The sequence below is a fragment of the Anolis carolinensis genome, chromosome 5 (genome assembly GCF_035594765.1).
Source record: "Anolis carolinensis isolate JA03-04 chromosome 5, rAnoCar3.1.pri, whole genome shotgun sequence".
NCBI lineage: Eukaryota > Metazoa > Chordata > Lepidosauria > Squamata > Dactyloidae > Anolis > Anolis carolinensis.
Genome location: NC_085845.1, coordinates 200,270,879 through 200,750,575, shown reverse-complemented (window position 1 = coordinate 200,750,575; position 479,697 = coordinate 200,270,879). Strand labels below are relative to the sequence as shown.

Here is a 479,697-nt window from a genome sequence, read left to right as displayed (position 1 = left end):
TGGAACAAATCTTAGCAATAAGGTATATCTTAAGATTTCACATTCTGAATTATTTTTAGTCTGAAAAGACTCAAAAAAATCTTAAAAGAACCAAATGACCTGTCAGAAGTAGACTGTACCTGTATGAAGATTTGGAATATGTTCATATTTCTGGTCAGAAAGCAATGGTGGTAAACACATTTTTTTTAATCTTGAGAAGGAGATTCATCAGAATGGAAATTGAGCTCTGCTCAGTGTTTAAAGTATTAAAAATCGAATCTTATCACACATCTTTGTGTGATTGTGGTTTTCCTGCATGGCAGGGGGTTGGACTATGATTCTATCTGTTTCCTGGTGTGTGCAAGGCAAAGTATTTGTTTCTTGTTTAGCTTTTCGGATCTGTATTTCTTTGGGGTTTTAACTGTTAGACCCTCACTTCATATCAGATGTGCGTGATAAATTCTGCTCATTCAGTGTCTAGAGTCACCCCTCTAAGTTTGTTCGGTTGAGTGGTTGAGGACACTCACAAAAGTGGAAAAAACCTAAACAAAACATCTCCCCAGGAATCTCATCATCCAGTGTAATCTCTGTGGTCAGCTTCTTCAAGAAAATATCCATATAATCCTGCTGGAGGATCTATAAGGGCCTAGAGAAGTTTTCTGTCTAGGTCTTCCAGCACAGCTCTTGCAGAAGTTGACCATTGTTGACTGCAGTTCATAGAAAGAACATATTAATTAATTGATTAATCAAATCCTCAAAAGTGAATGTTGTAAATACTGAGGGCTGACTGCATTTCTGAAGGTTATCCAATGACCCATCTAGTCACATTTATTTAGTGTTAATGCAGTTTTTCTTGTCTGTCTTTCCAGTCTCTTTTACAAGAATCATTAAGAGTTTTTAGCTGATTTTTTGTTTAATTTTAATTTAGCACAATTTTTGTTCCTGGGTTATAAATGTCATTTCCTCATTGGTTCTAGCATAAAAACTTGGGAAAGATTTATTAAACTGCAAAAAGTTTGTTTTTGAGGGACATCCTGCAGCACATTTTGCTATAGTTTTTGCTATGGTTGAGATCAGATTCTCAATTCAACCTAGTTCATGGCAACCACAAAAACAAAGTTTCTGGAGTAGAACAACGACTTTTGAAGTAAGGACCACACCATGAAACAGGAAATAACACTTTCAAGCTAGGAACAAAAAATGTTTCAAATTCTGTTAATAGTGATAAATTACAGTAGATTATGAATTAATATGGGACTTGGATAACTATCGTACTAGTCAGGCTGACCCATTGAAACTGGAAGGGTAGAGTCTGAGAACCCCTGCTATATGAATCACATCTGGCTGAGTTACATCCGAAGGTGCCTTTTGTCAAAATTCCTGAGATTTGCAAATAGGCATATTGTTGCAAATGTAAGGCAATTTGTAGTCAAAGCTGTTGCAAAAATCTCAATAAAAATCAGTGCAGGAGGAAGTTAAAAGAAGGATCAGCAGCTTGAAGGAAAACATAGCAGTTTAGCCGTTTTAAGCTGGCTGGGTTTTGTTATCTAGTGGGCAGCCAGAAGTGAAAGTAAAAAGTCCAGAAGTCTCTTCTCGCGTTGGCAGTAGTCGATATACAGAAAGTGAAACTAGACTACGTCACATCTGTTCCCGTTTCTTTTAAAGCAAAGGACAAACATGATTTTATATTCATGCTCCTGGCAGATACTCTGATTCAGATGATAGCACTTTAGGCATCAACCCACGATGCAGCTTCTCCCCACATCTGAAATATGAGGATAAAACATGCACTTTGTTTACAGTATTGATGTGGAGCTTGCAAGAAGATAATTAAAAGCTTTTTTGTACATGCAGCTAGGTAGATTGTATTTTACTTCCAAGTGTGAATATCTTGACAATAAGAGAAAAATACACAATGCCATTAGATGAAAATGCCTGTACAGGAAGTCCCCCAATTACAAACATCTGACTTGCAAACAACTCATAGTTACAAATGGGGGGGGGGGCAACAAGAAGTAAGCTAAATCTCCGCTCAGAAGGGAAATTCACTCCTGGAAGAGTCATTATCCTGGGGGAAAGGTGTCTCCACTGAAGATTTATCTCCAATCCTTGTTTCCACAACAAGCCAAATTTTCCAAAATCCCATTCTGACAGGGACAGGAAGTGAGGTGAAATCTTCTGAACATAGACAGCAAAACAAATACGACAGGATTGTTAACTTTTCCCTTTGCTATCAAAGATATATAGGCTGGAGTTACATTTTAAAAATATATCTGTCTTTGGATTAATGAATATGATTATCTGGCATTGGATCTATGCCTAGTAATCGTCTAATATTTACATATGTTGATTTAATGTTGTTTTAAATTGTTCTTTAATTGTTATTTAATTGCTTTCAATTATTGTTGTTTGGGCATGGAATAATGCCACTCATGTAAGCTGCTCTCAGTCCCCTTCGGTGTGAGAAGGGCGGGATATAAATGTCATAAATATATACATAAATAAATACCCGTTCCAGCTTTCAAAGAAATTCAACTTAACAAATCTACAGAACTATCTTGTTTATAACTTGCCTCACAGCAGGATGGTAACATATCCGGACGTCCCCTGGTCAACTTCTCTGTAGATGGCCAATTCTCTCACACCAGAAGCGACTTGCAGTATGTTCTCAAGTCGCTTCTGACGTAATTAAAAAAATAACTTGGATACCCTGTTCATAACGGGTTGAAATTAGTCCTGATCTAATTGATTTGAATCCAGAAAGAATCTGGATTGGCCAAATCAGCCAACAGATACTGGTTTATAGATGGATTTGTATCTTTGCCCAGAAAATTTGTTGTTGTTACCAGGCTACTAGTTTGACATAAGTATGTATGAATTTCCAAAACTCAAAAGTCATTGAGAGCCTTCAATTTTGAAACATCGCAATGTTAATACTTTTGGTTGGGGTTTCCTTTGTGAAATCTGGAAATACAGCAGCCTTTATAATTTTATATTTTATTTCCCTTCTCAGTGTCCACCCAAATTTTTTTCCTCAGATTAATTTTTACAGTATTTCAACATTTTTTCCAATATAATATCTTATTGTGGTTCCCCCTTTATATTAAATGTTCATATTTCTTTATCCACCCCTACATAAAACACCTATATTTTATTTCAGTTTCTTCCAGCGTTCTGTTGGTGTCCCCATTCTCCTTTCATTGTTTTTCTTACACACCTTTTGATTCTCTTGAGTGAGAACTATGTAATTTAGTATGAAAATGCAGACCGGCATATTTCTCTCTTATTCTTTATTTGAATCCCTACACTGCTCTCAAACATTCAGATATTTTGAGGGGTGGCTGTAATGTTCTCAACCGAAAAAGATGATTAAATTCACTTTCTCTCCATTTCTTGCAGGCACTTGTCAAATATCTAAACGATCAAGGGGCTTTCATATTACTTGCCTCCTCTGCCTTTGTAGAAGAAAAAAGTAAGAATATGAAGTTTGAAGTATATACCAAAATTAAAATGATGCCCATGCATACACTTTGCAGAAGATTCAGATTTGTATCACGTATCCCTCTGTCTCTTTCCTCCTTAGATGCTGGCCTAGACAGACCGCCACATCTTCAGGCCTTGTTTCTGATTTCTTCACCAGAGTCAAGGAGTACAACAGGTACAATTGCTTTGCTTGGTAGAGTCACTCCTTTTGAGGCTTAGAAACAAATGGTAACTTCACTCTTTCACTCACTCACTCCTTTTTTCAACTCATTTTTCCACTGTCAAACTTGGCTTCTCTATCAGTCTCCAGTGATATCAGAATCAGCAGACTTTAGGGGGTATTTAGGGGGTATTTAGGGGGTAAAAATATTGATTATATTTATTTCTTATCTTCTTCCCTCCATTGATCAATTAAAATACAACACATAATGTCAGTCTAAAACACATAAACTGTTTAAACCAGATAACAATTTGGAAAGAAGATACACACCAGTATATATTGAAGCAATTGATCCATCATTCAACGTTTGTAATTTAAACATCACCTGGATAGCCTTGTTGGAAGAGACTGGTATTTAATGCTGTTTTAAAGTCAATTCAGCTGTTGAGCCTCTTGGGCAGGTCATTCCGCTATTTGAATGAAGGCGATGAAAATGTCCTTTGGATGATAGTTGCCAGTCAAGGCCTGTCTGGTTGAAGTAAATGTTCCCCAGAGAACCTGAGCCTGTGAGGCAGATTATATGGGAAGAAGCGGACCCGTAGGTAGCCTGGATCCAAACCATATAGGGCTTCATAGGTAGCAACCAAGATTTGTTACCTTGCCTGTAAACTAATTGGCAGCCAGTTGAGTGGTTTTAATACTGGTATTTCCTAGAGGTACTAGTAAGTTGGTATTTCATTAGTTCAGTGCACACTCAAAATGAAGTAGAAGACATTTCCACAATATTTGGAGCTCCCTGGACTAGGATTCTAAACACATTTTTGCAATTAAAAAAAAATGAGAGGAGAACCTTGTCCCTGGAACATGTGAGCCCTTAGCTTGTACTGTATGACCCCTGTATCTGTGGGGGGAACATGTTCCTGGACTTTATGTGGATATGTGAAACTACAGATAATGAATCCTATGAAAATGAAGACTGTTTCACCCAACAATACGATAGAGATGTGCTGGAAGAAAAGTTCCCTCAAGTGGATATATTTGCCAGACGTGGATAAATGAAACTTTGGATACTGGTGCTGTGGATACAAGGAGTCATATACTGTATTTGGGTCTCCAAGGCTTGGTGGATCATCAGTCTTGCATGTGCACACACACAGTAGCTTTACTTTAAACTGTTTTAATTGTGTAGTCCTTTGATATGTTACAAAACCATTTGGTCATGCAATCAGCTTTAGGAACCATTGACCTGACTCCTTTTGGCTTCTTATTTCAACTGATCCTTAATCCTAATATCCAGTCTGGTGAGTGGCAAGATGTGTATACATGGCATATGCATCATAATAAAAAAATATCATTCTGCTTTTTTATCAATCTCTTCAGGAGGGGAACAGCATGCTATACGTAAAATGTTATTTTTAGCATAGATCCTTCTCTCTACAAGCATGAGAAAGCCTTGATTTACATTTATTTGCTCCTCCTGCCATCTTTCACAACACTGAATGTGCGATGGTGCCATGTGCTTGATATTTTCTTTTTTTTCTTTTGCATTCATTTTATGCACATTTCCCTAAAGCTTTGTGTGTCTTCTTGGTAGCAAGCGACTGGAAATGTGAACACAAGGACAATGAGAGATTGTCGCAAGTCGCTTTGGTTCTGCCTGCCCTGCGCCATGCCTTGCTGGAAGGTGCCCAGCCTCCAGGCAATGAAGGGTCTCCTCCTGGCACTTTGGTTAAGTGGCGGATCCGAGAATTTGCAAAGCAGCGTAAGAAGTCGATTGCCGTTTCCTACACTCCCGACAGCCCGCCTGTCTCTTTTGATATGTTCCTAAAGAAGTCTGAGCTTGAAGCTGTCTCTGAAAAATATCCTCCAAACTCCTTTGCCTACTTGCAGCATTACCTGTTGCACCCACAAAACTATACGTTGGAAACGTCAGCGGCTGTAGCTTGCATGGATGTCAGTTCAGAGTCTCCCAATAATACCCAGGATCCAGACAGTTCTTCCGGCTCAAATCTGGACCTAACATCTCCCGAGACACAGTCAACTCCTCAGAGCGATGCTGCTGCTGCAAATACGGATCAGGCGGGCGAAAGCCCTTTGCAGCCCTGGAAGAGGAAATCCAGTAGGCTCCTTGGGGCAAGCACACGGAAGATATGGTCCCCACTGAAGGCTTTGTGCCTCATAGGGCACAGCAAAAAGCGGAAGAGACCCAAGAAGAGCCCCTCCCCTCTGGCTTATAAAACACCAGAATGCCCAGTAAACTCTCAGAAACTCACACTTAAATTAAAAATCCTCCAGAACCCACTAAGGAGGAAGAGGGGTGAGTATGGACTAACTTCTCACAGGGAAGCTTTTGTTCCTTATTGGGTTGTATTTGGAGGTCAACCAGAGCCAGATAGGGACAAAGCCAGTGGTGGACAAGATCAGAGGCATGCTGCCATGCCCTTATGTGTCTTCCTTTCTTTACCCTTTTCCCTCCCTCCCTTCTTCCTTCCCCACTCACTCCCTTAATTTCTTCCTGTTTTCCTTACTTCCTTTCTCTTCCTTCCTTCCTTCCTTTTCCCCCTTCCTTCCCTCTTTCTTTCTTCCCTCATTCCCTACTGCCGTTCCTCCCTCCCTTCTTACTCTATGTTTTCCTTCCTTCTTTTCCCCCTCCCTCCTTCCTTCCTTCCGTCCCTCCATCCATCTGTCCTTTCTTTCCTCCCTTCTTTATTCACTCCTTTTCTCCCTCTTTTTCCTTCCCTTGGCCTTCCTTTTCCCCATTCCCCTTTTAGATCATCCAGATATTTCACTGAATCTAAGGTGCCATCAAATGTAAAGGGCAACCCCTTTTTGAAGCTTAAATTTGAGAGAAAAATAATAATTTTTTGAATACTTGTTAAGAGTTTTCTCTGCATGCACAAAACGTTGTGTATATTTCAACCTGGAAGTCATCTGCATGAGTCTTTTTTACTAGCTCTGTTTGCCTGATGGAGGTAAGAACAGGTATGGGCAAACTTGGGCTCTCTGGGTGTTTTGGACTTCAACTCTTTCAAAGTTGGAAACTTTTCAGAGTTTTCAGGTATTGTGAGAGTTGAAGTCCAAAACACCTGAAGGGCCCAGATTTTCTCATGCCTGCTGTAGAATTACACTGGCAATTTCTTAAAAAGGACACTTCTTTTTCTATGACACTATAGTACAGTGGTTCTCAACCTGTGGTCCCCCCAGATGTTTTCGCCTTCAACTCCTAGAAATCCCAACAGCTGGTACATTGGCTGGGATTTCTGGGAGTTGTAGGTCAAAACACCTGGAGACCCACAGGTTGAGAACCACTGCTATAATAATTTCCAGCAGCAGTTGTTTATTGCTAGTTGGTCTGCTAATATTCCAATTTCCATTTTCAGCTCAGGGATATATCTCTCATGGGTATGGGGTTTGTAGTGTATATTTTCTGGGACAGATGCTATATCTCTTCTTTCTGATAGCTCCCATGCTCTCTTTGGGTTGTAATAAATGGTGAATAGTGAGGCTGATGGTTGGGTCCTTCCTTTTAAAAGGGGCTGTCTTTTGCCAGGTGCCGAGGTTTTGTCTGCAGAATTTGTGCAAGAAACGTCATCTGAGTCACCCGTCAATACCATATCCTCTCCAGAGAGTCTTCCAGGGATGGAGAAAAAGGCCCGGCTCTTGAGGCCCAAAAAAGATGAATGGATGGAGACCAGGAGGCCTGGTAGGATCAGGATGAGTCTGAAATACAAATTGTTATCTTGTGATTATGCACCTTCTTGCTTGAGATATGACCCAAAGGCAAATCCATCACGGGTTTTTCTTGGCGCAATTTGTTCAGAGACGGTTTTGTCCTGGGCCACCCAGTGGATTTCCATGATTGAGAATTTGACCCTTGGTATCTGGAACATTTCGGCCACTATGGGCACATCTACATTGTAGAATTAATGCAGTTTAATGCTACTTGAACTTCTCTGGCTGAATTCTCTGGAATCCTGGGCTCTAGTTTGGTGAAACAAAGGATATAGACCTTGTAAATGTTTGGGGTGCTATACATGAATGAATTACCGCATTTACATGCATATAATATACCATCAAATCTAATGCGCACCCTAATTTTCAAAACCTTAAACCCAAAATATTTGGTGGCATATGTAATACGCTGTGAAAAAAGTTCACTCTTTACAACGAGTTTTTATTACAAATTCAATTTTCCCCACACTATTCTTTGCATTGAATCTAATTTGCCATTGAATCCAGTGTGCACCCTAATTTTTTCAATGTAATTTTCAATGTAATAAGTGCACATTACTTTCAGGTAAATATGGTAATAATAAATGTACCCTGCCAATAAAAAGGCAATAACCCCATATTTCTCCAATTCTAAGATGCTATTGATTTTAAGAAGCACACCAATTTCAGTACTGCCACCAACAATTTTTAGAGATGCTTATATAGGGGGAAAATGTGTCTTAGAACTGAGGAAATACAGGGTATTAATTTATATGTTTTTATAGTCCCAAAATTAAGGCCTAAGACAGGGAAAAGTGAAAAATTGATGTTCAGACTTTGGACAAATGGTGGGTTTTTATAGTGAGATTAGGCTTTGTAATTATGGAAGAGTTTCATTCCTGCCATTATTACAACAAGAGCAGCGTAACTGCGCAGTCCATAGCCAGGGTTTCAGTTACCCATGAAAACAGTTGCTCTAGAAATTTGCTAGGACTCTATGGTAAACTTCCCCCCAGAACTTACCAGAACTTCTTGCTATTGATACTGAATCAGGGGCAGGTAAAAGAGGTTTTTATTCAAAGGGCTGAACCAAATACTTGGTTTTCTGTAGCTCCTTATCAACTCAAAATTGGATTCTGGTCCAAAATTTCTTGGATGGTTAGTTGGTTAATATGAATTCAAGGCATCTGGGTTTATGTGGATCTATCTCAATTGGTGGATTGATTGTGGTGGTTTTGTGCCTTCAAGTCATTTCCAATATATGGTGGTCCTAAGGCAGGCATGAGCAAACTTCAGCCCAAAACATCTGGAGGGCTGAAGTTTGCTCATGGCTGCCATAAGGCAAAACCTATCACTGTTGTGGTTCACACAGATGAAGATGAGGGGATTGGGATTCCAGCGCATGGAGGGCCTGGGACTGTGGTGGATGGTTCTTTCACTGAGGGAAATTAGAGGATTTTAGATCAGGAGTCTGTCTGTGAGACTGGGCTTGAAAGTGAAACTGTTTTGGAGTTCAGCAGACAGCGAGAGACAGTGAATGGTTGAGATGGCTTTTTGCCTACAAGTAGCTTAGCAACTCCTGATAAAGGCCTGGAAGGCCGAAATAGCTCACCTGAGAGAGCAGGTGTGCTTGACAGGGAGGGGGTACCAGGCTTGTTTTGAGGGAGGAAAACATTCAGCACAGGAAATCCAAAAGGCTCAATGAGAAGGAAGCTCAGAGGAAGTCAGAAAATCAAGGTCAAAGAAATGCATTCATGTTTTGCAGTCCTTAAATGAGAGCATTTCTTTGAGGCTTCAGATCAGGCAAGGCTGCTAGGTAGCTAGGATCTCTAGTCCTGTTTTACCCGAAGTGAGTTTTCTGGATTCATGTTCATTTTTGATTTCCGTTTCCCTGGATTCATGCTCATGTTATGACACTGGCTTTTTATTTATGGGCCACCTTTTTTGATTACCTGTTGGATTTTGCCTTTCTTATCCCTTTTGGAGATTTTTCCCTTTTATATGTACTTTCTTAAGATTTTTAAAGCATGTCCAAGATCTAATCTGATCTTGGACATGCTTAAAATTCTATATAATGTGATTTTATTTTGCAATGGTATCTGTTTTATATGAATTGTTGTTTTGTAGATTGTTTTATATGAATTGTTGTTTTTACATTGTTTTTAGGCATTGAATTTTTGCCTATTTATTGTAAGCCGCTTTGAGTCCCCTCGGGGAGAAAGGCAGGGTAAAAGTAATGTAAATAAATGATGTAAATAAATACTTTCTTCAATGAAATGTTATTATTGCTTTGGAGTCCTGGTTGATGCTAAAGGCAAAGTGAACTGGCTGAGGTGCAACCATCACAGGTTTTTCTGAAGCGGAGAGGTCTTCCAATGGGTTTTCATGGCTAAGCGAGGATTCAAACTCTGGTCTCCAAAGTCACAGTCCAACACTGACTATGCCAGCTTTTAATCCCAATCTTTCTTTTAATCTCACCCATTTTATAAGGATATCAGCATAGTCTACAACAGACATGGGCAAACTTCAGCCCTCTAGATGTTTTGTACTTCAACTCCCACAATTCCTAACAGCTGCTAGGCTGTTAGGAATTGTAGGAGTTAAAGTCCAAAACATCTGGAGGAGGGCCAAAGTTTGCCCAGGCCTGGGTTAGTGGATTTGTTTTAGATTTAGTTTTGTATGATGTAGTACTTTTAGTGTCACATACTGTGAAATTCTACTTTCTTGTATTGCTTTTGTTTTGTAAATTTTTTTTCTTTAAAAATTAATATTAGACAAAGGAATCTTGTTACTGATACGTTCTTCTTTTTTCTTGAACAGTCACAAGGAGAAGTGCCCAGCGGCATTTAGATGAGACCACTTTGGAAGCCCAGAAGGAGGAGGGCAACAAGAACGACCCTGAGAAGGCAGCAGCTGCGGATGCCTCAGGGAACAAAAAGGGCTGTGACTCCCATGCTTTGAATCTGTTGGCTGATCTTGCTCTGAGTTCCTGTAATTCTCCACTGATCAGTAACAGCAGCCAGTCCTCTTTGGCTGACAGCCCCTTGCATGAATGCCACAATCCGCAAAGAGGGGAAGCGTTGACTGACTCATTGGATGAAGAATCACTAGAAGGTGGTTCCCTTTCTGGCAGAGCTTGTCAGCACTTGCTTTCATCTGGGGAAGTTGGGCTGACCCCGGAATTGCCTTCTAGCTCTCAGGAGGAAAGCTATGCCAGAAAAAAGGCGAATGCAAAATCTGGTTCGCCAAAGTCCCGCACATTGGGAGATACTTCAGACTCAAGCATCCAGTCTTTGATTTCCAGCGAACACTCGTACGCCTCTCTGTCGTCTTCAAAGAGAAGAGTACTAAGTTATCCAAGTTCAAAGAATGGTGTAAAGTATATGAAATACGAGCCTCTTCCTGGGAAAGTGTTACCTTTCCGGCATCAGCAGAACATTTGCCATCAGCACAAGAAAATGATGGACCGTGTGCACTTTTCCCGCTCTGCGATCATGGCTGCAAGGTTAAAGGAAGATTTTTCCAAGTACCACGATGTGACTTTTCGTGACAAAAGTGTGAAAGTGACCTTTCAATGGGAGCCCCATTACCATTTTGGTTTAGATAGCAAATATACAAACAATTCCTTAGAGAAGACCATCGTTCGAGCTGTGCATGGGTGAGTAATTCTCAGGTTTGGGGCTGCCTTCCAGACCTTTGATAATTTTGGTCACTCTCCTCTAGAAACATTTGAGCTTGTTAGATTTTTTTAAAACTATGCTGCCAGAATGGAACACAAGGTTAATCCAGGTCAGGTCTAACCAAAGCAGAATAGAGTGGGACTAGGATCCCCCCCTTGATCCAGACACTAGATTTCTTTTGATGCAGCTAGAATTGCACTGGCTTCCTCAGCTGCCACATCATATTCTTAATTTATCTTCAGGTAAAGAATTAGTCTACAAATGCATAGCTATTCTAAATGAATTCAAGTCTCCAAAGCCAAACAAACTACATCCAAGAGTATTGAAGGAAATAGCAGAGGTCATTTCAGAATCACTGGCAATAATCTTTGAGATTTCTTGGAGAACAGGAGCAGTCCCAGCAGACTGAAGGAGGGAAAATGTCCCTATCTTCAGGAACGGAAAAAAAAGAGGGCCCAAACCATTACCAGTGTCCCGTCAGCCTGACATCAATACCAGGAAAGATTCTGGAGCAGATCATTAAGGAGGCAGTCTGCAATCACCTAGAAAGGAATTCTATGATTACTAAAACTCAGCATGGATTTTTCAGTAACAAGTCGTGCCAGACTAATCTTACCTCTTTTTTCGATAAGAGTTACAAGCTTGGTAGATGCATAGAATGCTGTGGATGTAGCATATCTTGATTTCAGTTAAGGCAAAGTCCCCCATGATCTTACAAGTAAACTAAAATGTGGGCCAGGCAATGCCACTATTATGTGGGTCTGTGATTGGTTAAGCGACCAAACCAAAATGGTGCTCCCCAATGGTTCCTGCCATAAAGAGAGTTCGGTCCTGGGCTCAGTTCTGTTCAACATCTTTATTAATGACTTGGATGAAGGTTTAGAGGGCATGTTTATCAAGTTTGCAGATGATGCCAAATTAAGAGGGAGAGCAAATACTCCAGAGGATAGGATCAGAATTCAAAATAACCTTAACAGATTTGAGAGCCGGGCCAAAACTAACAAAATGAATTTCAGCAAGGACCAACATAAGCTACTACACCTAGGCAGAAAAACGATGGATGGGTGATGCTTGGCTTGACAACAGTCTGCGTGAAAGGGATCTGGGAGACTTAGTAGGCCAAAAGCTGAATATGAGTCAAGAGTCTAATCCAAAGGTCTTGTATCACCTTAGAGATCAACATTTGTAGCATGAAACAACAATGTGATGCATCAGGAGAGGTAGATCATCTCAGTTTAAGAAGTTGTAGCCTTGATTTTGCAAGACCTAACCAAGATTCTTGATGAGTGAGGCTTATTGAGGGCTCTCATTTTAGAGGTGCCATAAGGTGAAGCAACTCAGCCTCATGTAACAAGAATTGTAGAGTTGGAAAGGTTCCTGGGGTTAATTCCATTTTATTGTCCTACCTGTAGAATATATATATATATATATATATATATATATATATATACACATACATACATACAGTAGAGTCTCACTTATCCAACAAACGGGCCGGCAGAATGTTGGATAAGTGAATATGTTGGATAACAAGGAGGGATTAAGGAAAAGCCCATTAAACATCAAATTAGGTTATGATTTTACAAATGAAGCACCAAAACATCATGTTAGACAACAAATTTGGCAGAAAAAGTAGTTCAATATGCAGTAATGCTATGTAGTAATTACTGTATTTACGAATTTAGCACCAAAATATCATGATATATTGAAAACATTGACTACAAAAATGCGTTGGATAATCCAGAACGTTGGATAAGCGAGACTCTACTGTATATATATGGATTTGCAACTGCACTACTCAGATAGCTTGAGTTTGAACTTGGATGGTTGTTGTTGCTTCTATGTCTCTTGAAGTCATTTCTACTTTATGGCAAGATTTATGCAAACCTTCCATGTGGTTTTCATGGCAAGGTTTGTTGAGAGGTGCTATGCCATTGCCTTTATCTTCGGCTGAAATTAAGCTCCCCTTAGACTCAGATTGACTTACTCAAGGACCTCTCAGTAGAGTTGTAGGAGTGAGCAGAAATTTGAGCCCTGGTCTCCCTGAATCCTGGTCAACGCTCAAACCACTGTCGCATGCCAACTTCTCTTCATTTTTTAGATCTTGGAAATGGCGAGGTACGTGCAGAAGATGAGAAATGCAGGGCCCAAGAGTGATAAGACTGCAACCAGATTTTGTCATTTAGGGCACGGAACTAAGAAACTTATAAAGAGACATATTCTGTACCCTTTCTCTAGGCCCTGGGATGCCAGCCAGTCCAATGACATAGAAGAAATGAAGCTCATCCTTCACATGTGGGTGGCTCTGTTTTACAGCAAGCCCTTCAAATACCCGACTGTAAGGAAGGTGGTTGAGCACAACAACCCGGCCAAATACATATCGCTGAACAGTGTTATAGACCCTATGGAGCTCATTGACGATTTGGAGGGTGCTTGCAGCTTGAAGAGATGTCCTGCTGATTCTCTTTCCGAGGCCAACCCACGGAGGCCGAGACGAGTTCAAGAGAGAGCGGTTTCTTCCACTGTCAAACCCCTCTCATGTAATGAACTGTCTTCGACAAATCATATTGAGGATGAGTTACCTCCTGCCAATCCCACGAAACCCCACAGTCTTCCTTCAGAGAAACAAACCAATGCCAGAACCTCTAAGGATACAGTTTCTCCCTTGAATAAGGTAAGGATTAGCTAGTCATTCCCTATCCCAACTGTCATGTTTATGAGAAAGGAGGCTATTGGATACTAGAAGTTATAGCTGGGTGGTAAAACACTGCAGCAAACATTATGCTATATAGGAGAAAAGGCATCAGAGCTGTATTTTATATATTTATTTATTGAAATATTTATGCCAGTTTAAAACAACAGTAATAATCTTAGAAGTCTTAAATCATAAAGACCAGTCAAGTATCTCTTATCCAAAAGGCTTGCAACAGGAAGCGCTTTGGATTTCAGATTGTTTCTGATTTTGAAATATCCGTACAGTGGGCCCTTGGTATTGCATGAGGTTTGGTTAAAGGATTCCTTATGGATCACAAAACCCATGGACGCTCAAGTCCCATTATATTCAATGATGCAATAAAATGGTGTTCTATATATAAAACAACAAGATTAAAGCTTTTTAGGAATTCTTAAAAATATTTTCAAGCTCTGGATGGTTGAATTTGTGGGTACAGAGGGCCAACTACATTTATATAACATCTTGGGGTTCGGACACAAGTCTAAACAACACATTTATGTATCATATGCATGTGGCCTGAAAGTATTTTATGTAATACTTTGTGTATATAATGTGCACAAAACAAAGTTTGTAGATGTTGAAGTATCAGAAAGCATCACTATCTTTGCAACCCATGTGAAAAACATGGATTTTGGAATGTTTCTTATTTTTGTATATGAAATGCTCAACCTTTATTTAAAATTAATTAAACCACTTTAAAAAATGTAAACCATAGCACATTGGGCAGTGGGATCAATCAGACCCAAAGGCTTAAATAAAAACCCTTGGTTTGAGTTGGCTGTGGGTTCATAACTGAGGTGCCAGAGCAGAGAAGGTCCTCTCCCATAACTTCCTACAGTTGATCAGTTCCACTAATGGGACACAGAAAATGCCCCTTCCGGCAGATCTAAATCAGCTGTATATCGTGAACTTCAGCAAAGCAATAAAGCATACATGATTCTAACCCAGGCATGGGCCAACTTTGGCCTTTCAAGTGTTTTGGACTTCAACTTCCACAATTCCTAATTGTTGGTAGACTGTTAAGAAATTTGGGACTTGAAGTCCAAAACACCCAGAGGGCCGAAGTTGGTCCATGCCTGTTCTAACCTGACAGTGTTAAACCCAAAATATCTTCAGGATTTTAAGAAAAACAGGTTGCTTACCTGTAGCTGTGATTTTTTTGAGTGGTCATCCATGCTGTCACACAATTGGGTCTTCTATGTTTCCTGCTTCATGTCACCTGAAGAATCTGTATCAAACTCAGCCCAGGGATCATATCAGAATCCATAATATTACGTCAATTTTGCCTTGGACTTATATATGAGTCCAACTTACCCTTGTGTGCATGTGATGGTTGAGACTGCAAAAAACAGCAAGTGCTGGCAAGTGTCTTGTGAACCACAGTGTGTGGCTAGTAGATGCTGCATATTTATTTGGGGAACAGCAAGTTGTTTCGCCTTGTTTAAGAAGAATGATAAAGTGTGGAAGAGTTTAAACTGCTTCCTTGCCTGTCAAAACATGTTCCAAAAACGCATGTGAAACATTTGCACTGGGTTTTTGTATCTGTGTTTACTAGGGTACTTTGTAGATTTGAAACTCTGTAAGGATTTTGCCTGTTTCTACTTTCCTGTCATTGAGGGTGTGAAATTTAAATATTATGTGTATTTTCCCTTCCAGGTGACTGATGTGGAGCCCGGAGGAGAGTTGCGGCTGAATCGTATCACGCCTCTTGAAAGCCCACATGGGAATTTATCGCGCGAAGCCAGCAATGGTGGCGTTAGGCCTAGAGAATTGGGAGCAGGCGCAAAAGCAGAACTGGGCAAAGTGGTTGGCTCAGGTGAAGTTTCACAGAGTGATTTTGCTCCCACAAATGCCAAACCCCCAGAAAATTCAGGAGCCAAACAGAATTCAGAAGCTTCAGCAGAGAGTCAAGAAATAAGTAATGCTACTCCTGCAAAAGAGAAGGGGAGTCAGCCGACCGGTGGAACTGGGTTGCTGCATCCTTCTGAAGAAGCCTGGCAAGAAGAGGATGGCCCACCAAGGAAGAAAGCAGTAGAGTCACAGAATCTCCCCGTGGATGAGGAAGAGGGAGGTGAAGAAAGCATGGAGTGGGAATCCATTGATTTAGCTCTTTCAGATAGCAATGATACAGATGAGGAATCCCGAGATGTGGATCTGGATCAAGAGGGTGATGAACTTCTTGAGGGAAGTGGTGTGAAAGAAGAGAAAGAATCAGGCATTATGCATAGCATGGCATCTCCTGCTGATAGCCTTTTCACTTCTGTAACATCATCAGTGTCTGAATTGCTCCAAGCCAAAAATGATTTGGCAACTCAAAGGGAATTGGAAAAGAGGCAGGACCCCCTCATATCAGTGAGAAATCCCTTGTTTCCAAACCCACATGATGTTGTTGACATTTCTTGTGATTCCATGGCTGACGCAGTTTCCCCTGGGGCCAGTCCTGCCCTTCAAACAGATCGCGGTGATATCGTAGAATTGCCAGGGGACCAGGAAGCCTCTACAGAACCAACCAAACATCACATATTTCTAAATCGAATGGATTTGATTGAGGATATTTCCCAAGATTCATCCCCGTTACAACCTTCCGAAGAATGCCAAGTACAGAGTAGTATGTCAGCTCCAAGGGAAACTACAGGAAAGCAAGGAGATTCTATTTTATTGGTCCAGAATCCTGCACCTGGTTCCTTTGTTCCCCAGGAAGAGGAGGGAACCCACCTGGCCCATACAGCTCAATTGCCAGGTAATCATGGCCATCAGACATCTGGTGAAGTAATAGAATTAGTCAGGAACCAAGGAGACCTTTCCACCTCAGCCAGAATTTCAGTGCTTCCAGAGCCAATGAGTTTGGCTAAAGACTCCTGCATTTCTCAGGAGAAGGAAGCACACCGTCTGGCTGAAATGAATCCCGTTAAAATACTGCAGAGTGAAGCCATTTTCGAGGAACAGAAGACCAGGCAGACAGAATTATTGAATGATTCTCAGACTGAAAAAGAATTTCAGAGCTTAAAAGCAGGTAGTCAGGAGTTTAAAGATGAAAGGTGTTGCGTTAAAGATGACAATCTTGGGACCCCATCTCCAATTCAAGAAGTCACACCTGAAGATACAATGAAGCAGAAGACTGTTGCCGTATCTGAAGATATCAAGTCCATCCTTTATGAGTTGATAGATACTGTGAGTGCCATGAATGTAGAGAGTGGAGAAGCGTGTCCTCAAGAGACCTCAGGCTCAAACTGGATTAGTTCTGTAGCTCTGGAGTGCGTGACTCCTCCTGACAGTGACGAAGAAAGCACTATAGCTGACCAGCTTGCCCACACTGACCAAAACGGGAAGGTTGCTGAAGATTTAGAGCAACAGAATATCTTGGCTCCCCAGGAGAGAGCTATTTCACAAGGGCAAGAACTATATCATTCAGTATTGCATGAAAACAGGTGTGGCCAAATGTTTGAAAGAGAGACTCTTCAAAAGAGTGAGCCTGCTTCCACTGCTCTTGGTGTCCTTCCAAGTTCTTCTGGCACAGATTGGTCAGTAACAAGGACTACAAGGCCATTGTGCAAATCCCCAATGGTTGAAACATCAACACCGAAAGAGGATGTTCCGTCTGCTTCCATTTTGTGTGAAAATGAAATAAGTCAAGTCAGCCATGAAGCATCCATGTCTGAAGGGGAAGACCAGTTCAGCAAGACACATGTAGAAATCCCGTCGTGTGTCCCAGCAGAACATCAGACAGAGTATTTATTGAAAGAATCTGATCCACCTGTGGATGGGGACACAAGAGGGGACCTAGCTGGCTCTGAAGATGTACAGCCTGGAGGTGCAAGACAAAGTCTGGAGGAGTCTGAAAATGCCCTCCATGAAGTCCGAACAGAATGTCTGGGAAGTCCAGAAAGTGTTCTGGATGGTGAAAAGGTACAGTTGCCTTCCAGAGTTTCAAGTATGAATAAGAATGTGGAAGATGACTCTTTTGCAATGGATGAGGACCAAGAACACGTTGGTTCATACCACAGTAATAAGGCTGGTGGTTCTTGTTATTCTAGATTCACCAGTGGGCCAGAAATGGCGGTAGCTAGTGATGTTCTTGACTTGAGTCCCATCAGGCCTCGTAGTGACTGGATGTACCAGAAAAATACAGAGAGGTCATCAGCTCTTGAGCCTGATACTATGGAACATGGTTGGCCTCATGTGTCTAAAAAGGCTGATAGGACTCTCAGTACCAACAGTGAGTCAGTTCCCCCAAAGAAATTTGTGAACTTTTCAGTCACCAAAAAGCACAAAGAGAAAACAAGGGCTTTTCACTCTTCCAAGAGGCCCGAAAACTTCATGGGAGAGTTGGGATTAACAAACTCCTTGAGTAGAACATGGAGAACATGGCGTGATCCCGTACAAAACACTCTAGACATGGAATGTTTGCGTTTCTATGATAAGGTAAAACAAGTTCTTAGGAAACCTCAACCGCCTACCTCCGCTGATAGCTTGTCACCGCCAGTCGCAGCAGAAACGTTATTAAGAAAGGTACCTGGAACCCCTCCTTTGAACCCACCTCCCAGGAGCAGAAGTCCTCTTCTGATCACTATAGTGAACCCAGGCGCAGGATACGGCTCCCCACCCTGGTTCCCGAGAAGAAGCCAACACAGAGACACTTTTGAACCCCCTCCCCTCACTTCCTCACACGATTTCCTTAGCAAAGCTGCTAGATTCAAAGGTCAACGCCAAGGCTCAGTTGCTCCCTTTCACCTCAACAAACTAAACTACAGGAATAAGCTAAAAGATTCCCGAGGAGATATCTCTGTTATTATGGATGAGTTTGCAGAGTTCAGCCGGGTGATGACGCAGGACAGCAGGCCGACAAGTAGCGAAGGCCAAGAACCACGATCTACCTCAGAAGATGCTCCAGAGAAAAGAGGGACCCCTTTGCCCCCGCGGACAGTGTCCTACCAGCACCTCTTCGCCGAACTGTGTAACACAGTGCATTTCAGACTCAAAAACGTTGCCCAAGAGGCGTGCAAAAAAACCTACGCATTCTATCTGATGGAAACAGAGGATGGGCCTTTCTTTGGGAGAGCAAAGGTAAAAATACGTGGGTTTTTTTACAGGGTTGAAACAGGCTTCAACTGAATTTCAATCCTTGCTTTGTCTAGTGCAGATGTAGCTGTAGTTCCCTGCAAATTGTCATTTGCTACCTCTCTCATCCATGGATTTTCACCTTCCTCCTTTAAATGTACATCAGTATTAGGTGAGGAATACAGTCAGTCTATCACATTTTTGGGTTTAACCTTTGCAGATTTAATTACAGTAGAGTCTCACTTATCCAAGCCTCGCTTATCATAGCTTCTGGATAATCCAAGCCATTTTTGTAGTCAATGTTTTCAATATATCGTGATATTTTGGTGCTAAATTCGTAAATACAGTAATTACAACATAACATCACTGCGTATTGAACTACTTTTTCTGTCATATTTGTTGTCTAACATGATGTTTTGGTGCTTAATTTGTAAAATCATAACCTAATTTGATGTTTAATAGGCTTTGCCTTAATCCCTCCTTATTATCCAAGATATTCGCTTCTGCTGGCCCGTTTAGCTTGGATAAGTGAGACTCTACTGTATTCACAGATTGGATTAATGTGGCCTCTGTAGGAATCGCTAGGTGCTCTAGTTCATCTCAGTGGTGGGATGATATGATGCACCTCTTGAAATATGTGGGATGATAGGACGTACCTCTACATTGACAGTTGTGTGTTTCGTACAAGATTACAGGCCTCGGCAAACTTCGGCCCTCCTCCAGGTGTTTTGGACTTTACCTCCCACAATTCCTAATAGCCACTAGGCCAAATTCCAGCTGACTCTGACAACTGGCAGAAAGAGATGCTGATGGCATCTAGCTGCACAGCTCTTAATGGCCTCACTCAGAAGCTTCCTACAAAGAGCATTGTGAATAAGACAGAAGAGCCTTATAGTGCTCCCCTATTTAATATCCAAGGAATAAACAGGAATAACTTCTAGAACTGGTCCTCTTGATAGAAGTAGAACTGCTGCTATCAACGGAACCTCCCACAGACCTAGTCTAGTAGGATGTCATGATAAATGGTAGTAAATCCTGTGTTTGTAACTGGCTGGTGTAGAGGTATATCAACAACAAAGTGACTGACATGTTTCTCTCTGTTTATGGTGACATGATACTTGGCTTTGTTCTGATAGCAGTTACTAGAGTCTCCATTGATCGTATTGAAGGCAAGAGGGGCATCTTTGTTTGGCTTTTCTTTCCAAATAAATGAAAGCTGAATCTAGCCTGTTTGCACAGATTAGGGTTTGTGGGCCAATGTATAAATTGTTTAATAGGGTTGCAAGATTTTCACCAAAGATGGATTAATCTAACAGGTTAAAGGTGCCTGGCCATTCTTCATAGTCAAATGCATCTAAGGCATCAAGGGGCATAACAGAAATCAGGGTTTTCCCTCATTGCTATGATGTTTTACATTTGGGGTTTTCTGTGATGAGCTCCCGTGGATATCACTTGAAGAGAAAGGCGGGATATAATAAACACAAACAAAATCTATTTCACACACATCATGTTTAGCCCGGATGCCCATATTTAATTATACATTTATTTATACCTTTGATCATTAGTAGTAGTTCAGTGTCCTTAGCAGTAGTTTAGTGTCCTCGATTAGGGAGAAAATTGAACATAAGGACATATTAAATTTGGATCAGTTCTTAGTTTTGCTATAATTATTATTTGGAATTGTTTCCCTGATTCTCCTGATAACATGCCATTGAACACTTGATATAAGTGTGGGAATAAGTTTAATTGTCTAACGGAATTGGTCCAAAGGCAAAACCATCTATCCCAGTGGTTCTCAGCCTGTGGGTCCCCAGATGTTTGGCCTTTAACTCCCAGAAATCCTAACAGCTGGGGTTTCTGGGAGTTGTAGATCAAAACACCCACAGTTCGAGAACCACTGATCTATCATTTTTGAAAAAATATTCCATGGAAGAGTGGTATTTGAAATTTCTCCATTGAAAGTGGCAAATTTTCCATTAGGGTCCTTAACAGACTCGTACTTTTGTGAGACACGTTTTCCCCTTGTGATAATCGTAGAAAGAAAACGAAATATTGAGACCTGGAAGCTGAGATTTGGAGCCTTGTGGAAAAGAATACAGTGCGTATAGGTACTCTCTGAACAAATGGATTGATAAAACATCTGAATGAAATGGCTTCATATAATACCACAATGGCACTTAAACTCTGTTCTTTCCATCCTTCCTTCCCTGTTGTTTTATCAAGGCCTTCTATTGCTTCTAGTAAACCTAAGTAAACTTCTGTCTTGGAAAGCTTAAACATTTGGTGCCAAAGAGAAATTCTGTTTCAGTTCTGGTTTTAAATAAATATATACTTACCTTTCAGAATTTGCTAAAAAAAGGGGGCCATATAGAAATGGATCCTTTGCTTTTCTGTAAGGCGAACCACATGGAAACAGAACGGCTGATGGTCATCATTAGGAACGAGGACATCTTTCAACACATACATAAGGTTTGTCTCAACACATCATTCGTACAAAATTGCAGGCATGGGCCAACTTCGTCCCTTCTCCAGGTGTTTTGGATTTCAACTCCCACATTTCCTAATAGTATACCAGCTGTTAGGAATTGTGGAACTGAAATCCAAAACACCTGGAGGGAGAGCTGAAGTTGGCCCATGCCTGGTACAAGAAGTAGCTCTAGATAGTAAAGTGTGGGACACTATTAGGATCTGTTAATGATCTGTTTGGGGTTTTGGGCAGATTCCTTGCTTGCTGCGGCTGAAGCGCTTTCCCAGCGTGACGTTTGTGGGCATCGATAGGCCGGAGGACCTCCTGGACCAGACCTACCAGGAGCTCTTCCACAGCGGGGGCTTCGTGGTGTCCGACGACAAAGTGCTGGAGACCATGACCATCGGTGAGTGGAAGGCTGGACCTTCCAGGGCCATTGGCCTGGCTTCAGGCTGTTGAATTGATCTTCTGTTTCTTGTGATGTAGGCCCCTTTCCCTAGCTTTCCAAGTTAGGTCTCTGGCCTCAGGCTAGGAACACTTCTGTCATGTATAAGACCAACCTCACGTATATGTTGAAGCAGCTTTTGGAGCCAAAGTTGGGGTCTTTGATCTGGCCCATGGATAAGTCAAAAGTTCATTCTGCAGAGGGGAAAGCCACTATTGGCCACTGCTGACATTTCTCGTTGGCCATGCATTCAGAAAGGCTAGAAATGGCGCCATAGAATAGAGGTGAGCAGGTTGGCACTTCTTTTAGGTTCTTCTAGAATGGTTAAGTGAGGTCTTTCCTTGGAGAAGGAGATGGATCTCTTTTTGGATAAGAAATTAAGGTTCAGCTCTCACATTCACCCATTGATAAGTCAATCCATTGATTTTTTTTACCAACATTTCTAGATTTCTACATAACTATTTATTTGGGATACTTTCAGTCGTAACAAAGTAGGCCTGTCCTCATAGAGTGCATAGGCAGGACTTCCTAGCTGAGAGCCAGTTCAGGACACAGAAACTTCACTGCCTTCACCATTGTTTTGTGATGCTATTTCCTTCCCACAGGAGACCTGAAAGAGATGGTCAAAACCTTAGAGAAGCTCAATGGATACGGGAGGTGGAGGTGGCTTCTCCACTACAAAGAGATCAAGAAGCTCAGAGAGGCTGCGAGGTGAGGAGGACTCTGGAGTGTAATCATCTGCACCTCTTGACAATTCATAGAATCCTGTAGTTGGGAAATACTCCCAAGGGCCATCCAGTTCATCCCCTTTTTGCCAGGCAGGAAGACACAATGCAAGCCCTCCCAACAGATGGCCATCCAGTCTCTACATAGAAAACTCCAGAGAAGGAGACTACCAGACTCCCAGGCAGCATATTGAGCAGCTCTTACTGTCAGGAAGTTCTTCCTAATGTTTAGATGGAATCTCTTTTCCTAGAGTTTGATCCTTGGTGTTCCTGGTTTCTGGAGCAGCAGAAAGCAAACCTGCTCCATCTTTCATATGACACCCTTTCAAATATTTAAACATATCATGTCTTAATCGTCTTTTCTCTCCCTTCTTTGGGAGATGCCCTCTCAAGGTGATTAACAGATTGGCTTTCCGGCCATTACTTTGTCACAAAGCACTTCTTCCAACTCTGTAATTCTATGGAGTAGTCAGCCTGGAAACATGTAGTTACTGAATTATGATGATTACAGACTTGTACCTGCCATTGTTGAATCTGTCCACTGTCTTCTATTTAGTGAAAAGCCCAACAGCAGTGTGATGCTGCAGCAAAGGTGAATACTATTTTAGCCTTCATTAGTAGAAGCATCATTTCCAAGTCTAGGGAAGTAATAGTCTCACCATATTATTCAAAAGCCACGCCTTCTTGGGAGCATTTTTCCAACATGTCTATATCAGGCAGTAGGCTGTTAGGAATTGTGGGAGTTGAAGTCCAAAACACCTGGAGGAGGGCTGAAGTTTGCTCATGCCTGTTTATATCCTTCTGGGCATTTCATTTTAAGAAGGGTATAGATGGGCTGGAATGGGTTCAGGTGTCCACAGATACTCAAGTCTGCAAGTGCCGACCAAGCAAATTTGGAGAGATAACTGCATTCATAAAGCTCTGTATGATATTCAGTCTAATCTATATCCAAGTAAATTAGTCATTTGTAGAGACTATCAACTTGTATGTTATTGGTGATATCAAAATTTGATTACAGTAAATCGTGGAAATGCAAAAGAAATTACTGAAAACGATTGGGTGTAAAATAAAAGGAGAGAAAACTATTAAGGAAGTAATGCATAATGAGTGTCGTAGCTGTGCATTCCTACATAATGGGGCTAGACTAGATGTCCCTTGTGGTTTCTTCCAACTCTAGAAATTCTATGATTCTTAAGAAAACCTTACCGTCACCACAGCCTGCTGTCTTCTAAATACATTTAGCTCCAGTTTCCATCATCCACAGTCATCATAGCTATCATAACAAAGCCTTGCAGCACCACATGTTGAGCTGTGATGGATGGGCCTCTCGCCACTGGTCCAGTTACCAATGATAAAATGAGAGAATTACTTGAATTGATTTCCCCAGTAGCTATGAGAAAAAGGGAGCTGTTGTCCAAAAAAGGAAACTTTTACCATTTTGGGGGCAACCATTTGCAGTGTTTGTGCCCCACAGGGAGGACCCTGCTGCCCTCGCCAAGGAGTCGCTCCTGAAATCGTATCAGGGAGCAAACATCACCGAAGCGCTTCACTACCATCAGTGCGACAAGGCGGGCCCGAGAGCTGAACATTTGAGTTGCTTGTTGAACTTGCAGGTCCAGCACAACAACCAGAGGTTTGCTGTGTTCCTCACAGGTAAGAAAACCCACGAGGGGATTCTAATTTTTCTGCATAGTGTCTAGACCAGGCGTGAGCAAACTTGGGCCCTCCAGGTGTTTTGGACTGCAACTCCCACAATTCCTAACAGCCGGTAGGCTGTTAGGAATTGTGGGAGTTGCAGTCCAAAACACCTGGAGGGCCCAAGTTTGCCCATTGCCTGAGTTCCCAGAAGAGTGTCATGCAAAAATAACTCTTTCCCCCCTCTCAATCCCTTTTAGAAAAGTCTGGTGCCGGCCAAGAAGCCTTGGAAAACAAGGGGATCTTGGTGCTGGATGTAAATACATTCATTGCAGTGGCAGAAGAAATGGCGGCACCCTTTCGAAGCAGCAGCTATTGGTAAGGAAAAAGCGGGGAACCCCAATGTCTGATGAGATTTGCATATCTCTGGGAATACTGCTGGATTGCAGACTATTGAGAGGAATGTTGCTTGTAGTGTTGAGGGGACTGGGTTGCAATTGGGAGAGGCCCAAGTTCATATGTGCTTTGAATGCGATTTCCTGCTTCTTAGCGGGGGGTTGGACTAGATGGCCCATGAGGTCTCTTCCAACTCTACTATTCTATGATTCTATGATTCATATGTTCCACAGCAGAGCCTAAAAATTGGCTCTCTCCCATGTTCATTTTCTGGCTGCTCCAGTTGGTGAAAAGATGGCCATGCTCTTTAAGTCCTTGTAGCAACCACAAGGAACACTTCCTCAAGCCTGGGTTTTCCTCCAAATGTGTGCGGTTACCATTTTCATCACTAGGTTGAATTATAAGAGTGGTGGTCCAGCACATCTGGGAGGCAGCCAAGTTGAGTCTCAATAACTAACTGTCTGTATAAGAACAAGTGTGTGTGTGGGAGGTGAACAGTGTGATGGAAAGCATCATGCCATGCCACCCTTATCTTCTATGCATCATGCCATGTCACTCTTGTTATCTGCCTTCCGACTCTGGCTTTAATGGCAACCCTCTCCTAGAGTTTTCCCCTTCCTCTGAGGCTCTCCTAAAGGGCTTCCCTGGCTGACTTGGGATTCGAACTCAGTTCTCCAGAATCCTAGCTCAACACTCAAGCCATTTCTACTGCAGCAAAGTACAGTACTGGGAGGATGCTGCCACCTACCAGGTTAAAGCAGTGTGATTGTTGCTCTCTTGTTTTTCTGCTCTTCGGGAGCATTTTATTTTACCCAGTCTAATGGCCCCCATGGTGTAGTGGACTAAAGCCTCGTGACTTGAAGGTTGGGTTGCTGACCTGAAAGCTGCCAGGTTCGAATCCCACCCGGGGAGAGTGCGGATGAGCTCCCTCTCAGCTCCAGCTCCATGCGGGGACATGAGAGAAACCTCCCACAAGGATGGTAAAAACATCATAACATCTGGACGTTCCCTGGGCAACGTCCTTGCAGACGGCCAATTCTCTCATTCCAGAAGCGACTCAAATTGCTCCTGACATGAAAAAAAAACAACAAAAACTTTCCTTTTTCCCCAAGAGCACCACTCTCCAAATTATGCACGGTGTATGTAACCACCATTCCCTGGGTGTGCTTTCATTTCTTCCTCCCATTCCCACATACACCTTTGTCCCTTCTCTTTTCTTCCTTTCTTTCTTTCCCTCATTTGCTTTCCCCTCTTGTTCCTCTATTCCTTTGTCTTACCTTGTTTTGCTTTCTTTCCTTTTCTTTTCCCCTTCCCTTATTCCTTCATCCGGACTTTCCTTGGAAGTCAGGCTCTCGGCCTCAGAGCTGGATTGCATGCACACATCACTTCCCAAATATAAATTGCATTTAATTGCTTCTTTATGGAGTGGATGTCATAACTGTGGCTTCAGGGATGCGCGGTAGGCCCATGGTTGGCTTTCTGGCCATTAAAAGGTTAAGGTTTCCCCTGATGTTAAGTCCAGTCATGTCTGACTCTGGGGGTTGGTGCTCATCTCCATTTCTAAGCCGAAGAGCCAGCGTTGTCCGTAGACACCTCCAAGGTCATGTGGCCGGCATGACTGCATGGAGTGCCGTTACCTTCCCGCCGGAGCTGTACCTATTGATCTACTCACATTTACATGTTTTCGAACTGCTACGTTGGCAGGAGCTGGAGCTAACAGCAGGCGCTCATTCCGCTCCTGGGATTTGAACCTGGCACCTTTTGGTCCGCAAGTTCAGCAGCTCAGTGCTTTAACACACTGTGCCTCCATTTTTCACTTTTTAGGGTCCTTGCCCCCAAAGTGGATTTTGTAGTTGAAATCGCACCCATTATTTTATGTTGGTAAATAGAGTCTTGTGTGCCAAATTTGGTCTTAGATGCATCAACTCATGGGAAGACCCTTTGTGGTACAAACCCATCAACACACTTTTGATTTCTATAGAGAGAAGACAGGATTCTTCCCAGTTGCACTGATTTTTTCATCACTAACTATGGTGGTTCGTTCTGTTTCAGACGAATTGGATGGAGGACGTTATTCAACCCCTTTTTGGTTCTTTTGGCTTGAAAACCCTTGGACGTTCATCACTTCCCAAACCTGTGCAATAACTAAAGGCTACACACAGAAGCCACCATAGGATGTGTTGCTGTTTCGTTGAAGGGCAGCAGAGAAGCCTTCTCTCCATTCAGCCACCATGTGGAATCTCAATTTCTTTGAACTGCTACTAGTTGGTCTTTGACTAGAAGAACACATTTACCTGGATTGACTGCTACATAGAACTTAATCATAGGAAAACAAAGCCTGTTTACTTGAAGGTTTAGCAATCTGTCTGTTGAAGCTGGTCCCCCTCCCCCTTTCCAAGAGACTGGAAACTTCTGCTGAAGTTATTGAACAGTTCCTCTGAGCAGACTTCGATCAGGATACCTCCACAGTGGACTCACCAGTGTACTTGAATGACTTGCATATTATTTCCTCCACTCTTTTTTGTTGCTGAAACATAAAATTAATAACTAACGAATCAGTAGCACTGTATCTCCCCCACCCTTTTGTAGATCGTGTGATGGTGGCAGAACCGTGATCGGAGTCAAAGGCACTCAAGGCTGACGCCTTCTGTAAAGCATTTAAATGAGACTATTAATAAACATTTTAAGATACTTAAAAGTATCTTCTTTAGAGAATTCCTTTTTGTAACTAATCTTTATAAATAAACTGGCTAAAAAGTTATTAGCCTGATTCGATGACAAAATTGGTGACTTAAGACTGAAAAAGCCCCCTTCGGCTTATACTCGGATGAGGGTCCTGGTTGGCTTATATTTGGGTCAGCTTATACTTGAGAATATATGGTACATTTATTATTTTTATCTATTGTTATTGGTATTACATTTATTATTTTTCTCTCTTATGGGTATTATTACATTTATTATTTTTCTCTATTATTGTTGCTACTATTACATTTATTTTACTCTATTTTATTATTAATACATTTATTATGTCACTCTGATATTATTACATTTATTATATTACTCTATTATTACATGTATTGTTTTCCTGTATTTATTATTATTATTACATGTATTATTTTACTCTATTATAAGGATACATAAGCACATTTACATGGAAGAAGACGAGAATAATGATTTGATCAGAGTTGGACAGTCTTGTCTTAATTTTGAGCTTTATGTAAATATTCAAAAACATTTAACCTACCGATGCCTCGATCAATGTAATTTTATTGGTATCTATATTTATTTCTGAAATTTACCACCCTCGGCTTATACTGGAGTCAATGTTTTCCCAGTTTTTTGTGGTAAAATTAGGTGCCCCGGCTTATATTCAGGTCGGCTTATACTCAAGTATATACGGTATATATATAAAGCATGGGCAAACTGACCCGCTGGGTGTTTTGGACTTCCAACGCCCACAATTCCGGTAGGCTGTTAGGAATTGTGGGGCCGAAGTCCAAAACACCTGGAGGGCCGAAATATGCCCATGCCTTATATTCGATTGTCATTTATTTGGTTGGTTGCTTGTTATGCACCTTCAAGTTGACAGAGTTGTGGAAACTCAGTTTGAAGACAGGGAAGATGGAGTCTAGTCTTCACATGCATTCCACTGTTTGGACAGCCACTGCATTTATGAGCGCTTTTAATCTTTTCCCTACCTTCAACTGTCGACCCTCAATATTTGTTAATTTGACTTTTTTTCAAATGGGGTGGAAATATTCTCTAGGAATCGTTGGGTCCTCCAGTGTCACTCTATACATCATTCTGGGGCACCTAGATAATTCTGAGATGATTCTTATTCAGGTTTCTTCCCACTACCACAATATCCTGTAATTACTCTTACTCGAATTTTTCCCAGTATTTCAGGGGTCCAACTAACTTAGGGTAAACATGGAGGTCTGACTGCAATCCTTTTAGACTGAGATGGGCGGGATCATGTTATAAAAATCCAGATAGGAATGACACTATCTATAGACTAGTCTCCTTGATAGCTATCTTTACACCAGCATGAATTCCCAAAACTTGTCCAATCTACCCCTTATTTTGGACTACAGCTCTCATCAGTCCCAGTCTATATGGGCAACTGACTGATCTGCACTGGTCAGTTACTGAACATACTTATTTGTTACTGAAAAAACAAACATGAATATAATGTTTGATGTAATGCTGTAAACAGTTTGCATTTGTGCATTACTCATGCGCCTGTAAGGTTTATAATTTGTTTGTTACCGTTGTTCTATTCTGTATATTAATTAGTAATAGGACAACGGTATCTTTACAAGCTACAACAATGGCCTGGCTGCTTACCCCCAACATATATCCTTGCATTTCTGCAATGGCTTGTACCAAATCAGTTTTGTATAGAAGAGCAGGGATGCAGATTGCAAGAACCAAGCTGGGAGGAGCATTTGTCATCTCTCTCGGCCACTGCTTCTTAAACTTTAGGTCCCGATTCCAAATGAGCTCAATGTTGGGATCATGAAAAATTTGACATTTGAGGTTTCCGAATGCCACCTAATGGTTGTTGTAGGCATTACACAAATGTTAGCAGCAATATGCAATGGTTACAGTGGAGTGCAGAAAATGCTTCAGCTGCACTCCATAAAAAAGAAAACAATCCTGTTTAAGCAAGCCTTGCAAATGTTGGTTTGTTAAAAGTAAATATTTGGTGTTTACATTTTATAGATCCAGGGTCAGGTTAAAAGAAGGGCAAGAGAAGGGGTCACGCACAAACTTGGACCCTCCAGGTGTTTTGGACTTCCAACTCCCACAATTCCTAACAGCCTACCGGCTGTTAGGAATTGTGGGAGTTGGAAGTCCAAAACACCTGGAGGGCCCAAGTTTGCCCATGCCTGCTTTACAAGCTTTCCCAAAGCTATTATCTGACCGTGTTGTCTTCCATAACTCAAAACTATTCAGAATCCAGCAGTAAGGCTGAACTAAAAGACTAAATGTCCCCCAGTCTCAGTGTTGTGAGTGTAACCGAGGTGGGCCAAGAGTGAATCAGACCACAGCATGGGACTCGGTTTCCAGAAGTTGGCTTTACTGGGCAGTACAGAAGTCATCCGGAGCCCTTTCTTTTCCCCCCTAAACCCAGGCTCCGTCAAATCGCTTACTGCAGTGCAGCTTGGTCCACACCTGAGAAACAACCAGACCAGGGGGTGGGGTACAGAAGAGAAAGGAAATTTGGAAAAGAACTTTGAACACAATATACACACACATGCCTTGCCTTGCTTTGGAGTTTTCATTCTTCCACCAAGTTTTTGTTTTTATTATTAGTAATAATAATAATAATAATTGCGTTTAAAACACAGAGTTGTGTCCCAACAGATGTAAACTTTTTTTTGTTTTTGAGAAGCCTTTGAGTCGAGAAGCTTTTAGGAAAGAGAGGGAAAGAGGAGATGGAAGAGGATGAGAGCACTGGGCTGAGACCCTGCCAAACTGGCTTCAGGGTTGCTGTGGGCTTTGGCCATGATCCAGCTTGCCATGGAATTAAGACTAGATGGGAAGAGGCTGCTTGGGGGGAACCCCAGGTTTATAGACCCCCCAAAACACCACTGAGAGGGTCACCCGTTGCTTTGGCCGAAACACAAACCCAAGAGAAGGCTGTGAGGTTTCAGACGAGCTTCCCAGGTTAACCCGAGTTGGATTTTATTTCTTTTGATTTGTGGCCCCTCGAAATCTACAAAATCATTGAAAGCAGCTTCGACTTCAAAGTCAAAAAAGTTAGCAACAGTTAGACGTCATCAAGAGTGTCAGTATCTGCCAATTTTGACACAGCAACCTTTGTTTAAAGAAGAATTAACACATGATTATAATTCCAAAGAGGGGAGAGGAGCGCTTTTAACCAGTGCAGGACTCTTTTCAATCTCAAGAGATATGATTACAAAAAAAAAAAAAAAAAAAGCAGGCCTTACAATATTGAACTTTGTACGGAGCTTCGCTTAAGTGCCTCTTGGGGAGACGCATCAACACCAGCCAGCGGAGAGCGAACTTAGCACCCCCCCCCTAAAGCACCCTCATTATTATTATTACTACTCCTACTGCTGCTGCTCCTCCTCCCCATAGATGTCGTTCTTCTTCCTCTTCATCTCTTCGAAGTCGAAGTCTGATCCCATCATCCGCTTGTAAATGTCTTTGATGTCGTCGCATGTCGTCTCAAAGTGGGTGGTTGCGTCGTAAGTGCGGGAAATGAAGATCTGGGAAAAAGGAGAAGAGACCTTGTTGGAAGTGAAGAGGCATCAACACGGCTTTTTTTATCACTGTTTCCTAGATCTATGTACCATATATACTCGAATATAAGTCAATCCGAATATAAGCCGAGGCATCTAATTTTACCACAAAAAAACTGGGAAATCATTGACTCCAGTATAAGCCGAGGGTGGTAAATTTCAGAAATAAAAATAGATACCAATAAAATGACATTAATTGAGGCATCAGTAGGTTAAATGTTTTTGAATATTTACATAAAGCTCAAATTTAAGATAAGACTGTCTAACTTAGGGGTCCTCAAACTTTTAAAGCAGAGGGCCGGTCCACAATCCTTCAGCCTGTTGAGGGGCCGAATTATCATTTGGAAAAAAACCCGAACAAATTCCTATGCACACTGCACATATCTTATTTGTAGTGCAAAACAACAACAATAACAACGAAAGAAAAATACAATATTTAAAAATGAAAACAATTTTAACCAACATAAACCTATCAGGCTTTCAATAGGAAGTGTGGGCCTGCTACTAGCCAATGAGATAGTCAGGTTAATTAGGATTGTTGTTGTTGTTGTGTGCCTTCAAGTCATTTCAGACTCAGGGTGAGTCTAAGTCTAAAATTATTTATTTATTCATTTACTACGTTTATTTACTACATTTATATCCCACCCTTCTCACCCCGAAGGGAACTCAGAGCAGCTGTATGTACATACAATATATTATATTATTAGCATAACACAATATTAGCATTATATATTACTATATTGAACTATACCACTATACTGTAATATTATATGTAATATATAACATATAAGAAATATTATTATATGGTATTATAATTAGTATTATATTGTATAAAATGATAATATTATTATCAATATCATAAGTATATACAATATATTATATTATTAAAACTGATATAAAAATATTATATTATAAAACTGAGGGCGGGGGCCAGGTAAATGACCTTGGGGGGCCACATCCGGCCCCCGGGCCTTAGTTTGGGGACCCCTGGTCTAACTGATTAACTGATCTGATTAAATCATTATTCTCATCTTCTTCAATGTAAATGTGCTTATGTATCCTTTTAATAATAATAGAGTAAAATAATACATGTAATAATAGAGTAAAATAATAAATTCAATAATAAGATCAAAGTGAAATAAATGTAATAATAATAATAATCATCATCATCATAATCATTGATGTTGCCATCCCAGGTGACAGTCGCATTGACGAAAAACAACAGGAAAAACTCAGCTGCTATCAGGACCTCAAGATTGAACTTCAAAGATTCTGGCAGAAACCAGTGCACGTGGTCCCGGTGATGATGGGCACACTAGGTGCCGTGCCAAAAGATCTCAGCCAGCATTTGGAAACAATAGACATTGACAAAATCACGATCTGCCAACTGCAAAAGGCCACCCTGCTGGGATCTGGACGCATCATCCAAAAATACATCACACAGTCCTAGACACTTGGGAAGTGTTCGACTTGTGATTTTGTGATAAGAAATCCAGCATATCTATCTTGTTTGCTGTGTCATACAACGTAGTTGTGTCAATAATAATAATAATAATAATAGAATAAAATAAATGTAATAGTAGCAACAATAATAGAGAAAAATAATAAATGTAATAATACCAATAATAATAGAGAAAAATAATAAATGTACCATATATTCTCGAGTATAAGCTGACCCAAATATAAGCTAACCAGGACCCTCACCCTGAGGGTATCGGGGGCTTTTTCAGTCTTAAAAAAAGGGCTGAAAAACTAGGCTTATACTCGAGTATATACAGTAATGTTCCCCTTGTTCCCAGAACTCTTTAGTGTGCTTTATTCCCCTTTGTTTGAGAAGGAAGCACCCCGAGGCTTCTCTCTTGCCTCAAGAGTAAACTTTTGGAACTTTTCTACCAAAGAAAGGTATCTTTCTCTTGTATGAGATGTATAACCTGGAAAAGTCAAAGTACATCTTGACCTTTTTAAAACCTTATCAGAGCATCCCGAGTATTTTCCCTCCTGTTTCCTAACATAACCTCATATACAGCATTTGACTACGCTGTGTTCTACTCTGTTATAGATACCCTATTTCCCCCCAGTCGTGCCCACGTCTTACAAACCTGGCTCTCTCTCCCCAAGTCGGTTGGTGCAAATAGGTCGCAGACACTAACAAACCTAGAAGGGGAAAAAAGAGAAGGCTGGTTTAGGAGTGTTTTCAAAGACAACACGGTTCAGACAGATTTATGCAAGGCTGCTCTGCATGATAGCAGAGATTCTAAAACACTTGTATGACGGAAAGAATATCTGCAAACCCGCCTTTTGCAATTGGAGGGAAAGTTAAGTGCACACATTGCATGCTAAATGTCCCAAGATTCAGTGCCCAGCACTTCCAGTTAGAAACACAGGAAGTTCTTAGACCAGGCATGGGCAAACTTTGGCCCTCCCTCCAGATGTTTTGGACTGCAACTCCCACAATTCCTAACAGCTGAATTGTGCAAATTGAAGTTCAAAACACCTGAAGGTAAGGCCCAAATGTGCCCATGCCTGCCTTAGATGCTCAGCTATCTATTGGGAACCCGTCTCCAAAATGGGACACACGAAGCTCGCCTTGCATTGGTTAGAGGTCTTCCTCTGGAATGCAATGCCTCTCCCATAGTGGCCGAACTGGGAAATTGCTGCCAGGGGACTTACTTTTGCTCAATTGGCTCAAGAAGCTCCAGGGCAGGCTTGATCTCCTTCTCTGGGTCGTTCGTCTCCACGGTGGTGCTCACAATGGCAATGTACTTCCCTTGTGCCGCCACATTGTGCGCAGAGGAGATCATGCAGACATAGATGTCTGGAAAACAAATCGGACCTGAATTAGCAGCTGAAGGCTGGAAATCACCCTCCTTCCCTGATCCCAATTCACAGATTGGTCTTTAGACTTCAGCAGGCCAAAGTCTGAACAGAAAGTGGTGCCAGTTGAGCACTACAAAATCATCCTGCCTCGAGTGACAGCTGGGAGATGGCGGGAGGGAGAGCAAATCCTTCCTGACAGATTCAGTTTTTCTGAGGCTCAACTGAGTATTAGCAATTTTACTCCAAAATGGAAATATCCTGCTCTATGTCCTACTAAGTAATGAAATACCACCTGCATATAGCAGAAGATCATTGCCATCACTCAGCTTCAAAATACAGTAGACTCTCCCTTATCCAACACAAACGGGCCGGCAGAATGTTGGATAAATGTTGGGCTCGGGCTGTGGCGCAGGCTGGAGAGCAGCTGAAATGAATCACTGCAATGAATCACTCTGACCAGGAGGTCATGAGTTCGAGGCCCGCTCGGAGCCTATGTTTGTCTTGTCTTTGTTCTATGTTAAAAGGCATTGAATGTTTGCCTATATGTGTAATGTGATCTGCCCTGAGTCCCCTTCGGGGTGAGAAGGGCGGAATATAAATGCTGTAAATAAATAAATAAATAAATAAGCAAAAATGTTGGATAATAAGGAGGGATTGAGGAAAAGCATATTAAACATCAAATTACGTTATGATTTTACAAATTAAGCACCAAAAACATCATGTTTTACAACAAATCGACAGGAAAAGCAGTTCAAAACACGGTAACGTTATGTAGTAATTACTGTATTTATGAATTTAGCACCAAAACATTTCAATATATTGAAAACACTGACTACAAAAACACTGGCTACTAACAAACTCACTACAAATAAATGAACTTACAGTAACAACATTGTCAGAAATTAAATCCAGAAAAAGTTCAATCCTTGCTACCTAGAGAAACAGCTGTGGATTGGGGTGGGAGGCAAACTGCATTAGATAATCCAGAATGTTGGATAAGTGAGATTCTACTGTAGTTCCCAAACTTTAGTCCTCCAGATGTTTGCAACTTCAGCTCCCAGAATTCCTGACCACTAGCCAAACAAGCTGAGGCTAATGAGATTAATCAGGATGACCTTCCATAGGTTGCTAAACCTCCCCAAGCCTTGTTCTATGCCATTAGTCAAACTTCACCCCATCATACATAATCGCTATTAACAGGTTTTGTAAAATATATGATTCCCACATTAGAAGGTCAGAGTTCTATTGAGCTACCCGTCTCTGAGAACTTACCCGATTTCCTGTTAACTTGGTTCTGGGGAATGATGATCTGGCACGAATTGGCGTCGTTGGTGTTCTTGATCGGGTGGCTCATGATACAGATGACCCGGATGACTTTGCCGACCTTTTTGACTCTGTCCGGGACGTAGCTGGGGTCGCAGATGAGCTGCTTGCAGCGGGCAATCTGCAAGGGTGAGAACAAGGGGCTTCCTAACTCACTCAGTCATCAGGATTCAATGCTAGTCAGTGTAAGAATACGGAGAGCAGCAGAGCAAACAACTGGCTCAGGAAGCCATCCCCATTCTCTTTGGAAGCACATGAATGCAGGCCTGGGCCAACTTGGGCCCTCCAGGCATTTTGGACTTCAACTTCCATCATTCCTAACAGCTGGTAGGCTGTTAGGAATTGTGGGAGTTGAAGTCCAAAATACCTGTAGGGCCCAAATTGGCCCAGGCCTGCATTCATGGAAGGCAGTTTTGAACAGAAGTTAAAAGCACCATTACTTTACCTCTCCTTCTGACTTCACGCCAGCCACTTTGCCGTTTTCTATGACAATTTCTTCAATGGGCTTGTTCAGCATGTAGGTCCCGCCATAGATGGCACTTAGCCTGTGAATGAAGCACAAATTTTGCATGATATGCTGCTGCATTGGAGGCCAGGTTTGAATTCAGGAGCTACACAACACCTTGTTTTCCTATGGGAAATCGTCATCGGCTTTATTTCCAACTGGATTATACATTCTCTACATTCAAGACTGTAGTTAGAATGGAAAACTTCTCATTTTCCTCCCTTGTAAACTTACAGTTCATCCGGTTGTGTGCTTATCATGTTGACAACTGCCTGTATTTGCTAATGTTGATCCATTTATACATAAAGAAGGCTAGTAGCTTCTCAGAGGGAAAATCTACACATGCTCCAGGAAATTTTACCAACATTCGATCCTCCCTCCTCTCGATCCTCTTTCTTCTCAATGATGTACATTGTTGGGTTGCTGTGAGTTTTCCAGGCTGTATGCCTATGTTCCAGAAACATTCTCTCCTGATGTTTCACTCACATCTATGGCAGGCATCCTCAGAAGTTGCGGGGTCTCAACCTCTGAGGATTCCTGCTATAAATGTGGGCAAAACATCAGGAGAGAATGCTTTTGGAACATGACCATACAGCCTGGAAAAAAACACAACAACCCAGTGATTTCGGCCATGAAAGCCTTTGACAACACGATGTACTATTATTATTATTACTAATAATATTACCATATAATGATATAGTACAATATAGTAATTTAATGCTTATATTGTGCTATACTAATAATATATTGTATGTACATTTGATTTGTAAGCTGCTCTGAGTCCCCTTCGGGGTGAGAAGAGCGGGATATAAATGTAGTAAATAACTAAATAAACAAATACATACATTGCTGTTTCATAGAGACAAGAAAAGACTAGCAAAAATTAAAGTAGAGCAAAAAGGGGAAGACCCTGAAGTTTACAAAACTGAGTATGAATAGTGACCCAGCAAAGCTGCAAAAGCATCATGTTCTAGTGGTTTGAATGCTGGACTAGGACTCCCAACAAATCATGGTTTGTACCACTGAAACCCACTGGACTGCCCTGGGTACGAAACACTTTTACTGTCTCAGAGGAAGGCGATGCCATTCCCCTCGACTCCTGAACAAATATTGCCAAGAAAACCTCATAGCAGGTTCATTCTAGGGCTGCCATAAGTTGGAAGGAACACATTAAAAGCATCTCTGAATCCTAACCCCATTGTAGAAGCGTAAGCAAGAAAAGGGATCTCACCTTGCAAATCCCTGGGGCAGCTCCCCCAGGCCATAAAGCGGATACAGGTAGGGGCTTTTGCCGTATCTAGCTAGAGACTCGCTGTACAATTTAATCCTGTTGATTGATTCATGGCAGGGTTGGTCTAGGTAGCTGAGACAGACAGAGAGAGAGCTTAGATCAAACAAAATCTGTAAGGAGTGCCAATTCTTCAGGCACCTTGCTTTGCATATTTCCAGGGCTCCTCCCACACTTTAAGAGGGATCCCTTTAAATAAAATATTTGCTCATTAACCCAGCTTTCCAGTTCAATTGCAGACAACATAATTGGTGTGATATTCTGCACTTAGTAGCGGAATTCCCTCATCATTGCCAAGAGTTTTCAAGATTCCCACTGCAATAATATTAGGATTGCTGTTCAGGGTCCAAACTCTCAATTTCACAGTTGAAATCACCACAAGCAGAGTCACTCCTTGTAAGCAATTAGGCACTATGTAAGTACAGTAGAGTCTCACTTATCCAACATAAACGGGCTGGCAGAATGTTGGATAAGTGAATATGTTGGATAATAAGTGGAGATTAAGAAGAAGCCTATTAAACATCAAAATAGGTTATGATTTTACAAATTAAGCACCAAAACATCATGTTATATAACAAATTTGACAGAAAAAGTAGTTCATTACACATTAATGCTATGTAGTAATTTCTGTATTTACGAATTTAGCACCAAAATATCATGATATTATTGAAAACATTGACTACAAAAATGCGTTGGATAATCCAGAACGTTGGATAAGTGAGTGTTGGATAAGTGAGACTCTACTGTATATAAGTTATATGGGTTACCTTTACTTCTGTTAATACTGCTGGTAAAATACTTGTTACTCTATGTTTTGTTTTAGATATAAGTTCATTGTTGCTGAGTATACCAACTCCTGAAGAAGGGGATTTTTTTCCCCGAAACAGGGTACAAAAATACCCGGGAACCCCTGTAGACTTGGGACTTTATTTGTGAAGATTTTCTTAAGAGCGGTGCTTCATTATTTCCTTCATTCCAGTATACAGCAACATGACCAACCGTCTGTTTACTTTGTTTGGAAGATATTTTCATTGACTATGTATCCCTGAAGCCTATATACATTGGAACCAATATCAGACTTGGATAACTTTTGTGTTAGAGCTGTTGCTCCTTTTCATTTTGTCTGGTACGGCCAAATTGAGCTTTGTACGGGGAACTTTAATAATACTATATGCTATTTGGACATATTTTCTTTGTACATAGACCATCTTGTGTTTGTGTAGATACTTTACAAGTATTCTGGGATTTTGTATAGCAGGGTCCAAACTCCCCATAAAGCCTGCAAACGTATGCTGGTTGTCTGTAGCTCTGACCTTAGACTGATGTCAATTGCCAGAGCTCTGCTATTGCCCAGCATGGGCAAAGTTGGGACCTCCCTCCAGTTGTTTTGGACTTTAACTCCCACAATTCCTAACAGCCGATAGGCTGTTAGGAATTGTGGGAGTTAAAGTCCAAAACAACTGGAGGGAGGTCCCAACTTTGCCCATGCCTGTGTTAGATAGAGGCCTCTTACAATCCTGCCTTAGCAGTTCCCTGAGCTGTGAAGCTCTGGGGCGGGAGCCTTGATTTCACCATTTCCCAGCAGTGTTAACACAAAAGTGGGAGGCTCTCCTGAATGCAGGGAAAGGCATCTGCTTACTCATCGGTCCTGTAGAGTGCAAGGGCATGGCCGGTGAAATCTATGACGTCTTGGCCCAAGTCAAACTTCTTGTACACGTCGCGCATGGTGTTCTTCTTGGGGTCGACGCCTTCGAAAGTGCGGGAATCGTTCTCGTCGAAGTTGGCGACGTACACGAGGAACTTCCTGAAGCGCCTTTTCTCAAACAAGCCCATCAGACCTACAAAGCCAAGGAAATGCAGGATCAGAGCAGGTACGTTTGAGAATTACGTGCCCTGTTTTCCATCCTCAGATCCAGAAGGTGTTTCACCACCAATCCAAACACATGAAAAGGTCAAAAAGCTAGTAGCAGATTTGGGACAAACTTTGGTCCTTGAGGGGTTTTGGACTTCAACTCCCACCATTCCTAACAGCCGGTAGGAACTGTGGGAAGGCCAAAGTTTGCCCAGGCCTACTCTACAGTATTGCTGTGAGTCAAATAAAGAGGTAATCAAAAAAAAAAAAGGGGGAAAGTTAAGTTTTTTTAATGCCTGTAGCCAAGGCTGCTGAGTTGAAGCCGGAAACAATTTTGGGTGGAGTTGGTAGAAATGTAGTCACCCAGGCTCCAAAATGAGAAAGAGTAATACAAAATGCCTAGATTGTAGCACATTTACTTTAGTAAAAATTTAGGAAGGTTTCCTTGTTCAGGAATTTCAATCAAATACATATATCTCATGTTCTATCAGTTTATTTATGTGCTGATAAATTGACCTGTGCTCCCATTTTACTACAGTAAAAATATTATGGCAAATACACATTTGCTGTTTATGAAGAAGCTGGACTCAGAACTGGGACTGTAGAAAAACGGAGGAGTGAGAGTCAACTGTTTGACAAAGCCCTGACTGTAACCTGGAGAATCTGACACACTGAAAAAAAAATCACAGATGATGACAGCTAGCCCTTTGGGAGAAACAAGAAAGCTAGGGCAGCCTTCAGCCCTAAAAGGTTCTTACATTCTGGCAAAAAATATTTTGTTTGCCTGCAACAGTCCTAATGTGTATATGTTCTAAAGGTATTGCAAATGACTCAATAAGGAGGTAGAATTCAAAGACATTGTTATGTCAAGTTTGGATCAGCATGCAAAGGGATCTTGTGTAATACTCAGAGAGGAAGCTGGTAGCATAGACTTTTGCAGACTGGAATCACTGGATACACATAACGAAGGGCCTAACAAACAGTGTTTTACAGCTATGAAAAAACATGTGTGAAGAGCAACAGCCAAACCACATCAAATTCCAAATGTGACAAATGCTACTCGAGTGTTTATGCCCATAGATTTTACATTTCTCTTGCTATACACACATTCGGTCTGCTCATTCATTACTATAGAAGTCTATTCCCAGACACTTCACTCCAGACATCTGATGAAGTAGATTTCAAGTCTGCAAAAGATTATTCTACCAACTTCTTTTTCTCAGTCTCCAAAGTACTACAACAGGCATGGGAAAACTTTGGTTCTCCCTCCAGGTGTTTTGGACTTCAACTCGCACAATTCCTAACAGCTACCAACTTGTTAGGAACTGTAAGAGTTAAAGCCCAAAACACCTGGAGAGAAGGCCAGAGTTTGCCCATACCTGGATTAAGGCATGTCTCACAAATCTGATCATAAACCCTAGTACTACTTTTCTTAACTTTCAGATGTCTATATTTTGTAAATATACATACACATACATATATATACCGTGTTTCCCCGAAAATAAGACAGTGTCTTATATTAATTTTTGCTCCCAAAGATGTGCTAGGTCTTATTTTCAGGGATGTCTTCTTTTTCCATGAAGAAGAATTCACAATTGTTGAACAAAAAATGAACATTTATTATATACTGTACAGTAGTTGTCATCACAAACCAGCATAACCAGACAAACTGAATCCTATCAAGAATTTCTTGTTACTATCAATATTTCCATGTACAACACTCTATGGTACGTACATTTACCGATCCTGCATGCTCTAGTGTTCTGTTTGTTGGGCATGCTTTCAAACAAAAACTTTGCTAGGTCTTACTTTTGGAGGAGGCCTTATATTTAGCAATTGAGCAAAATCTCTACTAGGTCTTATTTTCTGGGGATGTCTTATTTTAGGGGAAACAGGGTATAATTGTATCCTGTCCTTTCTCCGAGCATGGACACAAGGTGGCTAACAACAAAACGAATCTACATGTACTGAAAGCAGCCATCCAAGTCCTCAGGCATCCTTCTTAATCCGGCCACTCGAGATGCTTCTAAGCCATAGAAGTCACGAGACTGAACCTGGGGGCCTCTCAATCAATGCAAAGGCAGCCAATCGCCGTAGCAGTGAGCTTATGTCACAGGTCTCCAAGGGGCTGAACGTGCACAAAGGCATGCAGTCAGGAATGACACAACATCATTCCACTGTGGTCTGTGCTATGACACCAACTCCCCAGTCCCAAACTTATGGCATCAGCACTATACAAGGGAGCAATTTCCACAGTAGATACAGCTATGTGTAAATTGACAAACTACAAATGACTTTTGGCTAGCTATGAAATGGTTCTGATTTGAACTAGATGGGGACAGACAGAAATGAGGGACAAAGGGCCTGGGATGAGGCATTGTGGGGAGACCTCACCCTGTAGAGTGGTTACTAACATTCTCCAAAGCCACTACATGGGAGGCTTCATTCAGCTAAATTGCACTGATGTAAAATTTCCTATGTTCATGTCTGAATGCATGCAAGTTGAATAAAGTTGGGCGAACACATCCAAACACTGTGGACTCAGTGTATGGATGCTGGTGCTCTTCTGGATGCATTACGGCACCTCTGAGCACCCTAACTAGTGCAAGAATGCTCTACTACTACGACGTTGCACGCGCTGAACACAGATGAACTCACAACAGGCATTAAAAAGAGCTAGAGGCACTTACTGGATGCCAGGGCTTCTGCTTCAGTTGAAGGGACTTTGTAAATCTTCCCTCCTTTGTAGACAAAGCTTCCTTCAATCACTTTGAAGTCCAAGTAGCGAGTAACTTCTGTGTACATCAACATCTTGACCAACTGGCCTGGAATCAAAACAAGTTTTAAAGTGAATCAGATAAAGGCAACATGCTCGAGGAGATGAGCAGTTTTATTACAATAATTATATTTCTCCTCTAAAAGATCAAGGTGGGCACAACACATGAAAAACACGTCATAACATACATTCAATAAAATGCATAGAACACGAATGATGGGGCAGGGCAGTGGATTGGAGGTCCTCTCTGCATTCTTCCCATAAGGCTCTGAAAAGCCAAGCAAGCATTGTCTCACACAAAGAACCATTTCCATGGGATGTCTTCTCAAGATAATTTATGCCCCACAAGTCCACCACTTCATTTTCCTAACAGACATGGAGAAAGTGCATCCTTCTTGGGAAAAAAACCCTCATGTTCCCAGCCTGAACATCAGGTTTGTGGGAACATAATGGACATAGCAGCCGAGAGATCAGCAATTTCAGATGCCAATGACTGGAATTTCTGCTCTCCTGTATGCACTCAAATAGTGCACCCTGCCACTTGCACTGTTAATCTGAGTGCCTGCCTATTATCTTTTTCCCAGAAATCCCAGGATCCCATTAACCCTGGGATAGTTCCTCTGGGCATCAATTTCTGGGGCACAAAATGTTTCCATGAGTTGTCGAAGGCTTTCATGGCCAGAATCACTGGGTTGCTGTGAGTTTTCCAGGCTATATGTCATGTTTCAGAAGCATTCTCTCTTGACGTTTCTCCCACATCTATGCCAGGCATTCTCAGAGGTTGTGAGGTCTGTTGGAAACTAGGCAAGTAGGGTTTATATATCTGTGGAAAGTCTAGGGTGGGAGAAAGAACTCTTTTCTGTTTGAGGCAAGTGTGAATGGCGCAGGTGACCACCTTGATTAGCATTGAAAAGCCTTGCAGCTTCAAAGTCTGGCTGCTCCCTGCCTGGGGGAATCCTTTGTTGGAAGGTGTTAGCTGGCTCTGGTTGTTTCTTGTCTGGAATTCCTGTTTCCTGGATGTTGTTCTTTATTTATTGTCCTGATTTTAGAGGGTTTTTTTTAATACTGATAGCCAGATTTTGGTTGTTTTCATGATTTCCTCCTTTCTGTTGAAATGGTCCAAATGCTTGTGGATTTCAATGGCTTCTCTTTGTAATATTGACATGGTGTTTGTTAGAGTGGTCCAGCATTTCTGTGTTCTCAAATCCCACAGGCAGGGAGCAGCCAGACTTTGAAGCTGCAAGGCTTTTCAATGCTAATCAAGGTGGCCAACTGCACCATTCCCACTTGCCTCTAACAGACAAGAGTTCTTTCTCCCACCCTGGACCTTCCAAAGACATATATTTTCCTAATTTGCAATAGACCTCACGACTTCTGAGGATGCCTGTCACAGATGTGGGTGAAATGTCAGGAGAGAATGCTTCTGGAACATGGCTAGACAGCCTGGAAAACTCAGAGCAACCCAGTGTTTCGATGGGATTTATTTCAAGGGGGCAATGCCTTGTCATGCAATTTATGGGTCTATGGTTTTCTTCAAAAGAGGCTCAGTACTTCTTGTTTGTGTGTGTGGGATGTTCTTGGTCAGATACTTAATGAGTCACCAAAGAACTTTGATCCTGACCAAAAAAAACCCACTGGGTTCCAGAGCTTGACAGCAGAGCTGAAGCTTATCTTTGCTCAGCACTGGCCCTTGACCTTTAGTTGCTCTCAGGGTTAATGATGCCTTCAATGTATTTGTGTTGCTGGACTGGACCCCACCATCACCCACCACCCAGGTTACCACTGGCAAAGGGAAATCAAGAGTAGCAATGAAGTTTAGATTATTCTATTGGCAGTGTTTATTTCTGTGAGTGAGAGCATGCTGGCTCTGTAACGCTGTACTGGGAAACTGTCGGAGGCTAGGAGCCACATCATCCCTCCAAAGTATGACTCTTCTCTTACAATAATGGACATGGTTGTTGTATGTCTTTCGGGCTGTGTGGTCATGTTCCAGAAGTATTCTCTCCTGACGTTTCGCCCACATCTATGGCAGGCATCCTCAAAGGTTGTGAGGTATACCTCACAACCTCTGAGGATGCCTGCCATAGATGTGGGCGAAACGTCAGGAGAGAATACTTCTGGAACATGGCCACACAGCCTGAAAGACATACAACAACTCTGTGATCCTGGCCATGAAAGCCTTCGACAACACAATAATGGACATAGTGTCCAGGTAAGCAGCAATGCCAGGCTGCAAGGAGGGAACTGTAGTTTTTTACTTTGTCAGAAGCAGCAGCCATCAACCCACCATTAGCCATAAGGAATTTGGGGATCAGGTCCACATTCCAGTCTCTTCCTCGGCCCATCGACTCAGGTGGAGACCCTGGCAGGCAAAACCTTTTGTACAGCTTGAAGAGAAAGACGTGTTGAAATTAAGATTGTGTGTTAGGCATCCTCAAAGCAAGTTCTAGGTCTGCCAATAGCAAAGGCCTGGGTTATCTGAACTATTTCAGCATAAATCTTTCATCATAATCCTGGATTTTTTTTTAAAAGGAAATCAGTGAATTGTACTTCTTGCGGAATGTGAATGGTTTTGAACAAAAGCTTCAAGTTAACACAACTATGTATGCTGTGCCTTCCCGAAGTTGACATACCAGCCTCCTATCTCTAGAAGATGATAATATAACGTAACTATGAGATAAAACGTTAGCAAATCCACAAATCTTAAGTTGTAAAATAGCGGAAAACCTGTCAGATCTGTACACATTTCACACCTACTAACAATAGCCTCAGCATATGGATATGACTTTTAAAAAGGCACCAAACAAGCAGCTGATATCATAATCCTCTGGCTTTCTCCCTCCCACTCATTCACACCACAGAAAACCTGTCAGATGATTGAGCTATAATCACCAGAAACCATTTCAGCCTCCCAATTAAGACAGACTTGCAGGAAGAAAATCTTCCTATTTAGGATACGAAAAGAAATGGGGAGGCGGCTTTTTAGCATTTATTTTATTTATTTATCATGTCAGAAGCGAATAGAGAATACATCTATAATGTATAGAAAAACCACAAACAAAGTTAAAAACTTGACATTATACCTAATTTCCTTTAGCAGACCTATTGCAGAATCACATACAGACTGATCATAAATCCATTACAAGGGCTTGAGTAATGTGGCTTTAGCAGCAGCTAATGGGGGCTCTGCGTTCCAAGAGCTTTACACAAATCCCATGGGAAAGCAAACTGGGTAACGAAGCTAAATACTACTTCATGATCCTGAAGCATCTTGTGTGCCACCTCAATTCCTGTCCTAAGCATTCAAAACTAAACAGACAATGAGAAATAATAGGTTTGCTTTGAAACCAAGTCCTAGAGCCACCGGAACAAAGCCTAGAGCCTTTGGAATGGGAGGGCAAGACCTAAGGATCACATCTATGCATCCAATCTCTCATTAAATGATAAACCCACTATTATTTCCAGGACTGCTAAAATAAAACCAGAAAAGATGACTCCATTCTACCCTCAAGAATCCCTGTAAGGAATTAGAAACTGCATGTCAGCTTTGTCAAAATATATGTTATAAAAAGGTCTTGATTTTTATCAAACGGGAAGATACCATTATTATTTCTATTACTATTTTTGTCTTGTTCTGTTGTGAACTACCATTATTTATTTATTTACCATTATTATTTATTTAATTGTTGCCTTTCCATTAGCGGCTGATGCCCACAATATATTTTAGGGCCTTTCCACACCACACAAAGGTAGGCCTCTGATTTCACTTTAACTGCCATACCAACATCCTATTTAATCCTTGGTGAGGTGCTGAAGTTCTCTGGTTTGAAATTCTAAATATCCCTTCTTAAACTGCAAATGGGAGATTCCAAAAGCTGAATCACAGTGTTATCACTGTGTAGTATGAAAGGGTCCAATATTAATCAGGTTCTATTCCAAAATTAATATTGACCATGTGAAGTTTAGTTCATTGATGTTAGGTTTAATTTACTGATGTTAGGCTTTAATTTGATGTTAGGTTTTAATGTTATTTTCATATGAGGGGTTTTTCTGGGATTTCATGTCAGTATTTGTTTGTTTTACGGAGGCACTGAATGTTTGTCATTGTATGTTGGAATCTGCCCTGAGTCCCCTTGGGGAGATAGGGCGGAATACAAATAAAGTTTTATTATTATTTTATTATTACCTTCTATATCTGGTCTCACTCACCCAACCATCTCATCTATATTACTTATTATTTATTTTATTTATTGAATGTATATCCCATCGTTCTCCCCAAGCTGGGATTTAAGGAAGCTTCATTAAGCAAACCTTTGGCACTTCTAAAACACCAGTTGGGAGGAAAATGTGTTGTAGAATCATCAAGTTGGAAGAGACCATACAAGCCATTCAACCACCTGTCATGCAGGAAAAGCACAATCAAAACACCCTTGACAGATGGCCATCCAGCTTCTGTTTAAAGCCTCCTCATCATATCTTACCATAACTATGCCTAATATACCAGCAAGAATGTATAATATCTCGTTTACTCATACATCTTCACTTCTCTCTGTTGTGACTGCGCCTTCAGGGATTATGGTTGATGGTGATGGAATTCGAAGAGGAAGAAAAAACCCTCGTGATAAGGGTTCACTGGAGGAGTTGCGCAGGAAGCGACTTAGAGAGCTATATGGGGGATCTTCTGAGGAAGATTCAGATGGGGAGATGGATGCTGAGGAACAGGTGGTGGCTGGGGAAGCGGGCACTGAATGGGCACAGCCACCGGAGATGTCTGGGGATTTGGGGCTTATGGATACTTCTGAACCTGGGGTTTCTGCAGGAGCTGATCCCAATTGGGATGCTTGGAGAAGGGAGGATGGTTCTTTAAGTGTTCATGGGGCTAAGTGTGGGCAGGATGATTGGGACTCCGACGAATTGCTAGGTACTCCAGATCCACGAGCTCTAGCTGTGTGGAGTTCAGACTCTGAGTAGATTTGGGACACCTGGTGTTTGGGTGTGAGTGTTTGGTCACCCAGGAGGAAGGGGAATAAAATGGGAATGTTTGGCCACTGCACTTTGCGTGTGGCAAGGTGTTGCTGAGGCGCCATTGGGATCTCTGTGTTTCCATGAAGACTGGACTTGGACTATGATTTGAATCTGCTGATATCACCTAGCTTGGCTCTCGCTGTGTCTTATCGTGGACCTGTTTTGGATGACTGCACCCTCTTCGGACTTTGGATTGAATTTGACCTGGCTTCTGTCTACTCCCTCTGACTGACGGCTACTCCCGGCTTCTGACTATTGGTTTGTCTTTCGGAATTTCTGCTGCCTCCTGACCTGACCTTGGATTCTTCTGACGGCTATTCATCATCCCTTTGAGGCTTTCGGCTTATCTGCACCGTGGAAGCAGCTTTATTGCTTTTCTAGTTTGTTTATTTTCCAGCAATTAACTATTTGTTTTCCAAAGCTGAATTGAAGCGTTATTTAGTTTTTTATTGAATGCCAGCATGGGAAATTAGCGTGACTCGTTTTTGAGTTATTATTATCCAATCTACTCTCGAAACACTGAAAAGTGAAGTGTTTCAAGGATATTTCCTGTGTTTATGTTATTTTCTGGCTTATCTTCGGAATAAACTCTGTTTTGTATGTTAACTGGCGTCTGACTCTTGACACTCTCTCTCCACTTTTTCTGTATGGAAATACAGACTCCTAAGCCTAAGGTCTGGATGTATCCAATTACACTCTGTACAGTGATATCACCAATGATGCTGCTGGAATATTTAAGATGGACTCTGCTACTCACAATACAGTGTAGGGTAGTGGATTGAGCACTGGTCTAAGATTCTGGCTTCAAACCTCCACTTAATCATAGAAACCCACTGTGTGCTCTTGGGCAAGGCACATTCCCTCAGCTTCAGGCAATAGTGGCAAATCCCCTTGGGACAAATCTTGCCTAGAAAACCTCATGGTTAGTTCACTCTAGGGTCACCATAAGTCAGATTTGAAAGCATACACAGAACTACTACCAGTTCTCACTAATCTGAAGCGTTTGGCAAATTTGCACCTACACCTGCTGCTAATTTATTTTCCCTTGTTCACCTGCTTCCCTCCTGTGGGTTCCCTGGGCACAAGAAGCTGCTACTCCTGTATATTCAACAATGACTAGGTGCAAAGGATTTCTAGCATGATTCCTTCAGTCCTAGCTGGAGATCATTGGTATTATTCTTCAGCAAGCTCCTCCCAAAGGATGAACCAGGCTGAATGCAATTCAGTTCCCAAATTCTGACAAAATTAGGTCTGTCCAGTGCAATATGGAGAACTACATACACTGAGAGGGGGCAATGAAAACTTAGAAAAGTTATTTTTGGTCCTCATTTCCCACAGCTGCCATAGCTGGCAGCTCTGGTCTATTTCCAAAGAGTTAGAAGGGACCACAAGACCATCCAGTTTAAAACCCTGCCATGCACTTTTCAAAAAAAGATCATCTCATAGAAGCCACCTAAATTAAGGCCCAGTGGGAGGTACTCACGTCTTCCAGGGGTGTAATGGATGCGCTTTCACCTCCATAGTAAGCATTGCGATCCATGTGAAGGACTTTCTTTCCATTCACGGACATAATTCCAGAGAGAATGCATTCCTGGACAAAAGAAAAGAAAATAGACACAAAATTAAACCAAGAAGCTCCTAAGTTCTCATTCTTTTATTCAAGATGCACAAGAGCATCCAAAGAGTTAGAAAGACACCCTGACTTTATGGAAACCAAGCAGGTGGCAGTTAGATAAGGCAGTTTGTATGACATACCCAAGTATTTCCGACTGCTCACTGCAAGATAAAACGTGCGCTTGAGAATATGACCATAGCAAGCAATGAAGAAAATGCTAGGTGTTATTTATGAACTACTTGCAGCAAACCAGAATCAAATTGCTATCTCACAACAAGTTCTTCCAATAAAAATGGCACAGAGAGCCAAATGGAACACCAATAGTCTTGGCTTCCAAATTTGCAAACAAAACAGCAGATATATTAAACCAATGTACTGGGGTCAAACTATTGCAGGAGATAGATATGTGTTCAGTTTGTCACGTCATTTTCAGAGAAAGTGTCAAAACAGAAAGCTTTAAACCTTGTAACACACACACACACACAGAGTGAAAGATAGTGCAACTGAAGTAGTCATCTACTCCAAAGGTTAGTTCTCTACTCCAAAAGTGAGAATTATGTAACTCCCTCTTTCTCCCCCGCTTCTAGAACATGGCGTTTCAGCCTGGACTTACTGTCCCTTCCTTACCAAGATGTTGCTGAACTGCATCTCCTAGTATCCCCAGCCATTACAGCAATTCAACAACATGTGGATGGCTGCACAACTGTCAACTGTGAGTCAGACGACCAAGAATGGCAGTACTGTCTTTCTGCAGGCGGACACCAAGTAGCGGGACATTATATTTAAAACAACATGCATTTCCATTCAAGAAAGTGTCTCCTAGCAAGACACGTCTAGATATTCCACATCTTGAACTAACAGCCGCCTGCTCAAGCCAAGGGAGGAGAGCAGGGGTGTGGCTTTGTGGGCAAGAAGGGAAAGCAAACTGGCCACATGCACCACTTCTTCCGCTTCCTTTAGCAGCCCAAAGCTGCAAGTTCAGCTCTGGCTTTCCTCTGTCTTCATACAGAAGAATCCGAAGCAGGAAGTTGGTGATCAGGAAGGGGAGGGGAGGAGAGAAAGAAAAAAAGAGCATAAAATCAAAGCAGCCTGCAATTGGCTGGCTCAGAAACACAGTTTCCCTCTCTCTTAGTTATTCTGGGAAAAGTGGCCACACAGTTCAGAGGAAGAGGTGGTTACCAGGATCCAGAGGCAATTCTGTGGGTTGATACCTTCAATAATGGCAGCCAAGGCCATTAGTCCACCCTCTTTCTCCCCTGCTTCTGGAACATGGCGTTTCAGCCTGGACTCACTGTCCCTTCCTTACCAAGACATGAAGTAAGGAAGGGACAGTTATGGTGTATGCACACATGTGTACATTTCGATTGCAAGGAGATTTGTGAGCCACTTGGCCAAAATTACGTAGAATTTCTACTATTTTGATGCAAAAGAATACTGGAGTAACATTATAGCTGGCATAATTCATCTTGACCTTTGCATCTAGTCCAGATTTTAAGCTTCAATGAGGGAAAGAGGGTGGGGTATGAAACAAAGTAAACAAAGAAATAAATTTTACTGTCAACTGAATAATTCAATCTTATGAGTATTCTAGTCTCTTTGTCCCATCCGCCTCTTACCTTAAGCAACCAATTTTATGACAGCACAGCAGAGGTTAAATAAAACATGACAGACTTGCTCAGTGTTGTTAGTTAACAGAGGGCAAGTAGGTTCCTGCCTAGGTGTTCACAATTGCTACAACATCCAGTCACAGAAACTTGAAAGTCTAGATTTAATCAAGAATCAGCTATCAGACTGCTGCTGCTTTGTGCCTCAGCTGATTCCCATTATGCCCATTTCTTATGATTATCTGAGGAAGGTTACAATCTGAAGGGACATGGTCAGAGATAAAACACCATTTTATGCTAAGGGCTGACTATATTGGATACTGGTGTGTCTGTGTGTCACCTTCTGCCAGATTATGCAATGAATGCCTAGAAGGAAGGACTGTACCATCAGTTGAGACATTTTTGTCAAGAACATCTTAACACATTCTTCATTTACAAGTGGGCTTGGAATTAAACCAAAAAGTTTTTAGCTATCGCTTGTATAAGCAAGGCTTGTTTCCACAGATGCCAAACATACTTCCAGTTTTTTACTATTTGCATTAGCCCACTTGTTCACATCTATTAAGGCATCTCAGAGCCTTCAACATCAATGAGCAAACACACAACAGTCTGGTCACTAGAGCAGGTTAAATAACAACAAAAGTCATTACTGCAAGATCAACAGAACAAGACATACAGCTATCAAGATGTATACAAACATTTTGCTGTCAATCTCTGCCTGAAAATAAACAATTTCTAAGAATAAGGAGCTTGTAGATTGAGAAGAAAGCATGTACTACAACCCTGAGTAAGGCCATTAAAATGAAGAAAGCTGCTGCTGATCACTAGTTAGTAAATTTGGAGGCAGAACAAAAGAGATGTAAAGTTTCTAGAAAATTCAGTCACGGGATTTTTTTTTAAATAAGGCAACATTGAAATATAAGCAATGCCTATTTTCATATCAAAGCTAAACTGATTTTATCAATATAATCAGAGTTGGGAGGGGCCAGACTCTTTCTGAAGATATCTAGAGAAGGAAACTCTACCACCTCTTAAGGAAACTGATTCCAATACTGAACATTTCTTACTGGCAAGATGTTCCTTCTACAGTTCAATCAAAATTTATCATCCTGTAGCTTGAAATTACTAGACCTGGTTCTATTCTATGAAGAAACAACAAAACTGAACATACCCAGGAACTTCAACCTTTCCTTGTATGTTTTGCTCTAATCATCCTTGCCATCCTTCTCTGAATTCACTCCAATCTGTCTATAACTTTCTTAAAATGACTTCCGGGGCGCAATACATACTCCATATGAGGCCAGATGAGCACATTATGCAGTGGGGCTATTACTTCCCTTGACTTGGAAGTTATGATCCCATTAATGCAGACTAAAATAGCATTCACCTTCTTTGTTGCAGCATCACACTGCTGTTGGGCATTTCCTAAAAAGATTATGGTGAAATTCACTAGGTCAGTGATGAATGCATAACCAACATAGTTTCGTAGCTTTGTGCAGTCTCTACTTTGACAACCTCACAGAATCATAGAGCTGAAAGAAGTGATTTGGGGCCTACAATTAACAAACCAATGGCTGAAAAGGGAAATCCTTTAGGCACCTAGGACTGCCTTTCCTTTGTAAGGAAGCAACCAGAACTGCAGGTTTTCATGCCCCAGAGTAGTCCTCACTTTGAATCGTCACACTTTTGGCAGCACCACATTGCTTTGTCATGTTCACCTTATGATCAACAATAACCCTAAGGTCCTTTTCACATGCAGTGCTTCCCAGCCATCTATCCTCCACCCTGTACCAGTGCATCTGGTTTTTCTGGACTACATGTAGAACTCTGCATTTATATACTGACCTTCATTTTATCACTCTCTACCCAATTTTCTAGTTTATTCAGGTGTCTTTAATGCTGTCCCAATGTATTAACTACCCCTCCAAATATGTATCATCTGCAAACTTAATACGGATTTCTTCTAATTCTGCTAAATGCACTCATTTACAATCATCACAGTAAAACTATTCCAGAATACCCAGTTAATGTACTACTGTTGCAATAGGTTGATACTGGGTCGTCACAATTGTCTTGGTTATTAAATTTTATAACCCACTTACTTAATGCAAAATGTGAAACAGAGCTAATAACAAAAACAATCAAAATACAAGAGACAATAATAAAAACAAATATCTAACACCTAAGTAATAATAGTAGCATTAATAATGATGATTTTATATCTTAACCGCTTCTCCTTGTGGCAGATCACAGCACAGTCAAAACACACAAACATTGCAAAAGTTCTATAAAAGCACATATTAAAATGTAGTTCTATAAAAGATGCACATTAAAACGTATTTCTATATAAAGCCCACTCCTGCAAAAAGCCTACTTAGAGACCTGCCCGAATAAGATCTTCTTTGTTGTCTGAAAGAAAGACAATAGAATCAGAACCAGACACCACTTCTTTAGCAGAGACCTCTCTGATGTCACCAGCCAACATACTTTCAAGAATCATGAAGCTGATAAAAGGAGCTGTCCTAAACATTACAGTACCTGGGCAGGCTTATGGGAACATATTATTTCACCGTTTATTGCCAGGTTATGTAGTGTTTTCTATGACATGACCAGCAGTCAAATTCAACCCAGATACAGACTTCAACCAGAAAAGTTTATTTTTAACGAGGGAGCCAAATAGTCCCGAGTCCATAGTCCAGCCATTGCAGTCTGCATTGCTTGAAATTTCTAATCAATTTTTCATGGGAGCCAAGTGCAAAACAGAAAGAAATTAAGGAATTAACCACGGTCAAATCAAATATATGAAAATATTAAGTGCAGCTGGCACAGCAGCTTTTGGCTGCAAGTCACTTCTGGTGTGAGAGAATTGTCTGTCTGCAAGGACGTTGCTCAGGGGACGCCTGGATGTTTTTACCATCCTTATGCGAGGCTTTTCTCATGTCCCCGCTTGAGTTGGAGCTGATAGAGGGAGCTCATCCACGTTCTCCCCGAGTTGGATTCAAACTGGCAACCTTCTGGTCAGCAACCCAACCTTCAAGTCAGCAGTCCTGCCAGCACAAGGGTTTAACCCACTGCACCACTGGGTGCTCCTGACATGAAAAAAGCAGCCTTTGGCTCATGCAAACACATTGTTGGCTAAAACCCCACCAATCCCTGTAATATAAAACACAAATAGCAGGAAACAGTAGTAGCCTAACTGTTTTGGCACAAAAACCAGGACAGCAGTATACCACGTGCAATTTAAATTCATTTTGTTTGAAATAGTGGCCAAACAGGTTATATTTAACTATCCTCCAGGGAGAAATGAGTTCAGTAATCTGTTATACAACTTAAAGACATCTGTGCAACAAACAACTCTCAACATAAAAACCTTCTACAAATACTACCGATTACATTTTAAAGTTATTACCAAGCTTTCTTCTCCCGTCGTAGCTGACACGGTAGGCTTTATTGAGATTTAGGCCTTTAGTAAAACACATTACTAATATGCCACAAATTCCCCAAACCTGAAAACAAGTCATAATAGGAAATGGCCAGAGAAAGCCATGCATGAAGACAGCGATGGGCGAAGCTGCATCATGCTGTACTTCCAAGTAAACTAAGAAAGCCAGTAGGGCATAGTAGCTTGAGCGTTGGACATGACTCTGAAGGGCTTGGTTTGGTTCGCCACTCAACCATAGAAATCCACTGGATAAATCACACACTGTCCTCAGAAAACCTTGTGATAAGAGTTGTCACAAAGTCAGAAACAACTTGAAGGCACACCACGATGAGAAAACAAGCCCAAGCCAGCATAGACAATGCCTTTAAAGAAAGGTAGGTACAGTCACATTAGCAGCTACATAATAACTTATGGAACAACTTGATTGTGCTATGGAATTACCTGCATTACATGGCAATGTGGAACTTATATTGCCAGGTTGAAGTGTTTATGTTTGGCACTAGATTGCCCATTCAATAACTAACTACTGTCAAACTGATAGCCTACAAAGCCCTACATTCATTCGGGCCCAGCCCACTTGAAGGACTATATCTCCTTCTACCAAGGCACTGGAGCCCTGAGATCCTCAGGAGAGGTCCTTCTCTTGGTCCCACCACCATTGCAGGCACGTTTGGTGGGAACGAGAGAGGGGGCCTTTTTGGTGGTGGACCTGCGGTTCTGGAACTCCCTCTTTAATGAGGTACGATCAGCCCCTTCCTTACTGGCCTTTTGTTTGCAAATTAAAACCTTTCCGTGGAGCCAGGCCTTCCCAGACGAATGGTAATAGGCACTGTCAGTCTGATAAATATTTAAATAATACTTGACAAATAACTTCAGTGGCCGGAGGTTATGGATATCTTTAAATTGTGCTTGTTTAAAGTTTTTAAAATGGGTTTATCTAATATGTTAATTGTGTTTTTATATCGAGATATGATGTTTTATCTGATTATGTACTGTGGTCAGATGTATTTGTATGAATTTTATATGTTGTATGCAGCTCTGAATCTCACCCATGGGAGAAAAGCAGGATATAAATGAATAAATAATTATAATAATAATAATGATGATGATGATGCTGGATGACCCAGTATTGAGTGTGCTTTGATTATATTTTCCTACCTGGTAGATTGAGCTTGGACCAGATGGTCTTTGGGGTCTCTTCCAACTTCATAATGTTATGAACTAGTGCAGTAAACAAATAGCTGAAAATTATTTTATTATTTGCTTGCAAATAAAAAGGTAAAGGCCTAAGCTGGGTAAGATGAATAGGTTTACAGCTTCTCTTTCTAACCTTTAAAAAAAATCTAATCCATCACTCTAAACCTTTATTACTGCAAATGACTATATTAATAATGATTTTGTTTTAACAGGGTGAGTGAGAAGGAAAAGCTAGAGTGTTAAAGCAGATATCTCTATTATGTACACATGATCCAGATTGATCCTGTGCTTTCTTATGGGCTTCAAGAAGAAACTAGAAGTTACCCAGTGTCACAGTGAAGGAATCATGTACTCAAATGATGTTAACTCATGTGTTCCATGATATGTTTCCTTTTCACATACATTTCTCCATACCGCAACTGCTGAAACTAAATAGTAAAGAATATCAAACTGTACTAAAATCCATTTTGATAATTCTTTGTTCTGTTTTGTAATGAATTCTATTTTAGTTTGTGTCTGGGACTGGAAATATCTTTTACTAATGTCAACTAAAAGTTGGAAATTTCTGTACTCTACAGCATTAGCTGTCTAACTTATGCAAACATTTCTGTTGAAGCATCCATGAATAATCAGAGGTTTATTTTACCTAACTCCATACAAGCCAGCTGCCAGCCAGGTCACAATACAACTAAATTGTACAATAGTCTGGATTCAGGAATATGTACCTGCGTAGGAGATCCCAAGGTGACCAGTGACGAAAATCACTTCACTTGGTTGCTGATTTTACGGAAATGAGCCCTTTCATGTAATTTCTTCCAACCCCATAAACCTGGGAAGTCTGCTTAATCTGGACTGTGTGTATTTTATGCAACAGTAAGACTGTTGGAGTCTCCACCCATTTAGCCATCAAATGTGGCAAGAGTTGTGGTCTGAGGGACACTTCTGTCACACACTTGCTACTCAAATTAGCAAAAAGCAAGTTAGAAATCATTCACTTTCTCTTGCATGAAAGAGTACTTTGGTTATGAACAAGGTCATTTTATTAAGGACTGTAAACATGTCTACAGATCTAGTTATCATTCAAGGCTATTCTAGCTGGGCTACAGAGATATCCTGAACATAACTGTTAAACCACAGAAAGAATGAATTGGCCCCTGCAATACGAGTAAAATTTATTTCCAAAGCTTTATGTTTTAGGATGAGGTCTTCAGAAGCCTTTATTAAGAGCCAACTTGGAAGATGGGCCATCTACGTAGACTGCCTTAGAAGATGCTGAAATGGCATTCTTACTCCCAATGCGGTCAAGCCAAATATATATGCTCTATATACTCATGTTTAAGTCTAGCATTTTATTTTTAAAATTGACCCCTTCCCACACCACAACCCAAAGTTGACTTATTCATAGGTCAATGTAAGAACTGTACCCTATCTCGTATCAAAAAAGGAATCATCTCGTTCTCTGAGTTGAGTGACTAATGGCAAGAACTTAAGTCTAAGAGAACCTAATAGAAGCACCAACACTTTTACTCTTTCTCTTTGTGGTGGCAGCTCTTCTGGACTTGTTGAATGTCTGGATAGTAAAATGGCGATGGCAGCTTTTTGAGGCTCCCTTTCAAAGGACCACTGTTTTCCCCTTTCCATAGAATGACCCTTGCCTTATCTGCGGGTCATAGCAAAATCTGTAATTTAGTCCCCCAAATTTGGCTTTGACTTATGCACAAGTATATATGATACTCTTCATTTTTTCAGTCCTACAACCCTCCAATTGTTACATTAGTCCTTCCACATGAAACTGGGGCCATCTGCATTAGGTGGAGACCACTTTCAATTTTAAGGGGAAGCAGTATTCTGTTAGGAGTGGGTTTTTTTAAGAAGAAGAACAAACCTCTCCATGTTCCTGGCTTTTTTTGTGGTGAGAAGTGGCTGGAAACTGGGATCTGGGCATATCAAAAACAGACATTGCAGGTCAAATCAAATATAAACTCCAAGAGCTATTTAAGACGGAAGTGACAAAGAGGAACTAGACACCGACTTCATGCAACAATACCTCAAAAACCAGGTTTGCAAGCTTCACCACATCCGAAGCCAGCTATAAAGAGTTAAGATCTACTGCCATGTGCACAGGTTTCAAGTCACATTGGTATTTTCAGGTGCAATGATAACATCCTTTTGGAATGCTTTCTTTTTTCAATACTTCAACTAATGGACTTAAGCTTGGATTAAAGTTTCATATCTAATTATTCATTAGCTAGCTCTGGGCAAGTTATTCACCTCTTCTCCATCCTTCTGGACCACCCTTAGGAACAAAAGTAATAATATTTTTATTAAAATGAGCTGGAGAAGCATCAAGAGGGAAAAATGAATATTTAGGAACACTTGAAAGAGGTAATTTACAATAGGATTTTGTTATTTCACAAAGTCACATTTCATAATTTTCTATTTCAAGTTCTACTGCTATGAAACACTAAGGGTATGCAATAGCCTTGCTATTAGAAATTTGGGAAAAAAAACCTTGATTATTCAGAATAATGTTTAGCTTGAGGACAAACAAAACTGTACACTTGTAAGCATTCAAAGAGTTCTAATTCTAAAATTCTAATTAAATTGCTATTGTTAATAAGGAGTAAACCTTTTCCAATTGTAACATAACCAAAATCTGCAACAAAGCAATGAAGTTATGCAGACACCAACTAGAAGCAAAAACACACTGTTAAGTAAAATACAAAACTCCAATATTTGGGAAAGGGTTCCATCTAAAACCTAAAAGGCCAGAGAGACAAGCTTCTCTTTTAAAGGCCGGTGACAATGAGATTCAAATGCACTCCCACTGGCAATACGCTGTACAACTGTGGGGTTGCAGCCAAAAGCCACTCCCTTGTTCTCAGCAGCCTGGTTGTCCTCCCCAGCAGGCATGCTAATAGGTCTTCCGCAGCTGGTTTCAGCAGGCAGGCAGGCAGACTGCAAGCAATGACTGTGGCTCTTTAACTACACTCCAAAAGCATCCCAAGATGAAAACGAGCACTTTAGGTTTACAAATGTACTGGAAGGAAGGCTGGGGTAGAAGAGACATTATATAGTCCAACCACTGTTATACTCCATGAGTTACCACTGTGCATAGTACCAAAGCTTATGTAAGTTTTGTGCAAAATGTAGTGTGGTCCCCAAGATTCCCTATCTCTAGTCCAAGGAGTGTGGGTTTGTCTCTGCCTTTCAGGGAGCTTGCACATGTCCTCAATCTATAGAAATTGAAAATGGATCTATAGAACCCAACTGGCAGCCATCAGCCAGGAGACATTTTTATCGGCTGCCTCGAGAAGACTGTGGAATGACCTGCCGAAAGAGACTGGACAGCTAAATCAGCTGTCAGAATTTAATAATATAATAATAACTATTTTTATACCCCGACTCCATCTCCTCGAAGGGACTCAGGGCAGCTTACATGGGGCCAAGCCCAGGTGATTACAATCATTTGTAAATAAAAGACATCCAAATAAAATGCAGTTCTACCTGCTGAACATAGTAAAATAACAATCATGTCAAAATTAACACACATAATTTAAAAACCTGAACAAGCTCATAAAGCGAACTGGGCCAAAAGTGCATGGAGTGAAAATTGTAAACTAGAGAATGAAACAGGTAACCAAAGTGCTACAAATGGAAAGGGGCTTGGGATGAGGTAGACATTGGAGCTACTTCCAGCTGAATGAAACACACAATATTTCATTCGGAGCACACGAAGATACAACCGAAGACCTGTCTCTTCCGGCAGGCCTATCCTAACTTATGAATTTTAACCCGCACTTTACCTGTATGTATCTTGTTATATGCATTTTAATAATGTTGGGTTTTATCTGTTTTGACCATGATGTACCGCACCTTGAGCTGCAATAAGAGACAGGTAATTTTTTGTTGTTATTATTTGCTGTATTGGTGCCTTTCAGAAAATGCTAATATCCAAGTCAATAGATATAAGTAGAGTGGGCCCTGAATACCAAAATCCATGTATGCTCAAGACCATTATATACAATGGCGTAGTAAAACAGTGTCCCTTATATAAAATGGCTAAATTATGGTTTACATATTGGTATTTTTTTACAAAATATTTTCAAGCTGTGGATATTTGAATACATGCAGAGAATGACTGTATCTGCAGAATATCCTTTAGTAAGTACTTGAGGGTTGAAAGTGTTGTATTCTAGAATACACACTGAGAAGATCTTTCAATAATCAAAATTGTGAAAATGACAGAGAAGGCACGATAATGAAGCAGTAAGTTTTCTTCATTACAAATGCAGTCACATCACATTTGTTCTGCATCTTCTGCATTTGCGCTCCAGTAGCTCTCCCCATTTCATCTTGAACAAATCTTTAAATATGAAGCACACAGTGCAAACACTGTGCTGAGAAGCAAATGTCTTACAAGCTGTTAAGAAGATTGGCTAAACCTGAAATAATGTCTCTTCTCCCCACACAGACCCTCAGAAAACCATCTGAATTTATCCGTCACTGGAAGTAAAGCATCCTTCATTTGCCACCTGCTGTGAAGGTTACAGGCAACATGAAGATTAAATGTGATCTGGCAACAATCTGTCCAACCAGACCATTTCCTCCTAATCCAGTGTAGAAACAAGATCTAAAGTGTGCCCTGTCATCTGCTAGACCCATCTTATTTGTTTCCACAACTGCAAGGTGGAAGGATTCTAGGTTTACTAATAGATTTAAGAAATTCAAGGCTGATTGTACAAAAGCACTTTAACAGGTTCATGTATCAAGTTGCTTCAAAACTTTTACTGTAAAAATTGGAATGAAATCACAATTTTTGCTACTTTATTCATCTGCAAAATTTGGATAAGGAAAACTGTTTTGGATGAGATATTCAAAATGTTGAAGATCCTCGCTTCATTCTTCCCTAGCTCTAGGCCTCACATAACCCACTCTGCTTTACAAGGGACAATAAGCTTAGGGCAGATAAATCCTCTAAATAGCAAAGTACAAGCAAGTGTTTTACCTGCTACCATTATGACATTCTAGTTTCAGTCTCACTCAGCATTTCCTTCAACAACAAAGAGGAAATCGCTACACCCTAAGAGGTCAAATTTCAATCCAACATGTGCTTCAAATGAAGTATTGTGTGTTTCACTTTACTTCTGCCACAGGCTTATTTTGGACAGCTGCTCATACTGAACTCCAAATGGCAGCTGGTCTTTGCTTTCCTTATGTGAGGTTCACTTCTTCCACGGACAATAGGTTTGTGCTAATGCACATGACAAAGCAAATTCCCATGTCACCATATGCTTAAGGAGCACATGGGCTAACCTGGACCCTAACATAATTTCATTTGCTATTAATGATTTTCATGACAACACACAAAAGCTAACCACAGATGCACCAACACATTGCAAATGCACACCCCTTTTCCTAGAATTATATCTAGCAAAATCAGGGAGGAATGCAAAGCATGTTTCACAACTCCAGTTCAGAAATCTCTGCTCTATCCCTCCAAATGAACAAAACTTTGAAAACAAAAGCAGGAAAGCACTGTTTTCAACAGCTACAGGAAGTATACATTCATTCGGTGCCATACTAATCTCTCCCAGGGCTCTGAAAAGAACAATGCTTCCTCTTATCCTATGATTTGACAGCCATCATTTATTCAGACCCGTTCTTTTACTATAAGCAATGAGATTAGTAGGTTTCAGAAGAGTGAAATAAACTATTTCACAACTAGAACGTAAAATGGTTTGTTGCTGAAAAGATGACTTGAGCTTTTCAGACAACTGTCACTATTTATGTATGGATCTGTCTTTCATCAGAGTCTTCTTTGATGCTCCCTTTCCCACCTACTAGCCTCCCATAGTGCTTCAGGAAGTAATATTGCACCAAGCCATCACAATCATGAAAGAAAACTTATCGGCATTCTTGAGACAAGCACACTCTTATGAAAGGGGCTGGCCTTTAAGTTCAAACCATAGCCAGGATGGCAATATAAACATGCAGAAGGAAAGGCAGTGTTAATATTTATGTAATGTTTTTCAATTCTCCTCTGCCTGTTGACATATTGCTTGTTTCTCTGTACTTTTAACGTCCGTGTAAACAGAATAGTTTGTCTTGCAGGATGGGCTTATTCAATGGCAAGCTGACTGAGAATAGGGGTTAAAACATTAGCTAGCTATTCTGAGGAAAGACCATTCTCGGAAATGATCAGCCACAGGAAGGAATGGGGAGAGAAGGGAAGGAAGGGTTCAGCTGATGATGAAGCTGCAAAGGGATACTGGACAAGAAAAGCAGAAGCTTATGAAGAACAAAGAACCAGATTGATTATTGAAGGAGCAAGACGACCGTAAAGGATAAAGAAAGGAGCACTGTGCACGGGAATAGTTCAGCAAAATGCATAAAAAGGAATGGGTTTGGAGACAAAAGCAAGCACTGCTTTGAGGAAGACCAAGTAAAAAATGTAAGGTGTTTGGTACCTTTTATGTATACTACAGCTAACAATAACAAGAGGGCACAGTCTAAACAAACAAGAACAAGAATATGCCATAGTACACAACTGCAAGGTGAGGCCTAAATACCCTGAAGGGGACATATCCTGTCTGATGATGGAAATAAAGTAGGTTGCTTCTGCTTAATACTTGAACGGGTTACTGTCAATGAACACCAGATACTGTAGGTTGTATTTCACAACAAATCTACCTTTGAGTATTCCATACTAAATTTATGATGGCATCCTAAGTCGGCGGGCGATTTGAGGATGTATATAAACATACACACAGATGAGTGATTTTGGCAGGAATGGAACAAGCATCAAGAATAGTTAAGAGACCTGTCATTTATTAAAGAGATGGCCAACAGAGAAAGTGATGGAGGGTGCTATAAAAAGGTATCAATAAACACAACAACAACAATAATATCATCATCAATGGAACAGGATTATAAGAAAACTGCCCAAATGGGACATCTGAATATTCAGCTTTAAAAAAATAAGAAGATGGAATAGATGGGGACAAAGACAAATAGGCAGCAATATGGAGGTGGTTCTAAAGCAGTGGTTCCCAACTTGTGGGTCCCCAGGTGTTTTGGTCTACAACTCCCAGAAATCCCAACGAGTTTACCAGATGTTAGGATTTCTGGGAGTTGAAGGCCAAAACATCTGGGGAACCACAGGTTGAGAACCACTGTTCTAAAGGAACAAGAACAAGAACCAAAAACAGAGATGGATTGCTAAAATTACAACATTCTAATAACTGTGGTTGAGCTTCATGTTTTGGAACACAACAAGAAGACCCAAACAGTCTGGAAACAAAACAAAAACAAACACCTCTGATTTCACATAAAGGGAAACCACGATCAGGTTGAGAGGATTCAACTGAGGGATGTCTGACATGAAAAATGATGCATGCCAAAATATAAATGGGAACAGAGAGGGAGAGATGTATAAGAGGCAGGGGATGAAGGTGCAACACATTTCGGGAGGGGAAGTGGTGTAAAATATGAACAGTGTAATGTTGTGGGTGTTGCCTGAAAAGGAAGATCAAGGCTGGATCAAGGCAATTCATATTCAAGGTGGGTGGCTTTCCCTACCATATTATATTTCAGAAGAAACTCAGGACCTCACTCAATTCAGCATTTCCAGTGATACCAAGTAGGCACTGCCATCCATACTGCCCTGGAGGGACAGCAGCTGTCATCACATGAGAGAAATACTAAGAAGGGCAGCCAAATAAAAAGAAAGGGCATGGCATTCTTGTGACTCCAGGGCATGGCAGTAGGAAGATGTTAGAGATGCTAGGAAGCCACTCTAGATTTTAACAAGTTTCAGGGGAATAGGGGTGGATAGATGCTGTAGCAGAGGGGGAAATTATTTAGCTATCATTGTATGAGCTAGAAAAATGAAAAGACAGCAAAGCACATGCAAAACGGATAGCAAAGCAGATGAATTGAACAGTAAGTTGAGGAAGGAAATGGGGCACTAGAAAGCCTTTTCCAATTGAGTCACGGAATAAAGCAAAGCAGGGGAGAAATGACAGAATTGAACAATTCCTGAGCCTAGTGGCAGGCTGGACAATGTAAGGTAAGGGAGTAACATGAGAACAGGGATACTGCTGAATGATTGGGATTGAACAGTGAAGATGAAAGCAAATGGAAAGATATTAGAGAAACACTTGAGCGAGGAGCTAAAAGGATAAAGAGGGGATCAGCTGTACCATGTGAGTGATAAATAAAGGTAATGCAAAAAATTAAAAAGAGTGGGAAATAAGGGAATTAAAGTGACACTTGAGAGCAAGTCATGGAATTACAACTCGAGAGGGGGCAGAGTATTAGAAGGGAGCAGGACTAATGGGAAGTAGAAGGGGCATCAAAAATGTTCCATCTGAAAAGGGAATCAGTCTAATAAAGCACATGACAAGGGAATTGCAACCTTCTAAAACAGTGGTTCTCAACTTGTGGGTCCCCAGGTGGTTTGGTCTACAACTCCCAGAAATCCCACCCGGTTTACCAGCTGTTAGGATTTCTGGGAGTTGAAGGTCAAAACATCTAGGGATCCACAGGTTGAGAACTACTGCTCTAAAAGAAGTGGCACAGGAAACCGAGGTAGTGAGAAATGGTCATAGGTTCACTGTAAGCTGAAGTCAACTTGTCAAAAATTAACAACAAAAAGGGAACTGGCGAGGATTTGTCTTTAGAGTGGTACTTCATGGAGTATGGCTATAAGAAAACCCAAAGATTGAGCAAGGGGTACAGGCATGATTACAACATGACAGAAAAGAAGGAGGTAGCAGAATGTAGAAGGGGCTGCTGCTGACAATCATGAATGAGACCTCAATATCCAGTAATGTGGAGGAGGGGGCTTAACAGTGGTTCTTCTTGAATGACAGATTAAGAACATTCAAAAGGGAGGAATTCTCTCCCAGCTAAACCTATGGAGTTAAGGAGAGAGTGCAACTAATTCGGTTTGAGGAGCATCAACAGCTATTAGCTATGATGCTAAAGGAGAGCCTTCACATCTGGAAGAAGAGGACTACAGTAGACCAGGAGGGTACTGAAGCCTTCACATCCTGCTTGTGGGGTGCTCATGGCCATCAAACTGACCATTATGGGGGAAAGGGTGATTGATGTCATGGACCTTTGGTCTATTCCATGATGGCTTTTCAGAAAAAGCTGCCAATTGATGTTTCATGAGCAGGCGGTGCCAAGTACAAACAGCACAAAACGTAAGAGCCCAGAAAGGTGGGTGGTCATCAAACCAGAAAGAGTCATTGTGATTAAATGGGAGAGTGGAAGACAGAGCAAGATGTCAGTAAAATATTCTGTAGAGGCAGAAGGACACAGATTGTTATCACACTACACTGTTAAAGTGCAGCTACTCCACTTTAAATCCTATGGCTGCCTCCCGTGGAATGCTAGAGTTGCAGTTTGGGGAGGTGCCTTTAAAATTCTCAGCCAGAGAAGTCCTAGATTAAAAACCACAAAGTCCAGAATTCTACAGGAGACTGCCATAGGATTTAAAGTGGGATAGCAGTGCTTTAAAGTGTCATGTGATAATTTAGTAAGTCGAGTAACACTTGATCGGTACAACAAGTGAATACCCAAAGAGCAGGTATAAAACTTCAAAATGGGGAGGGGGGAGAGCAATCCATTACAATGGGAAGCCACAGCAGATGCTCTTTAAGGAGAATTCCTGGAAGAGAGGTCCTATCTGTTAAACCACAAAGAAAAAGAGAATGAATGGCGTAAAACCTATTATTAGCCCTGACCAGACCAAACCCATGGAATCAACTGGATTTACCTGTAAGTTGACTATCATTCAAAAACCGTTTCCCCAAGTTTGTCCCTGTTGGAATTAATCAAGAGAAATTTCAAGAATTGCGACAGGAAAGAAAGAGAAAAGGGCAAAAAACTAAAAAAAGGAGAAAAATAAAAAAAATTAAGCAATGTCAGAAAGACATAGAACAGGACAAGAAACTAATAAATGAGAGATTTGAGAGAAAATTTAAGGGTTTTTTTTGCAAGGGATGTGACAAGGGATGAAAACAGGACAAGAATACTAAAAAAGAGGGAAAATTCAATATTTTTTTGAGAGAGAAACATGGAAGGAGACACATGAGAAGACAGAAATGGGAGAAAATTCAAAAAGGGGGCATGTGTCAATGGGGAAGGCACTAAAACATATGAGAAAATATTTTGAGGGGGATGTGACAGAAGGAGATACATGAGAATGAAGCAAAGAAATGTCAAATTTTTATTTTTGAAAGGGGCATGAAAGAAAAAAGTATGTGAAAACAGTGCAGGGAATTAAAATAAATGAGAGAAACTTCAAAAATTATTTTTGGAGAGGTATATGACAGAAGAGGACATGTGAGAGTGGGGAAGGGAAATGAAATAATGGAGAGAAGTAAAATATACTTATTTTTGTGAGGGGCATGACAGAAGGAGGCATGTGACATGAGAGAGGGGAACTAAAAAAACAAAAACAAAATTCTGAAATCGATGGAAGGAGATATGTGTGAATGTGGAAGAGAATTAGAATGAATGAGAAAAATTCCATTTTATGAGAACGGGGAAGAGAACAAAGATAAATGAGAAACATATATATACTGAGAGAGAGATGTGATAAAATAAACTAAAATAAATGAGAGAGATTGATTGAGAGGGACATAACAAAGAGATATGTGAGAATGGATAAGGAACTAAAATGATTATTTAAATATAGACAGGAAAGACTAACAGCAGGAGATATAATTTATATATATGTAATATTATATGTATATATAATTTGTGTGTGTGTGTGTGTGTGTGTGTATATATATATATATATATATATATATATATATATATATATAAAATTTGTATATATAATTGCTCAGTTTTTAAGTAACTGTGATGTTTTATCTTTTGTTGCATTGTTTTTAAATCTGATTATTTATATTGTATGTATTGTAATGCTATTCTGTTGTTCACGTTTTTCTTGTGTAAGCTGCCCCAAGTCCTTCCGGGGAGATGGTGGCGGGGTATAAAAATAAAATTATTATATATTATTATAATTTGAAGGGATGCGATAGAAGGAGGTAAGACATAAAGGGACACGAAACTAAAGGAAAAAATAATTTTCAAGATGTTCGTACATTATTTATATATATATAATATTTTTATACATAAATATATATATATTTGAGAGGGACATGAAAAGAAATAAGAAAAAGAGTAGAAAGTAAAGGGAAAAAATAAATTTCAAGATGTTCGTACCTTATTTTTATATATATTATCTTTTATGTATGTATGTGTATATACATATAGACACACATTTAAAATGATACATATAAAATAATGTATAAAAACCTTGACATTTATTTTTATATTAATAACTTAATACATTATAATATATTTTTATATTAAATTAAAATATATATTATTGTGTGTATATATTAACATATACAGTATATACATTTGAGAGGAGCATGACAGGAGGAGATATGAGATCAAGGAATAGAAACTAAAGGAAAAGAATTCAAGATTTTCGTACCTTTTTATATATATGATATTATATGTATATATATTAATTTGAATGCATATATGAGCAGGACGTGACATAAGGTGATATGAGATATATATGTGTGCATGCGTATGTGTGTGTGTGTGTATATATATATATATATATATACATATATATAAAATGATAAATATAAAAATACGGTATGAAAATATTGAAATTTATTTTTATATTAATAAATTATGTATATATATATATAGATTTGCGTATATATTAACACACACACATATATATCGAGAGGAACGTGACAGGAAATATGAGATAATGGAGTATAAACTAAAATAAATTCAAAATTTCGTACCATATCATTTTATATGTATATATATTAATTTGTATATTGGCAGCAGGACTAGGCCAACTTGGGCCCTCTAGGAGTTGTGGACTTCAACTCCCACAATTCCTAACAGCTTCAGGAAAGGGACTGAAGATGTGAGGAATTGTGGGAGTTGAAGTCCAGAACATCTGAAGGGCCCAAGTTGGCCCAGTCCTGCTGTAGAGAGAGATGTGTCTACGGCGGCCCTGCAGGGACAAGGGAGGGGGCGCGGCCTAGGCCTCTCTGCGGAGCCTGCCTCGATTAGCTCCCTTCCCCGCTCGCTCACCGTGAGGCCGGTGCCCAGCACGATCACGTCGTACTCCTCATTCATGGCGGCGGCGAAGAGGACCTGCTGGCGGCGGCGCCGAGGAGGAGGAGGCGGCGGCGGAGGGCCGGAGGGCTGTGGCCTGGCGAGGGCTTCGCTTCCACAGGAGGAGGAGCGCAAAATGGAGGCGCCACTGCCAACGCCGCTGTGAGGAGACCGCGCCAGGGGGGCGGGGTTTTGTTCAGGGGGCGGGGCGTGGGCATGGCCGCAAGAGGGGGAGGGGCCTCGTTGGGCGGGCGTGGCCTGGGCCCCAATCGTCCCTATCGCCCGGCCCGGAGGGGCGTGGTTTTGCGGGGGAGGCGGGGCCTGCCTGGACCCTCCTCCCGCCCCAGTCCTCTCCATTGGGCTCTAGTTGGTATAGCTGAGCCGCTCCGGCGCCGTCATTGGTCTCCCTGGCGACGTCAATCACTTTTTGTTTCCTCCCTCCGTTCTAAGAGACGCCGTCGCTATGGGGCGGGGCGAAAGGGAAAAGGCCACGCCCCTCAGCGCCTCTGCCACGCTGTTTGGTCCCTGCTGACGTCAGAGCCTGGGAGCGTTGGCGCAGGCGCAGAAGCGACAAGGGTCTTGGAAGGTAGTTTTGCAGTCTTTGGCGCATAATAGGGCCCCAATTCCAAATATATACCTTTAATTTTAATTCTCACTTTCTTTAAACTTGTCTTCCCTTCCTTTCTTTATCTTCTATCACTTTCATTCTCAATCTTTCAACAATTTTACTATTTTTTTTCACTTTTTATATTTTTTATTTTTCTTCTTTTTATTTTTCATTTTTCCCCCACTCTTATCTCATTTCCTACTTTCTACTAATAAGGAATGTTCTCCCACTTTCGATGTGAAAACTTTATTACTTGCAAATATATAATCCTCCTTTTTTCTTCTTCTATTTTCAAATACAAAATTTCTAATAAAAATATTATTTTAAAAAAATCCTTCCCAGTAACATCACAGAGGGCCACTTCATCTAGCAACTGCCAATCCCTTTCTTCTTCTGGGCTCTGGTCCCAAAAAAGGGTGGGGTTTTTTTTTAATCCAACCCTTCAATTATTTTAATTAGGACAATGAAGAATCTGTGTGCCAAGCTTGGGCCAGATACATCCAACCATGGAGGAGGCTTTGTGATACAAATCAACCAACATGCATAACATACATATTTTATATATATACTAGCTGTGCCCGGCCACGCGTTGCTGTGGCGAAGTCTGGTGGTATGGGAAATAAAGTATTGAGGAATTGGTGGTAGTTAAGGTAAAGAGTCCCCTGGGCTGAGTGGGTTGCTAGGGGACCAAGTGAACAGAGCTTAGCCTTCTAACTGGCAGCAATTGGATAAAAACAATTATTCATCTCCCTCTAATTAGGACTTTATTTTTCTTTTTGTTGTATCAATCTAGAGGCATGGATGAGGGGTTGTGCTGTCAATTTTCGAGGTTGTGGGGTGTTTACTTTTGTTGTTTTGTCCGCTGCCGTGATGCCATCACTATATATATATATATATATATATATATATATATATATATCTATCTTCTATCTATATAGTGTGGCAGGGCTGCATACTTTCATCCTCCCTATTCAACTTCTACACAGAACACATCATGCGACATGCGGGGCTTGAGGAATCCAAGGCCGGAGTTAAAATTGCTGGAAGAAACATTAACAATCTTAGGTATGCAGATGATACCACTCTGATGGCCGAAAGCGAGGAGATGAGGAGCCTTATCACCAAAGTGAAAGAAGAAAGTGAAAAGCCGGGCTGCAGTTAAATATCAAGAAAACCAAAATCATGGCAACCAGACCGATAGACAACTGGCAAATAGAGGGAGAAAACGTGGAGGCAGTGACAGACTTTATATTTCTAGGCACAAAGATCACTGCAGATGCAGACGGCAACCAGGAAATCAGAAGACGTTTCCTTCCTGGTAGGAGAGCAATGGCCAACCTTGATGATAAAACAGTGAAGAGCAGAGACATCACACTGGCCACGAAGGTCCACATAATCAAAGCCATGGTCTTCCCCATAGTAACCTATGGATGCGAGAGCTGGACCATAAGGAAGGCTGAGCGAAGGAAGAGAGACGCTTTTGAACTCTGGTGCTGGAGGAACATCCTGAGAGTGCCTTGGAGCACAAGAAGATCCAACCAGTCTATCCTCCAGGAAATAATGCCCAATGGCTGCTCACTGGAGGAAAGGATATGAGAGGCAAAGATGAAGGACTTTGGCCGCATCATGAGAAGACAGGAAAGCTTGGAAAAGATCATGATGCTGAGGAAAATGGAAGGAAAAAGGAAGAGGGGCCAACCAAGGGCGAGATGGATGGAGGGTATCCCTGAAGTGACTGGCTTGACCTTGAAGGAACTGGGGGCGGTAATGGCCGACAGGGAGCTCTGGCCTGGACTGGTCCATGCGGTCACGAAGAGTCGGAGACGACTAAATGATTGAGCAGCAGGACTGAGTAAACAACAAAACCATTGTACCAAATCACAGCAAATTTGGCCACAAAAGACATAGTCACCCAATTTATGTCTTTCAAACAAAAAAAAAAACCTGGAAAATAAAGTCCAAATTGGAGAACGAGGAAGAGCCGTTTTCAACCCTGGTTGCTGGTCAGATGGGTAGGCTAAATTCGTAAATTCAGTAATTACAACATAACATTATTTATTTATTTATTTATTTACAGTATTTATATTCCGCCCTTCTTTCTCACCCGAAGGGTACTCAGGGTGGATCACATTATACACACATAGGGCAAACATTCAATGCCCATAAATACATCAAACAGAGACTAAGACAGACAGACGCAGAGGCAAGTTAACCTTCTCCTGAGGGGATGTTCGATTCTGGCCACAGGGGGGAGCAGCTGCTTCATCATCCACACTGACAGCACTTCCTCATTCCAGGTCATAAATTAGTTAAATTTGCCTCCCCACTTTTATAAGTGGTACCTTATTTCCTACTTGATAGATGCAACTATCTTTCGGGTTGCTAGGTCAGCAACGAGCAGGGGCTATTTTTTTTTTTATTGACAGGTGCTCACCCTGCCATAGGCTGGCCTCGAACTCATGACCTCATGGTCAGAGTGATTTATTGCAGCTGCTGAACAGCCTGCGCCACAGCCCGGCCCCTAGCATTACTGCGTATTGAACTACTTTTTCTGTCAAATTTGTTGTAAAACATTTGTAAATGTGATTAATTTGTAAAATCATAACCTAATTTGATGTTTAATAGGCTTTTCCTTAATCCCTCCTTATCATCCAAGAGATTCGCTTATCCAAGCTTCTGCCGGCCCATTTAGTTTGGATAAGTGAGACTCTACTGTACTGTAAATAAAATAAATCCCTTGTAACTCCCATCCCGACCAAGGCTTTCCTCTAAACCTGCCCTGCAATGTCAAAGAAAACTGTATACACCATTTCCAACTTGGAAGAGATCCTGCTGGACGCGGATCTCCCGCCTTTCAATGAGCTGCACCTTGAAAGTAAACTTTTCATTTGAGGTGTGAAATGAACAAGGTGGCTGTTTGCAATTCACAACCGGATCAGGAAAACTAATGATTACAAGCAAATCACATTTGCTGCTCCCTAATGGAAGTGAGGGAGGCTTAAGGAAGCAGAAAGCTTTCCCTGTTCCGGTTGACTGACAGGGGAAGTACAGGCGAGACGGGTCTGAAGGACAGGTCCCGCTGTGACAGATGCAAGCCATGGAGCGGACATAAAGCCTTCCTAAGTACTTTGGCTGCTGAGTCTGCTGAAAGGGTTATCCCCTTGCACTCACAAACACACTTCATAGTTATATCTAGTGTTTAGTGTTTCACTGGGATGCTTGCCTGGGCCTGCCAAATCAGTCTTCAGCGAAAGCAGATGAATGAATTAACTGGATTGTCTTCTGCATTTGCTGCCAGGAAGTGTTTAAGATTTAGGAGGAAGAGAGAAGAATGAAACCGCAAGGATTGTTCAGCCAGCCCTCCACATTTGTATTTAACTTTGGAAGGATTTGATTAAAATATTCATTCAACAGTTTAGATCAGGCATGGGCAAACCTTGGCCCTCCAGGTGTTTTGGACTACAACTCCCACCATTCCTAACAGCCGGTAGGCTGTTAGGAATGGTGGGAGTTGCAGTCCAAAACACCTGGAGGGCCAAGGTTTGCCCAGACCTGCTATGTATTATTTCTGGCAGCATTCTGAGCAGGGTCTCCAAAACGTTGGCTCCTGAACTCATTAACTTATCAAACTCTGCTTTATCAAACACGCAAATTAATTAATTAATTAATCTATAATATTTATATTCCGCCCTTCTTTCTCACCCTGAAGGGGACTCAGGGTGGATCACAATGCACATGGACATGGCAAACATTCAATGCCATTAGACATATGACATATATAGACAGACAAAGAGGCAATTTAACATTTTCCAGCTTCTGGCCACAGGGGGACCTGTGGCTTCACCGTCCACTTATGACATCGAGTCCTTGATAGAGTACTTCCTCATTCTTCCGCACACACGCTGCTGGACGTTTTTATGGTGTCGTAAATTAGTTAAATTAGCCTCCCCGCATAAAGCGGTACCTAAAATATCTACCTGACAGATGCAACTGTCTTTCGAGCTGCATGGTCGATAGCAAGGTAAACTATTAATGGTCAAAACATCACTCTGACCCAGGCTAGCTTCAAACACATGACCTCTCAGTCTGTAGTGATTTATTGCAGCTGGCTACTAACTAGCTGCGCCACAGCCCGGCCAGGAGAAAATAATGTCTTATTTTCTCACCTTTCTTTTGGCACAAGACTCAAGGTGGACACCATCACCAACTCGATAAAGTCTTCCAACAGTAATGAATCTTTGCTCTAGGATTATTTTCCAATAATCGCGACAGGTCTTGCAGGTAAGCAGACCTCTAGGCAAGTATAAACTTTCCATGTTAGGACACATAATGGGTTTCCCTATAAACTGTCCTGCTGGGCAGCTAAAGTGGAAAGAAAGGTCTCCATTCTCTCGGCCATAAATGCAGGTTTTCATGCGCTCACGTCTGTCTTCTCGAAAAGCTGGAGGAGGCTCGGCTTCCTGGCCATCTGCCAGGCGTGTGTTCCAGAGAAGTCTGGCGAATCTTGCAGTCCTGCCTCGAGGAGAACGTGCGCGCACACGGTATGCTGCCCAGCGCACGCCATATGCAGGGCTGTGGGAAGAAGCAGGGAGAAGGACAACAACACATTAAGGGGCCTTTTCATGCTGCACAATGACAGCATTATGAGTCCAACTTAATCCTATGGAATCGTGAGATTTGCAGTCAGTTTCTAGAGCTCACTGAGAAACTGGGAAGGCTCCTGATTAAACTACAAACCCCAGAAGGATAGAACCAGGACATTTCAGGAGGCATCTTCTTTCTATAGGTTCCTAAAGCTGGAATTGGAGGAGGATGTGACATCAGCTCTATTTATTTGTTTTGGTATTACTGTTGTTGTTGGGTTGTTGAGAGTTTTTCATACTGTATGGTCATGTCCTGACGTTTCGCCTGCATCGGTAGCTAGAATCCTCAGAAGTTTGTTCAGAGGCCTGTTGGAAGTGAGGCAAGTGGAGTGTATATATATTTGTGGAAAATCCAGGGTGGGAGACCCTTCTCTATTTGGTAAAGGTAAAGGTTTTCCCCTGATGTTAAGTCCAATTGTGTCTGACTCTGGGGGTTGGTGCTCATCTCCATTTCTAAGCCCAAGAGCCGGCGTTGTCGGTAGATACCTCCAAGGTCATGCGGCCAGCATGACTGCATGTCGCACCATTACCTTCCCACAGAACCAGTATTTTTTCATGCTTTCGAACTGCTACCGTGTTTCCCCGAAAATAAGACAGTGTCTTATATTAATTTTTGCTCCCAAAGATGCACTAGGTCTTATTTTCAGGGGATGTCTTATTTTTCCATGAAGAAGAATTCACATTTATTATTGAACCAAAAATGAACATTTTATATATACTGTACAGTAGTTGTCATCAAAAACCAGCATAACCAGACAAACTGTGAATCCTATCAAGAATTTCTTATTACTACCAATATTTCCATGTACAACACTCTATGGTACGTACATTTACCGATCCTGCATGCTCTGGTGTTCTGTTCATTGGGCATGCTTCCAAACAAAAACTTTGCTAGGTCTTACTTTCGGGGGAGGCCTTATATTTAGCAATTCAGCAAAACCTCTACTAGGTCTTATTTTCTGGGAATGTCTTATTTTAGGGGAAACAGGGTAGGTTGGCAGAAGCTGGGGCTAGTAGTGGGAGCTCACTCCGCTCCCCAGATTCGAACTGCCAGCCTTTCTGTCAGCAAGTTCAGCAGCTCAGAAATATATACAGAAAGTAAAGACTTTCTGCATATATTTCAGATTTCAATATTAATGTCAAAAATACGTAGTATGTTTTTACATAGGATTTGTGCTACATTAGAACAGTAAAGACAAATATCACTTAAGTAAAATAAACATTAAATATTAAATAACAAAAAAAATAAGGTGTAAACACTAAGATAATCTGGGAATCTGCTATTGCAACACATCAAATAGCAATAACCTTCTGTGCCACCGGTTTGAGGCAAGTGTAAATGTTGCAGTTAGCAAGCTTGATATTTACACTCCACTTGCCTCATTTCCAACAAACCTCTGAACAAACCTCTGAGGATGCTTGCCACAGATGCAGGCGAAACGTCAGGAAATAATGCTACTGGAACATGGCTATACAGCCCGGAAAACGTACAGCAACCCAGTGATTCCAGCCATGAAACCCTTCAACATGTTGTTGTTTTTGTTGTTGTTGTTCTGTCAATATGGAGGAGGGTCTTACTTTACTTGTAGCTTAGGGAGGCATTAAAGCACTCTGGCTGAGAATTATATTAAAAGTAAAGGTTTCCCCTGACGTTAAGTCCAGTCATGTCTGACTGGGGGTTGGTGCTCATCTCCATTTCTAAGCCGAAGAGCCGGCGTTGTCCTTAGACACCTCCAAGGTCATGTGGCCAGCATGACTGCATGGAGCGTCGTTACCTTCCTGCCGGAGCGGTACCTATTGATCTACTCACATTTGCATGTTTTCGAATTGCTAGGTTGGCAGGAGCTGGAGCTAACAGCGGGCACTCAAGCCGCTCCCGGGATTTGAACCTGGGACCTTTCAGTCTGCAAGTTCAACAGCTCAGCGCTTTAACGCACTTCGCCACCGGGGCTCCTGAGAATTATATTACAGAACTTATATTATATTATATTAAACTTATTATTTTATTTCTATTTTATATTAAAATATATTCAATATAATATATTTAAAAATATATTAAACTAGCTGTGCCCAGCCACGCGTTGCTGTGGCAAAGTGGTGGTGGTATTGGTTAAAAATTGTTGTGTAATTTTTATTTGATGTTATTTGCAATTTTTTATTAATTTTATTGTAAGTTATATTTTTATTTATTATATTTTATTATTTTCTTGTATTATTTTTAGTTATTTTCTGTTATTATAGTATTTTATTGTATTTATTTTTAGTGTTTTTTATTATTTTTTATTGGGTTGCTAGGAGACCAAGTTGGAGGAGCTTAGCCTTCTAACTGGCAGCAATTGGATAAAAGCAATTATTCCTCTCTCTCTAATTAGGACTTTATTTTTCTTTTCTTTTTGTTGTATCAACCTAGAGGCATGGATGATGAGTTGTCAAATTTCGAGGTTGGGGGGCCTGTAGTTTTGTTGTTTTGTGGGTCGCCGTGATGCCATCACTCTTTTATATATATAGATTATATTACAGTACCTTACAGTACTACAAATCCCAGGATTCTATAGGAAGGAGCCATGCCTGGGGTTAAAGTGCTATAATAGTGTAGTATGGGTTTAAATAAATGCTTTCTGCTATATAATGTAACAGGAGAGAATGTGAGAGAACAAGGCATTTATTTACCTGTTCGATCTTTGCCATCCTTAGCGTTCACATCAGCGCCGAGGAAGAGAAGGGTCTGGATGGTGTTTGCGTGCCCTTCCTGCGTTACAGAGGAGGAAAAACAATTTCCACAATCAGCAGAACAAATCCTCTTTCTCATACTCTAGTCTAGTCTTCCCTTCTGGATGTGATGGATTTAGAGAAATAACATACCTAGAAATGTAGGGATCACTTCTCCTACCTGATATTTAATACACCTTTTCCATGTTTCTATGATAGCGCCAATTAGGAAATGACATTTATAACCCAGGAACCAAAATGATAGTGTTGCAGAGTGTAATCAAAGGAATGTCAGACATTAAGGCTACAAGGCGGTGATCTTTCTGTGCCCAAAGCCCTGAGAATACCATTAACGATCAGAGTAGAAAATCCTGAACTGAATGCCCTGAGCATTTGGCTCAGCAGAAAACCTATTTCAGGTGATGGATGACTCTTGCAGGCTGTTCAGTTTAATGCCCCGATTTATCTTGCTGCAAGCTGTTGAAGGCATATTGAGAGAATCAAGGCCCATTAAGATAAAGCGCTGACTTCCTTGATGTAAGAAAGCGCTGGCACCACTCAAGACACTGCTGTCTCTCCTCCTCTAGAACACCATGAATTTAAACCAAACTTAGAGAATTAAAATGACCACGCTGAAAGGCCAGGTAAAACGATAACTCCCATGATTCAATAGCAGGCATGGGAAAGCTTTGGCCCTCCAGATGTTTTGGACTTCAACTCCTACTGGCTGTTAGGAATTGTGGGAGTTGAAGTCCAAAACACCTGGAGGGAGGGCCGAAGTTGGCCCATGCCAGTTCCATAGCACTGAGCCAAGTCTAACTGCATTACAGTAGTCTCACTTATCCAACATAAACGGACCAGCAGAACGTTGGATAAGTGAAAATGTTGGATAATAAGGAGGGATTAAAGAAAAACCTATTAAATGTCAAATTATGTTATGATTTTACAAATTAAACACCTTGTTTTACGACAAATCGACAGAAAAAGCAGTTCAGTACATTGTGATGTTATGTATAATTACTGTATTTATGTATTTATGAATTTAGCACCAAAACATGTACAGTAGAGTCTCACTTATCCAACATAAATGGGCTGGCAGAATGTTGGATAAGCGAATATGTTGGATAATAAGGAGGCATTAAGGAAAAGCCTATTAAACATCAAATTAGGTTATGATTTTACAAATTAAGCACCAAAACATCATGTTAGACAACAAATTTGGCAGAAAAAGTAGTTCAATACGCAGTAATGCTATGTAGTAATTACTGTATTTATGAATTTAGCACCAAAATATCATGATATATTGAAAACATTGACTCCAAAAATGCGTTGGATAATCCAGAATGTTGGATAAGTGAGACTCTACTGTATTGAAAACATTGACTACAAAAACACTGACTACTAACAAATTGACTACAAATAAAGATCTTCTTCTTCATTCGGTCAGTCATTTCCGACTCTTCATGACCTCATGGACCAGTCTGCGCCAAATAAAGATAGAATTGCATAAAATGAACTTACAGTAACAACATAGTTGAAAATTAAATCCATAAAACATTCAGTCTTTGCTGCCTAGAGAAAGAGCTGTGGATCCGGACGGGAGGCAGACTGCGTTGGATAATCTAGAATGTTGGATAAGCGAATGTTGGATAAGTGAGACTCTACTGTACTTCTACAGTGTAGCTACACCCAAGCTCTTATTCTAAAACACAGATAGGAAGGAATGCAGGAGACCCAACAACATCTGGATTTCAACATCTGGAGATGGAAATTCACTAACAATTCTGCTCTGGTCTAAAGAGGTTCCAGACAGAAGTCTATGGACCTCTAACTGAAGACCCATATCAAAGATATTTTCAATATTATCTAAAGAGGAACTCTTGGTGCCCACAGAAATAGACTTAACAAATGAATACATGGCTAAACGTGTTTCTCTATCATACTACCTCTTGATTTCTAACCAGTCATAGAATCATAGAGTTGGAACCGACCTCATAGGCCATCTAGTCCAACCCCATTCTGCCAAGAAGCAGGAAAATTACACTCAAAGCACCCCTGACAGATGGCCATCCAGCCTCTGCTTAAAAGCTTGCAAAGAAGGAGCCTCCACCACACTCCGGGGCAGAGAGAGAGTTCTACTGCTGAACACAGTGAGGAAGTTCTTCTTATGTTCAGGTGGAATCTCCTTTCCTGTAGTTTAAAGCCATTGTTCCACGTCCTAGTCTCCAGAGTAGCAGAAAACAAAATTGCTCCTGTTGTATTCCAGCCTGCACCTGAGCTGTCAGGTGAGCCTGAGGTTGGGCATGTTCAGCCTGTGATTGTACCTGACCTGTCAGATGAATCTGGGTTGGGGACTAGGATTCCTATGCAGCCAGAGGTAAATGATTCTGTACAGCCAGAGTTAGATGAGGCTGCTGTTCCTGAAGATTCTGGAAGCAGGCATACTGTGATGACTCATGGGCCTTGTAGTCTTGCTCATGACATTGTAATGCCTGATGAAGAAGAAAACTTGGGTTTTTTACCTTCCCAGTCAGAACTGGAATCTTCTCAGCCTGATCTTTCCCAGGCAGATCTGGGAACCTTGCACCTGCAAGAAAGTTGTGTCCCAGAAGTATGTCAAACAAACCCTGAGCCTACATCTCCCGTGTTCTCTCGCCATGAGTTTTGTAAACAACAGAGGGGTTTGGAAGCAGCTTCGCGCAGAAGTGCGAGAATAGCAGCTAAGAATGTACCCAATTAAGTCTGTTTTTCGTGAGAATCTTTAAGGAGTCAAACATCTGGTCTCAGAGTTTAGCTTTCGTTTCTGGTTCCCAGAGAACTGCTTCGGCGGGAAAGTTAGACTCTATATAGGTGTTTTACCCGCGTAGTAACTTCGCGGAGTCAATTCGTCAGCCTCCGGAGCGAGTTGTGTCTGGACAGCGCGCTCCGATTCAAGCCTTGTTCCTGCTCAAGCCTAGCCTTGTTTCCAGCCTTCGCTCCTGTTTCCCAGCCTTTGTTTACCTACGGACCTTGTCTTGTTTCCCAGGACTAAACCTTGCCTTGTTTCACGGATTTTACCAAGTTATTCCACGGACCTTGTTCTTGTTCCTCGTTACCTTGTTCCACGTTTCAAGCCTTGTTTCAAGTATCAAGTTATTTCCTAGCCTTGCTCAAGTTCATGGACTAAAGGACCTTGTCATCTCCCCTCACTTTGCCTGGCAAAGTGAGTGTTTCGGTTATTGGATTACAACTTTGGACCTTAATATTTCATATTGGACATTGTTTCTTTGGACTAAATTTGACCTTTCCTGAAAGGTCTGCTTCTGGACTAACTTTTACATTTGCTTTTACTAACTTTATATATTTCCTTAATAAAGATATTAGATAGAATCTGGCCTCTGCGTATGGTTATTGGTGCTCTGTAGCCTGGGTCGTGACAGTTTGACTCCGCCACCCTAAGCACCAATTAACCTCGGCCAGAATGTCTACCGGAACCGTACCTGGGCCGAGCGGCCAGCCGATTACCTACACCATCGACAAGGATGAGGTGGACCGAATCCGTGATAAGCTCAATGCACAGGATGGGGAAATAAAGGGTTTGAAGGAACGCGGAATCCGTCTTCCGGCCATGGCGTTGCCAACCAAGTTTACTGGAGAAGCTTCTAAGGTTCATGTTTTCCGTCGCCAATGCCAAGCTTATCTAGAGGCCCGTGATGCCGAGTTTCCCCAGGAAGACATCAAGGTGGCGTGGATTTACAGTCTCCTAGACGGGCCAGCGGCTAACTGGGCGACGGCTCTGTTCGACCAAGCCTCCCCACATCTAAGGTCAGCGCAACACTTCTTGGACCACCTTAAGGCGACCTGGGGAATCGAGGACAATTTGGAGGCCGCCGGGCACAAACTCCGCCGCCTCTTCCAAGGAGACAGACCCATGTCTCAGTACATAGCCGAGTTCCGAGTGCTGGCCCACAACACCGGCTGGAACGATGTTGCCCTCAGAGGACAATTTCGGGAGGGTCTCAACATTGAAATGCTGGAGGAAATCTCCAAGGTGGATCCTCCCCAAACGCTGGAAGCACTCATCGATCAATGTTTACGGGCTGAAGTCATGATTGCCAACAGAAAACAGTGGGTACGAGGCCAGAGCGGTAGAGCTGGGGCAAAACCTCCCGCTCCCGCCAGCGTTCAGCCGCGTCCAGTGTGGAGACCCCCACCACCATCCCCATACCCCAGAGGGAGCGAGGAGGTGCCGATGCAGTTGGGCAATGTGCGTCCCAGATTGGATGCCGCCGAGAAGGCCCGCCGCCAACGCCTAAATCTCTGCTGGTATTGCGGGAATGGGGGCCACTTCGCCAGAGAGTGCCCAGCCAAAGGGAAGCCCGCCGCCCGTCTTGCGGCGGCGTCCTCCACGGAGACGAAGGCGTCTGAGACGGCTGGCACACAGCCGGCGGGGGAAGCCAACGACCGGGCGTAGAGAGGCTCGCCAACCCGGTCAAGAAACCCGTTCAAGAGCCGCCAACCGGGGTCCTGTTCCTTCTAGTGGTCACCTTATGGTCAGCAAAAAAGGGACCCGTCATGATCCACGCCATGATAGACTCAGGAGCTACCAACAATTTCATTGATAGAGAGTATGCCGACTCTCTGGGATTACAATATCATGACTTCAAGAATGCCCGTGTGGTGCAAGCCATCGATGGCCGCCCTCTCAAGACGGGCCCCGTAAGCCAGTGGTCGGAACCCACCAGGATGTGGATAAGGGAACATATGGAAGAGATCTCCTTCTTTGTTACTGAGGTTCCCCATTTCCCTGTGATTTTGGGGATTCCATGGCTGACGCTTCACGACCCAAGCATCTCCTGGTCCAACAGAGAACTGCAGTTTGCTTCAAAGTACTGCCAAAACCATTGCCTCGTAGCCAAGGTCTGCCATGCCACAGACACCGAGCCCATTATCACCTTGCCAAAGAAGTACTCCGAGTATTGGGATGTATTCAATGAAAAAGAAGCCGAAAAGTTACCCCCACATAGACCTTATGACTGTGCCATTGACTTGGTGGAGGGGGCCCCGATCCCGCGAGGGCATCTCTACTCCCTGACTGAACCAGAGCAAGAAGCTCTCAGGGAATTCATAGAGACAAACCTTCGCAAGGGATTCATCAGACCCTCTCAATCTCCAGCCGCCTCCCCAGTGATGTTTGTGAAGAAGAAATCAGGGGAATTACGCTTGGTGGTGGACTACAGAGCATTGAATAATATCACCAAGCGGAACAGCTATCCCCTGCCCTTAATCTCGGATCTACTAGACCGACTTCGAGGAGCCAAGGTTTACACCAAGCTGGATCTTCGGGGAGCTTACAACTTAGTTCGCATCAGAGAAGGGGACGAGTGGAAGACCGCCTTTCAGACCAAATTCGGATTATTCGAGTCCCGAGTTATGAATTATGGATTATGCGGAGCTCCCGCAACGTTCCAGCATTTTGTCAATGACATTTTCCAGGACTATCTAGATAGGTTCTTGATAATCTACCTGGACGATTTTTTGGTGTTTTCTAGATCACAATCAGAACATGAGAACCACGTCAAAATGGTGTTACAACGATTGCGGGATCATGGACTTTATGCCAAGCTGGAAAAATGCGCTTTTGATCTACAAGAGGTAGATTTCCTTGGATACCGTATCTCGCCTCTAGGGCTCTCCATGGATCCAGCCAAGGTTTCAGCAGTATTGGAATGGCGGGCGCCAACTAACAAGAAGGAGGTGCAGCGATTCTTGGGGTTCGCGAACTATTACCGCAAGTTCATTCCAGATTTTGCCCGCTGGTCTGACCCAATCACTAGCTGCATCCGTGGAAAACAGCCCTTCCGCTGGACTGATCAAGCAGAGAAAGGGTTCCAGCAACTAAAGAAATTATTCACATCCCAGCCAATCCTTCAGCATCCAGATCCTGAAACCCTTTTTGTGGTGCAAGCGGACGCCTCTGATGTGGCAATTGGGGCTGTGCTCCTACAACCGGTGGGAGATCACCTTTATCCTTGTGCCTATTATTCTCGTCAACTAACCGCACCAGAGAGGAACTATACCATTTGGGAAAAAGAACTATTAGCCATAAAGGCAGCTTTTGAAACTTGGAGACATTGGCTAGAAGGGGCCAAATTTCCCATTGAAGTCCACACTGATCATCGGAATCTAGAACATCTAAGAACTGCCCGCAAGCTAAATCAAAGGCAGCAACGTTGGGCTTTATTCTTTGAACGTTTCAACTTCCAGATTCATTATGTGACCCCAGCCCAAACCAAGCAAGCAGACGCCCTGTCACGTAAACCGGAATACGCTGCAGGACGCAAGGAGACCTTTGAATCCCAACTACTGCAACCCGAGAACTTTGCCACGCTCACAGTGGGGAACACCAAATCCACTCCCATTGATTCAACTCCCTCTACTCCAGGGCCCATCTGTGCTCAAGAAATCAGGGCTAGTCAGCAAGCAGATGCCTGGGCGCAGGACCAACTTCGTCAAGGTCTGCATTTTCCCTTTTCGCTTAAAGATGGACTGCTTTGCTATAGAAATCATGTTTATATCCCACCCGGACCGGGCAGGGAAAAAGCACTTCGTCTGTGTCATGACTGCAAACCAGCAGGGCATTTCGGACTATTTAAAACCATGCATTTGATCCTAAGAGATTTCTGGTGGCCCAAGATCCGCAAGGATGTGGAAAAATATGTTAACACCTGCCCAGTATGCCAGCGCTCCAAGATAAGAAGGGAGAAGCCCTCAGGGCTTCTACACCCCCTTCCTAACCCATCTCGCCCATGGGAAATAATTTCTGCGGATTTTATCACTGACTTACCACCTTCCTGTGGATTCACCACGATCCTAGTGGTGGTGGACCTTTTCACCAAGTTAGCCCATTTCATTCCCTGTGAAGGTCTTCCCACGGCCCAAGAGACTGCAGATTTATTCCTCCAACATGTTTTCAGACTACATGGATTGCCCAAGAGTTTCGTCACAGACCGTGGTTCCCAATTCACCTCTCGTTTCTGGAAGGCACTACAAAAACTATTGGGCATAGACTCTCGTTTATCTTCAGCTCATCATCCCCAAACGGATGGGCAAACGGAGCGCACCAACGCCACTTTGGAACAGTACCTTCGCTGTTATGTAAACTACCAACAGGACAATTGGGCTTCTCTGTTACCACTGTCGGAATTTGCCTACAACAATGGAGTCCAGGCTTCTACAAAAGAAACGCCGTTCTTTGCAAACTACGGCTTCCATCCACGTTTCTTTCCCCCTGTCATTGAAACTTCAGAAGTTCCCGCAGCAGAAGATTGGCTGCAGGAACTCACAGCGGTGCAACAACTTTTGCTCCAGCAACTGGAACAAGCCAAGGAGGACTATAAACGTCACGCGGACAAACATCGCCAGCCGGGCCCCGAAATCAAGGTAGGAGATCGGGTTTTTCTGTCCACTCGCTTTTTGCCCTCACATCGCCCTTGCCGGAAGTTAGATGCCCGTTTCATTGGCCCCTATCCAGTGGTGGCGCAATTAAACCCCGTGACTTTCAAACTCCAACTTCCGCGTTCAATGCGCATTCACCCAGTGTTTCACCGCTCCCTGCTCCTTCCGGCGGATGGTGTGCGGCCAGATGTAGACCGGCCGGCCCCTGTCCCTATTTTGGTGGATGGGGAGGACGAGTTCGAGGTTCAAGACATTTTGGATTCTCGCTTTCACCGCCGCCGCCTGCAATATCTCATTGACTGGGTGGGTTTTGGCCCTGAGGAACGCTCTTGGGAAGACGCCTCCACAGTCCATGCTCCTGATCTAACCCGTCGCTTTCATCAGACCTATCCCGCCAAACCACGACCTCGCGCCTCGGGGGGAGAGTCCCAGTTTGGGAAGGGCCTTGAGGAGGGGGATAGTGTGATGACTCATGGGCCTTGTAGTCTTGCTCATGACATTGTAATGCCTGATGAAGAAGAAAACTTGGGTTTTTTACCTTCCCAGTCAGAACTGGAATCTTCTCAGCCTGATCTTTCCCAGGCAGATCTGGGAACCTTGCACCTGCAAGAAAGTTGTGTCCCAGAAGTATGTCAAACAAACCCTGAGCCTACATCTCCCGTGTTCTCTCGCCATGAGTTTTGTAAACAACAGAGGGGTTTGGAAGCAGCTTCGCGCAGAAGTGCGAGAATAGCAGCTAAGAATGTACCCAATTAAGTCTGTTTTTCGTGAGAATCTTTAAGGAGTCAAACATCTGGTCTCAGAGTTTAGCTTTCGTTTCTGGTTCCCAGAGAACTGCTTCGGCGGGAAAGTTAGACTCTATATAGGTGTTTTACCCGCGTAGTAACTTCGCGGAGTCAATTCGTCAGCCTCCGGAGCGAGTTGTGTCTGGACAGCGCGCTCCGATTCAAGCCTCGTTCCTGCTCAAGCCTAGCCTTGTTTCCAGCCTTCGCTCCTGTTTCCCAGCCTTTGTTTACCTACGGACCTTGTCTTGTTTCCCAGGACTAAACCTTGCCTTGTTTCACGGATTTTACCAAGTTATTCCACGGACCTTGTTCTTGTTCCTCGTTACCTTGTTCCACGTTTCAAGCCTTGTTTCAAGTATCAAGTTATTTCCTAGCCTTGCTCAAGTTCATGGACTAAAGGACCTTGTCATCTCCCCTCACTTTGCCTGGCAAAGTGAGTGTTTCGGTTATTGGATTACAACTTTGGACCTTAATATTTCATATTGGACATTGTTTCTTTGGACTAAATTTGACCTTTCCTGAAAGGTCTGCTTCTGGACTAACTTTTACATTTGCTTTTACTAACTTTATATATTTCCTTAATAAAGATATTAGATAGAATCTGGCCTCTGCGTATGGTTATTGGTGCTCTGTAGCCTGGGTCGTGACACATACAATGGTTTCAATGGCAGCTTTAACCACATTCCGTGGGAGAGCCAAGGTTGAGTTATCTCTTGACAGATGGGCAATCCAGTTGTGATAAGAGTCATGAGGTTGACAGAACGAAAGCAATATGTCCACAGAGGCAAGAAAGGGAGGTTTTGAGAAGGAGCAGATGGCTACTAATGAGAAAGGGTTTTGAGCAAACTTCCCACGGAAAGAGGCCTTGATTCTATCTTTAAGAGGAACCGCTTCTGAGAGAGTATTCAGAGGTGGTAACTTTGCTCATTGAGAAGTCTGATCCTGCTTCATGGACTCTTGTTTCATGTTTCCTTTGGACTTTCATGCCAAGTTCCTGTAAGCCTTGTATTTTGAGTTTTGTTCTTGTTCTTGTTCCTGGGTATTTTGGATTATCAAGTCATGTTCCTGAAAGCCTTGCGTTCTGAATCTCTTGTTCCAGTTAAGATCCTGTTCTTTGATCTAGTTCATGATCCTGTTCCTTGGACTAATTCTGATTACCTTGTTTGAAGTTCATTCTTGTGTTTGGATTTTTATGGACCCTTGCTTCAAGACTCTCAAGTGCCTCGTACCTGGTGGACCAAAACCTGGTTTTATTGACTTTGAAACTTTGATTTGCTAATGCTTACAAATTATCTTCAGTAAACAGCTTGCATTGCTTATAGCCTGGGGCTCCAGTGTGGTTTTATGGTGTCTAGGAGTGGAACAGCTCCTTCCTCCCTATGACTTCCCCTCACAGATTTATATATGGTTATCATGTCTCTTCTCAGTCTTCTCTTCTGCTAAACATGGCCAGTTCTTTAAGCCACTCCTCATAGGGCTTGTTCTCCAGGCCTTTGATCATTTTAGTCACCCTCCTCTGGACACATTCCAGTCATAGAATCGAAGAGTTGGAAGAGGCTCCAAGGGCCACCCAATCCAACCCTCTTCTGCGATGGAAGAATGCACAATCAAAGCCCTCTCAACAGATGGCCACTCATCTTCTGCTTAAGAGCCCCCAGAGAAAGAGACTTCATCACACTTCCAGAGTTGTAATCCGTTGTTCAAATGTCTATACCAGGGGTCCCCAAACTAAGGCCCGGGGGCCAGATGCGGCCCATCGAAGCCATTTATCCGGTCCCCATGGCACAAGGGCAGAAGGGGGTTGGGCTAAATAACCCAAGGGGTCCCTTCTTCTCTTGCAACCATTATTATTATTATTATTATTATTATTATTATTATTATTATTATTAAGGCTGTGTGGCCATCTGTCAGGGGTGTTTTGCTTGTGCATTTGGTGCACAAAGGCAGAAGGGGATTGGACTAAATGGCCCAAGGTGTCTCTTCCAACCCTCTTTATTATTATTATTATTATTATTATTATTATTATTATTATTATTAACATTGAGGCTGGGTGGCCATCTGTCAGGGGTGCTTTGGTTGTGCTTTTGGTGCACAAAAGCAGAAGGGGGTTGGACTAAATGGCCCAAGGGGTCTCTTCCAACCCTCTTTATTATTATTAGTATTAGTATTAACATTGAGGCTGGGTGGCCATCTGTCAGGGGTGCTTTGCTTATGCTTTCGGTGCACAAAGGCAATGGCCCAAAGCATCTTTTCCAACCCTCTTTTTTGTTGTTGTTATTATTATTATTATTATTATTATTATTATTATTATTATTACTACTACTACTACTACTATTATTACTATAGTCCAGCCCTCCAATGGTCCGAAGGATCGTGAACTGGCCCCCTGTTTAAAAAGTTTGGGGACCCCTGGTCTATACAATCTGATATGCTGCCTGTGTCAAAGGGTTCACATTAAAACGTTCAGCTAGTTTCCCTCTGCCTGAAATGGAACTAATATGCAGTGCGGATAGTGAGTGAGAAAAGCTCAAGGCAGTACCTTTTTTTACAGCTCAGGTCGAAGTTATTGGAAGGATCGTAATCTCCCATGCATAATTCTCCCCCTTTTTTTTTCTTCCTTGGGGGAAAATGCGCCAGGAAAAAAAAGCACCAAGGACCAAACAGCAGATGCTGTGTTACTTCTTCCACGGCTCGGCAGCCCGCTTGATCAAACGGCATAATTTGATTTTCAAATGAAGACACGGCAGGAATAACACTCGCTGCTGGAAAGCCCTCAAGCAATGAGCAACGTTGGCTGCTGCTTTTGCCAAGTGCCTTCCTTCCTTTTGTGCATTTTGCACAGCTTTGCCTTCCTTTTGCAACGGAGGGGAGGTAACCTTAGCAACTGAAAATGTGCACAAATGGGGAAATCTGGGGAAAGGGCTTCTACGTATATATTACAAAAAGCACAGCTTTCTTATGCCATTTTATATAAGACACGTGACTTTATTATGCCATTGTATATAATGGATTATTGACCGTCCACAGATATTGATATCAATGGAGGGTCCAGCCATGTTTATTCTCCATATTTATATTCCTTGTATTGACTATGTATTATAAGCACTGGATGATGGGTGTTATCATGCTTTAACCATGCTGGTATCTGCTTGCATCTAGAGGAGCTGCAAATGGTATTTATCGATTCCTGGTAGATTTATGTCTGTAGCAGCAGCAAAGGGAGATAGTATCTGGGAAAAAGCTTCAAGGCCATTCTTATGAAATATCTGGAGGAAAGAGATTTATCTGATGTACGTATTCTAGTTATACGAGCCAACGGGGGATCCGCACAAGAGAGACTGGCATTACCTATTGACAAATAGGATGAAAGCCTGCATCGTTTTTCAATTGTACAGTTATTCACTCCTCAATCTAATGTTTGTTGTACTAGGTTCAGTTATTTTTTTAAAAAGCTACACTTTGGGAGTGTTGTTTCCTGAATTGGATATGCATAACAGGCAGGCTGGTTTATGCAAAATCAGACAGGGGAGTGTTTGTGTATTTCGCCCTATAACTCTACTTCCACAAAGGCTCTCTTTGGATGTGTTTTTCTTTTAAGGAAAGCTTGGAATCATAGCCAGATGATATCCCACACTGGCACAGTGCACTGCAGCATGCCTAAAACCCCATGAAATCTAGAAAAACTGGAGGTTTCACAACCAAATTTATGAGCAGAGTTACAACGGTCCCTTTCTTTTACTCCGATTCACCCTGAGGACTGAATATTTATCCTCCATCAGGGCATCAGAGGACATGAAATGCTAAAATGGATGTGTTAGTATTCAAAATGCAAAAAAAATTATTATTTTTATTGTTGTTGTTGTTGTTAGACACACAACAAGATTACCACACAGCAAGCTGTGTTGTATTGCTGGCTGTTGTATTGCATCACACATCAGACACTTCCCAAGTGTTGTGTATTGGTGAATAATGCATGCAGATCCGAGTAGGGTGGCCTTTTGCAGCTGACAGATAATAATTCTGTCAGCACCGATTGTGTTTAAGTGCTGGCCAAGGTCTTTAGGCACTGCACCCAGTATGCTGATCCCCACTGGGATCACCTTGACTGGCTTGTGCCAGAGTCTTTGCAGTTCAGTTTTTAAATCCACGTATCGTGTCAGCTTTCCCAGTTACTTCTCACCAATCCCGCTGTCTCCTGGGATTGCAACATCGATGATCCATACTTTGTTTTTTCACACAATGGTGATGTCAGGAGTCTTGTGCTCCAAAACTCTGTCGGTCTGAATTCAGACGTCCCAGAGTAGTTTGACGTATTTGTTTTCTGTAACTTTTTCAGGTTTGTGATCCCACCACTTCTTTGTCGCAGGCAGATGGTATTTGTGGCACAAGTTCCAAGGGATCATCTGAACACCAGTGTTATGCCTCTGCTTGTAGTCTGTCTGTAAGATCTTCTTGCAGCAGCTGAGGATGTGATCTATTGTTTGATCTGCTTCCTTGCAGAGTCTACATTTGGGATCTGTCGTTGACTTTTCAATTCTGGCTTTGACGGCATTTGTTCTAATGGCTTGTTCTTGGGCTGCCAGAATCAGGCCCTCCATCTCCTTTTTCAAAGTTCCATTTGTGAGCCACATCCATGTTTTATCCTTGTCCATTTTGCTCTCAATGTTTCCCAGGAACTGCCCATGGAGAGCCTTTTTTGCCAGTTTTCTCTTCTGCTCTGGATTGTATTTCTACGGTAGTCACCCTTTGTATTTTGCACTTTAAGCAGTTTTCTACTATTGACTTCCATCAATGTTCGTTCTTGACTGCCTTTCCCATCATCTGCCAGGGCATGTTTCTTTTCCTATACAGTTTGTTTTGTTTGCAGAAGCCCTCTGCCTTCTGATTTTTTTGGCAGGTAAAGTCTGTCGATATCACTACGTGAGTGTAATTAGTAGTGGATTGTCATCAGATTTCTTGTTTTTCTGTCCAGATCATCCTGAGCTGCTTGTATTAACATCATTATCATCATTATTATTATCATCATGATCATCACTATTATTATTTGTGGTTTTGACAGTTTCATGGTTGATGTGACTATTTCTCCTGCAGCTGGCGTGTCACACTGCATATCGCCTATCAAGCACTAAAGAAGGCCACCCAGTTTAAATACTTAGCTCCAGTGGCCTCCATAGATGGTGACACAATGCCAAATGTATGTTCACAAATAAATGCATTCTGGTTGAAATGGTGGCAAACTACTGACATTCTGTGTTGTCAAAGGCTTTTCATGGCTGAAATCAGTAGGTTGCTGTGAGTTTTCTGGGCTGTTTGGCCATGTTCCCGAAGCATTCCCTCCTGATGTTTCGCCTGCATCTATGGCAGGCATCCTCAGAGGTTGTTGGAAACTAGGCAAGTGGGGTTTATATATCTGTGGAATGTTTAGGGTGGGATACAACACAGAGAAGCCACTGAAATCCACAAGCAGGTGGACAATTTCAACAGAAAGGAGGAAACCATGGAAATGAACAAAATCTGTCTACCAGTATTAAAAAAACCCCTCTAAAATCAGGACAGTAAATAAAGAACGATACTCAGAAAACAAAGGAATTCAAGACAGGAAACAATCAGGTCCAGCTAGCACCTTCCAACAAAGAATTACCCCAGGCAGGAAGCAGCCAGACCTTGAAGCTGAAAGGCTATTCAATACTAATTAAGCTGGCCATTTGCAACATTCACACCTGCCTCAGACAGACAGTCCTTTCTCTCACCCTGATCATTCCAGATATATAAACCCCACCTGCCTAGTTTCTAACAGACCTCACAACCTCTGAGGATGTCTGTCAAAGATGCAAGTGAAAAGTCAGGAAAGAATGCTTCCGGAACATGGCCATACAGCCCGGAAAACTCACAGCAACCCACTGGCATTCTGTGCAACTCAAAAATGTCTGAACAATACAAGGCTAAGATTTACACTACAGTTGTTCGGCCATTAGCCCTTTATGGGCAAAGTGCTGGCCAGCAACAAATAAACACGAGCAAGCCCTTAACACAATGGAAATGGAAATGCTGAGATGGACCCTTGGCTTGACACTTCTGGACCATGTGCCAAATGATAACATCTGGAATAAAAGTAATCAGCAAGAAAATGCAGGAAGCAAGACTGGCTATGTACGCAGGCATTTGAAGAATAAGCATGTGCTGGCTTCAACGTGGTCTGAATTACGGCTCTTGTATAAGGTCTGGTGGATGAATGGCATAAGCACTTTGCATTGTTTTAAACTTTGTATATTGTATTTTATGACTGTTTTAACGTTTTAGTTCATTGTATAACAGTGTAACGGCATCAATTGCCACTTGTAAGCCGCCCTGAGTCCCCTCAGGTGAGAAGGGCGGGGTATAAATGATTGAAATAAATAAATAAATAAATACAGTGGTACGGTCCTGTCATGAGAAGAGAACCAACATGAGTAGCAGAAACAACAGTACATTTGGAAATTGCAGGATGGCAACCATGTGGACAGCCAAAGAAAAGAGGGATGGACACCACCAACGCAGACATGCATGCTGCTAACCTGAGACCTGAGGCATGCCCGAAACAAAGTCCTGTGGAAACAACACTCACTATGCTAACCCTTCCATGGGAAAAGAGCTTGGAAATAAGAAGAATTACAATTATTATTATTATTATTATTATTATTATTATTATTATTATTATTATATTTGCCCCTTTTATCTAATGGATGATGGGGATCAGATTGGTTCTGTTCCTTTCTCCCACTGTGCGGTCCTGTTTGTTCCTCCTCATTTTGAAGCAAAAATTAACAATGGATTCAAATGGCAGGAAAAGAGATTCCACCTAAACATTAGAAAGAACTCCCTGAGGATGAGAGTGGAATATAAAGCCTTGGAGTCCAGTGGAATCTCCTTCTCTAGAGGTTTTTAAGCAGAGTCTGGATGGCCATCTGTTGGGGTGCTTTGATCGTGTCTCCCTGCCTGGCAAAAAGAAGGGAGATGGACTCGATGTTCCTTAGGGTCTCTTCTAGCTCTAGGATTTTACGACACTTCTGCTAACGAACAAGGATTGCAACGGCCCATTGAAAGGGAAAAGCAGAAGTTTCCGTGACTAATTACCATGACAAATGTAGTCCAAGAGAAAGTGCAAATAGAAGACTCAGGCGTGATGAGACGTTGTGGAAGAAAAGATGGGTTATAAATGAATACAGTCATAACAGTGATCATTATTTGCATGCATGATTTCTGGCTTCTATGTATGGCTCTGAAACCTGGCAGGAGGGAAATCAACTCATTTGAAATGTGGCCCTATGTGAGAATTCTTCAATATCATAGATTTCTATAAAGAGAAATAAATGAGTCCGAGAGCAGATTAAGAGATGAGCCCTCCCTAGAAGCCAAGGCCACTAAACCAAGACAGCTGTTCCTTGGTTATATTGTGAGAAGACATGGCTTACTAGAAAATAGCCAAGAATGCTTGGTAAAACCAAAGATAATAGGAAAAGAAGAAAACATTATTATAGGTGGAGAGGCTTAATAATAAAGATGCTTAAGACCTGAGCAGGGCTGTTGAAGACAGAGTGACTTGGAGGTCTCTTATTCATGAAAATGTAATGAAACTGACACAATAATAAATGTGTCTTGGGAAAGCAGCCTTTGAATGGAGCAAAATCTAAACCCCAGCAAATTTAAAGAGAAGATTATTGATTACCTTGGCTGCATAATGAAGTGCAGTGAGCTGTAAGATGGTGGCCCTTGCGTTGACATCAACATTGAGGCCCGAAACGAGGAACCGAAGGGCATCGTCTTGCGCTGTGACCGCCGCTTGGTGCAGTGGTTGAGCCCCGAGGGCATCCTTCCTGCTGTGATCAGCCTGGAAGGTGATAGGAAATTATTATTATTACTAGTAGTAGTAGTAGTACTTTTTTTTCCTTTTTTTCATCATTTTTAAAATGTATTTGTTATGCAATGCTTTTGACACGAAATAAATAAATTAGTAGTAGTAGTAGTAATACTGGTAGTAGTACTAATGGTTATACCAGGCATGGGCAAACTTCAGCCCTCCAGGTGTTTTGGACTTCAACTTCCACAATTCCTACTGGCTGTTAGGAATTGTGAGAGTTGAAACCCAAAACACCTGAAGGGCTGAAGTTTGCCCATGCCTGCATTATACTCTGTTTTTTCTCCCTTATCTGGAATTCCAGAATTCAAAATATTCCATAGTACGAATTTGTCCACATAGGAGGCTAACGCAATGACATCTTTGCTTCAGTGTATACAAACTTTTGTTTCATGTACAAATTTATTAAAAAAATATTGTACTGAATTACCTTCAGTCTATGCGTATAAGACATCTAGAAAGTGTGAATAAATTTTATGGAATTAAGTAATTATATGTTTTTAAGCTTGTATAATATGTTGACTGTTGATTTTTATTGATTTTGTTGGGGCATTGAATTTTGCCAGTTGTTGTAAGCCGCTTTGAATCCCCCCAGGTGAGAAAGGCGGAGTAAAAACGTTGTAAATAAATAACATTTCTAACATCTCTCATTAGATACAAACACAACTACAGTAGAGTCTCACTTATCCAAGCTAAACGGGCTGGCAGAAGCTTGGATAAGTGAATATCTTGGATAATAAGGAGGGATTAAGGAAAGGCCTATTAAACATCAAATTAGGTTATGATTTTACAAATTAAACACCAAAACATCATTTTATACAACAAATTTGACAGAAAAAGTAGTTCAATACGCAGTAATGTTATGTTGTAATTACTGTATTTACGAATTTAGCACCAAAATATCATGATATATTGAAAACATTGACTACAAAAATGGCTTGGATAATCCAGAAGCTTGGATAAGCGAGGCTTGGATAAGTGAAACTCTACTGTATTCCAAAATCTGGAAAAAAAAAACCCTGCTTAGCCACTGGGTAATCTTATGTAAATCACATTTGAAGAGATCCGACAGCAAATTCAGCTGTCAGAACTGAAGAGATAACTGAAGACCTATCTCTTCTGGCAGAAATGACTGGAAGGTACACAATAACGATTTCACAAACAGGTTATTTCTGAGAAAACACACACCTAAAGCCATAGAAAAATCCACAGAAAGGAATGATATATGCTGGCATCCCTCATGACTGCATCATGACTCATTCCGAAAAGAGTTGAAAACCTGTTTCTTTCAAGCCACCTTCGATTAAGATGAACAGCTGATTGAGTCCCCACCCTCACCTATATCCTAGCCTTCTGTACTTTATCTCTGCCCCATGTCACCAGTACTCCCAAGATATTGCAACTATAATTTTATCCCTCTCCCCAAGATCGAAGATTGAAGTGCCATTATGTCATTCCCGGCCTCTGGCTATGTTTTTATTGTGTAATGATGTGTTTTATAATTACTGTATATACTCGAGTATAAGCCTAGTTTTTCAGCCCTTTTTTATTGCTGAAAAAGCTTCCCTCGGCTTATACTCGAGTGAGGGTCCTGGCCGGCTTCTATTCAGGTCGGCTTATACTTGAGTATATAGGGATTCAGAGTTGGACAGTCTTATCTTATTAAAGTCTTATTATTATCTTAAATTACAGTTTTATATAAATATTCAAAAACATTTAACCTACTGATGCCTCAAATAATGCAATTTTATTAATATCTATTTTTATTTTTAAATTTGACCCGTAGCTGCTGCATTTCCCACCCTCGTCTTATACTCAAGTCAATAAGTTTTCCCAGTTGTTGTGGTAAAATTAGGTGCCTCGGCTTATATTCGGGTTGGCTTATACTCGAGTATATACGGTATGTATTAACTTGTTGTGATTGTATTGTATTTTTATATTGTTGTATTTTTTATACATTGTTGGGCTTGGTTCCCCATGTGAGCTGCCCCGAGTCCCTTTGGGGAAATGGGGTGGGATACAAGAATAAAGTTGTTGTTGTTGTTGTTGTTGTTATTATCATCATCCATGCCCACCTTATGTTTCTCTAGAAGCAGCCGGGCGATATCAAGGTGCCCGTTTTGTATGGCATCCATAAAGGGAGTAACTCCACATTTGTCCACACTGTCTGGTCCATAGCAGCACCTTGGAAAAAATAGAGGAAGGATGGGTTAGTGCAAAAATAACAGGCTAAACTCACAATACTTAAATATTAGCATTGTAGCAAACCCACTCTTGAGTTTTAGTATGACTTTTAAGCTGCTCAAGGTACTGGACCGATTCTTAGGATAAAGTTTAATATCTTGGAGATATCCTTTAAAGTTTAGGATACAACCTGATGTAAATTCACCACCCAAATAAAATGACAATTGCTAAGAAATGACAATTCACAGCAATGACAATGAAATAATTCTGGTAGCTCATACCCTGCATGGACATCAATGTATTTCTTCAATTCTAAGATACATTTCCCCTCTAGATAAACATCTCTAAAAATGTAGTGTGCCTTAGAATCATAGGTGTATCTTATGTATTTCTGGTGGTGGTAGTACTGAAATTAAGAGTGGGCATCTTTCAGGAGTGCTTTAGTGATGTATTTCCCTACACAGGGTTTGGATTGAATGGCCTTTGTTCCTTTGAGCTCTAAGAGTCTATGATGACACTTATTTTAAAATTCACACCAAATCAGGACAGGCAAATCGATGATTGTGTCTTCTTTAAAAATAATGAATTATTATGCCTAAGGGAGAAGAACAGGGGAAGAAATGCAGAGAGGAGACCGAGAACCGAGTCGCTGAGGAAAGAAGACCAAAATTTGCCTACCTTTCAAGTAGCACTTTCACAACCTCCAGGCATCCATGCATCGCTATGGGATGACAGAAGAAGTGATTAATTATATATGCTTTTGAAGAGCATGAGATAGAAAGAGAGAAGAGAATAGGAGATGCTTTTTCCTTTAATTAGTTTCATTTCCAATACCGTTTTGGCCATGAATGAACATTTCAATAACTGTTATTCACATCTGTTCAAAGCTACGGACAATGCGATTGCTGTTGCCCACTTTTGGTCTAAAACTATTTAGCTGTTTGTGATTCCTTTATTTTATCACTTATTTATTATGCAATGCTTTTGACATGAAATAAATAAATCTGTAATAATCATGGGCCTTGCAGGGTCAATTAGTTTACATTCCACATTTTGATTTCTCCATACTTTAAAACAGGCATGGGCAAGCTTGGGCCCTCCAGGTGTTTTGGACTGCAACTCCCACAATTCCTAACAGCCGGTAGGTTGTTAGGAATTGTGGGAGTTGGAAGTCCAAAACACCTGGAGGGCCCAAGCTTGCCCATGCCTGCTTTGAAAGATTGATTTAGAGGTTGAAGTGGTCTGAGATCACAATTTCAGGGATTTTAAGATCACTGAATTCATAGTGTAATAATAAATTCTATTTTAATAGCAATATTTTTAATATTTGTATGTCATAGATTAATAATTACATTGTTTTAAATGTTGTGAGCTGCTTTGCATCTCAGTCAAGACATAAAAAGATATAAATATGATAATATTACTAATAATTTATTTATTTATTTATTTACATCACTTTTACCCCGCCTTTCTCTCAGAGGAGACTCAAAGCGGCTTACAGTAATAGGCAAAAATTCAATGCCTAAAAACAATGTAAAAACAACAATTCATATAAAACAATCTACAAAACAACAGTTCATATAAAACAGATACCATTACAAAATAAAATCACATTATATAAAATTTTAAGAATGTCCAAGATTAAAATCCCTTCATCCAGAATCCTCAAGTCCCTAACAAATAACAATTCGTCCCTTTGAAAAAGTGAGAAGGCAAACCAGTTTTCTCATGTTGTATGTCCAGCCATACAACCTATAATACCCAGCTGACATGGCTGGGGGATAATGGGAGTTGTAGGGCAACAAATACAGAGACACTTTGGGTTGGGGAAGGCTGTTGTAAATGGTAAAAAGGTAATTAACTCTGCTGGGAGAAGAATGTCACAAATGCAAAGAGAAGCATAATGTTCTGTACATGACTCCAAAGATTAAGAAATGAAATGAGATGTGGTTGAAAGGGATACTAGAATTCCGTGTGTGTGTGTGTGTGTGTGTGTGTGCGTGCATATGCATGTGTGCACATTTTTGAGTGTGTGTGAGAGAGAGAGACTGCTTCCTGAAGAAGCCAGAGTTTGGAAAAGTTTTTTTTTTTTTTTTACATAAGCCTTCGTGTAGTCATGCTGACTGGAGGATTCTTGAAAATTTTGTTTAAAGAAGCATCTTTTCCAGATGCTAAAAGATCCCCGGGATATGTTGAAAACAATGACTTCCCTGTGGGCCAACAAGCAAATATTGAACCCATGTCCCTAGTTCACTCCTGGCTCTCCATTCGTTTTGCTTTGCTTTAGCTGGCTGCAGGCAACCCAGTCCACCCATTTCTTCAATTCTCCATTCTTTTTTTTTTAAGTGGTGCAACATTGTTCTCAAGCTACACAAAAAAGCCATGAGAAAATCTGCAGCTCTTCTCAAAACAATTCTGCTTAAAAACGTCCACAGAAGGAGACTCCAATGGACTCCCAAGCATCACATTCTACTGTTGGACAGGTCCAGCCATTAGAAACTTCTTCCTAAAGTTTATGTGGAATTGTTTTTCTTGCAATTTGAATCCAGGGCAGCAGAAAGCAGTCTTTCCCCCTCCTCAGTGGCGCATCCTGTCCAATATTTGAACATGGCTCTCAGATCCCCTTCTCTCAGCCTTCTTTTCTCCAAACTAAACAGACCCAGGGTTGTTGTATGTTTTCCGGGCTGTATGGCCATGTTCCAGAAGTATTCTCTCCTGACGTTTCGCCCACATCTATGGCAGGCATCCTCAGAGCTTGTGAAGTATGGAGAAACTAAGCAAGGAAGGTTTATATATATATATCTGTGGAAAGTCCAGGGTGAGAGAAGAACTCTTGTCTGACATGATAGGTGTCTGGCATTTCTGTCAAGCACTTGATGAACCAACCTGGACACAGTATATTATTTGGGAACACAGAAATGCTTGACCACTCCAACACCTATCATGTCAGACTACACAGAGAAGCCATTGAAATCCACAAGCATGTGGACAACTTCAACAGAAAGGAGGAAACCATGAAAATGAACAAAATCTGGCTACCAGTATTAAAAAACTCAAAAATCAGAACAGTAAATAAGAAGCAACAAGTTCCAGACATGAATCAACCGGGGCAGCTAACGACTCTAAACAAAGTATGCCCCCAGCAGGAAGAAGCCAGGAGATGAAGCTATTCAATGCTAATTAAGGCGATTAACTACAACATTCACACTAGCCTCCAACTGACAAGAATTCTTCTCTCACCCTGGACTTTCCACAGATATATATAAACCTTCCTTGCTTAGTTTCTCCATACCGCACAACCTCTGAGGATGCCTGCCATAGATGTGGGCGAAACATCAGGAGAGAATACTTCTGGAACATGGCCAGACAGCCTGGAAAAAATACAACAACCCTGTGATCCCGGCCATGAAAGCCTTCGACAACACATTAAACAGACCCAGAATCCTAAGCTGTTTCTCAGAGGGATTCATGTCTCCCAGACCTTTGACTATTTTGGTCACTTTTCACTGGACACCTGTCCTGTCCATCTCCTTCTTGAATTGCTTTGCCCAGAACTTGGCATCGTGATATTTCAGGCAATGAGTAACCAATTAGAACAGAACTATGACTTCCCTCAATATACCCCTTTTGAAGCAGTCTAGAATCGCATTGGCTTCGTAGCTTCCACATCACACTGTTGGTTCACGCTCAGCTTGTGGTCTACTAAGACTCCTAGATCCCTTTCCCATGGAAACCTTTGCTTATAGTTCATTCATTACTATTACGGTGGTGGGTGCCTCACTTGTTGGATCATACATCCCATGTTCTACCTGCTGTGTGCAGAGGGGTCCTTCTGATCTTGCTCTCTGTATCCCAGATGCCAGGAGAGACATCGAGCAGGTACTGGATCACTCGGGGATCCCCTTCTCGGCAAGCGATGTGGAAACAGTTCCAGCCGTCTTTGTTCTTCAGCAATGGGTTTGCTCCATGCTGGACGAGATCTTGGATGACTTCCAAGTTCCTCCTTGTGCAAGCCATCATGAGGGGTGTCCTAAAAGGAGAAGGGAGAGTAAACAGAACATGCAGTCAATTATCAGGGATAAAAAACATTTTTCGATTCCTAACTTTCAATATTTTATAGTCCATCTTGGACCAAACAGAAAACAATGTTACATTTCCCGAGAAGGCTTAGAAACGGTGTTCCTGTGTATTTTTGCATGCATTTCTGTACCTTTCTGAACTAACAAGTTGATTACACAATGTAACAAAATTTGAAAAAAATTCAGTTCCTGGTTTGAAAGTGTTATCTCCTGTTTAATTGTTTGGTACTTACAGCAGAGTCTCACTTATCCAATGTTCTGGATTATCCAACACATTTTTGTAGTCAATGTTTTCAATATATCATGATATTTTGGTACTAAATTTGTAAATACAGTAATTACTACGTAGCATTACTGCAGATTGAACTACTTTTTCTGTCAAATTTGTTGTATAACATGATGTTTTGGTGCTTAATTTTTAAAATCATAACCTAATTTGATGTTTAATAGGCTTTTCCTTAATCTCTCCTTATTATCCAACATATTCGCTTATCCAATGTTTTGCCGGCCCGTTTACGTTGGATAAGCGAGACTCTACTGTACTTTGAAAGTCGTTGTTCTACTTCAGAAACTTCGTTTTTGTGCCTGCCATAATCTAGGTTGAATTGGTTAAGGCTATGAGATATTCATTGAATAACTACAGCAAAATGTGCTGCAGGATGTCTTTGTTTTTGCAGTTTACTAAACCTTTTCCATGTTTTATGACTGAACCAATTAAGAAATGATATTTATAATCCAGGAACAAAAAAAATGTGTTAGATAGTGTTATATTTCCCACAGTTTATAATCTAGAGCCTAATTGTATTCTTTTCTTTTTTTACTCCATTTTTAATTAACTTTTTAAAAAATATATACACATAAAGAAAATAAGCATACTTACCTATCTCTCTCTCTCTCTCTCTCTCTCTATATATATATATGAGAAAGTAAAGTATATACATTTGTCCGTTTGTACCACTAAGGCTGTCGTGAGGTGAAGTGGCCCTCTATTATGTCACTGGATTGGCTACTGCAAGGTGACGAGGGGTTTTGTGCTGCTACTGGGAAAGGAAACAAGGAGAAAAAGAAGGGAAAGAAAGGAAGCAAAAGGAAAGGAGGAAAGTTATGAATGGAGGCAAGGAAGGAAGGAAGGAAGGAAGGAAGGAAGGAAGGAAGGAAGGAAGGAAGGAAGGAAGGAGAGAAAGAGAGAGAAAGTAAGGAAAAACAGATGAAGGAAGGGAGAGGAAAAAAGAAAAAGAGAAGAGGTGTATGAGAGAAAGCAAGGAAAGGAGGAAAGAAAGGAAGAAAAGAGGAAGGGAGAATGTGAATTTGGGAAGGAGCCACAAGGACATCCTGCCCAAAGAGCATAACCAGAAAGTTGCAATGGAAACATTGTGAGGAAGGTTTTCTAAGAGCTGGAGAAAGGAGAAAGCAGGTGGGCAGCAGCACCTCGGACAACAGGGTTATAGCAGGTATATAAACTACAGTAGAGTCTCACTTATCCAAGCTAAACGGGCCGGCAGAAGCTTGGATAAGTGAATATCTTGGATAATAAGGAGGGATTAATGAAAAGCCTATAAAACATCAAATTAGGTTATGATTTTACAAATTAAGCGCCAAAACATCATGTTATACAACAAATTTGACAGAAAAAGTAGTTCAATACGCAGTAATGTTATGTTGTAATTACTGTATTTACGAATTTAGCACAAAAATATCATGATATATTGAAAATATTGACTACAAAAATGGCTTGGATGATCCAGAAGCTTGGATAAGCGAGGCTTGGATAAGTGAGACTCTACTGTAATACAGTAGAACCTCTACTTAAGAGCATCCCAACTTAAGAGTGTTTTGAGTTAAGAGCTGTCACTTGACCCAGGTCTTGCTTTGCCATAAAGGCAGCATTTTGAACTAAGAGTGAGCATCAGAGGGAGTGATAGCATGATAGTACAGGGCTTTAGGGCTTCAAGGGAGCAGCCTCCGAGCCTCGTGCTCTTGTTTGCTTTGGACGATTGTGGTCTGCTTTGCTATTATCCTCTTTGAGTAACCTTGGGTTAGTTACTTTTAATGTGGTTTTTATTCCTCGTCTGTTTGACTTCATGAAGAGAGAGGGGCAGGGGAGAAAACAAAAGAGGGGGGAGGCTGGAATCAGGACAGTAGAAAGAAGAAAATGATGCTTCTGCCTCTTCACTTTGTGCTTTGTGCTTCCTTGCCACAACTTTGTGCGTCTTTGTGCATTTAAAACTTGGTCTTTCTTTGTCTCTTGATCCATGTGAAATGTGCATTTATACATTATTTGTTATTTATAAGGTACATTTCATTATCCCCAGTCTTTTAAACTTCAACACGCCTATCTGTATTTTATAATGCATTTTATGAATGTTTTATGTAAGTTAATTTTTAACTGATTTATAATGTATTGTACAGGTTTTATTTGTGTGTTTTATTGTAAGCCGCCCTGAGTCCCCTGTTGGGTGAGAAGGGCGGGATATAAATATTGTAATAAATAAATAAATAAATTTAAAAACATGTAACAAAATTGGGTGTAGGTAGTGGGTTTGGGGGGCTAGGACAAATTAATAGCATTTCAATGGGAAAATCTGCTTTGGGATAAGAGCATTTTGAGTTAAGAACTCGGCCAAAGAACAAATTAAAACCTTAATTCAAAGTATCACTGTAATAATTATAATAGAAGATAACATACCAGTCTGATTTTTTCAGGCAGTCGACAGCAGCCCCTCGGTTCAGCAGGTACAAGGCGCAGTCCCAGTGCCCCATGGAAGCCGCTTCGTGGAGGGGACGCTTGTAATCGTTGTTGAAGAGCTCCAGATCCATTCCCAAGGTCTCGACTAAGTATTGGACGATGCTGAGGTGGCCGTGCCGGGCGGCATAGTGGAGCAGAGTGTCCCCCGACCGGCCAAAGTGCTTCCTCCGCACCTCCTGGCTCAAGCCCTCCACACTTTTCATTTCTTCTTGAAGAATGGGGAGCTTCCCTTCTTGAACCAACCTGGGAAGAGCTTTCTGGAGCTCCCCTTCAGACATCATTGGGATTGGTCAAAGGATCTGTAGAATAAAGACAGTGATTTTTTATTATTTAAAATCATAGAACCATAGAATAATAGTGTTGGAAGAGACCACGTGGGCCATCTATTCCCACCCCTTGCCATGCAGGAAAAGCACAATCAAAGCAGCCCCAACTGATGGCCATCTAGCCTCTGTTTCAAAGCCTCCAAAGAAAGAGCCTCCACCATAGTCTAGGGCAGAGAGAGAGTTCCACTGCTGAACAGCTCTCTCTCAGTGAGGAAGTTCTTCCTCATGTTCAGGTGGAATCTTCTTTCCTGGAGTTTGAAGCCATTGTTCCACGTCCTGGTCTTCAGGGCAGCAGAAAACAAGTTTGCACTCTCCTCCCTATGAATTCCCCTCACATATTTGTATATGGCTGTCTCCTCTCAGCCTTCTCTTCTGCAGGCTAAACATGTCCAGCACTTTAAGCCGCTCCTCATAGGGCTTGTTCTCCAGACCCTTGATCATTTTAGTTGCCCTCCTCTGGACACATTCCAGCTTCTCAACATCTCCCTTCAACTGTGGTGCCCAGAATTGACCAAGACAGGATAGAGGGGGAGCATGCCTTCCCTGGATCTAGACACTAGACTCCTATTTATGCAGGCCAAAATCCCGTTGGCTTTCTTAGCAGCCACATCACATTGTTGGTTCATGTTTAACTTGTCGTCCACAAGGACTCCAAGATCTTTTTCACACGTACTGCTGTCGAGCCAGGCCTCGTCCCCCATTCTGTATTTTTGCATTGTATTATTTCTGCCCAAGTGGAGTATCTTGCATTTATCTCTGTTGAACTTCATTTTGTTAGTTTCGGCCCATCTCTCTAGCCTGTTAAGATAGTTTTGAATTCTGCTCTTGTCTTCTGGAGTGTTGGCTATCCCTCCCAATTTGGTGTCATCTACAAACTTGATGATCATGCCTTCTAAACCTTTGTCTAAGTCGTTAATAAAGATATTGAACAGAACCAGGCCTAGGACGGAACCCTGCTTATGGCACTCCACTTGTCATTTCTTCCTCAATGCGGAAGAAAAAACATGCAGGTCAAGAATAGGTCTCTACAGTCACCTATGGACCCACCACCAAAAGTACACTTGAAAGGCAATCATACTTGGACATGAGTGATCGCCATTGATGATGAAGATGTCACTTCTTTCCAGGATGAAGAAGAACTACAGTACAGTCTCACTTATCCAACATAAACGGGTCAGCAGAACGTTGGCTAAGTGAATATGTTGGATAATAAGGAGGGATTAAGGAAAAACCTATTAAACATCAAATTAGTTTATGATTTTACAAATTAAGCACCAATACATCATGTTATACAACAAATTTGACAGAAAAAGTAGTTCAATATGCGGTAATGTTATGTTGTAATTACTGTATTTACGAATTTAGCACCAAAATATCACGATATATTGAAAACATTGACTACAAAAAATGTGTTGGATAATCCAGAACGTTGGATAAGCGAGTGTTGGATAAGTGAGACTCTACTGTATTGGGTTTGGTCACTCAACCAATGACAGATCCACTGAAGAGTAGTGTTGCCTTGGCCATATTGGACTAATTTACTTGCAAGAAAGTCATGGAAGGCCTTGTCAGGATCTGCTCCATCCACAGCATTCCCTGCATCTGCCAAGCTTGTAACTCTATTGGAAATAGAGATAATATGATAAGAAATCCATATAGATAACAATTCAATAAATACCCTAAAACAGGCCCGGGCCAACTGGGCCCTCCAGATGTTTTGGACTCCAACTCCCACAATTCCTAACAGCCGGTAGGCTGTTAGGAATTGTGGGAGTTGGAGTCCAAAACACCTGGAGGGCCCCAGTTGGCCCATCTATATCCTTCTATTATTCTCCTTACCTTCTTTGGGCCTTTAGTTGTTTTGGACTTCAACTCCCAGGATTCCCAGTGTACTTAGCAAATAGCCGGGAATCCTGGGAAATGAAGTCCCAAAAAAAGTCTCGAAACCGGAAGTAGGAGCAAAACGCTTCATTCGTCCCAGAGCTATCGAAAACCCGGAAATTGATCTTGGATAGGTTGCTGAGAATGTCAATCAGAGGTATTGGGCGGGGCTGCTCCCTAGCAGAGCGTCAATAGGGTTTCGTTGCCAAGGAGAAGCAAGTTAGGATGAGCGCGCAAGACAGGAAGTGTTGATTTCTTCCAAGATCAGAGTAAGTAGAAAGGACAGCCTTAATTGCTTAGTGTTTAATTAGTAATGATTACTTGCCTTTTAATTGTCTTGACTTATTGGGATCTGGGTATTTTTAGGGGACTGCTGCCACTGATTCAGAGTTATTCCTAACTTTGGGTGGGTTATTTAAAATCATTTAAATTAATCAAGCAAAAGATATGACAGTCTCATTTATTTTTTCTCATTTATTTTTTTCATTCTGTTTATTTTGATAAGTCATTTATTTAAAAAGTTTGATTATTCATTTAAAGCTCAAGATCATCCAATGTGGACTTAATTTCACTTTCAATTGTTTCTATTACAGGTTGAATATCCATTATTATTACAGTATATGATGTGTGTATATATATATATATGTGTGTGTGTGTGTATGTTATAATTATTATAAATAATATAACATTTATCTGTGTCATATTATTTATATTATATATATATACAGTAGAGTCTCACTTATCCAAACCTCGCTTATCCAAGGTTCTGGATTATCCAAGCCATTTTAGTAGTCAATATTTTCAACATATCGTGATATTTTGGTGCTAAATTCATAAATACAGTAATTACAACATAACATTCCTGCGTATTGAACTACTTTTTCTGTCAAATTTGTTGTATAACATGATGTTTTGGTGCTTAATTTGTAAAATCATAACCTAATTTGATGTTTAATAGGCTTTTCCTTAATCCCTCCTTATTATCCAAGATATTCGCTTATCCAAGCTTCTGCGGGCCAGTTTAGTTTGGATAAGTGAGACTCTACTGTATATAATACTCATAATAAGCAAAGGATATGAATGGGACAGTCTCATTTATTTCTTCATTCTGTTTATTTTGATAAGTCATTTATTAAAAAAAGAGTTTAATTATTCATTTGAAGTTCAAGATCATCCAATGTGGACTTAATTTCACTTTCGATTGTTTCTATTACAGGTTGAATATCCATTATTATTACAGTATATGGTGTGTGTATATATATATGTGTGTGTATTATAATTATTATAAATAATATAACATTTATCTGTGTCACATTATATATATATATATATATATATATATATCTCATAATAATATGTTATAATTTATATATATAATATGTGTTATATTATTTATGTTATTTATATTAGAAAAACATTTTATTGATTAGCCCTTAGGCCATATCAAAGTACCAAGCCAAACAACCAGCCTTGAAAAGACCTGATTACATTCTAAACAAAAATTAGATAAAACACTTGTAACAATACAATAAATAAATATGATAAAACTGACTGTATGCACCATATTTCATGGTCACCCCTACAATTTTACCCCAATCTGCCACACATATGTGGATCTCAAACGTATTGTTTTGCTCAAATACAGAGCTGTTTTATATGTTATTTTTGGATCTTGGCCGCACATAAAATACGTTGTATTATTTATATTAATTATAATATATTATGAATATTATATATAATAATTAATATAACTAATATAACATATGTGTTATATTATTTATATTATATATAATACTCATAATAATGTACTATGTGTTCTATTATTTATACTAATTATAATATGTATTATTATAAATTTATAGCTATAATATTAATAACAGAATATAAACTAGCTTGGGGACCCGGCGTTGCCCGGGTTATTAGAAGAAGGCATTGTATGTTTTGGGATGCGAGGTAATATCAGTTAAGTTTGATCCAGATCCGTTGGGTTTAGTGCTGTCTGGATAAGGGTGAACTACAATTCCCATATTCCTAGGGCAATCACCCCCAAACCCTGACAGTATTCACAGTTGGACATGTTGGGTCTATATGACAAGTTTGGAACAGATCTGATGTCAGCTGGGTTCAGTTTTCTCTGGATAAGGGTGAACTATAACTCCCAAAATGAAGGTCCATTCCCACTAACCCCTGCAGTATGTTCAGTTGGTCATGGGGCTTCTTTGTGCCAAGTTTGGTCGCAGTTCATTGTTGGCGGGGGTCACAGTATCAGTGAAGGTACTGCAAGTCCCATCATCCATCGCAAGTGTAGTCCAGATTCATCGATGGTTGGGTTCACAGTACTCTCTGGATGTATAGCCGTGAATAGCATTTCCCCTCTATATTATTTTATTTATTTATTTATTTACTTACAGTATTTATATTCCGCGCTTCTCACCCTGAAGGGGACTCAGGGCGGATCGCATTACACATATAAGGCAAACATTCAGTGCCTTGACATAGAAAAAAGACAGAGACAAACGCAGGCTCCGAGCTGGCCTCGAACTCATGACCTCTTGGTCAGAGTGATTTGTTGCAGCTGGCTGCAGCTGTCTGCAGCTGGCTGCTCACCAGCTTGCGCCACAGCCCGGGCCCGAGCTATATACTCTTAGTTTATATTTCTCAGTTTTCTGATTATTATAATTTGACTTGTAAGATCATCAGGAAAGCAACCTGATGTCTTTAGGCACATTTACACTGTAACTTCAATGCTGTTTGACACCACTTTAATTGCAGTGGCTGAATGTCATTGAATCCCGAGACCTTTAGTAGTTTTATGAAGTCTTTAGCTTTCTCTGCTAAGGAGGGTCGGTCTCTCACTGCATTAAAAATCCCGGGATTTCATTGCATTGAGCCGACGTAATCATACTGCATTCATTCATTCTGCAACCCACAATCTGAATTAAACTAATTTGGTTACTTACTTTCATTGGCCGCAGTGAACCGTTTTAAGCGACGCCACTTGACCAACGCCGACTGCAGAGCTTTGATCCAGAGCAGGGAAGGCATCTCTCCCTTGACGCAACCTTTTAGCCAAAGGCCAAGAAGCAGCCAAGATCCGAACAGAGGCCTCTATCCCAATTGCCGGAGCAAGAAGCATCCCAAAGGTACCACACCTGACCATTTGGCGGAAGTATGAAGCAAGTGTATCTGGTTTTCTGACTGCATGCAGATTATAAACCATGGAACATTTTTGCAAGACTTTAGGCACGGGCAAACTTGGGCCCTCCAGGTGTTTTGGACTCCAACTCCCACAATTTCTAACAGCCGATAGGCTGTTAGGAATTGTGGGAGTTTGAGTACAAAACACCTGGAGGGCCCAAGTTTGTCTGTGCCTGCCTTAGCCACTTTGTGTCTCAATCAAAGAGATAATGGTAGGCAATAATAATAATAACAACAACAGCACAACATTTTGGAATATTTGGGGGGAGGGATATTTTCAAGCAGTGGATGCTTGAATCTGTGGGTATAGACTATGTGAATATGGAGGGCCAAATTGCATCTCATTAAGTATGTACCAATTGAGCATCCTTTGTTCAGAATTCAGAAATCTGAAATACTATTGTTGTTGTTGTTGTTGTTGTTGTTATTATTATTATTATATTGATGTATATTCCGCTTTATCTCTCCCGAAGGAGACTCAAAGCAGCTTAATATAAAAGTATCAGCATACAATTTAAAATATACCAATATACACAGGATTAAATATAAACAGCATTGCAAAATTCCCAGTTGAAATCATTAAAATATATTCGAAATTAAAAACCACAGCACCGCAAAGAATTGATCTATAATACCTTCTTTAAGGTTTTAGCCTGCTTAAAAAATGTCCACGTATTGTATTAATAGGCTGTATCTGTTAGGTTGATATGAAACATAACTGCATTTAGTCTCAAAGATATCTCACTATGCACATGTATGAAAATAGGTGGGTTCTAAAATCCAAGCTCCAAAACGCTTCTGGTCCTAAACATTTTGGATAAGAGATGCTCAATACGTATATCCAAATATAGGTATTTTAAAATCCCAAATCCAAAACACTTTTGGTTCTGAGTATTTTGGATAAGGCATACCCAACTTGTATATGCAACTGTAGATATTCCAAAATTTGAGACAAACCCAAACTCTCAAACACTTCTGGTTTCAAGCATTTCAGAGAAGGGGTACGCAACCTATATAGCTGTTGTAGTTCAGCCCATTATTGTATCTGCTCCTGTTGTCAATGAGAAAGTGAATCATGGGATTTTTAAGCCTGTGAGCCAGCATGAGATTTTAAGTCCTGACAGGAGACACAGCAGTCTTGTCTCCTGTGTCCCCAGCAGCTAGTGAAGGTCACATTCCAGAGAAGGGTCCAGATGCTGTGAAGTCTTTATCTAGAGAAGCAAGATCAGAAGCTGAAATGAGTTCGGAGGATAAAACCCCAGGTAGAGAGTATAATGAGCTGATAGATAGGAGACTTAGTTTTCGTAAACCCCGGGCTGCACAGCAGAATCTCTGAAGGTCAAAGTGCTTGTTAGAGAAGAAGCCATTATCAGGTAGTCAGGGAAAACGGCATGATTTCATGTGTATATTAGAGAGGCCAAGGGGATTTTCCAGCAGTCTGGTCCACATTGGTAATTGTTCATTCATGTTTTATGCTTCCAAGTTTAAAGGATTGTTCCAGTTTTCTTGTTTTGGATTTTTTGTTGCCTTATGTATCCTGTTTCTCTTGTATTTCTGTGCTTTTGAAAAGACTCTTGTACCTTGAATCTTGTGGACTATTTCATACATTTAGACTTGACATTTTTATTATTTTGCTGAACTGCTTTTTACATAATCTTCAATAAACTGATTTGCTGATTTTACTTGGACTGGAGTGTGGTGGTTAAGTACAGAGGTGCTTCCTGCCCTGTAGTATAACAATACCTAACAATCACACAGAATTTTGCTATAATTTTTTGTCTGTCTGTCTTTTTGTGATGGAGGAGCAGGTCAGTACCGTCTCATCACCGACTACTTCCGCAAGAAGCCTCACCCCTCGCGATGCTCAGGTAACATGTCAGTGAGCAACAAAATCAAAACAGAGGAAACCACGGATCCCCCCTTATCTACAGATGAGGATTCATGCTCCCTTTTGGAAGACTACGAGTCAGTTCCTAGCACATGCCCACAGGCTTCCCACAATAGTGACCAATGGGAACAGGATGATGATAAATCCATGCTGGAGGGGCTTCTTGAGTGCCCTCTGGGCGATGGAAGTGTCAAGCGGGAAGTTGATGACACAGAGGTCAACCTGCTTCCGGACGTGTGTTTTGAGCTCTTAAGGACTGCATCTTGGGAAGTGCCACAAGGAAGCATCAATCACATGTCGGCAAGTAACAGAATCAAAACAGAGGAAACTGCGGACCCCCCCTTGGCTACAGATGAGGATTCCTGCTCGCTTTTGGAAGGCTGCGAGGAGCCAGTGGTTCCTAGCAAACGCGCACGGATTTCCCTCTATGGTGACCAGTGGGAACAAGATGATGATAAATCATTGCTGGAGGGGCTTCTTGAGTGCCCTCTGGGTGATGGAAGTGTCGAGCAGAAAGTTGACAACACAGAGATTGACCCGCTTCCGGACGCATGTTTTGGGCTCTTGGGGACCGCATCTTGGGATGTGCCGCAAGGAAGCATCGATCAGCTGCCGGACGAAGTCCTCCAGGAGATCTTTGCCCTTGTTCCAGCCACTGATCTCTTCCAGAGCCTCAGCCTGGTGTGCCAACGTTGGTGGCGGATCATTGCTGACCATCAAGTGAGTGCCATGTTATGCCAGGATGGGCAATGGTCAAGCCATGGTCCATATGTAGACATCCCTTTCTTTTTCAGGGCTGGACTCTCTCCTTACAAAAATTATCTAGGACAGCGGTTCTCAACCTGGGGTCCTCAAATGTTTTTGGCCTTCAACTCCCAGAAATCCTAACAGCTGGTAAACTGGCTGGGATTTCTGGGAGTTGTAGGCCAGAAACATCTGGGGACCCCAGGTTGAGAACCACTGATCTAGGACATTTTGAAAAGTTGGGATTAAAAACACCTGGAAGGTATCCATTCCAGAACCCTTTGCACAAGACAACATTCATGTCTTCTTATTAGTTACTCTCTTCTCATCATGGCTTAACACAGGCCCCTTCTACACTGCTGTATAAAATTCAGATTATCTCCTTTGAACTGGATTATATGGCAGTGTAGACTCATATAATTTAGTTCAAAGCAGATATGTGGATTTTCTGTAGGAAATAGCAACCTTCTTCAAACTTCCACTAGTTATTTGTTGCGTATATAATTCAGATTGCTTACTGTATTGTATATGTGTGTATTGGTTTGCAGTTTTCCTTAACTCTTTGTTGTGGGAGGGGCTGCAGACCATGCGATCAGATCTGGGACTATTCATGACTCAGACTCCATTTTAGAAACTATGCTTAGAGACTTCAGTAGAAACCAATGTATGCTTTTAGAAGTCAGTAGGGACAGAATGCTGTACAGAACCCATTAGACTTTCAAGGCAGAAACAGAGACTCTATTAGACTCTCAGACCAGAGAGCTGCTTCAGGTTTCGGACTGTTGATTATAAGAAAGATGACCTGTGTTATCTACATAAACTACTTCAAATCTGAGTATTGTTGTGTGTTTTCCGGGCTGTATGGCCATGTTCCAGAAATATTCTCTCCTGACGTTTCACCCACATCTATGGCAGGCATCCTCAGAGGTTGTGAGTTATACCTCACAACCCCTCTCACAATCTCAAGAAACAAGGTAAAGGGAAAGCTGCTTACCAAAACATACATATACAATACAGTAAGCAAACAGAATCATATACAAACAAATCACTAGTGGAGGCTTTAAGAAGGTTGCTATTTCCAACAGTCGGGGATACTCCAAAATGGAGCCCATAATGTCTAAGTGAAAACCACATAGCAAAGCAAAACCAATTAAGGCCATGGCTTAATGTTCTGGAATCACGAGAGTTGTAGTTTTGTAAGGGTCTTATCTTCCCTGCCCAAGAGTGCTGGTGCATCAACCAAACTCCAGCTCCCAGGACTCCTTAGCATGGAGCCATGACAGTTAAAGTAGTGCTAAACTTCATTACTTCTACAGTATAGATGCACCCTTCACTTCATTTTGGATTATGCATGAGTGATATCCCAGTAGGTTGTATTTGCAATTCTGATGGTATGGATATCCAGTCTCTGTTGAGTTTTGGAGACCTCTTTATTTGGCTTTACAGTTCATTCCGTGGAAAAAGCTGTACCATCAGTACCTGAAGGCTCAACCCGAAGCGCTGTTGACCGTCAAAGCAATTCTGCAGCGGTACCACCTGAGCAAGGAGCAGGACGAGTGTATGCTGGGATTCATCCGGTGGGTCATGCTTCTCAAACAGGATTCCCCCCAAAAAACAGGAAGGGCAGGTTCAGTTGCTGTGTTATGAACCTCTTTAAGGCAGAATGTAAATCAATTGGCAATGCCTCTCATTGGGTCTTACAGTCAGACAGCTAAATCTACACATTCTGCACCCATGAATTCAACTCACCTGTGGCTTGAAAATATTCCACATCTCTTGTATCCATGGATTCAACCATCCATGGCTTGAAAATATAAGAAGGGAAAAGAAAATTTCTCCCCTAAAAGCAGACCTTGATTTTGCCATTTTATTATCAGGGACACCATTTTGCCATATAAAAAGTAAAAGACAAGGCAGTCCACTTTCACCCCTACTATTAATGTTAATGGTTTTTAACTGGGAATTTTAAAATACTATTTATATTTAATCCTGTTTTAATGTGTGTATATTTGTATATTTTAAATTGTATGCAGATGCTTTTATGTTAAGCCACTTTGAGTCTTCTTCAGGAGAGATAAAGCAGGGTATAAATAAATATAATAATAATAATAATAATAATAATAATAATAATAATAATAATAATAATATTTAAATTAGTATTTAGAGTTCTTTTGGCGAAGAATAAAAGGTGGGATCAAAGGATTGAAAGTCAAAAATGAAATCTACAAATGAAAAGTATTTGCTGATGATGTATCAATAATAATTGAAGATTCCATCAAAAATAGTGGAAAAGTACCATCAGTGAATTAAAAGCAGACTCAAAATAAATAGGAATTTTAATCATTATTGTTATGTTTTAATCATAAATTTTAAACTCGTGTTCTTTGTTTAATCTCCATTTTGTGTATTTTGATATGTTCTTTATAGAAGTACGTTTTAATATGTATTTTTTTGGCATTGAATGTTTGCCATTTTTTTTTGTTGTCAACCACCCTGAGTCCGCCTGGGGAGACAGGGCAGGATAGAAATAAAGTATTTATTATCTTTTATAGGAATATATTTTAATGTGTATTTGTGGTATTTTTACAATGTTTATGTGTTTTGATTCTTCTATAACCTGCCTCGAATCCCTTTTGGGAGATGGTAGTAATAAAGTTTATTATTATAAGTGTATTACTATTTTCTCTCAACAAGGACACTCAAAGCAGCTGTCTTAAATGAGCCTGACCTCGACTCTTTTCTCTTTTGATTTCCACAAAGATGCATTGCTTCCATCAAACCGTATCGTTGCAGGGACCCGGAGGCCATTCTGGAATGCTTGAAAAACCACTCTCTTTTCCCCAAAGCAGACATCTGCATTGCGAACAGGCTTCCTGACCTGCAGGACTCCAAGCCTGAAGTAGGTTCAGTGTTGTAAACAATACTATACTTGAAGCCATATCGCAGACATGGGCAAACTTCGGCCCTCCAGGTGTTTTGGATTTCAACTCCTACAATTCCTAACAGCTTACTGGCTGGTAGGAATGGTGGGAGTTGAAGTCCAAACATCGGGAGGGCTAAAGTTTGTCCATGCCTGCCATAGAGCTTTAGGTGTTGGAACTGAGCCCGTGTTGCTCCCTTTTTCTGTGTCCCCTCCAGGCACCCTATTCTTGGGCGGTGATGTCCGCCATCGTGCTCCTCTCTGGAAGTGTCTGTGACATCCAGGAACTGGTGGCTTGTCTTCGGAGACCCAGCTCCACCTTGTCCTCCATTGATATCATGGAGGCTCTCTATTGCATGGGTACCCTACTCTACGCCATGCGGGAGAGTGACATCCGCGTTAGTAACAGGTGGGTCTGCCTAGGACGTGTCCAGAGAAGGGTTGCAAACCCTCTGAGGAATAGTGGAGGGAGCTGGGGATGATTAGCTTGGAGGAGGGAAGATTGAGAGAAAGGGATATGGTAGCCAAGATTTAAATATTTGAAAGGTTGTCATATAAGAGATGGAGCCAGCTTGTTTTCTGCTCCTCCAGAGACTGGGACACAACAAAGTAATGGGATTCAAATTGCAGTGGAAAGGGATTCCACCTAAAAATTAGGAATGGCTTCCTGATGGTAAGAGTTGTTCAACAGTGGAATATGCTGCCTGTGGCTGTGATGGAGTTCCCTTATCTGGGCCCGGGCTGTGGCGCAGGCTAGTGAGCAGCCAGCTGCAGCCAGCTGCAACAGATCACTCTGACCAAGAGGTCATGAGTTCAAGGCCAGCTTGGAGCCTATGTTTGTCTTGTCTTTGTTCTATGTTAAAGGCATTGAATGTTTGCCTTATATGTGTAATGTGATCCGCCCTGAGTCCCCTTCAGGGTGAGAAGGGCGGAATATAAATGCTGTAAATAAATAAATAAATAAATAATCTGAAGGTTTTTAAGCAGAGGCTGGATGGCCATCTGTTAGAGGTGCTTTAATTGTGTCTTCCTGGTAGACGGGGGTCGGACTAGATGGCCTTTGGACTCTCATCCAGTTCTGTGATTCTATGGTTGTCTGCAAGTGAGCAAAATAAAAATACTTTCCTTTGGCTTCAGCAAGACTGACCTTTATGTTTGTAGTAGAGGGAGAGAAACGTAGTGATGGAAAGCATGAGGAACATGTGTTATATTGATTTGTGTTTTGATTAAGCTGTTTCTGTATCGGCTCCATATCTTTGTCATCAGGCATTTGGGGAATAACAAGTGTTGTGGTTTGTGGAGAATATGATGTTTCAGAGGATGAGGAAGGGGATTTTGTGGGGTCTCAGGAAGGGGTTTTGGGAGATGGCAGTGGCATGGAGAGCTGTGTTATTGAATCTCTTGGAAGTTCTCAGGATGTTAGAGAAAGCGAAATCTGTTCCCATGATAATCTGCCAGCATGTGCTCCTAAGAGGAATGTGGGGGAGTGTAAGTCTGTTACTAGGACAGAACGGCTGCAGTTGTGCTGCGGGAATGTGAAAGAGAGACAGACTCGCTTTTCCCAGAGGCTTTGAGATAAGCAGAGAAGAAGCAGGTGTACGAGGAGTGATATATACCTCAGGAACCCCTTCCAGAGCTTATACTTTTATCCTCTGCATGTCCAGTTGTTGTTACTATTTCATTGTTTTAACTGATTATTATTGTTTATGTTTTATGTATTTGTTATACTTAATTTTACTGGTTGTATTTTAATCTGTTGTCTGGGCTAGTCTGAGCCGTTCCGACTCCCTTCGGGGAGATGGTGACGGGATACAAAAATTAAATTATTATTATTATAAATTATTATTATGTTATGGAGGCACTCTACTGCATGGGCACCCTGTTCTACGCCATGCAGGAGAGCGACATCCATGTCAGCAACAGGTGGGTCTAGCTAGGATGTGTCCAGAGAAAGGCCACCAAAGTGGTTGGAAACCCAGTCCTCTGAGAACAGCAGAGGGAGCTGGGAATGTTTAGCTTGAGGGAACTGAGGGTTTTAAATTGGCTCCAAGTGTACAGCTCTTTGTGAGAATGATGTTGCATATCAAGTGGAAACACTCTTAAGTTCAATGGCCTTGCTTTAAATGTTCAAGTTTCTGGATTTTGTGTCTCATTCAGATTTTTCTGGATAAGTTTCAAGTTTCTGGATTTTGTGTTGTCGAAGGCTTTCATGGCCAGGATCACAGGGTTGTTGTATGTTTTCTGGGCTGACTGGCCATGTTCCAGAAGTATCCTCTCCTGACATTTCGCCCACAACTATGGCAGGCATCCTCAGAGGTTGTGAGGATTTTAATTACTGGATTTTAATTACTGTTCATGCCTTCATGGATTTTGCTCTGGTTTATTATTTATTTTGTTCTCAAGTTCTGGATATAATTTTGATCAAGTGTATGGATTTTGCCTTGTTTCGCTGTATTGCCTCAAAGTGCAGTTCCAAGTTTTGAATTCCTGTGATTTGATTCATGAAACTATACTCACCTATACTCAGCACCTCTGAAGTTTCTAGATTTGGATTTTGGATTTTATTTTTGATTGTGGTTTTTCTTATATTTCCCTTAATAAACTTCACTTAGTGGATTCTCTCATCCCTGTGTGGTGTCTGGGTGAAAAGGTCTCCCATGGGTGGGGCACAACAACAAGGGTGCAGGCTGCAGGGGATGTTGTGGGTGAGGTTGGGCTGTGTGTTTTATTTTAACTTTTGTATCCATGATACAAATATCTGTTTTTTTTTTTATTTTTGTATCTACATGTATATCTATTTGCCTTGCTTTTAAATTATATTGTGTTGTATCCTGAGTCTCTATTTGGAGAAAGCGGGATAGAAATAAAGTAAACAAAGTGGGAAAATGGGTGGAACTTGGGGGGAAAATATCAGAATCCTAGAGTGAGCCTGTCCCTTGACTGCATGGCCTTCAGGAGAAGATTCCTGGAAGTGAGGCTTAAGTAAAGGAATTTTTCCAAGCTCTACAAATGAGAAGTGGTGGTAATTGGTCTATTCTGGGCCCAAGAACAAGTCAAGCATGAACTGTCTCTGAATGCCGTCTCAGTGGCAGATCTACAACCTCTTTAAAAGGTGGATTGTGGCTCCTTGAGACTTACAGGAAAGATAATTCATCCTTTTTTTTTGTCCAGAAGTTTGTGGAATCTGGAGTGGCTGAAGATAAAAAAAAAACCTTGGAGGATCACATATGGTCCCCATTTCCCCCATTCATCTCCAACTCATTGTTTTAAAAAAGGATAATATTGAAGATGTGTTATGGAGCCCTTCTGATCGATCTTCTTTCCTTTTGTAGGATTCACTACAATATTTTTTACTGCCTTTATCTCTTGGAAAATTCAAACGGGGTCCCCGTTCTCGCTGTGCCAGAAGCAGCCAGTTCCAGCTACGGAAGAGGCTTTCAGAACAGGTATGCCTTCTGAAAATATGTCAAAAGAAGAAAAGACAGTCATTCAATGCACACTGTCATCATTTTGTTTTGTGAATGTTGGGCAGATAGGCAGATGTTGCAAATAGGTTCACATCGACTTTGAGAGTGGGGCTGGCCCTATTTATTTTTCGCGGTGGGCATGTATTTTGTATAAAAGGGGAAATACAGGAATTGGAGCATATACAGGTAGATGATTCCTTATCCAAAATTTCATAATACTGAGCCAATTAAAGTGGTGCCAAACTGCTTTGATGCAGATGCACCAAGGGAATTTCTTTGCTTGTTGATGGTTATGTGTACACAAACTTGGTTTAATACATAAAATTATTCAAATACTGTGTATAAAGCAACCATCAGTCTATATATAGCAGGTGCTATTTGAAAAATAAATAACTTCTTTGTTTAAACTTGGGTCCGATCTCCATTATATCGCTATCAATATATGCAAGTCTTCCAAAATCTGAGGGGAAAAATGTGGAATATGGAATATTTCTAATCCTAAGTGTTTTGACTAGGGAATATTCAATCTGTATTGCCAAAAGTATATTCCTAAATACTTGGAATGTTTTCAACATTTCACGACATTACAGCTACCTGGCCAGTTATTACACTGATGTTATTGTTGCGTGTCTTCAAGTCGTTTCTGATGTACAGCAACCTAAAGTGAGTCTGTAACATGATTTTTGAGGCCGGGAATGTGCAGTTTACCCAAGGTGGATGATCAAGGGCATGAACCCTGCTCTCCAGAGTTGTAGTCCAGTGCCTAACCACTGTGACTCCATCTGCTTCACTTTAACATCCTCTTTTTCTTGTGGTTCTGTTTAGTAGTCGTCCTGCTCTTCAGCCCACCTGTGAACAGCAGCAGATCATAAACCACGCAATTGCCCCAAAGCAGGTTGTGAAGATCATGGCTTTTGCAGGTAAGGCATTTGTTATGAATATCTTCAGTAACTTTAAAGCATAGACTCTTTTTATTGTATTTGTGGGAAGGACCTTGCAGCATATTTTGCTCTAGTTTTTCAATGAATATTTCATAGAGTCTCAACCAATTCAGCCTAGTTTCTGGAGTAGAACAACTACTTTTCAAAGTAAGGAATGCACAATTAAACAGGAAAAATACTTTCAAATGAGGAGCAGAACATTTTCCAAATTTTGTTACATAGTGTAATCAAATCTGCAAAAACCATATCTATCCATGTGGAAGGTTGACTGTACACAAAGTTCAGAACCCTACGAGGAATAGCTTAGGGAGTTGGAGAAAAGACGACTGAGAGATTTTTAAATATTTGAAAGAATATCATATCCAGGAGATAGGAGCAAGTTTGTTTTCTGCTGCTCCAGAGACCAGGATACATTGGAGCAATGGATTCAAACTGCAGGAAAAGAGATCCCACCTAAAGATTAGGAAGAACTTCCTGATGGTCAGAACTGTTCAGCAGTGGAATATTCTGCCTTGGAGTCCGGTGGAGTCTCCTCCTGAGGTTTTTAAGTAGATGGTCCTCTGTCTGGAGAGGTTGGATTGGGTGTTCCTGGGTGGTAGAAGAGGGTTGGACTGGATGGCCTTTTGGGATCTCTTCCAACTCTATGAGTTTATGATTCTATGAACCCTCTTCTAGTTTTCCTTTGAGATCTTTGCCCCTAAAAGCAAACTCTCACTTGTTGACCTATAGACCTTTTGAGAACAACCATCCTCATCACCTTTTTTTCCCTCCCTAAAATTTAGAAATGGGTCGGACTGTGTTGTCCACCATCCCCAGGATGTTGAGAGTTGTGTAATACACCTATCTAGAAAGTGTGAACTGGAGAAGGCTATTCTGGGATGTAGTTCTTCACTCTGCTGAATGGTCCTTCTTCTCCTTCCTCCTCTTCCAGGCACCGGGAAGACTTCCACGCTGGTCAAGTACGCAGAGAAGTGGTCCAACCTGAGGTTCCTGTACCTGGCCTTCAACAAGACCATTGCAGAGCAGGGCACCCGGGCCTTCCCTCCCAACGTGACCAGCAAAACAATCCACTCTCTGGCTTTTGCACAAGTTGGCAAGAAGTAAGTGATCGGATTACCAATTACGCCCAGTGAAACGGCAGCGGATTTCCATCTGTCATTACAGTCTTTCATGCTTTTACTGTTTTCTTTGTCAAGCCTCAGTTGTCCCCTTAGTTGGAATGGGTTCAGGGTTTTTTTTGTATAGTTTTCTGGGGGAGGAAACCTTAATTAGATCCTATCGCCTTAAGAAACCCCTCCGAGGCGGAGATTGCAGTCCTCCTCAGCAACTCCTTTGCAGCCAGTTAGTTAGTCTAAGGGTGCCAGGAGTCTAGAGGCTGCAATATCTTCCACATCTAAACTCAATTTAAGAAGTTTAAGGTTTAGGAAACTCCCGTTAAAGGTTTGGGAGATGCCAGTCTGTGATTTGGGAGGCTCAGTCAAAGTTTAAGAAGGCAAAGCCAGATAAATCCCATATTATCCCAGTTGACTCTCTGACACTTGTTTATGCGCTTTATTAAAAGCCTTGCGATATTGTGTTTTATATGCCTGACCCCTTTCATCTCTAGTGATTGATATTCTATAATTATTATTTGTTTGTTCTGATTTTTTGTGTTTTAATGTATTTTTTAAAATGTTTAAATTGTTTATTAATTTTATTGAAGTTATTATTGTTTTTATTTTGATATTCGTTTTATTTTTCTACTCTGTTTTGTTTTGGGCATTGCCCCATGTTAGCCGCGCCGAGTCCCTTCAGGGAGATGGTGGCAGGATAGAAAAATAAAGTATTATTATTATTATTATTATTATTATTATTATTATTATTATTATTATTATTAAAGGACACAGGAAAGAGGGCAGAAAGGAAGATCTCTTCGAAAATAATCACGAGAATATCAGTTATGTTCTGAGCTCTCATCTGTTTCTTCAAAGCATTCATTTATTAGGTTGCTGTGATTTTTCCGGGCTGTCTGGCCATGTTCCAGAAGCATTCTCTCCTGATGTTTCGCCTGCATCTATGGCAGGCATCCTCAGAGGTCATAAAGTCTGTTGGAAACTAGGCAAGTGGGGTCTATATATTTGTGGAATAATGTCCAAGGTGGGAGAAAGAACCCTTGTCTGCTTGAGGCAAGTGTGAATGTCGTAGTTGACACCTTGATTAGCACTGAATAGCCTTGTAACAGACCTCCCAATCTCTGAGGATGCCTGCCATAGATGTGGGTGAAATGTCAGGAGAGAATGCTTCTGGAACATGGCTAGACAGGCCGGAAAACTCACTGCAACCCAGTGATTCCAGCCATGAAAGACTTCAACAACATATTCATTTATTCATCAGACCCTGGGAGGAGTTAAGGTACTGATATTTCATACAATCAAATTATTTTTGTTTATTGTTATGCATTCTTCTTGTGAGTTTCAAAATGTGCAATGTGTTCAGCTTCCTAACTCCTCTCAGCACCTTCATCCAAATGGCTGGCTTCAGGGAAGCTGTTGGATCTGGCTATGCGGCTGTGCCTCTGGAGTGTGGCGGTCTTAAAGGAAAAGAGCTACCTATGTTTCCCACCCATAAACTATATAATAAAAAACTGAACTCTTCTAACTAAGAGAGGCTTAATTAATTAATTAATTAATTAATTAAATGAATGAATGAATAAAGTCTGTGTGGGGGCATGACAAACCCCATGGTTCTCAAACCTATTTCCCCTCTGCCCCTGTTTGTCTCCTTTGCCTGCAGTTACAGCCAGCAGCGCAAGCTCAACGCGGGCTCCTTGTCCTCCTACTGGGTCAGCTTCGTCCTCCAGAACCGCCAGGGCCAGTCCCCGTTCATTCGGGCCAAGGGGGTCGTGCAGACCCTTGGGAAGTTCTTTGCTTCCGCAGACGAGGCCATCTCCTTGGAGCACACGCCCATCTGGCGCAAGAACAACCAGGGAGAAAAGGTCCTGCTGGAGCCAGAAGAGAAGCAGGTGAGACTCTGTTGTCCCCCGTTCTTGGACTGCAACTCCCATCAGCCCCTGGCTATTGTAGCCAGAATTGCACAACAGTCCCCAAAGTCCATGAACATGCCCAACACTGCAATATTATACAGGCACGGGCAAACTTCGACCCTCCAGGTGTTTTGGACTTCAACTCCCATAATTTCTAACAGCCGATATCTGTTTTCAGGTTGGGGCCACAAAAAAATCAATTTTCTATCGGACCATTCATTGGGGGGGGGGGCTTCCTACCCAGGCTCCCCTCCATGGCACGTGCTTTGAGGAGGCTTCTTACCTGTTGTTTCTACTGTAGAGGAGGCACTCAGCTGTAGGTAGTGGCAGGCACATGTGCTTTCCAGGCCTGTCTGCACATCACGCCACACATGCACTCTCCTTGGAAAGAGAGTTCATGTGTGGCATGGCATGCAAGCCCACTGCCTGCAGCCGAGCTCCTCGTACTCTAGAGTAAGAGGCGCTTGGCTGCAGGCGCATCCACTTTCTGGGCCTACATGCCACACACACTCACACACACACTCTCTTTCCAAGGAGAGTGCGTGTGTGGCATCGTGGCATGCAGGCCCAGAAAGATTGTGTACCTGCAGTGCCTGCAGCCAAGCGCCTCTTACTCTAGAGGCACTGTACCTACACAACATGCCACACACATTCTCATGGGAGCATTTGTGTGTGACGTGGTGTGCAGGCCCAGAAAGCGTGTGTGCCTGCCAGTGCCTGCAGCTGAGCAACTCTTACTTTAGAGTAAGAGGTGCTCAGCTGCAGGTACTGGCAGGCACATGCGCTTTCTGGGCCAGCATGCCATACACACATTGTCATTCCTGCTCGGGTGCAGACGAAAGCAGACTTGGAGCCGGGATTGGCTTCAGCTTGCTTTTGTGTTGAGCTGATTTTCATGAGGGGAGGCTTCCCGTTTTGTGTTCCCAAAGAAACTAGAAACAAATTCTGTGCACAACTCTACAGTATAGGCACATTCACTGAAGTTAGGGCTGCAGGACCTCAGCAAAAGTGGAAATAATGTGAATTAAGAAATCTCTAGAACCTCAATTGCAGCTATATGGCCAACTTCTGGTAGTGTTTTCTTCCATTAGAGACCCCTTATCGTATAGCAGGGATGTGTGGGCAGTGTTTGGCACCTAATAAAAGCCTTCAGGAGGTTCTTGTCCAGCCTAAAAACTCTTTGGGAATTACTGATGATGGAAGAAGGAAGATTACTTTTTGCATTTCTTTTCCAGATCATTATCAGCGAAGCAAACCAGATATGGACGAATATGAAAAGGTTGAGCCCGACCAGGGAAATGGCATACAAGATGATTCATGATGGTAAATAGTGCTCTGTGTCTATTTATTTATTATGTCTTGGAAGTATGTGTTACCTTCCTGCCCACCAAGGGTTCTACCATGACTTGTCTACCATAAAATAGATTAGGAACATTCTTCAAAACCCAGGCCAGGAACAAGGTTTAACAGTTTAGGGTTTTGGAGTTTGTTTGGATTTCCGGAAAAGGGAGACTCAATTTGTAACATGACCTTGGTTTGATGGTTCGCTTACTAATGTTATGCTTTCTTCCTAGGATACTTGAAGTTGTGGCAGCTTCAGAAGCCTTTGCTGTCTGACTATGATGCCATCCTTGTGGATGAGGCTCAGGATTGCACACCAGGTGAGTAGAAATATATATAGCAGGTTTTCTTATCCTTGAGAAGAAGAAGTATCTTGGTCCACTGAGGAAACCCCTGCTGTAAATCAGTCACCAGAGGCTGATGGTTTAACTGGTGAATTAGAGAGGATTGTGAGCTTTCCTGTGGCACAAAGGGGTGAGCCCTCAAGTCAGGGAAATGATGGTTCTCTCTGTGAGAAAACCGGCTTGGAAAGCACAGGGCCTCAAGTGCGTTCAGGGGAGTCAGAAGTAGCAACAGCAGATAAGGAATCGAGTGAAGAGCCGAGTGATAAGGAGAATTCCTATGGAAATTCACCTGCAGCTACGGAGATCAACAAGTTTTTGTTTACAAATCAGGGCTGAAAATAGATTGCGTCGTTCAGAGAAAGCTGGGAAAGAAATTCATGGGAAACAGAATGCTTTCATGGGTGTCTATTAAACAGAAAATTGTTTACCTTAAGGTCGGTTCAGGCAACACTGTGTTAGAGTGAGAAGCTAGGCCTGAGTTCTCTTGTTCCTGGTTCAAGTCAAGCTTTGATTTTGGATTTAAATATCCTGGAAGTTTTCTATGTTTCTGTTCTTGTACTTCTGTTCAAGTTTACTAATTATACTTTCCTGATTGTGGACTTAAGCTGTATCTGTGATTCCTGGCTGTTCCTGGACTTTGTCACCTCTGAAAGATTTTGCTTATATTCCTGGACTCTTGTGTAGTGCAACAACCCCTACTCAATTGCATTTTGAGACATAGCCATATTGATCAAGAATATCTGTTATGTTAGCCACTTTGAGTCTCCTTATGGAGAGAAAAAGTGGCATAATAATAATAATAATAATAATAATAATAATAATAATAATAATAATTGTATGCAAAGGGATTATAGTTAAAACCAATAGTTGTAGCATTGAAACTTTTACACTAGTTTCTCAAGGTGGTTCCTTGAGATCCACAAAGCCTTATGTGGCAATAAATGCTGATGCCTCCCCAGACTCCAACTCCAGGGATTCCACAGCATTCAGCCATGGCAGATAAAGTAGTCTCAAACTGCATTAATTCTACAGTGTAGATGCACCCTTAGTCATAAGCATCCATATAAACTCCTACCGGCTCTTAGGAGTTGTAGAAGTTGAATTCGCCTTGAATCCCCCTTGAAGTAGACAAAGATGGAGTATAATTAAGGTAAATAAATAAGGTAAGTAGATAAATAAAGTCCAAAACACTGCATTAAAGTGAAAGTGAAAGTTGATAGTGCAATGACCCAGGACTGTTTACGGACCACAGCTATGTCTTTGCGTGATATATGATGTTATTTTATGTGATGTGTTTAATAATGTTTAATGTTTTATTAGTAGAGGGTCAACTTTGATGTTTTATGCTTTTTTATCAAGGGCATTGAATTGTTGCCAACACTGTGAGTCCCCTTCGGGGTTGAGAAGGGCGGTATATAAATACCGCAAATAAACTAATACATAATGATGTGTACGCAATCAGAATGACTGGACTTGGTTTTTCCATAAGGCTGAGAACCTCTTTTTCACCCTCATTGGATGTTTCCCTCTTCCCTTCGTAGCCGTTATGGACATTGTCCTTTCCCAGCCGTGTGGGGTCATCTTGGTCGGGGACCCCCACCAGCAGATCTACAGTTTCCGGGGCGCCGTCAACGCCATGTCCGAAGTGCCACACACCCACATCTACTACCTCACCCAGGTCAGTCCGGCCTGGATTCCTTCTGGCCTTCTGTTGAGGTGTTTCACACTGAATTGTGCAATCATAGAATCATAGAGTTGGAAGAGACCCTAAAGGTTATCCAGTCCAACCCTCTTCTTGCTGGGCAAGAAGGCACCATCAAAGCATGCCCAACAGATGGCCATCTAGCCTCTGTTTATTCTGGGTGAGGTCTGACCAAAGCAGAATAGAGTGAGACTAGGACTTCTCTTGATATGCAAACCCGACTATTGATGCAGCCTAGAATCACATTGGTCTTTTTAGCTGCTGCATCACACTGTTGCCTCATGTTCTGCTTGTGGTCTACTAAAACTCCTAGATAACTTTTGCATGGGCTGTTTTCAAGCCTGGTTCCACTTTATCTTTGAATATGTTTTAATGGTTTTAAACTGGATTTTTAAAAATAATGTTTATATTTAATCCTGTTTTAATGTTTGCTTATTTGTATATTTAAAAATTTATGCTAATAATTTTATGTTAAGCCACTTTGAGTCCCCTCTGGGAGAGATAAAGCAAGGTATAAATATAATCATCATCATCATCATCATCATTTTATCTTTGTACATTTCTTTTTCATTGTCTAAGCATAGCAGTACTGTACACTTCTCCATTTTGGTTGTTTTATGGAAATAACATGGTTTTGAGACTGTTAACTGTTATTTTACTGTTATTGTTTTAATTTTATATGCTGTCGTTGTATTGTTTTATCTGTTGATCGGGCTTGGTCCCCATGTGAACCACACCGAGTCCCCTTGGAGAGATGGAAGCAGGTTATAAATAAAGTATTATTATTATTATTATTATTATTATTATTATTATTATTATTATTATTATTCCCAACATATAGTGACGGTGCTGTGTACCGCCTCAAGCCATTGGGAAAGGCGGGTAAGAAATAAAATAATAATAGTAATAATTAATAATACAGTAGATTCTCGCTTACCAACGTAAACGGGCCGGCAGAATGTTGGATAAGCGAATATGTTGGATAATAAGAAGAGTTTAAGAAAAAGCCTATTAAACATCAAACTAGGTTATAATTTTACAAATTAAGCACCAAAACATCATGTTATATAACAAATTTGACAGAAAAAGTAGTTCAATACACAATAATGCTATGTAATTACTGTATTTACAAATTTAGCACCAAAATATCATGATGTATTGAAAACATTGACTACAAAAATGCGTTGGATAATCCAGAATGTTGGATAAGCGAGTGTTGGATAAGTAAGACTCTACTGTATTATTATGAATGAATACTGAATGGGAGAAGTCAATTCTTTTTGTATGAATTTTAATAGAGTCCTGATGATTCTCAACACAATAGGACTTGGAGGATTGGCAGTCTCCAAACATTTTAATCCAGTTCTGGGAGCTATATTCCTTACTTTAAAACAAAATGTAACCCATTCCTCTTTCTCCCAATTTTCCTGCCTTGCGGGCTTCACTTCTCTAGAGTTTCCGGTTCGGCGCAGAAATAGCGTATGTCGGGGCTACCATTCTGGACGTCTGCAAGAAAATTCGGAATAAAACGCTGGTCGGCGGCAGCCAGGAAGGTGAGGATCGGCACTGTTTGTGTGGATTGGCTCTTCAGACAGGTTTAGCTGGCTCTTGATTCAGATTTGCAAAAAGACATATATTCATTGCTGCTTCTTTTTTGGAAGGCGATGTCAGCGGGGTCGGTGTGACGGGGAAGGTGGCCCGCTTGTCCAGGAACAACCAGACCATCTTTGAGGATGCTGTGAACATGACGGAAGGAGAGTCACCCGCGAAAATATACTTTTTGGGAGTAAGTGCGACATGCAGCTAGAAGGGGTTGCAGGAAACCTGGTTAAATAACAACACTGTGTAACACGGTTTTTGTTCCTGGGTTATAAATGTCATTTCCTAACTGGTTCTATCACAAAAACATGGGAAAGGTTTATTAAACTACAAAAACGATGTTTTTGCAGGACATCCTGCAGCTCATTTTGCTCTAGTTTATCAATGTATCTCTCATAGAGTCTCAACCAATTCAACATACAGTAGAGTCTCACTTATCCAACATAAACGGCCGGCAGAATGTTGGATAAGCGAATATGTTGGATAATAAGGAGGGATTAAGGAAAAGCCTATTAAACATCAAATTAGGTTTTGATTTTACAAATTAAGCACCAAAACATCATGCTTTACAACAAATTTGACAGAAAAAGTAGTTCAGTACGCAGTAATGCTATGTAGTAATTACTGTATTTATGATTTTAGCACCAAAATATTGCGATGTATTGAAAAATGCGTTGGATAATCCAGAATGTTGGATAAGCGAGTGTTGGATAAGTGAGACACTACTGTAGTTTGTGGCAGCTTCAAAAATAAAGATTTTGGAGTATAACAATGACTTTAAAATAAGTACCACATAATTAAAGAGGAAATAACACTTTCAAACCAGGAACAGATTTTTTTTCAAATGTTGTTACATAGTGCTGTAAATAAATAAAAATAATAGTGTAATGAAGAGAGATACTGGACCCTTGATGCAATTAACGGTGTAAATAGCCATTGTCTCTCCAAGTTGTGTTATCAGAGTTTGGAGAAGTTACCTCCAGAATCCCCCGAAAGATCTGTGATTCCTTTTTTTCCTCTCTTTTAGGGGCTTAATGCTTTTGGGCTGGAGAAGATCCACGATGTCTGGAAACTCCTTCACCCAGAATGTGAGTATCCCAAGATGCAATTGCAGGAATGTTTGGCCTATAACACAGTCTATAATACAGGGGCTGCGGTGGCGCAATGGGTTAAACCCTTGTGCTGGCTGAACTGTTGACCTGAAGGTTGATGGTTCGAATCCGCGAGATGCGGTGAGCTCCTGCCTGTCAGCTTCCTGTGCAGGGACATGAGAGAAGCCTCCCAGCAGAATGGTAACACATCCGGGCGTCCCCTGAGCAACGTCTCTGTAGACGGCCAATTCACACCAGAAGTGACTTGCAGTATGTTCCCAATTCGCTTCTGACATGATAAAAAAACAAAACTAAGTCTATAACTTAGTAGAGTGCAGCGTAGCATTCTACTATGTCCCCTCTTAGTCTCTTAGTCCTTTTTCAAGACCGTGATTCTCTAAAGATGGTTTACAATGAGAAAAGAGTGAAACAGAAAATCACCAATATCTAGGACAACTTTTAGAACCAGATATAATATTAGGTCCTTTTTGTTCATTTCAGCAATGACTGTGTAGCCTAAATGGGGTTGTTCACCACCATCGCTGTGGGTAATAATAATAATAACAGTAATAATAATAATAACCAGTACAGGTGGTCTTGGTGGTGATTGGCACATTGGGTGCTGTGCCAAAAGATCTCAGCCGGCATTTGGAAACAATAGGCATTGACAAAATTATGATCTGCCGATTGCAAAAGGCCACCGACTGGGATCTGCACGCATCATCCAAAAATACATCACACAGTCCTAGGTACTTGGGAAGTGCTTGACTTGTGATTTTGTGATATGAAATCCAGCATATCTATCTTGTTTGCTGTGTCATAATAAAATAATAATAATAATAATAATAATAATAATAATAATAATAATAATAATAATAATAATAATACAGTAATAATAATAATCACCAGTGCAGGTGGTCCCGGTGGTGATCGGCATATTGAGTGCCATGCCAAAAGATCTCAGCCGGCATTTGGAAACAATAGGCATTGACAAAATTATGATCTGCCGACTGCAAAAGGCCACCAACTGGGATCTGCACGCATCATCCAAAAATACATCGCACAGTCCTAGACACTTGGGAAGTGTTCGACTTGTGATTTTGTGATACGAAATCCAGCATATCTATCTTGTTTGCTGTGTCATACAATAATAATAACAACAACAACAGCAACAACCACCACCACCCACCAAAGCCCTCTTTGTACTAATATCCACTTTGCCCATATCCTTTTTTTATGTGTGTTGAAGCAGCTGGGAGGAATCAAATATCATGACACAGTTTGACACCACTTTAACAGCTGTGACTGCTCCTGAGACACTGGGATTGTAGTTCTGCAAACTCTAGCCTTTGTTGCCAAAGAAGTGCTGGGTCCTTCCCAAATGACAACTCCCAGGATTCCATAGCAGGGAGCCATGGCGGTTAATGAGGTATTAAACTGCATTGATGCTACGATGTAGATGTGCCCTTTGTGGCGCTGAGTTCACCCCTTGCACTGCGGCCTTTTTTCCTTTTCCCAGTGGGGCTGGAGGTGAAGGACTCCTTCCTCCGGAGGTGGGTCCAGAAGGGCTTCTCTGCCCTCAAGGACTACATGGTCAAGTCGGAGGACAAGCAGCTGGAGATGAAGATCGCCATCGTGGAGAAATACCGGGACCGCATCCCGGAGCTGCTGCAGAGGATCACACGGCATCATACCTCCCATTCCGAGATGGCAGGTAATGCCCCCCCCCCCCCCTATTTTGAACCCTTGAATTGGTTGCATAGAAAAGGATACTTCCACATCTCTTGCAAGCAGCCTCTTTCTTCTGCACAAATATTAAAGGTATAGGAATACTCTGCCGTTTTCAATCCGGCAACCCTTTTTCCACTCCAACCAAAAGAAAAAAAAATATGGTAAATCTATCTGCCAGTCAGAGTTTATATGCTGATGATGCAAGGTTTTTAGTGCAGAAACTTAGATCTTATCCTCAGCACTGTTTTTTCTTTTTTAAATGATTCCCCCAATATACTTATACCACACACACACACACACACATATACACATACACACACCTCATACATATACATACAACATTGGGAGCTGCTTTGAGTCTCAATTGTGGATACAAATAATAATAATCATCATCATCACATACTTGGCTGCTGCAAGAAGATCATGCAGACAGACTACAAGCAGAGGCATAATAGGAAGTTACTTTTCTCTTCTTTATAAAGGCATTTTCAGAACTTAAATGGCCTAGGAAGGGCACAAAAAAGTGCTCCAAATGCCCTCATGCACCCCAGAAGGGTTAAAATTCTTATTTTGATTCCTGAGTGTCCACATGTGGCTTATGGGTTAAATTTACTCCACACTTTTGCTTTAGTAGTACAATCTGCATGTGTTGATTGAGATGGCAATAAACCTTGCCTTCCTCGCTAAGCTGTTTCCATGAGTCCTAGCTTCATTTATAACCATAGAAATTGTGTAGCCCTCCGGACAGTGTTGGACTTCCACTCCCATCATCCCTAGTTTGTATAGCCAATGGTAGGATGATGGCAGCTGCATGAAATACCTTATCGGAAAAGCTACCTGTTTGTGTTGCAGATTATGTCCTGGGAACGGTCCATAAGTCCAAAGGCTTGGAATTTGACGTTGTCCAAGTAGCGAATGACTTTGTGACCATCCCTCTTGCCTGGCACAATCTCTTGAGGCTGCCCATGTTCCGCATTGGTAAGACACCCGCCGCCGCCAATAATATCCATTACACTATGTAACAAAATTTGAAAAATGTTCTGTTCCTGATTTGAAAGTGTTATTTTTAATTTAATTGTGCGGTTCTTACTTTGAAAGTAGTTGTTCTAGTTCAGAAACTTGGTTTTTGTGGCACAAACTATGTTGAATTGGTTGAAGAAATCCAGTGTGATCTGGGTGCTGTGACCGTATTTATAGTGCATGACACAATCCCTGCTTCATAGGGCATAAAAACATAACAGGAATAGCCTCCTTATCTATAGGCCATAAAGGTAAATAATTGTACTGTGCAGCAGTCGTCTCTGATTGCGAGAGTCCCAATTCCAGGAACGCAGCTCTGTTTTTCTGAGCCTTGCACTTGGCTGCTGGATTATGGTGAGCAAATGTCCCATTTCTCATCTGGTCAACCCTATCTTGGTATATCACAGCCCAATATTAAACACTGGTCTGCCAACAGCAGCCTTGAAATAACATAGAGGGATGTATTATCTATTAATTAATGTTTTTTAGCAAAAATTTTAAAATACTGTTTATTTTTAATCTAATTTTCATGTTTGCATATTTGTATATTTTAAATTGTATGCAAATGCTTTGATGTTAAGCAGCTTTCAGTCCCCTTTGGGAGAGATAAAGCGGGGTATAATGATAATAATAATAATAATAATAATAATAATAATAATAATAATAATAATAATAATGTCTATCTTGTTTGCTGTGTCATACAACGTCGTTGTGTCAATAATAATAATAATGATAATAATAATTAAAAGATACCACAGTTCAATGGTAGAGTTTATGTTTGCATGGAAAAGGTGAGATATGTTCAGTAGGATAAGGGTAGCAATTATATGCCTGATGGGCCATATATGGCCATTATTATTATATTTATTTACGGGGGCTGGGCTTAGCACAACAGGTTAAACTGCTAAGCTGCAGAAAATCCTGCCGATCAAAAGGTTGGCAGTTTAAGCCTAGGTTGGGGTGAGCACCCGCCATCAACCCCAGCTCCCTGCTCACCTAGCAGATCAAAAACAAATGTGAGTAGATAAATACGTGCTGCTTTAAGAGGGGAGGTACTAAAAGGCGCCCATAAGGTCATGCTGGTGATTCGATTGGGAGGATGTATAAGGATGACAAAGCCCCTTGGAATGGAAGATAGAGTGACAGCACCATCCTCCCCCCCCCTCGTGGCCGGAGTTGAGCACAGCCTCCAGTTGCTGGAAATGGAAAAGATAGGAAAAGCCTTTACCTCTGTTTTTGTACTGTTTGTCCTTGTTAATTGTATAACGGCATCGAATATTTGCCGTATATGTGTTCTGTAATCCGTCCTGAGTCCCCTCGGGGAGATAGAGCAGAATATAAATAAAGTATATTATTATTATCATCATCATCATCATTCTTATTTATATCTCACTTTTTTTAAAAAAAGAGACTCAAAGCAGGTTACATTAAAAGCATTTGTATGCAATTTTAAAATATACGAATATTAAAACAGAATTAAATGTTAGTATTAAAAACAAATCAGTTAAAAATCATATAAACACATTCAAAACTTAAAAACTATAGCAGCCCCTGACTTTTAGCCTCTGGGCCCCAAAGCTTCTCCACCATGGTTCTAAGTAGCTTCTGGTGACCTATATTTTGCTGATGACTCTTCTGTGATTCCATAGCATTTCAATGGACCAGTGTCCAACAAACCTTGGGATCTACCATTTGGTTAAGCGATGAGAGGCCATCCTTGAAGTTGTTTAATCTGAGCCTATAACTCATTTCAGACAGGAAAATAAACACCGAAAGCAAGAGAGTTTGAGGAGTTTTTCCTTCCATTTCTGAGGTGTCTCCTGCCTTCTTGCTTTTTCAGACACCGTCCCCGCTGACGAATGGAATCTGCTCTACGTCGCCGTCACCCGTGCCAAAAAACGCCTCGTCCTGCCCAAATTCCTAAGCCATCTCTTGACAATGGCTGGGGTGAGTGCAAGCTGACCCAGAGCGGCCAACTTTACAGGATTGATGGTTGGGGGCCTTTGGTGTAATTTTTATAGTACTGGCCCCCACTCTTCTTAACATCTACATTCAGTGTCTTGTTTAGCTAAAGTTGACTCTCCTTCACCAGTAATCAGGAACAGAAAGATTTTCATCCTGATGTATGCAGATGATCTAGTGCTCGTCTCCCTCTCTTGGTTAGGTCTTAAAAATCTTCTGAAGGCTTTCAAGAGGAATATCTGTCAATAAATTACTCCAAGAACAAAGTTATGGTTTTTGGAAGACACTGCCCCAGCTATAAATGGTCTTTAGACCAACAATGCCTTAGAATAGTAGTTCCCAACCTTTTTTTGACCAAGGACCACTTGAGCAGGGACCACCTGACTAGGGACCAGTTTGACCAGGGACCGGTTTGACCAGGGAACACTCTCTAACATTAGTACCAAAATGGTTACGAACCAGTTTTTGGTCAACTTTAGATTTGGCTTGGTTATCTGGGGTTGCCAATTTAGAAAATTGCATTGGACCCCTCCCAACATCTTTGTTGCCTTGGCACTATAAGAAGGTTTTGTGAGACCAGTCACTCTCGTTGCAATGGTGTAGTTAACACTGAAGCTGCAGACCATATTTTAGTTCTTGTGGATCACTGATGGCCCACAAACCACAGGTTGGGAACCACTGCCTTAGAACCAACCCATCTATTCAAAAATGGTTAATTTCTCTAAAACATTGATCGTGGAATCATTCTGGAACAGTTCCCTAGGCATCTCTGTGTTGGAAAACCAAGATATAGTTCACTTCAGGTATGAAAAAGAAGGTTCCAGATTATGCTTGAAAAATCATCTTACGTGAACAGATATTTTGCATAATACATGGACTTCCTGTATAGGTGGATCTGTGATACGAACCAGCTCAAGCCAATCTGCTATTGTCCTAAAACTGGGAATTATTCTCAAACTCAGATGTCGGAAATTCCGTGTTGTGTTTTCCACTTGCCTAATTCCACTTTAACCCTTCTCTTCCTTTCCAGGAGTACTTTTTGCGGCCTGAATTGACAAGTGATGTCTGCAAAGACGGGCAGGTCAAATGCTCTGTGCGGGGCTGCCTCAATGACATCCCTCCAGAATCGCTTCTGACCATGAGGAAAATGCCCTTTGTTTATGTACGTATTTCTTTCTTTTTATTAAATCACCGAGAGCCATTTGCAGATAGATCTGAATTGTTCCCTTTGCTCTCCAAGAGAGAGGTAAAAAGTCCCCTGGAGCTTCACAAATGTCTTGTTTTACTATTAAAACCTATACAGTCGACCACTGAACAACTTCTGGAAGTTGACCCTACAGCAAACATGGGCAAACTTCAGCCCTCCAGGTGTTTTGAACTTCAATTACCAGCTGTTAGGAATTATGAGAGTTAAAGTCCAAAACACCCAGAGGCCTGATATTTGCCCATGCCTATTCTAGCAGCATTTTCTCCTGATGTTTTGCCTGCATCTGTGGCTGGCGTCTTCAGAGGATCTGATGGTCGTCATGCAGAAGACCTATTCTAATGAGTGAATCCCACTCAGCACATACAAATCAAGCTTGCTAATTGCAATCTTTACTCTTGTTTAATGAACAATAGTTATTTCCTCCCACCCTGGACGTTATTCCACAGGTATATATACTCCACTTGTTTGACTACCATCAGATCTTCTGAAAATGCCAACCACAGATGCAGGCAAAATGTCAGGAAAAAATGCTGATTTGTTGGAAAGTAAAGAAGACACATATTTCTGTTAGAAAGCTTTACAGACACTAATTGAATTACTAGCAAAAATGGTTTCATTTGGCTAGTTAGACATTTGAATATACTGGGAGTATGTTTATTAATATTAGTGTTTTATTTTTTTGCCTATGTTTAAAGATGTGCCTTGCTATGGCTTTGTGTATAATCATTTTCTGTTATGGAGTATATTATAATACAGATATATTTATACACACCTCAAAAAAAAAAAAGATTAGGTGACTAATTGTGGGATTTATGAGCTAATAATATGTTACCATCTACAGAAGTGGGATGTTATAATATTTATTAAAGGGAGTAAACTAGTCAGAACTCAAGAACATCAGGCAGAATGGCAAGTCGGTAGATTAGTTTCTACATTTGATAGTTTTGCTTTTGTATGTACGTTTTGTGCATTGGATTGGTTTAATAGTCTTGTTAGTTGTTGTAGGTTAGTGTTTTATATTAATTAAAATGGGGGTTTTATTGTAAAAGTAAAGGTTTCCTCTTGATATTAAGTCTAGTTGTATCTGACTCTGGGGATTGGTGCTCATTTCCATTTCTGAGCCGAAGAGCCGGTGTTGTCCGTAGACACCTCCAAGGTCATGTGTCCACTGGCATGACTGCATGGAGCACCGTTACCTTCCCACCGTAGCAATACCTATTGATCTACTCACATATGCATATTTTCGAACTGCTAGGTTGGCAGAAGGTAGGGCTAACAGTGGGAGCTCATCCCACTCCCCGAATTCGAACTGCTGACTTTTCGGTCAGCAAGTTCAGCAGCTCAGCAGTTTAACCCACTGTGCCACCAAGGACTCCTGTTTTTATTGTACTTGATGCCATTCTTTCTTTGCGCATGTCTTTGTTGGCTTGTATGATGGCATAGTGGTTTCTTTGAATAAGCAGTTATAATAATAATAGCAATAATACTAATAATAATTAATAAAAGAAAATGCTGCTAAAACAATGCGAGCAGATAAATGGGTACTGCTTTGGCAGGGAGGTAGAAGGCGCCCTGAAAAAACATGCCAGGAAACATATCAGGAAGGCGTTTATGGACAACAGGCTCCTTGGCATGACAAATGAAAAACAGCCCCTCCCCATGGCCGAGTCGAACACAGCCGGATGCCGGAGATGAAAAGAGGGAAACCTTACCCCTGTTAATGTACTGTCTCTGTCAATTGTATAATGGCATTGAATGTATACCATATACAGTAGAGTCTCACTTATCCAACATAAACGGGCTGGCAGAACGGTGGATAAGCGAATATGTTGGATAATAAGGAGAGATTAAGGAGAAGCCTATTAAAGATCAAATTAGGTTATGATTTTACAAATTAAGCACCAAAACATCATGTTATACAACAAACTTGGCAGAAAAAGTAGTTCAATACGCAATAATGCTATGTAGCAATTACTGTATTTATGAATTTAGCACCTAAATGTCACGATATATTGAAAACATTGACTACAAAAATGCCTTGGATAATCCAGAACGTTGGATAAGCGAATGTTGGATAAGTGAGACTCTACTGTATGTACCTGTAATCTGCTCTGAGTGCCCTCGGTGAGATAAATAATACAGTAGAGTCTCACTTATCCAACATTCGCTTATCCAATGTTCTGGATTATCCAACGCATTTTTGTAGTCAATGTTTTCAATACATCATGATATTTTGGTGCTAAATTCGTAAATACAGTAATTACAACATAACATTACTGCGTATTGAACTACTTTTTCTGTCAAATTTGTTGTATAACATGATGCTTGGTGCTTCAGTTGTAAAATCATAACCTAATTTGATGTTTAATAGGCTCTTCCTTAATGCCTTATTATCCAACATATTCGCTTATCCAACATTCTGCCGGCCCATTTATGTTGGATAAGTGAGACTCTACTGTATTATAGAACACATCTGGAGCCCCCGATGGTGCAGCGGGTTAAAGCGCTGAGCTGCTGAACTTGCTGATCTAAAGTTGGGCGGTTAGAATCCAGGGAGCAGGGTGAGCTCCTACTGTTATCTCTAGCTTCTGTCAACCTAGCAGTTCGAAAACATGCAAATGTGAGTAGATCAATAGGTACTGCTCCGGCGGGAAGGTAACGGCACTCCATGCAGTCATGCCAATGGCCACATGGCCTTGGAGGTGTCTAGGGATAATGATGGTTCTTTGGCTTAGAAATGGAGATGAACACCAGACCTAGAACACATTGGCCATACAGTCCTAAAACCACACAACAATCCACTTTCTTGTTTTGTTTCTCGTGCAGAGCGATGGCACCGCAGACCCAGAGAGCCTCCTCTGCCACGCCTGCCTGGGGCACCGCCTGGGCCCGCTGGCTTGGCTGACCGTTGCTCCCAATGTGGTGGAAGCCTTGAACCCTGCTGAAGAAGCCATTGAGATCCCGCAGATGGTACAGATCCTCTTTGAATGGATCTGAACGGGAGATGGACCCACCCCCCACCATGAGTAGAGCTCATATACAAATGCAAGCAAATCTAATGAGAAAAAACATTTTGTTGTTGTTACAACGCTCTGCTCCTGGAGAACATGGTTGCTACGGTCCAGCGAGAGAGAAGAGCCAGAGGAGACCCATCCGGAGAGCATCGTTCATGAATCGGCACACCTCTTTGCAGTGTTTGGATGGATAAAAGTATTCTTCGGCCTCCCAACTTTCCCAAAATTATGCTCGTCCAGGTCTTCCGTTTATGTCTGGTGAACCATTTTGGAGCAGCCGGCTTCCTTTTCCCAGTCCCCCCCTTGAGCTGGATTCATAGGGGATGCTTCTGCTGGGACAACATCACTGTCTTCCTCATCCATCCAAAAAGTGTGTTGGAGGATTTCTTGACTTGGAAACGAAGCCAAAAACATTCCTCTTAACATTTGGAGAACAAGCAGAACTGTCAAGTAGGAACGTTGGCTTCTGAAGCTCTATTCCGGTATCTTTCGCCTTTGTTGTCAAGTAGGAACTCGTTGGCTTCTGAAGCTCCATCCTGGTATCCTTTGCCTTTGTTTTGGGAGAGAATGCAGATCTGCAGCCATGGAAAGCTTTGCCTGGAAAAGGAAGATTTAAGGGAGAGATGCCCCTGATTCAAGGAGGAGAGAGATTCGCCATCAGCAAAACTCAGTGTAATGGGCTTCTCTAAGGTTTAATAATAATAATAATAATAAAACTTTATTTATACCCCGCCACCATCTCCCCGTGGGGACTCGGGGCGGCTCACAACGTTACGAAAGTAACAGCATTAAACAATATACAAAGTTTAAAACACAAATACATTAAACATTTGTATGTTTGTATTATCTCTTGTATTATGTCCTGTGGATGGAACTGGATGGTGGATTGTAGGAACTGGATCGAAGCAGAGACCGACCTGCCACTCAGCTCAGACTGTTACGGTTTCAAGTGACGATGTCTGGCGAGATCTGTGTGGACGAAGGGTAATGGCTTGTTGTTCCAAGTGCCTCTTCTAAACACTGTCTCCGGCTTTTTGACAAGTGGTTCTTGGACATTCTGCTTTTTCAACAGAGCTGAATTATAGCCATGTCTTGCACTTTGGATCCTTGGTTTGCTCTTTTGACCACAGCTTCTGCTTTATGGCATGCTGTGGTTTTTCATTCATTGAGTCCAGTGCCATCTCGTCTTGACTTTCCAAGCATGTTTCCACTTTCCATCCAATACGAAATACAATTTTGAATCAGGCATGGGCCAACTTCGGCCCTCCCTCCAGGTGTTTCGGACTTCCAAAACACCTAGAGAGCCAAAGTTGGCCCATGCCTGGTGTAGAATTTCCATGTTTTTCTGCAGTTTGGTGTTCTCACTTGTACGCAGCTCGTGCCATTCTTTAAAGCATTACAATTCCATTTTTTAACAGCCATCTTTCAATATATGTGGAACCCTTGCTTCTCTGGTTGAGTGAGTTTGGATGCGTGGATGTGTGTGTGTACAAACATACGCACATACTTCTTTCAGCCTCATCCACGCATTTTCAATTCATGAGACATGGTGCATAGTGATTTTTTTTAAAAAATAAACTTTTTAATATATATTTTCAGGGGAAAGTGGGTGGTTTTTTCCAACTGTTGCATCTAAAGAACAATGGAAAGGAGGAAACTGTGTCTAGACAAGGTCACTTGGTACAATCCAGACACAGATAAAAATCAATTTCTATTGCACTTACATTTCTTACTAAACACTTCTTTATTCTACTAAAGCAAGCATGGGCAAACTTTGGCCCTCCGGGTGTTTTGGACTTCAACTCCCACAATTCCTAACAGCCGGTAGGCTGTTAGGAATTGTGGGAGTTGAAATCCAAAACACCCGGAGGGCCGAAGTTTGCCCATGCCTGTAATGAACTCATTTCCTGTTACTCATGAAAGGTATTTGTAGTCGTTTAACAATAAATTGTGTGTCTTTTTTTTAAACTTCAGAATTATATTTGTAAATCCAAAACCTCATTGTTTTTCCAGGTGGGTTCTCCGAGATGTGTATTTTGATATAAACACAATTTTGCTGCCTGTGGATCTCACTTGTGACTTGAAGTACATCGGAGCAGTTTTCTTTTTTAGGACTGGATTATATGAGGCCCCTTCTACACAGTTGTATAAAATCCTCACTGAACTGGATTATATGGCAGTGTGGACTCAAGATAATCCAGTTTAAAGCAGATACAGTGGATTATCTGCCTTGGCATTCTGGGTTATATAGGTGTGTGAAATGGCCTTGAGTCTACACTGCCATATAATCCTGTTCAAATCAGATAATCTGTATTTTATAGGCAGTGTGGAAGAGGCCTGAGTGAAGAAGCCCTGAGCTCCATTGTTGTTGAGTGGGGTTGCTAGGAGATGAAGTGGGAATACCCTTCTAACTGGCATTTAGTGGGGGGAAACGGCTTTTCCTCGTCCTCTAATTGGGACTTTGTTTTTCTAGGTTTTTTTGTTTGAAATACATATTTTGAATGACTATGTCTTTTGTGGCCAAATTTGGTGTGATTTGGTTCAGTGGTTTTGTTGTTTACTCCATAATAAAAAGCCACATTACATTTATATACAGTAGAGTCTCACTTATCCAAGCTAAACGGGCCGGCAGAAGCTTGGATAAGCGAATATCTTGGATAATAAGGAGGGATTAAAGAAAAGCCTATTAAACATCAAATTAGGCTATGATTTTACAAATTATGTGCCAAAACATCATGTTATACAACAAATTTGACAGAAAAAGTAGTTCAATATGCAGTAATGTTATGTTGTAATTATTGTATTTACAAGTTTAGCACCAAAATATCACGATATATTGGAAACATTGACTACAAAAATGGCTTGGATTATCCAGAAGCTTGGATAAGTGAGACTCTACTGTATATATATACTAGCTGTGCCCAGCCACGCTTTGCTGTGGTGAAGTCTGGTGGTATGGGAAATAAAGTATTGAGGAATTGGTGGTAGTTAAGATAAACGGTAAAGATTTTCTCCTGACATTAAGTCCAGTTGTGTCCAACTGCACACTGAAGTGGATTATATGGCAGTGTGGAGTCAAGATAATCCAGTTCAAAGCAGATAATATAAGATTATAAATGGGTTATATAGCTGTGTGGAAGGGCCTTGAGTCTACACTGCCATATAATCCAGTTCAAATCTGATAATCTGTATTTTATAGGCAGTGGGGAAGAGGCCTAAGTGAGGCCTAACTCTGCCTGTCCCCTGGGCTGAGTGGGTTGCTAGGAGACCAAGTCTTTTAACTGGCAGCAACTGGATAAAAACAATTATTCCTCTCCCTCTAATTAGGACTTTATTTTTCTTTTCTTTTTGTTGTATGAACGTAGAGGCAAGGGTGAGGGGTTGTGCTGCCAAGTTTAGTGTTTCTGGGATGTGTAGTTTTGTTGTTTTGTCCTAGGCTGAAATTTCATTACCCTTTTATATATATAGATAGATAGATATCAGGCATGGGCAAACTCTGGTCCTCCAGGTGTTTTGGATTTTAACTCCCACAATTCCTAATAGCCTACTAGCTGTTAGGAATTGTGGGAGTTGAAGTCCAAAACACCTGGAGGTCCAAAGTTTGCCCATGCCTGGATTAGATGGTCCTTGCAGTTCCAACTTTGTGATTTTATGATTTTTTGCACTACAACTCCCAAATGTCTAACCACTGGCATTGCTGAATGGGGGCTTCGTGGAGTTGTAGCACAAAATTTTAATAGCGTTCTAAAGTTTTTGATTCTGTTTCCAAAGTGATGTGTGATCATAATCCGCAGTCAACTGAGGTTGCGAGAAAATGTTATCACATGTGTTGTCGAAGGCTTTCATGGCCGGAATCACACAGTTGTTGTGTGTTTTCCGGGCTGTTTGGCCATGTTCCAGAAACATTCTCTCCTGATGTTTCGCCCACATTTATGGCAGGCATCCTCAGAGGTTGTGGGGTATATATACCTCACAACCTCTGAGGATGCCTGCCATAGATGTGGGTGAAACGTCAGGAGAGAATGCTTCTGGAACATGGCCAAACAGTCTGGAAAACACAACAACCCTGTTATCACAACACATTTGGAGAGCACCCCTTTAAAAGAAGTCTGGTTGTACAAAAGTAACAGGATAAAAAGCATCTTATTTGTCTTATCTAGCTAAGATTTTAGTACCTTGGACACAAGTGATTTTTTACTTTTTATAGAACTATATTTTCCTGGCCACTATGTGGCAGCACTGGTAACACTGGTTTTGTTCCTTGGTTGTAAATGTCATTTCCTAATTGGTTCTGTCATAAAAACATGGATAAAGTTTATTGAACTGCAAAAGCTTTGTTTTTGCGGTCTGCACAAAGGTTAAAAACAGCGTATTTTCATTAAGGAAAATTACAAACAAAGTACCACAACTGAAGGAAAATAATAGTAGCATCCTCAGCCACAAAAAATGAAGTTTTTGGAGTATAGCAACTACTTTCAAAACAAAGAACTGCACAATTAAATAGATATTTTCAAATTCAAGTCCAAAGAAAAAAAATTGCAGGATTGTGAAAGGGACTGGATCCATATTTTAATATGGGAATTTGCAAACGTTGTGACAAAACTCTTCCAAGACTTTTAATATATTACAGGTGAGAATGTGCAAAAAACAACAACAAAAAACCTGCATTTGGAACGGAACACATATTCTGAAAAATACACAAAACAACGTCCTCTGAAAGTGCTTCCCTCTGTGCAAAACTTTTAAGAAATGCACGAAAATAATGAACACGTTTTGAAAAATAAATTAAAAACACACCATCTAGACTACCTCTTTTAAAGTTAGCATTAAAGTTAACCCAAAAACTGTCCCTAACATTGGATACTGTGGTAACTGCGATAATAGAAATAACATGCTGGGGGGAAAAATATCCATCACGGTGTATTTATTTTCCCTTTCTCTGCCCCAAAATAGCTGTTCTGATCTAAAGGCTGAGCAAACTTAACACTGTGCCAGGAATCAATACTGTCTCGACTCTCATTGTTCCTCCCATTTTGTTTCCTTGCTAACCAGTTAACTTCCTAGAACAGGCATGAGCAAACTTGGGCCCTCCAGGTGTTTTGGACTTCAACTCCCACAATTCCTAACAGCCTACCGGCTGTTAGGAATTGTGGGAGTTGAAGTCCAAAACACCTGGAGGGCCCAAGTTTGTCCTGGAACGTACAATGGATGTCTCAGGAGTTATCTTTCTTTTCACTGGATGAGTTGCTTATTTGCTCACTTGCTCCCAACTGAAAGCTTATCATATATATGTCTATAGCGGCATCTTTGTGCGGAGTGTTGAACAAAATAGCTTAGTTTGTGGCCTTCCAGTTTGCAACCCAAGGAAGACATGACAAAAGGAAAAGGGAAGGGAGCAAGTTCAGCAGATGCTTCCTTTTCTTTCCTCCCTGTGAGGGCAGTGGCAGTCGGGATGAAGGAAGGGTCTTTCATATGCTCGTGGGCTGAGATATGAGCTCTTCCTCCACAGCACGGTTAGTGACAGTTGGGGTGGAGAGAGGGCCTTTCTTCTGCTCCTGGACCTTGACATGATTATGCTATATCTGCCTCTTCTCTCCATCCAAGGACAGGGCAGTGGCAGTTGGGATGGATGGCCTTTCCTCTACTAGGCATGATGGATCTGTGCTTCTTCCCTCCCTCTAAAGTCAGTGGCAGTTGGGAATGAGAGAGGGCTTTTCTTCTGCTTCTGGACCTTGAAATAATGCTATGTCTGCCTCTTCTCTCCATCCAAGGACAGGGCAGTGGCAGTTGGGATGGATGGCCTTTCCTCTACTTCTGAGTCTAGACATGATGGATCTGTGCTTCTTCTCTCCCTATGCAGCCAGTGGCAGTTGGGAACGAGAGAGGGCTTTTCTTCTGCTTCTGGACCTTGGCATGATGGTGCCATGCCTGCCTCTTCTCTCCATCCAAGGACAGGGCAGTGGCAGTTGGGATGGATGGCCTTTCCTCTACTTCTGAGTCTAGGCATGATGGATCTGTGCTTCTTCTCTCCCTCTGAAGTCAGTGGCAGTTGGGAGTGAGAGAGGGCTTTTCTTCTGCTTCTGGACATTGACATGATTATGCTATGTCTGCCTCTTCTTTCCATCCAAGGACAGGGCAGTGGCAGTTGGGATGGATGGCCTTTCCTCTACTTCTGAGTCTAGACATGATGGATCTGTGCTTCTTCTCTCCCTATGCAGCCAGTGGCAGATGGGAACGAGAGAGGGCTTTTCTTCTGCTTCTGGACCTTGACATGATGGTGCCATGCCTGCCTCTTCTCTCCATCCAAGGACAGGGCAGCGGCAGTTGGGATGGATGGCCTTTCCTCTACTTCTGAGTCTAGACATGATGAATCTGTGCTTCTTCTCTCCCTATGCAGCCAGTGGCAGTTGGGAATGAGAGAGGGCTTTTCTTCTGCTTCTGGACCTTGGCATGATGGTGCCATGCCTGCCTCTTCTCTCCATCCAAGGACAGGGCAGCGGCAGTTGGGATGGATGGCCTTTCCTCTACTTCTGAGTCTAGACATGATGAATCTGTGCTTCTTCTCTCCCTATGCAGCCAGTGGCAGTTGGGAATGAGAGAGGGCTTTTCTTCTGCTTCTGGACCTTGGCATGATGGTGCCATGCCTGCCTCTTCTCTCCATCCAAGGACAGGGCAGCGGCAGTTGGGATGGATGGCCTTTCCTCTACTTCTGAGTCTAGACATGATGAATCTGTGCTTCTTCTCTCCCTATGCAGCCAGTGGCAGTTGGGAACGAGAGAGGGCTTTTCTTCTGCTTCTGGACCTTGGCATGATGGTGCCATGCCTGCCTCTTCTCTCCATCCAAGGACAGGGCAGTGGCAGTTGGGACAGATGGCCTTTCCTCTACTTCTGAGTCTAGACATGATGGATCTGTGCTTCTTCTCTCCCTATGCAGCCAGTGGCAGTTGGGAATGAGAGAGGGCTTTTCTTCTGCTTCTGGACCTTGGCATGATGGTGCCATGCCTGCCTCTTCTCTCCATCCAAGGACAGGGCAGTGGCAGTTGGGATGGATGGCCTTTCCTCTACTTCTGAGTCTAGACATGATGGATCTGTGCTTTTTCCCTCCCTCTAAAGTCAGTGGCAGTTGGGAATGAGAGAGGGCTTTTCTTCTGCTTCTGGACATTGACATGATTATGCTATGTCTGCCTCTTCTTTCCATCCAAGGACAGGGCAGTGGCAGTTGGGACAGATGGCCTTTCCTCTACTTCTGAGTCTAGGCATGATGGATCTGTGCTTCTTCTCTCCCTATGCAGCCAGTGGCAGTTGGGAATGAGAGAGGGCTTTTCTTCTGCTTCTGGACCTTGGCATGATGGTGCCATGCCTGCCTCTTCTCTCCATCCAAGGACAGGGCAGTGGCAGTTGGGATGGATGGCCTTTCCTCTACTTCTGAGTCTAGACATGATGGATCTGTGCTTCTTCTCTCCCTATGCAGCCAGTGGCAGTTGGGAACGAGAGAGGGCTTTTCTTCTGCTTCTGGACCTTGGCATGATGGTGCCATGCCTGCCTCTTCTCTCCATCCAAGGACAGGGCAGTGGCAGTTGGGATGGATGGCCTTTCCTCTACTTCTGAGTCTAGGCATGATGGATCTGTGCTTCTTCTCTCCCTATGCAGCCAGTGGCAGTTGGGAATGAGAGAGGGCTTTTCTTCTGCTTCTGGACCTTGGCATGATGGTGCCATGCCTGCCTCTTCTCTCCATCCAAGGACAGGGCAGTGGCAGTTGGGATGGATGGCCTTTCCTCTACTTCTGAGTCTAGACATGATGGATCTGTGCTTCTTCTCTCCCTATGCAGCCAGTGGCAGTTGGGAATGAGAGAGGGCTTTTCTTCTGCTTCTGGACCTTGGCATGATGGTGCCATGCCTGCCTCTTCTCTCCATCCAAGGACAGGGCAGTGGCAGTTGGGATGGATGGCCTTTCCTCTACTTCTGAGTCTAGACATGATGGATCTGTGCTTCTTCTCTCCCTATGCAGCCAGTGGCAGTTGGGAACGAGAGAGGGCTTTTCTTCTGCTTCTGGACCTTGGCATGATGGTGCCATGCCTGCCTCTTCTCTCCATCCAAGGACAGGGCAGTGGCAGTTGGGATGGATGGCCTTTCCTCTACTTCTGAGTCTAGGCATGATGGATCTGTGCTTCTTCTCTCCCTATGCAGCCAGTGGCAGTTGGGAATGAGAGAGGGCTTTTCTTCTGCTTCTGGACCTTGGCATGATGGTGCCATGCCTGCCTCTTCTCTCCATCCAAGGACAGGGCAGTGGCAGTTGGGATGGATGGCCTTTCCTCTACTTCTGAGTCTAGACATGATGGATCTGTGCTTCTTCTCTCCCTATGCAGCCAGTGGCAGTTGGGAATGAGAGAGGGCTTTTCTTCTGCTTCTGGACCTTGGCATGATGGTGCCATGCCTGCCTCTTCTCTCCATCCAAGGACAGGGCAGTGGCAGTTGGGATGGATGGTCTTTCCTCTACTTCTGAGTCTAGACATGATGGATCTGTGCTTTTTCCCTCCCTCTAAAGTCAGTGGCAGTTGGGAATGAGAGAGGGCTTTTCTTCTGCTTCTGGACCTTGGCACGATGGTGCCATGCCTGACCCTTTTCTCCATCCAAGGACAGGGCAGTGGCAGATGGGATGGATGGCCTTTCCTCTTCCAGGTCCAAGCATGATGGAGATGTGTCTGCCCTTCTTCTCTCCCCCCGACACCAGGGAAATGGCAGTTGAGATGGTTGCTTCTGGAAATAGAGATAAAAACGTCCGTTACTGAATAAAAAATCCCAATGGTGTAATAATACAAGATACTTTGGGGCGTTGTGTGGTTTCTGGGCTGTACATGACCACACAGCCTGGAAGCTACACAACACCCAACTGATTCTGGCCATGAAAGCCTTTTACTTTGTCCACATCACAAGAAGAGATGACTTGCTAGAAAAAGATTATAATGCTTGGAAAGATAGTAGAAAAAGAGGAAAACCACATTCCAAATGCATAGACTCAACCAAGGAAGCCATGGATGCTCTGAATCTGAGTAGGGTTGCTATGAAAAGGGCAACTCCTTCATGGCATTGCCAACAATCAATTCACCAGCTTACCTTTCTTTTCTCTCCCAAGTTCCAAATGGATCCAAGAGAAGGCTCTGGACCAGTCAATTCTTCTCTCTTAAAAGCTGGTGTAGATCTCTTCACAGTTGATCCAAGCTGCTCTTAAGAGGTTTTTTCTCCCAGGTTCATGTCTTCTCTCTTTTCCCCTCTTTCTCGGTTGCTTTCTTTTTGGCCTTCTCGTTCTGCCATTTTGGAGGCACACAAGGACTTAAAAGAAGGTGCTTCTGGAGAGGTAGGAATAGTTGTAACATTACATTGGAGCTGCTCTGGACCCAGGCAGTGAAACAAAAAGTCCAACCAGAAAAGAGAAAACAGTAAGATCCTGAGATTAATTTCCAGGGTCGCTTTTCAAAAGCTTCCCAATGGGAATCACCACCCCACTTGTTGCATCAAGACTAGACAGCTTTCCATTCTGTGATTCCGACAGACGGCTGTCTTGTCTCCATATCTACCATGGCTTTGTTTTGTTTTGTTCTTCCACGATGTATTCATTGTTCATCCAGTGGAAGTAGCAGAAGGTGAAGGCAGGACTGGGTCTCCTTCACTGCGGGATGAGAAGTCGCCTGGATCGCTGGCTTGGCCATTGTCTTCGGATGCCATGAGGACCATTGGGGTTTCTTCTGAAGGTGGAAGGTCTCCCGGCCTCTGAGAACCACTGTCAAGCAAAACAAGACAAGTGAGAACTGGGACGAAGATGGTTGGACATTGGGAACCTAAAATATTGGAACTGAAAGGAGCATTTGTGTTTGTATTGTCAAAATCAGTGAAGTTTGGAAAGTCAACCAATGAAATTTGCAAAGTCAATCAGGCTACCTCTATGCAGACACCCTCACTGATGGACTTTGCAAACTTCATGGCTACTCAAATGCTGATTCAAGCTGGCTATCTGCAACATTCTTTAAACAGACAAGGTTTCTTCCTCCCTCCCTGGACATTATTCCACACATATATACAAACTCCACTTGCCTCACTGCCAACATAACCTCTGAAGATAACAGCCACAGATGCAGGTGAAACGTTAGGAAAGAATGCTACTGGAACATGTCCATACAGCCCGAAAAAAATCACAGCAACTCAGCTTTTGTTTTACTATGTACAGTAGAGTCTCACTTATCCAAGATAAACGGGCCGGTAGAACATTGGATAAGCAAAAATCTTGGATAATAAGGAGGGATTAAGAAAAAAGCCTATTAAACATAAAATTACATTATGATTTTACAAATTAAGCACCAAAACATCATGTTTTACAAGAAATTGACAGAAAAAGCCGTTCAACACACAGTAATGTTATGTAGTAATTACTGTATTTACGAATTTAGCACCAAAACATTGCAACATTTACTACAAAAACAATGACTACTAAAAGGCATTGGATAATACAGAACCTTGGATAGGTAAAGCTTGGATAAGTGAGACTACTGTATTTACAAAGCGAAGGCTACATTTATGGGACCAGTATCCACGTCTCTATCAAAATATGTCATCTCTGTAGGCATTTTAGGGTTCTCCAGCATGGTTATGGTATTCTTGGGTTGGAGGTTCTACATCTCAATAGGGTTCACCATTCTCTTTGGTTTTATGTATCCATGCAAAGTCCTGAACATACAGGACCTATGTTTCACCAATTATGGCATTTCATTTGCATATAAAACGCCAGTGGCTCCATTCACAGCATTTAAGAGAGGTTTTGGACCTCTTAAAAACTTTGCTCACCAGCATACATTAGCTCTAATCACTTTCCAAATGGTTTGGATCACAACAACCCCTATCAGCTCCACCAATGTTGGAGAAAATGGGAGTTGTAGTCTAAAAAGAAGTGAAAGGCAACAGACTGGGTGATCCTGAGCAAAAAATAAATAAATCAATGGTTTGGTTCATATTTAAAGCTGTTTCTTCTATTACTACGGTATGGTGCAACAAGAAAAGAACTCACGTTTGCTTCCAGAAACAGAGCCGCCACAATAGGAAGGCTAACAGTATGACAGATAGCACTGCTAATAAAAGAAAAAAAGAAATCATTAAAACTGAATAGGCATTTAATAAACGTCTGTCTCTGCTCCCGAATTCTGGATGGGCTAAAATGACATAAAGAGGGAATAATAAGAAAAGACAGAGACAGTGGTGGGCCAGAAATACAGATAAAACTAAAACCATGTATTAAAACACATAGTGATTGAATACCCGGATAAACATAATGAAAGAAAAAGCAGCACTAGTGTTCATAGATGCAGAAAAAGCATTTGATAACTTAAACTGGGAGTTTAAAATTGTCCGGAAACTTCAGGCAGTGGAATGTTTAGTAAAGGTAAAGGTTTCCCCTGACGTTAGGTCCAGTCGTGTCCGACTCGGGGTTGGTGCTCATCTCCATTTTTAAGCCAAAGAGCCGGCGTCGTCTGTAGACACCTCCAAGGTCATGTGGCCGGCATGACTGCAAGGAGCGCCGTTACCTTCCCGCCAGAGCGGTACCTATTGATCTGCTCACATTTGCATGTTTTCGAACTGCTAGGTTGGCAGAAGCTGGAGCTAACAGTGGGCGCTCACTCCACTCCCCAGGTTTGATCCTGGGACCTTTCGGTCTGCAAGTTCAGCAGCTCAGCGCTTTAACACACTGTGCCAAAGAGAAGTGCAAAAATATTGCAAAAGAAACCTAATGTGGCAGGATTGATATTGAAAGATGCTGCAAATTTGGCAACTGAATGAGAAGGGATTAGAAATGCTGGAAGTTACAGAAGAAGCAACTCTTCAAAAAGAATGAGAGAAAGGAGGAAACTGGAGAACAAAATATACAGAGAAAGAAGAATGTTTATGGAAGGAAGCCAACAGAATTGCTGTTAACACAGAAATAATGGGACTGAAATTTATGTTTTTATTGATACTAACGAACTCTGGACTAATATTACCCACAGGTTCAGAATCTAACATTTAAAGATAATCTAAATCAGACCTATTACTAATTCCAATTAGAGATGACCCATTGGATCCATGATATTTACAGATTTGTAGGTTCACTACTCACCTAGTAAAGGAAAGCCAACCCTGATGGCAGGAGAATCTATTAAAAAATAAAATATTGAGGGTTATTGCGGTATGTCTTTTATCTTTCATTTCAAAAGTATAACTGTTCCAACTTGTTCACAACATACACATCTTGTTGCAGAGCATAGATGTTGGTTGGTACTTTGCTGCTCCACTTAACTGTTTTCCTGCTATATCTACACTATAAAATTAATGCAGTTTGACACCACTTTAACTGCCATGGCCCAGTGCTATGGAAGCCTGGAAGCTGTAGTTTGAAACTGCATTGTATGGCCAGTGTAGACCCATATAATGAAGTTTGTTATTCAAGAACCACCTCCCTCCAAATAAAACACACAAGTAATTTTTTTAGATATATATAAAACTAAAAACTAAACTACAAAAATATATTACTTCTGAGCTATAACTTAGGCCCCTTCTACACTGCCATATAAAATCCTGATTATCTACTTTGAACTGGATTATACGGCAGTGTAGACTCAGATAATCAATTTCAAAGCAGATAATATGGATTATTTGATTTGATAATCTAGATTATATGGCAGTGTAGACCGGCTCTTAGTGGCTATTATGAATAACAAAACAGGCCAGAACAAAACACAACTCATACAGGATTTCTCTGCTATTGATTTTTTTTTAAAGCATACCATTCACAGTAATCCGTTTATGTATTAAAACAGCTAGATAACTTAGTTATGCATTAAAAGAGGTAACATTGTTTCATAGCTGCTCGAGTAAGAATGGACTTGATTGAAAAGTTAGGATTCATCTACAACAGGTATGGGAAAACTTGGGCCCTCCAGGTGTTTTGGACTTCAACTCCCACAATTCCTAACAGCCGGTAGGCTGTTAGGAATAGTGGGAGTTGGGAGTCCAAAACACCTGGAGGGCCCAAGTTTGCCCATGCCTGATCTACACTGTAGAGTTAATGCAGTTTGGCACCACTCTGAACTGTCATGGCTCAATGCTATGGAATCCTTGGGAGCTAAAGTTTGGGGAGTCTCCAGAAACCTTTACAAGACAAGGCTAAAGATCTTGTGAAACTACGAATTCCACCAAATTGAGCCATGGCATTCAAACTGCATCCATTCTACAGTGCAGATGAACCCACAGGATTTCAAAATATCCAAAACATTTCTGATGTTATCACTTTTAAATATGTCTAGGAGAAAAATCTGCTTGATCATGTAGTAGCGTTTGCGGATGACTCCAGTTTGGGCATCAATGAACCCAGAGATGTTGCAAATGATTCTGTGATCTTTCTACTCTCAAACCCTTCCCAGTAACTACTTCTAGGATTGCTTGACCTATTGTACATTTTTCTCCCATTTAATGGAGCGCATATTATAATATCATCACAACAAAAACATTTATTATTGTTAAATATGCACGGGGGAAATGTGCTTTCAAAACGGGCTGACATAATTCACGCTCAAGGACCAAGACGGGGAGAAACAGCAGACACAACAGTGGGGAAATTAAGGCAATCTACTGGGGTTTATTGTTTACACAGAAGCTTTAGAAATGGAGTAAAGAAAGAATGTATTCCATTTTAATCCTCATCACGATCATATGGGGTTATATACAGTAAAACCCTGAAAACTGCAGGGCATGAGTTCCTGAATGTATCGCAGTTACCTATAACTGCACACCCTTAAATGAGCTCGTTTGATAAGCATGCCTTCTATTCCATCGTTGAAGTTACTAACGATGTGATAAAATATGTGTGAATTGAATGAAATTATATGAAAGGTGTATGGTTGGGGCCTATATAGTCTGAAGATACCATCCTAGGAAGAATAAATTATGGAAAACTGCAAAGGTCTGATGAAGGAAAAACTAGTCAACTGTTGACATTGATTTTTTTTTTTGGTGTCAGGAGGGACTTGAGAAACTGCAAGTCACTTCTAGTGGCCGTCTACAAGGATGTTGCCCAGGGTACGCCTGGAGGTTTTGATGTTTTTACCATCCTTGTAGGAGGTTTCTCTCATGTCCCTGCATGGAGTTGGAGCTGATAAAGGGAGCTCATTCGCGCTCTCCCCGGGTTGGATTTGAACCAGCAACCTTCAGGTCAGCAACCCAACCTTCAAGTCATCAGTCCTGCCAGGCACAAGGGTTTAACCCACTGTGCCACTGGGGGCTCCGTTGACATTGATGACCAGAAACAATTATTAACTCTGTGGTGGAAAACAACATTTTTACATAGTCATTCTTTACTATAATGTTTTATAAACAGGGCTTAAAAGATTATTCCAAGTGAAACAGAAACGGAGAACTCACAGATTTATTGCCTGTGAATCTCTGTGTAAATCCAAGCAATCTCACAAATTGGAAATAGCTCCACAACACATTGTCTTGTGTATTTATAAAGGGGCTCACAATTACCAACATTCTTCTTCATAGCCTTTTAGATATAGTCAGCTCTTATTTACAGTAGAGTCCCGCTTATCCGATTTCCACTAATCCGACACACTGTATTATCCAACGCCCTGACACCTTCTCTCCCTCACCAGGCCGGGTCCTGGTGCTGCTGGGACCTGGCCTGGTGAGTGAGTGAGTGAGTGAGCGAGGGATGGAAGGTGGACAAGTGAAGGAGGGCAGCAAAGGCCCTCCTTGACTCGCTCGCTCACTCACCCGGCCGGGTCCTGGTGCTGCCAGGACCTGGCTGAGTGAGTGAGCGACGGATGGAGGATGGGCGAGAGAAGGAGGGCCGCAAAGGCGCTCCCTTGCTCACTCGCTCACTCGCTCACTCGCCTGGCCGGGTCGTGGTGCTGCCGGGACCCGGCCAGTGAGTGAGCGAGGGATGGAGGGCAGGCGAGAGAAGTAGAGCCACAAAGGCCCTCCCTCGCTCGCTCGCTCGCTCACTCACCCGGCCGGGTCCTGGTGCTGCCAAGACCCAGCTGAGTGAGCGAGGGACGGGGGGTGGGCGAGAGAAGGAAGTCTGCAAAGGCACTCCCTTGCTTGCTCACTCACTCGCCTGGCCGGGTCGTGGTGCTGCTGGGACCCAGCCAGTGAGTGAGCAAGGGACGGAGAGGGGAGAGGGCAGACGAGAGAAGGAGGGCCGCAAAGGCGCTCCCTTGCTCGCTTGCTCACTCACTCGCCTGGCCGGGTCGTGGTGCTGCCGGGACCCGGCCGGTGAGTGAGCGAGGGACGGAGGGCAGGCGAGAGAAGTAGAGCCACAAAAGCCCTCCTTCACTCGCTCGCTTGCTCACTCACCTGGCCGGGTCCTGGTGCTGCCAGGACCCAGCTGAGTGAGCGAGGGACGGGGGGTGGGCGAGAGGAGGAGGGCTGCAAAGGCACTCCCTTGCTTGCTCACTCACTCGCCTGGCCGGGTCGTGGTGCTGCTGGGACCCAGCCAGTGAGTGAGCAAGGGACGGAGAGGGGAGAGGGCAGACGAGAGAAGGAGGGCCGCAAAGGCGCTCCCTTGCTCGCTTGCTCACTCACTCGCCTGGCCGGGTCGTGGTGCTGCCGGGACCCGGCCGGCGAGTGAGCGAGGGACGGAGGGCAGGCGAGAGAAGTAGAGCCACAAAAGCCCTCCTTCACTCGCTCGCTCGCTCACTCACCTGGCCGGGTCCTGGTGCTGCCAGGACCCAGCTGAGTGAGCGAGGGACGGAGAGGGGAGAGGGCAGACAAGAGAAGGAGGGCTGCAAAGGCGCTCCCTTGCTCACTAGCTCACTCACTCGCCTGGCCAGGTCATGGTGCTGCTGGGACTCGGCCAGTGAGTGAGCAAGGGACGGAGGGTGGGCGAGCGATCACCCACCCTGTTATCCGACAGTTTTGCTTATCCGACATTCTGCCTGCCGGTTTATGTTGGATAAGCAAGACTCTACTGTATTACAATGCTCTTTACTTAAGTAGGAGAACTATCATCTGTCCAGAACTGATGGAATCAGCAAGTTTTACCTGCAAAACAGCCTGCCAGTCATTTACAACTTTTTGGATCAAGAACAACAGGAAATATACTCTATAAGAGACCTTTCTACTATCCAAAAGTGGCCACTTCTCTCCAGGAGGAAAAAAGCCCACTTTGAGATGGGATATAAACTCAAAAGCTGGAGTCTAGTGGAGACACGGACGGAGACATGACAAAAGACAGCTAAGACAACTGGGGGTTAGCTGGGGTTAGTGGGCGAGTGTCTGTTTCAGCCCATCGGGACCAACCTGTTAGTTTCCATGGAGAGCTTGTCTTGGGTGGTGCAACCGTGGATCTGTTTCCTGCCTTAAGGGTCTCAGAAGTCCTGGTCTGCAAAACTGGAGGCGTGGTGGTGATGGTGGTCTCTCGGGGCCGGGTGCTGCTCTGGGTGACGGGACCGGGAGAGGTGACTTGGCCAAGCCCTACGATGGATCGTGGTGCCATGGTGGTTGTGGGCCTATCTGCCGGTGGGCTGCCCGTCTCCAGCGATGTGGTGGCAGCCGTCTTGGGAGCTGCCGGTGTGGAAGGAGTGGCTTCTACAATATGGGCAAGAGTCTTAGGCAAGCTGGGCTACTGTAATGGGTTATTTGCAGGGCGGCCCTTGAAGATGATCTGGGACCCACAGATGGACAGATTCATAACTGGGTAGGGGTCTTTTTACAACAAATCTACTTTCCAATTAGCATTGGAAAGGTTTGCAAGACACAAACCTTTCCAATGCTAATTAGGGTGATTAACTGAAACATTAGTGCTGGCTTCCAACTGACAAAGGACTCTTGTCACATCCTGGACTCTCCACAGATATATATTTACCTTCCTTGCCTAGTTTATCCATGCCTCACAACCTCTGAGGATGCCTGCCATAGATGTGGGCGAAACGTCAGGAGAGAATACTTCTGGAACATGGCCACACAACCCTGTGATCCCGGCCATGAAAGCCTTCGACAACACTACTGCCTATTTGCTTCTGAACTCAATTCCAGCTGTTGATAAAGACCCAGTTTTAAATTACAGCTGGTCCTCTATGTATTCTGCAGCCATGGATTCAAGCATCCATAGCTTGAAAATACTATCTTTAAAATTCCAAGAAGTAAACCTTGATCTCATCATTTTATATATGAGACAACATTTTACTACACATTGTATATAATAACAGGACCTGAGCATCCATGGATTTGGGCACCCAATAGGGTCCTGGCACCAAACTTCAGCAAATACCAATGGCCTATTCTGCAGGCATATTAGTGAAGCTTCTGACCAATGTCCTATTCTCAAAGTCCTTTTTATCCAGGCCAGACTTCTTTTCTCAGCCAGAGAGCCCCTGGTTCTCCCCTAGACTACAAATTCCAGAACACCACTAACTGTTGCCATTGCAGTTAAAGTGGAACAACAGCACTAGAGTAATGGTGCGGTATGGCATGAGAAAGTTTTGACCTGCTAAGGCAATGGAGAATAAGGAGGGTAGTTCAGAAATCTGAGAGCAACCACCAAGAAGGCCTGCCTTCCTTCTTCTCCACCAGAAGTTGGAGAAGCTGGTGGAAGATCTCAGCTTCAAATGGGTTTCTATCAGGTGATAAGGTTCTTCCAATTGGCTGGACCCAACATATAAATCAAGACACTTTGAGCAAGAATCATGAGACGAGGATGGAACATTTCCATGGTGAGGGCAAAGCATTGGGTTAGGTGGATCCAAGAACACCTTTGTTTGCTGCCTAAACTTGCTTGCAAGGGCCACCTTTGCAGGACAGGAAGCCTAACTGGTGTTGAGTGGCCATTGTCCCATCAGCCCAAACAGCAAACGATATCTGGACAAAGCTATGAAAGGGGTCCTTATTTCCAAATATGGACAGAAGGTCTTCTCAGGACTAGATCATGCAAAGGACTAGATCAGTAGTTCTCAACCTGTGGGTCCCCAGATGTTTTTGGCCTACAACTCCCAGAAATCCCAACTAGTTTACCAGCTGTTAGGATTTCTGGGAGTTGAAGGCCAAAACATCTGGGGACCCACAGGTTGAGAACCACTGGACTAGATTAAACTCTTGGTCCTACTGTTCCAAGTTTTAAGGAAGTTTTCCTCTACTGTCCACCTTCTAGACAGAATAAATCACAGTTCCCATCATTCCCAGAACATGCCCACAGTACTGATGAATAGTAGAGCTGAATACAACTGCATGCAAAATGTTGAACTTCTCTAAAATCTTCAGGAAATATTGAGAAAGAATCCTAGCAGATCAAGTACAGATCTCCTTACAGATGGGGGAATATGAAGCCCTTCAGCTCTTCTTAGCTAAGGCCCCTGATATCTGTTATACGAGGGCTATCCAGAAAGTAGGTTACATTTTGGAATTAAAAATGAACAAAGTATAGGAGAAAACATTTACCATATGCAGTTGAAAGCCAGACTCAAATACCACTTCTCAACATAGTCCCCATTGAAATCTTGGCACTTATCATAGCGATAAAAGAGTTTGGAAAGTCCTTCCCCACCAAACTTTGCCGCTTGGCTTGCATCTTCAACCAAGCGGGCATCCCTTCTCGCAGCTGCACATGTGCATGCACTCCACTTTCCCCCACGCTCGTCCTGGATCGCTCTTCTAAGGTTTTGCAAGAAGCACACGTTTCCTGTCCCAAAAAAACGGTCACCATAACCTTCCTTGCAAGCATTTGCAAAACAGAAGAGCGATCCAGGACGAGCGTGGGGGAAAGTTGAGCGCATGCACATGCGCAGCTGCGAGAAGGGATGGTTGAGGATGCAAGCCAAGCGGCAAGGTTTGGTGGGGAAGGACTTTCCAAACTCTTTTATCGCTATGATAACTGCCTAGATTTGAATGGCGACTATGTTGAGAAGTGGTATTTGAGTCTGGCTTTCAACTGGATATGGTAAATGTTTTCTCCTATACTTTGTTCATTTTTAATTCCAAAACGTAATGTACTTCCTAGATAGCCGTTGTACATGGCAAAAGCTGATGGGAACTGTACTCCAAAACCTCTCGAGGGTTGCAAATGGTTTGCCCCAAAAGTTGCAAACTTTCCAATAGAAAGGAAGGAAGATTTCAAGGAGAATTTCTTAACTACCAATTTTGGTGTGAGCTGGGCTTTACTGCTCACGGACCTAACATAGCATTGTGTCCTTTGGACCGAACTTAACCTGAACTAGTCTGTAGTTATGCTTATGCTAGAAATATATTTTCACCTAGTAAATCTCTGGAGCGGGAAAATGCAGTCCCAAAACCTGTTGGGAAAATGTTCCCAACAAAATGCTTTTTTTGGAAACAAGCTGACTGTGTCTTGGATCGGAAAGATGTATAGAAGAATTCTTAAATTTGTAATACCTAAGTTTGGTGCCATTCCCCATTTCCCCAACAAAAGCCCAAACGAGCTTACCTCCCCTGGACGTTTTCTCTGGGGTTGTTGAAGGAGGCAACAAGGGGTCTCCTTTGAAGGAAATGCAGAAATGAGACAGAGATGGATATGGGATGGAGGGAGAGAGAAGAGAGAGAAAGAAGGTTATCTGGTAAGATGGATCTCATAGGAACGACAATTTCATACTCAAGTTCAGCACGACACCACTATTGACTTTTCTAATTTGGAAAAGGTGATAAAATGGCACTCAGAGTGTAAAAGGTAATTTTCTGGACTACAAGTCCCAATATCCCCAAGATAGAACAGCCAGGCCCATTATAGTTTAGGGGATTCTACAGAGGCAACGTTTCTAAAGTCTGACTATCCATCACCACTGATGGAACAGTTGCTGGACAACAGGCGCCTGTGAGGCCAATGGAATAGCAATCTCCATCAAGGTAATTGAATAACAGTTGATTTTCTGGGGAATATGGTTAATCCCAATTCCTAAAGCAGGTTCCCAAGGGAGAAGTGGATGCGCAAAGCTTCAAAGCAAGGAATGGGGCGAGGGATACTTACGAATACAGATCAAGTTGCTGTTGGTCCACTGATACTCTTTGGTGTGCTTATCTTGCTTACAGAGAATGAGGTTGGAGGTGCCCGCTTTCCGTTTGTAGTTCTTCATGCAGGAGTAGCGCAGCTTCTCAGAGTTACTGCCTTCCGCAATCTGTGCATTTTCCACCAGCGTAGGAACACCACATTCACCTGAAGCAAAAGAACGGGACCGGATTAATCAACAAATGCAGGAAAATACATATAAAAAATCAGCATGGTATAACAGTTTAAGTGTTGGACTATGACTCTAGAGACCAGGGTTCTATTTCTCATGGAAACCCACTGGGCAACCTTGGGAGAGTCACATACTCTCAGCCCAAGTTTCTTCTAGACCGATGATCGTGCCATCACCACTCAAGCAGGGAGCTTTGAAATGGTTGAACAGAAGCTCTCAGAAGCTTTAGGTGCTCTTACCGCCTATTACAGGGAAAACCAGCTGAGACCTAATCCATCTAAAATGCAGATATGTGCTTTTCATCTTAAGGACAGACAAGTATCTCAAGCTCTGAGGATGACCTGGAAAGGAATCCCACTGGAGCATTGCAACACACCCAAATACCTGGGAGTCACTCTGGACTGTGCTCTGACTTTCAGGAGGCACAGGTCCACTGTTTGGGGATCCTCCTGGATTCACCGCTGTCACTTGAGGCTCAGGTGTGTTTAGTTGTGTTGTTATAGTCACGATGCGCTGTTGTGAGTTTTGTGGGTCCGGATTGTGGTTTTTGTCAGTGTGGGGATCAGGGTGCGTGCTGGGTGGGTTTCTTCAAACACCATCGATCCTCTGCACACCAGCACCCTGATGAATTGGTTGCAATCATCTGCCACACCAATTCCTCTGTTCAATGGGTTGTTGTATGTCTTTCGGGCTGTGTGGCCATGTTCCAGAAGCATTCTCTCCTGACGTTTCGCCCACATCTATGGCAGGCATCCTCAGAGGTTGTGAGGTATGGAGAAAACTAAGCAAAGAGGTTAATATATATCTGTGGAAAGTCTAGGGTGAGAGAGGTCAGTGTGAATGTGTAGTTAATCACTTAAATTAGCATTGAAAAGCTTATCTGCTGTTCAATGTCTGTTCAATGTCAGACTCAAACACATCCGTAGTCTGAAGTCCAAACATTTATTTCAATATCTATAAACATATTTACAAAGCATAGCAAAAGCCATCGCTCTGAGCTGGCATTCTTTATAGCCTCTTGCCTCAGCAAGCACCAGCTCAACACACAAAGAGATAAGAAACACATTCCTCAGTACGAAGGAAGTCCCGACCTCCAAAGGCCGGAAATCGTGCCTGATAGGTCATAGTAATCACAACAGGCTGTCAGTCAAAACTAGCCTGCTGTTAACTGTTTCATTGCTGAAAACACACACTCTTGCCTAACAGCAGAAAACACCTGATTTACATTTCATACACATAGAACCATAATCAAACAATTTTGTGGTGTGGTTGTGTTGTTACAACCGGGAGGCAAGGCTTTTGCATTGTGTTGCCAAGTTTTGTATTTCTGGGGCATTTAGTTGTGTTGTTATAGTCATGATGCGTTGTTGTGAGTTTTGTGGGTTTGGATTGTGGTTTTGTGGGGTGGTTGTGTTGTTACAACTGGGAGGCAAGGCTTTTGCGTTGTCTTGTTAAGTTTTATATTTCTGGGGCGTTTAGTTGTGTGCCAAGTTTTGTATTTCTGGGACGTTTAGTTGTATTGTTATAGTCACCATGCATTGTTGTGAGTTTTGTGGATCCGGATTGTGGTTTTGTGGTGTGGTTGTGTTGTTACAACTGGGAGGCAAGGCTTTTGCGTTGTCTTGTTAAGTTTTATATTTCTGGGGCGTTTAGTTGTGTGCCAAGTTTCGTATTTCTGGGGCGTTTAGTTGACTTATTATAGTCATGATGCATTGTTGTGAGTTTTATGGGTCCGGATTGTGGGTTTGTGGTGTGGTTGTGTTGTTACAACCTGGAGGGAAGGCTTTTGCGTTGTGTTGCCAAGTTTCGTATTTCTGGGGCGTTTAGTTGTGTTGTTATAGTCACGATGCGTTGTTGTGAGTTTTGTGGGTCCTGTGTGGTTTTGTGTTGTGGTTATGTTGTTACAACTGGGAGGCAAGGCTTTTGCATTGTGTTGCCAAGTTTTGTATTTCTGGGGCGTTTAGTTGTGTTGTTATCGCATGATGTGTTGTTGTGAGTTTTGTGGGTCTGGATTGTGGTTTTGTGGTGTGGTTGTGTTGTTGTAACCTGGAGGCAAGCCTTTTGCATTGTGTTGCCAAATTTTGTATTTCTGGGATGTTTAGTTTTGTTGTTATAGTCACTGCGCAAACAACTTTATCATTTTATATATATAGATAGATAGATGGAGTAATAAAATAGTGTCCTCTGTATAAAATGGCAAATTCAAGGTATTATTTTTGGGATATTTTCAAGTCATGGATGGTTGAATTAATGGATAGAGAATCTATGGATACAGAGGGGCAACTATACTCCTTTTTTGGATCACAGTTCCCATTATCCCCTAACCAGCATGCCTGGTGTAGTAGTAGGCGTAGTAGTAACAACAACAACAACAGCAGCAGCAGCAGCAGCAATTTTATGTCTTACTCGACTCTCCTTGTGGCTCGAGGTGGGTTACAACATAGTTACGAGGGCTATCCAAAAAGTAGATTACGTTTTGGAATTAAAAATGAACAAAGTATAGGAGAAAACATTTACCATATGCAGTTGAAAGCCACACCCAAATACCACTTCTCAACATAGTCGCCATTCAAATCTAGGCACTTATATAGCGATTAATGAGCTTGGCAACTCCTTCCCCACCAAATTCTGCCACTTGCGTCCTGAGGAAACAACTCCCACCCAAAAGACTCCAGAACTTCACGCGTGCGACCTGCCGTGTGGGGGTCTTTTGGAGTCTTTTGGGTGGGAGTTGTTTCCTCATCCTCATTCCGACAATGGGGGGTGGGGGGTGGCTGGCAACACAACATTTTGGCAACGCTGCGTACCTGCGGGGAGGGGCTGGTTGAGGACGCAAGCGGCAGAGTTTCGTGGGGAAGAAGTTGCCAAGCTCATTCATCGCTATGATAAGTGACTATATTTGAATGGAGACTATGTTGAGAAGTGGTATTTGGGTGTGGTAAATGTTTTCTCCTATACAGTAGAGTCTCACTTATCCAACATAAATGGGCCAGCAGAATGTTGGATAAGCGAATATGTTGGATAATAAGGAGGGATTAAGGAAAAGCCTATTAAACATCAAATTAGGTTACGATTTTACAAATTAAGCACCAAAACATGCTGTTATACAACAAATTTAACAGAAAAAGTAGATCAATACACAGTAATGCAGTAGTGATGATTGTATTTACGAATTTAGCACCAAAATATCACGATGTATTGAAAACATTGACTACAAAAATGCGTTGGATAATCCAGAATGTTGGATAAGCGAGTGTTGGATAAGTGAGACTCTACTGTATTTTGTTCATTTTTAATTCCAAAACGTAATCTACTTTCTGGATAACCCTCGTAAAACACATTAACATTGCAAAGATTTTATAAATGCACATATTAAAATGTATTTCTATAGAAAATATATACGAAGACATCTATATATATAAAAGAGTGATGGCATCAGGGCAGCGGACAAAACAACAAAACTACAGGCTCCCCAACCTCGAAATTTGACAACACAACCCATCATTCACGGCTCTAGGTTGATACAACAAAAAGAAAAGAAAAATAAAGTCATAATTAGAGGGAGAGGAATAATAGTTTTTATCCAATTACTGCCAGTTAGAAGGCTAAGCTCTGCCCACTTGGTCTCCTAGCAACCTCCTCAGCCCAGGGGACAGGCACAGTTAGGCCTCACTTAGGCCTCTTCCACAGATTATCAGATTTTAACTGGATTATATGGCAGTGTAGACTCAAGGCCCTTCCACACAGCTATATAACCCATGTAGAATCTTATATTATCTGCTTTGAACTGGATTATCTTGACTCCACACTGCCATATAATCTACTTCAGTGTGCATACTAAACATAAAGACAACCATACAACAGACATTCAATACCATCACTACCTCAACAATTTCTCACCAACACCACCAGACAACGCCACAGCAACGCGTGGCCGGGCACAGCTAGTCTATATATATAAAAGAGTGATGGCATCATGGCAACCCACAAAACAACAAAACTACAGACCCCCCAACCTCGAAATTTGACGACACAACCCATCATCCACGCCTCTAGGTTGATACAACAAAAAGAAAAGAAAAATAAAGTCCTAATTAGAGGGAGAGGAACAATTGTTTTTATCCAATTGCTGCCAGTTAGAAGGCTAAGCTACTCCAACTTGGTCTCCTAACAACCCAATAAAAAATCATAAAAAACACTAAAAATAATTAAAAACACTAAAAAATTAATACAATAAAATACCATAATAACAAAAAATAACTAAAAATTATACAAGAAAATAATAAAATATAATAAATAAAAAGATAACTTACAATAAAATTAATTAAAAAATACAAATAACGTCAAATAAAAATTACACAACAATTTTTAATCAATACCACCACCACTTTGCCACAGGCCGGGCAAAGCTAGTATTTCTATAAAATGCATATTAAAATACACAGAACAGAGATTAAAGCTCTGCTCAACTGCATTCGACTCGCTGGAAGAAACCATATCCTAATACGGGACCAAACTCTGATATTGTCACCTAATTTGTTCTGCACGCTGCGTGCATTGTTTTCCACATACTTCCAGACCAGATGTGTTTTCCTTTGGTCTTTGACAGCTAAGGGACACTGGGATATACTACTCCCCTTGGCTCCTAGGAACAAATGCAATGATTGAGAGGTCCAAAATGGGTTTCTCTCTCATCCAGAGAAGGGGACAGCTGAGCACAGACAGAACTTGCTTCTTTGCTCTGAGCCAAAACAAAAAAGGCTTAACTCCAAAGACAAAGGGTGCATATCTCTACACTATAGAATTAAAGCAGTTTGATATTGCTCTACCTGCCATGGCTCAATGCTATAGGGCAGGGCCTGGGCAAACTTAGGAAGTGATCCATCAAAGTCACTCCAAAATAACTTTTCCAGAACATCCCTGGAAATAAGGGTGAAATAGTCATCAAAATTCCTTTGGATTCCCTATTGGTTTGCTGCATGGTCAGAGATTATTTACTACTCACATCTTTGAAAAATAAGGAGTTTTGTTTTGTTTTGGAAAGAGTGTACGATTGTTACTTTCCTTTAAAGCAAAACTGTCAGATTATTTTAATAACTGTGGTTTAATTCTATATCAAAATGTTTTTGATATAGATATATTTGATTTAGAGACTCCACTAGAAACCTTTATCTTTACCTGTGTTTGTTGTTTCTAGGCATCAAATGTTTGCCTTTTATATGACTGCTCCCATTTTATCCATCAGTGGTGATGCTTGTTTTATTACCTCAGTTTTATATAGTAATGATGGTAGTATTCTGTGTTTTAATTGCAATTGAATTATTTAATTGTTTATTTTATTTGATTGTTGTGTTGACTCGAGTATAAGCCGACCCGAATATAAGCCGAGGCACCTAATTTTACCACCAAAAAACTGGGAAAACATTGACTCCAGTATAAGCTGAGGGTGGTAAATTTCAGAAATAAAAATAGATACCAATAAAATTACATTAATTGAAGCATCAGTAGGTTAAATGTTTTTGAATATTTACATAAAGCTCTAATTTAAGATAAGATTGTCCAACTCTGATTAAATAATTGTTCTCATCTTCTTCAATGTAAATGTGCTTATGTATACTTTTAATAATAATAGAGTAAAATGATACATGTAATTATTATTATTATTATTACAGGAAAATAATACATGTAGTAATAAATAGAGTTAAATAATAAATATAATAATAATAAGATCAGAGTGAAATAATAAATGTATTAATAATAATAATAATAATAATAATAATGTAAAATAAATGTAATAGTAGCAGCAATAATAGAGAAAAATAATAAATGTAATAATACCAATAATAATAAATGTACCATATATTCGCGAGTATAAGCTGACCCAAATATAAGCCAACCAGGACCCCCACCCGAGTATAAGCCGAGGGGGGCTTTTTCAGTCTTAAAAAAGGGCTGAAAAACTAGGCTTATACTCGAGTATATACAGTAAATGATAATAATAATAATAATAATAATAATAATAATTCCAAAGCAGAATATTCCATTAAATACCTCTTAACTTTAAGAAGTTCTTCCTAATGTTTAGGATAACCCCCCCCCCCCTACAGTTTGAACACATTATTCCATGTTTCTAGAACAGCAGAAAACAAGCTTCCTCCTTCCCCAATGTATCACAAAAATAGTAATGTGCAGATCTGATAAATCTGGATTTAATATGTGTGGGTTTGAATGAACTGTAAGGAAGAGATGAATGAAGGAGAGCTCATTTTGAAGACACCACTCAAAAATATCAAGGCCCGCAATGATTAACTCAAAAACGCAAGTGTCTATAATCTACAGAGAAACGTAAAAAAAGGAAAGTATGGTATATAGTATGTAAGTACTGTAGGTGATGTAATATTATCTTCTATATAAACAACTTTTAGTGGCACTTGTTATACAAGCTGCAAACGAAGAGAATTATGGTGTCGTATTTAACATCAATATAAACTGGGTTTGGCTAGAAACAGTGGTAGAGCATAGCCCCGTCCCTATGGAATCTCTTACGTTTAGTAGTAGTACAGTAGAGTCTCACTTATCCAAGCCTCGCTTATCCAACGTTCTGGATTATCCAAGCCATTTTTGTAGTCAATGTTTTCAATATATTGTGATATTTTGGTGCTAAATTCATAAATACAGCAATTACAACATAACATTACTGCATATTGAACTACTTTTTCTGTCAAATTTGTTGTATAACATGATGTTTTGGTGCTTAATTTTATAAAATCATAACCTAATTTGATGTTTAATAGGCTTTTCCTTAATCCATCCTTATTATCCAAGATATTCGTTTATCCAAGCTTCTGCCGGCCCGTTTATGTTGGATAAGTGAGACTCTACTGTATTTGTATTCTCATCCACTACATTAGTGTAGTTCTTTAACACAAAGGAATACATTTAGCAACACTTGCAAAGGTATTATGGAAAAACTGTTCCTATTTATGGTTTAAGTGCCAATATTGTCAAATAGAAATAAAAACCAAACAAAGTCTTATAGTTGACTTGATAACTAGCTAACTTTGATAAGACAGTGATAAGATAAATGTTTACATCTGTTTACATCTGTCAACATTTGCTGGCTTGATGGACATTTGGGGCAGATGGTTCTTTTAAGTTAAGGATGTTAAGAAGGAAGTCAAGACAAGGCTAACAACAATCAAGAAGAGTCAACATTAGGGGCCGGGCTGTGGCGCAGCTGTTGAGCAGCTGCCTTAAATCACTCTGACCATGAGGTCATGAGTTCGAGGCCAGCCCGTGGCGGGGTGAGCACCCGTCAATTAAAAATAAAAAATAGCCCCTGCTCGTTGCTGACCTAGCAACCCGAAAGATAGTTGCATCTATCAAGTAGGAGATAAGGTACCACTTATAAAAAGTGGGGAGGCAAGTTTAACTAATTTACGACCTGGAATGAGGAAGTGCCGTCAGTGTGGATGATGAAGCAGCTGCTCCCCCCTGTGGCCAGAATCGAACATCCCCTCAGGAGAAGGTTAACTTGCCTCTGCATCTGTCTCTCAGTCTCTGTTTGATGTGTTTATGGGCATTGAATGTTTGCCCTATGTGTGTATAATGTAATCCGCCCTGAGTCCCCTTCGGGGTGAGAAGGGCGGAATATAAATACTGTAAATAAATAAAAATAAAATAAACATCTGGTCCAGGAAACTGAGACGGAGCCAGGAGATTCCAGGATGGAAGACGTCTATCATTCATTTACAACTTGTTCATGTTCTTTTTGGAGGTTTGTAGTTTTGGAATTATGGAAGTTTTGGAACTGTATGTTGGCAGGCTGCAGGGAAAGCAGGGCCTGGCCTGAGCAGGTGTTTCTCCAAGGAGGGAGAAAAGGACGTGGTAATATTTGGATGAATGCACGTACATGTCTGTGTACATGCTGGGGTAAAATGTCACTCCCCTTTGGTTTGTTTGTTAGCCAATGTAACTGTAGGTTGTTTGTGACTCCAATATACAGTAAAGTCTCACTTATCCAACACTCGCTTATCCTACGTTCTGGATTATCCAACGCATTTTTGTAGTCAATGTTTTCAATACATCGCGATATTTTGGTGCTAAATTCGTAAATACAGTAATTACTACGTAGCATTACTGCATGCTGCACTACTTTTTCTGTCAAATTTGTTGTATAACATGATGTTTTGGTGCTTAATTTGTAAAATCATAACCTAATTTGATGTTTAATAGGCTTCTCCTTAATCTCTCCTTATTATCCAACATATTCGCTTATCCAACGTTCTGCCGGCCCATTTACGTTGGATAAGTGAGACTCTACTGTAGTTACAGAGAATCTGTATGTCTCTATGTCTAAATGTTGTTCTGTAAAAGTTTTGATTTACCATCTCACTCTGAAAATTGCAAAAAAAACCCCCTATGCTTTAAAGTTATTCAAAAGCTATTTATAACAAATGAGAAATACTTTCAGATAGTTGTCTCTGTCTGTATGTCATATGTCATTGAATGTTTGCCGTGTATATTGTGATCCACCCCGAGTCCCCTTCGGGGTGAGAAGGGTGGAATATAAATACTGTAAATCTAAATCTAATCTAATCTAAATCTAATCTAAATCTAAATCTAATCTAAATCTATATATATAAAAGAGTAATGGAATCACGGCACCAGACAAAACAACTAAACTAAACACCTCACAACCTCGAAAATTGACAGCACAACCTCTCATCCACGCCTCTACGTTCATAAAACAAAAAGAAAAGAAAAATAAAGTCCTAGCCACAGCAACGCGTGGCCGGGCACAGCTAGTCCATAATAAAAGTGACAACCCATATGTGTGTATGTGGCACACGTGTCCACTCACACAGACAGCCTCTGGCCTCCACAAACAGCCTACACTTCCCACTACTCAGAAGCCAGCAAGTCACTACTTTGCACTGACATTAAGGTGACAGCGAGCACCATGAACATGTAGCCCAACCCCTGCCAATGTCCTCCCCAAACGCTACAAACCACCACCCAATGAATGCTTTCATTTCGGGACCATTTCCTCCTAGATTTTGCTATTTCTTCCACCACAGGCTGGCATCCCAAGGTTCTCCATTGCTATGGAATTTGCCTACTCCCCTTCCCATTCCAATCTGTCTGTATAACAAACAGCAAAACTGAGCTGCAACTAAACTTACTGGAGGAATTTGGGAGATTGAAGCTGTAGTTTAGCCTGCATCAAGTCAAAGCATTGTGACTCCTACTGGGGAATTTATAGGAGTTATAGTTCACCTACACCCAGAACGATATGAACCCAAACAATGATGGGTCTGGACCACATTTCCCATCCATACCTGATATGCCCAGATTTGACTACTGGTGGGTTTGGAGGGGAATTGCCCTGGACATTTGGGAGTAGTGGGTACTGGGATTTATAGTTCACCTCCAATGAATTAGTACTTCAATAATGATTATCTTTTTAATCTTTCCTTTTAAGGATGGTTTTGTGTCCCTTTATGAAAACTTTTACTCCCCCCCCCCCACCTTACCCACCCCCCTGAGTTTTTTCCCTACGTTCGTGGTACTTTTTTCCCTCACTGAGGCAAAAAACTACCACCAACAGGCTTCAGCCTACTCACTCTAACAGGCGTGACACATACAGTCCCCATGACCTACTATACATCCTGGCGCTGTTTGGAGTGGCATGGACCATGGATGATAGACTTCCATATGGGAGTTGTAGTTCATCCACACCCACTGACCCCAGCTGACATTGCATCGAGACTACACTTGAAACACAGGCAAACACTGCCTTTCTCAAATGACCCGGGCACTGCCGGGTCCCAAAGCTAGTAAGTAAATAAATATTAGTTAAACGTGGCTCTCATGTCCGCTTCTCTCAGCCTTCTCTTCTCCAAGACAAACCCACCCAGCTCCCTACCGTGTTTCCCCGAAAATAAGACAGTGTCTTATATTAATTTTGCTCCCAAAAATGTGCTAGGTCTTATTTTCAGGGGATGTCTTATTTTTCCATGAAGAAGAATTCACATTTATTGTCGAACAAAAAATGAACGTTTATTATATACTGTACAGTAGTTGTCATCACAAACCAGCATAACTAGACAAACTGTGAATCCTATCAAGAATTTCTTGTTACTACCAATATTTCCATGTACAACATTTTATGGTAGGTACATTTACTGATCCTGCATGCTCTGGTGTTCTGTTTGGCAGGCATGCTTCCAAACAAAAACTTTGCTAGGTCTTACTTTTGGGGGAGGCCTTATATTTAGCAATTCAGCAAAACCTCTAGTAGGTCTTATTTTCTGGGGATGTCTTATTTTTGGAGAAACAGGGTAAGCAAGGAGATTCAGTTTCCAAATCTTTGGCCATTTTGGTGACACTTATCTGGATACGTTCCTCTTGCCCATCTCCTTGAATGGCTTTTTCCAACGTTCCTCTTGTCCACTGGTTCTCAACCTGTGGGTCCCCAGGTGTTTTGGTCTTCAACTCCCAGAAATCCTAACAGCTGGTCAACTGGCTGGGATTTCTGGGAGTTGTAGGCCAAAAACATCTGAGGACCCACAAGTTGAGAACCACTAATCTAGACACTAGACTCCTACTGATGCTGGCCAAAAATAGGAGTATAGGGTCTAGATCAGGGGTCCTCAAAACTTTTTAAGTGGAGGGCCGATTCAGACTGTTGGGGGCCGGACTATGATGAAATAGTCCAAAATTAGGATTGTTGTTGTTGTGTGCCTTCAAGTCATTTCAGACTTAGGTCAACCCTAACTCTAAAGTTTAGGACAAAGGCCAGGTCAATGACCTTGGAGGGCCTTAGTTTGGGGACCCTGATCTAGACGATCTCATAAGACCATAGGTAAGCAAAGAAGCCTCCAAAGACCATCTAGATGGTTTCATAAGACCATAGATAAGGAAAGGGGCTTCCAAAGGCCATCTAGACAATCTCATAAGACCATAGGTAAGGAAAAGGACCCTCAAGACCATCTAGATGGTTTCATAAGACCATAGATAAGGAAAGGGGCTTCCAAAGGCCATCTAGACAATCTCATAAAACCATAGGTAAGGAAAAGGACCCTCAAAGACCATCTAGATGGTTTCATAAGACCATAGGTAAGGAAAGGGACCCTCAAAGACCATCTAGATGGTTTCATAAGACCATAGGTAAGGAAAGGGACCCTCAAAGACCATCTAGATGGTTTCATAAGACCATAGGTAAGGAAAGGGACCCTCAAAGACCATCTAGATGGTTTCATAAGACCATAGGTAAGGAAAAGGACCCTCAAAGACCATCTAGATGATTTCATAAGACCATAGGTAAGGAAAGGGACCCTCAAAGACCATCTAGATGGTTTCATAAGACCATAGGTAAGGAAAGGGACCCTCAAAGACCATCTAGATGGTTTCATAAGACTATAGGTAAGGAAAGGGACCCTCAAAGACCATCTAGATGGTTTCATAAGACCATAGGTAAGGAAAAGGACCCTCAAAGACCATCTAGATGGTTTCATAAGACCATAGGTAAGGAAAGGGACCCTCAAAGGCCATCTAGACCATCTTATAGGACCATAGGTAAGGAAAGGGACCTCCAAAAGCCATCTAGATGGCCTCATAAGGCTGTAGCTAAGCAAAGAGACCTTCAAAGATCATCTAGACAATCTCATAAGGCCATAGCTAAGCAAAGAGACCTCCAAAGACCAGGTAGACTTAGGTCAACCCCAAGTCTAAAGTTTAGGACAGGGGCCAGGTCAATGACCTTGGAGGGCCGCATCCGGCCCCTGGGCCTTAGTTTGGGGACCCCTGGTCTAGATCCAGGGAAGTCATGTGGTGCATTTGATACTATCAGAGACTTAGTAAACTGTAACTCACATGAGGACCCACAGGTTGAGAACCACGGCTCTTGTCCACCTCCTTCTTGAATGGCTTTGTCCAGAATTGGACATCGCGTTGTTATTCCAGACAAGAGTGGAACTAGGGCTTTCCTGGACACTCTATTACTATTGATGCTGTAATATAGCATTGACTTTTTTAGACGCAGCATGACACTGTTGGCTCATGTTCAACTTGGGCTGTCCAGGTGTTTTGGACTCCAACTCCCACCATTCCTAACAGCCTCAGGCCCCTTCCTTTTCCCTCTCAGCCGCTTAAGCGAAAGGAAAGGGCCTGAGGCTGTTAGGAATGATGGGAGTTGGAGTCCAAAACACCTGGACAGCCCAAGTTGGCCCAGGAAAAGTAATGCGCACTCAGGACCGGCTTTCCCGAAAGCGAGGAAACAATGTAATCTTCAGCTCACCTTCCATGACATCCGAAGGAGCGGCGGATAAGACGGAGGCCGAGCCCAGGAGGAGCAGCAACCAAGGAGCCCAAGCCATGGGGAACGATCCCGCCTCTGTCGCGGGTTTCCCTTCCACCTTCTCTCAGGCGCCCGGCGGATCAGAACCGTGGACCTGCTGCTGGAAGGCAAGCCTCGCCATGGCTGGGATTTGCTCCACTTTTGCTTTCGGTTTCCGAGGAGGAGGAGGAGGAGGAGGAGGAAGCTGCACTTGGGCTCCTTTCTCCCCAGCGACGGCGGAGTCGAGCGCGTCCGCACTGGGCAAGGGATGCAGTTTGGCACCGCTTTCAGAGCCCCTGGCCCCTTGCCACATGGACCTGGGAGTGGAAGGGTTCTGGTTGGTTTAGGGGGAGCCCTCACTGTGGGATGGGAGTTGCGGGTTGCTGTCCCTTGGGCAGAGCAGGTCAAAGTCCTTGGAGAACTACAGCTCCCAGGATGCCATTCCACTCTCCAGTAGGAGGTCTTGGGCAAAGGCCTTGGGAAACTACAACGCCCAGGATCCCATAACTCTAGAGTTCAAACTCCATTCCCCAGTTAGAGGTCTTGGGCAAAGGCCTTGGGAAACTACAACTCCCAGGATCCCATAACTCTAGAGTTCAAACTCCATTCCCCAGTTAGAGGTCTTGGGCAAAGGCCTTGGGAAACTACAACTCCCAGGATCCCATAACTCTAGAGTTCAAACTCCATTCCCCAGTTAGAGGTCTTGGGCAAAGGCCTTGGGAAACTACAACGCCCAGGATGCCATGGCACTAAGTTCTTGGGCAAAGGCCTTGGGAAACTACAACTCCCAGGATCCCATAACTCTAGAGTTCAAACTCCATTCCCCAGTTAGAGGTCTTGGGCAAAGGCCTTGGGAAACTACAACTCACAGGATGCCATGGCACTAAGTTCTTGGGCAAAGGCCTTGGGAAACTACAACTCACAGGATGCCATGGCACTAAGTTCTTGGGCAAAGGCCTTGGGAAACTACAACTCACAGGATCCCATAACTCTAGAGTTCAAACTCCATTCCCCAGTTAGAGGTCTTGGGCAAAAGCCTTGAGAAACTACAACTCACAGGATGCCATGGCACTAAGTTCAAGCGTCATTCCCCAGTAATGAGAGGTCTTGGGCAAAAGCCCAGGGAAACTACAACTCCTAGGATCCCATGGCAGTCTCCAGTGGGAGGTCTTGGACAAAGTCCTTGGGAAACTACAACTCCCAGGATCCCATGGCACTGAGTTCTTGGGCAAAGGCCAAAAAAGAGGTCTTGGGCAACGGCCTTGGGAAACTACAACTCCTAGGATACCATGGCACCGAGTTCAAGCAGCATTCCCCAGTAATGAGAGGTCTTGGGCAAAGATCTTGGGAAACTACAACTCCCAGGATCCCATAACTCTAGAGTTCAAACTCCATTCCCCAGTTAGAGGTCTTGGGCAAAGGCCTTGGCAAACTATAACTCCCAGGATCCCATGGCACTGAGTTCAATCTACATTCCCTAGTAGTGATGTTATCAAGCCCCACAGTGAAAGGTCTTGGGCAAAGGTTGTGGGAAATTACAACTCCCACGATGCCATGGCACCGAGTTCAAGCAGCATTCCCCAGTAATGAGAGGTCTTGGGCAAAGGCCTTGGGAAACTACAACTCCCTGGATCCCATAGCACTGAGTTCAAGCTACATTCCCTAGTAGTGAGAGGTGTTGGACAAAGGTCGTGGGGAATTACAACTCCCAGGATCCCATGGTACTCTCTAGTGGGTGGGGGGTGGGTCTTGGACAAAGGCTTTGGGAAACTACAACTCCCAGGATCCCATGGCACTGAGTTCAAGCAGCATTCCCCAGTAATGAAAGGTCTTGGGCAAAGGCCTTGGGAAACTACAACTCCCAAGATCCCATAACTCTAGAGTTCAGACTCCATTCCCCAGTTAGAGGTCTTGGGCAAAGGCCTTGGCAAACTATAAGTCCCAGGATCCCATGGCACTGAGTTCAATCTACATTCCCTAGTAGTGATGTTATCGAGCCCCACAGTGAGAGGCCTTGGGCAAAGGCTGTGTGAAACTACAACTCCCAGGATCCCATGGCACTGAGTTCAAGCAGCATTCCCCAGTAATGAAAGGTCTTGGGCAAAGGCCTTGGGAAACTATAACTCCCAGGATCCCATGGCACTGAGTTCAATCTACATTCCCTAGTAATGATGTTATCAAGCCCCACAGTGAGAGGTTTTGGGCAAAGGCCTTGGGAAACTATAACGCCCAGGATCCCATGGCACTGAGTTCAAGCTACATTCACTAGTAGTGAGAGGTTTTGGACAAAGGTCGTGGGAAACTACAACTCCCAGGATCCCATGGCACTCTCTAATGGGAGGTCTTGGGCAAAGGCCGTGTTAAACTACAACTCCCAGGATGCCATGGCATTGAGTTCAAGCACCAGTCCACAGTGAGAGGTCGGGCAAAGGCCCTGGGAATCTACAACTCCCAGGATGCCATGGCACTGAATTCAAATGCCATTCCCCAGTGAGATGCCACGGGCAAAGGCCTTGGGAAACTACAGCTCACGGGATCCAATGGCACTGAGCTCAAGAACCATTCCACAGATAGAGGAAACTACAATTCCCAGGATTCTGGTAGTTCAAGTGGTGTCAAACGGCATCCGAGGACTTTTCCTTCTCTGGACAAAGATCTTGGGAAACTACAACTCCCAGGGGTCCCATACCATTGAGCCACCACTGTCCCAAGTGCATCCATTCCACAGCTTAGATGCCAGTCATAGGTGGAGAGATGTTTCCTGAGCATGGGCAGAGTGCACAGGAGGGAGAGCAGCAGAGTATTTATTGTGTGTGTGTGTTTGTGCGCATGAATTTTATAAGGATTTCCCGTATATATATACACACAGACATATATATAAAATCTCCTGGGAGTTTTAGTTTGGTGGGGCACCAGTTCTATTTGTCGGACCTTGGGAGGCTACAAGTCCCAGGACCCCATCGCACTGAGCCCTGGCCATTCGAGAGTTGTCAAACAGCATTCATTCTCCCGTGTAGATGCACTCCTTGTTCTCTCCCCAAAGTGGTTCAGTGTCTTGAAAAAAACTTCAGACTAAAATCTAGATACGTTGGCCAGTGATGCTGACAAGTTGAACCACATCTATTACATACATTTTTTTAAAGTGTTCCGATCCTGGTTTGAAAGTGTTATTTCCTGTTAAATTATGTGGTCCTTACTTTGAAAGTAGTTGTTCTGCTCCAGAAACTTTGTGTTTTGTGGCATAAACTATGCTGAATTGGTTGTGACTCTATAAAGCACTCATTGAAAAATTATCGCAAAATGTGCCGCAGGATATCCTTCCAGCGAAAACAAAGTTTTTGCAGTATAATCAACTTTCCCTGTGTTTTTTTTTATAGAACCAATAAGGAAATGACATTTATAACCCAGGACCAAAAATTGTGTTACACAGTGTTGTGGTTTTAAATAGTTTTTGGATCACTGATCCAATGGCCAGACCTGTTATTATGTTTTTTAAAATTACTCCTAAGTGTTTTCAGTTGCTTTAAACAGTTCAATTTTGGTTTTAATTACATGCCACCCAGATATAGGATGGCATTGCCATTTTCAAAAATATAAAATGAATACAATTGAGCTGCTATGGTCCAGTGCTTTGGGATTATACGGATTGTAGTTTTGCAAGGTCCTTCACCTTCTCTGCCGAAGGATGCTGGTGCCCAAACAAACTACAACTCCCAGGATCCCATAGCATTGAGCCATGGCAGTTAATGCGGTGTCAAAGTAGCAATTTAGCTTGCATCTACATTGTGGAATTAATGTGGTTTGACTCCACTATAACTACCATGGCTCAATGCTATAGAATCCTGGGAGTTGTAGTTCACTGAGACACTAATATTCTTTGGCAAAGATGACAAACAACAACAACAACAACTTCTTGTATCCTGCCTCCATCTCCCCGAAGGGACTCGGGGCAGCTTTAACCTTGGAAAACTACAACCCCTATGATTCCAAAACATTGAGACATGGCAGTTAAAGTGGAGTCAAACAGCCTTATTTTAGTGTTGTAGTGAGTGGGTAAGTGTTGTAGTTTACTACTGCATCCGTATTGCAGAGGAACACAAGTGACTTCTACTCTATTCCTGGTTATAATGAATTAAAACCATACATGCTTAGAGAAGACTGCTATCTTCTCTATTAATGGTTATAATTAAAACCATATATGGATTTTATGACAAATGATAAAAATATTTATTATTATAATTAATGCATTATATTATTTTATCTCTTTTTATATTCATATTAAAATATACAGTATTAAAACAAAATATGTCTACTAGTTTTTGAAGCCTGATGGGAAATGTTTTGGACACTAAGGGTGCATCTACACTATAGAATTAATGCAGGTTAAGCACCATTTTAACCGCTGTGGCTCAAATGCTATGGGATCCTGGAAGGCAAGCCCATAGCCAAGGGGGCAATTTACTTATCTTTCTACCAATTTACATTGCAATGGCTGACATAGTGGAAGCAACCAAGTTGGCCTACCCACAGCCAATTTCCAGTATTTTGTGTTGGTCATGGGAGTTCTGTGTGCCAAGACAGGTTCAATTCCATCAGTGGTGGAGTTCACAATGCTCTTTGATTGTAGGTGAACTATAAATCCCAGCAACTACAACTCCCAAATGTCAAAGTCTATTTTCCACAAACTCCACCAGTGTTCACATTTGAGCATATTGAGTATTCGTGCCAAGTTTGGTCTAGACCCATCATTGTTTAAGTCCACAGTGCTCTCTGGATGTAGGTGAACTACAACTCCCAAACTAAAGGTCAATGCCCACCAAACCCTTCCAGTATTTTCTGTCGGTCATGAGAGGTCTGTGTGCCAAGTTTAGTTCATTTCCATCATTAGTGGAGTTCAGAACTCTCTTTGATTGTAGATGAACTATAAATCCCAGCAGCTACAACTCCCAAATGACAAAATCAATCTCCCCCAACCACACCAATATTCAAATTTGGGCATATCAGGTATTTGTACCAAATTTGGTCCAGTGAATGAAAATACATCCTGCACACCAGATATTTACATTACAATTCATAGCATTAGCAAAATGACAGTTGCTAAGTAGCAACGAAAATAATTTTATGGTTGGGGGGTCACCACAACATGAGGAACCTGTCTTAAGGGGTAGCTGCATTAGAATATCAAGAATAGAATACCTAGAATATCAAGACAAAATAACCCACAAGATCTGCTTTGAACTAGAATATCTGAGGGCCTTTCTACACAGCCCTATATCACAGAATATCAAAGTAGAAAATCCTACATGAGTGTAGACTCAGATAACCCAGTTCAAAGCAGATATTGTGGGATATCCTGCCTTGATATCCTGGCATATAGGGCTGTGTGAAAAGGCTCTGAGTCCACACTGCCATATATCCCAGGTCATAGAATCATAGAATAGTAGAGTTGGAAGAGACCCCATGGACCATCCAGTCCAACCCCCTGCCAAGTAGCAGGAAATCACGTTCAAAGCACCCCCGACAGATGGCCAACCAGCCTCTGCTTAAAAGCCTCCAAAGAAGGAGCCTCCACCACAGTCCGGGGGAGAGCGTTCCACTGCCGAACAGCCCTTCTCACAGTGAGGAAGTTCTTCCTGATGTTCAGGTGGAATCTCCTTCCTTTCCTGTAGTTTGAAGCCATTGTTCCCTTGTGTCCTAGTCTGCAGGGCAGCAGAAAACAAGCTCCCTCCCTCCTCCCTATGACTTCCCTTCACGTATTTGTACATGGCTATCATGTCTCCTCTCAGCCTTCTCTTCTGCAGGCTAAACATGCCCAGTTCTTTAAGCCGCTCCTCATAGGGCTTGTTCTTCAGACCTTTGATCATTTTAGCCGCCCTCCTCTGGACGCTTTCCAGCTTGTCAACATCTCCCTTCATCTGCGGTGCCCAGAATGGGACACAGTGTGATTCCAGGTGTGGTCTGACCAATGCAGAATTGAGGGGAGCAGGACTTCCCTGGATCTAGACACTATACTCCTATTGATGCAGGCCAAAATCCCGTTGGCTTTTTTAGCTGCTGCATCACATTGTTGGCTCATGTTTAACTTGTTGTCCACGACGACTCCAAGGTCTTTTTCGCACACACTGCTGTCAAGCCAGGCGTCCCTCATTCTGTATCTTTGCATTCCATTTTTTCTGCCTAAGTGAAGTATCTTGCATTTGTCCCTGTTGAACTTCATTTTGTTAGTTTCGGCCCATCTCTCTAGTCTGTCAAGATCGTTTTGAATTCTGCTCCTTTCTTCTGGAGTGTTGGCTATCCCTCCCAGTTTGGTGTCACCTGCAAACTTGATGATCGTGCCTTCTGACCCTTCGTCTGAGTCGTTAATAAAGATGTTAAACAGAACCGAGCCCAGGACAGAACCCTGCAGCACTCCACTCGTGACTTCTTTCCAAGATGAAGACGACGCATTGGTGAGAATCACCCTTTGGGTTCGTTTGCTTAGCCAATTACAGATCCACCTAACCGTAGTTTTGTCTAGCCCACATTTGACTAGTTTGTTTGCCAGAAGGTTGTGAGGGACTTTGTCGAAGGCCTTACTGAAATCCAGGTACGCTACATCCACAGCATTCCCTGTATCGACGCTTGATGTAAACGCCTTGATGTAACACATTGTAATGAAGTATGAGTTTTGTATTCATGTTTGTTGTGTTTAACTATGTGCTTGTGGTTTGGTTGGGTAGGTGTGAGATGGCGGCAGCCATTTAGTGGCTCTCCTCTGAGGCAGTTGCCATGGAGATGTGGGCAGAGCCATCTGCCGAAGGGAGGAGAAGTGAAGAGGTTTTTAAAAGTGAAGTCTCAGTCTGTGCTCTGATGAGGCACAGGGAAGATTGATTCCAGGTTGATGGGATCAAGGAGACTCAATTGATCATTTTGAGTTGGTTTCAAATAAATTTGGTGACTTATTTAATGTAGTCTGTGTCCTGGAAAGGCACAGAGAATCTGTGATAGTATATCACAGGGGTGACTGTGGTTTGAAGTCATTGGATAGTCCAAGTTTCAGACTTTGGGAACCAATCCCAGCTGGATTCACAGAGATCCATTGAGGTAACAGTTTAGAAAGGAGCAGAGGAAGAAGTTTTAACTACTTTAAGTAAAAGAAGTGATACTTTAGAGAGTTTGATTCATCTCATTCTAGTATTGTAACTGTTAATAAGAATACCTCTAAGTGAAACATCTTTTGTAACCACCAAGCTTGTGCCTGAATAAACATGATATTGTTCTTTTTACATCAAAGCCTCTGTTGTCTATAGACTCCCTCAGCACAATTGCGCTACAATTTTAACACCAAATAAAATAAAAGGCTTCCTCTGAGCTATTGGGTGGTGGAGCACTTTTATAATCTAAAGGTGTCTCTCCACACAGTGGTGGCTGCATTTCCACTAATCGGTGGCAGTTATCTTTTATTACTTGGGACACCTATTTGTTATTAATTGGGTCTTCTACTCTACCCTCTTTTACACCCATCATCATGAGAAAGGAAATAAGAAGAGTGTAGAAGGAAACAGAAAGAAGCTTCTGTCAATTGTGGAAACTATTGTCCTTTGTAGCTGACACGAACTGGTTTCAAGCGGGAGCAAAAGTTCGGAACCTATTACCTGGGAAGAACCTTTGCACAGTGATGGTCATTTCAGGACCTTGTTGAGATCTCGTGCCAGATCAAGAGACACTGCCCTCAAAATTCATCTCGGGAGAAAAAAGTTTCAACCTCTCCTGAATTTTCTTTCTGCTCTGAACCTGCTGGAAGGTGTAGCTGGATGAGACACCATCACTCCTTGGCATAGAAGGCTCAAGACCTTGCTAAACTACAACTCCCAAGATTCCATAGCCATTAAAGTCATGCCAAATTGCAATAATTCTAGCACACCTCAAATTTTCGGAATCTTCCAGGAATCAGATTCTTCGAGGTTGTTGCAAAGATCGTCTTTATAATGGCTTGTGTGTATGTATGCAACCATGTGGAAATTGCTTTTGGCGAGTTGTCATAAGCGTGCTGAGGAAGCCATTTGTCACTGTAGTAAAAACAATATAACATAAACAGTCTGGGAATGCAGCCAAGTCAAGCCATCCCAAGAGCATGACTGATGATTAATGCTCTTGCACATTGCCTGTCTTCCTAGACTTGTGTAATTCCTTCCTTAAGGCTTTTCTTTTTTTACAAAGCAGATGTTACATTCCTCAAGGGAGAAATAAAAATACAGACTGTGCTAATACAATGCAAAAAAAATCCCAGACACAGTAATACTTAGGTAATACTTATCTTATGTACACTATGTAACATATTTTTGTTCCTGGGTTATAAATTTCATTCCTAATTGGTTCTTTCATAAAAACATGGGGAAAGTTGATTAAACTGGAAAAACTTGTTTTTGCGGGACATCCTGCAGCACGTTTTGCTATAGTTTTCCAATGAATATCTCATCAAGTCTGAACTGACTCACCCTAGTTTGTGGCAGACACAAAAATGAAGTTTCTGGATTAGAACAATTACTTTCAAAGCAAGGACTGCACAATTAATCAGGAAATAACACTTTCAAACCAGGAACAGAACATTTTTTCAAATTTTGTTAAGTTGTGTAATATATCCAACAAAACTACTACAATAAACCAAACTATTACTAAAGGTTGAACATCCCTTATTTATTTGATTTTATTTTTTGCTGGCTGCTTGGGTTCTGGTTAACTGAGACTGGATTTACATTGCCATATAAGGCAGTCTGAAATTACATTATATGGTCAGTCCAAACCCACATCATGCAGTAAAAGTGTAAATCCAGCCCAGGGTCCCATTTACACTGCCATATAATGCAGTTTGAAACATTATGGTTTCAGAGGTTTTTTTCGTGTCAGGGGCGACTTGAGAAACTGCAAGTTGCTACCGGTGTGAGAGAATTGTCTATCTGCAAGGACGTTGCCCAGGGGACGCCCGGATGTTTGATGTTTTTGCCATCCTTGTGGGATGTCCCTGCATGGAGCTGGAGCTGACAGAGGGAGCTCATCCGAGCTCTCCCTGGGTTGGATTTGAACTGTCAACCTTCAGGTCAGCCATCCAGCCTTCAAGTCATCAGTCCTGCCGGCACAAGGGTTTAACCCACTGCACCACCGGGGGCTCCATAGGTTCAGTGTAGACCTGCAAAATGCAGTATAACTAATAGGCTGGAGTCCCATCTACACTGCCATATATTGAAGCTTCCTACTGCTGTGGAAATCATCTGTTGGACAGATGGCAAGCTGTTTAAGCTCAGCAGACCGAAAGCCTAAACCAAGGCCACAACAACATCTGTTTTAGAACTCCAGTATGCCGATGATAACATAGCCTGTGCGCATTTAGAAGACCTACAAGCCCTCTAAACATCTTTGCAGAATCATACAAGAAGCTTGTCTTCTCACTGAACATTGAGAAAACCAACGTGCTCTTCCAGCAGGCACCAGCCAATCCCTCTGCAAGGCCAGAAATAATAATAATAATAATAATAATAATAATAATAATAATAATAATAATAATAATGTTGGAAATGAAAGCTATGGACTTGTCAACATCAGGAGAGGAATTTTCCAGGGAGATTCATTGTCCCCTCTGCTTTTCATTATTGCCATGATCCCTCTGTCAACAATCTTACAAAAAACAAATCTCGGCTATCAAATATCTAAGAATTCTCACAAAATTTCACATTTGATGTACATGGATGACCTGAAGCTATATGGGAAAACGGAAACTGAAATCCAGTCTCTGACCAACACTGTCCGAATTTTTAGCACTGATATCAACATGGAGTTTGGTTTGGACAAATGTTCGACAGTGGCATTGAAGAAGGGAAAAATAATTGAAAGTGAGGGCATAAATATGCCCAATGGCCAAACAATAAAGTGTCACCAGCCAGAGGCCTATAAATATCTGGGCATACTACAGCTGGACAACATCAAGCATGAACATGTGAAGACTGTGGTCAGTAAAGAATACACACAAAGGGTCAGAAAAATTCTCAAAATTGCTCAATGGAGGCAACACCATCAAGGCCATAAACACCTGGGCCATATCTGTCATAAGATATACTGCTGGCATCATAAACTGGACACAGATGGAACTGGACAATTTGGACAGAAAAACAAGAAAACTCATGACCATTCATCACTCACTGCACCCTCGCAGTGATGTTGACCGGCTATATCTGCCTAGAAGATCAGGGGGCAGAGGACTCTTACAAGTAAAGCAAGCAGTCAAAGAAGAAGAACATGCCCTGGCAGAATATGTCAAGCAAAGTGAAGAACCTGCTTTGATTGAAGTCAAAAATCAGAAACTCCTCAAAACACAGCAGACAAAAAACCAGTACAAGAAAACCGCACTACAAACTAGAGCTGACAGCTGGCACAACAAAACACTGCATGGAAAGTTCCTTGACAAAATTGAAGGAAAAGCTGATAAGGAGAAGACCTGGCTCTGGCTCACGAATGGGACCCTGAAGAAGGAGACAGAAGGCCTGATCCTTGCAGCCCAGGAGCAAGACATCAGGACAAAGGCCATTCAGGCCAAGATTGAAAAATCAGCTGATGACCCAAAATGCAGACTGTGCAAGGAAACCGACGAAACCATTGATCATATCCTCAGCTGCTGTAAGAAAATCGCACAGACAGACTACAAACAGAGGCACAACTATGTGGCCCAAATGATTCATTGGAACTTATGCCTCAAGTACCACCTCCCAGCAGCAAAGAACTGGTGGGATCACAAACCTGCAAAAGTATTGGAAAATGAACATGCAAAGATACTGTGGGACTTCCGAATCCAGACTGACAAAGTTCTGGAACACAACACACCAGACATCACAGTTGTGGAAAAGAACAAGGTTTGGATCATTGATGTTGCCATCCCAGGTGACAGTCGCATAGATGAAAAACAACAGGAAAAACTCAGCCGCTATCAGGACCTCAAGATTGAACTTCAAAGACTCTGGCAGAAACCAGTACAGGTGGTCCCGGTGGTGATGGGCACATTGGGTGCCGTGCCAAAAGATCTCAGCCGGCATTTGGAAACAATAGACATTGACAAAATCACCATCTGCCAACTGCAAAAGGCCACCCTACTGGGATCTGCACACATCATCAGAAAATACATCACACAGTCCTAGACACTTGGGAAGTGTTCGACTTGTGGTTTTGCGAAACGAAATCCAGCATATCTATCTTGTTTGCTGTGCCATACAACGTCGTTGTGTTGATAATAATAATAATAATAATAATAATAATAATAATAATAATAATAATAGTAATAATGGGACCCTGAAGAAGGAGACAGAAGGCCTGATCCTTGCAGCCCAGGAGCAAGTCATCAGGACAAATGCAATTAAGGCCAAGATCGAAAAATCAGCGGATGACCCAAAATGCAGACTGTGCAAGGAAACCAACAAAACCATGGATCATATCCTCAGCTGCTGAAAATGGTCCCGGTGGTGATGGGCACATTGGGTGCCGTGCCAAAAGATCTCAGCCGGCATTTGGAAACAATAGACATTGACAAAATTACGATCTGCCAGCTGCAAAAGGCCACCCGACTGGGACCTGCGCGCATCATCCGAAAATACATCACACAGTCCTAGACACTTGGGAAGTGTTCAACTTGTGATTTTGTGATACGAAATCCAGCATGTCTATTTTGTTTGCTGTGTCATACAATTAATAATAATAATAATAATAATAATAATAATAATAATAATAATAATAATAATAATAATAATTTTATTTTTATACCCCGCCCCATCTCCCCGAAGGGACTCGGGGCAGCTTACATGGGGCCAAGCCCGAATAGAACAATAAAAACAAGACAAGAAACCAATAAAACCAATAATCAAACCATAAAAACAAGTTATAAAAATAATACAGCTCAATGGTGCAATGTTAGAAATGCTGCAGAAGAGGGTTGGACTGGAAGGCCTTTGGAGTCCCTTCCAAATCCAGGATTCTATCAGTCTGCACTAAAACCTAAAAAAAAAAAAGCTACTGACATGGGAACGACAATCCAATCTTGGTTGAATGGAAGAAACTACGTTTAAGGTTGCTATTTTTCCCACTGGTGATGCTGTGATGAATTGTCCCGTTCTCCACATTCTTCTCAAACAGAAGAGATTCCTGTTCTGTCCATAGAATCTTGTTGGGCTTCGTGTAACAGTTTAACTGTCACTTGTCAATGTTCACTCTAGAATTTGACGCCCTGGAACAGACAACCGTCCAAGGATGATGGTGCCTTGAGCCATCTTCCAATGGGATGGGCTCTCGCTCTGATATCTATTGGCAATGAGGATGGAGACAGAAGTGGACAGAGGTTTCAACCTCATATCTCCAGATGTTTGGCAACCTGTTGCGATGCCCCATTGCTCCCATGAATGAGGTGGCCCAGCCACGGAGGGCTGGTGAAATTGATTTTCTGCATCTCCAGGTGATTTAACAACAGTGATTCAATCATGGGTGGGGATGTACACTGGGCATGTGCTACGAGGGTTGAATGAAAAGTAATGCCTCCACCTTCGTTACTTGGGTTTGGATGGGAATATTTCAATAAATCAAATGCAGAAATCATCCTTTGACTACCACTATTCACTTTTCCACATAATCACCAGACAATTGGATACATTTCTGCCAACGTTGAACAAGTTTTCTGAAACTGTCACGGAAGAAGTCAACACTCTGTTTCCGCAACTGGCATCTCACAGTCCCCATTGTGCACAGATCTCCCGATAGCCAAGCCAAGCAATAATGTGACCCACTCGTTCTTGTGAAATGCTGATTATGCTTGAAATTTCTCTCTGAGTGATACGACGATCGTCCTGAATCAATCTGTCCACCTTTTGCTTGTGAAACTCGGTGGTTGCTGTCACAGGACGTCCAACTCTTTGTTTGTCACGCAAGTCAGATGTTCCCACCTCAACATCTTTAAACTTACTTGCTCAGCGACACAAAGTACTCACATCAACACAATCACCATAAGCAGCTACATTCTCTGATGAATCTCCTTTGGGGTGACACCTTCTGCGATCAAGAATTCAATGAGTGCATGTTGCTTAAGTCGCATTGACTGACCGTCTGCACAGGGTTCCATACTTTGCACTTTAACAACACAACCGTTCAATGCTAAGGCTTCCCTCCAAATGCAACTGTAGATGAGAGTCTACTGAAGAAGCCAGGACCTGCCGCAGACCAGGACTGCCATCTGTTGAGGAGTTATGAAGGTGGAGGCATTTCTTTTCATTCAACCCTCGTATGTCTCCTTCTCTGTGTCTCCTAGCATTGTGCATATTCAAGTTGTTTGTTGATTTGTGATGACCCTCTGAATTTTACACAGTTTTCTAAGGCAATGGATACTCAGAGAGGTCTATCTGCATGCATTTTACTTCAAATTCCATATAGATGACATCTGTCTGGCTCAAAACTTGAGTTTTCACTCTACTGGAAAATTCTTACGATTTTTGGTGCACCTGAAAAAAGGAATATTAAAATGCTCTGCCTCCTAATTTGCAAACTACCAGTTGCCAAGCATAAGCTTTGGTTGATTTTGTGGTTGGAAGGCTGGACCTACACTGTCATATAATCTAGATAACCAAAGCAGATAATATGAATTTTACCTTTACTTAGGCGATCCCTCATAACCCGAGGATGATGGCCCTCCAAGTGTAGTGTCTTGGTGGTGGGTACGTAGGTTACTGTAGACCCCTTTTCGTGACCCCCATGTTCTGTTTTCAGGTGGAAGGCAGTCCTGGTCAGGGTTGGTTTGATGTGCCTTCCTCTTGGCACGTTTCTCCCTTTCGCTTCCCATTTGTGCCTCTTTAAATTCCACAGCACTGCTGGTCACAGCTGACCTCCAGTTAGGGCGCTCAAGGGCCAGGGCTTCTAATTCTCGGTGTCTATGCCACAGTTTTGCAGGAGTAGCTTCCTCAGTGTCAGACTTCAGCTGTTGTTATTCTACTTTCTACTGTCTCAGATGCTGGGCCTGGCAACCCTTCATCATTGTCTGTATTGCAGATCCAGACAAGATTACAGTATGTAAACAAAGACAGGCAAACATTCAATGCCTTGTTACAATGAGACACACACAGGCAAAGGCTTCTCCTTTCAGTTCCGGCTCTGGAGGCTGTGTTCATCTCTGGCTCTGGAGGAGGTATTATTCTCCATTTCCAAATCATGGAGCCTGCATTGTAACCTACTGGTCGTGTGACCGACATGACTGCTTGGAGCATCTTTTTGCTTTTTCCCGCTGTAGCGGTACCTATTGATCTACTCACATTTGAATGTTTTCGAACTGCTAGGTTGGCAGGAGCTAGGGCTAACAGCGGGAGCTCACCCCGTTCTGTGGATTCAAACTGCAACCTTCAGGTCATCAGCAGAAGGATTAACCCATTGCGCCACTGAGGCCCCTATTAAAGTGGTATCCAAGTGATATCGAGAAATCGAGTCCCCAAATTATGAAATATATACAATTACTGTATATACTCGAATATATGCCTAGTTTTTCAGCCCTTTTTTTAAGACTGAAAGTGCCCCCCTTGGCTTATACTCGGGTGAGGGCCTTGGTTGGCTTATATTTGGGTCGGCTTATAGTCAAGAATATATGGTACATTTATTATTTTTCTCTATTATTGTTCCTACTATTACATTTATTTTACTCTATTTTTATTATTATTATTATTATTATTATTATTATTATTATTAATAATAATACATTTATTATTTCACTCTGATCTTATTATTATTGTTGCATTTATTATTTTACTCTATTTATTATTACATGTATTATTTTCCTGTATTTATTATTATTACATGTATTATTTTACTCTATTATTATTAAAAGGATACATAAGCACATTTACATCAAAGAAGATGAGAATAATGATTTGATCAGAGTTGGACAGTCTTATCTTAAATTTGAGCTTTATGTAAATATTCAAAAATATTTAACCTACAGATGCCTCAATTAATGTAATTTTATTGGTATCTATTTTTATTTCTGAAATTTACCACTCTCGGCTTATACTGGAGTCCCAGTTTTTTGGTGGTAAAATTAGGTGCCTCGGCTTATATTTGTGTCAGCTTATACTCGAGTACATACAATATACGAAATAGAAACTGCGGCTCTGCAAAATCCAGCGAGGCCTGTTTTTGCTTTACACTAACTTTTTGTGTAAACTGTTCCTGGAAGGTCGTCTGGTTGCACCCAAAACCTCTGCCTTTAATTCCTATAATCCCCTCACAATGGATAGGGAGACTATCATAAATACTTTTGAAACTTTAAAAAGCATTTAAAAGGTTATTTTATTTTGTTCACAATGAGACAGAGTATTAGGCAGATTCTTGCATAGGCTACACAAACAAAGGGGATTTTATATTTTTACTCAGCATTCATACACATATACACATTCACTCCTCAGCTTTCATACATTACCATCTCTTCTTCCTTCTTCTGGAAAAGAGATCCTGAAGTAGGCCAGATTGCGTTCCCATCAAATCTGTCATTCTGCGGATACACCATCTTCTTCCATTCCTTGCAGAAGATGGCGGGTGGACCAGTTGGCCACAATTTTTGGACAGTATTTCGGCTGATGTTGCTCCAAAAAGTTGTAAATGAATGGCAGGTGTTTTCCAGCTTAAACTTGTTAACTCCATCAGTTTCTGGACAGATGTTGACTTTTCTTCCTTAAGTGATCATTGGTTTTCCTTCTTAAGGTGCATAGATTGATTCCTTTTTTAATGTAAAGAACCTTGTAAACATTTTCTTAACTAAAAGAGCCATTGTCTCTGGTAATGTAAACATGTTGTTTTCCACCAAGAGTTAATCATTTGTCTCTGGTCATCAATGTCAGCAGTTCAGCAACTTTTCATTACTGTTCATGAATTCCTTTCTTCTTTGTGGTTTTCCAGGCTTCATTTCTTAGGATGGCATCTCTAGCCTCTATAGATCCCAACCATACACCTTTTATACAATTTCATTCAATCCATACAATCTTATATTCCTGACAAATGGGGGAAATTACTCAATGAATGTATGTCAGAGTGTTTCCTGCTCCCCTTGATAAGATCAGTGATATCTGTGAGAAGGATCTGGCACTCATGCACCAAGCCAGTTTCACCTATTGCAATGGACATCATCCCCAAATATCTATTGTGTACATTGGACTAACCCTAATACATTCACCAGAGCAAGACAATTAAACTCATAATGGACCCCATTACCTGATAATTATTGCACCCCTAGGCTGCATAGGCACCTTGAAACCACACTGGAACCCAGAATATAAGCAAACAAGCTGTTTCTTGAATACTATAAGTAAGCACAAGCAAATAAAGTTCAGAGTCAATAAAATGGGTTTAAATCCACAAGAGCAATGTACTTGAAAGTCTTAAAGCAAGAGTCTAAGAAAGTCACTCAAATATCATAGTCCAAACCAGAACTCCAACTCAGTCCCACGAAAAGTATCAAGAGTAGTCCAAACAAGATTCAATTCCAAGGCATGAAACAATCTGGAACCACAGGAAACAGGGCTAGAATGCAGGATCAAACTCCAATATGATCCAAGGTATTAAAATCCACACGGCAAAGTCACTGGAGCATTCAACTGGATTCAAAGGCAAAAACAAGGCAGGAACTTGAATCAAAATCCACAGCTGCAAAACATACAAGAACATGGAGCAAAGATCTTCCTCTCTGAATTGCTAAGTTGACACCTCTGCCATAGCAGAGAGGGACCAGGCATTTAAGGAAAATTCAAGGTCTTCCTTCCATGAGAAAACTATTTCTCTCAAGAAAACTACTCATTAGTGCACTTCAAAAGCAGTCGTTTACTCCGTAAACATTCATGCTTCCTTCTTCTGTGAGTGATCACCTCCCTCCTGTCAAACACATTATCCTCCTCTAAACTAGAATGTCCATCTGGCACCTGGAGAACTGGCCTTGACAGCGGAGAAGAATGCGGAGAAGAATGTGGTTCAGAATGCCTGCTTGCAACCATTCTGTCTCTGGTCCCAGAATCCACTGGAACAGACTCTGGCTGCATCTCAGGCCCAAATTCTGGCTGGACGTCAGGCCCAAACCCAGAATCCTCTGGCAAAGCAGGTGCAGGTACAATTACTGGCTGAATGGGCCCAATCTCAGCCTCAGGCTGAACTACAACAATTCCTTTCAGATTGCACCCCTTTAGGAGGTGGACCATTAAATGGCCTGACACTTCAGATCTGTCAATGACAGTTTATTGGATTTTCTCCCATATGAACAGCTAACAAGCAAAAACATTGGATGGAGTCCTGAGCCACTCAGAATACGGGTCCTAGCTGGACTGTTTTCCAACCAATCAAGAGCTAGCTCGGTTTTCTTGAATGGCTGTGTAAAGAAGTATGAATTTTAGTTTACAGATGCCATGTTTAACTGTGTTTTAAAAAGGGTTAATATTTCAGTTACTCTGCTCTCATGAGTGGTTGCCATGGAGAAGGGGGTGGAGCCAACTGGGTTAGCTGAAGAGAGAGCAGAATTTGGAGGGAAACTCAGTCAGTCAGTGTCTGTGGTCAGCGAACCACAGGGAAGTCTCATTCTCAGTTGGAGGATCAGGGTGGCTCAAATGTGGGATTTGAGTCCATTCTAAAATAAGTTTGGTGACTTATTTTAGGTAGTCTGTGCCCTGATAAGGTACAGGGAAGTCTGATTCTCAGTTGAGGGAATCAGGGAGGCTCAAGAGTTTATTTGAGTCAGTTTAAAATAAGTTTGGTGGCTTATTTTAAGGTAGTCTGTTAGTGGAGAAAGAAGTGACATTTTAGGAAGCTTGAATCACCTCATTCTGTTATTGCAATTGTTAAGGAAAGTGCCTCTAAGTGAGAAATTGTAACCATTAAGCTGTGCCTGAATAAACTTTTTATTGTTCTCTCAAACATCTCAATCTGTCATATATACACACATCAAGAATAAACAAGAAGAAGGAAGAAAATTAAAAGTCTCCTCTCTAAGTAGCCAGTGGCTAAATTTTCCAATAGTGGTGGCAAGAGTTGATAATCCCCTTTGTAATTTGGTGGCAGCATTATAAAACATCTATAATTTGGTGGCAGCTTTTAAATAAAAACATGTTTAATAACTGGTGGCAGCGGATATAAAATATATAATAATTAATTAATAGAACCATCATCCTTCTCCACAATTGGTGTCAGAGGTGGGATTTTTAAAAAGATTCCCCCCTGCCTGAGTCCTTTACAGGCTGTCAAATGAAATAAAAATGCTCTGTATTTTCAATTGCAGTATGTCAGTACTTTAAAGTGCGTTCTCTGCTGACATCCTCTCTAGCAATTGAGAATAAAGCTCTGCTTTTGCCTTCTACTTGTCTGTGTCTGATTTGGCCATCTGGATGACTTAGACACCGGACTTCCGAATCCCCGGTTCTGGCAGTTGCTGAACTCACTCATTGCAAGTGCCATAACTATAGTGTGGTGATACTAAGCTCTGAGATGCTGTCACAAATCCAAAAACAGTGGGATGGTTTACAACTGCAGACTACCAGGTAACCATCATATGCATTGTGATCAAATGACCACCCGGCCTACCACTTTTTGGTGAGAAAAAGCAGAATTAGTTGCCCAGAGAGACTAGGCATCAGTTGCCAAGTTTTCTTATTCGATGGGATCACTGGACAATCTCAAGATTTCCATGTCAAATTAATTTATTTCCTTTGTGGATATTTTCCCTAACAGATACTGGAGATTGTGGTCATTTTGCAGACAGGTCAAAGCCTTTCTTTGCCCACAGGCCTTTGGAGAAGGATACTGGGCACGCTGCTGGTGGGGATTATGTGTTTTGAAATGAATTTTTAATTGTATTTCTTATATTCCAGTTGTATTTCAACCTAACCCATAATGTACTATTTAATTCCCATAGCTTCCTATAAGTCTGTGAAGGATTTGAGATTCTTAGAATTTAGAATTTTTAGAATTGGGTGCAGATTCTTAGAATTTATTTGGCTGCCAGGAGAGGAATAAGGATTTCTGACTATGGAATAATGGACTGTTTTATATGTCAGAAGCCTCTGCCAAAAAGCAAAGATCAGTGGCCATTTTTTTTTTCTTTGAGAAGTCTTTTGGGAAATTAATCTATCATTTTCTGTAATAAAAAGCACATTTTTAGTGTATAAACTTACCATCAGAGGGGTATCAAACCATGTCATGAAAGAAAATTCCATTCCAGCTGTATGTTTATCTAGTCCCACTGGCAAAAATAAAAGAAATGCATAAAATTCATAACAGTGTGCTAAGTTTCCATTCAATTCTTTTTCCTTCTTTCTTTCCAGGAGGATTTTGGACAAGATGGACACTAATTTCTGCTTGAAGCGGAAGGCGTATTACTCACACCATCCGAACCTGGTGAGTGAAAGTAACTTTTTTCCTCTTTCACTAACTCAGATAACAAAGGAAAGAAAGAATCAATGGCGTGAATAGTGCAAATCGTGTAGTTCTATGTCACTCTTCCACTGAATATCAACATAGAATCATAGAATCATAGAATCCTAGAGTTGGATGAGACCTGGTGGGCCATCCAGTCCAACCCCATTCTGCCAAGAATCAGGAAAATCACATTCAAAGCACCCCCAACAGATGGCCATCCAGTCTCTGCTTCAAAGCCTCCAAAGAAGGAGCCTTCACCACACTCTGGTGCAGAGAGTTCCACTGCTGAACAGCTCTCACAGTGAGAAAGTTCTTCCTGATGTTCAGGTGGAATCTCCTTTCCTGTAGTTTGAAGCCATTGTTCCATTGCATCCTAGCCTCCAAGGCAGCAGAAAACAAGCTTGCTCCTTCCTCCCTATAACTTCCTATATATATGGCTATGTCTCATCTCTATATATGTCTCATCTCCACCTTCTCTTCTGCAGGCTAAACATGCCCAGCTCTTTAAGCCGCTCCTCATAGGGCTTGTTCTCTAGACCCTTGATCATTTTAGTTGTCCTCCTCTGGACACTTTCCAGCTTAGAGTCAACCTCTCCCTTCAATTGCAGAGCCCAGAATTGGACACAGTGTGATTCCAGGTGTGGTCTGACCAAGGCAGAATAGAGGGGTCGCATGACTTCCCTGGATCTAGACCAGTGGTTCTCAGCCTGTGGTTCCCCAAATATTTTGGCCTTCAACTCCCAGAAATCCTAACAGCTGGTAAACTGACTGGGATTTCTGGGAGTTGCAGGCCAAAACACCTGGGGAGCCACAGGTTGAGAACCACCAATCTAGACACTAGACTCCTATTGATGCAGGCCAAATATAGGAGTATAGTGTCTAGTTCCAGGGAAGTCATGTGGTGTATTTGATACTACTGGAAGCTCTGAGTTAACCGTAACTCAAGGAACTTCAGATAAACCTGAAGAAATAATAATTTAAGCCCTTTTAATAAATGTCATGCCCTATTTAACCCTACTAATTTCACATGCACCATTATATTCCAAAATACTACATATTCCAACATGGACAGCTCTTACAACCAGGAAGTTCTTCCTAATGTTTAGTTGGAATCTCTCTTCCTGTAGTTGAACATTAGGAAGAACTTCCTCACTGTGAGAGCTGTTCAGCAGTGGAACACTCTGCCCTGGAGTGTGGTGGAGGCTCCTTCTTTGGAGGTTTTTAAGCAGAGGCTGGATGGTCATCTGTCGGGGGTGCTTTGGATGTGATGTTCCTGCTTCTTGGCAGGGGGTTGGACTGGATGACCCATGAGATCTCTTCCAATTCTAGGATTCTATGATTCTATGAATCTGTTGCTCAGTATAGTGTCTGGAGCAGCAGAAAAAAAGCTCGAAACATGGCTCTCATGCTTCCTCTTAAATTTCTCTTCTACGAGCCAAATATACATGGCTCTCTAAGCTGCTCTTCATATGGATTCATGGTTTCCAGACCTTGGACCCTTTTGGTAGCCCATTTTTGGACATTTTCCCACTTGTCCATCTCTTTCTTGAACTCCTTTGCTAAGAACTAGACACAGGGCTATTATTCCAGGTGAGGTCTGACCAAGGTAGAATACATGACGTCTCTTGATGTATACTCCTTTTGATGCAGCCAGAATAACATTGTGTTGTGGTTCAGTCCGATGATGAAGGGGGGGGGGGGGTTGGATTTTTGCAGGTTGACCAAGGAAATGTTGAAGGTTCTGAATTGTCAGAAAAGCCGCAGGCTAGCAGGGAAGCTGAAGTTAGTGATAACATCAACCAAGTCCAGGTGGCTTGGGCAGCGAGTCAGAGGAGTCTTCCTTAGACAGAGACACAAGGTTAAGGTTAAGAGTTCATCCCAGGTGTTCTGTGAGAATAGCTAGTAAATGTGTGGGAACCCACGGTCAGAGGAATGCTATCTTAGCTTGTAAGCATGGTTAAATAGGGAGAAACAGGGAAAGATTTCAGATGAAGCAATGTCGATGTTGGAAGTTTAATTCCTGCCTTGTCTCTGCTCAAGGAAAAAGATTCTTGCTTTTGTTCCTGCCTAGATTCTGTGTTTGGGTTGTATTTTTGAGTTCACGCTACCTTGTTTTTCAGGACTGATTTGCTATATTAGAGACGTTGAACTATATTCTGCAGATTGCCTTTGAAATTGGATTACTGCTTTCTTTACTGCTTTTTTTTATTAAGATTATGCTATCTTTTATCAATAAACTGAAAAAATCAAGTCTGCTGTGGTGGAGTGTGTGTTAAGAGCAAGGTGAACCAGTGCTGAGGTGCAACACATTGGCTTTTTCATCTGCTGCATCACACTGTTGACTAAAGTTCAGATTGTGGTGCAATGGATTCGAATTTGCATTGGATTCCAAATTGCAGGAAAAGAGATTATACCTAAACATTAGGCAGAACTTCCTGCTGGTAAGGGATATTTAACAGTGGAATATGTTGCGTAGGAATCCAGTCAGCATGACCTGACCCTCCGCCAAAATTATTATGAACAGAGATAATGGTATAGCAAGTGGATTCAGTGGTGGAGTTTCCTGTTCTGGAGGAAGTGGCACAAAAGGTAACTTTTCAAAGCTTTGGTTTGCCCCCCTTGACATCGCAATGCCACTTGCTGCTTTATGTCATGACATGCCACCATCACAATTGTTAATGCAGAAGACAGGATGCTGTTGGCCAGTAGACCAGAGGGGCCTCACAGACCATTATAAGCACTTGGGATACAAGGAGAAACCAATAGCTGTCTCCATTTGCTGCACCAACAAGAGTCGGAAGGGCAGGAAACCAGAGCACTTAGGTTTTCTTTCATGAAAGTAGGATGAAAGTATGATTGGAACTGACAGTCTTCTGGGGAACATCTAAAAAACACACTCCTCAAAGTCACAACATTTTGGGACTTTAAGGTAAAAATTCTGTAAACTGCAGCTCTTTCTTTTGGAAACCAGTTGCTCAGTTCCAAATTTCAGAACTCTTCTCGCAGCTGAAAGAACCCATTGTTTGCAATTCTGTATCTAGATCTAAAGATGTCACACATCAGTAACTCTGGGGTCTGTTTAGCTCAGAAAAGCAAAGTCTAGTTGGGGAGGACACGGTAGAGGAATCCAAAACTATATGTATGATATAAGGAAAAAGTATATTATATTATTTATTTATTTACAGTATTTATATTCTGCCCTTCTCACCACGAAGGGGACTCAGGGCGGATTACAGTGAACACATATATGGCAAACATTCAATGCCAACAGACAAACAACATATATAGACAGACACAGAGGCATTTAACTTTTTTTTCCAGCTTCACAATTCCGGCCACAGGGGGAGCTGTTGCTTCACTGTCCACTAGTGGCTGTACTTCCTCATTCCTTTCCTCGTGTTTTTCTGGCAGTTTTATGATGTTGTAAATTAGTTAAATTAGCCTCCCGCATAAAGCGTACCTAAATTTTCCTAATTGACAGATGCAACTGTCTTTCGAGGCTGCATAGGTCAACAGCAAGCCGGGCTATTTAATGGTCGGGGGCTTAACCCAACCCGGGCTTCGAACTCATGACCTCTCAGTCAGTAGTGATTTATTGCAGTTGCTTACTAGCCAGCTGTGCCACAGCCTGGCCCATTATACCATTGGGTATCCACTTTTGTGGGATTGGGGCACAGAACCCATATAAAAGTGGGGGGAAATACAAATAGGAAAATGCTATTTTTTGTTGTTAAAGGCTTTTATGGCTGGAATTACTGGGTTGCTGTGAGTTTTCCAGGCTGTCCGGCCATGTTCCAAAAGCATTCTCTCCTGACCTTTCATCCACATCTATGACAGGCATCCTCAGATGTTGTGAGGTCTATTGGAAACTCGGCAAGTGGGGTTTATATATCTGTGGAATGCTCCAGGTGGGAGAAAAAAAACACTTGTCTGTTTGAGGCAAGTGTGAATGTTGCAATTGGCCAGCTTGATTAGCATTGAATAGCCTTGCAGCTTCAAAGCCTGGCTGCTTCTTACTGTAACACCCCTAAGCAGCGCAAACACTGCAAACCAACACGGAGGCCAATAAACAATCTAATATCTTTATTAAAGCAATAAAATTTCTTAAAAAAAAATAAGCAGAGTATATAGTCCAGCAGTTGACCTTTTAGAGAAGATCAAAATTAGTCCAATAAAATGAAGTTATATGTCCAGTATTAGAGTCCAAAGTCTATAATCCAAATAACCGAAACACACTCAAACTCTTGGAGGTTTGAGTGGGGAAAGAGCAAGGTTTCACAGGGAGATTCTTGAAGTAAAGTCCAGAACAAGGATTCAAGGCTAGGCATGGTATTTCTTGGTGGATCTGAAACGCAGTCCAAACTTGGCAAGGAGTGGGACGCAACTCCCGGTCTACTTGTGAGTAAGCGCACCAGAGGGCCGCTTGGAAGCTCAGGAACAAGAGACGATGTTCTTCAATCATTAGTCACGTTGACACCGTGATAAGGAAAGCTCAGTGCAGAACTTTTATGGAAGTTCAGGAGCTCCCCCAAAGCAGGTGTTTGACTCCCCAAATCTTCCCAGAGAACGGAGCTGTTTCAACATTGTACCATATGCCTGCCTCCCCGAAACTTCCCAAGGGAAATGGTTTAGTCACAATCGCCTCTCTCCGCTAATCTCGTGCTTCTCCTTAAAATCTGCTTTTGGGAGCGATGTGTTTTGAGAAAAGCCTTCCTATCAAACACCAAGCCTTCCGGAAAAACAGGCTCTGTTTCAAGGGCGTCTCTAATTGGCTCTGGCACGAAAATGTCAACAGGAGACATCTGGAAAGGAACGGAATCTTGCTGAGATGGAAAAAAGCCCAAATCCTCTTCAGTTTGATCTATGATGGCTGCGGGGTCATGGGCCAAAGGTCCCTGAGACATCACACTTGCCATGGGAGTAGCAATATTGCAACTCAAACAGACAAGAGTTCTTTTTCCCAACCTGGACATCATTCCACAGATATATATATATATATATATATATATATATATATATATATATCACCACTTGCCTCATTTCTAACAGACCTCACAACCTCTGAGGATACCTGCCAGTAGATGTTGGCAAAACGTCAGGAGAGAATGCTTCTGGAACATGGCCCGACAGCCCTGAAAACTCACAGCAATCCTGCTATTTTTTTTCTTGAGAGAACACCTCTTTGGGAAACTTCAGGACTTCCAGTTGACCAGAGAATCACCAAGGAAGATCTGGATATTTTTTCATAATGTTCTCTCTATGAATCACTAGGTCTTCCAGTGTGAATGTACGGTGGATGTTGACCTAGAGATCCCTAGAGATAGTGTATTAATCATACTTATGAATAATCAAATCTGAAAAAGTTAAACCCACATGTGGATGTCTGACTGTACAAGAATAAGGACACTAAATAGAACCTGGAATCATTCATTAAAACCAGGCATGGGCAAACTTGGGCCCTCCAGGTGTTTTGGACTTCAACTCCCACAATTCCTAACAGCCGGTAGGCTGTTAGGAATTGTGGGAGTTGAAGTCCAAAACACCTGGAGGGCCCAAGTTTGCCCTTGCCTGAGTTTAACCCATGTGCGTGTCAGGAGCGACTTGAGAAACTGCAAGTTGCCCCAGTTGGGTTTCCTGATTGGGCATGGTAGGAAGAGAAAGATGGGCCAAGCGGCCTTATCCAGAGTGACGCTACTTCTTATATTGCTCTACCACGTCCCCTTTGCTCCTCTCCTTTGCTGTCTCCCTTTCTTCCAGACCCAGTATTTCATCCCGGTGACCGATGCTGAATTCCGGGAGCGCCTGGAGCGACACCGAGGAGAGATCGCCATCATGTTGAGATCCTCGGAGTTCAATCAAGACAAGACCACCCTGATTGTGACTAACAACCCACTCCCTCTGCTCATTTCCGGACGACAACTGGCCACGCCTTTCCAGTTCTTCCCAAAAGACTTTCTGAGGAAGGTAGGCTTTAGTTTGCAGAAGATAACATGAAAAGAGTACTGTGCTGTGGAGAGCCAACTTTACGCCATTGTTTGAGTGCTGGGAAAAGCATCTGGAGAACTAGGATTTGAATATCCTTCTGGCATAGAAATCCATGGAGAGATCTCTTTGGGTGTCCTAGGAAGGCTGCTATGATATTTTATTATTGCATTAGGAATGACTTATTCAGCAGAGGAAGAACCTTTTCTTTATGAAAACAAGCACACGTAATTTTCCGCTTCTGGAGCTCTCCAAGGTTCTGAACCTTCAACCTTGAATAGGTTTAGGACCTTTGACCGCTCAGCTCCAATTTGGGCCAAAACCTTGATCATATTCACCATTCTTAGTCTTAAAGGAGCTGCCACATTTCTTTCCTCCCTTTTGTTTTTATGCTGTAAGAGATTGACATGGCTGCTTCTTAGAAAACTATTTTTCAGGTTAGTTTCTTTAATTGTTGAATGACTCTTAGCATTAAGAGGTTTAATTAGAATGTCTTGCCTGTCGTGGTTCAGTCTGATGATGAAGGGGGATTTGGGTTTATGCAGGCTGACCAAAGCAATGCTGAAGAGGGAAATCTCAAAGGCTCTGATGCTGGAAATGCTGAAGGCTCTGGCTCTAAATTGTCAGAGAGACTGCAGGCTAGAGAAGAAACAGAAACTAATGATAAGGGTGACCTTTCACAGGATTTGGAACATCAACAAATTCCAGGTGTTTCTGGCAGCGAGTCAGAGGAATCTTCCCTAGATAGTGTTAAGATTAAAGGTTCATTGCCCCAGACATTCCCTTGGAATAGAACTAACAGCACTTCCAGTCTTTAGGGACAGTGGGAGAGTGCTTCTTCCCGCAGAGTACTTAGATAACCTTATTATCCCAAAACATAGGAAGGCCTTCTCTTTGGCTAAGTTCGATGTACTCCCTTCAGCTGTACTTGAGGGTAGATATAACAAAGTACCATACAATGAACGCCTATGTCCCTGTGAGGCTGAGGCAGTGGAAACTGTGGAGCATGTCTTGTACTGCTTTTTTTACCGAGACCTTCGTAAACATTTTATAAATCCAATTTTAGAAAGTTTACCAGGGAGATCTGTAAGGTTTTATGTTGATTATCTTTTTGCAGACCAAGACCCCAAAATTACTGCCAAAGTTGCTAGCTTTTGTGCAGCAGCTATAGCTTGTCGGTGCAAGATGTTGCCAAAGTTTTAGTAGGTTTTAATATTTGCTTCAGCATTTACCTTTGCCATTTTAGCATATAAATGTTTTATACCATTTTAACTACCACATTCAATACTGTGTTTTAACCTTGTTCTTCAGTGTGTTTCTTAATATCTAATTGCATATGTTTCTATGCTATTCTGATGCTTGTACATTTTATGTTGCTGGTCATCGACTGTAATAAATAAATAAATATATATTCCCTTAGAATAGCTGGCAAACATGTGGGAATTCAAGGGCAGAGAAATGCTTTCTTGGCTTGTAAATATGGGTAAATACAGGAGAAACAGAGAGAGATTTCAGACGAAGCAACGTTGATTTTTGGAAGCCCATCTCCTGCCTTGTCTAAGCTCATGGAAAAGAATTCTCATTCATGCCTGGAAACTGTATTTTGGATTTTACTCTGAAGTTCATGGTGTCTTGTTTTTCAGGACTAATTTCCTATATCAGAGACTTGGAAGTATATTCTGCAAATTGCTTTTACCTTTTGTTTATAGCCTTTTTTGACTGACTGCCTTTGCATTTAAAATATTGCTTTTTATTGACTGCCATTGCATTTGGATGTCTGCTTTCTTTACTGCTTTTTATTCAGACTTTGCTATGTTTTATCAATAAACTATTTAAATCTAGCCTGCTGTGGTGGAGCGTGTGTTAAGAGCAAGATGAACCAGCGCTGAGGTGCAACATTGCCTTGTTTTGGGAGCAGCAGAAGACAAGCTCATTCCACCTTTGGGTTCATCTACACTGTAGAGTTAATCCAGTTTGAGGCTTCTTTAGATGTCATGGCTCAGTGCTGTCGAATCCCAGGAGTTGTAGTTTTGTCAAAGAGTTCTGGAGTCTCATCAAACTACAACTCCCAGAATTCCACAGCATGAAGCCATGGCAATTGAAGTTGTATCAAACTGCATTCATTCCACAGTGTAGATGCACCCTTCCAGCCTTGCATATTGTTACAAATGGCTATCACGACATTCAGGCTTTCCTTTCAACCTGCCCAACTCCATATCTTGTCTTTTGACCTCTTTCTTCTCCTATCTCTCATTTTTTTCATAAACATCCAGGAGCTCCACTCCCTTCCTCCAGTGAAAGTGCCACAGCAGCAACTCGTGGGTCCGGTAGTAAAGCAGCTGCACAAATCACCTAAATTCAGGTAAAACTATGGCATAAAACATGCATTCATTTTCTGTAATTTGACTCACAAGATAGAGAAAATAGCCTATTTAAGCACACCAAACCTATAGTAGAAATCTGAGCTAGTAGCTTGTCCGGCAGGAGAAGGCAAGATTATTTGAAATGCCATTGAAAAAACACAGAAAGAAGATAGATCTCTCTTTTTATGTGTCAGTGTGATCTAGTAGTTTGAGCACTGGACCATGGGCACCACTGTGTAGTTTAGTGACAATTGCATTGTTTAAGCAAATGGAAACATGCTTTTATTGGAACTCACTTTCATAACTCGTAGTTGTGCTTAGTTGGTTTCTTGTTGATATGCGTTTCCATAATCAGTCTTTGGCACAAACTATGTCTTACATGTATTTGCTGTGTGATTTCCCCCTATTATGTCACAACTACGTAGTCATGCAATTGCAATACCTTCCTCTGCTTTGCAATATCGGAACTGCGGCAGAAGGAAACTATCGCACAAGACGTAGTGGCAGAACAACAGCAATATTGGGATTCATTGACAGGTTTTCACTGTCAATGAAAAGAGACAATCCAGTCTCAATTCAAGTGCAATACAGCTATGGGACAGACATAGCATCGTGCAATAAATCCCAACCACTTATCCTGTTGTAATTGTACTTAATACGCTTCGTATGATAAAGTCCTGGGCCTGTCATACTTTCTTAGTATCAGAGGAAGGCATAGACAAATCTATTCTGTTCAGGATTAAAGTTACAGGAACCCCATCCTGTGTCCAAATTGGCAACCCTGGTGATAGATAGATAGATAGATAGATAGATAGATAGATAGATAGATAGATAGATAGATAGATAGATAGGATATCTATCTATCTATGAGTCTATCTATGAGTCTATCTATCTATCTATCATCTATCTATCTATCTATCTATCTATCTATCTATCTATCTATCTATCTATCTATCTATCTATGAGTCTGTCTATCTATCTATCTATCTATCTATCTATCTATCTATCTATCTATCTATCTATCTATCTATCTATCTATCTATCTATCTATGAGTCTATCTATCTATCTATCTATCTATCTATCTATCTATCTATCTATCTATCTATCTATCTATCTATGAGTCTATCTATCTATCTATCTATCTATCTATGAGTCTATCTATCTATCTATCTATCTATCTATCTATCTATCTATCTATCATCTATCTATCTATCTATGAGCCTATCTATCTATCTATCTATCTATCTATCTATCTATCTATCTATCTATCTATCTATGAGTCTATCTATCTCTATCATGCTGCATTTCTCCCAAGATGGGACTCATGATGTCCTCCAAGACATAAAACTAACTGCCTCTCCCATAAGCAAGACACTCTTTAAGTGATGTATACCTCATTGCAATAGTCAGGATGGGATTGCAATGAAAGGACAGGTTTTCAAAATTCTTAAAATGGATGCAAATGTATTCCTGATGAGCAAACCTATCATGTCCCAGGTTTGCCACCCGCAACGATTTCAAGACCGAAGCTCACTTTTCAAAGAATTACGATGAGAAACACTTGCAGAAACTGTACCCCAACTTGCGGACTCACATGAGACCCGGTAAGAAATTATTTTCAACTCAAGGGAGGAAGGGAAGGTTTCCTTTGGGGGAAAGGTCCCTAAATCCCTGGTAGGGACTATTCTTTGGACACAGAAAGGTGCAAAATCAACACCGTACAACTGATGGTTTATCAGCCTGTGCACACCAATAGGTCCTCCAGTGTGATGCCATGGTCAATTTCTTCCAGTCATGCTCAAGAGTATAGAGATTTCTAGAGAGAATGCCTTCTCAGCTCCTTTTCTTCCTTCTTAAGTGCTTGGTTTGCAGCATCAAAGAGCAAAATATACTGTCTATTATTTAGAATAGACAGGAATTCAGGAATTCTCCTGAATTCATGCAAATTCTTAAAACAGTCACTAGGTGGCAACATAATTTTTTTGTGTAACCCAACAGAGGCAACCAGATAGAGCTAAAGCAATTTCTCCAGCAAGAAAAGGACCCTCTGAAACCAGAGAAAGCTGTTATTCCTTCCTGACTGGGTGCATATTGAAAACCAGTTGGGCACCTCTACTTTTAATGGTTGCATAGAAAGGGGAAGTTCAGTAGATTTGGCTAACCATACAACTTTTTGGAAAATGCCTTTTAGAGAAGAGTCAAAAACCCTTTAGAGTAGAATCTTCTCTTGTAGTATACAACCAGATATAATTATGCTAGGCAATGGATTCAGTTGTTAGACTAAATAACCTGTTATCTCTGGTCTGTTAGGAAAACAGAAGTTTTGCCCGTGCATAAAAAACAGCAGTGCTTCAGAAGTGTTTTTCAGTGCCCTATATATATATATCCACTCTCCCATAAAACAATTTGTTTTACATCATGCACTCAAGAGACAAAAATGAAGTAGACTTTGATAAAAAAAATAAATAGCGTATTTGATTTACTCACAACCTTCATGTGTTCAGCATATATAGGTACAAAACTTATCCAGTTTCAGATATATCATTCGCTGTGCCATCTAGTCAGGGCATCTCTCTTATAATGAAACAGCTATCAACAGGTCAGGTAGTCAAAAAAACAGATAGGAAGAGCATGTGGGTGTGCAACCACATTTATAACTTCTCAGAAACCATAGAATAAAGGAAGCTGCACACCAGAGTATACATACAGGAAACGGCAAGCAACAGGACCATAGATAAACATTACTAGAGAAGGCTTGAAGAAGGTTGTCATTTCCAACACAACCAAGTACTAAGACGCACCCTCTGAGCCGCAGTGGGGCAATGGGTTAAATCCTTGTGCCAGCTGAACTGCTGACCTGAAGTTTGGCGGTTGGAATCTGCAAGACAGAGTGAGCTCCTGTCTGTCAGCCCTAGCTTCCCATGCGGGGACATGAGAGAAGTCCTCTGCAGGATAGTAACACATCCAGGCATCCCATGGGCAATGTCTTTGGATGTCTGATTCTCTCATGCTTCTCTTTGCTTCTCACCCGATAACAAAACCCTCTGATGTTCCCTCTTCTACACAATCCTTAATGATACAAGAGTCCTCTCCATTTGTTAACATGGCAATGCAACTAGGTGAATCAGTGGTTCTTCTGTCAAGAATTCAGCACGTTGCTTAAGTTGCATTGACCGACCAGACTTCGCCACAGCAATGCGTGGCTGGGCACAGCTAGTACTGTATAAAACAGCTTCCTATATTCTTCATAATGACCACAAGCCATTTTTCTCGGCTTCTTTTTTGCCTTCCAGACCTGCAGCCGAAGGAGCCACTTCCCTGCATTCAAGGCTTTGCCGTCCCCTCGTCCCAGTGGGAGCCGCTCACCATGTCGTGCCTGATCGAGACGAAGCCCACCGTGACGGTGCCGGGAGAAGACGGCTTTCGATACGGGAAAGCCCCGCTCTGGATCGTGAACAGCTCCACGGTGCCCAGAAACGGCCATTAAAAGCCCTGTGCCGGCACAGCTCGGCTTGTGCTTGTTCTGTAACATCCAGACTTGTGTCCGACGTGTGGTTTCGGAAGCTAAGCAGGGGCAGCCCAGGTTAGGACTTGGATGGGAGACCGCCAAGAATTTTGGAAAACGGAAATCTCCATAACCTTATGGAGATTTTATGATCTTTGGAAAGGCGTGACCTTGTTAGAAGCCACAACTTTTGGAAAAATGATGCCATAACCTTTTGGGAAAATGGTATTCATGCAGGGCAACTAGGTCTCTCAGCTGTTAAACTGATATACCTAGGTATTTCTTTGACAAAGATAGGGACAAAGATATGCCAATGCACAAAAAAACACACGTATAGCAATGTTTCAGAGGTGTTCTTTTGTAAGACCATTACCTTTAAAGTTTCCGGCCCAGGAGGTAGGCAGAAAACCCAGTCTCATGAGAGTACAAAAAGCAAAGTATGTATTGTTATCACAACTATGATAAGGCAAACAGCCGTACACACACTAAAGGTCTGTACCATGCAAATGGCTACTGCAAAGCGTGGCGCAGTAAACAAAGAATATATATCTTGGCTTATCCGAAATTGACCAATTGCTGATGGACTTCCTCACCTTCCACACATATTTTGGCGCAAGTGGTATTTGTGACCTAACTGATTTACACCAAGCTAGGTCCTCTCCTCAAAACCTTCTAGAGAAAAGCACAAGCTCACAAGAAGGGAGGGGCACAGAAGGGGCACAGGTCCTTTGTTAAAAATTTACAATTTTCTGGCTTATGGTCCCTTCACTTTTAGTTGCCCCAAAAACATCTACTCTCTCTTAAAACATCTTTGCCTAGGTGTTAAGTCCTGTGTCTATTGTTTGCAAGTCTGTTTGTCTTGTACAATAAAACTTTGTATATAGTTTTACCAAAGTCTCTGGATGTCACTTCGTTCTGCATTTCACTGACTCCATCCAACTACTGCTGCGCTGCGTAAATTACTCTGACAATTGGTTATGGGCCCAGCACGCTTCTGCTGCGCAACTCTGCTAGTAGTTGGATGGAGTCAGTGAAATGCAGAACGAAGTGACATCCTGAGACTTTGGTAAAACTATTTACTAGGGTTGTCCAAATATTCGTTATGTTTCTCGTTTCGTAATTATTTCGGATTGTTCTCGTTTTTTGAAACGAGTATTGAAACGTTTTCCCTGGGCGCAACTGGCAATGTAATTCGAACCATCGTTGGCCCATTCTCTAATTGTTTCTTAAAATTTTCGTTAAATTTTTTCCTTCCAAAATTTTTTTTTAATATTTTTTTTTTAAAAATTAATTTTTTTTGTTTCTGCAACCTAACATGAATGGGAGCCTAGCGCAGCCTAACATGGCTACTGCTCCCTGGCCAATCAGAGACTTCCATGATGGCTGAAAAAGGTGGGGGCTAGCGTCCTCCGCGTCCACGTGGAGGATCTCTATAAAAATCCCCTCCCCAACTGAGCCAAGCCATTCTGGGTTGGGATACCGAGGAGAGAGGGTGTTTCGCGCGCGCTGGGAAGCTGCTTGCTTGCTTGGAGGAGAGAGGGCTAAGTGACTGGGGGTAGAGTGTTTCTGTTGTTGCTGGTTCGATATTGTGTTTTTTTGGAGGGGAAATTGGCTGGGGGCTTGGGGCAGAGTCCTTGCTGTGGCTGGCTTTAGGAAACTTTTTTTTCCAAAGGACATCTGCGTCCCTGCTAGTGCTGAGCTTGGGGTGCTTTCCAGCTACTCCTGAGGGCGACCTTTTGCCTTTCTGGTTTTTTTTTTGGAATTTAGCAATCACCATATCAGCCCTTCTTTGCAATCCTGAAAGGGGGGGGGGACTTGAAAATAATAGTTTCCAAAGGACGTCTGCGTTCCTGCAAGTGCATTGCTTCCCTCCCACTCCATTTGTAATCCCAAGCCCCCGGGCTGAGTGTTATTGCAGCAATCACAAAGACACACATTGTTTTCAAACCTAAAGGGTACATTGGAAGAAATAGTTTCCAAAGCACGTGGGGCACCCGCCAAGGCATTGCTTCCCTCACGCTCCATTTCTATTCCCAAGCCTTGGGCTGAGTTTTATTTCTGCAATCACAAAGTCAGACATTGATTTGATTCAATAGAGGGTCCACAGCAATTTATAGTTTCCAAAGGACATGGGCACTCCTGCCAAGGCATTGTTTGGCGTGTGCTGCATTTCTAATCCAAAGTCCTCAGCCAGAGTTTCATTTTTGCAATCACAAGGGCAGCCAGTGGCACCATTGATCAAAAGGTTCAAAGGCAATTTATAGTTTCCAAAGGACGTTGCCAATCCTGCCAAGGCATTGCTTGGCGTGTGCTGCATTTCTAATCCAAAGTCTACACAAGTAGAAGAGGGACTTTTACAGTGATAAGAACCCAATTGAACAGGAAATAAGACTTTCAAACCAGGAACAGGTTTCTTCAAATATTGAAAAATAGTGTATTATAAAAAGTTATGAAAATTCGCCAAAAATCATAGGAGACAGGAAACATTCTGCAATTTGTTGAGCAAAGAGTGTGGAATGTGTTCTCCCACTGTACCAAATTTGATGAGAATAGCTCAAGAAATGAGGGCGGGAGACCCCCAGAAAATTCCTCCCCGGTTTCCTGTTTTTTGGCAATTGCGCATGCGCGTCCGCCATTTTAGAAACATTTTAGAAACATTACGAATTTTCGGAAATATCCGAAAATTTTGGGTGAAACATTAAGAAATAATTTCTATATCGAATAGCTGGCACCCCCTACTTTAGAAACGAGAATTGAAACATTTTTTCCATTGATTGGACAAGCCTACTATTTACAAAGTTTTACTTTACAAGACAAACAGACTTGCAGACAATAGACACAGGACTTAACACCTAGGCAGCACTCAGAACTGAACTCAACACAGATGCAATCAGCAATGCATACACACACTTGTATCTGGACACTCCCTGGTTCCAGCCACACATCAAGGTCATCACAGCTTCTTAGCAATTAACTCTTTCCAGACTATAGCACACTCTGGATGATGCAATCAATATGCAATACTGGCAAGACACAAATTGCATTTAAACACTCAAGACACAAATCACACATTAACAGAAAGGTGGGATATAAATAAACATAACCATAATAATAACAGCCTTCATGCTTCATCTATAGGCTCATTTATACTGTAGAGTAAATGCAGTTTGACAGTCCTTGAACTGCTCTGGCTCAGTGCCATGGGCACCTGGGAGATGTAGTTTGTTGAGGCATCAGCACAATTTGGCACAAGAGGAAAAAGACCTTGTCAAACTACAACTCCTGTGATCCCATAGCATTGAGCCATGACAGCTAAAGTGATGTGAAGCTGCATTATGCTACGCAGTGTAGATGCACCTTGAGCTGCTGTTCTGACCCTTTAAAATCTCCAGGTATGCCTTTTGAAACCCCCACAATTACTCTGGAGTAAGCGTGATTGTATCATAGTAAAGGTAAAGGTTTTCCCCTGACATTAAGTCCAGTCGTGTCTGACTCTGGGGGTTGGTGCTCATCTCCATTTCTAGGCCGAAGAGCCGGCGTTGTCCATAGACACCTTCAAGGTCATGTGGAGTGCCGTTACCTTCCCACCGGAGCGGTATCTATTGATCTACTCACATTTGCATGTTTTCGAACTGCTAGGTTGGCAGGAGCTGGGGCTAACAGCGGGCGCTCACTCCACTCCCCGGATTCGAACCTGGAACCTTTCGGTCTGCAAGTTCAGCAGCTCAGCGCTTTAACACACTGTGTCTGTATCGTACAGATATTATCATTACTATTATTATTATTATTATTGACACAAAGACAGAGTATGACATAGCAAACGAGATATAAATGTGGATTTCATGTCACAGAATCACAAGTTGAACACTTCTCAAGCATATAGGACTGTGCGGTGTATTTTCGGATGATGCACGCAGATCCCAGTAAGGTGGCCTTTTGCAGTTGACAGATCATGAGTTTGTCAATGTTTATTGTTTTCTATTATTATTATTATTATTATTATTATTATTATTATTATTATTATTATTATTTTATTATGACACAGCAAACAAGATAGATATGCTGGATTTCATATCACAAAATCACAAGTTGAACACTTCCCAAGTGTCTAGGACTGTGTGATGTATTTTCGGATGATGCGTGCAATGTCTATTGTTTCCAAATGTCGGCTGAGATCTTTTGGCACGGCACCTAATGTGCCCATCACCATCGGGACCACCTGCACTGGTTTCTGCCAGAGTTTTTGAAGTTCAATCTTGAGGTCCTGAGAGCGGCTGAGTTTTTCCTGTTGTTTTTCGTCAATGCGACTGTCACCTGGGATGGCGACATCAATGATCCAAACCTTTTTCTTTTCCATAACTGTGATGTCTGGTGTGTTGTGTTCCAGAACTTTGTCAGTCTGGATTCGGAAGTCCCACAGTATCTTTGCGTGCTCATTTTCCAAGACTTTTGCAGGTTTGTGATCCCACCAGTTCTTTGCTGCTGGGAGGTGGTACTTGAGGCATAAGTTCCAATGAATCATTTGGGCCACATAGTTGTGCCTCTGTTTGTAGTCTGTCTGTGCAATTTTCTTACAGCAGCTGAAGAGATGATCCATGGTTTCGTCGGCTTCCTTACAGAGTCTGCATTTTGGATCATCAGCTGATTTTTCGATCTTGGCCTTGATTGCCTTTGTCCTGATGTCTTGCTCCTGGGCTGCAAGGATCAGGCCTTCTGTCTCCTTCTTCAGGGTCCCATTCGTGAGCCAGAGCCAGGTCTTCTATTATTATTATTATTATTATTATTATTATTATTATTATTATTATTAATGGCCTTTGTCCTGATGGCTTGCTCCTGGGCTGCAAGGATCAGGCCTTCTGTCTCCTTCTTCAGGGTCCCATTCGTGAGCCAGAGCCAGGTCTTCTCCTTGTCAGCTTTTCCTTCAATTTTGTCAAGGAACTTTCCATGCAATGTTTTGTTGTGCTAGCTGTCAGCTCTAGTTTGTAGTGCGGTTTTCTTGTACTGGTTTTTTGTCTGCTGTGCTTTGAGGAGTTTCTGATTTTTGACTTCAATCACAGCAGGTTCTTCACTTTGCTTTCCATCTTCTGCCAGGGCATGTTCTTCTTCTTTGACTGCTTGTTTTACTTGTAAGAGTCCTTTGCCCCCTGATCTTCTAGGCAGATTTATTATTATTATTATTATTATTATTATTATTATTATTATTATTATTATTATTATTATGCTTATCTCCTACATTTTGTTGCCACAAGGAGACTCAGAGCCATTTACATTCAAAGCCAACTGGATTGTTGCACTTTGACACTACTTTAACTGCTGTGGCTCAAGGCAACATAAGAGGTTTTCCCCTCTCAAAGCTATTGCCACAACATTCTCATTATCCTTCTTGATTTTTTTTGCCCAGAATTGGACACAGAGGTTTTCCGGGGATGGAGTGAGACTATGACTTCCCTTGTTCAAGACACTAGACTCCTATTGATGCTACTTAGAATCCCATTGGCCTTTCTTGCTGTCATGTCTCACTCCTTACAGTCTTAGTCAACAAAGACTCTTAGATCTCTTTCACGTGGATTGTTATCTGGCTTGGCTCAATGCTATGGGACCATGGGATGTTTAGTTTGGTGTGGCACCAGACCTCTTTGGCAGAGAAGACTAAAATCTTGCAAAATTTCAACTCCCTTGATTCCATAGCATTGGGCCATGGTGGTGCAAGTGCGTTAACTCCTCAGTGTGTAGATGCACCTTGAACGTTGTGTTGCACTTTAACAGGGGCAGGAGAACGTAATATAGATGCCATGTCATGTCCAAACTACCTAGGCTGAGTGGTTGGTGTTAATTTGTTGAAGTGGGAATGATTGTATATAGAGTTGTTTAAATGTAATTGAGTCATGGTCATGCAATGTGTGCTGGAGATTGCATCATACACTGTGTGCTGCTTACTATACCAGTGTGTAAAGGGTTAAACTTGGATTGCATCAGACAACAGAGGATGAGAAAAATAGCCCTCTACTTCCTATTTTTCTCTCTCTGTCCCTTCCCGTGTGTGCCTGTGTGAGAGCTGTGTATCGTCTTGTAGATTTCCGTTCGTAAGTAAACTTTTGATAGATAACTGAAGACTGCAGCATCGTTATTTATCCAGAGCTTGCTCATCAGCGACTTCTGCTGCGTGTGTGCCAAGGAAATCGCTCTGACATAATTGCCATCATTCATGAGGTCTGTCATTCATGTCATGACTGACAGACCTCCATTCATCTCTATCACCAACTGCTCAAGTCCTGCAAAGTGAGTGACTGAGTCTCTCCATTTGGATGGGGACCTTCCTTGAGGTTGCCTTCAACTTTAACTGAGGAGCCACTTGGCCGCTCCACCTGAATCCGTTTAATGGCAAGGTATAAAGTTTCTAGAGTAAAATGGCTTCAGAATTAATCAAATATCTCCTTCCTTGCTTGTGAGAACTCCAAAGGTCATCAAAGACCTTCTTTCTTGGTTGCAAGAACATCATGGTAAGTTGCTTTTTGGAGTAGAGATTTTGGAGAGGTCGCTTTCGTGTATTTGTGTTTTGCTTTTGGAAGTCTTGCATTCTAGCAGGATTTGGATTTTAGGAGACCAAGCTTTGAATCTCTGCTCAGCTTTAGTTGAGCGACCTTGGGTAAGTCACACTCTCTCAGCCTCTGAGGAAAGCCATGGCTAACCTCGCCAAACGTGGTGCAGAGGTTTGCATGTTGGATGAGGATTTGGAGAGGCCAGGGCTCAAATCCTTTCATGGCCATAGAAACCTACTGAGTGGCCTTAGACAAGTCACACTCTGGGTTGTTGTGAGTTTTCCAGGCTGTGTGGCCATGTTCCAGAAGCATTCTCTCCTGACATTTTCCCCACATTTATGGCAGGCATCTCCTGTGAAGAAATGTCCCCAAGAAAGCCTGCAAAAGTATTGTTTGAAGTCAATATAACAACAACAAACATTGGTGTTTACTTTGTTGTTTCAAATGCTACATTTGGCGTTCCTTGTTGCAAGGTTTCAGACAGTTTTTGCTAGAATGTTGTAGTTCTTGTTAAATTATAGCTTTAACGTTTGAAGGCACATTAGCAACAAACATCTGTGTTTGTTGTTTTGAATGCTACATTTGGTTCTCCTGGTTGGGTGGTCTCAGACAGTTTTGTTAGAATGCTGGAGTTTTTGTTTAATTATGGCTTTAAGTAACATCAGTAACTTGTTGGGGAAGAAGTTGGAAAAAGTTACTGTTTGAACTGCAACTTTCTTATTCAGGAGGATAAGTTTGTCCATTCTTTGTTCTCTTTTTGCTAGTAGCAAGTTCTTCATTTATGGAATCCTTATTATAGATTATTTCCCATACATTAAATTCCATAAATTATCCAGACTGAACTAGAACTTGGTAATAATGATATATAAGTGAGAGCAAAATAGGGGAATAAGAGATAGCAGGAACTTATCAGGCATGGGCCAACTTTGGCCCTCCGAGTGTTTTGGACTTCAACTCCCACAAAAACCAAAGTCTTTGTAGTTTAATACATTTTCCCCGTGTTTTTACGATAGAACGAATTAGGAAATGACATTTATAACCCAGGAACAAAAGTCACAGTGTAGAATTTTGACCAAATTATTGGAACTTTGGCTGGCTGTGGACGGGCAAATCTCTCTCCCCCATAACCTGATTGAGGCTTTCTGATGCTGATGCATTCTGGGAAATGTAGTTTAGGACAGGCTCTTTGAATTCTCTGGCATAGGGTTCCTCACCTTCCCAAACTACATTTCCCAGAGTTTTGTGCTTCTTCCCAAGCAACTCTGCTTTCTCCCTCCTTTCCTCTAATAGTAAGAGGCCACTAATTTACAGAGGAATCCGAGCCTTTTTGGTTTTGCTTTGCTTGCTTGCCATGAAAATGAAGCTGACTTTGGGAGGGAGCCTTCCGAGATTTACAAAATACATTTGCAAATGTATGTATGTATTTATTTATTACAGCATTTGTATCCCGCCCTTCTCACCCAAGAGGGGACTCAGGGCGGCTTACAATAAAAACACATATATAAAAATAATATAATACATTGCAATCCAATTAAAATTAATTACATTAGACATTCATAAAAATACTTATAAATATGCAGATTGGCGCGTTCAGTGTCAAATGTATTAAGTTTCAATTCTAAAGTTTTTGGCACAGATAATGTTCGTGTGTCGGATATCGCTTCGGATGTACAGAGTTAACGAATTGTACCGAGCCTCCAATAGAACTTTGTTACGACTTACAAAACTTCTGAAAATATTGCACATTCCTAATATTTAATCTATTTCTCTTGTCGTCGTCATCCGTCAGCTCAGCAAGAGCTGCCAAGGCAACGAACAGATGAAAACCCCTATTAGAATAATAAAAACATTTATGAACACACATTAAACCACACTTTCAAAATGGTTAAAGAACTCAGGAAACAATCCTCGAATCCTGCTCAGACAAAAGAACAATTTCAAATATTGAATGCCTTGGAGCCAACCTTGGAGAGAATGCATTTTTGGCACTGCAAATTCTCTCTGAGGTTTTTGGAAAAGGGTTCAAAGGGGCTGCATTTTTTGGATGCAAAATGGTCTTGATTCTCATTGCTAGTCTGTCCCAAGGATGTTGTACAAGGGCAGGACCACTGGCCATTTAGATCTCCAGCTGCTTTAAGTCTCCTTGTTGGAGAGAAAAAGCAGGGTATACATAAGCATTAATACTGATGATGATTTTGATCTTTAGGAATGCATCAGAGCAAATACAGTTTGGCACCACTTGAACATCCATGGCTCAAGGTCCCTGAATGTTGGGATTTGTAGTTTGGTGAGTCATCAGTACTTCTTGACACAGAAGGCCAAAGACCATAGAAAACAATTCCATAGCATTGAACCACAGTAGTTCAAGTGGTGACAAATGGCATTCACTCCACAGTTCAGATAAAGGAAAATTCTTCTTTGAGATAGAGTTGTTTTTAGGTTCCTTGAAGAATCCAAGGAGTTTGGGGACAGTTTTGCCATGCTTTTGACCCTCTAGAGAAGTCATTTTTCTTAACAAGTCAAGCACAAGTTGACTTCTGGGTCACTTCTTCTACAAGAAAGGGTGAAACTTTCACCCAGACTCTTCAGAGAGCAACAATATACATATTTGAAGGTTGGGTGCAAAGGAGATGTGTCCATAAGAAGTCTTGGGGTGCACATAAAGGAGGCCATGCCATTTCTGTTGTCTGCCCATCTTTGCTGGAGATCGTCTGAAATGGAACTCGTTGCAAAGACGGGCTCTGAACTCACCATTTTGCCAATCCTGCCCAGGACCGGGTCGATGAGTTCCTTCCCAATGGAATGGCCTTGGGCGTAATTATTGGCGGAGTCTTCTTTTCCGGTGATCAGCTTCTCCGGGTGAAAGAGCGACGGTACTTCTCATCTGGAAGAACAGGATGGACCGTCAACCTATGAACGATTAAAGATGGATAAACCTAATGGCTCAGATCAGAAACATTACACTAAGGGGAAAAAAATGAAAAATTATGTTCCTGGTTTGAAAGTATTATTTCCTGTTTAAGTGTTATGGTCCTTACTTTGAAAGCCATTGTTCTGCTCCAGAAACTTTGTCTGTGTGGCTGCCACAAACTAGGTTGAACTGGTTGAGACTCAGTGAGATATTCATTGAAAAACTACAGCGAAATGTGGTGCATGATGTCCTGTAAAGACAAAGTTTGTGCAGTTTAATAAACATTTCCCATATTTTTATTGAATCACAGAGTTGGAAGAGGCCTCGTAGGCCATCCAGTCCAACCCCTGCCAAGAAGCAGGAAAATCGCATTCAAATTATGAGAAGAACCAATTACCGTATTTCCCTGAAAATAAGACAGTGTCTTATATTAATTTTTGCTCCCAAAGACGCGCTAGGTCTTATTTTCAGGGGATGTCTTATTTTTCCATGAAGAAGAATGCATATTTATTGTTGAACAAAAAAAATAACATTTATTATATGCAAGCTGTGCCCGACTACGCATTGCTTTGGCATAGTCTGGTGGTTAGGGATCCCTCTGGTTAGGAAGCATCCTGACTTTGAAGCTGCAAGGCTGTTCCATCATGGCAACATTTTTTAAAAGTGGTATTAGGCTCCGTATAGAGCTATGAGGTCCTCTGGATAATGTAGTTGTTTCAGTTCCCCGGGGGCCTCTGTGCATGCGTGGTAAGCAATGGGGAATTTTCTGTTATTTGGACTTTATTTTTCTAGGTTTTTTTTAATTGAAAGACATAGATTGGATGACTATGTCTTTCGTGGCCAAATTTGGTATGATTTGGTCTAGTGGTTCTGTTGTTTACTCCATGGGGAAAACACACATTACAATTTTATATATAGACTAGCTTTGCCCGGCCACGTGTTGCTGTGGCTTATGGGAATCCTTTGTTGGCCAGGTGGAATAGCAGTGAATAGCCTTGCAGTCTCAAAGCCTGGCCGTTTTCTGGAGTAGCTGGAGCTTTTAGTTGTATGAACGTAGAGGCATGGATGAGGGGTTGTGCTGCCAAGTTTAGTGTTTCTGGGATGTGTAGTTTTGTTGTTTTGTCCTAGGCCGAAATTTCATTACCCTTTTATACATATAGATTGTTCAGTATTTGTCATCATAAACCAGCATAACCAGACAAACTGAGAATCCTATCAAGAATTTCTTGTTCCTACCATTATTTCCATGTACAACAATCTATGGTACGTACATTTACCGATCCTGCATGCTCTGCTCTTCTGTTTGGTGTGCATGCTTCCAAACAAAAACTTTGCTAGGTCTTACTTTCAGTGGAGGCTTTATATTTAGCAACTTAGCAAAACCTCTACTAGGTCTTATTTTCAGGGGATGTCTTATTTTCGGGAAAACAGGGTAGGAAATGCCATTCATAACCCAGAACAAAAATCATAGTGTTCTACAGTGTTATTAGTAGTAGTATTTCTTCTTATCCAACTCTCGAGGGAGGGCACAGCACAGACAAAAATACATAATTATAAAACACTATATAAAATACATATATTTGAATGGATTTCTATGAAATACATACAGTAGAGTCTCACTTATGCAACATAAATGGGCAGACAGAACGTTGGGTAAGTGAAAATGTTTGATAATAAGGAGGGATTAAGGAAAAGCCTATTAAACACCAAATTACATTATGATTTTACAAATTAAGCACCAAAACATCATGTTTTACAACAATTTGACAGAAAATGTGTTGTCGAAGGCTTTCATGGCCGGGATCACAGGGTTGTTGTCTTTCGGGCTGTGTGGCCATGGTCCAGAAGCATGTTAGGAATTGTGGGAGTTGAAGTCCAAAACACCTGGAGGGACGAAGTTGGCCCATGCCTGATCTAGACACAAGATTCCTATGAAAGCAGCCTAGAATCGCATTGGCTTTTTGAGCTGCTGCATCACACTGTTGGCTCATGTTCAGCTTGTGGTCTTAATACAATTTCCTTGCATTTCAGAGGGAGTGCATTTACATCCACATGGGCCTAGCTGGTGTCCAAATGGGCAATGCTTGCTGGGAGTTGTATTGCCTGGAACTTGTCGGACGGGACCATTGCCAGCACCGTCCTGGAAGAACAAGGGGATTCTTCCTTTGAGACCATTTTTTTGCAAAACAGATTCAGGAAAACACGTCCCCAGGGCAGTGTTTGTAGACCTAGAACCTTCCGTTGTTGGTAAATTATGCGGCATGTTTGAAGCAAGTGGGTAAAACGCAGTGTGACGGGGTTGTTGTATGTTTTCTGGGCTGCCTGGCCATATTCCAGAAGCATTCTCTCCTGACGTTTCGCCCACGCCTATGGTAAGCATCCTCAGAGCTTGTGAGTTCTGTTGGAAACTAGGCCAGTGGGGTTTATATATCTGTGGAATAATGTCCAGGGTGGGAGAAAAAAAACTGAGTTTTAACGTTATGTAGTAATTATTGTATTTACAAATTCAGCACCAAAACATCTCAGGAATGTCGTTATAAAGTAGCTGGCTGTGAGCTGAAGTAAGCCGTTTACTACTGGTTCCCGGGTTTACTCCAGTTTCGGTTAACCCTTCCTCGGGTAAATGGCAATGTTTTTGAGTATCTGTATTGTTGGCTCTGCTTCAGGTTTTCTTTAAAAGATAAAAGAAAAATGGTCTAATATAGTGCTCTTTATAAGATGTAACATATAATTTGTATAGACCTGGTGAAAATAGACATATCAACAAATGCTATATTTTAATTACAAATCATAGGGTTTCCTATTCCCAGGCATAATAGTCACAATTGTCTACTCACATGATTGCAGTGTCTATGTGCTGGTTGTGGATTCTGTGATGCGAGCAGCCATTAATGATCTTTTGTCAGTTTAAATATGTGAATACCGGAAACAGCTGAGGTCTAGTTTATCATTTAAACCATGAGGTGTGGTTGTTCTCAATTTGTGAATCCAAAAAGTTTCCCTTCTGAGGAGACCAGTTCTGATGTCTGCATTGTCAGTGATATATAACTTCTCTAGAGCAAAAAATCTAAAACTATTAAAGGGGTGAGATTTATCATGGAAATGCATACATAAAGTGGAATCTAAACTTGAATGTTTTTTAAAAAATAATTTTTTATTAAAGTCATTTGCCAAGGAGTGTGATTCACATTGGTAATTACACAGTGAGGGGGGATAACATGGGGGTAAAAAAAATATAGAAGTTTAGGAGAAATCTATTAATCAAAACCCTACATCAGGAAGCAAAAGCAAAAAGAAAAAGAGGACAGAGACAGAAAACAAAAAGCAAAAAACAAAAAATCAGAACATCACTTAAATACTAACAGTTATCACATATAATTAAAATTGACTTCCATCAGATGTGTGTTGTTATGTATCGTATTCATTTGGTATCAAGTACACCCTTGTATTTCCTCTTCTATTTGTTTGTTGTATTATTTTTCTCTCCTTTAGTGTTTATTTTGGGACAGTTGTGTAGACTTTTAGTGTATCCTTATATTATCACTTTACAGTCTCTGTTCTTAAATAGTTTGTAACTAATTCCCAATCTGTTTGTTTTTTGGGTTTGCCTTGAGTGTTCGATAGTAAGTACAGTAGAGTCTCATTTAGCCAACATAATGTTGGATAAGCAAATATGTTGGATAATAAGGAGGCATTAAGGAAAAGCCTATTAAACATCAAATTAGGTTATGATTTTACAAATGAAGCACCAAAACATCATGTTGGACAACAAATTTGGCTGAAAAGTAGTTCAATACGCAGTAATGCTATGTAGTAATTATTGTATTTATGAATTTAGCACCAAAATATCACGATATATTGAAAACATTGACTACAAAAATGTGTTGGATAATCCAGAACGTTGGATAAGCGAGTGTTGGATAAGTGAGACTCTACTGTATGTTAATTTGTCAGCACTCATAATTTCCAAAATTTTAATAAACCAGTTTTTTTTTTATATCCGGTCTGTTTTTTTCCCCTCCATCTCTTATCATATGTCATTCTTGCTGCTGTTATCAGATAATTAAATAAGATTTCTTTATTTTTTTCCTCTACGTTGTCATACATACCCAGGAGGAACAACTTGGGGTCTAAACTAATCTTAATTTGAAGTATTCTCTGTATATTCCTATGTATTTCTTTCCAGAAATTATAAACATTATAAACATCCTTACATCTGGTGGCAGCGTTAAATAAAAACATCTTTACACTGGTGGTAGCTGTTATATAATAATACTAGCTTTGCCCGGCCACGCGTTGCTGTGGCTTATGGGAATCCTTTGTTGGCCAGGTGGAATAGCAGTGAATAGCCTTGCAGTCTCAAAGCCTGGGCGTTTTCTGGAGTAGCTGGAGCTGTTTATTGTATGAACGTAGAGGCATGGATGAGGGGTTGTGCTGCCAAGTTTAGTGTTTCTGGGATGTGTAGTTTTGTTGTTTTGTCCTAGGCCGAAATTTCATTACCCTTTTATATATATAGATAATATAATATAATTAATTGATTAATAAAATCCATCCTCCGCAGGCCCCTTCCAATTCTTCTATCATTCTAAATACAGCAAGACCCCTGTATCCACAGGGGACACATCCACCTCACTTCTGGTCCCACCATATCACAAAGTTGCGCAATATGGCAGTAGGTAGGGACCAACATTTAAAAAATGGTTAAACTTCATAAGTACATGAAACTAAACATCTCGAAATCATCTCACTTCTGGTCCTAGCATACCATAGGATTATGTTGAAGGACCTAGAGGTTTTCAGAGAGAGACTGTCTTCAGGAATTGACTTATTTTGAAGCATACACTAGAATTTCCCAGAGATATCATTTTCCCTCAGGCATGGATAAGTGAAGCCACAGAGTTGAGTTCTGTGAGTATTACTGTATTTATAGGACAGGTAGAGTAACCTACATTCTATCCATCTTTTCCTCCAGTGAGCACAGTATATGGCTGTTCTTGGCACAAGATGCTTAACATGCTTCTTGAATTGCTTTGCCCTGAACTGGAGACAGGGTTATTATTCCAGTTGAGGTCTGGTTGAAGCAGAAACGAGTGAGACTAAGGACCTCATCACATGGAGCGTTTCTCCCGTTGTAGGACACGTTGTAGGAACCCATCAGATGACATTTGCTTACTTCTGGACATCATCCATTGCCTTTTGTCCTTGAAATGGAGTTGAAGCGTGCTGAAACCATGTTCTGAGTCTTTGGCATGCACCAGAACCATTGCTAACGTTGAAAAACACACATGATGAGATCTGACAGATTTGCCCGTGTTGAATCATTTTATTGACATGGAGGAATAGGTGTTCCTCACCATTATGCTTTCACTGTGTTTTCTCAATAATCATCTAGTTTTCTGAATAGTAATCTAATTTTCATTCACTGGACCAAATTTGGCACAAATTCCCCGATACGCCCAAATTTGAATACTGGTAGGGTTGGGGGTGGGGGTGGGGGGTGGGATTGATTTTGTCATTTGGGAGTTGTACTTGCTGGGATTTATAGTTAACCTACAATCAAAATGCATTCTGAACTCCACCAATGATGAAATTGAACCAAACATGGCACACAGAACTCCCATGACCACAGAAAATACTGGAAGGGTTTGATGGGCATTGACCTTGAGTTTTGGAGTTGTAGTTCACCTACATCAAGAGACCACTGTGGATTCCAAACAATGATGGATCTGGACCAAATTTGGCATGAATACTCAATATGCCCAAATTTGAACACTGGTAGTGTTTTGGGGAAATAGACATTGACAATTGGAAGTTATAGTTGCCGGGATTTATAGTTCATCTATAATCAAAGAGCCCCATGGACCTCACCAATGATAGAATTGGTCAAACTTCTCATACAGAACCCCATGACCAACAGAAAATGCTGGAGGGATTTGGGTTCCTAAGACAATCAGAAATATGTGTTTTCTTATGGTCTTTGACTTCCCATAGCTCTGGATGCTCAACCCCTATTGATGCAGTGTTGAATTGCATTGGCCTTTTTAGCTGCCTCATCACCCTCATCCTCTATCAGTGTGTTTCATTTTCCCCTCCAGGTTTGATTTCATTTTGTCAGTTTTGGCCCTGCTCTCTAACCTGTGAAGGTCATTTTGGATCCTGATCATATCCGTTAGTGTATTAGCTGTTCAGCTGAAAAAGCTATAGAAAGGAAAAAGAAGACAGGAAAGAAATCAACTGGAGAAAAGTTCTATGGAGACCATGTAGCGCAGTCGGTTAATCACCAGTAGCAATAGATCACTGCCAACCGGAAGGTGGCAAATTCAAAGCCTGAGTCAGATTGAGCACCCAACTGCCAATAGCCTAGCTTACTGTCCAACCAAAGCAGTTTGAAAACAGCTGCAGCTGTGAGTAGAGAAATTAGGGACCTCTTACGCGGGGAGGTTAATTTAATTTAGGTAAAGGTTTCCCCTGACGTTAAGTCCAGTTGTGACCGACTCTGGGGGTTGGTGCTCATCTCCATTTCTAAACCGAAGAGCCGGCGTTGTCCGTAGACACCTCCAAGGTCATGTGGCCTGCATAACTGCATGGAGCGCCGTTACCTTCCCACCGGAGCGGTACCTATTTATCTGCTCACATTGGCATGTTTTCGAACTGCTAGGTTGGCAGGAGCTGGGGCTAACAGCGGGCGCTCATTTCGCTCCCAGGATTTGAACCTGGGACCTTTCAGTCTGCAAGTTCAGCAGCTCAGTGCTTTAACACACTGCACCACCACCAGGCCACCAAATTTAATTTGTGGCGCCATAACAATGCTGGCGATCAAAGAGCAAGGAGGAAATACTAGGATCAAAAAGGATTCAGTGTCATAGTGGATGAAGTGACAGCTCCCCCTGTGGCTGGAATCAAGCATAACCTCCAGAAGCCTAAGTTGGAAAATGTTGAATTACCTCTATCTGTTTTGTATGTCTTGTATGTCTAAAAACGGCATTGAATTTTTGCCATGTATATGTGAATTGTGATTCACCCTGAGTCCCCTTCGGGGTGAGAAGGGAGGAATATAAATACTGTTTGGCTGTGGCAAACCTTGGTGGACACATCAATCAAGCGGGAAAGAAATCCAATAAGACGAATTAGAAACTCAAGAGAATTTGCTTTAATTGCAGCCCGTGTCATGGAAAATGAACAATTTGCCCTTCGTTTTTTGGAGGGTAAGTTAAGTATTCCAGATATTGGCTCCACTTTGGACGGGTTCCGCCGGGAGGGGGGGAAATGAAACAGAAAGAGGTGGTGGGGAAAAATGAAGCACGAATGTGAAATAGCTTTGGAGGACTGGAAAATATACAGCGCTTGTGTCGTATAGTACAGCAGACAGTTATTCCGATGGGGATTTGGAGGGAAGGAAAGGCAAGAGCAAACGCTTTTTTCGGGGGCTCAAGGGTGGTGGCCCCTTCCCTCTCTCCGTTCCCGGTCTTGGTCACTTTCTCCTGCCGATTTGCGCCATCAGCTGGGCGTTGGCAGCCGCCTTGGCCCTCATGTTCTTCGCCTTGGCAATGTTAAAGAGGATGTTCATGATGTTGGTGGGGACATCAAGGGAGAGGGTGAACTTAGTGCGCCGGTCACTGTTGGCCGGGCCCGGGGGCGCCTTGCCCTTGCCCTGCGCTTGGGAGAGCGACTTGTAGCGCGTGACCCCCGGGTACGTCCTTTTCCCCTTCCCCTCCTCCTCGGCCTCCTCGTCTTCGGCCTCCTCCTCGCCTCCCGACCGCAGCCCAAAGCTCCTCTTTTCCAAGGGGGAGTTTTCCCCCAGGAAGGCCCTGCTGGCGTCCGAGAGAGCGGCGTTGATGCAGCCGTAGACGGACTCGGCCTGGTAGAGCTTGAGCGAGAGGCCTCTCCTGGCCACGAGCAAAACCAGCAAGAGGACCAGGACCCTGGGCTGAGCCATCCTCCCTTTCGCCCGGTGTCACTAGAAAAAAAGAGACATGGGTTGGAATAATTGAAATCTGTGCTGTGTTGTCAAAGGCTTTCATGGCCGGGATCACAGGGTTGTTGTATGTCTTTCAGGCTGTGTGGCCATGTTCCAGAAGTATTCTCTCCTGACGTTTCGCCCACATCTATGGCAGGCATCCTCAGAGGTTGTGAGGTATGGAAAAACTAAGCAAGGAAGGTTTATATATATCTGTGGGAAGTCCAGGGTGAGGGAAGAACTCTTGTCAGTTGAAGGCTAGCGTCAATGTTCCAGTTAATCACCCTAATTTGCATTGAATGGCTTCATCTACTGGCTACTTTCTGCCTGGGGCATCCTTTGTTAACTTCCCCTAGTTCCCATGTCTCAGAGTGTTGCTTCTTATTTACTGTTCTGATTTTTGAGGTTTTTTTTTTAATACTGGTAGCCAGATTTTGTTCATTTTCATGGTTTCCTCCTTTCTGTTGAAGTTGTCCACAGAGTCTCCTGCAGAGTCTCCTCTCACCTCTGCAGGAGTCTACCGGATCCCATGCAGCTGTGGACAAGTCTACATAGGGACCACCAAATGCAGCAATGCCCAAACACGAGTCAAAGAACATGAAAGGCACTGCAGACTCACTCAACCAGAGAAATCAGCCATAGCAGAGCACATGATGAACCAACCTGGACACAGGATATTATTTGAGAACACTGACATGCTTGACCACTCCAACAACTATCATGTCAGACGACACAGAGAAGCCATTGAAATTCACAAACATGTGGACAACTTCAACAGAAAGGAGGAAACCATGAAAACGAACAAAATCTGGCTACCAGTATTAAAAAACTCAAAAATCAGAACAGTAAATAAGAAGCAACACTCTGAGACTAGGGGCAGTTAACAAAGGATGCCCCCAGGCAGAAAGTAGCCAGTAGATGTAGACATTCAATGCAAATTAGGGTGATTAACTGCAACATTGACACTGGCCTCCAACTGACAAGAGTTCTTCCCTCATCCTGGACTTCCCACAGATATATATAAACATTCCTTGCTTAGTTTTTCCATGCCTCACAACCTCTGAGGATGCCTGCCATAGATGTGGGTGAAATGTCAGGAGAGAATACTTCTGGAACATGGCCAGACAGCCCGAAAGACATACAACAACCCTGAAATCTGTGTTGTTTGCTTTTGCTTAATACGAGGGTTATCCAGAAAGTAGATTACATTTTGGAATTAAAAATGAACAAAATATAGGAGAAAACATTTACCATTTGCAGTTGAAAGCCAAACCCAAATACCACTTCTCAACAGAATCGCCATTCAAATCTAGGCACTTATCATAGCGATGAATGAGCATGGCAACTCCTTCCCCACATAACCCTGCCGCTTGCGTCCTCAACCAGCCCGTCACCCCTTCCCGCAGATGCGATCCAGACGAGCGTGGGGGAAAGTTGAGAGCGGGGATTTTGCATGCATATAAGGAAAGAACTCCCACCCAGAAGACTCCAGAACTTCACGTGTGCGACCCACCGTGTGGGGCCGGGCATCCCCATGAAACAGCAAAATCCCCATGCTCAACTTTGCACAGAACAATGGCTTTAAACTTCAGAAAAGGAGATTTCACTTGAACATCAGGAAGAACTTCTTCACTGTGAGAGCTGTTCAGCAGTGGAACTCTCTGCACCAGAGTGTGGTGGAGGCTCCTTCTTTGGAGGCTGTTAAATGGAGGCTGGATGGCCATATGTGGGGGCTGCTTTGAATGTGATTTAGCTGCTTCTTGGCAGAATGGGGTTGGACTGAATGGCTCACCAGGTCTCTTCCAACTCTAGGATTCTATGATCTTTCTTTAATGCACACCATTGCCTTTCCAGACCTTCTCCCCTTGCCCTCTTTTGAATGCAATCCATTGCCTTTCCAGACTTTTTATAAATTTACTATTAACTGTAGAGGGCTCCTGTACTTTTAATGGTTGTGTAGAAGAGAGAATTTAATCAGGTGTTAACTTGTTGCATTGGTAAGCAACACATAATGAAATTGACTCAGTTAAAGGTATAGGAGGCGGAGCTCTTTCCTGTTTTGAGTCTGGCAGCCTTCTTCCGTTCACGATCCTTGCAGTGTATTTAGAAAGGGCCCTTCGATAAAAATCAATTAGGACCAAAGGCTTCATAAAATGCCATGCCATACTTTGCAATCTATTTTTGGGCACAAATGCACCACAATAATGCAGGCAAAGTGACTACATTTAATACAAAGATTTTTTTTTTAGAAAGCGGGGGAAGCCCTTACAAGATGAAATAGCACTTGGAATAAAATGGTTTTTTTCTTGGAGAAACACACATTTCAGTAAAGTTTTTCCACTGAATGTTGGCCTTTTAAATGGGACCATTATCGTATCATTTATAATAATGGAAACTTCTTACGAATCTCCGTTCGTGGTGATATTCTGGTGACAAAAAAATTGTAAAGTAAAAAGATGATGTGTTGTTGAAGGCTTTCATGGCCGGAATCACTGGGTTGCTGTCAGTTTTCTGGGGCTGTATGGCCATGTTCCAGAAGCATTCTCTCCTGGTGTTTCACCCTCATCTATGGCAGGCATACTCAGAGGTTATGAGGTCTGTTGGAAACTTGGCAAGTGGGGTTTGTTTAATTATATATCTGTGGAAGGTTCAGGGTTGGAAGAAGAACTCATGCCTGTTGGAGGCAAGTGTGTTTCAATTAATCACGTTGATTAGCATTAAATGACCTTGCAGCTTCAAAGCCTGGCTGCTTCCTGCCTGGGAGAATCCTTTGTTGGGTTAGACTAATTCCACCAGAGAAGTCAGCCATAGCAGAGCATTTGATGAACCAACCTGGAGACAGCAGATTATTTGAGACCACAGAAATGCTGCACCACTCTCACAACCACTATGTCAGACTACACAGAGAATCCACTGAAATCCACAAGCAGGTGGACAACTTCAACAGAAAGGAGGAAACCATGAAAATGAACAAAATCTGGCTACCAGTATTTTAAAAGGCTCTACAATCAGGACAGTAAATAAAGAACAACACTCACAAAACGGGAATTCCAGACATTAAACAATCAGGGCCAGCTAACACCTCTCAACAAAGGATTCCCCCAGGAAGGAAGCAGCCAGGCTTTGAAACTGTAAGGCTATTCAGTGCTAATCAAGGTGCCCAATTGAAACATGCCTTGAACAGACAAGAGTTCTTTCTTCCTCCTTGGACATTCCACAGATGTATCTACCTCACTTGCCTAGTTTCAAACAGACCTCAGAACTTCTGAGGATGCCAGCCATAGATGTGGCCGAAACGTCAGGAGAGAATGCTTCTGAAACATGGCCACTCAGCCAGGAAAACTCACAGCAACTAAGAAGATGATGTTCTTAAGGGTGGGTATAAGTTACAGTCTTGGGTTGGTGGGCAGGTGTGGCTTTGCTGTGCATTATAAGAATGGTCGAGACGATCACTTGGTGCCCCCTTGTGGCTTGAATCAGCCACAGACAGGTAGATGAGACAGGTGTGAAAAGGGTGCATCTCTACTGCAGAACAAATACAGTTTGGCACCACTTTAATGGCCATGGCTCAAGGCTATGGAATAATGAGAGATGTAGTTTTGCGAAGCCTTTGCCAAAGAGTGCTGCTGCCTTACCAAACTACAACTCCCTGGATTAGGTCACAGCAATTCCAAGGGTGTCATACTGCCTTTATTCTATTCTAAGTCTTTGGCTGCATCTACACTGTAGAGTGAATGCAGTTTTGAACTATAGTTGTTAGAGTGGTATCAAATTGCCTTAATTCTCCAGTGTGGATGCACCCCATGCTGATTTCCTCTGTGTTGTCCTTTATAAGAACCTTTTTATTTGAAGCAACATTTGTTTGGTAAGTAATATACTGAAAGGGGTTTAACTCTCTTTCTAGCGTTATGTTAATGTCTTTTTTTAAAAAGGGGTTTACATTAGAGTTGTGCGCAGTTCTGTTTTCCTTTGTTACATCCGTTCTTTTGTTACTTTCGTTATCTTGCCTCCTTGTCTTGGAAAATGCATGTGGCATGCAGGTCCAGAAAACACACATGCATGTCTGTAGCCAAGTGCCTCCTCTGGAGTAAACTTGCCTTTTTGCCTTGGAAAGTGTACGTAATATACAGGACCAGAAAGCATACATGCCTGCCTGCAGCTGAGCACCTTCTCTGATGTAAGAGAACTTGCCTCCTTGCCTTGGAAAGTGTTTGTGGCATGCAGGCCCAGAAAGCATGCACACATGTCTGTAGCCAAGCACCTCCTCTGGAGTAAACCTGCCTTTTTGCCTTGGAAAGTGTACGTGAAATGCAGGACCAGAAAGCAAGTGCACCTGCCTGCAGCCGAGCGCCTTCTCTGAAGTAAGAGAACTTGCCTCCTTGCCTTGGAAAGTGCATGCCCAGAAAGCTTGCACGCCTGTGTGTCACCAAGCTCCTCCTCTGGAGTAAACCTGCCTTTTTGCCTTGGAAATTGTATGTGATATGCAGGACCAGAAAGTGTACACGCCTGCCTGCAGCTGAGCACCTCCTCTGGAGTAAGAGAACTTGCCTTGCTTTGGAAAGTGTGTGTGGTGTGCAGGTCCAGAAAGCATGCATACCTGTCTATAGTCAAGAGCTTCCTCTGGAGTAAACTTGCCTTTTTGCCTTGGAAAGTGTACGTGAAATGCAGGACCAGAAAGCAAGTGCACCTGCCTGCAGTCGAGCGCCTTCTCTGAAGTAAGAGAACTTGCCTCCTTGCCTTGGAAAGTGCATGCCCAGAAAGCTCGCACGCCTGTCTGTTGCCAAGCTCCTCCTCTGGAGTAAATTTGCCTTTTTGCCTTGGAAAGCGAACGTGATATGCAGGGTCAGAAAACGTACACACCTGCCTGCAGCTGAGCGCCTCCTCTGGAGTAAGAGAACTTGCCTCCTTGCCTTGGAAAGTGCATGCCCAGAAAGCTCGCACGCCTGTCTGTCGCCAAGCTCCTCCTCTGGAGTAAACTTGCCTTTTTTGCCTTGGAAAGTGTACGTGAAATGCAGGACCAGAAAGCAAGTGCCTCTGCCTGCAGCTGAGCGCCTCCTCTAGAGTAAGAAACTTGTAAGAAGCCTCCTTAAATTTATTTTATTTCTTTATTTACGTTATTTTTATCCTGCCTTTCTCACCCGAAGGCGGCTTACAGATCTGGCAAAAATTCAATGCCAGTAAAAACAATGCCGATTAAATCATGCACCTGCCTGCAGCTGAGCACCTCTCCTCTGGAGCAGAGCTTAAATGCCTAAAATGATGGGAGAGGGAGCCTGGGAAGCCCCCATCCCCACATAATGGGCAGATAGAAAATTGATCTTTTGGTACCCCTGAGTGAAAACAGATTTCAGGAGGCTCCCAAAAAGCAATTGTGGTCCCCACCGAAAGCCGGGACACGAAACGGGTCAAGGTTTACCTGGATTGCACAACCCTATTTTATATTGTTTCAAAGTAGGGATTGAACCCCCTCTTTAATCTGGAATTCTAAAATCCAAAAACACCCCAAAACTGTCCAAAGGGGTGGCTGAGAGAGTGAGCCCTTTGCTTTGTGATAGTTCAATATGCACAACGTTTGTTTCATTCAAAAAAGGATAAAAACGTCATTTATAGAATTATCTTCAAGCGATGTGAATATGAAGCTGTGTATGAAGCACAAATGAATCATGTGTTTAGACTTGAGCCCCATTTCCAAGACAGCTTATTCCAAAAATCCAATGAATAAATAACATTTTAAAAATCCAAAACACCTCTGGACCAAAGTGTTTCACATAAGGGAGACTCAAACTATATCACTATCTTAATTGTTTTAAAATGTTTTATTATTAGACTACAATTTATGTCACTTGTTTCAATTCATGTGGCGAGTTGGTTTGGGTCTCATTGAAGATAATCAATCAATCAATCAAGAAAGAGAAAATTAAATTCTCTAGGCAGTTTTGAGCAGAGCTTTTCCTCTATGGGTGCATCTACCCTGATCAAGCTTGTTAATGGAGCAATTAACAAGCTTGGTCAGCATTTAATGTCCTTGCAACTTCGAGGTCTGGCTGCTTCCTGCCTGGGGGAACCATTTGTTGGGAGGTGTTAGCTGACCCTGATTGTCAGAAGACAGGGGAATTCCAGGCAAGAAACAATCAGGACCTGCCAACACCTCCCAACAATGGATTCACCCAGGCAGGAAGCAGCCAGACTTTGAAGCTGAAAGGCTATTCAATGCTAATGCAGTTTGACAGCACTACAACCACTGCGGCTCAATGCTTGAGAGTTGTAGATTCACAAGGTCTTTAGCATCCTCTCCCAAAGGCTTCTGCTGCCTCATCAAACTACAACTCCCAAGATTATATAGCATTGAGCCTGGGCATTTAAAGTGGTGTTAAACTGCATTAATTCTACAGTGTAGATGCACCCATAGGAATCTCCTTGGCATGGCTCATTACAGTTATCTCCGTTCACAAAGTTTGCTAGTAATGCCATTTGTAGAATCCTTGATGATATATGATGCAGGTACCAAAACCAAACATCTCTGAACAGGAATGAGTCTGACAACATTATAAAACATAAAGCAAGTCTACCATCACCTGAAACAACAACTAGGCTAAATGAACACACAAAATCCTTTTGAAGATGGGCAATGCACTGTTCATTGTAGCAATTAAAATCCGCCCTGGGTTTTAGTTTGAACTTCCAAATGGTGCATCTGCACTGTAGAATTAATGCAGTTTGATCCTGTTTTAATTCTCGCCGCTCAATGCTATGGGAATAATGGGAGTTATCGTTTTACAAGGTCTTTCGCCTTCTCTGCTTCCCCAAACTACAACTCCCAGGATTCAGCCATGGCAGCCCAAGCAATTGCATTTTACCATTTATGTGTTTCAAATGTAATTTTTTATCCTGTATTGTTGTTTTAATTGATATATTATATTACTGTTTTATCTTTTGTATATTGTGATTTGTATTATGTTGTTTATATTTTGTCCTTATGTCGTTTGGGCCGTTGCCCCATGTAAGCCGCCCGAGTCCCCGCGGGGAGATGGTGGCAGGGTATAAATAAAGTTTTATTATATTATATTATATTATATTATATTATTAATTTGCAAAAGCAAGTAATTGACCTATTCAGAAGAAAGTGGAGTTGGCATCTTTGCTAAAAAGTTCGGACTAAAATACAGAGTGGATTTCCTTTCCTATTGTGGAAAACCCCAGATGCTCTGGATTATTAATATACAGTATATTATGCAGAAGTTTTGAAATACCTGCAGTGAAAGAGCATCCCTAGACACTTCAGCTCCAACATTATCATCATCCTCATCATCATCTCATGCCCAAATTTGCAAATTACATCTAGCATCCTAACATCTAACATTCCAAGCCACTTGGGATCCAGAAGAGATTATTGGAAATTCTTTCAATACTCTGTGAGGAATCTTAGAATAATGACACTCCTCCGTTGCTGTGAGTTTCCCGCACTGTTTGGTCATGTTCTAGAAGCATTCTCTCCTGACATTTCATCCACATCTATGGCAGGCATCCTCAGAGGTTGTGAATGGTGCAATTAACAAGCTTAATCAGCATTTAATGTTTTTGCAACTTCAAGGTCTGGCTGCTTCCTGCCTGGGGGAACCATTTTTTGGGAGGTGTTAGCTGGCCCCGATTGTCAGAAGACAGGGGAATTCCAGACAAGAAACAACCAGGGCCAGCCAACAGCTCCCAACAATGGATTCCCCCAGGCAGGAGGAAGACAAGTGGGGTTTATATATCTGTGGAGTGATGTCCAGGGTGGAAGGAAGAATTCTTGTCTCTCTGAGGCAAGTGTGAATGTTGCAATTGGTCACCTTGATTAGCATTGAATAGCCTTTCAGCATCAAAGTCTGTCTGCTTCCTGCCTGGGGGAGTCCATTGTTGGGAAGTGGTAGCTGGCCCTGATTGTTTCTTGTCTGGAATTCCCATCTTCTGGCAATCAGGGCTTGCTAACACCTCCCAGCAAATGGTTCCCCCAGGCAGGAAGCAGCCAGACCTTGAAGTTGCAAGGACATTAAATTGCACCATTCACACTTACCTCCAACAGACAAGAGTTCTTTCTCCCACCCTGGACATTATTCCACAGATATATAAACTTCCCTTGCCTTGTTTCCAATATACCTCACAACCTCTGAAGATGCCTGCCACAGATGTGGGCGAAACGTCAGGAGAGAATGCTTCTAGAACGTCGCTATACAGCCCGGAAAACTCACAGCAATCCCGTGATTCCAGCCATGAAAGCCTTTGACAAAACAATAAGCCTCCTTCCTTTCCTTTCCTTCTTTCTCTCCTTGCAACTTTCTCTCTTTCCTTTCTTCCAAATTCTTCTTCTTTTTGTCTCCATTCTTCCTTTCCCTCCCTTCCTCCTTCTTTCCTTCTAACCTTCCCTCTTCCCTTCCTTCCCTTCTTTTAAAACTTTTTTCTTTCTTTCTTTCTTTCTTTCTTTCTTTCTTTCTTTCTTTCTTTCTTTCTTTCTTCCTTTCTTTCCTTCTTTCCTTCTTTCTTTCCTTCTTTCTTTCCTTCCTTCCTTCCTTCCTTCCTTCCTTCCTTCCTTCCTTCCTTCCTTCCTTCCTTCCTTCTCTTTCTTTCTCTACTTTCTTTTTTTCTCTACTTTCTTTTTTCTGCTGTTCTCTTCTTTCTGCCTTCCTCCTTTCATTCCTTCTTTCTTTCATTACAAATTTCTGTCTTTCTTTCCTTCCTTCCCCACCCTTCTTTTATTTTCTCTCCTTCCTTCCTTCCTTCCTTCCTTCCTTCCTTCCTTCCTTCCTTCCTTCCTTCCTTCCTTCCCAGTCCTTGTTTCCAACTTTCTCTTTGTGTTCTCGAAGACTTTCATGGCCGGAATCACTGGGCTGCTGTGAGTTTTACGGGCTGTATGGCCATCTTCCAGAAGCATTCTCTCCTGACATTTCACCCACATCTATGGCAGGCATCCTCAGAGGTTGTGAGGTCTGTTAGAAACTAGGCAAGTGGGTTTATATATCTGTAGAATAATATCCAGGGTGGAAGAAAACTCTTGTCTGCCTGCGGCAAGTGTGAATGTTGCAATTGGCCACCTTGATTATCTTGTGATTTCTTTATTTTATCACTTTTAAACTTATTTATCATGCAATGCTTTTGACACAAAATAAATAAACAAACCTTGATTAGCACTGAATAGCCTGGCAGCTTCAAAGCCTGGCTGTTTCCTGCATATGGGAATCCTTTGTTGGGAGGTGTTAGCTAGCCCTGACTGTTTCTGGGTTTGGAATTCCCCACAGAAATGCTGGATCACTCTAACAATCACTGTGTCAGTCTACACAGAGAAGTGATTGATATCCCCAAGCATGTGGACAATTTCAACAGAAAGGAGAAAAATATGAAAATGATCAAAATCCGGTTAACTTTAAAATCGGGACAGTAAAGAAAGAACAACGCTCTGAAAATGGGAATTCTAGACCCGGAAACAATCAGGGCTAGCTAACACCTTCCAACAAAGGATTCCCTCAGGTAGGAAGCAGCCAGGCTTTTAATCTAATGATTTTATCTTATATTGCTGCTATAGTTCCCCCCCCTCCCCCACCACCACCACCACCTTTGAAGTTGACTGAATTGCATTGGTGGTTGTTTGATATTATTACTGTTGTATAAACTTTCTTTTTAACTTCTGTTTTATCATCTTCTTGTGTTTTAAACTGTGTATATTGTTAATGTATTTGCGCTGTTACTTTTGTAACATTGTGAGCCGCCCCGAGTCCCCACGGGGAGATGGTGGCGGGGTATAAATAAATTATTATTATTATTATTATTATTATTATTATTATTATTATTATTATTTTATTGTATGACACAGCAAACAAGATAGATATGCTAGATTTCGTATCACAAAATCACAAGTCGAACACTTCTCAAGTGTCTAGGACTGTGTGATTATTATTATTATTATTATTATTTATTATGACACAGCAAACAAGATAGATATGCTGGATTTAGTTTCACAAAATCACAAGTCGAACACTTCCCAAGTGTCTAGGACTGTGTGATTATTATTATTATTATTATTATTATTATTATTATTATTATTATTATTATAATATTATGACACAGCAAACCAGATAGACATGCTGGATTTCGTATCACAAAATCACAAGTCGAACACTTCCCAAGTGTCTAGGACTGTGTGATGTATTTTCGGATGATGCGTGCAGATCCCAGTCGGGTGGCCTTTTGCAGTTGACCGATCGTAATTTTGTCAGTTCCTATTGTTTCCAAATGCCGGCTGAGATCTTTTGGCACGGCACCCAATGTGCCCATCACCACCGGGACCACCTGCATTGTTTCTGCCAAAGTCTTTGAAGTTCAATCTTGAGGTCCCGATAGCAGCTGAGTTTTTCCTGTTGTTGTTGTTATTATTATTATTATTATTATTATTATTATTATTATTATTATTATTATTATTATAAGCTGCCAGGCTATTCAAGGCTAATCAAGGGGGACAATTAAAACATTCACACTTGACTCAAACAGACAAGAGTTTCTTCTTTCTCCCACCCTGGACATTATTCCAGAGATACATAAACATTACTTGCCTAGTTTCCAACCGACCTCACAACCTCTGAGGATGCCTGCCATAGATGTGGGTGAAACGTCAGGAGAGAATGCTTCCCGGACATGACCATATGAAACATTCATACTTGACTCAAATAGACAAGAGTTCTTTCTTTCTCCCACCCTGGACATCATTCCACAGATATATCAACCCCACTTGCCTAGTTTCCAACAGACCTCACAACCTCTGAGGATGCCTGCCATAGATGTGGGTGAAACGTCAGGAGAGAATGCTTCCGGAACATGACCATACAGTAAAAAAAAAAAAACTCACTGCAATCCAACTTTCTCTTTCTTCCCTTCTCTTCCTTTCTCCCACCTTTCTTTCCAACTCTGTCTCTTTTCCTTCCTTCCTTCCTTCCTTCCTTCCTTCCTTCCTTCCTTCCTTCCTTCCTTCCTTCCTTCCTTCCTTCCTTCCCTCCCAAAACCCATGCTGTTCCTTAATATCCAGGTAAGGAAACCCACCTACCTGTGATTCCGCTGAGAAGCCAGGAGGGCACAGCCTTCGCCCTGAGCCTCACCGCCTGCTTCTCTCTCTTTCTCTCTCTTTCAAGAGAAGAAGAAAGGCATCAGGTGCTCCAACCTGGGCTCCTTTGATGGTTGCGAGAGGAGCCTGCGTTCGTAGCTTGCTACCGGGTAGTTATTTTTTAATTCTCTCTATGGAAACACCTCCTCTCTTTTCCTCCTCCTCCTCCTCCCTTCACCTCCCTTGGACTTCTCTCCTGTATATATGGAAGGTGGGGAGGAGGAGGTAGGAAACAATAGTAGGGCTAAAAACGTAAATCCAAGGAGTTAAAGAATGCATTCAGACACGATTTCATTTATATCATACTAGCTGTGCCCGGCCACGCGTTGCTGTGGTGTTGTCTGGTGGTGTTGGTGAGAACTTGTTGAGGTAGTGGTGGTATTGAATGTCTGTTGTGTGGTTGTCTTTATGTTGAGTATGCATTTGGTTGTTTGTGTACTGTGAAAGTGGTGAGGGTAGAGGGGGTCTATGTCCCTGTGTAGTATTGTATAGTATTTATACGTTGTCCATGTGTTGGGAATGCTTGGATTGTGTCCTGCTGCATAGTAGAAAGGGTTGGGCTGGATGGCCCTTAGGGGTATCTCCAAACTCTTGTGCCTGTCCCCTGGGCTGAGTAGGTTGCTAGGAGACCAAGTGGGCAGAGCTTAACCCTCTAACTGGGAGCAATTGGATAAAAACAATTATTCCTATCCCGCTAATGAGGACTTTATTTTTCTTTTCTTTTTGTTGTATCAACCTAGAGGCGTGGATGATGGGTTGTGTTGTCAAATTTCGAGGTTGGGGGGGCTGTAGTTTTGTTGTTTTGTCCGCTGCCCTGATGCCATCACTCTTTTATATATATAGATCTGATGGGCTTGCAAGTCATAGAAGGAAGATGCTTTCTGTGTAATTTAGGGACAGCCTTGGGCATAATTGTTGCAAGCTTTCCACCGATGATGTGTCATGGTTTGAGCACCGGATCACAACTCTGGAGACCTGGGTTCAGTTATGGAAACCCATATGGATAACTCACACCCTCTCAGCTCCAGAAAACCTCGTCATAAGGTTGTAATAAGTCAGAAATGACTTGAAGGCACACAGCAGCCATCCCAACATGTTTGTGGATGTGATAGTGAGCCACACCAATGCTGTTTTGACTTCTTCTCCTTGATGGCTGTCCATCTTGACAGCCATCAAGGAGAAGAAGTCAAAACAGCATCGGATGGGGTTGGATGGGGAAAGAGGCCATGAAATAACCACTGGACTCAGTGAAAAGCTGAAGAAGAGAAGGTCTTCTCATATTAGAAGACCTTCATCACTAATAATCAGCATACATTTATCAAAAACAAGTCATGCCAGATTAATCTGATTTCTTTTTTTGAGAGTTACAAGCTCAGTAGATGCAGGGAATGCAGTGGATGTAGCGTATCTGAATTTCAGGAAGGCCTCCCCCATGAGCTTCTGGCAAGGAAACCAGTCAAATGTGGACTAGGCAAAGCTACGGTTAGGTGGATCTGTAATTGGTTAAGCAAACGAACCCCATGGGTGATTCTCCCCAATGGTTCCTCTTCATCCTGGAAAGAAGTGACAGGTGGAGTGCCACAAGCAAGGTTCATCCTGGGCCTTGCTCTGTTAATGACTTAGATCAGTGGTTCCCAAACTATTTGGCCTACTGCCCCCTTTCCAGAAAAAATATTACTCAGTGCCCCCTGGAAAGGGGGCGTGGCTTAGAGGGGTGGGCGTGGCTCCTGCTCAAGAGGGCGGGGCTGAGCCTCTCCCCTAGTCCAAGATGCAGGGCTGGGAGGGGGAGGGGGCGGGGCCACAAATGGGCGGCCAGGACTGGGATGGGCGGAGTTACAAGCTCTGAGGCAGGGCTGAGCTTCTATCCCTATCCTGCAGCACCTGCCAGGATGCAGGGGGCGGGGCTAGAGGAGGGGGCGGGGCCTCTTCCCAAGTGCCTGACAGGGCTGAACCTCTATACCCCGCCCCCGTGTTCTAACAAGCGCCTCAAGGGAGGTATACAGAAGCTCTGCCCTGTCTCATGCTCTTGGGAAGAGGCCCTGCCCCCAGCCCCTCCCTTTAGTCCTAAAAGGCCTCTCAGGAGAGGTATAGAGGCTCAGCCCTGTCTCATGCTCTTGGGAAGAGGCCCCGCCCCACCCCTAGCCCCTCCCTTTAGTCCTAAAAGGCCTCTCAGGAGAGGTATAGAGGCTCAGCCCTGTCTCATGCTCTTGGGAAGAGGCCCCGCCCCACCCCTAGCCCCTCCCTTTAGTCCTAAAAGGCCTCTCAGGAGAGGTATAGAGGCTCAGCCCTGTCTCATGCTCTTGGGAAGAGGCCCCGCCCCACCCCTAGCCCCTCCCTTTAGTCCTAAAAGGCCTCTCAGGAGAGGTATAGAGGCTCAGCCCTGTCTCATGCTCTTGGGAAGAGGCCCCGCCCCACCCCTAGCCCCGCCCTTTAGTCCTAAAAGGCCTCTCAGGAGAGGTATAGAGGCTCAGCCCTGTCTCATGCTCTTGGGAAGAGGCCCCGCCCCACCCCTAGCCCTGACCTTTAGTCCTAAAAGGCCTCTCAGGAGAGGTATAGAGGCTCAGCCCTGTCTCATGCTCTTGGGAAGAGGCCCTGCCCCCAGCCCCAGCCCCTCCCTTTAGTCCTAAAAGGCCTCTCAGGAGAGGTATAGAGTCTCAGCCCTGTCTCATGCTCTTGGGAAGAGGCCCCGCCCCACCCCTAGCCCCTCCCTTTAGTCCTAAAAGGCCTCTCAGGAGAGGTATAGAGGCTCAGCCCTGTCTCATGCTCTTGGGAAGAGGCCCCGCCCCACCCCTAGCCCCGCCCTTTAGTCCTAAAAGGCCTCTCAGGAGAGGTATAGAGGCTCAGCCCTGTCTCATGCTCTTGGGAAGAGGCCCCGCCCCACCCCTAGCCCCGCCCTTTAGTCCTAAAAGGCCTCTCAGGAGAGGTATAGAGGCTCAGCCCTGTCTCATGCTCTTGGGAAGAGGCCCCGCCCCACCCTTAGCCCCGCCCTTTAGTCCTAAAAGGCCTCTCAGGAGAGGTATAGAGGCTCAGCCCTGTCTCATGCTCTTGGGAAGAGGCCCCGCCCCACCCCTAGCCCTGACCTTTAGTCCTAAAAGGCCTCTCAGGAGAGGTATAGAGGCTCAGCCCTGTCTCATGCTCTTGGGAAGAGGCCCCGCCCCACCCCTAGCCCCGACCTTTAGTCCTAAAAGGCCTCTCAGGAGAGGTATAGAGGCTCAGCCCTGTCTCATGCTCTTGGGAAGAGGCCCCGCCCCACCCCTAGCCCCGACCTTTAGTCCTAAAAGGCCTCTCAGGAGAGGTATAGAGGCTCAGCCCTGTCTCATGCTCTTGGGAAGAGGCCCCGCCCCACCCCTAGCCCCGACCTTTAGTCCTAAAAGGCCTCTCAGGAGAGGTATAGAGGCTCAGCCCTGTCTCGGGCTCTTGGAAGGAGGCCCCGCCCCACCCCTAGCCCCGCCCTTTAGTCCTAAAAGGCCTCTCAGGAGAGGTATAGAGGCTCAGCCCTGTCTCATGCTCTTGGGAAGAGGCCCCGCCCCACCCTTAGCCCCGCCCTTTAGTCCTAAAAGGCCTCTCAGGAGAGGTATAGAGGCTCAGCCCTGTCTCATGCTCTTGGGAAGAGGCCCCGCCCCACCCCTAGCCCCGACCTTTAGTCCTAAAAGGCCTCTCAGGAGAGGTATAGAGGCTCAGCCCTGTCTCATGCTCTTGGGAAGAGGCCCCGCCCCACCCCTAGCCCCGACCTTTAGTCCTAAAAGGCCTCTCAGGAGAGGTATAGAGGCTCAGCCCTGTCTCGGGCTCTTGGAAGGAGGCCCCGCCCCACCCCTAGCCCCGCCCTTTAGTCCTAAAAGGCCTCTCAGGAGAGGTATAGAGGCTCAGCCCTGTCTCATGCTCTTGGGAAGAGGCCCCGCCCCACCCCTAGCCCCGCCCTTTAGTCCTAAAAGGCCTCTCAGGAGAGGTATAGAGGCTCAGCCCTGTCTCATGCTCTTGGGAAGAGGCCCCGCCCCACCCCTAGCCCTGACCTTTAGTCCTAAAAGGCCTCTCAGGAGAGGTATAGAGGCTCAGCCCTGTCTCGGGCTCTTGGAAGGAGGCCCCACCCCCTTCCCTAGCTCCGCCCTCTGTGTCCCAACAGGCGCCTCCGGAGAGGTATAGATGCTCAGCCCTGTCTCTGGCACTTGGGAAGAAGCCACACCCTCCCCTGGCCCCGCCCCTATATCCTAATAGGTGCCATCACCACCCCCCGGATCGCTGCAGTGCCCACCAGGGGGCAGTAGTGCCCACTTTGCGAATCACTGACTTAGATGAAGGGTTAGAAGGCACGATCATCAAATTTGCAGACGACACCAAATTGGGAGGGAGAGCCAATACTCCAGAAGACAGGAGCAGAATTCAAAACGATCTTCACAGATTAGAGAGATGAATGGGCAAAACTAACATGATGAAGATCTACAGGGACGAATGCAAGAGACTCCACTTAGACAGAAAACAATGAAATGCAAAGATACAGAATGGGGACGATGCCTGGTTCGACAGCAGTAGGTGTGAAAAAGATCTTGGAGTCCTCATGGGGAGGAAGGAGAACATGAGCCAACAATGTGACGCAGCTGCAAAAAAAGCCAATGGGATTTTGGCCTGCACAAATAGGAGTCTATTGTCTATTAGGAATATATTCATAACCTGTTAGGATGATGATACCACTATGGTTAGATATTGGTGCAGAGCAGCAAAAACGCAGAAGTCTAGAGGTTTATGTGAGCAGAGGTGAGAAAAAGCAAAATAGCCAGCCTCCCTTTCCCTTTAAAGAGTCATGTGCATAAAATAAGCATCAGAGACCTCAAAAGTAAAGCAGTAAAAATATTTTTACTCACAATCTTGTATGATGATGGTCATACAGGTAAAATCATCTTCGTTCCAAAAGAATACAGTTCAGGATACTACATATCTCTTAACAAAAGAAGTAACATCAGCAGCATGGCAGGATCAAGAAACAGGAAGAGACGAAGAGCCAAAGAGAAAGAACAAAAGAAATCTCCCATTTTATGCCCCAAATTCTAAAGGCATATGTCACTTCCTGTAAGTCTCCAGGAAGTATACTCCCATTTCCCACATCACATGCAAAACCCCTAAAATGGTGCCATCAACTCTGGAATGCAGCTTTGGCTTCAGGTTACTAAGCAACAAACAAAACTAACTACAGAAACCATCCCACATTGAAAATGCATGCATGATTGCTAGATAACCCAACAGTGTCTAGATCCAAAGAAGTCATGCTCCCCCTCTGTTCTATTCTGCCTTGGTCAGGCCACACCTGGAATCACACTGCGTCCGGTTATAGGCACCACAACTTAAGGGAGATGTTGACAAGCTGGAATGTGTCCAGAGGAGGGTGACTAAAAGAATCAAGGGTCTGGAGAACAAGCCCTATGAGGAGCGGCTTAAAGAACTGGGCATGTTTAGCCTGCAGAAGAGAAGGCTGAGAGGAGACATGATAGCCATGGATCAAGAGAAGTCATAGGGAGGAGGGAACAAGCTTGTTTTCTGCTGCCCTGGAGACTAGGATGTGAAACAATGGCTTCAAACTCCAGGAAAGGAGATTCCACCTGGTGTGGTGGAGGCTTTTAAGCAGAGGCTGGATGGCCATCTGTCAGGGATGCTTTGAATGCCATTTTCCTGCTTCTTGCCAGGAGTAGGACTGGGTGGCCCATGAGGTCTCTTCCAATTCTATGATTCTAGATGCAGGAGGTTAGCACAGTGTTAGAACGTCACCAGCCGTTTTTCATTCAGTTGTTGGTTCTTTAAAAGTCTCATGTAATACTGTCATATTAAGGCTCCCATGTTGCTGTGGCAGTGGCATGCACCACTTAGTCTCCCTTTTCTGGACAGAGTTCAGCAGAGCTACACGTGTGTTGTGTTATGGGCTCCATCCTTAAAGAGGACAACAAGTGGCATATGTACAATGAGCCAAGTAGCCTGTTTGACGAGGTCGTAAAACTCCTGGATCCCTTTCCCATGGATTGTTTGAAAGCCAAGTGTCCCCATCCTAAATCTGTGCATTTCATTTGTATTGCAAAACCGTAGCAGCACACTACCTTGCAAGCTGCAAGGCTACTCAGTGCTAATCAAGCTGGCTAATTGCAACATTCATACTGTGTGGCCAAAGGCTTTCATGGCCGGGATCACAGGGTTGTTGTATATTTTCCAGGCTGTATGGCCATGTTCCAGAAGCATTCTCTCCTGATGTTTCGCCCACATCTATGGCAGGCATCTTCAGAGGTTGTGAGGTATGGAGAACCTCACAACTTCTGACGATGCCTGCCATAGATGTGGATGAAACGTCAGGAGAGAATGCTTCTGGAACATGGCCATACAGCCCGGAAAACATACAACAACTCAACATTCATACCTGCTTCAAACAGACAAGAGTTCTTTCTCCCACCCTGGACAATAAGCTATCCCAAGCATGGGCGAACTTTGGCCCTCCAGGTGTTTTGGACTTCAACTCCCACAATTCCTAACAGCCGGTAGGCTGTTAGGAATTGTGGGAGTTGAAGTCCAAAACACCTGGAGGGCCCAAGTTCGCCCATACTTGCTATACATGATAATGCTGACTTTCTACAACTACGCAGATGGCAGATATTACTAATACATTTACCGCGTTGATGGAAGAGCTGAGCATCGACGAGGCATCTTGCAGAAAGATAATATATTTATATGCCAGACATGAAGACTTTGGCGCAGGAATGATTTTATTAAAGTGACATCAGAATGAGAGGATACAGGCTCTTTGAAAGAGAAGAGAGGGGATTCATGTAATATTTTATCATTCCCAATCAGTTTCAAGGGCAGATGAGAAAAGTCGGAACCTCTCGTTGTCCCTTTAAGCCGTCTCATGTCACTTGCCACCAAATGAGAGCTGTACTTTCCATTGTAAAATTGGAATATGTATGTTGGGAAGTACCTTACTTTACCAATGGTTTGCATGCAACAATATCTTTACTGTTGCATGCAAACCATTGGGCCGGGCTGTGGCACAGCTGGCTAGTAACCAGCTGCAATAAATCACTACTGACAGAGAGGTCATGAGTTCGAAGCCCGGGTCGGGTTAAGCCCCCGACCATTAAATAGCCCGGCTTGCTGTTCACCTATGCAGCCCCGAAAGACAGTTGCATCTGTCAAGTAGGGAAATTTAGGTACGCTTTATGCGGTAGGCTAATTTAACTAATTTACAACATCATAAAACTGCCAGCAAAACACGAGGAAAGGAATGAGGAAGTACAGCCACTAGTGGACAGTGAAGCAACAGCTCCCCCTGTGGCCGGAATCGTGAAGCTGGAAAAAAAAAGTTAAATGTCTCTGTGTCTGTCTAATGTATGTTGTTTGTCTGTTGGCATTGAATGTTTGCCATATATGTGTTCATTGTAATCCGCCCTGAGTCCCCTTCGGGGTGAGAAGGGCGGAAGATAAATACTGTAAATAAATACTATGGCTTGTATCAGAACTTGGGCAAGTTACTTTTTTGGGGGACTACAATTGCCAGTCTTCCCAGCCAAACATATATGTGAAAATATCTTTGCTGTGGTTTGCATCAAAGTTTAGGCAAAATATGAACCAATAAAATACTTCCTAACATCTATACAACATTTGTGTTTGGTTATTTGTTTATTTTATTTATTTCCAACATTTATATCCCGCCCTTCTCACCCGAAGGGACTCAGGGCAGCGTACAGAATTGGCAACAATTCAATGCCTACACATAATTAAAACATAGCAATGAAAATCCAATTAAAACAATATAAAAATATAAAACATATGGTTAAAAATCCATTCATCCAAAATCCTCATGCTGTATGCTCTTCCTCCATAAAATATGATTTTAAAGGGATGCTGTAAAGTATTTAAAGTATGTGAGTAGGTTTTTTAATGCATGGAACTGTTTATTTTTAATACAGTAAAGTCTCACTTATCCAGCATTCGCTTATCCAACATTCTGGATTATCCAACGCAGTCTGCCTCCCGTCCTGATCCACAGCTGTTTCTCTAGGGAACAAGGATTGAACTTTTTATGGATTTAATTTCCAACAATGTTGCTACTATAAGTTCATTTGCTTTTCAGGCTACAAGTTGGAATTCATGACAAAGCATTAAAGAATTGGCATCTGAAGTAATTTATGCAAAAGTAGGGGTGGTGGATGGGATGCTTTCAATCAAGAGATAAACATCAGATATAAATATAATAATAACACTAAGTAACAAAATTTGAAAGCTTTTCTGTTCGTGGTTTGAAAGTGTTATTTCCGGTTCAATTGTGCAGGCCTTACTTTGAAAGGAGTTGTTATACAGTTAAATGGTGGGTTATGTGTTTTTATGATTATCTGTTTATGCACATTGTTGTGTCTAATGTTTTAATGGCTGTATTTAAACTGACTTAATGTTTTTAATATGTTGGAAACCGCTCTGAGGAGATAGGGCGGTATATAAATAAATAAATTATTATTATTATTATTATTATTATTATTCTCCAGAAACTTTGTTTATGTGGCTGCCACAAACTCTGTTCAGTTGGTTGAGACTCTATGAAATACTCATTGAAAAACTATAGCAAAATGTGCAGGATGTCCGGCAAAAAACAAAACTTTTGCAGTTCAATAAACCTTTTCCATGTTTTTATAATAGAACCAATAAGGAAATGACATTTATAACCCAAGAACAGAAACCATGTCACATAGTGTAATATTATTAATAATAATTTCCATTCCAATGGGGTTTTGCCTGAACTTTTAAGGTGTGGATCCACTTTGGGAAAGAGTTGGCCAGCAAAACCATCTGCGGAGATCAGTTCTACACAATCCTGAGACTTTCCCCCAAAATCCCAATGACCATGATACCTATGGATTCTGGGAGCTGTAGTCAAAAGAAGTCTCTTTTCCATGCTCTAATAATAAGAGGATGATAATAGTTGTTGTAAGGATTGGGGACAGCATACATGAAGTGCCTCATACTTTCTCAAAGCAAAGTATGAATGTAAAATATTTCATTTTATTCAAAATGCCAGAGCGATCCCAAATGCTTTTTGAGATGCAATAAGGCAGCTATTTTGTGACAAAAGTTTGCTTTTTGTTTTAACTAAGATTGCATCAAAACCTCAAACCAGCTCAAGTACGCAAATATTGCTCATCCCATAGCCAATTCTAGACAATTTTTCACATTGCAGAAGTATTTTTTTAAAAATGTCATTTTCTTGAGCTTTGCTGATTTACCACTTAAGTGATTCCTCAGGGGATTCTTCCTATGAAGGAAGGAAAAGTTGTGATAAATGTGAAATCTGAGTGTGGCATTGAAAACATTTCACATGGAACAATGTCGCTGTGGTTGTCTTTTATTCTCCTCTCTTTAAGAAGTTATCCTTGGGCTTGGGTTGAATAATTTTCTCCCCACAGAGTCGGATGCAGACTTAATCATACATTTGGGAAGACCTACTGAAGTTATTATTTCAACATATGAAAAAAGAAAGAAATAGATATTCTTTCCATCCGAACCTCACAGGTGGAAGCCAACTCTGAAGAAAACTCTTTATTGAAGTCTAGGTGTTGTTTTGTTGTGTGGTCTTCCCCTTTTTTCTACCATCTTCCACTTTGTCAAGCTTAGTGGAGCTTTTCCAGCGAGTCTTGTCATTTCAAGAACAATATTGACAAGCTGGAAGGTGACCAGAGGAAGGTGACCTAAATGATCAAAAGTCTGGAAACCATGAATCCCTCTGAGGAGCAGCTTAGGGAGCTGGGTCTGTTTAGCCTGGAGGAGAGAAGGTTAAGAGAGGACAGGAGAGCCTTTAGAAAAGACATATGAAAGGATAACTCGGGCACGGGTAAACTTTGTCCCTCCCTCCAGGTGTTATGGACTCCAACTTCGACAATTCCTGCGCCGGGCTGTGGCGCAGCTGGCTAGTAACCGGCTGCAATAAATCACTACTGACCGAGAGATCATGAGTTCGAAGCCCGGGTCGGGTTAAGCCTCCGACCATTAATAGCCCCGGCTTGCTGTTGACCTATGCAGCCCCGAAAGACAGTTGCACCTGTCAATTAGGGAAATTTAGGGACGCTTTATGCGGGAGGCTAATTTACAACACCATAAAACTGCCAGCAAAACACGAGGAAAGGAATGAGGAAGTACACCACTACTGGATGGTGAAGCAACAGCTCCCCCTGTGGCCGGAATCGTGAAGCTGGAAAAATGTTAAAAATGCCTCTGAGTTTGTCTAATGCAGGGGTCCTCAAACTTTTTAAGTGGAGGGCCAATTCACAGTCCCGAAGACTGTTAGGGGGCCGGACTATGATGAAATAGTCCAAAATTAAGATTGTTGTAGTTGTGTGCCTTCAAGCTATTTCAGATTTAGGTCAACCCTAAGTCTAAAGTTTAGGACAGAGGCCAGGTCAATGACCTTGGAGGGCCGCATCCGGCTCATGGTCCTTAGTTTAGGGACCCCTGATCTAGACAATCTCATAAGACCATAGGTAAACAAAGAGACCTCCAAAGACCATCTAGATGGTCTCATAGAACCATAGGCAAGGAAAGTGACCTCCAAAGACCATCTAGATGGTCTCATAGGACCATAGGTAAGGAAAGTGACCTCCAAAAGCCATCTAGATGGTCTCATAAGACCATAGATAAAGAAAGGGATCCTCAAAGGCCACCAAGACCATCTCATAAAACCATAGGTAAGTAAAGGCACCCTCAAAAGCCATCTAGATGGTCTCATATGACCATAGGTAATGAAAGTGATCTCCAAAAGCCATCTAGATGGTCTTATATGGTCGTAGCTAAGCAAAGAGACCTCCAAAGACCATCTAGACAATCTCATAAGGCTATAAGTAAGCAAAGAGACCTCCAAAGACCAGGTAGACGTAGGTCAACACTAAGTCTAAAGTTTAGGACAAGGGCCAGGTCAATGGCCTGGGAGGGCCGCATCCAAGGGCCTTAGTTTGGGGACCCCTGGTGTGGATGATGCTATCACATAAATTCAATTGTGTATTCAGTTATACTTTTGGGTGCGGATCAGGTTGTGCAATGGCACCATTCAGCACAAGAATCATCCAGCAGAACTGGTGCATTAGTCTGCACACAGTGTTAGATGTTATGCAACCCCAGTGTAGGATATCAGCCATTTTATTCCATGAGCACCTCTATGAACATGTTGAAGGAGCATCCTATAAAGGCATTCATAGTGTGTCTTGAGTGGGGTTGCATCCACTGTTTGGCATATTGTTACAATTGCAACACACCAAAACCATATCACCAGTTGCTTGCTTCGTAAGCTGTACCGAAACGTTTCCTTTTCCTGCGTGAAGAAGACCGACGCAAGTCATTCCATACGTATTCTCATTGCCCCTATTTTATACGCCATTGTGCAAGTCACCCTAATTCTGAGCTGCTGACGTTGAATCTATAATAAATTCGGGGGACAACCCTTTGTATCCCTCTTCCCTCACTTCGAGAAAAATAACCAGCCTCCCATTTGTGCAGAGTTAGTCATTATTCTGACGGAATTGTTATCAAATTACTCCGTCAGGCTGTCCATGATACAGTGTCAAGCAATTCATTTTCTCAGGTCGCGAGGAGAAGTAATGTGTCTATTGCCGTAATGAGACGCTCAGAGAAATTCTATCGCCGCAATGAGACGGCCAGATAAATCCAGACCATCTTTCCTTCTGTCCATCTTCCCCTTCATCTGATTTTGTATTTTATTGTAATAGAGAAGCCTCAATGATTCTTATGCGATTCACAAAAGCAGTGGTGGCCATTGGCTCACATGTCAACGGGATGAGGAATCCACTCCAGGTGTTACTTTACATTTCAACAGAGCTATCCAAGGTGCTGAAAATGCATAAATGAAGCACCATTGGTTGTATAATGTTGGTGCAATTATATGAATGTAGATTTATAATGTGCCAACACTTAGTTCAAGCTGGATGCATGATTTATTAAATGCGCACCCGTCCTATGAGTCCCATACCATACAGAGATGTTAGAAAAATGGATTTGTGTATAAAATTGTTTCATGCTATTGATTTATTATCTCAAAAGCTCCTGCCCAGCCGATGCACGATGTTGGGAACGTCTCTCTTGGTTCCTCAATTATCATATTTGGTTGCAAATGTCAGTCCACTGTAATTGAGTTTCTCAAGTTGATTCAATTACCTGATAGAGATACAAGTCGAGGGCTACATTTTCCAATGCGCTCTCCCTTTATCACAACGTAGAAGTTTCTTAGTCCATGGACATTTCAATAGATTATACCTCTGAAAAGTCAATCTGGTTAAAGGGTTGTTGTGTGTTTTCCGGGCTGTATGGCCATGTTCCTGAAGTATTTTCTCCTGACGTTGCGCCCACATCTATGGCAGGCATCCTCAGAGGCTGTGAGCTATAACCTCACATATACCGCACAACCTCTGAGGATGCCTGCCATAGATGTGGGTGAAACGTCAGGAGAGAATACTTCCGGAACATGGCCACACAGCCCGGAAAACACACAACAACCCTGTGATCCCGGCCATGAAAGCCTTTGACAAAATATGGTTAAATCTACTTCTTGCCTGTATCTATGTACAGTAGAGTCTCACATATCCAAGATAAACGGGCTGGCAGAACCTTGGATAAGTGAAAATGTTGGATAATAAGGAGGGATTAAGAAAAAAGCCTATTAAACATAAAATTACATTATGATTTTACAAATTAAGCACTAAAACATCATGTTTTACAACAAATTGATAGACAAAGCAGTTCAATACACAGTAATGTTATGTAGTAATTACTGTATTTACAAATTTAGCACCAAACATTGCACCATTTACTACTAAAAGGCAGACTGCCTTGGATAATCCAGAACATTGGATAAGTGAAGCTTGGATAAAAGTGAGACTCTACTGTATGTATTTATTTACTATTTATTTATTTTATTTTTACCCCACTTTTTTACCCCATATAGGGAATCAAGGTGGCCTTTTTTGTTAATGTGGGATTTGTGTATTGATAGTGTTTAAATGCAATTTGTGCCATGCTTGTATTGCAACTGATTGCATCATCCAGAATGTACCATAGTGTGGAAAGAGCTAATTGCCAAGAAGCTATGATGACCTTGATGTGTGGCTGGAACTAGGGAGTATCCAGACACAAGTGTTTGTGCATACCGATTGCGTCAGTTCAGTTGAGTTCTGTCTGCCTAGAGTTCGAGTCCAGTTATGTTGGAGAACAGAGCAGTCCTGTGTTCGTCTGTCGTCTGCAAGTCTGTTTGTGTTGATTATTGCTGCATACAGTAAAACTTTGTAAATAGTTTTACCAATGTCTCTGAGTGTCTCTTCGTTCTGTGCTCCACTGCTTCCATCCAACTACTGCTGCGCTGCAAATACTCTGACATTTTTAACTATGGTATGTTGTATCTGCTGTGAGCCTTGAGGATTTTTATTTTATTAACACGCATATATTATCATCATCATCCAAGCAATTTTGTAGCAGCCTTCCTTTCCTCTGCAATATCTTGAAGTAACATGAGGTCTAGGGCATTGTGGGAGCTATAAAATAACAGAATATTTGATCTAAACTAATCTGATCCAATCCATCTTTATCTCTCAATCTCGGTCTATCTATCCAGCTCATCGCTCTCAAACTATGCATTCTATCTGTCTGTCTATCTATCTGTCTATCTATCTATCTATCTATCTATCTATCTATCTATCTATCTATCTATCTATCTACAGTAGAGTCTCACTTATCCAAGCCTCGCTTATCCAAGCCTCTGGATTATCCAAGCCATTTTTGTAGTCAATGTTTTCAATATATTGTGATATTTTGGTGCTAAATTCATAAATACAGTAATTACAACATAACATTACTGTGTATTGAACTACTTTTTCTGTCAAATTTGTTGTATAGCATGATGTTTTGGTGCTTAATTTGTAAAATCAAAACCTAATTTGATGTTTAATAGGGTTTTCCTTAATCCCTTCTTATTATCCAAGATATTCGCTTATCCAAGCTTCTGCTGGCCCGTTTAGCTAGGACAAGTGAGACTCTACTGTAGCTATCTGTTCGTCTGTCTTCCCTAAGTGAAAACAACAGTGCAAAGCTTGCCCGCTTGGCCTGACCTCTTTATTTGGGACCAAAGGTTTCCTAAGCCAGAAAGATGGGAAATACGGGACTGTTGTTGAAGATTACCATAAATGAAGCAAAGTAATTACATTCCTTTTCTCAAATGGATTTATTTCCATACAAGTTATCTCAGGCATGGGCCAACTTCAGCCCTGCAGGTGTTTTGGACTTCAACTCCCACAATTCCTAACAGCCTACCGGCTGTTAAGAATTGTGGGAGTTGAAGTCCAAAACACCTGGAGGGCCCAAGTTCGCCCATGCCTGAGTTACCTCCTTTGTTCACAGAACAGGTAAATGCCCCAAACCCAGCTTTTCTTAAACCATCCCATCCACAGCATGTACAGTCTTGGAGATGGTGGAGACCTGCTTCTTTTCACCATTCCTTCCTCCTTGTATCTGGTCAACATCTTTGGAGGGATCTTTAGAAGGAGTGAAAGGGAGACACAAATAGACATATTTGACATGATTTCCATGATTAAAAAAACCAAGAGTGCACCTACATTGCAGAATTAATGCACTTAATTCTGCATCTCCCTCTATGAACTCCTAGGAGAGTGGTTCTCAATCTGTGGCTCTCCAGATGTTTTGGCCTTCAACTTCCAGAAATCCTAACAGCTGCCAAACCAGCTGAGATTTTTGGTAGGCCAAAACACCTGGGGACCCACAGGTTGAGAACCACTGATCTAGGAGATTAAGATCTTCTGGGGAGGCCCTGCTCTCAGTCCCGCTTCCTTTGCAGGTGTGGTTGGTGAGGACGAGAGACAGGGCCTTCTCAGTGGTGGCCCCTCAGCTTTGTTCAGCTTTGGAACTCCCTCTCCAGTGAAATTAGTTCAACGTCCTCCCTCTTGGCCTTCAAAATGAAAAGAATAAGCCTTTGGTTAGTGATCAGTGCAAAAAATAAATAGGGAATATGTGCAATTGACAATTGGAATGGCTTTGGATAATGATTCTGGATTATGTGATTTTATACTAATATATTTTGATTCTATGTCTTATTGTCTAAATGTTGCCTATGTGGTTTTTAATATGGTTTTAATGGTTTCACATGAATGTTCGGCATTGAATTTTGCCATGTTTGTGTTGGAAACCGCTCTAAGTCCCCCCAGGGCTGAGAAGGGTGGTATATAAATACAGTAAATAAAATAAATAAATTCAGCTGCTGTGGATCAATGCTATGGACTCCTGGGAGTTGTAGTTTCATAAGGCACCAGTACTCTTTTGCAGAAAAGATTAAAGGCCTGTAACTCCCAGGATTCCGTAGCATTGAGCCACACTATTCAAGTGGTACTGAAAGTGGTTAGATAGAAATGCCTCAGCATTGAATAATAATAATAATAATAATAATAATAATAATAATAATAATAATAATAATAATAATAATTTATTTGTATCCCGTCCCAACTCCCCTCTGGGTTTTTGGGATGGCACACAACAAAAAATGGCAGCCATTCGATGCAAAAAATATATAATAAATAAACCAAATAATTAATCTAACAAGGTAAACAATAATAAATCACATGTGAAAATACAGTTTTGATGGACATGTGATAACACCTGGGAAATAACTGAGAGTCATGATGAAATACCCAAGGGGCATGCAGAAATGATTGATCATAAAATTATATGATATTTATGACAAGGGGTTGCATCAGTCATTTGTCCCTTACTGATGACAAGTCAACAGGTGGTTAGAAAAAGGAGACGAATTGCTCAATCTTTCTCTTTTTCTTCATGAATCTAGTTGTGAATATCTCTCTGTCTCTGAGAATCATTTGTAAGTACAAATCTGATTGTGGAACTGTGTATCCTGATTGTACAGCTGTAAATAGAGCAAGACTGAAGATTAATGCCTCTGGATATTTTAGATGAAAAACTGCTGTGGCGCAGGCTGGTTAGCAGCCAGCTGCAATAAATCACTCTGAGTTCGAGGCCAGCCCGTGTCGGGGTGAGCACCCGACAATTAAAATAAAAAATAGCCCCTGCTCGTTGTTGACCTAAGCAACCGGAAAGATAGTTGCATCTATCAAGTAGGAAATTTAGGTACCACTTATATGTGGAGAGGCTAATTTACGACACCATAAAAATCACCCAGCCGCTGCTGGAATGAGGAAGTTGCCATCACGGTGGATGATGAAACAGCTGCTCCCCCTGTGGCCAGAATCAAGCATACCCTCATGAAGCTGGAGAAGGTTTAAATTGCCTCTGCGTCTGTCTCTGTCTCTGTTCTATGTTTATATGGCATTGAATGTTTGCCTTATATGTGTACAATGTGATCCACCCTGAGTCCCCTTTGGGATGAGAAGGATGGAATATAAATACTGTAAATAAATAAATAAAATAAATAATTTACTAAACAAAGGACTCCTGCCACACCCTGGACTCTCCACAGATATACATTCTTTCCTTTCCTTATCTAGTTTATCCATACCTCACAACCTCTGAGGATGCCTGCCATAGATGTGGGCGAAACGTCAGGAGAGAATACTTCTGGAACATGGCCACACAGCCCGAAAGACATACAACAACCCTGTGATCCTGGCCATGAAAGCCTTCGACAACACAATTTACTAAACAGCGTGTGAAGAAGGTCAGATGTTGCAGTTGTACTCTATTAACTGATTAACTGACCTTTTTTTTTGCTGTGAATGGACTCTGCTAGTTTTTGTTTGCCTCTGTGGCACTTGCTTGTCCAGTGTCCAGTAGTTCCAGGGAGGTCGTGATTGGCAAACTATAAGTCACTTCACGAACCTATCCCGTGGCACAAACTGCATTGATTCAGTAGTGTAAATGCACCCTAAAACAAATGACCTGCAGTGAGACGTCCCACCTGTTGTTCTCTTGCACCAAAGCTCACACTTCTTCTTGGATGGAAATTGGTTGGCGTTTCCGCCGCAGCCTCCGAAGATGAATGGCCGGCAATGGTTGGCTTCCTGGTGGAAATACCAAAGGACCGTGTACTGCTTGCAGGTGCCTTCGTCCATTGGTAAGACACAGGGATCTGCAAGGGACAACATGCTGAATTGCTTGACAATTGGAAACCATTCCCTTTCTCTGTATTTTGTATCAGGACAATCAAATGTTGTGGCACACCTTTTTCTTTAAGAGCAATCCATAGCACTGGCCAACCTCATATGTTAGACCAGTTTCTGGGTATATCTGACCTGCTGGTTTCAAAAAAGGCACCAGGTTTCCCCATCAACTCTGAGTTTTGAGATACAGAACATATGCCATATCTCTCTCTTCATCTGCTGACCATAGAATAACCATATCGAAGAAACTAAAGCTTGATGAAGTCTATCCAATGCCATTTTCTGAATCAGTGCCTTCAATAACTGTCTGTAAAATGTATTGCTATAGTGTGAAATTGTGCTTAGAGTTTAAAGCTGTGTGTGTGTTCTAGAAGTGAAGAGGTTAAATGCATAGAGTGGGAATGAAATGCTAGAGAGTAACTTTGGGAACAGTCATGGGCAAACTTTGGCCCTCCAGGTGTTTTGGACTCCAACTCCCACTTAAGTGGCTGAGGAGGAAAAGGAAAGAGCCTGAGGTTTTTTAGGAATTGTGGAAGTTGGAATCCAAAACACCTGGAGGAGGGCTGAAGTTTGCCCATGCCTGGATCAGACTGTGGACGGTTTTCAGTCTTTCAAAAATATACAATTGAAAGCCACGCCCAAATACCACTTCTCAACATAGTCGCCATTCAAATCTAGGCACTTACCATAGCGAAGAATGAGCTTGGCAACTCCTTCCCCACAAAACTCTGCCGCTTGCGTCCTCAACCAGCTGGCCACCCTTTTCTGCAGCTGCGCATAGTCGCCAAGATGCTGTGCAAGTGGCAGAGTTTTGTGGGGAAGGAGTTGCCAAGCTCATTCATCGCTATGATAAGTGCCTAGATTTGAATGGTGACTATGTTGAGAAGTGGTATTTGGGTGTGGCGTTCAACTGCATATGGTAAATCTTTTCTCCTATACTTTGTTCATTTTTAATTCCAAAACGTAATCTACTTTCTGGATAACCCTCGTATATCTTTGATTAGTTTGTCCTTTAAAATCCATGTTAATTTGGCAATGTGGAACAACTCTGCAACTTAACAGCCCAGTCTTCCATTGCAGGTGCTTTGGTCAATTTCCAGATGAGAGCAAATGCTTTTAAGTTCAGCATCACCAGTCCTAAAGGATGGAGGGTTTCCTTCTGAGGTCCCACCCACTCCATCCTTTAGGGCACCAGTTCTGATATTGAGGCCGAACGGAAAAGCAAGTGACTCTCCGAAATGCCACTTAATTCTGCGGTTCCACTTCGTCATGGGCCCGTCTTTCTCACCGTGAGATGAACCCATTATCTGCTGATCCCTCGGAGCCGCCGCCGCCAAAGCAAATGGAAACTAATGAGGGCGCGCAAATAAATTACCTGTGATTTAAATATTGATTGTTTCCAGGGCTGGAGTGATTCCTTTCTCCCTTCCCGCCCACCCTTTTTCGCCCTCGTCGTCGTAGTACAAGCAGCTCTGGATAAAAATGTCACGGAAACAAATTGCCGGGTGGCGGAAGGCTTTGGGGGCAATAAAAAGGGATCTTAATGGCTTTGAACAACTTTGGGGAAAAGGTCGGGTGTTAGTCAGAGAAAGAGGAAGAGGGAAGGAGGTGGAAGCTTTGGCAACAGCTGGATTGAGAATGGGGACCAAAGGAAGACCAGAACGGGGAAAGAGAGGTCGGAGAGAGAAAGAGAAGGATGTGCGGAGGATAATTTCCATCTTGAGCATCACTCCTGACTATTCGATCTGGAAGTGGTCCTTCTCCTCCTCACCGACAATCCACCTTCACTGCTATTGCTCATTGTTATGAAATCTTGAGTGTTTTAGCTTTACAGCGTCTTTGGTCTTCTCTGCCAAAGACTGCTGGAGCCTCATCAAACTACATTCAGCCATGGCAGTTAAACTGCATTAATTCTACAGTGTAGATGCAACCTCAGGTGGGCAAGAGTGTTACTGAAAAGCTTACCTGCCAAAGGTAGGACAGATTCGGTCAGAGGCAAGTCCGCTTTGGTTGTATTCTGCAATCCACCGAAAAACCCTTCTTGCAGAGTGCTTTCCCCCCTTGGATCCATGTCTGCTAGATAGTCAGCCCCGAGGCCTGCCAATCTGTTCGCCAAGCGGAGGTTTTTGCCTGCATGAAAGAAAAGATATTGATATAGCGCAGGGCTGTGGCGCAGGTGGGAGAGCAAGCCAGCTGCAATTAACTGCAATGAATCACTCTGACCAGGAGGTCATGAGTTCGAGGCCCGCTCGGAGCCTATGTTTGTCTTGTCTTTGTTCTATGTTAAAAGGCATTGAATGTTTGCCTATATGTGTAATGTGATCCGCCCTGAGTCCCCTTCGGGGTGAGAAGGGCGGAATATAAATGCTGTAAATAAATAAATAATAAATAGTGGAGCCCCCAGTGGCGCAGCAGATTAAACCACTCAGATGCTGAACTTGCTGACTGAAAGGTTGGCGATTTGAATCTGGGGAGCGGAGTGAGCTCCTGCTGTTAGCCCCAGCTTCTGCCAACCTAGAAGTTCGAAAACATGCAAATGTGAGTAGATGAATAGGTACTGCTCCGGCGGGAAGTTAACGGTGCTCCATGCAGTCATGCCTATGGCCACATGACCTGGAGGTGTCTACGGACAATGCCGGCTCTTTGGCTTAGAAATGGAGATGAGCACCAACCCCCAGAGTTGGACACAACTGGACTTAATGTCAGGGGAAAACCTTTACCTTTACCTTTCATAGTGAGAAGATCAGTATATTTCTATCCAGACGTCTATACACATAACAAAAGTGAAATGATGTATATGGCTGGGATGTCCACTCAGACAGACAAGCTCCCACTTCCAAAAATAGTTATAGCTCCCACTACTCAGGAGACACCAATGGACCTCCTTCCAATAACATTGCAGGTTACAGTAAGCACCATGAACATGTCCAAAAGCCCTGCTAATGTCCTCCACAAACACCATCCTGCCCCCCACCCAAGTGAGGACTTTCATACGGGGACAATTTCATCCTAGATTTTTTTGTGTTTCCTCCACCACAGACATCCCAGTGTTTCCGACTCTCTCCACTGGTGTGGAATTTGCATAACCCCACCCACTGCCTCTCCCTTAACCCTTTCCTATTCTTTTCTATGGCACTCAGCAAACAGAGCAAAGGATCAGCAACTGAACATACTGGAGAAGTTTGGGGAGAATTCACCGTGATTTATAGGAGTTGTAGGTACTGGGATGTATAGTTGACCTGCATTCTAAGAGCACTCTGAACTTCACCAACAATCGAATTGGACCAAACTTGTTACACAGAGTCCTCACAGCCAAGAAAAAATACTGGAGGTCTTTGGGGAAAATTCACCTTGATTTGGGGGAGTTGTAGTTCACCTACATCCAGAGAGCCTTGTGAACCCAAACACCGATGGTTCTGGGCCAAACATGGCACACAGACCTGATATGCCGAAATTAGATTACTGGAGGGGTCTGGGGGGACGGGACGGGACTGACATTCCTTTCTGGGAGTTGTAGTTCACCCACAACTAGATAAACTGTGACCTCCACCGATGATGGACGTGGACCAAACTTGCCACACAGAACCCACATGACTAACTCAACCTACTGGAAGGGTTTGAGGGGACTGAGTCACCATAATGGGAGTTGTAGTTCATCCTACAGTCAGAGAGCACACTGAACCCCACTGATGATGCATCTAGAGCAAACTTGCCCAACATAACAAACTTTAAGTACTGGTGGAGTTTTTCGGGGTTAACCCGGCATGATGTGAGTTGTAGTTCACCCACAATATTATGCATTTTGTACAATTAAAAATTAACTTTTTCAAACAACCCGGGCAGCACCGGGTATCCAAGCTAGTGTGTGTGTGTGTGTGTATATATATGTATGTGTGTGTGTGTGTGTGTGTGTGTGTGTGTGTGTGTGTATATATATATATATATATACATACATACACACACACACGTACGTATGTGTATGTATATATATATATATATGTGCTGCCAGTTTGGTTTTTCAAGTATCTGGATAAGGGATGCTCAACCTGTACCATAAATTCTGACATAAGCGGTGTCTATAAAAACAAAACCAGCAGCAACAGAAACTACAGCAAGTGAATAAGACTATGTGATTCATCTTTGTAAAAAAAGTAATAATGCCACATGTGCATTGGAAGTTTCAAAAGGTTTAAAAAGTACATTCAGAGAGATTTCGTTCTCTAGGTATATACTGATACAGCACAAAAATGTGTTCTAGTCTCCATCAATGTGAGTCTTGTGCCTAGATTGTAGCACTTAGTCAACTACCCCGTGTTTACAAAACTCACTTGATTCACTTTGCCCAGTTTGTTTTTATGATCTTTACTCAGGTGACTAATTCATGTTTTACTATGGTCATCATTTTAATGTTTTACTATGTCAATGAGTAAAATTTGGAGAGATGGAGGCGGGGTTCAAGAATAAAGTTGTTGTTGTTGTTGTTTGTTGTTGTTATTATTATTATTATTTTATTATGACACAGCAAACAAGATAAACAATGCTGGATTTCATTTCACAAAATCACAAGTCGAACACTTCCCAAGTGTTTAGGACTGTGTGATGTATTTTCGGATGATGCGCGCAGATCCCAGTCGGGTGGCCTTTTGCAGTTGGCAGATCGTAGTTTTGTCAATGTCTGTTGTTTCCAAATGCCGGCTGAGATCTTTTGGCATGGAACCCAGTGTGCCCATCACCACCGGGATCTTGAGGTCCTGATAGCGGCTGAGTTTTTCCTGTTGTTTTTCGTCAATGAGACTGTCACCTGGGATGGCAACATCAATGATCCAAACCTTTTTCTTTTCCACAACTGTGATGTCTGGTGTGTTGTGTTCCAGAACTTTGTCAGTCTGGATTCGGAAGTCCCACAGTATCTTTGCGTGCTCATTTTCCAATACTTTTGCAGGTTTGTGATCCCACCAGTTCTTTGCTGCTGGGAGGTGGTACTTGAGGCATAAGTTCCAATGAATCATTTGGGCCACATGGTTGTGCCTCTGTTTGTAGTCTGTCTGTGTAATTTTCTTACAGCAGCTGAGGATATGATCCATGGTTTCGTCGGTTTCCTTGCACAGTCTGCATTTTGGGTCATCAGCTGATTATTCGATCTTGGCCTGAATTGCATTTGTTCTGATGTCTTGCTCCTGGGCTGCAAGAATCAGGCCTTCTGTCTCCTTCTTCAGGGTCCCATTCATGAGCCATAGCCAGGTCTTCTCCTTATCAGCTTTTCCTTCAATTTTGTCAAGGAACTTTCCATGCAGTGTTTTGTTGTACCAGATGTCAGCTCTAGTTTGTAGTGCGGTTTTCTTGTACTGATTCTTTGTCTGCTGTGTTTTGAGGAGTTTCTGATTGTTGTTGTTGTTGTTGTTGTTGTTGTTGTTGTTATTATTATTATTGATTGAAGGAAGTCCTAGTCCCACTCTCTTCTGCTTTCGACAGATCTCATCTGGAATAACCCTGTGTCCAGTTCTGGGCAAAGCAATTCAAGAAAGAGAAGGACAAGGTGACAGAAGGACAAAGAAAATGGTCAAAGGTTGGGAAGCCTAACCCTATGAAGAGTGGCTAAGGGATCTGGGGATGATTAGCTTGGAGACAAGAAGGCTGAAAGAAAGGGGATACAAGGGCCATGTTTAGATATTTGAAAGGATGTCCCATTGAGGAAGGGGTAAACTTGCTTTTTGATGCTCTGCTTTGATAATCTGGATTATATGGCAGTGTGGAAGGGTCTTTGTCTCCCCTTAGAGCCCACCAGAAGGAGGACCCGAGGGTTTCCTTCTTCCAGGACTTTGTAGACTGATGTCCACAGAGACCCACTTGAAATTCGAATTCCAGACTTATCTTTGGGTAATAAGCAGTAGTAGTATCTCACTGGATGGGACTCCTGTTTGCAACTCACCAGCACAAGCTGTGAAACAAGCAAGAGAGAGATAAATATTAACAGAAGATGGGAATCCTATTGGAGTTTTCTGCACATATAAAGAAAGTGTCAGGATGCATCTACACTGTAGTAATAATGGGCAAACATGCTTTCTGCTGCTCTGGATACTGGGACTCAATGGAGCAATGAGTTCAAATGGGAGGAGAAGTGATTTCATGTAAACATCAGAAAGCACTTTCTGATGGGAAGAGCTGTTTGACAGTGCTATGATGGAGTCTCTCTGGAGTTTTTTAAAGCAGAGGCAGGATGGGCATCTGTTGGGAGTGCTTTGTAGGTTCCTGCCTGGCAAAATGGGATTGGAATGGATGACCCTTATGGTCTGTTTCAACTCTAAGATCCATGACACCACTTTAACAGCAATGGCTCAGTGCTGTAGAACTGTGAGAGTTGTTAATGCATGCGTGTGTGTGTGTGTATATGTATAAACGTATACACACACACACACACACACACACATACAGGAGCCGTGGTGATGCAATGAGTTAAACCCTTGTGAACTGCTGATCTGAAGGCTGGGTTGCTGACCTGAGGGATTATTTATTTTATTTATTTCTCACATTTATATCCCGCCCTTCTCACCCGAAGGGACTCAGGGAGGCTTACAACAGTAATGCAACAGGGCTGCTGGTTCAAATCCGCAAGATGGGGTGAGCTTCCATCTGTCAGCTCTAGCTTTTGGGATATGCGAGAAGCCTCCCTCCCAGTAACACCCCGGGTGTCCCCTGGGCAATGTCTCTGTAGACAGCCAATTCTCTCACACCAGTCGCAACTTGCACAATGTTCTCAAATCACTTCTGACACTATACACACACACACACACACACACACACAGTACAGTCTCGCTTATCCAACATAATCGGGCCGGCAGAACATTGGATAAGCAAATATGTTGGATAATAAGGAGCGATTAAGGAAAAGCCTATTAAACATCAAGTTAGGTTATGATTTTACAAATTAAGCACAGAAACATCATGTTTTACAACAAATTTGACAGAAAAAGCAGTTCAATACTTAGCAATGTTATGGAGTAATTACTGTATTTACGAATTTAGTATTGAAACATCACAATGTATTGAAAACATTGACTACAAAAACATTGACTACTAAAAGGCAGACAGCGTTGGATAATCCAGAACATTGGATAAATGAATGTTGGATAAGTGAAACTCTACTGCGTATATGTATATATTCACACACACACACATACATACATACGCACACATTTATAATTATTATGAGCAATAACCACAACCCAAAGTGAGAGTTGTAGTTTTACAAGATCGAGTCCCCGTTGGGGAGATGGTGGCGGGGTATAAATAAAGATTATTATTATTATTATTATTATTATTATTATTATTATTATTATTTTATTATGACACAGCAAACAAGATAGACATGCGGGATTTCATATCACAAAACCACAAGTCGAACACTTCCCAAGTGTCTAGGACTGTGCGATGTATTTTCGGATGATGCGTGCAGATCCCAGCAGGGTGGCCTTTTGCAGTTGGCAGATCGTAATTTTGTCAATGTCTATTGTTTCCAAATGCCGGCTGAGATCTTTTGGCACGGCACCCAGTGTGCCCATCACCACCGGGACCACCTGCACTGGTTTCTGCCAGAGTCTTTGAAGTTCAATCTTGAGGTCCTGATAGCGGCTGAGTTTTTCCTGTTGTTTTTCGTCAATGCGACTGTCACCTGGGATGGCGACATAGAATCATAGAATCATAGAATAGTAGAGTTGGAAGAGACCACATGGGCCATCCAGTCCAACCCCCTGCTAAGAAGCAGGAAATCGCATTTAAAGCACCCCCGACAGATGGCCATCCAGCCTCTGCTTAAAAGCCTCCAAAGAAGGAGCCTCCACCACGGCCCGGGGGAGAGAGTTCCACTGTCGAACAGCCCTTCTCACAGTGAGGAAGTTCTTCCTGATGTTCAGGTGGAATCTCCTTTCCTGTAGTTTGAAGCCATTGTTCCGTGTCCTAGTCTGCAGGGCAGCAGAAAACAAGCTTGCTCCCTCCTCCCTATGACTTCCCCTCATGTATTTGTACATGGCTATCATGTCTCCTCTCAGCCTTCTCTTCTGCAGGCTAAACATGCCCAGCTCTTTAAGCCGCTCCTCATAGGGCTTGTTCTCCAGACCCTTCATCATTTTAGTCGCCCTCCTCTGGACGCTTTCCAGCTTGTCAACATCTCCCTTCAACTGTGGTGCCCAAAATTGGACACAGTGTGATTCCAGGTGTGGTCTGACCAAGGCAGAATAGAATAAGGGGGAGCATGACTTCCCTGGATCTAGACACTATTCCCCTATTGATGCAGGCCAGAATCCCATTGGCTTTTTTAGCAGCCGCATCACATTGTTGGCTCATGTTTAACTTGTTGTCCACAAGGACTCCAAGGTCTTTTTCGCACACACTGCTGTCAAGCCAGGCATCCCTCATTCTGTATCTTTGATTTCCATTTTTTCTGCCAAAGTGAAGTATCTTGCATTTGTCCCTGTTGAACTTCATTTTGTTAGTTTCGGCCCATCTCTCTAGTCTGTCAAGATCGTTTTGAATTCTGCTCCTGTCTTCTGGAGTGTTAGCTATCCCTCCCAGTTTGGTGTCGTCTGCAAACTTGATGATCGTGCCTTCTAACCCTTCGTCTAAGTCGTTCATAAAGATGTTGAACAGAACCGGGCCCAGGACGGAGCCCTGCGGCACTCCACTTGTCACTTCTTTCCATGATGAAGACGATGCATTGGTGAGCACCCTTTGGGTTCGTTCGCTTAGCCAATCAATGATCCAAACCTTTTTCTTTTCCACAACTGTGATGTCTGGTGTGTTGTGTTCCAAAACTTTGTCAGTCTGGATTCAGAAGTCCCACAGTATCTTTGCGTGCTCATTTTCCACAGCCTTTGCAGGTTTGTGATCCCACCAGTTCTTTGCTGCTGGGAGGTGGTACTTGAGGCATAAGTTCCAATGAATCATTTGGGCCACATAGTTGTGCCTCTGTTTATAGTCTGTCTGTGCAATTTTCTTACAGCAGCTGAGGATATGATCCATGGTTTCGTCGGTTTCCTTGCACAGTCTGCATTTTGGGTCATCAGCTGATTTTTCGATCTTGGCCTTGATTGCATTTGTTCTGATGGCTTGCTCCTGGGCTGCAAGGATCAGGCCTTCTGTCTTCTTCTTCTTCTTATTATTATTATTATTATTACCTTTTCTGCCAAAGAATGCTGGTGCCTCACCAAACTGCAGATCCCATGACTCCCTAGCATTGAGCCATCACAGTTAAAGTGGCACCATTCCATGTTGTTGGAAGTAACTAATTAAATAATAATAATAATAATAATAATAATAATAATAATAATAATGCGGTTTTCTGGCATTGTATATTTCTGCCGCTTCGCACAGTCCTGAACACTTGGGAAGTGTTCGGCTTGTGATTTTGTGATACCAAATCCAGCATATAGATCTCTGATGTGTCATACTATGTCTTTGTGTCAATAACAACAACAACAACAACAGGGCTACAAGATGTCATGTTTTCCACTGGAGAAACAGAGTCTGGGACTTTCTGCTTTGCGAAGCCTTGTCCCATTGCTTTGATCAGAAATAAGAAACCTTGATCGGAGATAAGAGCCCAAACTTCCATGAATTGATGATCAGGAGAGAATATTGTCCAACTCCTGGAGGAATGGCCAGAAAAGTGGATCGCTCAGGGAGAGCTCATTCTTTATCGGAGCCAATGTCACTATTTGCAAAACCTTCTTCATCTCTGTTGAGGGTTCAGAGGAATCGTCATGGAACTCAATCAAGAGCCTTGCGAGTGGCACGCCACGGGGAAAGAAACACGCAAAGGTCATGCTTACAAGAGGGACCTCGTGCCCGGCAACGGTTCGGATTCATCTACTTAGCCGGCTAGGCAAAGCAGCCCCATTTGCAACTAATGGGGTGAAATTTGCTTCTCCAGACGAGGCTGTGCCGGCATTCAAATTGATCTAATTTACAGTATTTGGGCGATATGTGTGTGTGTGTGTGTGTATGTCTCAGTGCTAAGGATCAGCTTGGACTCGCTTACCATCTTGGTCCTTTATCTCCGTCCTGACAATATGCTTCACATCATCGACCTGCAACCGCAAAGCAAACACACAAAAACAAAGGCTGGCTTGGTAACAATCCTTGAGTGCTTTTCAATGTCAATATCTAGACATTTGGGAAATGAAGGAATACTCCATTTGAGTGGGTCAGAATTCTATTTACACCGTCATTTTTACTCCCTGAAGCTACAACCCAAATGCTTGCATGATACAAAGGGAAAAACTCAATTTCAAATAAGGAAATGTGGAAACATGGCAAACAATCCCACCCATTAAAAAGTTGTCTTGTTTCTGCACCTATCCAAATTGAATTTATAGCAATTGAGAGAAAGGTTGGTGATACCCTTGTTCTTGGGGTTGGGAATCTGTTTTGGATTTTAGTCTGAACTTGGGTTCTCTTCTCCCAGTTGTGCTGTGGGTCAGTCTTCCACCAGAAAAACCAACAGGTTTTAGTGTATAGAATACCAGAACCTTCTCTTTGGCCCATTTATATAGGGGCTCTCACATACCAGAAGGTAATTGAGGTTTTATGGCTGGCCCATTTTATGGCTGGCATCTGTTCTTTGTCAGCCGACCGGAGATGTTAAAGATTGGAGATCACGACAATCAGTCAGAGAGGAACAGGGGCACAATTTTAAAATGGGACACACAAACTGATATCTTTTGGGGTTTAATGTGCTACTCTATTAGAAAAGTTAACCTATAAATGAAGAGGAGCAAAAGAAGAAATAAAAGAAGACTTATTGCATAGTATGTGCTGCAAACTATTTGCTAGTTATTACATGTGGCAAATTTAAACCACCGAAGGATCTGGATAAATACCAATATAATTATATGCAATAAAAGAAAATTAAAATGCAGCCATAAGAGATGTGACAGAGCTATATTCGTGTAATGTATTATGGATTGGGGAAGAAATTGAAGGGAAGGGGTTTGTTTGGGAAGGAAGGGAATACTTGTTGTAATAGTCGTTTTTTTCGTGTCAGGAGCGACTTGAGAAACTGCAAGTTGCTTCTGGTGTGAGAGAATTGGCCATCAGCAAGGATGTTGCCCAGGGAACGCCCAGGTGTTGATGTTTTACCATCCTTGTGGGAGGTTTCACATGCGGAGCTGGAGCTGACAGAGAGAGCTCATCCCCGCTCTCCCCAAATTTGAACTGCCAACCTGTCAGTCAGCAGTCCTGCCAGCACAAGGGTTTAACCCATTGCGCCACCCAGGGCTCTGTTGTAATAGTGATATTGTATTATTGTTAAAGGTTTTGTAAAATTGAATAAAGTTTTTTAATGTGCCTCTTTTTATGCAATTTTATGCACCATGCCGTGTCCTAAATTGGATTAACTCTCTGGATTTCAGTCTTTTTGAGCATCACAGCCACATTTTAACAACTGTATAGGAAACAAGGATCATTTTGTGTTCTGTGGGACATATGAGATAGTTCATCCTTTAGCCTTTGGATTTCAAGGAGACCAAGGCAGCTGGAAACACATTGAAGGCCCAAACTTGACTTTGGCTGTTATGAATAGCCATCAAGTTGGCTTCAACTTATGGCATCCCTATGAACGAGAGACCTCAAAAATACAGTCTTTGAAACACTCCTACCTAGGTCTTGCAAACAATGCACTATGGCATCTTTAATTGAGTCCATCCACTTGTAGTGCGGTCTCTTCTTTACTTCCAGTTTACCAAGAATAATCAAAACACAAGTTGAAGAGATGAGATAAAAGAAAGAGATGAGGTCTTTGCAAAGTCAGCACCAACTATTCTGCGACAACAAGGACTAACAGCATGTATATATATATACGAAACTTTCCACGGCAGCATTTTTACACGGAGATTCCTCCTATTTCCCTAAAGCTTGTATCCTCTGATCAGGTCCTGAGATTTGGGAAACCTATCAATCCTAGACCTTCACCTTCATGAATTCTTTTCTATGGTCACAATCCATGAATAATACTCACAGACAGTCCGGGGTTTCCTTTCTCTCCTTTCCGACCGATGGAACCGTCTTCTCCCTGTTGAAACAACTTAGTTAATAGCAAAGTTACTTTGATGAACAAGACAGTGACATCTTTCTTTCCCAAAAAGATATACCAGAGCCAGACAAGCAGCAGGTGAAAGGCAAGACTCAGAGAGGCAGAGGATTTGCACTTTCATATTAATTCTGTGAGATTTGAACGGTGCTTCTCCCAAACCAAGGGCTGGCTCATCTTCACAAACAAAGGAAGTAGAAGTCAAGATGTTTTGTGGAGAATGAGAACATACGTGTGTGTGTGTGTGTATGTGTGTGTGTGTGCATTTCTCTGTGTTTTGCGGGATTTATTTATCGTATCAGAAGCAAACTGAGGGCACAGTTGTCATGTATTTAAAAACACAACGTTAAAAACTTGGCATTATACTAAATGTCCCTTGACCAGAATTTGGTGTTGCTGTAAGAAGGTTCTCCATTGTGTATGTGGTAGGGCTCAGGCTGCATTGTAGTCAGTGGTCTGCGGTTTGCTCTTCTCCACACTCGCATGTTGTGGACTCCACTTTGAAGCCCCATTTCTTAAGGCTGGCTCTACATCTCATGATGTTACAGCGCAGTCTGTTAAGCACCTTCCAAGTCGCCAAATCTTCCATGTGCCCAGGAGGGAGTCTCTCATCCAGTATCAGCCATGGGTTGAGGTTCTGGGTTTCAGCCTGCCACTTTTGGACTCTCACTTGCTGAGGTATTCCTGAAAATATCTCTAGAGATCTTAGAAAACTATTTCTTGATTTAAGGCATTGGCATGCTGGCTGATATCTGAACAGGGGATGATAACAGATATCACTGCCTTGGTCCTGTTATGTGGTCCAATACCGGCTAAATAATATAATTCCTTCAGCGGTGAGAGGCATAGACATCCTGTGATAATGCGGCATGTCTCATTAAGAGCCACATCCACTGATTCAAATTGATGAGATGTGTTCCACACTGGGCATGCACACTCAGCAGCAGAGAAGCAAAGCGCAAGGACAGATGTCTTCACCGTGTCTGGTTGGGATCCCCAGGTTGTAGGACAGAAGTAAGGAAAACTGTGCAAATGTTGCATTACACAAAATAAACAATGCTTTGTTGTCTACAGCAGGTGGATTGCCCAGATCTCTGTCTCTGTCTCTGTGTCTCTGTGTCTGTGTCTGTGTCTCTGTGTTTCTGTCTCTGTCTCTGTGTCTCTGTGTCTCCGTGTCTGTGTCTCTCTGTCTCTGTCTCTCTGTCTCTGTGTCTGTGTCTCTCTGTGTCTGTCTCTGTGTCTCTGTCTCTGTGTCTCCGTGTCTGTGTCTCTCTGTCTCTGTCTCTGTGTCTCTGTCTCTGTGTCTCTGTGTCTGTGTCTCTCTGTCTCTGTCTCTCTGTCTCTGTGTCTCTGTGTCTGTGTCTCTCTGTCTCTGTCTCTCTGTCTCTGTGTCTCCGTGTCTCCGTGTCTCTCTGTCTCTGTCTCTCTGTCTCTGTGTCTCTGTCTCTGTGTCTCTGTGTCTGTATCTCTCTGTCTCTGTCTCTGTGTCTCTGTCTCTGTGTCTCCGTGTCTGTGTCTCTCTGTCTCTGTCTCTGTGTCTCTGTCTCTGTGTCTGTGTCTCTCTGTCTCTGTCTCTGTGTCTCTGTGTCTCTGTGTCTCTGTGTCTCCGTGTCTCCGTGTCTCTCTGTCTCTGTCTCTGTGTCTCTGTCTCTGTGTCTCTGTGTCTCTGTGTCTCTGTGTCTGTGTCTGTGTGTCTGTGTCTGTGTCTGTGTCTGTGTCTGTGTCTGTGTCTGTGTCTGTGTCTGTCTCTCTCTCTCTCTCTCTCTCTCTCTCTCTCTCTCTCTCTCTCTCGGCTTGCCTATATGAATTAAATAAAACCTCACCTCACCTTGAATCCAATCCTGGCTGTCTACATGATGGATGGCGATCCATATTCTGGGTCTTCTGCCTTTAGCCTGACTTTGCTTTACTTAGGCAAAGTTGGAGGAAACTCTGGAGTGTTCTGCATCTTTGTGATCATGTGGACAACTGGATCAGGTCCATTTTGGTCTGATGTGCTGTTCAAATGGTCAGCACAAAGGAAGAGAATGCTTCCCCATGTCTCCCAGCTGTCCCTTTTCTAGCATTGCTCAATGGTGAATCAATTGATAACAACAATGAATTTATTATCCACCTCTCCCTGTGGCTCAAAGCGGGATACAACATCATTAGAACAAGAGATAAAACACTATTAAAAGACATGCAGCAAGATGCACAGAGTTAAAATACAAGTTGAAATCCACTGATAACATGCAGATTAAAATTCACAACTCAAAATTGACCAAGGAGATAGCAGGACCCCCTGTAGTATTTAACTCTCCCATATTTTTAATATCAGAAATAGACTTCTGGCTGGTTCTAATTGTGTTTTCTGTCTCTTTCAGTGTTTTGGCAGTACATGTGGCCTTTGGAGAGTGGAACGGGCAATCTATTTCTGTGACAGGCAATCTGATCCATCCTTGTCCTTGAAAGGTGCCTTGTGGACACCTCGGAGCAAGGACTGGCCCCTCTTAGCAGTCCGACTTTTTCATGATGACTTGAAGGTTGGGTTGCTGACCTGAAGGTTGCCGGTTCAAATTCAACCCAGGGAGAGTGGGGATGAGCTCCCTCTATCAGCTCCAGCTCCATGTGGGGACATGAGAGAAGGCTTCCACAAAGATGGTAAAAACATCAAAACATTGTCCCCTGGGCAACGTCCTTGCAATTATTCTCTCACACCAGAAGCGACTTGCAGTTTCTCAAATCATGTAGACAGCCAATTTTCTCACACCAGAAGCAACTTGCAGTTTCTCAAGTCACTCCTAACATGAAAAAAATAAAATCAAAGCAAGAACAAGGCTGGCTCCTCACCTTTCCGCCTTTGTTGCCAGGAGTCCCTGGGGCTCCCTGGAGACACGAGGGTTGCCTTCCTCTTCTGCCTCGTTCTCCCTGGAGATAAAAATACAAAGCCATGGGATGCATTTTGGACACAGTCCAAATGGTCAGATGTGACCTTGTGACCTTGGAGATACAAGCCTAAATCCATTGCTATCGCTAAGAGTCATTACGAGAGCCACAAAGCCATGGTCTGAACCATGAGTTACCAAGTTCAAGGTAGAAGCTGATGAGTTCCAATATGCCATTTGAAGCATAAATGAAAGAAGAGCAGGAATGTACTTGGGGAAGGGGAGAAGGGCTGGCATTCATGCATGGTTAAACAGGTTAGAACATTTACACGAAGAGGAGGAAGGAGCAGCCCTTGAAGAGCCCTGAAAGGGAAGGTCTCGATGAGCGAGAGGATATGGATGGCTTTATCTCCCTCCTCCTTCATCTCCCCTCCCCTCACCGCATCCTAAATTATGAAGGAGTCCACGCAAGGGAAATGGAAGCCATCAAAGGACACAGGCTTCTTTGGCTTCTTGATCTAGGGGTAGGAAGCACAGAAAAGAAGCCTCCCTCCTTCCTCCATAGGATATCAAAGCACCTTGGCTCTTGTATTCATCGCAGGGGTAGAGAAGATCAAAGCAAGGGGTGGTGGCCTTCAGGGTATGCATGTTCTGGGCATCACAGTTCAAGAAGGAGATGGACAAGCTGGATGGCCAAAGGTCTGGAAGTCAGGAATCTCTCTGAGGAGCAGCTGAGGGAGTTGGGGGTGTTTCGCCCGGAGAAGTAACAGTCATGTGGGGACATGAGAGCCATGCTTAAATATGAAGGTTGAATGAAAAGTAATGCCTCCACCTTCGTAACTCCTCAACAGATGGCAGTCCTGGTCTGCGGCAGGTCCTGGCTTGTTCAGTAGACTCTCCTCTACAGTTCCATTTGGCAGGAAGCCTTAGCATTGAACGGTTGTGTTGTTAAAGTGCAAAGTATGGAACCCTGCGCAGACGGGAAGCCTTAGCATTTAACTGTTGTGTTGTTAAAGTGCAAAGTATGGAGCCCTGCGCAGACGGGAAGCCTTAGCATTGAACGGTTGTGTTGTTAAAGTGCAAAGTATGGAGCCCTGCGCAGACGGGAAGCCTTAGCATTGAACGGTTGTGTTGTTAAAGTGCAAAGTATGGAGCCCTGCGCAGACGGGAAGCCTTAGCATTGAACGGTTGTGTTGTTAAAGTGCAAAGTATGGAGCCCTGCGCAGACGGGAAGCCTTAGCATTGAACGGTTGTGTTGTTAAAGTGCGAAGTATGGAACCCTGCACAGACGGGAAGCCTTAGCATTGAACGGTTGTGTTGTTAAAGTGCGAAGTATGGAACCCTGCGCAGACGGGAAGCCTTAGCATTGAACGGTTGTGTTGTTAAAGTGCAAAGTATGGAGCCCTGCGCAGACGGGAAGCCTTAGCATTGAACGGTTGTGTTGTTAAAGTGCGAAGTATGGAACCCTGCGCAGACGGGAAGCCTTAGCATTGAACGGTTGTGTTGTTAAAGTGTGAAGTCTGGAACCCTGCACAGACGGGGAAGCCTTAGCATTGAACGGTTGTGTTGTTAAAATGTGAAGTCTGGAACCCTGCACAGACGGGGAAGCCTTAGCATTGAACGGTTGTGTTGTTAAAGTGCGAAGTATGGAACCCTGCACAGACAGGGAAGCCTTAGCATTGAACGGTTGTGTTGTTAAAGTGTGAAGTCTGGAACCCTGCACAGACGGGGAAGCCTTAGCATTGAACGGTTGTGTTGTTAAAGTGCAAAGTATGGAACCCTGCACAGATGGTCGGTCAATGTGACTTAAGCAACATGCGGTCACTGAATTCTTGACCACAGAAGGTGTCACCCCAAAGGAGGTTCCTCAGAGAATGCAAGCTGTTTATGGTGATTGCGTTGATACGAGTCCTGTGCACTGTTGGATGAGTAAGTTGAAAGCTGTTGAGGTGGGAACATCTGACTTGTGCGACAAACAAAGAGTTGGACGTCCTGTGACAGCAACCACCGAGTTTCACAAGCAAAATGTTGACAGATTGATTCAGGACGATCATCGTATCACTTAGAGAGAAATTTCAAGCATGATCGGCATTTCACAAGAACGTGTGGATCACATTATTGCTTTGCTTGGCTATCGGAAGATCTGTGCACGATTCATACCCAGGATGCTGACGCCTGAAATGAAAGCGCAGACGTGAAATTTGCCAGGAACTCCTCTCACGTTATGAGAATGAAGGTGATGCCTTTCACCTTCTGCTGTCAAGAATTCAGTGACTGCACGTTGCTTAAGTCGCATTCACCGACTGTCTGCGCAGGGTTCCATACTTCGCACTTTAACAACACAACTGTCCAATGCTGAGGCTTCCCGCCAAATGGAACTGTAGAGGAGAGTCTACTGAACAAGCCAGGATCTGCCGAATGCCAGTTCTGCCATCAGTTGAGGAATTACGAAGGTGGAGGCATTATTTTTCATTCAACCCTCGCATTTGGATGGGTGTGTCATTGAGGAAGAGCAAGCTTCTCTTCTGCTGTTCCAGGGATGAGGACATGGAGTAATGGATTGCAATTGCAAGGAAAGAGAGTCCACCTAAACAATAGGGACTTCATCACAAGGCATGGTAGACCTTTGAGTCATTTTAGACCTAAGTGACTTTATCCTGTGAGTTTCTCAGCCAGATTTGTTTGGAGAGGGGCTACCCTTGCCTTTCTATGAGGCTGAGAGAGTGTGAATAGACCAAGCCCCACCCCCAAGACCAGATTTCTACGTCTGAGCAGAGATTGGGACCCTGGTCTCCCAGCATCGTAGTCAAACACTGAAACCACGGCACCACAGAGGCTCTTCAGACCTGGTTAGTCTACTAAAGAAAAGTCAATGACCATTTGTTTGAGCGATGCAAGAAATGTTAGTCCTTACCTTTGGCCCCAGCTCTCCCTGTGGTCCTTGTGGGCCAGGTGGGCCTGCAACACCCACCTTGCCAGGTAGGCCCATCTGTCCTTTAAAGCCTCCCAGGCCAGGAACCCCCTTGGAGCCCTGCAAAACGAGGAAAAGAGGCAAAATGTCAGGAGGACAATCTACTTCAATACATACATACATAACAATAACAACAAATTACCCACCACTCCTCATGACTCCTCAAGCTGTGAGAAGAGGTAGGTTATAAATAAACAATTATTATTATTATTATTATTATTATTATTATTATTATTATTATTATTATTATTATTGTATGACACAGCAAACAAGATAGACATGTTGGATTTCGTATCACAAAACCACAAGTCGAACACTTCCCAAGTGTCTAGGACTGTGTGATGTATTTTGGGATGATGAGTGCAGATCCCAGTAGGGTGGCCTTTTGCAGTTGGCAGATCGTAATTTTGTCAATGTCTATTGTTTCCAAATGCCGGCTGAGATCTTTTGGCACGGCACCCAGTGTGCCCATCACCACCGGGACCACCTGCACTGGTTTCTGCCAGAGTCTTTGAAGTTCAATCTTGAGGTCCTGATAGCGGCTGAGTTTTTCCTGTTGTTTTTCGTCAATGCGACTGTCACCTGGGATGGCAACATCAATGATCCAAACCTTTTTCTTTTCCACAACTGTGATGTCTGGTGTGTTGTGTTCCAGTACTTTGTCAGTCTGGATTCGGAAGTCCCACAGTATCTTTGCATGTTCATTTTCCAATAATTTTGCAGGTTTGTGATCCCACCAGTTCTTTGCTGCTGGGAGGTGGTACTTGAGGCATAAGTTCCAATGAATCATTTGGGCCACATAGTTGTGCCTCTGTTTGTAGTCTCTCTGTGCGATTTTCTTACAGCAGCTTAGTATATGATCCATGGTTTCATCGGTTTCCTTGCACAGTCTGCATTTTGGGTCACTGGCTGATTTTTCGATCTTGGCCTTGATTGCCTTTGTCCTGATGTCTTGCTCCTGGGCTGCAAGGATCAGGCCTTCTGTCTCCTTCTTCAGGGTCCCATTCGTGAGCCAGAGCCAGGTCTTCTCCTTATCAGCTTTTCCTTCAATTTTGTCAAGGAACTTTACATGCAATGTTTTGTTGTGCCAGCTGTCAGATCTAGTTTGTAGTGCGGTTTTCTTGTACTGGTTTTTTGTCTGCTGTGCTTTGAGGAGTTTCTGATTGTTGACTTCAATCAAAGCAGGTTCTTCACTTTGCTTTACATATTCTGCCAGGGTATGTTCTTCTTCTTTGACTGCTTGTTTTACTTGGTTGGATTTATTCTATAGTCAGGGTTAACAGGATTTTGGCCAATATTTGTTGAGTACAGTAGATGTAGAAGATAGTGCTTATATATTATTTGATTTTCTGATCAGCCAAAATGTATCTCTTTGAGAGCAGAGTTAGCAGCTGTTCTAAGTACACTACCTCATAGTCCTAATGAGCCTCTTAGAAATCACAGAATCAGATTAAAATCTGGAAGGCCCCCATATAAAACCCCCAATGGAGTTAACCTAAAGCCACAAAGGAAAACATTAGCGGCTACACTCAGTCTTAGCACAGACATCTGGTTTTATGCCAATGAGAGACACTAACCCAAATTTCTTCTCAGCAATTTTAAAAACCACTTCTCTCCCCTCTTCCCTAAAGATATCTTTTCAGAAAGACGTGTCAAGAAGGAAGCAGGAGCTGTTGAGTCTGCAAGACCTGAGAACGTTTGTTGATAACAGGGAGACTTGGAGGTCTCTTCTATGGGATCCCCATAAATTGAAGTTGACTTAACAGAGGTTAACAAACAGAGGTGGTCCACCAGCGAGGCCATTTAGGTGGTCGCCTGTAGCGCAATCATTCCGGGGGTGCAGTGAGGCCCCCGGAAGGATGGCGCCACCCCCTGCCTCCTTCTTCGGGCCTTGCGGGCCTTCTTCAGGCCGCCCGGCCCACCGGAAGGCCCGATGCGGGCTCTGGAGTGCCCGACGCAGGCTCCAGAAGGCACAGCGCAGGCTCCAGAAGCCTGCATTGGGCCTTCCAGTGGGCCGGGTGGGCCTTCCGGAGCTCACGCTGGGCCTTCCGGAGCCCGCACTGGGCACTCCGGAGCCCGCGTCAGGCACTCCGGACCCGCTGCCGTCTGTTGGAAGCAAGGCAAGTGGGATTTCTTTGTCTGTGGAATAATGTCCAGCATTGGAGAAATGACCATGTGGCTTCACGGCCTGGCTTCCTCTTGCCTGGGAGAATCCTTTTTTGGGAGGTGTTAGCTTTTATTTTTCAGTGATTGGGGTTTTTTTTGGGGGGGAGCGCCAAAATTTCTGTTCGCCTATACTTGAAAATTACCTTGGACCTGCTCTGTTAACAAAAGCCTTTACTCTTGGATAGAAGGATTTGCACATTCGCCTCCCACCGGAAGACAACCCATGAAAACTGGAGCCTCATGTTCAAGCAGAGTTCTGGCAACTCAAATTTCCACTCTCATGATAGAATTTATTTTGAATTTCTGTGGAGTGATGGTTGAATGTTGCCTGGCTCAACATCCTCTTTGTTGGTTCGAATAAGTTGGTCTTCTTTCCTTGTCTCTATAAATAGGAACCGATCCATCTCACTCCACGCGGCCCAAGAACTCTCCCAGGGAAGGAGATGAATGGCTCAAGAAAGGCAGTTATGAGGCCCTTCCGCTTCAGGTGGGGGAACCTGGCAATGACGGATGAGATGAATTCCCCGTGTCTGGCAGGCCGGCTTTCCTATTTAGTCCAAGTGACCCCCTGCGACTCCTTGAGCAATTATTACAAGAGACGAGGCAGCGCAAATGGAGAGACTGGAGAAGCGGAAGGACTGGAGCGATTAGCAAAGAGGTCAAGAGAGGCCGGCCTTCTTTGCCTCTTGACTTCCTTTGAGTAATGTTGAGTAATCAGAGTGGCAACAACAAACCCCCAGGGCCATCCAGTCCAACCCCCTTCTGCCAGGCGGGAGGACACAATCCGAGCACTCCCGACTGATGGCCATCCAGACTCTGTCTAAAAGCCCACAAGGAAGAAAGCTCTGACAGACTCCCAGGCAGCAGCATAGTCTACTGTCAACAGCCCTAACTATCGGGTCGTTCTTCCTAATGTTTAGGTGGAATCTCTTTTCCTGAGTAAAGGGAGGGCTTTAATCATAGAATCAAAGAGTTGGAAGAGACCTCATGGACCATCCAGTCTAACCCTTTCCTAAGAAGCAGGAAATCACATTCAAAGCACCCCTGAAAGATGGCCATCCAGCCTCTGCTTCAAAGCCTCCAAAGGAGGAGCCTCCACCACAGAGAGTTCCACTGCTGAACTGCCCCCACAGTGAGGAAGTTCTTCCTGATGTTCAGGTGGAATCTCCTTCACTGTAGTTTGAATCCATTGTTCCATTGTATCCAAGTATCCAGGACAGAAGAAACCAAGCTTTCTTCTTCCTTCCTATGACTTCCTCTCACATCTTGATCCATGGCCCTCATCATGTCTCCTCTCTCAGGCTTCTCTTCTGCAGGCTAAACATGCCCAGCTCTTTAAGCCGCTCCTCATAGGGCTTGTTCTCCAGAGCCTTGATCATTTTAGTTGCCCTCCTCTGGACACATTCCAGCTTGTCAACATCTGCCTTCAATTGCGGTGCCCAGAATTGGACACAGTGTGATTCTAGACATGGTCTGACCAAGGCAGAATAGAAGGATAGCATGAATTCCCTGGATCTAGACACTAGACTCCTATTGATGTAGGTCAAAATCCCACTGGCTTTTTTTTGCCGCTGCATCACATTGTAGGCTCATGTTCAACTTGTTGTCCACGAGGACTCCAAGATCTTTTTCACATGTCCTGCTGTCAAGTCAGGCATCATTCCCCATTCTGTAGCTTGCATTTTTCCCTCCTGAACTTCATTTTGTTCGTTTCGTCCCATCTCTCTAATCCTTTGGCGTCAGAAAGGTCTCAAATGAAACACGACCCCTCCTATGGGAAGTTTGGGAGGAAAGTTTGCTCATTGTTTGATGTTGTCAGATCCCGATGCAAATCAAAGAATAGAGGATTTCCAAGACATCCTGTTGCTCACTGCCTTGCTCAGATCTTGCCGTGTTTTCTTTGGATGAGGCAATACATCTACCTTCCTCTTTTCGGAGTGTCTTACATTTTGCTGCTGTTCTTGCTACGTGTCTTCAAGCTAATTCTGACTAATGGCAATACTCTCTTAGGGTTTTCTTGGCAAGGAGGATGTGCAATTGCCTCCCTCTAAGGCCGGGATTGTGTGCCTTGCCTATGGTAACACAGTAGGTTTCCACGGGTACATCTCCACTGTAGAATTAATACAGTTTGATCAGGTTTAACAACCATGGCTCAATGCTATGGAATCAAGCGAGCTGTATGTAAAAAATTCAAAATGACAAAATCCCAAGCACTTTTCGTCCCAAGCATTTCAGAAAAGGGATGCCCAACCTGGTACATGAAACATGAATTTTGTATTTAAGCTTGGGGTTACTTCTCCCAAAATATATATCAAATGCAAAAATTACCAAACTGCAAACACTTCCGATGCCAAGCAGTTTAGATACATAATGAGATATATCTTAGGAGGTGGGATCCTGTTCAGACTAGAAGTAAACCAAAACAGAAGGAGAACACCTCTCTGAGCATGCACAGAGTATATCCCCAACCTAGGAGCCCCCAGTGGCGCAGTGGGTTAAACCCTTGTGCAGGCAGGACTGATGACTTGAAGATTGGATTACTGACCTGAAGGCTGCCTGTTCGAATTCGAATCAGGGAGAGTAGGGGTGAGCTCCCTCTATCAGCTCCAGCTCCATGCGGGGACATGAGAGAAGCCTCCCACAAGGATGGTAAAAACTTCAAAACATCCGACCATCCCGTGGGCAATGTCCTTGCAGACGGCCAATTCTCTCACACCAGAAGTGACTTGCAGTTTTCAAGTCACTCCTGACATGAAAAAAGTGATTTGTAGTTTCACAAGGTCTTTAAGCCTTTGGGAATGTGTGAATTGCCTACGGTAACATAGTAGGTTTCTATGGGTGCATCTCCACTGTAGAATTAATACAGTTTGACCAGGTTTTAGCAACCATGGCTCAGTGCTATGGAATCAAGTAAGTTGTGGTTTCAGAAGGTCTTCAGGCCTTTCTGCCTCATCAAACTACAACTCCCATTACACCATAGCATTGAATTATGGTGTTCAAACTGCATGGATTTTACAGGGGAGATACACCCTTAGACAAAACAACAACAACAAACGAACAACAACAAAACTAAAAGAGCTGCTTCATGAATGTTTAGTCAACCCTCTAAACCAGTGATGGCCAACCTATGACACGCGTGTCAGCACTGACACGCCTAGCCATTTTTGCTGACACGCTGCCGCATGCAGATTGATTGGATGACTAATGTCTTTTGTGGCCAAATTTGGTGTGATTTGGTCCAGTGGTTTTGTTGTTTACTCCATGGGAATTATGCACATTATATACTTATATATACAGTAGAGTCTCACTTATCCAAGCCCCGCTAATCCAAGCTTCTGGATTATCCAAGCCATTTTTGTAGTCAATGTTTTCAATATATCGTGATATTTTGGTGCTAAATTCGTAAATACAGTAATTACAACATAACATTACTGCGTATTGAACTACTTTTTCTGTCAAATTTGTTGTATAACATGAAGTTTTGGCGCTTAATTTGTAAAATCATAACCTAATTTGATGTTTAATAGGCTTTTCCTTAATCCCTCCTTATTATCCAAGATATTCGCTTATCCAAGCTTCTGCCGGCCCGTTTAGCTTGGATACGTGAGACTCTACTGTATATACAGTAGAATCTCACTTATCCAACACTCACTTATCCAATGTTTTGGATTATCCAACGCATTTTTGTAGTCAATGTTTTCAATACATCGTGATATTTTGGTGCTAAATTCATAAATACAGTAATTACTACATAGCATTACTGCATATTGAACCACTTTTTCTTTAAAGTTTGTTGTATAACATGATGTTTTGGTGCTTAATTTATATAATCATAACCTAATTTGATGTTAATAGGCTTTTTCTTAATCTCTCCTTATTATCCAACATATTCGCTTATCCAACGTTCTGCCAGCCCGTTTACGTTGGATAAGCGAGACTCTACTGAATAATCATTCTATTATTATTCTATTATTATTGTAGTATATTATTATATTATTACTATTATATTATTATTATATTATTCATTATTCATGACTACATTGAAATTACAATAGAGAGAAATCAGTGTGGAAATTTCAAGAGGTACCATAGATTGTTGTACATGGAAATAATGGTAGTAAATAGTTTTTGATTTATTAAATACAGTTATATATTACAATTATATATTTTTGTTATTTAAACTATACATATTGTGAAATTATGTTTTTTTTTCTCAAAGTTTTTTGGTGAATTTTGACACACCAAATGCAAAAGGTTGCCCATCATTGCTCTAAACCAGGGGTCCCCAAACTAAGGCCCGGGGCCAGATGCGGCCCTCCGAGGTCATTTACCTGGCCCCCACCCTCAGTTTTATAATATAATATAATATATATACATATAATATTGATAATAATATTATAATGTAATGCAATATAACACTAATAATAATACCATATAATAATATTAATGATATATTCTATATTACATATAATATTACTAATAATATTACAGTATAGTGGTATCTCCTGCCAACCTAGCAGTTGGAAAACATGCAAATGTGAGTAGATCAATAGGTACCGCTCCGGCGGGAAGGTAACAGTGCTCCATGCAGTCATGCCGGCCACATGAGCTTGGAGGTGTCTATGGACAACTCCGGCTCTTCGGCTTAGAAATGGAGATGAGCACCAACCCCCACAGTCAGACATGACTGGACTTAACGTCAGGGGAAACCTTTACCTTTACTATAGTGGTATAGTTCAATATAGTAATATATAATGCTAATATTGTGCTATGCTAATAATATAATATATTGTATATAGATATAAATTGTAAGCCGCTCTGAGTCCCCTTCGGAGTGAGAAGGGTGTGATACAAATGTAGTAAATAAATGCAGTAAATAATAAATAAATAAATAAATTTTAGACTTAGGCTCACCCAAAGTCTGAAATGACTTGAAGGCACATAACAACAACAGCAGCAGCAACAACAACAACAACAACAACCCTAATTAACTTGACTATCTCATTGGCCAGAAGCAGGACCACACTTCCCATTGAAATCCTGAAAAATGTATGTTGGTTAAAAAAAATTATTTTTAAATATTGTATTGTTCTTTCATTGTTGTTGTTGTTGTTTTTGCACTACAAATAAGACATATGCAGTGTGCATCGGAATTTGTTTGTATTTTTTTCAAATGATAATCCGGCCCCTCAACAGTCTGAAGGATTGTGGACCGGCCCTCGGCTTAAAAAGTTTGAGGACCCCTGATCTAAACATTCATAAAGCAGCTCTTAATAGAGATTCCATGTGGCAACATCTCTTTTCTGATTTACTTAGCCAAAGAAGAATGGCCTTCTAGTGTGATCAAAGCCACCGCTGGGAAACAAAGACCCAACAAAAGAGCCTCCAAGGGAGACATTATCCAAGGAGGGTGGCCTTTGCCAGGCAGAAAGGACACCTGTGTCCCATCTTTGGCCTGTAATAGTATTAACCGCGGCTGATTTGTATCTGGAAAAGAGGTAACCTTTTGCAATGTTACTTTGGGAGCACTAACCTTTTCTCCTTTCTGCCCCGTAATTCCCTGGGACCCGTCGGTACCAGACTCTCCACGTTCGCCCTGAAGAGCAAAAGGCAAATACGCAAACGAGAATGCATGTTTCAGGGATACTCGATATACACACCAATGTGGGCAGGCTTTGAAGCTGAAAGGCCATTCAATGCTAATCAAGGTGGCCAGTTGCAACATTCACACTTGCCTCAAACAGACAAGAGTTCTTTCTCCCACCCGGGACCTTCCACAGATATATACATCCCACTTGCATAGTTTCCAACAGACCTCACAACCTCTGAGGATGCCTGCCATAGATGTGGGCGAAACATCAGGAGAGAATGCTTCTGGAACATGTCCAGACAGCCCAGAAAACTTATAGCAACCCAGTAATAAATACTGTTTGTAAAAAGGTAAAGGTAAAGGTTTTCCCCTGATGTTAAGCCCAGTCATGACCGACTCTGGGGGGTTGGTGCTCATCTGCATTTCTAAGCCGAAGAGCCGGCGTTGTCCATAGACACCTCCAAGGTCATGTGGCCATAGGCATGACTGCATGGAGCGCCGTTACCTTCCCGCCGGAGCGGTACCTATTGATCTACTCACATTTGCATGTTTTCGAACTGCTAGGTTGGCAGGAAAATACTGTTTGACACCACTTTAACTACCCTGGCTCAATGCTTCAGAATAATGTGAGTTGCAGTTTGACAAAGCCTTTACCTTTCTTAAACATTAGCCTCATCAAACTAGAAATCCCAAGAATCCATGTCATGGAGCCATTGAAGTGGTGCTAAACTACATTCATGCTACCATGCATCTCCCCTTTGCAATAGATTCTGTGGCAATTTCTTTTGCTTTTTGAAAAAAAAAATCCAACCCAAAAATGAGATGTGAAACAATAGTTATATGGGTTGTTGTATGTTTTCCGGGCTGTATGGCCATGTTCCAGAAGCATTCTCTCCTGACATTTCACCCACATCTATGGCAAGCATCCTCAGAGGTGGTGAGGTATGCCTGCCATAGATGTGGGCAAAACGTCAGGAGAGAATACTTCTGGAACATGGCTATACAGCCCGGAAAACATACAACAATCCTGTGATCCCGGCCATGAAAGCCTTCGACAACACAATAGTTATATGCATCCTTTATACCTGGAAGATGGAAAGGATTTTGTAGCTCACCTTTGGGCCGACAAGTGCGTCTAACCCTGGCATTCCTGGCCTCCCAATACCACCAGTTTCTCCCTAGAGATGGAATAATATACAGAAACATATCAACTGGTTCCATTCAGTGGCTTTTGATATCTCACTATAGATTTGGACTCTGAAAGCAAGACTCCTAAGAGGTTTTAGTGCAGCATCAATATAAGCCAGTTTACCTACTTCAGACTCCACAATTAAAAACATGCAAAAGATAATAATAATAATAATAATAATAATAACAACAACAACAACAACAACAATAATAACAATAACAACACTTTATTTATATTTTGCCCTTCTCCCTGAGGGTACTCAGAGCGGATTACAGCATATATACAGACACAGGCAAACATTCAATGCCTTGTTAAAATGAAATACAATGAGACACAAATACACAAACAAAGGCAAAGGCTTCCCCTTTCATTCCTGGCTCTGGCGGAGATGCTCTTCTTCATTTCCAAACTGAGGAGCTTGCATTGTTCATAGACACCTCCTGGTTGTGTGGCCAACAAGACTGCTTGGAGTGTCTTTTTTTGCCTTTTCCTGCCAAAGTGGTACCTATTTATCTACTCACATTACATGTTTTCGAACTGCTAGGTTGGCAGGAGCTAGGGCTAACAGTGGGAGCTCATCCCGTCCTGCGGATTCGGACTGCCCACCTTCAGGTCAGCAGTTCAGCAGCACAAGGGTTTAACCCATTATGCTGTGTTCATACAGTTATGAACAAAAATCCATTAAAAATACAATACAACTGTTAAGTATGATTGCAGCAAATGGTTTTAATAATGCGAGCCACCTTTCCGAAAGGAGAGGACAAATAACATCAACCCAACTTACCTTGATGCCATGTGAACCCGGAGGTCCTGTCCTCCCTGGCAAACCACGTAAACCCTAAGGACAAATAGTAAACAGATCATGAAAACACACATGGAGAACTGGATCTCTCTTCCATCCCATTGCAATCAGAGCCAGTAATGTGATTGTGAGTTTCACAAATAATATTCTGCTAAGTATTTTTCTATGCAGGTTCTGGGTCATAGTTCCATCTATGCCCAATATCTTGCTGACATCAGAGTTGCAAAGCAGGAGGCTTTCTAGTCCTATATGTCATTTTCTTGCCAATACCAACTATGGCATTGGTTCTTCTAACCTAGTGCTCTCAATACACATAGAAAACTAGATCTCCCCCCTCCTGTTGCAAGTAAAGCCCATAATGTGATGGTGAGCTCCATAAATGATATTGTACCAAGCATAATTTTTCTATTTATGTTTCTGGTTTATGTTGAATCAGTTAAGCAAAGTATCTGGCTGGCAGTAGAGTTTCAAGACAAAATGCTTTCTAATCCTAAACTGAGATCTGCTTATCGTCCTCCATCCAAATATTAACTATGGCTTTGATCCTGGTCCTCAAGATAATCACTGAAGGTGCTCTAATCTCGTCAGGAACAGAGTTGGATTTACACGGGTGAATAATTAACAAGGAATTTAAGGTAGTAAAGGTAAAGATTTTCCCTTTGCATTGAGTCTAATCGTGTCCGACTCTGTGGGTTGGTGCTCATCTCCATTACTAAGCCAAAGAAGCAGCGTTGTCCATAGACACCTCCAAGGCTATGTGGCCGCTAGCATGAATGCATGGAGTGCCATAACCTTCCTGCTGGAGCGGTACCTATTGATCTGCTCACATTTGCATGTTTTCGAACTGCTAGGTTAGCAGAAGCTGGAGCTAACAGCAGGAGCTCACCCTGCTCCCTAGATTCAAACCACCAACCTTTCAATCAGCAAGTTCAGCAGCTCAACGCTTTAACCCTCTGTGCCACCATGGGCTCATTATTATTATTATTATTGACACAACGATGTTGTATGACACAGCAAACAAGATGCTGGATTTCGTTTCACAAAACCACAAGTCGAACACTTCCCAAGTGTCTAGGACTGTGTGATGTATTTTCGGATGATGCGTGCAGATCCCAGCAGGGTGGCCTTTTGCAGTTGGCAGATCCTAATTTTGTCAATGTCTATTGTTTCCAAATGCCGGCTGAGATCTTTTGGCACGGCACCCAATGTGCCCATCACCACCGGGACCACCTGCACTGGTTTCTGCCAGAGTCTTTGAAGTTCAATCTTGAGGTCCTGATAGCGGCTGAGTTTTTCCTGTTGTTTTTCATCAATGCGACTGTCACCTGGGATGGCGACATCAATTATCCAAACCTTGTTCTTTTCCACAACTGTGATATCTGGTGTGTTGTGTTCCAGAACTTTGTCAGTCTGGATTCGGAAGTCCCACAGTATCTTTGCGTGTTCATTTTCCACGACCTTTGCTGGTTTGTGATCCCACCAGTTCTTTGCTGCTGGCAGGTGGTACTTGATGCATAAGTTCCAATGGATCATTTGGGCCACACAGTTGTGCCTCTGTTTGTAGTCTGTCTGTGCAATTTTCTTACAGCAGCTGAGGATATGATCAATGGTTTCGTCAGCTTCCTTGCACAGTCTGCATTTTGGGTCATCAGCTGATTTTTCAATCTTGGCCTTAATTGCATTTGTTCTGATGGCTTGCTCCTGGGCTGCAAGGATCAGGCCTTCTGTCTCCTTCTTCAGGGTCCCATTCGTATTATTATTATTATTATTATTATTATTTTGTGTCAGGAGCAACCGGAGTTGCTTCTAGAGTGAGAGAATTGGCCATCTGCAAGGACATTGCCCAGGGGATGCCCGGATGTTCTGATGTTTTACCATCCTTGTGGGAGGCTTCTCTTATGTCCCCGCATGGAGCTGGAGCTGATAGAGGGAGCTCATCCGCGCTCTCCCCGGGTGGGATTCAAACCTGGCAGCTTTCAGGTCAGCAACCCAACCTTCAAGTCACAAGGCTTTTATCCCCTAAGCCACCGGAGGCTCTATTATTATTATTATTATTATTATTATTATTATTATTATTATTATTATTTTTTTTTTAACCCACTGTGCCACTAGGGGCTCCAACGAGTAATTTAGTATAGCAATCAAAATTCAAAATTCTAACTTTTCCGGAGACTAACAACTAAAATTTCTAGGAAAAGTTGCAGGCTTGACTCAGCTGTAGTTCTTGCTTACTTTTGCCTTCCTTCTGTGTCCTTTCTTGCCTTGTCTTCCATACACCTGTGGCAGGGTTTCTTTAACTTGTAACACCAACTTTTAGCACTAACTTCTGAACATGCAATGTGTTTTGTTTTTTTGCTCCTCTCGCACCTTCTTGCAAATGGCTGGCTCCAAGGAAGCTGCTGGAATTGGCTATGAAGTTCCACCTCTGGGAAAGAGCATCTATGGTTCCCTCTCATGAACTATACAACAAAAACTGAACCTCCTCTTTAAAAAAGCTGAAAATGGTGTCAGAGTTTTATATTATTTAGGTCATTTCTTATGTGAAAATGAATAAGTGTTTGTAAGAATCATGTCCTATCCATGTATGACAAGCAGCAATCAAGACACCTGCTAAACACTGAGGGCTATTAATAGAGACTGAGTAAATCTTGAGTTAGTGAATGCGGATGTGAATATGAGGATGCTGGTGACGATGATGGTGTTGCTGTTGGAAAGCTGTTGGAGTGGAGCTAAAGAAAGCTTGAAGATAACATTTTGTTTCGCCAGTTGAAAGCTGCTGATAAAAGCCAAGGACTGTTATGTTTGTATATATTTTCATATAAACCTTTCTTTACTAAAAGACAGTTTGTTTTGGGGTTTTCTCCTTGGACGAAGGGTGCAGCTTCCGCAGAAGGGGTTGAATGTTTGGAACCCCAGTTTGATAGCTGCGACAAATAGTAAAGTCTTTGTGGTGGTATGACAGTCCATTTAACCCAATGCACTCAACTCCGATTGTCAGCTAGAGTTTCAAGCAGGATTCTCTCCTAGCCTTACCAAGAAATCCCTGGCATACCTCCCTTGTGGTTTCCCATCCTACTTAGTTTCCCTCATTTGGCTGGTTCGGGATAGTATAGCAGCCCCTTAGAAGTGTTTGTACCTTTGCACCTTTCCGTCCGATGTCTCCCGTGATTCCAGAATCGCCTTTTCCTCCCTGAAAGCATAAGAACAAATGCAGTTTGCACTCAACCATGACAATGTGATGCAAAGTTGAAATGCCAACTTTTGAAGTCTTGGTATCTGAACTCAGCATTCATCAAGGGCAAAAGAACCAATGTTTACATCTGGACCTGCATCGAATATTAAATTCCCCCATCCCTCCACCAGCTATCAAAACATAATTGGATTTAATTGCAAATGGTGACAAACAAGCTTCTAGAATCCTTATATATACAAACTTCACGTGGTTGAGTAATACAGTATGGTCCATGTATCCACAACAAATACATTCCCAAGCTTCTGTCACTTCTCTAGGCATTGCTAGGTCCTCCAAGATGCTTCTATGGTGGAAAAAATGGGATCTCTGCCATTTGCATGCACTCATTCCTGGCTGAACTGCTGACTTGAAGGTTGGGTTGATGACCTGAAGGTTGCCGGTTCAAATTCGTGAGAGGGGGTGAGCTCCTGTCCACCAGCTCTAGCTTGCAGGGACATGAGAGAAGCCTCCCAGCAGGATGGTAACACATCTGGGCAACGTCCCCTGGGCAACGTCTCCGTAGACAGCCAATTCTCTCACACCAGAGACAACTTGCAGTATGTTCTCAAGTCATTTCTGACATGATAAGCAAACATCTCGGGGCACTCATTCAAAACCAATAGTTGGGAAAGGGCCATTTGTACTGTAGGATAATACACAGATTCTTTCAAACAGTTTTTGTGTTGCTGATTGGAAGGTTCTGGTAATTATACGAACGTTGAATGAAAAGTAATGACTCTACCTTCATTACTTATATTTTAATAAATCAAACACAGAAATAATCCTTAGAATGTGCTCTTTAACCACCACTATTCACTTTTCCACATAATCACCAGACAATTGGATACATTTCTGCCAACAATGAACAAGTTTTCTGAAGCCTTTACGGAAGAAGTCGACACTCTGTTTCTGCAACCGACATCTCACAGGACCCATCATGCACAGATCTTCCACAGCCAAGCAAAGCAATAATGTGACCCATGAAGGGGTCACTGGACCAAAGTGACTCCATTTTGAAATGCCTGTATGGTTGAAACTAGAAAATCAGTCTCCCTTTGACAGTAAAGACAAAGTGTGCAACTTGATGTCTTGTGACAGATGACATGTGTTCTATGTTTAGCAATAATCAGTTGTGCCGATTCTGAGAAATTTATGCAATGTTTATGAAATGTATGCAATACATGTACTTTTTGCTGCACCTGTTGAAATATTCTACAGTTCATGATTGGGCAATATCCCGAAGTTGTTTACAACTCAGGAAGTGCTTGTAGTTCTTCCAGTAAAGCCCAGTTCAGAATGGGGAACTAGAGAAGTGTATAAAAGACCCTGAGCCGATGGGCTCGAGGCCGACAGCTTTTGCCAGCCTCACACTGCTGTGTGGCTCTGTCAGCCGGTAGCTACCTAATAAAGGTGTGTTTTGTCCTCAACTCTTTGGACTCCAAGTGTGCTCATAACGACTTGGCGAAACCCGGTATTTCATGTGATTGGGGTACTTGCCCAGATCACCCCTTTCATTTGGGGGCTCGTCCGGGATGAGATTATGGGCTCTGTAGTCAAATTTTGGACTTTGTAGTGTCGCCAAGGTTCCGTTGAAGCTCACTCGGAGCTGCTCTTGGGAGCAAGGCGTGTCCGCTTCTTCCCCTTCCGGGGTGCCGCGTACAGTCCGCGCCGAGACGTGGCCACGGCCTCTAAATAGAGGTAAAGACCGGTGGTTCCCTTCGCGGCACCCGAGGGAAGGAAAGGCGTGCTCTCCTCCAAAACAGAAGTTGTGAGACAACCACCGCTGGGAAAGTCGGCCGGCCGCCGCGGGACGGAACGAAATTAGGCAAGTATACCTCTTAAACCGCTTGGTGTTTAGCATTGCGGGGAGGGAGAGTTTTAAATTGTAGAAGCCGTTCTGGGTCCCGTAGGAATCCCTTGGGAACCAAGAGAACCCCAAAGGGAAGAGAGCTCTGGGAAAGACCTGCAAGGATAGTCCGACCAGGTCCGGAGGCAGGCCCTAGTAGCAAGACGTGCAAGGATGGTCCGACCACGGTCCGGGGACATACTCCACTAGGAAATTTATTGTTGGGTTTTCTTTTCCCGTCTCGTGGGAGGGCGGAGGAGACCTTGCGTTCAGGCCAGGGTCTACTCCGCGTACCGCAATGGAGGGAAAAGAATCAAGATACTGGAAAAGAGGAGGATGGTTGAAAACATCATTTTCCCCAATGGGAAAGAGATGGGGAAGACAAAGTCTCCCCTATCCAAATTTAGGGAATCCGGCTGATGAGCCTATGCCAGCTCCCCCGTGTACACCTGCCTTCTGTCCTACACTGTCACCACTAGATGAGGCAGTGTGCCCCATAAGGGAGGTGCTACAGTTGGAGCCCACTTCCCCAGGTGACCAGGGGAACCCTAGGTTCGAAACTGGGACTCTGTGTCAGCGTATACCTACCACCAGTTCTGATATTTTGGATTGGCAAATGGCCTACCCTACTTGGACGGAGGATCCAAGGGGCATGGCAAATCTGGTCAAAGGTATTATTCTGATACATAGTCCTAGTTGGGTGGATTTGAAGCAGTTGATGGAGGTTTTGCTGACCGTAGAAGAGAGAGTGTTGTTGACTCAAGTAGGTAGGCAAGAGGCTGCAAAAGAACATGCAAACTCACATAGTTTGGATGCTGTCGATGTGTACCAAGAGAAAGTGTTCCCAGTGAGAGTAGACCCTCAGTGGGATCCAAATACAGCAAGTGGTAGGGATTCTTTGAAATTGTACCAGAAGTTAATTGTTGGTGCTTTAAAGAAAGGGACTCCAAGAGTTCCCAATGTAAGGAAAATGAAAATTTACCTAATGAAACAGGAGCAGGCTGAAAGTCCGGTGGCATTTTTAGAGAGGATTAGAAGAGCATTTGAAAAATTTTCTCCTTATGAGATGAAGGATCATAATGATCTTGCCGATGGAAGAGTAGTATTGAACAGTGTTTTCATCAGCCAGTATTGGCCAGACATACGGAGAAAGTTGCGGAAGGAGGTGGGATCGGCCCACTTGACATTGAAAAGGATAATGGAAATAGCAAATCAGGTTTATCTGTCTCGGAAGGCTATGCAAATGAAACAGGAGGTGGCAAGAGCGTCTCGCAGAGCTAATGATTTGGTTGCTGTGTTCCAGGGAGACCAGCCCAGTTGGGGTCCGGTTGCAGCTGGATTGGTTGATCCTACTTTGAATGAGCATGGGCTGGTTTTACTGAGAGAGGATGATGAATTTGTGTTTCCAGGAATATCTATATAAAATGATAAAAAGGGTTTCTGAATAAAAAGGGAGCTGAGGCATTATGCCCTCCAAGAGTTTTATAGATCTATGTGAGGTTGTACGGAAGGATCCAGAATGGTTGAAAGAATGTAAGTGTATGGCAGTAAACGATGTGATAACTGGAAGGAATAGAGTTGTTGTTTCAGATGGTTCCCAAAAGGAAATTGGCATTTGTGAGTTTTGTGGAACCAGTGTGGTTTTGTGTTATCATAGCCAAAGATGCTTTGTTTGTTGCGTGTTCTTTGAACAGATAGTAGAGGAGAATGTTTGAGAGGCTTTGGTATAGTTTTGTTTTGTGATAAAGGTTACAAGGTTTTGGGAAAAAAGGCTCAGCCAGTGTTAAGTGCATGGGATTTCGTTTGGGAAAAAGGTCTCCGGAGGCTAGAGGTGGAATGCAAAGAAGCCATTTGCTCCATCCCTACCCCCCGGACTAGGAAACAGGCTAGAGAATTCCTGGGAGAGGCAGGGTTTTGTCGTATATGGATTCCGAACTTCGGACTATACGCCAAACCCCTCCATGAGGCAACCAAAGGGAAGTCAGGAGACCCCTTGGCGTGGGGAACTGAACAGCAAGATGCGTTTGAGCAATTGAAGAAAGCTTTGATGTCTGCCCCCGCATTGTATGTATGTATGTATGTATGTAGGAGAACGAAAAGGAGTGGCTGTAGGAGTGTTGACTCAGCCGGTGGCTTATTTGTCTAAGCAATTAGACAATGTGGCCTGTGGGTGGCCTTCATGCTTGAGAGCTGTAGCGGCTGCTGCGGTTCTTGTGGAAGAAGTAAACAAGCTGACCTTAGGGCAGCCTGTGATTTTAAAATGTCCCCATGCGGTAGTGACTTTAAGGGAACATAGGGGACACTATTGGCTCACCAATAGCCGAATGCTTAAGTATGAGAGCATGTTGGTGGACAATCCACAGGTTAAATTGTCAGTATGTGCCACTTTAAACCCAGCTACCTTGTTGCCAGTAGAAGAAGGAGAATTGATGCAGCATGATTGTTTAGAAGTAATGGATGAAGTGTATTCAAGTAGGCCAGATCTCAAAGATCTGCCACTACAGACTCCGGAATGGGTGTTTTTCACAGATGGGTCAGGTCGTGTGGTTGGTTCCGACAGGAAGGTGGGGTATGCAGGGGTGAATGGCAATGGGAAGACCCTAGAGGCAAAGAGGTTGCCTCCGGGGACTTCCGCACAGCGGTCCGAGTTGATTGCTCTGACAAGGGCCAATTGGCTAAAGGAAAAAGAGTTGATGTTTATACTGACTCAAAATATGCCTTCACCACTTTGCATGCCCACGGTGCCATTTACAAGGAAAGAGGACTGCTGATCTCTGCGGGACAGCAGATCAAGGATGCAACAGAGTTTTTGCAACTTTTAGATGCAGATTGGAATCAAAAGAGATAGTAGTCATGCATTGTAAGGGACATCATTATGGTGAGGATCAGGTAACACAGGGGAATCGCCTGGCAGACCAACAAGCTAGGAAAGCAGCAGATGAAAGCACATCAGAAGAAGCAATTTTACAATTGGATGTTCCGCCCGTAGTAGAGTCCATGACTTACTCTGCACAAGAGAAGGAGTGGGCCCTAGCCGAAGGGGAAAGATGGAAGGGTAAGGGTTTTATCTTACCAAATGAGAAAATTTATGTCCCAAAAGCTTTGGGATGGAAATTATTAAAGAAATTAGTAGACAAACCCATTTGGACGCAATTGGTATAGCTTCGCTCTTGGAGGGGCAGCTCTGGGAGGATAGCTTGCAGGCCTCGGCCGGAGCTGCTACCCCAGGATGTGAAATTTGTGAACAACTCCCTTTGAATCCTTTGAATCCTTTGAGTCCTTAATAGTTGATTTCGCCGAAGATGCCAAGGGTCTGGAGTATTCAGGGTGGATTCCAACCACCGCTGAAAGAGTTGTAGAGGTCAGGCGTGCCTTGTCAAGGGATGCAATCCCTGGGCACGGGATGCTCTACACATTGGGGTGACAATGGCTCAGTCATTTGGTCACCAGGTGGCAGAGGCCCGCGGTCTTTGTTCACCAGGTCCTTGGGTGCCTAGCCCAGTTGGGAGGCACCGCTTGGAAGATGCGTTGTAATTGACCCTAATCTTCGGGTAAAAGAATGAACAGGGCTCTGGAAAGATGTCCAATCTTTGGACAGATTGTTAACCAACATGTATGAAAGTACCAGGTTTTTGCCAACCTTATGAATTGTCGTATGGAAGACCCCCTCTGAGAATTAGACCTCTGCAATGAGACATACATGAATTGGGGAAACAGGAATTGATAAAAGAGGTCCAAATTTTGGATATGGTATTAAACAAACTGTATAAATGTACTGTAATGCTGCGTTATCTCTTTCCCTGTTACTGCGCTACATGTTTTTCTCACCAGGAGACTAGGTTTGCTTGCAAGATTGGAAGTATGATCCCCTCGGCCATGGTGGAAGGAACCACTGGAGGTGTTCGACCACTGGAGGTGGTCCAAATAGCTCTCACTACTGTGAAGTTAAGAGATGTGAAGCAGGGGGTACATTGCACTTGCATCAAAAGGACTACACCACCAAAGACCCAGACATCTGGAAGGTAAACCTGCATAAGGACAATCCACTCAAATTCACACACCCTAAGGGTCAAGCTACCAAGAGCTGCCCTGAAGAGGAGGGGCCCGAAGCTACCTAGAGCTAGCCCCAGAGGTCAGGTTACCTAGAACCGCCTTGAAGAAGGAAGGAGGGTACACTTCCGAGAGTGTCCCAAACGACTGAATGGACACTGGGTTTTGGGTGTGGGGATTCGTGGGTTGTATTGTATTCTGTTTTTGTGTTGGCTAAAATGTTGTAATGTTGAGGACAAACACAAGTGTAAAAATGAGGACACAATTGTGCTTTTTAATGTTGGTCATGATGCCGTTGGTGCAGACTCAGATGGATTGGGACAAGAATATGTTCCACCAATTAATTAAAGATATAGTCAAAGAAGCAGAGGTGAAAGACTGCTGGATTGGAGCCCATAGCCCTCACTCCCAATATGAGGGTTGGGTCATGAAAGCAGGACCAATGCTGGACGTATCTAGATGGAAATTGTTCTCCCCTTGGACGCATGCTGATGAAGAGGGGTTGACTGATTCGGCTCAATTTCTATTGGCCCTTGATGATTCTGCACCAACCGCATCAGCTTGTTTAACACGATCCAGAGATGGCATCTCAGAAATTAATTATCAGAACTTTCCCCAAGCCACCCTCATAAAAATAGGAGATTACCCTTATTGTAATCTCACTCTCCCTGTATATATGACAACATATTCATGAAAGTTGAATAGCCACAAAGAGATGATCACCTGGAAGAATCAAGAAGGCAAATTTCCTTGCCAGAGGGTGATGGTAAGAAACCACCTTCTCGTTCGGCACGATATGTGGTTAAGCCCGGGTCGGAGCTGCCTCAGGCAGCAACTCAGCCACCTGTGGCGGGAGCTGTGCCTCCACCACGACAAGATCTGGTCCGGACACGAGGAAACTTCCCAATGGAATACCAAATTCCTGATAGGCCAAGGCCCGGTATTTTGCTTGATAACCATGTCATGGGAGGATGGCCTCCGGGGTATTTCTGAATATGTGGGAAGTGGGGAGGTAAAGTCTTGCCCCCACTTTGGGTTGGTACCTGCTCCATTGGTACCCTAGTCCCCACTGACATTGAGATACACCCGAGGAAGCAGCCCCCGCAGGCATTGGGAGCAACTGACCGGTGAAACAGGCCTAAAAGAGCTTATGATGAAAAACGTGGCTATGATCCTGATATCTAACTGAGGGAGAAGGATTTAGAACAGGTTCGCTGATTACCTTGTGGATTGGGTGGCTGAGAGATCTCATCAAAATATTATCTGTCATGTTGCAAATCATGGTTCTTGCTTTGTTTCTTTTGCCATGTATCATGTCATGCTTAAAGATAAAATAATGGAGAGACTGATCACTGCTACTTTCACTCAGCACAGAGAAGTTCAACATGTTACATACAGCTGAACACCCTGGAAAAGGAAACCACCCCACTATAATTAGATACCTGTGCAACCAAGAAATTGTCTTTCTTGGTTACAAGAAAAAACGGGGGAATGAAGGGGTCACTGGACCAAAGTGACTCCATTTTGAAATGCCTGTATGGTTGAAACTAGAAAATCAGTCTCCCTTTGACAGTAAAGACAAAGTGTGCAACTTGATGTCTTGTGACAGATGACATGTGTTCTATGTTTAGCAATAATCAGTTGTGCCGATTCTGAGAAATTTATGCAATGTTTATGAAATGTATGCAATACATGTACTTTTTGCTGCACCTGTTGAAATATTCTACAGTTCATGATTGGGCAATATCCCGAAGTTGTTTACAACTCAGGAAGTGCTTGTAGTTCTTCCAGTAAAGCCCAGTTCAGAATGGGGAACTAGAGAAGTGTATAAAAGACCCTGAGCCGATGGGCTCGAGGCCGACAGCTTTTGCCAGCCTCACACTGCTGTGTGGCTCTGTCAGCCGGTAGCTACCTAATAAAGGTGTGTTTTGTCCTCAACTCTTTGGACTCCAAGTGTGCTCATAACGACTTGGCGAAACCCGGTATTTCATGTGATTGGGGTACTTGCCCAGATCACCCCTTTCACCCACACGTTCTTGTGAAATGCTGATTATGCTTGAAATTTCTCTCTGAGTGATACGACGATGGTCCTGAATCAATGTGCCAAGTATGGAACCCTGCGCAGAGGGTCAGTCAATGCAACTTAAGCAACGTACAGTCATTGAATTCTTGACAGCAGAAGGTGTCACCCCAAAGGAGAAAGGCATCACCTTCATTCTCATAACGTGAGAGGAGTTCCTGGCAAATTTCATGTCTGTGCGCTTTCATTTCAGGCGTCAGCATTCTGGGTACCCATCACACACAGATCTTCCGATAGCCAAGCAAAGCAATAATGTGATTCACACGTTCTTGTGAAATGCCGATGATGCTTGAAATTTCTCTCCGAGTGATACGACGATGGTCCTGAATCAATCTGTCAACCTTTTGCTTGTGAAACTCGGCGGTTGCTGTCACAGGACGTCAAACTCTTTGTTTGTCACGCAAGTCAGATGTTCCCACCTCAACAGCTTTAAACTTACTCACCCAACGACGCACAGGACTCACATCAACACAATCACCATAAACAGCTTGCATTCTCGGATGAATCTCCTTTGGGGTGACACCTTCTGCTGTCAAGAATTCAATTGACTGACCATCTGCGCAGGGTTCCATACTTTGCACGTTAACAACACAACTGTTCAATGCTAAGGCTTCTCCGTCTGCGCAGGGTTCCATACTTCACACTTTAACAATACAACTGTTCAATGCTAAGGCTTCCCCGTCTGCGCAGGGTTCCATACTTCGCACTTTAACAATACAACCGTTCAATGCTAAGGCTTCCCCGTCTGCGCAGGGTTCCATACTTCGCACTTTAACAATACAACCGTTCAATGCTAAGGCTTCCCTGTCTGCACAGGGTTCCATACTTCGCACTTTAACAACACAACCGTTCAATGCTAAGGCTTCCCCGTCTGCGCAGGGTTCCATACTTTGCACTTTAACAATACAACCGTTCAATGCTAAGGCTTCCCCGTCTGCGCAGGGTTCCATACTTCACACTTTAACAATACAACTGTTCAATGCTAAGGCTTCCCCGTCTGCGCAGGGTTCCATACTTCGCACTTTAACAATACAACTGTTCAATGCTAAGGCTTCCCCGTCTGCGCAGGGTTCCATACTTCACACTTTAACAATACAACCGTTCAATGCTAAGGCTTCCCCGTCTGCGCAGGGTTCCATACTTCGCACTTTAACAATACAACCGTTCAATGCTAAGGCTTCCCCGTCTGCGCAGGGTTCCATACTTCGCACTTTAACAATACAACCGTTCAATGCTAAGGCTTCCCTGTCTGCACAGGGTTCCATACTTCGCACTTTAACAACACAACCATTCAATGCTAAGGCTTCCCGCCAAAGGGAACTGTAGAGGAGAGTCTCCTGAACAAGCCAGGACCTGCCGCAGACCAGGACTGCCATCTGTTGAGGAGTTACGAAGGTGGAGGCATTACTTTTCATTCAACCCTCGTACTTTTTAAAAAATTGCTTCCTTCCAAATACCTAGTGAAAACGGTCCACATATTATACTGAAAAATGCTCACCGGTTCTCCTTTTTGGCCCTGTAGACCTCGGTCTCCTTTTGCTCCTTTCATCCCGTTCTTCCCATCAAGTCCTGCCCTTCCCTGCAATGAAACCATTTCACTTACTTGGATAAATATATAGATAAATAGAAAGACTGATAAAAGTTCCTAGTGTTTTTTAATCCCATTGTTGAACTTGGGCTCCATATCTCAGAGCCAAGACTTCTCTGGTCTTCAAAGTGAGATCTTAGAGCAGGCCTGGGCCAACTTGGGCCCTCCGGGTGTTTTGGACTTCAACTCCCACAATTCCTAACAGCCTACCGGCTGGGAGTTGAAGTCCAAAACACCCGGAAGGCCCAAGTTTGCCCAGGCCTGTCTTAGAATGAGAACAGTGCCTTACAAGGTGTAATATCTTTGAAGAATAATACTCAATTTAAGCCTGAACTCTTTTATATTGGGTCTGATAGATTAGCAAATGGAAAAGAACTGATATGATACATGACCAAGCAAATGAGGTTATATGCACAAAAATGGATGGATGAATTAACAGCAGCAAAAGAGGAATGGATGTTAAGAACGAATCATGATTCCAAAGAAATCGACAAATCCTTTGTCTGGAAGAGAGCAAAATAGTTGGTGATCTTTTAAGAAGACTGTGAACTCTTGAGAAAAGAGGAAATGACATAATAAGAAAGAATAGGGTTTGAGAATTAGTGAGCTTAAATGAGGGGTAGGAGTGTATATTTCTAACTGGTTTAAAAAACGATTGTAAAGAAATTAGGAAATCACTTAATTTTTCTACATTCTGCTCTCCTTATCTTTTCCTCCTTCTTTATTAAGGAACTTTTAATGACCATAGACATTTTAGTAAGAGTATGCAGAAAGGAAGGAAGGAGGGAAGGAAAGAAGAAGGAAAGAAGGAAAGAAAGAGAGAGAGAGAGAGAGAGAGAGAGAGAGAGAGAGAGAGAGAGAGAGAGAGAGAGAGAAGGATGGAAAAAAGGAAGGAAAGAAGGAAGGAAGGAAGGGAGGGAGGGAGGAACGAAAGAAGGAAGGAAGGAAAGAAGGATGGAAAGAAGGAAATGAAGAAGGAAAGAGAGAAAGAAGGGAGGAAGAAAGGAAGAAGGAAGGAAGGAAAGAAGGAAGTAAAGAAGGAAGGAAAGAAGGAAGTAAAGAAGGAAGGAAGGAAAGAAAAAAGAAGGAATGAAGAGAAGAAGGAAGGGAAGAAGGAAAGAGGGAAAGATGGGATGACGAAAGAAAGAAAGAAGGAAGGAAGGAAGGAAGGAAGGAAGGAAGGAAGGAAGGAAGGAAGGAAAGAAGGAAATGAAGAAGGAACGAGAGAAAGAAGGGAGAAAGAAAGGAAGAAAGAAGGAAGGAAGGAAAGAAGGAAGTAAGTAAGGAAGGAAGGAAGGAAGGAAGGAAGGAAAGAAGCAAGGAAAGAAGGAAATGAAGAAGGAACGAGAGAAAGAAGGGAGAAAGAAAGGAAGAAAGAAGGAAGGAAGGAAGGAAGGAAGGAAGGAAGGAAGGAAAGAAGGAAGGAAAGAAGGAAGGAAAGAAGGAAGGAAAGAAGGAAGTAAAGAAGGAATGAAGAGAAGAAGGAAGGGAAGAAGGAAAGAGGGAAAGATGGGATGAAGAAAGAAAGAAGGAAGGAAGGAAGGAAGGAAATGAAGAAGGAACGAGAGAAAGAAGGGAGAAAGAAAGGAAGAAGGAAGGAAGGAAGGAAGGAAGGAAGGAAGGAAAGAAGGAAATGAAGGAACGAGAGAAAGAAGGGAGAAAGAAAGGAAGAAAGAAGGAAGGAAGGAAAGAAAGAAGGAATGAAGGAAGGGAAGAAGGAAAGAAGGAAAGACAGGATGAAGAAGGAAGGAAGGAAGGAAGGAAGGAAGGAAGGAAGGAAGGAAGGAAAGAAGGAAGGAAGGAAGGGAAGAAGGAAAGAAGGAAAGACAGGATGAAGAAGGAAGGAAGGAAGGAAGGAAGGAAGGAAGGAAGGAAGGAAGGAAGGAAGGAAAGAAGGAAGGAAGGGAAGAAGGAAAGAAGGAAAGACAGGATGAAGAAGGAAGGAAGGAAGGAAAGAAAGAAGGAATGAAGGAAGGGAAGAAGGAAAGAAGGAAAGACAGGATGAAGAAGGAAGGAAGGAAGGAAGGAAGGAAGGAAGGAAGGAAGGAAGGAAAGAAGGAAGGAAGGAAGGAAGGAAGGAAAGAAGGAAAGACAGGATGAAGAAGGAAGGAAGGAAGGAAGGAAGGAAGGAAGGAAGGAAGGAAGGAAAGAAGGAAGGAAGGGAAGAAGGAAAGAAGGAAAGACAGGATGAAGAAGGAAGGAAGGAAGGAAAGAAAGAAGGAATGAAGGAAGGGAAGAAGGAAAGAAGGAAAGACAGGATGAAGAAGGAAGGAAGGAAGGAAGGAAGGAAAGAAGGAAAGAAGGAAAGACAGGATGAAGAAGGAAGGAAGGAAGGAAGGAAGGAAGGAAGGAAGGAAGGAAGGAAGGAAGGAAGGAAGGAAAGAAGGAAGGAAGGGAAGAAGGAAAGAAGGAAAGACAGGATGAAGAAGGAAGGAAGGAAGGAAAGAAAGAAGGAATGAAGGAAGGGAAGAAGGAAAGAAGGAAAGACAGGATGAAGAAGGAAGGAAGGAAGGAAGGAAGGAAGGAAGGAAGGAAGGAAGGAAGGAAGGAAAGAAGGAAGGAAGGAAGGGAAGAAGGAAGGGAAGAAGGAAAGAAGGAAAGACAGGATGAAGAAGGAAGGAAGGAAGGAAGGAAGGAAGGAAGGAAGGAAGGAAAGAAGGAAGGAAGGAAGGAAGGAAGGAAGGAAGGAAGGAAGGAAGGAAAGAAGGAAGGAAGGAAGGAAGGAAGGAAGGAAGGAAGGAAGGAAGGAAGGAAGGAAAGAAGGAAGGAAGGGAAGAAGGAAAGAAGGAAAGACAGGATGAAGAAGGAAGGAAGGAAGGAAAGAAAGAAGGAATGAAGGAAGGGAAGAAGGAAAGAAGGAAAGACAGGATGAAGAAGGAAGGAAGGAAGGAAGGAAGGAAAGAAGGAAAGAAGGAAAGACAGGATGAAGAAGGAAGGAAGGAAGGAAGGAAGGAAGGAAGGAAGGAAGGAAGGAAGGAAGGAAGGAAGGAAGGAAGGAAGGAAAGAAGGAAGGAAGGAAGGGAAGAAGGAAAGAAGGAAAGACAGGATGAAGAAGGAAGGAAGGAAGGAAAGAAAGAAGGAATGAAGGAAGGGAAGAAGGAAAGAAGGAAAGACAGGATGAAGAAGGAAGGAAGGAAGGAAGGAAGGAAAGAAGGAAAGAAGGAAAGACAGGATGAAGAAGGAAGGAAGGAAGGAAGGAAGGAAGGAAGGAAGGAAGGAAGGAAGGAAGGAAGGAAGGAAGGAAGGAAGGAAAGAAGGAAAGACAGGATGAAGAAGGAAGGAAGGAAGGAAGGAAGGAAGGAAAGAAGGAAGGAAGGAAGGAAGGAAGGAAGGAAGGAAGGAAAGAAGGAAAGAAGGAAAGAAGGAAAGACAGGATGAAGAAGGAAGGAAGGAAGGAAGGAAGGAAGTTCTTTAACTGTTAGAGTGGCATGCATCTACACTGTGGATTAATGCAGTTTTGACCCCACTTTAACTGCCCTGGCTCAATGTTATGGAATTTTGGGAGTGGTAGTTATTCAATGTCTTTAGCCTTTTCTGGTTCCTCGCCAAACTGCAAATCCCAGGAGTCTGTAGCATCGAGCTGTGGCCTAACACTGGATTCATTCTACGGAGTAGACGGATTCATTGTTAATTTTCTTATTGACTAAACGCTCTACAGCCTAAACTCTCTTCGGAGGCAGAAAGGAAATTTCAACTGAAGAAGGAGAATTTTTAATGGGATGGTGGTGGTTAACGCTCTCCTTTCCCGGCTTCGTCATTGTTATGCAGCTTTTCTTTATATTCGCTTATAGGATTATGACCTCAAAGCAGAAATAAAATCTCTAGACTTTTCCTGCAGCCATTATATGAAAGATCTCAATTGCAAACTGACCCCTGCAAATTCACAAATGCTGCTGGAAAAAAAGCGAATGTCAAGAGAAGAGGATTGGAAGAGCGCGATGCTGAAATTGGACGGACGGAGGAACGGCGTAGTTAGGAAAACACCTCCTTTCACCCGTTCGTCTTCCTTCGCTGATATTATTAACAATTCTGTTACATCTCTCTGAAAGGTAATGATTGGAAAGCATTTGCCTCCGATGAATGAGGCAGCGAGTGATTCAACAGCTCTTAATGGATCGCATCAATTTCCAGCCACTTGTTGGGTGAGAATATACTCGCATTGTATTCTCTGCCCCATCACAAAGGGAATAGCAGATTATTTTATTTTTAAAAGATCACCACATATGGAGAAGTTTAAGAAAAGAATATTCAAGTGCATCATTCTGTGGCTAATAAGAATAGTTGGAAGTACAGTAGAGTCTCGCTTATCCAACGTAAACGGGCCAGCAGAACGTTGGGTAAGCGAATATGTTGGATAATAAGGAGAGATTAAGGAAAAGCCTATTAAACATCAAATTAGGTTATGATTTTACAAATTAAGCACCAAAACATCATGTTATACAACAAATTTGACAGCAAAGGTAGTTCATTACACATTAATGATATATAGTAATTACTGTATTTACGAATTTAGCACCAAAATATCACAATGTATTGAAAACATTGACTACAAAAATGCATTGGATAATCCAGAACGTTGGATAAGTGAGACTCTACTGTAGCTAGTGGTGCAGCTACACTGCAGAGTTAATGCAGTTTGATACCACTTTGACTGCCAAGGCTCAATGCTATGGAATCCTAGCTTTACAACAGTGGTTCCCAACCTTTTCTTGACCAAGGGCTACTTGACCAGAGACCACTTTACAAATTTATTTTTGGTCAACTTTAGATTCAGTTTGGTTATTTGGGGTCCTGATTCAGAAAATTGCATTGGATAGACCACATCAGCTCTAGTTTCGGATACAGAACACATGCCATCCTGTAGTTGCCATCTGCTCGCCCATAGAAAACCATATATAATAATCCAGAGCTGATGTGGTCTATCCAATGCAATTTTCTGAATCAGCACTCCAAATAACTCCAGAAACAGGCCTAAAAACGAAGACACCAAGAATAAAAACATTTTTGGTTGGGCAGTTATTATCGATAGTACTAACGGTAAGGCCACTGACCATATTTTAGTTCTTGCAAACCACTGGTGGTCCACGGACCAGAGGTTGAGAACCACTGTTTTACAAGATCTGCCAAAGAGTGATAGTGATTCAGCAAACTACAGTTCCCAGGACAACAAAGCATGGAGCCATAGGGGCCGTAGTGACACAGAGGGCTAAACCCTTGTGCTACTGAACTGCTGACCTGAAGATTGGCAGTTCGAAACTGTGGGACGAGGTGAGCTCCCACTGTTAGCCCTAGCTCCTGCCAACCTAGCAGTTCAAAAACACGCAAATGTGAGTAGATAAATAGGTACCGCTTCGGTGGGAAAAGGCAAAGAGATGCTCCAAGCAGTCATGTTGGCCACATGACCAGGAGGTGATAACGCAGGTTCCTTAGCTTGGAAAGAGCACCTCCATCAGAGCCAGAGAAGCTAGAGATGAGTATCGTCTCCAAAGCCAGAAATGAAAGGAGAAGCCTTTGCTTTTGTCTGTGTATTTGTGTTTCATTGTATTTCATTGTAACTAGGCATTGAATGTTTGCCTGTGTCTGTTTATATGCTGTAACCGGCCCTGAGTCCCCTCACGGAGAAGGCCAGAATATAAATAAAGTGTTGTTGTTGTTGTTGTTGTTGTTATAATTATTGAGCCCCTGGTGGCACAGTGTGTTAAAGCACTGAGCTACTGAACGTGCAGACCAAAAGGTTGCAGGTTCGAATCCAGGGAGTGGAGTGAGCGCCTGCTGTTAGCTCCAGCTTCTGCCAACCTAGCAGTTTGAAAACATGCAAGTGTGAGTAGATCAATAGGTATTGCTCCGGTGGGAAGATAATGGTGCTCCATGCAGTCGTGCCAACCACATGACCTTGGAGGTGTCTATGGACAACACCGGCTCTTCGGCTTAGAAATGGAGATGAGCACCAACCCCCAGAGTTGGACACAACTGGACTTAATGTCAGGGGAGTACCTTTACCTACCTATTACAATTATTATTATAGTAGTTAAAACTGCATTAAATCTACAGTGTAGATGCACTTCTAAACAGAGAATGATGCAGCAGATCTTTGGCATCTGCTAGGGTTTGGTTAAACAGATTCAAAAATTCATGGATGCTCAATCTCCCATCAAACACTAATGACAACATCAAGGGTTGCTTTTCAAATTTTGGATTCTGGATATTTTCGGTCCCTTGATGGCTGAAACCAGGGCCGACTGTAATTGGAATTTCTAGCCTTTTATGGGAGTATATATCTGGACTTCTAGATGCCATTTTATTATTATGAGGGACTCCAGAATTCACATTTTTTTGCTATCCACAAATGGTTTTGGAGCTCAACGCCTGTGGATACCGAGAGTGCACTGTGTATTAAAAGAAATAAAAGTCCAGCACATTACTTGCCAAAGGTCTGTCTAATACAGGGGTCCCCAAACTAAGGCCCGGGGGCTGAATGCGGCCCCCCATGGTCATTTACCTGGCCCCTGCCCTCAGTTTTATAATATAATATTTTATATCAGTTTTACTAATATCATATATTGTATATACACATAATATCGATAATAATATTATAATCTAATACAATATAATACTTATAATAATAGCATATAATAATATTAATTATATATTATATGTCACATATAATATTACTAATAATATTACAGTATAGTGGTATAGTTCAATATAGTAATATATGATGCTAATATTGTGCAATGCTAATAATATAATATATTGTATGTACATATAATTTGTAAGCCACTCTGAGTCCCCTTCGGGATGAGAAGGGTGGGAAATAAATGTAGTAAACAAATGTAGTAAATAAATAAATACATACATAAATTATAGGCTTAGGCTCAAACTAATTCTGAAATTACTTGAAGGCACACAACAACAACAATCCTAATTAATCTGACTGTCTCATTGGCCAGAAGCAGGCCCACACTTCCCATTGAAATCCTGATAAATTTATGTTGGTTAAAATTGTTTTATTTTTAAATATTGTTTTGTTCTTTTGTTGTTGTTTTTGCACAACAAATAAGACATGTGCAATGTGCCTAGGAATTTTTTTTTTTTCAAATGATCATTTGGCCCCTCGACCATCTGCTCAAAAAGTTTGGGGACCCCTGGTCTAATAGAAATAGTCTTTTATCTGCTAAAGATAATAGAAGAGTTAGAAGCCATCCGAACCTCATATAGAAGGGGATTCCAGTCTTGCAACTACCAGAAAGTACAAAATTGCAAATAATAGCAAACCCTTCTTGAAATGTTGGATAATACTGGCCCTGCTTTAACTATATCACTAGTTATCATCCCAGTAAGAGCCAAGAAAAGATATTAAAGTGGTTAAAGGAAGGGATGTGTTGTTTAGATGTTGCAGAAAAACAAGAGTAGAATCTGCCCCTTTGCCTTATGCTGAGGCATAGAGTGCATCTGTTAACATTTATTCATAGCCATTTGCATCTGAAATAAGGCCAAAGCAAACAACAGTTTGATATGAAAAGCCTCGACAATGGTCATTTAGAAAAGGAATTATTGATTGAGACCTGGAAGTGGCTCCTGCGAATTGATAAATGAAGCCGAAAACAACCTTGGCCGTATTGGTGCAGGAAACTAAAATGTAGGCTACTAAGCATGAATCCTGTTCTGATAGGGTCATAAAAACCTGGGTTTTCTATAGGACTGGGCTAATGTCGGGACACAACGCACTCTGGGCCAGATAAGAAGGGATTGTGCACCTTTAAAGAGATTTCTTTGAATTGATGAAACTTTTCTTTCCTTGCATAAATTGCCCCAACTATTTTTGCATGTGCAAGCAAATGCAAAACCTTGTGTTAGGTACTTAGTTAAGTATACTTAAACAACATTTAACATAAAATGTAGGCCTGTACATGTACATGATACCTCCATTTAGTTTGGGACAAGGAGAAATTAATTAAGTATACTTGACTAAGAGATTAATTTGCACAGAATCATCATTATCATCATTTTGCTTTTATTTAGACTGAGCTGCAAAGCAAACATAAATGAATGAATAAATAGTTCAGGCAATTTGCACAAGGAAGATAAACTTGGACAAATTCAGAAATTCTCTGCAAGCTTGTAATACCTATCATCATCATCATCATCATCATCATCATCATCATCATCACCATCATGAAGATTTTACCTTAATTATCTGATAATTTGATAATACCTGACAAATAACTTCAGTGGCCAGAGGTTATGGATATCTGTAAATGGTGCTTGCTGCAAGTTTTAAAAATTGTTTTATTTGATAGGTTAATTGGGTTTTTATATTAGGATATGATGTTTTAATCTGATTATGTATTGCGGTCGGATGTATTTGTATGAATTTTATATGTTGTACGGCGCTTTGAATCCCACCCATGGGAGAAAAGCAGGATAGAAATAATAATAATAATAATAATAATAATAATAATAATAATAATAATAATAATAATAATAATGATGATGATGATGATGATGTTGCCATCCCAGGTGACAGTCGCATTGACGAAAAACAACAGGAAAAACTCAGCCGCTATCAGGACCTCAAGATTGAACTTCAAAGACTCTGGCAGAAACCAGTGCAGGTGGTCCCGGTGGTGATGGGCACATTGGGTGCCGTGCCAAAAGATCTCCGCCGGCATTTGGAAACAATAGACATTGACAAAATTACAATCTGCCAGCTGCAAAAGGCCACCCTACTGGGATCTGCATGCATCATCCGAAAATACATCACACAGTCCTAGACACTTGGGAAGTGTTCGACTTGTGATTTTGTGATATGAAATCCAGCATGTCTATCTTGCTTGCTGTGTCATAATAAAATAATAATAATAATAATCTCACACACTGCGAATTGCATCCTTACATTAGCTTATTCTAAACTTAAGTCACCCATTTCTAATGCTCAGTAACTGATACTGAATTCCAACCAATATTGTTCGAGACATGTAATTTCCAAAGTCAGAAGGAGACCATGGAAAATGGTGGTTCATGGCCCTGTAAGTGGCCTTTAAAGTGGTCTTTCTGCTATAGAGTAAAAAACTTGGATGATATAGGCCAACTCACAGCAAATCCAAGCAGTCCAGGTTCTCCGATTTCACCCTGCAAGAAAACAAGAATGAGCAACTTGAAAAAAAAAATGCTGAGTTCAGTGAAGAAATGAATCCAAGCCAACGGGGCAATGAATCCATTCCATGTGTTACTTTGAAACTTAGAGCTTTCCAAGGTGCTGAACCTACTGACTGAAATAGCTTCAGCAGTTTGGATATCGCTATTCATATTCAGACTAAAACATGAGGCAGATCCACCAACCTACTGCCATAGAAACTACCTATATGTCAAAGAAAGTCTGATCTCATCCCTTGAGTTTGGAATTGAATCCAAATTTCCAAGATCCCTCCTTTATTGGCTGGAGGAAGTGTCTGTAACTCCTGAGAGGTTTGCATGATTGGCACATAACCATTGGGCCTGATCCAAAAGGAGATCCTACTGATCTTTGCAAGAGTCTCTTATATTACTGACACTTGCTCAGCCAATGGGTGGGAGGTCTTGGAAATTGGGATTTTAAATATCTAAATACATAAGACAGGAGAAAGCTGTTGAGCTTAGAGGCTTTGTCTGGGAATTTGGATATCCAGGAACTATATCATTCATTTTGGGCCCAACATTCCTCTCAACGTGACCTACAGGATTGCTGCTGCGGATAAATTAGGAATGAAGATACACAGATACAAGAGGAGAACCTTGAGGTCACCGGAAGAAAGGCGGTAAATAATGAATAACTAGGTTACTTATTAGGTTGAGGTCCTCCTATCCAAAAAGGATTTCGGAAGGCTCTCATCCGACTGTTTGCCCACCGGTTGTTGGCAGGAGACTAATGAAAACACTCCCACATGAACAGCAAGATGTTTTCACTGCAATTCATGGGAACATATTTAATTACTCTTGGACATATTAGATTGCAAGCAACGAAGGGGAAATAGGGCAAGATGCTTCTCCATTTGCCCTGTCCAGAAGTAGCTTCATATTATACTCTCTTATACCATTCATCCTCCACATCTACAGATTCAACCATCTGTGGCTTGAAAAGAAATGTTGATTGTTCCATTTTGATACTATTTGACTACTCCATTGGGACTTCAGCATCCATGGATTTTGGTATCCACAGAACCAAACCCCAGCGGATACTGAGGGCCCACTGTACCATAAGAAATCTTCTTTTATTTTCCATATTTGTTATTAATTTCCTACTTTAACATGTAGTTTTGTTGAAGCAAAGGCCTCTGTTCAATTGCAAGAATAGACTCACTGGAACTAGTAATCACATTGAGGGAAACAAAAGGCTGGGATAGTGTGGTGTAGTAGTCTTAGTATTAGACTAAGCCACATGTTGCTGTGGCTTATGGGAATGCTTTGTTGGCCAGGTGTAATAGCAGTGAATAGCCTTGGTGCCTCAAAAGCCTGAACCCTGGCTGTACCCCGGTGCCATTGTGGCTGAGGGGGTTGCTAGGAGATGAAGTGGGCGGGGCCTAAAGGGGGCAGGGCCTACCCTTCTGACCAGCAACCAGGGTTGAAAACGGCTCTTCCTCGTTCTCTAATTTAGACTTGTTTTCCAGGTTTTTTGTTTGAAAGACATAGATTGGATGACTGTGTCTTCTGTGGCCAAATTTGCTGTGATTTGGTTCAGTGGTTTTGTTGTTTACTCAGTCCTACAAACATACATTACATTTTTATATATATAGATGAGGAGTTTGAGAGACCAGGTTTCAAGTCCACATTGAGTTCTGAAAACCCATCAAGTGGCCTGAAGAAAGTCATACTCTCTCAGCCTCAAAGGAAGGCAATGGAAAACCACTTCCATAGACATTTGGCTAAGCAAAGCCCATGAAACGTTGACTCTAGGACTGCCCTAATTTGGAAGCAACTTGAAGGCACACAACAACATCCCATCTTCTTGCATGGACAAAAAAATTTCACTGGTGGACCCAGCTTTTCCTAAAGATACGTTTTCTCTGAACATATTTCTAGGTCTTTTAGCATGTCTGGAGGAGGTTGATGACTGTCTAGCTAAGACAAGGGCTAGGTTACTGTACAGTTAATCTTGCCCAAACCAAGTTGCATATGAATACTTGGACCATGATACGGACCTTCTGACCCACTGGTCCCCTTGTACCAAAGAGGCCCATGACTCCTTTGGATCCTGCTTCTCCTTTCACACCCTGAAAGAGGAAAACAAAGGAGGAGGAGGAGACACAGGGAGACAGGCAATGTCAGAAAACTACCAGTCAGATAAGAAGCTGGGGAAACAAGTCAACAGAATACATCCCATCAAGCCATTCAACAAATGTGTGCAAAGTCAAGGAGTTTCTCTGCCTCCACAGAGGTGCACTTGGAGCACGCGAAGGATGATTTTAAGTTCCAGGAGACTGCACAATCTATAAGTTATTGATCGGAAGGACAAGAAAGATGAGAGAAGCTTCCAGCTTTGGAAACAAAGGAGTTTGGTTTGAGTGAATGAGCATGAATGAACTCTAGGGCACAACTGAGCTCAAATTTAAGTTGAGTCCATTTATACTTCCCTATATAGTGCACCCCAAGGCTGTTCTTGGTATTCATTGTAGTCTTCCTGGAACATAGTTTATTTTTCCTTTTTGAGGGGAACTTATGTTCCTTTATAAAGTACAATGTGAAGTGGAGAAGGTGGTTTCCATGTGAGTTGGGCACTCAACCTTTCCCAGCATTTAATATGAATTCTAAAGGAGCGGTCAAGTATTGTGAATTTTATTCCCATCCAGTAAGTCCACCTCTTGGGTAGCTCTTTTAAATTTCAGACTAAAACCTGATTGAACTCATCAACTTGTTAGCATTAGACTATTGGTCTCCTCCAATAGGAAAACACCTTAAGACATTTGTCTAGATGGTTCTACCAACCCCATTCTCATGTTTGAATGACATCAAGTATGGGGAGATCCTGGGAATTCTTCTCAAGGTTTACCCAAGTCTCTTTAGAATGTAGTAACTTGTCAAAACATGGGTACCTTTTCACCAGCAGGTCCATCTTCTCCTTTCTCACCCTTGTCTCCATCAAATCCAGGAGGGCCCCTTTCACCCTGAACAAGGAGAGAACATTATGTTACATTCTCCACCTGGTCAAAATCAGGGCACAATAGAACTATTCCTTTTGTTAGGACTTCTGAGGGAAATAATATGAGTTCTACACCAACCAGGGACTAATTTCAGTTTGTTGGAAGGCTGTAAGATGGCAATGTTCCTATGGCCAGACACAAGTCAGTGATGTTGAGAATTCTGGAGGACCTCAATGGATCTGACATCCTTGGTCAGGTTGGATCATAGCCAGATACAAATCAATCACATTATTCATTGAGACCTCAGGAGGATCTCAGTGGATCTGACATCCTTGGTCAGGTTGGATCACAAAGTAAAGGTAAAGGTTTTACCTGACGTTAAGTCAAGTCGTGACCGACTCTGGGGGTTGGTGCTCATCTCCATTTCTAAGCTGAAGAGCCGGCATTGTCCATAGACATCTCCAGGTCATGTAGCCGGCATGACTGCATGGAGCGCCGTTACCTTCCCGCCGGAACGGTACCTATTGATCTACTCACATTGGCATGTTTTCAAACTGCTCGTTGGCAGAAGCTGGGGCTAACAGCGGGCGCTCATTCTGCTCCCGGGATTTGAACCTGGGACCTTTTGGTCCACAAGTTCAGCAGCTCAGCGCTTTAACACACTGTGCCACCAGGGGCCCCTCTGGTTGGATCATATTTGGATCATAGCCAGATACAAATCAGTGGAATCATCCATTGAGAGCTCCAGAATATCTCAATGGATCTGACATCCTTGGTTGGTGTCTGACTATGGAAACATAGCAAAACACTTATCTGATACTATCAGCTCTCCAAGATCTGCAGAAGACCTACTGGAGGGAATTTACTGAAGTGACACATTGAGACCTGGGACAAGTGAGAAGCATGCCATTGTAGAGTTCTACAAGCAGAAATCTTAGGTATCATGGACAGCTTGGAAAGCAAGGATGGGGAGATGCTGGTGGAAGGCTCAATGGTTGAACTAGACCCCAGAAATACCCAGCAGCTCCCTCAGCCAAGCTTTGAAGAAGCACCCATGGAAGGAGAAGTGCAAGAGAGTTCCTCTGAACAGGCTGAGGAAGAGCCAGCTGATCCATCTTTTGTGGACCTGTGAAGAAAGAAGTCTCAGCTGTGCAGGTCAATGAGATTAGCAGGGAAGTGAGCCAACAACAAGGAACACCTGTGGACCTAAGATTTAAGAAACTCAATCTTGGTGTTGTTGGCTGAGACATCATTTCTGGAAGCTATGGCCTCGGGCTCTTGCTCTGTCTGTTGCGTTATCCTGTGAAGAGTTGCATCTTTGTTGGACTATTGACCTCAGACTGTTGATTAATGATCTGCTGCTGTTTGGAGGTTGAGGCTTCTGACACATGCCATGAGCAACGATGTGGCATCTCAACCTGAGTGCATCATTCAAAGCAGTGATTCGCAAGATTTGTTCATTCAGATGTTTTTGGACTTCAGTTCCCAGAATCCATGACTATTGACCAATGTGGCTGGGACTTCTATGAGTTGAAGTCCAAAACATTTGGAGGACCAAAGGTTGGGAATCACAGATCTAAAAAGCAGCAGAAGCAGCAATGTAATGTTCCCGCATTCCAGGCTATGCGATTGTCTGATCATCCCACCAGGTCTGACACAACTTGCATAGAGATTATTAGCTTTTGATGAAATGATTGTATCATCTTTCCAAGGACTTGTAACTTAGTTCATTGAGTTGTGACTTACCTGTCACTGGAGCAGCAAATCTATACCAAACTTGAGTTTAAACTTTAAATATGCAAACCTCGCCGTCAAACTCTCTAAACTTTGTATGAGCTATCCAAGGTGCTGAACATATTTGAAAGATATCTTTCAGGCTACAGTATAACCTTAACCATTTACGTTGGATCCATCGTGGTTCCTATTTTATCACATCCTAAATACGAAGACAGCTGACGATATTGTTGCAGTTATACCTGTCTTTCTGTCTGTCTGTGAATAACATGAATATGATGTAGTCACATCAGACAGAAAGCTTTAAAAAAATCACTCCAAGCAGTGGGGGGAAATCAGATTGCATTAAAAGCTAAAGAGAATTAGAAATGTGTCGAGCTGCTGCCTGAACTTCCATTAATTCTAATTTTAAATGTTGAAAAGGACACCTTTTTCTTCTGTTGGAAACATTTCCTCCCCCATACCATCACCACCACATTCAATTGGTATGTGGATGAATAATGTTTTCTCTGTGCACATCTCTACAAATGATACAACCTAGACCCCACTCCCTTAGGAAATAAACTATGCAGTTGGTGATACATTGAAAAGGGCCCCTATATGGACAGATTGCCTGAAAACCCCACTTTGACTGCCTCTGAAACTCCTTGCTAGTTAAAATGTTATCAAAGAGCTGTGATTCTACAGTTCTACTGGAAAAGGAAGAGACCACCACTTACTGTGTCTCCTTTGTTGCCTTTGTAGCCTTGAGGTCCAAAAATCGTTATAGGATCTCCCTGTGAAGTAAACATAGGGAAGAAGAGACTCTGAGTGGAGTGTTTATAAGCCCCACAGCCTTAAGAAAGCTCAGAACAATCTTGAGGATTCATCTCACCCAGCATATTCTTTCTTTGAATTATTATCATTTGGCAGACAGTACAGGATGACAAAGACAAGGACAAACAGACTGAGAGATAGCTTTTATCCCAGAGCTGTAACTATATATGCCCCCAGTGGCACAGTGGTGTGCTTACAGGACTGCTGACTGACAGGTCAGTGGTTCAAATCCAGGGAGAGCGAGTGAGCTCCCCCTGTCAGCTCCAGCTCCCCATGCAGGGACATGAGTGAAGCCTCCCACAAGGATGGTAAAAGATCAACATCCAGGCATCCTTTCAGCAATGTCCTTGCAGACAGCCAATTCTCTCACACCAGAAGTGACTTGCAGTTTCTCAAATTGCTCCTGACACACACACACACAAAAAACCTATATTGAACTCCATGGTTTTGCACTGACGTGACAATGGGGGCTGTGCATTGGTGGTTGGAGTTTGGAGTGATGGGTATGTTGGGTTTTTTTTAATGTGTGCTGGGGAAAGCATTTAATTTTGTTGTACGATGGCAATAAAGTTAGTTTATCCTATTGTATTCATTTGTGAGCCAGAGTTAGAAGTAAAGTCAGAGCCATAAAGACATCATGGGTGATTTCTGCCAGCAAAATACCCAACACTGTGACAAGTTAGACGAACTTATGACAGGGCATAAATTCATGGGTGATCGATCCCATGTCTTTAAAATTGTTCCCCATCTAAAGGCATAGGTGGAATATCCTTTAAATGAAATGCTTGTGATCAGAACCATCAGAATAAAAAAGGTGTGACCATCTTAGGCACCTGTGTGGCCAATAGATTTCACAATTCCAGATAAGAGGGGTTCAATCTGTAATAGAAACTAGGGAGCATATCATGTGCCACAGTTATAACACTATAACCCACATCATCATCATCATCATCATCATCATCATCATCATCATCATCATATGTTTATTTATACCCTGCTTTTTCTCTCCACCAGGAATTTCAAAGCGGCTTTACCATACATGGTGTTGTAGCCCAGCCTGCACCTGAGCTGTCAGGGGAGCCTGAGGTTGGGCCTGTTCAGCCTGCGATTGTCCCTGCTCCTGACTCTGTGATTGTTCCTGCACCTGACTTGTCAAAGGACTCTGGGTTTGGGCCTGAGATTCCTATGCAGCTAGAATTGGAGGAAACTGCTGCCCCAGGCCAGCCAGAGGTTGGTTCAGAGGATTCTGGGAATAGGCACAAAATGTTTTCAAGTTGGCGGCTTTAACCGCATTCCTTGGAAGAGTCATATGGGCATTCTAGTTGAGATAAAGCAAATAAACTTGACAGAAAGAAAGCAATATATCAGCAGAGAAGAGAAAGGGGGGGGGGGTTCCAGGTGCATCAAGAGGCTGTTTGAGAAAGAATAATGAACAGACTTCCCACGGAAAGAGATCTTGAGTTTACCCATAAGAAGAGGTGCTTCTGTGAGAGATTCAGAGGTGGTCACTTTGCTCATCAAGAGAGAGATCCTGGTTTCATGCCTCAAGAATCCTGTTCCATGTTCCTATGGACTTTCATGTCAATTTATGCAGCCCTGTGCTTTGAGTTTTGTTCCAGTCTTTGTTCCTGCTCTTGGGGATTTTTGGATTTTCCAGTTATTGTTCCTGTAAGTTTGCAGTTTGGATTTCTTGCTCCAGTTAAGATTCTGTCTTGTATTTACTTCACTTCACTTCACTTCACTTCACTTCATTTCTTAATTAGTCGCTCTCCACTAGAGTGCTCCGAGAGACTTACAATTTAAAATATCATTCCACAATAGAAACATTCATCGTAAAAACATTCAACATAAAAACATTCAACCTAAAAACATTCAACAGTGACTATTTGGCAAATTAGATCTGATTTACTTAAATGCACAACCAAACAGCCAAGTCTTGAGCCCTTTTCCAAAAGGTCACAACTCCAACATTGCTCTAACGTATGGAGGCAATGAGTTCCACAGGATTGGAGCATCGGTCGCAAAGGCTCTACGCCTTGTAGCTTCCAGGTGTACCTCCCTAGGGCCCTGTACGTAGAGGAGATTTTTCTGGGAGGATCGAGGTGACCACTGATGGGAAAAAGGAATGAGGCGGTCCCTAAGATATAATGGTCTTTGGCCATTCCAAGCTCTAAATGTCAGGATCAGTGTCTTGTAAGAGATCCGATGTTCTGTTGGTAGCCAATGCAGTTGTTTCAGAATCGGTGTAATATGGGATCTTACAGATGATCCCACTAGCAGCTCGGCCGCCGCATTTTGGACCATTCGGATGTTCTAGGTTTTTGTCTTCGGAAGGCCGGCATATTCCAACATCGATCCTGTTTCTTGGACTAATTTTGGTGCGTTGATTCCTGCGTTCCAGTTGATCCTGTGCCTTGGACTAATTTTGATACCTTGTTTGGACTAATTTTGATATCCTGTTTGGACTCTATCCTTTTAAGTGACTTTCATAGACTCTTGCATCAAGATTCTCAAGAATTTTGTACTTTGTGGACTTAAATCTTATTCCATTGGCTTTGAACTCTGATTTGCTATTGCTTGCATATAATCTTCAATACACAGCTCGCTTTGCTTATATTCTGGGGCTCCAGTGTGTTTTTGAGGTGCCTCTGCAGCCTAGGGGTGCAACACATGGCTGCCTCTCATGTAATCCTGGACTTTGTAGCTTGGTTGAGAACTACAGCTAGTGTTGCACCCCAAGGCAGCGCGAGCCCTGGAAACCACGCAGAGACCAATAATCATATAATATCTTTATTAAAACAATAATAAATTCAGGAATGAATAAGTGGAAAGGATGAGAGAGGAATAGTCCTTTATAATAAGGTATGAATTAGTCCAAAGGATTGAAGAGAAATGTCCAATATTATTGTCCAAAGTCCAGAAACCGAAACACGCTCAAAACTGTTTGAAAGTTCTTGAGCGGGGAAAACAACAAGGAAGCAAGAGTAAATGACAAGGTCGAAAGAACAAGGTCCAAAGTCACTAGGTAATCTTGAATATCAAGGCAGGAACGATAGGGAGTTAAAACCAATCTTGGTTCAGGAACAAGGCAAGGAAGTGAATTTACTCCAGTTTCAAACAGGAGTCGCGGCTCGGCTTGGCCGCCAGGAACAGGAGGCTTGACTTGGTGAAATCAGGGAACTGGAGTCGGTGAAGTGTTCTCAGAAAATGCTACGTTGACACCGCAAGATGTTTGCAGCGCAAGACACTTTTATGGAACAAAGATCAGATCCCAACGAAGGGAGACCAAACTCCCCAAAGGTTCCCAAGGGAATCTTCTATCCACAATCCCATCGAAATGCCAAGCAGTTACTCCTTCTAAGCCCTTGTTTTTCTGATCTCTGGCGATGCAAAAACACCCTTTGGTTGAAGGGCTCGTTCTCTGGGGAACTCTGGACACCTGGTTCAGCCACGGGAGTAACATCTCCCGTATCTCTCCCAATTAAGGAAGCATCTGAATTATCAACAGCCGGCAGTTGTAACCGAAAGGAGCTGGGAGAACTGGGCGAAGGGTCAAAATAAGCTTCATCCTGGTCAAAGTTAATTTCTGAATCAGGTTCAGAACCCAAAGGTGGCTGGGGTATAACAGCTAGCCAACACCCTGCCCTAAACTGCAAATCCCAGGACTTTGTAGGATGGAACCATGGCAACAATAGTGCTATAATCACACAGTATGAAAGAGCCCAGTTTCTCTTGATGGCACTTCATTGCACAGAAGGACAAACAGCCCTGTCTTCCCCCTAAAGCGGCCTTCCGAAATAGACAAGACTGCAATCCATGACATATAAAGTCAGAAAACACGGCAAGCATCCTCTTCTTAATTACGGCTCCCATGCTGGTTTAATCCGCCTCCTTCCTCGTCATGTTTTATTCACAGGCTTCCTTTCAAGAGGGCATTACGGATTCCTTTATGATGGAAAAGGGCCCTTCCTCCCGTAAGAGAAGATCCAGAATTAATTTGCCTCTCTTTGAAAGGTGTTTTTCTTCCCCAGACAAATTGGCCATCAACTTTCAACAGAGAGCCGGATTCAAAGGGCAGGACTCTCCGTTTCTGTCAAGCTGTTTCGGGAAGGAGGGTGGGTAACTTGGTGAAACTTTGATTATGAACGAACAGAAGCAATAAGGTTATTCCACCTTATCGAGATAGTATGGAACTGATATGATACGACGATATAGCAAACCCCACAGTTTTCCAGGCAACTTTGAAACAAACAAAAGATAGAGAATTTCAATTATGTTACATATTAACAATCAGACAAAAACCCCTGGCTGTTTTATATACAGTAGAGCCTCACTTATCCAAGCCTCGCTTATCCAAGTTTCTGGATTATCCAAGCCATTTTTGTAGTCAATGTTTTCAATATATAGTGATATTTTGGTGCTACATTCATAAATACAGTAATTGCAACATAACATTACTACATATTGAACTGCTTTTTCTGTCAAATTTGTTGTAAAACATGATATTTTGGTGCTTAATTTGTAAAATCATATCCTAATCTGATGTTTAATAGACTTTTCTTGAATTCCTCCTTATTATCCAAGATATTCGCTTATCCAAGCTTCTGCCGGCCCGTTTAGCTTGGATAAGTGAGACTCTACTGTACCTGTTGATTTTTACACCTGTGTGATATATATATATATAGGAATATACTGCAGGCTATGTTTGAGAGGAAAAGACATGCAAAACCTTGACTTCCTTGACTAAGAAAACTCTACAAAATCAATGGGGTTAATGTATTTATTATTTATATTTATTTATTACAGTATTTGTATCCCACCCTACTCACCCAATAGGGAACTCAGGGTGGCTAAAAGCACACATATAAAAATAATACAATACATTATGAATCAGTTAAAATTAAATATATTAGGCATTCATAAAATTAGACTTATAAGTATACAGATTGGCATGTAATGTAAGTTGATGAGACACTTGAATGCACTCGCACACATGCGGTGCACCTTAGACATGCAACTATCTTTTTTTTTGGCCTATCACACAATGGAAGTATTGTATTTATATGGCCCTTCTGTGTTTCTTCACCTGAATTTTGGGGAGACAGTAGTAATGGAAAATATCTCAATAACGTTCCAGTTCCTGTTCATTCAATTTGTCTCTGGCCATGGAAAAATGTTACCAATACATTTTTTCAAATCATATCAGAAGCAACTTGAGAAATACTGCAAGTCACTTCTGGTGTGTGAGAATTGGCTGTCTACAGAGACGTTGCCCAGTAGATGCCTGGATGTATTAGCTCGGAGGCTTCTCTCATGTCCCCACAAGCTAGAGCTGACAGATGGGAGCTCACCCTGTCTCATGGATTCGAACCGGCAACCTTCAGGTCAGCAACCCAACCTTCAGGTCAGCAGTTCAGCCAGCACAAGGGTTTAACCCATTGTGCTACTGTGGCTACATACCAATATGTTTACTCGTGGAGCAAAGGAAACACAAAAAAGGGAGAAATGAATGTAAATGTCACTTCAGACATCCATGTCCATTACAAAAACAGGTTCCTTTTGCAATCCACTCCCAATATTTTTAGGAAATTGCAGTGAATATTTCAGACTGCCACTGCTAAGGTGGTGACCATTGATGTAACAGGTTTAGGTTGACTTGCTGAGTTACAAATACTATCAGGCAACATCCAAGCTTCCCAAATTCTCAAGAGAGGTGAATTTACACTGTAGACATGACTTGAACTGCCATGGCTCAATGTTATGGAAACCAGAGAGTTGTAATCTGGTCAGGCACCAGCACTCCTTGGCAAAGAATGTTGTGGGATGTTGGTACATGAAGTGATTTATAGTTTCCAAATCACAACCTCCCTGAACTGCTGCAAGCTGGATAGCAAGTGCTCCAGAAGGAAGCAAAAGTACAGCAGAGTCCTTTCACAGCAAAAACTGACCTTATCTAAACATATTGTTTAGTAAACTCGTAGATTCAGGTTTTCATCCAAAATATCCAGAGGTTTAAATCTTCACAGTTGCAATATATACAAATGTACAATTGGGATACCCAGATTCACTTTCCTTGTACTTGAAAACAGAGTCATTAAATAGTCACATGCAACATAGGCTGATACTCACACTGAGTCACACAGGAGAGAGGAAGGTGGATTATTTCATCTTCCTTATATATCCACCGGCTGACAGGTCATCAGGAAGGGACACTGGCTGATGCAACCTCTTTGCAATAACCCTCACATGCTTATGACTCAGCATTACTACATCATGATATTCACTGTCATTATCCTGGTGCTATCAATATGCCACATGTTCATCAAACAGCATTTTTCTATTATTAGAAATGCTATGCCATTTCTATCTAACAGAGAATACTAAAGACCTTGCAAAACTACAGCTCTCGAGATTCCATAACATCGAGTCACAGCAATTAAAGTCATGTCAAGCTGCATTAATTCCACAGTGTAGATGCATCCAAAGTCTTCCAAATAGGGGAGTTACTATGCAGCATAATAAATAATGAACCAGATTCTCCCACCTCTCCAGAGCCATCAATATCTAGCTACTGTGTTTGCAGAATTTCTTTATACCTTTCATCTAGGTGAGTCAATGGCATTCTTGAAAACAGAAAGCAGTGGATGATGATGATGATGATGATGATTTATTTATAACCCAATCTCCCCAGGGGGACTCAGTGAAGCTTTTCTAAGCACAACTATGAGTCAAATCTTTTAAAATACTGTTGGAAATATTGTTTATCTTTCAGAAAGCTGTACTGGGAGGAACCACATTTCCTTTGAACACTCCTTACCCGTTCTCCTTTGGGCCCAGGAAAGCCAACGTCACCCTAAAATAAACAAATATAAGCAATGAAGTGTCTACTTATTAATACTGTGATATCACCTGAGCCCTCGGCCATTTCTTAGACTGCATCTACTAAATCTAGATGTTGAATTTGATGGGTCTTTGATTAGATCCACCATGGATGCTTTCATGATAGCTTAAGCCCATTGATTTGTCTAAACTGGAAGGATGGGATGTGTTAGATCAGTGGTTCTCAATCTGTGGGTCCTCAGATGTTTTGGCCTTTAACTCCTAGAAATCCTAACAGCTGGTAAAGTGGCTGGGATTTCTGGGAATTATAGGCCAATACACCTGGGGACCCACAGGTTGAGAATCATTGTGTTAGATAATTACCATATCAATATGCTTTAAAACTATGATGGTTGGGAGAAGAAGACCAGAATGGAGGTCATGTCTATATATGGCTATTGACTGCTTCTCATCTTTGTGCAGAAAAAGACTGGCTACCTACCTTTTCCCCTTTGAGACCCACAAGGCCATTCTGTCCCTGGAAATATATAAAGGAAAACATTTCAGTAAAAGGCAAAAATGCCTAAGTTTTACAGTTTCATGATCCATATTATCATTCAAGTGTTTGGAGCAGATTAAAACAACTAACAATTGATCAAATTAAAGATAAGTACAAGGTTATAACCAGCGGATAGAAGGTAATTCAGCTGGTGAGCAAATGGTTTGTCTTATTGAGCAAAAGAAAAGAAATTGGGGTGTGTTGCCATGAGTTTTCAGGCCGTATGGCCATGTCCCAGTAGCATTATTTCCTGACGTTTCGTGTTGTGACTGCGCCTTCGGGGATTATGGTTGATGGGGATGGAATTCGAAGAGGAAGAAAAAACCCTCGTGATGAGGGTTCACTGGAGGAGTTGCGCAGGAAGCGACTTAGAGAGCTATATGGGGGATCTTCTGAGGAAGATTCAGATGAGGAGATGGATGCTGAGGAACAGGTGGTGGCTGGGGAAGTGGGCACTGAATGGGCACAGCCACCGGAGATGTCTGGGGATTTGGGGTCTATGGATACTTCTGAACCTGGGGTTTCTGCAGGAGCTGATCCCAATTGGGATGCTTGGAGAAGGGAGGATGGTTCTTTAAGTGTTCATGGGGCTAAGTGTGGGCAGGATGATTGGGACTCCGACGAATTGCTAGGTACTCCAGATCCACGAGCTCTAGCTGTGTGGAGCTCGGACTCTGAGTAGATTTGGGACACCTGGTGTTTGGGTGTGAGTGTTTGGTCACCCAGGAGGAAGGGGAATAAAATGGGAATGTTTGGCCACTGCACTTTGCGTGTGGCAAGGTGTTGCTGAGGCGCCATTGGGATCTCTGTGTTTCCATGAAGACTGGACTTGGACTATGGTTTGAATCTGCTGTTATCACCTAGCTTGGCTCTCACTGCGTCTTATCGTGGACCTGTTTTGGATGACTGCACCCTCTTCAGACCTTGGACCGGAATTTGACCTTGCTACTGCCTTCGCCCTCTGATTGATGACTACTATCGGCTTTTGACTCCTGGCTTGCTCTTTGGACACCGCTGTTATCTCCTGACCTGACCTTGGAATCCCGGACGACGTCTTTTCACCATCCTTTTGGAGCCTTCGGCTTTATCCACATTGTGGAAGCAGTCTACTGCATTCTTAGTTTGTTTGTTTGTTTCCTGACCAATTTGGTGTTTTCTTTTGGGAACTGTTCCTTTGAAAACTACAGAGCCAGCTAGCAGGGCTTGGACTCAGAAAGTGCAGTTTGCACTAAGTTTGTTTAGCTTTGTTTTTACCTGCTTGTGTTGCTGAATTTCATTTTTGTTTGAACTGCTCTTGAAGCACTGTTTCAAGGTTTTTTCTGTGTTAACATTACTTTTTGGCTTATCTGCTGAATAAACTCTATTTTTGTTCGCTAATTGGCGTCTGACTCTTGACATTTCGCCTGCATCTGTGGCAAGCATCCTCAGAGGTTTGTTCAGAGGTTGCTGGAAATGAGGCAAGTGAAGTGTATATATCTATATGCACTATACTTGCACTCCACCAGATATATACATTCCACTTGTGAGGCATAAAGGCCAGATGGCCATCAGTCAGGGATGCTTTGGTTGTGTTTTCCTGTATGGCAGAAGAGGGTTGGGCTGGATGGTCTCTTCCTTATGGTCTCACCCAATTCTGTGATTCAATGAAATTCTAAGCAGTCCATCAAACCGCAAATCCCAGAACTGGCTGTTGCTGATTATACTATGTAGAAGGCTGTTTCCTCGGTTGCTCTATCTTACCATCATGCCAATGGGGCCACGGACTCCCACAATTCCTTCTTCACCCTGTTAAATAGAAGTTACAGACATATCAGTGGGCCTATTGAACTCAATGAACATTAAATGGTGAGGTTTGGGATGATACTAGGAGAAATTTGACCTACAAATGTACCAGTTGTTCTGCAAACCCAAACAATATTTTGGGAATTTGGTGTTAAATCTCATTCACAGAGACCAAATCCAATTTAGGGCTGGCAGAATGTGAAACAGATGGAGACTAAAACCAGCAGATCCATCCATCCTGGCCTTTTGTTCTATGAAAAGTCTTTAAACAAATCTAATAGAAGGGTGGGTTAAATGTCGCAGCTTGGCTTTTGCCTCTATCCGCATATCGATTGATACACTTCCCCGCCTTATCTTTATAGGCCAATGCGATCTATTATCAGGCGTGCCTTATTTCGCCCAGTCAATAAAATGGTGTTGTCGTTGCCTGTCATAAAAACAAGTTCCCTTTTGAGCCAGAATTGAAACCCAAATGTCATGAATATAAGTGTGTGTGTGTGTCTAATGGAGTTACAATTTAAAATGCACTTGTTCCAACTTATATCTTCAAGTTAAGAACAAACCTACACAACCTATCCTGTTCATAACTTAGGGACTGCCTGTATAGGAAAAGAGATTCCACCTAAACATTAGGAAGATCTTCTTGATGGTAAGAACTGTTCAGCAGTGGAATATGCTGCCTTGGAATCCAAACAGTCTCTTGATCTGGAGGTTTATAAGCAGAAGTTGGATGACCATCTGTCGGGAGTGCTTGAATTTTATATTCCTGCCTAGCAGAGGTTTGGACTGGATGGCTCTTGGGATATCTCCCAACTCTAGGATTCTTTGATGCAAGGTGATAAATGTATTTTGAAGATAGGGTCAAGAATTTTGGATAGCTTTTCAGAAATTCAGACTAAAATCCAGAATTGATTTGGCATTTTCCTGAAATGTGGGTTTGTATACTCCTTCAACTAAACCATACCAAATAGAGAAGCCACACAAAAAAATTGTTACTTCGTTATAGTTAAAAAACATTTTAGGTCCATAATATTGGAAACACACTCAAAAATTATTTGTGCCCTCCCCAATTTCGTAATGAGTATTGAAACATTTTTTTCATTATTGCACAACCCTAGTAACTACTGAGATCTATGGCCATGAATGACTGAACGTGACTCCAGAAATATGTCCGAATTGATGGCTTTCCAAGGTGAGGGAAATGAAGACACATGATGACTAACTCAGAAATAATGCATGTATTTCTTTCGGATTGTGTGTCTTGGTTGCAGGAAATTTCCTCTAGAAGAACAAGCTGACTTGGTGGAGGTTATAAGATTTGCCTTGTTCTCTATAAAGTCCACAAACCACGAATGAGTTACATAGATAGAAGAGCAGCTGTGAATAAACTAAACAAAATCATGAAGAGGGGATAAAATGACTGAATATTAAAGTTAGCATGAATCACACCATTTACATGGGTTGAATGAAAAGTAATGCCTCCACCTTCGTAACTCCTCAACAGATGGCAGTCCTGGTCTGTGGCAGGTCCTGGCTTGTTCAGGAGACTCTCTTCTACAGTTCCATTTGGAGGGAAGCATTGAACGGTTGTGTTGTTAAAGTGCAAAGTATGGAACCCTGTGCAATGCAACGGAAGTCACTGAATTCTTGACAGCAGAAGGTGTCACCCCAAAGGAGATTCATAGGAGAATGCAAGCTGTTTATGGTGATTGTGTTGATGTTAGTCCTGTGCATTGTTGGGTGAGTAAGTTTAAAGATGTTGAGGTGGGAACATCTGACTTGTGTGACAAAAAAGATTTGGACATCTTGCGACAGCAACCATAGAGTTTCACAAGCAAAAGGTTGACAGATTGATTCAGGACCAGGGCCGGTCCAACATGGGATGCCAATTACGCCTCGGAGTTGGGCGCACGTCGATGGGGGGCACTCTCGGGCAAAACATGTGCCTTGGCAGCTCTCCATGCCTTTTTCCAGCTGATTTTGACATTTTTGTCCCTGAGTGGGATTCGAACTCGCAGCCTCCTGGTTCTGAGTGTGGTGTACTCTCTCTGGGAGCCACCGACTGCCCTGTAATAATAGCAATTCAGAACTTATACTTATTCACTCTCTTGTAATCATTCATCTTTTCCCTTTATCTTCTAAGAAGAAGAAGAATAAAACTTTATTTATTTATTTATTTATTATTACAATATAATACTGATAATAATACAATTTAATAATTTTAATTATATATTATATATTAAATGTAATATTACTAATAATATTACAATGTAATGATTTAGTACAATATAGTAATTTAAAACTATTATTTTACTATGCTAATAATATAATGTACTAGCTGTGCCCGGCCACGCGTTGCTGTGGCTTAGTCTGGTGGTGTTGGTCAGTCTACATTAGGTTGTATTTATGCTGTGACCTCCTCCCTTCTTTATACTCACATTAGTAGTAGTATTTGAAGTCTGTTACCTTCTTCAATTTTTGTGTTGATTGATAATTGCTTGAGATCCCTGTTGTCTTTGGTTTGTTGTTAATTGTGATGTCTGATTCTGCTGAGTGCGGTTTACATCTTATTCTGGTACAATAGTCTTTTTTTTGTTTTGCCTGTGTAGTTGTTTATTATTGTTGTTGTTGTAGTGGTCATGAAGGCTGGATAAGTTAGATGCTACTGTATTGTTTTTTGGAGGCCCAGTGTAGCACTGACTGGCCTCTCAGCATCTGTGCCTGGCTGCTTCTTGCCTGTGATGGGGTAGATTCTTATTGTTGTTGTTGTCATTGTTATTATTGTAATTGTTTTTTTGGAGGCCAAGTGTGAATGTAGGGATTCGGGAGGTGGATGAGCACTGAATGGCCTTGTAGACTCAGTACATGGCTGATTCTTGCCTGTGTAGGTGTTTATTATTAGTGGGTGAGTGGATGGATAGACGAGTGGATGGATAGATAGAGTGGGTGCTGTCCTTGTTTCCTTTATTCCTATGCTGTTCCCTTTCTCTGCTCCGATCCTGAGCTCGCTGATAAGAACACACTGGTCAGAAAGGAGGGTAAATAAAACCGGATCAATGGTCTTTCCCTTTTGCTCTTGGCCTTCTGGGCAGACAGGGAGGGCTCTTGTCCCTGGCGTTCCTTCGCTTCCCTTCCCTCCCTCCTTCCTTCGTTCTATCCGTCCCAGCCTTTCCTGCCTGCGGAGCCATGGAACTGGGTCAGTGGGTTGGATGGTGGGGAAAGGGAGAAGGAAGAGGCCTCTAATTGAAATGCATGGACTCCATGCCATGGGGTGCTGGAATTTGTAGTTTGTATCCAGTCCAACCCCTTTATTTTTGTCATGGAGGAAGACCCCACCCAAACCCCTCAGACAGATGGCCATCCGGTTTAATTGTGTTGTTATAGTCACGATGTGTTGTTGTGAGTTTTGTGGGTCCGGATTGTGGTTTTGTGGCGTGGTTGTGTTGTTACAACCGGGAGGCAAGGCTTTTGCGTTGTGTTGTCAAGTTTTGTATTTCTGGGGCGTTTATTTGTGTGCCAAGTTTCGTATTTCTGGGGCGTTTAGTTGTGTTGTTATAGTCACAATGCGTTGTTGTGAGTTTTTTGGGTCCAGATTGTGGTTTTGTGGTGTGGTTGTGTTGTTACAACTGGGAGGGAAGGCTTTTGTGTTGTGTTGCCAAGTTTCGTATTTCTGGGGCGTTTAGTTGTGTTGTTATAGTCACGATGCATTGTTGTGAGTTTTCTGGATCCGGATTGTGGTTTTGTGGTGTGGTTGTGTTCGTACAATTGGGAGGCAAGGCTTTTGCGTTGTGTTGTCAAATTTTGTATTTCTGGGGCGTTTAGTTGTGTGCCAAGTTTCGTATTTCTGGGGCGTTTAGTTGTGTTGTTATAGTCACGATGCTTTGTTGTGAGTTTTGTGCTTCCGGATTGTGGTTTTGTGGTGTGGTTGTGTTGTTACAACCATGAGGCAAGGCTTTTGTGTTGTGTTGTCGAGTTTTGTATTTCTGGGGCATTTAGTTGTGTGCCAAGTTTCGTATTTCTGGGGTGTTTAGTTGTGTTGTTATAGTCACGATGCTTTGTTGTGAGTTTTATGGGTCCGGATTGTGGTTTTATGGTGTGATTGTGTTGTTACAACCGGGAGGGAAGGCTTTTGCATTGTGTCGCCAAGTTTCGTATTTGTGGGGTGTTTAGTTGTGTTGTTATAGTCACGATGCGTTGTTGTGAGTTTTGTGGGTCCAGTGTGGTTTTGTGGTGTGATTGTGTTGTTACAACCGGGAGGCAAGGCTTTTGTGTTGTGTTGCCAAGTTTTGTGTTTCTAGGGCGTTTAGTTGTGTTGTTATAGTCATGATGTGTTGTTGTGAGTTTTGTGGGTCCAGATTGTGGTTTTGTGGTGTGGTTGTGTTGTTGTAACCGGGAGGCAAGGCTTTTGCATTGTGTTGCCAAGCTTCATATTTCTGGGATGTTTAGTTTTGTTGTTATAGTCACTGCGCCCGCAACTTTATCCTTTTATATATATAGACTAGCTGTGCCCGGCCACGCGTTGCTGTGGCGAAGTCTGGTGGTATGGGAAATAAAGTATTGAGGAATTGGTGGTAGTTAAGGTCAAGGGTAAAGGTTTTCCCCAGACATTAAGTCCAGTTGTGTCTTACTCTGGGGGTTGGTGCTCATCTCCATTTCTAAGACGAAGAGCCGGCATTGTCCGTAGACTCCTCCAAGGTCATGTGGGATGAGTACATGGAGCAGCGTTACCTTCCCGCCGGAGCAGTACCTATTGATGCACTCACATTTGCATGTTTTTGAACTTCTGGGTTGGCAGAAGCTGGGGCTAACAGTAAAGGCTCACTCTGGTCCCCCAATTCAAACCTGCGGCCTTTCAGTCCAGAAGTTCAGCAGCTCAGCGCTTTAACACGCTGCGCCATCAGGGGATATTATTTCCTAAAGGTTGTGAATATATAATATTTCTGATTGGTTTTTTTTGTTTGTTGGAGGCAAGTATGAATGCTGCAATTAGGAAAAATGATTAGGATGTAATGGCCTTGCAGCTTTAAAGCCTGGCTGTTTCCTCCCTGAGTGAATTTTTTGTTGGGAGGTGTTAGCTGGCCCTGATTGTTTCCTGTCTGGAATTCCCTTGTTTTCAGAGTGGTGTTGTTTGCGATATTTTATGTGCTTCTACTGTCTGTGGCCCTGAGAAAACAGAGGATTTGCCAGACTTTGATGATGGGAATACTTTGTTGGGAGGTGTTAGCTGGCCCTGATTGTTTCCTGTGTGGAATTCCCCTGTTTATTTACTGTCCTGGTTTTAGAGATTATATTGTTGTGCATTATTCTATCCCAGTAATTATTTCATATTAAAGAAGAATCTCACTTATCCAACATTCGCTTATACAATGTTCTGGATTACCCAACGCAGCCTGCCTTTTCATAATCAATGTTTTTGTAGTCAGTGTTTTAAATTCATTGTGATATTTTAGTGGTAAATTTGTAAATACAATACAGTAGAGTCTCACTTATCCAACATAAACGGGCCGGCAGAATGTTGGATAAGTGAATATGTTGGATAATAAGGAGGGATTAAGGATAAGCCTATTAAACATCAAATTAAGTTATGATTTCACAAATTAAGGACCAAAACATCATGTTAGACAACAAATTTGGAAGAAAAAGTAGTTCAATACACAGTAATTCTATGTAGAAATTACTGGATTTATGAATTTAGCACCAAAGTATCACGATATATTGAAAGCATTGTCTACAAAAATGCGTTGGATAAGCGAGTGTTGGATAAGTGAGACTCTACTGTAAATACTACATAGCATTACTGCGCATGGAACTACTTTTTCTGTCAAATTTGTTGTATAATATGATGTTTTGGTGCTTAATTTGTATAACGATTACCTAATTTGATGTTTAATTGACTTTTCCTGAATCCCTTCTTATTATCCAACATATTCACTTATCCTGCCGGCCTGTTTACGTTGGATAAGTGAGACTCTACTGTATATTTCTAATCTTATATTATCTGCTCAGAACTGGATTATCTGAGGCCCCTTCTTCACAGCTGTATAAAATGCACACTGAAGTGGATTATATGGTAGTGTGGAGTCAAGATAATCCAGTGCAAAGCAGATAATATATGATTATAAATGGGTTATATAGCTGTGCTGAAGGGCCTTGAGTCTACACTGCCATATAATCCAGTGCAAATTAGATAATCTGTGGAAGAAGTGAGGCCTAAATCTGCCTGTCCCCTAACTGAAACCTGGCTGTCCCTTGGCTGGTTGCTAGGCAACCAAGTGGGCAGAGATTAGCCCTCTAAACTGGCAGCAATTGGATAAAAAAAATTATTGCTCTCCCTCTAATTAGGACTTTATTTTTCTTTTCTTTTTGTTGTATCAACCTTGAGGCGTGGATGATGGGTTGTGTTGTCAAATTTTGAGGTTGGGGGGCCTGTACTTTTGTTGTTTTGTGAATTGCCGTGATGCCGTCACTCTTTTATATATATAGATTGTATGTGAATGTAATTTGTAAGCTGCTCTGAGTCCCCTTTGAGGTGAAAAGGGCAGCATATAAATGTAGTAAATAAATAAATCGAGCTGTCAAGCCTCGCCTTCTCTGGCAAAACGTTTCCAACTGATATTGACATTTTTGTCCCTGAGTGGGATTCGAACTCGCAGCCTCCTGGTTCTGAGTGTGGTGTGTTCTCTCTGGGAGCCACTGACTGCCCTGTAACAATAGCAATTCGGAACTTATACTTATTCACTCTCTTGCAATCAGTTCATCTTTTCCCTCTATCGGGGCCATCCTGGCCCCGCGCCTTCCCAAACCTGTGGACATTCCTTCCTTCATCCCTCTCTTTAGAGTCCCCCAGGATTTATGTCCCAAGGAGTCTGGCTTGCTAGGGTACTTTGGGAAACTACATCTCTCATGTATATAAAATTGCCCTAAAAGCTCAGTGTTTCTGTCTATGTGTTCCTACTTGCCCATGTGTTATGTTGCCTCATCATGTTTCTGAGACCCCATCCCCTTCCCTTTGGCGGGAAATGGTGTTTCTGACCCCAAAGAAGTCCTGCATCCCACATAATCATATAGCCTGTGGGGATGAAATCAAGCTGGGAATTTCCTCATCATGTATAATTATGTGAGAGGCAGTCATAGGGAGGAGGGAGCAAGCTTGTTATCTTCTGCCTTGGAGACTAGAACATGGAAGAATGGCTTCAAACAAATAACCCACATTACCTGCTTTGAACTGGGATATATGGCAGTAAGGATTCAGACAATCCAGTTCAAAGCAGGTAATGTGGGTTATCCTGCCTTGATATCCTGGGTTATAGAGCTGTGTGGAAGGGCCCAAATTCTTTCTCCTTCTCTGCCAAATAATGCTGGAAAGTGTCCAGAGGAGGGCCACATCTATGGCAGGCAGCCTCAGAGGTTGTGAGGTCTGTTGGAAACTAAGCAAGTGGGGTTTGTATATCTTTGTTGAGAGGTGTTAGCTGGCCCTGATTGTTTCATGTTTGGAATTCCCCTGTTTTTGAGTGTTCTTTTTTACTGTCCTTTTTTACTGTCCTTTTTTACTATTTATTTATTTATTTATTTCCCATACTTCTGTCCCGCCCCTCTCACCCGAAGAGGACTCAGGGTGGCCTCACAACTGGCAACAATTCGATGGCCGACATACAAATTCCAATAATATAATGACAATTAAACTCAAACATTAAAACAAAAACTACTAAAAACAACAATTACAAACACATAAGTTCAAAATCATAGTCCAGAATCAGTCCAGTGGTCAATACTTAAAAAGTCCTCAATTATTGCACTGCTAGGAATAATGCTCAATAACCATAACCATGTGTAGCAAGGCTATTCTATGCTAATCAAGGTGATCAACTGCAGTTATTCACACTTGCCCTTCATATTATCCAACATTTTTGCTTATCCAATGCTCTGCTGGCCCGTTCATGTGGTTTGGTGTGTGTGTGTGTGGGGGGGGGGGGCACCAAAATTTCTATTCGCTTACACTTGAAAATTATCTTGGGCCGGCTCTGTTCAGGACGATCATGGTATCACTCAGAGTGAAATTTCAAGCATATTCAGCATTTCACAAGAACATGTGGGTCACATTATTGCTTTGCTTGGCTATCGGAAGATCTGTGCACAATGGATCCTGTGAGACGCTGGTTGCAGAAACAGAGTGTCGACTTCTTCCATGACAACTTCAAAAAACTTGTTCATCGTTGGGAGAAATGTGTCCAATTGTCTGGTGATGATGTGGAATAGTGGTAGTTAAAGGGCACATTCTAAGGATTATTTCTGCATTTGATTTATTAAAATAATCCCACCCAAACCCAAGTAACGAAGGTGGAGGCATTACTTTTCATTCAACCCTCATATTTCCCATTTATTTATTTTATCTTGTTTTATTGTGATGACCTGGGTTCAGCCCTATGTTAGCCGCCCCGAGTCCCTTCGGGGAGATGGAGGCGGAGTATAAAAATAAAGTTGTTATTATATATATATTATTATATATTCATAGAGTAGAAAACTGATAATAACAAATCAACTTATTGGAAATATGGTGTTGGGGGAGACTTTTATGGTTACCCTGCTACAAAGACAGATAAATGGGTGCTTTCAGTGAGTTTTTCATCCAAATAAAAGTGAGTCAATATTTTGTCCTTTCAATGAGACATGGATAAGAGGGTGGCCCTTCCTTGGCATAAAATCCAGCACAAAATCCCTACAATTCTTTGTTTAAAGACCTAACCAACTCCAGTTACTACAAGATACAAAACTTCATCCTGCCTCGTCCTTCTTTGTCCTCCAAACAGGTTCACCTGGGTTCGAAACAGATGCTGACATTATTACTTTCTGTCCCTGTTGACAGTTTGAATTTGTGATCAAGCCTTTTTGCCATCTTACAGGTTTGTATAAAAAGGGTACCAGGTGAGAAAGATTTATTCACCAGCCCATGGGGTTCACAGAGCAATCTGCGTCTTGAATCACAGTCTCATGTAGGGCTTTTATAACAGGATGGGGACAAGTCAGCCTCATTCCCAATTGGGTTGGAGAGCTCTTGGCCCATTTTTGTTGTTTATTCATTCAGTCGCTTCTGACTTTTTGTGACCTCATGGATTAACCCACGTCAGAGCTTCCTGTCGGCCGTGGCCACCTCCAGTTCCTTCAAGGTCAAGCCAGTCCCTTCAAGGATACTATTCATCCATCTTGTCCTTGGTTGGCCCCTCTTCCTTTTTCCTTCCATTTTCCGCAGCATCATGATCTTCTTCAAGCTTTCCTGCTTCTCATTATGTGACCAAAGTACTTCATCTTTGCCTCTAATATCCTTCTCTCCAGTGAGCAAGGATATTTCCTGGAGGATGGACTGGTTGGATCTTCTTGCAGTCCAAAGCACTTTCAGAATTTTCCTACATTTTGATTGACATTAAGTTCAGGACACATAATATTATATGGTAGGTGGGAGGTGGTCCCATTGCAACCATTGAAATGTCTCCCCAAAACCCACCATAGAAACCAGGCATCCCATGAAATGAAGGAGCTGAAAAATATTGCATTGAACAATTGAACAATTACATGGAATGGTAGAATCACAAAATTGGAATAGACCACAAGGGTGATCCAGTGCAACCTCATTTGTCCAGGAAGGAAGATACCATTAAAATAATCCCAACAGATGACCATTCACAATCAGATACTCTGATTAAAAATCTTCAGGGAAAGAGATTCCACTGGACGCCCAGGCAGAAGCATATACCACTGTTGAACAGCTCTTATCATCAGGAAGTTCTTCCCAATGTTTAGGTAGAATCTTTTCTCCTGCAATTTGAATCCATTGCTCCATTGTGTTCTAGTCCCCTGATCAGCAGAAAACAAGCCTCACACCCTACTCAATTGAACATCCTTCCAAATATTTAAGCATAGCTCTCCTGTTCCTTCTTCACCTTTTAGTCTCCACACTAATGTGATGTCCCAGAGACCCTCGGGCCATGACCCTGTATTCGTTGCGGACCAGAGCGACGAGGATATGGGGTTTATGCCGAATCAGCAAGATTCTGTTCCCTTCCAGATGCTCCCTGTTGACAGTTAGAGCCCAAAGCTCATTAAAAAAGGCCTTGAAACTGAGCCTGTTCCCAGCGGTTCCCCTCCCTTTGATAGGAGGCTGTTTTGGGAAACAAGTCGCTTGGAGAAGGCTAACTTACGGAGATGCGCGAGATTAGCAGCCAGAGAAACCTCTGACTAACCCATTTCCCTTGAGAGTTTCCAGGGAGGCTCGCATCTGGCGGAGATGTTGTCTCTAGCCAGTTTTTCCCTTGGAAAAAGTGTTGGACACCTGTTTTGAAGGGAGATTTGAAGTCCCTTAAAAGTTCTGCGCGCTGGCTAGCCAGCGCGGTGTCAACGTGTCAGTTTCTTGTGGCGCTCTACCCTCAAGTAGACCGGGCGTTGCGCCTCGCCTTCTAGACAAGTCTGGACCACGTTTGGATACACTATCTTCAGCCTTGCCTTGCCTTGTTTCCTTGCCTTGCCTTGAACTCCTTTGCCTTGGACTAGCTTCCTGGGATTCTTGCAAAAGACCTGGATTATTTCCCCACTCAAACTGCTTGGAAGTTTGAGTGTGTTTCGGTTAATTGGATTATCATATTTAAACTCTAATACTGGACATTGGACTTTATAATACTGGACTATATTTGACCTTTCCCAGAAGGTCTATTGTTGGACTATATATTCTGCTTATTTTTATTTTATTTCTTCAATTCTTTAATAAAGATATTAGATTGTTCATTGGCTTTGGTGTCTGGTTTCCAGTGCTCACGCAGCCTAGAGTATCACAACTAAACAGACCCAGCTCCTCATAGGGCTTGGTTTCCAAACTCACTACTTCGCGGTTCACTTTTTGCAGATTTTACAATAAACTCTAAAAGACTATTATAAGACATAAAAAATACAATTTATAGCCTAAGGAAGGGAGGAAGGTGAAGCCAAAGGGAGAGAAAAGAAGCCCAAGCTGCAACTGGAGGAGAAGGAAGCGATTTATCAACACATGATTGGTTGATAAAGACTTAAATTAGTGTATAACTACTACAATAATGTATAAATAAAATAAATATAGCATCCCTACTTTGCGGATTTCCACTTATTGCGGGTGGTCCTGGAACCTAACCCCTGCAATAAGTGAGGGAACACTGTAAAGGCCCGGGCTGTGGCGCAGGCTGGAGAGCAGCCAGTTGCAACCAGCTGCAATGAATCACTCTGACCAGGAGGTCATGAGTTCGAGGCCCGCTCGGAGCCTATGTTTGTCTTGTCTTTGTTTTATGTTAAAGGAATATAAATGCTGTAAATAATAAATAAATGTTTAAGGATGTTGACCAAAAGAATGGTGGGCAAAGAGAAAACCACTTTGAACATTTCAATCCCTTTTAAGAGAAAGTGTAAACTTTGTCTAATGTTATACTTAAATAGCTTCTTGAAATGAGATTTCCTGATCACTGCTAGTAATGTTCAAAACCAATATAGGTTCAACATTTTGGTCAGGTCCTTTTAATGTCAGGGATGAAGTCAAGAATGGGTTCAATGCATTCTTGGCATGAAAGCTAATGGCGAACTCTATTGAGGATGTGCAAAGCAGAAGCAGACGTGTAAAAATACTGAAAGGCAACCTACCCGGGGCCCAGGGAAGCCACGTGGCCCTCGTAGGCCCAGTTTGCCAAGACCGGTCTCCCCCTGAAAAATAGAAAGAAGCCATGAAATGCCCCAGTGAAGTCTCTGGATTATTCCTCCAAAAGTGTATCCATTCTGAGACTAGGCAATTGATCACAGAGTAACACTGGAGGATATAGAAATTCCCAAAGAGACCATATTAATCATTGGGTTGCTGTGAATTTTTTGAGCTGTAAGGTCATGTTTCAGCAGCATTCTTTCCTGATGTTTCACCTGCATCTGTGGCCGGTTCTGTTGTCAGCAAGGCAAGTGGAGTGTATATATATATATATATACCTGTGGAATAATGTCCAGGATGGGAGAAATACCGTATATACTCGAGTATAAGCCGACCCGAATATAAGCCGAGACACCTAATTTTACCACAAAAACTGGGAAAACTTATTGACTCAAGTATAAGATGAGGGTAGGAAATGCAGCAGCTACTGGTAAATTTCAAAAATAAAAATAGATATTAATAAAATTGCATTATTTGAGGCATCAGTAGGTTAAATGTTTTTGAATATTTATATAAAAACTAGCTGTGCCCGGCCACACGTTGCTGTGGCGAAGTCTGGTGGTATGGGAAATAAAGTATTGAGGAATTGGTGATAGTTAAGGTAAAAGGTAAAGGTTTTCCCCTGGCATTAAGTCCATTATAAATGGGTTATATAGCTGCGTGGAAGGGCCTTGAGTCTACACTGCCATATAATCCAGTCCACAGATTATCTAATCTGTGGAAGAGGCCTAAGTGAGGCCTAACTCGGCCTGTCCCCTGGGCTGAGTGGGTTGCTAGGAGACCAAGTGGGCAGAGATTAGTCCTCTAACTGGCAGCAATTGGATAAAAATAATTATTCCTTTCCCTCTAATTAGGACTTTACTTTACTTTTCTTTTTGTTGTATCAACCTAGAGGCGTGGATGATGGGTTGTGTTGTCAAATTTCGAGGTTGGGGGGGCCTGTAGTTTTGTTGTTTTTTTGGTCGCCGCAATGCCATCACTCATTTATATATATAGATGTAATTTAAGATAATAATAAGACTTTAATAAGACTGTCCAACTCTGAATACCTATATACTCAAGTATAAGCTGACCTGAATAGAAGCCGACCAGGACCCTCACTCGAGCATAAGCCAAGGGGAGCTTTTTCAGCCCTAAAAAAGGGCTGAAAAACTAGGCTTATACTCGAGTATATACAGTAACCCTCCAATGCTAATTCAAGCTTGCTAATTGCAACATCCACACTTGTTTTAAACAGACAAGGGATCTTTCTCCCATCCTGGACATTATTCCACAGGTATATACATTCCTCATTGCCAATAGAACCTCTGAAGATGCCATTAGCCACAGATGCAGGCAAAACGTTAGGAGAGAATGCTGCTGGATCATGGCCATACATCCCGAAAAACTCACAGCAACCCAGTGATTCCTGCCATGAAAGCCTTGAACAATACATATTAATCAAAACTATGCACAATGAAATCTGCAATGGTTGATTCCGCAAATGGTCTCACTGTCAAGAGGCTCCATCTAATGTTCAGCTGAACTCTATCCTCCTGGAACTTCAAAGCAATAGAATTGGTCCTACCCTTTGAGATAGTAGAAAGCAAACCCATATGTTGCTATTATGGCCGTTCTTGAGCTATTTAAAGAGGGCAATCAGTCAATCATGCCACCCTTCAGCCCTCTCTTCACCAGGTTGAACATGGCCAGCTTCTTCAACCTTTCCTCATCGGTTTCATTCTCCATACCTCTTCTCATCCCCATTGGCCTTCTCTGGATCTGCTCCAAGTTGCCAATATCCTTCTTAAAATGACTCATTAACTTCTCTGCTAAATGGTAAGATAACACTGAGACAATTCTGTAGGACTTCAGTAGTTGCAAATGAGACTTTATTACTCCAAGTCCAACAAAGCTGAGGGATTTGCTACCAATTGCTCCTTCATTGTCTCTTGGACTTCCTATTGCCTTGGCCAAAAGGGCCTTTAATTATTGGTTGCGTTGCTGTATTTTTCATATTTTTACAGTTCAACAGCACCTTCGATTGGCATTTGTGTTTCTCAGCAGTTCTATGATAAGGAATTTCACTTTGTCCCAATGGATTGGGCACCTTCCTTTTTGTGTGCCTTAAACTTCATTATTATTATTATTATTATTATTATTATTATTATTATTATTATTAATAATAATAATAATAATAATAATAATAATAATAATAATAATGTGATGAGCACACTGGGTGCCATGCCAAAAGATCTCAGCCTGCATTTGCAAACAATAGACATTGACAAAATTACGATCTGTCAACTGCAAAAGGCCACCCTACTGGGATCTGCTCGCATCATCCGAAAATACATCACACAGTCCTAAACGCTTGGGAAGTGTTCGACTTGTGATTTTGTGATATGAAATCCAGCATGTCTATCTTGTTTGCTGTGTCATACAATAATAATAATAATAATAATAATAATAATAATAATAATAATAATAATAATAATAAAGGCCACCCTACTCGGATCTGTGCGCATCATCCAAAAATATATCACACAGTCCTAGAAACTTGGGAAGTGTTTGACTTGTGATTTTCTGATACGAAATCCAGCATATCTATCTTGTTTGCTGTGTCATACAATAATAATAATAATAATAATAATAATAATAATAATAATAATAAAATAATAATAATAATAATAATAATAATAATAATAATAATAAAGGCCACCCTACTGGGATCTGCGCGCATCATCCAAAAATACATCACACAGTCCTAGAAACTTGGGAAGTGTTCGACTTGTGGTTTTGTGACACAAAATCCAGCATATCTATCTTTTTTGCTGTGTCATACAATGTCATTGTGCCAATAATAATAATAACAACAACAACAATGCTGCCCTATCTCCCTGAAGGGACTTCCAATATGTAAGGCAAACATTCAATTGTCAGAAAGAAAACCATACAGACAATTTACCAAAATAGACACATTCAACAATATAACATAACCTAATTAACTTTACAATCGAATTATCACCCTAAAATATCAAAAGAACTGTTAAAATGTACATCCAACCAACTTTACTGTGTTTACTCTCTGTGCTATGATGTGACTCACCTTGTTGCCCTTGGTCCCAGGAACACCTGGCATACCCTGAAGAGCAAAACAAAATGAGATACAATTCACAACACTGTTTAACACCAAGATGAAGACTCCCAATTACTTCTGATACAAAGGCCTAGACTCAGTTGCTAGTCCCAACCAGAACGGACTAGAATCAAATCTTATGCTGAATGGTGAACCAAGACTAACATAAATCCCATTGGGATTTATTAGCTGGTTCAGGCTATTGGGGTTGCTTTGTATCAAGGCAAACAAACTTCAGATACATTGGTTTAGTATAATTGGCAGCAGCTCTGCAGGGTCTGAGATCGAGATTGTCCCAAAGCCTGTGTGGAGATCCTAGGGATTGAATGTGGGACCTTCTACACGTGGGATGGGAATCATTCATCCACCATTGTTGGTATACAAGACCCACCAGCTCTTGTTATATAGCTTAACTTGTGGAATGCTGTAAGGTGAACCAAAGTGACAAATAATCGAAATTGCAAATGGCTGCTGTAAAGTGCTATGAATGTCTAAGGTTCTTTCAGGCAGGGGGAATCTTTTTATCCCACCGCTGCCACCACTTTGTGAAGAGCTAATAACGACTGCCACCAATTTGTGAAGATGCAACCACCAAAGACTCAGAGAGGAGATCTTTTACTTTTTTTTCTTTCTTCTTCTTATTCACTTTAGATGGTAACGTAACTTGGTTTATGATATATGCGACAGAGGCTTATATGTTGGAAGAACAATAACAAGTTTATTCAGGCACAGAGCTTAGTGGTTACAATGTTGTTCTCAGAGGTATTTTTATTAACAGTTACAATACTAGAATAAGATGAGTCAAACTCCCTAAAGTGTTACTTCTTTTACTTAAAGTAGTTAGAACTTTTTCTCTCTGTTACTTTTAAACTACAGTCACCCCTGTGATATATGATCACAGATTCTCTGTTCCTTACCAGGACACAGACTACATTAAATAAGTCACCAAACTTATTTTAATCTGACTCAAAATGAACAATTGAGTCCCCTTGATCCCCTCAACATAGGATCAATCTTCCCTGTTCCTCATCAGAGCACAGACTGACTCTCTTTTTTTAAACTTTGCACTTCTTCAACAAAACAGCAGTTGGCTCCGCCTACTTCTCCATGGCAACCAGCCTCTGAGTGCTGAGAGGCAATAACAGTAATACTTACCCTTTTAAAACACAAACACACAATTAAACATAACATCTGTAAACCAAAAATTCGTACTTCATTACATCTGCAAATGTGGTGGGCTGGGTGTAAACAGAAAGCAGGAGCTCTAGTACTGAGCAACCACCTCCTCAGCCCAGTCAATTCAGTTTATTGCCCTCCTTTTCCACTTAAAGATGGGATGTTTTCTATACCTTTTGCCCAGGTGGTCCAGGGGGACCTGGCAGTCCAGACGACCCACTCCGGCCTCTCTTACCATGTTCCCCCTAAGGAAGAAAAAACATTTTCAAAGACCAGGTAAAAAGGATAATCTTTGAGATGTATGTAGCAGATCTCAGTCCTCAGGCATGTATATACAGGGAGAGGTGTGCTTTCAAGTATCATGCTCCCAAGCTGTTTAGAGTTCTGAATGCCATCACCAGAACCTTGCATTCAGACTAGAAGAAAACTGGCAACTCCTTTGAGACCTGCATTATGTACAATAACTGTATCTTCTTAATCGTCTTCAAGGGCAGCCCCATGTAGAGTGCATTACAGTAGTCTAGTAAGGATGGGAAATGGCGAGTCTCTCCAAGAAATGCTATTTAGGGTGGTTTCCAGGCTGTATGGATGTGTTCTAGCAGCATTTTCTCCTGATGTTCCACCTGCATCTGTGGATGGCATCTTCAGAGAAGATGTCAACCACAGATGCAGGTGAAACATCAGGAGAAAGTGCCGCTAGAACATGGCCATACAGCATGGAATCCACACAACACCCCAGTGATTCCAGCTGTGAAAGCCTTCAACAATACAATGCTGTGTAGCTTATAGCATCTTGCACTATAACTGAAAGGAATGAGTTTTAATTGAAATCCAAACTGTATCATCCTGACACCGAACAAAAGAAAACAGCTCTTGGTGTACCAGGGAACAGCAATAACACAGGGAAGAGCAACCAAGCAATCGGAGAAGTTAAAACCTGAAAAATAGACGATTATCTTCCTATGTCATTCTGAAAGAACACAATTACATGGCCATTCATGAAATGGTTGTCCTTCACGAAAGCTTAAAACATTTAATCCAGGTCGCAGTGACACAAAGATTTATGAGGAACTTTATAGCAGTTTCAGTTTTAAGATGGGAATGAATTCTGTACTGGTTTGCAAGGGAATGACGGAGAGGATACCATTCTTTTGGGGGATCAATTCCAGTAGGAAAAGAATTGTGGAAGTCATGTTCAGAAGGAGTGAAGAGTTGTGTCTTCTGGGTTATTTAGGCATTTAGGAGAATAGGATTCAGCACTATAGACAGCTCCATTGAACTTTAAGGAAACTATCCCATTTGGAGAACAGGATCCATTATCTTGGATAGTCCAATTGAACTATGTTGTAACTGTCCTATCTGTAGAATAGGATTCAGCATTTTAGATAGTTCCATTGAACTTTGAGGGAATGATAATATCTGGAGCATAGGATTCAGAACCTTAGATAACTCCATCAAACTTTAAAGGAACAATCCTACCATGAGAATAGCATTCAGCACCTTGGACAGCTCCATCGAACTCTAAATGCATCACTTATCGGAATAAGATTCAGCACCTTGGACAGCTCCATGAAATTTTAAAGGAGCTGTCCTATCTGGAGAGTAGGATTTAGCACCTTGGATAGTTCCATTGAACTTCAAGGAAACTACCCATCTGGAGAATAGGATCCACCACCTTGGATAGCTGCACTGAATTTCAAGGAAACCATACTATCTAGATAATAGGACTCAATGACTTGCAATGGTGTATGGGAGTTACAGTCCAATGGCATCTGATCCATTACAAATGGGTCATTCCTGATGAACACAGTTTGGGAAGCTCCATCCACTATGGAAGCTTTCTCCAATCCGGTGAGCTCCATATGTGATGTACTACAATGCAGCTATCATGACAATGGATGATGGAAGCTATGGTCTAACATCTAGAAGGCACTAGCATAGAGAAAGCAGCCCCTAAGGCAATGAAGCTCATTTGAGGACTTAATTTTCAAGCAGGTTATTATGGGTTGGAAACTGTGATGCTTAAAGTTTAAATTATTTTTTTCTATGACATAGAACTTTAGAGTTCAGCATTTTCATTTTTTGTTTTCATCCAATGAAAAAATGAAAAAAAAAAGTTACGGACAATGCGGTTGCTGTTGCCCGCTTTTGGTCTAAAACTATTTAGGTGCTTGTGATTTCCTTTTTTCTTCTTCATCATTTTAAAATGTATTTTGTTATGCAATGCTTTTTGACACGAAATAAATAATTTTTTTGTTTTGAGGTTCAGACTAAAACCCAGAGTGGACACACTGTCCCCTTCACAGCAGACACCAAGTACTTGATATTTGCTTTTCATTCCATGAAATGACGTTCTTAGGAATCAAATTTTTCTGATGGATGGAAATTGCTCAAGACAAATAGCTTTGATTATAGACATAACGCTTATCATTCATTTCTGGAATGTATAGCCCTCTTTGAGAGTCCTTGCTGGAACTCTGAGGCACCTCCTGAAACAGCATTGAAAGAATGACATTATATGGAAAAAATCTTATAAGTAATAAGCAGCTTGTTCCCATCTTTTTCAGTTGAGCTAATGCCTTCCTCATTCCTTACAAAAATTATCTCATACCCTCCAATTGTGCCAAATTGCCATTTAATGCCCCAATTAAACCCTCTGTTGTCCTCCAGTTACAGTTTTTCTTTTAATAATGTTTGGTTTTAATTTCTTCCTCCCACCTTCCTCTTTTGTCTACCAAACTGAAATTTCTAAATGCATCAATTTGCAAAATTCCAAGAAGGAAAATTCCCAGTAGGCTCAAGGTGCATCTACATTGTAGAATGAATCCAGTTTGAAATCGCTTTAGCTGCTTTGACTCAATGCTGTAGATCTCTGGGAGTTTGATGAGGCACCAGCCCTTTTAGCAGAGAAGCCTAATGGCCTTGTGAAACTACAACTCCCAGTGGTGCCAAAATGCATTAATACTAGAGTGTAGATGAACTCTCAGGCAAAAGCAAACTGCTGCAGCTGCTCCTGGCTTGTCTGTTTTTTTTAACATTTGCCATTTCGACTACATGCTAGAATCATAGAACCATAGACACATTGAGTAGGAAGAGACCCCAAAGGCCATCCAGTCCAACCAACTGCCATGCAGGAAAAACACAATCAAAACACTCTTGACAGATGGTCATTTAACCTTTGCTTATAAACCTCTTGGACTCCAAGACAACTTATTCCACTGCGGAATGGCTCTTACCATCAGGAAGTTCTTCCAAATGTTTTTTCCTAGTTTTCATTCATGAAATGTTGGAAGTTTTAATGTGTTGTCGAAGGCTTTCATGGCCAGAATCACTGGGTTGCTGTGAGTTTTCCCCTGAGGATGCCTGGCATTGATGTGGATGAAACATCAGGAGAGAATGCTTCTGGAATATGGCCAGACAGCCCAGAAAACTCATAGCAACCCAGTTGGAGGTTTTGATCATTCAAACCAGTGTTTTTCACACTGTGCTTCTCCAGATGTCTTGGACTTCAGCTCCCAGAAATCCCAGCCAATTTACCAGCTGTTAGGGGCCGGGCTGTGGCGCAGCTGGCTAGTAACCAGCTGCTATAAATCACTACTGATCGAGAGGTCATGAGTTCGAAGCCCGGGTCGGGTTAAGCCTCCGACCATAAAAAAAAAAATAGCCCCGGCTTGCTGTTGACCTAGCAGCCCCGAAAGACAGTTGCATCTGTCAAGTAGAGAAAATTTAGGGACACTTTATGTGGGAGGCTAATTTAACTAATCTACAACACCATAAAACTGCTCACGAGGAAAAGAAGAGGAAGAACAGCCACCAATGGACAGTGAAGCAACAGCTCCCCTTGTGGCCAGAATCGTGAAGCCGGAAAGATGTTAAAAAATGCCTCTGTGTCTGTCTAAAACTGAATGTTGTTTGTCTGTTGGCATTGAATGTTTGCCATATATGTGTTCACTGTAATCCGCCCTGAGTCCCCTTCGGGGTGAGAAGGGCGGAATATAAATACTGTAAATAATAAATAAATAAATAAATTGTGGGAGCTGAAGTCCAAAACATCTGGAGGAGCACAGTGTGAGAATCACTGATTCGAAAACAATAGCTCTGGTTACAATATCCTTATAAGGCTTAGATGAATGCAAGGTGCCATTAAATCGTTGCCTCAAAGTCATCACCTACCTTTTCTCCTGGAGTCCCAGGCAATCCAGGTGGGCCTCTCTCCCCTTGAGATCCTGGGATCCCCGGATTGCCACGGATCCCCTGGATTCCTTGTGCTCCTGGAGCTCCCGGTGCCCCCGGTTCACCCTGGCAACAGAAACAACAAACAAACAAACAAACAATTTTATGAGCTTTAAGGATAGTGGATATTGTCAGAGTAATTTAAGCAGCGCAGCAGCAGTTGGATGGAGTCAGTGGAACACAGAACAAAGAGACATCAGAGACGATGGTAAAACTATATACAAGTTTTACTGTAAGCAGTAATAATCAAGACAAACAAGCTTGCAGACAATGGACACAGGACTTGACTCTCAGCAGACAGCACTCGACTCAACTCAGAACAGATCAGAACGGATGCAATCAGCAATGCACATACACTTGTGTCTGGACACTCCCTGGTTCCAGCCACATATCAAGGACATCACAGCTTCTTGGTAATTAACTCTTTCCAGACTATGTTACACTTTGGATGATGCAATCAGTATGCAATACAGGCAAGACACAAATTTCATTTAAACACTACCAATACACAAATCCCACATTAACAGATATTCTGTGACAGACATCAGAAGATCTGCAAGACCAAGTATGAGCCTCGAGAGGAAAGCCAAAGATCCACCCAGAGGAAAAGTGTTCTTGCCATACATCAACTACTGAAACTGATGAAGAAACACAACCTACAAACAATCTACAGATCCACCAACAATTCAACAAATGCTATGGTTGGCAAAGGATAAGATGGATTATTTAACCACTGCACGGGTCTGCCGTATATCATGCAGCTGTGGACAAGTCTACATAGGGACCATCAAACACAGTATTGCCCAGACACAAATCGAATAACATGAAAGGCACTGCAGACTAATTCAACCAGAGAAGTCAGACATAGCAGAGCACTTGATGAACCAACCTGGACACAACATATTATTTGAGAAGACAGAAATGCTGGACCACTCTCACAACCACCGTGTCAGACGACACAGAGAAGTCACTGAAATCCACAAGCATGTGGACAATTTCAACAGAAAGGAGGAAACCATGAAGATGAACAAAATCTGGCTACCAGTATTAAAAATCATTAGAATCAAGACAGTAAATAAAGAGCAACACTCAAAAACAGAAGAATTCCAGACAACAAACAACCAAGTGCCAGTCCCAAACAGAGGATGCCTCCAGGCAACGACAGCCAACAAATACCCTCACTGATTGACTTTGTAACTGCAACTTGCTAATTGGAAAAAATCACATTTTATTCCACAGACTAGGTTTCTTTCTCCCACCCTGGACATTTCACAGATAATATATACACTCCACTTGCCTCATTTCCAACAGACCTCTGGACAAACCTCTGAGGATGCTTGCCACAGATGCAGGCAAAACGTAAGTAGCAAATGCTACGGGAATATGGCCATACAGCTGGCAAAACTCACAACAGCCCACAAACAATTTTATTGTTACCCGCCTCTACTCATGGTTCAAGGGGTAGTAGAAGATAGTAAAGACACACAGAAAAAACACAATACCATTAAATACATATATAGTAGAGTCTCACTTATCCAAGCTTCGCTTATCCAAGCTTCTGGATTATCCAAGCCATTTTTGTAGTCAATGTTTTCAATATATTGTGATATTTTTGTGCTAAATTCGTAAATACAGCAATTACAACATAACATTACTGCGTATTGAACTACTTTTTCTGTCAAATTTGTTGTATAACATGATGTTTTGGTGCTTAATTTGTAGCTTGGATAAGTGAGACTCTACTGTACTGTAATGCATAGAACAAAGATTAAAACACCAATATTAATTTAAAAAGTTAATATTCATAGTTTAAAATTCACTAGGTAGGCCTGCTGGGAGAGATAGGTCTTTAATTGTATCTCAAATCTTAAAGAAGAACCCAAAAGTGTGCCAATGGCTCATCAAACTATATCTCCTAGGCGAATTATTGGTTACTGAGGCACCTGAGAAGGCTAAAGATCTGTTTAAACCAGAATTCCCATAGCATTGGGCTATATTGGTTGAAATGGTACTAAACTGTATTAATTCTACAGTGAAGACATACCCATAGATACTCACTTTTTGCCCAGGAGATCCAGCTTGGCCCATAGGGCCTCGGAAACCAATCCCAGGCTCTCCCTTTAAAAGTAGATAAAAAGAAAACGTAAGTGGGTCCTTAGAATCATAGAACCACAGAGCTGGAAGGGACCTCCAAAGGCCATCTAGTCCAACCCCTTTCTGCCATCAAAGCCCTCCTGACAGATGAGCATTCCGTTTTTCTTTATAAACTTCCAGAAATGGAGACTTCACCAGACACCGTATTCTACTGCCAAACACTTGTAATAAGAGAGAAAACTTCATTGCAAAATAAATTTGCAAAATTGGCTGACTCCTAATCTTTCATGTCCCCAACCTTAGACCTCCTGTCAATGTTTTGACTGATTTTTTTAAATAAATGCTCTCCTACCACTTTGCAAATATCTGCCTTACCTGTTGCTCTACCTAAAATTTTTACAATTACTGCAGAATATTGTTTCTGAATGGAACCCAGAACAAACCAGTCTTTGGAGAAAGAAACAGCAAATAAACCCTCATATCTTCGAAGCTCTTTGCAATTCATGAAGGGCAGCTTTGCAAAGCAGAAAGGCCAAACCTGTATAAATTCGCTCCCGCTCATTTCTTTTTTTTCAGTATCTTTCCAAGCCAGCAACAAGTTTAAGGGATGCGAGGAGAAAGCAACATTTATAGGGATTCAAATATTTACTTCATTATCGCATCCAAAAATGTTGAATTTCAAATACTTTTTGTCCTGTCTAGAAAACTGATGGTTTCTCACATATTTATTTATTTACTTATTTATTTGCAGTATTTATATTCCACCCTTACTTCTCACCTCGAAGGGGACTCAGGGCAGATCACACAATGTACATATACATGGCAAACATTCAGTGCCATTAGACATACAACATAGAGACACATAGAGACACAAACACAGAAGCAATTTAACATTTTCCAGCTTCTGGTTTCATGAGGGTATGCTCAATTCTGGCCACAGGGGGAGCTGCTGCTTCATCATCCACTGTGACACCGAGTCCTTGATGGATTACTTCCTCATTCTTTTCCTCATGCTGCTGGACGATTTTTATGGTGTTGTAGATTAGTTAAATTAGCCTCCCCGCATAAGCAGTACCTAATTTTCCTACTTGATAGATGCAACTATCTTTCGGATTGCTTAGGTTAACAACGAGCTGGGCTATTTTAATGGCCGGGTGCTCAATCCAACCCAGGCTGGCTTCAAACTCATGACCTCTCAGTCAGTAGTGATTTATTGCAGCTGGCTACTAACCAGCTGTGCCACAGCCCATTGAGACTTCTTTGGTAGAAAAAAAATTACATTTTGTGCAAAATATATAGGTTTTATTTTCTACTATTCTAAAGTCTTGGAACAACTGCTTGAGGCAAAAGTCTCCCCTAATTTGGCTTCTTCTAAGCCCTCGGTGGTGCAGTGGGTTAAACCACTGAAATGCTGAACTTGCTGAGCAAAAGGTCAGCAGTTCAAATCCAGGGAGCGGAGTGAGCCCCCGCTGTTAGCCCCAGCTTCTGTCAACCTAGCAGTTCGAAAACATGCAAAAATGTGAGTAGATCAATAGGTACTGCACTGGCAGGAAGGTAATGGCACTCCAGGCCATCATGCTGACCACATGACCTTGGAGGTGTCTATGGACAACGCCGGCTCTTTGATTTGGAAATGGAGATGAGCAGCAACCCCCAGAGTCGGGCATGACTAGACTTAATGTCAGGGGAAAACCTTTACCTACCTAAGCAGTCAATGGGCATTTTTGGTTTGATTTATTTAACATAACTTTGCAAATAGTGAAATGGTATTTTTTTTCCAACTTTGGTTCAAACCAAAGCCATTACTGTACCTTTTGACCAACATCTCCTTCCTCTCCTTTGGTGCCCTGAAAGGAAATTACCAAAACAAAACATAAGGTTCTTGAATCATAGAATCGTATTGCTGGAAGAGACCCGCAGGGCCATCTAGTCCAACCCCATTTGGCCATGCACAGCAGTACAATCTAAGCCTTCCTGAAGGGTGCCCATCCAGTCTCTAAATCACTCCAAAGAAAGAGACTCCACCATTTTTGAACAGCTCTTATTGTTAGGAAGTTCTTATTAAAATCTAGACTAAGGTCCCATCTACACTGCCAGAAAATCCAGTTTCTGAATCCAGATTGTCTGCTTTAAACTGTAGATTCAACCTAAGTTAGAGTTTTCATGATTCCACAGATCTGAAATAAAAGAACTTGCTTCATAGGAAACGAAGAATTCTGAGAAGTGACATACCAAAATCAGAAAAGGGAACCAAAAGGGATGAGAAACCAACAACCCAAGTGTCCTGGTTGATCACAGTTTTGGGTTATGCTCAAACATATCTACGAGGGTTGAATGAAAAGTAATGCCTCCACCTTCGTAAGTCCTCAACAGATGGTAGTCCTGGTCTGCGGCAGGTCCTGGCTTATTCAGTAGACTCTGCTCTACGGTTCCCTTTGGCGGGAAGCCTTGGCATTGAATGGTTGTGTTGTTAAAGTGCAAAGTATGGAACCCTGCGCAGATGGTCGATCCAGGCGACTTAAGCAACGTGCAGTCACTGAATTCTTGACAGCAGAAGGTGCCACCCCAAAGGAGATTAATCAGAGAACGCAAGCTGTTTATGGTGATTGTGTTGATGTGAGTCCTGTGCATCTTTGGGTGATTAAGTTTAAAGATGTTGAGGTGGGAATATCTGACTTGTGTGACAAACAAAGAGTTGGATGTCCTGTGACAGCAACCGCTGAGTTTAACAAGCAAAAGGTTGACTGATTGATTCAGGACGATCGTCGTATCACTCAGAGAGAAATTTCAAGCATAATCGGCATTTCACAAGAACGTGTGGGTCACATTATTGCTTTGCTTGGCTATCGGAAGATCTGTGCACGATGGGTCCTGTGAGACGCTGGTTGTGGAAACAGAGTGTTGACTTCTTCCGTGACGGCTTCAGAAAACTTGTTCATCGTTGGCAGAAATGTATCCAATTGCCTGGTGATGATGTGGAAAAGTGAATGATGGTACTTAAAGAGCACATTCTAAGGATTATTTCTGCATTTGATTTATTAAAATATTCCCATCCAAACCCAAGTAACGAAGGTGGAGGCATTACTTTTCATTCAACCCTCGTATAATTTTCTTTGGGATGCTCAATATCTGGGGGCAAGAAATCCTGTTCCATCTGTGGGCAATAAAGAAATCTCCAAATCCAACTCATTATGCAGTTATGATATTATAAAGTGGGCTTTATTCCAGTATCAAAGGAAGGTTTGCCTCTTTGTCTCCACTGGAAAATACAAGATCTGTCTGGCAGGCTTAGCATAGGCAACCAAATGGCCAACATAGAAGGAGAACGTTGGGTCTGATAGTCCTTCTAAACATCTTATGATGAAAAACAGTTGCCCTTACTAGCATTTCTGAAGTCAAACAGATAATGTTACATTCAATGGTGTTAATTTAGTTTTAGATTTCAGTCATTATATCCCCGGTGGCGCAATGTGCTGGGCGAACTGCTGACCGACAGGTCGGCGGTTTGAATTCAGGGAGAGCAGGTGAGCTCCCTCTGTCAGCTCCAGCTCCCCATGCGGGGAAATGAGAGAAGCCTCCCACAGGACGGTAAAACATCCAGGCATCCCCAGGGCAACGTCCTTGCAGATGGTCAATTCTCTCACACCTGAAGCAACTTGCAGTTTCTCAAGTCACTCCTAACACGAAAATTTTTTATATCCATTGCTGTTGTGACTTGTACATGAAATTTGGAATATTGTTAAAACCATATAACCATTTCTTTGGTGCTCACCTTCTCGCCAGAGTTTCCTGGCTCTCCAGGTTCTCCCTGGAAGAAGAAAGGAAGGAAAGAAGGAAGGAAGTTAGGAAGGAAGGAAGGAAGGAAGGAAGGAAGGAAGGAAGGAAGGAAGGAAGGAAGATGGTCTTCAGACTATGCATACTGTATGCTTTCCATCAATCTTTGCAGAAATGTGTCAGTAACATTTGCATCATATGTCTTTAAGGTGGGAGGTGGGAAGTATGCTTTGGGTTTTTAATTTTATTAATATTATTTTTAGAGAGCAGAACATTTATTTTTAGTTTTAACAGGTGTGTAAGTGTAAGGTACCTTTTCTCCTTTCTGGCCTGGGCTTCCCAGAGAACCTTTTTCTCCCTGCAAAGGCAAATATCCAGTCTTAAGAGACCACGGCTCTTTCCATTGACTAGAATCCCACATTGGTTAGAAACACTAACTTTTCTCTGGACATGGGAATGCTGAATTGGAGACTGACATTGGCCCAGCATCCTTTAGCACTGGCACACTTGTACTTTAAAGCAATAGCTCAATAAAAAAGATATATTTGGTTGCCAGCAAAAACAAAGCAGATAGGAACCAAACCATAACACCATAATACCAAAAGTCTTTCTCAATGCATACTATGGATGCATCTACACTGTAGAATGAATGCAGTTCGACACCACTTGAACTCTCATGGCTCAATGTTATGGACTCCTGGGAGTTGTAGTTTTACCAGGTCTTTAGTGCAGGTACTTTAGCAAACTACAACTCCCACGATTCCATAGCATTGAGACACTGCAGCAAAAGCAGTACCAAACTGCATTCATTCTGTGGTGCAGATGCATCTTGTGTGTCCTCACTATAGACTCTACTTTACCCATCAGCCCAAAAGTATCAGCTGCTGTTCAATGACATGCTTTTACAATTACAGGAAATAAATACTGGCCTTTTGATCTCGATTGGCTCCAAAATCTCCATCCACTGTGTCCGATTCTTGCTTCTAAGGAGAAAAAAACATCACTCTCCTTAATGTATCTTTTTAAAATCCTGCCTTTTATGTTCCAGCTTTAACAATACATTTTTTCCAGCTGCGCAACTAGGAAGATTTTAAAATCCCAGCAATGAAGAAATTGTTGTTATCAATGCCTGAATTATTGCATTATCTCCCAAACATCTGGGCCCTCCGAGGTTCCAATATAAAGGACTTGGAACTACAGTAGAGTCTCACTTATCCAACGTTCTGGATTATCCAACGCATTTTTGTAGTCAATGTTTTCAATACATCGTGATATTTTGGTGCTAAATTTGTAAATACAGCAATTACTACATAGCATTACTGTGTATTGAACTACTTTTTCTGTCAAATTTGTTGCATAACATGATGTTTTGGTGCTTAATTTGTAAAATCATAACGTAATTTGATGTTTAATAGGCTTTTCCTTAATCCCTCCTTATTATCCAACATATTCACTTATCCAACAATCTGCTGGCCCGTTTATGTTGGATAAGTGAGATTCTACTGTATAATGATTTCAAAGCCAAGGTTTACCTTAATTCTCCTTGTTCTTTGCGCCCCAGGATAAGCCTTGAAAATCAAACAGAAACAGGGGCAGAAATGATTAAAATAAATTATACAAATAGCATAAACATTCAGCTAAAGATCAACGTTTTTGGACCGAGATGCAGATACAGGGTTGAGTATCTTGGAAAGATTATTTAAAGCCTAGAGTTTGCATCTGCACTGCAGAATTATAGCAGTTTGATGCCACTTTAACTGCCATGATGCAATGCTATCAAATTTTGGGAATTGTAGTTTTGTGAGACATTTAACTTTCTCAATCAGTTAGTTCTGGTGCCACAGCAAACTACAAATCCCAGGATTCCACAGGATGGAGCCATGACAGTTAAAGTGGTTTCAATCTGCTGTAATTCGGCAGTGTGGATGGGAAGATTTTTTCCCCCTCTAGCTCAACTGGGAGATTCCTGGTAATTGTAGGACTTGATCCCATCCAGTGATCAAATAAACTGTTTAAAGTGACTGTTTATTCCTTATGTTCTCTGTGTGGATTCAGAAAGACTGTTATATATATTGTCGCCTTGTTTGAACTTTTGAACTGAAGTAAAGATACTGTTACTTGTTACACAAGCCTGAATGACATTTTATTATACTGCAGGGTTTATCTTGATTCAGAAACTGTGGTAAAGCTGCTATTTATTTATTTCTACAACCCTCAACAATTTACACTGTAGAATGCATGCCGTTTGAACTTCCATGGTTCATTGTTATGTGTAATGAAGTATGAATTTCGGTTTACAGATGTTATGTTTAATTGTGTGTATACGTTTTAAAAGGGTAAGTATTAGAGTTACCAGTGTGTGGGGGATGGTAGCCAGCTCAGCATTCTGAGGCAGGTTGCCATAGAAAAGTAGCTGCTTCTGTAGAAATGTAACTATTTCGAAGCTAGCAAGAAAGGGGCGGAGCTAGCTGGATGAAAAAGGAGGGAATGTTTTAAAAAGAGTTCAGTCTGTAATCGGAGGAATCACAGGGAAAGACTGGTTCTGAGGTGGTTAGAACCAGAGAAATTCAAATGTCAGTCTGTGCTCTGATGAGGCACAGGGAAGATTGATTCTAGGTTGATGAGATCAAGGAGACTCAATTGTTCATTTTGAGTCGGTTTTAAATAAGTTTGGTGACTTATTTAATGTAGTCTCTGTCCTGGAAAGGCACAGAGAATCTGTGATAGTATATCACAGGGGTGACTGTGGTTTGAAATCACTGGATAGTCCAAGTTTCAGACTTTGGGAACCAATCCCAGCTGGACTCACAGAGATCCATTGAAGACAGTTAGAAAGGAGCAGAGGAATAGGTTTTAACTACTTTAAGTAAAAGAAGTGATACTTTAGAGAGTTTGATTCATCTCATTCTAGTATTTTAACTGTTAATAAGAATACCTCTAAGTGAGAAACAACATTGTAACCACTGAGCTTGTGCCTGAATAAACTTGTTATTGTTCTTCCAACATCTAAGCCTCTGTCGCATATATTCTAAACCAAGTTACGCTACCCTTTAAAGTAAAAGTAAACATCTCCCTGTATCTTTGGTGGTTGCATCTTTACAAATTGGTGGCAGTCGATATTAGTTCTTTACAAATTTGGGGCAGCGGGTGGGATAAAAAGATTCTCCCTGCCTGAAAGAGCCTTAGACGTTCATAGTCCCTTGCACTATGGAACTCTGGGAGTTGTCGTTTGGTCAGGCACCAGCACTTTAAAGACCTTGTAAAACTACAACTCCCATGATCACATGCATACCATTGAATCAGGGCAGTTCAAGTGATGTTAAAGTGCATTAATTCTACAATGTATATGCACCAAAGGTCCACTGTGTTGAGGACATTACAGTGACTCTGTTATTCCTTTTCTGATATCCACTTGTCTATCTTTTCTATTTCGTCTTCCTCCTCCTTTCGCAGTTGGCAATTAGGATAAATTGTGTTTTTCCCTCATATATCTGAACCGATTGCTTGAGGAGAGCCTTTGAAATCAGGACATGCCGCTTTAGGGCTGGAGGTTGCCCACAAATAAACAAAGGAAAGGAGGCTGAGCAAGGAGGTCGCACCCACACACCCAAAGGTTTGTTGTGTGTTTCAGATTTAAAAGAGCATAAACAACTAAATTCGATCTTCACCTTCTGGTTACTGAACCAGCCATACTGGCCCAGGTTCGTCCAAGAGCCGGACATCAGTCTTTGTCTTTTTCATCCTTTCTTGTGACACTACTGTGGCATCTTACCATTAATCACTGTTTCAGTTAACTGACTTGGAAGGCATAGTCAAGCATGGTTTTATTATGGAAAGGACATTAACGTCTGCAAGAGTATTCATGGGAAAAAGAAGGTTTTTAATAAAGATATTCTCCAAATATTTCCCCATGAAACATTTCCCCAGGGCCAGGCTGTGCCGCAGCTGGTTAGTAGCCAACTGCAGCAAATCACTACTGGCCGAGAGGCCATGAGATCGAAGCCTGGGTTGGATTAAGCTCCCGACCATTAATAGCCTAGCTTGCTGTTGACCTAAGCATCTCGAAAGACAGTTGCATCTGTCGAGTAGAAAATATAGGTACCGCTTTATGCAAGGAGGCTAATTTAACTAATTTGCGACACCATTAAACTTCGAGCAGTGTGTGGAAAAGAATAAGGAAGTACTTCATCTAGGACTCAGTGTCACAAATGGACGATGAAACGGCAGCTCCCCCTGTGGCCGGAATTGAGCATATGCTCATGAAGCCGGAAGCTGGAAAATGTTAAATTGCCTCTGTGTCTGTCTATATGTCATATGTCCAATGGCACTGAATATTTGCCATGTATATGTGCATTGTAATCTGCCCTGAGTCTCTTTTGGGGTGAGAAGGGCAGAAAATAAATAAATAAGAAGTTGATCATATAGTTGCACTGGAGGACCTAGAGATTCCCAGAGAAGTGATATCTCAATTTTCTAGCATTTTTCTATTAATAGTTTTCCCAATTTCACCAGGGCCCTGTTTCCCCAACCTAGTAGTGTCTGGTGGCTTCTGTGTTAGTAAGGTTTGAGTTCTCTCCAATTTTCAGCCTGATCATTCAAGGTACTGAATCTTGTTCCCAAGATAACCATAGCATTTAAATGACTACTAAAGTTCAGACTAAAGTCAGGAACAGATTAATTGCCCTGCTGGCACAGAAGACACTAGCTGGTACTGTTACTGGATTCAAGTGGAATTTCCCATTCAATCTTACCTAGAAAGGACTCGGATGCAATGTGGAATCTTCAGCCCCATTTACATTGCCAAATAATCCAGTTTCTGACTCCAGATTGTCTGCTTTGAACTGGATTATATGATAGCGTAGATCCAGCCTTCTATTTTCAAAGTTCTACAACTGAGCCAAAGTCTCCTCTCAATTTATCTACAACTCAATTGGCTACTCACTCCATTCCCAGCATGAAATCCCACCAGGGTTTCTTTAATTCCAAGAGCACCAGGAGAGCGGACCTGAGAAACCACAGCAAGACATGAAGTCATTTGCAATCTCAACAAGGTTTTCGTGGGTGAGAAGTTGGGAGAAGGACTTTACCGTGAGGTTTTGGTTGTCCGCCGTTCTTCGAACTCTGGGGTTCCTTGTTTCCGCAGCATTAGCAGAAGCATCGGTGCTTTCCTGGTTGAAGGAAGATGCCAAGAGTTAAGAGAGATCTGCATTCTTTTCCTACAACCCTGCTCTTGGTTATAAGCCCAGCACTTGAGATTTATGTTTCATGAATATATACATAAAGGGCTTGGAAGCAGTATGTGTCAACAGCATCTAGCAGTCTTAATAAACCAGAAAATCGAATACGAATCAACCATGTAATGTTGCAGCTCAAAAAGCCAATGTGGTTCTAGGATGTATTAACAGGAATATAGTGTCTAGATGGAGGGAAGTCATAGTTGTTGGAGGTTGTAGATATAAATAAATAGAAGCTTTACCACAGTATCTGAACCAAGATTTACCCTGCAGTATAATAAAGTGTCACTCAGGCTTGTGTAACAACTAACAGTATCTTTACTTCAGTTCAAAAGATCAAACAGGGCAACAATATATACAGCAGTCTCTCTGAATTCACACAGATAACAGATTGAATAAACAGTCCTTTTATACAGTCTTTAAATGTGCCTCATTTGCCTTATGTGTCGCACCTCAGAGTAGTTCACCTTGCTATAGATATCCAGTCAGACACAGAAGGAAGTCTTTTATAGTTTTATTAAGCAAAGCAATTATATAAATCAAAGCAGGCAGTTGAAAAAGGTTTTCAAAGTTGCACGGAAAGAGTCAATAAGAGTCCAAATACATCATAAGTCATGAAAGGTCTATAAGTCCATAAAACACAGCAAAACTAATAATCTATGAGGCAAGGCTATAGTCAGTGGTAATAATCCATGAAGCAAGGCAGTAGATCCCAAGACCCAAAGGCCCAAAGTACAAAGATCCAGAAACACTCTTCTTAGGCATGAAACGAGAACATCCACACAGATGAAGCGAGGATTTGCTTTGACAAAGAGCTATCTGCAAAACACACATTTAAAAGCAACCCAGAAAGGTATTTCTTTTCCCAGAACTGGCCTCTTTCTTTCCCGCCAGTCTCTCACTGCTTTGGACCTGAGAACCCCTCCAAGATAGACGGTCCTCCCTAGATAAATCAATGCTTATACTATCGTTATCTTGCACCTGAGACGGAGCTGAGCTCTCTCACTCATTAACCAGGACTTGAGAATTCTCTCGCTCATTATTTCCCATGGGAATGTCAGCCTGTCTGTTATCTATAGTTTCGGGGGTCAACAGTTTATTCTGCTCAAACTGCAATTCTCCAGCCTCTGAGTCAGCCTGCATTTCCAAGCCATCAACTTCTGACACTCTTGAATCTGAAATCCAAAATCCCCTTCCTCATCTTGACTCTGGCTGGCCTGTGGCTGGGTCACAACACTATGAATGATCAGGCTTCGAAGAGTTGGCAGCCATTTCCTTCCTATTTCCAGTCAGCACTCTCTTCACTCTCCGAGGTGAATGTGGCAGTTAAAACCATTTGTCTCAGCAGCAAGCTAGAGACAGTAGCCAATCAGAATTCTGGTTCCTGGCTGGCTCAGCCAATCAGCTGTCGACACATGCCTTTCCAGTCAACACATTATATCATGGTGTCTTTTTACAAATCCTCACATAGTCCCACTCTCTTCTGCTCTGGTCAGATTTCACCTTGAATAACCCTATGTCCAGTTCTGATATTCTCTGTTTAGAAATATATTGATGAGCTGGAATGATAAGAAGGGACATTGTAGCCATGTTTAGATATTTGAAAGGAGGGGTTGCTGTGAGTTTTCCGGGCTGTATGCCCATGTTCGAGAAGCATTCTCTCCTGACATTTCACCCACATCTATGGCAGGTATCCTCAGTGATTGTGAGGTCACAACTTCTGAGGATATCTGTCATAGATGTGGGCAAAACATCAGAAGAGAATGCTTCTGGAACACAGCCATACAGCCTGAAAAACTCACAGCAACCCAGTGATTCCAGCCATGAAAGCCTTCGACAACACATTTGAAAGGATGTCACATTGAAGATGGAGTAGGCTTGTGTTCTCCTGCTTTAAGAGAAAAGGGCACCATACAATGGATATTCCACCTGAATATTGGAAAGAACTTCCTGAAGATAAGAGCTATTTGATGGTAGAATAGGTTGCCTCAATCTGGTTGAGTTTCCTTCTCTGGAGGTATTTACACATAGGATGGGTGGCCATCTGTTAGGAGTGCTTAGATTGTGTCTTCCTGCATGGTAAGAGGTTGGGCTGGATGGCCACTTGGGTCTCTTCTAAGTGTCGTGTTCCATGATTCTATTTGAAAGACTGCATTTAAGGTTCTCTTCGGTAGATTGCATCTCTCTCTATGCAACTCAGACCATCTGGTATTCCTTGACTGATTCCTTTCAGGTTCCCGTGTCAAAGCATTAACCAGAACTGACCTTCTTGGCTTTTGAAATTACGAGGGTTGAATGAAAAGTAATGCCTCCACCTTCGTTACTTGGGTTTGGAAGGGAATATGTTAATAAATCAAACGCAGAAATAATCCTTAGAATGTGCTCTTCAACTACTATGATTCACTTTTCCACATAATCACCAGACAATCAGATACATTTCTGCCAACGATGAACAAGTTTTCTGAAACCATCACAGAAGAAGTCGATACTCTGCTTCTGCAACCGGCGTCTCGCAGTTCTCTCAACATCTTCATCAGAAGCATAATGATGTCCCTACAGATTTTCTTTCATTATCGGGAACAGATGGATTCTCTGATGAATCTCCTTTGGGGTGACACCTTCTGCTGTCAAGAATTGAATGACTGCACATTGATTAAGTTGCATTGACTGACTGCACAGGGTTCCATACTTCGCACTTTAACAACACAACCGTTCAATGCTAAGGCTTCCCCGTCTGCCCAGGGTTCCATACTTTGCACTTTAACAACACAACCGTTCAATGCTAAGGCTTCCCCGTCTGCCCAGGGTTCCATACTTTGCACTTTAACAACACAACCGTTCAATGCTAAGGCTTCCCCGTCTGCCCAGGGTTCCATACTTTGCACTTTAACAACACAACCGTTCAATGCTAAGGCTTCCCCGTCTGCCCAGGGTTCCATACTTTGCACTTTAACAACACAACCGTTCAATGCTAAGGCTTCCCCGTCTGCCCAGGGTTCCATACTTTGCACTTTAACAACACAACCGTTCAATGCTAAGGCTTCCCCGTCTGCCCAGGGTTCCATACTTTGCACTTTAACAACACAACCGTTCAATGCTAAGGCTTCCCCGTCTGCCCAGGGTTCCATACTTTGCACTTTAACAACACAACCGTTCAATGCTAAGGCTTCCCCGTCTGCGCAGGGTTCCATACTTTGCACTTTAACAACACAACCGTTCAATGCTAAGGCTTCCCCGTCTGCCCAGGGTTCCATACTTTGCACTTTAACAACACAACTGTTCAATGCTAAGGCTTCCCCATCTGCGCAGGGTTCCGTACTTCACACTTCAACGACACAACCATTCAATGCTAAGGCTTCCTGCCAAATGGAACTAACCGTAGAGGAGAGTCTACTGAACAAGTCAGTAACTGCCGCAGACTAGGACTACCATCTGTTGAGGAGTTACGAAGGTGGAGGCATTACTTTTCATTCAACCCTTGTAGAAGAGACCTGTTGCTTTTAGTATCTTTGACTTATGGGTTTGCTGTAAGTCAAAGCAGATTCAAAGACTCTTCATACCAGCAGCAACAGGATGTTAAAACTCACACTCTTAGGTTTGTGATGGAGAGTCATCCCATCACTGTGAGGTGATCCTCAGCTCAGAATTGAAGAACAACAAATACTTAATAGGTTCTCAAACTCTGAAAATGGGTTTCGCTTTGCTTGCTTGCCTGCATATGTTGAGCAGCAATGCAAGGGGACAAAGCATCCGGGGGAAGGAGTCTATGTGCCTTGCAAAACCCTTGGTTGTATCATCATCCTCGGTCCCCTGCATGGCAAGCAATTCTGGCAAGCAGCATGCCAAGGCAGCCACAGGGCATTCGTTGCGTTCTGATTGAGGATTTGTGCCCAGAAAGGGGACACAATCTAGACAAACATTAGAAGTGTTGCGCCAATAAGAAAAGGAGAAAATGAGGGAGGAAAGATATCCGAGTGAGCTGCAGAACGGGAACAGTGTCCTGTTCATTCATCAGTCAGGGAGAAAAACTCCAAAAACAGGACACAGCTTGAGAAGGTGACCCTTTTAGACTACAGTCTAAAAAACAGTTTGGAAGAAGGCAATTTACAGGTAAAAACCAGAAAAAGGGTTAATATCATTCAAGATGTGCAGTTGTTTCTCATTAGCTAGTTAGTAGCCAGCTTCAATAAATCACTATTGACCAAGAGGTCATGAGTTTGAAGCCAGCCCGGGTCAGATTGAGCTCCTGACCATTAATAGCCTAGCTTGTTGTTGACCTAAGCAACTCGAAAGACAGTTGCATCTGTTGAGTAGAAAAATTTAGTTATGTCTTTATGCGGGGGAGGCTAATTTAACTAATTTATGACACCATAAAAATGTCCATCAGCATGTGTAAGAATGAGGAAGTACTCCCTCAAGGACTTGGTGTCACAAATGGATGATGAAGTGGCAGCTCCCTCTGTGGCCAGAATCGAGCATACCCTCATGAAGCCGGAAGCTGGAAAATGTTAAATAGCCTCTGTGTCCGTGTCTGTATGTCGTATGTCTAATGGCATTGAATGTTTACCATGTATATTGTGATCCTCCCTGAGTCTCTTTGGGGTGAGAAGGGCAGAATATAAATACTGTAAATACATAAATGAAAATTAGAACTCGCAACTCAAGACCTTGGTCAGACCACACCTAGAGAACTCTGTCCAATTCTGCAATTTAATGGTGACAAGCTGGAATGTGTCCAGAGGAAGGCAACGAAAATGATCAAGGGTCTGGGGAACAACCCCTATGAGGAGCGGCTGAAAGAGCTGGGCATGTTTAGCCTGCAGAAGAGAAGGCTGAGAGAAGACATGATAGCCATGTACAAATATGTGAGGGGAAGTCATAGGGAGGAGGGAACAAGCCTGTTTAGTGCTGCCCTAGAGATTAGGACATGAAACAATTGCTTCAAACTACAGGAAAGGAGATTCCACTTGAACATGAGGAAGAGCTTCCTCACTGTGAGAACCGTTCAGCAGTGGAACTCTCTGCCCCAGAGAGTGGTGGAGGCTCCTTCTTTGGAGGCTTTTAAGCAGAGGCTGGATGGCCATTTGTCAGGGGTGCTTTGAATGCGATTCCATAGCATTGGGACATGGAAGTTAAAGTGGAGTCGAACTGTATTAATTCTACAGTGTGGATGCACCATAAGCAGTGAGTCCGTCTTCTTTTCAAATGCTTGCCGTGACTTTGCACAAGCGTCAGTTTTGCTCAGGCAGTGGAATGCGAGCCCACTGCTCCGTTTTAATATCAGTTCATCTCTGATATTATTCTCTTCTCCAACCATCAACTTTTAAAAACTCCCATTGGTTGCATCATTTCAAATTGATTGTAAAGCACCCGAATCCCTTTCCTCCTGTCAACTTCGTCTCTGTTTCTAAATCTGGAGCAGTTTTCAATAAACTGCAGAGTCCCCAGTGGGTGATCGTATATAGGGAAATTAGAGCCGATAGCATTATTTAATTAAGAGCCGTTTTAAATGAAACCATGGGGCTAGAAAAACCACTTTGATTAAACTCCCAGAAAACCAGTTCATAAACAAGAGCAAAAATAGCCTAGGCGATGCCTTGCAATGGGCTAGTTTTTGTTGAATGAGTTTGTGAGTTGAATGTGTCCATCATTTGTGCCCAAGAGCTGATTGAAAGGGAAGGAGCCATGGGTTGGTGAGAGAGTGCTCCGTGCAGTCATGCCAGCCACATGGCCTTGGAGGTGTCTACGGACAACGCCGGCTCTTTGGTTTAGAAATAGAGATGAGTGTTGCACCTCAGGTTAACTTCATCTTGCTAAAGACACCAGTTTGCACACAGAATGTAGTCCTTTGTAGTTTTATTAGGAAATAGAGAAAAGGCGGTTCATAAAAGGCAAAAGTTTAGTTCCAAAAGATAGTTGCAAAACAAGGCTGTAAGAAACAAATCCACAGAGCCAATAGACATAAAGCAAAGTCCTTTCAATAGACACCAAAGTCCAAGAAACGAGGATACATCCAAGCCATGTACAAATACGTGAAGGGAAGTCATAGGGAGGAGGGAGCAAGCTTGTTTTCTGCTGCCCTGCAGACTAGGAAAGGAGATTCCACCTGAACATCAGGAAGAACTTCCTCACTGTGAGGGCTGTTCAGCAGTGGAACTCTCTGCCCCGGGCTGTGGTGGAGGCTCCTTCTTTGGAGGCTTTTAAACAGAGGCTGGATGGCCATCTGTCAGGGGTGGTTTGAATGCAATTTCCTGCTTCTTGGCAGGGGGTTGGACTGAATGGCCCATGAGGTCTCTTCCAACTCTACTATTCTATGATTCTATGATTCTAAGCCATAAGATAATGTGGGAAAGCAGTCTTGGTTCTTGATTCGAGCAAGAAATTGCTTTGACAAAGATTTCCCTCTCAGCCGACTGCTTTAATAGCATAACATGAAGGCATTTCTTTGCCCTTGGACCTCCCTCTTATTTGCTATTCTGAGACTTCTGCGCAACCCCCAAAATTCCAAACGACTAGCTGGATCTAGAGATGCGGCCCCATCGTCAAGGCCACAGGCCTCGTTAGTGTTATCAGGCCGAGGCTGGGAGCTGCTCTCCCTTCCTGCTTCTTGCACCTGAGAACCATCCTCATTAACAACATCATTTCTCCCTGCTCCTCATTTTCCACAGCAGGAACATCCTGCACCTGAAACCCATAATTCCCATCAGAGTCATCTTGAAACTCATCCTGAACCTGAATCCCATCATCTTGAAACTGCATCCCAGAATCTTCATCAGAATCACACAGAGGCTGAGTCACAACAACGAGCACCAACTCCCAGAGTCAGACACAACTAGACTTAAAGTCAGGAGGAAACTTTTACTTTTTTATCCTGTGCTAGTGGCATCATTAGAGCAGGTTGGCATTGACTAGAGCAGGCATGGGCAAAATTCGGCCCTCCAGGTGTTTTGGACTCCAACTCCCACAATTCCTAACGGCCTACCGGCCGTTAGGAATTGTGGGAGTTGGAGTCCAAAACACCTGGAGGGCCGAAGTTTGCCCATGCCTGCTCTAGAGAGATACAAATATAACTTTTATTCCCCTATTTGACAATGACATGCCTCATACCTAATTCTGAATTGTGTGTGTCGGCTACCCTCTAGTGGATGCTATATTAATAGGCATGATTGTATATATTCCAGTAAAATGGGGAGAAATTGGGTGGTCCTCGAGTTCCTCTGACTGTAAGCTCCTGCAATGCTAGCCAAAGAATGCTGGGGTCTGTAGTCCACCAACATCCAGTAAACCTTGCTATTTCCAGTTTGACAATAAAGTCTTCTGGTTGTCATTGTTGTGTGCCTTCAAGCCATTTCTGACTTATGGCAGCCTACAATATACAGTAGAGTCTCACTTATCCAACATAAACGGGCTGACAGAACGTTGGAGAAGTAAAAATGTTGGATAATAAGGAGGGATTAAGGAAAAGCCTATTAAACATCAAATTACATTATAATTTTACAAATTAAGCACCAAAACATAATGTTTTACAACAAATCAACAGAAAAAGCAGTTCAATACACGGTAACATAATGTAGTAATTACTGTATTTATGAATTTAATATCTCAATGTATTGAAAACATTGACTACAAAAACATTGACTCTAAAAACGCCAACTGCGTTGGATAATACAGAATGTTGGATAAGTGGAAGTTGGATAAGTGAGACTCTACTGTAGATTTAATGAGCTAAATAAAGAAACAGAGATCGATAATGGGCACCATATGCTTTGCTTGCTTTATTCAGAAGTCAATGTCTGTGAATGCCAACTCAAAGGGCAAAGGGATATAAAGAGGAAGTAACCAGGAGTTTCTTCTCTGAGATTTATAAAAAGAGGCTGGATGATCATCTGTTGGGAGGGCTTGAATGGTGTCTTCCTACATTGCAGGAATGGAGTTGGACTGGATGGCCTTTGGGATCTCTTCCAAATATATTATGCTGTCTTATGTATTTCTGCAGAGGTAGAACAGAGGGCCTAAAGTTCAACGTGCAAGAACTTGAAATTATGGAGTTGGAAGAGAATATAATTATTTATGTATTTATTTATTATAATATTTAAATCCGGCCCTTCTCACCTAATAGGGGACTCAGGGCAGCTTACAATAAAACACATATATAAAATTGTACAATACATTGTGAATCAATTAAAAAGTTATTAAATTACATCAGACATTCATAAAAACACTTATAAAATACAGATGGGCATAATTACTGTATATACTTGAGTATAAGCCTAGTTTTTCAGCCCTTTTTTAGGACTGAAAAAAAAAACCTCCTCAGCTTATACTCGGGTGAGGGTCCTGGTGAGCTTATATTCAGGTCGCCTTATACACAAGTATATATGGTATATTTATTACTGTATTTTTCTCTATTATTATTGGTATTATTATATTTATTATTTTACTCTATTAATTATTATTATTAAATTTATTATTTTACTCTATTATTGTTGTTACAGTAGAGTCTCAGGTGATATAATCGTTTTAAGAGCATATTCTGTGTCCCACTTACATGGGAATCACCAACCTCCACAGAAGCAGAAAGTGGTGTCTTAACTCTGACGATTTTTAATCCAGATCTTAATCAAGTATATAACGACAAACGATGCTATTGCCTAAAATGATGGAAAGTGGAGCCCGGGGAGCCCGCCCATTGCTGCCATTGAGACGGATCTGGCCATATTTTCCGGCTGCAGTACAAATATAGCTATCCGGCTAGCCTCGATTTTCGGGACGTGTGTGAAAACAAATACAGAAGTCTACTGGTATCCGGCCAGCAGAAACAAATCGAGGTTCAGCCGAAATGCACAAGCCTAGTGTCCAGCTTTCTTGCTTCTCTCAGCACCTTCTTCCAAAATGGCTGGCATCAGGGAAGCTACTGGATCTGCCTATGGTTCTCTCACATAAACTAACAATAAAGAACTGAACCCCTTCTAACTAAGGGAGGCCGAATTAGATGAAATAGTAAAGTCTCTGTGAGAGCATGGCATCCTCTATTTTGTCATCTAAGTCATCGATAAATACTGTCCGTAGACACTAGCATAAAGCAGTTCTTCCACAGGGTTTCCTGAAACCCACCAACCTCTTGCATGACTTGACTGTCTTCTTTCTCCTTCTTCTTCTCCCTTCGTCTTTTCTTCCTTGGCTCCTGCTCCTCTCTGGATGCCTGCTCTGAAGAACTACCTTCCACCTCCAGCTCAGGAAAAGGGGACACCTTTAGAGATAGAAGACAAGAAATAGTGATGGAAGAGCACAGCAAAGGAATTGTTTGGGGCTGAAAGTGTATTGGCTCAGTTCCAGTGTCTCAGAGAATGCCTGGGACGATGAACTCTTAACCTTAACTTTGTATCTCTGTCTAAGGAAGACTCCTCTGACTAGCTGCCAGAGCCACCTGGGATTTGTTGATCATAGAATCATAGGATCATAGAATAGTAGAGTTGGAAGAGACCACATGGGCCATCGAGTCCAACCCCCTGCTAAGAAGCAGGAAATCGCATTCAAAGCACCCCCGACAGATGGCCATCCAGCCTCTGCTTAAAAGCCTCCAAAGAAGGAGCCTCCACCACAGCCCGGGGGAGAGAGTTCCACTGTCGAACAGCCCTTCTCACAGTGAGGAAGTTCTTCCTGATGTTCAGGTGGAATCTCCTTCCCTGTAGTTTGAAGACATTGTTCTGTGTCCTAGTCTGCAGGGCAGCAGAAAACAAGCTTGCTCCCTCCTCCCTTTGACTTCCCTTCACGTATTTGTACATGGCTATCATGTCTCCTCTCAGCCTTCTCTTCTGCAGGCTAAACATGCCCAGCTCTTTAAGCCGCTCCTCATAGGGCTTGTTCTCCAGACCCTTGATAATTTTAGTTGCCCTCCTCTGGACGCTTTCCAGCTTGTCAACATCTCCCTTCAACTGTGGTGCCCAAAATTGGACACAGTATTCCAGGTGTGGTCTGACCAAGGCAGAATAGAGGGGAGCAGGACTTCCCTGGATCTAGACGCTATTCCCCTATTGATGCAGGCCAGAATCCCATTGGCTTTTTTAGCAGCCGCATCACATTGTTGGCTCATGTTTAACTTGTTGTCCACGAGGACTCCAAGGTCTTTTTCGCACACACTGCTGTCAAGCCAGGCGTCCCCCATTCTGTATCTTGATTTCCATTTTTTCTGCCAAAGTGAAGTCTCTTGCATTTGTCCCTGTTGAACTTCATTTTGTTAGTTTCGGCCTATCTCTCTAGTCTGTCAAGATCGTTTTGAATTCTGCTCCTGTCTTCTGGAGTGTTAGCTATCCCTCCCAGTTTTGTGTCGTCTGCAAACTTGATGATCGTGCCTTCTAACCCTTCGTCTAAGTCGTTAATAAAGATCCTGAACAGAACCGGGCCCAGGACGGAGCCCTGCGGCACTCCACTTGTCACTTCTTTCCATGATGAAGACGACGCATTGGTGAGCACCCTTTGGGTTCGTTCGCTTAGCCAATTACAGATCCACCTAACCGTAGTTTTGTCTAGCCCACATTTTACTAGTTTGTTTGCCAGAAGGTCGTGGGGGACTTTCTGTTCTAAAACCTGTGAAAGGTCACCCTTATCACTGACTTCTGCTTCCCTGTTAGCCTGCGGCCTTTCTGACAATTCAGAGCCTTCAACATTTCCTTGGTCAACCTGCATAAACACAAACCCCCTTCATCATCAGACTAAACCACAACACATAGCATTATCTACTTGACATTACATACCTTGAATGGGTCTTCACCAGTTTTCCTTATCTTTGGATTCTCTGTCACCTGAAGCGATGCATTCTCCAGAGAGTGGAATTGGGTCTCCAAATTGATGTGAATGGGTCCAAGTTCCAACTGAAGAAACAGAAGTGTCTTTTTTGGGTTGTCAAAGTATACATTCAACTAAACACAAGCCAGGTACGTGATGCTTCGGCACATTGTTTCAGCATATATTAATGAAAAATATCATTTTAAAGAAACAACAATTGCACTTGCAAGATCACATGAAGAATCCTATGTTAAATTTTGAGGTGCAGCAGTCAAATAGGCTGTTAACAACAGGTTTATTGAATAAATGTTTCAGGGAAGACAAACAGAGATGTAGGTCTCAAAACAAAAGCATTGCCTTCTATCAAGATTTTGCCAGGCAATGAAAATTTTCCTGACATTTCTAGCATTGCAGAGAGTGAAACATTAAAAACTGTCCACATTGAGGACTATTCTCTTTGCGGTGTTTACCTTCCCTTAGTACAGAACATTTAAACTTTCCTGGAGACACTTGATCCTTGCACAAGAAATGTACATAGAAAAGTTAGTAGGGGAAAGTGCTGAATTGAATTTATTCTCAGTGGGTTTCTGTGAGTTTTCCAGGCTGTATGGCCATGTTCCAGTAGCATTCTCTCCTGGAGTTTCACCCACACCTATAGCAGGCATTCTGGGGAAAACCTTTGACAACACAATTTATTCTCAAATTCCAAACTTTTGGCAAGGATATGGACAAAAAGGTGTATCCACATTGCAGAATTAATGCATTTTGACACTACTTTAACTACCATGTAATGGAATCCTGGGAGTTGTAGTATGGTAAGGCACCAGTACCTTTTGTCAGAGAAAGCTAAAGAACTTGTAAAACTACAACTGCTATGGTTACAGAGCATTGGACTGTGGCACTTAAAGTGGTGTCAAACTGGCACTTAAAGTGGTGTCAAACTGCGCCGGGCTGTGGCGCAGGCTGGTGAGCAGCCTGCTGCAATAAATCACTCTGACCATGAAGTCATGAGTTCGAGGCCAGCCCGTGGTGTGGTGAGCACCCGTCAATTAAAAAAAAATAGCCCCTGCTCGTTGCTGACCTAGCAACCCGAAAGATAGTTGCATCTATCAAGTGGGAAATAAGGTACCACTTATAAAAGTGGGGAGGCAAGTTTAACTAATTTACGACGTTGGAATGAGGAAGTGCGGTCAGAGTGGATGATGAAGCAGCTGCTCCCCCCTGTGGCCAGAATTGAACATCCCCTCAGGAGAAGGTTAAATTGCCTCTGTGTCTGTCTCTGTCTCGGTTCTATGTGTATTTGGGCATTGAACGTTTTCCCTATATGGGGTGAGAAAGGCGGAATATAAATACTGTAAAAAAATTAATTCTACAGTGTAGATGCATCTCCTTAACTACTTTAGAACTATAACGTTGGTATTTTACCTCTCCTTCCATCACTTTTCTTATTGACAATTCTTCCAGGGAGAAATTGTCTTCTTGAGACTCCAAAGTGGCATTTTCAGCAATTCCTCCCGGCTGTAGAAAGTCATAATTTCCAGCTGTTTCCCCTCCTTCTGGATTTTCTGTTGTTTTCATAGTTTCCATCTGGCGCAGCTGTAGGCTGCTGGCTGTTATTTCAGAAGTCCCTGAATTGCTATTAATAGGAGTTGTAAACTTCTCTTCTGCAACAGTCTAATGAAATAAGAAAACAATGTTCACGAGTCATGAGGGAAAACAAGAGCTGAATATAAAATTTCCTGCTGACTTGGCATTGTGCCTGGGAAGCAGCACTAATGGAACTGAAAGGTAAATAATAATAATTTCTCTATGCTGAATATTTTTTTAAATGATGGGTTTTGAAATTGCATTTAAAATAGTTTTCACTGGTTGCCATTACTGGATTGAAAACGGCTGGTGTCTACGGGTTCATCTGTACTGTAGGTTTAATGCAGTTTTGCACCACTTTAGCTGTCAAGGCTCACTGCTATGAAATCCTGGGAGTTGTGCTATATTGCCTTTCGATGCAAGAGTTGCGTAACTTAATTAACATATAACTCTGGGCTTATAGGTCTATGTTGTGCAATCTTGATGTAGGCTCCCTTTGAATCTATGATTTTTTTCCATGCTTGGATTTTAATATTATGAATAGCCATCCACTTCCATGAAAGTTAGAGATGCGGGACTCCTATGAAAGTGGGGGAAAACAGGAATAAAAATGCTAATTTTCTTTTACCTGAGAAAACACCTCCCTAGGAATTGCTCAATCATCCAGCATGACTGTATGGTCAACTTTTGCCAGAATTTGACCACAGAATTGTACTGAAGGATTTACAAATGTTTGGGCAAAGTTCCCTTTAGGAATCTCTTTAGGAAAGAAGGGAAGGGAAAGGAGGAAAGGATGGGAAAGGAGATGCAAGAGTGAGAGGTCAAATCTCTCAGGCTCTCTTTAATCTAACTACGGTAGTTATGGGTAAATGATTAGAGTGTCTATATTTATTTATTTACATTATTTATATTCTACCCTTCTCACCTCAAAGGGGACTCAGGGCAGATTACAATGCACATATATACATAGTAATTAGACATACGACATATAGACACACACAGAGGCAATTTAACATTTTCCAGCTCTGGCTTCATGAGGGTATGCTCGATTCAGGCCACAGGGGGAGCTGCTGCTTCACCGTCCACTTATAACATCGAGTCCTTGATGGTATTACTTCCTCATTCCTTTCCACATGCAATTTTATGGCATTGTAATTTAGTTAAATTAGCCTCCCACATAAAGCGTACCTAAATTTCCTACTTGACAGATGCAACTATCTTTTTGGCTCCTTAGGTAAACAGTGAGCTGGAGCTATAAATGGTCTGGGGGGGGGAAGGGGGTTTTTACCCGACTCGGGCTTTGATCTCATGACCTCTCAGACAGTAGTAATTTATTGGAGCTGGCTACTAACCAGCTGCACCACAGCCCGGCTCTGTGTATATGTGTATATAGACCCAAACACCACACAGTTCAACAATAAGCAATAATTTTATTAATAAAAGACTATATTATAGAGAAGGCAGTTTCAAAAATGAATAGACAATAATGCAAAAGTCATTCCAAAATCAGCAGACTAAGCAACCATTAAGGTACAGTAAAAGAACAGTCTGGAAAAGCATTTTCAAACTTATAACCACAAGTTTGATATTCTTCAGTGTAACCAATAACAGTGACCAACTCTGAATATGAATCCGAAATCCCAAGAGGTAAAAACAAGAAATTGTAATCCAGGGATTTCAACACTTATACCAAAACTATATCCAAAGGCTTGAAATTTTGTGCATAACTATAATCCAAAAGCTTGAAAACTTGAACCAAGAATTGTAATTTAATCAAGAGGCATTGATCTTAAACAGGAAAGCAAGATACAGAACCAAAGACAAGAACTCCTAACTCAAAGCTCCAAAGACAGGCAACCTGGCCCATGAAAATCCGTTGATCTCACGATGAACATTATCTCAAATTGCTTAAGAATTCTAATTCTTATGTATGACACCACTCTTTCTCACACTTGGGTTCCCTTTGCTTATACTTCAGCCTCTAGGAACAACAAATTTGTCTTTGCTTCACACTACCTCTTCTGAACTTTAGTGTTATAAGTAACACTCCTGATTCCTCCACATTCATTTCAGAGTCCCTGGCAGATTCTCATGAGAACCACTTTCAGTTTCCCTAACAATAGATCTAATTGAAATATTCCCATCATCAAGAGGAACACTATCATTTTCCCCCACAGAAGTAACAGGCTCAGAAATAAAAACTCCAGACTGGGAATGATTCAGCAAAACTTCTGAAAAGAGTTCTGCTCATTGGATAATTAACTGGTTGTGGAAAAGAGGATTTTTAAAAATGGGATATGGTATATTTTTATCTTTATTGTGTTGTTTACAAAATTATTTTGTACCTTTGAAACCAACTGTTTTATTTCAGAGTTTTGCCATCAAGTTTTTAGCTTCGTCTTGCTTTAATGTGGTGCAAGACACCTTGAGCCCCATGTTGAGAGAAACATAGATTGTAAAACTAATTAACTTGTTTTGGCAAAAGCTGAAATGTTTCACAAAACAAAATTGTCCCCACCCATCCTGTTTCAATTAAATTCAAGGATCTACCACTTTATTTCCTTACCTCAGTAATAGTGGTGGGTGGTAAAGTTAAAGAAGGCAAGAACGTTTCTTGGGTGGCATAGTCTCCATTTATGCTCAGATCTTCTCTGGGAATTTCTACGGTGGTAGCTAAAGTCTCACTGGGAACATCAGGCTTCGCTGGAGCCTGCAAAGTATAGCAAAATAGTAGACCAAAGATTACTAGGTCTTCTAGTGAATCTTGGGGAAAAGATGGGATATGAATCAATGAATTTGTTGTATTGTCCAAGGCTTCCATGGCTGGAATCACTGGGTTGTTGGGAACACAGAAATGTTGGACCACTCTGACAACCATCATGTCAGACTACACAGAGAAGCCCTTGAAATCCGCAAGAAGCATGTGGACAGGGCTGTTGTATGTTTTCCGGGCTGCATGGCCATGTTCCAGAAGTATTCTCTTCTGACATTTTGCCCACATCTATGACAGGCATGCTCAGAGGTTGTGAGGTATGTGCGAGGCCGAAACGTCAGGAGATAATACTTCTGGAACATGGCTATACAGCCCAGAAAACATACAACAGCCCTGTGATCCCGGTCATGAAAACCTTTGACAACAGCATGTGGACAATTTCAACAGAAAGAAGGAAACATTGAAAATGAACAAACTTGGTTACCAGTATTAAAAAAAACATCAGAATCAAGACAGTAAATAAATTACACCACTCAGAAACAGAGGAACACCTGACAGAAAACAATCAAATTAACACCTCCCAAGCAGAGGGTGCCTCCAGGCAACAGAGGCCAGGCTCCCTCTGTCAATGTAAGATTTGTGTAAGGTGAATGTTTAAATGTAATTTGTACTGTGCCTGGGAATGCAAAGTGATTGCATCATCTGAAGTGTATGGACGTTGAAAGAGTTAATCAGTAATGAACTGTGATGACCCTGTGAGTGTCTGGAAGGAGTGAGTTCCTTCCTCTTGCATCAGCCACCACCCACCAGCCACCAGTTATCAGTCATCAGTCATCAGTCACTCACAACAACCCAATTGATTTATTGCTTGATTGATCCCTAGAGGTGCATCTAAACTGTAGAAATAATGATGTTTGGCATCAATTGAACTGCCATGGCTCAAGGTTATGGAATCCTGAGATTTATAGTTTGGTGAGGCATCAGGACTCTTTGGCTGAGAAGGATAAGGACCTTGTAAAACTTTAACTACCAGGATTCCATAACCTTGAGCCCTTGCAGGTAAAATGATGTCAAACGACATCTTTGAAATGTTGGAGGGCATGCTTTCAAGAAATCTAAGGCTTTGGTTTTCCTCCTTAACAGCTTTCTATAAAACATACTTCCCTTTACAAACTCCTAGGATCGTTAAGTCCAACCCCATTCTGCTTTCCAGGAAAATCCAAGCCAAGCCCTCCTGGCAGATGGCCAAATAGCCTCTGCTTAAAAACCTCCAACACATCCAGAGACAGCAGATACTACTCTTCTTATTATCAGGAACTTCTTCCTAATGTTTAGACTGATTATTTTTTCTTGGAGATTGAATCCATGGCACCATGTGTCCTAGTCTCTAGAGCAGCAGAAAACAAGCTCACTCCTTCCGCAATGTGACATCCTTTCAAATACTGAAACATGGCTCTCATGTCCTTTCAACCTTTTTTTCTCCAGGATAAACATACCCAGCTCCCTATTCTGCTCCTCATTGACCTCAGCTTCCAAACCTTTTGTTAGCGAGTATAGTGGAATCCAGCAGTGTCCAGTTAACACCATGTGCAAAAGACTCACACCAGGCAGAGGAATTGAAAGAACAAAAGAAACTTTACTTGTTGAGTTGAAGTATAAATAAACAGTTCAGCAATCGTACAATGTCCTTGTAGTTGCATAAGATCAATAACTAATCAATCAGCATTCAATATATCCAGCATAGCATATTTAAACTGCTACTTGACCATAGCTAGAGAGTCTGTCTTTTCTGTGCTCTCCCTGCAAGCCCAGATTCCCAACTGACAAACCCAGCCATCTGCCAGCAAACCGATACATTGTTTGAGGCATGGCTTGCCTCTGCAAAAAGATCTCAGCTCCCTTTTTGCAGAGCTCTTTCTTTGCAAGAATCTTTCAAGGGATTTCTTTTACACACACACATATACACATTAGCATTTTGGCGCAATACCTTTGACCATTTTGATGGCCCTTTTCTGGACATCAATATCTTTCTTGAATCGTGGTGCCCAGAACTGGACACTGGCACTCACCACATGGTCCATGCCTTGTTTGGGTCCCTGTTTCTTCCTGGCTGCCTTTCCTCTCCCTTTTTTGGAAGTAGCTATATGTTGGGTCACCATTTCAAACCCTTCCTGCAGGAGAAGGTCTGTCAGTTCCTTCAAAACAGCCAGCTGTAGGTTAATAAAAACAAAGAGAAGAGAAGCAAGATAGGCAATCCTTGGAAGAAAGAGACTTAAAGCAGTAGTAGAGATGAGATGGGCAACATGTAGCATCTGGACTTATTTCTGCTCCCTGAATCTCCCCACCATTCACCCAAAATCTGTTGAATCTTCCTTCACAAAAAAGTTTCAATGCTAGAATAAGTTTAGTCTAACAGTTAAAGCATTCATATTGTAGTTATAGGTAGAATGGGGACATACCTTGATACCATAAGCTTCAAAAAGGCCTTCCAGATCCTGTATTTGAAAGAAATCACAACACTAATAAGCAGCTTTGTTAATTTATTATTTATTCATTTACAGCATTTATATTCCGCCCTTCTCACCCTGAAGCGGACTCAGGGTGGATCACAGAACATATGCATGGCAAACATTCAATGCCGTTAGACATACAGGACAGACAACAGAGGTATGTAGCATTTTTCCAACTTTCGGCATCCTGGAGGTTGTGCTCGGTTCTGGCCACAGGGGGTGCTGTCGCTCTATGAAGATGAGCCCTTGATCACAGACTTTTCCTCCTATTCTTTGATCATCAGCATTTTCTGGTATTTCCTTTTATAGTGCCATAAAATACCTCACCACTTAAGCGATGCCTAATTTCTCTACTCACCGCTCACAGCTGTTTTTGAACTGCTTAGGTTGACAGTGAGCTGGGCTGAAGGTCGGGTGCTCACCCCGACTTGGCTCAAACTGCCAATCTTTCAGTTGATAAAGATCTATTGCTGCTGGTGAATAGCCAGGTATGTTAAAGCCCAGCCCTTGATTTTGATCCATACTGTTGATGTCACATGCCTTCAGGTTGTTTCTGATTTATGACAACCCTACAGTGATCCTATCACAACATTTTCTCAAGAAGGTTTGTTCAGAGGGCACTTGCCTTTGCTTTGCTCTGAAGCTGAAAAGGTATCACATATGCAATGAATCTGATCTGGGGATTTAGTCAATCAGTTACAGGAATTCTCCAATATACTAATTCATTGTTGTTGCTACTATTGAATGCCTTCAAGTAATTTCCCTAAAATTTCCCTAAGTGAGGTCCTGTCCAGCTTATACTGTATTCAGGTCGGTTTATACTCAAGTACAGGGTGTTTGAAAAAGAACTCCCTAGTTTTAAGTACTTTATATTTAAAACTAGGGAGTTCTTTTTCAAACATCCTGTATATAGTTAATCAGAGTTGGGCAGTCTTACCTTATTAAAGTCTTATTATTATCATATATATATATATATATATATATATATATATATACACATATATACACAGTAGAGTCTCACTTATCCAACATAAACGGCCGGCAGAACCTTGGATAAGCGAATATCTTGGATAATAAGGAGGGATTAAAGAAAAGCCTATTCAACATCACATTAGGTTATGATTTTACAAATTAAGCACCAAAACATCATGTTATACAACAAATTTGACAGAAAAAGTAGTTCAATATACAGTAATGCTATGTAGTAATTACTGTATTTACGAATTTAGCACCAAAATATCACGATATATTGAAAACATTGACTACAAAAATGCGTTGGATAATCCAGAATGTTGGATAAGCGAGTGTTGGATAAGTGAGAATCTACTGTACATTTATTATTTCACTCTGACCTTATTATTATTACATTTATAATTATACTAAATTTATTATTACATGTATTATTTTCCTGTATTTATTATTATTATTACATGCATTATTTTACTCTATTATTATTAAAAGGATACATAAGCACATTTGCATTGAAGAAGATGAGAATAATGATTTAATCAAAGTTAGACAGTCTTATCTTAAATTTGAGCTTGATGTAAATATTCAAAAACATTGAGCCTACTGATGCCTCAATTAATGTAATTTTATTGGTATCTATTTTTATTTCTGAAATTTCCCACCCTCGGCTTATACCTGAGTCAATGATTTCCCAGCTTTTTTGTAGTAAAATTAGATGCCTCGGCTTATATTTGGGTCGGCTTATATTCGAGTATATATGGTAATTTTTTGAGAACCACAAAGGCAGTGCTTACTACAGTGCAAGCCACCATGCCACTGAATCACCATTACAGTGCACCAAGGTCCGCCTACCATGTCAAAGGATGGATGAGTGTTTCTCATCGTGTTGGTCAATATTTTTCTTTGTTTACCTTGATATCTATTCCTTTGCCAGGAGGTCCAGGTTCCCCCTTTGAAGAAAAAAACAAAAAGGGCATGTAAAAGTATTACACATCCATTCAAAGAGAAACACTGAATTGGAACACAGGGTTGTTTCCAAATGTGCCTATCCATTTGTCAATATCACACATGTCTCTAACCATAATGACCAAGGAGCATTTGTTCTTAATTGTTGATCAGGTTAATTCCAACTTATGGTTATCCCATGAATGGGAGACCTCTAAGTCATTCTTTACTTTTCCATATTTGTTGAGAGATTTTAGATAGAAGTAGAGTACTGTATATACTCGAGTATAAGCCTAGTTTTTCAGTCCTTTTTCAGAGCTGAAAAAGCTCCCCTCAGCTTATACTCGAGTGAGGTCCTGTCCAGCTTATACTGTATTCAGGTCGGCTTATACTCAAGGACAGGGTGTTTGAAAAAGAACTCCCTAGTTTTAAGTACTTTATATTTAAAACTAGGGAGTTCTTTTTCAAACACCCTGTATATAGTTAATCAGAGTTGGGCAGTCTTACCTTATTAAAGTCTTATTATTATCTCATATATATATATATATATATATATATATATATATATATATATATATATATATACACACACACATACACACACACACACACACACACACAGTAGAGTCTCACTTATCCAACATAAACGGGCCGGCAGAATGTTGGATAAGCGAATATGTTGGATAATAAGGAGAGATTAAGGAGAAGCCTATTAAACATCAAATTAGGTTATGATTTTACAAATTAAGCACCAAAACATCATGTTATACAATAAATTTGACAGAAAAAGTAGTTCAATACATAGCAGTAATGCTATGTAGTAATTACTGTATTTACGAATTTAGCACCAAAATATCATGATGTATTGAAAACATTGACAATAAAAATGTGTTGGATAATCGAGAATGTTGAATAAGCAAATGTTGGATAAGTGAGACTCTACTTTATATACACACATACACACACACACACACAAACATTTAACCTACTGATGCCTCAAATAATGTAATTTTATCAATATCGATTTTTATTTTTGAAATTTAGCAGTAGCTGCTGCATTTCCCACCCTCGCCTTACACTCAAGTCAATAAGTTTCTCCAATTTTTGTGGTAAAATTAGGTGCTTCGGCTTATATTCTGGTCGGCTTATACTCGAGTATATACGGTATATTCTGTCTCTGCAGATTGATATGCCAGCTATTCCTGATGAGTTAATCACACAAAATAGGTTGCCATCCTATTCCTTAGTCAGAACTAGAGTAGATTCATTTTATTGATTATCGAATGGTGGGTCAACACATAGATAAACCTAGCTAATTCATTGAGTGGAGTCTTTGTTATTTATTCCCACAGGTTGAGATAAAGTTATGGTGACCCTATGAGTGAGAGACCTCTAAGCAAGTCAGTCATCAACAGATCTGTTCAGATTTTGCAAACTCAAGACCACGGCTTCCTTGAATGTGTTCATCCACATGTAACGTGATTCTGTTTATTCCCTACTGCCAAGCACTATCTTCTCATGTTATGTACAAAGTTTGACAGTTATGTTGGCTTCCAGGGAATCAGATTTTGTCCATGGTATCTGTAGAACATTCCTCCAAGATCCCATTCCATCTGCTTTCTTCACCATCCAGCTTTCACACTTATTATGGAAATCAGAAATATTACGGCATGGTCAATCTTGACTTTGGTGTTCACTTATCTATCCTTGCACTTGAGGATCCTGTCTAGTTCCTAATGTCCTTCCAAGTCCTAGTCTTCTGACTTCTTGACTAGTCTCTCCATGTTTTGATACATTTATAAATAGGAGGGGGAGTTGCCCACAAGAAAGACCTCTCCCATGTTTCTACCAAACACACCTAACAAAAGATGGCACCAGATGAGACCTAGATGACATCAGTGTTCTAGCAACACAACATTTATTTTGAATTGGGTTTTCCAAGCTGCTTCAGTTCCTGCAGCAACCACAATGGAGAGACAATTGGAGACACCATAAAATCTGCTTTTGGGGGTCTACGAGAAAGGGTTCCAAAAGAAGAAGAATTCCATGCCTGGTGGGCTTCATTTCACAGAAATCCGGTTTTTGCGGTGACAGATTCCGGTGGAATGAAGGGCACCCAAGCTCTGGATCTGTGGCTAGATGTTTCAACCACTAAAGCTCCGTGGTCACTTGGAGGGTCAACAGTGTTAATGTGGGATTTGTGTATTGATAGTGTTTAAATGCAATTTGTGCCATGCTTGTATTGCAACTGATTGCATCATCCAGAATGTACCATAGTGTGGAAAGAGCTAATTGCCAAGAAGCTATGATGACCTTGATGTTTGGCTGGAACTAGAGAGCATCCAGACACAAGTGTTTGTGCATAACGATTGCCTCAGTTCAGTTGAGTTCTGTCTGCCTAGAGTTCGAGTCAAGTTCGGTTGGAGAACAGAACAGTCCTGTGTTCGTCTGTCGTCTGCAAGTCTGTTTGTGTTGATTATTGCTGCATACAGTAAAACTTTGTAAATAGTTTTACCAACTTCTGAGTGTCTCTTCGTTCTGCGTTCCACTGCTTCCATCCAACTACTACTGCGCTGCAAATACTCTGACAATTAGGACCCCAATTTCTGTGGTTTAAGACCATATTGGAGATTCTTGAAGAGGACTAAAATCCTGCCATTGACTCCACACAACTGATGGCTTCAAACAGTAAGAGAAAGAGATTCACAGATCGATAAGATCAATGAGGCTCTTGGCAACTAGTCTGTAAATCGCCTAAGAAGCCTTGATCCAATTTTAAGCCCCCAAGATAGTCCAGGGTCCTCTGACTTTGAAATAAAGGTATTGGATAAAAATCTCCATGTCCTCTGGAAATGTACAGGGCAATATCCCCAGAGTCTAAGGTCTATTTTAGGTTTAGAAAAGGCCTTTCTTAAACTAGGAAATATAGCCAGAGTTTGCGTCTGGAGAGCTGTAATGCCCTCTAAGGTCTAATGCAGGTTCCCCAACATTTCTGCAGGTGGCAAATGCCACCAAAGATGACTGCCAAATGGGGACAGGAGGATGGACGGTACCTTTTCTCCTTTGATGGTGATGCCGTTTTCCAGAGGAAGAACCTGGAATTGCCAGAGGAACAGTAATAAACAGGAGGGAGGGTGTGAAAGCCCCTTTTATAGCAAATACATGTCTTGTAGTTGCCCACTAATGTGACAAATCCCTAAAGTTTGCTTAGAAATGCCAAGAAACTCATTGGGGCCTCATTCTACAAGGGGTGAATGAAAAGTAATGCCTCCACCTTCGTAACTCAACAGATTGCAGTCCTGGTCTGCGGCAGGTCCTGGCTTGTTCAGTAGACTCTCCTCTACAGTTCCATTTGGTGAAAAGCCTTAGCATTGAACGGTTGTGTTGTTAAAGTGCAAAGTATGGAGCCCTGCGCAGACGGTTGGTCAATGCGACTTAAGCAATGTGCAGACATTGAATTCTTGACAGGCATCAGAGAATGCAGGCTGTTTATGGTGATTGTGTTGATGTGAGTACTGTGCATCGTTGGGCGAGTAAGGTGCACGATGGGTCCTGTGAGACGCTGGTTACGGAAATATAGTGTCAACTTCTTTCATGACGGCTTCAGAAAACTTGTTCATCTTTGGCAGGAATGCACCCAATTGTCTGGTGATTATGTGGAAAAGTGAATAGTGGTAGTTAAAGAGCACATTCTAAGGATTATTTCTGCGTTTGATTTATTAAAATACCCCCATCCAAACCCAAGTAACGAAGGTGGAGGCATTACTTTTCATTCAACCCTCATAAATCCCAATGAGTGCAGACCGAACTGAATTTATGGGATTTATGTAGTACACTAAAGAGACCAAATCCTGCCTGATCTTGGAAGCTAAGCAATGGTTAGTCCTGGTTAATACGTGGATGGGAGACCACCAATGAATACACAGAATTATAGGCAATCTCCAACACCAAGTCCCATAAGCACTTTATTAGAACTAAGATTGTATATCGCACTCTGCACTTGCCCTAGAAGCCTTATATATCACCTGTCACATCAGCACTTTTAATCTTGTACCCATTACTCTGGCCCGGCCCAGTTTTATTGTGTTTTAGCGTATTGTTTATTGCTTGTTGTTTATACTGTTTTAATTGTTTTTAATTTGCCTTTTGTTTTCTATTGTTATATTGTGTGTTGAGGCCTTGGCCTTTGTAAGCCGCATCGAGTCCTTCGGGAGATGCTAGCGGGGTACAAATAAAGTTTAATAATAATAATAAAATAATATGTCCTATCAGTCGCAGTTTGTGGCTCCCATTTCAGGAAAGAGGAAAACCCACTCCAAGTTTTAGAGCAATTTCTAACTTGCTTAATTATGTTCAGGACCTTGGAGAGCTCCTTTAAAGCAACCCAAAACCTGGGCCGGATTCTTTGGCACACTGACATTGGAGCCACCAATTGACACTGTCCTGGAGTATTTTTCCAGGAAAGGAGAGGATAACTGAATTACTCACAGTTTCACCAGGCATTCCTGGAGGTCCAGGCTGTCCCTGCAAAGAAACAAAACACATACACAACAATGCAGTGAAGCACAAAGCAAGAGATGAATGATAGCTACGCATCTGCTATGACAGTACTTCAATGGGCTCTTATGTGGGGCTAGCAAGCAGAACATGCAAACCTACAGATTCTCCCTTGTCTCCTTTTCCTCCAGTGACTCCCTATGAGAAGAACGAGAGACAGAAAAGTATCAAGTCAGGGGACTATTTGCAGACCGAAGGGAGTAGTAGTGAACCATATTCCTCATGGCTGCGATCAATCAATCAATCACACTACGTGACATGCTTTTTGTTCCTGGGTTACAAATGTTATTTCCTAATTGGTTCTATCTCAAAACATGGAAAAAGCTTTAGATAAAGGGTTCCCCTGACGTTAAGTCCAGTTGTGATCGACTCTGGGGGTTGATGCTCATCTCCATTTCTAAGCTGAAGAGCCGGCGTTGTCCATAGACACCTCCAAGGTCATGTGGCCACTGGCATGACTGCATGGAGCACCGTTACCTTCCTGCCGGAGCGGTACCTATTGATCTACTCACATTTGCATGTTTTCAAACTGCTAGGTTGGCAGGAGCTGGGGCGAACAGTGGATGCTCATTCCACTCCCAGGATTTGAACCTGGGACCTTTCGGTCTGCAAGTTCAGCAGCTCAGCGCTTTAACACACTGCGCCACCACCAGGGCTTATTAAACTAAAAAAACTTTGTTGTGATAGCTATTGCGCCAAATTGTTATGTGTGTGTGTGTAAAGAAATCCTTGCAAAGTTGCTTGCAAAAGATCTCTGCAAAAAGGGAGTTGAGCTTTTTGCAGAGGCAAGCCACGCCTCAAACAATGTATCGGTTTGCTGGCAGATGGCTGGGTTTGTCAGTTGGTAATCTGAGCTTGCGGGGAGAGCACAGAAATGGAGAAGCTCTCTAGCTACGGTCAAGTAGCAGTTTGAATATACTATGCTGTAAATAGAATGCTGATGTTATTGATCTTATGCAACTACATGGACATTGTACGATTGCAGAACTGTTTTATATTTCAACTCAACAAGCAAGAGTAAAGTTCTTTTGTTCTTTCAATTCCTCTGCCTGGTGTGAGTCTTTTGCACATGGTGCACTGGACGCTGCTGGATTCCGCTATACTCCTTAATAATAGCGACATCTTGCAGCTCATTTTGCTATAGTTTTTCAATGAATATCTCATCGATTCTCAACCAATTCAAGCTAGTTTGTGGCAGTCACAAAAACAAAGTTTCTGGAGTATAACAACTACTTTCAAAGTAAGGACCACACAATTAAACAGGAAATAACACTTACAAACCAGGAACAGAAAATTATCAAATTTTGTTACATAGTGGTATCAATCCCTCTTTCTAACACAAGGCATCTGACAGGCTCGAGTGTTTCCTATTCAATGAAGACTGAAGCATTACTGGCACAGAGGCTATCTCTACTCCTTGGCACCAATTCCTTAGCAAGCAGCTTACCTCCTTTCCAGGATCCCCTGCATCTCCTTTCATCCCACGTTCTCCGGGACGTCCTGGAAGACCGGTTGGACCCTGTAGAAAGAAAGAGAGGATATGAGCAACAGAAATCATGTTTGTCTTAAGTCCTCTCGGGGAGAGAGGTTGGAATTTAAAAAAAGTTTATTTTTATTATTTGCACAAAGGCAGTGAACCAGTAACTGCAATGTGAAGCTTGCATTCTACATACTGGTTCATCACGGTACATTTTTTTCATGTCAGGAGCGACTTGAGAAACTGCAAGTTGCTTCTGGTGTGAGATAATTGGCCATCTGCAAGGACATTGCCCAGAGGATGTTTTACCAGAGGATGTTTGATGTTTTACCATCCTTGTGGGAGGCTTCTCTCATGTCCCCGCATGGGGAGTTGGAGCTGACTTACGGAGCTCACCCGCTCTCCCCAGATTCAAACCACTGACCTGTCAGTCAGCAGTCCTGCTGGCACAAGGATTTAACCCATTGCGCCACCGGGGGCTCCACCTTTGTGCAATGTTATTGATATATTCATTTATATTCTGCTTTCCACCCCAATATTAGAACACAAAACAGCTTACACAATATTATTTATTTATTATTTATTTACAGTATTGATATTCCACCCTTCTCACCCCGAAGGGGACTCAGGGCAGATTACAATGAACATATATATGGCAAACATATATGACCAGGCTGTGGCGCAGGCTGGATAGCAAGCTAGCTGCAACAAATCACTCTGTCCAAGATGTCATGAGTTCGAGGCCAGCCCGTGCCTGCGTTTGTCTCTGTCTCTGTTCTATGTTATGGCATTGAATGTTTGTCTTTATGAGTGCAATGTGATCCGCCCTGAGTCCCCTTCGGGGTGAGAAGGGCGGAATATAAATGCTGTAAATAAATAAATACATAAATAAACATTCAATGCCATCAGACAAGCAACATACAGTATAAACAGACACACAGAAGCAATTTAACATTTCCAGCTTCATGAGGGTATGCTCGATTCTGGCCACAGTGGGAGCTGTTGCTTCACCGTCCACTAGTAACACCAAGTGCTGTACTTCCTCATTCCTTTCCACATGCTGCTGTCAGTTTTATGGTGTTGTAAATTAGTTAAATTAGCCTCCTGCTTAAAGCATACCTAAATTTCCTAGTTGACAGATGCAACTGTCTTTCGGGCTGCTTAGGTAAACAGCAAGCTGGGCTATTTAATGGTCGGGGCCTTAACCTGACCCAGGCTTTGAACTCATGACCTCTTGGTCAGTAGTGATTTATTGCAGCTAGTTTCTAGCCAGCTGCGCCACAGCCTGGTAAAACTAGTAAAAATAAACAAAGCAGAATTTATACAAAATTAAGCCAGACAGAATCCTGTATCATAGCTATGAATGCATGCAACTCATGCTATTTGAGACTACTTTGACTGCCCTGGCTCATGGGAGTTGTAGTTTTTCAAGATCTTGAGCCTTCGCGCCAAAGAGTGCTGATGCCTCGCCAAACTACAACTACCTTATTTTCATAGCCTTGAGCCATGGCAGTTTATGTGGTGTCTTGCTGCATTAAATGTGCTTTGAATGTGATTTTCCTCCTCCTTGGCAGTGGGTTGGACTGGATGGCCCATGAGGACCCCTCCAACTCTATGATTCTATGATTAATTCTACAGTAGAGATCCACCAGTGATTACAGAATGTAACAAAATTTGAACAGTTTTCTGTTCTTGGTTTAAAAAGGTTATTTCTGTTTAATTGTGCGGTACTTATTTTGAAAGTAGTTGTTATAGTTATATGGGCTCGGGCTGTGGCGCAGGCTGGAGAGCAGCTGCAATGAATCACTGCAATGAATCACTCTGACCAGGAGGTCATGAGTTCGAGGCCCGCTCGGAGCCTATGTTTGTCTGTCTTTGTTCTATGTTAAAAGGCATTGAATGTTTGCCTATATGTGTAATGTGATCCGCCCTAAGTCCCCTTCGGGGTGAGAAAGAAGGGCGGAATATAAATGCTGTAAATAAATAATAATAGCTCAGAAACTTTGTTTTTGCGGCTGCTACAAACTATGTTGAATCGGCTGAGACTCTATGAGATATTTATTATATCCAACTACAGCAAAATGTGCTGCAGGATGTCCCTCCTGTAAGAACAAAGTTTTTGCAGTTTAATAAATTTTCCTCATGTTTTAATGATAGAACCAATTATTATTAATAATAATATAACAGGTTTATTTTTATATCACTTCTCCATCTCCCCGAAGGGACTCAGGGTGGCTTACATGGGGATCGAGCCCAAACAACAGCAATTAAACCCAAGCATAGATTAAAACATAACTCAATAAAATCAACCACATTACAAAAGACAATAACATAACATAAAGCAGCATAATCAGCAATCAAAAATCAGCAATGAGTACTGAAATACGGGTGGGAAAGATTTGTGCAATATACTAAAGAAGAAGAATAAATTAAAACTGAAGGAACAATATTATCTAACTCTAAACCTATAGGACGAAAGAAAGAGATAATTAGGAAATGACACTGATAATCCAGGAACAAAAATCATGTTACATAGTGTTAGTAAGACATGGTGTAGATGTACCCTAAGCAAAACCCTTTAGCACAGGGGTCCCCAAACTAAGGCCCGGGGGGTGGATGCGGCCCTCCAAGACCATTTACCTGGCCCCCACCCTCAGTTTTAGACTTGGGCTCGCCCAAAGTCTGAAATGACTTGAAGGCACAACAACAACAATCCTACTTGATTGTCTAATTGGCCAGAAGCAGGTCCACACTTCCCACTGCAATCCTGATAAGTTTACAGTCTGTTGGTTAAAATTATTTTAATTTTTAAATATTGTATTGTTCTTTCATTTACTAATATTGTAAATGAAATATTGTAAATGAATGATATGGTAATAATATAATATATTGTGTATACATATAATATTGATAATAATATAATGTAATACATTATAATATTTATTTATTTATTATAGTATTTCTACCCCACCCTTCTCACCCAATAGGGGACTCAGGGCAGCTAATAATAATAATACAATATAATAACATTGTATAATATGATAATATTAATTATATATTATATATTAAATGTAATATTACTAATAATATTACGGTATAACGGTATAGTACAATATCTATATATATAAAAGAGTGATGGCATCAGGGCAGTGGACAAAACAACAAAACTACAGGCCCCCCAACCTCGAAATTTGACAACACAACCCATCATTCACGGCTCTAGGTTGATACAACAAAAAGAAAAGAAAAATAAAGTCCTAATTACAGGGAGAGGAATAATTGTTTTTATCCAATTGCTGCCAGTTAGAAGGCTAAGCTCCACCCACTTGGTCTCCTAGCAAACCTACTCAGCCCAGGGGACAGCCCAAGGGACAGGCCTCTTCCACAGATTATCAGATTTTAACTGGATTATATGGCAGTGTAGTCTCAAGGCCCTTCCACATCTATATAACCCATTTAGAATCTTATATTATCTGCTTTGAACTGGATTATCTTGACTCCACACTGCCATATAATCCACTTCAGTGTGCATACTAAACATAAAGACAGCCATACAACAGACATTCAATACCACCACTACCTCAACAATTTCTCACCAACACCACCAGACAACGCCACAGCAACGCGTGGCCGGGCACAGCTAGTAGTATTATATAATGCTAATATTGTGCTATGCTAATAATATAATATATTGTATGTACATACAACTTGTAAGCCACGCTGAGTCCCCTTCGGGGTGAGAGAGGGTGGGGTATAAATGTAGTAAATAAATAAATAAATAATTGTTGCTGGGTTGTTGTCTTTTTTTTTGCACTACAAATAAGACATGTGCAGTCAGCATAGGAATTGGGTCATTTTTTTTCAAATGATAATTCGGCCCCTCAACAATCTGAGGGACCATGAATCGGCCCTCCACTTAAAAAGTTTGAGGACCCTTGCTTTAGCACATTCTGAAGTACAACTCGCATAAAGGTGGACTTTTTCTCCTCTCCACAGAGAAGAGAAGTGGACTAGATGAAATCTAAGGTACCTGGCAATGAGAACTTAGAAAAATTACTTCGTTGGACTGAAGCTTCAACTTCTGGGTATTATGGTCCAAAACATTAGACTTTCCAAGGTCAATATTGCATAGGATACTCTTTCTTACAACCTATACATGCCAAATTCCTCCTTCTGCAGCAGCCCTGACCTTTCAGGAGGTGGTTCACCTAACTTTCCATAGAAAATGAGGATTGGGAACCTGAACATTCAGGGAAATGTATCCAATTACACCTAGCAATATGGGATCCACAGAGATTCCTTACCCGGGCTCCTCTCTCTCCTTGCTCTCCGGGAACACCTCCTTCCCCCTAAAAATACAGAAGGATCCACAGTCATTTCAATGCTATTTTTGCAACTTCAATTTTGCAGAAAAGGGGTGGGCAAATGCAGGTGTCTCAGTATTTTTTGCTCTTGCCTCCCCTCCATGGGATGCAGCAGGGTGCTTGATGCAATTAGACATGACATCATCTCCTTTCATTTTTGGCCAAATTTGGCCGATTTAAGATTTTTATCGGACCCAATTCACTGTGCTGAAAGTGAGTCAAAAGAAGGAAGACAGTTTATCTGGGCGTTACCTGAACTCCAGGTTCTCCCTTGTTTCCTGGCTCTCCCTGGAACAAATTCAAAGTTTCTATTTTCACTACGTTTACAATGTCCTGTCTCCATTAGAAATGCATATTGGGTGTTATCAATGTAATGTCAAGGTAGGCATTAAAAAGGATAAGTTTCTAATTAAGATAATCTGTTGACAAAGATGTTTGTGATGAACCATATGGAGCAGCCATAGAAGAAACTCCACAAGAATCAACTCTAGTAAAGGAAAAAAATTCAAACCTTGTTTATACAGTAAAGATTATATGAAATGTAGGTGTATTATACTGTATATCCTATCCTATCCAATTTGTCGTTGATCCACTCCTTTGGGCTTCATGCAAATCTACCATTTGCCTATATATATATATATATATATATATATATATATATATATATATATATATATACACACACACACACACACACACACACACACATAGTATGGTATGAAACTTTTATAAGGGGTTGGTTCAACCTTTGGTTTGCCAGTAAAGCTGAATTACTGTGTTGCGAGATGATGGATATCTAAAAAGCATGGAAGTTTGGAAAGCTCTCCTAAAAAATTTGCATGACAAGTTGAGCATCCCTATGTGGAATTCCAAAATCCAAAATATTCCCAAATGCAAAAATGTCATATGGGACTTTGGCCTATTTGGTCCCTACATCCTTGGTTTAGAAATCACAGAGATCCCTCTCCTGCTACATGTTCTACTTACATCTTTACCTCTTAGGCCAGGATCTCCTGGGTTTCCCGGTTGTCCTGGATCTCCTTTATTGCCCTTAGGACCAGTTTCTCCCTGAAATAAGAAGTTTGCAAAATCTCTATCTTATACACACACACACACACACATAGGCTGAGATGCCACACTGCTGAATGTAGCATTAAGTTTTTGCAGATAGAACAAAGCTATGCCATTTCACTGTGATTGCCATTTGGTGACTGGTGGGGAGCAGGTTGGAGTGGAAAAACTATGTGGCTCTGTCGTAAAAATGAATTGGAGAAGTGTTTTGCTATGTGTCCATAGACCAGTGGCTCCCAGCCTTTTTTTGACCAGGGACCACTCTCCAACATTAGTAGCAAAAGGGTTAGGAATCAGTTTTTGGACAACTATAGATTTGGTTTGGTTATTTAGAGTACCGATTCAGAAACTGAAGGAGCAATATTGGCTAGACCACATCAGCTCTAGTTTCGGATACAGAACATATGCCATCCAGTAGTCACCATCTGCTCGCCCACAGAAATCCATATTTAATAATCTAGAGCTGATGTGGTCTATCCAATGCAATTTTCTGAATCAGCACTCCAAATAACACAAGGAATAGGCCTAAAAACAAAGACACCAGAGGTTATTATCCGTAGTAATAACAGTGAGGTGATGGGACCATATTTTAGTTCTTGCGAACCACTGGTGGTTCATGGACCACAGGTTGGGAAACACTGCCATAGACAGACACAGACTGATGAAATAGGAGATTTGGAAAGATCTCAACAAATAATGTCATCATTCTGTATATCCTGGTTATGGGTAGAGAGCCAAACACTTCTCTGATCCACTTTGTTCTCCACTAGCTACCGTGTACTCAAAATAGCAGGATATTGCAGCAAAATAGTGGGATTTTGGTTCTTACTGATGGAAGAATATCAGCTTCTGCAATGTCCACAAAAAGATATATGTAGGCATATGTTGGTCTGAAACTTGTGTATGCTACTAGAAGGCTATATAATGTCTTCCTTGGCAGGAGTTTATTCTATCATGATTATTTCCTCCCAGTTTATCTGATTCTCCATTTTCTGGTTTTGCAACTATTCTATCAAATTGGTGAGTATTCTATGTCAGTCACTTAGTTAAATATGAGTCCCCATGGGGAGAAAGGTGTGATAATAATAATAATAATAATAATAATAATAATAATAATAATAATAACCCTCGCAGTGATGTTGACCGGCTATATCTGCCTAGAAGATCAGGGGGCAGAGGACTCTTACAAGTCAAACAAGCAGTCAAAGAAGAAGAACATGCCCTGGCAGAATATGGAAAGCAAAGTGAAGAACCTGCTTTGATTGAAGTCCAAAATCAGAAACTCTTCAAAGCACAGCAGACAAAAAACCAGTACAAGAAAACCGCACTACAAACTAGAGCTGACAGCTGGCACAACAAAACATTGCATGGAAAGTTCCTTGACAAAATTGAAGGAAAAGCTGATAAGGAGAAGACCTGACTCTGGCTCACGAATGGGACCCTGAAGAAGGAGACAGAGGCCTGATCCTTGCAGCCCAGGAGCAAGCCATCAGAACAAAGGCAATTAAGGCCAAGATAGAAAAATCAGCTGTTGACCCAAAATGCAGACTGTGCAAGGAAGCCGACAAAACCATTGATCATATCCTCAGCTGCTGTAAGAAAATTGCACAGACAGACTACAAACAGAGGCACAACTATGTGGCCCAAATGATTCATTGGAACTTATGCCTCAAGTACCACCTCTCAGCAGCAAAGAACTGGTGGGATCACAAACCTGCAAAAGTATTGGAAAATGAGCACGCAAAGATACTGTGGGACTTCCGAATCCAGACTGACAAAGTTCTGGAACACAACACACCAGACATCACAGTTGTGGAAAAGAACAAGGTTTGGATCATTGATGTCGCCATCCCAGGTGACAGTCGCATTTACGAAAAACAACAGGAAAAACTTAGCCGCTCTCAGGACCTCAAGATTGAACTGCAAAGACTCTGGCAGAAACCAGTGCAGGTGGTCCCGGTGGTGATGGGCACACTGGGTGCCGTGCCAAAAGATCTCAGCCGGCATTTGGAAACAATAGACATTGACAAAATTACGATCTGCCAACTGCAAAAGGCCACCCGACTGGGATCTGCGCGCATCATCCGAAAATACATCACACAGTCCTAGACACTTGGGAAGTGTTCGACTTGTGATATGAAATCCAGCATATCTATCTTGTTTGCTGTGTCAAAATAATAATAATAATAATAATAATAATAATAATAATAATAATAATAATAATAATAATAATAATAAGCTCAGTTATTAATCTGAACAGAGACTGCAGTAAAATATCTGAAGATAACTAGGACTTGGAATAGCTGAACAAGATGCTGAAGTGTCAAGATATATCATTGAATGCTAAAATTAGGATTGCCCACAGCATCATATGTTCATGAATGCTGGAGAAGAAAGAATGCTGATAGGAAAAAAGTCAGCTTATTTGAGATGTGGAGCTGGAAGAGAGTTGTGTGAATACCAAAGAGTGCTAAAAAAACAAATCTAGAGGTCCCAGAGCAAACCAAGCCTGAATTCTCCTTATCAGATCCTCTTAAACACTGTTGACCCAAACAACGTCCTGGCAAATTTAGTACATTGCACTTCTTGCTTTCATGCTCACCTTTTGCCCAGGCTTCCCAGATAAACCAACATTTCCCTGTTTAAATAAAAACAGAGATTAGCTATTCCAAAGTTATTATATCAAGAGCCAGCACAGTGTAGTAGTTTGAGTTTTGGACTACGAATCAGGGTTTAAATCTCTACTTGGTTATGGATATTCGCCAGTGTTGAAACCCAAACATGCATTCATTAAGGCTGAAAACCTCAGCTTTCGGCAAGTCACACTCTCTCAGCCTCAGAGGGAGGCAATGGCAAACTCCCCCTGAACAAACTCTGTGAGAAATGCATAATAAAAACGTCTCTGAAATTGAACTTGGCCCTTATAGTCATCTTAGTCTATTGCATGTTTGGACAGAAAGACTTGATTGAGGAAGTATTGAAATATATTTCACTAGACATAAATGCATAGTAATCTTTGCTTCATTTGAATGCAGGCACCCATACCACTTTCTCGTCTATCTTTCCTTGATGCACAGGCTTAACTTCATTTTCGGACTCACCCGCTCTCCTGGTTCCCCTTTCAATCCCAGTTGACCAGGAATGCCAAACCCAGGACTTCCCTGTAAAGGTCAAGACAAAAGTGAGCCTGGTTTAAGGAATTTTCAGCCTTGATTGAAGGATATTTAAGAGGGAAATTATGGCTGACGGCTTCTCTGGCGATTGAATCAGTTCTAGGTTTTAATTTTGATTAAAGTTCTGATGTGACTCTACGGCTTGACAGAAGTTGGGCAAAGTCCTACTGAAGGGCCTAGATGCTCCTAGAAGGAACATTGTACTCAAATCTATGGAGAATCAAATACCATATATACTCGAATATAAGCCGACCTGAATATAAGCCGAGGCATCTAATTTTACCACAAAAAAACCTGGGAAATCATTGACTCAAGTATAAACCAAGGATGGTAAATTTCAGAAATAAAAATAGATACCAAAAATTATATTAATTATATTAAATTATATTAATATTAATTAATATTAAATGTTTTTGAATATTTACATAAAGCTCAAATTTAAGATAAGACTCTCCAACTCTGATCAAATCATTGTTCTCATCTTCTTCAATGTCAATGTGCTTATGTATCCTTTTAATAATAATAGATTAAAATAATACATGCAATAATAATAATAATAAAAACAGGAAAATAATACATGTAATAATAAATAGAGTAGAATAATAAACATAATAATAATAATAAGATCAAAGTGAAATAATAAATGTATTATTATTAATAATAAAAATAGATTAAAATAAATATAATAGTAGCATCAATAATAGAGTACAATAATATGTGTAATAATAATAGAGAAAAATAATAAATGTACCATATATTCTCGAGTATAAGGTGACTCAAATATAAGCCAACCAGGACCCTCACCCGAGTATAAGCCGAGGGGGGCTTTTTAGTCGTAAAAAAAAAAGGACTGAAAAACTAGGCTTATACTCGAGTATATACAGTACTTAAAAATCAAATCTGTAAAGGTAGAGAGCTGATTGTAGTCCTATGGTTGCAACCTAGTGTTGCATTGCCTTTTTTAGTTGGTACATCACACTAGTGACTCATATTCAGCTTGTGAGAGACATGAAATCAATGCAAATACCTTCTCTCCTTTTTCTCCTTGTTTTCCTTGTTCTCCTTTCAGACCTGAAGGACCCACTGGCCCAATATCTCCCTAGAAAAAAAAATTAAACAGGGAAGAACTTATTAAAACTTGAAGAATGTCCGAAGGCGTGTCAATCAGTTAAGGAGGAGAAGAAGGTTACCCACCTCTCCTTGCATTTCTCTCTGTATTTTGAATGTACAACACAGTAAAAATATATAGATAAAACATAGACCATTAAAACACATATATTAAAAGACAGATTTCAGGACAAAAGAGCTTGCCCTGACACAAACAGTACCTCTTATTTATTTATTTATTTACAGTATTTATATTCCGCCCTTCTTTCTCACCCCGAAGGGGACAATGAACACATATATGGCAAACATTCAATGCCAACAGACAAACAACATTCAGTTTTAGACAGACACAGAGGCATTTAACATCTTTCCAGGTTCACGATTCCGGCCACAGGGGAAGCTGTTGCTTCACCGTCCATCGGTGACTGTTCTTCCTCATTCTTTTCCTCGTGAGCAGTTTTATGGTGTTGTAGATTAGTTAAATTAGCCTCCCGCATAAAGCGTACCTAAATTTTCCCTACTTGACAGATGCAACTGTCTTTCGGGGCTGCTAGGTCAACAGCAAGCCGGGGTTATTATTATTTTTTTAATGGTCGGAGGCTTAACCTGACCCGGGCTTCGAACTCATGACCTCTCGGTCAGTAGTGATTTATAGCAGCTGGTTACTAGCCAGCTGCGCCACAGCCCGGCCCCCTCTTATGTCATTGCGAACCATCAATCCGGTCTGGATTTTGGTTTGAACTTGAAAGTAGCTACCCAAAGTGCCATAAGGACACCATCTTTAGGAGTAACTCTTGTCTTTGGTTCAAAAAGTTTGAAATGTTCTTAAAACTCTCAGTGTGTGAAACCATTCAAGGCATTGGACATTGGAGAGAGAATTCGGCATGCTGGATAGCTCCCAAACATTGTCTCTGCTCCCCTAACATCAGAGTCTTGAGCTGACATTGAACCTGGCCACCATTATTCCTCTACCTCAGAAACACCCAACCGCATGACTGTTTGGGATATGGTCCAGAACGGATACTCAATTCATGCTGCTCCATAACAAGCTTCAACAGACATACACAGTAGCTGTTTGCACACATTGCACATGCGAACACTGAATGTGGGCATATGCAGAAGACATGAGAGCCACACACACCCATGAATCCCATAAAGGAGATCCCTGAAGAGACGTAAACGCCATGTAGGCAAGTAATGAGGTTCAAGGGACAAGTGGATCTCCCAAACTTCATTCTGCATATTTTCCTTTATTTTTCACGTTGTTTCACTATGTTCTTGAAAATATGTGAAATTCCTATGCAGTTATAGATTTCTGAGATAAATTCTGTGGTGGCATATAACTCCAGTGTCGACTGAATGGTAAATAGCTCCTGGGTACAAGTTCAGACTTTAAAAAGCAATTTAAGATACAGTAAAGTCTCACTTATCCAACATAAACGGGCTGGCAGAATGTTGGATAAGCGAATATGTTGGATAATAAGGAGGGATTAAGGGAAAGCCTATTAAACATCAAATTAGGTTATGATTTTACAAATTAAGCACCAAAACATCATGTTATACAACAAATTTGACAGAAAAAGTAGTTCAATACGCAGTAATGCTATGTAGTAATTACTGTATTTACGAATTTAGCACCAAAATATCACAATGTATTGAAAACATTGTCTACAAAAATGTGTTGGATAATCCAGAATGCTGGATAAGCGAGTGTTGGATAAGTGAGACTCTACAGTACAAAACACTGTGTGTGTATGTGTAAGTGCCTGTTGATTTTGGATGATCCAGATTACATATGATGTTTTTGTGTACAATTTGCAAAAATATTGACTTCAAGTTCTAAATGCATCCCAGTTCAATAGGGGATAATGTATTGGGTAAGTTCTCATTACAATGCAAACTGAATTAATTTCTCCACCATCCCTAGTGGAAGAAGAGAGATAGATCTCTCTATTGTATTCTGTGTTTTAATTGCAAATGAATATTTTAATTTGTTATTTGTTTATTTTATTTTAATTGTTGTGTTGACACTGTTTTTAGCTACTGATGCTTGTTTACTTGTTATGCTTTGTTTCTGTTTTGGGCTTGGCCCCATGTCAGCCGCCCCGAGTCCCTTTGGGGAGATGGTTGGTGGGATAGAAAAATAAAGTATTATTATTATTATTGACACAACGACATTGTATGACACAGCAAACAAGATAGATATGCTGGATTTCGTTTCACAAAATCCCAAGTCGAACACTTCCCAAGTGTCTAGGACTGTGTGATGTATTTTCGGATGATGCACACAGATCCCAGTAAGGTGGCCTTTTGCAGTTGGCAGATCGTAATTTTGTCAATGTCTATTGTTTCCAAATGCCGGCTGAGATCTTTTGGCACAGCACCCAGTGTGCCCATCACCACTGGGACCACCTGCACTGGTTTCTGCCAGTCTTTGAAGTTCAATCTTGAGGTCCTGATAGCGGCAGAGTTTTTCCTGTTGTTTTTCTTCAATGCGACTGTCACCTGGGATGGCAACATCAATGATCCAAACCTTGTTCTTTTCCACAACTGTGATGTCTGGTGTGTTGTGTTCCAGAACTTTGTCAGTCTGGATTCGGAAGTCCCACAGTATCTTTGCGTGTTCATTTTCCACAACCTTTGCAGGTTTGTGATCCCACCAGTTCTTAACTGCAGGGAGGTGATACTTGAGGCATAGGTTCCAATGAATCATTTGGGCCACATAGTTGTGCCTCTGTTTGTAGTCTGTCTGTGCAATTTTCTTACAGCAGCTGAGGATATGATCAATGGTTTCATCGGTTTCCTTGCACAGTCTGCACTTTGGGTCATCAGCTGATTTTTCGATCTTGGCCTTGATTGCATTTGTTCTGATGGCTTGCTCCTGGGCTGCAAGGATCAGGCCTTCTGTCTCCTTCTTCAGGGTCCCATTCGTGAGCCAGAGCCAGGTCTTCTCCTTATCAGCTTTTCCTTCAATTTTGTCAAGGAACTTTCCATGCAGTGTTTTGTTGTGCCAGCTGTCAGCTCTAGTTTGTAGTGCGGTTTTCTTGTACTGGTTTTTTGTCTGCTGTGCTTTGAGGAGTTTCTGATTTTTGACTTCAATCAAAGCAGGCATTACCATTATTATTATTATTATTATTATTATTATTATTATTATTATTATTAGTCCACTTAATTTATATCTGGTTTGGAGGGGGAAACAAGTGAGTAATATCAAGGCTAGATCCCACATCACTAGGATGACACTTATCTTTTGCATTTGGCAATCCATGTGTTTCCATGTCCTTACTTACCCTGGAACCTTTCTTGCCCGTGGGTCCCACCACCTGTGGATTAAAAGAATGTGTAAGAGGCTTGCAAATCAATCCTAGCTAGACCTAATGGGATTTCTACATACAAATGACTATTGCTCTTTCATGTTACACTAGTCCTCTCTCTACTCTCGTTCAGCCTTTTTTATTTAGACAGGGCTTTTATTATTCATTGGCCTTTATTGGATACCTTTTCAGCCATACTAGGAGGAAACATGCACCTATGCCTTTGAATTAATGTAGTTTGACATCCCTTTAACTTCCATGACTCAATGCTGTTGAAACATGGGACAAAACTCTTGTTTTTCACAATTCAAAAAGGATATTGACAATCTGGAACAAATACTTACTCCCATTGCTGGAGCCCCAGGAAATCCTTGGATGCCCTGATGAAGAGAGAACAGTCTCATTGAGTCACATATTATTGGCCATAACCCTGTACAGGACAATGTTTCATAATAAGCCTGCATGTGGATCTAAACAGTTTGAGTATCACATATCCAAAATGCTTAGGACCAGATGGGTTTTGGATTTTTATCCTTGCACACCTGTATTTGCATATACATATGCAATGAGAGATACCTTGGAAATGGGACCCAAGCCTAACAAAACATTCATTTATAATTAATATATGTACATAGCCTGAAAGTAATTATATGCAATACTAGCTGTGCCCAGCCACGCGTTGCTGTGGCAAAGTGGTGGTGGTAGTGGTTAAAAGTTGTTGTGGAATTTTTATTTGACGTTATTTGTATTTTTTTAATTAACTTTATTGTAACTTATCTTTTTTATTTATTATGTTTTATTATTTTGTTGTATTATTTTTAGTTATTTTGTTATAGTATTTTATTGTATTAATTTTTTAGTGTTTTTAATTATTTTTATTGTATTATTTGTATTTATTTTATTTTTTATTCTTTTATTAACACTGGGCTGAGTGGGTTGCTAGGAGACCAAGTGGACGGAGCTTAGCCTTCTAAGTGGCAGCAATTGGATAAAAACATTTATTGCTCTCCCTCTAAGTAGGACTTTATTTTTCTTTTCTTTTTGTTGTATCAACCTAGAGGCATTGATAATGGGTTGTGTTGTCAAATTTCGAGGTTGGGGGGCCTGTAGTTTTGTTGTTTTGTGGGTCACCATGATGCCATCACTCATTTATATATATAGATTTTTAGTAATTTTGTGCACAAGGCAATGTTTGTATACAGTGCACCATCAGAAGGTGAAGTTGTTGCTATCTCAGATCTTGGAGTGGTTCATAATTCTGGATATGGAAGTTCAACTTGGAGTAAGTTGGGCCATATGCAATACATATACATGTATAGACATGTACAGTAGAGTCTCACTTATCCAACATAAACGGGCCAGCAGAACGTTGGGTAAGTGAATATGTTGAATAATAAGGAGGGATTAAGGAAACCCCTATTAAGCATCAAATTACATTATGATTTTACAAATTAAGCATCAAAACATCATGTTTTACAACAAATTTGACAGAAAAACCAGTTCAATACCTGGTAACGCTATGTATTACTGTATTTACAAATTTAGCACCAAAACATCGCAATGTATTGAAAACATTAACTACAAAAACATTCACTACTAAAAGGCAGACTGCGTTGGAGAATCCAGAATGTTGGATAAGCGAATGTTGGATAAGTGAGATTCTACTGTATATCCATATACATGCATTTAGTCTCGGGGCCCTTCCACACAGCCATATAACCCAAAATATCAAGGCAGAAAATCCCACAATATGTGCTTTGAACAGGGTTATATGCCAAATATTCCCATTCAAAGCAGAATCACAAGTATTTAGTTATGTCCCAAAGATATTGAATAACTATATAAGTACTGAAACCTTTAAAGAACCTGGCTGGATCTCAGCATTTGCTGTCATTACCAGTATTTTGCATCTGGCTACAAAAAAAGTACTGTCTCTTTTGTAATCCTGCCTTTCCCCATTTTTTTATTGTGCCAGAAGCAACTTGAGAACATACTGCAAGTCGCTTCTGGTGTGAGAGAACTGGCCGTCTACAAAGGCATTGCCCAGGGGATGCCCAGATGTGTTACCATCCTGCTAGGAGGCTTCTCTCATGTCCATGAAAGCTAGAGCTGACAGACAGGAGCTCACCCTATCTTGAGGATTCGAACCGGCAACCTTCAGGTCAGCAACCCAACCTTCAGGTCAGCAGTTCAGCCAGCACAGGGTTTAACCCATTGCGCCACCGCAGCTCAATGTTGTGGCCTAAATGCTGGGAATTTGAGATAATCCTTAAGTTTAATTGACTCATTAATCTCCATATGAAACCTTTCACATAAAAAAACACAATCTATAAAACGTAAATAATTTTTCTATTAATTTGCAGAGAAACATCTGGACTCAGTATTTTCTTCAACAACTTTGCAACTTTCACGTTGAAAAACCTAAAGGCTGTGCAGAGACCCTCAGAGGCCGTTCCATAAGACCAGAAGCAGACTGCAGAGGTTGGAAATCAATCAATCAATCAATCTGTCAATCAATGAATCAATCAGTCAGTCAATCAGTCAATCAGTCAATCAGTCAATCAGTCAATCAGTCAATCAGTCAGTCAAGCAAATGTTCTGCCTTTTTCCTTCCACAGCAACCAGGGCATCTTATATCTATGTTGTCCATCTCTGTACAAATCCATGTCATTCATCACCATCCTTGAGTAAAAAATCCATTGTTTTTACTTACTTGATCTCCTTTTGGTCCAATAGGACCAGGAAGACCCTGAAAAGACATCCAAAGAGGTCAAATGAATAAAACTGCATGTATCAATTCACTAATTTGTGAATTCTAAAGGGTGGCAATTCTTTAAAAGAATAGAAGAAAACTATAATTTTTACAAAAGAAGGAGGGAAGGAAGAGGGGGGAAAGAGGATTTTTTTCTTTTAGCATGAACTTTTGTGAATACAAGCCCACTTCCAATGCAGTGCAGAGTGTTTTCTAGAGATTACGTATATATTTACAGATCTGTAGGAGTGGTAGAAGGATATAACAAGCTCCACAAAGATGCAAATCATGCCTAATTTCCAGCATTTCTTGCCATTAGTCATACCAGCAAGGAGGCTCAGAGCTGAGATGTCATAACAACTGGAAGTCCAAGAATCTCCATTTCCACAACATAGGATCTATCCAATCTACTGAAGGTATTTCAAGGATAAAGTTCAGCACCTTGGGAAGCTCAGGCTTAAAGGTAATGCGGAAATTGGAAAGCATCAGAAGCCACTTTGGACATTGGCATCACCAGGGATTGGAAAGGTTAGTTGTAAAGACAATGTGGGGTTGTTGTATGTTTCCCAGGCTGTATGACTATGTTCCAGAAGTATTCTCTCCTGACGTTTCGCCCACATCTACGGCAGGCATCCTCAGAGGTTGTGAGGTGAGAATACTTCTGGAACATGGCCATACAGCCTGGAAAACATACAACAACCCTGTGATCCCAGTCATGAAAGCCTTCGACAACACAGAGGCAATCTGGTCTTGTTAGCACTCATTTGGAAAACTAGCTAATGCTTAGTCAATGTTATCAAATTGATTTATCAGATTGATGGTGTTTTATACACTTTGATATATATACACACAGAGACACACATACATATCTCCCTCTGCCAGGCTTGGGTCAGATTTCCAGATCCTTCTCAATATCATATATATATATATATATATATATATATATATATATATATATATATACACACACACACACACACACACACACACACACACACACACCTTAACCCCCTTTGTACAGATCAGATCTAACCTGGAGACATCTCCCGCTGCTTCTGGTGTGAGAGAATTGCCTGTTTACAGAGACGTTGCCCAGGGGCGCCCAGATGTGTTACCATCCTGCTAGGAGGCTTCTCTCATGCCTCTGAAAGCTAGAGCTGACAAATAGGAGCTCACCCCATCTTGCGGATTCGAACCGGCAACCTTCAGGTCAGCAACCCAACCTTCAGGTCAACAGATCACAAGGGTTCAACCTATTGTGCCTGTAAGTCAGTACCTGCTTATTGCTGTGCGGCAGAAACAAAATAAAAGCAAGCATGTTGACTGAGCGGCTTTCAATTTCGTATCACCTCTCGTTTCCTACGAAAATATCAGCATTTGTTTTGTGTAGACAAACAGTCGAAACGAAACGATAGCATGAAGGAAACGAAGGAAAAATTTCTGTGCACATCTCTAATATATATATATATATATATATATATATATATATATATATATACACACACACACACACACACACACACACAAATTGGCATTTTCCCCCACTTCCTCCACACACGTCATGGCCGTCTTACCGCAATCCCCTGGAGACCCTTTGGCCCCGTCTCTCCTCGTTCTCCCTGGAAAAGGACAGAATATTAACCCCCACAATCATGCCATCAGAAGGCAAATGACCGTGTAGAAGCTACCTAATAAATAGACTCCTCACCTTTTCCCCCTTCACACCATCTAGACCTTTTTTACCCTATATTTAAAACAGAAATAAGACATAATTGGAATTCATAGCCAATAACTCTAATTGCCGAAAAGGTTTAACTTGCAAATACCTGAGTTTCACAGTGGATTCTCCAACAGAGATATGGACCTTGTTGTTGCTCTTATGTACCTTCATGTCATTCATTTGCTTACCCTCAAACCAGTTGGTCCTTCAGGCCCTGGCATTCCTCGTTCACCCTAAACAGAAAGAAATAATAATGAATGAGTGGATTATTTCCTCCCAAACTGGCAGTTTTAAGTCCTATTCACCTCACTATCTCAATAGACATCTTGAGCAATGATTTATTTGCCCCCAAGGAACTGGTAATGCTTATGTTCAATGTTTTGTTTTATGTTTGATATAATAGGTTGAGTTTTTAATTTAATTTTAGTTGTTAAGTCATAATTTGTTTCATATATTGGGTTGTCAATTTTCATTATTATGGGTCTATTGTTGTTGTGTTTGGGCATTGAATGTTTACCTTTTATGTTTGGAATCCGCCTTGAGTATTATCCTATGTTTTTAAATTGGTTTTACTGTTATTACATTGGGTTATTTGTTTTTAATGTGTTTTAGCTGGGTGTAGTTTGCTGTTTTATATGTATTTTATTTTGCCTATTATTTGTTTTGGACATGGCCCTGTGTAAGTCGCTCTGAGTTCCTGTGGGAAGATGGTGGTGGAATAGAAAAATAAAGTTGTTATTATAATTATTATAATTATAATTATTTTTGTTTTGTTTTATTATGACACAGCAAACAAGATCTATATGCTGGATTTCATATCACAAAATCACAAGTTGAACACTTCCCAAGTGTCTAGGACTGTGTGATGTATTTTCGGATGATGCGTGCAGATCCCAGTAGGGTGGCCTTTTGCAGTTGGCAGATCGTAATTTTGTCAATGTCTATTGTTTCCAAATGCCGGCTGAGATCTTTTGGCACGGCACCCAATGTGCCCATCACCACTGGGACCACCTGCACTGGTTTCTGCCAGAGTCTTTGCAGTTCAATCTTGAGGTCCTGACAGCGGCTGAGTTTTTCCTGTTGTTTTTCGTCAATGCGACTGTCCCCTGGGATGGCGACATCAATGATCCAAACCTTTTTCTTTTCCACAACTGTGAGGTCTGGTGTGTTGTGTTCCAGAACTTTGTCAGTCTGGATTTGGAAGTCCCACAGTATCTTTGCATGATCATTTTCCAATACTTTTGCAAAAAAAAAAAAAAAAGAGCACGCAAAGATGATGATGATGATGATGATGATTATTATTATTATTATTATTGAGTCCCTCTGGGGAGATAGGGCAGAATATAAATAAAGATGATGATATTGATGATGATGATGATTATTATTATTTGAAACACTTCCTTTAGGTCATTTATTTGAAGAAGTGTGTTTTACAATATCAAATTCCACTTAAAAAAAAAAGATTTATGTAAAAAAATGAATTTTATACACATGGGTCACTATCTCAGTCACCCATATATATAAAGGTGGATTTTCTGAATATTTTGACTTTGGAATTTCAGATATGTAGTGATGTCTACTGGTCCACATGACTTTAAAGTAGGAGGATGTGATCTGACAGGAAATATAGACGGCAACTGGTCATGAAGGCTAGTTTCATCTGGGACATTAATTCAGCAGGATGTGATCTGCAACTCAATTGATGTGTTGATCAATGTTGGTAAGAAAGTGACTTTGCCTCTTAAAAATGAATAAGGGTCCAAACAGGGCCTTAAACTGTGATTGCGCATCCTGGATTATAAAGGAGAAAATAATTTGAATTTCAGAATCGCAACCACATTCACCCTGGTTTGTCATATATGGTATCATTCATTTCAAAACTCACCTTCTGTCCTTGAGGTCCGAGAGGTCCCATCATCCCCTGCAAAGGAAACGAACAAAGGGAGTTCGGCCTAGTCATTGCAAAATTTGGAACTATTTCAAGTACAGCTTTGGGTTTTGTGGGTCTGAGACTCTCAATGACTTTTAGCTGGAATTGAGAATGGTATAGGATGGAAGCACGGCAGTGAAACTGCTACTGAACTCCTAGATTTATGTAGTGTGTATTAGTTCCAAATGCATCCCTTTGTCCAGAAAGCCTACCTTGTCTCCTTCGGCTCCTTTGAAGCCAGGGATCCCTGGGACACCAATCCCTGCTTCACCCTGAAACACAAGCAAATAAAAGTTATACTAGGAGCATGATGGCCCTATCTACATTGCTATATAATCCAATTTCAAAATCTAGATTATCTGATTTGAACTGGATTCTATGGCAATGTAGACTCATATAATCCAGTTCAAAGCAGATAATCTGGATAATTTGGGCTATAGGGCAGTATAGACGTCATGAGTGTATTGAATGAAATTGTATGATTGGGGTCTGGCTAAAGGCCTATTAAGGCTCACCAAGGCTGAAAACACCATCCTAAAAAATTTGGAACCTGCATTATAGAGAAACTAACAAAGAAAAGTGCTAAACTGATGACATAACTGATCTGGGAGCTTTTGGTGTACTGAGCCCATGTATATATGGTCAGCTACAATAATTCTTTAAATTAAGGCACAGCTGGTTAATAGCCAGCAGCAATAGATCACTGCTGATGGAAAGGTCATGAGTTCGAAGCCTGTGTCAAATTGAGCACCCAATCATTTAATAGCCTAGTTTACTGTCCACTTAAGCAGTTCAAAAACAGCTGCAGCTGTGAGAAGATACATTAGGGACCGCTTAATGCAGAGAGGTTAATTTAATTTACGACATCATAAAACTGTCGGAGACAGAAGAGCAAGGAGGAAATACTACGATCAAAAAGGACTCAGCAATATAGTGGATGAAGCAACGGCTCCCCCTGTGGCCGGAATCAAACATAACCTTCTGAAGCCAGAAGTTGGAAAATGTTGAATTACCTCTACTGTCTGTCTGTATGTGTGTTGTATGTCTAATAATACCATTGAATGTTTGCCATGGATATGTGCATTGTGATCCATGCTGAGTCCCTTTCGGGGTGAGAAGGGCAGAATATAAATACTGTAAATAAATAGTCAATAAAGGAAGTCAGAAACAATAGTTTTTTATGTTAAGGAAGAAAAACAGCAAGTTGTAGCTGAATGACAGGTTGAAAAGCAACCCAGAACAACAAGAAGTTGCTACATAAAGAGACACTTTTCACTTTGTAAAGTGTGGCAGATCTTCCAAGATGGTCTGAATGATGAAGGATAGTTAGTATGGATGAATAGTATGTATGTGGAGTGTATGATGAGTAAATGTGAATGCTCCCCTTTATCTGTCTAACCAATGTAGCTATTATAAAACCATTACTGGGTCTGTGTGTCAACTTCTGTATCTGAAAGCGCTCAATGAAATCTGTCACACTGAAAAAAGACTCAAGACATTTTCAGTTCATTAAAAATTATAGTGTTTTAATATTTTATTCATGGGGGTTTTTTTCCAAATGATTTTTAGTTTATCTTCACAGCAAAAAATCCTCTGAAGTTGGTGTAAAAGAAACAGGGCAAAAATTAATAATTTCATCTCATCTCATACAATGCAATGTAGTAATAACTACTGTCACATATCCTCAAGAAAGGGGGATATTATATTAACTAACCCACCCAACCTCTCCTTGCATCCTCTTTTGTATGTTTACACTACAGGATGAATGTCCTGTGTACAGGAAGACCACTATTCTAGCAATATAGAGAGAAGTTCTGACAATATATAGGGATGTTCAAGTGTTCCACATATGTTTCATTAGGTCAGATGATCTTTGCAGAGCACTCTTTTGATATGGGTCTTCATGCAAAAGGATTGCTGAGGAAAACAATAATGAAGGTTCTTTAAGATCTATTCCATAGTTCTTTGGGGGGAAGTTTATCCTAATGTCTTTTAAGACAATGTACCTTTTCACCCTTTGGTCCAGACGCTCCTGGAGTGCCATCCAGCCCAATTGGCCCAGGTAAGCCAGCCTTTCCCTGTAAAAGAGGGAGAAAGTCTGTTCTCAGAAAAGATTGGAGGGGTCCTTAATTGACATGGCTACTTTGAGGAATAAAACGATCCCAGAACTCTTCTCTTCTGGTTTTCTTTCTATCTGCTTTCTTCGCTTTATGTTACAATTGTCAGAGTAATTTTCAGCACAGCAGCAGTTGGATGGAATCAGTGGAAGGCAGAACGAAGAGACATCAGACCCGATGGTAAAATTATATACAAGTTTTACTGAAAGCAGTAATAATCAAGACAAACAGACTTGTAGACAATGGACACAGGACTTGACTCTCAGCAGACAGCACTTGACTCAGAACAGAGCAGAACAGAACTAAACTGATGCAATCAACAATGCACACACACTTGTGTCTGGACATTCCCTGGTTCCAGCCACACATCAAGGACATCACAGCTTCTCAGTAATTAACTCTTTCCAGAATATGTTACACTCTGGATGATGCAATCAGTATGCAATACAGGAAAAACACAAATTTCATTGAAACACTACCAATACACAAAACCCACATTAACAACAATCACACATAGAACTACAAAATCATATGCTGGCATGGAAAATCCTTTTACTTTTCAACAATACATCTTTACACTTCAGCGTCTTGACTAGAGCCTTCATATCTGGCTTTCCAAGCCTACATCTTCTAATTTCTTGACTACAGTCTCCACTCTAATTAATAAATGATCCAATGTGTTGAAAATTTTGAATAATTTCAAAGTCTTTTTTGTCTCTTTTAAGGTTATGTAATCCTATATAGTTATTATTTGAGTTTTCGTAATGTTCAGCTGTAAAAATTTATTTTAACTTTCTTCCTTGAGTTTTTTTTAGTCATCATTTTTGAACTCTGCTATTTTCTGCTAGTAGTATGGTGTCGTCTACATATGCTGAATTGTTGATAGTCCTTCTTCCAATGTTCAAGTCTCCTTCCCCGCTTGATACGTCATATGTTCAGCATACAAATTAAACAGATAGGATAATGATTATATCATTATTATGTTACCAAAGTCATTTTCCATCAGGATTCCTATATCAATTTCCCTTCTTCTGGAATGCCTGGAACACACTTACCACTTCTCCAAGTTCTCCTTTCTCTCCCTTGGTCCCACCTTTTCCTCGAGGTCCCTGTGTAACACAAGGAATTATTTAGTTAAAAGGTGAACCCTATATTTTAAATAACCTTCATACCAAAGATGTGTCTATACTGTCAAAGGAATGCAGTTTAACATCACTAACTGGCATGTTGAGCCATCATGTTGCTAATTAAAGTGGTGTAAAACTGCATTAATTTGACAGTAAAGATTCACTCTTGATTGCTATATGTATGTTAAAGTACACATAATTTGTATCTTCACTTTTCTTTCTCCTCTTCTTCATAGCCAACCAATTATTCAGAAAAATTGAATTCTCATGGATGATACATTTGCTCCTTCTCCATTAGATGTCATAGGAACTTCATCAAGCACAAATAGGGCAACTTCCTTTTTGTGATTGACAGCTCCCAGAATCCTCCTCCTCCTCCAACAGCATCATCATCAACAACAAAAAATTGTTTTATTTCTCTTTCTCTCAAGAGAGAGAGAGATTAAAATTGGCTAAGCATAGATGATCTGGAATTTGTGATCCAAAAAGGGAACATTTTCAAACTCTGCCCAGTTTGGACACTCACTTGTCTGTTTTCATCAAACCATTGAAGCTCTGGCCAGTCTTGGAGATGAAGGAATATCAACCATGATTCAAGAGGCATGTATAATATTATAGAAGACAACAGAAGTAAAACTGATGATCACTTACTCTGATCCCAGGATCTCCTGAGTCACCCTGTAATGGAGAAAAAGAAAAATATTATAGAATGCCTAATGTTTACAGAAAATTCACACTATGCCTAATCTTTGCCTTAGAAAACCATACAAAAATTATGGATGGAAAATCCATGGATACTGACAGCCAATATAATTTTTTTCATAGTAGTCAATGATCTTTAGTTTTTAACCAATTTGGGTCCCCAGATGTTATTGAACAACAACTTCCATCCCTTTGGATTATCCTCCATGCAGATGGGGACAATGGGAATTGCAAAACAGCACTTGGAGGGCCACATGAAATGATATAATGGGCCAGATTTGGACCGTGGGCCTTGAGTTTGATGTGTGCTTTGAGATAAGCCTATCAAGGGATCTTCTCAACAAGCTTTATTTGGTGGGGATTTCCCATGTTTCCCACATTGAATTCTACTTTCTGTGAACCTAGGCACCAAAACAACAAGTTCGCCTTAGAGGCTTACCATCCCATACACACCTTGACTGACAAACCAGGTGGTCCTTGAGGTCCAGGTAAACCGGGCAAACCTGGTGGGCCTGGCACTCCTGGCACTCCCGGTTGTCCCTTGTAACCCTGGAAAGATTCAGACTAGATATGAGACCAGAGGTGGACATAGCGAATCCTGTGGCCCTGAGATCCATTCTCTCAAATCAATATCAACTTTAAAAAAAATCATTGCAATTTCAAGGAAAATGATTTTCCCCAAATCAGGCAGAAAGCTCCCCAAACATGTGAAAATTGTTGGGTAGATAATACACTGTTAGATAGGATTGCATTGGCTGTAACCCTATTGTGTAAAATCTGGTTGAAAATACAGTTCTAATGGACATGTGGTCACACACCTACTGAAGGGTTAAGTAAGGGTTGAGTCCCCTTGGGGAGATAGGGCGGAATACAAATAAAGTTTTATTATTATATATTATAAGTAGGTGGTGATGTGTAACTGAAATGAAAAGCAAAGAAAGCTGAGTCAGGCATGATGAGAGTTGCATCATTCACCGTTGTCCCTGGTTGATGACAAGAAGCGATGGATATAAAAGAGGGCAGCAAGCATGTGTTCCTTCTCTTGCCATGATTCTCTTACTTCTCAGTGTTCATCTGTTGCGGATATCTGTGTTATGAGTATATCTCTGTATATGCCATTGATCGCCAGGAGATCAGGGGATCCTAATGTGTGTGTATAGCTGTACATAGAACAACATTTCAAAATTAAAAGCCTCCACTGTGAGTTTGGATGAAAACTGAGTCAAAGAGTTTTCTTAAACAGTGAGCAGCACAAGGTCAGGCTGTGCAGTAATAACTCTGCTGACAACTGATAAAGGACTCTGCTATGTTTGGGTTGATTTTGAAAGCTTGCCTTTGATACAATCAGTCCTTCTCCACTCCATAAATATCCCAGGACACTTCCCTTATCCCAAATGGCTCCATTTCCCTCTACTGTCCCTCTCAAAATGGGGGTAGGAAGTGACACAACATAACTTTTTGTTGCCATGTTGAGAAGTACTATGGAAAAATGCAGAGATAGTGGTTTGGTATAGGAGTTGCAGAGATAGTGGTTTGGTATAGGGAGGGTAAAATCTCCTCCTCGATTTATCTAACCAATATTATTTATTTATTTATTTACAGTATTTATATTCCGCCCTTCTCACCCCAAAGGGGACTCAGGGTGGATCACATTGTGTGTGTGTGTGTGTGTGTGTGTGTGTGTGTGTGTATGTATATATATATGTATATATATGTGTATATATATATCTATATATCTATATATATAAAAGAGTGATGGCATCACGGCGACCCACAAAACAACAAAACTACAGGCCCCCCAACCTCGAAATTTGACAACACAACCCATCATCCACGCCTCTAGGTTGATACAACAAAAAGAAAAGAAAAATAAAGTCCTAATGAGAGAGAGAGGAATAATTGCTTTTATCCAATTGCTGCCAGTTAGAAGGCTAAGCTCCTCCAACTTGGTCTCCTAGCAACCCAATAATAAATAATAAAAAACACTAAAAATTAATACAGTAAAATACTATAATAACAGAAAATAACTAAAAATAATACAAGAAAATAATAAAATATAATAAATAAAAATATAACTTACAATAAAATTAATTAAAATATTGCAAATAACGTCAAATAAAAATTACACAACAATTTTTAACCAATACCACCACCACTTTGCCACAGCAACGCGTGGCCGGGCACAGCTAGTGTGTGTATATATGTGTGTATATATATATATATATATATATATATATATATATATATATATATATAGCAAACATTCAATGCCATATACAAATAGAACAAAGACAGAGACAGACGCAGAGGCAATTTAACCTTCTCCTGAGGGGATGTTCGATTCTGGCCAAAGGGAGGAGCAGCTGCTTCATCATCCACTGCGACGGCACTTCCTCATTCCAATGGCAGCTGGATGATTTTTATGGAGTCGTAAATTAGTTAAATTAGCCTCTCCACTTTATAAGTGGTACCTTTATTTCCTACTTGATAGATGCAACTATGCTAGGTCAGAAACGAGCAGGGGCTATTTTTTATTTTTAATTGTCGGGTGCTCACTCCACCATGGGCTGGACTCGAACTCATGACCTCTTGGTCAGAGTGATTTATTGCAGCTGGCTGCTCACCAGCCTGCACTACAGCCCGGCCCCATATTAGGTCAATATGTTCTTCTATGGACTCCTAAGGTTATTTGCAACTAATCCGATTACCAATTAGAAAGTTGGATCAGATGTGGTGGGGTATTTATTCAGTCATTTCTGTTGATTTCATTCGTCTTTCATTTCTTTGTTTTTTCAAAGGTTCTGAATGTTCCAAAGTTTTATATATTTGTTAAATTTTATTTTCTGGTAAGGAAAACTTCAGTATGACTCTAGAGTAAAGAAGAGTGGCAGCAAGTGACTTTCATTTTGAGAGCTGTAGCAGGTTTTACTCCATGGTAAAAGACCAATCCTTAAAATAGGTTCAGCACCTTAAACAGCTCTTTTTCTCATTTTGATGGAAAGCTAGAAGAGATTCAACACTCCAAAACATGAAAACCACTGACCACCACTGCTAAAGAACACACAATGAGATGGGACAATTTGAACACAAGAAACAGAGACATAGGGACCCTCCACACAGACATATAAACCAGAATATCAAGGCAGATAATCCGCAATATTTACTTTGAACTCAATTATCTGAGTCAACACTGTCATATAACCCAGTTCAATGTGGATTTTATACAGCTGTGTGGAGGGGCTACAATGGTTTAATTTCAGTTACCGGTGGGCCAGGTTGTCCGCCTTGACCTGGAATAACTTCCATGCTTCCTAACATGTATCCCGGCTCCCCCTGCGGAAAAGGAAAAGGCTGTATTCAAGAACTATTCATTTGATGCATTTTTTATGTCTATGCCAAAATGCACACATATCCAAAATAACAAAGTTATTTACTTTGAAACAATCGTATTAAATTCAAGAAGGATATTGAAAAATCAGACTATGTCCAGAGAAGGGTGATCAAAATTATAAAAGGTATTGAAACCAAAGCTTATGATGAGTAGGTTAGGGGTATTAAATATCAGAAGGTATGTCATGCAGAAGAAAGCCAGCTTCTTTTCTGGCTCTCTGGGGACAAAAACACAAACCAAAGCATTTACATTAAAATTGATTTCACCTAAAGTTTAGGAAGAACTTTTTGTATTGTCAGAACTATTTAACAGTGGAATAGGCTTGGGAGGTGGTGGACTCTCCTTCTTTGGAGGTCTTTAAACAGAACCTAAATGGAAATCTTCCAGGAGTGCTTTGGCTTTGTTTTCCTGCATGGCAAGAAGAGGATGAATTCAATGGCCTTTAATAATTCGGGTTAGTGCTGGAGTAGCTTGCTTCTGAGATGCAGAGTTGCTAGTCATGATTCTGAAAGCAAGTCAAGAACTTCAAGGCCAGTAAGCTTTCCAAAGATCTGGAATCAGGTTCCAGATCTAAATTTGGTGGCTAGCATATTGTTTGCCTCCAGTTATTGTTCCAGATCTTTATCAGGTAAGTTGCATACCTTTGCCTCCTTTATGGAAGACTGAAGCTGAGATCTTCAGCATGAAAGATGAACATACTACACCTGAGCTATGGACGTTGCCCAGATCTTGGAGAAGTTCTATGGGGGAGGATTTCCAAAGCAGTTTTCAACTTCTTTTCCTTTCCTAAACTATGAATCATTTCGCAGGAGTTAATGTTGGATTTGTTTGTGTGTATATGAAATGTAAATCAAGTGTTTCTGCTACGTTGCAAGTGTGTGTTTCAGCCATGAAACAGTTAACAGCAGGCCAGTTTGACTGACAGCCTGCTGTGACCTATGAGATATGATTTCCGGCCTTGGCGGTCGGAACTTCCTTCGGACTAAGAAATGTGTTTTCTTATCTCTGTTGCTCTGTGAGAGATGAGCCCAGCCGAAGAATGCCAGCTTCGAGCGATGGACTTTGCTGCTTTGTAAATATCTCTGTAAATATTAAATAGATGTTTGAACTTCAGACTGCAAATGTCTTTGAGTCTGACATTGGAGAAATTGGTGAGGGCAGAAGTTCACCAATTCATCAGGGTGCTGGTCCAGAGCTGTTGATCGATGGTGTTTGAAGAAACCCACCAACACGCACCCTGACCCCCTGGCTCTGCATTCTGACAGTTAAAGCATGTTAGGAACTCATTCTGTTGTATCCACATAGTTACATTTGCAATAGGTAAACTCACTCTGTCTCCTTTTGGCCCTGGTGGGCCAGGAAATCCAGGTGGACCCTACAATGCAAAACAAAGTATGAGATTTAGCCCACCATTGAAACAAGAAAGCAAAATACCAAGAAAATGTGTATGAAACAAAGAAAAGCCAGGTCTACAAGCCAATATGCAACTTTACCATCCCTGGTCATGTAAGTTTGTACTGATGGGAACTGGAGTCCAGGAACATCTAGAGAACTAATGGTTCCCTCTATCTGTGCATAACTTGAAGCACAATGACTGTTATCAGTTTTTTCCAATGTTTAGGGATTTATAGGCACTCATATTTTGGCAGATGCCAAGTTTTGATGGTCTCTTGGTCCACAAGATACAGGAGCACAATAAAAATGTGGGATATGGAGGAGGACAGGATGAGCTGACATTGTGTTGGATTAACTTCAATCTGGTTTTGTTGTCATTGTTCTAGGACCACCTCTACAAAGTTGTGATTGAAAGGGATGGATGAGAGCTCTTGGGCTATATAAATAGTTGCATATTTTGCATTGCTTTGCCCAAACTGAGCCTTCAGTGCTATACAATCTGTGCCAAGTATTATCAGTGGCATCACTGTACTACACAATACAGTACAGACTAATTCAGCCAGTCAAAGGCTTCACTGACTCAACTTCAAAACCACTTATTTGCCTCTACTTGAGGCAAATAAAGAGGAATGTCAGACATGCTAATGCATTCATATCTATTCAGACTTGGGGACTAAAAACCTGCATCTTCTTTGTCAGTATCATAACAGCAGTAACAACAATGGTTCTCCATCATTTTGTGAAACTTAGGGTGCCTTATCATCATCAACAACTACACATATACATACACTACAAATAATGATAGTAATTATAGCAATAGAACATTTGTATCTTCAGGATTAGCCATAGTAATGAACGTAAGAGGTCTACTACAATTCCCAATCTGATCCAAACATCCACTACACTCAAGGCTATTGGAGGAGATCTTTCATGATCCACCAAAGGAACAAATTGGCTGATGTGCTTCCAACTTACATGATCCCCTTGTATGCCTGGGAGGCCCTGTCAATCAGCAGACAGAAAGAAAGGCAGATGTTATCAACACTATCAACCAAACTTTTAAACATTACTGGCAATTGAGTCTTTGGAGTTCCTACCATCAGTCCAGGAGAGCCAGGGGAGCCCGTTCGCCCAGGTCTGCCAGGCAGTCCGGGAATGCCATCTTTCCCTGGAAGTCCCTAAACAGTGATGGAAATATCAAAGGTCAGATTCTAGAGAACCTTATGGGAATGGATGGAAAAATGTGAAACTGCAGTTGAGGTCCTCCATCCTCTGTTATCAAAGACACAGGACTATACTCTATGGCTAGTTCCAATTAGAGTAGACCCACTGAATCAACTCACTGTTCAATATCATACTCAGTGGGTTTGCTCTATTTTGGATTTACCAACAGCACTAGAAAGTTACTGATTTGTCAAGGGCTGGGCTGTGGCGCAGCTGGCTAGTAACCAGCTGCAATAAATCACTACTGACCAAGAGGTCATGAGTTCGAAGCCCGGGTCGGGTTAAGCCCCCGACCATTAAATAGCCAAGCTTGCTGTTGACCTATGCAGCCCCGAAAGACAGTTGCACCTGTCAAGTAGGGAAATTTAGGTACGCTTTATGTGGGAGGCTAATTTAACTAATTTACAACACTATAAAACTGCCAGCAAAACACAAGGAAAGGAATGGGGAAGTACAGCCACTAGTGGATGGTGAAGCAACAGCTCCCCCTGTGGCCGGAATCGTGAAGCTGGAAAAATGTTAAATGCCTCTGTGTCTGTCTATACTGTATGTTGTTTGTCTGTTGGCATTGAATGTTTGCCATATATGTGTTCATTGTAATCCGCCCTGAGTCCCCTTCAGGGTGAGAAGGGCAGAATATAAATACTGTAAATAAATAAATAAATAAATAAGATGTGGATACATTTGTTTATTTACTTCCTTGGTTACTTGGTACAGCTATCCCATAATAAGAGCCATCTCTGGACATCTCAGATGAAGCTACTCACCCGCTCTCCTTTCTCTCCTTTGGTGGCAAAACTGAATGGGTCATATCCCCCTCCTGTGTGTAGACCAGCAAAGCTCTGGAAATGAAAGTTCAGGGAAAATGAAATAAAAAAGCAAATACAGTAGAGTCTCACTTATCCAGCATAAATGGGCTGGCAGAAAGTTGGATAAGCGAAAATGTTGGATAATAAGGAGAGATTAAGGAAAAGCCTATTAAACATCAAATTACGTTATGATTTTACAAATTAGGCACCAAAACATCCTGATTTATGGAGCCCCCAGTGGCGTTGTGGGTTAAAGCCTTGTGACATGAAGGTTGGGTAGCTGACCCAAAGGCTGCCAGGTTCGAATCCAACCCAGGAAGAGTGCGGATGAGCTCCCTCTATCAGCTCCAGCTCCATGTGGGGACATGAGAGAAGCCTCCCACAAGGATGGTAAAACATCAAAAAACATCCAGGCATCCCCTGGGCAACGTCCTTGCAGACAGCCAATTCTCTCACACCAGAAGCGACTTGGTGCAAGTCACTCCTGACACGAAAAAAAAATTCCTGTTTTATAACAAATTGACAGAAAATGTAGTTCAATACATGGTAACATTATGTAGTAATTACTGTATTTACAAATTTAGCACCAAAACATCGCAATGTATTGAAAACATTGACTACAAAAACATAGACTACTAAAAGGCAAATTGCGTTGGATAATACAGAACGTTGGATAAGTGAAGGTTGGATAAGCGAGACTCTACTGTATACTCGAGGTGGTTAGGGTAAAAAAATCTATAGTATAGTATAAGGATGAACATGTTCAGATATAAAAGCCATATGGTAGATATTGCTGTCAGGCCATAACAGCATACATAGATATATAAAGTAACCTTTTCTCTACAACACGATACTATTCAAAATCGTTTCCACTACTGGCAATGCAATTGAAGCACATGTGAACCTACTCATCAAATCCACTTTGGATACTCAGTCTACTGTCTAGTCCAGTGTCTGATGGTGTCTTCTATTTCACTTACATCATCAAAAAGACATCCCTGAAGGCTTTCCTTCAAGCACTTGAACCAGTGAAAGTCTATGGGTGCCAGATTGGGGCAATGTTATCATGCCAATGTTGTCATGCCTCCCTCCCCACCTTGAGAGTTCATCTTCCCCCAAAGATGAAAACGTCTTATAACAGTGGAGTGCAACTCTGGTTCAGCAAGATTTTCCCTATCTCCCTAGTTGTGTTGAGTTATAATACCCCATCATCCCCAAATACTATGCTCCTTGACCATGTAGGTTGGGAGTGATAGAAACTGTAGTGTAGCGCATACCTATGGTACTACCTTTCGAGTGAGAAGATTTAGGCCACAGCCCCCCAATTCCACTGAGGACTCTGATCAGAGCAAGTGGACAACAGAAACAAATGCCTATCACCCTCACAAACTATTTTTTTAAAGGGCCTGGGAAAGAGAACAATCTTTCTAGGCCTTTCAAAAAATGTCACCTTCTTCATCTACCTCTAGATCACTTACCACATCTCCAGGTGGGCCTCGGTCTCCCTGAACAAAGAAATGGGAGGAATAATTAGAACTGAGGGCATTACTAAACAGGAGGACTTAATTCAGTCTCAGATCAATAAGAATATCGACAAGCTGGAATGTCTCATAAGAAGGACAACCAAAATGGTAAAGGCCTGGAAGCTATGATTCTACCCAAACATTAGGAAGAACTTCATGATGGTAAGAGCTGTTCAACAATGGGAGATGCTGCTGTTTAGAAATGTAGTAGAGTCTCCTTTTCTGCTGGATTTTCAACAGAGCTGGATGGTCATCTGTCAAGAATACTATGATTCCTGCATGGCAGAAGATTGGACTGGATGGTCCTCATGGTCTCCTCCAGCTCCATGTTTCTATGAAACCGGTGGCTTCCACGTCATTGGGGTAGTAGATCCATTCTGCATTTTGGACAGAACCTCAAAGGAACCATTCAAGGCACTCAAGCTATCTTGGAGGATAGGTCCTTCAAAGGATGGTCCTTCAAAACCAGAAACAGATGCACTGCCCTTCTGACCTGAAAGCCACCTGAGATCTTCATAGGTAAGTATCTACACAACTCAGATGGACAGCCCAAGCAGCATACAGTCAAAGTAAGTTGGAACCCTTACCTTCTCTCCTTTCTGGGCCTGCCAACAAAGTAGAGAAAACAAATTGACAACATACTTGTGAGGATATCCAACATCATATTTTACACCTGAAGTGGAGGAAGTATGTGGCTTAAAAAAAAAATCAGATTTTTCAGAGAAGAGATATGCAGCTTGCATTATATAAATAAAATTTCAGGTTGTGTATAAGTGTCAGCAAAAGCACATCTAGGAAGCATGTAATGTGGTATTAAGTCCAAAAAGCTTGAAAAATTAAAAAAAAATTCAAAAAAAGTCATACTTATTAATGTATGCTTTAAAGAAATCCATAACATCATCATACCAAAGATATAGATGTACACAAAGTAGTATTCAATACTGGATATTTATCTCCCATATGCATATATTCAATAAAACAATTCCACATTGTTGCAAAGTTATGATTTTTCTTTCTTGTCCTTAGTCACATATAGGTCCTTCAAATAATTCTTCAGTGTCTGACTGACCTTGGGGCATCTGAGGCCACATGGTCCTTCTGGAGGCTGGATCGTCAGTGGGACAGGAGATGGAACAGAGATGGGCAGGTCTCCTTTCTCCTCAAGCAGTGACTTCTCCGTCTTTTCTTCCTTGTCACCAAGTTGAGAACAAAAAAAATTGGATTAAGGTATTTTGTTCCATGGCAAGGTGGCAGTTTCCATATGTGGTTCATCTACTCTTAGTTTTGGTCTACATTTTAAAGATGTTATCAAACATGCTAAAGGAAGGATCCAATGTTCTATTCCTTTAAAATTCATATTAAAAGTTCATCCTAAAATCCAGAGTGGATCCATAGTCTCATAAACATGAGGACCTTCAGCAACCATGGATTCAACCCAAGATGTTTTATGCTGGCTGATGAATTCTGAGAGTTCTAGTCCAAATAAAAGTAACTTCCCCAAAGTCCATGGATGCATCCCATATGTTCTTCCTTCTTTGAGGACAGAAACATGGATGCCACACACCCCTCCAGATTAGATTGTTGCCTCAGGCATGACAATCGACACTATCCTGTTGGAAGGGTTGAAAATCTTTCCACCTGCCGGTCCTGCTGGTCTATGGGTGTGGAATGTCATGGTCTGAGGACTGGACTATTCTTTACTACAAAAACCCTCCTGGTTGAATTTGGGCAAAGTACATTATCTCAGTCTTATATGTGAGCAATGGTAGGATCTCCTCTGAATTTCTCTCTTCAAAAAAATCCTAGGAGAAGCTCACCATGAGTTGGAGTCAACCTGAAGGCATGTAACAACAACAGCATGGTATAGGTTGAATTTTTTTTAGAATTGAATTAAGTTTAAATCCTTCATCAGCCACTGATATCCATTGGTGACCTCAGGCAAGTCACACTTTCTCATCTTAAAGGAAGGCAACAGCAATCAATAACTAGTATGGTGTTGTTGTTTGAGTGCTGGATTAGTATTATGTGAGACCAGACTTCTAGCTCCATTCAATCATGGCGACATACTTGGTGAGCTCAGACAAGTCACATTCTCTCAGCATTGGAAGAAGCCAGTTGTATTCTTCTTCTTCATTCACGCAGACGTTTCTGACTCTTCATGACCTCATGGACCAGTCCACGGCAGAGCTCCCTGACAGCCGTTGCTGCCCCCAGTTCCTTCAAGTTCATGCCAGTCCCTTCAAGGATACCGTCCATCCATCTTGCCCTTGGTCGTCCTCTCTTCCTTTTTCCTTCCATTTTCCCCAGCATCACAATCTTTTCCAAGCTTTCCTGTCTCCTCATGATGTGGCCAAAATACTTCAACTTTGCCTCTCATATCCTTCCCTCCAGTGAACAGCCGGGCATTATTTCCTGGAGGATGGACTGGTTGGATCTTCTTGTGGTCCAAGGCACTCTCAGGATTTTCCTCCAGCACCAAAGTTCAAAAGCATCTATCTTCCTTCACTCAGCCTTCCTTATGGTCCAGCTCTCATATCCATAGGTTACTATGTTGTATACCTCCTGAATAATAGGTCATCCCAGAGTCACCAAAAACAGAAATGACTACTTAGGACCAGTGGAATGACCAGAAAAGATCCTCACCTTGTTATGTTGTGTCACAATAGCACCTTGCAGGGAGCCAAAGCAAATGGTTTCTATGAGCTCCCTTATGATCTGTGGGAGATCATCAAAAGTGCTGACATAGAAGAGATTTTCCAAATTCTGATTCATCAGGATCTTCTTTAGTTCCTCAGGGTCAGCTCCTGAAACACCTATAATGATGAGACGAATCCCTGTGGCAGAAAATTTAAATCAGTCAATCTGTAAATATTCCTTTCCTCCCGATAAGGAAAAACACAATTCTGTGAAGCGCATAATCCTGAGGGTCTCGGAAGCATAGTTTTACCTAGAACATGGGCCACTTGGGCTGGGGGCAACACATCGTCCTGAGAAGGACCATCTGTCAGCAGGACCAATGTGTGTGGCACTGAAGGCCTCATCCCTTTGGAAGCTTGAAACACCTCCTTCAGCATATAGCGAAGGCCTCTCCCTGCATGGAAACACAGATAAACATGACAGAAGGACACCAGCATCAAAGAACAAAGGGGAATAAGGAAGAGCATTTAAAGGTGACTTTGTTGGACTTTGTTTATCCAGAAACACCCAGGCAATAAAAGACAGCAGCAGTTAACAAATCCATGTCGGTTGGGCTGAAAATACACTCCTGGTTTTGGATTGCTTTAAAGGAACTGTCTAAGGTGCTAAAGCGATTATGAGGCTATGATTAAGAACCTTGGATAGCTCCTTTGAAGCCAGAGTGGATTCACTGCCCTACAGACATAGAAGCCATTAGTTACTGCAGCCAAAAATGATATTTGCAGGCTAATCTGTGATTGTTGGGATGGCTTCACTTTTGATTTCATGCCCATGCCTCTTGCATCTACTCCAAATTATATGGGAGCTCTCCCTGTACTAACACTCTGTCATGAAAAGAGTCCAGTTCCAACACTCGCAAGGGTTGATTGAATAACTGGACTGTTACAAGTTACTCATGTGAGGCACAGAAGCACTTTCTGCCTGCCTATCTTGTTTTATTTTAATTAATACAAGACAGCAATACAAGCTGGAATTTCCAACCAGGTGATGTTCCTCTTCCACCATTTAATGAGGCCACACCCTCTAAAAACTACATTTACATAAAAGAGTAATATTATCCCTTATAGGTCACAGTACAAACTTAGTTACAACTTTAGTATCGAGGAATGGAATAAATTACAGTTTATTGGTTATTTATAATTAGCTATCTCTAAGAGCTGGTAAAATGAAGAAAGGCACAATGAATTCACTTATTCTCATAGGTTGCACTTACCTGTTTTTGTGTTTCCCCCAACATAACGAAGTCTCTTGAGAGCTTTCAGCACACCATTCCGGTCTTTATACCGATCAAAGTGGAATTCCATTCTGGGTTCTTCACTATACTGGGTGACAGCAATCTGAGACATAGAAAATATGGTCAAAAAGACTGAAACAAACTACAGAAGGCCTGTGAATTATGTGAATTCATGTTACATGGTTTTAGTTATATGCAAAGATTCCCTTCATGGATGAAAAAAAGGCAGTAGGGAACCAGGTTGCCTGTGATAAGATCCCAAAGGCAGCAATTTCTTGGGTGCCAAATCTGGCAAGAAAGCTGATTGTGTACAGCCTGTGTCTTTGTGCAAAGGAAAGAGATGAATTCCACTGAGGATGGAGTCAGTCTGTTTCCTCTACAGAGAGAAGTAATGGAAGTGGCTTGGCTTCTGTCTACGGAGAAGAGAGCTTGTCTCCTTTCTCAGTGGAGAGAAGAAACTGAAACTTGACAGCATTTCTATCTATAAGAAAGGAAAGGTTGTATTTTTCAGCCAATAGAAGCACAACCACATGCTTATCATTTCTTTCTGCAGAGGAAAGAGATGGACACATTACTTAGTGGACAGAAATTCAGCCAGCCGCCTCTCTTTTCAGAGGAAAGAGATCAACTCCTTTCTCAACAAAGTCTTCCAACTGGATTTGGTGCCAGAGGAGGAAGCTGCTTTCAGGAACTCTGTATGGACAGAATGTGTCCTAATGTGGCTTCTTCATAGGACAACAAGAGTGAGAAATACTTCAACTATGTACTATACAGTATGTCAGCAGCATAATAGCTAGGAGGTTCCAAGAATTATACAAAAATAATAGAACACAAAGAGTCCCAAGCACAGACACCTCATGAAATAAATGAACCTATTGTGATTGAAACATTTTTGGTAATAATAATAATAATAATAATAATAATAATAATAGTAATAAAACCACACTACAAACTAGAGCTGACAGCTGGCACAATAAAACATTGCATGGAAAGTTCCTTGACAAAATTGAAAGAAAAGCTGATAAGGAGAAGACCTGGCTCTGGCTCACAAATGGGACCCTGAAGAAGGAGACAGAAGGCCTGATCCTTGCAGCCCAGGAGCAAGACATCAGGACAAAGGCAATCAAGGCAAAGATTGGAAAATCAGCTGATGACCCAAAATGCAGACTGTGCAAGGAAACCGACGAAACCATTGATCATCTCCTCAGCTGCTGTAAGAAAATTGCACAGACAGACTACAAACAGAGGCACAACTACGTGGCCCAAATGATTCATTGGAACTTATGCCTCAAGTATCACCTCCCTGCAGTAAAGAACTGGTGGGATCACAAACCTGCAAAAGTATTGGAAAATGAGCACGCAAAGATACTGTGGGACTTCCGAATCCAGATCGACAAAGTTCTGGAACACAACACACCAGACATCACAGTTGTGGAAAAGAAAAAGGTTTGGATCATTGATGTCGCCATCCCAGGTGACAGTCGCATTGACGAAAAACAACAGGAAAAACTCAGCCGCTATTAGGACCTCACAATTGAACTTCAAAGACTCTGGCAGAAACCAGTACAGGTGGTCCCGGTGGTGATTGGCACACTGGGTGCCGTGCCAAAAGATCTCAGCCGGCATTTGGAAACAATAGACATTGACAAAATTATGATCTGCCAACTGCAAAAGGCCACCCGACTGGGATCTGCGTGCATCATCCGAAAATACATCACACAGTCCTAGACACTTGGGAAGTGTTCGACTTGTGATTTTGTGATACGAAATCCAGCATGTCTATCTTGTTTGCTTTGTCATAATAAAATAATAATAATACTAATAATAATAATAAAAACTTTATTTATACCCCGCCACCATCTCCCTGCAGGGACTCGGGGCGGCTCACATGGGGCAAAGCTCGATCAGCATAGTTTACAAAAACAACAGCATAAATACATTACACAATATACACTAGATAAAACACAATAAGGCGATAGAACAAGAGTTAATACAACAGTGATAATATCAATCAACCACCAAGTACAATTCAGTCGACTTCATAGATGGGGGAACTGCAGCAACAATATAAAAATAGCATCATCAGATTAAAATACCCAAATAAAAGGGACCTAATAAAATTCAGGATAGAATTATAATGTCGACTGAGGCTGGTCATCCAGTGACTGTCTCACCAAAGGCCAGCCTAGACATCCAAGTCTTTGCATTGAGAGCTGAACTAGGACTCAGAGACCAAGGTTTAAGTCTCCACTTGGCCATATAAACATGCTGGGTGCCCTTCAATAAGTCATATTCTCTCAGCCAGGGAAAGGCAGGGTTAACCTTCTGAATAAAATTTACGAAGGAAAGACTAGCATAGGTTTGTCACACGTCTGCAAGCTCACATGATCTAGTGCAGACGTGGGCAAACTTGTTCCCTTCAGGTGTTTTGGACTTCAACTCACACAATTCCTAACAGCCTACCAGCTATTATGAATTGTGGGAGTTGAAATCCAAAACACCTGGAGGGCCCAAGTTTGCCCATGCCTGGTCTAATGGCTTCCGTGTTGGACTAAGGGAGACCTGGGTTCAAATTGCTGCTCAACTATAGGAACCCACTGGGTGTCCTTGGGAAAGTGTCAATCTCTTACGTCTTAGAAGAAGACCTCCTTGGAGGAACCGAATGATAAAGACACACAACAAGAAATAAAATAAATTACAAAGAGCTGGAATGACCACATTTTACACTCCACGCATGGCCACATTTTTACCTGTGTCCCTTCAGGCCCAATTTTGGGGAAATAGGAGACAATGCGGAAGAGGAAGTCCTTGACTTTGATGAAGTTGCTTTGTCCGATGCTTGAAGATTCGTCCACCAGGAAGGCAATGTCTGCTTTGAATTTACTGCAGACTGGAAGGAAAAAAGAAGGTGGTGACTTCTTTCCATAAGAAGCAACCCTCGGGATCCACAGATTCTCCACCCAAAAGTTCAACCATCAGTGGTTGAAAATATTCAAAAAGTTCCCCAAAAAGCAAACCTTGATATTTTCATTTTATAGAAGAGATACTATTTTACTATAAATGGGGTCCTGGAACCAGACTCCAGCACTATATATTTATCTCCTTGAGAACATGCTGCAAGTCACTTCTGTTGTGAGAGAATTGACAGTCCACAGAGATGTAGCCCAGGGGAACGCCCGGATGTGTTAGCCAGGAGGATTCTCTCATATCCCCGCAAGCTAGAGCTGACAGACGGGAGCTCACCCCATCTCGCAGATTCAAACCAGCAACCTACAGGTCAGTAACCCCACTTTCAGGTCAGCAGTTCAGCCGCACAAGGGTTTAACCCATTGCACCAGCTCCCAATAGTTTGAATATATGGAAACTGGTTAGAAAACTTTGAATCGCTCTTCTGTTTTGCAAATGCTTGTAAGGAAGGTTATGGCGACCGTTTTTGGGACAAGAAAGGTGTGCTTCTTGCAAAACCTTAGAAGAGTGATCCAGGATGAGCGTTGGAGAAAGTTGAGCACATGCACATGCGCAGCTGCGGACAGGGACGCCCGCCTGGTTGAGGACGCAAGCCAAGAGGCAAAGTTTGGTGGGGAAGGACTTTCCAAACTCTTTTATCGCTATGAGAAGTGCCTAGATTTCAATGGGGACTATGTTGAGAAATGTTATTTGGGTTTGGCTTTCAACTGCATATGGTAAATGTTTTCTCCTATACTTTGTTCATTTTTAATTCCAAAATGTAATCTACTTTCTGGATAGCCCTCGTATACCCACCACTGAAATTTTGGAGTCGATGGCACATGCTTAAAATGAGTGAGACACCAGAATCTCTAGAACAGAAGCATTAAACAATAACTCCCAACATTCTTTGTCCTTGGCTATGATGGCCAAAGATGCTGGGAGTGACAGTTTAGCAATACATCTGCATAGTGGTGCAGTTCTCAAACTTTGATCCACCAAATCCTTCGGGTCTTCAGTTCCCAGAAGCCGCAGCCAGCATGGGAATTAAGAATTCTCAGAGCTGAAGTTCACAAATACCTGAGGAGCTAACCCTGCTTGAGAAGATGGACATACTTGGTCCAGGAGTGGTCACCGAGGAGACCGACGTCTTAGCGACTCTCTCTGTGTGCGCAGCGGTGAATCTTGGCCCGAGGGAAGTGGCTGTAGGAAGAGTCAATGGACTGGAACGCATCGGCTGGCGTTTTGTAGTGATGGGTATTTCTGGCGTAACAGCCATAAGAGGGGTGGATAGATTCGCAAGAGGACCTTCCACAAGAAAAGGAGGATGAGCAGGATACAGCGATATCAAAAATACCGGTACATAAATCCCTGAATATTATTGGTTACCTTGGCCATTTGAATATATTCTAATAGATTTTTTTCTCTCCAGTTCTTTATAAATAACTCTTTTTCTTCCTCCCAAGATTTTGCTATTGCTAATCTTGCAGATGTGAAATCAGATGTGTTCAGGGTAGTATGTGTCCATACTTTACATCAGGCATGGGCAAACTTCAGCCCTCCAGGTGTTTTGGACTTGAACTCCCACAATTCCTAACAGACTCAGGCCCTTTCCCTTTGCCAAAACACCTGGAGGGCCCAAGTTGGCCCATGCCTGCTTTACATTAAGGTGGCAGAAATCTTACTTTTACCCAAAGCGTGCTAGATTTCAACAGTTTCTAGCAGTTTTGTTGTACGTCTAGAAGCGAATGCCTCTAGGAATCGCACCATGAAGGAATGCATTGATGTTTCTCAATCATTAGGGGGAAATTTAGATGGCTGTCCCCATTATGGCTACAAATACTCCAGGTAAGGATATTATATTATAACATAACCTCATTCCCAAAGTTATTTGAAGCCATCGTTCTGTGCCCTTGTCTCTGGAGCAGCAGAAAGTGAGCTAACTCTATATTTTGTGTTCCAGCCTTTTAAATATGTAAAGACTCTCTGCAAAGTCCCTTTACTTCTCCAAGATAAATATATCTGGATCCCTAAGTCACTTCTCCTAGGCTTCCAGAACTTTGACCATTTTGGTTGCCCTTGTCCTGTTTTGTCTTTCAAGAACAGCCTTAAAACACTGTGGTAAGTAAATGAAAACTGCTTTACTTCAGCAAAACATAAAGTACAGCATACTCAGTGGAATAATGCAAAAGGAAGCAAGGAAGTCTTAGGGCAAACATAGTTCTTAGTCTTTGATGAATTCCCAAATCAAATAGCAGTCCTACTTCAGACAAAGAAACAGCAATAAATCCAGATGCAGACTTGAAGCAGGCACAAGGGGAGCGAAGGCATTATAGTCAGTTTGTTGCCAGCAAGAGCTGGCTGCACCTGCTTCTGCTTTATAGCCCTGAGTCCCCTCACAGTTGCTAGGGCAGTTCCTAATTACTCAGCTACATTTCTGGCAGCTATTCTAGCTGAAAGACTCTCTGCTCTGTTTCCTTTCGCCTCTCCAGAAATGTGGGTACTTGCAAAGTCTCCTCCTCAGATTCTAATTGCCCCTCTGAATCATGAACACTTTCTTGCTACCCTTCCTTTTATGAAGAAGCGGAATCTCTAACAGCCCTTCTATGGACATTTTCCATTTGGCCAATGTCCTTCTTGAGTTGCTTTGCCTAGAACTGGACCCAGGGTTATTATTCCAGTTAAGATCCAACTAAAGCAGAATACAGGGGCACCACTACTTCTCTAAACACTATACTTCTATTGATGCAGCCTAGAATCACATTGTCTTTTTGCTGCTGCATCACATTGTTGAGTTATACTCAGCTTGTGGTTTAATGAAAAACCCTAGACCCTTTTAGATGTACTGTTTACAGGCCAGATATAACACATCTTATATTCTAATATCCGCTTTAAGTCTCCTGCAGGAGAGATAAAGCAGGATACAAATAATAATAATAATAATAATAATAATAATAATAATAATAATAATAGGATGATGATGGTGGTGGTGGTGGTGATGATGATGATATCACTTAATTCCCTGAGGCAATCTCTCCACAGAACACATCAGCACTGCCATAGATAGCCAAGGGGAAGGACTTCCATATAATAGGTAACAATCATAATGCACCCACTCCGGTTTGCAGAATATACAAATCTCACCAGTGTTTTGGGTAAGAGTTACCACTTTCCCCTCGGAGCTTCCAAATATGGCACTGATGCCCACAGTGTATTTGGTACCAGGCAGCAGATTCTCCAAATGATGAGCCCGTACATGGCCATCAAGGAGAACATTCTTAATGGTATTTCTTGCTGAAAAAAAGAGAGAGCTAAAGATGAAAAAGAATTATTCCATTTGGTTTATATGTTAAAGAAAACCCACTACATCCATCTCTCCACATTTGCAGTTTTGACTTTAGTCATCCAATGCTATGATGACAAACGTACTCTAGATCCTCCAGTCTGGCTCTATAGTCAGCTTCCTGTTGGAGATCAACCACATTCTGCACATATATTCCTCATCTAGGAAATAGATAGGCAGGAAAGCACAGAAAAGCCTTTCCCCCATTACTGAGTTGCTGAGAATTTTCCAGGCTGTATGGCCATGTTCCAGAAGCAGTCTCTCCTGATGTTTCGCCCACATCTATGGCAGGCATCCTCAGAGGTTGTGAGGTCTCTGAGGATGCGTGCCATAGATGTGGGTGAAACACCAGGAGAGAATGCTTCTGGAACATGGCCAGACAGCCCAGGAAACTCACAGCAACCCAGTAATGGTGTTATTTGCGAGTTTTCACTTTCATTGGGATGCTATGCCCCTAGTCCCAGAAAATGTGAATGGTTGACTGCAGTTGTTACTTCAGATCCCCAAATTCCTATGTTTCCGTCATTATTTCGTGTTACAATTCACCATAATGTAGTGTGAGGATGTAATCCTTCATTATTTTTTAAGGAATAACTTCAGCAATTTTCTTTTGGCTGCAAGAAAGATGTGGAAAACTATTGGTTTCAATGGCCATTTACAGTCCCTGACTTAATCTCTACAAAGCAGTGTTTTGGAGGGTAGGAACCTTCACATTTTCTGTGCAGAAAATGCTATTTCTACCCTCTTGTCAAACATTGTTGATTTCTGTGCAGAAAATAATTTTTCCTGTACAGAAAAAAAAATTGTACAAAATCTTTCAGGGTAAGAATTTTGTACAAAATACAACCCAAACTGCAAAGATTCATATTAGCCAAGGTCTCCTCTCATTAATGCCTGAAAACCCAAACCCACGCATTATAAAGCCATTTTTAAATATAATATGTCCCCTCTTTCTATGGAAATATGTTCATACTTTGGATACTGGAAACCATGAATAATAATAAATTCTATTAAAAGGAATCACTTCCACCAGAAGTTGCCATATAATCACCAGGAGGATTGAGAACATTCCCAGAAAGGACATATTTAGTCAGATGCTATTAGGTGAGACTGTAGGCCCTGCATTTCGCATTCCATCAATTTCTAGAATGTTTCACCATTCCCATTCTTACCCAAAAGAGTCCGAAATCCTAGAACTAAAAGGTCTCCTCTAAGCTGAATTCTCCTAAAATGTCATTTAGGAGACTTGTGAATTGACATGATATAATGAGCATGATTTCACTTTTGCTTTGAAATGGATTTTAGCCTAACTAGGGGCACATTTCAATATTTTTTTCTTGAGTACTTTTTCCAGTTTTTCTCTCCATTGCAGGAATGACTTTGACAATCCTGCAGTTGTTGAAGCCTGTCCACAATTCTGTACAGAAAATACAAATTTCCGCACAGGAAGATTTAGGACTTCTGTATGAAAATATTATCTCTTGCAAAGAAAATATTGCATCCTGTATGGAAAAGGTTGCTTTCTGTACAAAATAGTGATATGTGGACTTGGTGCAAATATACTTGACTGTCCAGAATTCTTGACAAGAAACATTTTTTACCATTTCTGGAATATTTCTGAAATTTCTTTCTATGCCTGAGACAATGGCAGAAATTCATCTCTACTTACCTTCCTCTTTGTCGTCTGGTTTCCAGGTGATTTTGTATTTGGTGGCCCCGGGAACCGAACTCCAAGACAGAGAGATGGAAGCACTTGTGTAAGACGCTACCTTGAAATCAGAGACATAACCCAGAGGAGCTGCAAGGAAAGACCGGTATCTCAATGAATCGAGGCCAGTGTTGATGAAATATACCTTTCCAACCTTTCTTTGGGCCTTTATACATTTTCTTTTTTAAATTTTCTTAAAATTTAACAATGTATTTCAAAATGGAAACATGTTACAATTATACAAAAAAGTTACAAAGAGTTAAATGAGTTATCAAGTTATCAATTTTTACTAACCAATCTTTTTTCTTCTTTTTAATAATATTTATTAAAACTTTTGTTAGACAGCAGACCCATAGTATTCACTATTCAGTTTTCATTAATCAATACAGTAATATTCCATGTTCAATATTCAATACAATTCTACACTACATTTTTGCATGCACTGTTATATATATATATATATATATATATATATATATATATATATATATAAAGAGTGATGGCATCAGGGCAGTGGACAAAACAACAAAACTACAGGCCCCCCAACCTCGAAATTTGACAACACAACCCATCATCCACGGCTCTAGGTTGATACAACAAAAAGAAAAGAAAACTAAAGTCCTAATTACAGAGAGAGGAATAATTGTTTTTATCCAATTGCTGCCATTTTGAAAGCTAAGTTCCGCCCACTTGGTCTCCTAGCAACCTACTCAGCCCAGGGGACAGGCACAGTTAGGCCTCACTTTTAGGCGTCTTCCACAGATTATCAAATTTTAACTGGATTATATGGCAGTGTAGACTCAAGGCCCTTCCACACAGCTATATAACCCATTTAGAATCTTATATTTTCTGCTTTGAACTCGATTATCTTGACTCCACACTGCCATATAATCCACTTCAGTGTGCATTTTATCCAGCTGTGTAGAAGGAGCCTCATATAATCCAGTTCTAAGAAGATAATTTAAGATTATCAATATACAGTAGAGTCTCACTTATCCAACATAAACAGGCCGGCAGAACGTTGGATAAGTGAATATGTTGGATAATAAGAAGGGATTCAGGAAAAGCCGATTAAACATCAAATTAGGTCATCATTATACAAATTAAGCACCAAAACATCATGTTATACAACAAATTTGACATAAAAAGTAGTTCCATGTGCAGTAATGCTATGTAGTAATTACAGTAGAGTCTCACTTATCCAACGTTCTGGATTATCCAACGCATTTTTGTAGTCAATGTTTTCAATATAATGTGATATTTTGGTGCTAATTTTGTAAATACAGTAATTACAACATAACATTACGGCGTATTGAACTACTTTTTCTGTCAAATTTGTTGTATAACATGATGTTTTGGTGCTTAATTTGTAAAATTTGTAAAATCATAACTTATTTTAATGTTTTATAGGCTTTTACCTTAACTACCACCAATTCCTTAATACTTTATTTCCCATACCACCATACTTCGCCACAGCAACGCGTGGCCAGGCACAGCTAGTGTGTGTATGTATATATATATATATATATATATATATATATATATATATATACACAGTAGAGTCTTACTTATCCAACATTCACTTATCCAACGTTCTGGATTATCCAACGCAGTCTGCCTTTTAGTAGTCAATGTTTTTGTAGTCAATCTTTTCAATACATTGTGATATTTTGGTGCTAAATTTGTAAATACAGTAATTACTACATAGCTTTACTGTGTATTGAACTACTTTTTCTGTCAAATTTGTTGTATAACATGATGTTTTGGTGCTTAATTTGTAAAATCATAACCTATTTTGATGTTTAATAGGCTTTTCGCTTATCCAACGTTCTGCCGGCCCATTTACGTTGGATAAGCGAGACTCTACTGTATATGGAAAATTACCACCACAAGAGGAAATGAAATTTTGGACAGATGATGTGTAAAAGAAATGGCTTGGGGGGAGCGGAGCATGGTGGTATGGGGACCTTTATACATTTTCACACCTATAACAGACCTGGACCAAAGATGAGTAAGCATGAAATTGAATCCCCCAAAAATAGACAAAATAATATTATTCCAGTCTATATTATGGATTAATTCAGGAATTCAGGGGAGAAAGAGGAAACAACCTTAGAACACAATTTGATCAATGGCTTTGACCCAAGGCATTTGAAAAAAAAAAAAGGGAGATCTTAGTGGGTTGTACAAAAAGGCAGATTTTCTTGCATGTTTGGAAAGCTAATAGATTGAATGTGTGAGTGTATCCTCCTTGACAACTGGGTGAAATTTTAATATTGAATTAACAAAGAAAATATATGAATGAACATGTATTTATAACATTGAAGAAGCAGAACTATTCACAGAGCACATCACCCCAAAGGTGGCTTTGTTTGTATGATTAAAGGACTTTGACCTCCATGGCTCAACGCTATGGAATCCTGGGAACTGTAGTTTTACAAGGTCTTTAGGCCTTTTGGTCAAAGAGGGCCGATTCCTGACCAAACTACAGCTCACAGGACTCCATTGCACTGATACATGGCAGTTAAAGTGCCATTAAGCTACAATCATTCTGCTGTGTAGATGCACCTTTGTGATGCGGATATACGTACATGTCCTCGCAGTAATAGTGATCCCAGGACCTTCCACTGCACCAAAAAGAACGTAGAGGGAAATCACGTATTCGGTGTCGTGGGCCAAGTTTTGCAGGTGGAAAGCCGTGGTGGAGCCGTTCAGAGCAAGCTGCCGGGGACGGTCTCTGCCAAAGAACTCTTGGGACGAAGAGAAAAAGTCAAGCAAGAAGTAGAGAAAATGCTGCAAACGCTTTCCAATGCATTTTTCTTGACTGTCAATGGGAAGGTGAATATTAAGATATCAAAACTGTGAGCCATATTCCTGATGCTAAATGCCCAGAACCCTTTCATGCTAATGACATCATTTTCCATGATTTTTTTTTCTAAAGGAAAGCAAATAATAAGTTTAGCAACTTTCTCCCCATAGCAAAAGGAAGTCTGAAAACGACACTGTTTTTTGAGTATATAAGTATTCTGTGCAAAATGTGCATGTGGTTCTTTTTGTATAGAATACTTATATGCTCAAAAACCAGTATGGTTTTCAAAACTTTGTTGTTTTTGTGTAGCAGTCAGCATTCTGTTGTGACTCAGCTGGAACCTCAGATTGACTCTGATGAGGATGATGGGATTCAGGTTCACAATCAGGTTCAAAATGTCCCTGTTGTAGAAGATGAGGAACAAGGAGTGCTAGTTCATTTTCCCACAGCAAGGAATGATGTTGTTGATACTGAAACTAGCCAGGTGCAAATAGACTTGGAAAAGGAGGACAGTTCTCAGTCTCATAATGAGGCTCAGCAAACTAACGAGCAGGCTGACCTTGACGAGAAAGGTTCCTTAGATCGAGCTGACCGTTTGGAATTCAGGGTTCGGAGGAGTGTGAGAATTGCAAACAAAAGGGAGGTCAGAGGCCAAAGAAATGCTTTCATGCTTTGCAAAGGATATTAAAGCAATGTGTTTGGAGACAAACCTTTGTCAAAGCAACTTTCATTCAACCAAGAAGCAAGCTCTCGTTTTCCTGGATTACCTTGCAGCTTTTGTGTTCATGTTCTTGGGACTTTGTCATGCTCTGTTGGGACCTTGTTTATTCCTCGTGATTTTTGGATTTGTTCTCTATGACTTTGTTTTGTAACCATTTTTTGGAACTTTACTTTTGCTTATAAAGAACCTTTTATCTTCTATTTTCTAATAAACTAAAAAGACTTCAACCTGTGTGCAGTTTGGTGTATAAAGCAAGGTGAAGATAACCTGAGGTGCGACACATTCTCTGTATAGGAAGCATCTTTATCTCAGCAGGAAACATGGCAGGCAGGGCCTTCTCAGTGGTGGGACCTAGACGACCTAGATTTCAATCCTTACATGCATCCCTGTTGAAACTCATTATATAAAACGACAATATATAGCTTTGTTTCATATATATCTATATGGTTGAATCTGTGCTTATGGAAGGTAAATTTAGAGTTCAGCCCTGCAAGCCAATGTATTCATTGCAAGGTCAAACAAACCACGAAAGCTTGGGCCACTCCATCTGCTGCTGTTTCCCCAGATAATGGAAGATAACAGCAAAGGCAAACATACTGAAACACAGCAGACCCGACTTGTCTTTGCTCCATCCATCCATCTGTTTATCTCTGCTTATCTTATCTCTCCTTTAGCAGCAACATTTCCCCTGCTGCGCTTCCCTCTCAATGCTCAGGGATAATCACCAGTCCCTTGAAAATGAACAATGAACAATGGAAGGAGAGAGAACAATGGACACCAGAAATGTTGCCAGGATTCCGCTCTGTCCACATTTTGAAGCCAAGTCACCAAATTGTCCAAACCCATGCACTGTTCTCTATCAGATATCTAAATGCTCCAGAATTTGTAGTGGCATTTCAATATTCCAAGATGGTTTAGAGAGAAAATGAGTTGAGAAAAGGTGCTTCAACATGCAGAAATCAGACACATAGTATTGAATGCATTGATCCACAAATTCCTAAAAATAAACACAAAAAGAGATGCAAACAGGTATTATGGGGGTTGAATGAAAAGTAATTCCTCCACCTTGGTAACTCCTCAACAGATGGCAGTCCTAGTCTGCAGCAGGTCCTGGCTTATTCAGTAGACTCTCCTCTACAGTTAGTTCCATTTGGTGGGGAGCCTTAGCATTGAACGGTTGTGTTGTTAAAGTGCGAAGTATTGAACCCTGCGCAGACGGGGAAGCCTTAGCATTGAACGGTTGTGTTGTTAAAGCGCAAAGTATGGAACCCTGCACAGACGGTCGGTGAATGTGACTTAAGCAACGTGCAGTCATTGAATTCTTGACAGGAGAAGGTGTCGCTCCAAAGGAGATCCATCAGAGAATGCCGGCTGTTTATGGGGATTGTGTTGATGTGAGTGCTGTGCGTCGTTAGGTGATTAAGTTTACAGATGTTGAGGTGGGAACATCTGACTTGCATGACAAACAAAGAGTTGGATGTCCTGTGACAGCAACCACTGAGTTTCACAAGCAAAAGGTTGACAGATTGATTCAGGATGATCGTTGTATCACTCAGAGAGAAATTTCAAGCATAATTGGCATTTCACAAGAACGTGTGTGTCACATTATTGCTTTGCTTGGCTATCGGAAGATCTGTGCACGATGGGTCCTGTGAGATGCCGGTTGCGGAAACAGAGTGTCGACTTCTTCCGTGATGGCTCCAGAAAACTGGTTCATCGTTGGCAGAAATGTATCCAATTGTTTGATGATGATGTGGAAAAGTGAATAGTGATGGTTCAAGAGCACATTCTAAGGATTATTTCGTTGTTTGATTTACTAAAATATTCCCATCCAAACTCAAGTAACAAAGGTGGAGGCATTACTTTTCATTCATTACTAATGCCTTTGGAGCCATCCAACTGGTTTTGATTTATGAGTGAGAGACTTCCAAGAGCCATCAACTTCAAACGATGTCTTCCACACTTGAAGCTATGGCTTCCTTGAATTGAGCTACTGTTAATGCAGTCTTCTTTTTTCCCGACTGTCTTCCACTTTATCAAATGTTATCGTGTGTCGTTTCATCTCACAATATATCTATCCAAAGTGTGATTGCTTTAGACTTGGCTTCCAGACCAAAATAGACCAAGGTTTGGAACCCAAGTTCTATGCAGGCTTGACCTTGAAGGAAATGGGGGTGGCAACGGTCAACATGGGCTGGTTCATGAGGTCACGAAGAGTCAGAAGCAACGGAATGAATAAACAACAAAAACCTCTTCCCTGCCTTATTTGTGTTTTCTGTTGAAGTGGGAATGATTGTATATAGAGTTGTTTAAATGTAATTGAGTTATAGTGGTGCAATGTGAGCTGGAGATTGCATCATGCACTGTCTGCTGTCCACTATGCGAGTATGTAAAGAGTTAACTGTGTATTGCATCAGACAGCAGAGGTGGTTATAAATAGCTCCCTGTTATCTGTTATCTCTCTGGTCTCTGCTCTCTGCCTCTCTGCACTCTGTCTGTATATATCATCTTGAGAGTCATCCGTTTGTTAGTAAATCTTTTGTAGAAAGCCAAACAGGCTTCAGCCTCGTTATTGGTACCAGTGATTCTTCGTTGATCTTCCGCTGCATGTGCGTTTATCCAAACCGCGCGCTCTGACATTTTCTGCAGGAATCATAGACATCATTATGGTCCTACCAAATAATAAAAGATCAGGCAGTGTAGTCTTATAGATTTGGGAATATTCCCAGCTATCCTTGATTACCTGGAGTCGGCCCCCATGTCACTCGGTATCCCGCTGCTCCTGGGACTGAATTCCAGAAAACCAAGGCGGAATTGGTGGTGATATCTGTTGCTTTCAGAATCTGCACAGCGCTTGACGACACTGTAAAGAACAAAGAAGTTAGCGGAAGCATCAGACTGAATTCCATGCCTCTGCGGCACATTTTTGGTGCAGTAACAGTACTCTAAGTGGAGAGTTACTTACAAGTTGTTGCTTTAGCCATTATTATGGGGCCCTCAGTGGCGCCGAAGATGGGGTTAACCGTGACGGTGTATTCGGCCCCAGGTTGCAGACCTTGGATCATGTAGTAGCTGTACGTTTCACCCAAATTGACGTTCTGAACACTGCCTTCTGTAACCCAGAGAGAAATGACATCAGTGGAAAAACTCCGTGCCATCCCCTTTTTAGGACACAAAGGGTCTCTCAATGCATGGAATCAATTCCACCATTTTAAACCATAGAAACAATAGAAATGATAATTCAAAAGTATATGATACAGCTTAACAAGCTAAAGCAAGACAATTATAGTTAGATAAAACAGTTGAGAAGTCAGCATGACATATTGAGTATTGGACTATGATTTCATAGCCTAGGATCTGAATCTCCAATCAGCCATTTTTTCTATTATTATTATTATTATTATTATTATTATTATTATTGACACAAAAACATTGTATGACACAGCAAACAAGATAGATATGCTGGATTTCGTATCACAAAATCACAAGTCGAACACTTCTCAAGTGTCTAGGACTGTGTGATGTATTTTCGGATGATGCGTGCGGATCCCAGTTGGGTGGCCTTTTGCAGTTGGCAGATCATGATTTTGTCAATGTCTATTGTTTCCAAATGCCGGCTGAGATATTTTGGCACAGCACCCAGTTGGCCAATCACCACCGGGACCACTTGCACTGGTTTCTGCCAGAGTCTTTGAAGTTCAATCTTGAGGTCCTGATAGCGGCTGAGTTTTTCCTGTTGTTTTTCGACTGTCACCTGGGATGGCAACATCAATGATCCAAACCTTTTTCTTTTCCACAACTGTGATGTCTGGTGTGTTGTGTTCCAGAACTTTGTCAGTCTGGATTCGGAAGTCCCACAGTATCTTTGCGTGCTCATTTCCCAATACTTTTACAGGTTTGTGATCCCACCAGTTCTTTACTGCAGGGAGGTGGTACTTGAGACATAAGTTCCAATGAATCATTTGGGCCACATAGTTGTGCCTCTGTTTGTAGTCTGTCTGTGCAATTTTCTTACAGCAGCTGAGGGTATAACCAATGGTTTCATCAGTTTCCTTTCACAGGCTGAAATATTATTATTGTTGTTATTATTATTATTGAGTTGCTATGAGTTTTCCAGCCTGTATGGCCCTGTTCCAGAAGCATTCTCTCCTGACATTTCTATGGCACATTTATGGCAGGCATCCTGAGAGGTTGCGAGGTCTGTTGAAAACTAGGCAAATGGGGTTTATATATCTGTGGAAGGTCCAGGGTGGGAGAAAGAACTCTTATCTGCTTGAAGCAAGTGTGAATGTTGCAACTGGCCACCTTGATAAGCCTTGCAGCTTCAAAGCCTGTCTGCTTTCTGCTTGGGGGATCCTTTGTTGGGAGGTGTTAGCTGGCCCTGATTGTTTCCTGTCTGGAATTGCACATGGCTGTCTGAGAGAATGAATCTCTGCTTTTTGGTGGTTTGATGTGGGTAAACTTTGTTTTTTGCACAAAAATTATGAAAAATATTGTGCATACCTTCAGGCTATATACATACAGTAGAGTCTCACTTATCCAACACGCGCTTATCCAATGTTCTGGATTATCCAACGCATTTTTGTAGTCAATGTTTTCAGTACATCATGATATTTACTAAATTCGTAAATACAGTAATTACTACATAGCATTACTGCGTATTGAACTACTTTTTCTGTCAAATTTGTTGTATAACATGATGTTTTGGTGCTTAATTTGTAAAATCATAACCTAATTTGATGTTTAATAGGCTTTTCCTTAATGCCTCCTAATTATCCAACATATTCGCTTATCCAACATTCTGCCGGCCCGTTTATGTTGGATAAGTGAGACTCTACTGTGTATATATATCATAAATTGCTTTTGTGTTTAGACTTGAATTTCCAAGATATCTCATTATGTATGTAAATGCAAATAAAGGCATTTGAAAATCCAAAAATTCCAAACTCCAAAACACTTCTGGTCTTGAACAAGGGATGCACAACCTCTGTAGTAAAGCCAGATAAATGTAATCCTACGCTAGATGGCAATATATCCTCATGTTTCTGGCTACGGTACTTCCGCGCTCTCTTTACTCAGCCCTTCAAAGATGCTGCAATGTTAGTATTGTTTATCCTCCCCTCCCATCCTGGTTTATTATTTTAACAAAACCAAACAAAGCCTCTTTTCTTGTTTGAAACGCAAACGCACCTGGTGTCTCTTGGGCACAGAGGTTAAGCAAACAACATGCATGCTTTGTAAGGGAAATGTGCTATTGCAACAATTTATAATGATGTGTATAGCTCATTTGTTCTTTTTCTGAGTCCCAGGAGGAGCAATCTTTGCTGAGAGGTATTTGGGCATGCAGGGGAGGAACAAGTGAATTGCGTGATGCTCCTGGAGCCATTTGAAATTTCAGGTGATAGCTCAGGTAACAAACTCCCTCTCTTTACAAAAGATGATTGCATATTTCTCCATGGTATTATGTAGTCCTTGCTGCTGCACACTTTTTCCATTGCAAAATCCTGGCATTCAACCTGTGTGTTGTGTTGCACCATGATGTGGGTTCAGGATCTTGCAAGATCTTCACTGTTGTTTTCACTTCACTTCTTCACTTCACATTATTTCTTAATTAGTCGCTCTCCACCAGCATGCTCCGAGTGACTTATAATTTAAAATATCATTCCACAATATAAAAACATTCAACAGTGACTATTTGGCAAATTAGATCTGATTCACTTAAATGCACAACCAAACAGCCAAGTCTTGAGCGCTTTTCCAAAAGGTCGCAACTCCGACATTGCTCTAACATATGGAGGCAATGAGTTCCACAGAATTGGAGCATCGGCCGAAAAGGCTCTACGCCTTGTAGCTTCCAGGTGTACCTCCCTAGGGCCCGGTACGTATAGGAGATTTTCCTGGGAAGATTGAGGTGACCACGGATGGAAAAAAGGAATGAGGCAGTCCATAAGATATAATGGTCTTTGGCCATTTCGAGCTCTAAATGTCAGGATCAGTATCTTGTAAGAGATCCGATGTTCTATTGGTAGCCAATGCAGTTGTTTCAGAATTGGTGTAATATGGGATATAGATGATCCCGCTAGCAGCCTGGCCACCGCAGTTTGGACCATTCGGATCTTCTGGGGTTTTGTCTTCGGAAGGCCAACATATAAGGCGTTACAATAATCCAACCTAGTGGTGACTGTTGCATGGATTACCATTGCCAATGCTTCTGTCGAAAGGTAGGATGCCAATTTCCTTGCCTGGCGAAGATGAAAAAAGGCCTGCTTACTTATAGTAGTGATCTGGGATGAGTCCAACACAACCCCAAGGCTTTTAACAGTCACAGACGGAACCAGAACTTCCCCATCAATGTCAGGCAGTGACTGGATTAACTCTGGTGGCTGGCTGGGTCAGAGTATCTCCGTTTTTGCGGGATTCACTTTTAGTCTACTCGCTCGCAGCCAACTCATCACTGCTTCCAAACACAGCTTAAAGTTCTCAGGAATCGTGGTTGTCCTAGGTTCATCATCCGATCAAAAGCAATTACATAGGTACAAACCACCAAATAGACTGGGGATAAACCTACACTGTGTAATTAATACAGTTTGACACAATTATAATCGTCCTGGCTTAATGCTCTGGAATCCTGGAGTTTGGTGACGCACCAGCATTCTTTGGCAGAAAAAACTCCTTGCAAAACTACCATTCTCATGATTCCATTGCATTGAGTTAAAGTGGTGTCAAACTGGATTTATTCCACAGTGTAGATGCACCCAGACAAATACATGGGGACACAAAAGAGAGTTGGAAGAGACCTCAATGGTCATTCAGTCAACCCCATTCTGCCGTACAGGAACACACAATCCAAGCCCTCCCAACAGAGGGCCATCCAGTCTCTACTCAAAAACCTCCAGAGAAGGAAACTCCATTATATCTTTCTCTCTTTGTCTGTTTCTCTCTGTTTTCCCATATCATCCTTCAACAGTTGATGCTTTCCTGGTCCCTCTTTAATTATAAAGAGATGATTGATTGATGATAGCTAAATGGATAGATACTAGATACATAGATAGACACTCCTGGAAATACAGGTTGGCCTTTCCCACCTGAAGACACCCATGTCAGTCTGTATCCAGATGCTCCCCTGACCTGCGTCCATCTGGCCTGGATGGTATTGGTTGTCTCATTTTGGAGCCAGATGTGTTTTACGGGCAATAGTTTCACTGCAAAAGACAATAAAGAACATGTTGAAGATCCCTCTACTGCAATGATGGGCAACCTTTTGCGCTTGGTGCGTCAAAATTCACCAAAAAACCTAGCATGACTTGGGTGGTCACTTCGAGAAAAAAACCCATAATTTCGCAATATGTATAGTTTAAATAACAAAAATATATAATTGTAATATATAACTGTATCTAATAAATCAAAAACTATTTACTACCATTATTTCCATGTACAACAATCTATGGTACCTCTTGCAGTTTCCACGCTGATTTCTCTCTATTGTAGTTTCAATGTAGTCATGAGCAATGAATAATATAATAATAATATAATAGTAATAATATGATAATATACTACAATAATAATAGAATAATAATAGAATGATATAATGATAATGTAATGTGCATAATTCCCATGGAGTAAACAACAAAACCACTGGACCAAATCACACCGAATTTGGCCACAAAAGACATAGTCATCCAATCAATCTGCATGCGGCAGCGTGTCAGCAAAAATGGCTAGGCGTGTCAGTGCTGACACACATGTCATAGGTTGGCCATCACTGCTCTACTGGCTACAGTTACCTGTGTATTAACTTTAAATGAGAGAAGAGGGAAATACTACATAAATATGACAAAATCGATATAACTTCATAAAAGTTAGGGTTTTTATGGGTTACAACTCTCAATATCCTCATGCTGGCTAGAAGAATTTGGCTTTGGTCATCCAAGACAACCTGATGTTCAAAGCTCTCATTGGGCTGGGCTTTAGCACAGCTGTTAAATCACCAGCAGTAATAAGATCTACCAAGAAAAAGGTGGCCAGTTTGAAGCCCAGTCGGGGTGAGCACCCAACTGTCGAGCCCAGCTCACTGTTTATTTAAGCAGTTTGAAAACAGCTTAGAGCGGTAAGTGGAGAAATTAGGTACTGCAAATTGCGGGGGAAGTATTTTATGACACCATAAAAAACAAGACCAGAAATGTGGTGACCAAAAGGAAAATGGAAGTCCTGATGGCTCTTCATCATAGCGAATGGGGCAACAGCACTCCCCTACTGACTGCATGCATTTCGGAAGCATGTCTGAAGAATAGCCCAAAGGAGAGGACTTACAAGTTCTGCCCATTGTTGACACTGGTTGGCTTGGACCTTCTGGGTAGACTGCATAAATGCTGATGGTATAATCCTTATCCTCTTGCAGGTTCTCCAGAAGGTGTGAGGAGAAGCCGCTTCCTAGGATCTTCTCGGAGGTCACCCCAGTCTTGTTGGCTGTGGGACAGAAAGCAGCAAAGGCCACAAATCACATAAGATGAGTCTCAAAAAGTTCTCAAAATATTGTTGGTGGATTCATTTTATCCCATGCAAAGCTGGGGGGGGGGGGTTTGTACTGGGAGAAGGTTGGACTAGTAAAAGAGAGGGTTCCATAACTGGGTTGTAAACTGAAAGAGAAGAATAGAAAACTTACCCAAGGATTAAGTGCCTTCCTTGAAGAGGTCTTCAAAAGCCTCAACCATGTTCTCTCTAGCCATAAAAAGCCCAATTTTCTTGAACAAACGTTCACAAAAATCCATCTAAGCTTCAATTGACCGACTTACATTTGGGGATGTAGATCTTATAGCCCTCCAGTTTCCCTAATGGTGGAGTCCAGGCGACCTTGAGGCTTGAAAGTCCTTCTTCAATGACCCGGAAATTGGTCACCGGAGGAATGGATGCTTTAAGATAAGAATATACAGACATATGTACCAGCCAAAGTTTTGCAATTTCCAAGAAAGGACTTTCTTCCAGTTTCACGGCCATATAGGTTTTAGAATCACAGCAGGCATGGGCAAACTTCAGCTCTCCAGGTGTTTTGGACTCCAACTCCCACGATTCCTAACAGCTGGTAGGCTGTTAGGAATTGTGGGAGTTGAAGTCCAAAACACCTGAAGAGCCGAAGTTTGCCTATGCCTGAATCACAGGATCCTCAAATCAGAAAAGATCCCAGGAGGCCATCCAGTCCAATCCTATTCTGAAACACGGAAAGACACAATCCAAGCCCTCCTAGCAGGTGACCATTTAGTCTGTTTAAAAACCTACAGAGAAGGAGAATCAATCAATCATGTTCCAAAGCAGCACATTCCAATGTTGAACAGTTCTGATAGTCAGGCAGTGCTTCCTAATGTTTTGGTGGATCTCTTTTCCTATGATTTGAACCCATCATCCAGGTTTCTAGGTCAGCAGAAAACAAGCTTGCCCTTTCCTTAATGTGGCGTCCTTTCAAATGTTTAAACATGGATATTCATCTTTCTTCTCAATCTTCTCTAGGCTAAACATCCCTATGTGAGATAGAAATACTGTTTGATGAACATGTAATAATACTGATAGTACCCGGATATGACTGTGAATGTCATGATGCAATACTAAGGGAATGTGGTAATGCCCGAGTCATAACTAAGTGAGGGTTATTGCAAAGGGGTTGCATCAGCCAGTGTCCATTATGGATGACCCATCAGCAGGTGGCTATATAAGGAGGATCAAACAATCCATCTTTGGGGTTGTTGTATGTTTTCCGAGCTGTATGGCCATGTTCGAGAAGTATATTTCTGGAACATGGCCATACAGCCCGGAAAACATACAACAACCCTGTGATCCCGGCATGAAAGTCTTTGACAACACAATCCATCTTTCTCTCTCCTTTGTGACTCAGTGTGAATATCTGCCTATGTTGTAGTTGACTATCTGATGACTCTGATTATTTCCAAATACAAGGAATGAGTATCTATATACTTGTATATATTGTAACAGTGAAGATTAGAGCCTCTGGAAATTTTGGATGAAAAGCTGAATCTGTGAGTTTACTGAACAGTGTGTGTAGATAAGGTCAGTTGACTCTGCTGATAAATGGGGTGAAAGGACTGTGCAGTATTTTGATTGCTTCCGGGAACTTGCTATCCAGCTTCCAGTGGTTCAGTGACGCCGCGATTTGGAAACTATAAATCACTTCATGGCCAACAACCTAGCCCCTTAAACTATTCTTTGAGGGATTCAAAGTTTCCGGGCCTTTGATCAAGTTGACCGCTCTTCTCTGGACACCTTTCCTCTTGTCCATATCCTTCTTGAATTGCTTTTTCCAGAACTGGACACAAGGTTATTCTAGGTGAGGTCTGACCAAAGCAGAAGAGAATAGGACTATGGCTTCCCTTGATCTGGACACTGTTGGTGTATTTTGGTGTTTGGTGAAATGTTGAATCAAGTGTTTTGCTGTTGGAGTTTTGCAACTGTGTATTCCAGCATGCTTTCTAGCAGCACACGGGTTAATGGCAGGCCAGTTTGAGGGATAGCCTGCCTAGCCAATAGGTCAAGCCTTCCGGTCTCAGAGGGCAGACAGGACGTTCGTCATTCTGCTCTGGAATGTGGGAGTTGCCAACTGAAAGAGCTTCGCTGACGGCAAAGAGTAAGGTCATGCTTTGCCTTGCTTAGGAAAGCATGAGCCCTATGAGCGATGGACTTTGTAACTGTAAATATTTTGTATATAATAAAGCCTAAGAACCGCTGCGTTCAGCTGAATTATGACTGTGGTGTCGTTTGTTGGTGCTGCTAAGCTGGATGCTTGAGCAGTCTGATGAAGGATGGATTGGTGAGAGGCCTGGCTCACCAATAAATCAGGGTGGTTCAGAGCTGATTAACCCCCTGACAGACACTACATTCCTCTGGATGCAGTTTCGAATCGCATTGGCTGTTTTAGCTGCTGCATCACACTGTTGGCTCATGTCCATCTTGTGGTCTACTAAGACTTCTAAATTCCTTTCACATGGACTCTTTTCAAGCCATCCTATAACTGTGCTTTTTCTTTTATTCAGCACTAAGTATAGTTTCTTTCTTTTCTCCTTGTTGGAAATTGTTTAGTTAGTTTTGATGCAGTTCTCCGATCTGTTGATGTAATTTTGAAGGTGAACCAATGATGTCGTGATAGTAAGAACTGCTCACCAGTGGAAGAAATTCTCTTAAAACAATGGTTCTCAACCTGGGGTCGCCAGATATTTTTGGTCTACAACTCCCAGAAATTCCAGCCAGTTTACCAGCTGTTAGGATTTCTGGGAGTTGAAGGCCAAAAACATCTGGGAACCCACAGATTGAGAACCACTGCCTTAGAAGATGGACCCTACTTTCTTAGTGGCTTTTAAAACAGTGGTTGGATGTCCTCTTGTCAGTAGATTTCCTGCATCAACAGGGAACCAGACTCTCAGGATTCCTTCCAACATTATCCATAATTCTATGGGATGATCGCAGTAATCCCGAATCCCATGCCCATGCCATAAAAACCACCTTGTGATAACAAAGCCGCATGTAAACATTGGCTGAGCCTTCCATTCAGGGGAATATCTCCAGGCCGGATTATAAATCAAATGGACAAGTCAAGGAAGAACAATTTACTCCCAAGCTTCCTCTTGGCAAAGCCGCTTAAGATGTGTGGAAATCCACACCTCTCCTGACACATCGGCTCACCGTAAGCATCTACCTCTGAGGTGCAAAGCAATGCTTCCAAACTAGCCTGCAGCTGCTGGACAGTGCAAAGAAATGTCCTAAGCAATGCATTGACTTGAAATCCCAGAGACATTGTTTGGGAAGGTGAGGTTTTTTGCTCTACATTTCCTAGAAATTTTCCAATCCCGGCAACGACACTGATGCTACTGCCTGGAGAATTTGAGAAATCATAGCTCCTGTCCCAAAAAGAGCAATTGGCATCCTGTTATCTGATGGTGCATTTGCATTGTAGAATTAATTGAGGTTGTCACCACTTTTGCTGCTATAGTTCAATGCTATGGAGTCACAGGAGCTGTAGTTTGGCAAGGCACCAGCCCTCTTTGACAGAGAAGGCTTAAGACTTTACAAAACTCCAGTTCCCAGGATTCCATAACCCCAAGTGATGGCAGTACAAGTGGTGTCAAACTGCATTCATTCTACAATGTAATTTCATAATCATCATCATCATCATCATCATCTTTATTTCTATCCTGCCTTTCTCTCCATGGGGACTCAAGACAGCTAACAGTGATGTGGCACAATGTAATAGAATTTTAAAAGAGGCAAATACATATACATTAGGGTTGTGCATTCGGGGTAAACCCTGACCCGTTTTGTGTCCCGGCTTTCAGTGGGGTCCCGATCCATTTTTTGGGAGCCTCCCAAAATTGGGAGGCCAGATACAGTAGAGTCTCACTTATCCAACATTCGCTTATCCAACGTTCTGGATTATCCAACACATTTTTGTAGTAATGTTTTCAATATATCATGATATTTTTGTGCTAAATTCATAAATACTGTAATTACTAGATAGCACTACTGCGTATTGAACTTCTTTTTCTGTCAAATTTGTTGTATAACATGATGTTTTGGTGCTTAATTTGTAAAATCATAACCTAATTTGATGTTTAATAGGCTTCTCCTTAATCTCTCCTTATTATCCAATGTTCTGGCGGCCCATTTATGTTGGATAAGTGAGACTCTACTGTATGTGTTTTCACTCTCCAGTATCAAAAGATCAATTTTCTATTGGCCCATTACTGCAAGGGGCTTCCCACCCAGGCTCCTCTTCCTGGGACGCACTTTAAGGAGGCTTCTTCTTACCTGGTGTTTCTACTCTAGAGCAGGCACTCGGCTGCAGGCCCTGGCTGGCATGGGCATTCTTGCATGGGCCCCTTACTTCCAAAGGGAGTAAGAGGCACTCGGCTGCAGGCCCTGGCTGGCATGGGCATTGTTGCATGCCACACAGGCACTCTCTTTCCAAAGAGAGTGGCGTGAATTGTGAGATTTTAATAATTTGATTTCAATTGTCGGTTTTTTTTAATGTCTTGGGTTTTAATGTAACTCTTTATTTTATTGTATGTATGTTTATGGCATCAAATTGCTGCCTTTCTGTAAGGCCGCTCTGAGTCTCCTTCGGGGTGAGAAGGGCAAAATATAAACAAAAAAGAGGCGATTGTCTGCAGGCCATGGCAGGCTCAGGTGCTCTGGACCTGCATGCCACACATACTCTCTCTAGAGTAAGAGGCGCTCGGCTGCAGGTCCTGGCAGGCGCGGGCACTCTTGCATGCCACACAGGAGCTCCAATGCCTGCTAGGGCCTGCAGCTGAGTGCCTTGTACTCTGTGATGTCAAAAAGCAGACCAGGAGCTGGGATCCTGTCCTGTTTGCTCCTGTTCCATGATCCCAAGGAAACAGAAGACACAAAAGAAACAAAGGAAATGGGGGAGGCTAATTCTGCTCACAACTCTACTATACATTTAAACATAGAAATTAAATAAAATTACATTATGAGTGTAAATGTTAAAATAAAAAACAATTAAAATTACATTTTAAAACTTAAGAGATCTTTGTGTTTATCAGCCTGATGCATGCTCGTTCCCACCCCCAAAATAACAAGAAACAATGCAACATTAATTTAAAAACTGGCTTAAAATTAACATATCCTAAAAATCTCCCTTGCAATGCATAGTAATAATTAATATACTGTGTTAACTTTTATTTCAACCAGGGGTGCATTTACACTATGGAACGAATGCAGTTTGACACCACTTTAAAGTATTATAGCATTATGCTACAGAATCAAGAGAGTTGCAATTTAGTATTGGTGTCTCATCAAACTACAAATCCCAGGAATCCACAACATTGAATCATAGCATTGAACTGCATTCATTCTACAGTGTAGATGTATTCTAAGATATTCTTACACATTCACTGATGTCTATTTAACACCTGCAATGTTTTTCTAAGGCAATGAAACATCTACATAAGTTGGTGGAATACGTCAAAGTAAATCAAACCCTTCTGAGTTTGAATTCTCCTTGCTGGTGCTCTATGTTACTTTACTTGTCAACAGGAGTGTTTGTGTGTGTATGTGTGTGTGCTAAAACTACCTAGGAGGATGCGTTTGAAAAGGGCAAACTCACTTGTTTTGCCTTTGACGGTTGCTGGCTCTCCGAGAACGTCGGCGTAGACTGCCAAGACGGTGAAGAAATATTTCGTGTTAGGTTTCAGATCTGTCACAAACACTGTGCTCTCGCTGGCATCCAAAACAATCTGTCATATGCGACACACACATACACAAAAGGGAAGAGAGCATATGTACACGCATGAACGCTTTGCAGGTTTCCCTTCGCTGGCGTGTCTCAAAATAAAAGTAGTGGATGGAATCCCATTCGGGGAGCCTTTATAGCACTGTGTTTCCATTTCATTGCATCTTAGGGTGAATCTACACAGTAGAATTAATGCAGTTTGGCATCACTTTGATTGCTATGGCTCCATGCAATGGGCTTTTAGACTTACCAAACTACAGCTCCTATGATTTCATACCATCGAGCTATGGCAGCTAAATTGTGTTGTGGTTCAGTCTGATGATGAAGGGGGATTTGGGTTTGCACAGTCTGAAACTGAGAATGTTAGACAGTCTGAGCAGCCAGATATTCTGAGCAAGCAGCAGGCAGGCAGCCAAGACGGTCAGGATGCGATAACAGAGGCTTCAGATCAGAGTGACCTTTCCCTGCTCTCAGAACAGGAGGGCAGGGAAAGTCAACAATAGCCAGGTGGTTCTGAAAGTGATAATGAGGAAGCCCAATTAGACGGAGAAACAAGCCTTAGTCTGAGAACGAAACTCCCTAGACATTCGCTACAGATTGCTGCCAAAAGGCTGGGAACCCAAGGTCAAAGGAATGCCTTCATGTCTTGTAAGAATGGGGGAAATGGGGGGACACATTTCAGATCAAGCAACTTTGTGTTCAGAGCAAGATCTCCTGCTTTATTTCTGTTTTCAAGCCTCAAGTCTTGGTTCAAGTTTCTATGGTCTTCTTGTCTTCATGCTCCTGTTTGTATCATATACTTTGGATTTTGCTTTAAAGATCATATTCCTGTTTTAAGCCTTGTGTTCTAAGGAGTTACTTGCTGTTTTTGGGACATTGAACTCTGTTTGGATTACTGCATTTCCATTTGGATTATTGCATTTCCTTATTGCTTTTTGCCTTACTTTTGCTACCTTTTTATCAATAAACTTTTTACTGTATATCAAGTCTGTCTCAGTGGTGTGTGTTGAGAGCAAGGTGGACCCTCACTGGGGCTCAACAAATTGGTGCCAAACCGCCTTGATTCTACAGTGTAAATGTGCTTATAGACATGTCTAAATTCAATTCTTGCAGGTAATAATACATTAAAAATATTTTAAATATATATATTTTATTAACATTCAGGCTTTAGTTCAAACTTTATGGAAACTAAAACCATTAAATTCAATGGAAAATCTATGCACCTAGCTAAAACACTTCACAGCATCCCTGGCTCGAATGTAAAAACTTTTTTAAAAACTTGCAAAACTACAACTCCCAGGCTTCCACAGCATTGAGCCATGGCAGTCGAAGTGGTGTCATTCTACAATGTAGGTGCAAGCTCTAGCAAGGAATTCCAAGTGCGTAAATTGTACATCCCAAGGTTTCATAAGGTGGAAACATGGCAGTAAAGTGAAACCGTGGTGCCATATATGCGGTGCAAAAGGGCAGGGTAAGGCGACCAATAGACTCTTTCCACACAACTGTACCTGTCGCTGATCCATTGGAACATCTTGCCCAGGAGCAGAGAGTGAATCAAAGAGGACTTGGTAGCCGGTCACTTTCCCGTTGGCTGGTGTCCAGGTGAGTCTCAGAGAGTTGTAGTTTTGCTCACTGACAGTCAGGTCCCGTGGTTTTGTTATCTTCTCCACTGCAAGGAAAAGAATGGAAGCTGAGCGAAACTCCAGGTCAAGAGGGTAGCAGACAGGAGGTGCCTCTACACTGTAGAATTCATGCAGTTTGACACTACGTAAACTGCAGTTTGACACTACGTAAATTCATGCAGTTTGACACTATGTAAACTGTCATGGCTCAGTGCTATGGAATCCCAGGAGTTGTAGACTTACAAGGTCTTTAGTCTGCCAAAGAATGTGGAACTACAACTCCTAAGATTCCACAGCATTGCGCCATGGCAGTGAAAGTGCTGTCTGCATTAATTCAGATGCACTCCAGGAGGATCTTTCCACAGCACACATTTAGGTCCCTGCTACACTGCCTTATATCCCAGGATTATCTGCTTATCCCAGATTATCTGGCAGTGGAGACTCATACAATCCAGTTCAAAGCAGATAACCTGGGATCAGATCCTGAGATATAAAGACAGTGCAGAAGGGGCCTTAGAGAACTATAATTCCACTTTAACTGTAATGGCAACATCCTATGAAATTCTGAGATTTGTGGTTTAGGGAGCAGTGTCTGGCATTCTCAGCCCAAGAGTTCTAATGCCTAGCCAAACTACAAGTCCCATGATTCTATCGAATACAGACATTAAAGTTAAAGTGGAATCAGAGTACTAGGGTGCATCTTCTACACTGTGGTATTAATGCAGCTTGATGTCACTTTAACTGACATGCCTCAATGCTATAAAATCCTGGGAATTGTAGTTCTACAAGGTCTTCTTTGCCAAAGAGTGATTCTCTAGAGCAGTTGTTCCCAACCGTTGGTCCTCCAGGTGTTTTGGACTTGAGCTCCCACAATTCCTAACAGCTGGTAAGATGACTGCAATTTCTTGGAGTTGAAATCCAAAACACCTGGAGAACCAAAGGTTGGAAACCACTGGTGCATCATACTGTTGACTCATGTTCAGCTCTGGTCACCTGAGACTCCACAATCCCTTTCACGTGGACTGTTTTCAGTCCAGGTGTCGCCCATTTCATGTCGGTGCATTTCAATTTTTTTCCTGCCTAAGTGGAGTACCTTGTATTTCTACCTGTTGAATAACAGGTGTGAAAGACAGGACTTTGGACTCACCATTCTCTCTCTGCTTGACCGGTTGTGGAGGCTCTGAAGCGGTGATGCAAAGTCGCCTGGAGAGCTTTCGGGAAAGGCTGCCGAGCTGCTGGAAGTCTTCGGCATAAAGCACGTGCTCCTCTACAGGGTCGGATGCTATTTTCCGTAGCTCATTCCGATCTGCATTTTTAATTCCTTGTTTATAGGAAGAGAAGAAGGGAGCAAAGCAAAGCAGACTCAGTTCAAGGTTGTCTCATTTTGAAAGCTAAACAGGTTTCACCCTGGTTAGTCCTTGGATGGGAGAGCAGAAAAATAATACCAAGATATTCTAGGGTTTAGTTTTCTCTTTTTTTGTTCTGGTCATGAACCAAAACAAACCAATATACAATGGGCTAGATCAATGATGGGCAACCTTTTGCGCTTGGTGTGTCAAAATTCACCAAAAAACCTAGCATGACTTGGGTGGTGTGTCACTTCGAGAAAAAAACCATAATTTCACAATATGTATAGTTTAAATAACAAAAATATATAATTGTAATATATAACTGTATTCAATAAATCAAAAACTATTTACTACCATTATTTCCATGTACAACAATCTATGGTACCTCTTGCAGTTTCCATACTGATTTCTCTCTATTCTAGTTCCAATGTAGTCATGAATAATGAAAATAATAATAATAATAATAATAATAATAATAATAATATAGTAATAATATAATATACTACAGTAATAATAGAATAATAGAATAATAATAGAATATATATATATATATATATATACACACACACACACACACACACACACACACACACACACATACATATATATATACATAATTCTCATGGAGTAAACAACAAAACCACTAGACAAAATCATACCAAATTTGGCCACAAAAGACATAGTCATCCAATCAATCTGCATGCGGCAGCGTGTCAGCAAAAATGGCTAGGCGTGTCAGTGCTGACACGCATGTCATAAGTTGGCCATCACTGGGCTAGATGGTACAATGCCTGGCTTAGTATAATACTGCTTTCTTCGTTCCTAAAGGCTATCAAGCTGGTCTTGGAAGCATGTGAATATCATATCTGAGCATCCCAAAACTGAAAATTATTATCATACAAAACCAGCCTTTTTTTTTTTTGCACATCTGTGCAAGAAAACATGCATTTTTCTCTGCAGAATACCTCTTGCACTGCATTTCAAGATGTTTGAATACATGGAGAGGGCAGAGATAACGTTTGCTTTTGTGAGATAATTACTCAAATCTTTTCTTTTTGCATGGAAGGGCAAAACTGTCAAGGGACTGCATCCTCATGGCACTTTGCAGATGGTTCCCTGGTACCAAAACTATTGAACCTCCCCTGGAATATCATGGTGATATTAGTAAAGTGCTTGTATTTCTACCAGACATACCCACTGTAAACACTGTTACTCCTGCGTCCTTTAGGAGCGCTGCCAGCTCTTCGACAGAATTGGAAGATTTGCCTTCTGTAATTAAAATGACTACCTGCAAATGAAACATGGTTCAATTAAAAATAGCAAAATAAAGCTGGAAAAATTCCACTCAAAGATTCCAGGTCCTTTGTTTCATTATTTGCCACTTCTCTCCATCAAAGCCACATCATCCAGTCAGCACCTCTCTGCCAAATAAGGTAATGGCGACATTCTTCTGCAAAAATCCTTAATAAGAAAACCTCAGGATAGTGTACAGTAGGTCCTCTAATTCAGTGGTTCCCAACCTTATTTTGACCAGGGACCACTTTGACCAGGGACCACTTTCCAACATTAGTCTCAAAAAGGTTATGAAACAGTTTTTGGTCAACTTTAGATTCAGTTTGTTTGTTTGGGGTGCTGATTCAGAAAATTGCATTGGCTAGACCACATCAGCTCTAGTTTCTGATACAGAACATATGCCATCCAGCAGTCACCATCTGCTTGTCCACAGAAATCCATATTTAATAATCTAGAACTGATGTGGTCTAGCCAATGCAATTTTCTGAATCAACCCTCCAAATAACCCCAGGAACAGGCCTAAAAACAAAGACACAAAGGTGCCACATGGAACGGCTCCACTTGGAGGAGAGGAGGAGGAGGAGAAGCAGCAGTCAGGAGGCTTGTCATGCCTTTTGTAGGTAGTTAGCCTCTCCCCTCCTAAAATCTCAGTTGCCTTGGCATTATAAGAGGGCTTCACTAGACCAGTCATTTTTGTCACAACAATGTAGTAACACTGAGGCTGCAGACCATATTTTAGTTCTTGCGGACCACTGGTGGCCCATGGACCACAGGTTGGGAAGCAGTGCTGTAATTGGAAAAAAATTATAAATTAAAAACCTTGCTGTTTTAACTTGGGAGAATATTTCTCTAAGGATCTTTAGATCCTCCAGCGTGACTCAGTGGTCAACTTCCAGCAGAGGCTGACCACATAATTGCCTAGATGAGTTCCCTGTTGAAACTTCTAGATCTTTCAGCATGACTTTATGGAGCCGCGGTGGTGCAATTGGTGGTGCCACAAGGTGGCGCCTTGTGCTGGCTGAACTGCTGACCTGAAGGTTGGTGATTTGAATCAAGGTGAGCTCCCATCTGTCAGCTCTAGCTTGTGGGGACATGAGAGAAGCCTCCCAGCAGGATGGTGTAATGAAGTATGAGTTTTGTATTCATATTTGTTGTGTTTAACTATGTGCTTGTGGTTTGGTTGGATAGGTGTGAGACGGTGGCAGCCATTTAGTGGCTCTCCTCTGAGGCAGTTGCCATGGAGATGTGGGTGGGGCCATCTGCCGAGGGGAGGAGAAGTGAAGAGGTTTTTAAAAGTGAAGCCTCAGTCTGTGCTCTGATGAGGCACAGGGAAGATTAATTCCAGGTTGATGGGATCAAGGAGACTCAATTGTTCATTTTTAGTCGGTTTCAAATAAATTTGGTGACTTATTTAATGTAGTCTGTGTCCTGGAAAGGCACAGAGAATCTGTGATAGTATATCACAGGGGTGACTGTGGTTTGAAGTCACTGGATAGTCCAAGTTTCAGACTTTGGGAACCAATCCCAGCTGGACTCACAGAGATCCATTGAAGTAACAGTTTAAAAGGAGCAGAGGGAGAAGTTTTAACTACTTTAAGTAAAAGAAGTGAGTTTGATTCATCTCATTCTAGTATTGTAACTGTTAATAAGAATATCTCTAAGTGAAACATCTTTTGTAACCGCCAAGCTTGTGCCTGAATAAACTTGATATTGTTCTTTTTACATCAAAGCCTCTGTCGTCTATAGACTCCCTCAGCACAATTGCGCTACCATTTTAACACCAAATAAAGTAAAAGGCTTCCTCTGAGCTATTGGGTGGTTGAGCACTTTTATAATCTAAAGGTGTCTCTCCACACAGTGGTGGCTGCATTTCCACTAATCGGTGGCAGTTATCTTTTATTACTTGGGACATCTATTCGTTATTAATTGGGTCTTCTACTCTACCCTCTTTTACAAACTGGTGGCAGTGGTGGGATAAAAAGATTCCCCCTGCCTAAAAGAGCCTTAGTCGTTCTTAGTTCTTCGCAGATGGTAACACATCCAGGCATCCCCTGGGCAACGTCTCGGTAGATGGCTAATTCTCTCACACCAGAAGCGACTTGCAGTATGTTCTCAAGTCGCTTCTGACATGGTAAAAAAGCATGACTTTATGATAGATTTCCAGCAGAAATAGAACATGAATTTGCACCTAGAAGGGCGTTTTCAATATGAATCGCTAGTTCTTCCAGTTGCACAGAGGGACCTATAGCTTCCCAGAAAGAATGCATTAATAAAATCCATGAATAATCAAACCTACAAGAATTAAACCTGCAAATGTGGAGAACAGACTGTAGTCATAAATCAGGGTTGACTTGCGAGCACATAACAAGATTTCTTGAGTTCACTTCTTTCAACGACTGCAGGTGGCACTATTGCTCTGTGCAAGCTCACCCTGGTTTGTCTCTTTTCAGCTTCCAGTTTGCTCACCTTTGCTGCATCTCCTCTCAAGGCTCCTGCAGTGATCAATGTGTCAACCAAGAAGGAGAGGGCATGGCCCGTCCTGGCATTGCCACCTTGGAAAGACAGATCCCGAACTGCCACCAACACCTCCTCAATTGTGATATAATCTGTCAGGTCAATGCTTATCCTAGGGTCAACACAAGGAAACACAAAAAGGGAACGTAATATATTGCTATTGGGATTGATTCCAATTGCCAGCTCTTCATCTGATGAATAGAATGAAAAGACTTAACCTCCAGTCTTGGAAAGATCAGTATTCACCAGTATTCACCAAATCCCATCTGATCTTGAGTGCTAAGCAGGGTTATCCCCGGTTGGTATTTGGATGAGGGACCACTATCGAATACCAGGTAGTGTAGATTCAGTTTCATTAGAAGAAACTGGCAAAGCCACCTGTGAGTTTTTCTTGCATAAGAAAGCCTTACAAAATTCATAGCGTTACCATAAGAGGTGACATGTGCAAAAACACATTAAGTGTCAGCCATAGCTTCTCACAGATTGCCATTTAAAGACACACTCTTAAAATTATACTGTTTCGAAATTAACACAGAAATCTTAACTAACTAAAGACATATAGCTTCCCCGTCTCTTGTTGCTCACCGGTTTAGGTTTTCCAGGTCAGGATTGTTCCAAGCAAGGCAGATTCAGATCCAAAGCCTAGGGACAGCCTCTCCTGATGTCATTAAATATTAAGTTTAATATATTGGCTCACAATATATCATCTGAATGCACAAACATGTTTTTGTTTGTTTTTTGGTTTAGAAATTAAGATAGACTTGGAGCAGACTCCAAGGACCATCCAGTCCAACCCCCTTCTGTGGAGGCTTTTAAAGACACCATTATGGATGAGTTCAATGGAAAAGTATGTGTAAGAAGCTGATTGGCTGAGCCTGCGAACAGCTGGAAATCTGATTGGTCAATTTCTCTACCATACTACTGGGGAAACGGTTTGAGCAGGTTTTCACCTCAGAGTGAGTGTGTGTATGCTGACTGGAAACAGCCAGGAGAGAAGACAGCTGCTGGCTCTCAGAAGCCCTGTTATTTCTAAGGCACTGAGGCAATTCTATGGACTTTAAAATAACTATTTATTCCTACTGTTCTCTGTAAGCAATCAGAGAGACTTATTGTAAATATTATTGCTCTGTTTGATCATTTTGAAGTCAGTAAAGTTTCTGTTAATTGTTCTAGAAAGCTGAGTGGCACATCATTACCCTGAAGGATGACTGGTTCACTGGTGGATGTAAGAGCTTCTATTTAACATCATTTACAATCCTTAATACCTTCTACCAGGTAAGAAGACACAATCCAAGCCTTCCCGACAGGCAAGGAGACCCCACCAAACTCTGAGACAGCAGCATATTCTTCTGCCAAACAGCTTTTACCATCAGAAAATTCTTCCCATAATTCAGGTGGAATCTCTCTTCCTGTGATTTGAAGCCACTACTTCATTGCACCTCCAGAGAAGCAGAAAACAATTCTGCTCCTTCCTCAGCATGACGTTTTCTAATGTGTTGTTGAAGGCTTTCATGGCCAGAATCACAGGGTTGCTCTGAGTTTTTCGGGCTGTATGGCCATGTTCCAGTTGCATTTTCTCCTGATCTGTGGCAAGCATCTTCAAAGGTTTGTTCAGATGTCTGTTAGAAATGAGGCATGTGGAGTGTATATATGCTGGATGACTCTGACAACCATCATGTCAGGCTACAAAAAGAAGCCATTGAAATCCACAAGCATGTGGACAATTTCAACAGAAAGGAGGAAACCATGAAATGAACAAAATCTGGTTACCAGCAGAAAGAAAGAAAAAACAGAATCAAGACAGTAAATAAAGAACATCACTCAAAAACAGGGGAACTCCAGAAGCAAACAATCAAGTGTCGGTGAACGCCTCCCAAACAAAGGATGCTCCCAAGCAACATCAGCAAGGCTACCTCTATGCAAATACCCTCACTGATTGAATTTGCTGCTGCAAGGCTACTCACTGCTAATCAAGCTTGCTAATTGCAACATTCACACTTGCTTCAAACAGACAAAGATACTTTCTCCCACTATGAACATTCCACAGATATATACACCCCACTTACCTCATTTTCAACAGATCTCTGAACAAACCTCCAAGGATGCTTCCCACAGATGCAGGTGAAAATCAGGAAAGAATGCTACTGGAACATGGCCATACAACACAGAAGATTCACAGCAACCCATTCTTTCAAATGTTTCAGTCTGGCTCTCACGTCTCCTCTCAACCTTCTCTTCCCCACACTAAATATATCAATCTCCCTAAGCTGTTCCTCACAGGTCTCTGTCTCACGGAGCCACAGATTCAAACCACAGGATAATATATAGTACCTGAATGTTAGGAAGAACTTTATAATAATAAGAGTTATTCTACAATAGAATACATTGCTGCCTGAGAAACTGGTGGAATCTCCTTCTCTGGAAGTTTTTAAGCAGAGGCTGGATGGTCATTGGTTGGGATGACTTGGATTGTGTTTTTCTACAAGGCAGAAGGAGGTTGGACTGATGTGTGATGTTGAGGCTCAGCAAGAGGCTGGAAATTTCTCAGAGGACAAGAGGGATGATGGTTTTCTAACTGAGAAGTCTATGTGTTATCAGGGTGAATTGCAGGCCTTAGATGAGAGAGAAGTGCAGGCTGTTGAAGATGAGACAGAGGATGTTTTGGATTCCAAATTTCATTCCTTAGCAAGAGGGGGGAAGTCTATTTCTCTTGGGAATTGGCTTTCAGCTGATTGGGAGTTTTCCTGAGATATCATATTAGGTCTCTGCAGGGAGGGAGTGAAGATTAATTACGCGTTCAGAAAGACTCTGTGAAAAGTCCTTGAAACCCAGATGTGTGTGGCATGATCTCATGGCTTCTTGGTCAGGCTTGGTCTTAAATTAAGTGATGTTTACTTGGTGTCTCTCAGAGTAGACAATGTTGCCAAAAGGTTCAGATCCCTGTTACAACTCTCAAGTTCATGATTCAAGTTTCTTGTGTTGGCCTGTGTTCCTGGAAGAGTTTTGCTTTGGGAAAAGGCCCTGCTTTCATGCTTATGGATTTATGCCTGTGATTTTGACTTCCTTGATTTCATGTACCTTGCTATTTTTGGACGACTGCTCTTTTGTGTATGAACTACTGCTATTTTATAGCTCCTTTTCTACTGCTCTTTTGGAAAATTCCCTTTTCCCTTTGTACATGCTCTTCTTAATAAACTGTTGAAGTTAGTACTACTGGACTCTGGTGTGGTCTGGGTGAAAAGGTATCTCACGACTAGAGTGCCACAAGTTACGATCCAACTTTGTGATTCTATATCTGGAATAGATTCAGAAAATAATTTCAGGAACAACGAAGAGGATGGGATGGATCCCTACTTTCCTCACCTTGGTTTATCTCCATATAGCACCACACTCACACGGAGACCGGTCTTTCCAAACATCACATTTTCAAACGTCCGGATGACATTGTAGATGAAGTCTTTGACCTGCTGGAAGTTGCTCTCCCCAACACTCCAGGACTCATCCGCAAGGAACACCATGTCTGCTCTCTCCGCCATGCCACAAGCTGAGGAAAGAGGCGGAAAGACTTTTATTTGATGGCCATAGTAGAATTGTAGAAATCAAAGAATGATACATGAGACCCCATGCCATGTCAAGCAAGAAGGCACAATCAAAGCACTCCCAACAGATGGCCATCCAGCCTCTGCTTAAAAATCACCACCATGCTCCAAGGCAGCAGTGGATTCCCGCTCTTTCCATCAGGCAGCTTATTATTATTATTATTATTATTATTATTATTATTAAGACTGAAAAACTGAACTGTTTGTTGGAAATGAAAGCTATGGACTTGTCAACATCAGAAGAGGAATTTTCCAGGGAGATTCATTGTCCCCTCTGCTTTTCATTATTGCCATGATCCCTCTGTCAACAATCTTACAAAAAACAAATCTCGGCTATCAAACATCTAAGAAATCTCACAAAATTTCACATCTGATGTACATGGATGACCTGAAGCTGTATGGGAAAACGCAAACTGAAATCCAGTCTCTGACCAACACTGTCCGAATTTTGTCATAATAAAATAATAATAATAATAATAATAATAATAATAATAATAATAATAATACTTTATTTATACCCTGCTACCATCTCCCATAGGGACTTGGGGCAGCTTACAAAATAGCACACAATGGTGCCATACAACATACAGATGCAGTACATCAACATTTAAAATCGGTAAAACATCAACATGAAACCATGCCTATATAATTAACAGAAGCAAACTCAATTTAAATAAAGCAATCAGTAAAATGTGGCTAAAGCCACATTTAAAAAGATCCAATCAGGTTAGTGTCCCAGCTGTATACCAATGTTTACGTAATGTTAAGATGGAATCTCTTTCCCTGGAGTTTGAAAGCATTGCTTTGAATAATAATAATAATAATAATAATAATAACAACAACAATAATAATAATGCACTTTATTTATATTTTGCTCTATCTCTCTGAGGGGACTCAGAGCGGATTACAACATACACAAATAGGCATTCAAAGCACTCCCAAAAGATGGCCATTCAGCTTCTGTTTAAAAGCCTCTGAAGGAGGAACCTCCACCACACTCCAGGGCAGAGAGTTCCACTGCTGAACAGCTCTTTCACACAGTGAGGAAGTTCTTCCTAATATTCAGGTGGAATCTTCTTTCATCTTGATCCATGGCCCTCATCACGTCTCCTCTCAGCCTTCTCTTCTGCAGGCTAAACATGCCCAGTTCTTTAAGCCGCTCCTCATAGGGCTTGTTCTCCAGACCCTTGATCATTTTAGTTGTCCTCCTCTGGACACATTCCAGCTTGTCAACATACCCAATTGCACCTCACAGGGTTTAGCTTCCAGACCTTTATCATTCTTGTTTCTGTTTTCTGGACACATTCCAGCTTGTCCATAAACATGCCTTAATTGTATTGCCCATAACTGGACACAGCTTATTCCAGGTGAAATCTGACCAAAGCAGAAAAGAGTAGGACCACAACTTCCTTCAATCTCATCTATCTATCTATCTATCTATCTATCTATCTATCTATCTATCTATCTATCTATCTAAAAACGTAATGTGCGTAATTCCCATGGAGTAAACAACAAAACCACTGGAACAAATCACACCAAATTTGGCCAAAAAAGACATAGTCATCCAATTTGTGTCTTTCAATCAAAAACCCTATAAAATTGGGTCCAAATGACAGAAAAAAACCCCAACACTAAAAATTACTAACCACGCATGTGCAGAGGTCACCCAGGAAACTTGGTGACATTAGCGAGGTGGATGGGGTTTCAATTATCACCGTGCGCCGACAGCTAGTCATTATTATTATTATTATTATTATTATTATTATTATTATTTGGTTCCTGGGAACCATCAAAATGAACAAAACCTGGAAGCAGCATTAAAAAAAACTCTACAATCTGGACAGTAAATAAAGAACAACACTCTGAAAATAAGGGTATTCCAGACAGGAAACAACTAGAGTCAGCTAACACCTCCCAACAAAAGATTCTCCCATGAAGGAAACAACCACACTTTGAAGCTGCAAGCCCATTCAATACTAATCCAGGTGATTAATTGCAACATTCATACTTGCCTCCACGAACAAAAACCCACTTAGGATGACGCCACAGCAACGCGTGGCCGGGCACAGCGAGTATATTTCTATTGATGCAGCCCAGAATGGCATTGGCCTTTTTAGCTGCAACATAACACTGTCGACTCCTATTCAGCTTGTGGTTTACTAAGACTCATAGATACTTTTCACGGGGAGTGTTTTCAGGCTAGGTATCACCCATTTTATATACATTTCATTTATTTCTAATAGCGTACATTTCTCCTTGTTGATGTTCATTGCCTTGGTTTTGGCCCAACTCTCTAATCCAGGGGTCCCCAAACTAAGGCCCGGGGGCCGGATGCGGCCCTCCAAGGCCATTTACCTGGCCCCCACCCTCAGTTTTAGACTTAGGCTTGCCCAAAGTCTGAAATGACTTGAAGGCACAACAACAACAATCCTACTTGATTATCTCATTGGCCAGAAGCAGGTCCACACTTCCCACTGCAATCCTGATAAGTTTACAGTACGTTGGTTAAAATTATTTTTATTTTTAAATATTGTATTGTTCTTTCATTTACCAATATTGTAAATGAAATATTGTAAATGAATGATATGGTAATAATATAATGTATTGTGTATACATATAATATTGATAATAATATTATAATGTAATACAATATAATATTTATTTATTTCAGTATTTCTACCACCGCCCTTCTCACCCAATAGGGGACTCAGGGTGGCTAATAATAATAATACAATATAATAATATTATATAATATAATAATATTAATTATATATTATATATTAAATTTAATATTACTAATAATATTACGGTATAATGGTATAGTACAATATAGTATTATATAATGCTAATATTGTGCTATGCTAATAATATAATATATTGTATGTACATACAACTTGTAAGCCGCTCTGAGTCCCCTTCGGGGTGAGAGAGGGTGGGGTATAAATGTAGTAAATAAATAAATAAGTAATTGTTGCTGGGGGCGTTTTTTTGCACTACAAATAAGACATGTGCAGTGTCAAAGACAGAACGCCACCAAATAGAGTAAAACTCAGTTTATTGAGGTTACAAAACTGAAAATGCCCGTAGGAAACAAAGGATTAGGCAAACACTTGACTTCAGTGTGAAAAGTAACAAAAGCTCCGTTTGAACTAAAACGGTTCAAAAAGGATAAACCGGATTAAACAGGAGTTTAATCCGGATTAAATCAAAAGTGCTTACTTCAGCCTGCAAATTTAGCAAACAAAAGAGGATTAACAGAAGGTCAGAATGAACACAATAAACTGGCAGCAGATTCCTCTCTGCTACTCAAAAGCTACAGATGAGTAAATCAGGCTGTTTACTCCTCCGTGCAACGAGCGAAATCCGGGTCCAGGCACATCAATCAGGGTAACGGCAGTCAGCAGGGTCTCATTCCGGTCCAAGGTCGAAAGCCAAGTGCAGACGTCTAGAATTCCACAAGTCCCACCGATAGCCACAGAAGGGATAATCCGGGGTCGAAGTCAGTCAGTCCAGCGTCAATCCAGAGTAGGTAATTAATGTCCGTCAAAAAGACGACGCAGGTCCAAGCTATCAAGATTAAACACAAGTTGCACAGAAAAACCCCACACAGTAGCTCCCACCGTCTATGCCCAGTGTCCTTAGTAACTTACGTATCCAGCAACGAATCACAACCGTCTTCAGGAAGTTTCCCAACAAGAGCCCAAGCGTTCGTCCAGATTACCTTGCCCAACGCAATTAGACATTGATCCTAAACCCCATTTTATCCCAGTTCAAACTCATCATCGCTGTCAGCTGCCATCCTAATCCCAGGTGCCTCATCATCATCATCCTCATCAGAGCTAAAACACCTTTGACTATGCCCCACAGCATCCCCAGCTGTGGATCCCGCTCCATCCCTCCAGCCCGTCCATGGGTCTGATCCTGCAACCCGCCAATCGCTCCCCAAGCTTTCATTGCCGGTGACACCCAAATCCTCCCTCACACGAGTCCACTCCATGTCATCCTCCTCCGAGCTGACCATTTCTTCCTCCATTCCCTCGGTAAAACCCTCAAATGAGTCCTCATCTGTTGGTTCTGCAAATAAGTCCCGGAGCCGTTTCCTTTCACGCTCCTCAAAAGAGTCTGACTCTCGAGGAGTCTTACGACCCCGTCTCCTAGTACCGGAGCCAGAAGGCTCAACCATAACATGCAGTGAGCATAGGAATTTGTTAGTTTTTTTTTTCAAATGATAATTCGGCCCCTCAACAATCTGAGGGACCATGAATTGGCCCTCCACTTAAAAAGTTTGAGGACCCCTGTTCTAATCCGTCAAAGTCATTTTGGATCCAGATCCTTTCCTCTTGGGTATATTCTCTATACCTCCCAATGTGGGATCATCTGCAAACTTGACCAGCAGGTCTTCTATTCCATCATCCAAGTCATTGATGAAGATGTTGACTAGCCCTGAAAGGCCCAAGAAAGACCTCTCCAAAAGGAAGCAAAGAGGAGCCATTGAGGATGTCCTTTGACATGTCAGAAATCACCCTGAACGCCGAACCGCCAGGACAGGTGATAACTGCCAACCAGGTAATAGGAAAGAAGCATCCCCAACCCACCCAACCCTTGCAGTTTAATTGAATATCCCTGTCCTAGAGCGATCACAGCTGGCAGGGAGGTAACCGGCATAATGGGAACATCATTTAAAGCAACGACAAAGCCTTTTCCGGCTCTTAACGGGTTTAATCTATTTTAATTGGTTTTCACTGCCTGTCTGAACGATATTTCATGGGCCGAGTCCAGGTGAAATGCCAGGGAAGAGCACACATACACACTCTTGCATCGGAAATCTGGTTTTGAAATGTTATATACATTTCTCCCTCCAGTTTCCTCTTTGTTTGGTGGGGAAAAGAGCCTCGTGAAAATGAAAACTATAACACACTCGCACCCTTAAAATGGGTTTCATCATGAATTTATTTTCATATCCATAGTGACCAGAGTAAGTGGTCTAAATACCTAAAGGCACCAGATCCTGCCTGACATTGGAAGCTAAGCAAGGTCAGTCCTGGTTGGTATTTGGATGGGACACCACTGCGAATACCAGGCAGCTGCTGCAAGATGTATTTCGAAGGAAGGAAATATCCACAATGACCAGGTCTAAAGGGTCTAAATACCAAAAGGCACTGGATCCTGACTGACTTTGGAAGCTAAGCAGGGTCAGCCCCAGTTGGTGTTTGGATGGGAGACCACAGTGAATACCAGGCAGCTGCTACAAGATGTATTTCGAAGGAAGGAAATATCCACAATGACCAGGTCTAAAGGGTCTAAATACCTAAAGACACCGGATCCTGGCTGACCTTGGAAGCTAAGCAGGGTCAGCCCTGGTTGGTATTTGGATGGGAGACCACAGTGAATACCAGGCAGTTGCTGCAAGATGTATTTCGAAGGAAGGAAATATCCATAATGACCAGGTCTAAAGGGTCTAAATACCTAAAGGCACCAGATTCTGACTGATCTTTGAAGCTAAGCAGGGCCAGCCCTGGTTGGTATTTGGATGGGAGACCACAGTGAATACCAGGCAGCTGCTGCAAGATGTATTTCAAAGGAAGGAAATATCCATAATGACCAGGTCTAAAGGGTCTAAATACCAAAAGGCACTGGATCCTGACTGACCTTGGAAGCTAAGCAGCGTCAGCCCTGGTTGTTATTTGGATGGGAAACCAGTGTGAATACCAGGCAGCTGTTGCAAGCTGTATTTCAAAGGAAGGAAATAACCAAATGCTAAAAATCAATCAATTTCTTAGGACTATTTTTTGATCCAGCCATGTAAAATATATTTTCTTTTTTTAGTCTGTTGGGATAGAAAAACAACACTATAGCTAAGATCCTATATCTAGAAAGACAGGGTATGTCTTTACTCTCATGGGGTTCTAGCAGGCACGGGAAAGCTTGGGCCCTCCAGGTGTTTTGGATGACAACTCCCAAAATTCCTAACAGCTGGTATTAAACTGCAAAAACTTTGTTTTTGTGGGCCACCCTGCAGCACATTTTGCTATACTTTTTCAATGAATATCTCATAGAGTCTCAGGAGCCGCCGGTGGCTTTGAAAGTACAGAAGTGTCTCACTTATCCAACACTCGCTTATCCAACGTTCTGGATTATCCAACGCATGTTTGTAGTAATGTTTTCAATATATCGTGATATTTTGGTGCTGTATTCGTAAATACAGTAATTACTACATAGCATTACTGCATATTGAACTACTTTTTCTGCCAAATTTGTTGTAAAACATGATGTTTTGGTGCTTCATTTGTAAAATCATAACCTAATTTGATGTTTAATAGGCTTTTTCTTAATCCCTCCTTATTATCCAACATATTCGCTTATCCAACGTTCTGCCGGCCTGTTTATGTTGGATAAGTGAGACTCTACTGTAGTTATTATACCTTGGAAACATTGTTTTTGTGGTTGCCACAAACTATGTTGAATTGGTTGAGACTCTATTTTTTTCATGTCAATAGCAACTTGAGAAACTGCATGTCGCTTCTGTTGTGAGAGAATTGGCTGTCTGCAAGGACGTTGACCAGGGGACACCCGGATGGCTTACCATCCTGTGGGAGGCTTCTCTCATGTTCCCACACGGGAAGCTGGAGCTGACAGATGGGAGCTCACCCCACTCCCCGGATTCAAACTGCCAACCTTTCGGTCAGCAGTTCTGCTGGCATAAGAGTTTAACCCATTGCACCTCCTAATACTCTATGAGATATTCATTGCTATAGTTTGTAATGAAGACTCTATGAAATATTATGTTATTTCTAGCCTCTGTTAAATAACAGTTTTTAGACTTTGTGGGCTTTTGTTTTCTGAGCCTAAGCAGCTGAGCGGGGAAAGGAAGGGGCCTGAAGTTGTTAGAAATTGTGGGAGTTGATGTCCATTACACTTGGACATGGGCCCAAGTTTGCCCATGTCTGTTTTGTTTGCACCAGGGCACAAAAACACACAACCCTAAACACCCAACAGTTTTGTCAATATGTTTCGGGAGGGGTCCCCTTCTGTAACCCAACACCGGCGCCAGACAGCTATATTAATCATAAGGGAGATATGATTTTATTTGAGAATTTCCCCTCGCCTCCTAGATTACTCCGTTTCATAAATCAAAAGGTTGCCAGGGACACGTCCAGGCGCTGATTTATGGCGCTGTTCCCGGTCCGAAATTAAACGGCATTATAGCCGAGTACATTGGCTTAATTGGCAGCTGGGGATTTAATATGGGCAAAATCTGGCGCTGGGATTCAAACATCCCTTTAACTCTTCAGAGTTTAAAGCTGCGCTCTGTTTGCATGCAAGTCCTGGTCAGTTAGTTGCATGGGAAACTATGCCTGCTTTCACTCATCTTGCAGATTTCTTTGCTTCCTTGCGTCCCAGCGGGTTGTGAATCTAAATGATTTAAAGGGTTTGAAAGAAATTGCATGTTTACATTCACTTAAAGTATTTACATGGCGCTCTTTCATGTCAAAAGGATGATTTTTTGGAAAACCCAGATTATGTTGCAGTATATAACAACAGGAAATGTATATCCAGTTTGAACTGGTGAGAATGTTGGCCCCAAACTAACTGCAACAGGGAGAAATGTATGGTACCACATTTAATCCTGAATCATAGACTTTGCAGATACTTGGCTTGGAAACAGTCCATGTGAAAGGAATCTAGGAGCCTTAATAACTGGACATGAGGCAACAGTGTAATGTGGCAGCTAAAAAAGCCAATGTGGTTCTAGGCTGCATCAATAAGAGCATAGTGTCCAGATTGGGGAAGTCATAGTCCTCTTCTATCCTGCTTTGGTCAGACCTCACCTGGAATAATAACTGTTGGGGAAATAATGTCATGGTTTGCAAACACACTGTGTGTTGTAGTCCTTTTGTGTTGCGATTGTACTCCATTTCCCCCCAAATACCCCTCAACATATATTTCTCTTACTTTCTTGCAGAGCCAATACTTTGTGCTGAGCCAGAAGAGCAGCCAGAATAAGGAGGATCATGGGAGATGACGTTTTCATTTTTAAAAAGATCATAAAAACCTTTCCAGGGGCACAGGCATCATTGAACTTCTTGGAAAGTTGAATTTCTGCAATGGAAAGCAAAGGTTTCATGAGACTCTGGTGCTAGTAAACTCCGTACAGCTTTGCCAGCATATTCTATAGGAAGCTTTCAAAGGTTTGACAACTAGGGCTGTGTCTACACTGCAGTTTGACACCACTTTAACTGCTATGACTCAACGCTATGGTGAATACTATAAACCTTGTAAAACTATAGCTCCCATGATTCCATAGCATTGAGGCATGGTAGGGAAAGTGGTGTCAAACTGCATTAATTGACAGTGTAAATCAGGCACGGGCAAACTTGGGCCCTCCAGGTGTTTTGGACTCCAACTCCCACAATTCCTAACAGCCGGTAGGCTGTTAGGAATTGTGGGAGTTGGAGTCCAAAACACCTGGAGGGCCCAAGTTTGCCCGTGCCTGATGTAAATGCCCCCTAGGTTTGCCAAGTTGACTGTAGCTGCATCTACATATATATTTGTTTCTTCTTTCCTCCACGTCCAAAGAAAATAAATAGTATTATACCCGTGGACATGGTTGCTTCATGAATTTGAAGCCTCTCCGGCTCACAAAAGTTTATGCTGCAATAAATCTCGAAAGTCCGACTATACCTTTTAGCGTTTTCATTCCTGACAGATGTCGAACAAATGGAAAAGGAGGGGGGGCTTGCAAAAATAAAGAAGGGAAACCCAAGGGGAACAAAGGGCTATTCGGATGGCATCTCAGAAATGCCCTTGATCTTTTATTGCTCCTCGCAAAGGGTTACTGGGGATGGCTTTCCCCCTTGTTTTTATGGGGATCTTTAAAATCCGCCCTGACACCCCATTATGCAAGGTTATGCCTCTGATCTTCCACATTAGGAAGCTGGCAGAAGGAAGTATTCCCAGGCCTAGATAGGTTGTGACTGTGTGAGAACAGAGCTAGAATTGGGGACTTGAAATCACTAAAACCCCTACAATATCTATATATTAAAAAATGTAATGTGTGTTTTTACTATAAAGTAAACAACAAAACCACTGGACCAAAACACACCAAATTTGGCCACAATACACCAACACATCCAAGGTATGTCCTTCACTCACACACACACACACACACACCAAAAAAACCCGGATTGACCTAGGTATAACACAGCCAGGCATTGAAGCTGCAAGGCTATTCAGGGCTATTTAACCAGACCAACAAAGGATTGGTAGAAGATGGCCAGGCTTTGAAGCAGCGATACTACTCTGTACTATTGAAGCTAACCAACCAAAGATTCCCCTAGGTAGCAAGCAGCCAGGCTTTGAAGTAGTGAGGCTATTCATTGCCATTCTAACAGCCCAAAAAACCATTCCCCTAGAATGCAAGTACCCAGCCTTCCAAGCAGCAAGCTCATTCCATTGCATTCTAACTAATCAAACAAGAATTCCCATAAGAAGAAAATGGCCAGGCTTTGAAGCTGCAAGGCTATTCACTGCTACTCCACCTGGCCAACAAAGGATTCCCATACGCCACAGCAACACGTGGCCGGGCACAGCTAGTAATCACATAATAATAATACTTTATTTATATTCCATTTTATCTCCCTGGAGGGACTCAGAGCAGATTAAAGTACATATAAGGCAAACATTCAATGCCTTTTTATATGAACAATGACCTACAATAACACTGATAAAGTAAAGAGCATTCCCTTTTTCCATTTCCGGCGTCTGGAGGCCATGGCCAACTTCTGGTCATGGGGAAGTGATGTTGTTCTATTTTCCATGCTAAGGGAGCCTGCTGTCTGTAGACATCTCTGATCTTTTTGCCTGCATGTCTCTTTACCTTCCCACTGAGGCAGTACCTATTGATCTACTCGCGTTGCAGGCTTTCGAACTGCTAGGTTGGCACAAGCAAAGACTGACAGTCAAAGCTTCAAACTGTTAACCTTAGAGTCAGAAGCCTTTCCTACAGCTAGCATCTTTAACCAAAGTGCTACCATGGTCTCACATATATACATCTATCTATATATATAAAATGATAAAGTTGTTTGCGCAGTGACTATAACAACAAAACTAAACATCCCAGAAATACGAAATTTGGCAACACAATGCAAAAGGCTTGCCTCCAGGTTACAACAACACAACCACACCACAAAACCACAATCCAGACCCACAAAACTCACAACAACGCATCATGCGATAACAACACAACTAAACGCCCCAGAAATACAAAACTTGGCAACACAATGCAAAAGCCTTGCCTCCCAGTTGTAACAACACAACCACACCACAAAACCACACAGGACCCACAAAACTCACAACAATGCATTGTGACTATAACAACACAACTAAACGCCCCAGAAATACGAAACTTGGCAACACAATGCAAAAGCCTTCCCTCCAGGTTGTAACAACACAACCACACCACAAAACCACAATCTGGACCCATAAAACTCACAACAACGCATCATGACTATAACAACACAACTAAACGCCCCAGAAATACGAAACTTGGCACACAAGTAAACGCCCCAGAAATACAAAACTTGACAACACAACACAAAAGCCTTTTCTCCCAGTTGTAACAACACAACTACACCACAAAACCACAATCCGGACCCACAAAACTCACAACAACGCATCGTGACTATAACACAACTAAACGCCCCAGAAATACAAAATTTGGCAACACAACGCAAAAGCCTGGCCTCCCAGTTGTAAGAACACAACCACAACACAAAACCACAATCCGGACCCACAAAACTCACAACAACGCATCATGACTATAACAACACAACTAAACGCCCCAGAAACACAAAACTTGGCAAAACAATGCAAAAGCTTTGCCTCCCAGTTGTAACAACACAACCACACCACAAAACCACACTGGACCCACAAAACTCACAACAACGCATCATGACTATAACAACACAACTAAATGCCCCAGAAATATGAAACTTGGCAACACAACATAAAAGCATTCCCTCCCGATTGTAACAACCACACCACAAAACCACAATCCGGACCCACAAAACTCACAACAGTGCATCGTGACTATAACAACACAACTGTACAGTAAATAAAAAGCAATACTCTGAAAACAGAGGGTTTCCAGACATGAATCAACCAAGGGCAGTTAACGACTCTAAACAAAGGATGCCCCAGAGGCAGGAAGAAGACAGCAGATAAGCTTTTCAATGCTAATTTAAGTGATTAACTACACACATTCACACTGACCTCTCTCACCCTAGACTTTCCACAGATATATATTAACCTCTTTGCTTAGTTTTCTCCATACCTCACAACCTCTGAGGATGCCTGCCATAGATGTGGGCGAAACGTCAGGAGAGAATGCTTCTGGAACATGGCCACACAGCCCGAAAGACATACAACAACCCAATGTGCATTTTATTATGGAGTAAACAACAAAACTACTGAAACAAATCACACCAAATTTGGCCACAAAAGACATAGTCATCCAAAATATGTCTTTCAAACAAAAAAAAATCTAGAAAAATAAAGTCCATATTAGAGGAAGAGCAATAAATGTTTTTCCCCTTGCTGCCAGTTAGAAGGGTAGGCTCCACCCACTTTGTCTTTTCCTTAATCCCTCCTTATTATAAGCAACATTTTCACTTATCCAACTTTCTGCTGGCCCGTTTATGTTGGATAAGTGAGACTCTATTGTATGATGATAATGTTAGCGAAATCTATGGTAGATCCAGTGAATCAATAACATTCATTTGTGGATTCAGACTAATAGGATTTGGGTCTTCTTTGCTTACTCATTTGGCAAGTAACCTGCAATATGAACTACATTTGGTGAATAAATTGGACTAGCTAGGCTTATAAAAGACTGGTGGCTCCCCTGCCAAGGAGAGGATGAAGCCATTGCAAACTTTTAGCCACTTGAAAGGAGCTATCCAAGGTGCTGGATCTGTCTGAGAACCTAGAAGACCCTGGCTCTCTCCTGGGAGAGCTTCATCAGCCTCTCATTTAAACTCTGGAGCGGATACATACTCCCATTGAGATAGGAAGTACCTGCTGATGCTGCAAGGCACACACAAATGGGAGGGATGCGGCCAGGCTGGGATGGGCAAGGGCTCCTTTCCATAAATTCAAGGATCTACTTGGTCATAAGCCTAAAGGGAGATAATAATAATAATAATAATAATAATAATAATAATAATAATAATAATGCCAAAAGATCCCAGCCGGCATTTGGAAACAATAGACGTTGACAAAATTACGATATGCCAACTGCAAAAGGCCACCCGACTGGGATCTGCACGCATCATCCGAAAATACATCACACAGTCCTAGACACTTGGGAAGTGTTCGACTTGTGATTTTGTGATACGAAATCCAGCATATCTACTGTAGATATAGTTTTTCAGCCCTTTTTTTAAGACTGAAAAAGCCCCCCTCAGCTTGTACTTGGGTGAGTGTCCTGGTTGGCTTATATTTGGGTCAGCTTATACTTGAGAATATATGGTACATTTATTATTTTTCTCTATTATTATTGGTATTGTTACATTTATTATTTTTCTCTATTATTGTTGCTACTATTACATTTATTTTACTCTATTTTTTATTATTAATACATTTATTATTTCACTCTGATATTATTATTATTGCATTTATTATTTTCCTGTATTTATTATTGTTGTTGTTGTTGTTGTTGTTGTTGTTACATGTTTTATTTTACTCTATTGTTATTAAAAGGATACATAAACACATTTACATTGAAGAAGATGAGAATGATTTGATCAGAGATGGACAGTCTTATCTTAAATGTGAGCTTTATGTAAATATTCAAAAACACTGAACCTACTGATCCCTCAATTAATGTAATTTTATTGGTATCTATTTTTATTTCTGAAATTTACCACCTAGGCTTATACTGGAGTCAATGTTTTCCCAGGTTTTTTTGTGGTAAAATTAGGTGCCTCGGCTTATATTCAGGTCGGCTTATACTTGAGTATATATGGTACCTTGTTTGCTGTGTCATTAATAATAATAATAATAATAATAATAATAATAATAATAATAATAATAATAATGAGGACTCGGAGCAGTTTGCATGGGGAGCAAGCCCAATCAAAACATTTAACATCAAACGTCATCAGTCATACAAAAAAATCACAATAAAAACAATTTAAACAGAACATAGTTAAAAACATCGTTAAAACACAATAATAAAATAATTAACAGTCATCATATGCCAGTAAAAAGTCCAATATAGGACATAAATGGGCAACAATCAAAACTGATAAAAGTGTCTATATCAAAATAGACATACATGAAAAGAATATAAAAGGGAAGATGAATGATTTTACTTAAACATTAGGTCAGATTTTCTGTTGGTTATAGCTGTTTAATAGTGGAATGTGCTGCCTAAAGTTTGGTGGCATCTCCTTCTCTGTAGCCTTTTAAGAAGAAGCTGGATGGCCATCTGTTGGGAGAGCTTGGATTGTATCCTCCTATGTGGCCGAATGGGGTTGGACTGGATGGCCCTTGGGGTCTCTTCCGATTCCAATCATGCACTTTTTGACCTGATTGCCCCCATATTATCCATTGATGGTGATGTTCATTTTTATTACCTTCCTTATCTGGTCACTATGGTGGTTTTGTATTTTGTGTTTTTAATTTGTTTAATATATCTGCATGTTATATTGATATAGTTTTTACTTACTTATATTGGTTTTAACTGTCATATTTTGTTTTGTTTTGGGCTTGGCCCCATGTTAGCTGCTCTGAGTCCCTTTGGGGAGATGGTAGCGGGATAGAAAAATAAAGTATTACAGTAGAGTCTCACTTATCCAACACTCGCTTATCCAACGTTCTGGATTATCCAACGCATTTTTGTAGTCAATGTTTTCAATATATCGTGATATTTTGGTGCTAAATTCATAAATACAGTAATTACTACATAGCATTACTGCGCATTGAACTACTTTTTCTGCCAAATTTGTTGTCTAACATGATGTTTTGGTGCTTCATTTGTAAAATCATAACCTAATTTGATGTTTAATAGGCTTTTCCTTAATGCCTCCTTATTATCCAACATACAGTAGAGTCTCCCTCATCCAACATAAACGGGCCGGCAGAATGTTGGATAAGTGAATATGTTGGATAATAAGGAGGGATTAAGGAAAAGCCTATTAAACATCAAATTAGGTTATGATTTTACAAAGTAAGTGTCAGGGGATGATGGGATGCAGAGTGGATTCCAAAAATCATCATCCTCGTCTCACCTCCTTCTCCAGACTGTATTTGATGGTATCGTCCTACCTGATAGAAGCTGAATGACCAAAAACATCATGTTATACAACAAATTTGACAGAGAAAGTAGTTCAATACGCAGTAATGCTATGTTGTATTTACAAATTTAGCACCAAAATATCATGATGTATTGAAAACATTGACTACAAAAATGCATTGGATAATCCAGAACGTTGGATAGGCGAGTGTTGGATAAGTGAGACTCTACTGTATTTATTTACAGAATTTATATTCCGCCCTTCTCACCCCGAAGGGGACTCAGGGCGGATCACATTACACATATAGGCAAACATTCAATGCCTTTTAACATAGAACAAAGACAAAAAAACATAGGCTCCGAGCGGGCCTCGAACTCATGACCTCCTGGTCAGAGTGATTCATTGCAGTTAATTGCAGCTGGCTTGCTCTCCCGCCTGCGCCACAGCCCGGGCCCTACATATTCGCTTATCCAACATTCTGCTGGCCCGTTTATGTTGGATAAGTGAGACTCTACTGTATTATTATTATTCTATGATTTTAGTCAAAGTAGATCAATAAAGTTCTGCTCAAGTATTGAACCAGAGGAGAGCCTATGCAAATCTGTTTGGTGGTGAATTGGGTCCTGCTAGCTTTTCAGCCCAAATCCCCAGACCAGGGGTCCCCAAACTAAGGCCCGGGGGCCGGATGCGGCCCATCGAAGCTATTTATCTGGCCCCCATGGCACAAAGGCAGAAGGGGGTTGGGCTAAATGACCCAAGGAGTCTCTTCTTCTCTTAAAACCATTATTATTATTATTATTATTATTATTATTATTATTATTATTATTATTATTATTATTAACATTGAGGCTGGGTGGCCATCTGTCAGGGATGCTTTGCTTGTGCTTTTGCTGCACAAAGGCAGAAGGGGATTGGACTCAATGGCCCAAGGGGTCTCTTCCAACCCTCTTTATTATTATTATATTATTATTATTATTATTATTATTATTATTATTATTATTATTATTATTATTGTTAACATTGAGGCTGGGTGGCCATCTGTCAGGGGTGCTTTGCTTGTGCTTTCAGTGCACAAAGGCAGAAGGAGTTGGACTAAATGGCCCAAGGGGTCTCTTCCAACCCTCTTTATTATTATTATTATTATTATTATTATTATTATTATTATTATTATTATTGACACAACGACGTTGTATGTCACCGCAAACAAGATAGACATGCTGGATTTCGTTTCACAAAATCCCAAGTCGAACACTTCCCAAGTGTCTAGGACTGTGTGATGTATTTTCAGATGATGCGTGCAGATCCCAGTAGGGTGGCCTTTTGCAGTTGGCAGATCGTAATTTTGTCAATGTCTATTGTTTCCAAATGCCGGCTGAGATCTTTTGGCACGGCACCCAGTGTGCCCATCACCACTGGGACCACCTGCACTGGTTTCTGCCAGAGTCTTTGAAGTTCAATCTTGAGGTCCTGATAGCGGCTGAGTTTTTCCTGTTGTTTTTCTTATTATTATTATTATTATTATTATTATTATTATTATTATTATTAACATTGAGGCTGGGTGGCCATCTGTCAGGGATGCTTTGCTTGTGCTTTTGCTGCACAAAGGCAGAAGGGGATTGGACTCAATGGCCCAAGGGGTCTCTTCCAACCCTCTTTATTATTATTATTATTATTATTATTATTATTATTATTATTATTATTATTAACATTGAGGCTGGGTGGCCATCTGTCAGGGATGCTTTGCTTGTGCTTTTGCTGCACAAAGGCAGAAGGGGATTGGACTCAATGGCCCAAGGGGTCTCTTCCAACCCTCTTTATTATTATTATTATTATTATTATTATTATTATTATTATATATTATTATTATTATTATTATTAACATTGAGGCTGGGTGGCCATCTGTCAGGGATGCTTTGCTTGTGCTTTTGCTGCACAAAGGCAGAAGGGGATTGGACTCAATGGCCCAAGGGGTCTCTTCCAACCCTCTTTATTATTATTATTATTATTATTATTATTATTATTATTATTATTATTATTATTATATTATTATTATTATTATTATTATTATTATTATTATTATTATTATTATTAACATTGAGGCTGGGTGGCCATCTGTCAGGGATGCTTTGCTTGTGCTTTTGCTGCACAAAGGCAGAAGGGGGTTGGACTTGATGGCCCAAGGGGTCTCTTTCAACCCACTTTTTTGTTGTTGTTCTTGTTGTTATTAATTATTATTGCTCGGTGACCAACTATTGTCCGGCCCTCCAACGATCCGAAGGATCGTGAACTGGCCCCCTGTTTGAGAAGTTTGGGGACCCCTGCCCCAGACCTAATGAATCCACAAAAATGAATATTTCTATACTGCCAAATGCAAAAGGAGCCAAACCAAAAACCATCATCACCGCTTGATCCATGGCTTCAGGGTCAGGATTATTTTATTCTTAAATGACAGGTCCATTCACTCAGGCTGACAGCAAAGACGGTTACAAGGATGTTCTCATAACAAAATCGCCCCGAGCTGGCTTCTCAGCTGCCAGATCAGATCCCGGGGTGGAAGGAGACGGAGGCGGAGGCGCTGGGGCCCTCTCGCAGGACAAATGGCATCTTGTTAGGTATTTATGTTGTGTCAAGTGTCTTACCATCATGGGGAGGTGGGTTGTGATGTTGTACAAACCTCATATTTCTAGCTATGTTTCCAGAACTACTGCAAAAAATGACAGATCCCATGCTCAATCAACCAAGGCACATTGGGACACATTGCTCATGGGGAGATGTCACGTAACAGGAGCTCATGTGGCATAATGGGACATTTTGTTGTGCATCATCACAATTCACTGTTCATTCTATCAGCAACACAGCTACGGGTTGAATGAAAAGTAACGCCTCCACCTTCGTTACTTGGGTTTGGATGGGAATATTTTAATTAAATGAAACGCAGAAATAATCCTCAGGCAGAAAGTAGCTAGTAGTGTAGCCATTCAATGCAAATTAGGGTGATTAATTGGAACATTTACACTATCAGAGGGTTGTTGTATGTCTTTCGGCCTGTGTGACCATGTTCCAGAAGTATTCTCTCCTGACATTTCGCCCACATCTATGGCAGGCATCCTCAGAGGTTGTGAGGTATATCCTCCAACTGACAAGAGTTCTTCCCACACCCTGGACTTCCCCACAGATATAGATAAACATTCCTTGCTTAGTTTTTTCATACCTCACAACCTCTGAGGATGCCTGCCATAGATGTGGGCGAAACGTCAGGAGAGAATACTTCTGGAACATGGCCACACAGCCCGAAAGACATACAACAACCCTGTGATCCTGGCCATGAAAGCCTTTGACAACACAATCCTTAGAATGTGCTCTTTAACTACCACCATTCACTTTTCCACACCATCACCAGACAATTGGATACATTTCTGCCAATGATGAACAAGTTTTCTGAAGCCGTCACGGAAGAAGTTGACACTCTGTTTCTGCAACCGGCATCTCACAGTCCCCATCGTGCACGGATCTTCCGATAGCCAAGCAAAGCAATAATGTGACCCACACGTTCTTGTGAAATGCTGATTAGGCTTGAAATATCTCCCTGAGTGATACGACGATCGTTCTGAATCAATCTTGTCAACCTTTTGCTTGTGAAACTGGGTGGTTGCTGTCACAGGACATCCAACTCTTTGTTTGTCATGCAAGTCAGATGTTCCCACATCAACATCTTCAAACTCTCCGATGAATCTCCTTTGGAGTGACACCTTCTGCTGTCAAGAATTCAATGACTGCACGTTGCTTAAGTCACATTGACTTACCGTCTATGCAGGGTTCCATTTTAACAACACAACCATTCAATGCTAAGGCTTCCTGCCAAATGGAACTGTAGAGGAGAGTCTACTGAACAAGCCAGGACCTGCCGCAGACCAGGACTGCCATCTGTTGAGGAGTTACGAAGGTGGAGGCATTACTTTTCATTCAACCCTCGTACATCACCATAAAGCCATGCATTGTAGCCTCTGGTGCATCAACACTGCAGAATTTATGAAGTCTGACGCCGAGTTTCTGTGAGTTTTCCGGGCTGTATGGCCATGTTCCAGAAGCATTCTCTCCTATTTGAAGTTTGACACCACTTCAGATTCCGTGGCTCAGTTCCATGGAATCATAAGAGTTGCAGCTTGACAAGGTCTTTAGCCTTCTCTGCCGAAGAGAGCTGGTGCCTTGTTAAACTACAACTCCCAGGCTTCCATAACACCGAGCCCTTAGCCCAAAGTGCTATCAAACTGAATTATTATTTTATTATTATCCTTATTATTATACTTGTTTATACCTTTTTTTTTTATCTCTGCCAAAGGGGACTCATTCTTCAGTGTAGATGCAGCTCACCTGGGGAGTATTTTAGCATGACCTTTTGTAAATATAAACCCACTTCTTCAGATTAGAGGGATATTAAGGCTTCAAGTATATAGTCTGTTTATATCTATATATATAAAAGAGTGATGGCATCACGGCGACCCACAAAACAACAAAACTACAGGCCCCCCAACCTCGAAATTTGACAACACAACCCATCATCCACAGCTCTAGGTCGATACAACAAAAAGAAAAGAAAAATAAAGTCCTAATTAGAGAGAGATAATTGCTTTTATCCAATTGCTGCCAGTTAGAAGGCTAAGCTCCTCCAACTTGGTCTTCTAGCAACCCAATAAAAAATAATAAAAACACTAAAAAATTAATACAATAAAATACTATAATAACAGCAAATAACTAGAAATAATACAAGAAAATAATAAAATATAATAAATAAAAAGATAACTTACAATAAAATTAATTTAAAAATACAAATAACGTCAAATAAAAATTACACAACAATTTTTAACCAATACCACCACCACTTTGCCACAGCAACGTGTGGCCAGGCACAGCTAGTAATATATATAATATATGGAGTGGGATGTAATTGTGTAATCTTCTATATATATAAAAGGAGAATAGCATCGCTCCACCGGGCAAAACAACAAAACTAAAGGCCCCCCAACCTAGAAAATTGACAACACAACCCCTCATCCACGTCTCTAGGTTCTTACAAACAAACTACACATCCCTAACCTCCATGGGGCCAAAAAAGACCCAAATGCACCCCTTTGTGACCCACCTTGATTGACACTAAACAGCCTTGCAGCTTCAAAGCCAGGCTGCCTCCTAGGCCACAGCAAAAAAACAAAAACAAAACAACAGTGTGAATTTTAAACCATTGTGTAGAAGGGGCCTCATATAATCCTCTTCAAGGCAAATCATACAACATTATCAATATAATGTATAATAATTACTGTGCTCTAATAGCAATACACAACAATATAATCTCTAAAATTAGGACACTAAATAAACAACAACACTCAGAACACAGGGAAATTCCACACAGGAAACAACCAGGCCCAGCTAACACCTCCCAACATATTTTTCTTTTCTTTTTGTTGTATCAACCTAGAGCCGTGGATGATGGGTTGTGTTGTCAAATTTCGAGGTTGGGGGGCCTGTAGTTTTGTTGTTTTGTGGGTCGCCGTGATGCCATCACTCTTTTATATATATAGACTATTACTCTGTGCTGCACCTAAAGGAGTGGGTTGACACCCACGAAAGCTCATGCAAAAATAAGAACCATGTAAAGGGACTGCTAGGTTCACTTTTCCCTCTGTTTTGAAAACAAGGAGACGTGTGAAGACACAGTTGTCTAGATGTGTTTCCTCCTTGCAAGTCTGGCTTTGTCTGGTTTTGGGACATAGCATCACATTCCCTCCAGCTTTGCTTCCCCAAATATGCTTCCCCCAAGATCTTCCTCCAGTTTGTTCCAGCTGTTTGGTCTGGACCCCAGCCAAAAAGCCCTTCTCTTTCAGATCAAACATCTGTGAGTTCTTTGTACATTTAAGAACATTAAAGAACTAAGAACACATAAGGCCTCTTTTCAGTGTTTGACACCATCAGGCGAGAGGGAATGAATTCAGGAATGAGTGGCTATGGGTTTCATAGGATCATAGACTCATAGCATTGGAAGGGACCCCCAAAGGCCATCCAGCCCAACCCCACTTTGTCATGCAATTAGACACAACCAAAGTACTCCTAAAATATGGCCATCCAGCTTCTGTCATGTAGGAAGACACCATCAAAGCCCTCCTTTTTGACATGGACTGTTTTCAAGCTAGATGTCACCCATCCTATATCATTGTTGTCTTCAATTGTGACCCTGTAAAGGGATTTTCTGGGGCTGAGAGAATGTGACTCACCTAAGATCAAGGGCCGGGCTGTGGCACAGCTGGCTAGTAACCAGCTGCAATAAATCACTACTGACTGAGAGGTCATGAGTTCGAAGCCCAGGTCGGGTTAAGCCCCCGACCATTAAATAGCCCGGCTTGCTGTTCACCTATGCAGCCCCGAAAGACAGTTGCATCTGTCAATTAGGGAAATTTAGGTACGCTTTATGCGGGAGGCCAATTTAACTAATTTACAACATCATAAAATTGTCAGCAAAACACAAGGAATGGAATGAGGAAGTACAGCCACTACTGGACAGTGAAGCAACAGCTCCCCCTGTGGCTGGAATCGTGAAGCTGGAAAAAAATGTTAAAAATGCCTCTGTGTCTGTCTATATATGTTGTTTGTCTGTTGGCATTGAATGTTTGCCATATATGTGTTCATTGTAATTCGCCCTGAGTCCCCTTCGGGGTGAGAAGGGCGGAATATAAATACTGTAAATAAATAATAAATAAAATCAAAGAGATCCCATGGCTGAGCAGGGCTTCGAAGCCTGCTCTCCAAAGCCCAATGCCCAAATGCCCAAAAGCCCAATGCCCAAATAATCAGACCACTCTCGTTGCTATGTTTTGCTTCTCATTGACAGCTGAGAGGTAGGAAAAAGTTGAAGTGGAAACATCTGGGTAACAGCAGCATTCTTGGGAGCTGTTTGCTAATGTGCGAAGTGGGGCGCTGATTGAAAAACAGCCTTCCCGGATTTGTTAGGCTGGAAACAAAACGGGAAATGCAAGAAGCTCAACCACAGCTGCTCACATTTTCATTCATGCAAAGGAAGGAATCAGGAAACTTGTAGCAACTCAGAGCCATGTAAAGCTTTCAGGAAGATGCCAGAGTGGCATAGTTGTTTGCACATTGGAACATGACTCTGGAGGATGGAGTTCGAACATTGGCTCAGCCATGAAAAATTGGAAGAAGTTGTCCAATAGACCCTCAAAAATGCCCAGTCACCCTCCCTTTAAAGCAAAATCACCCCACAAATAAGGAGCCCCCAATGGCATAGTGGGTTAAAGCCTTGTGACTTTAGGTTGGGTTGCTGACCTGAAGGCTGCCAGGTTCGAATCCAACCTGGGGAGAGCACGGATGAGCTCCCTCTATCAGCTCCAGCTCCATGCGGGGACATGAGAGAAGCAGAGGGTAAAACATCAAAAAATCTGGGAGTCCCCTTGGCAACGTCCTTGCAGACGGCCAATTCTCTCACACCAAAAGCGACTTGCAGTTTCTCAAGTCACTCCTAACATGAAAAAGAAAAATCACAAATGTCCAAAATATATGAAAATACTCTGCATACATTTTGCAACTAAAATGCCATCAACGCTAGTGGTGTGCATTTGTATGGAATCGCTGTTTGTTTTGTTTAGTTTCATTCGTTTCAGCTCATTTTCGTTTTTTTCTCCACTTCCGCAAACGGGTTGCCTATCCAAATGGGATTTTTGTCTCGTGTCTGAAAAAAAATTCGGACCATTGGGAGAAAATAATTATAGTTCTCCTAAGGGCCAGTTTTGGAGCCCCCCAGTGGTGCAGTGTGTTAAAGCACTGAGCTGCTTAACTTGCTGACCGAAAGGTTGCAGGTTCGAATCCTGGGAGCGGATTAAGTGCCTGCTGTTAGCTCCAGCTTCTGCCAACCTAGCAGTTCGTAAACATGCAAATGTGAGTAGATCAATAGGTACCGCTCCGGTGGGAAGGTAACGGCGCTCCACATGACCTTGGAGGTGTCTACGGACAATGCCGGCTCTTCGGCTTAGAAATGGAGATAAGCACCAACCCCCAGAGTCGGACACAACTAGACTTAACATTAGGGGAAGCTTTTACCTTTTATCTAGGGACCAGTTTTAGAGAGAGAGACTGAAGGTTTGAATAGAGACAGGAGCCCAAAAATGCCTTTGCGTTCAAAATACATGTAATCTATAGCCACTAATAAGACTACCCTACTGTATTTGTTCTCAATACAGGCCAAAGGAGAAGGAGGACCAAGTCACAGGCAATACAGAGAGATAGGGAGAAATAAAAGTAGTTTTTCCAAGTTCCAGTTATAGAGAGAGAGACAGGTTTGATTTCTAAACAAAGAAGTGAAGCCCAACCGTTTCTTTCCTTTGAAATTTCATGTTGCCTTTTGTTTCGTCCAAAAATGGCACCTATCATTTTGTGCATCCGAATGGATGGTACAAAACTAATGAAACAGATTAAACGAATACAGTGCACAACACTAATCAACACCCCTTTGCACCAAATCAATACAACTTTGCCTAACATAGGACAACCAACCAATATATTTTGAGCCTAGTACTGTACTTTTAGAATAATCACCTATATACCCACCTGTCTAGCAGAAACCCACATTGAATTTCTTTTTCTCTGAACACATAGGTATGTGGTTGCACAACTTGAGGTGCATCGGCATTGTAGAATGGATGCAGTTTGACATCACTTTGACTGTCATGGCTTAATGCTATGGAGTCGTGGAAGCTGTAGTATGGCGAGACACAGTGCTATTTGACAGTGAAAGCTAAAGACACTGTAAATCTACAACTCCCAAGACCCTATAGCATTGAGCCACAGAAGTTAAAGTTGTGTCAAACTGCATTAGTTCTGCAGTGTAGGTGCACCCATGCTTGCAAGACACAATCTCCAAGTCCAATGGAACTGATGTGCCATGTTTTACGAGGGTTGAATGAAAAGTAATGCCTCCACCTTCGTTACCTAGGTTTGGATGGGAATATTTTAATAAATCAAATGCAGAAATAATCCTTAGAATGTGCTCTTTAACTACCACTATTCATTTCCCACATCATCACCAGACAATTGGATGCATTTCTGCCAACGATGAACAAGTTTTCTGAGGCTGTCACGGAAGAAGTCGACACTCTGTTTCCGCAACCAGCATCTCACAGGATCCATCATGCACAGATCTTCCGATAGCCAAGCAAACAATAATGTCACCCACACGTTCTTGTGAAATACCAATTATGCTTGAAATTTCTCTCTGAGTGATACGACGATCGTCCTGAATCAATCTGTCAACCTTTTACTTGTGAAACTTGGTGATTTCTGTCACAGGACGTCTGACTCTTTGTTTGTCACGCAAGTCAGATGTTCCCACCTCAACATCTGTAAACTTACTCACCCAACGACACACAGGACTCACATCAACACAATCACCCTAAACAGCTTGCGTTCTCTGATGAATCTCCTTTGGGGTGACACCTTCTGCTGTCAAGAATTCAGTGACTGCACGTTGCTTAAGTTGCATTGACCGACCGTCTGCGCAGGGTTCCATACTTCGCACTTTAACAACACACCATTCAATGCTAAGGTTTCCTGCCAAATGGAACTGTAGAGGAGAGTCTACTGAACAAGTCATTACCTTCTGCATACCAGTACTGCCATCTGATGAGGAGTTACGAAGGTGGAAGCATTGCTTTTCATTCAACCATCATAAGATCGCTATGTGAAAGCCCCACTCATTTTGCAGGAGACCGTAAACCTTTATAGGACTAAGAAATTCTTAATGTTGGCTGCTTTGCATCCTGCTGTTTTAATCCCAAGCTTTACTTCATTGGGAGACAAACAAATAATGTATATCATACAGTAGAGTTTTGCTTATTTAATATAAACAGACCGACAGAACATTAGACAAGCGAAAATGTTGGATAATAAGGAGGGATTAGGGAAATGTCTATTAAACATCCAATTTCATTATGATTTTACAAATTAAGCCCCTAAACATCATGACAGAAAAAACAGTTCAATACATGGTAATGTTATGTAGTAATTACTGTATTAACAAATTTAGCACCAAAACATTGCAATGTATTGAAAACATTGACTACAAAAACACTGACTTCTAAAAGGCAGACTACGTTGGATAATACAGAACGTTGGATGAGCGAAGGTTGGATAAGCAAGACTCTACTGTATTACTACAGGGGATTTGAACACTACTTACCTGTCTTGGGCTTGCATGCAAAAAATAATATTAATAATAATACTTATATAGAAAAAAACTATAATAATTGGAAAGCTTGGGCAGGTGTCTTGTCTCTTTTCGACGTCAAAGGTAGTTAAGATTTAGATTCAAAAAAACCAAAAACATTCATCCAAAGCAGGTCAGCAAAGCTCCAGCTTGACAAATCCCCAGTCGCCGGTAGTTCTAGTTCCAGCATTTGCAGAAGAAAATAATAAAGTCCGAAAGGGAAAAAAATAAAGTACAAAAAACTCCAAGCAAAGTTGGGAGGAAGGAGAAAGGAGGAGGAAAGGTTACATGCACAAGCCGCTCTCGGCGATGGAGTTCGGTCTTTGATTCCTGGGATGAATAAAAATCAGTCCGACTGGCTTTTACGGGGGTCTCTTTTCCCCATGTGATGCTTGCAGTGAGGAATGTGTAAAGGAGGGAGGGAAAGAAGGAAGGAAGGAAAGAAAGAAAGAAGGAAGGAGGGGAGACGGGGCCCCTATATACCTCATGGGCGAAAGGCATCTTGAAGAATTCCTCAGCCAAAATACTAAGGAATTACAAGGAAGAGTAGACTAAGGCAGGTATGGGCCAACTTGGTTCCTCCAGGTGTTTTGGACTTCAACTCCCACCATTCCTAACAGCCTCAGGCCCCTTCCTTTTCCCCCTCAGCCGCTTAAGCGGCTGAGGGGGAAAAGGAAAGGGCCTGAGGCTGTTAGGAATGGTGGGAGTTGAAGTCCAAAACACCTGGAGGAACCAAGTTGGACCATGCCTGGTCTAAGGGAACACCTAAAAAAAGGCGGGTTGGGAATCATAGGTTCATATTATCTTAGGACTTGGAAGAAACCCCAAGATCATCCAGTCCAACTCCTACCTGTCATACAGGAAGGCCCAATCCAAGCCCTCCAAACAGATGGCCACCCAACCAACGCTTAAGAACCTCCAGAGAAGGTAGAACCTCTTGTCCTGTGGTGTGAATCCAAAGCTCCCTTGGTGTCTCTAGGGTTGGGAATCATAGGTTCATATTATCTCAAGAGTTGGAAGAGACCCCCAGGACCATCTTATGCCACACAGTCCAAGCCCTCCAAACAGATGGCCACCCAACCAACACTTAAGAACCTCCAGAGAAGCTAGAACCTCTTGTCCTGTAGTGTGAATTCAAAGCTCCCTTGGTGTCTCTAGGGTTGGGAATCATAGGTTCATATTAGCTCAAGAGTTGGAAGAGGACCATCTTCTGTCGCACAGGAAGTCCCAATCCAAGCCCTCCAAAAAGATGACCACCCAGCCAATGTTTAAGAACCTCCAGAGAAGGTGGAACCTCTTGTCCTGTAGTGTGAATCCAAAGCTCCCTTGGTGTCTCCAGGGTTGGGAATCATAGGTTCATATTATCTCAAGGGTTGGAAGAGACCTTAATTGACCATCTTCTGCCACGCAGGAAGTCCCAACCCAAGCCCTCCAAACAGATGGCCATCCATCCAAAGCTTAAGAACCTTCAGAGAAGGTGGAACCTCTTGTCCTGTGGTGTGAATCCAAAGCTCCTTTGGTGTCTCTAGGGTTGGGAATCATAGGTTCATATTATTGTAAGAATTGGCAGAGACCCCCAGGCCCATCTTCTGTTGCACAGGAAGTCCCAACCCAAGCCCTCCAAAAAGATGGCCATCCAGCCAATGCTTAAGAACCTCCAGAGAAGGTGGAACCTCTTGTCCTGTGGTGTGAATCCAAAGCTCCCTTGGTGTCTCTAGGGTTGGGAATCATAGGTTCATATAATCATAAGAGTTGGAAGAGACCCCCAGGACCATCTTCTGTTGCACAGGAAGTCCCAACGCAAGCCCTCCAAACAGATGGCCGCCCAGCCAATGCTTAAGAACCTTCAGAGAAGCTGGAACCTTTTTTCCTGTACCTTGAATCCATGGCTTCCTTGTGTCTCTAGAGCAGCTAGGAAATAATCTTGCCTCCTTCTCCTCAATGTGACATCCTTTCAAAAATATTGAAACATGGCTCCCATGTCCACTTCTCTCAGCCTTCTCTTCTCGAAGCTCAACATCCTCAACTTTCCAAGATGCTCCTCAGAAGGCTTCACGGCTTCCACACTTTTGATCCATCTCCAAGCACTTTCCATCTTTTCCTTAGCTTTCTTGGGTTGAGGTGTCCATAACTGGACTCAAAGTTATTCAAGGTGAGGTCTAACCAAAGCAGAAGAAAATACGACTTCCCTCAATTGAGACACTAGACTCATAGAATGACAGAGTTGGAAGAGAACACATGGGCCATCTAGTCCAACCCCCTTCTTCCATTCAGGAAAAGCACAATCAAAGTATCTCAGACAGGTGGCCATCCAGCCTCTGTTTAAAAGCTTCCAAGGAAGGAGCTCCCACCACACTCCAAGACAGAGAGTTCCACTGTTGAACAGCTCTCCTTACACTCAGTAAGTTCTTCCTAATGTTCAATGGAATCTCCTTTCCTGTCATTTGAACCCATGGCTCCATTGAGTCCTAGTCTACAGGGCAACAGAAAACAAGCCTGCTTCCTCTTCCTTATGACATCCTTTCACATATTTATACACAGTGATCATGTCTCCTCTCCATCTTCTCTTCTGCAGGGTAAACATGCCTGGTTCTTTAAGACGTTCTTCATCAGGATCCATGGTCTCCAGACCTTTGATCCTTTTAGTTGTCCTCTTCTGGACACTTTTCAGCTTGTCAATATCTCTCTTGAACTGTGCTGCCCAGAATTGGACACAGCGTGATTCCAGGTAAAGAGGTCTGATCAAAGCAGAATATAAAGGCAGCATGACTTCCCTTGATCTAGACACTATTCTCCTTTGGATGCAGCCCAAAATCCCATTGGCTTTTTCAGCTGCTGCATCACACTGTTGGCTCATGTTCAACGTGTTCCCCATGAAGACTCTAAGATCTTTCTCACATGGGCTATTGTCGAGCCAGGCATCACCCATTCTGTATCTTCGCATTTCATTTTTTCTGCCGCGATGTAGTATCTAGGCTGCATCCTATTGATGCACCCTAGAATTGTATTGGCCTTTTTAGCTGCCACATCACATAAGGCTGAGGAATAGAGAGTATTTTTAAGACAGTGCTTTATTTAGAGGAAAGATGGGGAAGGTGTGGATCTCAACCAGGGCCGGCCGGAGATATTTTTAAATGTTAAGCGGGGGTGCTAAAAAGCGCCCCCGCCACCGGCCCCGCCTCCCACGCCCTGGCCCCGCCCAGCATGCCCTGGCCCCGCCTCCCACGCTGCGTGGGAGGCGGGGCCAGGGCGAATAGTGCTGGGGGCGGGGCCAGAGTTGGCCCCACCCCCCGTCCAGCGTGCCCTGGCCGCGACCAGGAAGTAAGGCCCAAATGGCCTAGCTGTGCTGTGCGCGTGCGCACAGCACAGCTAGGCCATTTTGCCCTTAGTCAACAAACTAAGGGCAAAAATGGCTTATCTGGCTGTGCGCATGCGCACAGCACAGATAGGCCATTTTGCCCTTAGTTTGTAGACTAAGGGCAAAATGGCCTATCTGCTTGTCGCGGTTTGGCGTGGGCGCGGGGATTGAAGCCCCGCGCCAACACCGGAGGCGTCGGTGGCGCTACGGGTCGCTGTCGACGCCTCGACAGCGCCCCTAGCGGCCAGCGCCCGAGGCGGCCGCGTCAGCGGCCTCGTAGAAACAACCGGCCCTGATCTCAACTCAACCAAACTATTCCACTTTACTATGTTTTTAGTCTCTTTTAACTACTTCTTCATATTATGTGTGTTCAAGTCATCGAATACTAAGCTGAAAAAGAGACCCCAAAGCAGTCTAAGCAGCTGCCATGCAGGAACACACAATCCAAACTCTCCCAACAGATGGCCATCCAGCCTTAAAAGTCACATCTGGCTTATGGCAAGGCAACGCTCTCATGGGGTTTCCTTGGCAAAATTATCTAAAGTGAGGCAATGGGTTAAACCCTTCTGCTCCTGAACTGCAGACTGAAGGTTGGCAGTTCGAATTTATGGGATGGGGTGAGCTCCTGCTGTTAGCCCTAACTCCTGCTAACTTAGCAGTTCAAAAACATGCAAATGTGAGTAGATAAATAGGTACCGCTTCAGTGGGAAAGACATAAAGACGTTCCAAGCAATCATGCCAGTCACACAACCAGGAAGTGATAACACAGGCGTCTTGGCTTGGAAATAGAGAAGAGCGCCTTCCCCAAAGCCAGGGATGAGCACTGCCTCCAGAGCCAGAAATGAAAGAAGAAGCCTTTGTCTTTGTCTGTGTATGTGTTTCTCATTTATATACTGTAATCTACTCTGAGTTCCCTTGGGAAGAAGAGTGTAGTATAAATAAAGTGTATTATTATTATTATTATTATTATTATTATTATTATTATTAATAATAACAATCTTTATTTATATCCCACTTTTTTCCCTCATGGGACACATAAGCAGCTTACAACATACCGTATATACTCGAATATAAACTGACCCGAATATAAGCTGAGGCACCTAATTTTACCACAAAAAACTGGGAAATCATTGACTCAAGTATAAGCCGAGTGTGGGAAATTTCAGAAATAAAAATAGATACCAATAAAATTACATTAATTGAGGCATCAGTAGGTTAAATGTTTTTGAATATTTAAATCAAACTCAAATTTAAGATAAGACTTCCAACTCTGATTAAATCATTATTCTCATCTTCTTCAATGTAAATGTGCTTATGTATCCTTTTAATAATAATAGAGTAAAATAATACATGTAATAATAATAATAATAATAATAATAATAATAATAATAATAATAATACAGGAAAATAATACATGTAATAATAAATAGAGTAGAATAATAAATGTAATAATAATAAGATCAGAGTAAAATAATAAATGTACTAATAATAATAAAAATAGAGTCAAATAAATGTAATAGTAGCAACAATAATAGACTACAATAATAAATGTAATAATAATAGAGTAAAATAATAAATGTACCATATAATCTCGAGTATAAGCTGACCCAAATATAAGCCAACCAGGACCCTCACTCAAGTATAAGCCAAGGGGGGCCTTTTTAGTCCTAAAAAAAGGGCTGAAAAACTAGGCTTATACTCGAGTATATACAGTATTAAAATCACATAAACAGCAATCAGAATAAATCAATAATAAATATAAAAGCATCATAAAATAAATTAAGAAAACAACTACAAAGTACATTCACATTCATATGGCATCATATTGAGACATATATATATATATATATAGGTACATCTACACTGTTGAATTAATGCAGTTTGATACCACTTTATCTACCATGGCTCAATATAATGAAATCATAGGAGTTGTTTGTTGAGGCACCGGCCCTCTTTAGCAGAAAAGCCTGGAGACCTTGCAAAACTACAACTTCCCATATTCTGTAGCACTGGTGGTTGAACTGATACTGAACTGCATTAATTCTACAATGTAGATCTACCCTGAGACTTCAGAAAGAATACTAACGATGATCATGTTGAATGATCTCGTTTTGTTTCCATCCAGGATACTGTCTGTCTTAAAATCCCCTAATGTGAAGAAGCAAAGAAGAATATTCCAAAATTAACGTGAACGTTTTAACATATGGAAGCGAGATTTCAAAGGAGGGGAAACCAGAAATGGAAAACAGTCTTTATTTTTAAACTTCGCTCTGCTTAGAATCTGTGGTCCGGCCAACATCACGTCTACGCCATTCCAAATCTTTGTTTACAAACCCTCCCCTTCTTCTTTTGGACATTTTCCAAATGGTTTAAATAAGACGGAGAGCCAAATGTGCTCTGACTTGGTGACACTTTCCCTCGAAAGCTTTTGTTTGTTGCTTCTTTCTCTCATTCACTCTTTTCCTTCCCCCTCTTTTCCGGGCTCGATGGATTTCCAAACATGGCTGATTGCTCCATCGGTTGAAACACGCTTCTCTTGGACGCCAACCAAAAATGCTTCACGTTCCGCTTATTTTCACATCTCGGCAGCCTTCATTCTGCTTTGACGAGCTCCTTCTTTGACAAGTTTAGGGGAATTGGAGGAGGAAGAGGAGAACAGAGATGGCCGGGAGCCAAAGAAAGTGGGGCCGAAGGGAAAAGACTTGCAAAGGGATTTTCCAACCGTGCTCATGTCTCTTTCGAAATGTTTTCAAAACAATCTGGTCTGGGTTTTAGTCTGAACTTTAAAGAAGCTGTCCAAAAGTAATGAGCATATATTGAGAATCTACATATCACAGAGTTAATTTAGAATGATCCCTGGGTACATATAAACCTGGCATGGGCCAACTTGGGCCCTCCAGGTGTTTTGGACTTCAACTCCCACAATTCCTAACAGCCGGTAGGAATTTTCATATCTTTGCATTTCATTTTTTTCCCCCATTTTTCATTCTACTCCTGTCTTCTGGAGTCTTGGCTCTCCCTCCCAATTTGGTCCCATCTACAAACTTGAAGATCTAGAAGGCACTTCTAGCCCTTCTAAGTCATTAATAAATATGTTGAACAGAACTGGACCCAGGATAAAATCCTGTTTATGGCACTCCACTCATCACTTCTTTCCAGGGTAAAGAGGAACTATTGGGGAGAATCACCCTTTGGGTTCATTCACGTAACCAATTACAGAGCCACCTAACCATTGTTTTGTCTAGCCCACATTTGAGTAGCTTGCCATTACCTTCCTCTTGAGCTGAGAGAGTGTCTTACTTAAAGCCAATCAGTGAGTTTCCATGGATTTGAACCTTGGTTTTGCAGAATCCTAATGCAGCACTGAAACCATTGCTGGCTCTTTGGTCCAAAATGTAGTTAGTGATCACTTACTAAATGCCAGTTGTAGGTCATGGGTTGTGTACTACTTATTGTCTCTCTTCCCATGAGACTTTGGTCCCTTCTACACTACCATACAATCCAGATTATCAGATAATCCATATTATCGCTTTGAAGTGGATTATATGAGTCTACACTGACATATAATCCAGTTCAAAGGAGATAATATGGATTGTGTATGGCAATTTAGAAGGGGCCTCTTAAGGTGCATCTAGAATGAATGAGGTTTGACATAACTTACGGCTGGATCTACATTGCCATACAATCCAGTACCTGATATCAAATTATCTGCTTTGAATTGGATTATTATATTATATTATATTATATTATATTATATTATATTATATTATATTAATACTCTGCTTTATCTCTCCCAAAGGGGACTCAAAGCAGCTCTGAGTCCATATGTGTCTACACTGCCATATAGTCCAGTTCAAAGTAGATAATCTGGATTGAGAAGCTGGATTGTATGGCAGCGTAGATCCAGCCTAACACTCAGTGCTATGGGAACATAGGAACTGTACTTTTACAAGCCTTCTCTGCCCAAAAAGTACTTCAACAAACTACAACTCTCACAATTCCATCACCTTGAGCCATGGCTATTGAAGAGGCATCTAACTATAAAAATTCGACAGTGTAGCTGTACCCTAGGATGGCCAAAGATCGGGGCTGACATGAGTTGGATCCCAACAAAACATTGAGGCTCCTCTCAATGTACAACATGTTGGCACCGCACCTGGCACCGAAGAATGGAAGCGACAGCTTCATAAACGGAATCATTTCGACATTGTTTGGGAGCAGCGAACCCAAACAGGGCGGCTTAAATCTTTGCCGGCTAATCAATTTGCCAGAAGGAGACATTTGCAACAGTGCAAAAATTAGCATGGGCTCGGGGTGTTCAAAGGAGCTGTCGAAATGCAGTGCCAAAGACCACTGAGGCATGAAGCATTCAATCTTGGGGCCATTGGTTCCCATTTGGTTTGGGGCTCTCCTTGAATGAAGGCATCCATTCATTTTAGGGAGTTGTGGGTGTCTTGGCACAGCACTTGTGGTCAAGTATTTCCAGCTCAGCACCCAAAAAGAAAGAGCTCCGGATTGAAACAAAACCAAGGGAGCAGAGAGGGGAACCCGAGCTCTAAAGGTTTGGCAGCACGACAAACATGTTTTGGCAGAAAAACCAATATCTGATCCAAATAGATGTAGTGATTCCCAAACTCTAATCATCCAGGAGTTTGGGACTTCAATTCCCAGAAGCTGGAGATGCTTTCGCCAATTTATTTATTTATTTACAGTATTTATATTCTGCCCTTCTCACCCCAAAGGGGACTCAGGGCAGATCACATTATACACACATAGGGCAAACATTCAACACCCATAAATACATCAAACAGAGACCGAGACAGACAGACGCAGAGGCAATTTAACCTTCTCCTGAGGGGATGTTCGATTCTGGCCACAAGGGGGAGCAGCTGCTTCATCATCCACACTGACAGCACTTCCTCATTCCAGGTCATAAATTAGTTAAACTTGCCTCCCCACTTTTATAAGTGGTACCTTATTTCCTACTTGATAGATGCAACTATCTTTCGGGTTGCTAGGTCAGCAACGAGCAGGGTTTTTTTTTTTTAATTGATGGGTGCTCACCCTGCCATGGGCTAGCCTTGAACTCATGACCTCATGGTCAGAGTGATTTATTGCAGCTGCTCAACAGCCTGCACCACAGCCCAGCCCCAATGATAAGGGATTTATTATAAAACCAGAGTTTGGGACACATTGATGTAGAAGATCCACGTAACAAAGGAGAAAAAGAAGAAACCATAAATCCTATTATTATTCCCAACTAAAGCCACTAAATCACTTGAGATTTAACTTTGTCTCAACTCACTATTCAACAGGATTCCAGCCATGTCTGAAGCCATGCCCTGGAAGTACATGAAGCCACTGTATTGCTGATGCTAAGCACGTTTCGGTTTTGCTCAGGCTAGGCAACAGGGTGCATCTACACTGCAGTTTGACACCACTTTAACTGATGTGGCCCAATGTTATGCAATCCTAGAAGATGCAGTTTTCCTGAATTGTGAGGCACCAGCCCTCTTGGGCAGAGATGGCTAAAGGGCTTGGAAAACTACAACTTCCAAGAATATGTAGCATTGGGGCATGGCAATTAAAGTAGTACCAAACTGCATTAATTATACTGCATGGATGCACCCCCAGTTTCACTTGTGATACTTAGCAGAAAGGAAAAAAAGGCAGGAAACAAGGTGAATCTGGGTCTTAAAGTCCATTAAGACGTCTGAAGCTGGATACACTGCTCTATATCCCAGGATATGATCCCACATTATCTGCTTTGGACTGGATTACAGGAGTCTACATTGCCAAATATTCTGGGATAAGACGATAATCTGGGATCAGATCCTGGATTGTTCAATGTGTTATCGAAGGCTTTCATGGCTGGAAACACTGGGTTGCTGGGAATTTTCCAGGCTATATGGCCATGTTCCAGAAGCATTGCCTCCTGATGTTTTGCCCACATCTATGGCAGGCATCCTCAGAGGTTGTGAAGCTTGTTGGAAACTTGGCAAGTGGAATTTATATATCTGTGGAATAATGTCCAGGGTGGGAGAAAGAACGCTTGTCTGTTTGGGGCAAGTGTGAATGTTGCCATTGGCCACCTTGATTAGCATTGAATAGCCTTGCAGCTTCAAAGCCTGGCGGCTTCCTGCATGGGGGGAATCCTTTGTTGGGAGGTAGAAAATGGCCCTGATTGTTTCTTGTCTGGAATTTGCCTAGTTTCCATCAGACCTCACAACCTCTGAGAATATCTGCCATAGATGTGGGCGAAACGTCAGGAGAGAATGCTTCTGTAATATGGAAAACTCACAGTAGCCCAGATCCTAGATTATAGGGCTGTGTAGAACCAACCTGAGTTTTAGGAATAGCTATCTAATCTGCTCCATGATGCACTCCATAACTGTTGTTCAGTCCGGTCCCAAAATGCAAAACCAATTGGGAAGAACATGAGATTCCTCTCATAGCTGTGTCCTCCGCTTTTTGCCTCAACTCGCTGTTTGCATTCCTCTTGGCACACACCTGCATCCTGATGAAGATGCTTGGAAGTGGCTGTAAAACAGAGAAAGTGATAAATGGGTCTGAATGACAGAGGTGGCTAGGAAGGCACATTAATACGCAGATATTTTGACAGACAAACTGAAGATGACCCGAGCTTTACATCGTTCTAGGACAAAAGGGTTGGTGCCTCAGGGTGGATTTGAACTTGGGCTACAACGAATGGTTCAGAAATGAATATACTGTATATACTCGAGTATAAGCCTAGTTTTTCAGCCCTTTTTTAAGACTGAAAAAGCCCCCCTCGGCTTATACTCGGGTGAGGGTCCTGGTTGCCTTATATTTGGGTCAGCTTATACTCGAGAATATATGGTACATTTATTACTTTTCTCTATTATTATTGGTATTATTACATTTATTATTTTTCTCTATTATTGTTGCTACTATTACATTTATTTGACTCTATTTTTATTATTATTATTATTATTAATACATTTATTATTTCACTCTGATCTTATTATTATTATTGCATTTATTATTTTACTCTATTATTACATGTATTATTTTTCTGTATTTATTATTCTTATTCTTATTACATCTATTATTTTACTCTATTATTATTAAAAGGATACATAAGCACATTTACATTGAAGAAGATGAGAATAATGATTTGATCAGAATTGGACAATCCTATCTTAAATTTGAGCTTCGTGTAAATATTCAAAAACATTTAACCTATTGATGCCTCAATTAATGTAATTTTATTGGTATCTATTTTTATTTCTGGAATTTACCACCCTCGGCTTATACTGGAGTTTTCCCAGTTTTTTGGTGGTAAAATTAGGTGCCTTGGTTCATATTCGGGTCGGCTTATACTTGAGTATATACAGTATCTATATAGCAGAGTCAAGGGGTTATTTTGCTTCTAAAATGGGCTGCATTCGCAAGAAAAAGGACAATTTAGAGCTTCTGCATCCTCAGAATTGATCAGAGTGGATGGTTGTGCAAATAATCTGAGAAGCCATAATAATGTGGCACGATTTGGCCTAGGAAGCATGTCCCAAAGCCAGTTCAAAGGGAGTCTGCATTTTGGGTTGAGGATATGATCAATGGTTTCGTCAGCTTCCTTGCACAGTCTGCATTTTGGGTCATCAGCTGATTTTTCAATCTTGGCCTGAATTGCCTTTGTCCTGATGTCTTGCTCCTGGGCTGCAAGGATCAGGTCTTCTGTCTCCTTCTTCAGGGTCCCATTCGTGAGCCAGAGCCAGGTCTTCTCCTTATTATTTTATTGTATGACACAGCAAACAAGATAGACATGCTGGATTTCATATCACAAAATCACAAGTCAAACACTTCCCAAGTGTCTAGGACTGTGTGATGTATTTTCGGATGATGCGCGCAGATCCCAGTAGGGTGGCCTTTTGCAGTTGGCAGATCGTAATTTTGTCAATGTCTATTGTTTCCAAATGCCAGCTGAGATCTTTTGGCATGGCACCCAGTGTGCCCATCACCACCGGGACCACTTGCACTGGTTTCTGCCAGAGTCTTTGCAGTTCAATCTTGAGGTCCTGATAGCGGCTGAGTTTTTCCTGTTGTTTTTGTTTGTTTTTGTTTTTGTTTATTATTATTATTATTCTTATTATTATTATTATTATTATTATTATTACAGTAGAGTCTCACTAATCCAAGCTAAACGGGCCAGCAGAAGCTTGGATAAGCGAATATCTTGGATAATAAGGAGGGATTATGGAAAAGCCTATTAAACTTCAAATTAGGTTATGATTTTACAAATTAAGCACCAAAACATCATGTTATACAACAAATTTGACAGAAAAAGTAGTTCAATACGCAGTAATGTTATGTTGTAATTACTGTATTTACGAATCTAGCACCAAAAAATCACGATATATTGAAAACATTGACTACAAAAATGGCTTGGATTATCCAGAGGCTTGGATAAGCGAGGCTTGGATTAGTGAGACTCTACTGTATTATTATTATTATTATTATTATTATTATTCTCCCATTCTGGACATTATCCCACAGGTAGGTAGCTAGGTAAGTAGGTAGGTAGGTGTGTTGTGTGTGTGTGTGTGTGTGTGTGTGTGTGTGTATGTGTGTGTATACATATACACACACACACACACACACACTCCACTGACCTCACTGCCAAAAGACCTCAGAACAAACTTCTGAAGATGTTAGCCACAGATGCAGGCAAAACATCAGGAGAGAATGCTACTGGAATATGGCCATACAGTCTGAAAAAACCCATAGCATCCCTGTGATTCTGGCCATGAAAGTCTTTGTATAGTACCCTTGGGTTGGAAAGTCTTCACTTTCGTAAAATTCGCTATTATCCATGATTTAGTGCATGCACACAAAGTCCAAGAACACATCCACAACATATATGGGGGCCATACTGTATAGAGGTTGCATAATAAAAGTGGAATTCATTCCTCTTGCGACATGGCACCAGGGTGTCCAAAGGCTTTGCAAATCTTTTCTGATTCCTCTGTTTCCAGCAGTCTTTTTTGAACTCTCCGCCTTCACAATGCTGCCAGGTATGGGTTTTATTTATAAGATATTAACTGAAAAACAATATAAATTGAAACAAACATTGGCCGAGATATGGAAAGAGGACATGAATATTAACGACTCTGACATCGAATACTGGATCAATTCAATTAAAAAAATCAAGCAGATAAGGATAAGAGAAACCCAAAGGAAAATACTGACTAAATGGTATAGAACCCCAATCCAATTAGCTTATATAACTAAATCAACCACAAAATTGTGTTGGCACGGATGTGGGAAAACTGGATCTTATATTCATATGTGGTGGGAATGTGATAAAGTACAAAAATTTTATAACAAGGTAAAGAAGGAAATTGAAGATTTAACAGGACATAAATTGATTTTGAAAAATAAAGAATTCTTCATCCAGAAATTAGATAAGAACAAAATTACTAAGGACTGGGGGGAAATTATAAAATACATGTTAGTTGCCGCTCAAGCAACAGTTGCCTTGGGTTGGAAAGAGCAAACAAAGTGGGAAGTTAAAAAATGGTATGAATACCTAGCTGATTTTATAATTCAGGATTATATCCTTGAAAGGAGAACTAAATATATATCAGGCCGAATCAAAAAGAATTGGGAGCTGAAATGGGGAAGATTGATAGATAAAGTCAAAGGACAAAGAAAATATAAAGAATTGAATCATTCTCTACTTACGATTGATCAATTAAAATAATATCTGAATGGAAGAAAGTACTGTTCCCAGAGGGAGAGGGAGGTGGGAGGGGCGAAAAACTACTGGACATAAATGGGAGATAAAAGTGGAACTAACAAGTGTAATGTTACCGAGAATATGTGATTGGATGTGTATGTTGATGGATTTTGTTGTTGTTTCACTGCTATCTACAATAAAAAACATATTTAAAAAAAACCAATGCTGCCAGGTGGCGGCTTTCTGAAGCTTGGAAGCTACTTTGTAAGACACATGCATTTAATTAGCTGATGAAGCTGTCCTGAACTGTGCTGCAGACGGGTGCTGATCTGGGATCCAGACTCGTCCTTCCACTGCTGAGTTATGGATCGTTTTAGCTGATGATGGCCTGCATTCGTCTTACAAGTCATATTGCCCTGAGCTGCTAAGGTGCAGAACGTATTGTTGTGGCTGATAGGAGAAATAACACCACAAAGAAATGCTTTTAATATAACCAGGCTTGAAGTAGTAAAGCATTAGTTGTTTCAAGCTGCATTATACGAGGTTTGAATGAAAAGTACTGCCTCCACCTTCGTTACTTTGGTTTGGGTGGGAATATTTTAATAAATCAAACGCAGAAATAATCCTTAAAATGGGCTCTTTAACTACAGTAGAGTCTCACTTATCCAAGCTAAACGGGCCGGCAGAAGCTTGGATAAGTGAATATCTTGGATAATAAGGAGGGATTAAGGAAAAGCCTATTAAACATCAAATTAGGTTATGACTTTACAAATTAAGCACCAAAACATCATGTTATACAACAAATTTGACAGAAAAAGTAGTTCAATACGCAGCAATGTTATGTTGTAATTACTGAATTTACAAATTTAGCACCAAAATATCATGATATATTGAAAACATTGACTACAAAAATGGCTTGGATTATCCAGAGGCTTGGATAAGCGAGGCTTGGATAAGTGAGACTCTACTGTACCACTATTTGCTTTTCCACATAATCACCAGACAATTGGATACACTTCTGCCAATGATGAACATGTTTTCTGAAGCCGTCACGGAAGAAGTCTACACTCTGTTTCCGCAACCGGCGTCTCACAGGACCCATCGTGCGCAGATCTTCCGATAGCCAAACAAAGCAATCATGTGACCCACACATTCTTGTGAAATGCCTATTAGGCTTGACATTTCTCTCTGAGGGATACGACGATCGTCCTGAATCAATCTGTCAACCTTTTGTTTGTGAAACTTGGTGGTTGCTGTCACAGGACATCCAACTCTTTGTTGGTCACACAAGTCAGATGTTCCCACTTCAACATCTTGAAACTTACTCACCCAATGACACACAGGACTCACATCAACACAATCCCCATAAACCGCTTACATTCTCTGGTGAATCTCCTTTGGGGTGACACCTTCTGCTGTCAAGAATTCAATGACTGCACGTTACTTAATTATTTTATTATTTTATTTACAGCATTTATATTCCGCCCTTCCCACCCCGAAGGGGACTCAGGGCGGATCACATTGCACACATAAAGGCAAACATTCAATGCCATGACATAGAACAGAGACAGAGACAAGACGCAGGCACCGGGCTGGCCTCGAACTCATGACCTCTTGGTCAGAGTGATTTGTTGATTTCCTGCAGCTGGCTTGCTTTCCAGCCTGCACCACACCCTGGTCCTGTGTCCTTAAGTCGCATTGACTGACCGTCTGCGCATGGTTCCATACTTCACACTTTAACAACACAACCGTTCAATGCTAAGGCTTCCCGCCAAATGGAACTGTAGAGGAGCGTCTACTGAACAAGCCAGGACCTGCTGCAGACCAGGACTGCCATTTGTTGAGGAGTTACGAAGGCGGAGGCATTACTTTTCATTCAACCCTCGTATTAGGCAAGAGCAAGCCAACTAGATGTGTGTAGGGCAGCTTTATGAAGCACAGACAAGGAGAATAAATCTCCTCGTTCTATCCCATGTTCACCATCGATCTTCCTTATGGGCAAAACCAAGAATCCCCCTCCCTTGGCCTCCCGAACTCATCCATCAAGTCACACTCACCTGCCCAAAGCGTGAAGCCATGCGTCTCATTCCGCCAGGTTCTCCAAAAGGGAAAGCGCTCCAGGTGGAAACTCTCCGACTTCATTTAAAGAGATGTCAAGTTTAACAACCCTGAGGAATGAACAAGAGGGGAGGAGAGGGGGAAAGGAGAACGAAAGAAAGAACGAGGGAATCGGAACAATTTCCAACCCGATCCCCATATTGACAATCTCTGCCTTTTCATTTCTTGGATGTTTGACTAATGATATCATCCACAGGGCAAGACATGTAGGAACATACAGTGGCAATATTGGTTCATGTTTACGCCAGGTTTTTCTTTCTCTTCTGAAAAAACAGAGTCTGGAAAATCTCTTTCTTAGGAATAGAAATTCTGAAATTGTTACGACAGCTATGCCAGTTGAGGGATTTTGGAAGCTATAGAGAGACAATATGGCGTAGTGATTTGAGTATTAGACTATGACCATAAAGGCCAGGCTTCGATTCCCTGACAGGCCATGAAGATCCATTGGGTGGCATACTCTCAGCCGCAGAAAACTTCAGAAACAACTTGAAGGCACACAACAGCAACATCGTCGTCGTCTCACTCGTTCAGTCGTTTTCGACTCTTCATGACCTCCTGGACCAGTCCACGCCAGAGCTCCCTGTCGGCTGTCACCGCCCCCAGTTACTTCAAGTTCATGCCAGTCACTTCAAGGATACCGTCCATCCATCTCGCCCTTGGTCGGCCTCTCTTCCTTTTTCCTTCCATTTTCCTCAGCATCATGATCTTCTCCAAGCTTTCCTGTCTTCTCATGATGTGGCCAAAATACTTCAACTTTGCCTCTCATATCCTTCCCTCCAGTGAGCAGCCATTGGGCATTATTTCCTGGAGGATGGACTGGTTGGATCTTCTTGCGGTCCAAGGCACTCTCAGGATTTTCCTCCAGCACCAGAGTTCAAAAGCATCTATCTTCCTTCGCTCAGCCTTCCTTATGGTCCAGCTCTCACATCCATAGGTTAGTATGGGAAATATCATTGCTTTCACTATGCGGACCTTCGTTGCCAGTGTGATATCTCTGCTTTTCAGTATTTTATCGAGGTTGGCCATTGCTCTCTTCCCAAGAAGGAAACGTCTTTTGATTTCCTGGCTGTAGTCTGCAGCTGCAGTGATCTTTGCGCCTAGAAATATAAAGTCTGTCACTGCCTCCACGTTTTCTCCTTCTATTTGCCAGTTGTCAATCAGTCTGGTTGCCACGATCTTGGTTTTCTTGATGTTTAACGGCAGCCCGGCTTTTGCTCTTTCTTCTTTCACCTTGGTGATAAGGCTCCTCAGCTCCTCCTCACTTTCAGCCATCAGAGTGGGATCATCTGCATACCTAAGGTTGTTAATGTTTCTTCCAGCAATTTTAACTCCAGCCTTGGATTCGTCAAGACCCACACGTCGCATGATGTGTTCTGCGTACAAGTTGAATAGGGAGGGTGAGAGGATGCAGCCCTGCCGTACTCCTTTCCCAATCTTGAACCAGCCTGTTGTTCTGTGGTCTGTTCTGAGTGTGGCTGCTTGGTCTTTATACAGATTTCTCAGGAGACGGACAAGGTGACATGCAGAGGCGGCCCAACCATAAGGCAAACTAGGCACTTGCCTGTGGCGCCAATGTCCTGGGGGCGCCATCATCCCTGTTTTCAGAGTGTTGTTCTTTATTTATTGTCCTGATTTTAGAGGGGTTTTTTTAATACCGGGGGCTATCTGGGTTATCTCAGTCCACACTGCCCTATATCCCTGTTCAATGTTTGGTGCTAAATTCACAAATATAGTAATTCTTACATAACATTACCATGTATTGAACTGCTTTTTCTGTTGATTCATTGTAAAACATGATGTTTTGGTGCTTAATTTGTAAAATCGTAATGTAATTTGATGTTTAATAGGCTTTTCCTTAACCCCTCCTTATTATCCAACATTTTTGCTTATTCCAACGCTTTTATTTTTCAGTGATTGGTTTGGGGGGGGGGGGGCAAAATTCTGTTTGCCTACACTTGAAAATTACCTAGGGCCGGCTCTGGTGACATGGTATCCCCATACCACCAAGTACATGCCACAGTTTGTTATGGTCCACACGGTCGAAGGCTTTAGAGTAGTCAATAAAGCAGAAATAGATGTTTTTCTGAAACTCCCTGGCTTCCTACATTATCCAGCGGATATTGGCAATTTGGTCTCTGGTTCCTCTGCCTTTTCTGAACCCAGCTTGGACATCTGGCAACTCTCGCCCCATGTATTGCTGAAGTCTGCCTTGCAGGATCTTGAGCATTACCTTACTGGCATGGGAAATAAGTGCCACTGTACGGAAGTTTGAACATTCTTTAGCAGTTCCCTTTTTTGGTATGGGGACAGTAAAGCCCAAACATGGAAACTGTCCATGCCTGGATACAGAATAGCATCTGAAGACAAAATAAATCCAAAGCAAGGGGACACACTTGTAGTTTGCTGAACTTAGAAAAACTTAAAAGACTTTGCAAATCCCAGTTTGAATGGAGCAGATGCTTCTGCATTGAGGTGCAAACCAGGATGTGGCTATTTCTTGTCCCCAAAGCTTTGTTCTCACAATGCCCATCTCCAAATCAGGTTCATCAGGAGTCATTTGAGGGCCATGATCTCCCAGTATAATCTGCCATGATAGTGAAGAGTTGAGCCAAATCCTGAAGTTCACAATGCTGAAGTTAAAGGGTAACAGCTGCACATGCAATGAATCAGTGGAGTGCACCTTTGTGTTTGGCAAAGGTAAAGATTTCCCCTGATGTTAAGTCTAGTCGTGTCCGACTATGAAGGTTGGTGCTCATCTCCATTTCTAAGCTGAAGAGCCGGAGTTGTCCATAGACACCTCCAAGGTCATGTGGCCATAGGCATGACTGCATGGAGTGCTGTTACCTTCCCGCTAGAGCGGTACCTATTGATCTACTCACATTTGCATGCTTTCAAACTGTTAGATTGTCAAAAGCTGGGGCTAACAGCGGGAGCTCACTCAGCTCCCCAGATCTGAACCATCAACCTTTTGGTCAGCAAGTTCAACCGCTCAGAGGTTTAACCCACTGCACTACCGGTTCCTTATTCATTTATGATCTCAAATGGTTGCTGAACCAAGGAGTCGAAAGCAAGAAAGACAACATTTCTTGGGCCAAACTGACAAGCTGCCAATGATTTATAAAACGAAAGTCTTTCACCCCATTTTTGATTCGCATTGCTTTTTAATTCCATTGAAAAGCAGTTCAAAGGGAGCAATTAGTTTTGGTGGCTTCCTGCCAAGGGGACAACCCATTTATCCGTAGCGATAGACCTCTGACTCAAAGAAGGTGAGGAGGCAAAGAAGAAAGCCATGCCAGGCCTGGGGGTTATTAATACGCCGTTTGGAGGGGGGCCATCAATCATTCCGAGCGGGAGAATGGCCATTTAATAAGCCCTGGGTGCAGTGGGACGCTCCAAGGAGTATCTCCGAGTTGGGCTCTTTGTTCCTCGCCAATGGACTGTGAGAGGCATTAATAACACAATTCCTGGAGATTACGGGCTGGACTCTGTCCAGTGGCTGGAATGTTTCCTCTTTCAAAGGCTCAAAAGGCTTCAAACTGCAAGCCATTGGCCTCCTTGGCATGATGGGTGTATCGGCATTCATTGAATTGCAGAGTTGGAAGGGATCTCGAGGCCATCTAGTCCAACCCCCTTCAACCAGGCAGGAAGACATAGCATAACATATGACCAAACTGATATGACCTCACACCCAAAAACAAACAAGGCCCCTTTCAAAATTGGCATTGCTGGGTATTTAAGCTAGTAATATATATATATATATATACACACACACACACACACACACACACACACACACAGTAGAGTCTCACTTATCCAAGCCTCACTTGTCCAAGCCTCTGGATAATCCAAGCCATTTTTGTAGCCAATGTTTTCAATATATCATATTTTGGTGCTAAATTCGTAAATACAGTAATTACAACATAACATTACTGCGTATTGAACTACTTTTTCTGTCAAATTGGTTGTATAACATGATGTTTTGGTTCTTAATTTGTAAAATCATAACCTAATTTGATGTTTAATAGGCTTTTCCTTAATCCCTCCTTATTATCCAAGATATTCGCTTATCCAAGCTTCTGCCGGCCCATTTAGCTTGGATAAGTGAGACTCTCTCTCTCTCTCTCTCTCTATATATATATATATATATATACACACACACACACACACACACACACACACACACACACTAGATGTGCCCGGCCACGCATTGCTGTGGCAAAGTGGTGGTGGTATTGGTTAAAAATTGTTGTGTAATTTTTATTTGACGTTATTTGCAATTTTTTATTAATTTTATTGTAAGTTATATTTTTATTTATTATATTTTATTTTTTTCTTGTATTATTTTTAGTTATTTTCTGTTATTATAGTATTTTATTGTATTAATTTTTAGTGTTTTTTATTATTTTTTATTGGGTTGCTAGGAGACCAAGTTGGAGGAGCTTAGCCTTCTAACTGGCAGCAATTGGATAAAAGCAATTATTCCTCTCTCTCTAATTAGGACTTTATTTTTCTTTTCTTTTTGTTGTATCAACCTAGAGGCGTGGATGATGGGTTGTGTTGTCAAATTTCGAGGTTGGGGGGCCTGTAGTTTTGTTGTTTTGTGGGTCGCCGTGATG

At 41.8% G+C, this 479,697-nt stretch overlaps 9 protein-coding genes, 1 long non-coding RNA gene and 1 other non-coding gene across 23 annotated transcripts; 3 read left to right on the top strand and 8 right to left on the bottom strand.

Moving 5' to 3' along the window:
• Positions 1 to 3,378: 3,378 nt before the first annotated feature.
• On the top strand, positions 3,379 to 27,234 carry tasor2 (transcription activation suppressor family member 2; the record flags this gene model as incomplete). 2 transcript variants are annotated; one of them, XM_062983334.1, is given in 13 exon segments in its annotated part: positions 3,379 to 3,451; positions 3,563 to 3,637; positions 5,217 to 5,939; positions 7,173 to 7,325; positions 10,154 to 10,991; positions 13,252 to 13,687; positions 15,404 to 18,811; positions 21,149 to 21,274; positions 21,525 to 21,678; positions 22,323 to 22,428; positions 23,917 to 24,095; positions 24,338 to 24,455; positions 26,526 to 27,234. In XM_062983334.1, coding segments are annotated over 13 exon segments (6,390 nt in total), but the record flags the coding sequence as incomplete, so codon positions are not given.
• A 2,301-nt stretch (positions 27,235 to 29,535) lies between these two features.
• Positions 29,536 to 66,732, bottom strand: gdi2 (GDP dissociation inhibitor 2). The gene is made up of 11 exons (XM_003220754.4): positions 66,337 to 66,732; positions 47,815 to 47,922; positions 43,594 to 43,693; positions 41,221 to 41,355; positions 38,318 to 38,516; positions 36,622 to 36,753; positions 35,331 to 35,430; positions 34,835 to 35,006; positions 33,416 to 33,560; positions 32,845 to 32,899; positions 29,536 to 30,712 (listed from the first exon to the last, which is right to left on the bottom strand). The coding sequence occupies exons 1-11, from the start codon at positions 66,715 to 66,717 to the stop codon at positions 30,554 to 30,556; spliced, it is 1,686 nt and encodes a 561-aa protein (XP_003220802.2). The 5' UTR covers positions 66,718 to 66,732; the 3' UTR covers positions 29,536 to 30,553.
• Positions 66,733 to 69,016: 2,284 nt separating this feature from the next.
• Positions 69,017 to 101,752, bottom strand: ankrd16 (ankyrin repeat domain 16). Of its 3 annotated transcripts, XR_010006945.1 has the most exons (10): positions 101,610 to 101,751; positions 101,313 to 101,389; positions 99,385 to 99,743; positions 96,429 to 96,649; positions 93,298 to 93,340; positions 92,511 to 92,619; positions 90,247 to 90,408; positions 74,281 to 74,359; positions 70,567 to 71,539; positions 69,017 to 70,403 (listed from the first exon to the last, which is right to left on the bottom strand). XR_010006945.1 is itself a non-coding variant. In XM_062983336.1 (9 exons), exons 3-9 carry the CDS (start codon positions 99,723 to 99,725, stop codon positions 71,379 to 71,381), a joined length of 1,116 nt encoding a protein of 371 aa, XP_062839406.1. In that variant the 5' UTR covers positions 99,726 to 99,743; positions 101,317 to 101,389; positions 101,610 to 101,752; the 3' UTR covers positions 70,624 to 71,378. The 3 variants fall into 3 exon arrangements, 2 of the variants coding, with proteins under 2 accessions (XP_062839406.1, XP_062839407.1); XM_062983336.1 differs by lacking the exon at positions 69,017 to 70,403 and having other exon boundaries at positions 70,624 to 71,539; positions 101,317 to 101,389; positions 101,610 to 101,752; XM_062983337.1 differs by lacking the exons at positions 69,017 to 70,403; positions 101,313 to 101,389; positions 101,610 to 101,751 and adding an exon at positions 100,849 to 101,305 and having other exon boundaries at positions 70,624 to 71,539.
• Positions 101,753 to 101,833: 81 nt separating this feature from the next.
• fbh1 (F-box DNA helicase 1) lies at positions 101,834 to 135,350 on the top strand. 3 transcript variants are annotated; one of them, XM_016993546.2, is made up of 21 exons: positions 101,834 to 101,920; positions 104,627 to 104,794; positions 106,658 to 107,457; positions 108,928 to 109,058; positions 110,242 to 110,380; positions 110,620 to 110,810; positions 113,734 to 113,847; positions 114,694 to 114,788; positions 115,741 to 115,909; positions 117,582 to 117,810; positions 119,067 to 119,154; positions 119,406 to 119,492; positions 121,058 to 121,194; positions 122,672 to 122,771; positions 122,880 to 123,004; positions 123,845 to 123,905; positions 125,428 to 125,622; positions 126,492 to 126,617; positions 128,500 to 128,606; positions 129,652 to 129,783; positions 132,655 to 135,350. In XM_016993546.2, coding segments are annotated over exons 1-21 (3,366 nt in total). In that variant the 5' UTR covers positions 101,834 to 101,919; the 3' UTR covers positions 132,826 to 135,350. The 3 variants fall into 3 exon arrangements, with proteins under 3 accessions (XP_016849035.2, XP_016849036.2, XP_003220801.3); XM_016993547.2 differs by having other exon boundaries at positions 106,652 to 107,457; positions 110,275 to 110,380; XM_003220753.4 differs by having other exon boundaries at positions 106,652 to 107,457.
• Positions 135,351 to 137,386: 2,036 nt separating this feature from the next.
• Positions 137,387 to 142,778, bottom strand: LOC134299683 (uncharacterized). The gene is made up of 2 exons (XR_010006946.1): positions 141,957 to 142,778; positions 137,387 to 141,599 (listed from the first exon to the last, which is right to left on the bottom strand). It is a non-coding gene; the product is annotated as an uncharacterized LOC134299683 (long non-coding RNA).
• Positions 142,779 to 151,791: 9,013 nt separating this feature from the next.
• il15ra (interleukin 15 receptor subunit alpha) lies at positions 151,792 to 165,536 on the bottom strand. The gene is made up of 3 exons (XM_008110286.3): positions 165,348 to 165,536; positions 152,836 to 153,021; positions 151,792 to 152,349 (listed from the first exon to the last, which is right to left on the bottom strand). Exons 1-3 carry the CDS (start codon positions 165,424 to 165,426, stop codon positions 152,108 to 152,110), a joined length of 507 nt encoding a protein of 168 aa, XP_008108493.2. The 5' UTR covers positions 165,427 to 165,536; the 3' UTR covers positions 151,792 to 152,107.
• A 12,072-nt stretch (positions 165,537 to 177,608) lies between these two features.
• tsga13 (testis specific 13) lies at positions 177,609 to 196,669 on the top strand. 2 transcript variants are annotated; one of them, XM_062983332.1, is made up of 6 exons: positions 177,609 to 177,852; positions 184,727 to 184,799; positions 190,578 to 190,784; positions 193,076 to 193,164; positions 194,664 to 194,770; positions 196,460 to 196,669. In XM_062983332.1, exons 1-6 carry the CDS (start codon positions 177,800 to 177,802, stop codon positions 196,651 to 196,653), a joined length of 723 nt encoding a protein of 240 aa, XP_062839402.1. In that variant the 5' UTR covers positions 177,609 to 177,799; the 3' UTR covers positions 196,654 to 196,669. The 2 variants fall into 2 exon arrangements, with proteins under 2 accessions (XP_062839402.1, XP_062839403.1); XM_062983333.1 differs by lacking the exon at positions 177,609 to 177,852 and adding an exon at positions 184,074 to 184,220.
• A 16,587-nt stretch (positions 196,670 to 213,256) lies between these two features.
• Positions 213,257 to 225,270, bottom strand: ucn3 (urocortin 3). The gene is made up of 2 exons (XM_003220752.3): positions 225,147 to 225,270; positions 213,257 to 214,078 (listed from the first exon to the last, which is right to left on the bottom strand). The coding sequence occupies exon 2, from the start codon at positions 214,055 to 214,057 to the stop codon at positions 213,593 to 213,595; it is 465 nt and encodes a 154-aa protein (XP_003220800.1). The 5' UTR covers positions 214,058 to 214,078; positions 225,147 to 225,270; the 3' UTR covers positions 213,257 to 213,592.
• Positions 225,271 to 238,922: 13,652 nt separating this feature from the next.
• LOC103278805 (collagen alpha-1(VII) chain) lies at positions 238,923 to 332,777 on the bottom strand. Its single transcript, XM_062983331.1, has 26 exons — positions 332,746 to 332,777; positions 330,785 to 330,820; positions 328,938 to 328,997; positions 326,820 to 326,945; positions 322,820 to 322,891; positions 321,441 to 321,476; positions 318,298 to 318,357; positions 306,604 to 306,648; positions 304,807 to 304,842; positions 304,303 to 304,338; positions 297,389 to 297,445; positions 294,888 to 294,959; positions 293,997 to 294,068; positions 291,916 to 291,951; positions 282,730 to 282,810; positions 273,160 to 273,213; positions 270,006 to 270,059; positions 269,148 to 269,210; positions 267,976 to 268,038; positions 260,220 to 260,336; positions 257,271 to 257,348; positions 254,370 to 254,423; positions 252,393 to 252,441; positions 244,325 to 244,489; positions 242,158 to 242,328; positions 238,923 to 239,749 (listed from the first exon to the last, which is right to left on the bottom strand). The coding sequence occupies exons 3-26, from the start codon at positions 328,965 to 328,967 to the stop codon at positions 239,646 to 239,648; spliced, it is 1,731 nt and encodes a 576-aa protein (XP_062839401.1). The 5' UTR covers positions 328,968 to 328,997; positions 330,785 to 330,820; positions 332,746 to 332,777; the 3' UTR covers positions 238,923 to 239,645.
• Positions 332,778 to 333,464: 687 nt separating this feature from the next.
• LOC103278810 (collagen alpha-1(VII) chain) lies at positions 333,465 to 460,952 on the bottom strand. 7 transcript variants are annotated; one of them, XM_062983326.1, is made up of 62 exons: positions 459,864 to 460,952; positions 443,283 to 443,429; positions 435,094 to 435,274; positions 431,683 to 431,842; positions 429,118 to 429,211; positions 427,722 to 427,895; positions 426,461 to 426,621; positions 424,827 to 424,956; positions 419,494 to 419,610; positions 419,012 to 419,167; positions 417,787 to 417,903; positions 413,667 to 413,813; positions 413,445 to 413,564; positions 409,763 to 409,921; positions 407,133 to 407,261; positions 405,265 to 405,414; positions 403,237 to 403,428; positions 401,925 to 402,064; positions 399,154 to 399,277; positions 398,191 to 398,334; positions 397,887 to 398,077; positions 396,313 to 396,432; positions 395,831 to 395,848; positions 395,199 to 395,225; positions 393,679 to 393,753; positions 392,785 to 392,865; positions 392,663 to 392,689; positions 391,623 to 391,667; positions 390,166 to 390,234; positions 387,355 to 387,450; positions 386,851 to 386,877; positions 386,128 to 386,181; positions 384,962 to 385,033; positions 383,168 to 383,227; positions 382,911 to 382,946; positions 381,214 to 381,258; positions 381,014 to 381,049; positions 380,880 to 380,924; positions 379,267 to 379,302; positions 376,898 to 376,933; positions 376,530 to 376,562; positions 373,160 to 373,231; positions 372,061 to 372,120; positions 371,562 to 371,597; positions 368,876 to 368,956; positions 368,141 to 368,176; positions 367,829 to 367,873; positions 363,495 to 363,566; positions 362,150 to 362,185; positions 361,979 to 362,014; positions 360,544 to 360,585; positions 357,457 to 357,495; positions 355,526 to 355,561; positions 355,136 to 355,276; positions 352,920 to 353,063; positions 350,192 to 350,440; positions 348,736 to 348,852; positions 347,100 to 347,231; positions 337,835 to 337,915; positions 337,690 to 337,752; positions 334,280 to 334,315; positions 333,466 to 333,730 (listed from the first exon to the last, which is right to left on the bottom strand). In XM_062983326.1, exons 2-62 carry the CDS (start codon positions 443,374 to 443,376, stop codon positions 333,656 to 333,658), a joined length of 5,547 nt encoding a protein of 1,848 aa, XP_062839396.1. In that variant the 5' UTR covers positions 443,377 to 443,429; positions 459,864 to 460,952; the 3' UTR covers positions 333,466 to 333,655. The 7 variants fall into 7 exon arrangements, with proteins under 7 accessions (XP_062839395.1, XP_062839400.1, XP_062839396.1 ...); XM_062983323.1 differs by lacking the exon at positions 459,864 to 460,952 and adding an exon at positions 453,430 to 453,840; XM_062983325.1 differs by lacking the exons at positions 337,690 to 337,752; positions 459,864 to 460,952 and adding an exon at positions 453,430 to 453,846 and having other exon boundaries at positions 333,465 to 333,730.
• On the bottom strand, positions 359,538 to 359,611 carry mir205b (microRNA mir-205b). The gene has a single exon (NR_129915.1). It is a non-coding gene; the product is annotated as a microRNA mir-205b (primary transcript).
• Positions 460,953 to 479,697: the final 18,745 nt, after the last annotated feature.

Bases quoted from the DNA above. Each gene is read 5' to 3' on its own strand.
- ankrd16 (XM_062983336.1), bottom strand. From the start codon at position 99,725: ATGATGTCTGAAGGGGAGCTCCAGAAAGCTCTTCCCAGGTTGGTTCAA. The intron at 96,650-99,384 runs GTATGTTATCTT...TTCTCCTTTTAG, and splicing joins TGCCTGAAAAAATCAGACTG to GACACCCCTCATGATGGCTT. The intron at 74,360-90,246 runs GTAATCAATAAT...TCTGTAACGCAG, and splicing joins CACTTCATTATGCAGCCAAG to GAAGGGCACGCAAACACCAT.
- fbh1 (XM_003220753.4), top strand. The intron at 117,811-119,066 runs GTGAGACTCTGT...TTTCTTTTCCAG, and splicing joins TGGAGCCAGAAGAGAAGCAG to ATCATTATCAGCGAAGCAAA. The intron at 129,784-132,654 runs GTACGTATTTCT...TTTCTCGTGCAG, and splicing joins GGAAAATGCCCTTTGTTTAT to AGCGATGGCACCGCAGACCC.
- ucn3 (XM_003220752.3), bottom strand. From the start codon at position 214,057: ATGGCTCAGCCCAGGGTCCTGGTCCTCTTGCTGGTTTTGCTCGTGGCC.
- gdi2 (XM_003220754.4), bottom strand. From the start codon at position 66,717: ATGGAGAGGACTGGGGCGGGAGGAGGGTCCAGGCAGGCCCCGCCTCCC. The intron at 47,923-66,336 runs GTGAGCGAGCGG...TCTTTTGTCCAG, and splicing joins TGCTGGGCACCGGCCTCACG to GAATGCATTCTCTCTGGAAT. The intron at 32,900-33,415 runs GTAAGTCCCCTG...TTCCCCTTCTAG, and splicing joins CTTGAGCCAATTGAGCAAAA to GTTTGTTAGTGTCTGCGACC.
- il15ra (XM_008110286.3), bottom strand. From the start codon at position 165,426: ATGGCTTGGGCTCCTTGGTTGCTGCTCCTCCTGGGCTCGGCCTCCGTC. The intron at 153,022-165,347 runs GTGAGCTGAAGA...CTTTTGCTTCAG, and splicing joins TCCTTCGGATGTCATGGAAG to GTGAATGTGGTGTTCCTACG. The intron at 152,350-152,835 runs GTAAGTATCCCT...TTTCCTTCAAAG, and splicing joins CAGCAACTTGATCTGTATTC to GAGACCCCTTGTTGCCTCCT.
- LOC103278805 (XM_062983331.1), bottom strand. From the start codon at position 328,967: ATGGGCCAAGCTGGATCTCCTGGGCAAAAA. The intron at 321,477-322,819 runs GTATAGAAAACA...TTTGCTCTTCAG, and splicing joins CTGGACCACCTGGGCAAAAG to GGTATGCCAGGTGTTCCTGG. The intron at 273,214-282,729 runs GTGAGCATTTTT...TTATGCTTTCAG, and splicing joins AGGGCCAAAAAGGAGAACCG to GGAGGAAAAGGCGATTCTGG.
- tsga13 (XM_062983332.1), top strand. From the start codon at position 177,800: ATGAGGTGGCCCAGCCACGGAGGGCTGGTGAAATTGATTTTCTGCATC. The intron at 177,853-184,726 runs GTGATTTAACAA...CTTTCTTTCCAG, and splicing joins TTGATTTTCTGCATCTCCAG to GAGGATTTTGGACAAGATGG. The intron at 193,165-194,663 runs GTAAAACTATGG...ATCATGTCCCAG, and splicing joins CACAAATCACCTAAATTCAG to GTTTGCCACCCGCAACGATT.
- LOC103278810 (XM_062983323.1), bottom strand. The intron at 431,843-435,093 runs GTGAGGAAAGTA...TGTTGACCCTAG, and splicing joins CTATATGGAGATAAACCAAG to GATAAGCATTGACCTGACAG. The intron at 392,690-392,784 runs GTAGGAACTCCA...GCTGATTGACAG, and splicing joins CTGGCTCTCCTGGACTGATG to GGCCTCCCAGGCATACAAGG.